The sequence below is a fragment of the Rana temporaria genome, chromosome 1 (assembly GCF_905171775.1).
Source record: "Rana temporaria chromosome 1, aRanTem1.1, whole genome shotgun sequence".
NCBI classification, from domain to species: domain Eukaryota; kingdom Metazoa; phylum Chordata; class Amphibia; order Anura; family Ranidae; genus Rana; species Rana temporaria.
Genome location: NC_053489.1, coordinates 52,368,031 through 52,944,746, shown reverse-complemented (window position 1 = coordinate 52,944,746; position 576,716 = coordinate 52,368,031). Strand labels below are relative to the sequence as shown.

General features: G+C 44.7%; 2 protein-coding genes and 1 non-coding gene across 4 annotated transcripts; 2 read left to right on the top strand and 1 right to left on the bottom strand.

The window, feature by feature from the left end:
- The first annotated feature begins 94,158 nt into the window (after positions 1-94,158).
- On the top strand, positions 94,159-510,753 carry PDZD2 (PDZ domain containing 2). 2 transcript variants are annotated; one of them, XM_040337921.1, is made up of 24 exons: positions 94,159-94,942; positions 296,920-297,349; positions 305,917-306,059; positions 309,832-309,964; positions 321,538-321,696; positions 348,296-348,407; positions 350,055-350,200; positions 363,897-364,016; positions 366,667-366,781; positions 370,886-370,959; positions 373,906-374,125; positions 376,352-376,469; positions 388,720-388,852; positions 405,030-405,105; positions 408,664-408,767; positions 411,418-411,586; positions 416,058-416,854; positions 420,286-420,430; positions 432,534-435,549; positions 442,735-442,852; positions 465,489-465,590; positions 472,328-472,598; positions 500,787-500,918; positions 510,275-510,753. In XM_040337921.1, exons 1-24 carry the CDS (start codon positions 94,467-94,469, stop codon positions 510,439-510,441), a joined length of 7,476 nt encoding a protein of 2,491 aa, XP_040193855.1. In that variant the 5' UTR covers positions 94,159-94,466; the 3' UTR covers positions 510,442-510,753. The 2 variants fall into 2 exon arrangements, with proteins under 2 accessions (XP_040193855.1, XP_040193863.1); XM_040337929.1 differs by lacking the exon at positions 94,159-94,942 and adding an exon at positions 237,403-237,730.
- LOC120925437 lies at positions 115,707-115,839 on the top strand. The gene has a single exon (XR_005746709.1). It is a non-coding gene; the product is annotated as a small nucleolar RNA ACA64 (small nucleolar RNA).
- A 57,867-nt stretch (positions 510,754-568,620) lies between the features above and the next one.
- On the bottom strand, positions 568,621-576,596 carry PMAIP1 (phorbol-12-myristate-13-acetate-induced protein 1). The gene is made up of 2 exons (XM_040337908.1): positions 576,401-576,596; positions 568,621-569,612 (listed from the first exon to the last, which is right to left on the bottom strand). Exons 1-2 carry the CDS (start codon positions 576,555-576,557, stop codon positions 569,500-569,502), a joined length of 270 nt encoding a protein of 89 aa, XP_040193842.1. The 5' UTR covers positions 576,558-576,596; the 3' UTR covers positions 568,621-569,499.
- Positions 576,597-576,716: the final 120 nt, after the last annotated feature.

The window sequence follows — 576,716 nt, the reverse complement described above, 5'->3', positions numbered from 1 at the left end:
TGCTTGGTAACAGTGGGTCACGCACTTGGCGGCACCACCACCATTTTTGTATTCAATGGTATTTATTGAAAAGATGTATACAACAGTACAAAAGCGTCTCAACACCTCCAACAGCGTTGGCAAACGCAATATGGGACCCATACATATACCATATAATGCAGTAAGTTATAAAAATACAAATGCACACAAACTCTGAAAAAAAAAAACAGGATACCACCCAAGGAGTAACCCTTCAGGAACAACATAGCTAGCAGTGCGTATCTCAGGGACCTCAAGTCCCGCAGCAGGGCAAGAGTCCTCGGGCACAAAATTGTAAGCCCATCTTACTGCTAATGCCGACATCTAAGCAAAAAGGGCCAGTGTTGGAGAGCTCTTATAAGAGAAATTGAGGGAAAAAGGAAGAGAGGTAAAGAAAAGGAAGAAAGAAACATGAGAGCTACCGTCCAGGATCCCAAAATCCATCAAATAGGATCACAACTACATTGCCAGTGTCCTCAGGTCGGTGGTAAGGTACCCAAGCCATGGGTCCCAGACTTTATAGAATAACGTCATTTTGTCCTGTATCAGTGCTGTCAAGCGTTCATTCAGCATCAGCCAGGACATTTTCCTCTTAAGCTGATCGAATGGCAGGGCCATGGACCGCCAATTTCTAGTGATTGTAATTTTAGCCGATATAAAGATGAAAGCAACCGCCTTTGAGCCTTAGAGGCCTCCGCAACCCTGTCACCCAAAAGAGCCTGTTTCGCTGATTTAACCAAATTCAACCGAGTCGGAGTATATAAAATTATAGACCCTGATCCAGAACCTCCTAACTTTAGGACAAGTCCACCAAATATGGTAGGTGGTTTCAGTCTGGCCACAGCCTCTAAAACACTTGGGAGTTACTCCATGTACAAAGGTAGCAAACCTAGCCGGTACCATATACCATCTAAGTAACACTTTATAATAAACTTCTATTATAGATGTATTGATAAGCGATCTGGAAGCTGTCCGACAACCTGTGCCACTCCTCCAAGCCTAGGGTCTCCTTCAAATCTCCCTCCAATTGGAGCATATAGGTCAGTTTAGTCTGCGAACTCGCCAACATTGCGTATATCTTGGAAATATGACCTTTGAGTCTATCATATTGAGTACAAAAAGGTTATCTATAACCTTCTACCAATGATATGTTTCCCGCATAGTTTGCTCAGTAAGTACACCCCCTCTGTCACAAATGTCTGCTATACGTAGCAAACCCTTATTTGTCCGCCATTTGAAAGCAAGAGGATCGAGGCCCGGGGTAAAGGCACTATTCCGCACTAAAGGTGCCAATGGGGAGTGTGGAGACTCTATCCCAAATATCCAAGGATAAAGATGGGCATAATACAGTGGGTCTGTCCTTAAGCGGAAGCCACATAATATGGGATATTTGATGCGGACGACAGGAGTACAATCATCCATATCGCTTGTGATTGCTTAGAGTGAAATCTGGAAAGTTGGGCTAGCTGGGCCGCATAAAAGTATTTCTGCAGGTCAGATAGGCCCAAGCCCCCTTTACGTTTAAGAGTAAACCATAGTACGCTTATTTACCCTAACAAACTGTAAGATTTTCCTTTGCAACATTTTCAAATCACTGTGTACCAAGGCTACCGGTATTGTACGAAACAGATACAATATCCTTGGTAGTACGTTCATTTTAATAGAGTGAAGTCTGCCAAACTACGATGGGGGGGTGAATTTGCCACTTGGCCAGATCCTTGGTTAACCTCTTAAAAAGAGCTGGGTAATTTCTCCTGGTATAGCGTTTGAGGAGACAAAGTTAAGTTAATGCCTAAGTAGGGAAGTGCTTCGGGTTCCCACTGAAACCGGTGCATTTGTTCAAGTACTTTCTGGGTGGAGTTTGGCAGCAAAATGGCAGCGAAATGTTAAGTGCCCTAGATTGACGATGATTAATTCGTAGCCCCGAAAATGGATTAAGTATCGCATACAAATTGGGAAGAGACTTAACCACTTAAGCCCCGGACCAATATGCAGCCTAAAGACCCAAGGGGTTTTTACAGTTCGGGACTGCGTCGCTTTAACAGACAATTGCGCGGTCGTGCGACGTGGCTCCCAAACAAAATTGGCGTCCTTTTTTCCCCACAAATAGAGCTTTCTTTTGGTGGTATTTGATCACATCTGCGGTTTTTAGTTTTTGCGCTATAAACAAAAATAGAGCGACAATTTTGAAAAAAAAGCAATATTTTTTACTTTTTGCTGTAATAAATATCCCCCAAAAACATATATAAAAACATTTTTTTTTCCTCAGTTTAGGCCGATACGTATTCTTCTACCTATTTTTAGTAAAAAAAATCGCAATAAGCGTTTATCGATTGGTTTGCGCAAAATTTATAGTGTTTACAAAATAGGGGATAGTTTTATTGCATTTTTTTTTTTATTTTTTTTTTTACTACTAATGGCGGCGATCAGCAATTTTTTTCGTGACTGCGACATTATGGCGGACACTTCGGACAATTTTGACACATTTTTGGGACCATTGTCATTTTCACAGCAAAAAATGCATTTAAATTGCATTCTTTATTGTGAAAATGACAGTTGCAGTTTGGGAGTTAACCACAGGGGGCGCTGTAGGAGTTAGGGTGCACCTAGTATGTGTTTACAACTGTTTGGGGGTGTGGCTGTAGGAATGACGTCATCGATCGTGTCTTTCCTATAAAGGGAATGACGCGATCGATGCGCCGCCATAGTGAAGGACGGGGAAGCCGTGTTTACACACGGCTCTCCTCGTTCTTCAGCTCCGGGGAGCGATCGCGACGGAGCGGCTATAAACAAATAGCCGCGCCGTGGTCCCGGATCGCTCCCCGAGCGGACCCGACCTCCGCATTTAGCGGGGGGGGTCCCGATCGGACCCCCCACCCGCTAATAGGCGAGGACGTACCCATACGCCCATGTGCCTGTACGTGCCATATTGTGGACGTATATGTACATGGGCTGGTCCTTAAGTGGTTAATCGGTGAAGTTAAAGTTAATAACAAATCTGCAAAAAGCAAGCATTTGTGTTCATGTCTGCCGCCAACTATCTCCTGTATAATCCCAAATTTTTATAGCCAGTGGCTCTATTGTCAGGACAAACAAAAGTGGAGACAACGGGCATCCCTGCCTAGTTCCTCTCTTAGTAGCGAAAGATTGGGAAGAATTCCCCCGAAGCACCAAGGAGGCCGTCGGAGCAGTATATAACGTTCGGAGGAGGGCCAGAAAGCGTTTGCCAAATCTATAACGATGCAATACATCGAACAGATAATGCCAAGAAAGGGATTTGAACGCTTTCTGAATATCTAATGAGTATCATACCCCTCCTAGATCCTTCGCCATCCCAATCAGATTGGATGGCCGAGATCAAATTCAAAATTCTACGGGTTTGGTCCGACGCCTGTCTATTAGGAACAAAACCCGCCTGGTCCGGGTGAATATAACAGGGGAGGAAGGTATTCAAAATAAAAACACACAAACTCCTGCGCACAAGTGGGATCCTTGATGATAGATCAAATGTCTACATATAGTTCTCTTTGAATGTCAAGAAAGAACCGTAGTATCAGAGGCCTTGCTGCCCTTCATGGATGGGGGAATCCTGATAGAAGACAAAAAAGGGAGAAAGAAAGGCGCACCAGCCTCGTGTACTATCGTTTGGCAAATTTTAATGAAAAATAAGAATGATGAAAACTACTCACAAACAAAGGATGATAAAAGGCTTGTCAAACGGAAATTGAAATACCCCTCAAACCACACTCCAGAATGTAGGGGGGTGGTGGCGAGGTGCGTTGCTGCTTGGCTGACGCGTTTCGAGGTGTCAGAGACCTCTTCCTCAGAGCCCAGCAGGGCCTTTGTTTGTGAGTAGTTTTCATCATTCTTATTTTTCATTAAAATTTGCCAAACGATAGTACACGAGGAAGGTATTCAATCTAAAAGCTAGGACTTTAGTCAACATTTTTAAGTTGGTGTTAATTAGCGAAATCGGACGATAGTTCGCGCAGTCCCCGTGATCCTTACCCGGCTTTGGTATAACATGAATAAAAGCTGCATTTTCATGCATGGGAAGTTTACCGCCTTGACGTAAGTCATCAAAATAAGCGCATGGGTGAGGAATGAGAATGTCCTGGTACTTCCTGAGAAACCATCCAGTCCCGGAGCCTTCGCAGGGTGCAGGGACTTTATGGCGGCCCTAACCTCAGTGTCCGTTATTGATCAGTACTATGGCAGCAGTTAAGAAAGGAGGTTTACGTCCACTTCTTTAAGCTCTGGCCATGTGATCCTGCAGCTTCGGCTCTCCTGTCTCTGCAGGGGAGAGGATGTGACGCTGACAATAGCTGGGCTATGGTAATGTCACCAGTCCCAGAATTCCCAGCTGTTGCCGAGCACGCTCTTACATAGAGCTGCGGGATCATATGACCTGACCACAGTGGATTCAAAATGGGCAAGTACACAGTTTGTGGTGTGTGGTTTTTTTTTTTGTTTTTTTTTTTTAACACGGGTAAAGCCTAGTACAAAATATTAGAAACCAGAGGATGATTGTTCACATTTTTCAAATATCCTTATCCCATCTTGAAAACGAGAATGCCCATTTAGGGATGATGACGGGTACTGTGCCCATTGGGACCTTCAGTGCTGCAGAAATTTTTCTTCACCCTTACCCAGATCTGTGTTTTTGATGCAATCCAGTCTCGGCGGTCTATAGACAATACCTTGGACTTGGTACTCTGACATGCACGGTTAACTGTGGGACCTTGTATAGACAGGTGTGTGCCTATTGCAAATCCTGTCCAATCAACTGAATTTACCACAGATGGACTCCAAGTTGTAGAAACGTCTCAAGGATGATCAGTGGAAACAGGATGCACCTGAGCTAAATTTTGAGTGTCATGGATATATATATAATGTTTTTATAATACAATTTTCAAAGATTTCAAACAATCTTCTTTCATGTTGTCATTATAGGGCCTAGGTCGGCAACCCATTGATCACGGGCTACCTGTCGACCACCGGCAGGTGACAGGTAGACCGCGAAGACGTCCCGCAAATGCGTCCCGTTTCTTGCTTTAGAGCAGCGCATGTGTATGCTCGAACAATCCAGGCTGCAGACGTGCGGCTGCGGGATGGGGAAAGCCTCCGGATATCTTGGGCAGGTTCAGGCTCTTCTCCGAACACTCCAGAGTGCTTTGTAGTGCTAGTGCACATCCCTTGCCACCGGCCCTCCTCCCCGATACATGGATTGGATACTGTGTGGGATGTACAGAGACCCAGTAATGACATCACTGAGTCTAAAATCATGACAAAAAAGGTTTTATTTAAAAATTTCATTAGCATTGAGGGAGAAGGGGGTGACCAAGAGAAGGCCAAATAAAAAAACTGATTTAACTTCAGCTTTAGGAGTCCATCTACAACGGTTGTTTGTAATCGGCAAATATTATATGTGCGTGCCTTTCTTCCTAGATGGGTTTTAAGTGCTTCTTGGAGTGTAATCGCTAAAGATTTTCTTCTGGGCTAAGCTAAGTGATCCCAGGTAAGTGGATGATGAAGGTTGGTTAATTCTGTGGCTTTCGCTCCTTTCTGTTGAATTGGCAAGGAAAACTCTTTGTGTTCTGATAACTGGAAGCCTGTGAGATGCTGAGATGTTCTCCTGGGGGTTCTTCTAGTAAACGATGGGGCATTATAGGTACATTACAAGTAGTAGTGGTGTTTGGAGTGTTAAAGTATCATTTTCCCTCTTGAATAAATTATGCATAATCCCTCATGAGCACTGCGGCCTTCCATTTAGTTTAATAACCGTGGAAGAGATTTGGAGCCCATGTTTGGGTATTGCTGCAGATCACGTTTTGAGGACAACTTCTGTGCACCTAGCCTTCCTAAATTCTGCTTTGACCCCCCCCCCCAAACTGAGGGGTGCTCTTCTTGTCTGATGCTAATTAATGCTCCGTGTGTGTATACCGTATACTTGTGCTCATTTACTTTGCCAAGTGCTGTGAAAAGTATCTAACTAGGTCGGCCATTTTGAAAACTGCATTTACCAAAACTATGCAATTTGAGGACCTACCTAATCTAGCAGAGCGCACACCATTTCTCTTGTGCTAATATGCACACATTTTGTCTAATGATGTAATGCATCTTGATGAAACCAACATTAGTGGCACATGGATGGGCCTATAAAATGTAATGGGTTCTTTGTGCCTGTTCTTAGACAGGACTTTGACTTTTAAAACTTTTAAATGTCTGGCTGCTTATATTTAAAATCTAACTCCAGTATTTTTTTTATTTTTTTTTTTAATACCTGAGAAACGGCTTAAATTTTTCATTCAGCTTTTTATCTCTATCTGTGGAGATATTCCCTCGCTTCCTGTACTGACACCGATGCATGAAAATAAGATTGCGATATTGTCAGACATTCCAACACTTCCTTATTCTACTAAAATATGCTTGTGTTTTTGTCCTGACAGGAAGTAAGGGGGAATCTCCCCAGAAGGGACACGGACCAGGCCGAGACTCTAACTTGATAGTAAAAATAAAATTAAACCCTTTAGACCTGGTTCACACTGGGACGACACGACAGGCGGCTCAGCCGCCTGACGTGTCGCGTCCCATTCAATGCTATGGAACCGTTCTAATAGGAGCGACGCAAGTCGCTCCGACTTAGAAAAAAGGTTCCTGTACTACTTCTGGGGCGGCTCGGGGCGACCTGCATTGACTTCTATGCAGAAGTCGTTTTGCAAATCGCCTCTGAAGTTGTCCTCAGGACGACTTGCAGAGTCGCCCCCGAAGTCGTGCCGCTGCTATGTGAACCGACTATAAGCAGGAGTTTGGTCTCTAAATATATGTATTGTAATATTGCTCACATCTGATTTTTTTTTTCCTTTTTCAGCTTTTGTGGTGTAGGAATTTCATAATTAATTTCACTTTCCACAATATGCGCGGTTTTGTTTTTGTAGTGGGTGGGATCCCAAGCTTTCTCATTCTATAGTTTTATTGGTGTGGTATGTGTGCATTTATAGCTTGTTATTTCTGTATCTAAACAGCGCCATCAGGCCATATACAGCTGAGCATGGAATGGGCCAGGTCTTTAATGGGGCCAGATGAGGTAATAATCTGAGGCAGAGGGATTATTTTGGATAAAAAGGCTGAAATCTCATTAATAAATTCTTGTTTATGTAGCTGTCATAGTCTGTATTCTAAAGAGGAACTCTAAGCAAACTTTTTTTAAGTGTATTGGTAGGCATTACAACATCCTTCCCTCCCAAGACCCAGGGGTGTTTTTATTTTTTATTTTATATATATATATATATATATATATATTATATATATAATTTTTTTTATAAAAAAATGTAATGATAAAAAAAAAAACTAAAATGTTTTGCTGTACATCGATTTATAAAGGGTTTCTTTATTTTGCCCATGGCATGCAGATAAGTGGGGGGGGAAGCTAAATGTGCAGCTCTGTAACGAAAGTTGAATGATATCCTTGCGATTCCTATAGGCCATTTACATACTCCCAAAGTCTTCCTGGAATACTCTCAGGAAGTTGCTAAGTGAGGCCTTGTCATTACGGTTCATCTCCACCATCACAGGAGTGAGCTCTCAAATGCTGAGTTCAGAGCTACTGCATCAGGGGAGAGAAAGAGAGACCATGTGAGGTGGTTTGAGTCGGAGAAAAAGCTGTTATGGAGGTGAGTAGTATTGACTAGGCCTCACTTGGCAATGTCCTGCAAGCTTTCCAGTCAGGCCTTGGGAGGTATGTAAATGGGCTACAGTTACGGTAAGGGCTTTATTCAACTTTACCCTCCGAGCTGCCTGTGTTTTTTTTTTTTATCTACAGATGCCCCTTGTGTGCATAGGCTTTTTTTTTTTTTTTTTTTAGGGGGGGGGGGGGGGTGGTAAAGTGTCCCATAGAGACCTAGGGATCAATGGGAGAAACAGGAGCGCTGGGTGGGCACCTTATACAACACACAGATGTCAGCAGTGGCACCTGGAGCTCTTCAGAAGAGCAAGAGCAGGTTGGAGTCACGGTCTGCTGGAAAGGTAAGTATTTCCCTTCTTTTATGGTAGGTGAGGGACGGTGTTCTGTATTCTGTTATTCTCAGATGCAACAGGGTCACTTTAACAATTAAAGAAAAAAAATCCGGGCCTCTGACGCTCCTGTAAAAGCAGGCGCATGCATATTAAAAATGGTGATGATCACAATATCTGTTTTCTGCTATAAATAAGCAAAAAAGACAACATTTCTTGAGTAGCAAGTATCGTATACTGTATATTTTTATAATAACATTTAACCCAAAGTGGAAAATATATTTATTATTTTCATGGGTTGCAACACTGTCTAGCTCAGGGGTGTCCAAACTTTTTTTCAAAGAGGGTCAGATTTGATGAAGTGAACATGTTTGAGGGCCGACCATTTTGCCTGATGTTCTTTGAACCATTCAAATTCGGTCTAAGGCTGGCCATACATTATACAATCTCTTCTTTTACAACTTTCCTTTAGATTTACCAAAGCCATATAATAGGAGGTCAAAACTATGCAATCAGGCTGGCCCTTGAACTAAAAATCTACTTTCAAATCTAAAGAAAATAGAATAAGAAAATTTGTATGGCGTGTGTTCGTCCGCGCACTAATACACTGCCCAATAAGAATTCTCTTGCCTTTGTGGCTGTGTGGTGAAGAGATGAGCTTGGGCGTGTTATTTGGAGATATCTATATCTATACATCTCTTTTGTGGCTCCAATGAATCGACTAAGGATGAGCTCGTATTTATCGGCGTATAACACGCACCTTCACTTTAAGGCTGCATTCACACCTGAGCGACAAAACGCCGGACGCTTCTGCCGCTAGAGGGGAGAATTCCCATTGCTGGCTATGGAGATGGTTCACATCTCATAGACGCCGAACGCCTGTCACCTGAAAAAAAGTCCCGGACCCTTTTTTTCAGGCGACATTGGCGTTTGCCCATTGACAGCAATGGGAAGACTTTGAAAAAAAAAAAAAAAAAAATTGAAAGTTTCACACTCGCGGCAAAATACGCCGCTACCGCCGAATGCGGCTGTCGCTCAGGTGTGAATAGAGTCTAAGAGGGCAGTTTCTGGAAAAAGATAACATTTTAAAAAAAGAACTGAAGCGAAATAAGGGTCAGTGCCCATCTGCAGCCTCTCCATTGCCGTGAATGCAGCCTGATTCATGCCCATCTGCAGCCTCAGAGGGGACAGGGAGGGGGCAGGACGAGCACCAACAAATTACATACAGGAGAATCTCCTGTTTACTCGGTGGCTTCTTTAATACAAAGTTCCGCCTCTTATGATAGACAGAATAGTCATCCAATGGTAGCCCAGGAGACGGGACTTCCTTTTACAGATGCAGAATAAACGGGAGATTCTCCTGTATATAATCTGATGGCGCTCATCCCATCCCCTCCGAGGCAGCACCAGTGGCGTCACTAGGGTTGGTGTCACCCGGTGCGGTAAAACATGGTGTCACCCCCCCCCTCTGTCTAGGCTGCCCAGCACCAAGCAGGCAGCGCACGGTCACGGGGCGCACCCCAAACCAGCCCCTGTAAATGATAGTATAGGGCAGTATAGTGGCAGGTTAGTGTAGTATAGAGTGGTATAGTGGCAGGTTGGTGTAGTGGGGTGGTATAGGACAGGGGTGGTATAGGACAGGGGTGGTATAGGACAGGGGTGGTATAGGACAGGGGTGGTATAGGACAGGGGTGGTATAGGACAGGGGTGGTATAGGACAGGGGTGGTATAGGACAGGGGTGGTATAGGGCTAGTTGGGGTGGCATAGGGCTAGTTGGGGTGGCATAGGGCTAGTTGGGGTGGCATAGGGCTAGTTGGGATGGCATAGGGCTAGTTGGGATGGCATAGGGCTAGTTGGGATGGCATAGGGCTAGTTGGGATGGCATAGGGCTAGGCTGGGGTGGCACAGGGCAGGCTGGGGTGGTACAGGGCAGCCTGGGATTGCACAGGGCAGGCTGGGCATGTCGGCTAAAAAAATAAATAAAAAAACAAAAAAAAACGGGATGGTGTCACCCCTCTACCGGGTGTCACCCCTCTACCGGGTGTCACCCCTCTACCGGGTGTCACCCGGTGCGGACCGCACCCCCTAGCAACGCCTCTGGACAGCACTGATTGAATTCGGTATATATCTCCACATGGGGGGGGGGGGGCCACAATGCACCAGAACGTGGGCTGCAATTGGCCCGTGGGCCGCCCTTTGGATACTCAGAAGGGCCTCTAATATGTGAAGGTTATTGTAAGACATCTGCATGTGACATCGCAACTCCTAGGTTGTGTTTTTTTTTTTTTTTTTTATCACGTCAAATTGGCCGCCATAAATGGAAAGTTCTTCTCATCCGGGATCAGTGAAAATATTTATAAAATGGCCTTTCTTTTAATGTTGTCTATTTTTGCAGTAGTTTCCAGCTCTGCAGAACTTTGTTTTTATGTAAGCTGCAAATGGAAGATAACGTAGGCTTTGAGGAAGATTTTGATTCTGGTCATTGCCCAAAGAGAAGGATGTTGATTCATACAATTAAATCCAAGCATGTTCATTAAATGCCTGGATTTCTTCTGCCACGTTTTGGCAGGTCAGCAAAATCACAAATGTGCCAGGAGCTGCGGCCTAGATGTGAGTCAGCGGCAGGGCAGGTCATAAATTTTAAAGGTATGATGTAGTCTTCAATATTTTATAAATATATTAAGGGTCCGTGCATGCCAGGTGCGTTGGGATCAACAGAGCAGTTCCAACACTAGACCAGGCAAATTTCCTTGTTTCTCATCAGGCCAGTTCATACCACTGTGTTGTGGTGGTATACATGGAGAAAAAAAATATGGCATGCAGTACTTTTTCTGCAGTGCGCTCACTGCATCGCAAACCACAGGATTGCACCATGCTGCAGACAATCATGCTTAAAGCGGTGTTTCACCCTGCAGAACAACTTTTTAGCATAAAATTCGGCATAGTAGCGCGAGCTACAGTATGCCTGTCTTAATTTTTTATATCCCCGTACTCACTGTGTAATCGTACATAGAAGATTCCGACTGCTCGCGGGGAATGGGCGTTCCTTTCAAGAGGGAGGGTGATTGTCGGCCGGCTCTGGCACGTCACGCTCCCCGAAGACAGCCGGAGTAGGTCTCGGCTCTTCACGGCGCCTGCGCACAGACTATGCGCAGGCGCCGTGAAGAGCCAAGCCTATTTCGGCTATTTCCGGAGAAGCGTGACGCGCCAGAGCCGGCCGTCAATCACCTTCCGTCTGGATTGGAACGCCCATTCCCCTTGGGCAGTCGCAATCTTCTATGTACGATTACACAGTGAGTACGGGGATAAAAAATTAAGACAGGCATACTGTAGCTCGCGCTACTATGCCGAATTTTATGCTAGAAGAAAACTTTTTTTTTTTTTTTTTTTTTTTTTTTAATAGGGTGAACCCCCGTTTTAATGAAATGTCACTTTGAGGGACATTTTGGCCATGTTTCCTTTTCCCAGCACTCATTCTATGTATAGTTTGTAATTTGTATATGTACAATAGGGTGGTCATATTTGCCTATTACACATGCACATGCAAAGTTATTTAAAGCGGTGGTTCCCCCTTAAAAACAACTTTTTTTTTATTCCACTGGCCCCCCACATTACAATTGAATTAAGGCTATTATTTTTTTTTTGGCTGCTGTACATACCTTGATACAGCATCTTCACCCGTGCATCCGGGTTGCGAGTCCCGCGGGAGTGGGCGTTCCTCACATGTGTTTGATTGACATTTTTCCCAAAAACGAGCTCTCCCCCCGTCGCATAAGCCGCGTCACGATTGGCGAAAGGAGCCGAACGGCGATGCGCATGCGCAGTATAGCGCCGACTCGTCGTTCGGCTCCTTTCGCTAACCGTGACGCGGCTTACGCGACAGGGGGGAGCTCGTTTTTGGGAAAAATGTCAATCAAACACATGTGAGGAACGCCCACTCCCGCGGGACTCGCAACCCGGATGCACGGGTGAAGATGCTGTATCAAGGTATGTACAGCAGCCAAAAAAAAATAATAGCCTTAATTCGATTGTAATGTGGGGGGCCAGTGGAATAAAAAAAAGTTGTTTTTAAGGGGGAACCACCGCTTTAAGTGAACTTGAAATCCAAAAATTTGCTGTCTTGTTTTGATTATCTAGAACTGTTAGTTGTACCTCAGCAGTATCCTGAAATATTACATTTTATATATTTTTTTTTTTCTGAAAATTGGCAGCGAACCTCTTGTTCCTATAGCCATGGGCGTAGCATAAGGGGTTGCAGGGGTCACAATCGCAACCCCAACCCTAGATCCAGGGGGGCCCCTGCAACCTCCCTGTCATATATTATCGTATCCTCCACAAAGTCAAGCTCCGATCTGGGCTTCCACTTTGCCTTCCACAGTCCACGCTCCTACAATCTCATTGGCTGGGGAGAAGCGGTGAGCCATTTCCTGAATGGAGAAGAGCACAGGGTGAGAACAGCCCAGGGACCAGGTCAACCTTTGCATCGGGGCCCACAAGTTTCAAGCTACGCCTATAGCTTTAGACCTGCAGTGAGAGATCTTGGGCATTGTTGCCTCTTTTGGTCTCGCGAGTTTTGGAGTGAGATTATGTGGTTGTTACTGTGCTGATCACTATTCTCCTTGCTGGAGAGGAAGCTGTACCTTAGGGAGAAGCAGGGGGATTTATTGCACAGCAGACCCTATCTGTTCAGGTAATCTGTACCCTTTGTTCCTCTGCTTCTGCGTTTTGACAATTCACCAATTCTCAGCTCTACAGTCATTTCCTCTACCAAGACAGCCACCTCCACATAGACAAAAGGTGTAGAACGAGGAATGGTAAGTCCGTCATGGGGAAAAGATGACCTGCAGGGAGCCTAAAGCTGGCCATACATGGATCTAAATTCTGCCAGTTCAGAAGTAACCAATCCATGTATGGCCGCTACCACTCAAAAGTAAACTGATCTAATGATGGGCTTGATGGGGTGGAGAATCTTGATCAGTCAATGAGAAGATCTCTATGCCCACCTTAATTGTGTGACTGGAGGAATCCATTTGTGTGGTGCGTTTTTTTTTTTTTTTTTTTTTTTTTTTTTTTATTCGTTCAGCCCAGTGGCTGAAAAAAAAAAGGAAAAGATCCATCTATAGCCAGCTTAATAGAAGATATTGGTAACTAGTCCTTTTACTTCGTCTGGAATTTATTTTGGGCACAGCTTTCAGAGTTCAGGCCATCTTTAAAACTGAACTCCAGACAAAATGTTTAGCCCAATTTTGTTTGTAGTACCGTATATACTCGCGTATAAGCCAAGTTTTTCAGCCCGTTTTTGTTTTTTTAGGCTGAAAAACTAGCCCCTCAGCTTATACTCGAGTCAGCAGTAAAACATCATGTGTCTCCCGCTGTGTTATCCATATGCAGTCGTACCTGGGTAAAACAGCGTGTGTCTGCCGCCGTGTAATCCAGTCTGTTCAGCCGTCCATTGTCCTCGTCTGTGATAGGCGGAACACTGATGGTTTCCCAGCATTGTATCAGTGTTCCTCTATCACGGACGAGGAGGAGGCGGGGCTTTCTTACAATGGACAACCGAACAGACTGGATTATACAGTGACAGACACACGCTGTTTTACTAATGAAAGGTACGGCTGCATATGGGCACAGTGAACGACTGCAAATGGGCACAGTGAGGCTGCAGATGGGCATTGTTCAGTAGCTGCTGCATTTTGCCACCCTAGGCTTATACTCGAATCAATATGACTCAGCTGCAGGATCAAATGGTTGAATAAACCCTATGAAGGCCATATGTGCCAACATCCACAATCCTCGTCGCCACTGTTATGTCCCCTTGCCACTCTGTGTCCCCGGTGTTGCTGGCAATGCTGCCAGAATCTGCTCAGCAAGTTACACAGGCCAATGTACTTTTTAACCAGAGCGAGGTTTATTACTCAGAATATTATGTCATTCTTGCATGGATATACAGTATGTCATTCTTACATGGATATACGGTAGTAAAGTGCTGAATCTTTAAACCTGCTCCACTTTCTAAGCCCTATACTAACTACCCTGTTGAGGAAGAAGGTCCATACTTGCCTAGTCTCTGGGCGATCCGGTCACCTAATTAGCTCTCGTTGCCGGCTTTAGGGTAGAGCAGGGACAACAGACACTGGAGGCCCCCTGGTTGGCCACTGCATAGACATTGCAGCTGTTGTTGGCACGCTCTCCTCAAATCATGTGACCAGACAGCATCACCCAGATAAGTATAGACCTTTTTCTTCTACAGGGTAGTTAGTATAGGGCTTAGAATAGGGATGGGAGGAGGTTAGATTGGATTTAAGTTTGCCTTAAACTGCTAGTTTTTCTTCAGCCATCAAGGTAAATGGGTGTGGGGGGAGACCTATGCCAGGACATTGAATTCTAAAAGTGAAACATGCCGCTGTCAAAATACACAGATTTAGCGGCTGCAGTTGATTGGCTACAGCTGCTTATCCATTGAAAATTTACCAACCTGCCCCTTCGACAGATGTTGATTAAACAGTTTACTTCTGTCAAGCGGATTAACCCACACAATGATAGAAATTCAGCCAGTCCATGCCAGAGTGGCTGAAGTTTTATCTGGAGCTAGCTTGCAATTGAAGGGGTTGTAAAGGTAAAAGGAAAATCCCCTAAATAGCTTCCTTTACCTTAGTGCAGTCCTCCTTCACTTACCTCATCCTTCCATTTTGCTTTTAAATGTCCTTTATTTCTTCTGAGAAATCCTCACTTCCTGTTCTTCTGTCTGTAACTCCACACAGTAACGCGGGGCTTTCTCCCTGGTGTGGAGTGTCGTGCTCACCCCCTCCCTTGAGGGGGCAAGCAGGAGAGTCAGGATGCCCATTAACACACAGCTCCTTTCTCTAGCTGCAATGTACAGAGCATCCTGACTCCTGCTTGCCCCCTCCCCCCTCAAGGGATGGGGCGAGCAGGACACTCCACACCAGGGAAAAAGCCTTGCATTACTGTGTGGAGTTACAGACAGAAGAACAGGAAGTGAGGATTTCTCAGAAGAAATAAGGACATTTAAAAGCAAAATGGAAGGATGAGGTAAGTGAAGGAGGACTGCACTAAGGTAAAGAAAGCTATTTAGGGGAATTTTATTTTTACCTTTACAACCCCTTTAGTGTTTTTCAACTATGTTATACTGTGTTTTATTGTAGAAAAAATGGTGGATGGCGCATGAATAAAAGAGCATGATCAGCAATTAGGATAAATAGCGTATCATAAGGTCCATGTCAGAAAGGAGGAGGAACAAAGGAAGAAAAAACAAATATCCAATAATAGTCCAAAAGCACTAGCGGCAGCAATCCTGAAGCAGAAGCAAACTCTGGAAGATATACAGAAAAAAAAAAGGAAATGCGCCAAACTAAGTGCAGTATGTAAGAATTTAATTAAAAATCCCATTGGCTGGCCCGACTCCCCACGTCACTTCCAGTATAACGACGGTACGCTGTGCTCCACGCTGGAACGCACGGCGCTCTGAAGCAGCGTACACGGTTCCTGGTCCCCCTGTGGCTCCCCGAGGCTCCTGAGACCCTGGACTTTCATCTCTTCCAGCACCGTGTTGCTGAGAAACGCCAGCTTGAACCCCTGGAGCTGCTGATGACGCACTGTGACACCGGGCCTGCTTCTTGTCCTATCTTGCCTGTGTTATCACTCTGTGCGTAACCAATTTATTGTTTATGACCTAATTTTTAATTAAATTCTTACATACTGCACTTAGTTTGGCGCATTTCATTTTTTTTCTGTATACTGTGTTTATTACATGTTCCCATACACATGGCACAAATTGCTGGTTACCTTTTTTTAAGTGCATATTTTTTTTTCTCAAGTTCTACCAAATTTTCCCCACTTCAATGCTTTGGCATAAACTTGTTTTGGATAAAGTGGGGAAGGGTTTGATCTTTTGTCGGATATTGATTGCCATCTATGACCTTATTGGGAAGAATTTAGATCTCCTGCAATCAGGACAGGAAGTGATAGATGAGCGCTCCAAAGAGTAAACGGACACGAACACCATTTTAAAGCTCTCCACTTTCCATGGTTCCGGTAAGTTACTACTGGTCATTGGCTTATGATGTTGATGCGATGCTGCATACAGTGCAGTAAACCAGTGTTTCTGTTGTAGCTATTCTCATTTCTATCACGAGCCTGGGAAGTGAAATTCCTTATGGATAAGCAGCTTAATACGATTTTAGCAAGTCCCTAACACACTTCACAGTAGTATTCTAACATGGTGTGATGGTAAAGGCCGTACTGCGTTCTTGTCCAGTTAGATCTTGTAGGTGCAAAATGTTAAGTTGCTGCTTTTCTCATCATGTATTCTGGTCTGTCCCTTGCCTAGCACTCCAGAGAAAAAGGTTTGGTTATATTGGCATTATTAAAGGTCTTGGATGACTCTCTGAACAAATGAATAAGATTTTGCAAACCAGAGTCTCAAAACTTGAGTTCATGAGGGTCATGATTTCAGTTGCTTTGCAAGACTTAAAGTGGAGGTTGCATCAAAAACAATTTTGCTTAAAACTGTAGCTTACGACTAAAAAAGAAAAAAACAATTTTTATTTTTTTTTACTCATCTGGAAATGCCTGTTGCTATGCGGTCCCACAAAATCTGCCTTTGAATCCACCTAGGATTCTGACATCTCCCTCTAATGCTCCTGGGAAATGTGTGTCATCATTTCCCAGAATGCAGTGCGCTGTCCAATTATCACTCCCTATCCAAGACTTCCAGGAAGTAAGTGCCTTTAGGCTTCACAATGCCCACAAGCAAAATGGCAACGGTGTAGATATAGTTTTATAAACTATCCTTTTTGAACATCTATGCGGATCGGCGGCGGATTGTAAAATAGTAAGTGACCAGATTTATATTATAAAAACGCAGGATGAAAGGACATACATTTAAAAAATGCTAATTGTGGTTGGAACTCCGCTTTAACTGGATCCTGAATGGAGGATATGTCAAGTTTGAACAGTCATGTATACTACATGTTACTAGTTGTTGGCTGCAAAGGTACACCATTTGGCTAGATTTTTGTGGAAACCCCCTTCAAATTATTAAGTTCAGGTGTTCTCATTGAAGGGTACTGGAAATGCTACAAAATACAAAGACCTTTTAGACAATTGTGGGCTTCCAAGCCTGTAGCTAGAGTTTGGTGAGTACCCGGTTCTGTTTCAGAATGAACATGCCCCTGTTACATTTTTCTTGATTACCGTGGCACACCCTTTTTTTTTTTTTTTTATTATTATTAGCAACTGACATAAAGGCATTTTTCTACTGACCATTGACTCTGGGCATTTCTTACGTTGACCCTGGTATTTATTATTTCCATTGACGCAGGAGCATGTTATTCCCATTGCCTGTCACTAACCACTGACACAGGGGCTTTTTCTCTTACACTGACATAGGGGCATTTTATACCCCCCCCCCCCCATTGTTTTTGGACTCCTACTGGCCTTTTATGTAGGGATGTTTTATACTCCTACTGGCTTCTGATTCGGGGGGCCAGTTTATACTCCTGCTGGCCTCTGACATTGATTATTTTACTCCTACAGAATACAGTATTGCTCTCAAACAATATGGTTGACAGTAAACTGGCCGTTTGTTTAAATAGTCTGGGTATCCTGATTTAGTTTAAACTCTCAAAAGGGTTAGAACAAAGCATTAGGGGGTGTTTTGCTGCTACAAACACTTGGTAAGGTTTGTGAATTTTAACTCTGAAAACTGATCACTATCAAGTTTCGGAAGTGTTGATGCGACGGTTTGTTGCTGCTTGTGATAATTGAATATCATATGACACTTGCACAAAATTTTTATTATACTGTCCCCAATGTAAGTCTTACGCACAATCGTTTTTCGGCATGAAAAAATATGTTTTTCAGCATGTCCAAAAAACGAAATTTTTCCAACTTCATCATTAAAAACGATGTTGCCCACACACCATCGTTTTTGAAAAATGATGAACAAAGCGCGATGACGTACACCACATACGACGGCACTCTAAAGAGGAAGTTCTATTCGCCTTTGGGCTGCTTTTAACTGATTCCTTGTTAGTAAAAGACGATTCTCGCTTTTTTGTCTGTTACAGCGTGATGAATGTGCTTATTCCATTATGAACGGTAGTTTTACCAGAACGAGCGCTCCCGTCTCATAACTTGCTTCTGGGCATGCGCGGGTTTAAAACATCGTTTTTGCCCACACACGATCATTTTTAACCCGAAAAACTAAATTTTTAAAAAACTACGTGAAAAAATATAGCATGTTCGAAATTTATTTATTTTTTGTCGTTTTTCAGAAGCCGAAAAACGATGTGAAGCCCACACACGATCATTTTAAATGACGTTTTTAAAAACATCGTTTTTTTTTTTCATGCCGAAAAACGATCGTGTGTACGCGGCATTACTCTGACTTGAAACGGTCTTAAAAATTGTCTTGTTTTTGGAAATCCTCCTCCTATACATTATTCTCAGTTATACTTGGGCCAAACTGAGGCTGGAAGAGTGGCTGTATTGAAGTAAAAGGATTATCATGACAGCCAGGCAACTGGCATTTTCTAGAGCAGAGTTCACCATTGGTAGCCTCAATGGTGTGGGGTGTGCGTGGGTTTCTTTTTTGAAGATGTGGGCAATGAAAGTCCTTTCCACTAATTTTATAAACCAGTTGGTATTCAAAAATTGGTAAAGCTTGAGTCCCCCTTATATTTATGCCCGTTTGGCCAGCCATACTGCCTTGGAAGTGACATCAATGCTTCCAGTTCTGTATTCCACATCAGCGCTGTGTACTTTGGCAGTACCATGTGCTCAAATAACAGCTCGCTTCTGTTCATAGGGCATATGGAAACTACATTATAAAGTTGCGCTGTAAATGTTCCATCAAAGACGCTGTTTATTTGGCTGCCGTTCTCTGGGATGACGTCTGTTACGTTGAGGTAGGCACTAAAATTTTCCCAGAGCCAAAGTGGAGGCTTATTTGGCTGGCTCTCCCGTCTGTTTTGGTGCTCAAAAGTTCAGAATTCCTTAATTCCTGACTTTAGTTTTATTTTTTTTTATTATTCTTATTAATGGCATAAAAAGGTGAAAAGCTCTAGCAACTTTAAAATGCTATCCCTGTCCCCATTTGGTAGATTTCTCTTTACTTCCCGTCCACAACAGAAACTCAAATAGGGACATGGCAATAAATACAAATGTATCCTAGATCAGTGGTTCTCAACCTTCTAGTGCCGTGACCCCTTGATAAAATTTTCCAAGTTGTGGGGACCCCCAACAGTAAAAATTTTCATAGCATGGGTTGAAAGCACCCAAGACAAGTAATTTGCTCCCCTAATCCTCGGACATTTAGCGCTCCCTGAGTGCCTTCCACACGTACAGTATTAAAACCCCCTCTGGTACATTTTACGATGTACTACTCTTTCTCTTTGTTCTCCTTTCTTTCCCTTTCATCTCTCTCTATCCTAATTCCTTGTTTTTTCCCCCATCCCTCTCACTAACTGTCCTTTCTTGCGCTTTTTTTTTTTTTTTCCTCTCCCTTTTTCTTGGTTCCTCCCCCTCTTATCTCCCTTCCTGGGAGAACACTGCAGGCTTCAGGAACAGCCCAGGATTGGTGACCCCTGGAAAATCATCATTTGACCCCCAAGGGGGTCCCGACCCCCAGGTTGAGAACCACTGTCCTAGAGCTAAAAAGGCTGGCTTGGAAAATCTCTGTCAGGATTTTATTGCTGCCAATTGAGGTGATACCTTCCTTCCTGTCCAGGTGACTGGTGTCAGAAGAGGAAGAGAAGACCAATCCCACATTTTGGGGACCCATCAGCCTACAGTGAGGGGAATAAAGTATTTAATCCCCTGCTAATTTTGTACATTTGCCTATTGAGAAAAATTCTCAGTCTAAATTCTAATTTTAATGGTAGGTTTATTTTTACAGTGAGTGACAGAAAAAAAAAAATATATATATATATATTTTATAAATTTTGATTTGCATTTTATTGATTGAAATAAGTATTTGACCCGTTGCAAAACATGACTTGGTACTTGATGGCAAAACCCTTGTTGGCAGTCAGAGGTCAGATGTTTCTTGTAGTTTGCCACCAGGTTTGCACGCATCTCAGGAGGGATTTTCTCCCACTCCTTTTTGCAGATTCTCTCCAAGACATTAAGGTTTTGAGGCTGACGTTTGGTAACTCGAACCTTCAGCTCCCTCCACATATTTTCTATGGGATTAAGGTCTGGAGACTGGCTAGGCCACTCCAGGACCTTAACCACTTCCCGACCTCCGCATGTAAATGTACGTCCACAGTATGGCACGTACAGGCACATGGGCCTTCATGTACGTCCTTGCCTTCTAGCGGGTGGGGGGTCCGATCGGGACCCCCCCGCTACATGCGGCGGTCGGGTTCGCTCGGGGAGCGATCCGGGACGACAGCGCGGCTATTTGTTTATAGCCGCTCTGTCGCGATCGCTCCCCGGAGCTGAAGAACGTGGAGAGCCGTATGTAAACACGGCTTCCCCGTGCTTCACTATGGCGGGGGATCGATCGTGTCATCCCCTTTATAGGGGAGACACAATCGATGACGTCAGTCCTACAGCCACACCCCCCTACAGTTGTAAACACACACTAGGTGAACCCTAACTCCTACAGCGCCCCCTGTGGTTAACTCCCAAACTGCAACTGTCATTTTCACAATAAACAATGCAATTTAAATGCATTTTTTCAAAATTGTCGCTTTATTTTTGTTTATAGCGCAAAAAATAAAAACCGCAGAGGTGATCAAATACCACCAAAAGAAAGCTCTATTTGTGGGGAAAAAAAGGACGCCAATTTTGTTTGGGGGCCACGTCGCATGACCGCGCAATTGTCTGTCAAAGCGACGCAGTCCCGAACTGTAAAAACACCTTGGGTCTTTAGGCAGCATTTTGGTCCGGGGCTTAAGTGGTTAATGTGCTTTTTCTTGTGCCACTCTTTTGTTGCCTTGGCCGTGTGTTTTGGGTCATTGAATACCCATCCACGACCCATTTTCAATGCCCTGGCTGAGAGAAGGAGGTTCTCACCCAAAATTTGACAGTACATGGCCCCATCCATCGTCCATTTGATGCAGTGGAGTTGTCCTGTGCCCTTAACAGAAAAACGCCCCAAAAGTATGTTTCCACCTCCATGTTTGGTGGGTATGGTGATCTTGGGGTCATAGGCAGCATTCCTCTTCCTCCGGCGAGTTGAGTTGATTCCAAAGAGCTTTTTGGTCTCATTTGACCACAACACTTTCATAGAGTTCTCCCATGAATCATTCAGATGTTCTTTAGCAAACTTCAGACAGGCCTGTACATGTGCTTTCTTGAGCAGGGAGATCTTGCTGGTGCTGCAGGATTTCAGTCATTTAAGGCGTAGTGTTACCAACTGTTTTCTTGGTGACGATGGTCCCAGCTGCCTTGAGATCATTGACAAGATTCTCCCGTGTAGTTCTGGGCTGATTCCTTTACCGTTCTCATGATCATTGGAACTCCATAAGGTGAGATCTTGCATGGGAGCCCCAGACTAAGGGAGACTGACACCCTCTATCCATTATGCTTGGTGTTGGTCTTGTAGGTCTCCAATCTTGTCCTCTTGTCCTTGACATCCTTGGAAAGCTCTTTGGTTTTGGCCATGGTGGAGAGATTGGAATCTGTTTTTTTTTTTTTTTTTTTTTTTTTTTTTTTAACGGGTAACAAGCTGAGATTAGGACCACCCCCTTTGAGTGCTCCTAATTTCAGCTTTTTACCTGTATAGAAGACAATTGGGAGCCAGAAATCTTGCTGATTTGATAGGGGATCAAATGCTTATTTCACTCATTAGAATGCAAATCAATTTATAGTGTTTTTTTTTTTGTTTTTTTTTATATTCTGGATATTTTTTTTTGTTTTTGTCTCTCACTGTTAAAATAAACTGTTAAAATAAACCTAACATTAAAATTATAGACTGATCATTTCTTTGTCAGTGGGCAATCGTACAAAATCAGCAGGGGGTCAAATAGATATATATATTTTTTTTTTTTTTACTCACTGGACATTCTTTGCCTGCTCTACTGTATCATAAATTGAACAATTAAATTTTTGATGCCAAGTGCCACTATGCATGCATGCATGCATGCATATTCTGGCTGCCTGTGCATGATGCTACTGTACATGCACATCCTGTCCTCCCCACTTTAGCTGCCTGTTCATGTTGGATAATGCACAAATTGGTATGGTTCAAAAAGAACCTCACATGCAAACGGAGCCACATGTAAACAGGAAGGACGTGATCAAAAAGAAAGCTTTAACAGTTAGCTGAGCAGCGTATAGCTACGGGATGGAAAGCGGGGTCCCCCAGGGTTCTGTCCTGGGACCAATCCTATTTAATATATCAAAGAACTGGAGGATGGGATGAACGGCTCAATCTCTGTATTTGCGGACGATAATAATCTAAGCAGGGCAATAACTTCTCCGCAGGATGTGGAAACCTTGCAAGAAGATCTGAGCAAATGAATGGGGTGGGCAACTACATGGCAAATGATGCATTTGGGTGGCAAAAATATGAATGAAATCTATACACTGGGGGGGGGGAGAACCTCTGGGGGAATCGAGGATGGAAAAGGACTTGAGGGTCCTGGTGGTAGATGGGCTCAGCAATGGCATGCAATACCAAGCTGCTGCTAACAAAGAAAACAGAATATTGGCATCCATTAAAAAAGGATAACCTCCAGAGATGAAATGATAATTCTCACATTCTACAAGACTCTGGTCCGGCCGCACCTGCAGTATGCTGTCCAGTTCTGGACTCCAGTCCTCAGGAAGGATGTGCTTGAACTGGAGGGTCCAGAGAAGGGCAACAAAGCTAATAAAGGGACTGGAGGACCTTGGTTATGACAAAAGGTTGCGAGCACTGAACTTGTTCTCTGTGGAGAGGAGACGCTTGAGCCGGGGATATGATTTTAAATTTACAAATCCTGTACTGGTGACTCCACAATAGGGATAAAACATTTCAGCCAAAGGGAATTTAATAAGACACGCGGCCACTCGCTAAAATGAGAAGAAAAGCGGTTTAACCATAAACTGCATAGAGGGTTCTTTTACTGTAAGAGTGGTAAGGATGTGGAATTCTCTTTCACAGGCGGTGGTTTCAGCGGGTAGCATTGATCATTTCAAAAAGCTATTAGATAAGCACCTGAACGACTACAACATACAGTAATACTGGCATAAAATCGCACATATAGGTTGGACTTGTGTCTTTATTCAACCTCGCCTACTATTTTTATATGGTGACACCAGCAGCAGAAAGGGATAAACAAATGTAAGGTGTAACATTCCTTTTTAAGGCGACCCTTTCAGGTAAAGAATTGGGACAAAGCTGTCCCTGTAAAAGAGAAAAAAAACGTATTCCTCACACTGACCATTTAAAGAGCAATCTTTCTCAGTTTGGCAAGAAACGACACTTCCAGGAGTGGTGTTCTTCTGTGTTCCCCATTGTGCTTGATGGTTCCCCTCCTGACCCTTGTGTCAACACTAGACACAATGGTGATATTGAGTATGATTGCTGGAACCACAGCCCCTGCACCACCGTGGCTGCCTTGGTAGAATACCTGTATTGTAATGTAAGAAGGATTGAAATTTAAGTGCCACGCCACTAAGATGTCCTGATACAACTTTATTATGGGTCAGGGCTACACTTCAAAAATAGCCAGCGCGTTTTGGTTGTATACATGCCCCCTTCATCAGAATTTGACTAGTAGCAACCAAGTGAACAAAACCAGTAGTGGCTGCCAAACAAGCTGCTGATTAGTCCTGTTCTTTCAACTCGCACTGGAATAAATACCATTGTAGGTCCAGTTCACTACTGATTTGTTGACTTGGTTGCCAGTTAAGCCCTGATGAAGGGGGCACGTAGCCCCCCCCAAAACACAATGGGCTAGATTCACATAGAATTGCCCAGGCGCAGCGTATCAGAGATATGCTACGCCGCCGTATCTTACCTGGCTCTAAGTCTAATCCAGGAAGATTTTGCGCCGTAAGTTACGGCGGCGTAGTGTATCTCTCGGCGTGTAATTCAAATCGGCGGGGAGGGGGTGTGATTCATTTAAATGAAGCGCGTCCCCGCGCCGATTGAACTGCGCATGCTTCGTATCGAAATTTCCCGCCGTGCTTTGCGCGAAATGACGTTGCACCGATGTCATTTTTTGAACTTAGATGTGAGGTACATCCTTTCCTATTCACGGACGACGCGGGAACAACGGCCATACTTTAACATGGCAAGTCCTATCTATACGCCTCAAAATAGCAGCTTTATCTTTACGCCGGGAAAAGCAGACTAGCGACGACGTAAGAGAATGCGACGGCCGCGCGTACCTTCGTGGATCAACAGAAAAAGCTAATTAGCGTACCCGACGCAGAAAATGACGCAAACTCCACCCAGCGGGCGCCGAAGTATTGCACCTACGATCCGAAGCCGTACGCCTGTCGGATCGAAGCCAGAAGCCATCGTATCTTGGTTTGAGGATTCAAACTAAAGATACGACGCGGCAAATTTGAAAGTACGCCGGTGTATCAGTAGATACGCCGGCGTACTTGCTCTGTGGATCTGGCCCAAGGGTTATTTTTTTGATCTGTACCCCTGACCTTTTAATTAAATAAAGTTGTATCTGGACCTCTTGGCAGTAGCATGGTGCTTACAGTACATTTCTACCCTTCTTACCGTACACTACAAGCCAAGGAGACTGTGGAGATCCTCTGGGGTGTAGAAGCTGCCTGCCCAGGAATCGGATAATTTACACCAACATTAATAATAACGTCAACATAAACCAAGTCCAGCACTATCTTTCCGTTTTCCTGAATAGAATACATGACCAGGGAGATTCCTCCATCCATGTGAATGAAAGAAGGCCAGAAAACTGGCCATGTATGGCCAACCTTGGTGATGGATGAACATCATGCTAGTGCAACGTGGAGCATTGAGTAAAGTCAGCCCTTTGTGTTCTTGGCACTGCCGTGTCACTAGTGACCGTCACATATCACCGGCTGCTGCTAGCGCCTTTCCCCACAGACTGAAGGGCTGAACAAACAAATCAGCCAAGAACTTTATAAATAGGTCAAAATAATGACTGAAGAGACGCTAAAGTAAACAAGCACCATTTGTTCTTCTGGGTCAGGTATGGAGCTTGGCAAACATCGCCTCTCCTGTGTAGTCATCTGTTGCTGCTATTTTTCCCTTTACAAGGCTCATGTTCTCGTCACTTGTGTAGTCAATCTTTTGTTATGACCACCAGGCTTGTGCAATGAAGCAGGCATGTCATTGGATTTATTTATTGGACGTATAAAGTGCTGGTACTTTATCTGGCCATGCTTTTACAGACGACCTTGGCCAATTCACATAAGGCTCATGTCTATCGGTGGAGCTTACAATCTCATGCCTCTACCACAGTAACATTTTGTCTGCATTTACCAGCTTTGTCTGTAAAAAGAGGACTTGTGACCGTGGTGTTTATAGGAAACTGATTATAAGAGCGTATTTTCCCTCAGAAATGTAGTCGCCTCTTAGGCCTCATGCACACTGGATGTTTTTTTACGTTTTAACAGCAGCTGTGTGTGTTTTTTATTTTTTTTTTATGTTTTTTTTTTTTCTACCGTCATTAACCACTTAAGACCCGCACCAAAAATGCAGCTAAAACGACGCAGTGCCGAATCGCAAAAAGGGGCAAGGTCGCCTTTTTTTGCGATTCGGCACTGCGTCGCTTTACCTGACAATTGCGCGGTCGTGCCACGTGGCTCCCAAACAAAATTGGCGTCCTTTTTTTCCCACAAATAGAGCTTTCTTTTGGTGGTATTTGATCACCTCTGCGTTTTTTATTTTTTGCGCTATAAACAAAAATAGAGAGACAATTTTGAAAAAAATGCAATATTTTTTTTTTACTCGTTGCTATAATAAATATTCCCCAAAAATGTATAAAACATTTTTTTTTCCTCAATTTAGACCAATACGTATTTTTCTACCTATTTTTGGTAAAAAAAAATCGCAATAAGCGTTTATCGGCTGGTTTGCGCAAAATTTATAGCGTTTACAAAATAGGGGATAGTTTTATTGCATTTTTATAAAAAAAAATTTTTTTTTTACTACTAATGGGGATCAGCTTTTTTATTTTATTTTTTTTATGACTGCGACATTATGGCGGACATATCGGACATTTTTGGGACCATTGTCATTCACAGCAAAAAATGCATTTAAAATGCATTGTTTATTGTAAAAATGACAGTTGCAGTTTGGGAGTTAACCACAGGGGGCGCTGTTGGGGTTATGTGTTCCCTGAAGTGTATTTACAACTGTAGGGGGGTGTGGGTGTAGGTGTGACGTCATCGATTGTGTCCTCCCTATAAAAGGGATGACACGATCGATGACGGAGCCACAGTGAAGAACGGGGAAGCCGTGTTTACACACAGCTCTCCCCGTTCTTCAGCTCCGGGGACTAAAGGCGGGACTCTGGCGGCGATTGGGTCCACGAGTCCCACAGGCATGGAGCTTCGGACCGTGTCGCGGGAGCGCGCCCGCGACCCCACAGCTGGGCTTAAAGGACAACGTACCTATACGTTGATGTGCCCAGCCGTGCCATTCTGCTAACGTATATCAGCGTGAAGTGGTCCTTAAGTGGTTAAACTCTCCATGTTGGCCTATGTGTTCATGCACACATAGACTGTTATCAGCAGTTTTGGGCAGTGGCGGTTTTTGAGCAGTAAAAAAACCCCGAAACTAGTAGGTACTGAGAGATTTTTTTTTCAAGCTGTAAAAACGCTCGAACGTTGATAAACGTTGCACATTAGCATGTAAAATTTTTGATTCCCTTGTTTTGGGTGTTCTTCCTCGGCAGCCAATCAGTGGGAGTTGAGAGTCCCACTGTGCATGCTGGGGGAGAGTACTTAAGGGACAGACGTCATTAGCCCGGTGTCCTCGTCGTTAATCCTGGCCTGTCGTCTCACCACCCCCCTGTGTGTGGCCCTCATGGCCGGGGGGCGTGTGTTTGTGTTCCTGGCTCCGGGACCACGTTGGTCCGGGGTTGTGATCTACTAAGTAGGCCTGGTAGTCAGACTGGGACTACGTTCGCAGAGTGGTCCTGTGCTGTCCTTCCTGAGGGAGGAAGCCACTCGATGAAGAACCTGCCTTGGAGAGCACCGAGCAAGAGGCTGGTATCTCAGGAGAGGCCTTGAACTACATCGAAGGACGCACCATTACTGAGAGGCTGAGTGATGGTCGCCTGTCAGTTCTGAGTTCACAAGAGTTTATTCAAGAGAGATCCGGGTGCTTAATCCTGTGTTGAGAAGGATTCTGGACCGAATATATCTCCACCTTTGGGAAGGTCTGTGGCAGAGACTTTGCTAAAGTTTCCGTGCGACGCCCTGGCTGCTAGGCTAGTGAGAGGCCTATCCAGGTGCACAATACCCGCTCTGGCTAGAGTGGCGACGAAAGCTACGTTGCTGGAAGCAGGAGTGTTTCCGAACAAAGTTTTTACATCTGAACCTACTACCTATTACCCTTCCACCTCTTCAACTGCTACTTTTATCCTTTTACCACGTTGGGTAAATAAAAAAAAAAAAAAAAGTCTAAAGTGTGGACATTGAAGTTTCTCAACTCTCATCGTATACCCTAGACGGCAAAAGAATAGAGGTAACATGCCGCCCAAAACAAACCAGCAACTCCTTCGGGGGTAGTGCTACATTTGCTTTCACGGATGCCAGGAAAATGTTCACTCCCGCTGGCCACAATCCGGCCCTCAAGTCTGAAGGACAATAAACCGGCCCTTTGTTTAAAAAGTTTGGAGACCCCTGCTCTAGGGTTAAAAGGTTGAGAGAGCCTGTTATACAGTAGTTAGAAATGGACCTAAACATCAACCCAACGGAGATGCCCGAGGACAGTCAGAGATTATATATATATATATGTAATCTATCTCATAATCTACGATCTGCTTTAGGGGCACCATGAATACATTTTTATTGTGGAACATTTTGTAATGTTTATAATGTCATATCAAGATTAAATAATAATGTATAGCAATTTTTGGATGAAAATTCTAATTTGATACTTTCTTTTTTGGCAGTTCAGTAATATTTCTTCTGATAGTTGTACACACAGAATTTATCACCCCCCTGCTTTGAGACTCATAGGCCCAGGTTCACAAAGCACTTGCGCCGATGTATCTCGAGATACGCTGCGTAAGTGCAAATATACGCCGTCGTATCTGTGCACCGAGCCCACAAAACTAGATACGCCTGAAAATAGGCTTCATCCGACCGACGTAACTTGCCTACGCCGGGGTAGAGTGGGCGCATATTTACGCTGGACGTATTTGGCGCTCCCATTGATTTTCTATTCACATATGCAAATGAGGGAGATACGCTGATTCACGAACATACGTCCGTCTGACGCAGTGCGCGTAAAGTCATACGTCCGGCACAAAGTTATGCCCCATAAATGAGGTGTAACTCGGCATCATCCATGCAAAGGGAACACAAGCCGGCGTATTTTACGTAGTTTACGTTGTACGTGAATAGGGCTGGGCGTAGGTTACATTCACGTCGTAGGCAGTGATCCGGCGTATCTTAGGCAGTTGTTCCGACGTGATTGTGAGCATGCGCAGTGAGATGCCCCCACGGGACGGCGCATGCGCAGTTGGCGATACGTATCTGTTTGGCGCTCGGCCCATCATTTGCATGGGGTTGCACCTCATTAGCATGGCTCACTTCCACTTACGCCGACTTACGCCTGAGAAACCCAGCGCAGATTTGGGAGGAAGTGCTGTGTGAATTCAGTGCTTGCCTCTCTGCGCTGCGTCGGCGTAGCGTAAAGGAGATACGCTACGGCGGCATTAAATATGCGCCAGTGTCTGTGAATCCGGGCCATAGTATTTATGAACAGATCCCATTGTATTGTTTCCAGCCCTGTGTAAGGTCCTTGTTAGCAGTGCGTCCCAGTGTTGCCTTTTTATATATATCACATCTTCCTTAGATGGAGTGCAGCCCAGGGCAGGAAGCACGATGTAAACCCATGTGTTTTTTATTTAATTACATATAGAGGAAACGTGATTTTAATCTAAAACAACAGTAAGAACAATCTTGTTGCTGATTTATGAAGTTTTAGTATCTAAGTAGTATTGGATACACAGGGTTCTGGAAACGCATGCACTGATTAATGAAGATTAGAGCACAGTTAGAGCTGTTGCCCATACAGTCTGGTCAGATATATATTCTTTCAGATGGAAAAGTTTTTGTTTCAATAAAAATTAAGTAAACATGCAGCATTGCATTCATTTGAGTGTCCTCTTTTGAGATAATTGAGGAAACTGTGCTAGTACCCGCAGCTACCACCAACACGGGACTGCGTGTGGGGACTTGGTTTCAAGGTGAACTTCAGCCAAAAATGAATAGCCTGTTAATGGATTTAATGTATTTTTTGGTGCTGTACTCTCCTTTTTATTCCAGTTTTTTTCTGCAGTACTTATGTCATGCCACTAGATGTCCGGAGCATTCTGAGTTGAATGATGGCTGGAAGCAACCAACCCAGGCCATCTGGGACCTGTCCCAGGTTTGTGACTGGACAGTGAAAGAGAAGCAGCGCAGTAATAAGCTCACCTCTGTCACTCATCTTTCTCTGTATATGTGTGTGTGTATATGTATATATATATATATATATATATATATATATATATATATATATATAATCTATCCGGCTCCAGCGCTGTGACTGGCCGGAGCAGCGATGACGCACTCCTGCGGGACTGGCATAGTCTGGCACTATCCCATTTAAGACCCGGCCCGCTCAGTGCGCCTGCGACATCAGTGCAGTCTTCTCTGCAAATATCTCCTTAACCGTGTAGGTTGAGATATTTCTTGCACCTACAGGTAAGTCTTAATCTAGGCTTATCTGTAGGTGAAAGTTGTCAGTGTGTCCTTTTTTATATTTGCCTACAGCTCCATCACTATATAGTGAAGACATAGGCATGTGCCAGGTATGCCTGGGCACACACTAATCACTGCTGATCACACTTATTGCTTGGGCTTCCTCCGTGTTGCGCCCCCTCGCAGTGCTGCTGGCCTTCCTCCTCTCTTACACCCCCCACCTCCTTCTTTTTTTTTTTTTTTTTAAATCAGGTATTTTTTTATTGAGAAGTTACAAAAAAGACATATACAAACATTTTTCTCCCCATGTGCAGGTTTCTGCACAGATGTCTATGTAAATCGCGGCCCTAAATCGCAAAAAGTAGTACAGGAACTACTTTTTGAAATCGGTGCAGCACCGCAGATGCGGCGTCGCACCGATTAGGACGGTGTCATTGCCGGCAAATGCCGCCGATTTGAGATGCGATTTCACAAGTGAAATCGCATCTCAAATCGAACCAAATCGTACCCAGTGTGAACCTGGGCTACAAGCTACTTGAAAACATTAGTGAATTCTCCCTTTCTCTTTTACCTATTAAATCTTGATTCCATATCGCCATCTAATTAAGTAAAGTAGCCGTTACGGCTCTATCTCCATAGATCCTACTTTGCATAAGCCATAATGGTACCAAGCCTTGGGTGCCCAACCAGGGTTCCCATATGTTCTCAAACTTCCCCGGGCTACCCCGATGCTTATACGTAAGTTGTTCCCTAACGAGGGAATCCTTTACCGCTGTGGTCCATTCTATGTGTGTGGGGGCCGCTACAGACAGCCATTTCCTGGCAAGAAGTTTCCTGGCCAGAAACAAAGCCCTTAGAATAGCGGTAGAGGTGTGTAACCCACACCGCTCTTCATCTAACCACCCCAACAGACACATTTTAGGATCAATAGGCAATTGAAGGTTCCATATGCTGTTAGTAGCCACTACCGCAGCCCAATAGCGCTGCAGCTTTGGGCACCTCCACAGCATATGCACAAGTGTCCCGTTGTCCACCAAACAGCGGGGGCAGAATGGGTCATCTCTTCTATGCCATTTATGCAGTTTTTCCGGTGTACGATGAATAATAAAGAGCTGTGTAAGCTTCTGAGTTGATGACAATGATACCTTGAGAACATTGCCCAGTATTACTTTCCACTCATCGGAGAGTTGTCCTATATCGTCCCCCCAGCCAGCTCTACATCTCAAGGTCATTGCCCCGGAGACATGATCAAGTAGAGAGCCATACAAGGACGATATTTGTCCTTTCCTGGAGTGCGCCATAGTTGGTTTCATAAGCACTACGGGTCTAGTGGGCTCCCATATGGAAATTGTGGTCTGCGCCAAAATAGCATGTCGCAGTTGTAAATATTGAAAAAAGGACGTGTTGGGCAAGTCAAATTCCGCACGCAGTATAGTTGTGAGATATACCTTATCCCCCGTCTTTCCCAATTGGAGAAATTTTGTAATTTATTAAGTTCTATGTAGTTACTATTCTTCCATATACGTGGCCAGTTAGTATATCTATTATATTGCAAATGCTGTTTAGTTTTGTTCCATACCTTATCTATAAGTATAAAAGTGGGGTACTGGTCCCCAGCACCCAGTTCCCCCGCCTCTATACATTCCACCAAGTTATTCCCCATTACCTGGGTACTCACTATGTTTCTAATAGGGTCCAGGTACTCTGGATATAACCATCCTGTCCTCTCCTTCCTTTTCTAAATTAACACAGTGAACACACTCTGCTTCAGTTATAAAGTAACGCAGGTAGTAAACTGTGTCTTCTATACTTCAGTTTGTGAATTAACAGGAACCACTATTCCAGTCATTCAATGTCCAGTGCAGCTGAGGCTGTGGAGAAAGGTATGTGTTTTTGAGCTTTCGGGTGCACACCTCAATGTAATGGGCTGCGCCCACCTATGGGTGGGGGCAGATTATTATTAATAATATCTTTTAGTCTTTCTATTCCTTTTTAATGAGATGGACTTTCTTTCTCCCACTCAAGGCAATTGTTTATTCACATCGCCATTCCTATACTTGTACAACTTATGTATGCTCAGTAGTTCACTAATGCCTTGTTTCCACTCCACTGAACGGAACGGTTCGGGTCAGTATGTTTGGAACGGTTTAGAATGGACCGGTCTATTCTCGTGAGTGTTTCCACTGCAAATGGGAACGTCGGGACCATACAGGATTTAGGAAAAATGCCACCAATCAGTGAGATGTATTTGTAGGTCCGCCCTAATGGAACCGTTCCATTTCTATGGCCCCACATCTGAAGCAGGACCCAGAATGGTCCAGTACGGTTCGCTTTTATGGCACGCTTTCATAATGGAAACACCCAAAATAGCGTACCGATCCGCTCAGTGGAAACGAGGCATAAGACGGTGTATACCTGCGTTTCTTCAAACTGTTAATGATTCATATGTATTCTCTCTTTTGTATGATTTGCAAAACTTGTAAATAATAAAAAAAAAAAAAAATTCTCTATCCATGCTTGAAATGGAACCAATCTGGCAATCGTGCTTTGTGCTATTATTCATTGTTTAGTACCACAAGTCTGATAGAATTTATTTGAACAGAGCTTTGTTTTCCATTTGTGCATCATTGGCTGATAAATAGGCCTACTAATATGTGCTAGTGGGGCTATATTTGTTTGTTTACTGGCAGAACATTCTAGTGTGATTGTTCCTATGGCAGGGTGAAAGTTGCTATAGATGTGATCGCAGTGCTTCCTTCTTCTACAATCGTTTTCCTTCCTTTTTCTTTACTTCCTGACTGATAAACTTCCATTAAGGTTTAAAGACAGTCGGAATGTTCACATACAAGTATGAGCTGCTTGCCGCATACCATCGAAGCTAAAGCTCGGTCACATTCAACTGATATTTAAAGTGAGCGTATGTGAGAGATAGATAGATAGATAGATAGATAGATAGATAGATAGATAGATAGATAGATAGATAGATAGATAGATAGATAGATAGATAGATAGATAGATAGATAGATAGATAGATAGATAGATAGATTATAGATTTTATATATATATATATAATCTATCTTTCTATCTCTCTCACACACACATGGCTCAGCTGATACAGAGATGAGACTAATCCTTCTACATAAACGGGTACAATTTATGTGCACACCTCTCTTCTCCAGAGATGTTCAAAGTACAGAATTTACACAGCATTTCAGAGTTCCAGAAGGCAGGGATGTGATGCACAACATAGAGCAGGGAGCTGAGTGTAATCTGGGACCAGAGTGAACCCGGGACTTTATTGTCTATGTGATGGGGGGGGGGGGGGGAGGTAAAAAATTAAAGTTGCGCCCAAGCACATAAACCCCTCCCACACTCGAATATACAAACGTAAACACGCGCAACGGGGTGCCTACACCTGAAAACGCTGCTTGCAATACAATGAGAAGGGAGAGATGAGTGCTATGGAGGGAGATGTGTGCAGAGGTAAGGGGATGGAGGAGAGTGGTGCAGAAGTCAGAGCTGAGAGGGGGTGGAAGCTTGTAAAGGAGCTGAACCCTGCCCGCTGTACGTAGCGCTCTTCGGGGGCCCTGCGCACTGTACGTAGTGTGCTCCAGGGGCCCTGCACTTAAAGTCCTATAGATACAACCGGTCATTTTTTAGGGCAACCATAATGCTGATGCGGCCCGCAATTAAATTGAGTTGTCTAAGGTCCTGGGGTTCTTAAGACTGATGCAGGATCCATAGCCCTTCATTGGATGTGATGATGCAGAGGAACAGTCCACCACCAGAGCATGGGGAAGCACAGCCTGCTAGGAGAGAGGAGGATCAGGTCAGTGAAAGTGCTTTTACACGCTCCCAGAATAAACAAGCAGTTGAAGGGAAAGGTTTCAGATTTTCCAGGGTTGGGCTTAGACTGCTCCTTATGCCGCGTACACACGATCATTTTTCGGCATGTAAACAACGTTTTAAAAAAAATGTCATTTAAAATGATCGTGTGTGGACTTCACATAATTTTTCGGGTTCTAAAAAAACGATAAACAATTTGAACATGCTGTATTTTTTTTTTTTAACGACGTTTTAAACAATGTTGTTTTTCGGGTTGTAAAAAATGATCGTGTGTGTGTAGACTTTAACGACGTGAAAAAACCCGCGCACGCTCAGAAGCAAGTTATGAGACGGGAGCGCTCGTTCCGGTAAAACTACTGTTCGTAATGGAGTAAGCACATTCATCACGCTGTGACAGAAAAGCGCAAATCGTCTTTTACTAACACGGAATCAGCTAAAGCAGCCCCAAGGGTGACGTCATCCGAATGGAACTTCCCCTTTATAGTGCCGTTGTACGTCACCGCGCTTTGCTAGAACATTTTTTTTAAACGATTGTGTGTAGGCAACGTCGTTTTAATGATGAAGTTAGAAAAAACTTTGGCCCAGATTCTCAAAGGGCTTACGACGGCGCAACGCCATGTACGCCGTCGTAAGTCCTAATCTGGGCCGTCGTATCTATGCGACTGATTCTTAGAATCAGTTACGCATAGATATCCATTAGATCCGACAGGCGTAAGGCTCTTACGCTGTCGGATCTTAAATGTAAATTTTTTTTTTTGCCCGCTAGGTGTCGCCTCCGTCGTTTTCCCCGCTGAGTATGCAAATTAGCTAGATACGTGAATTCCCGAACGTACGCGCGGTCGACGCAGTGAAGTTACAACGTTTACGTTAGGTTTGCGCAGCGTAAAGTTGCCCCTGCTATATGAGGGGCAACCAATGTTAAGTATGGCCGTCGTTCCGTGTCAAAATTTATAAATTTACGTTGTTTGCGTAAGTCGTCCGTGCATGGGGCTGGACGCCATTTACGTTCACGTCAAAACCAATGACGTCCTTACGACGTCATTTGGAGCAATGCACCCTGGGATATTTTCCAGACGGCACATGCGCAGTACGTTCAGCGTGGGAACGCGCTTAATTTAAATGCTCCACGCCCCCTACCCGGCTAATTTGAATTAGGCGGGCCTGCGCCTGGTGATTTACGCTACGCCGCCGCAACTTTACAGGCAAGTTCTTTGTGAATAAAGCACTTGCTTGTAAAACTTGCGGCGGCGTAACGTAAATGAGATACATTACGCCCGCGGAGTTTTACGCCCATCTACGAGAAGCTGGGCCTTTGTTTTTTCTAGAGGCTGAAAAACGTTGTTTTTTACATGTCGAAAAATTATCGTGTGTACGCGGCATTAGAAACTTTGGAAAACGTTTCTGCAAGAAGTTGCTCTTTAACCACTTAAGGACCGCCTCCTGCACATATATGTCAGCAGAATGGCACGGCTGGGCACATGTACGTACAGGTACGTCCTGTACTAGTACCCAGCCGTGGGCGACCGTGGGTCCCGCGGACCCGATCGCTGCTGGAGTGCGGCGATCGGTCCCCAGAGCTGAAGAACGGGGAGAGCCGTGTGTAAACACGGCTTCCCCGTTCTTCACTGTGGCGGCTGCATCGATCGTGTGATCCCTTTTTATAGGGAGACACGATCGATGAAGTCACACCTACAGCCACACCCCCCTACAGTTGTAAACACACATTAGGTGAAACTAAACTCCTTCAGCACCCCCTGTGGTTAACTCCCAAACTGCAACTGTCATTTTCACAATAAACAATGCAATTTAAATGCATTTTTTGCTGTGAAAATGACAATGATCCCAAAATTGTCCGAAGTGTCCGCCATAATGTCGCAGTCACGAAAAAAATCGCTGATCGCCGCCATTAGTAGTAAAAAAAAAAATAATTATAAAAATGCAATAAAACTATCCCCTATTTTGTAAACGCTATAAATTTTGCGCAAACCAACCGATAAACGCTTTTTGCGATTTTTTTTTTTTTTTTTTTTTTTTTTTTTACAAAAAATAGGTAGAAGAATACGTATTGGCCTAAACTGAGGAAAAAAATGTTTTTTTATATATTTTTGGGGGATATTTATTATAGCAAAAAGTAAAAAATATTGAATTTTTTTTCAAAATTGTCGCTCTATTTTTGTTTATAGCACAAAAAATAAAAACCGCAGAGGTGATCAAATACCACCAAAAGAAAGCTCTATTTGTGGGGAAAAAAGGACGCCAATTTTGTTTGGGAGCCCCATCGCACAATTGTCAAAGCGACGCAGTGCCGAATTGTAAAAACCCCTTTGGTCATTTAACAGCATATTGGTCTGGTCCTTAAGTGGTTAAAAGATTCCTTGTAATTTGTTCAATAATAAAAAATAAAAAAACCCTGACCCACCATCTGCAGGCCTCGCACCCACCACACACTCCTTTTTTAATGCCTTATTAAATGATGTTAAACAGCGTAATTAGTAATATAAACACATGTAACTACCCAGACTGAAATGTCAGCCACCGTGACTCTAGCCATAGACATAAACATACACAGCGGTGGAACTGTCCGGAAGGTGATTTTCAGAATAATTTAAGGCAATTTTACTTTTTTTTTTCCCCAACTTCAAAAGGGACTGTGGCCAAAAAAAAGAGAAAAATTCAAGCTGTTACATAATTGCCAAGATTTAAGAATCTTTTCCAAGGATGATGTACCATTCAAATACATATAAACTAGTTGTTCTTATTTTGCAGAAGACTGACATACTACTATTTTCATCGTGATGCATTAAACTGGCTGCCAGCTTGCCCATAAAGCACAACTGCAGGCAAGATACTAATGATTAAAAAAAAAAAAGGTTGTAAAATATAAAAGCTGCTGCAATACTTTTAATCAAGCGTTCTCCCCACAGTGCTTCTTTTCAGCTACTTCAGTTCACTCTTCTAGGTTGAATGATGGCAAATATCTTTCTGTGTACTTCCCGAGACTGGACATTGAATCGGGAGCAGCAGGGTGATGAACTCATCTTTTGGTCAATCTGCTCTTTGCTCCACTCAGCATCTGCTTCTTGCAGGGGTTGACAAATTTGCTTGGAATCTAGGAGCCAGCTAAAAGTTAGGAGCCAGAAAACACGCCCCGTCCCGACGAGCTTGCGCGCAGAAGCGGACACATACGTGAGCAACGCCCGCATATGTAAACGGTGTTCAAACCACACACGCGATTGGTAGAGCAAGAGCAATAATTCTAGCCCTAGACCTCCTCTGTAACTCAAAACATGCAACCTGTAGAATTTTTTTAAACGTCGCCTATGGAGATTTTAAAGGGTAAAAGTTTGTCGCCATTCCACGAGCGGACGTAATTTTGAAGCGTGACATGTTGGGTATCAATTTACTCGGCGCAACAGTATCTTTCAAAATTTTTTTTAAAAAATGGGGATAACTTTACTGTTTTATTTAATTAAAAAAAGTGTAATTTTTTTTTCCAAAAAAGTGCGCTTGTAAGACCGCTGCGCAAATACGGCGTGACAAAGTATTGCAATGATCGCCATTTTATTCTCTAGGGTGTTAGGATAAAAAATATATGTTTGGGGGTTCTAATTAGAGGGAAGAAGATGGCAGGGAAAATAGTGAAAAATTACATTAGAATTGCTGTTTAACTTGTAATTCTCAACTTGTAATACCAAGGCCACCACCTGATGGAGCCAGCTCACATCTGGTGGTAATAACTTGTAATACCAACGGCTCACCTCCAAGCCAAGTCCCCAGGACCCTATTTCTAGTCGCCCTGGCGACCGGGATTTGTCGAGCCCTGGCTTATCGGCATATAACCTGATGGGCTCTTTGTGCTACTCCTTGCTCCAGCCACCACTCCAAGCACTAGTAAACAGTTTGACAACATTTTTGACTTTAGTACTAACACTTTTCAACTATTTTGCTGCTACTTATATAATTGCAGGGACGTGCGGTGAGGTCAGTGGCTGGTGAGGCACTGGCTGGTATCAGAGACAGATACACGCAGGTTACATACGCCACGATTATTGGAGCGAGAGCAATAATTCTAGCACTAGATCGCCTCTGTAACTCTAAACGTGGGATCTGAAAAAAAAAAGTGTCACCTATGGAGATTTTTGGGTACTGAAGTTTGGCGCCATTCCATTAGTGTTCACAATTTTAAAGCGTGACATGTTCGTTATTTTATTTAATTTTTTTTATTTTTTATATATATCCGATAAAGTGTGAAAAATTGATGCGCAAATACAGTGTAATATAAAAAGTTGAATTTGATCACCATTTTCTCTAGGGTGTCTGCTAAATATATAATATATATAATTAGTGTGTGTGTGTGTATAATGTATATGTGTGTGTGTGTGTATAATGTATATGTGTGTGTGTGTGTATAATGTATATGTGTGTATAATGTATATGTGTGTGTGTGTGTATAATGTATATGTGTGTATAATGTATATGTGTGTGTGTGTGTAATGTATATGTGTGTGTGTGTGTGTGTGTGTAATGTATATGTGTGTGTGTGTGTGTGTGTGTGTGTGTGTGTAATGTATATGTGTGTGTGTATAATGTATGTGTGTGTGTGTGTGTGTGTGTGTGTAATGTATATGTGTGTGTGTATAATGTATATGTGTGTGTGTATAATGTGTATGTGTGTGTGTGTGTGTGTATAATGTATATGTGTGTGTGTGTGTGTGTGTGTGTGTGTGTTTTTGGGGGTTCTGAGTAATTGTTCTACCAAAAAAAAATATATGTAGGAGAGAAGCGAAAAAATATAGAAAAGAATCCTAGGTTACCAGTTGTGTATCCACAAGCTTAACCTTCACCATTTTTTTTTTTATTTGAATTTTTTCTCCTTTTGAGTAAAAAGATGTTGAAAATCTAAAAGTGGTTGTGATGGACATGGGTGGTGATCTTGTTCTCGGTATGGGGGCTTCCTGTACAGCATCATTTTTTGTTGCTGACAGAAGTATGAGGCTCCCTTTTCCTGTGATGTCGGACATTGACTTTGGTGGCGACAAGCCAGTGTTTTTATAAAACATCCTGAATTGGTGCGTTAATTCCCCGAGGACAAGGTAGAAAATCTGTCAAAGGCACCAATCTCTGATGACCATGTTTTTTACTTAACCACTTGACGACCAGAAGATTTATTTCCCCCTCACGACCAGGCCATTTTGTGCGATTCGGCACGGAGTTACTTCAACTGACAACTGCGCGGTCATGCAACACTGTGTATAAAAAATATTTTACTTTTTTTTTTTTTTTGCGTTAACAGAAAGACCGCTAATTTTGGGGAAAAAAATAAAACTATTACTTTCTGCTATAGAACATCTCCAATAAAAAATACAAATTAAAAATCTTAATAAATTTTAGGTTAATTTGTATTCTGCTAATTCTACATATTTTTGGTAAAAAAAAAATATATAATATATACGCTTATTGGAATAATTTTATATATATCGTATTTATCGGTGTATACCGTGCACTTTTTTTTTGCCCAGGGCAAAATCGTGGTTGCGCGATATACGCCGATACTTGCTTCCCACGCTGTTTGAACCGCTGCGCCGACACACTCGGGCAGTACACTCGGGCAGGCTCGGCTCCGCTCGCGGTCACGTTCTGTGCGTCCTTTACGCGAGAGGAGCCGAGCCTGTCCGAGTGTACTGCGCTCGGTATATGTCGGCGGAGTGGTTCAAACGCAGCACGGGGATTCGACTTGGAAACAGCGCGGGAGGACACCACGATGGACGCCGGACCGGACAAGGCCGCCGATGGACGCCCTTGCAAGACACCAACTGTAAGTATAAAACATTTTTATATACATGCATACATACATGCATACATGCATGCATACATACATACATACATACATACATACATGCATACATACTCCAATAAGCGTATATTGATTTTGGTTTGCACAAAAGTTAGTTTACAAACTACCGTATATACTCGAATATAAGCCGAGGCCCCTAATTTTACCACAAAAAACTGTGACAACGTATTGAGTATAAGCCTAAGGTGTACATCTGCATGCCTCACTGTGTCCATGACTAGACTGACATTTAACATGGGAGTCAATGGAAGGGGTGCCAGGCTTTGAAAAATCGGTGGTCCCCCGGTCGTAGGTCCCCAAAATTTTTTTTGGGGACCTGTGACATGAATACAGTGATCAGTGCTAAAAATATGCACTCACTGTACTAATGACACTGTCGGGAAAGAGGTTAAACAGCTAGGGTGGTCAAAGGGTTAGCTGTGCCTAGCCAGTGTTTTTTGTGTGCTGCTTTTACCAAGTGATAAATTTTATTCTCTGACACCGTACCCAAAAAAAGTTGACATTTTATTTTCATTACCAATAGAGCTTTCTTTTGGTAGTATAGTAGAATTTTTTTTACTTTTCTATGAAACATATTCAATAGAAAGTAAAATAATCTAATTTCTTCATTAATATAGGCCAATATCTATTCTGCTACATATTTTTGGTAAAAAAAAGCATCCCAATAAGCACGCATTTTATTGGTTTACGCAAAACTTATAGCGTCTACAAACTAATATTTTTATGGAATTTTAGTAATGGCGGCGATCAGCGACTTGCAGCAGGGCTGCAACATTGCGGCAGACAAATCGGACACCTCACTGACGCTTTTTTGGGACCAGTGACACCAATGCAGTGATCGGTGCTAAAAAAACATGCACTGTCACTGTACTAATGACACTGACTGGGAAGGGATTACCATCAGGGGCAATCAAAGGGTTACATGTGTTTCCAACTGTGTGGGGGAGGTGCTTGTAGTATGGGAAGGCAGAGATCCAGGATCACTACTGGCAGAACGGCGACTTGCCTTGTTTACATAGGCAGAGCACTGTTCCAGTAAATGTGCATGGGGCGCTCGGCATTTGGTTAAATTGTACTGGTATAACCAGCTTTAGAAAGGATTGTTCGCTTTAACTGTAATAAAAGGATGTGAATGAAGTTCAGACGATGCTGAGACTGTGGGGGAGAAATCCTCTCCTCTACTCTAAACGCAAGTTTAATACAGTCTCTGAGTCACTGCTGAATCCCCAATTAACCTTCTGGATATACACAATATTAGAAGCATACGTGGTAACTGACAGATGTATCTATTGTTAGCCCGGCAGTACAGCCTCATACACACAGGAGGTTTTACCAGTGGTTTAAAGCGGCTTTTTAAATTGATGACAACACATCGTAAAACTAAATGCGACGATTTTGTTAAACCATACAAAGCTTTTACTGTCCTGCTTGTGTAGCTTATTTTTTTTATTTTTTGTTCCTGTTTGCTTAATACATTCCATGCTGCATATCGCTCTGTTAAAAAGCTGCTATCAGCCTTTGCATGCAGTGGCTAAAATGCACAATCGCAACATATAGACTTTTTTTTTTTTTTTTTTTTTATTTAGTTATCAAAATTCTGACAAAATGTTCGTCATTCGGATGTGTCTGAATTACACAAAACGAATTTCAACATAAATTATTCAAAAATTATTTTGAAATGGCCACATATTGCAATAAATGCAATAAGGTATAAAAGTGAAATAAGAGGCTTTCTACTTGGGCTGCTTTTATAGAACATAAAAAATTAGAATACAATAAAATATAATGGAAAATAAAAGAATAGAATAGGAAAAGAAAGCGGTGCACCGAATGAAAATTTGGGTACTAAAAAATGCAGGATGCACTTGACCGAAAAGTGTGTATGTAATGTGTGTGTGTGTGTGTGTGTATAACATGGGAGTCTATGGAAGGGATGCCCGGCTTTAAAAAATCTCTCCCTTCTAGTTGTTTTACAAGTTACTGATCGTATAAACAAGTATGAAGCCACTGTGTAAGTACATTAAGCTGGAATTTTGTACCTCCTATTTTCTCTTACACTTGAAATGCTGCTATATTTTGTTCTGACCTTTTACTGTTGTTTGAAAAAAAAAAAAAATCCCTCTCCCTCAATACAAAAAGTTTTCATTTAATCAAGATTCTATTACAGGGGTCTCAAAGTACCGGCCCGCAAGGTTATAAATGGCCCGCAGGCAGGGCGGGGGGTGCCGCGGAAGTGTAGATCGAGATGCATGCTGAGTAGCGCAGGAAGCGTCTGTCATAAGTTCACTTCTCTCTCATGTCACGCTGCTACTCCCCGGCGGCCCCTCCTCTCTTCTCGTCCAAATCTATTTGCATGTGACATCATCTGGGATGGACGAGAAGAGAAGAGGGGCCGCCGGGGAGTAGCAGCGTGACATGAGAGAGAAGTGAACTTATGACAGACGCTTCCTGCGCTACTCTGCATTTGAAGAAAACAACAAGTAAATGCTGATCTGTGCTCTGAATGTGCCCTGATGTGCTCTGATTGTGCCATGTACCCTGATGTGCTGGGCTCTGTACATCATGGTACCCTGTGCCATGTGCCCTGTACCCTGATGTGATGTGCTCTTATGTGCCCCATGTTCCCTGATTGTGCCCTGATGTGCTCCCATGTGCCCTGGTGTGCTCCCATGTGCCCTGATGTGCTCTGATTGTACCCTGATGTGGCCCATGTACCCTGATGTGCCATGTGCCCCATGTACTCTGATGTGCCCCATGTAACCTGATGTGCTGGGCTTTCTACCCTGATGTGCTGTTTCATGTGTCCTGTACCCTGATGTGCCATGTGCCCTGTCCTGATGTGCCGTGTCCTGTACCCTGATGTGCTATTTGACTTGTCCTGATATGCCCTGTCCTGATGTGCCATGCCCTGTACCCTTATGTGGCCTGTTGTGCTGTACCCCTATGTGCTGTGCTCTGCTGTGCCCTGTGCTCTGATGTGCTGGGCTCTGTACCCTGATGTGCCCTGTACCCTGTTGTGCTCTGATGTGCTGGGCTCTGTACCCTGATGTGCTGTGCTTTGTACCCTGATGTGCCCTGATGTGCTGGGCTCTGTGCCTTGATGTGCTGTACCCTGATGTGCTGGGCCCTGATGGTGTAGTGGTCAGTGTGTAGTGGTCAGTGTGTAGTGGTCAGTGTGTAGTGGTCAGTGTGTAGTGGTCAGTGTGTAGTGGTCAGTGTGTAGTGGTCAGGGTTAATAATGCGTTCGCTGACACCAGTACTGTTTTTGAAGTTTGAAAGTTTGCATGCGGCCCCCCATGGGATATGAAAACTTGTCTTGTGGCCCTCGGGTAATTTGAGTTTGAGACCCCTGTCTATCACATTATGTATCTGTTCCTAGTCCTTATACAGAGCCTTGATTTAATATCCATAAATCACATTACCATTAAAACAAAATTTCTTAGGACCTATCCCTAAACTACTTAATTATTATAGGCCATCGGTCCTACCCTTCTGAATCCGTCTGCTAAAGCACTCACTGGTGACTGTTAGATCGCGGTCTGACCTTGCTGACCCGTTATACCAGAGCATGAAACACAGTGCAATGCAGAGGGACTACTTGTAAAGTTGGAGCTGTAGTAGGGAGCAGGAGACGCATAATCCAATGCCGGGTGCTGGCCCCTGTCCCATACAGAGTGATATCAACTGCACTCTACCTTTTTATCCCAACTAGCCATCTCCAGAGTGGTGCAATACACTGGGCATAATATAGGACTGCTGTTACAATGATACGCTGTGGTTTACCCACACTCCGGGGGCAGTGTACCTGCAGCTTTCCTGTTGGTTTGCTGCGCTTAGCCATAGACTTTATTTACATCCTGCGGGTTTGGTGCACTTTCTGAAAGCGCACAACTCCTAAATGCAGGAGTTTTGGTGTGCTTTCAGAAAGTGCATCACACCTGCAGGTTATAATAAGTCTATGGCAAAGAACAGCTAACCCAGGAAAGTTGCAGATGCACTGAGCTGTACCCACATTGCAGGAACACAACGCAGCAGCAGTTATATGCCCTGTCATGGTTGGTGGGTGTAACACCTGCCAAGCATGACCCATTAAAACAGTGGCGGCTGGTGCTCCAATTTTTTTTTTGGGGGGGGGGGGGCACAGAAAGAAAAAAACATCAAACACAGCCACTGTGCTCATCAATGCCACCTGTGTGACCCCCGCCCGCCGTCTGCCCAGCACTTACCCAGGCTCTGTGGGGCAGCGACGAGCGGGGTCCTCCATGCATCTGCTGTCCTCATCTCCCGTCCTCTTCTCCCGTTGTCTCCTCCTGATAGGCGTCCAATAGCGCCACCTGTCGTTTCAGCCAATCGGGTGACGGGTAACAGACCCGAGCACCTGATTGGCGGAGAGGCGGATTCAGTGTTAGGAAAGTGAATAGTCACTTGCTTTCCTTGCACAGCTGGGTGATCCAATCCAGTAATTCACCTGACTGTTGGCAACCCAGGAAATGGACACTAGGGTGAAAAGAGTATGGATAGGCCTCTAAGTTTGTTGAGTTTAGGCGTTTCTAGTAAAGGGTTATTTTAGGTTCTAAAGACACATTTTGTCAATTTCGTACTTTCAAAATTGTGCCGTGTGTTTTGCGGAAGTTCCCTTTCATTTAACTGTACAGTGGAACCTCTAATTACGAGTAATGCGGTTAACAAGCGTTTCGCAAAACGAGCACTGTAATTTTAAAAATTCTGACTCGAGCAGGATTCAAGCCAAAGCAGTGTGCAGTACCGCGTTTGGCCTGAGGTGGGGGGGGGGGGGGGTGCTGGGGCCGTTGGGAGCCATTCGTAAAACCTTGGAAATACTATGTTTCCTCTGGTCTTTCCAGGTGTTTCCGAGGCTCTCCGGTGCCCCCCACCTCTGGCCACATGCAGTATTGTATGCCATTGAAGTCAATGCGGAACAAATTATTTTCGTTTCCATTGACTTCTATGGGGAAACTCGCTTTGATATGCAAGTACTTTGGATTACGAGCATTCTCCTGGAATGGATTTTGCTCGTAATGCAAGGTTCCACTGTACTTCGTACCTTAGCTCCATAGACCTGGTTTGATGAGTTTTAGTTTGAGGAACTCAAAGTGGTCTGCACAGAGCCCCAACATCAACCCTATTGACCACTTTTAGGATGAACTGGAAAACCAATTGCAAGCCAAGTCTTCTCATCCAGCAACAGTACCTGACCTCACAATTGGTTTGGGAATTGGATGTCCAACAAGTTTGTATAGCTGTGATAGTGTTGGTCCCTTTTTGTTCATTAGCTTTTGACTGTTCAGTCTCTTTTGGACTGTTGGACTCTTGCCACAGAGTCCATTTTATACTTTTTTTTTTTTCTGCTAACCGTTAACCATCATGTTTACCATCAACTGTATCAAGATCACAAGACATCTGGAACTGACCAGTAAACTCCAATGATAACTTTCAAATGAGTTCTGCATTTGATACGGTGATGGTATATGTGGGGCGTTGGGAGAATCGGGCACATGTGCTATATTAACTTTCATGACGCTCTTCTTTCTGTTTTTAGATCCGATAATGAAGTAAAGCTGGCCAGTTCCTATCCACACTTTTACTGTACGTACTGGTAGGAAGGAAAATATAGAAGTCCTTAATGAAAGCTGACCCCCAACTGCCCAAATCTAATTATGTTTACAAGTGGTTTAAATATAATGACAGGTGACAATTTTAAACTGAATTACATCAGATGGAGCCACTGAGAAGGCTGCATGAGTTTGCAAATTTTATGACCTTTTGATGCTTCTGAATATGTTACCAGACTAGATTTATTTTATGTATGATGGCTGAGATTGGCACCCTTGCCTTGCATTTTCAGGGCCTATATTCAAATACCACTTGCACAATGGTGTGTGTGTGTGTGTGTGTGTGTGTGTGTGTGTGTGTGTGTGTGTTTAATATTGTTGGGTATATGTTTACTCCAAATGAAATTTAATTTTTTTTTTTATCCAAAGCTACTTTTTTACTAGGTAAATTGAAGTGATATTAAACCCTTCTTTTTAACCTAAAATAAAGTTTTCTAATCGCTTTCTGTACAGAACAGCCCACCAGATCCTTCTCTTTTCAAGTCGCCCTCTCGCCAACGCTGGTGGCTCCTTCTGCAAGTGCCCCTATAGGATGCCGCTTCCCATGGGGGCACTCATGCAGGCTTGCTTCCGAGCCGCCATGTTTGCGTCCATTGACACAGATGGGACAGCCCTTCCGGCCCCCGATACCTCACCACACATTGGCTCCCGCTGCTATCAATCTGCCTAGTGAGGAGGAACACAGCCGGGAGAACCACTGCTCTCGCGCACAGCGCTGGAATAAGATCGGCTCAAGTATAAGGAGGGGCCAGGGGGGCTCTGTGACACAGGTTTCTTGCCTCGATGCATAGGATGGGTAAAAAACCTTTTAGGCTTTAGACACTTTAAAGCTGTTTACAGGCACCACCTGCCCTTCGCCACCTCCCAAACTCATTGCCATGTGAGATTTGTAGACAAACTAAAAACCCCTAATTCTTATCTATATCTGTTGTCACACAACAGTCCAGAGTCTTCTCTTTTCTGATGGAAAAGTGGAAATGTCCTCCTTTTGGGTGACCATGATGCTGCCATTACCATTATGAGTGACTTTCTACTCATATAATCCAATGAGAGTGCCAAAAGTCCAAGATAATGGTAATGATCATAATTTATTCATTGTGAATAAAGCCAACACTTTTTTTGGGTCCCCCCCCCCCCCCAAATCATCAGGGCTTAAGAATTTTGTTTAAATAGACTCAGATGAGCAGATACTAAATATTATTATGGATTTATATAGTGGCAACAGTTTGTACAGTTACAATACATTTTAATACAGGAGGAATCGGAGGGCCCTGCTCATTGAAGCTTACAATCTGATTTACTGCTTGGAACGTTAAGGACAGGTTCTGCCACTGTTGGTGATTGCAGCTTTGCTTTCCAAGCAGGAAGCCCAGGTTCACACTGGGCTACGGGAGTGAAGCCGTGCGGGTTCAGCTGAACTCGCATGATTTCACTCCCGCTGGCAGTCCCGATTTCGGCCGCCAATATAGAGACATCTGTGCAGGTTTCTGCACAGATGTCAATGTAAATCACGGGCCGAAATCGCAAAAAGTAGTACAGGAAGGTGCCATTGCCGTCAATTTGTGGCAAATACTGCCGTTTTGACATGCGATTTGACATGCCAAAATTGCATGTCAAAACGCACCAGTGTAAACCAGGCCTAAATCAGATTAATTTGGCATCTGCTCACCTGAGTTCATTTTAAGCACAATCAAAATTCTTAAGCCCTAATGAAGGGAGTGTGTTTGGCCCTTGAAATGCAATTCTCATTAAAGTGCAAGTTCACCTTTTTACAGACAAATCTGTAAGGTGAATTTACACAGGGCATCTGCCCCCCAGTCCCGCTGACCTGTTGCGCGGCGATCTCCCGTTCTGAGCCCCAGGATAGCCGCTTCAGGGGTCCGGGGCTTAGAAATCACCCTGGAATTCACGCGTCTTCCTCCCCGCTAATGGGACGGGCTACATGGGCTCTGATTTGATTGGTCGGTGCTGCCCATGTCATGGCGCCGATCAATTGGAATTCTCCAAAACTTCCCTCCTGGCAGGGTACGCTTTGGAGATTCCGCTGCAAGGATTTTTTAGACCCGAATCTCTGACGTGTTTATACCGGGGCTCAGGATTGGAGATTGCCAGGAGGAGTTTTGTGCAAGTTCACCTTATCTTGGACATTTTGGCGCCATCATTGGATTAAATGTATGTGGATTATCATCTCTTGGTCGTTTCCCTGTTTCTGAGGAGTTTTTTTGTTGAGTGCTGCTGAACTAGAGCTAGTGGGGTTGATTTACTAAAACTGGGGAGTGCAAAATTTGGTGAAGCTGAGCATGGTAGCCAATCGGCTTCTAACTTCAGCTTGTCCAATTTAAGTTTTTTTTGTGCTCTCCAGTTTTAGTTAAATCAACCCCAGTTTGTCCAGTCATCCAGTGAACCATAGAAAATCCATGGCCATCTTATACACCATGTGCCTAGGTTTTAGATTGCATAAGAAAGTTCAGGGCAGCAACATGTTTCTAAATCTGAGGCACTTTAACTGAAAGGAATAATATGATTTGGCAATGTCTTAGCTGAAGCAAGAAATCATACACTGTTGATGTCAGTGACCAGTAAACTTTTATCAGAATCTCAAAAGCAAGAAGCATGCTGCCATCCCTGGCCCCAGACCACCAAATCCCCAGCATGGTGGGCTTCACCAGCTGTGAGTAAACACTGAAGTTAGTGTGAAACGCGTCAGCTGTCCTAGGTTCCGTTGCTGTGACTTGTAGTGCCTGTTTCCAGTTTTTTACATTAAAGTTACGTTGGATTGGAGTGCGGCTGTCCTGATCATCTTTTGTTCTTATGGTGAGCTTCACGGTAGTCTGTAAGGGTGAAATGTGTCAGATGGACAGCCTGGAGGTGGGCATGATGGCATGCTTTTTTCCTTTTTGAGTCCGATTAGAGTTTTTACTGGTCGGTGATGTCAACAGTGTTGTGGTTCTTCTTTTCTTGACTGAACTGAAGCAAATTGCGAATGAGGTTGGGCCTGTACGGTACCTAGCGGGAGGACTTCTCTAGGTTTGGAGCAGTGACAGTTTCTTTAATACTTTACTTTTTTTTTTTTTTTTTCTTAAAATTATAAGAAACAGTGTTTGAAATAGGAAGCATAATTTTTTTTAATATAATTTATGGGCAGCCAAAGACCTAGGTTTTAGAAACCCTTTGTGTTTTCATGTTCTTTTGAACAACAAAACTTTAATAAGTAACCCAGTACATGAATTTGCTTATGAATTAAAAATGTGAAAACGGTCACATTTTTTTTTTATTTTTTTTTTATTTTTTTTTATTTTATTCATTAACTGAAAAGTTCTCAAACACTTCTAGGCAATGGAATTTTCCAAAATCGTTAAAAGAAAAAGCTTCTTCTTTCTTATTCATTCTTCTTTCTTCAGTTTAATTGATATTAAAGCCCAACTCCAGCCAAAACTTCTTTGTTTTTAATAGAGTGGAGAAAGGGTTGGAAATCTGACAAAAGTTCTATTTCTGCCGTCTTCTATACAGAAGCGATTACTCTATATCTTTCTGTTCTGTCTGACATCTCTCACCTGGACAGAAAATGGAGGGAAATATCTCTCAGAGTGGGGTAGAGTAAAGGCAGACAGATCACCATAGTGAAAGTTGGAAATTTAAATTGTGATTGAATTGTGCCCTGTGCCAGGATGAGGGACCAGGCTTCCTATGCGCTGTCAGGATTTCCTCTGACAATATGGTCGGCAACTCTATACATGTAGGGGGATATATCCTCTGTACCTGGTCACCGTAAAGCATGGAGGTAGATGGTAAGCCTTATATCTCGCATGCCGTACATGTACGATGACCATAGGGGTTATTGTGGTTGGGTGATGTTAAAAGAACTGTATATATGGAGAATGGGAGGGACGGGTTTAAAGACCATGTATCACTAAAGTTTCGGGGGCTGTATATTTATATGGTCACGTTAAAAAGTAGGTCTACTCCATGAAACCCTTCCCTTTTATTTGTGACGGGTTCACTTTAAAGAATTATTTGCATTCTTTTTTTGGAGCGGATTATTAATCGGGTAAAAAGCTTTCCTGCCGAGACTGCTGTGAGCTGAGAGTGGAAGTGTTCATGTTACAAGTAAAGCCATCCAAGCATTGAATAGTTTATCATTTTCAATCAGCTTCCTGGCTGTTTCTTGGCCGTTGGACAGATTTCCTGTGTGTAGAAATAAATAAGAATTATGTAGATTGTACGGGGTTATTCCCGTATTTTGTGATTGCAAGCATGATACGGAATGGACCACTGACAGGGTATGGTGGTCCTCCTATTGCACACCTCCACTGGGATAAGCAAAATCAAAGTTGTATAAATTGTCAAATGTTTGGAAGTGTTGTTGTTTTTTTTTTTTTTTTTTTTATTTGGCTCAAATTTAATTAGAAGTCCACCCAAACACTACAATTTTTAATTATCAAATCGATCTTGATGTGACAGATCCTGTTTGCAGGTTCAAAGCAGAAAACAGACTTGTCCATAGAAGCAAATTATCCAGTAAGGTGTTTTTATATTAAACTAAACCTGCCACAAACCTGGGCGTTTTGAAGCTGACCTTTACACTGTAAACTTAATTTGCCCCATTGGATTCCTCCCACCTCCCAGTCAAAGCTGGCCTCCTTTTTTATTTTATTTTTTCATTTATTTATTTTTATTTTTTTATTCATTTATAGGCCTTTTTACCAAGGTGAGAATAACTGGCAGCCTCTCAGGATGTGTGAACAAGCCTAATGATCGTGTGTACGCGCCATAAGAGGTGAGCGCATAATGTGGAAGGTGATGGGTTTGCACAGAAGCACTTGGCACATTTTTTTGTGGATGACTTGCGTTGGAGTCACTGACGCACTAGCACTTTTAAGGTAGAATGTTTTTACATTGAAGATTTTGAGGCACTAGAACTTTTTGCATGGAATACATTCATTGGCGTTTTTTTTAAAGCACTAGCACTTTTAAAGAGACACACACCTGTTCATAGACTTCTTGCAATTTTATTGACTTTAAAAAGGATAGCTTCAAATAATTATTATTGTTTATTGTCAATTGTTATAATTGCACAGGATTATGTATCTATAGGATATCATGGAATTTTATAATTTGAAGATCGCATACTTACTTTTATGCACACTTGATATTAAGGGTATAGGCTACAAACAATATATACTTGACATACACACTACGAGGTAGCGCGGGATAACATATTTATCAAGTGTTCCAAGTCCTCTGTATTCTATCCAAAATGAAAAAAAAAAAATTTTGCCTTTTAGTTATACTTTAAGTGAAGAATGGCATCTGATTGGTTACTTTTGGATAACTTTTTAGTTTTCTTGTCTTTAATTTTTGAATTGGTGCTGTTACATACGTAGGTGTGTAGAGCGGAGGTCCTCGCATCATTACTCCTTCACCAATATTGACAGTCACGAGGCTGTCCGTGGACTGATGTTTGTTTAGGTGTAGAGGACGGAGGTCTTGACATCAGCACTCAACAACGTTGACAGTCATTAGAGGCTCTTTGTAGACTGATTTATTTCTAAGGTGAAAGTGGGCACCATGCACATTACTGTGTGTCTGGACATCGGTAAACCAAAAGAAGCAGATTGGTCTAATGGCGGGGTCTAAAATTCGTCTTGTCTTATACAGTATGTCCTGTATACTCCAAACTATTAGATGGCAGCCCTGAAATTTCAGACTGCAGCATCCAGGGCACTTCCACGACAACCCTGGCCCCATGACTGCTGGGAATACTCCACCCCCTGCGCTATTTGCTATGCGCACCTATTGGCGGACCTGGGACTGGCATGGTGACCTCTGATGCCTCTTTTAAAGAGAACCTGTCATCAAAAAAAAAAAATTCCTCACATAAGGAACACTGTCCCCTAAGTGATGGGGAGGGGGGAGTTTACAAAAAAAAAATTAAAAACCTAAGCACTTCAAATGTGACTCCCCTCACATACACGCACATATGGATAAAAATGTTGATTCCGCTACAAATGTCACATATTGCCACACACGCCGGAGTGAGAGCAATAATTCTAGATGCTTTTATTTATGGGAAACTCTAAAAGCAACTACAAGTCATTAGTTTAAAGTGTTGCCTTTGGAAAACTTGACAATGTTTGTTGCCCTTTCACGGGACCATGCGTGTTTTTTTTTTTTTTTTTAAAGGCCTGACATGTTTGTTTTTTTAAAGGCCTGACATGTTTGTTATCTTTTTACTCGGCACAGCCCCATCCTTTTTATATGTTATATCGAATAATGTGGCCTAAAATTAAGTGTGTGTGTGTGTGTGTGTGTGTGTGGGTTGGAACTACCACTTCTTTTTTTTTTTTTCTAGGATGACTGCTTTTAACCACTTCATTACTGGGCACTTAAACCCCCTTCGTGCCCAGACCAATTTTCAGCTTTCAGCGCTGACGCATTTTGAATGACAATTGCGCGGTCATACAACACTGTACCCAAATTATATTTTTAGCATTTTTTTTCCCCACAAATAAAGCTTTCTTTTGGTGGTATTTGATCACCTCTGCGAGTTTTATTTTTTGCGCTATAAATATAAAAAAACAGAAAATTTTGAAACACTATTTTTTACTTTTTGTTATAATAATATCCCAATTTTTTTAAGAAAAAAAAAAAAATGTTCTCGGTTTAGGCCGATACGTATTCTTCTACATATTTTTGTTAAATTTTTTTTTTTTACTAGTAATGCCTTCGACTTTTATTTATTTGTTGTCAGGCCTGCGATATTGCGACGGACATGTCAGACACTTTTGACACAATTTTGGGACCATTTACATTTATACAGCGATCAGTGCTATAAAAATGCACTAATTACTGTATAAATGTGACTGGCAGTGAAGGGGTTAACACTAGGGGGTGAGGAAGGGGTTAAATGTATTCCCTGGGTGTGTTCTTACTGTGTGGGGGGAGGGGACTGACTGGGGGAGGTGACCGATGCTGTGTCCCTATGTAAAGGGACACAGATCGGTCTCTTCTCTCCCTGACAGCACGTGGAGCTCTGTGTTTACACACAGAGCTCCACGTCCTGCTGTGTCACCGACGATCGCGGGTGTCTGGCGGACATTGCGGCCGCCAGGCACACGCATCGGCTCCCGAGCGATGCGCCGGGCACGTTGTTTCCCCGCTGTGCGGCGCGCACGGGGAATCACAACAACAGGACGTCTAAAGACGTCCACCCGGGAATTGAGAGCCGCGCTGTGGACGTCTTTCGTCTATAGCGCGGCCCTCTCGTGGTTAAAAAGAAAATACAATGTTTTGTGGGTTTATTGTAATCTTCAGGCCTAAAAAAACTTGCGTAAAAAAAATAAAATGCAAAAACAGCTCTGGCGGTGAAAGGGTGGGTATTTTACATATGGGCCGATTAAACTGCTATTGAAGTCACGACGGGGTCAGAGAGGCCTTTCTGCCGCAGGCATCTCGATTGTTCATATGTGGAATGTTTGGGAAACAAATGAAGGGAAATAAGTGGAAATGAAGGCATTCTAAGGAAACGTTTCCCTTGATTACTGTATAATTGCTAACAATGGGCCAGGGAGCGTGTGTCGCCCTCACATCAGATACTGGATAGGACTGCATAGTTACTAAATCCTGCGTCGTACTCTAAACAAATGGGAAACCTTGAAGTGTTTCTCAGAGGGAAGCTTTGTGTTTACGTCCCTATTTATCTGTAATAAACAACATATTTTTACATAGAACCGGCTTTCTTGATAAAAATGAAAAGTGTTTGAAGTTTGAAGGGCAATGTGCTGATTCCTGTGAAATTCCACAGTTCCAGCTGAAGCTGGGCCGGCGTGTTCTGATAAGGAGGGCGCTACATCGCTCTGTCATCTTGTAGGCCGGAGCCTTTCTCTGAAGCCTCTTTGAAGTGTCATCACTTGTAAGGGTCTGCTAATGGCTAATACCGCCTCGGCGTCGATCACATTTCATGGAGTGATGAAAAGGCAGACGCAGCTGTGCTCAGGCTGTGTTTGATGATAAATAACAGAAGCTGGTTTAAAATGGAGCTGAATTCTTCTTTTTTTTTTTTTTACATAATTAATGTTTTGGAATAAAGAGATTGTAATTTTAGAGTCGGGCCCCTTGTACATGGGTCCGTCCAGATGCCATAAGTCCCTCTCGATGCTTGATGTGCCCCAGAGGGACAGGTGCCATATTCAGCCCAGGAAACAGGTAGTATGTCTGAGTAGTTTGTCAGGTAGTAGGTAGTATGTCTGTCTGAGTCTGGCAAGATGGAGCTAAAGTTCTAAAAAAAAAAAAAACAAGGGACCGCACTAAAAACTAAATCCATAGTGTCTAGAAATGTGCGTACAAACAACCTTCTTCCTTAACCTATATCTCGAATAGATTATGGACTTTTAGTTTAATTTGCATAAACATTGTGCTCTGTCTCTTCTAATCCATCAATCCATATGGTGATCTAAATCCCCTTATTGCTCTGTGTGGATAACGGTGCTCCTGCACCTTTTTAAAGTGGTTGTAAACACACTTTTTTGACTTTGGCCTACAGCAGTGGTCTCAAAGTACCGGCCCGCGGGACATTTTGCAGCCCGCGGACCAGTTATAAATGGCCCGCAGGCAGGGCGGAGGTGGGGGGAGCAAAGAGGCAATTTTTTTTGTGAGCTGGCGCCATCTGGTGGTGAGCCGTTGGTATTACAAGTTATTACCACCAGATGTGAGCTGGCGCCATCTGGTGGTGGCTGTTGGTATTACAAGTTAAGCATTACAAGTTAAACAGCAATTCTAATGTCATTTTACACTATTTTCACTGCCATCTTCTTCCCTCTAATTAGAACCCCCAAACATTATATATATATTTTTTATCCTAACACCCTAGAGAATAAAATGACGATCGTTGCAATACTTTCTGTTACGCCGTATTTGCGCAGCGGTCTTGCAAGCGCACTTTTTTGGGAAAAAATTACACTTTTTTTAATTAAAAAAATAAGACAACAGTAAAGTTATCCCCATTTTTTTTTTTATATATTATGAAAGATGATGTTACGCCGAGTAAATTCATACCCAACATGTCACGCTTCGAAATTGCGTCCGCTTGTGGAATGCCGACAAACTTTTTTTACCCTTTAAAATCTTCATAGGCGACGTTTAAAAAAATCTACAGGTTTCATGTTTTAAGTTACAGAGGAGGTCTAGTGGTAGAATTATTGCTCTCGCTCTACCAATCGCGGCGATACCTCACATGTGTGGTTTGAACACCGTTTACATATGCGGGCGCTGCTCGCGTATGTGTTCGCTTCTGCGTGCAAGCTCGTCGGGACGGGGTGCGATTTCTGGCTCCTAACTTTTTTAGCCGGCTCCTAGATTCCAAGCAAATTTGTCAAACCCTGACTTACACCAGTGCTGGTGGTAATAATGCGCTCGCTGACACCAGTGCTGGGGGTTAATAATGTGTTCGCTGACACCAGTACTGTTGTTTTTGAAGTTTGAAAGTTTGCATGCGGCCCCCCATGGGATATGAAAACTTGTCTTGTGGCCCTCAGGTAATTTGAGTTTGAGACCCCCTGGCCTACAGGTAAGCCTATAATAAGGCTTACCTGTAGGTATAAAGAATATCTCCTAAACCTGTACGGTTTAGGAGATATTCCCCTCGCAATGCGCCGCTGATTGCAGCGGCGTATGCGCAGGGGGGATCCTCGGCTGAAGGGCCGGCCCCGCCGACCCATGCCGGATTGAAATCTCTCACGCGCATGCGAATCACAGCACTGGAGCGGCGATACACGGAAGACACGCAGACCCTGGGCTTACAGATGGCCACCAAGCCAGGAGGCAGTACAGAGGCGGGGCAGCTAAAATCTCAGGATTTTCACATCAAAAGCATGTCGGTTTTGGACATATCAGGGACAGATGTAAAAAAAACACAGATTTTTACATACTGTCCCTGGTTTTACTGAGCCTGGCAAACCTGATGGGGCACCCTAGTGGCATGGGGCCCTCGGGCAGTGCCTGAGTGCCTCAATGGTCAGTCAGGCCCCTGGGTGTGTCCCTCTCGGGAGGGATAGGTGCAACATCCAGCTTTTCTGCAGGCAATATGTCAGTCTATGACAGGCTGTGACTTTCAGACAATCAACAGCCCCAAAACCTGTAAATTGGGGTGGCTCATAACACTCCCCCAGTCTATGCACCAACAGCAGCTGCCACCAGAACTTGGGCAGGCTTGGTACGTTTTAGTGGGAAGGTGACGAAGTGTGGCTTAGTAAGTATAAAGTGTGTTGCTTGCAGACTTTGTCATTTTTGCCTTAACTGGGCAACATGAGAGCATCACTTGAAATAAAAACTGCCTGTACTGTACTCAGCACCCAATCGGTCTCAGACTTTTAATCTCTAGCTGATATTTTCCAGAGAAGGTTTGAATGTGAATGCGGAGGGGGGGGGAATAATGAACGTAAAAAACGCTGACGATGGACCTCAGTTTTTATAGAGCAGGAAGATAGATTTGAGTTGACACGCTATAATTGCCATCCTTTGTAGTGGTTGATACAGTTATGGCAGTTGTCACTTTGTAGTTACCTAGCGAATTTCCCCAGCAAAGAATGCAGAAATGTATTGAGAGCAATTTCCTATGAAGAGAGTAATGTGTTTTAGAATGGTTTGTCTTACCCTTGTGATATCACGGCTGCAAGCAATTACCTTAATTGACTATAAAATCTCCTTGAGCGGTGATGTCAGTAAAGTTTCAGAGAAGGTTGCTTCCTTCCAAAGTGTGGGAGGGATTGCGGTCTAACATTCACATACAAGGAGTTTCCTCTGCTTGTAGAATTGTGATGAAGGAAATAACATCATTTTTGTTTATTTCTTTTTAAAAAAGGAACATTTTTAAATGTATGTAAACAGGGCAGGACTTGGGGTGGAGGGGGCCCCTGGGCTTGCGTCACTTTCGGGACCTACCTTCTATACATTACTTTAAATAGAACAAAATGATACATACACAAGCTATGTATTCTCCCACTTCAAAGGGGTATGCCTAGGGAAGCAAATCCGCATAAAATTAATGTGTGTGTGTGTGTGTGTGTGTGTGTATGTATAAATAACCCAATATCACTACAAAGAGCCTGGCAAGGAAAGATCTTCCGCTGTACCTGTCAGATGGAGAGGGATCATATCATTCCGCCGTACGAGCCGTCACATCTGTCCATCGGTAGTCCCTGCAGCTATAAATAGTGTAATTGGGATGCCCGCACATGCGCAGAAGAATGACCGGGCATAATGACGTCATCGCGACCGCATCGCATAATGATGCGTAGTCATCAATGGTAAACCTAGCGTTGTCCTGAAGGACATGATGTATACTGTGCATGGGCACAAAAAAGCACTGACACAAGTCAGAGTACAATGTATTCAAAGGGCAAATCCAGCAATTGGAGCCAAAGTAACATGCCACATCTAGCAAAAAGACAGACACCGGGCATAATATTGCAAAAATAGCTTCACAAGGGTAATAATAAAAAAAAGGCAGTTTGTCTACTTGGACGGAGGACAAAAATGATCAATGTCCCTAGAACAGGTAAAAATGCTATACCAATCAACACACTTTAAATTAAAAATTAAATGACTGGCATATTAATTTTTTTTTTTTTACGTAAATGGGCGGGGCCCATGGGCTTGAGCCCAGTCAAGCCCAATGGTACGTCATTTTTTCTGTGTGATTTGGGTCATTGTCGTGTTGGAAGGTAAATTGTGAAGGTAAACCACCTTCCCGTTGAAAACATTTCTGGCAGAGGGCAGCAGATTTTCCTCAAGAATTTGATGGCATTTTGCCCCATCTATTTCTCCTTCTATCCTGACAAGTGCCCCAGTCCTTGCTGCACAGAAACGCCCCGAAAACAGGACATTACCACCTCCATGCTTTACTGTGGAATAAGTGTTATTTGGATGAGGAGCTGTATTGGATTTCGCCAGACATATTGTTTGGTTTTGAGACCAATTACCGTAATTAAATTTTGGTCTCATCTGACCATAACACCTTATTTTCGATGTGGCCTCAGAATCTTCAAGGTGCGTTTTTTATCAAAGCTCGGTTATGACTGCATGTGGCCTTTCTTGAGTAGTGACTTTTTTCTTGCAACCCTCCCATACAAGCCAAATTTGTGGAGAATTTGTAATATTGTCACGTGTGTGTGAGTAACTTGTATAGCGCTACAAATGCGAACTAAATCGCCTCAAGGCGCTTTGTATCCTTTGTATGTCGTCGTCCAGAAACCTTCAGAAGAGGATGGATCTTAGGTTTTTTTCTGAAGGCCCAATGGTTTTCTTCCATGCGGATGTTCGTGGGTAGAGCGTTCCATAGTCTTGGTCCTTGGACTGTAAATCTACGTTCTCCTTTTAGCTTTGTAGTGGGACTTGGGCATGCGGAGGAGATTCTGGTTAGTTGATCGTAGGGCCCGATTTGGGGTGTAGTGTGACAATGACCACTCTGTCATTAAATTAATGCAACTGCTTCAGAGTTGCTGTAGGCCTCTTGGTAGCCTCTCTGATCGGTTTCCTCCTGGCTCTTTTATTCAGTTTAGAGTGATGTCCTGATCCAGGGAGGGTCTGTGTTGTACCAAATACCTTTTTAACTTTTTTTTAATAATATATTTCATTGTGCTTCTAGGAATTGATGAAGCCTTTGACATATTTTGTGTATCTATCTATCTCCTGACTTGTGCCTGTCCAACTTATTTTTGAGATTAAAAAAAAAAAAAAAAAAAAACTTTTGACGTGCCTTGCCACCCATAGTGGGTTGGTTGCTTCAGTTGCACTACCAGGGACAAATGGCTTTGTGTGCCACTGAGAAGGTGATTTTATCTTTACCTGATTAAAATTGAAAGTTCTTTTTAGAAGGGGGTTGTTTCTTTTTCCAACTCAGAATTTTTAAAAAACTAATTCTGACATGGAGTTTTATCTTTCACTTGGATGTTTATAAGTTGCACTGAGTAAGTACAGCTGGATAAAAACTTTCTTCATTTCAGGCTGCAAAGCAATATAATGTGATTATTGTAAAGGGGGGCGATTCTTTTGGGTAAGCAATTGGAGTGGTTCCTAATCATGAAATCGCTGTCAGTGACTACCCTTTTATTTTATTTATATATATATATATATATATATATATATATATAAAAAAAGCGGTCCCGAGGAAGCGTTTCGGCCCGAAACATGTTGCGCTCCATCAAGCTACATCAATTTTAAGCCAATACTCTCTGGATGTTGACAGCCCTACACCACCTTGGCTGATACAATAATACTATTCCAGGTTTGGTTTGGGTCTACTAAGCCCATTAGTGGCTGAATTTATTTTTTTATATGGAATTTTTAACTGTATTTGTAACTGTCTTTTTAATAAGTTGTGTATTTTTATATATAAACCTATTGTTTTGGTCCCTAAAAAAGTCCATGGTTCTCACTTTTTGCTTGGCAAGACTCAACTTGTGTGATTAATCTCACCGGCACTTTGCTGTATTCTTGCATTAATGATTTCCACCACTACTTCCTTCCTGGACCTCTTCCAGAACTTTGATGAAACCGTGTCCCCAAATCACTGCCATTCAGCTAACCACCTCTGACCCAGGAGGAACTTCATTCATTAATACAGCTGGAATGGGGCCAGGTTCGTTGTGGCTGTTTAACATGTGGTTTATATTTACTCTCATTGGGATGCACCAAATTCCTTACCGATGTGTAATATTGGGGCTCCTAATTGAATGCATCATTCTACGAGCAAAGTGTAACGGCATGGGAATGGCTTCCAGAGCCATCCTACAGTAGAACATGCAAAATGAAAACAGTAAATTTATTTTGTAAGTACCGGTATTTATTTATGTCAAAGTGCATCTCTAGCCGAAATGTGGCGGTATAGGGTTTGATGGACCAGCGAGGTGTTGGACTCCATGACAGTTTTTTATTGCGGTCTGCTTACCAAATGGGAAAATTCACCCTTTTTTTGCCCTCATGCCATTAAAGTTATCTTCTCCCTTTTTTCTGTGTTCTTTTTGGACTCTAAAGGGAATCGTCATCTACAAAGCACAGATAGCAGAAGATGACGTTTATTCTGCTTATATTTTTCTTTCCCTGGTTCCTCACCCCTTCCCCCTCATTTGCCATGCTAATGATGCATTCTTTTAAAAAGTTGTCTGTTTTTCCAATACACACCTAATTTTAGATCCAGTGATGTCTTATACTGGGACTCTGTTTTTGTCCATGCAATTCAGGCATGTCGTGACTGATGGGAGCTTCCTGAAAGCACCATGCCTCAGTTCTCCCAAGAGCCCTCAGCCTTGATGTAAGCAGTAGGCTTGGGATTGCCACCTGTCCAGTTTTGACCTGGACAGTACGGGTTTAGGATGCTGTGCCTGCTGACTGGGTACCATGGGGCCTCCTGTAGGGGAGCAAATACAGAGGAGTCAAAACATAAGGGAGAGAGAGAGAGGTGACAGTTTTTAATAAAATTAATGCTTAAAAACAATCCACTCACTCAGGAGAATAGTTATAAATTGTATTCGAGATGGTACAGAACACCCATTGTTATCAACAAGTATAATCCGAACGTCTCCCCTTTGTGCTGGCGATGTGGAACCGCACCTGGCGCACTTCTCCACATATGGTGGGAGTGCCCTCTCATCGCAGCATTCTGGAAAGAGGTTCACGACCTTATTACATCCATTTCGACTTTTTCTCCTGATTTCACAGCTGAACAGTATCTGCTTCATCTCTCCTCCTTACCCAACTCTGTCTATAAGGGTTCAATTGTCATGCATCTTATTAACGCGGCCAAGCTGTGTATCCCCATTAAGTGGTTGCAAACTTCTCCCCCTAGAATATCAGATTGGTTACGCAAGGTAGACCATATCGCTACTATGGAGGAACTTATTTCTCAATCTAAAAACTCCTCTAGGTCCTTTAGTGATAAATGGGCATGTTGGTCTAATTTTTCGCGATCTGCAGAATACCTTTCCTTATTGGACGCGTGTTAGGCCTCGGTCTAGTTATAGTATTATTATCTTACTCACAGATTATACATCTTTTTATTTGTATAATCCAAACGTGGTGGTTGTTTTCTCCGTATCTAATTACCATGGCTATCCTTATTCTTTCTGTCCCCCCTTATGTGTCACATTTCGTGATGCTTGTCCTAATTTATTTACTCTTGTGTACGCTATTTCTCTCTGATACATGAAATGTTGTGTGTATGCTTCAGTACTGAATATGTACCTTCATGTATGGATTTCTATGCATTCTATATTGGTTGATATTCTATGTTTATTCCTATGTATATTATAAATACTCAATAAACAGATTTGAAAAGAAAAAAAACAATCCACTCACTCTCCATGTCAGAGCTGTAGGCATGTCAGTCTGTAAAGTCGACTGTCCCATTCTCTCCTCCGATCCACGCTGCTGTTTCATTGAATCTCTGGAGGAAGCCAAGGACACAGAGCAACTGCAGGACAACAGGTGGCAGCAGTGGAGTCGAGGTTTGGGTGCTTTTCCCCAGCAGCCTATCAGGAGGGGTTTTCCTCGCTGTGCATGCTGGGGGAGGGTATTTATGAGACAGACGCCACTGGTCTGGGTTCTTCTTCGAGTGCGGCACCCACCTTTTTAGGGTGACTGCATTACGGTGCCCCTGCGAAATGGTCATCTAGGCTGGGGTGCGCCTGCCACGCGGGTGTTCCTGGTTCCGGGACCACATTGGTCCGGAACATTTAGGCCTGGTTCACACTAGTGCGTTGCTTTTTTGAGCTGCGTTGTCGTTGCAAATTTCTCTAGAGGGTGTTCTGCAGATCAACTGCGGTTTAGCTGCAGATCAGGTGCGAATTTGGAGACCTGGGAGAAGTTCCGGGTGAGAGGAGAGTGGGGGAGAATTGTATTGAGCTGAATGAGAGAAATTCCTGCAGAGAACTGAACACATGTGCGAATTAGATGCGTACCCATAGAAGATAATGGGACTGAATTTGCACCTGAGCCGCACCGCAAGACATAAAAACCGCATGCGGTTTGGAGGCAATACGCAGTGCGGATGCATCGCACATATGTGAACCAGCCTCATTGAAAACAATGTATTTTGAAATGTCCTGCGAAATTAGATGCGGTTTAAACCGCACTCAATTCGCATAGGTGTGAACCTGGCCTTAAAGCCAATGAGAGGCTGGCGATCCAATAGGGTCTCGAGAATCCACCAGGGATAAAGGTAACCGGGTACTGAGAGGCTGGACGTTGGTCACCTGTCAGTCGTAACCTGCAAACTACCTGAAGGAGATCCAGGCCAAAGTCTTTTGAGGAGGGTCATCTCCGCTATTACAATCCAAAGGAGGGTCTGTGGCAGAGACTTTTCCTTTAAGTTCTGAGTGATACCCTGGCTGCCAGGTCAGTGAGAGGCCTGTCCAGGTACGCTATACCCACTCCAGCTGGAGTGGCGAAAAAGACTAAAGCCTTGTACACACGATAGGATAGCCAGAGGACAACGGTCTGAATGACCGTTGTCCTAGGTTAACCTATGAGGCTGACTGATGGTCCATCGTGCCTACACACCATCCGTTTAAAAAAACGATCGTGTCAGAACGCGGTGACATAAAACACAACGACGTGCTGGAAAAAAAAACGAAGTTCAATGCTTCCAAGCATGCGTCGACTTGATTCTGAGCATGCGCAGGTTTTTAACCGATGGTTTTCCATACTAACGATCGGTTTTGACCTATCGGTTACCAGTCCATAGGTTCAATTTTAAAGCAAGTTCTTATTTTTTTTAACCGAAGGTTAAATAACCTCTGGCGATCCTATCGTGTGCATGCAGCCTAAGTGTCGTTACGCCTGAATCTGCTATTTCTCCTTCTGCTTCATCTCTACTCTTCACCACAAGTCTTATTATTTTCACCCGGCTGGGTAATAGAGCACAGAAAGACACCTGTCATGGACATTCCATTACTGCTATATGCAACATACACCCCTAGATGGCTGAGGAGCCACAAGGTAACATGTCACCCAAAACAAACCAGCAGCTCCTTCAGGGTAGTGCTACACATATGTGTATTTAAAGCGGAGGTTCACCCTAAAAAACATCTATGTACCATTACATGCAGCATACTTGCGTCAGCTACAGCATGCTGTTTTTTTTTTTATTCCGCTGTACTTACCGTTAAATCGTTCATTTTCTTTTCTTCCTCCTGCGGGGAATAGGCGTTCCTATGAAGAGGCGTAGATGATTGACGTCACACGTTCCGAAAATAGCCGGACTAGGACTCGGCTCTTCACGGCGCTATACGGCGCCTGCGCACAGACTAGGAGCTGACTGCGCAGGCGCCGTATATAGCGGAGTCCTAGTTTGGCTATTTTCGGAACGCGTCACGTGCCTTAGCCGCATGTCAATCATCTACGCCTCTTCATAGGAACGCCTATTCCCCGCGGGAGGATGAAAAGAAAATGAACGATTAAACGGTAAGTACAGCGAAAAAAAACAGCATACTGTAGCTGATGCAAGTATGCTGGATGGGATGGTATATAATTGTTTTGGGGTGAACCTCCGCTTTAAAGAGTAACTGCAGTCTTCTCACATACTTTGTAATAAAAACATCTTTGCCACTCTGAAGCTTCCCTCCAACCACTTTGCATATTTTTTATATATATATATACTGTGTATCTGTACTTGCCAAATATGCTGCAGAAATCTCCCTCCACTGAGTCTGGCTGCATCCATTTTAACTGTGGGCAGCTGATGATGCTGCCTGTTCACTTTCTTATAATATTCCTCATTAAACCATTAATAATAATAATAATAATATTAAAGATTTTATTGAGGTATTAGTTGTCTGTATGTTGCTCTCCAGCAGCTAAAGGATTAAACTTTTCTAAACAATCTTTTTCGTCGCCTGTCAACGGCGCTGTGATTTTTTTATTTTGCTGACAAGCATTAGCGAGTTTGCTGTATGGAGTTCCATGCCGTAGTTTGGGTCTGACCCATCTACCGCAAAGTCACAATGAAGGTGTCGCCGTCTTACAGCAACTCCTGTTGGGTTTTTCTGTGTTAGATTGTTCATAGGAAAGTGTGACACCATCACCTGACCTTGCATCGACTTCAGCAGCGACATCCTGAAATTCTGATATAAAGAGATGTAAGAGGCTTCTCTGCTATGTAAGTGGGAAGACACAAATGTCAGCCCCTCGAGGGCCATTTATGAGGACAGTGGGATGTCTGATTTCCCTTCTATCTGATTTTATGTATTTTGGATAAACCACAAAAGCCAAAATTGTGCAGCTGGCACAAATGTAACACTTTGATCTTAACCCTTTCGCTGATGGAGCTGCGTTTTTTTTTGCACACCTGTTAAACCACTTCAGCTCCAGAAGATTTAATATATCAAAAGGAAGCTCTATTTGTGGGAAGAAAATTATAAAAAAAGTTAGTTTGTGTACAATGTTGCATGACTGCGCAATTGTCATCCAAAATGTGACAGCACTGAAAGCTAAAAATTGTCCTGGGCAGGAAGGGGGGAAAGTGCCTGGTATTGAAGTGGTTTAAATATTTATTTTTTGTGTCTGGAGTTCAACTTTAAAGCAGAGGTTTTTTTTTTTAAAGTCAGCAGCTACAAACACTGTAGCTGCTGACTTTTAATAAGGACACTTACCTGTCCAGGGTGCCCGTGATGTTGGCAGCCCAAGCTGAGTAATTGCCCAGGTTTCGGCTGCCCCGCCGCCATCCTTGGTGAGGGAACGGGAAGTGAAGCGTTGCGGCTTCACTGCCTGATTCCCTACTGCGTGTGCACGAGCCGTGCGGCACTATGTGAATGTTTCCTGGGACACACAAGGTCCCAGAAGACACCGGTCCCTATTTCCTAGGAGGCAGCCTGACGAGGAGAAGACAGAAGACCCACCGCGGACAAGGAAGAGGCAGATTAGGAGATCTGCCTAGTAACAACCACTTCTGGTAAAAGCTTTTTTTTTTTTTTTTGGGTTGACCTCCGCTTTAAGAAACTTGAGACAGAAGTACTCCATCTAGTGTCCTCTGCCTTACACTACAACTAAAGACAGCGGGCTGAGCAGATCTCTGAGGCCCCGTACACACGACAGAGTTTCTCGGCAGAATTCACCGAGAAACTCGGTCAAAACCCGGATTCTGCCGAGAAACTCTGTCGTCTGTACAGTTTTGGATCGATGGAGCCGCCGAGGAGCTCGACGAGAAAATAGAGAACATGTTCTCTATTTTCTCGTTGTTCTATGGGAGAAGGCGGCCCGCCGAGCTCCTCGGCGGCTTCATCCCAAAACTCGACGTGCCAAGCACGTCGAGTTCCTCTGTCGTGTGTACGGGGCCTGATGTCTGCCTGCGGACAAGCTGAAGGTTTTGGCTAAGCTTCAAGCACTACAGTTTATAAAGAGTAAAAGATGGCAGACGCTCATTGCTTGCTGAGCCGGGTATTAACACAAGGAGTACAGAAGGACGGACATCTTGTGTGGCTTTGCCCCCCGCATCCTCATTCATTGTCGGTTTGACAGAGGCTTCCACCCTTCAGCTCCATAGACTTTTTATTTATTACAGGTACTTGTATAGCATTGTCAATTTACACAGCACTTTATTAAAGCGGATCTCCACTCTAAAGTGGAGTCCCGCTGATCGGAACCCTCCCCCCCTCCGGTGTCACATTTGACACCTTTCAGGGGGGAGGGGGGTGCAGATACCTGTCTACAGACAGGTATCTGCACCCACTTCCGGCCCTACGATACGGGCAAAGGACGGGTTTTTTTTCCCCTTCCCGTCCGTCCCCCGTTGTATGCTGGGAACACTCGGCTCCCAGCACACAGCGGGAGCCAATCGGCGGGCGCAGCGCGACTCGCGCATGCGCCGTAGGGAACCGGGCAGTGAAGCCGGAGCGCTTCACTTCCTGGTTCCCTCACCGTGGATGGAGGGGGGAGCAGCAGGGTGACGAGCGATCGGCTCGTCATCTGCTGCGATCACCGCTGGACTCCAGGACAGGTAAGTGTCCTTATATTAAAAGTCAGCAGCTGCAGTATTTGTAGCTGCTGGCTTTTAATATATTTGTTTAGTGGCACATCCGCTTTAATGACAATATATATATATATATATATATAATATGAGCTGCACGATTCTGGCTAGAATGAGAATCACAATTTTTTTGCTTGGAATAAAGATCACGATTTTCTCACGCTTCTCGCGGTGTAACATCTTTCACATTATACCAAAAAATTGGGCTAACTTTGCTGTTAAGTGTTTAAAAAAACGCTGCGCAAATACTGTGTGACATAAAATATTGCAACAGCCACCATTTTTATTCTCTAGGGTCTCTGCTAAAAATAAAAAATAAAATATTTATCATGTTTGGGTGTTCCAAGTAATTTTCTAGCGGAATTTTTTATTTTTTTTACTTGTAAGCAACAAATGTCAGAATAGGTTTGGTCTTTAAATGGTTAAACTTCCTTCATCTACACGCTGGAGTTCCTTCCCATTGATAAAAAACGAAAAGATACTTTGTTTCCACTTATTAGCCTGTTGTAATAAAGCTGCCTGGATTTTGTTTATTGAGCTGTGAGAACTCTCTGGCCTTGTTAGGGCCCTTTCCCACATATGGATCCCGCAAACCGTTCCTATCCGCTTGCTCAGCGGGGATCACTCCGTTGATCCCCGCTAAGCCGGCAGATGACAGGGTGGTCCCCTCACACAAGATTGCAATTTCGATTCTTCATGATTAGTCGTCCAGATAATAAATAAATAAATAAATAAATAAATAAATAGATAAATCGATAGATCTATCTCTATATCTCTATCTCTGAAGAGACCTCTCTCATGGCAGGGCGGGTGAGATGGAGATCTTGCTTGTCTTCCCGATGGCGCACAGCGATAATGCTAATATGCATGGGGTGATTAGGGTGTGCCCAGGCACTTCCGGCAAACCCTGTGTGCACGGCTATGCTGCTACTTCTCATTGGATTTATTTTTTTGGACCCTGTCTTTTCACATAGAGTATGTATTGTGAGTGCCAAATAATATATGTACTAGTTTGTACATATTTCTTGTAAGGGATTTAACATTTTTTGCAAAACTCCTCCTTTCAAGAGCCAGCCTATTGCTTGCATCAGGGCTGTGGAGTTCTGAGGCAGGGTGCTGTGATGTTTTCAGGAAGCCATGTACAGCTCCTTACCGGTCCCTCCTACCAGCTATGATCTGCCTGCATGGCATAAGGAAGCACAGAGCCCCAATGATGACATCACTGGGTCTATAAAATAAGCTATGTTATGAAACTGGAAAGGTTTTATCAGGGCCGCCATCAGGAGGGTACAGGCAGTACACCTGCAAGGGGCCTGGCGGTCCCCAGGGCCCCGGATGGCAACCCCCCCTTTTTATTTGATTTTATATATATATATATATATATATATATATATATATATATATATATATATATATATATATATATATATATATATATATATATATATATATATATATATATATATATATATATATATATATATATATATATATATATATATATATATATATATATATATATATATATATATATATATATATATATATATATATATAGTGATGGTGGGACTCTGTGCTATGTGAAAGATTGCTGGTTTATGCCAGATTTTGGAGAGAAAGACACATTAATTACACAGCTGTGTCTTGGGCTTTTTAGTTATGACCTGACATGGCTCAGAGCCCCACCCATCAGACAGGAAGTCTGTTCCTGGGAATCAGGTGGATTCCCAATCCCTCTGAGAGGAGTCTGAGAAGCTGCATGGGTGCAGCTAGAGCATGCATGTCTGCAGGAGGCAGATGTCGTTTGATGATTGAGCAGCAAGACGCTTATCAGGAGAAAGCTAGGTTTGAGCTTATCCCTAGGAAACTGTTCTGAGGAACAGAACTTAGGCCTAGGCTAAAGGCCTTAAACAGCCGGATGGCAAGTATAAAAGCCAGGAGGCTAAACTATTGGTTATGCAAGATGCAGAAATACTGTTGTATTTGTGAACTTTTGTGCCTTTAATTAAAAGTGGGCTACCAGGCCCTTAAAAACTCCGTTCTGGACTGGCGTACTCACTGGAAAAAGCACCTACCGCTGGAGCCTGATCACCCCAATCTTAAAAAAAAAAAATATATATATATATATATATATATATATATATATATATATATATATATATATATATATATATATATATATATATATATATATAGCCCGGAGGTCCCCAGGGAAACCCTCCCTCACTTCTCAATTCACGCCCCCCCCCCCCCGCTTCTCAATTAGCGGCGGTACACCCCAGCTCCCCAATTAGCGGCGGCAGCACCCCCCCCCCCCCAGTTCTGTACTCCAGGGGGCCCATGCATGTGCAAAGGGCCCCATATTTCCCTGGGTTTTATTCAAGAAAGGCAAAAGCAGGTTAAACATCGGCATTAAAAATAAATTGTTAGCGGGTACAGTTTTCAGTAGAAGAGACTTGGCTATAGACATATAAATCGTAGATTGAGACGGAAGAAATGATTCAGACCAGGGCTGGTTCAAATGATCTTTCATATTTCTAATGATTCTGGCTGCAGATTTAGAAGTTGTTTCAGAGCCTGGTCCTCGTAGAGTTCCAATTGCCATCAAATGAGTAGTTTTGTAGAAGGAATGTCGGCACCTTGTCATTTTCCTAGATCCAGGATGTCATTATGCTGATTGCATGCTGTGTACAGTTAGTGGACCTCGCCGGCTCACAGAATCAGATTTGTAACGAAGGCACCCAATGGTGTTTTTCCATCCATGCCGCACCCCACACAGACCACAAATATACGGGAGGACGCATGACATCACTGCAAAATAGACTTTTTTCTGGAATCTGTGCCTTAAATGGCAGGAAGGGTGGAAAGTTTATATTTTGGGTTGATGGTTCACTGCCAATGATAAACATACGGCTAAAAGAGTTCTTGATGCTGTTTTGAAAATATACGTGTAAGGCTGGGTTCACACTACGGTTTTCCCGTCCGTCAGCCGCATACGATTTCAGTATTGAAAACGTACGGGCACGGACGGGAAAACGTATAGATAGACAATGCATTGCAAATCGTATGCACTCAGATGCATCCGGGTGCGTACGATTTGCTGGCAAAACGTTTTTTAAACGTACGCAAAACCGTGTTCAACCACGGTTTTGCGGTCATTTTTAAAACAGTATGGCAACCGCATACGTTTTCCTTTAACATTAATGTCAATGGAAAACGCACATATGTGCGGTTCCATACGTTCCCGTCCGTTTCAGCCGCATACGGTTTTTCATATAAATCGTATGCGGCTGACGGACGGGAAAACCGTAGTGTGAACCCAGCCTAACTCTGAAAAGGTGGTGGATTACAGGGCACCCCAAAAATACTGTCTGTCTACATATATATATATATATATATATATATATATATATATATATATATATATATATATATATATATATATATATATATATATATATATATATATATATATATATATATATATATATATATATATATATATATATATATATATATATATATATATATATATAATCATGTGTACAATTTTGCCTGTCAAAGGATTTCTTTCCAGCTAGTTTTGTGATCCAGGCAACCCTTCCAGATAACATAGCCAGGTTTTGTGCTCAGGAGACCTCACTGCTGACTGCTCTGCTGTTCAGCAATAGGACCTGGTCTAGGACCTGCCCCGGTCTGTGATTGGACAAAGCATCAATGCAATGATAAAATTGCCCCCCCTATGCTCTCTCCTCCTGTCGGGAATCTTTCAGTGTTGCATGAGCAATACTATACAATACAATGGTCTGCTCGCTGGATTATGCATTGCATAGTGCTGTCCATGGAACACTGAAGGTTTCTGGAAAAGAGGAGAGAGCAGAGGAGACAATCCTTTTATTATTGCACTGCTGATTTGTCCAATCACAGGCTGGGGCAGGTTCTAGACCAGGTTATTTTCCCCAAAGAATTGAGTCAGCTGCTACACATACTGTAGCTGCTAACTTTTAATATTGGGACACTTGCCTGTCCTGGAATCCAGCAAAGTCGGGACCCCAGCTGACGTTTCCATTGGCCCTCAGGTGCTGCCGCCATTTTTAGTAAGGGAACCTGGCAGTAAAGCCTTTCGGTTTTCACAGCTGGTTCCCTACTGCACATGCATGAAGCATGCTGCGCTTTCTGATTGGCCCGCCGACGGGGGAAGGAGGAGGGAAGATGAACTTCGAGAGTTCTTGCCGTGGCAAGATCACTCAGAAGTGGGGAGGGGTACCTGTCAAAAAGAAGACAGAAGGTTTTTACAGCCCCACCCCCTCTCTCCTAATTGGCTCACTGGCTGTGATCGGCTTCCGCTGTTGTCTCAGCCAATGAGGACGGAGAGCTCATAAACTCATACACATCGCTGCATTGCGATGGGGCTCAGGTAAGTATTGGGGGGGCTGCTGCACACTGAAGTCTTTTTACCTTCATGCATGGAATACAATCACTTTAAATTTGGTGTAGACGGCGAAAGGGGAAGTTCTGCTGGCTTTTACATTTTTGTTTTACAGGCTAAAGAACCTCTTTAAAGCGGAGCTTCTGCTTTTCGGAACCCCCCCCATTTGGCACCTTTCAGGGGGGAGGGGGGTGCAGATACCTGTCTAAGACAGGTATTTGCACCCACTTCTGGGAATAAGAACTGTGGCAGCCACACCCCTACCCGCAGCCCCCGATGTCTTCTGGGAAATACACTGTTCCCAGGAGAGAGTGGGGACTAGTGACAGTGCGGTGCGCTACCCGCGCATGTGCAGTAGGGAACCGGGCAGTGAAGCCGCAACGCTTCACTTCCCGATTCCCTAACTGAGGATGGCTGCGGGTGCAGCTGAGGGACGTGCGATTGCTCTCTTGCGGCTTACGACCTTGCGGCGCGCTGGACAGGTAAGTGTCCATTTTTTAAAAGTCAGCAGCTGCAGTATTTGTAGCTGCTTGCTTTAAAAAAAAAAATGGCGGAACCTCCGCTTTTGAACAGGTGTTACATCAAGCAATTTTCTTTCCTTCAACCCATGGCTGAAGGAAAGAAAATTGCATACTTTTCCTCCCACTGCGCTATTGCATGCTGATAGGAAGGGGGTTAACCTGCCATCAGAATACAATGATCACTGCCGACAGGACGGTGATCAATTGACTTTGTTACAACCAGCTTGCTCATAGGTGGATCGAGATACAGCTGGTACCTGCTGAACCGGCCAGAATTAAATCCCTCTATTTCTAGCTTTAGCACAAGACTGGCTGAATCCTGCTGGATGTACCCCCCATCTTTGTCCAGGATCGTATGGCGGTGTGCGCATGTTTATGCAAGTACCAGTGACTACCTGCGTACAGATTAAATGAAGGTGCACATTTCTCAATGGTGAACAAACCCCTCTAGAGACTTTAAGGCCCAGATTCTCAAAGGAGTTGTGTCGGTGTATCTCCAGATACACCGTCCTAACTCTGAGTGTGAGGCGTTGTATCAATGCGCCTGATTCTTAGAATCAGTTACGCATAGATTTGTCTTGGATCCGACCGGCGTAAGTCTCTTACGCCGTCGTATCTAAGTTGCATATTTACGCTTCCCGCTAGGTGGCGCTTCCGTCGATTAACGTGTCGAATATGGTAATGAGCTAGATACGCCGATTCTCAAACGTACGTGCGCCCGGCGCATTTTTTTTTACGTCCTTTACGTAAGGCTTTTTTGGGCGTAAAGTTACCCCTGCGCTATGAGGCGTAGATGAGGCGTACCAGTTTTACGTCATTTGCGTAAGTCGACAGGGAATGGGGCTGTGCGGTTGCGTTCACGTCGAAAGCATTGAGTCTTTGCGGCGTAATTTGGAGCATGCGCACTGGGATTAGGGTTGCCACCTCATCCCTTTAAAACAGAACACATATTAATTACACAGGTTCTGTGGCTGATTAAGGTGGTAATTAAACTCATATAAATATATATATATATATTTTCACTTAAGACTGGTTCACACTGGGCTGCGGTAATGCCAGTTAAGCTGATCTCCTGCCTGTCAGTCCCGCTTTAGGCAACGATTACAGAGACAGTTTCTGCACAGATGTCAATGTAAATCGAGTGCCGAAATCGCAAAAAGTAGTACAGAAATGTTTCGAAATCAGTGCAGTGCTGCAGATGTGGCGTTGCACCGATTATGATGGTGCAAATGGCACCGATTTGACATGTCAAACTGCATGTCAACATGCACCAGTGTGAACCAGGGATAAAATGCAAACCAATTTAACTTTTTTGAAATGCGTCTTTCTGGGTATTTTTTTTTTTTTCTGTCTTTCACTGTGAAAATTACCCTACCATCAAAACTATAGACTGATCATTTCATTATTTCATTGGCCAAACATACAAAATCAGCAGGGAATCAAATACTTTTTCCCCTCAGACCCGGTTCACACTGGGGCGACTCGTCAGGCGACGCAGCCGCCTGACAAGTCGCGTCCCATTCTAGTGAATAGAACCGTTCCAATAGGAGCGACGCAAGTCGCTCCGACTTAGAAAAAGGTTCTTGTACTACTTCGGGGGCGACTTGCATTGACTTCTATACAGAAGTCATTTTGCAAGTCGCCTTAGATGTCGTCTTCATGTCGCCTTGCCGAGTCGCCCCCGAAGTCGTGCCGCCCCTGTGTGGATCGGCTCTCACTGTACATGGTTTACATTTTTCTCCTCTGGCATTGCTAAAAACATACAAAAGTGTGTAAAAATAAATGGCTAGATCAAGGATTGACCTAGCTCAGGGCCAGAGTTGAGAGTCGGTGTATTTTAGGTAGAATAAAAAAAAAACACCTTTAGCCAGATTCAGAGAGAGTTACGCCGGCATATCAGTAGATACGCCGTCGTAACTCTGAATCTGCGCCGTTGTAAATTTAAGTGTATTCTCAAATTGAGATTGAGACACTTAAATCTAGCTCAGATACGACCACAGGCGCGGTCTTAGCTGTCTTTTTAGGCCGGCCGCTAGGGTCGTGTACGCTGATTTACGCCTAGAATGCGTAAATCAGCGAGATACGCCTATTCACGAATGTACGCTTGCCCGTCGCAGTTAAGATACGCCGTTTACGTAAGGCGTTTTCAGGCCTAAAGTTATTCCACCAAAAAGATGGCGCAGCCAATGTTAAGTATGGACGTCGGACCCGTGTCGAATTTTAAAGTTTTTACGTCGTTTGTGTAAGTCATCCGTGAATGGGGCTGGGCTTAATTTACGTTCACGTTGAAACCAATAAGTCTTTGCGGCGTAATTTGGAGCATGCACACTGGGATATGTCCACGGGCGGCTCTTGCGCCGTTCATAAAAAACGTCAATCACGTTGGGTCACGGTTCATTGGCATAAAACACGCCCACCTCTTTACAATTTGAATTGGGTGCGCTTAGGCCGGCACATTTACGCTACGCCGCCGTAACTTAGGACGCAAGTGCTTTGTGAATACAGCCCTTGACTCTCTAACTTACAGCGGCGTAGCGTATATGCGATACGCTACGCCTGCCTAACGTTAGGCCCATATACGTGAATCCAGCTACTTGTTTCTGGGTCCTACAATGGTTACAAACAACAAAGAATACACACGTTGTATCGCTGTGATCGTCCAGAGCAGGAGAAATTTTGGTTGTTCGGTAGTAGGTTATGGTAACAGCAAAAAATATACAATTACATTATTTTATTTTTTTTACTATTTTTGATGCTAAAAAATAATTTGTCCTGAAAAAGGCGTTGATTTTGTTTTGTCCTTCATCACAAAAGGGTTAAAGTTATTTCCAATTGGCAACTTTAATATTTTAATAAAAGCAACATATTTAAAAATATTAATTACCTGTTGATCCTGCCATAGAATTTTGTAACATGCATTTTTATGTGCTGTCAGTGAATTAAAAATGCAACACGGACACTTGGGTATGGAGACCAGACAGCCTTAGGGGGTCACATCTACTTTAGGCCTCGTTTTAAGCTGGTGAACTACAGCATACACCTGATAGCTGTTTTTGCCCACATAGAGAAGCAGGGGTGTTCTGTGCAGGCAGTCCTATTCATGTCACTTGGGAGTAATGGAGCTGCTTGGGCACAGCCTCTGCTTCCAATCTGATATCTGTCCACATTTGGAGACGTGCACCTGCACACTGTCCATTTGGGGCCATGTAACCACACCGATGCCAAATAAAAAACAGATGTGTCAGAGCAGTCACTGTGTCCAGGGCCGCTGATAGGCGGGGACCACCAGTCCTCCTGTAGGGGGCCCGGGCACACGGGGGGGCCCAAACAGCAGGAGGAATTAGTTTGGTTTGGCGGAGGGGCAGGAAGATGTCCTGTGCAGCTCTCTGCAGCAGCTGAAAGACAATTTTCTTCCCCTTCTGCCGGCTTTCAGCTGACACAGGGCATCATTCCTGTAATTGCTCCCCCGACACGTATTCCCCTTCCTGTTCTGCCTGCTTCTTATTGGAGCGATTTGTCATGCGATTTGAGAGATCAAATCGCATGACAAGTCGCAGCCTATTGGCGGCAATGGCACCGTTCCAATTGGTGCGACGCCTATTTGGCGCGCGTGCACCAATTTGCAAAAGTAGTTCCTGCACTACTTTTGCAGATTTTCAGATGCGATTTCAATAGACATCTGTGTGTGAAGCCACACAAATGTCTATCAAGTAGCACCTGAAATCGCGCTGACCTTGCTACTTTGAAATTGCGCTACTTCAAGTAAAGTAGCACGATTTCAAAGTCTCATCAATGTAAACCAGGGCCGGTTCATACACGGGCGGTACGACTTTGGGGGCGGCTCGGCAAGGCGATCTCAAGACGACTTGAGAGGCAACTTTCAAAATGACTTCTGTATTGAAGTCAATGCGAGTCGCCCCCAAAGTCGTACAAGAACCTTTTTCTAAGTCGGAGCGACTTGCGTCGCACCTATTAGAACGGTTCCTTTGAATAGAGCGGACCTCGACTTGGCGGGCGGCTGAGTCACCTAACAGGTCGCCCCTGTGTAGAAGCCTTGAGTCTGATGTCCAGAAGGACGGATGTAGCACGAGGTGATGTCAGCGCGTCGCTCCGCCCACTGTATCCCAATTGACATGAATGGGACTGCCTGAACGGGATACACATAACACCTCTTCACCGACCCTCGCACGGATTGACAGTGTTGTATGCCCATGTGAATGAGACCTTAAAGTGGCAGGTTGAATCTACCGGTGTCTATAACAATTGATTTTGACAAGAAAATTATACACTATTAATTATTTTTCCAGCAAAATGCTATCCCTTTTATATTAACCTTTCTACTCGTATCTGTAATTATGGTCATGCTCGTCTCTAGGTTAAAGCAGAACAATAACTCAATAACACGTGGCAGTGTGTCCTGTAATTTCCTTGTCTCATTCTCCATCCTCGTCTACTAGTAATACATTTTGTGGTTTCCGATTGTCAAAGAAACCAGATGTATCCCAGCAACTCTGTACACAGAATAAAATAAGGAAATGAAAACATTTGGGTTAACCAAAGGCCCTTGCATCTTAAAAAAAAGAATTGTCTGGGATTAAAGGCCAAGTCCACTGAAGATATGTCAACTTTTGGGTTTACTAGACTACCCATTGGCTTTTCTTCTATCCCTGGACTCTCCTGGTAAGATTGCCTTGCAGTACTCTGGGTCTACACCTTCCTGCTGAGGAACGGTGGATTTGTGGTTGGCACTTTTGTCTTGCAGCACTGGGGTCTTCAGATCAAATCTTAGCCAGGATGCTATCTGAAAAGGAGTTTGCATGTTCTCCATGTTCTTGCATGGGTGTCCTCCAGGTACTCCAGTTTCCTCCCACATTCAAGTTATGCTGGTAGGGTATATGAAAAAGAAAGAAGCTTGGGACTTTGTATGAGACCATGACTATACAGTGCACAGGTCTCCATCCCCAAATAGTTGAAGGAAAAGGTGGCAATAGGGACGGAAGAAGGGACGGGGGAGGGGCAGTGGGACTTTCCAATGAATAATGAATATATTAATATTTGTGTGTGTGTGTATGTATGTATGTATGTATGTATATATATATATATATATATATATATATATATATATATATATATATATATATATATATATATAAATATATATATATATATAAATTAGTGCTGTCCAGTTAAACGCGCTATTAACGGCGTTAACGCAAACCCATGTTAACGCCGTCAATTTTTTTATCGCGCGATTAACGAGGCGGCGCATTGTTTAGAGCGGGCGATCGGCTATCCAAACATAACAACCGATGCGGCTAAAAGCCGCTCGGTTGTTATGCCGGAGGAGCGGGAGGGGACATCCCGCCGCCTTTCGCCGCTCTGACCGGGCCTCCCGATCCTAGATCCGCAGCCTTCTGTGTCCAGGTTGGAGACTGACACTAAGCCGTAAGCGGCTTTGATTCAGTCTCCGCATTGAAACCACGGAAGCGGCGTCATGACGTCACTTCCGGGTTTCTCGGCTGCCAATGGCGCCGGATTTAAAAAAGTACACAGTATTCAGAATCGCCGTTTTCGGCGATCTGAATACTTTGAAGTGCAAAGGAGGGCTCGGAGGTCTTTTAGACCCCCGATCCCTCCATAAAGAGTACCTGTCACCACCTATTGCTGTCACAAGGGATGTTTACATTCCTTGTGACAGCAATAAAAGAATAAAAGTGTTCAAAATGTAAAAAAACACAATTTAATATTATAAAAAAAATAAAAAAAATAAGAAAACAAAAAAAAAATGTTTTAAAGGGTGAACCTCCTTAATCGCGCGATTAACCGTGAGTTAACTATGCCATTAATGCGATTAATCGCGATTAAAAATTTTAATCGCTTGACAGCACTAATATATATATATATATATATATATATATATATATATATATATATATATATATATATATAAATATGTGTGTATGACTCCTATCCAAATTGACCCTGGTATGTATATGGGGTAGGGACCTTTAGATTGTATGCACCTTGAGGACAGGGACTGATAGGATTGTACAATGTGTAAAGCAGGGGTCGGCAACCCGCGGGCCGCACCTGACCCGTCCGTGCCCCTGATTAATTCACAGGCACCCGGCCCATGGACGTTTTCGCCGCTGTCCTCTTCATTAAACAGTGGCGAGTAGCCAGTATCACAGGGCTGGATGGGGGCGGGACCCACTGGAGTTAACTTTTTACATTAAACAGCAGATGATTGGGTGCCGGGCGATTCTAGCAACCAATCGCCAGCCTGTTTTAACGTGACAAGTTTACTTCAGCAGTCCCCGCCCCCATCCTTGTGATCCTAATCTCTCTCTGCTCGCTGTATACCTGTGTAAGGTAGGAGAGTCCTGCCTACACTGTGTGGGGGGGGGGAGGTTGTGGTGCAGGGGGGCAGAGGACACTACAGTGGGGGGGGGGGGGGAGATGCAGGAGATGGAGGACTTTGCTATGGGGGGAGCTGGCAGAGGACAATATGGGAGTGATGTGATGGGGCACAGAAGACACTGCATTCAATAAGGAAGGGACCCTGTTGGGGACCCCTTCTCCCTTGGGGGGGGGGGGGGAAAGGGACCCCTTCTCCCTTGGGGGGGGGGGAAAAGGGACCCCTTCTCCCTTGGGGGGGGAAAGGGACCCCTTCTCCCTTGGGGGGGGAAAGGGACCCCTTCTCCCTTGGGGGGGGGGAAGGGACCCCTTCTCCCTTGGGGGGGGGAGGGACCCCTTCTCCCTTGGGGGGAAAGGGGCCCTCATCTCTTCTAAGGGACGGTGAGCCCATCTCTAGACCATGCTGGCTGGCAGTGCCAGGATGGGGTAGGGGGCAGTAAAACCAAATCCCCAGTCACATGCTCCCTCAAGGTGATGAACTGGCTTTGTATTGGTGAGGTAAACCTGTATTGTTATTACTATGTTAGGATTATTATCTTCACTTATTAGCAGGTGAATGCGGCCTCCCATGCATTCACCTACATTGAATTCGGCCCTCAAGTGGAAAAAGGCTGTGACCCCTGATGTAAAGCAATTGCATAGGTTGTCAGGGCTGTATACAGTGGGTATAGGAAAGAACCCCCCCCGCAACTCTTAAGCCGTTGCAGGAATTTACGACAGAGTGGTCATTGTGTGCATGTGACAACAATATCACAAATTCTCCACAAATGCGGCTTGTATGGGAGGGTTGCAAGAAAAAAAGGCACGCCTCAAAGGCCACATGCCGTCATGACTTGGCTTTGCCAAAACGCACCTTGAAGATTCTGAGGCCACATGGGGAAAATAAGGTGTTGTGGTCAGATGAGACTAAAATGTAATTATTTGGCCTCAACACCAAATGATATGTCTGGTGGAAATCCAATACAGCTCACCATCCAATTAACACCATTCCTCCAGTAAAGCATGGAGGTGGTAAAATCCTGTTGGGGGTGTTTCTCTGCAGCCGGGACTGGAGCACTTGTCAGGATAGAAGGAAAAGTGGATGGGGCAAAATGCCATCAGATTTTTGAGGAAAATCTGCCAGAAAGTTGTCAATGGGAAGAAGTTTTACCTTCCAACATGACAATGACCCAAAGCACACAGCAAAAATGACCACAGTGGTTGAAGGAGAAAAAGGTGAATATCCTTGCATGGTCTAGTCAGAGCCAAGACTTCAACCCCATTGAAAATCTGTGGAATGACCGCAGTCCACAAATGGTCACCGTCAAATTTAGGGGTTGTAAAGGTAAAATTTTTTTTCCTATATAGCTTCCTTTACCCTAGTGCAGTGCTCCTTCACTTGCCTCATCCTTCGATTTCCACTAACACACAGCTCATTTCTCTATCTGCAACGTAGAGAGCGTCCTGACTCTCCTGTATTCCAGGACGACACTCCACACCAGGGAGAAAGCCTTGCGTTACTGTGTGGAGTTACAGACAGAAGAACAGGAAGTGAGGATTTCTCAGAAGAAATAAGGACATTTAAAAGAAAAATGGAAGGATGAGGTAAGTGAAGGAGGACTGCACTAAGGTAAAGGAAGCTATTTGGGATTTTTTTTAATTTATTTTTTTACCTTTACACCCCCTTTAACTGTTGTTCTGAAAACAAGATAGGGCACAAAAGGGTTACAAAAGGTGAACCTACCCTTTTAGGTTTATGCTTCCCAAACCTTTCATATTCCTGATATGTGCCTGCTCTACCATGAAAAAGTATCCTGTTCTCTTTTTATTGCTTCCTTTGAAATGTGAAAATCCCTGGTGTTCCTGCCAGTCCCTCTGCTTTCCTATTAAAAACTGACCACGCTAGGCCTAGAAGCACATCCATCTCAGCATGGTCAGTTTTCTTCTTTGCATTCTGCTTGGGAGCACAGCCTGCCTGTACTGCAGTGGGCAGACTTGTGCTGACATGCCCCCCTGCACAGCTAATCACTAGAAAGATGTACTGCCCTTCTCTGCCTCCTGCTGACATGCCCCGTCCAGCTCCTCAGTTTATTTTAGTCTTTGCATTTTACATTGGACAGTGTCTGTACTACATTCAAGCTGCTGCTGACTCCACCCCCCCCCCACCTTAATGCATTAAGACAGGCCTCGACAAAATCCGGGTGCCAGGTCGCAATTGGGACAAGAAATTGTGACCTGGCACCTGGGGAAGCTTAGGGCGGCAGAAGGCCTTAAAGCCGCGGCCTCAATTACCGGCCGGCGCGAGGCGTGATCGCGGTGGGCCCGCGCCCGCCGGTAATTGAGGCCCCTGGCTTTGCGGCCTACACAGAAGGAATCTAGGAGTGGCCATCTTGTGGTGGCCGTTGGCATTACATTACATTACAAGTAGCAAAAAACAGCATGTGTTTTCACTGCCATCTCCTTCCCGCTAATTAGAACCCCAAACCATTATATATATATATACTTTATTCTAACACTCTAGAGAATAAAATCGCGGTCGTTGCAATACTTTGTCACACCGTATTTGCGCAGCGGTCTTGCAAGCGCACTTTTTTGGGGAAAAAATACACTTTTTTTTAAATTAAAAAAATAAAGACAACAGTAAAGTTAGCCCAATTTTTTTTTATATTGTGAAAGATAATGTTACGCTGAGTAAATTGATATCCAACATGTCACGCTTCGAAATTGCGCCTGCTTGTGGAATGGCGACAAACTTCTTTTACTTTTTAAAATCTCCATAGGCGTCGTTTAAAAAATTCTACAGGTTGCATGTGTTGAGTTAAAGAGGAGGTCTATGGCTAGAATTCTTGCTCTCGCTCTGTGTGGTTTGAATACCGTTTACATATGTGGGCGCTACTCACGTATGTGTTCGCTTCTGCGCGCGAGCTTGGTGGGACGGGGTGCGTTTTTTGGCTCCTAACTTTTTTAGCTGGCTCCTAGATTCCAAGCAAATTTGTCAAACCCTGCATTAAGATAAAAAAAAAAAGCAGACACAGACCTGTCAACTGCATGCTCAGCAGGGATCAGCAGAGATCTCTTGCTGAGCAGGCGGATCAGCTTGGACGGATTCCACCCAGTGTTAAAGGGGCCTTAGCATAGGTGTGCGCAGCCTATTGCATTAGGGTGTGCACCCCAAAGCTCAAACATATTTGCATGTGTCCTACTGGTGTCAGTAGGGCAGTGGACAGTGTCAGTATTTTTTTTTTTTTTTTTATATATATATTTACTTTATTTTAGGAGCCCCATTAGGGAGCTTTGGTGAAATATCAGGGGTCTATTTCTGTGCATTACTGCATGTTTAACGCAGTATATTCCAGTGTGTTACTGCATGTTTAATGCAGCATATTTCCAAGCGTTAGTGCACGTTTAACGTTGTATATTTCAGTGTGTTATGTGCCCATTTTACTGCTGTATTTTTCTGTGCATTAGTGCAGGTTTAACGCAGTATATTTTGGGGAAATCTGCACCACACAGGGTGATTAGGGTGTGCCCTGGCACGCCTATGGTCCTTAGGCACTGGGGCTCTGAAGCCCGTACCTTACAGCACAACTACAGTGCGGCTCGCAATAGGCTTCTTTTAATAAAAGTACTTGCAAGCCACTCCAAAGTGGCCCCCAAGTAGTGCAGGAACCTTTTTCCAAGTTGGAGCGACCTGAGTTTCTCCAATTTTAGAACGGTTCCATTGTGCTGAATTGAGCATCACTTGTCGGGCGACTAAGTCACCTGACAAGTCGCCCCAGTGTGAACCGATGCCTAAAGTGATATTGAAGTCTTGTGTGTTATGTTATAAAAAAAAGTTATACTTGCCTCCCCTGTGCAGTGGTTTTGTACAGAGCAACCCAGATCCTCCTCTTCTTATGTCTCCCGTTGACGCTCATGGCCTTTTCCTTCTGCTGAGTGCCCCCACAGCAAGCAGCTTGCTCCATTTAGACAGAGCTGCAGCTTGGCCCCGCCCCCTCGCTCTCCTCATTGGCTCACTGACTTTTACAGCGCCCGCTGCTATCTCTGCCAATGGGGGAGAATCCCTGGACAGCCAAGGCGCTCATGCTCTATTGCTGGATTGAGATGGGGCTCCGGTAAAAATGGGGGCTGCCGCACACAGAAGGCTTTTTATCTTAATGCATAGAATTCATTAAGATGGAAAAAAAACTTCTGCCTTTTAGAACCACTTTAATTTCTACTATACAGGTCAGTGGATCAACTGACTGGTTAAAAACAAAGCACTCATATAATAGTTAAGAGGTGGTAAGATAAATTGCAATGAACCACAAAGTGGTTTATATGAAAATCTGTATTTAAGATTGTAAAAAAATATGGACAAGATAATTGTATAAAAATATGTAAAGTAAGTAAATGGATAATTCAAAATATGTCCACTAAAATCTACAATCTATCATATTCTGGTTTAATGTTTTAGGAGTTAAAAAAAAAAAAAAAAAAAAGGAAGTGAACAAAAAGTTAAAACCCTCAATTTTTACTGAACTTTTTTTTTTGCAGCAGGACGTAATGTTTCTATAGTATAATTCCTTGTTTATAGAGTACATTTTGGTAAATATATTACTTGGCATCCCCCAGGCTAAAACCCTGTGCCGGCCCGAATGAAAAGGATTCATTGATTGTTTCCAAGACCCTGAAACAGATGTACCGCTGTTGCAAGTATTGTATTCTTTACATTATAAAGTGGCTTCTGGGATCTCATTATGTTCTGTATCCTCGGATCTACAGCAGTACATGCTTTACCACTCTCATTGTGGCTAAAATAATTAGTTGACGTGCATACTTATCTCCCGTTTCTCTTAAATCAAGAGATGCAAAAAACATGAGATGAGAAAGATGTAGCCCTGCAATATTGCACACTTGCTTCCTTAATGTGCTTTTAATGGCAGGGTTCAAATGCAATGCCACGATTTGTTCCTGTGTTCAGTTACCAGGTGTAACGGAACCCCAAATGGGACACGGGTTAACGCTGTTTAAGATATTCCATTCTGAACCCAAGACCGCTATCGACACTCCACAATCCGGCGAACACGACCCCTACGAATTCCCCCAGTAATGAGACACAGCTCTGTTTGAGGTTCAAAACGAATAGACTCTTTATTGAGAAAATCAGGCTCTTGTATACAGTTAGTAACCAAAATGAACAATGACTCAACTCCACCCACATCATCACACAATGAGCCCAATACGCATCTTTTCTTTATCGTACATCACGGGACACAGAGCGGCATTCATTACTATATGGGTTATATGGAGTACCTTCAGGTGTAGACACTGGCAATCTCAAACAGGAAATGCCCCTCCCTATATAACCCCCTCCCATAGGAGGAGTACCTCAGTTTTTTCCGCCAGTGTCTTAGGTGTTAGTCATGGTTTAGCTTGCCTCCACATCCTTGGGATTAGGTGAGCTAACCGGTTCTGTCCAAAAAAGCCTCAGCGCTAAAGTGGTCAGTAACCGGACCCCCAAACCCTTGGGGTATAGCCCATAATGCTTTTCTTTTTAGAGAGCTGGACCCTGGGCCCAGAACTTAGAAACCTTTGGGTGCCTAATGTTTCTGTTGCCAGAGTGCTATATGGGCCCAGGACAGTGGATCCTTCATAGGAACCCAGGGCCTGAAGGTCTAGACATCCCCACCGAGATGGGGGAAGATTGGGCCTCTTGCTTGGCAAAGTCCTGCGGCATGGAGCAGGTAAGTGAGGGGAAAACTTGCGGAACTTGGTTCTTAGCAGGTTTTTTCTGGGGGGTCACAGGGGACATGCCTAAAGTTATGCACTGCATCTGGCAAACTAGTCACATATCATAAAGATAGGATGGCTCTATATGTATTATTCCCCATAAGATGTGACCTCCCTTGTAGTGTTGGAAAAGCATTGAGTGGGGCCTGTGTTATATAAAAATATATGTGTGTGTCAGAGAGCTGTGCTTACCTGCAAGCCTCCAGGCGATGCTCCATTCAGTCTTCCTCCTCACGGCCTGCAAAGCAGGCAAAACGCTGACCTCCTCATGGCTGCAGTTTGCTGGAGCAGAGAGGTCCCTTCCTCCCAACCCCACCCCCCCCCCCTGTCGGGAGGGGCATTTCCTGTTTGAGATTGCTGGGGGGGAAGGGCGGGTCAGTGGCTTAAGGAAGGGGCGGCCCTTCCTTGTTTGTTCCATATAGCTCATTCAATACTTTGGAGCTGAGGAGGAAAGACCAGAACGGCAAGCACGGGGCGCCGAGGACACACAGTGGCCAGAAAGAATATTGCAGTCTTCAGAAAGACTGTTTTCAAGCCTAGGAATAGGCCGTTTCTTTTCCATCTCATAGTTTTTCTTGCAATACTACTCAGGGGGACAGAATGTTTTTTCTTTCCTAGATTTGAAAAAAAAAAAAAAAAAAAAAAAGAGAAGTGTCATCTAGGGGAGAGGAAGCATTTTTTATCCCCCAAACAGGTGTTTGGGCATTTAACTATTTATAAGTCCCAGGTACCAATAAGTAGCAGGTGTACCTCGGTATTGTACCATGGCATCAAAAAACAAGGGTACAAGAGGTGGGGATTCCCCCAGAGAGTCTGAGGTCTCGGACAATGCTATGCCGCTGCTTTCCCCACAGGGAGCCTTGGGGCCATCGGGATCTGGGGCTGGAGCTGACGCGGGTCAGTCCAACCCTAAGATGGTCACGGAGGAGGTATTACTCACCTCTTTAAAAGAGATGCAGAAAAGCATGGGTAAAATGATAGCCGCAGCTATGCGGGGCAGTAAGCGGAATAGATCTCCGTCGCCCGAGCGCGGACCCTCAGAAGAGGAGGTCCTTTCCTCAGGGGAATTGGACGACCTCTTGGACAAGGACCAAGTAGGTTCAGGGATCGAAGATCCGGATACAGAGGAGTCTGGAGCAGTCTCCCAAGGGGAGAGCTGGTGGATTCAAGGATTGTCGGACTTGGTCCATAGGGCATTCAACTTGCCAGTACCAGATCTCCAGGTATCGACGGTTTCAGCTTTGGGTTCACTGAGGGCGCCTCAAAGCAATGCTGTGTTTCCGATCCATCCTCTATTAGAGGGAGTTTTGTTCCAAGATTGGAACAAGCCAGATAAGATCTTCTTACCACCTAAGAAGTTCTCTGTCCTATATCCTATGGAAGAAAAATTTTCCAAAAGATGGGCTACTCCTGCAGTGGACGCAGCCATCTCATGTGTTAACAAATCGTTAACATGCCCTGTAGAAAACATACAGGTGTTCAAGGATCCAGTTGATAAGCGCTTGGAAGCACTACTTAAGAACTCCTTCACTACTGCAGGGGCAGTAGTACAGCCAGCTGTGGCTGCGATTGGGGTCGCTCAAGCATTATCGGATCAATTTAAGCAGATGCTTAAACTTATTCCTGCCCAGCAGGCAGAAGAATTTTCGGATGTCCCTAAGGCCATATGTTTTACGGTAGACGCAATCAAGGATTCTATCCAGCAAGCGTCACGTTTATCGTTATCCCTTATCCATATGAGAAGACTCTTATGGTTAAAAAGCTGGGAGGCTGAGCCCCCATGCAAGAAGCTCCTGGTAGGGTTCCCCTTCCATGGAGGACGACTCTTCGGAGAAGACCTAGATAAATACATTCAGACCATTTCAAACGGCAAGAGTACTCTCTTGCCAACTAAGAAGAAGGTTCAGGGGCCTGCGTTTAAACGACAGTATTCCCCTGGGCAGGGGCCCTCTAATGCCAAGCAGTATCGACGGCCTCCTGCAAAAGCAAACTTCGGCTTCAACAGCAAATCACAAGGACAGGCTGTTAGAGGCAAAAGGCAGTGGTTTCGCAAACCAGCAAAACCAGCCCCCAAGCCAACCTTATGAAGGGGCGCCCCCACCCACGAAGGTGGGGGGAAGGCTGCGACTCTTTTCAGAGATTTGGGAAGCCAGCATTCCCGACGAGTGGGTACGGTCTTCCGTGGCCACAGGCTACAAATTAGATTTCCTAAGGTTTCCTCCTCCTCATTTCCAGGAGTCGAGGATTCCAAACGATCCGCCTCGGATTCCGGCCAGCCTGGAACAGGGGCTGGGTTTCTACTCCAACCTATTCATCATCCCCAATGGAGATGTCAGGCCAATTTTGGACCTAAAGATGGTAAATGCATATCTAAAGATCCGCTCATTTCGGATGGAATCCGTGCGGTCAGCAGCTGCCACACTCCAAAAGGACGACTTCATGGCGTCCATAGACATAAAGGATGCCTACCTTCATGTTCCAATTTATCAGCCACATCAAAGATATCTACGCTTCATGGTGGCTTCGCGTCACTTCCAATTCGTGGCGCTTCCCTTCGGGTTGGCTACGGCCCCCCGGGTGTTCACGAAGGTCCTAGCTCCGATCCTAGCCAAGCTAAGGATCCAAGGGGTCACGATCCTAGCATACCTGGACGACCTCCTAGTCATATACCACTCGTCTCCCGACTTGGAGCGAGCAGTGGCCCTCACGGTCCAATACCTCGAGAGGTTCGGCTGGGTCCTAAATCGAGAAAAGTCAGCTTTCCAGCCCACAAGGCAGTTGGAATATCTCGGCATGAGATTAGACACAGAACAACAAGGAGTGTTCCTACCTCTGAGGAAGGTAAAAGCCATCAAGGAATTAATCCTACTGGTTCTAAGCAAGAAAGAACCGACTATTCGCCTATGTATGAGGTTACTAGGCAAGATGGTGGCCACATTCGAGGCGGTACCATACGCCCAGAGCCACACTTGCATCCTACAGGCAGCCATCCTGTCAGCATGGAGCAGAAGGCCACAGGCCTTGGATATCCCGTTGCCGCTCTCATCAAGAGTCCGACAAAGTCTGTGTTGGTGGTTAGACCCTCAGAATCTACTGAAAGGGAAGTCTTTCAGCCCAGTGGCTTGGAAGATAGTGACCACAGACGCCAGCCTGACGGGCTGGGGAGCAATTTTGGATGGTTGCACTCGCCAAGGTACTTGGGCAAAGCCAGAGAAGCAGTTGCCCATCAACATCTTGGAGCTCAGAGCTGCTCGACTAGCCCTCAGGGCTTGGACGTCAAAATTGCAGGGGTTCCCGGTGAGAATTCAATCAGACAATGCCACGGCCGTGGCATACATAAATCACCAAGGGGGAACCAGGAGTCAAGCCGCTCAGAGAGAGTTGAGCTTGATTCTCCTATGGGCAGAGGCTCATGTGCCCTGCATATCGGCAATATTCATTCCAGGAGTGGACAACTTTCAGGCGGACTTCTTAAGCCGCCAGACTCTATGGCCGGGGGAATGGTCTCTGCATCCACAAGTCTTTCAAGCACTCTGCCAAAGATGGGGAGTGCCGGACGTGGATATCATGGCATCGAGACTCAACAAGAAACTAGACAGGTTCATATCCCGCTCAAGGGATCCGATGGCCTGCGGAACCGATGCGTTGGTTTGCCCTTGGCATCAGTTCAAACTTCTTTATGCGTTTCCCCCGCTCCAGTTACTACCCCGCCTGCTGCGCAGGATCCGGGTGGAGCACATACCAGTCATCCTGGTAGCTCCAGCATGGCCCAGAAGGGCATGGTACTCACTAATCTTAAGGATGGTAGTGGGAGACCCTTGGACTCTTCCTCTACGGCCAGACCTGCTATCGCAAGGTCCGATCCTCCACCCTGCCTTACGGCATCTAAATTTGACGGCCTGGAAGCTGAATCCCTGATTCTCAGGGGTAGAGGTCTGTCTCAGAAAGTAATCTCTACCCTAATCAGAGCCAGGAAACCGGTCTCTAGGGTGATTTATTACAGGGTCTGGAAGGCCTATGTAGGCTGGTGTGAGTCCAAGCGATGGCTTTCTCGCAAATTTACCATCGATAGAGTATTAAGTTTTCTCCAGCTAGGAGTGGATAAAGGATTGGCATTAAGCACAATCAAAGGACAGATTTCTGCTCTGTCAGTGTGGTTTCAGCGGCCGCTGGCCACCCACTCGCTGGTTAAGACCTTCCTTCAAGGGGTCTTACGTATTAGACCTCCAGTTAAATCCCCGCTTTGTCCGTGGGATTTAAATCTTGTTCTGTCAAGTTTACAGAAACAACCGTTTGAGCCGTTGGCTGATATTCCTTTGGTTCTACTGACAAGGAAGTTAGTATTTTTGGTTGCCATAGTTTCCGCAAGAAGAGTTTCGGAGCTGGCGGCCTTATCCTGTAAGGAACCATATCTTGTTTTTCATAAGGACAGGGTCGTTCTCCGCCCTCATCCTTCCTTCCTACCGAAGGTCATATCCAGTTTTCATTTGAACCAGGATTTGGTATTACCATCCTTCTTCCCTAAACCTACTTCCAGAAAGGAAGGGTTGCTGCATACCTTGGATATTGTCAGGGCCATGAAGGCCTATCTTAAAGCTACAAAGAAGATCCGGAAAACAGATGTGCTGTTCATTCTACCGGATGGGCCCAAGAAGGGGCAGGCAGCTGCAAAGTCCACCATTTCTAGGTGGATTAAGCAATTAATCACTCAGGCCTACGGCTTGAAAGGGTTGCCTCCTCCAGTATCATTAAAGGCTCATTCTACTAGAGCCATGGGCGCCTCCTGGGCAGCACACCACCAGATCTCTATGGCTCAAGTTTGCAAGGCGGCAACCTGGTCTTCTGTCCACACGTTTACAAAATTCTACAAGTTGGACGTAAGAAGGAATACTGATACTGCCTTCGGGCAGGCAGTGCTGCAGGCTGCAGTTTGAGACCCTCGGATTCCGGGGGCTCCTCTTTTTTGAGTTAAATTTAAAATTTAAAAATTATTTTTCTCAACTAAGTTGGATTTATTATGATTTGAGTATATCTCTAAATTAAATCCTTTTGTCTTGGAGATGTTCTCCCTCCCCTCATTGTAAGCATTGCTTTGGGACATCCCATATAGTAATGAATGCCGCTCTGTGTCCCGTGATGTACGATAAAGAAAAAGAGATTTTTAATACAGCTTACCTGTAAAATCTTTTTCTTGGAGTACATCACGGGACACAGAGCTCCCACCCCTCTTTTTTGAGGACCATTTTGGGAGGCATACTGCTTGCTACAAAACTGAGGTACTCCTCCTATGGGAGGGGGTTATATAGGGAGGGGCATTTCCTGTTTGAGATTGCCAGTGTCTACACCTGAAGGTACTCCATATAACCCATATAGTAATGAATGCCGCTCTGTGTCCCGTGATGTACTCCAAGAAAAAGATTTTACAGGTAAGCTGTATTAAAAATCTCTTTTTTTTGGTAGACATTCTGGCACCATCTCTGACATAATCTACATGAGCTAATTAACTAATTAATTATTTACCCAGACAAGGTGACTCCAAGATATGACCTTTCAAGGTAGACATCCCGGCTCCTCTGACCTGCTATAAAATATCGGGGAGCTTCTGGGTCCCACGGGCCCTTCCGTGACACCAGGCCTCCAAAAAAAAATTACCTTCCCAGAGTTCTCCTTTTTTTCGTACTGCAGTTTATCAAAAGTATTCCTCTTGGACCAGGCAGAGCCACCTTTGTTCCGACCTTCCAGATTTAGTGGTGTGTCATGTACTGATGTGGACATGGACATCCTTTACAAAATCGGGGCGATTTGTAAAGGATGTCCATGCATCTGTAGCACTACCCCTGTAGGCGCTGCTGGTTGGTTTTGGGCCTGCACATTACCTCAACATTCGTCGTCTAGGGGAAGCAAGTCTGAGATAATTCCGATGTCCACACAAGATGTAAAACCTCCTGTCAGGTTTATTTTTTTTGCTTAAACTTGTGAAGAAGGTAGAAGGATGAAGGGGGAAGGGAAGATTCAGGTACTCGGTACAGATCACTGGGGAAAACCCCTAAACTCTAAAGTCATTCACCACTCCCTCTTGAGTGGGTATTGCTCACCCGGATAGACCCCTCTCACCTGGCCTAGCAGCTGGAATGATGCTTGAACTAGTTCGCTAACAGTCTCTGCCACAGACTGATTAAGAACAAATTGAATAGTCCAGAATCCTCTGCCACAGGATGTAATACCCGAACTTCCAGCCGTACAGTTAAAGAGCCTTTAAGACGACCCGGCGAACTGTAGGACAACATGAATTGTGGATCCCTCCTTAAAGTCACCAGGCCTATCTCGAGACTTAAGCCTTCCGCTTGGTCTCCTCCAGGGCAGGTCCTCCCCCGGTATCCTTCATTAAGTGTAGCTTCCTTCGCTTAGATCAGTGGTTCTCAACTCCGGTCCTCGGGACCCACTTACAGGCCAGATTTTAAATATTACGTTGAGGAGAACGTTTCAGTAAATTTCAGTTATTTTGAAAACTTTTCAGTTATTTTAAAAACGTGACCTGTTAGTGGGTCCCGAGGACCGGAGTTGAGAACCACTGGCTTAGATGGACAGCTTGGGATCCCTCTTGATTCATAGGCCCCAGTCAACATAACTGGGCATAATAGCAGAGATGCAGCCTCGGGCCAACGTGGTCCCGGGGCTAGAAATCGCACAACACATACCTTGTGCCAGGAGTGCCACGAGGTGAAGGGTCCCAAAATATGGAGTCTGGCCCTTAATTATCCCCTCCCGGCATGCACAGCAGGGCACCACTCCCACTGGGCTGCTCCCGAGAGAAGATACTCAATGACCTATGGCTTGCCCTTGTTCCAACACTGGCCTGTGGAGGTATCGCCACCTACAGGCAACGGTGGGAAAATGCTATCAGGCATAGCCACTGCCAGGACAGAGGCTAATTTTGAATAAATCGTACAGTCTGAGCCACATTATCGCTCAGATACCCACTAAATTTAACATAGCGCCCAGTCATTTGGGAGCAGGGTGCTACAAATCTCTTGTGTAAAGATACCCATAGGTCAAAATTATTCTGATCTTGGTGAAATCATATTGAGAAACCATTTGCTTATGGCCCACCCTAGACTTGTTTAGACCCCGTAGGCCATTTTTTTCTCTCCTTTTTTCAACACAGAGGAACCTGTGAAATAACTTTCCAGTTTCGGGAAACCCCTGCTAAAAACTAGGATTCCATGGAACCCTGGTTAGGAACCCTGTTCTAAAGTAAGGCCAATTTAGGGTCTTGTGTAAAGATACCAGTAGAACAAATGATTCTGATCTGGCTAAAATCGTATTAAGATTGTTTTTATGGCCTACCCCAGACTTATTCAGACCTCCATAGACCATTTTTCACGTCTACCTTTTCAACACAATTAACCCCTGAAATAATTTTCGAGTTTCAGGGAGCCCCGGCTTAAAAAATGACTGTCTACCACTCATGATACATTGCTGTGAGGGTCAGCTGGAATAATTATCTTTACGTTTGTGGTCATTGGGAAGAATTCACCCTTTTTATAGATGGCTAAAAAAAAATCTTTGAGGTCATTGGGAACTTATTTGAGAGGCAGTAGAAACCTCTGGAGGAACCCCAGGATTCAATGGAACCCTGGTTGAGAAACCCGTTTCTAAAGTAAGGCCAATAATAAGGATTGTCTACAGAGCATAAACATGTTTGCTTGACCACTGTAATTGTATATTGTGCTGCAGCTGTTCTACAAAATGAGAGTGCGGTTGAAGTCTCTTCTGACCACCATCCTAGGTCTGTGAGTGTCATAGGCAGTGAATTTGTGATTATTAAAGTGAGGAGGTGGGACAGTCCTTCTGCAACCAGAACAGTGAGCCTACCTGCACCTGCCAGGCTCCAGACCCATTTTGAAGATGAATGAAGAACTTTCCGTTCTTTTGCAAGACTTGCCTATTTCTCTGGTCTTCTGGGAAAGAAATCAAACTGTGCACTCATAGTTTGTATGCTTCTTTCAAAATGTTTCACATCTGTACTGCTACTGACTTCTCTAAACTGAGTCTTTTTTTTTTTTTTAGAACATTTAAAAGTGGTGGGAACTTCCAAACTTGTATGTGCTGTCAAATATAGGAAACATTTGAACAATTACAATGGCTCTGGCAAGTGTCCAAGATGATTATAATTTTTGGTAAATGGGTCAAACAATCAACGTGTTTCAGGGGCAATTTCATTTCACCTTCACCAGAGCTCAACACAGGATAATTCTAGAATAGATTCAGAGAAAATGGGGACCTTGCAGATCTATATTTGAGTCGGTACTAAACTCTACTGCTGATCAGCAACTGTTACATTGTTACTTCATAAGGAGAGCATGGGCGTCCTCCATAGGGCAAGGGGGGGGGCAATTGACCCCCCTGGAAAATCGAGAAGGTGTTTGAGCTGTCAGAGCGGTCCCGGGCCGGATGTCACACAGGCACAGCGAGCAGAGTGAAGCCGCCTCCCCCTTCGGTGTTTATGTGTACACAGGGGGAGGGAACCTGCTCTGCCTGTGCCGCACTGATGTTGGATCTTGGGTACTGAATTGAAATGGGGAGGGGGGTCCTTCTGTGCTGAAGAAGGGGTTTGTGCTGAATAGGGGTTCCATCTGTACTGAAGGGGGTATGTGCTGAAGGGGGGTCCATCTGTGCTGAAGGGGGATCTGTGCTGAATGGAGAGGTCTTTGCAGAATGGGGGGGGTCCATCTGTGCTGAATGGAGGGGTCTGTGCAGAATGGGGGGGTCTGTGCTGAAGGGAGGGGTCTGTGCTGAAGGAGGGGTTCATCTGTGCTGAAGGGGGGGTCTGTACATTCTCTAGGCTATATTTATATGGGCATGGAGTGAAGCTCAATTATCTCAGGAGCTTTACCATCGTTTTAGCTGCGCAATTCGGCCGTTAGAGGGGCGCTTTTAACCCCCGCTAGCGTTTGAAGAAAGGGTTAAATGCGACTGTTTATCGCCGCTGCCGAAGCTCCCCCCCTGAAAAAATTTCAGCGGACGCCCATGAAGGAGAGTACTAGAATATGGATCTGTGAGGTCAGTTTTCACCATCCAAGGTTCATCCTGCCTTGGCCCCTGATGAAGGGGGAGTGGTGTTGCCCCTGAAATATGTTGGCTCTTTTTATAACCTGTTTACCAATGTGTTGTAAAGGTGAACTCTGATGGGGGAACCTGATGTAAGGGAGGACTCTGATGGAGACTCGTGTTGTAAGGGGAGATTATGATAGGAACTCTCATGTAAAAGATAGGACAATGATGGGGACCCTGAAGTAAGGAGAGATTATGACTGGGACTCATGTAAAGGGGAAAGAGAAGTGCAGACTGAATTTATTTTTTGGTTGACCTTTTATTGATGGCTCAAGTTTATTTGGAATCTTTTACATTGTTTCGTTTTTGTTTATCCTATTTATTTTATAATAATCTTCTAAAAAAGCATATTCTTTTATTTAAGCTTTGATTCCTTTTATAAAACTTTTTTTTTTTTCAGCCCACAAATGAATATCCCTCTGTTCTCAAAGTTAAGCGATATTCCAAACCCCTGTTTTCTCCCCCTTGGAGTCCGTTGTGGTTTCCATCCATTTGTTCTTGGCTTTTTAAATTGTAGTTCTTCATCTAAAAAAAATAAAAATAAAAATAGATCAAACCAGGAGCTTTAAATCCCCTCGCATTAACTGTTATGCCGCGTACACACGATCATTTTTCAGCATGAAAAAAAAAAACGTTGTTTTTCAGCATGTCGAAAAAACAGTTTTCCCGACTTCATCATTAAAACGATGTTGCCTACACACCATTTTTTTTTAAAAATGATCTAGCAAAGCGCGGTGACGTACAACACGTACAACGGTACTATGAAGGGGAAGTTCCATTCGCCTTCGGGCTGCTTTAGCTGATTCCATGTTGGTAAAAGGCGATTCGCGATTTTTTTTGTCTGTTACAGCGTGATGAATGTGCTTACTCCATTATGAATGGTTGTTTTACCAGAACAAGCTCTCCCGTATCATAACTTGCTTCTGAGCATGCGCGGGTTTTTTACGTTGTTTTAGCCCACACACGATCATTTTTTACAACCCAAAAAACGACATAGTTTAAAACGACGTTAAAAAATGCAGCATGTTCAATTTTTTTTTTCATTTTTCAGAACCTAAAAAATGTGAAGCCCACACACGATCATTTTTTAAATGACGTTTTTTTTTAATGCAGAAAAATGATCGTGTGTACGCGGCATTACAGTTTTAGACTTGGAAGCAAAGTGCAGTAGAGTTAACACAAGAGGTTAAAATGTTAAGCCTCGTACACACAATCAGCTTTTCGGACAAAAGTTTGTCCATTATTTATTTTTTTGCATGCTAGTCTCATGTTGAAAGCGAAGAGGTTACTCACCATACGGAAATTCTCATATGAAAGAATTCAACTTCAGAAGTGACGTAATGTGTTTAAATAGTTTTGTATGTGTTCTTTAGTTTCTGAGCATGTGTAGTCTTGCTCTAACGATTTTCGGGTGAAAACCATACTAATTAAACAAAAATTGGATGCTGAGTTGACATCCGACAAAAAATTATAGTCTGCAGATCCAGCTTTTGTCGTATGAAAAATTAAAATCGGCTGTTGGAAGCACCGTACTAACGATTCGAAAATGGGCAGATCGTTCGGGAAAAATGTTACTTCCGATTTTTGTACCGTGTGTGTGTATGGGCCTTTAGGGAGCCCATAGACATCAGATGACTGTCTTGCCTTTTGGTTGTATTCAACCCATTCCTCCAAGACCATTTGGTCAGTAACAGACGCTGCCAGCTAAGGCTTGTTGGGTGGAAAGGCAGTTGTACAATTTAAAACCTATTTAATCAGACATTTGTGTGTCTCCTGTCCCCCGTAGGCTTGGTGCAACAAATTTTAACCATACAAATAAATGGCCACTGCCCCACCTATTACTGACCTTTTTCAGCAAGGGCAACGTATGTCAAACAAAACCAAAGAAAATTCCCAGCTCAACTTACCGACTTGCCTGCAACCAACCAAATGCAACTAACCAGTTCAAAATGTTTTACTTGGTGACTTGGCTAAAGTATATAGGTCTGACCACTCTTGGGTCTATGGCCAAGGTTTAGGTGTTGAAATTCTCGCGCAACTACCAAGAGATGTTGGCTCAAGGTGGATTAACCTTTTAAAGTGGAGTTCCACCCATAAATATAACATTACATCAGTAGTTTTAAAAAAAATGTCATTAGTCCTTTAAGATGCCTTCAAAGTGTTGTTGCTAGGCAGAATAGTTAATCTTCCCACTTCCTGCACCTAGGTGCTTAAGCTTCCTAACCTACACCGCACAGACTCCTGGGAATGTAGTGGGTGTAACTTTCCAGGAGTCTGTGCACTCCCCAGTCTCGAAGAATCATGTGACTTGGAGAGTACAGGTGCTGAAACCTGATCTGAAACCTATTACACTGCTTGTGCAGCACTGAGCATGTGCGAGATCTGCAAGGCTGAAATCCAGGAAGTCATACAGTCTGGCTTCATGATGCCCACACTTAAGATGGCCCCAGTCAATTTCTATTTTATAAAGTGTCTAAATGCTGTAACAACCTAACAAAACGGACCTTAGTTTACAGACTAACTTTACTAGAATACATTAAGCTTGTGTATTACAGGGGTATTTATATATAAAAAGTGAAATTGTGGCCAGAACTCCGCTTTAAATAAGCTTAATTTATGTTTTAAAATTACGTGACCTGATTATTTGTGTTTTTATTGTTTTGCAGGCAAATTGATGCTGAGAATGCTGTAATGTTCTAATTTGGAAACCCTGATTTTGGGACCTTGTGACAAACCGAAACTAAGAATTACTCACCGCCACTTCCTCCAACCCAGATTGCTGCTCTGCACTTACTGCATTGTTGATGGCTTGGTCCACTATTATCAAGTGTCAAGATGTGACTTCATCTATGCCTTAATCTAGATGTCGCCCTTTATGATTGATGTTGCCATCATTTACTTTTACTGAAGAAGAGCGAGCCATTGCCAATGTAAAGCGACTATTTCACATGATGGTATTGCTTTTGGCATTTCAGAATGCCCATCACTCAGGAGAATGCCGTGCTTCACCTGTCTCTTCTACGCCAATGGCTTCAGGACAACCCACGGGTGGACACCGGCGAACCCGACGCGGCCTTGTATCTATCTGCTGTTCAGAAACTCAAGGAGTACATCCAGCTAAATTTCTCTTTGGAAGAAATGGAACCGAGCTGCCACCAGGTTGTCCTAGACATGGAAATCTGCACAGTGTACCTCACCAGGAATGGCGACGATGACCTGATTCTAGGTCTGAATTTTGGAAATATTCCCATTTTTGGGCATTGTGGTGAAAAACGCCGCGGGGGTAAAAAGAGGAAGGTACAAAATGGGCCTGTGCTTGATGTTGGATGTATATGGATAACGGATTTGAAGAAGCAGAGTCCAGCGGCTAAGTCCGGCAAGATAAAACTGCGAGATGAGGTCCTGTCGATGAATGGACAACTGATGGTTGGCGTAGATGTTTCTGGTGCCAGGTAAAGCTCCTCCATTGGATATGCTTAAAACTGTCTGAATTATTATTTGCGGGTGGCTTTATAAATCTTATGCCCACCACACCACTTGGCCCTAAAGTAGTCTTTTCTTCATGGCTTGGCGTTGATAGTTCCTTTTTTGTTTTCTTTTTTTCTTTTTTTGTTTCAAAATATATTTAACTCTTTAAATGCTGCACTACTGTGCCGCAGTTGCTGAACTGCTCCATAGACTTGCCTGTAAGGCTTGCCAAATGCTACAGGCTCTTTATTTGTTGGCACGGCACGTCTTTAGGTGGTTGGGGGGGGGGGTGGAAAAACGTTGCTCAGCTGCCTGGTTTTACTTGCTTGAACAAATCTTTAAAGTAGAAGTTTTCATATTGGATAGAGCAAGGGAGTGTTTTTTAACCGTTTTTTTTCACCATCTCTTTTCCATTGCGGAGCTTTCCCTTCACTTCCTGTCAAACAGGAAGAGTGAGAAAATTGCTGCAAATGAAGGGAATCTCTTGTGGACCTCCCAGGTCACCAGAACTGGTGTCCCTATTGAAAGATTTCCCCTCCATTACTTTTCTGGGGACAACTCAAAATTAGAAATTTTTCTTTTACTTTCTCTTTCGATGATGGTAAACAGAACAAATAGAGAGGGTGAATCTCCCTAATGCGGGCGCAGACAGCAATAAAAGCCTGACAGGTCTTCTAATCCCTCTCCTCTCCATCCAAAACTTAAAAAAAGGTCCTGCCTTTTAGTTATCCTTTAACCATTTGCCAACTGCAATACGTATAGATATCGGCCATAACCCTAGTACTGATTTATTTTTCTCATGAACCAGGTCTTATGAGAAAGCTGCCACTCGCTGGTGTTTCTCAGTCTTACCGTTTCCACCGGTTCGGCTGAGAAACGATCCAGTGGTGCAGCCGACTGATCCAATATGCCATGGGTGCTCAAACTGGTGGTCCTCCAGCTGTTGCGGAACTAATAGTCCCATCATGCCTCTGCCTTTGAGAGCCATGCTTGTAACGGTCAGCCATTTGCAATGCTTCATGGGACTTGTAGTTCCACAACAGCTGGAGGGCCACAGGCTGAGCACCCATGCCATAGGCAATCGGAGTTAACAATTTGATCGACTCTATGGTCTTGGAGGACCGGAGCGCCGTCATGACCTTTCCTCCGGGCTGGAAGAGAGATGGAGAGATATTATATATATATATGTGTGTGTGTGTGTGTGTGTGTGTGTGTGTGTGTGTGTGTGTGTGTGTGTGTGTGTGTGTGTGTGTGTGTGTGTGTGTGTGTGTGTATATATTATTTGCTTTTAAAGGTAAAGAAAAGTTGTGGGGTCATCTTGACCCCAGATCTCTTTATAAAGAGGACCTGTTGTACTTATTTCTATTACAAGGGATGTTTAAATTCCTTGTAATAATAAAAGTGATAAAAAACAAAACAAAAGGCATAGTATAAAAAGTAAAATAAGTAACCAGCATTTTTATTTTTAAAGAGCCTTGATCCTTCTATGCTCCCACATATATGTAAGTCGCTCGCGCATATGTAAACTGTATTCCAACCACTCGTAAGGTACCGTTAGAGCGAGCGCAATAATTCTAGTGCTAGACCTCCTGTGTAACTCTAAACTGGTCATCTGTAAAGGCATTTAAAACGTTGCCTATGGAGATTTTTAAGTACTGTCGTTTGCCGCCATTCCACGAGTGTGCACAATTTAAACACGTGACATGTTTGGTATCTCTTTAGTCGGCGTAACATCTTTCACATTCTACAAAAAAATTGGTAACTTTTTGTTTTTTGTGTGCGTCTTTATTTTTTTTATTAAAGTGCATTTTTTCCCCCCAAAAAAATGCATTTGCAAAACTGCTGCGCAAATACTGTGCAACGTAAATAATTGCAACGATCGCCATTTTATTCCCTAGGGCCTCTGTAAAAAAAACAAAAAAACAACAAAAAAAAAAGAATTATTATATTTGGGGGGGGGGGGGGGTCTAATTCTCTAGCAAAATATATACATTTTAACACATTTGTTAACAAAAAGTGGCAGGAAAAGCCCTGGTCGGCAAGTGGTTAAAAGATATATATGTAAAGTTTAAAAAAAAAAAAAAAAAAAAAAAAATCATACTTGCCTCCTCTGTGCAGTTAGTTTTGCACAGAGTGGCCCTAATCCTCCTCCTTCTGGGGTCCCTCAGTAACGCGCCTGGCTTCTCCTCCTCTTTTTGAGTGCCCCGTTGGAGAGCCGCATCCCATGGGGACACTCATGCGGCACGCCCCCTTTGCCCTGCTGATGCGTCTATTGACGCAGACAGCAGGACTTGGCCCTGCCCCCTGGCCTCTGTGTCATAGGACTTGATTGACAGCAGCGAGAGCCAATGGCAGGTAAGTGTCCATATATTAAAAGTCAGAAGCTGCAGTATTTGTAGCTGCTGACTTAAAGCGGAGTTCCGCCTGGGGAATCTTTTTAACACCCTAAAACAAAAATTAAACATTTGTGTTCACTGACCATACATTTGACACTTATACACCAAAATGTCCTGCTGCACGCCGCTATGTCTGGTTTACATCCAGATACTGTGGGTGATATACCTCTGTATGCTCTTAAAGCTGAACGCTGGGATAAGCAAGCATTGTTAAATTACAAGAGTCGTGTGTGTGTGTGTGTGTGTGTGTGTGTGTGTGTGTGTGTTCTTCCCTGAATCTTGGTGTATTTCTACCGGATCTGTGCAGTGTGAGACTTTTCCTCTGTGCAGGAGATTCCTGTAATAAAGACCGGTCACTGCTGCTCTCTCCTTGTGCAGGGTGACTGGTATTGTCTCCGCCCACTCCTGTAGTTTCCTGCAGTGGGTGGGCCTGATGGGCTCCTCCCACAGCCCTGCTCTCTGCAAAGGCTATGTACAGCACAGAGATGGTAATAACTAGGTTTGCAAAGGCGTATTTGGTGGGATTTATAGCCTTCTTTTTTTTTTTTTTTTTTGATTTATTGACTGGACTTCACTCTTTAAACTTTTAGGGCCAGATTCACGTAGAATCGTAACGTCGTAGATACGTTACACCGCCGCAATTTTTCATCGCAAGTGCCTGATTCACCAAGCACTTGCGATGAAAACCTACGCCTCCGGCGCAAGGCGGGCCAATTCAAATGGGCGTGTGCCATTTAAATTAGGCGCGCGCCCGCGCCGGACCTACAGCGCATGCTCCGTTTCCTAACTCCCGCCGTGCTTTGCGCGCCGTGACGTAATTTTTTTGAACGGCGACGCGCATAGCGTACTTCCGTATTCCCGGACGGCTTACGCAAATGACGTTGATTTTTAAATTTCGACGCAGGGACGACGGCCATACTTTAATACACTTGCTGTCTAAAGTTAAGGCACCAAAAAAAAAAGTGTAACTTTGCGACGGGAAACTAGACTAGCGGCGACGTAGCGAACGCGAAAAACCGTGGTGGATCCGCCGCAACTCCTAATTTGCATACCCGATGCTGGTTTACGACGCAAACTCCCCCCAGCGGCGGCCGCAGTACTGCATCCTAAGATCCGACAGTGTAAAACAACTACACCTGTCGGATCTTCTGGCTATCTATGCGTCGCATAGATAGAAACAGATACGACGGCGTATCAGGAGAAACGCCGTTGTATCTCTGTTTCTATCAGGAGAAACGCCGTCGTATCTCTGTTTCTATCAGGAGAAACGCCGTCGTATCTCTGTTTCTATCAGGAGAAACGCCGTCGTATCTCTGTTTCTATCAGGAGAAACGCCGTCGTATCTCTGTTTCTATCAGGAGAAACGCCGTCGTATCTCATTTGTGAATCTGGCCCTTAGTTCTGATTAGAAATGTACTTTTTAAATACTGGACATTGTAAAGTCTTTACAACTGGTGTTCTGGGTCCCCCCCCAGAATTGTGATGACCACCCTGGCCCAGACGGAGAACGGCTGCTCATGTACCTGCTCTCGGCTCAACACTGAACTTGTGTTGCCTTTTTGATTATTGGGCACTTGCCACGCAGCTCGGGTCTGGCCGGCGGCCGGCCGGCAGGGAGAGGGTGGAAACCACCGCGCTAAATGAATAATAATGTGCAGACAATGGAGGGTCTATTCCTCCACATAGCTGGGCAATAAAAAGCCCTATAATTTGCTTTCCTGGGAAATAAATGAGTTACTGGCAATTTCGGTGAACATTATGTCAAGGTCTTAAAAAAAAGTAATGTGTGTTCATTAAAGATAAATTGGAGCCTATATTCTGTGATTTAATATAACGTAATGTGCTCTAGATACGGGGCGCTCTGTTCTGCCATCACACAGTCAGCAAAGTCCGGTCCTAATGCTAAATTCCACGCAGATTTATAAAGAAAACACAAAATTTGTGCAGTTATGTATTCAATAACAAATTATGAATTGTATTTTTAAGTGCAGACTGTAATTTTTTTATTTTTTATGCTGCCGTACATCTGTTAAAATAAAAAAAAAATCGTTTTTGCTGCAAGACTTTTCTTCCCACCTTCCCTGAATTTGACTTTGTATCAGTCTCCTATACAGCAGAACTTCATCTGGGGATGGGAGGTGCAATACTGGGGGCCAATCAGGTAGATGGATTGCACATATGCTGAGAAATGAAGGGAGCAGACAGATGCCATCTGCTGTTGCTTCCTTATTGCCCATTCACAGGCAGACAGGACTCTGATATGATGGGGGGTATCTTGTATAGGGGGCTGCTAATATATAGGGGGGACTCTGATATGATGGGGCACTATGTTGTATAGGGGGTCTATAATTTTGTTTAGGGCGGGGCTCCGATGTGATGGGGCACTCTTGTATAGGGAGGACTCTGATATCATGGGGCACTATCTTGTATAGGGGGTGTCTATACATAAGTGCTCCATCATATTAGAGTCCCCCCTATTAGAGACCCCCTATAAAAGATGATGCCCCATAATATCAGAGTCCCCTCTATACATCCAGAGGCCCCCTATACAAGATGGTGCCCCATCATATTGGAGTCCTCCCTATACATGAGCGCCCCATCACATCAGAGCCACCCCTATACATTAGAGGGGACTCTGATGTGATGGGGCACTACCTTGTATAGGGGGTCTCTAATATATAGGGAGGACTCTGATATGATTGATGGGGCACTCGTGTATAGGGGGCCTCGATGTTTAGAGGGCACTCTTGATATTATGGGACACTACCTTGTATAGGGGGGACTCTGATATGATGGGGCACTATCTTGTATAGAGGATCTCTAATATATAGGGAGGACTCTGATATGGGGCACTCATGTATAGGGGGGCCTCTGATGTATAGAGGGCACTCTTGATATTATGGGACACTATCGTGTATAGGGGGGACTCTGATGTATAGGGGGGACTCTGATATGATGGGACACTATCGTGTATAGGGGGGACTCTGATATGATGGGACACTATCGTGTATAGGGAGGACTCTGATATGATGGGACACTATCGTGTATAGGGGGGACTCTGATATTATGGGACACTATCTTGTATAGGGGGGCTCTGACATAAAAAGGTGACTCTTACATACACGTGCCTGATGAAGGGGTCTGAAACGTTGCTTCTGATTATTATTATTATTATTATTATTATTATGATGTGATTGTTGAATAAAGCTTTGGACCCGTTCTGGAGGTCCTCGGTGTACTGGTGACATACTTTCTGCTTCTTCTGTAAAAGGGGAGCTCTGGGGTAATGGGGGCACCTCCAGATCTGAAGATGGTTGTGTGCATCATCCCAGGCTCAGGTCTCCCATTGATAAGTGACTTTTTTTTTTACATTTTAGACCGGAGAACCTGGAGATTTTTACTTTTAAAGGGTGACACCACTGAAGTCCCTTTTTTTTTTTTTTTTTTGCTCCAATACATTTCCCAGATTCCAATATGCCTGACCTAGGGTGCCCACGTGTCCCGGATTGCCCGGGACTGTCCCGCAATTGACATGTCTGTCCCGGATCCCGGGCACCTTCATTCTGGGACAATACAGTGTCCCGGAATAAAATGGAGGACACAGTCACCCCCTACTAACTACATTTCCGGAACTGGTTGCTAGGGCCAGCGCTGCCTGGTGTCTTGCAACCAGTGACAATTTACTCTCAGACAGTGAGACCAGGAGAGAGGCCTGTGCCTAGTGCAGCACTGCTGTCCCCCACCTACCTCGGCACCTCCTCCTTCTCCGGCACCCAGCGGCAAGCAGCAGGGACTGGTGTGACCTTCACTCTCCAGATAGTGACGCCACTCCTTTCCTTCAATGCATGTGGCTCATGCAGAGGGGGTGACAGCAGCACTGCATCTGGTGGCAGGCTAGGGGTGGCAAGCGGCACTGCATCTGGTGGCAGGCTATGGGTGGCAAGCGGCACTGCATTTGACGGCAGGCTATGGGTGGCAAGCGGCACTGCATCTGACGGCAAGTGGTACATATTCAGCTGACAAATAACCCACCGCCAAATTCCCCATAAACCCCGGGGCTACGTTTCCCCCCTGCCCCCCCCTCATCTTTTTTTTTTTTTGAGGAAGGTGAGCGAGGGGGGGGTGTCCCTGAATGGCAGTTTGGAAATGTGGTCACCCTAGCCTGACCATCTGTCACCAGGACAGGAAGTGAGGAGAAATCTCCCCACCAGACAGACTGCAGATCTAATAAAAAGAAACCTTTAGGATGGAGTTGCACTTTATTGTGGGCCGTGTCTCTGATCCTCTATCCACGCTCGGTGTCGGCGCGGTGCTGGATTTCAGGGGATGTAAACAGCGCAGATAACAATCCTGGGAATTCCAACTGTTCTCAGCACTATTTTGTCCTGTGTGACCCTGAGAAGTTTCCTGAGCCGGGGGTTTTATAAACAGATTTTTTGTTCCTGCCCTGACCACAAAGGCTGGCTCTTGATACGTGGCACCCGTGTAATGACAGTGTTTAGAGAGCGCCAGCACAGCGGCCGGTGTGGGGTGATAAAGTCACAGCAGATGTCAGATTTCCGAGATCAGTGGTGTGTGTGATCCGGGGGGGGGGGGGGGGGACACTCCGCATTCAATACTCCTATACATGGGTATAGCAGATATACTGAGCTGAATTACTCCTTATACAAAGGTAATCATTGAAGTGTTGTCATAAAATCAATACATACTGCTGTCAGTACCCATAGACTCCCGTACTGCAAAATCATTTATAGATCTACACTACAGTGTTATAAAGTATATGTGAACCCTCACCTTGTAAAACAATCCATTCGGTATAAAATGGAAATGAAAGCCAAAACATTTGTGTAAAGCATGGGCGTAAAAATAATAAATATTGTAAAAAGAACAATAATTAAAAATACTAAAAATTAAAAACGCCAACACTGTCTCCTGTCCTACTGACACAGTCCTCTGCCTCACTGACAGTCCGCTGCTCAACAGACATTTCCTGCTCTTCTGACACCGTCCTCTGCCTCACTGACGCTGTGTCCCCGCTGCTCTCCTCCTGACGCTGTGTCCCCGCTGCTCTCCTCCTGACGCTGTGTCCCCGCTGCTCTCCTCCTGACGCTGTGTCCCCGCTGCTCTCCTCCTGACGCGGTGTCCCCGCTGCTCTCCTCCTGACGCTGTGTCCCCGCTGCTCTCCTCCTGACGCTGTGTCCCCGCTGCTCTCCTCCTGACGCTGTGTCCCCGCTGGTACTTAAAATATTTGAGGGGCGCAAACCAGCTGAAAAGAAAACATCAATTGCAGCCACTGTGCCCATCAAACGCTACCAGTGTGCCCCCACCTGCTCGCCGTCTGCCCGGCACTTACCCTGTCTCTGTTGGGCAGCGGGTGACAAGCAGCGTCCTGCATGCGTCTCCTGCCTCATTTCCCATCCTTTCCTCCTGTCAGGCGTCCAATAGCGTTACCTGTCCTTTCAGCCAATCAGGTGATGGGTAACAGACCCGATTAACTGATTGGCTGGCTGAGAGGTGGCTCAGTGTTATCAAAGCGACTGAATCGCTTTCCTAACACAACGCTGAGTGAACAGCGAACGCACAGCATGGCACCCGCTGTTCATTGTTTTGGATGCCTATTAGAGCCCACGGCTCTAATCGGATGCTTCCAAAAAATACTCCGCTGCTGTAATTCAGGTGCCCGGTGCCCGACAAGGGTCCGGACACCTTTACCGTTTCAGGAGCAGTGGTGGTATGTCCATAAAGGGTACGTGGGTGCCGCCCACCCCGGCAGCAGCGACCGCAGAGTGATGCGGTGCCAGGAGAGAGGGGGCGGCGCCGTTGTACCCTTTATGGATACACCACCACTGCTCCTGACACGGTGTGTCCCCTGCTCTCCTTACATTTATAAAACTTACCGCTACGCTCGCAAAAAGCAACTGTCAGATTGCTCTAATTAACAGGGCTCGATGTCCCTGAGCCATGGACTGACTCTCCTATGTGCTGGCAGCCCAGGGTAATCCTAATGCTTGCTGATTGACCTATCAGTGTAAAGCCCAGCAGACACCTTTACAAACTGTACAATCTGCTTTGGTCCCACTAATCATTACATAGTACAGATTAGCTGTACATTGATCAGATTTTTTTAGGTAGGGCCTCCTATTATATAGATCTAATGTTAATTGTGCAGAGATTGTATAGTCGGATTGTAACATGTATGGTGAGCCTAAAACAGGGCTCGACAAATCCCGGGCGCCAGGTCGCCATGGCGACTGGAAATGGTGTCCTGGCGACTTTGCTTGGAAGGTGGGCAAAAAAAAAAAAAACATTTTATTTGTGAGCTGGAGCCATCTGGTGTTGAGCCGTTGGTATTACAAGTTATTACCACCAGATGTGAGCTGGCGCCATCTGGTGGTGGCCGTTGGTATTACAAGTTGAGCATTACAAGTTAAACAGCAATTCTAATGTCATTTTTCACTATTTTCACTGCCATCTTCTTCCCTCTAATTAGAACCCCCAAACATTATATATATTTTTTATCCTAACACCCTAGAGAATAAAATGGCGATCGTTGCAATTCTTTTCTGTCACGCCGTATTTGCGCAGCGGTCTTACAAGCGCACTTTTTTGGGAAAAATTACACTTTTTTTTAATTAAAAAAAAAGACAACAGTAAAGTTATCCCCATTTTTTTTTTATATTATGAAAGATAATGTTACGCCGAGTAAATTAATACCCAACATGTCACGCTTCAAAATTGCGTCCGCTCGTGAAATGCCGACAAACTTTTACTCTTTAAAATCTTCATAGGCGACGTTTAAAAAAATCTACAGGTTGCATGTTTTGAGTTAGAGGTCTAGGGGTAGAATTATTGCTCTCGCTCTACCAATCGCTGCCATACCTCACATGTGTGGTTTGAACACCGTTTACATATGCGGGCGCTGCTCACGTATGTGTTCGCTTCTGCGCGCAAGCTCGTCGGGACGGGGTGCGTTTTCTGGCTCCTAACTTTTTTAGCTGGCTCCTAGATTCCAAGCACATTTGTCAAACCCTGGCCTAAAAAAAAGTGCACACTGTGCTACCTACACGAGTGGAACCACAACGCGTGAAAAAATATGCTGAACACATTGGTGTGCTGCAGTACTATTATTTTTAACAGCACCCCGACGCACCTTCCTATTGGACATGCGCTGCAGTACACAACAATACCGTATTACCATACATTTGGTGCACAGAAATGTACATGCACTTTTTTCGGCATGGTAGGCATCCCATTCAAATGAAAGAGGGCCTTAATGAAACGCATGCTAACGTACAGATCATTGTAATTTTAAATATCCGCATCATATGCTACACCTGCTTTGTAGAGAACATTGATGCATTCATGTCACCCCCTCCCTAGAAGTAGCATCACCACAGTCAGTCTACAAGTCCTGAATCAACCTACAAACACCTTGCAGATATTGTCCCTGGTGGGAATTTCATCCTCTAGCCCCAGCGCTGCAAGGTGCTAATTATTATGCAGTGCAAAGTGTTTACTTGTGCAGTTAGGTTTCTGGGGTCAGAGGATCAGCATCGCAGAAAAGTGGCCTCTGGGGAATGCTTAATGTAATCTATGGATTTTATTCTGGAAAAAGCGTAAAAAAAAAAAAAAAAGCCAATGGAAATCATTCATCCAGAAAGTGTGGAAAGCAGAATGTGGATGTAGACTGGCTGTTGCTGCCATCTAGTGGTAAATCTGTAAAGTGTTACGGAAAGATCTGAAATGAAATTCTACTGCTGTGCTGTGTAATATAATTCAAGTATTTCTAGCTAAACTCCATACTAAAGCTGCCTATACACTATTAGATATTCAAACAAAAATTGGCACAAAAAGTCTCAATACACGTGACTGTTTGATAAATGTTGTTCAAAAGTACAACGTGGTTCAAAATCACGTTTGCAGTTCACATTTGATTTTTGGAACAAATTAATTTTACCAAACAAAAAAATCACATTCACTGTTTGGAATTATTATTTTTTTTTTTTATACTTTCTCATCACTCGTGGAAAACGTTAATCTTATCCCGCTAACAGATAATTGAATGTTCTTTAAAGCAGTACTAAACCCAAAAGCAAACATTTTATTATATTGCAACTTACCAATCCTTAGATGTGATGGCTGCGTTTTTTCTTTTTTTCTTTTTTAGTCTTTCTTTTATTTTGATCTGGTAATTTCAGCCAGCAAGTCTGTTGTTTTTCAAAAGAACAAGCTCTGTTGGAAATGTAGCAGTTACAGGGTCGAGACAAACCATTTGCTGCTGACAGGGGTGCATGTAATAATCGGTTTTAAATTCTTAATGTAAAATCCCTTATCCAAAAGTGGGAAAAAATTCTATAATTGCTTTATGAAGTGTGAAGAGTTTAGCTTCAATTTGTTGGATCTAAATCGGCTAGTACATCCAACACCCCCCCCCCCCCCCCAGACTGGCAATGCTGATGTCCAAAGGTGCTCCCTGTGCTCCTTCATCCAGAGTGGGGGGCACTTGAAGGGCCCATTCGCACCAGAAACTGCGCCTTTTTAAAATTCATGTTTACATGCATTTGAAGTTCGCTTGAATATATTTTGCGCTGCGTTCGCAGTGCATTTGTGTGTGTGTGTGTGTGGTTTTTTTTTTTCTTTTGGGCTTGGCTTAAAGAGGCGCGGTGCATCTGAAGCGCTTTTGTAGCGCATTCCCTGCATTTGCGGTGTGGAAAAATGCAGCATGCTCCACTTGGCGCATGCGCAGTAGGGAACCAGCTGTGAAGCCACAAGGCTTCACTACTGGTTTGCGTTCCAGGGAATGGCGGCGGCTGCACCTGAGAGATGATTGAAAAATGTATTGGGGTGTTGACATCGCTGGGTTAAAGGGGTTGTAAACCCTTGTGTGTTTTTTTTTTTTTTTGTTTTAGTGGGGGTTGGGCTGGTGCTCCTCTTTAAGTATCTATCTACCTCCTTATATCCAAGGTTCATTATTGCATCTAGTTTTTCCTCATCTCCTTTCATTGTAAGCCTGTACACCCAGCGATGTTTTGTCATTCATTTTTACTTTGTATCAAAGGTTGTTTCTAGCTATGGTCTGTAAACGACCCATTTCCCTGCCCTTTTGTACTGGAGATGAAGAAATACGGACATGGTTGTGGTCTATATCAGGGGATCAGCTTGGGGTGACAACCCTGGCTCCCTCCATAGATGGTGACTTTAAGGTAGGGCTGCACGATTCTGGTCAAAATGAGAATCGCGATTCATTTGCTTAGACTAAAGATCACGATTCTCAAAAATTGATTGCCAGAAACCCCCCCCCCCCCCAAATAAATAAACCTGTGATTTATTTGAAAATACGAATATATAAAAAACAGACCAGTGATATGTCTAATGTTAAAGACCATATAACTCCTTTGAAAAAAGCAGAATAAAACTTTGATTCTGCTTTTTTCATAGGAGTTATATGGTCTTTAACAATATAGACATATCACTGGTCTGTTTTTTATACATCAGAAGCAGTACCGCCGGCAACCACTGGGTGGTGCACGGATACACACAGTTGTACAGAACTGTGAGAAAGATAAATACATCAGAAGCAGTACCGCCGGCAACCACTGGGTGGCGCATGGATACACACTAGAGTTGTATTGAACTGTGAGAGAAGCCCAGGCTGCTGACGTCTGTTCCGATATCGGCGGCATTTGCGTTTCACGCTGGTTACGTGGAATGCCGGTGACGCATAAGAATCGCGGGTCATCCCGCGGGGAGATCGCAGGCGGGGAGAATCGAGATTGCGATTCTCTCCGCGATTAATCGTGCAGCTCTACTTTAAGGTTGTATTTCATACCCACCGCACAACACGGATGGCCATTAAAGTGCATGTTAAAGTGGAACTTCACTTTGTCAATCAACATTGACCATTTTAAATCCTTCTACTACTAGCATTAGTAAAAAGACAGAAAGGTATTTTATATTTACTTGTTTTAAACTTTTTCTCTTTACATTTCCTCTGACTTCCTGGGTTCTTGCCTAGGCAAATGATGTAATACATCCACAGGAGTCTTCGGGAGGGGAGGAGTGGGTTTCCAGCTAAGCACACCCTCGTGTCTGCATATCTGAGCTAAGGGCAGATGGATTCCAGGAGGTAAATGCTACATGAATCTGCCCCTAGCTCAAGCTGGCAACAGCCAGAAATTGTGTGGATGTTTTTTACAAAGTGATTTGCAACAAAATAAAGCATGGAGACATGGGTGAATGAGGGAGTTTGCTTTAAATATTCAAAATGAATTTAAAGTGGATGTAAACTCGGAAAAAAATATATATTTTTGATGTCACAATGTACAGTATAAGATTTCTTATCTGTGCCCAGTCTTGCCACACAGTTAATCGCTCTGAGCAATCCTCTTTTATTCAGTGAAATAGAACTGACTTGCAGAGAAAAACCTTAGTCTGTTCCGCCCCCTTGCTGTGAGTGACAGGTTATTTACATATCTCATGCACTAGCCTGGAGACAGGCATTATTTTTTAATTCCCACCCCACTCCTTTTCTGAAGTCATGTGGTTACTTTTCTGGATTTTGACTGGATGTTAGTGATCATAGCAGAATTTAGTGTAAGGAATACTCAGGAGAAAATGCATGTTCACAAGGAGTGTAGAGGTGGTATATGACATAAACTTCTCCTAATCTAAAATACACTAGATTCTCTGATCATATATGTACACAGTCGTAAATATCCATGGCAGGCACCATTACATCAGGGCTCAACAAATCCCGGTCGCCATGGCGACTAGAAATAGCCTCCTGGCGACTTGGCTTGGAAGGTGGGCAAAAAAAAGTTTTTTTTTTTTTTTTTTTTGTTTTTTTTGTGTGAAGTCCCCAGCTCTTCCTTGTGTGAGCTGGCGCCATCTGGTGGTGGCAGTTGGTATTACAAGTTAAGCATTACAAGTTAAACAGCAATTCTAATGTCATTTTCACTATTTTCACTGCCATCTTCTTCCCTCTAATTAGAACCCCCAAAGAGAATCCCTGAGGAAGAGGTGAAACGCGTTGGCTTGTGCGTCCCCTCACATATGTGTAGTGGTGTTTGCCATGGTTCTCTATAACTGTTTACACCATAAGTGCTCAACCTGTGACCCTCCAGCTGTTGCGGAACTACAAGTCCCATGAGGCATTGCAAGCCTCTGACATATACAAGCTTGACACCCAAAGGCAGAGGCATGATGGGAATTGTAGTTTCGCAACAGCTGGAGGGCCACAGGTTGAGAACCCATGGTTTACACATAAGATCATAGAGGATCTTGTGTACTTTGGATTAGCGGAAGTTTGTCATATAGAGTTTGCTGCCAAACAATATTTTGTACTTGATGTCCATTTGGTATAGACATCATTTTAACCAATTATAATCCTAATAAAATGAAAATTTATAATGTATCGCGTTGTAAGATCCATTATTCCAGGAGGATGTTTCGGCACCTTTAACGTCCCAATTTATTTAGCTGTCTCTTGTGTGAAAGTTTAAAAGATGATCCTAAAATAAAGAACTAATGCATCCAGGGATTGGCAGGCTGCAATATATATCAATTTTGGATTTGGATACACTTAAAAAATAAAGACGTCAAGGTCATCTGCATGGCCAGGTCAGTTTTTGTGGTAAATGAGAACATTGATGACTGCTTTTGAAAATGCTTGTTGCCAGGCTGTCTCCAACTTCACTCTGAACTCAACTCAAAGCTCCTCATCTGAGTAATTATTCTGAGTTGGTAATGTTGAAGCCAATAGATAATCATGACTGGAATTTTCGAAGGATGCCACCATACTGTCTCATCACAGGTTATTTATGTAAATTTTTTTTATTTTTTTCTTCAAATAACAATTTTTATTAGACACTAGGTAACCCCCGTGCCATTACACTTATTCTTTTAGTGTTGTGTTCCCCTGTTGATCGGCAATATTGGCTTTTTTTCACTAGATGGCGATGTATAATTACATATCCTTTTTTGCTCTTTCTAAAAACAATAACAAGTCATATTAAAGTGGTAATAAACTCTCTTTATTCATACATATACCTGTGAAATAAATATCTCCTAAACGTGCACCATTTAGGAGATATTCTAATGAGCAGCAACTAGTGATGTCACCGGCGCATGCGCTCTGAAGGAACAGCATACCCCTGCCATTCATTCCTTCAGAGCTGTGTGACTAGGGTTGCCACTATTTTTTATTACAATACTTTTTTTTATTATTGTTTGCATACAAAAAGATACAAAAGATATTACATCATCGTGCATAATATAAAAAATACACAACCATACATTTTCCCCCATTTTCCCCCTATCTTGTCCTCACCTCTTTCTTTGTACCATTTTAAATAAATGAAAGATCTCTTTATTCTAAACTGTCATACCTCGCCTCCCCCACCCCACACACCCTCACCCTCCCATCACACCGTGAGCCAATTTTGGAAATCAATATACTTTAAGTGAATCTTCCCCATTGCCACTTTAAGCCAAACCCGAACACTTTAGTGGCACACTATTTATTTTTTATTTTTTTTATTTTTTTAGTATACACTATAGGATTGTAGGGCTCCATGTACACGGGACGTTTTTACAACTGTTCCTTAATAACCCACGTTTAAAACGTCTGTTTTGCCGCGTTTGTTTATAGAAGCGTTTAAAAAAAAAATATATATAAATATAAATATATATATAAATATAAATATATATATATATATATATATATATATATATATATATATATATATATATATATATATATATATATATATATATATATATATATATATATATATATATATGAAAAAGTTCAAGAGTTGCTGCACTTAAAGCGTAGGTTCACCCAAAAATCAACTTTCTGCCATTAGATCCAGCATACTGCTGACATCTGCAGTATGCTGTTTTTTTTTTTTTGTACTTATCGTTTTATCAGCCGTTGTTATCCGGCTCCGAGCGCGTTCCTAAACTAAGCGGAGTTTATTGACGGGCTGCTAAAGCGTGTCACGCCTTCCGAAAATACCCGAGATGACACTTTACTGCGCCTGCGCCTGCCGTGTAGAGCTGACTGCGCAGGCGCCGTAAACACTCGAGTGTCACTTTGGGTATTTTCGGAAGGCGTGACGCGCTTTAGCAGCCCGTCGATCAACTCCGCTTGGTTTAGGAACGCCTATACCCGGAAGGAATCCCCGTTTGGAGTCGGATAACAACGGCTGATAAAACGATAAGTACAAAAAAAAAACGGCATACTGCAGATGTCGGCAGTATGCTGGATCTAATGGCAGAAAGTTGATTTTTGGGTGAACCCCCTCTTTAAAATGATTTTATTTTTCCAAATATTCTCGTAAAGGTTACATACCAAAAAAGTATTCAAAATATTCAGACATGGATCCATAGAAATCTTCTGCGTCTGAACCGATGTTTTCTTTTGCTTTCAAAGAAACGCTGTTAAACGCAACTGCCTAAAAACGGCAATAAACGAGAGTGTGTACATGGTCACATAGGATAACATTGAATGAGTTCAGGAGTAGGGGTGCAACGGATCACAGTTGATCCGTGATCCGAACGGGTCACCCCCTTCGGATCGGAACACACTGTGATCCGCGGATCGCCACGGCTCCGGAGCTAGGCCGAAGCCGCGGCCTTTCCTAATGTTACGGCGGCGGCTCCGGAGCTAGGCCGAAGCCTTTCCTAATGTTATGGCCGCGGCTTCGGCCTACCTCCGGAGCCGCGACCATAACGCTAGGAAAGGCCGCGGCTTCGGCCTAGCTCCGGAGCCGCCGCCGTAACATTAGGAAAGGCCGCGGCTTCGGCCTAGCTCCGGAGCCGCGGCCATCTTGGTACACCCGGCGGCGGCCCTCCTCTGTTTACACCCACAGAGGAGGAGCCCGCACTCGTGGGACATGCCGCTCGTCTGTCGGTACTAGCTGGGGGGGGGTCACTGCTGAGAAGGGGGAGTCACTGTGCCGAGAAGGGGGGTCATTGTGCCAAGAAGGGGGTCACTGTGCCGAGAGGAGGGGGGGTCTGCACCGAGGGGGTACTATAGTTGGTGGGGGGGGGGGGGAGGAGATGTGGATATTACAGTGGGGGAGATTTTTTTTTTTTTTTGCTGATCCGAAAAATGATCCGATCCGTGACTCCTGATCCGAGGAACGATCCGAACCGTGAGTTTTTTGATCCGTTGCACCCCTATTCAGGAGTAGTTTTGAAAAAAGCGTCCAACTGCCTCTCAACGTACGTTTAGCAGCGTCCCGTATACATGGGGCCTAACCGACCTGGGGACACCTTTTGGCAACTTCAAAGAGAATAGTAATGCCCCGCACATAGTGCCCCCTCACCCTCCTGTCAAGCCCTGTCTCAAGCCACATTCGTGTTTGAATATTATGCCTGGGTTTCTGGTGGTTTGAAACCCGGACACATGATAGGATTTTTCTATTTGCTACCTGTCCGGGACTCAACCCAGGCTGTCGGGGTGAGTCCCGGACAGGTGGCAAATAGAAATATCCTATTCTAGCGCCTACCTATGGTAGAGGGTGCTACACACTTATACCAAAGATGCATTGTTTACTTCCACTGATGCCAGGACAATATCTACTCCCAGTGGCCACATTTCTGGCCCTCCTAAAATCTGAAGACCAGTAAACTGGCTCTTTGTTTAGAAGGCTTGGAGACCCTTGACCAAGACCAGTATGAAGATCAGCAAAGTCATATACTTGTCTATATATTTTCCCAGCGTTGGCGTCTCAAATTGACACAAGGGGTTTGATGCGACAGCCAGGCAGCTGGCATTTTCTGGAGGATAATTCCAATTGCAGGCTCCATGTTTCTGGCAGGAAAGGTTTCCTTTGAGATATCTCTGTAGAAGCGAGTTATTGTTTGTGAGTGTTGAGTAGTGTGCGCGCTCTCTGTAGATGTAATCAGATATCCTGTATGACTATTGTTATAGTGAGCAGTTTCCTTTAATATTGGCCTGAAGAATGACTGGACTTATTCATAAGAGGATGCCAGGAAAACGGCCTTCCTTATAAGTAACATGCATCTATGGAAGGGTTTTTAAAATGGCAATTTCCTGGGCCGGGGGTAGTTGTGTTGCGTGCCAGACAGATGACAAAGGGGTCACAATATGTGGACTGGTAATTACAGGTATTGCAGCATTATTTGCTTCCATGAATGGTGAGGTAATGGGAAGTCTCACTTCCTGTACAAAGCAATAAAACTCAATTGGATATTGGTGTTCTTTAAGGTTTCCAAACTGTAAGCCTCAGATTTGTTAATAATTGATCTAGGTGGAGCTGATCATTATTCCAGATAACAAACCTTTAGATTCCTAAAGCTAGCTATAAACAGAGTGAATATTGACTGGTTCCTGATGAACCTGGCAAAACATGAGCCATAGGTCCTTCCTGTGTTCTGAAAGTTGAAGGAACCGAGTGGAAAATAGTTGGTCGAGCAGCAGCTGCATTCTGTCCGATGTAGCCCCTGCTGGGCTACGTCCATATTTGTGCTCACAAAATTGCGCAAATTTCCCAAATTGCACAGAAACCCCCTTGCCTTTTAGCAGACGTGTGGTGATGCCATTAATACATCTGCAAACGTGCATTTTCGCACGCACAAAAAACCTGTATCGTGCCGTGTTTTTGGAAAAGAGCCAGGGATTTATTTTCCGCATTTCTCATGCATAGGTCAGACTATTGAAATAAATAGGCTGCCCTACACATCTATAACACGCCTGCACTTGGTCACATCTGTATGGTGTGAACCAAACTGTAACACACATCGGTTGTATAATCGCTCACGTAGGTTGGACTTGTGTCTTTTTTCAACCTCACCTACTATGTAACTATGTAGTCTGACGGCCAAATATTTTTGCATGGGGTAGGAGCCCAAATGTTGCAGGGGGTGGGGAAGCCCAGATGTTCTTACATGGGGATGGGGGGGGGGGGATGGGCAAAATGTGCTTGCATGGGGGGGGGGAGCCCAAATGTTGTTGCACTGGGTGCGGGGAAGGAACCCAAACGTTCTTGCACTGGGTAGTGGGAAGGAGCCCAAACTTTCTTGCACTGGGTAGTGGGAAGGAGCCCAAACGTTCTTGCACTGGGTAGTGGGAAGGAGCCCAAACGTTCTTGCACTGGGTAGTGGGAAGGAGCCCAAACTTTCTTGCACTGGGTAGGGGGAAGGAGCCCAAACTTTCTTGCACTGGGTAGGAGAAAGGAGCCCAAACATTCTTGCACTGAGTAGGGGGAAGGAGCCCAAACGTTCTTGCACTGGGTAGGAGAAAGGAGCCCAAACTTTCTTGCACTAGGTAGAGGGAAGGAGCCCAAACATTCTTGCACTGGGTAGGGAGAAGGAGCCCAAACTTTCTTGCAATGGGTAGGGGGAAGGAGCCCAAACGTTCTTGCACTGGGTAGGGGGAAGGAGCCCAAACATTCTTGCACTGGGTAGGGGGAAGGAGCCCAAACTTTCTTGCAATGGGTAGGGGGAAGGAGCCCAAACGTTCTTGCACTGGGTAGTGGGAAGGAGCCCAAACGTTCTTGCACTGGGTAGTGGGAAGGAGCCCAAACGTTCTTGCACTGGGTAGGGGGAAGGAGCCCAAACGTTCTTGCACTGGGTAGGGAGAAGGAGCCCAAACTTTCTTGCAATGGGTAGGGGGAAGGAGCCCAAACGTTCTTGCACTGGGTCCCTTTGCTGACAATTTCCACTACTACTACTTTGTCCTATCGGTGTACACGGGCCCGGATAGGAGCAGATCTGTAGCTGACTATGCACAGGTGTACACATACCTGAAAATAGATTGTGAAATTGAAGCCATTTATGATTGCTGTATCATTTTACGTTCATGTATCTCCTGTCAGATTTCCAGGATTGTTTTCTTGCAAGTAAGCTTGTGACTGGTCTTATCTGTAATAATGAAGTTATTTCCTTTTATTCTCTGCCAATAATTTCCTTTGTACTGGCATAGAATGTCTGTCAGTTAGCGGTGTGTGTGCAGGCCTGGACCTGCTACTAACAGAAATATCACCTCTAACATCTGCTAGGGGATCCGCCACATTGATGAATCCACAAAGCATTCCTTTGTATCATTTGCATGTTGTCACTGTTATTAATCTTTCACATTTTTAAGGAGAATCAACATAAACCTCCCTTCAAACATTGCAGGATATTTATTGTAGACTCTTAGGGCCAGATTCACAAATGAGATACGACGGCGTATCTCCTGATACGCCGTTGTATCTCTGTTTCTATCTATGCGACTGATTCATAGAACCAGTTACGCATAGATGGCCATAAGATCCGACAGGTGTAATTGTTTTACACTGTCGGATCTTAAGATGCAATACCACGGCCGCCGCTGGGGGAAGTTCGCATCGTAAACCAGCGTCGGGTATGCGAGTTACGGCGATCCCCGACGGTTTTTCGCGTTCGCTACGTCGCCACTAGTCTAGTTTCCCGTCGCAAAGTTAGTCGTTTTTTTTGGTGCCTTAACTTTACACAGCAATCGTATTGCTGTGTAAAGTATGGCCGTCGTTCCCGCGGCAAAATGAAAAAAATAACGTTGTTTGCGTAAGCCGTCCGGGAATCTGAAATTATGCTACGCGCGTCACGGTTCAAAAAAATAACGCCACTTCGCGCAAAGCACGGCTGGAGTTCGGAAACGGAGCAAGCGTGGTAGGTCCGGCGCGGGAGCGTGCCTAATTTAAATGGCACACGCCCATTTGAATTGGCCCGCCTTGCGCCGGAGGCTGCCGGCGTAGGTTTTCATCGCAAGTGCTTCGTGAATCGGGCACTTGCGATAAAAAATTGCGGCGGTGTAACGTATCTAGGATACGTTGCGCCGCCGCGATTCTACGTGAATCTGGCTCTTACTTCCTGCTGTTGGGTAGAAAACCGAAACATGCATTTCAGCCACTTCCTGTGTGCTGAGTGGCTGCTATGGTCACATGATCAGTCCCAGTGTTATAATAAGGGGGGGAAAGCTTCTGGAGTGAGCCAATCGGGAGCAGGAAATGATCTGTCTGGGAGGAGCTCTGTGTGCATGCAATGTAGAATATGCTCTGAGTTGCCTTGGTTAAACCTGCTTTTAACCACTTAACCTCCAAAAGGTTTTACCCCTTCATGAGCAGGTAATTTTCTGCACTGTGCTTTAACCAGAATTTGTGCAGTCATGCAACGCTGTATGCATTAAACGTATATAATTTGTTTTTACACAAATAGAGCTTTCTTTTGTTAGTATTTGATTTGATCACCACTGGGTTTTATTTTATTTGTTATATGCATTAAAAAAATAAGAACATTTTGAACATATAAAACAAAAAAATAAATATTCTCTACTTTTGTTATAAAACATATCCAGTAGTGGCACGGTGGAAAATTGCCACTGGTTTATTCTGTAGCCAATTGGTAAGGTCACTGTGCCTATATAAATATTGGAGTATCAAAGCTCATTACCCATAACCTTGTGTGTGCGTAATAAAACCCATACTCTAACATAAAAAAAAAAAAAAAAACATATCCAGTAAAATCAAATTTCTTCATAAATTGAGGCCAAAATGTATTCCGCTACATGTCTTTGGTTTAAAAAAAAAAAAAAAAGATCCCAATAAGTGTATATTGTTTTGTGTGAACGTTGTAGTGTCTACAAACTATGGTGTACTGTATTTGAAAATGGATCAATCCTAGACCGACGACCCATCATTTCTTGAGGCCCTTAAAATGCCAGGGCAGTACAAATGCCCCCAAAATGACCTCTTTTTTGAAAAGTAACTATCTGAAGTATTCAGTAAGAGGCGTGGCAAGTTTTTTGAAGTTGTGTTTTTTTTTGTGGAAAATTTTAAGATTTAGTTTTTTTTTTCCCCAACACACGGTCACAAGAGAAGTACAGCGTCCTCATATGATTGGTGTGGCAGTGATCAGGGATGCTGACTAGTGATGGTATGGTTTGTTTTTGTTTACTTTTTTACTTTTTTCTCCTTTTTGTTACCTACTTTCATCAGAGTAGTTCAGCCACGATGGTGACACTGTACTACTCTGGGGGATCAGGATTTTTTTTTAAACACTTTGATTGCTGTTACAGTGTACACTGTAACAGTGTTTTCAACTGTCATGTTATTTTCATAACAGTTGTGATTTACTATTGTGTGCTTTTTCCCACAGCTATCGCATGGTACAGGGTGCTGTGATTGGCCCAGGTACTAGGCGATAGCTGTGGGCCAATCACAGCATCACTATAGGATACACAGCTGTTATGAATTAACTTAAAGAGGCAGTAAACCCTGATGGGTGTTGCTTCCTATTTGTTTCCCTGTAAAGGTAAAGCATAATGGGCTACTATGCATCGCATAGTAGCCCATTATGTGTCTCCTGCAGGAGAAGCCCGTGATGTCCCAGTCTTCCTCGCTATTACCCCTCTTCCTTCCAGGGCTGCAAACTCCGGCACTGTGACTGGCCGGAATCGCGTGAGGCGCTTTTTAACGACATGACCCAAGATAGAAACAGCGCAGGAGAAATCTGACTACGGGGATTTGCACCTACAGGTAAGCCTTATGCCGCATACAGACGGTAGTTTTTTGTGATGGGAAAAAAAAACCGACGTTTTAAATCATGAAATAAAACAATGTTTTTGAAACATCATTTTCAAAAACGACGTTGCCTACACACCATCGTTTTTTCACAATGCTCTAGCAAAGCGAGGTTACGTTTCACCACTTTTTTCCATTGAAACTAGCTTCTGGGCATGCGCGGGTTTTAAAACGTCGCTTTAAACGTCGTTTTTTGCTACACACGGTCAATTTCTGTGAAACAAAAAACGACGTTTTGAAAAACGACACAAAAAATTCGAGCATGTTCAAAAAAAAAATTGTCGTTTTTTAGAAGACATAAAACAACGTTTTCCCCCACACACGATCATTTTAAATGACGTTTTCAAAAACGTCGTTTTTTTTCATCACAAAAAACGACCGTCTGTACGCGGCATTAATCTAGGCTTACATGAAGGCTAAAGTGGTTGTAAAGGGTTTACAACCACTTTAATTTATAACGGTTTTGTTGACATTGTGATCATGTGATTGCATAGCAAATAATTTCCTGGCCACTCAAAGCAACAGAGAACTGATATCCACTGCGGTTGTGGGAGGAGCGGTGTGCTGCGTGCTTCTAACCCAGCGGAGGCTGATGTACATGCATGCGGTCCTGTCTGCCTGTGCAGCCCTGCTGCAGGACTGTATATGTAGTGTGGCTGGGCAGCAAGCTGTTAATAAAGCCCTCCTAGATGGAACCTGCAATATGCTTTTACAGAAGACGGAATATACTATACTGTAAATATTGGCTTCTCTTCCATTCATTGTGACGTACATCTTTATATTCTGATGGGTTATAGTGCCACCTGCAGGAGTAGGATGTTGGGTACAAAAAACAACCCAAGGGTGACCCCTACTGTTGGCCAAATCCCCTATCTGCAACAACCAGCTCAAGTTTCTGCCCGGCGCTTGAACCTAGATATGTTTTGCTGGTCTTTTGGGTCAATTGTGTTTTATTTTTTATTCCTGTAAATGTTATCCATTGGGCCCACCCTCTGTTTGACTTTGTTTTGAGATGCTCCATCACTCAAGATCCATACGGCACTGCAGCTCTTTAACTAACAATTGCGCGGTCGTGCGACGCTGTACCCAAACAAAATTGACGTCCTTTTTTTCCCACAAATAGAGCTTTCTTTTGGTGGTATTTGAGCACCTCCTGCGGTTTTTATTTTTTGTGTTTTATAAACAAAAAAAGAGCGACAAATTTGAAAAAAAAATAATTTTTTTTTACTTTTTGCTGTAATAAATATCCCCCCAAAAAAGTAAAAAAAAATATTTCTTCATCAGTTTAGGCCAAAATGTATTCTTCTACATTTTTGTTTTTGTTAAAAAAATCGCAATAAGTCGGTTAAGAGCCGGTTCACACTGGGGCGAGACTCGTCAGGCGGCTCAGCCACCTGACGAGTCGCGTCCCATTCAATGCAATGGAACCGTTCTAATAGGAGCGACGCAAGTCGCTCCGACTTAGAAAGAGGTTCCTGTACGACTTTGGGGGCGGCTCGGGGCGACCTGCATTGACTTCTATACAGAAGTAGTTTTGCTGGTCGCCTCTGAAGTCGTCCTCAGGACGACTTGCAGAGTCGCCCCCGAAGTCGTGCCACGGGAGTGTGAACCGGTTCTTAGGGCCTCATGCACTCTCCTAGGCTCCTTTCCTTCTGGCAGCAGCATTTTGGCAAAAAAACACTTAACCCTTGTAAACTCTCATAACGCATTTAGTCGCATCAATCGCTTGGGCGTTAAGGCGGAGCTCCACCCTAAAGTGGAACTTGCGCTCATTGGATTCTTCCCCCCCCCCCCTCCGGTGCCACAATTGGCACCTTTTCAGGGGGAGGGGGTTGCAGATACCGGTGTGTGTGTGTGTGTGCACCCACTTCCGGCATAGAGACTGCGCGGACCTGTGGGTAGTGCGTCAGTCCCCCCCCCCCCCCCGTTGTGTTCTGGAAAACGCACGGCTCCCAGAACACAGTGGGGGAACAGTGAGGACGGCGCGACTCGCGCATGCGCAGTAGGGAACCCGGCAGTGAAGCCGTAACACTTCACTTCTTGATTCCCTCACCGCTGATTGGCCATTGCTCGTCTTCTGCTGCCGACATCGCTGGACTCCAGGACAGGTAAGTGTCCATTTATTAAAAGTCAGCAGCTGCAGTATTTGTGGCTGCTGGCTTTTCATTTTTCTTTTTTTGTTTTTACGGTGGAGCTCCGCTTTAAGTCATTTATTTATTTCTGCCCATTGACATTAATGCTCAAGGCGATTTTGTCCATCTGTGCTAAAAAAGTTGATGCCCCCAAAGTCTGGAAGGTGGCATCAAAATGGGTTGGAGGATCAGAAGGACGCACAGAAGAGGGTTTTTTGGCTGATGAAAGAAAAATGGAGGATGAGTTCACTTTAAAAGAAACACGACAGCAGAATAATAACTGTCACTGTGACAAACATCTGGGGCTGGCCTGTGGGTTACATTGTTTGTGTGGCAGTGTACAGTGACTGCTGCTTCCAATTAGAAAGCGATTCCCAATATAAGCTTTGCTGTTTATTGATTCCATTTGCTGATGAACTGGATCGTCCTCTTCTTGGGCGACTCATTCTGCCAAATCCGAACAAGATGACAAGAAATTAGTTTAAAGGGATGCTGTTAGGAGCGGGGGGGGAAAAAATATCTTTACAAGCCAATCGCAATAACTGCGTTGGGCAATTTTCCCCGTGTCTTATGGCTGCGGTTCACACTGACACATTCTGTGTTGGCGTTTTCTGATAATAAAAGGTAGGACATGTTGCATTTTTTTTTTTGTGCAGATTAGCACATTGTAATGCACTATAATACACTGCCAAGTGCTACAGCACATAGGAATGGCGTGCAGTCTGGGGGAAAAGCGTGCACTGTGATGACGTAACGCAGCACCGATTTACAGTACACAACATGCATGCACCAGTGTTAATGAATGAATGAATGAAAACTTATATAGCGCAGCACATGCAAACTTAATCGCCTCTGGGCGCCCTTCTACTGGCAATGCCTAGTCCATTGGTATGCGCGGCCGCATTAGTGTGGGCACCCCAGAGCACAAACCCACGTGTGTGTATATCAGCAGAGCAGGAGTCAGTAGTCCTTTATATATATATATATATATATACTTTTTTTTTTTTTTTTTTTTTTTTTTTAGGAGCTCCATTGGATGGGCTTTGGTGACATATCAAGGTTCTAATCGGAGAGAGCGACTGAGGACAGAGCTTCCCAAGTCACTGTACAGTAAACAAATAGGAAGTGCTCTTTGCTGAGCGGCTTCCTGTTCATTCACAGACTAAAGCATAGTAAACATTGTTTACTATGCTTTAGTTAAGATTGAACACATGAGAGATTGGTACAGGTCACTCACTGTGCTCATTTGCCCATTTTGAAACCTGCCCCACAGCAGCCAGTGGGAGAGGAGGGAAGCTGGCAGCACTGCAGGTGAGAGAGAGGATGCCAGGAAGCAGGGGAAATCGGCACTGCACGATTTCCCTGCACACCCTGTGTGCATGCCTGTGGCCTAGTCCTAAATATTTTGAATCTATAACGACAGGACTGGAGGTATTAACATGCAATATATTACCAACAGTATTGGGACGCCTGTCTTTACAACGAAAATGAACTTTAATGGCATCCCAGTCTTAAGCTTTGTACACACGTTTGGATTTTCCGCAGACAAAGCGTCAGACTTTTGTCCAAGGGGCGTTGCCCAGAAATTTGGGCTTGCATACAAGCGGCAAAGAAATGGCCAACAACAACGAAACTATGTTTTTTTCAGCTCTTTAGCGCCACCCTTTGGGCACCTTCTGCTAATGTCGTGTTTGGTGAGCATTGCTTCTGAGAAATGTGTGTCTGCACTTTGGACTTTTTGTCCGGACTTGTGTACATGCGATCGGAAAATCCAACAACAGACCGTTGTCCACGGAAAATTTTAAAGCCTGCCATCCAACATTTGTCCGGAAAATCCGACAATTGCCTGATGGAGCATGCAAACGGTCGGATTTTCCGATCGTGTGTACAAGGCTTTAGTCTGTAGAGTTTAATGTATATGAAATGCTACTTGATTAAAAATTAATGAAGTACCTTCGTCCTGAAACTAAATAGAAAAAAATTAGGGTTTAATATTGAGTTGGCCCTTTACAGCTATAACATATGGAAAGTTATGGAAAGTTATTATCTCTCATTACTATACCAAAATGAATGGAGTTCGATAGCCACTAGAGGCGCTGTGTGGCAATCTCAGAACCCCACAGTGTTAATAAATAGTGATATAAGAAATACCAACAAAAGAATAAATTATATACATTTCAATCAAAAAACATTATATATATATATATATATATATATATATATATATATATATATATATATATATATATATATATATATATATATATATATATATATATATATATATATATATATATATATCTCAAAACTAGGAATAGAAATAATATATATATTTTTTAAATTAAAATATGAGATTATATTAGGAAATTGTGAACTGTGACAGTAAAGTCTAAGTTTTAGCAAATGTATTAACAAACACCCGTGGTTTGTGCTGAATTTCATCTACGTTGAAAACGTGTCCAAAGAAAACGGTGATATATCCTCCACCAGGCTATGGATTGTCTCCTTACCAGATCTCCACGATCCCGCATGTGCAGTACGGGAGCCGCCGAGTGCCAAACTAGTCAGGGGGCGAACTGTACAGGAAGAGAGGGTGGGCATGGTTGCCGGTGGAATCACTTGTGAATGAGACCCAATTCGATCACATACGTCTGAACCATGTGACTAAGAGTGACTACCCGTTGCATGCTGTTTATGATCCCCTGTAATAAGGGATCGTGGAGATCTGGTAAGGAGCCAATTCATAGCCTGGTGGAGGATATATCGCTGTTTTCTTTGGACACGTTTTCAACGTAGATGAAATTCAGCACAAACCACGGGTGTTTGTTAATACATTTGCTAAAACTTATGGACTTTACTGTCACAGTTTACAATTTTACAAACTTTGTGGGAACAGTTTGGGGATGACCCCTTCCTGTTCCAACATGACTGCGCACCAGTGCACAAAGCAAGGTCCATAAAGACATGGATGAACGAGTTTGGGGTGGAGGAACTTGACTGGCCTGCACAGAGTGCTGACCTCAACCCAATAGAACACCATTGAGATGAATTAGAGTGGAGACTGAGAGCCAGGCCTTCTTGCCCAACATCGGTGCCTGACCTCACAAATGCTCTTCTGGAAGAATGGTCTAACATTCCCATAGACACACTCCTAAACCTTGTGGACAGCCTTCCCAGAAGAGTTGAAGCTGGTATAGCTGCAAAGGGCAGGCCAACTAAATATGGAACCCTACGGACTAAGACTGGGATGCCATTAAAGTTCATGTGCATGTAAATGCCGGCTTACTGAAACATTTAGCGATATACTGTATATTGGCACACTGCCAAAAATCCCCCAATTTCTATATTGTACAGGACACCAGGGATGGGCCCCAGATGGGAGATCTGCTCCCCCTGTTATTTGTGGTTGAAAAGCCGCATGTTGGAGTTGCTCTGGGATTCTCACCCGTGTAGAAAACTGACTTGCAGCTTTCTTTGGATTGTTAAATCCTGATATGGGACACAGAATTTAGGGGCTGAGAGATCTTTTTGGGTGGGTACTAGGGTGACCACGTGTCTCGGATTGCCCGGGACTAGGGTTGTCCCGATACCACTTTTTTAGGACCGAGTACAAGTACCGATACTTTTTTTCAAGTACTCGCCAATACCGAATACCGATACTTTTTTTTAAATGTGTCCCCCCCACATATGCAGCCATGTCCCCCCCACATATGCAGCCATGTCCCCCCCACATATGCAGCCATGTCCCCCCCACATATGCAGCCATGTCCCCCCCACATATGCAGCCATGTCCCCCCCACATATGCAGCCATGTCCCCCCCACATATGCAGCCATGTCCCCCCCACATATGCAGCCATGTCCCCCCCCACATATCCAGCCATGTCCCTCCTATATCCAGCCATGTCCCCCCCATACCTAGATGCCGCCGCCGCATGGTTAATCAGTGTGCGGGGAACATCACGGGTTTCATTTGAATAGCTGTAGTGTTCCCCGCTGCGCCGCGTATAGACACTCCCCCTTGCTCGGGATTGGACAGATCACCCGTCTAATTCCGAGCAAGGGGGAGTGCCTATGCGCGGCGGGAAACACTACAGCTATTCAAATGAAAGCTGGGATATTCCCCGCACGCTGTTTAACCAGGCGGCGGCGTTGTTGCTTTATGCGACGGCGGTGGCATTCGTTGCGACGGGGGGGGCGAGTATCGGATGAGGCATCGGGGGCATTTGCGGGAGTACAAGTACTCCCGCAAATACTCGGTAACCCTACCTGGGACAGTCCCGCATTTTGCAGGTCTGTCCCGGGCACCTTGATTCCAGGACAATACAGTGTCCCGGAATGAAACTGACACAGCCACCCCCGGGCCAATCTGATGCCCCCAATAAAGGCCGCCACCTCACCACTTTTACTCACTGGCAGTACTTGTCCTGGCCGGGAATGCCAGGAGGAGCACAATCCTGCCCCCTGCTTGTGATTGGACACAAGAGACGGGATTTATGATTTCTCCAATCACTGTGCTGTGATTCGTTACAGCACAAGCTGATTTTTGGGAAGGGAGGGTGTCCCTGAATGGTAGTTTGGAAATGTGGCCACCCTAGTGGGAACGAGCCTCCTCCCCCGACACCAGGCATCTTGTTTTTCTGGGGTCCGAGATGAATTTATTCGCTGTCTGACTGGCCCAGGCATAACATGATCAGACTCCATTATAATCCTCGGAAAGCAGCTAAGCTTAATTTGTCAATAAATATTTAAAGTGCCTTCAGGAAGAATCAACTTTTCTCCTATGACTGTCATGAATAATTATACTATTAACTTCTAATCTACTTGTAGAATCTCTTGTTGGGCTGAGCGATTCTTTTATTTTTTTGCCGCAGTGAAATGATTTCCTGAAGACTGCAGATTTCCATTGTCATTTCATATGTTGCTGCACACAACTCCCGCTTGACAGAGTGAATCAAGGTTTTTACTGGTGAGGGGAACAAACCTTCTTTTACCGTGAATGCTTTAATGCCCCGTGGGAAATTAAATTCATAGCGGCTTGTGATCACCGGGGACACCCCACCACTTAAACAGTTTTATTTTGTGCGAGTTTTGTCATCTGTCAGTGTGATTCTTCCATCCTTGGGGCTTCTCTGGAATCGCTGCTTGTTTCCGAGAAGTGAAAATTGGTGAGGGAGACAATCAAGGGGGAGTATTGACCTTTTCTGCACACGTTTAATAGATACCTGGAATATGAATCATATTCAAAGTGGTTTGAGCACGTTCTTCTTTCTGAATCGGCACATTTTTTATTCTGATTTAGTCATTTGATACAAACCAGATGGATGCGTTTTCCTGATGCCGCTTGAGTGTTTTTCTTGCGAGGTCCGAAACACCTTCACTTTCAACCTGCTTTTAAAGTTCAATTCCAGGTGTGGGCTTTATTGCATAGTTACATTGGTCCAGCTTGGGTCATTACCAGTGTAGTAACTAACGGCGTTTAAATAAACGCCGTTGGGTAACGATGGGCCTCCTGAGGGTAACGAGTAATCTATCAGATTACTTTTTCCCTCTCGGCAACGCCGTTCCCATTACTGGGCAGCGTTACCGAAATTAGAGAGCGCGGGGGGGGGGGGGGCATTCCGGGCTAGGGTGACAACTGGTTGCTAAGGCCGCCCCGCTTGGCGTGTAGCAACCAGTGATGTCACCGTGACCGTGCCCCGCTCTCTCTGAGGCTCCGACTCCACCCCCACCTCCTCCTCCTCTCCTCCTCCTCCTCCTCCTCCTCCTCCTCTCCTCCTTCAGCCGTGGTGCAAGCAGTGAGAGCAGCTCAGCATCACTCACCTACCGTGGCGCAGACCGAGCCCTCCGACCTCCTCCACTGCTCCAGCCCACTGACCAGCGCAGCCCAGTGAGTGACCTTGGCTGCTCAGCCTGGACCCGGTCCGTCCCGACCTCCCGCTGCCTGCCCTGCACTCAGTGCACTGCTGTGAATTTCAGGCCCGGGCCGCCGTGACATCTCCGTCGGTCTGACCTCCTCCAGGGCCCAGGCAGGCTCCTCGTCCCGCCCGAGCGGCCCGACTCGCTGCCTTCTCCTGAGTCCTCCTGTCTAAGTCTGAGAAGACCGGCCAGCGCTGGCTGAAGACTGCCCTGCCCCACCACCACCACAAGACTTCATCTCAATATCCTATTAAAAGGTGAGCAAATAGGGGCAATTGACACAAGTAATTTGTAACTAATTACCGTACTTTTTTAAAGGAAGATGAGCAACACTGGTCATTACCAGCTTCCACCTTGTTCTGCAGCAATTGAGCCACCTCAGAAAGCCATAAACATTATGATGCCAACATCCCAAGGTTCATGGGGGGGGGGAATAGGAGTAACCCCCACAGGTACTTATGGGATTTTAAGGGCAACTTGTTCTGCAGCATGTCCGTGTGTAGCCATCGTAGTAGAGGCAGGGCTTTGCTTCCTAATGTCGGTTATCCCCCTGATCATTGGTGATCGCACAACTGGTTGGGGAATATTCATGAAGGAGGTGGAAAAAGCACAGGTCCACAATTGGAATGAAGCAGGGAGATCCGTGCACTGCAAGTCTTCATGTACAACTTTCACTCCAGCAAGAAGATCAGTGAGCAGAACAGCAGTAACCTCACCAAATCTGGTGAGACGAGCAGACCACATTTAGGGCAGTATACGCCCAGGGGTAAATGCAAGGAGTGCAAGCAGTCTGCATTCCAAGAATTCAACCATGGGAACATGCTGTCCTAAACCTAGTGGCGGCTATTGCTCCAAATTTTTTGGGGGGGGCGCAAACAAACTGAAAAAAAAAAGAAGCAAGCACCGCTTCTGTGCCCATCAATTGCTGCTAGTGTGCATCCCCCGCCCGACACTTACCTGTCTCGGTGGGGCAGCGGGTCACATCGGCGATGTCCTCCACTCTCCTCGATGTCTTCTCCCGTCCTCTGCTATGATTGGACGTCTGATAGGCGTCCAATTAGGTGACAGTTAATAGGTAATAGACCTGAGCACCTGATTGGCTGAGAGGCGGTTCAGTGTTAGGAAAGCGAATATTTGATTTCCTAACACAATGCTGAGTGAACTGCGAGTGCCCAGCATGGCGCCCGCTGTTCACCTTTTTGGACGCCTATTAGCGCCTATGGTAAGGTGACCAGATTTTTTTTAATGAAATCCGGGGACATATTTTTTCTTTACTAGTAATGGCAACAATCATTGACTCTCTGCCTGTCGCCGCCCGCCTCACAGCCTCTCAAGTCTTACTCTTCGGGCCCTGGCTACTACTGGATGGGGAGCGGAGGAAGATCACTCTGCCAGGGAAGGCAAGGAGATAGGCAGGTGGCTGGCCAGGATTTAAGCCAAGGCAGAAGAACATGCGAGCGAAGCTGAATGGGCATGCACCCAAAACTGAAGAAATATTCCCTCCGCTCCGACCAGCACATGATCATCAGAAAGGGGCACAGATAATGGGGAAAAATACAACCCCCCTATGCTAGTAGGCACGGCGGAGCGGGGGTGTGTAATTCAATTTTTTTTATTTTAATTCTGCACTGACTGTCTTTGAAATTGCCCCTGCCCCCTATTAAATCCAATCTGGGGACAAAACCAGGGACAGACTTGGTCCGGGGACAGTGTCCTCAATCAGAGGACTGTCCCCTGAAACTGGGGATGTCTGGTCACTCTAGCCTATGGCTCTAATCGGGTGCTTCCAAAAAATACCCTGCCGTTGTAATTCAGGCGCCCGAAAAGGGGCCGGCACCTGAAAAGGGGGCAGCAGCGGCGACCATGGATGGTTTCATGCATTGCATGAATCGATCTATGGTGATAGACGGGTGGCAGGAGAGAGGGGGTGGCGCCCTTGTGCCCCTTATGGACACGCCACTACTGCCTAAACCTTAGTACCTCTTGATACACTGTCCAGCCTCTTGTAGAGTTTCACAGACTCCCGGCAGCCAGGCACTTGTGCCTTCTACCGGCACTAAAAATGTGGGATATATTGCACCAGGGGTAAATGCCCAGTGTACACGAGACCTATATAATCAAATATGGCTTCCAACAATACATATAGAACTACAAACCATACCAAGAAACATTGATATTTAAATCATTACCACTCCCTGATACTACATATGTGAAGTCACACCCGTCCATGTGTATATCTAATATACCTCACGTTTAAAATATGAAATAGAAACAGCAGCTGGGCGGTAAAGAAATCTTGGCATCGGCTTTAAATCTATTGCACAATAAATAATGAATTGAGGGGAACATCATATTTAACCCTTGAACATATTGCATACAAATGTCCTGGGTGGGTTGGAATGGAAGTTTGGCTTTTCTGGGTTTCATTATGCTGGAGCATAGAAAAAAAAAACAATGTTCCCCATTTGATAATAATTGGATATGCTGGGAACTCTGGCAGTCAGATATTGCAGCACATGGTGGGGTCACACACATGCACTGTGTTTTTTGGGTTATTGTAGAAAAGTCTCAAATTTCCTGACAGTAGAAAAATAACACATTGCAGAGAGGTTGTCTGGAGTGGAAGGAATTACCGTAATGAGTTCAATGTTCCAAAGCCTCTGCAGACATTCCTGGTCATGACAGTGTGTTCTCTGTTAACTTTGGAGGGAACCTGTCTTCCACCCCATCTGGTGTGTCCATAGAGCTGATGCTTCAAGGTGACTGTGATTTTTATCTCTTGGCCAAAAAAAGTTTTTCTGTGTCTTGTTTATATTCACCTTGGTATGGTGGCCTTGTCCTGGGGCATACCCTACAAGCCAACGGCACTAAGACTCGATGATTCCATTTAAAAATGATTAAAAATAGATAAAAATCACTCAAATAATGTACCTGCAGTTTCTAGTTTTGTTTTTGCATGTTGTTTCCTGCTTCTGTGATGTACAGAGCCAATACAGGGCAGTGGTGGTTTGGAAAACGAAACGGATTGGTGCTGAGGGGTTTTAATTTAGACACACATAGGTAGATTCAGGTAGATTGGAATATCTTTAGGGCGGCGTAGCCTAGCCTGTTTAGGCTACACCGCCGTAAATTAGCTAGGCTAGTAGTGATTTTCAATCTACTTACCTGCTAATCTACGGCGGCGTAGCCTCAAACGAGCGGGCGTAAGGGCGCCTAATTCAAATGACTGGGAGGGGGGCGTGTTGTATGGTAATGAGGCTTGACCTCACGTTTTTTGACGTTTTTTGCTACTGCGCATGCGCCGGGTGCCTACATTTCCCAGTGCGCATTGTGGCTAAGTAGGCCGTACGGGCCTATTGACTTCTACGTGGACGTAAACGACGTAACTCCCGATTTGCAGACGACTTGCGCAAACAACGTAAAAAATTCGAACCTCGCGGCGGGAACGGCGGCCATACTTTAACATTGTTATTCCACCTCATAGGTGGAATAACTTTAGGCCACCTAAGGCCTTACGGAAACGACGTAATTCGACTGCGGCGGGCTGGCGTACGTTCAGGAATCGGCGTAAAAGCCCATTTACATAATCTACGCCGGCCGCAATGGAAGCGCCACCTAGCGGCCATCCAAAAAATTTAAAGCCAAGATATAACGGCGCAAGCCGGCCTATCTTAGCTTTGTTTAAGCGCATCTCTGTTTGAGCATACGCTTAAACATACGGCGGCGTAGATTCGGAGTTAGGTCGGCTTATCTACTGATAAGCCGACCTAACTCTTTGTGAATCTACCTAACAGTAATCGCACCTCCTTGCCGGCGGGATATGTGCCTTCATATCCCGCCGGCATGCAGATATGAATTCACAGCAAAGGAGCCCTTCAGATGGACACGGCAAGCCCCTCCGTTGTCCGTGACGTCACCAGAACTCCCTGAAGACCCGGCAAGCTGGCGGAGAGGTGAGTACCGATCAAAATAATTTTGATCGATCAAAATTAACGATTGATCGAGGAATTAATAGTTCATTTCCACAGCCCTATTTTAAGGTACACTGATGTTAATAGCCACAGATGTGTTAGAAGTTATCCTCATCTTCCAGATGGACGATATCCTAACTAGGGGGAAGACAGGTTATAGTTAAACTGCTCTGAATTTAGCGCAGCTGCAATGTTTTTTTGATTAGCAATTCACTGAATAATGCAACCGGGTGTCTGGACCTCTTTCACAGCTGTTTTATACTGGTATATCCATACAGCAAGTTCATCTCATATCAGCACATTTCAGCGGCCTCTTCCTGCTGTTTTCCCACTAATTTATGCAAGTGTGAAATGACTAAAGGGGGAAAAGTACGCTATGGGAAAAGGACTGAAATTGAACAAAAAAAGCACAGCCATTAACGTATTTTTATAAATATATATATATATATATATATATATATATATATATATATATATATATATATATATATATATATATATATATATATATAATATTACAGACCAAAGGTTTGGACACACCTTCTCAGTCAAAGAGTTTTCTTTATTTTCATGACTATGAAAATTGTAGATTCACACTGAAGGCATCAAAACTATGAATGAACACATGTGGAATTATACATAACAAAAAAGTGTGAAACAACTGGAAATATATTTCATATTCTAGGTTCTTCAAAGTAGCCACCTTTTGCAGCAGACACATCTCTAGAACTGGTAAGAGGAGACTGTGTGAATCAGGCCTTCATGGTAGAATATCTGCTAGGAAACCACTGCTAAAGAAAGGCAACAAGCAGAAGAGACTTGTTTGGGCTAAAGAACACAAGGAATGGACATTAGACCAGTGGAAATCTGTGCTTTGGTCTGATGAGTCCAAACTTGAGATCTTTGGTTCCAACCCCCCGTGTCTTTGTGCGATGCAGGAAAGGTGAACGGATGGACTCTACATGCCTGGTTCCCACCGTGAAGCATGGAGGAGGAGGTGTGATGGTGTGGGGGTGCTTTGCTGGTGACACTGTTGGGGATTTATTCAAAATTGAAGGCATACTGAACCAGCATGGCTACCACAGCATCTTGCAGCGTCATGCTATTCCATCCGGTTTGCGTTTAGTTGGACCATCATTTGTTTTTTAACAGGACAATGACCCCAAACACACCTCCAGGCTGTGCAAGGGCTATTTGACCAAGAAGGAGAGTGATGGGGTGCTGCGCCAGGTGACTACCTCTTGAAGCTCATCAAGAGAATGCCAAGAGTGTGCCAAGCAGTAATCAAAGCAAAAGGTGGCTACTTTGAAGAACCTAGAATATGAAATATATTTTCAGTTGTTTCACACTTATTTGTTACCGTATTTATCGCCGTATACCGCTCACTTTTTTGCCCTGACGAGGCCGCCGCGCAAGACACCAAAACTATAAGTACTAAAATGTTTTTTACAGGAATGCGGGTCCACTTTAGGGGTGCGCGATATACGCCGGAGCGCGCAATACCCCGATAAATACGATATGTATAATTCTCCACATGTGTTAATTCATAGTTTTGATGTCTTCAGGGTGAATCTACAATTTTCATAGTCTTGAAAATAAAGAAAACTCTTTGAATGAGAAGGTGTGTCCAAACTTTGAGAGAGCGAGAGAGAGAGATTCTAAGTTCCAGTTAAAGTTGGGCGATGATTTAAGAGACCAGCTTGGATAAGTCTGAAGAGTTTTCATTACGTTTTAAGCAGATTGTAAGATGTGTGGCCAGGTTTATAATATCTTCCTTTTAAATATGTCGGTGTCAGATCCAAGGCCCTGCTTATTGCTTATTGACTTTTGGTATTGTGGTTTGGAGTGAGATTTGGTGATGCCCCTACTGAGCTGCTTATTGTTATCCTTGTTGAAGGGGAAAGCTGTACCGGAGGACCTGCCATACAAGGATCTCCCTGCTTCTGCTTCAGTCATTCTGTACATCTATGCTTCTCTACTTCTGCTTTTTGATCATTATCAGTCATCGGGCGGACATCCCTGACATGTAATATGATGTAAAGTCCTGCAAGATGTCTGCCTCCAAAGACGCAATGCAAAACAAGGTATGGTAAATCGGGAAGGCTCTTTCACATTGGCCCCACCGCTCTGCGTCATCAAAGGACCTTAGACCTCTCTCCCATTTCTCTGCAGTTCTAGCCCCATGTCAGGTGGTGTCACCCTCTCCCTCACATGTTTGGGCCTGGTGATTGGCTTCCCTGTTCCAAGCACTGCACAGTTGGAGGGAGGTTACATGTTCTGCCATATTTGGGAGCACCTGGTATTTTTCGGCAGCTCCAACAGAAACCAGAAGCAAAGGAGAGTGGGGTGTAAAACCATATGCACACCCCTGGCTGTCATAATATCCCAAAGAGCACCTGCATGTGGTTGGATGCAGCAATTGTTCAGCAAATAATTTATCACCTAGCTCCTTTAGGTTTTCAGTCAAAGGATATTGGGTGGGAGGGTGACGACAGGGCTACCCACTGAGTGAATTTAGCCCGTCGGCTGCAGGACCGTTCAAAGGAAGAAAAAGTCAATCATTATTCATTGGATCAACTTCTTTGGAAAAGGAATGGCCATATGTAGGGAGGTGTAGTGGTAGTAAACACTGAGTCCAATTGCAAAAACAGAACGGTTAGAAGTTAAAGTCCAACAAAGCACAAATACCATGCAGGAAGACAACCTGACCGGGCACACTCTCTCAGAATGTTGCAGAGAAGAGTATAGTAGTACCACATCTGTCTCGAGCGCAATGCTGCTGGGCCCGTCCGTACCCAAAGAGAGAGGCCAGGAAGGATGGAGTGTCCCTGCTCTTTCCCCACTCATCTGGAACTTCTCCCTATCGCTAATTACTGTCTCTGAATGAATTGGTGACCTGTCCATACACTACCCACACACAAACTACACACCAAGCCTGGAAGCCATCGGGTTCTAAATTGACCCAAGATTGGCCACCAAAGTCTCATGAGATGCCATACATGTATAGCACTACCCCGAAGGAGCTGCTGGTTTGATTTGGGCGGCACGTTACCTCTAATTCTCCGCCGTCTAGGGTACTGGATGAGAGCTGTGTAGCGCCCCCTTACTTTCAGTATGGGCACTACGCTAAAGTTAGTGGGGAATGGGAGAGTTACCTTGCTCCCATTCACTATTTGTTCAAATTGTGGGACTTCTGTCATTCCAGAAATGTCCACTGGGTCAGTCTGTGGTCCAGGGATGCAGTGTCATCCTTGGCCAGCAGTTGGCGCCAAAGGGGTTCTGGCAGAGTAAGTTTCTCCAGCAGCCAATCAGAGGAGTTTTTCCCTCAGGGGGCGTGCTGGAGAGGAGTATATCTGTGACAGGTGTCGTGTTCTAAAATCTTTGCGGGGTCCCCGTTCCAGGTGCGGCATCCATCTTCAGGGTGCACGCATTCATGGACCCCGCTGGCGTGGCCCACCTGGCCATAGTTGCAGACCGCTTGGAACCTCATCCCAAAGGGAACTCCAGTGACTAGCTGGGTTCCCTGGTTCTATTGAGAGGATCCCAGGCTGGGTGCCGTTCGATTGGGGAGTCTGTTTGTGGAGGACCCAGAGGCAGGTCGTCCAACAGAGCCTAAACGAAACAATTGGGGATCCGGTGACCAGAGTACTGACAGGTATGTTTGCTGTCATCTGGTGACCAATGCAGAAATCTACTGGGAGGATTCGCTCCATCTATCTATCTAGCTCAGTTATTGTAATTGGCCTGTGGCAGAGGCCCGAGCCGGGTCTGTGAGAGAGGCCCGTTCCTCCCAGAAAGCCTAAGTGACATCTCGGCTGCCAGGCCTGTAAGAAAGGGTCTGTCCGGGGGCACTTTACCCACTCAGTTGGAGTGGCGACGAGTTACAAATTGGTACTACGCAGAGCGGTACTGACTGCTCTATTCAATATCCAGGCCTGATACTGCAAGGTTCTTCCTCTCTCTCTATTCATCAACTTTGTCTTTCCCAATTGATGTTAGTGTTGGCCTGGAAAATAAAGCATTGAAAAAAACCCTTTATTCACTGTCTGGACCTTCGTTCACTGTTCGTCTCTACTATTGCACCCCTAGACAAAGCCAGGGTATCTTAATAGGCCGATCCCAAATCAAACAGCGGCTCCTTCGGGGGTAGCGCTACAGCTGTAAGAAAGTCAATGTCCACACAGTAGGTATCTTTTTATGTGCTTTATTACCCAATATGGTAAAAGTAGTAGGTGAGTAGATAGACGTGGTAGGTAATGGATTCAGGCGTATAACTGGGTTTCACAAGCAGTCCTGCTTCCAGCGAAAACTTTCGTCGCCACTCTAGCCAGAGTGGGTATATTGCATCTGGATAGGCCGCTCCCATCGGCCTAGCAGCCGGAGTGTCACTTGGAACTTTAGCAAAGTCTCTGCCACAGACCTTCCCAAAGGTGGAGATATTCTCGGTCCAAAATCCTTCTCAGCACTGGATTAAGCACCCGGATCTCCCTTGAACTGCTTGTTTTATTTCAGGACTGATGGGCGACCATCGTCCAGCCTCTCAGAAACAATGTGTCCTTCGATGAAGCAGTAGGCCTTTCCTGAGATACCAGCCTCGTGCTTGGTATTCCCCCAGATAGGTTCTTCATCGGTCGACTTCCTCCCATGGGACGGACAGCACAGGACGACTCTGCAACCGCAGACTCGGTCTTCCCACTGAGCCCACAAAGCAGATTATTTGCTCCGGACCAACGTGGTCCCAGAGCCAGGAACGCTGCAACACACACCCCGGCCAGGAGGGCCACACACGGGGGTGGTGGGACGACTGCCCAGGCGGATGGCGGCAACGACGACCCCGAACCAATGGCGTCTGCCCCCTAAATATCCTTCCCCAGCATGCACAGCGAGGCGATCAACCCCCACTGATTGGCCGCCAGGGAAGAATATCCATAATACCTTGACCCTACTGTTGTCACCTGTCGATCCGGGTGGGACCAGCTCCCCAGACAACGACAGTGAAAACATACAGCACAGCCAAAGCTGGAACAGAGGCCCCCGAATTTAGCCAAATAAACACGGTCGGAGGCAACTAACTCTCTGACCACCCTCTAAATTTACAGCAGCACCAGCTATGAAACAGTAGCAGGGCGCTACATATAATAGATAAATATCGTATTTTTATTTAAAAAAAATTTCCTTCGAGGTCTCAAAACTCTATATTACAGATGTTCCCTAGAACAGGCGTGTCATGTTGTAGATCGCTTCTATAATGATGTCTAATGTTTATTTTATAGTTCTGTCGGAATGTTGCGGAATCTGCAGAACACAGGTTACCGACCACAAGTGTGATGGGAAACCTTCCAAAGACAAAAACGGCATCTATTCTTTTCCTGTGGAACACTGTCCTAGAGAAACAACCCCAGCCCAGATTACAAGGGAGCTTTGATAATTTCAGGGTCTGCCTTACCATGTCCTCTCCTGCCAGTGTTCCGGCTGCTTTGAAGATGCATTTATGTATAATGTGTGATGCATCCATTTGGCGTGGGGCGCCATTCGTAATCACTTTGTGTTATTCCCGGAGTGTGAAATGATTTTGTATCTTGTTTCTCTAAGTGCCTTTCACTGTACACAGTTGCACTGCTCTCCACGGCCCCGTGAATTTTCATTTGTTCTAAATGCCCATTACATCTGCAGCATTAAAGTCTTCATAGCCATTAACCTGCCTCTGAAATTACATTTTCTGCAGTTTGCTTGGTATTTGAGCGTAACTTCACCTATTTATATATTTCTCTCTTAAATCTGATATTGCGATGAAATGGTCCCCTTGCTAAATTGAGTTTACTAGGGTCAGTCCACTCCGTGTTTCCCTGAAAATAAGCCCAGGTCTTATAAATTTTGGCAACAAAAGACACAGTTGGGCTTATTTTCGGGAGCTCTCATCCCCGCAATTTTATATTACAGAAACACACAAATTGTACATTATATACTACTGTAATAGAGTGGGTTATAGGATTTTACAAGCATTTTAAACTAGGGCTTATTTTCGGGGTAGGGCTTATATTGTAGCCCTCTTGGGCAATATCGCTAGGTCCTATTTTCGAGGTAGGTCTTATTTTTGGGGAAAGATAGTATTTAGCTGGCTTAGTCACTCGCGGACTGAGTAGAGATAACGGGCCGGATTCAGATACATTGGTGTATCTTTCCGTGGGGCGTAACGTATCTCAGATACGTTACGCCGCCGTAAATTAGGGCGCAAGTTCCGCATTCGGAAAGAACTTGCGCCCTTAGTTACGGCGGCGTAACGTCTGTGGTCCGGCGTAAGCCCCCCTAATTTAAATGTGGATGATGTGGGTGTGTTTTATTTAAATTCACTGTGACCCCACGTATTTGACGTATTTTACGAACAGCGCATGCGCCGTTCGTGAAAAAATCCCAGTGCGCATGCTCGAAATTACGCCGCAAATCGTCAATGCTTTAGACGCGAACGTAACTTACGTACAGCCCTATTCGCGAACGACTTGCGCAAATGACTTTACATTTTTAAAATTCAACGCAGGAACTACGTCCATACTTAACATAGGATACCCCTCATATAGCAACTTTACGGCGGAAAAAGCCTAACGTAAACGACGTAACAAAATGCGCCGAGCGGACGTACGTTTCTGAATCGGCGTAACTACCTAATTTGCATATTCCTCGTGGAAATATACGGAAGCGCCACCTAGCGGCGCTTCGTAGCACTTACGCGGCGTATCAATAGATACACCGGCGTAAAGGCTATCTGAATCCGGCCCAACCTCTTTAGGAAATCACCTTCAGACCGAGAGAATTCCAAATGATAGTTTATTCGTAATTACAGAGAGCATACACACATAAGGCCATCATAGTATGCTCCGAATTCAATACAGCTTAATATCTCCTTTTTTATAGGGTGTCTTTTTTCAGAAAGTCACACAAGCAGAAGGACCGTACCATAATGACCCATGTCCCCTTGATATGTTTCCTAATGGTACTTTAAGATAAGCACATGGTAATATGGTGTACACCAGGGTTTGACAAATTTGCTTGGAATCTAGGAGCCAGCTAAAAAAGTTAGGAGCCAGAAAACGCGTCCCGTCCCGACGAGCTTGCGCGCAGGAGCGAACACATACGTGAGCAGCGCCCGCATAGGTAAACGGGGTTCAAACCACACATGTGAGGTATCGCCGCGATTGGTAGAGCGAGAGCAATAATTCTAGCCCTAGACCTCCTCTGTAACTCAAAACATGCAACCTGTAGATTTTTTTAAACGTCACCTGAAGATTTTAAAGGGTAAAAGTTTGTCGGCATTCCACGAGCGGACGCAATTTTGAAGCGTGACATGTTGGGTATGAATTTACTCGGCGTAACATTATCTTTCATAATATTAAAAAAAAATGGGGATAACTTTACTGTTGTCTTATTTTTTAATTAAAAAAAGTGTAATTTTTTCCCAAAAAAGTGCGCTTGTAAGACCGCTGCGCAAATACGTCATGACAAAGTATTGCAACAATCACCATTTTATTCTCTAGGATGTTAGGATAAAAAATATATATAATATTTGGGGGTTCTAATTAGAGGGAAGACGATGGCAGTGAAAATAGTGAAAAATTACATTAGAATTGCTGTTTAACTTGTAATGCTTCACTTGTATTACCAACGGCCACCACCAGATGGCGCCAGCTTACACATCTGGTGGTAATAACTTGTAATACCAACGGCTCACCACCAGATGGCGCCAGCTCACAATTTTTTTTTTTTTGCCCCCCTTCCAAGCCAAGTCGCCAGGACCCTATTTCTGGTCGCCCGGGATTTGTCGAGCCCTGGTGTACACAAACAATTGCATAATCGCCATTTTAGTTTCTATATTGTATAACCACACTTTATATAATGTTTATAACTAGCACTTCTACTATTATGTGTTTTGCGTATAATGTTGGCTAAAGATGTATTTTGCACTGTGTGATCCTGTGCGGATCATATTGTTATCCCTATACACGGACATACACTTTTTGTACCTTCAGCAGTAAGATTCCCCATTCTTGGTTACGTCACCCGTCATGGGGTTCTGTGGGGTGGGGGTTCCGCCTACCTTGGTGTGCTCCTGCTCCACCCAAATAGCATTATATTGAATTAAAAATTTCAAAGACCATCAAAAAGTATTGGGACACCCGCCTTTACACGCACATGAACTTTAATGGCACCCCAGTCTTAGTCTGTAGGCTTCAATATTGAGTTGGACCACCTTTTGAAGCTATAACAGGCTCAACTCTTCTGGGAAGGCTGTCCACAAGGTTTAGGAGTGTGTCTATGGGAATGTTTGACCATTCTTCCAGAAGCGCATTTGTGAGGTCAGGCACTGATGTTGTATAAGAAGGCCTGGCTCGCTGTCTCCACTCTAATCATTCCATCCCATCATTCATCTGTGTAGGCTAGTCAAGTTCCTCCACCCCAAACGCGCTCGCTCAGTTCTTTTATGGGCTTGCTTTGTGCACTGGTCCAAATCATTTGGTGGAGGGGGTTATGGTGTGGGGTTGTTTTTCAGGGGCTGAGCTTGCCCCCAAGTTTCAGTGAAGGGAACCCTTAACCACTTAAGCCCCGGACCAATATGCTGCTAAATGCCCAGAGGCGTTTTTACAATTCGGCACTGCGTCGCTTTAACAGACAATTGCGCGGTCGTGCGACGTGGCTCCCAAACAAAATTTGCGTCCTTTTCTTCCCACAAATAGAGCTTTCTTTTGATGGTATTTGATCGCCTCTGCGATTTTTTTTATTTTTTGCGCTATAAACAAAAATAGAGCGACATTTTTGAAAAAAAATCAATATTTTTTACTTTTTGTTATAAGAAAAATTGAATAAACTAAATTTTAGTCAAACATTTAGGCCAAAATTTATTCAGCCACATGTCTTTAGTTAAAAAAAAATCGCAATAAAAAAAATTAGCTTCCTAGCGGCAACAGTGACACTAATACAGCGATCAGAAAAATTATCGCTTAGTGACACTGGCAATAGGGAGTGAAAGGGTTAACTAGGGCGGTGATCAAGGGGTTAAAACTTTATTAGGGGGGTACGGGGCTATCCTGGACCTAACACTAACTGCCTGTCACACTGACACTGAATGCAGTGATCAGTACATATATGATCACTGCATTCAGTGACAGTGTGACAGGGGGGTGGGGGGGTGATCGGAAGGGGTTAATGTGCCTGTGTGTGTGGTGTCAGTGTAGTGTTAGGTGCGACTCTTCTCTCATCTCGGCGGTTTACATTTTACAGGCAGAGGAAGTGACACGGCGGCGGCTCACAGGATTGGCTGGAAGCGATCACGAGGGGACGGACAGAAACGAACAGCCGTTCCCTCGAGTCGGATCGCTCCCGGAGGTAAGCAGCACGCAGCGGAGGGGGTCCCGATCGGACCCCCGACCCGCTAGAAGGCAGGGACGTATATATACGCCCATCTGCCTGTACGTGCCATTCTGTGGACGTAAATAGTCGTGCGGCGGGCGTTAAGTGGTTAAGGCGGTTTGGGGATGTCCCCTTTCTGTTCTAAAATGACTGCACACCAGTGCACAAAGCAAGGTCCATAAAGACTTGGATGAGCGAGTTTAGGGGGGAGGAGCTTGACTGGCCTGCACAGAGTCCTAACCTAAACCCGATTTAGAACACCTTTGGAATAAATTGGAGTGGAGGCTGCGAGCCAGGCCTTCTCGTCCACATCAGTGCCTGACCTCACAAATGCGCTTCTGAAAGAATGGTCAAACATCCCCATAGACACACTCCTAAACCTTGTGGACATCCTTCCCAGAAGAGTTGAAGATGTTATAGCGGAAAAGGGTGGGCCAACTCAATATTGAACCCCACTGACCAAAATTCTCCACAATGTAATTGTGTGTGTATATGTGTGTGTGTGTGTGTGTATGTGTGTGTATATATGTATGTATGTGTATATATATATATATATATATATATATATATATATATATATATATATATATATATATATATATATATATATATTTTTATCCAAAATGAGTGGGGTTAGGGCTGGGTACCCCAGCAGCGGATGATTCTAATTGCTGGAAATGACGTGACCCTTTAAAGACACAGATGTGGGATGCAGTTTTACTGCTGAAATCTGACAATCCTTTCCCAATTCTAGGTGGAGGTTAATCCAGCTTGTAAACCCCCCAACGTAAAACGGGAAAACCCCCCTAATTGATGTAAAGGAATGCTCTTTTTAGAGTGAGGAGCCTATAGCGGCAAGTGATGTAGAAGTGAGTATATGGCCATCACATTAATATTGCAGAGGCCTCTCTGCGCGATAAGAGAACACCAGCAGATGGAGAGAGGTCTTGTCTCATGTTGTTCCAGAATTGAAATGTTTGAAATGCGTTCAGTAAATCCTCAAATCACCTTTCTGCTGCTTAGTCTGCAATCGTAATGAGTGTATCGTGGCCAAAAAAGACGGAGACGTCAGATGCACATTTTCATCTTTTTTGTTTTCTTGTTTTAAAAGTCCTTTGTGGTGATTAATGATTTGGCCGCATACCTATAGTTCTAGAACTACAATTATCTGTTGCCCTGCTATCGGGGTTTGGCAAGTTATTTCTGGAATCGTGTCTTTCCCATAATAAGAAATGGTGCCTGTTTTGTTTCAAATGCCACTTCATGCATTATCAGACATCCATAGAGCCAGTCTGTCTGGATCGTATGGTCACCTGCTGATCCACAGGCAGGTTATTTCATCAATAAGACACAGAAGTTGAATCTAGTGCAGGGTTCTCCAAACTTTCTAAACAAAGGGCCATTTAGGGGGGGGGGGAGGCTGTGGCCAACAGGAGTGGACATTTTCCTGGCATCAGTGGGAGTAAACATTACATTTAGTATTCGATGGAAGGAATAGTGCCCCATTGTTGGTATCATTGGGAGGAGTAGTGCCCTATTGGTATCATTGGGAGGAGTAGTGCCCTGTTGGTATCATTGGGAGGAGTAGTGCCCTATTGGTATCATTGGGAGGAGTAGTGCCCTGTTGGTATCATTGGGAGGAGTAGGGCCCTATTGGTATCATTGGGAGGAGTAGGGCCCTATTGTTGGTATACTTTGTAGGAGTAGGGCCCCATTGTTGGTATACTTTGTAGGAGTAGGGCCCCATTGTTGGTATACTTTGTAGGAGTAGGGCCCCATTGTTGGTATACTTTGTAGGAGTAGGGCCCCATTGTTGGTATACTTTGTAGGAGTAGGGCCCCATTGTTGGTATACTTTGTAGGAGTAGGGCCCCATTGTTGGTATACTTTGTAGGAGTAGGGCCCCATTGTTGGTATACTTTGTAGGAGTAGGGCCCCATTGTTGGTATACTTTGTAGGAGTAGGGCCCCATTGTTGGTATACTTTGTAGGAGTAGGGCCCCATTGTTGGTATACTTTGTAGGAGTAGGGCCCCATTGTTGGTATACTTTGTAGGAGTAGGGCCCCATTGTTGGTATACTTTGTAGGAGTAGGGCCCCATTGTTGGTATACTTTGTAGGAGTAGGGCCCCATTGTTGGTATACTTTGTAGGAGTAGGGCCCCATTGTTGGTATACTTTGTAGGAGTAGGGCCCCATTGTTGGTATACTTGGGAGGAGTGCCCTATTGGTGTCAATGGGAGAAATGCTGCTCCATTATTGTCGGTTGGCAGGATAGGGTCTGGTACCAGTGGGAGGAATAGTTCCCCAAAGGACCAGATATAGTCAATGGGCTGCAGTTTGGAGACCACTAGTCTAGTGCAATGTGACTTCCGATATAGGAATAGTGCCCCATCGTTTGTATCATTGGGAGGAATGGTGCCCCATTGTTGGCAGATTAGTGTCTTGTACCAGTGGGAAAAATAGTACCCCAAGGGCCAGATATAGGCAAGCAGAGGTCTGCAGTTTGGAAACCACTGGTCTAGTGCAATATGACTTCAGATAATTGCAGTACAGAGGATCTTTTTCCAGTCTTTTGCAGTATTAGGCTTGGTCTTGTCTAAAGCTGCCGCTGCTCTGAATGGCGACATGCATTCGGATCTCTATTTGGAGGCATTGACAGGCAGTGTGGAGGTGGTGTGATGGTGATGAGGAGGCAATGCACTGCAGCCAATGAGTCATCAGCTGTCAGTGGGGTTAAGTGTGTTCCCTCAGTACGTTCTAACTGTAGGATAGGACTGAGTAGGAGAGGAGACATTTTGCTGTTGCTACTTACTAGGAACAAATGCCAGCGGTGCGCTATTAACCCCCGCTAGTGGCCGAAAACCGTCAGTATTACCGCGGTGTCCCGTTGTTTTCAATGGGAAGGAGCGTTATACACACCGCTCCTCTCACCGCTCCAAAGATGCTGCTGGCAGGAGATTTTTTTCTCTCCCGCCAGCACATCGCCTCAGTGTGAAAGCCCTCCGGCTTTCATTTTAAGAATGCTGGGGCAGGAGTTTTTCAGGAGCTATTTAGGCGCTATTTTTAGCACTAAACCGCCTGAAAAACTCCTCAGTGTGAAAGGAGCCTTAGTCATTTTTTTTATTAAATTGTTTTAATGTTGGATAGTAAAACATTTTTTTTTTCCTGCCAGTAAATACCTTGTACAGCCCACTTCCTGTTTTTTGTCTGGTCATTAGCCTAAGCTTATGAAATCGTGCACAGCTCTCTTTCTCTCTCTTTCCATAGTTTGCCAGGAAGGGAAAAGGGTGAGTCATAAGAGGGCCAATGAGAGCAGCAGGGCTGGAGGTGTGCCTGTGTGGGGTCTGTGTAAATCCAGGAAGTGAACAGGCAGCGGCTTCAGCTGCCCACAGTTAAAATGGTTGCAGCCAGAGTTTTCTGCAGCAGATTTGGCAAGTACAGAATCACAGTATATATAAAATATGCAAAGTGGTTGGAGGGAAGCTTCAGAATGGCAAAGATGTTTTTATTACAGATTCTGGGCCATATTCTGAGTATAGTTACGATGGAGTATCTCAGGATACTCCGTCGTATCTCCCTTTTTTGGCCCGCGTATCTATGCGAGTGATTCTTAGAATCATTTTCGCATAGATACGCTTAAGATCCGACATGTGTAAGTCACTTACACTGTCGGATCTTAAATGTAATTACCCAGCCGGCCGCTAGGTGGCGTTTACGTTCAGGTCTCATTTGTTTATGCAAATGAGCCTGATACGCCGATTCCCGAACGAATTTGCGCGCGTAACCGTCGCTAACGTCGTTTGCGTAAGCGTAAGGTTACCCCTGCTATATGAGGGGTAACCTTACGCCAGTCCCACGTACGCCATGTTAAGTATGGCGTCGGGTCCGCGTCGTCTTTTCCCGTCGGGTACGTCGTTTTCCTAAGTCGTTCTTGAATACGACTTTACGTCAATGATGCACACGTCCGCGTCATTGACGTTTTACGCCGAGAACTGGAGCATGCGCACTGGGATATTTTAAGCCCGGCGCATGCGCAGTTCGTTCGAATCGGGGCGCGCTTAATTTAAATACAAGCCGCCCCCCCTTGGATTTACGCGGGGATACGCCGGGCCAATTACACTACGCCGCCCCAAACTACGGAGCAAGTGTTTGGGGAATACAGCACTTGCTCCTGTAGGTTGGGGCGGCATAGTGTAAATGGCTTACGCGCCGCCCGCCTGAAAATGTACAAGAATATGGCCCTATGTGATCAGACTGCGGTTCCTCTTTAACAACTTGTGAAGGAACCCCGGGCTTCCATGGATCCTTGGTTGAGAGGGTGCAATAGATGGACTCCACCTGTCCACGTGTTCCAACCTGAAATCCATTCAGAGTGGAGCGGCCCATTAGAGAGGGTTGAATACCCAAAACTGCCAAATCCATGAGGACCATCGGGCTGCAAAATGTAAAAAAGTGCTTTTCCCCCCCCCATCTTTTTCTAAAGAATTCAGCTGCAGATTGGACATGTTGGAACTCTCGAAAAATACTGCATGTGGGAAAATCGCGCCTTCTCAAGATCCAGACAGGAAGTGGCAGCGAGGTGTAGCACGGGCGGTTTAGACGTCTTGATCCTGTCCTGTATGGCTGGTGTTGATGTTCTTCTCCCTGGGGAAAGGCCGCTGATTGAAGTGAACTGGAGGAGGGAGGAGCAGCATATGGGGAGAGGAAGGTAGAGAGGAAATATTTGGGCTGAAAAAGTCAGATCAGACTATACATTCCTACAGTGTAAAGCGGTCTATTGTTTTAAGGGGAAACAAACGTGCGTTTCCAGTATTTATACATATTGGATTATGTTAATCTTCACCTGAAAATTATTTTATGCAACGTTCACATTTTTGTTTGCTTGCTATTGCATATTAACCACTTGCCTACTGTGCACATATACCCCCTTCCTGCCCAGACGAGATTTTAGCTTACGGCACTGCGTCGCTTTAACTGACAATTGCGCGGTCGCGCGACGTGGCTCCCAAACAAAATTGACGTCCTTTTTCCTCCACAAATAGAGCTTTCTTTTGGTGGTATTTGATCGGCTGTGCGGTTTTTATTTTTTGGGCTATAAACAAAAAAAGAGCGTAAATTTTGAAAAAAAAACACTTTTTTTTACTTTTTGCTATAATAAATATCCCATTTTTTTTTTAAATATATATTTTTTTTTTCTCAGTTTAGGCCGATACGTATTCTTCTACATATTTTTGGTAAAAAAAAAAAATCGCAATAACCTGGTTTGCGCAAAAGTTATATTGCCTACAAAATAGGGGACATAATGATTTATTTTTTATTTATTTTTTACTAGGAATGGCGGCGATCTGCGTTTTTTTTTTTCGGGACTGCGACATTATAGCGGACACATCGGACACTTTTGACACATTTTTGGGACCATTCACATTTATACAGTGAACAGTGCTATAAATATGCATTGATTACTGTATAAATGTGACTGGCAGTGAAGGGGTTAACCACTAGGGGGCGGGGAAGGGGTTAAATGTGTATCCTGGGTGTGTTCTAACTGTAGGGGGAGGGGGGTGACTGGGGGGGGGGGTGACCGATGCTGTGTCCCTATGTACAAGGGACACAGATCGGTCTCCTCTCTCCCTGACAGGACGTGGAGCTCTGTGTTTACACCACAGAGCTCCACGTCCCTGCTCAGTTACTGGGCAATCGTGGGTGCCCGGCGGCCATTGCGGCCGTCGGGCACGTGCCCTGTGTTCCCAGTGACGCGATGTGTGCGCGCGTGCCGCGCGCGCGCCCTAGAGGCTTTAAATTACAGGACGTCATATGACGTCCTGTCAGAACAATAGAGCATCACGCCCGCCGTCATTTGACGGCAGGCGGGTGTCAAGTGGTTAAATACTATGCTTTCTATGCAAAAAAAAATAATTAAATACCCCCTCGTAGGATCATCTATATATCAGAGAATGTGATTAGCATCCCCGCTTAATGACTGCTAATAAGCTTAATTAGCCTTAAAGAAAGTCTTCTGTCCTGAATTAGATCAGAAATGACTTGTAGGGGTGAATTATATATAAAAAATAAAAAAAATAGCAGAGCTCTATATTCTGTGACACTGCATGTACATGTATTCTGTGCAAATGTGGACATAAGTGAATGTTATGGAGGCTATTTTCTCTCCAGGCTGAATGTTTTTCATTCATACAGAATTGAGTGAATCAGTTTAACGCCACATTATGGCCCATAGATGGAGCTGACAATTATGGTAAATCATTTTGTATAATCATCCGTACCATATAGTAGTCATAATGTGGCATTTTCCCTGATTCATGAATAATAACATTCAACCTGGAGGGAAAATATCCTAGTAATGTTCAATTTTTCCCCAATTCTCCTAACATGAATGTAAATGCAGTAAATGCTCTGCAATAATTTTTTTAAGAAATGTACCCCTTACTTGTATATCCACTTCCCATCAAGCAACATACCTGTGTGTCGCTGGATTTCGATGGTTATACTGGCATGATGGCGGTCCGTTTTCATCCGATCTCTCCATAGAGGACAGCGGGACTCTGACAGGTCCATCTCAGCACAGTGAACGGAGACTGACCTGTCATCCGCCTGCTCAGCAAGGATCAGCGGATCGATCCCCCACTGGGCAAAGCGGAGTCTGCCGAGCGGACCGCCCATGTGACCCTTAACCCTCATACACACGATCAGACTTCCAACTGACTTTTGTGTGGATTTTGCTCCGAAGGGCGTGAACTTGGAATGCATACACACGGTAGAACTTTTTCAGCCAACAAACACGAACGTAGTGACTCAATAGACGCACTACGTGTTTTTTCTGCTCTTTACCGCCACCCAGTGGTGTATTTAGGTTTTGTGCTGCCCTAGGCCTGACTAAACTCATATCACCCCTTTCTGTCAAGGCCACACCCCTTGCTGTTTTAAGACCCGCCCTGAGGGCTAGCTAGTTCTGAGGGCCTGGGGGGCAATGAATTCCCTTAATTTGCATAGATTTCTTCTCACTTCCTGTTTAGCTTTGGAGCAGGAAGTGAAGGGACATCTCTGCAATAGGACAGGGATGGTAAAAAATAGGACAGTCAAAATTAGAAGCAGTGCCCATCCCCCCCCGCCCCACAGTTTGCGGAATGTCGGCCGCTCACAAACTGGAAGCAGGGGGCGCTAGACTAATTTGCCTCTCAGCCCAGTCCACCCCATAAGACTGACACTACACTAACAGTGTAGCGTAAGGCAGTGGGGACTCTTTCCGTGCTGCCTCCCTGGAAAATGCTGCCCTAGGCTTGGGCCTTGTTGGCCTAGGCCAGGATACAGCGTTGCCGCCACCCTCTGGGCAACTTCTGCTATAGTTGTCTGATCTTTAGCATTGGTTCTGAGCATGCGTGTTTGTACTTTGGACATTAGTCAGATGGACTTGTGTACACACGATCGGATAATCCGACATAGGACATTTGTTGCCGAAAAGTTTGTTCACACAGCGAGCGTTTGTCCGATGGAGCGTACACACGGTCGGGTTTTCTGTAAAATCAGGTCCGTAGAAGTAGCATGCACAACATGAATGTGTAGTGAGCAGTATGGCTACCCACATGAACTTTCATTACATTATCACTTTTCTAATATTCTCATTGGTTTTGCATAGAGTGGTGTACAAAGAAGGACTGCACATAGTTAAAAAGGAACGCCGGCAGTCTTTCGGTGAATATCCATTTGGGCCGCCTAGAATTTATTTTCCATTAGCCAGAAGTTATTTATCATGTCAGAGCCAGGTCTATCCTATTAGCACAGTTCCCCAGTTTGCCTGACCTCGTCTACGGCCAGGCTGCAGTCCAAGTCTGATCTGCTCCAGTTATTTAGCTCAGCTGTTCTGGAGACTGGTTCTCTGTGAACTCCCAGAAGCCTCTTCACAGGACTAATGCTGGGGGTACTCCCTCCCCTGTGCGGCCCTCCCTGCGTAGCCGGACCGGCATGCCAGCAGGTGATTAGGCTAATGAGACGACTAAAGGAATTTCTGAAGCATCTTATGCTGGATTAACCTGCAGAACTGTGCTGACAGCAGTCTCGGGGTGGAATGGGAAGACGACATTGGAGAAATCGCCGCTCGGTGGTACGTCTGTTTACATTGCTGACATTTTAGCTGGGTGGGGTCATTGCTAGTTTGTACAACTGTCATTTCTAGTCTTTATGCCTTTGCCTCAAATGCATACTATACAGATTGCAGGTGCAGTTGTTTGACTTGTATGTATTCTTTTATACTTTGTAATTTAATCGATAAAATGGTAGCTCTTAAGGCTCGGTTCACACTGCAGTAGGGTGACCACGTGTCCCGGGTTGCCCGGGACAGTTCCTGCATTTTGCAGATCTGTCCCGGGCACATTCATTCCGGGACAATACAGTGTCCCGCAGGGCTCAAGTCCTGCGGGAACGCGTGGGAACGGAGTTCCTGCACTTTTTTCACAGCAGGAACTCGGTTCCCTTTGCAGGACTAGAGCAGCCGAGCCGCCCAAGCCAATCCTTCACTAAGCGGCGATGCCCAGCTCGAGTCACTGTCAGGGGCAGGCGAACCTTAGTAATCCTTTATGTTACTGGCAGCTTCCTGTATATGGATTCATCGGGTAGTGTGTGGATATTCCGTCACTTCCTCGATGCCGCAATGTCTCCTGGGAGATTTTGTCATTGCTCACAGGAGACATTGCGGAGGTGTGCTGCGAGTTATCGCGGGATTTAGAAAGAACTTGCGGTTTATTAATTATGCATATGAGCGTATACATTTTTTTTTTTTTTTTGGTGGGGGAGTGGATCTGGGGTGGAAGTTCCCATACTTTTTTTCCCCAGGACTTGACCCCTGGTGTCACGGAATGAAACGGACACAGCCACCCCCCCCCCCCCCTGGGCCAATCTGATGCCCCCAAAAAAGGCCGCAACATCACCACTTTACTCACTGACCGTACTTGTCCTAGCTGGGAATGTCTGGAGGAGCACAATCCCCGCCCTCTGCTTGTGATTGGAGAAATCCTAAATCCCGCCTCTTATGTCCAATCACTGTGCTGTGATTCGTTACAGCACAAGCTGATTTTTGGGAAGGGAGGTGTCCCTGAATGGTAGTTTGGAAATGTGGTCACCCTACACTGCAGCGACTTGGGATCCGACTTGTGAGACCCCAAGTCACAATGCGAAATCCCATATTAGTCAATGAGAGCGGTCTCTTAAATGGCACCACTGAAGTCGCTCTGACTTTAGAAAAGATTTCTATACTACTTCAAGCGTGCCCATAGACTTTAATAGATGTCTCCTCCAAGTCAGATCCTCATCTAAATTGATGTGATTTGGATCCGACATTACAGGAAGATTACCCAGGCATTGCCAAAAGTCGCATCAAAGTAGTACTCAAGTCCCCAGCGGGTCACCAGCAAGTCGCCTGGCAAAGTCTCACCATAAATCGCAGGACTTTCAGGTTGCGGCAATGTGAACCGAGCCTAAGGGCTCATTCAGATAAAAAAGAAATGCATACAGTGTCTAGTTTTGTGCACAGCAGTATGACTATTGACCCATTCCCACAGATGCGCCAGGGGGCATAATGTTGCTCTGCGTTCAGTGGCGTAAAAAATGGACTGCATCCAGGGCCAAAATGCAATTTTCAGCTTTCAGAGCTGTCGCTCTTTAAATGACAATTGCGCGGTCTTACAACGCTGTACCCAAACTAAATGTTTATCATTTTGTTACCACAAATAGAGCTTTCTTTTGGTGGAATTTGATCACCTCTGGGTTTTTTTTTTTTGCTAAACAAACTAAAAAAATAAAAAATGTTGAAACAAAGTTTTTCTTTGTTTCTGTTACAAAATGTTGTTTTCTCCTTCACCGACAAGCACTGAAGAGGCAGCACTAATAGGCACTTATGTAGAGGCACTTGTATGTAGAATTGATGGGCACTGGTGAGGAGCTACTGACAGGCGTTACTGATGGGGCACATTTATGAGCACTGACAGGCGTTGCTGATGGGGCACAGACTGGAAGCTGATGGCCACTGATTGGCAGCAGATGGGCTCCTCTCATGGGAGCTGCGCTGTTCAGCTGCCGATCGGCTCTCCCTATCGGCACAAAATGAGGAAAGCTGTTTGCCTACACTTCCTTTCCTTACCTACACTTCCTGGTTCATGCTGTGATTGGTCACTGCTGATCACATCCATCAGAGGCTCTTTACCACGATCGGAGATGCGGTGTGTCAGAGTGCGGTGTGGCACCCTCCCTTACTCTATCCAAAATGGGGGAAAAAAAAGTGTTGCTTATAGTTCTACTTTAAGCACAAATTTCTGATAATTTTATGGAGAGGACTAATAAGATATAGCCATGCAAATGGTGCAGCAGAAAACACATAGCACAGTGAGGAAGGTTTGTGGTCCAGGATGACGGGACAGTCAAAATTAGAGGCAGCCCCCCCCCCCCCAGTTTCAGAATGCCGGCCACCCGCATACCAGAAGCAGTGCGGCAGCTTTATGGAGGCACTAGTCTAATTTGCCTCTCAGCCCAGTCCGCCCCATAAGACTGGTTCTACACAAATAGTGTAGCGCAAGCTGGCGGGGACTCTTTCCATGCTGCTCTAGACCTGGGCCTTGTTGGCCTAGATCAGGATACAGCGTTGGTCAGGATAACAGAACCACCGTCCGGCCGTCATTCTGCTTGCTATAAGCCGGGCGGAAAGTGGTTAAACATTCCTTAAACCAGAAAGTCGCTTAAAAGTGAAATTTCATCCACCTTCCCTCCCCCTCCCTTTTTTGTAAAATTATAAAAGATGATGCTCGTGGCTTTTGGTCGACAGCAGGGCTGTGGAGTCGGTAGATAAATGTTCCGACTCCGACTCCTCAGTTTTATGTACTTCCGACTCCGACTCCCCGACTCCGACTCCTCTGTATTAATATGCGAATGTAATTTATACATTCCTTGAGGGAAAGAAACACAACCTACCACAGGACTACTGGCTGGGAAGCCAACAGTCTACTGTATTGCACAGTTTAAGCAAAAGACAAACACAATGAAAACAATCAAGTGACTGGATAGTAGCAGCAGGCATAAACATCAGGAACAGGATCTTTACCAGTTCAAAAATACAAACCACATTATTTGGTTGTTTTAGAACAAAAACAAAGCTTATCTATAATGAACCAAAAACAAAATCTGCAAAACCTAGAAATGGTTTATATTAATCTTGAAATGTAGTTCTAGGCTTAGCAAATGCAAATCAATTCAATGTAGAGTTCTAAGGAAGAGAATTGCCTCTGCCAGATCCTCTTTCATAGAGGCTCTTAAGTCCGACTTTATTATTTTTAGGGCTGAAAATAATCTTTCGACACTGACTTGGGTGGGTGGCATTGCAGTAACTATTCTGGCCACATCACTAACGATCTCTGGATAAACAAGGATGGCTTCTTCAACAGTAAGTTTTGATGAGCGATCATACTTTTCAACTTCTTTTAGTGCTTTATAAAACTCCTGTTGGAATTTTTTTATTTGGACACTTACTGGTTCTCTAACACAGCCTTTCTCAACCAGTGTGCCGCGGCACACTGGTGTGCCGTCAGAGGTTCTCAGGTGTGCCGCGGGGTCAGTGGAGAGAAGGCTGTCAGATGAGCTCTCCTGCCGAACTGTGAGAAGCTCTGTCGGCTTCAAAAATGAAAGTGAAGTGCAGAGGAGTGTGCTGTGCTCTCTGCTTCCCCCTAGAGTGCAGTACCCGGCTAAAGAGAAATCTGAAAAGGTACTGAGCTAGAAGCTACATTATTATTTTTTTAAATGGCTTTATACATTTGTCTGTGTGTGTGTGCACATGTGACTGTCTGTGTGTGTGTGCACATGTGACTGTCTGTATGTGTGTGTGTGTGCACATGTGACTGTCTGTATGTGTGTGTGTGTGCACATGTGACTCTGTCTGTATGTATGTGTGTGTATGTGTGTGTGTGTGCGTGCGTGCACATGTGACTGTCTGTATGTGTGTGTGCGTGTGTGTGTACATGTGACTGTCTGTATGTATGTGTGTGTGTGTGTGTGCGTGCACATGTGACTGTCTGTCTGTATGTGTGTGTGTGTGTGCACATGTGACTGTGTATGTGTGTGTGTGTGTGTGTGTGTGCACATGTGACTGTGTATGTGTGTGTGTGCACATGTGACTGTCTGTCTGTATGTGTGTGTATGCACATGTGACTGTCTGTCTGCATGTGTGTGTGTGTGCACATGTGACTGTGTATGTGTGTGTGTGCACATGTGACTGTCTGTATGTGTGTGCACATGTGACTGTCTGTATGTGTGTGCACATGTGACTGTCTGTATGTGTGTGCACATGTGACTGTGTATGTGTGTGTGTGTGTGCACATGTGACTGTCTGTCTGTATGTGTGTGCACATGTGACTGTCTGTCTGTATGTGTGTGTGCACATGTGACTGTGTATGTGTGTGTGTGCACATGTGACTGTGTATGTGTGTGTGTGCACATGTGACTGTCTGTCTGTATGTGTGTGCACATGTGACTGTCTGTCTGTATGTGTGTGTGTGTGTGTGCACATGTGACTGTGTATGTGTGTGTGTGCACATGTGTCTGTCTGTATGTGTGTGCACATGTGACTGTCTGTCTGTATGTATGTGTGTGTGTGTGCACATGTGACTGTCTGTCTGTATGTGTGTATGTGTGTGCACATGTGACTGTGTGTGTGTGCACATGTGACTGTGTGTGTGTGCACATGTGACTGTCTGTCTGTGTGCGTGTGTGTATCAGGTTTGCCAACTTTCAGTAAATTTACAAAGAGTTTGTAAAATCCATACTTTTTGCATTTGTCCATGAATGTCCGTTACAGACATGCAGCCTACATGTCCGCAATGGACATTCAAGGACAGATGAAAAAAGTACGGATTTTACAAACTTCGTAAATTTACTGAAAGTTGGCAACCCTGGTATGTATGTGTATGCATGTGTAAGCCTGTGTCTGTAGTCTGTATGTATGTTACTTTTAATCCTGCCCCCCCCCCCCCCATTCCTGTACCATGACAATGGATTTTGTAGGGCTTGTTTGATAGCAAGGACTGCTGCTTCTCTGAAAAGCAATCCATGCACAGATCGCTTTTCAGAGGCATTTGACAGGCCGTAAAGAGGCATTATGTTGCCTCTTTACTACCTGTTTTAAGCCCGTAAATGCAGCATCACTACACCGCAACCGTGCAATGCACACAGTTGCGGGGTAGTTGCAGTGCACCCCCATTCACCCTCGGTATACCTCCAGTTGCAGCCACAGCATGTGAACACCCCAGCTGCTGCCTCTGCAGCTAAAGGTAGAGAAGTTGGGGGTGGTAAAAACGTCTCAACCATGTGGTTTTACCGCCCCTTTGACATGTTAACAAGCCCTTGGTTCACATCTGTGCAGCTGCATGTAGGGCAGACCATTCATTTCAATGGGCTTCTGTACCCACAAAAATGCAGGGAAACAAGTCCCCAACCATCTTCTTTTTTTTTTAATTGCACTGCAGCTAAAGCACCCGACATTTTCCAATGTGTGGGTGTACCATTAAGAATTAATGGTACCTCTAAAGAGCAGAGCATTATTCTGTGTCAGGAATGAGCGCGATTTTGCGCGTGTTCTGCGACACACCATAATGTGAACCAAGCCTTGGACTGGGGTGCCTCAAGACTGAAAATACTTTTTAAGGGTGCCCCGACTGGAAAAAGGTTGAGAAACACTGCTCTAACATGCGTTCCCTGTAAAAGCAGAACACAACACTATGGAAAGTATAAGTATTGCAGCTCCTAATTGTGCGTTGCGTGCCATATAGTGAAGCACATGAAAAGCATGCTTCTTCACGGTCACTTAACGTGTTCGTTTTGCGGTTACGTGAGGCACTGCATGCATTGGTCTTTATTCTTACAGTAGAGAAGTCATTAATTATAACTTTTTGTGAATTGGGACATTTAAACTTGCTTTTTTTTTTTTTTAATTCCAATTTAAATTTAGTAGGAGTCGGAGTCGGTGCATTGTTTGCCGACTCCGACTCCAGGTACCCAAAATTTACTCCGACTCCGACTCCACAGCCCTGGTCGACAGTACTTAAAAATCTCCATAGGCGACACTTTAAAATGGTTTACAGGTTACCTGTTTAGAGTTAGAGAATCTTGTACTAGAATTATTGTTCTTGCTCGAACGTTCATGTGTGATTTGAACTCCGTTTACATATACTTGCGTGACTTACGAATGTGTTCACGTCTGTGCGCGAGCACGGAGGGATGGGGCGCTTTACTTTTTATTTATTTTTTCTTTTACTTTTTACACTGTCCTTTTTATTTCGATATTTTTTTTTTTTGTATCACTTTTTTTTATTCCTATTACAAAAATGTAAACATCCCTTGTAATAGAAATAAGGATGATAGGTCCTCTTTAATGAGGGATCAGGGGTCAAAAAGACCCCAACTCTCTCATTTTACCTTTTTAAAGCAAAAGATAATAATAAAAAAATTATATATATTTATATTTTGCTTATTTAATTATTTAATATGGCTCGGGAACCGGACCTGACGTCATGACGTTGCTCCTGCCCTCTGAGGGCATAGAGCTGAGTGGCGGCCATCTTGTCCTCACTCTTTTCCATACCCAGCTACCACCAGCATCGGCTTCACTGATTGCCGATTCTAAACGTGATTCCGTGGCGAATCTGCCCACGGGACCACCTTCATTAGAAAGAGAATCGGCTATAGTAAGAAAATAAGAAAAATTACTGGGGTTATGGCAGCTAGCTGCTGCCATAACCCCCGGTATTTAACGTCAAACAAATGACTTATTTTTACTATAGGCCAGTCTGAAAGTGAAACGTCGTCTTACAATAAACCAGTGTGCATGAGGCCTTAAACAGGGAAAGTCTGCACGCCAAGTTCAAAGCAATGCCCTGGTTGTCACTAGGACTGGAAATCAACAGGGATCCCCCCTATAGGCAGCAATGGACAGAAGACGATCCATGCTCCAGATTGCAAATACTATAGTAGTATTTATCAAAGATCCATCTAAATCTCGATAAAAATTCGCTTATGTCACCTTGATAAAGGATGGTTCTTCAGTAAGTACTATTTGTAATCTGGAGTGTTGACGGTCTTCTGTCCATTGTGGTTTAACAGCATCATCATGGGTTGTGCAACCACTGCTACAGAGGCTTATGAGGTACAACTATGGAACGACTGATGGTAAAATTAATAAAAAGAAGATGGGGGTTCTAACCTATGTCAAAAACTTAATGGTAATGTTCCATTTTAATTTATTCCTTGTATTTCTATGAGACTCATAAGGACCTTGCTAAATGGTAATTCTTTTTTAATTTTAATTTTTTTTTTTTTTTAACCAAAGGATTTGGATTGTGGCCCTATTGTGGCTTATTTGGATACAGATGGTCCTTTGCAAAGTTCTTCCTTTTAAAAGAACCTATCATTTGCCCATACTTGACAAAGTAACAGGTTCATGTTACAGAAAGGACGTAAGCAGGCTGTATTTATCTTTCTGGTGCTCCCTTATGGCCTCAAGGCCGTCAGACTGTGGTGTGAGCTTCTCTTAGATGAGCAAGTCGAAACTTTCACAGGGTAACGTACATTCCTTACTATTGGCTACTCAGGCACCAAGCAATGGATTGTGGTGGACAGGGGCAGTGTCATGTATTACTCCATAATCAATAAGGGGGTGTGGAGAAGGTAAGGTGGTAACTCCTTGTAGTTCCTCCTATTGAATGTACCTGTTTTTATACGCAGTGTATGTAGCGCCTGTGTACTTTTGTACGGGTGCTATATTTAAATTTAGTGGGAGAATGAGAAAGTTATGTTGCTCTCATTCTGTGATTCTGTTAAATTTGGCTGTCGCCAAATCTGGATTGTTCTGTGGGTCAGTCTGCGCTCCAGGGATGTAGTCTCATCTCTGGGCGGCAGGTGGCGCCAGAGGAGTCAATTGGAGGAGTTTTCCCTCGCGGGGGCATGCTGGGGAGGGGTATTTCTGTGGCGTGGTTTGGGGTTCTTCGCGGGTTCCTGGTTCCAGGTGCGGCACCCACCTTTAGGGTGTGCGCACATCACAGGCCCCACCACTATGGCCTACTTGGCCAGGGTCGCGTGCTACGCGGAGTTCCTGACTCTGGGCTCTCATAGCCCAGAGCAACGTATGCTGCAAAGGGGCCCCAGTGACTTACTGGGTCCCCACTTCTATTGAGAAGATCCCAAGCTGGGTGCTGTTCGGTGGGGGATTGGTCTGAGGAGAACCCGGAGGCAGGTGATCCAACAGGACTGTAACGAACCATCGGGGATCTGGGTGACCGGATACTGACAGGTTGTCTTTAAACTGTCAGTCGGTGACCCCAAAAGACACACTGGGAGGATTCGCTCTGTTGTTCACCATTTCAGCACTAGGCCTGTGACAGAGGTCTCATCTAACATCTTATTTTAAATCCAGAGCCAAGTCAGCAGAGACTTGTTCCTCCCAGAAGCTTTAAGTGGCGCTCTGGCTGCCAGGCCTGTGAGAGAGGTCTGTCCAGGGGCACTTTACCCACTCCGGGTGTAGTGGCGACGTGGACGAATACTAATTACTGAGGGCAGGACTGCCTTTACTATCCATAGCCTGATACTGTGAAGTTGCTCTACCTTCACCAACCTATCCTGTCTACCTCAAGTTCACATGTTGGTCGTGTTTGATCGTGAAGAATAAAGCATTTAAAAACGCAGCCAACGATCCTGGACATTCTGTTATTGCTCTCTCCACTACCATCACCCCTAGACACCGAATAGAGGTAACTTAAACACGCCGATCCCAAATCTAATCAGCGGCTCCTCCGTGGGTCGCGCTACACGTATATTCAGTTTATATTAAAGTACATCCAGTTTTTTTTCCCTCAGAATAGGTGCGGGAGCTCCTCTCCCAAGTCATCCATTGTCTCCACCCCATACCCACCTTCCAGTGCCACATATTTTAGAGAAAACGGAACCAAGTATCATTTTGTATGTAATCTGTATGAAGTTTGGTAATTATAATAAGAAAAGCAGCAAAATGGAACCCATGCAGCCAGCAACAATAGCCCCCCCCCCCTCAAGCAAAAATGCATCCCTCTGCAATAATGGACAACCCCAACAATAATACACTGTATTGTCAAACGTATTGGGACGGCTCTGCCTTTACACGCACACATTAACTTTAATGGCATCCCAGTCTCCTAGTCTGTGGGGTTCAATATTGAGTTGGCCCACCCTTTGCAGCTATAACAGCTTCAACTCTTCTGGGAAGGCTGTCCACAAGGTTTAGAAGTGTGTCTATGGGAATGTTTGACTATTCTTCCAGAAGCGCATTTGTGAGGTCAGGCACTGAGGTGAACGAGAATGCCTGGCTCGTAGTCTCCACTCTAATTCACCCCAAGGGTGTTCTATCGGGTTGAGGTCAGGACTTTGTGCAGGCCAGTCAGATTCTTCCACCCCAAACTTGCTCATCTATGCCTTTATGGACCTTGCTTTGTGCACTGGTCCTAATCATTTGGTGGAGGGGGGATTATGGTGTGGGGTTGTTTTCAAGGGTTGGGCTTGGCCCCTTAGTTCCAGTGAAGGCAACTCTTAAGACGTCAGCATACCAAGACATTGGACAATTTCATGCTCCCAACTTTGTGGCCCCTTCCTGTTCCAACATGACTGTACACCAGTGTACAAAGAAATGTCCATAAAAACATGGATGAGAGAGTTTGGGGTGGAGAAACTTGACTGGCCTCCAGAGAGTCCTGACCTCAACTCTATAGAATACCTTTGGGATGAATTGTTTTGGGTATAGGACAGGAAGTGAATAGGGAGCTCCCCAGTGGGACAGAGGTGGCAAAATTACTCAATCTAATCTACTTGAGCTAAAATAGAAAAAAAGTAATGTCTTTAGTTTTACTTTAAAGTGGAACTTTAGTCAGAAAATTGGGTCCTGTTTGGTCACTTCAGGCTTGCCCCTTTGGCAGGTATAGCTATGTAAAACATTAATAAAAAAACAGAAATGCAATCAGCGCAAAAAAATTGTGTATGGATAAAAAATTCCCTAATAATGCAAGCTGGACACTGAAAGGACAATCACAAAATCCAATAAAGTACAAAATATATAAAAGAAATAGTGCAGCACGAAATATAAATTCAAATGCAGAAATCCCAAAATGATTTAAGATGAATATTAAATGAACATAAATCCAAAAAATGTGAAAAAAAAGTCCAAAATTGTGTAACTACAAATTCTAGAAATCTTCGGTGACTTTTTAGCTTAAAAATATAAGTGATCCCTCCACCATTAAAAATGGCTACTCTCACCTTAAAGGGGTTTATAAAGGTAAATGTTTTTTCACCTTAATGCTTCCTATGCATTAAGGGGATAAAACATTCGACGGTACCGCCCCCCTCTCCCCCCCCGAACCTCCGTTTTACTTACCTGACCCCTCGAAAGTCCCGCGCGCGTCCATGTGATCATCGTCAGTTCCCAGCCTAGCCGTTGATTGGCTAGGCTGGACAGATTGATAGCAGCGCAGCCATTGGCTGGCGCTGCTGTCAATCACAGCGGATGACGCGGCGCGCCGGAGGGCGGGGCCGAGTGATAGTCAGCGGCTGTGCGCGCCGCTGTATCATGGGAGCGCGCTCTCAAAAGCTTTCCACCATGCGAGCTCGCTCGCATGAAGGTAGAAAGCTTTTGCAAGGAGGAGCCGAGACAGCCGCCGAGGGACCCCAGAAGACAGGGTTAGGGGACACTCTGTGCAAAACGAGCTGCACAGTGGAGGTAAGTATAACATGTTTGTTATTTTTGAAAAAAAAAAAAAGTTTGCCTTTAGTGACCCTTTAAGGTATGGACTCCTGTGTTACCAGGCAGTCATTCAAGCAGAAATCAAAACGTAAGATGCACCAGTTGATAAGATGTGTTAATCAGATTCCTCAGAGATCAGCAATATTAGGGCCATGAATGAGAAAAGACAGATCTAAGTGCTCTCTGTATGAAAAAGTAATGCAGGCTACTCACATTAACCAAGAAGAAAAACGACAGCATAATATACATAGCGTGTGTTTGTTTCCAAAGGATGGCAGCGAGCGACGTCCAAACAGGCTCCTCCCCCAGGCTGGGTTCACACCTCTAACAGATGCGGCTTGCAGCAGGAGTCCGGTGCGTCCCTGTTCTCCGTTACAGCAACAAATCGAGGCAGATTTTTACCTGAATTTGGCCCTGAAACGGAGCCAAAGACACACAGCACTCCTGTGCAATCCGCTCCGCAGCCGCAACAGAGATATGTGAACTGGCTCCATAGAGAGCCGGTAACCATCTCCTGTCATGCAAATTGGATGCAGGAAAACTCATAGGTGTGAACCCAGCCTAAAAATAAGTGCCTACACTTTTCCAAAATCCAGTAATACTGTCTCACCGTGCTCTGCACAGGCTGAGTTGCTCTCCATTTGTAGGCACTGTGCCGAATTTGTAAAGGCCATTCTGCTGACAGCCTAAAGTTTACTGCTGTTCAGGGCTCTGGGCTTCAACAAAATGGCAGCCTCCAGCAAGAAGAAAGCATAACAATGCTGGAGGCAATTTACAGCACACACACCTTTTGGTAGCATAATTATTAATGTGGAATGTATTTTCCTTGCTGAAAAATATTATTTTTATCAAGTTGTTATGAGTAAAGTTTCACTTTAAGTAGCTTCTCGCCAATATTGTATGTGACACTTTGCTTGAGTGCTGTTTTATTAATAAGGATCAGGCTAAAACAAAAGAACGTTTTTTGTCGATAGTTATTTATAATACGCCTATGCAGTAAACCATAAATGGAAGTGCTTCAGAACTATACCTATACGTTGGATTCATATTTTGCTGCCCACTCAGTTTTCTTTACCAATTCATCATCAAATGTCTACTTTAAAGTGCAAAGCAGCATCTAATGGGGACGGGATGGATCTGCGGCACAAACAGATTTGCATTTGAGCTGCGTTCTCCCCAGATGAAAGGGAGGCTGTGTGGAGGCTTCGCTGTGAAAATCTTGTTTTTCGTTTCACATGACGTTATAATTTCTCCCCCCCGACAGATCTCCCTCCAAGACCACTAGGCCTTGTGCATCTGGAAGCGAAATGTTTTCGCGCACAATTCACACATGGACATTCTCTAAACAAACACGCCGCATCCTGGGCACAATAGAAAGAGTGTTGTTCTTTCTTCCTACCCTCTTTAATTGGTTTCCTATACAGAAAATGTACTGTATATTCGAATTCATGCATTAGGACTCTTGCACATGGACGCCATGTTTGAGATGTTCAGGCTTTATTTTTTATTTACTGATCTGAATGCATCCCATTGTTTTTAATCGCTTGCCAACTGTATAACACAGTGGTCCTCAACCTCTTTGGCACCTATGACCGGCTGCCACAAGATGAGGAATGTTACCTACCACGCTGCCTGCCACCAGATGAGGAATGCCACCAGACGAGGAATGCCGCCTGCCTGCCACCAGAGTGCTGTCTACCACAGAGAGTGAGATGCGGGGAGGGTGGTGAGAGATGTCATCTCTCAGCTACCTGCTGCACCTAAGACACTAAAAAAGCCCGCACTGTGAGGGTGAAAGAACGGCGACGCAGTGCAGGCAGAGAGAGATGTCATCTCTGCTCACCAGCCCGCTTCTCTGATCCACCCGGCACTCTCATCCACCCGCCCGCCTGACTTGCTCTGTTATGCGGCCTGCCGCACCCGCGACCCGGCTGAAGAGGGGCCAGGGCCCGGTAGTGGGCCGTGGCCCAGTGGTTGGGGAGCCCTGGTATAACATACATATATAGTGCCGATCCTGACCTCCCTGGGGCCCTAAGCAAAATGACACGTCACATTAAAGTTGAGAAGCCGGGGGGCGCTGCCGACAGTGACATGTCACATTAAAGATTAAAGTTGAGAATTGGGGGTGTTCTGCTGTCGGAAATGACATCTTACATTAAAATGAGAAGCGGGGGGTGCTAACTTCTTACCTCTTTTCCCATGCTGCCAGCGAGTTGAGATGCGGGGTGAGGGGCCGAATATTACTTCTCACCAGGCTGGGCCTCTAGTAATTTGGGGGGCCCTCTCCAGCTTTGCGGGGCCCTTAGCGACTTGCATAGAGAGCCTATAGGGCCTATGGCGACTCTCCTGTGCCAGATCACGTGCTAGGTATGAGATTCAGCACTTCCGCGTATGGGGCACGCATGCAGATGCTGATCAGCGGTTGCCGGCCAAAGGAGGGCCGCCGGCACTCACTGATCGTTAGGCAGGGCTCTGTCCTGTGTGAACTCCCATGTAATAAACAAGGCAAAGTCCTGTCCTGTCAGTAGGGAAGTAATGGATTTTCTTTCCTACAGAGCAGGGAGTAAAATTCATTACTTCCCTTAGTAAAAGCACCTCCCATAGTACACCAAAACACTGATTAGCACACATTTAACCCTTTGATCACCCATGATCAGTGATGGCGAGCCTTGGCACCCCAGGTGTTTTGGAACTACATTTCTCATGATGCTCATCTACACTGCAGAGTGCATGGGCAACACGGGAAATGTAGTTCCAAAACATCTGGGGTGCCAAGGTTTGCCATTACTGCCCTAGATGCTTAATCCCCTTCCCAGCCAGTGTGAGTAGTACAGTAACAGTGCATTATTTTAGCACTGATCACTGTATTGGTGTCACTGGTTCCCGCAAGGTGTCAAAAGTGCCAGTGTCCGCATGTCTGCCGCAATATTGCAGTCCCGCTATAAGTTGCAGATCCCCACCATTACTAGTAATACATTCCAGTATATATCCCATAGACGCTATACGTTTTGCACAAACCAATCATTATATGCCTATTGGGATTTTTGTTACCAAAAATATGTAGCAGAATACATATTGGCCTAAATTTTATTTACATTTTTGATTTTTAAGTTTGCCTGACTGCTCAATTTTCAGTTAAATTAACGCAGATTCGCAAAAATTGCCTGGTCTTGAAGGGAGGTAAATCTTCTGGAAGTGGTTAATGGGCCTTTATTCATTTGGGGTCAGTTTTTTTTTTTTTTTATACTTTTTTTTTTTTTTTTATATATATACTATGATACTTTTAGGACTCATTCCCACTTATATCTGTTGCAGTACATTAACACGCATACTGCCATACATACTTTTCCGGCTGCACCAACCTCCAGTTCCTCTGCTTTGTTGATACCTAGCTGATGAAGATTTTGGCACTCCTAGGCTTGTCAGATACTCCACACGCTGTACTTCCTTCCACCAGCTGGTACATCACTACGGGACATACAGTATGAGCCACAGGGATAAACCCCAGTGATGGGGAGCAGATATTCGATTCCACCCAGAAATGTCAAATACTTGAAGCAGGCAGGGTTTCATAAAAAAGCAGCAGAGTTTGTAGACACCGGCTGCCAGAAACATAAGTATACAGCATCTTCTTATACAGCGCATATGTCAAACACAAGGCCCGCGGGCCAAATGCGGCCCGCCAAGCCCTTTCATGTGGCCCCCTTAAAGATGCAACCGGCCCATAATGCTGATGCAGCCCGCAATGAAATGGAGTTTGACACCCTTGTATATGCAGCAAGACTTTGTTTACTGTGGTGACGGGGTCATTTTAAAACCGAGTAAAATAACAATGTAGCTAAATCATATACACTCATTAATAACATTATTTACAAGAAGACAGGGACTGTTTTTAAAAGTTTGCAACAAATGTGGAATCCCTGGCTGAATCCTTAGGCATGCATGTCATCTGGAAACATAAACCCTCAGGACCATCGCCATTAATTTTGGGTTAAGCCATCATTTACAACCTTAGAGGGACAAGGAAGAAAGTGTATGTGAAAGCTTCATTTCCCATGAAAGTTGTACACATTACAAAACCCTTTTGAATACAATATGGTGAAAATCCGAATTTCCCATAATGGGTAGAAACACGAGACACAAGCAAAGGGTAAGGGCCATTTTTCCCTATTAAAACATTAAATACAATTTAAAGGAGTCTGATGGAAAAGCATGATGCTGAATTTAATAAATAAACCCAAGCACTGGTTTTGTTTTATGTTTTGGGGGTTTGAAAAGCAGTTGACACCCTGGGATTGTTAGTGGCCTCCCAAAATTTGAACAGACCTCGAACAATCCCAGATGTGAAATATCCCTGCTTTTTATTGTTTGTACTAAAAAGTCTGCGATGGTGGTATTTTTTTTTTTTTCACTCTTTTTCACTCTAAAACACGTCGATCAGTTCGAGATTTTGATTCCTTCTGAATTTATTTACGGGTACATCTGACCTCCAGTTGACTTCTTCTGACCTGAATTTAACCTTCATTAAGTGGTTATGCTTTTTCCCTTTTTTACTTACCCGTATATACTCGAGTATAAGCCGAGGTACCTAATTTTACCTAAAAAAAACCTGGGAAAACATATTGACTCGAGTATAGGGGGTCAGCAATGCCCATTTGCACGCCTCCCTGTGCCCATTGCCACCTCCCTGTGCCCAACCTCACTGTGCCCAACCTCCCTGTGCCCGAGTCGGTGTACCTAAAATTCTTGACAGGTTGCGGGCGTCCATTCATTGTTTAAAAGTTGTGGTCTCCTCCTGGTCCCGTTCCGTGATAGGCGTTTCCCAGCAGCCTATCACTGACGTCTTCTCATCCTCGGACTCGGTTTCCCAGCAGACATTGGAGTAGATTCAGAGAGACAATACGACGGCGTATCTCCAGATACGCCGTCGTATCTCTGACTCCGGCCGGTCGTATCTATGCACCTGATTCATAGAATCAGTTACGCATAGATTTCCCTAAGATCCGACCGGTGTAAGTGTTTTACACCGTCGTATCTTAGGCTGCATATTTACGCTGGCCGCTAGGTGGCGCTTCCATAGATTTACGCGAGTAATATGCAAATGAGCTAGATACGCCGATTCAGAAACGTACGTCCGGCGGGCGCATTTTTTTACGTCTGGCTTTTTTCGGCGTATAGTTACCCCTGCTATATGAGGCGTAACCTATGTTAAGTATGGCCGTCGTTCCCGCGTCGAGTTTTGAACATTTTACATTGTTTGCGTAAGTCGTTCGCGAATCGGGCTGGACGTAATTTACGTTCACGTCAAAAGCAATGACTATTTGCGGCGGAATTTCGAGCATGCGCACTGGGATTTTTTCATGAACGGCGAATGCGCAAAAACGTCAAATACGCGGGGTCACAGTTAATATACATAAAACACGCCCACATCATCCACATTTGAATTAGGTGGGCTTACGCCGACACAGATACGTTACGCCGCAGTAACTAAGGGCGCAAGTTGTTTCTGAATAGAGAACTTGCGCCCTAAATTACGGCGGCGTAACGTATCTGAGATACGTTACGCCGGGCGGACAGATAGACCATTCTATCTGAATCTACCCCGTTGTCTTCAGTGTTCTGCCAATCATGGATGTCTTTTCATCCTCGTACAAGAGAAAGTCTGTGATAGGCGGAACACTGAACACAGTGTCTGCTGGGAAACTCCCATCACAGAAGGGACCAGGGGGGAGCCACAACTTTTAAACAATGGACGCTCGCAGCCCTTCAGGTACACTGACTCGAGTGTAAACCGAGGGGAGTATTTTCAGCCCTAAAAAAAGGTCTGAAAAACTCTGCTTATACTCAAGTATATACCGTAATTTGAAAATAACCTCTGCTTAGGTCCAGATCCATAATTTTAGTGCCTCTAAAAATGGGGAAAATCACAAAATAAGATTTTGTATTTTTTTTTTTTTATCTATAGTATCTTATTTTTTATTTATTTTTTATTACTGCCATTGGTCGACCGGAAAAAATGTACAGTATTTATTTGAATTTTGTTTTTATAATTAGTAAAACGATTTATTTAAATATGTATTACATTGGTATCTCCTGACAAAGCTATTTGCTAATTAAGAATGAGCTTTTATTTAAAACCATTTTATTTTAGGTGACCGGGTCACTTTAAGCAAAGCTAGTAAATACCCTGACAGGAGAGGATAAAGACGTTCCTTTTGCTGAGAGAGAAGCCTGGGAAGGGAATACCAAAACCCTCCAGGGAAGTTTACAGGATGGAAACATTTTAGAAAAAATTTGTTCTTTTACACAGTTGAATCCGAGGAAGAGCAATTCCCAGATAGATCCTCAGATATTGGATGGAGAGTACACAACATTCTTGATCATACTTAAGCGTGTTGTGTCAAAAGCATCTTTTAGAAGCACCTAGACCAGGGGTAGGCAACCTGTGGCACTCCAGCTGTTGCAGAACTACAATTGTAACTGCCAAACTGCCAACCCATCATGCCTCTGGGAGTAAACTTAACTGCCAACCTTGCAATGCCTCATGGGAAATGTAGTTCCACAACAGCTGGAGCGCCAAAGGTTGCCTACCCCTGACCTAGACTGCTTACTTGCTGTGTGGCGATATTGCAAAAAAAACCCACAAAAATGTAAACTTGGCAGTGTAGAACTGAACGTGGGAATGTTGTGGTCTAAGGTACTGGTCTCCAAACTGGCCCGATGCCAGATGTGCTCGCTTTTATCTGGCTCTTGGGCAGGGCTGTGGAGTGGGAGAAAATTTTGGGTACCTGAAGTCGGAGGAAATTTTGAGTACCTGGAGTCAGCAAACAATGCATCGACTCCAACTCCGACTCCTACTAAATTTAGATTGTCGAAACATTTAGGAGTCAAAACATTTATCTACCGACTCCACAGCCCTGCTCTTGGGGCACTGGTTTCATTCACTGACACCAACAATAGGGCATAATCCACCACCCCCCCCCCCCCACTGACACCAACGAAGAGGCAAATTTTCTCCTAATGACTCCAAAAATGTGACTCCAGTCCTCCCAATGTCACCACAAATGGGACCCAATTCCTTCCAAAGGCACCAAAGATACGGTGCTATGCCTCCACTCCCGCTGACACAAAAGGGGCATTGTTTATTCACATTGACGACGTTGGCATTTTTTCAACTCCTAATGCCCACAGTCCCGCCCCCCCCCCCCCTTAAGTCTGAAGGACAGTAAGCTGGCCCTTTTGCTTTGAAAGCTTGGAGACCCTTGTCTATGACAAACCTAGCTGCTAGGGAATAATGGTCCATATGCAATGGACTTCACCTTTCCGGTCTTTAGGTTGGTGCTGATGCCTACCCTATTATTTCAACCCTATTACGCCACTGATATCAGGAATGTACTTTACATTTATACATGAGGACTTAAATTGACTTTCACCCTTTAAAAATGTTTGTTAGGAGATCACAGTAAAAGAAGACTATTGATACCCGCCTGTCCCGTCACTCGTACCTCAGGTCTTTGCTCCCTTAGCTATACTACCTGAGGAATCTTCTGCATCCAATACTTTTTGGGTGTGGCAGATGCCTGGATTTCTATGCTATGGTTCCTTCCACAAGCCTCTACATACAGAACACGGTAGTGACATAAGGGCTACAACCAGTGCCCAACAAGGGACAGGTCATCCAATCTGTCTCGGGACAAGGTCCTTTACAACCCAAGGCTAAAGTGCCCCTCTATGAGCTCTGAACTACTTTAGTAGCAAAGGTTTCAGGTTCAGACCTTTTTGCCCTCCACTGACAAGGTGGCTGCGTCTTGACAACCCTTTGGCCTGCAAGTCAATGAACTGTTAGTTATCCAGCCAATGCTGCATCTACAGTCCAATTGGACTACAATCATGTGTTTTTAGTACTTCACCATATCAAGATTTTACAGAATTACATACATTTTACAGTAGGAAGCTCTAGTTCTTGAAGCTGTGCCGTAACTTCCTTCTGTTTGCTGTACCACCAAATTCAGCCTTCCAAGGCAGATGAAATTTGATTGGCAGCTTAGGGGCACTTAAATTGACATGTTTGGGAATAGCTTTCTTGCCTTACAAACAAGCGAAGATGTTCCCAGATGGACACATTTCTGACAAAAAGGGGTAGGGTGACTTGATGCTTTTCATCAGTTCATGGATGACAAACGGAGGTTCCAACAGTTACATCGTTAGTCTGGTTGAAAAAAGATACAAGTCCATCTAGCTCAACCAATAAAAGGCAAAAAAAAATATCAAAAAATCTTCTTGTATACATACCGTAATCCTATACCAACAGTTGATCCTGAGGAAAGGCAAAACCCCCAGCAAAGCATAATCCAATTTGCTGCAGCGGGGGGGGGGGGGAATCCAAACTTTACCTCTAATGTCCCGAACACACGGTCGGAATTTCGGACAAAAAAAGTCTGATGTGAGCTTTTGGTCGGAAATTCCGACCGTGTGTATGCTCCATCGGACTTTTCCTGTCGGAATTTCCGCCAACAAAAATCCCAATTGGAAATTCCGATGGTCTGTAGCAATTCCGACGCGCAAAATTCCGACACATGCTCGGAAACAATTCGACCCATGCTCGAAAGCATTGAACTTAATTTTCTCAGTTTGTCGTAGTGTTGGACGTCACCGCGTTCTTGACGGTTGAAAGTTCAGAGAACTTTTGTGTGACCGTGTGTATGCAAGCCAAGCTTGAGCGGAATTCCGTCGGAAAAACCATCCAAGGTTTTTCCGACAGAAAATCCAATCGTGTGTATGGGGCATTAGTGTTAGTACCCAGTTATATTATGTATATTTAGGAAAGAATTCAGGCCTTTTTTTTAAAGTAATCTACTGTTGGGCAGACTTTGGGGAGTCCTATTCTACATTTTTCACAGCTCTTACTGTGAAGAAACCTTTCGGCTTTCGGAGATTAAATCTTTTCCTCCAGAAGTAAACCGTGCCCCCCTTGTCCTCTGTGATGACCTTAAAGTGAATAATTCAACACCAAGTTCACTATATGGACCACTTATGTATTTATACATGGTGACCATATTCCCCCTTAATCTCCTCTGCTCAAGAGAGAATACATTCAGTTCCTCTAATCTTTCCTCATAGCTGAGTTTCTCCATACCTCGTATCAGTTTGGGTGTTCTTTGCACTTTCTCCAGTTCCCTGATATCCTTTTTGAGAACTGGTGCCCAAAACCGAACTGCATATTCCAGATGAGGTAAGATGACAGGCATGGGCGTCCGCTGAACTTTTTTCAGGGGGGGGCATCATTTTAAGGTCATCCATGCTCGGTCCCTTTTTGACAATGTCATGAAGGGGAGGGGCTTAGTCATCACATAAAGCGCAGGCATGCAAAGGTTTGAGAAACCTGATGCAACTATCAAGCAACTAGCAACTTTGAATAACAATATCATAAAAAATGGAGCCCCCCCTCCCCCTCTGTCAGCTGGAGCTAGAAGAGAGAGAGAGCAACTCTAATTGGATTCGCCGTGCTGCTGCCGCCTTGCTTCCTGCCCGCTGTTTTTCTCACCGAGGATCATGGCACTGATTTCTAGGGGAGGGGGCAAGCGCCCTCCCTTGCCCTATGGAGCAGACGCCCATGATGACAGGTAAGCTGTTACCCCTCTATGCATTTCGCGACCTTTTGACTGGAGTACACATTTATTTGTGTTATACTCCAGAGGAGTGCGGTAATGACTTTCAATAATAGGGCTTTTTCTTTAAAACCACAACTAAGTTTGAGGACCAAAACATGGACAGATTGCTTTCTTAGGTTTGCACAGTCAGTGCTTTGTGCGGTAAAATATGTTTTCAACACAACAGTCAGTGGATTATCGCCAGGCTTAGGTGCCTCCATTAGGTCCAGTATTTACTGTTCTCAATTGGAATTATTATCGCATCACTTCACTGTTGAACCATCTGTACCATCCATATCACAAAATGTTTTATTCCTTCCAACGTCATCCAACTTATCTCTCTTTACAATGCCGATGTCCCGATTGTCGGCTAGCCTAAACGGACAAGGAAATGTTATTTAGTACAAAGAGTTTCCTGATAAATAAAATGTAACAGAGGTCCTCTTGTTGTGGCCTTCATGTCGGGGCAGCCATAAAAAGTGTGCATGGCAGAAGGCAATCGCTAACCGTGTTTACAGTAGCTAAGCAATGCTTCTTTAGACTTACTCAGGGAAATATTGATGTTGCCTAGGTGATGAAATTAATGTGTTGACTTTGTTTCAGTCTAGAAAAGCAGATTTTACCTGAACTCATGTCTAATGGTTGCTTGGCAGTGTTATATTTAAAGGGGAGGCATACCTTTTCAAAGCGGCAAAAGGGACAAAACACGTGTGGTAGAGAGAAATTGCTGCTCACCCCGGAAATGGCGACTGAAAAATTTTCCCCGGTGGGGTTTTTAGGCAGCTCAAATGAACAGTTGAAATGCAATATGTTAAAAAAGTTTATTGGGATTGTCACATACAACAAATGGGGGAATGGGAATTTTTCTAGAAAAAAAAATATTTTTTTCCAACAAAACGGCCTTGCCTACACACAATCGAAAAAAAAAAATATGCTCTAGCAAAGCTCGGTGACGTACAACATGTACAACTGCACTATAAAGGGGAAGTTCCATTCTGATGACGCCACCCTTTGGGCTGCTTTTGCTGATATCGTGTTAGTAAAAGACGATATTCACGCTTTTCTGTCTGTTACAGAGTACAACCCGAAAAACTACACGTCGTGAAAAAATAGAGCATGTTCGAAAAAAAATGTGCCCATTTTTCAGAACCCAAAAAATGCTCTGAAGCCCACACACGATCGTTTTTTAATGACGTTAAAAAAAAAAACTTTTTTTTTTTATAACCCGAAAAACGGTCGTGTGTATGCGGCATTAGGCTTTAAGCTACAAAATGGTCAGTTGTGAATGGGGCCTGATGCCCCGTACACACGATCATTTTTCGGCATGAAAAAAACGTTGTTTGAAAAAAATGTAATTTTAAATGACATTGGGCCATATTCTCAAAGAATTACGCCGGCGTATCAGCAGATACGCCGACGTAAGTCCGAATCTACGGCCGTCGTATGTTTTGGTGTATTCTCAAACTGAGATACACTTAAACATGCCTAAGATACGACAGCCAGCGCCGTTGTATCTTGGGCTGCAATATCTACGCTGACCGCTAGGTGGCGTTTCCTTTGCGGTCAGCGTAGAATATGCAAATGACTAGTCACGCCGATTCACGAACGTACGCTTGCCCGTCGTAGTGTTTTTACGTCGTTTCCGTAAGCGATACGCGGCGTAAAGATAAACATGTCCCCTAGGTGGCGTACTCAATGTTAAGTATGGCCGTCGTTCCCGCGTCGCAATTTGAAAATTTAACGTCGTTTGCGCAAGTCGTCCGTGAATGGCGCTGGACGCCATTTACATTACCGCCAAAACAAATGACGTCCTTGCGACGTCATTTAGTGCAATGCACGTCGGGAAATTTACCCGACGGAGCATGCGCAGTACGATCGGCGCGGGAGCGCGCCTAATTTAAATGATCCACGCCCCCTACCAGGATCATTTGAATTAGGAGTGCTTGCGCGGGTGGACTTTACGCTACGCCGCCGCAAGTTTACAGGTAAGTGGTTTGGGAATCGGGCACTTGCCCGTTAAACTTGCGGTGGAGTAACGTAAAGGAGATACGTTACGCCGCCGGATATCTACGAGAATCTGGCCCCTTGTGTGTGGGCTTCACATTATTTTTCAGGTTCTGAAAAACGACAAAAAAATTTGAACATGCTGCATTTTTTAAACATCGTTTTAAACTATGTCGTTTTTTGGGTTGTAAAAAATGATCGTGTGTGGGCTAAAACGACGTTAAAAACCCGCGCATGCTCAGAAGCAAGTTATGAGACGGGAGCGCTCGTTCTGGTAAAACTACCGTTTATAAAGGAGTAAGCACATTTATCACGCTGTAACAGACAAAAAAGCGTGAATCGTCTTTTACTAACAAAATCAGCTAAAGCAGCTCAAAGGCGAATGGAACTTCCCCTTTATAGTGCCGTCGTACGTCACAGCGCTTTGCTAGATCATTTTTTTAAAACGATGGCGTGGGCAACATCGTTTTAATGATGAAGTTGGAAAAACGTTGTCTTTTTTTTTTTTTTCATGCTGAAAAATTACCACCCCTCTACCTACTCCCTAGTCAAAAGGTATTGGTAATTGGTAACGGCAAGTACCGTACTTAAAAAATAAAATAAAGATCGGTACTTGTGCTCTGTGTTTAAAAAAAGAAAGAAAAAATACATTTCTCTTATCGTCCATGGACGGACACAGCTCCTTAAATCTTGACAAGTGGGTTATGTTCCCTGTTTACAGGAGAGGACTAGGCAGAAACATGTTAAATAGTTAAATACATGTTACATTAACAGAGTTGAACAGCCCCGCCCAGGGGGCGGTCCCTCCAGACATAACCCTCCTCACTGCAGCTTGCAGCCTCAGTTTCGTTCTGCCTAGCAAAGGAGAAGGACGTATGGCTCCCTTTGGGCCCAGCGCCCTGAGGAGAAATTTTATTTTATTTTACTTTACTTTTTCTTGAAGAATCTTCTTTCAACTGTTGGCTGAGAGACAGGCTGGATATTATAGATCCTTGTAGTCTACTCAGTCCGACCAGCAAGCGTGGGCACACCTTTGCAAAGAGGCTTGGTCTGCCACGCCATACCTCATGACTCCTGAGGTGGCCGGTGAGCTTTGCTCCGAGGTCCACATATGACTGAGCTGTGGTGTTGTCTCAATCACAGTGGACCGGGCCGACAGCTACCTCCATTGCGGTTGTAGGTCTGTCAGGAATGCGTCAGCGAGTCCTCGCTCGGACGGGTAAGTACAGTCCCTCCTGCTTCGGTGGGTTGGTACAGCTGGGCATTCCTGGGGTTCGGGGGTCCCTTCCCCTTACTTCCCTGCTCCTTTCCCTTGCTGCATTGCTAACATTGCCGCTGTCAGGGGGGAGGGGGCCTTCCTGAGGGGACTGTTATCTGGCCTGTGTTTTTTCTTTTTTGTATTGGGCTTTCCTGTGAGGTAAAAAGCCCTGTGATGAGCACAGATGTTTATGATTATACTTCAGCAGACGCTGACTGATTGGTGACACCTGTAATGGTTTTGCCTTTTATGCTGTATCTGTGACTTGTCCTTAAATAAAACAGCCCTATGAGGCTTTTCCTGTTTAAACATAGGTCCCTGCAAAAGTTACCTCACGGTTCTTTTCCTCACAGGCAGCGCTGTGCAGTCTCCTCCTGAGGGAGTCCCCTGGTTACCCCTGGTCAGCGCAGCAAGTGGGTGAGAGGCCCTGAATAGGGCTCTAGGAGCTTTTGTCTATTTGTATGGACAGGTGTGCATATTATAATACACACTATATGTAAATATTGGAGTCAGTATCTGGGTCCTTCCCCACATGCTGGTGGTGGCAGCAGGTGTTAGCACCTGTGATTCCCACAGAGTTTTTATTGTTAGTCCTGGACACAGTTTGTGCCAGGGTGGGGGTGGACTGCGGGCGGGCGGTAAAAGAGTGCCCCCTTCCCCCGTTATCCCCTGGGGAATGCTCTGTTATGGAGCCATGGACTAGGTACCTAGTTAAAAAAAAAAAAAAAAAAAAAAAAGGCAGAATAAGGCATTTATGGGTGCGCTTTTTACTGCTGCAAGGGACTCTCCTAAGCTGCATAGTGCAGCTGGGTTTCCGCTGAGGGCTCGGTCTTTTTTGGATCACACAAATCAGACCGCTGTGTAGGTTTTTTCCTTCTGTGCCCTTCTTTGATAACTTCTGAGATGCGGAATGAGAAAAGCCACTGAGAGCTTTTGTAGTCCCTCACCGCCGGGCGGGAACCCCTACTTGTATGGATCTGACTGATAGAAGATCCGAAGTACTGACCCGTTCCATGTTTACCATGCTGGGGTCTGGCTTGCGGCCTATTGTGGCCACTACACTGGGGTCTCAGTGGTCGCTGGCGCTATTTTTTTGGGAGATTTTTCAATTACATTGAAAACTCCCATTGGCGCCCATTTTGTCGTAGCCACGCTATGGCGCAGCTTACATTGTGCTGGCCTTTTTCCTGTGGCCGCGTTCTGAACGCTCGGCGGCCATCTTGGAGTAGTCCTGACCCCTAGTGCTGTATACAACTCACAGAGTGAGCATTTTGCACCAGACAGTGGAGAAGCACCGACTCTCTCCTGAGGTTATTAGCCTAGCGGACCAGCTGGTCCAGGGCCTCATATAGGTCTGTGATGCTTCATTGAATGCTGCGCCCTTGTTATCCAGGGCGTCTGTTTCAGAATGGTTTTATGCACACGGTGGTGTAGTGCTTAACTCCATTACTTGGCAGCAAAATGAGTCATTGGTTCAAATCTGCACACTGACGCCAATCTGCCTGGAGCTTGCATTGTCGCTCCCTGTGTCTGTGTGGGTTTCCTCCGGGTACTCCGGTTTCCTCCAAAGACATGTGTGCATACACCTACATAATATACATACACACTATGTGTGTGTATTATTTAGGGGCAACCCTCCCAGGCCGTCAAAGGCCCAGCTGGGGGACTAATCTGTCCCTGGGTGCATAAGCCGATCACGCCGGCACCCAAATCCTGCCAATGTATATAGCCTTCCCTCCCTGTCTCTAGGTGGGAGGGGCGGCTTGCAGGTTCACAATTCAGTGAAACCTCCCTGCTCTCCGACTAGTGGGTCTGCGAGGTGGTCTCTTCGGAGTACTAGATAGGGTTTCCTCCTATCCACAGAACAAAGTTCTGTCCTTGTGTCTTCCCCTCCCGGCACGTCGGTCTGCCTTGGGCAGTGTGGGATTTGCTAAGCTGCAAGGTAATTTTACCTTTCCTGCAGGACGAGAGTTTTGGGGTTTTCTATGGGCCTCAGGCCCTAAATACCTTTGTGAACGTCGGGTAGTTCCGCATGGAATCCATTTGTTTCGGTGGTAGCTGCGCTTCATCCGGGGGATGTCCTGACGTCCTCGGACATCAGGGACGCATACATGCATGTCCCGTTTTGCACATGTCACAGTGTTTTTTTCTGTGCTTCGTGATGAGAGAAGGGTCTCTGTCAGCCTGTGGCCCTCCCTTTTGATCTGGCGTCGGCACCATGGGTTTTCAGCTAGGAGCTCGCACTTATTTGAATTTTGTTGGGACAGCGAGGCTTTGCCTCATTGGCTACTTTGACGACTTTCTTCTGAGAGCAGCTTCTGTCTCCGACCTAGTGGATAGGTTATTCCCATTCAGACCCTCCGAAGATTCGGGTGGATGTTAAACGTTTAGGCCAGAAAGTGTAGCTCAGTGGCAGCAAGCCTGCCCTACATGTGTGCGACCCAGGGTTCAAATTATGGGCATGCTAGGTTCCGACTCAGCGTTGGAGTATCTAGTGTTGATCCAGACTCCTCAGTGGCAAAGGTCCTTCTTCCCCTGGAGAAATTGCAGACTCTTCAGTCTGCGGAGAAGGTATTGGCATCACGCAATCGGTCTTCTCTCCGGGCGCCTGCTGGTTCAGGGTCTGTGGGTAGCCTCCTTCAAGGTGGTACTGTATGCCCAGTTCCACACCCTGGTTTTCCAGTGGAACTACTGTCCAGGTGGTAAAAATCTCTTGTCTCTGAAATCATTAGATTCCTGTGCGCCACCTAGTCAGAGTCTCTCTGAGTTGGTGACAGAGATTCCCGACTCTTCGGTCCGGGAAGTTGTTCCTTCCTTCCAGTGGTCGGTGTTTACGACGAATGCCAGCTCACGGGTTGTGAACCTGGAGGTTCACAAAACTGGGGGGTCCAGTCGGCCCTGAGTCGCTGGACTTGCGTGGACCTATGACCACACCTCCTTGAATGTGTCTGGTCTCGGTAGCTACCCAGGGTCGGGCCTGGCTAGTGCCTGGTGGAAGACCGCCTGGGAATACCAGGTGCTGTCTACTGTTCATTGTCCTACTATTTTAGGCGATCAGGCTATGCTTCTCCTTGTGGTCGACCAATCTGGTTTCAGCCGGACAACGCCACGGCCGTGGCTTCAGTCTACCATCAGGTATGCCGGCAGGCAGACTACTGGAGTCGCCAGATGCTGGACCAGGGCGACTGGTCTTTGTGCTTGGGGTGTTTCGGCTCCCTTGCAGGAGGTGAGCCTCACATGGCATGGATCTCCTGGCAGCTTGTCTCCGCCGCAAGGGTGTCAGTTAGTGGCCAGGTCTAGTGATCTTGTACAGACGCGTCAGTCGCGCTGGTGGCCCTGTGTTGTCTGTATCGGTGATTTTTTGCCATTCCTCCATGGTAGTTGCTTCCTCGGCCGCTCCACAGAGTGGATGCTGAGGAGATCCCGATGATTCTAATCGCTCCAGATTACTCTCGGCGTCCTTGGTACGCTGATATCGGGCGCCTGGTAGCGGAGGCACCCTGGCGATTGCCAGGGCAGGAGGTTCCTGTCTCAAGGTCCCATACTTCCTCCTGTTGTACAGTCACTGACTTGCTTAACATGGTTATTGGAAGCCAGACTTTAGGTGACCAGGGTCTGTCTGACTCGGTCATCTCAACAGGGCACCGTAGTCTTCTTCCGGAGGATCTACCGTCGCACCTCTCTTGGTGCGAAGGGATGGAGTGACGTCCACGGGCGTACTTTCAATGTCCAGGGTCCTGCTGTTTTTAAAGCTTGGATTGGATCTAAAAATTGCTTAAAGCACCGTTTGGGGGCAGATTTCAGCCTTGGCTGTGTTCTTTTAGTGGCCTTTTTGCGGCCCGTTCCCTGGTGGGTCCCCTTTTTTTGTGTGCAAGGGGTTTGTCATATACTTTCCCCTCTTGGCCCATCTCTTCCCCCATGAGTTTTGACTCTGGTGCTCTCGGTTCTTCAGGAACCTTCCTTTTGGAAACATCAGAGAGATTTTCTCTTGACACTATCTCAGAAGGTGGCCCCTTTAGTGGCCTTTACCTCTGTTAGAGGGGTTTCTGAGTTGGCGGTCTTGTCTTGCAAGCCGCCATGCTTGATCCCCCATAAGGATTAGGATGATGGTGCGCCCGCGACCTTCCCTTCTTCCGAAGGAGGTTTCGGCCTTTCATACTTTAGGCGTGGTACGCGCTTTGCGGGTATACCAGCCTACTACGGCTCCATTTCGGAGCTTCTGACTCTTTTGTGTCGGTGTCTGGTCCACAAAAGGGCCTGGCGGTCTCGTCGACCACCATTTCTCGGTGGATCGGGCAGGCCGTCATACAGGCCTATGCTCCTAAGGGCGGGCCCCCCTTTCCGGTCACGGCACTTTCGACCAGGGCAATTGGTGCTTCCTGGGTTTTTTTTTTTTTTTTTTTTTTTTTCCGACATCATGCGTCGGTCTCACAGGTGTGCGAGGCGGCGATTTGCTCGTCCGTTCACGCTTTTTCCAGAATTTACATGGTTGCTGTGAGTGCATCTTATGATGTTTTTTTCAGCCGCTAGTTTTTGCCGGCGGCTGTTTAAAGTTGCACCTCCTCCGTTGAGGAGCTCTGCTTGTTTTGGGGTGAAGTTAAAATTGTTTTTACTGATATATTTCCCACCCCTCGTTTTTTGACACTGCTTGGGGACGTCCCACTTGTCAAGATTTAAGGAGCTGTGTCCGTCCATGGACGATAAGAGAAAATAGGATTTTTTGTACTCACCGTAAAATCCTTTTCTCTGAAGTCCATGGACGGACACAGCTCCCACCCCTCCTTTTTAGGTTTGTACTGCTTGTTACGAACTGAGGCTGCAAGCTGCAGTGAGGAGGGTTATGTCTGGAGGGACCGCCCCCTGGGCGGGGCTGTTCAACTCTGTTAATGTAACATGTATTTAACTATTTAACATGTTTCTGCCTAGTCCTCTCCTGTAAACAGGGAACATAACCCACTTGTCAAGATTTAAGGAGCTGTGTCCGTCCATGGACTTCAGAGAAAAGGATTTTACGGTGAGTACAAAAAATCCTATTTTTTGAAAAAATAAAGAATACATGGGAAGCATCTGTTTTTAGTGCAGTTTTATTATTTAGGTCGGCATTCAGCACGTTCCTAAAAAGTGTTCCAAATGTCAGATGTCTCTTGATTGTTTTGCTGGCATAAAAGGCATTCGGCAATAGGAATAACATTTAGGAAATGTCTGAAATTCTTAAAACTGGATGCCATGAGGTTGAAAAACACATAATCCACAGAGACCTCTCATGTCAGGAAGAGTGATGGGAAGGTTGGTGTTATCATGGAAGAAGTTCTGCAGTCTTATCGTTCTCAGCAACTCATTAATTGAAAAGCAATGTCCTGAATTTAAATATATACCCGTAATCAATTAAAGGTGTATTACATTTTTTTTTTTTTTTTTAAATGGGCTTCCCTGGGAGTTTATACCAAGATGTGCTAGTGAGAATCACGTGTTGGCACATTATGGCAAATGAAGTCCACCAGTGCTGCGCTGTCACCACTCCAGCTGGTCCTGGTTAATTCCTTCTTTGCCCGGGTTCCCTCTCCGGCATGGGCGTAGGAACCGGGGGGGACGGGTGGGACGCATCCCCCCCAGGAAATAATGCGGGGGGGACAAGTATGGTAAAATCCCCCCCAGGTTAGGATAGGGAGATCGTCCCCGGATCGCAGGCAGGGGCCGCAGAGTCCAGCTGCGGTCACTGCTTTTCTCCCCCTTCAGTGCCGATCCAGCCCCGACCCCTCCCCTCCCCTCCGAGCGGCGCACAGCTGATTGCACACAGACATGCATAGCTGTGCTGGCCGCTCTGCTGAATGGGAGAAAGGAGCAGGAAGGGGGCGGGGCCCAGACTGACACTCGTGGCCACACTACACCCGACCAGCCTGCAGAGCCAGAGAGACTAAGTTGCATGTGATGGAGAGCCAGAACGACACAGTTGAGGTACAGGGGGGAGGAGGTAAATGTTACAGAGAGGGAGGAACCGGGGAAGTTACAGTTTACAGAGAGGGGGGAGGTATAATATTCAGAGAGGGGGGGGGGGTGTTACAGTTTACAGAGAGGGGGAGGTATAATATTCAGAGAGGGGGGGGGGTGTTACAGTTTACAGAGAGGGGGAGGTATAATATTCAGAGAGGGGGGGGGGTGTTACAGTTTACAGAGAGGGGGAGGTATAATATTCAGAGAGGGAGGGGGGGGGTGTTACAGTTTACAGAGAGGGGGAGGTATAATATTCAGAGAGGGGGGGGGGTGTTACAGTTTACAGAGAGAGGGGGAGGTATAATATTCAGAGAGGGGGGGGGGGGTGTTACAGTTTACAGAGAGGGGGAGGTACAGTATTCAGAGAGGGGGGGGGGTATGGTATACAGGTACTAACCTGGCACTGGATAGTCATAGATTCATGCTTTTAGTGCAGCTGATGGAAATGGGGAACAGGACTCTTATCTATTCATGTCATGTATTTACTCTGGCACTACCACCCTAACCTGGCACTACCACCCTAACCTGGCACTACCACCTAACCTGGCACTACTGTATACCACCTAACCTGGCACTACTGTATACCACCTAATCTACCACTACCACCTAACCTGGCACTACCACCTAACCAGGCACTACTGTATACCACCTAACCTGGCACTACTGTATACCACCTAACCTGGCACTGCCACCTAACCTGACACTACCACCTAACCAGGCACTACTGTATGCCACCTAACCTGGCACTGCCACCTAGCCTGCCACTACTACCTAACCTGGAACTATTGTCAATCACCTAACCTGCCACTACCAGCTAACCAGTTAATTTTTACTTATGCCATGTGGGTTGGTTGTTACCAATGCCACGTGGGTTAATTTTTACTAATGCCATGTGGGTTAATTTTTACTTATGCCATGTGGGTTAATTTTTACTTATGCCATGTGGGTTAATTTTTACTTATGCCATGTGGGTTAATTTTTACTTATGCCATGTGGGTTAATTTTTACTTATGCCATGTGGGTTAATTTCTTTATCGTTACATCACGGGACACAGAGCGGCATTCATTACTATATGGGTTATATGGAGTACCTTCAGGTGATGGACACTGGCAATCTCAAACAGGAAATGCCCCTCCCTATATAACCCCCTCCCATAGGAGGAGTACCTCAGTTTTTACGCCAGTGTCTTAGGTGTTGGTCATGGTTTAGCTTGCCTCCGCATCCTTGGGATTAGGTGAGCTAAACGGTTCTGTCCAAAGGCCTCAGCGCTAAAGTGGTCAGTAACCGGACCCCAAACCCTTGGGGTATAGCCCATAATGCTTTTCTTTTTAGAGAGCTGGACCCTGGGCCCAGAACTTAGAAACCTTTGGGTGCCTAATGTTTCTGTTGCCAGAGTGCTATATGGGCCCAGGACAGTGGATCCTTCATAGGAACCCAGGGCCTGAAGGTCTAGACATCCCCACGGAGATGGGGGAAGATTGGGCCTCTTGCTTGGCAAAGTCCTGCGGCATGGAGCAGGTAAGTGAGGGGAAAACTTGCGGAACTTGGTTCTTAGCAGGTTTTTTCTGGGGGGTCACAGGGGACATGCCTAAAGTTATGCGCTGCATCTGGCAAACTAGTCACATATCTTAATGATAGGATGGCTCTATGTGTATTTTTTCCCCATAAGAAGTGACCTCCCTTGTAGTGTTGGAAAAGCATTTGAGTGGGGCCTGTGTAATATAAAGTGTATGTGTGTGTCAGAGAGCTATGCTTACCTGCAAGCCTCCAGGCGATGCTCCATCAGTCTTCCTCCTCAGAGCCTGCAAAGCAGGCAAAACGCTGACCTCCTCGTGGTTCCAGCTGGAGCAGAGAGGCTCCCTTCCCCCCAACCCCCCCCCCCCTATCGGCGGGCGCGCGCGCGTTCACGTGTTATAGGCGCAATTCGCGCCGTTTAGCTGAGGGGGGAAGGGCGGGTCAGTGGTTTAAGGAAGGGGCGGCCCTTCCTTTTCGTTCCAAACAGCATTCGATACATTGGAACTGGGGAGGAAAGACCAGAGCGGCAGCACGGGGTGCCGAGGACACACAGTGGCCAAAAAAGAATATTGCAGTCTTCGGAAGACTGTTTTCAAGCCTAGAAATAGGCTGTTTTCTTCCATCTCATAGTTTTTCTTGCAATACTACTCAGGGGGACAGAATGATTTTTCTTTCCTGGATTTGAAACAAAAAACAAAAAAAAACAAAAAAAAAAAGTCATCTAGGGGAGAGGAAGCATTTTTTATCCCCCAAACAGGTGTTTGGGCAATTAACTTTTATAGTTCCAAGTACCAATAGGTAGCAGGTGTACCTCGGTATTGTACCATGGCATCCGGGTCAGAGGGTACAAGAGGTGGGGATTCCCCCAGAGAGTCTGAGGTCTCGGACAAAGCTATGCCGCTGCTTTCCCCACAGGGAGCCTTGGGGCCATCGGGATCTGGGGCTGGAGCTGGCGCGGGTCAGTCCAACCCTAAGATGGTCACGGACGAGGTATTACTCACCTCTTTAAGAGAGATGGAGAAAAGAATGGGAAAAATGATAGCCACAGCTATGCGGGGCAGTAAACGGATTAGATCTCCGTCGCCCGAGCGTGGACCCTCAGAAGAGGAGGTCCTTTCCTCAGGGGAATTGGACGATCTCTTGGACAAGGACCAAGTAGGTTCAGGGATCGAAGATCCGGATACAGAGGAGTCTGGAGCAGTCTCCCAAGGGGAGGGCTGGTGGATTCAAGCCTTAACGGACTTGGTCCATAATGCATTCAACTTGCCAGTACCAGATCTCCAGGTATCGACGGTTTCAGCTTTGGGCTCACTGAGGGCGCCTCAAAGCAATGCAGTGTTTCCGATCCACCCTCTATTAGAGGGAGTTTTGTTCCAAGATTGGAACAAGCCAGATAAAATCTTCTTACCACCTAAAAGATTCTCTGCCCTATATCCTATGGAAGATACATTTTCCAAGAAATGGGCTACTCCTGCAGTGGACGCAGCCATCTCATGTGTTAACAAGTCGTTAACATGCCCTGTAGAAAACATACAGGTATTCAAGGATCCAGTTGATAAACGCTTGGAAGCACTACTTAAGAATTCCTTCACTACGGCAGGGGCAGTAGTACAGCCAGCTGTGGCTGCGATTGGGGTTGCTCAAGCATTATCGGATCAAATTAAGCAGATGCTTAAACTTATTCCTGCCCAGCAGGCAGAAGAATTTTCGGATGTCCCTAGGGCCATATGTTTTACAGTAGACGCAATTAAGGATTCTATCCAGCAAGCGTCACGTTTATCGTTATCCCTTATCCATATGAGAAGACTCTTATGGTTAAAGAGCTGGGAGGCCGAGCCCCCATGCAAGAAGCTCCTGGTAGGGTTCCCCTTCTATGGAGGACGACTCTTCGGAGAAGACCTAGATAAATACATTCAGACCATTTCAAACGGCAAAAGTACTCTCTTGCCAACTAAGAAGAAGTTTCAGGGGCCTGCGTTTAAACGACAGTACTCCCCTGGGCAGGGGCCCTCTAATGCCAAACAGTATCGACGGCCTCCTGCGAAAGCAAACTTCGGCTTCAACAGCAAGTCTCAAGGACAGGCTGCTAGAGGCAGAAAGCAGTGGTTTCGCAAACCAGCAAAACCAGCCCCCAAGCCCTTATGAAGGGGCGCCCCCACCCATGAAGGTGGGGGGAAGGCTGCGACTCTTTTCAGAGGTTTGGAAAGCCAGCATTCCCGACGAGTGGGTACGGTCTTCCGTGGCCACGGGCTACAAATTAGATTTCCTAAAGTTTCCTCCTCCTCATTTCCAGGAGTCGAGGATTCCAAACGATCCGGAGAAAGGAGCCGCATTAATGTCGGCATTAAATCATCTACTTTCCCAGGAAGTAATAGTAGAGGTACCAGTCCTGGAACAGGGGCTAGGTTTCTACTCCAACCTATTCATCATCCCGAAGTCCAATGGAGATGTCAGGCCAATTTTGGACCTAAAAATGGTAAATGCATACCTAAAGATCCGCTCATTTCGGATGGAATCCGTGCGGTCAGCAGCTGCCACACTCCAAAAGGACTTCATGGCGTCCATAGACATAAAGGATGCCTACCTTCATGTTCCAATTTATCAGCCACATCAAAAATATCTACGCTTCATGGTGGCTTCGCGTCACTTCCAATTCGTGGCGCTTCCCTTCGGGTTGGCTACGGCCCCCCGGGTGTTCACGAAGGTCCTAGCTCCAATCCTAGCCAAACTAAGGATCCAAGGGGTCACGATCCTAGCATACCTGGACGACCTCCTAGTCATAGATCACTCGTCTCCCGGCTTGGAGCGAGCAGTGGCCCTCACGGTCCAATACCTCGAGAAGTTCGGCTGGGTCCTAAATCGAGAAAAGTCAGCTTTCCTGCCCACAAGGCAGTTGGAATATCTCGGCATGAGATTAGACACAGAACAACAAAGAGTGTTTCTACCTCTGAGGAAGGTCAAAGCCATCAAGGAATTAATCCTACTGGTTCTAAGCAAAAAGGAACCGACTATTCGCCTATGTATGAGGTTACTAGGCAAGAGGGTGGCCACATTCGAGGCGGTACCATACGCCCAGAGTCACACTCGCATCCTGCAGGCAGCCATCCTGTCAGCATGGAGCAGAAGGCCACAGGCCTTGGATATCCCGTTGCCGCTCTCATCAAGAGTCCGACAAAGTCTGTGTTGGTGGTTAGACCCTCAGAACCTACTGAAGGGGAGATCTTTCAGCCCAGTGGCTTGGAAGATAGTGACCACAGACGCCAGCCTGACAGGCTGGGGAGCAATTTTGGATGGTTGCACTCGCCAAGGTACTTGGGCAAAGCTAGAGGAGCAGTTGCCCATCAACATCTTGGAGCTCAGAGCTGCTCGACTAGCCCTCAGGGCTTGGACGTCAAAATTGCAGGGGTTCCCGGTGAGAATTCAATCAGACAATGCCACGGCCGTGGCATACATAAATCACCAAGGGGGAACCAGGAGTCAAGCCGCTCAGAGAGAGGTGAGCTTGATTCTCCTATGGGCAGAGGCTCATGTGCCCTGCATATCGGCAATATTCATTCCCGGAGTGGACAACTTTCAGGCGGACTTCTTAAGCCGCCAGACTCTATGGCCGGGGGAATGGTCTCTGCATCCACAAATCTTTCAAGCACTCTGCCAAAGATGGGGAGTGCCGGACGTGAATGTCATGGCATCGAGACTCAACAAGAAGCTAGACAGGTTCATGTCCCGCTCAAGGGATCCGATGGCCTGCGGAACCGATGCGCTGGTTTGCCCTTGGCATCAGTTCAAACTTCTTTATGCGTTTCCCCCGCTTCAGTTACTACCCCGCCTGCTGCGCAGGATCAGGGTGGAGCACATACCAGTCATTCTGGTAGCTCCAGCATGGCCCAGAAGGGCATGGTACTCACTAATCTTAAGGATGGTAGTGGGAGACCCTTGGACTCTTCCTCTACGGCCAGACCTGCTATCGCAAGGTCCGATCCTCCACCCTGCCTTACGGCATCTAAATTTGACGGCCTGGAAGCTGAATCCCTGATTCTCAGGGGTAGAGGTCTGTCTCAGAAAGTAATCTCTACCCTAATCAGAGCCAGGAAACCGGTCTCTAGGGTGATTTATCACAGGGTCTGGAAGGCCTATGTAGGCTGGTGTGAGTCCAAGCTATGGCTTCCTCGCAAATTCACCATTGATAGAGTTTTAAGTTTTCTCCAGCTAGGAGTGGATAAAGGATTGGCATTAAGCACAATCAAAGGACAGATTTCTGCTCTGTCAGTGTGGTTTCAGCGGCCGCTGGCCACCCACTCGCTGGTTAAGACCTTCCTTCAAGGGGTCTTACGTATTAAACCTCCAGTTAAATCCCCGCTTTGCCCGTGGGATTTAAACCTTGTTCTGTCAAGTTTACAGAAACAACCGTTTGAGCCGTTGGCTGAAATTCCTTTGGTTTTACTGACAAGGAAGTTAGTATTTTTGGTCGCCATAGTTTCCGCAAGAAGAGTATCGGAACTGGCGGCCTTATCCTGTAAGGAACCATATCTTATTTTTCATAAGGACAGGGTCGTTCTCCGCCCTCATCCTTCCTTCCTACCGAAGGTCATATCCAGTTTTCATCTAAACCAGGATTTGGTATTACCATCCTTCTTTCCTAAACCTACTTCCAAGAAGGAAGGGTTGCTGCATACCTTGGATATCGTCAGGGCCATGAAGGCCTATCTTAAAGCTACAAAGAAGATCCGGAAAACAGATGTGCTGTTCATATTACCGGATGGGCCCAAGAAGGGGCAGGCAGCTGCAAAGTCCACCATTTCTAGGTGGATTAAGCAATTAATCACTCAGGCCTACGGCTTGAAAGGGTTGCCTCCTCCAGTATCATTAAAGGCTCATTCTACTAGGGCCATGGGCGCCTCCTGGGCAGCACACCACCAGATCTCTATGGCTCAAGTTTGCAAGGCGGCAACCTGGTCTTCTGTCCACACGTTTACAAAATTCTACCAGTTGGACGTAAGAAGGAATTCTGATACAGCCTTTGGGCAGGCAGTGCTGCAGGCTGCAGTTTGAGACCCTCGGATTCCGGGGGCTCCTCTTTTTTGAGTTAAATTTAAAATTTAAGATTATTTTTCTCAACTAAGTTGGATTTATTATGATTTAAGTATTTCTCTAAATTAAATCCTTTTGTCTTGGAGATGTTCTCCCTCCCCTCATTGTAAGCATTGCTTTGGGACATCCCATATAGTAATGAATGCCGCTCTGTGTCCCGTGATGTAACGATAAAGAAAAAGAGATTTTTAATACAGCTTACCTGTAAAATCTTTTTCTTGGAGTACATCACGGGACACAGAGCTCCCACCCCTCTTTTGGGGACCATTTTGGGAGGCATACTGCTTGCTACAAAACTGAGGTACTCCTCCTATGGGAGGGGGTTATATAGGGAGGGGCACTTCCTGTTTGAGATTGCCAGTGTCCATCACCTGAAGGTACTCCATATAACCCATATAGTAATGAATGCCGCTCTGTGTCCCGTGATGTACTCCAAGAAAAAGATTTTACAGGTAAGCTGTATTAAAAATCTCTTTTTTTACTTATGCCTTGTGGCCCACAAGGCATTAGTAAAAATCAACCCACATGGCTTAAGTAAAAATTAACCCACATGGCATGTGGGAGTCCGAGTTTACTGAATAAGAATTTACCTGGCGAGTAAAAATGCTGTCCTCCCCAGATTTGTAAGGGTTCCTACACCCATGCTCTCCGGCTGCTTGAATGGCCGGGCCACAATGACGTCACGTCACCCCCCACTCATGCACACAGGAGTCCCTTTTATAGAATGGTATAGTAAATAAATGTGGTCTGAGCTGTGCATGCATAGCTCCGATTACATTACCACTGACGGGCCAGGAGGGGCATTTATGTTAGAAGGGACCTGTCAGTGATTTTTCAAATTTAGACTGTAACCGCTTCAGCCCCGGACCATTTTGTTGGTCAAAGACCAGGCCACTTTTTTGCGTTTTTTTTTTTTTTTTTGCGATTCGGCACTGCGTCGCTTAAACTGACAATTGCGCAGTCGTGCGACGTGGCTCCCAAACAAAATTGACTTCCTTTTTTTCCCCCCCACAAATAGAGCTTTCTTTTGGTGGTATTTGATCACCTCTGCGATTTATTTTTTTGCGCTATAAACAAAGGGCGACAATTTAGAAAAAAATGCAATATTTTTAACTTTTTGCTATAATAAATATTCCCAAAAAATATATAATTTTTTTTCCCCACAGTTTAGGCCGATACGTATTCTTCTTCTACATGTTTTTGGTTTAAAAAAAAAAACCCGCAATAAGCGTTTGATTGGTTTGCGAAAAAGTTATAGGGCTAGATTCAGGTAGCCGGGCGCATTGTTACGACGGCGTAGCGTATCGTATTTACGCTACGCCGCCGTAAATCGGAGAGGCAAGTGCTGTATTCACAAAGCACTTGCCTCCTAAGTTACAGGGGCGTAGCGTAAATGGGGCCGGCGTAAGCGCGCCTAATTCAAATGAGAATGAGGGGGGCGTGTTTTATGTAAATGGCTGGTGACCCGACGTTTTTTTTACGAACGGCGCATGCGCCGTCCGTGTACATATCCCAGTGTGCATTGCCCCAAAGTATGCCGCAAGGACGTATTGGTTTCGACGTGAGCGTAAATTACGTCCAGCCCTATTCACGAACGACTTGCGCAAACGACGTAAAAAATTCAAAATTTGACGCGGGAACGACAGCGTATTCAAGTTACGTCGGCGGAGGAAGCCTATTTTTTTAACGTATCTGCCTTTGAGAATCGGCGTAAAGATACGACGGCGCAGATTTGAAATTACGGCGGCGTATCTGGAGATACGCCACCGTATGTTGCTGAATCTAGCCCATAGTATCTTCAAAATAGGGGACTGTTTTATGGCATTTTTATTTTTTTTGGCTGCGATCTGCAATTTTTATCGGGACTGTGACATTATGGCGGACACTTTTGACACCATTTTGGGACCATTGTCATTTTTACAGCGATCTGTGCTATAAAAATGTGCACTGATTACTGTAAAAAATGACACTGGCAGTGAAGAGGTTAACAACTAGGTGGCGCTGCAGGGGTTAAGTGTTCCCTAGGAAGTGATTCTTACTGTTAGGGGGCGTGGCTACACGTGACACGTCATTGATGACCGTTCCCGATCATTATTATCCTATTAAAGAAGATGAGAATGTGCGCTGCATTTTGACATTTCATCAATTGCCGTGTCACGAACGTTAATTCTAGATTACGAATGGTAGTTTACAAGACCTTTTCTGGTCCTTCCTCGATTCCGAGCATGCGTGTTTGTACTTTCGACTTTTGTGTGATGATTTCTGTACCGACCATCCAAAAAACAGACGTTGAGTTCACATCCGACAATTTTTTTAGCCTACACATCCAGCTTTTGTCTGACGAAAGAGACAAACCGACTGTCGAAAGCACCGTACTAACGATCCGAAAATCCGCACACGACTCGTCTTCAGACTTTTCCCTTCTGATATTTCCTATCGTGTGTACCAGGCCTAAAGCCTGGTACACACGATTGGATTTTCTGCGGACAAAGCTTAGGACATTTGTCCGGAGGCCGATAGCCAGGAATTTGTCTTGCGTACAAACGGCACACAATTGTTGGCCAACAAACGCAAAACGACGTGTTTTTTCAGCTCTTTAGCGCCACCCTTTGGGAAACTTCTGCTAATGTTGTGTTATGGTTGACATTGCTTCTGAGCATGCGTGTTTGTACTTTGGAGTTTTGTTCGAAGAAATTCTGTACACAAGATCTGATAATCCGACAACACACATTTGTTGGACAATTTTAAAGCATGCTATCCAACATTTGCTGAAAATCCGACCACAGTTGTCCGATGGAGCATACAAACGGTCGGATTTTCCGACAACAGGCTGTCATCACACAATTCCCGTCGGAAAATCCGATCGTGTGTATGAGGCTTGAGACTTGAGGTGCAATGTCCATTTTTTTGATGCGTTGAGGTGCATTAACCTCTTCCCGCCCGGTCAATATACAATTGACGTCCGGGAAGTGGTTGTGAAGTCCTGACTGGACGTCTATTGATGTCCTGCAGGATTTCATGCCAGCGCGATGATCGGTGATGCGGGGTGTCAGTCTGACACCCTGCATCTCCGATCTCGGTAAAGAGCCTCCGCCGGAGGCTCTTTTCCACGTGATCAGCCGTGTCCAATCACGGCTGATCACGATGTAAACAGGAAGAGCCGTTGATGGCAGACGCGAGTAGAGGAGAGCCGATCGGCGGCTCTCCTGACGGGGGGTTCGCGCCGATTGTTTATCAGCGCACCCCCCCCTCGGAGGCCCACACTGGACCACCAGGGAAGCCCACACTGGACCACCAGGGAAGGGGACAGTAAAAATACTTGAGAAAGATGCCAATCAGTGCCCACAAATGGCCACTGACTGGCAACATGGGCACAAGTGATGCCCAGCAATGCCATCAGTGCCACCCCTCAGTGTCCATCAGTGCCCACCCATGCCCAGTGCCCATCAGTGCCGCATACCAGCGCTGCCTCACCGGTGCCCATCAGTGCTGCCATATCAATGCCCGTAATCGAAGAAAACTTACTTACCGTATTTATCGGCGTATACCGCGCACTATTTTGCCCTGGAAATCAGGGCAAAATCGTGGGTGCGCGGTATACGCCGATACCCGCTTTCCCGCGCCGAGTTTGAATACTGCGCCGGCATATACCGAGCGCAGTACACGTGTATCTTCGGGCAGTCTCGGCGCCTCTCGCGCTGACGTCCTGAGCGTACAGGACGTCAGCGCGAGAGTTGCCGAGCCTGCCCGACGATACACGAGTGTACTGCGCTCGGTATATGTCGGCGCAGTATTCAAACTCGGCGCGGGAAACGGGCGGGGAGGACGCGAGGACGCCGCAGAAGGACGCCGGACCCGACGAAGAGGACACCCGAAGCCGCAGACGGACGCCGGACCCGACGAGGCCATCGATGGACGCCACGCAAGACACCAAAACTGTAAGTACAAAAAATTTGCTCCACAGGAATTCGGGCAACTTTAGGGGTGCGCGCTATACCCCGATAAATACGGTATTCACAAAAAATGAAAAAAATAAAAACGTTATTTTTTTCCAAATTTTCGGTCTTTTTTTAGTTGTTGCGCAAAAAATAAAAATCGCAGAGGTGATCAAATACCACCAAAAGAAGGCTCTATTTGTGGGAACAAAATGATAAAAAAATTGTTTGGCTACATTGTAGCATGACCGCGCAGTTGTCATTCAAAGTGCGACAGTGCTGAAAGCTGAAAATTGGCTTGGCAGGAAGGTGCGTAAGTGCCTGGTATGGAAGTGGTTAATATTAACAATGTGGGCGTTGCATGCTAAAACACAAAAGAAAACACCTGTCAGCTGTCACATTTTATTTCTTCTTTTTTTATTTTTATTACTAGTGTCCAGATTAAAATGGAACATTCCTGTATTCCTATTGCTTGTCTTTATAGTTTCTACATTTGCTGCAGCTTTTGAGTGACATCTCCCTGCTTTGGCAGCTTATAGATGGAATCATTGTAATAATGCATTGCAGCTGATGGTGGATTGTGCCAGCGGTGTGGTTCTGTCATGTATTTGTATATCTGGGTTTAATAACGTCCCAGATTCACGTGTAACATTTGCAGAACACATTATTAATGTACTGCAGTTAAAACTCTATTTTAAAGAGAATAAAGAATGATTTTCATACTAGACCCTTAACGAAGCTTGCAGGGTGGTTGACCAGGAAAGTGAGGGTCAGCGAACGTGTCCCATGGTGCCAATACCATCATCCATCATGTAGTCAAGAGATGTTGATCCAGTGACAATGGAGAATGACCCACAAACGCGATGACCCACACACAACGATCTTCATGATGATCGCTTTCCATCTGGCTGCTGAACATTACAAGCCGGTCAGTGATGATGCCTGATGTCATTGACCAAATATGATCATTACCCTCCCTTGTCTCCTCCTTCCAATGCTCATCTCCAGGACTTCTCCAGAGCCTCTCCCATCCTCTGCAACTTTTTACCTCAATCTGTCCAGCTATCGCCTACTCTGGCTTAGTGGCGGTGCATCCATAGAGGGCGCAGGAGCGCCGCCCCCTCTCTCCTGCACCCGTCAATCTCCAATAGATTTCATGCATTGCATGAATCTAACTATTGTCGCCATTGCCGCCCCCTATTCAAGTGTCCGGCCCCTTGTTGTGCGACGGGGTGTTTATGAAAGTGCCTGATTAAAGCAGTCGACTCTAATAGGCATCCTGATTAGAGCCATGGGCTCTAATAGGCTTCCAAATTGGTTAACAGTGGTTGCACTACTGTGCATTCGCAGTTTACACAGTGTTGTGTTAGGGGAGCAAATAAATCGTTTCCCTAACACTGACCCGCCTCTCAGCCAATTGGGTGCACTGGTTACCTGTCAACAGGGCTGTCTTAATGAGAGGGCACACCTGGGCACTGCCCAGGGGCCCCAAAGGGTTGCCCTGCACTGTCCCCAAAGCAGCTGGTCCTTGAGCCCATGATGGCACTGACAGTGATAGATACACAGGGGAGGCAGCCTGCCGCCCACCTACTTGATGTCCGTTTACCTGCATTGTCATTGTTGTAGGGGCCCCAGAGCATTACTTTGCCCAGGGGCCCATGATGCTATTAAGATGGCCCTGCCTGTCAATCATAGCAGAAGAGGACAGGAGAAGACATCGAAGACTCTGAGGGAGCGTGGAGTACAGCGCTGACCCGAGACAGGTAAATGCCAATTGATGGGGCACACTGGTGCCAATTGATGGTTACAGTAGCTGCATTTGATGGCACAATGAGGGCGTTTGATGGGCACAGTGGCGGCATTTGATGGGCACAGTGGCGGCGTTTGATGGGCACAGTGGCGGCATTTGATGGGCACAGTGGCGGCATTTGATGGGCATAGTGAGGTTGCAATTGATGTTTTTGTTTTTTCAATTTGCACCCCCCCTATAAATTTTGAGCACCAGCCGCCACTGCTCTGGCTGCCTTAAGGCGATCCCTGAAAACTCATCTCTTCAAGGAAGCCCATCGCACCTCCAACTAATCTTTTATCACTTCCATCACCTCATCCCCCACAGTTATAACCTTTTGCACCACTTGCCCCACCCTATTGGATTGTAAGCTCTTTTGAGCAGGGCCCTCTTAACCCTTTTGTATTTTATCATATTGTAACTGTACTGTCCCTTTTTTACTTTGTAAAGCATTGCGTAAACTGTTGGCGCTATATAAATCTTGCATAACCATATTTGATAAATGATGTCACTCGGGATGTCCACCAATTTTTGTTCACAATTTGAAATAAATCTAAAGGCTGCAGGAACGTTTGCTAGGATGCTGGCAGCTGCCTGCATCCTAGCAACCAATGACTGTGTGGCTGCTTGCGTCCTAGCAACCAATGACTGTGTGGCTGCTTGCGTCCTAGCAACCAGAAGCACACTGGAAATTCAGAGCGCTCTCACACTAGAGTAGCAATCTGGTTCCCCAGTGGTCTGACCCCCCCCCCCCCCCCCCCTGAATACTGCTTGTTGAGCAGTGATGTTGATTGGAGACTTGTGCAAGGGGAGGGGACTGCTGGAGACATAGACTGTTGCTTATGTGTGTGAATAGCAGTCTCAGCGTTCTTCGAGTTTACCTTTGCTGCAGAACTTGTATAAAAATGCACAGACTATATTGGTGCATATGCAATGCAGACGTACAGGGGGTTTAATTGGGTTTCAAAGTCAAAAACTGTAGAATGTGTAAAATTGGGCATCAGTACCAATGTTGCTCCATCACACCCAATCCTGAGCACCACTCCTTTGGTATTGGCATGCTTTTTTATGGAAAGCGGTCTCTCAACATTCCACCTAGTCCTGGGAGAGTACGACGGTGGAATTAGGACAACAGAATAGCTGAGTTTTTTTTCTTGTGATAAAAGCTTTTATGTTGCTATTAATATATTCCTTTGAACAATCTAGACCTGGCAGTAAGAGATCTTTTGGCCTGAGCGGCATCTGATAACAGATTGAGGGTGGTAAACTATGCAGATTCTCAACGTGTTTTGTGATGAGTGAGGTAAGAAAGTGCCAGCGAGGGAGTTGTAAATAATTTGTACGTTTTTATGTTTTATTTTCCACGTACGGATTATCTGACAGCAGTTTGTCATCACACAATTCCTGTTGGAAAATCCATTTGTGTGTACGGGCCTTTATTATTATGATGTCAGCAGCGTTGGCATGTAAACAAACTTGCAGCCGCGCGTTTTTTTTTCTCCTGGCTGCCAAAATAAAAGTAATTTTTACTTTACAGTAGAGCTGCACAATTCTATCTAAAATTAGAATCACTGTTTTTTTTGTTTAGAATAAAGATCACATTTCTCGCGGCGTAACATCTTTCACATTATTCAAAAAATTGGGATGACTTTACTGTTCTTTTTTTTTTTTTTCATTGAAGTGTATTTTTTCCCCAAAAATTGCGTTTGAAAGACCGCTGCGCAAATACAGTGTGACATAAAATATTGCAATAATTGCCATTTTATTCCCTAGTCTCTGCTAGAATATTATTATTTTTTTTTTTTTTTAACAAAAAATACTGGTTTTTAACTTTGTAAGAAACCAGTGTCAGAAAAAGGTTTAGGCCCAGATCCACGAAGAACTTACGGCGGCGTATCTATTGATACGCCGCGTAAGTTCAACGATGCGCCGGCGTAGCTTTGTTTTGTATTCACAAAACAAGATACGCCTGAATGTGGGCTAGATCCGACTGGCGTACGTCTTAGGTGCATATTTACGCTGGCCGCTAGGTGCCGCTTCTGTTGATTTCTGCGTAGAGTATGCAAATTAGCTAGATACGCCGATTCTCAGAACGTACGTCCGCCCGATCCAATTTTTTACGTTGTTTGCGTAAGGCTTTTTCCGGCGTATAGTTACCCCTGCCTCTATGAGGCGTACGCAATGTTAAGTATGGACGTCGGGCCAGCGTCAAATTTTCCGTTGTTTCCGTAAAACGTTCGCCAATAGGGCTTTGCGGAAATTACGTTTACGACGAAAGCATTGACTATTTGCGACGTGATTTCGAGCATGCGCACTGGGATACCCCCACGGACGGCACATGCGCCGTTCAAAAAAAAACGTCATTTACGTGGGGTCAAGATGAATTGACATAAAACACGCCCACATCTTAGTCATTTGAATTTCGCTGTCCAATAGGACATGATTCTCGGCCCCTTCTTGGCTCCGTCCCCTTTTCCAGGGTTTTCTGCCCCTTGCGGCGTGTAGTATGTGAGCTGTCTCCGCCCTGCTGTGGCCTCTGTGCGTGAGCGTGTGCCTTGCCGCGCCTGCGCAGTCGATGGCCGCAGTAACAGCTGACGTTAGTTGAGTTCGGCTATTTCCGTGGCCTCTTACTGCGCATGCGCGGAGTCTGCGCAGTTGGTTTCCGGAACCTATCCGATGGAGGAAATTAGATCGTTAAGACACCGGCACAATTGAAAAGCATGGCATTTTGGTTGTTCAGTGTTTTTTTGTTTTGATATTTTTGTTTTGAACTTCAAGCTACAAATCTCTCCGGTGTGAATCGGGCCTTCGTGGTCTGTAATTAGACGTTTCCCGTTGTCTGTTTGCCACGACAATTAAGGCATTTTTTTATTCCCCATGTTCTCAATGAGGTCATCTAATTACACTGGGTTAAGTGAGATTAGCTTCGGAGTTTCATGCGGGAGGTGAGGTCTGTACAGGAGGCGGAGGCCATTCTTCATCCAGTGGAATAGTTGTGTCTGAGAAGACATGGGAGACATCTGTTACATAATTACATCTTGTTCCATATGTGGAGTTCATATGAGTTTATCTAAAGTTTTCATTTTTCTACAGCAGGGTAAACTGTGCTTGACTTGCACTAGACTTCACAGCTGTCAAATTGAATGAGCCTAGAAACGTGTTACCTGTCACATTTGCAGTGCAGATGTTTGCACCGGGGGTCAGCCCACCCGAAAGTGAAATCTCAGTTGTTGGTGGATCTCCATGGGGAGAAACCGGGCTTTAATCCAAGCATTGTATATAGAATCATGTGTCCCTGAAAATATGTAATGGCGAGACAAGTACATATAGAATTTTATAAGGCACCCCGAAAGGATCCGTCCAGCAAGAATTGATATTTCATTGTTTGATAGATGCTAGAGATTTATAAGACTATGGAGTTTTCCCTAATGCCCCTATAGTCAACCGCACATCCAGATCCAGTGGTTTTATAGTGGACACCGATCAGACATGACCTCATGTCAAGTGTGAATACCATTGATTATCTCATCACAATGGCAACTGAATGTGGGTGGGGTATATTGGGCAGCGAGTGAACATGTTGTTGTCCCTGAAGTTGATGTGTTAAAAGCAGAAAAAATGGGCTAGTGTAAGGTAGAGCTGCATGATTATTAAAAAAATCGCAACCTGATTCAACCCCTCTAACGATCTTAACCTGGAATTTCCCTGATTCTATATAAACAGTGCGGAGCTGTTCTCTACTCGCAACTGTCAAAAAAAAGAAGAGTCTCTGGAAAATGTTTATCAACATTGCTCAGTGATAACTCTAAACCACAGGTGTCAAACACAAGGCCCGCAGGCCGAATTTCATGTGGCCCTCGCACCTCTCCTACAACTGCAGGAGAGCTACAGGCCTCCTCCAGACCCTTACTTTCTGCTTTCAAGCAATGCATCCAGCTTCTTCCCAGCAGCAGTATAAGAAAAGGGGGGTACACTGTGATGTAAGGGAGAGTGGGGGACTCAACATCTGATGGTGGGATGGCTCTTAACATCTAATGTAAGGGGAGGGGATGCGCTGGACATCTAATCTTACAGATACAACCGGCCCTTTTGAGGGCTATCATAATGCTGATGCGGCCCACGATGAAATGGAGTTGGACACCCCTGCTCTAAACAAAGTATAATTTGGTTCTTCTTAGATCAGTGATCTCCAAAGCAAAGGGTTGGTTTATTGTCCTACATACTTGGGGGTCAGGTTTTGGCCAGCAGGGACAGAAAATGTCACGGGCCCGGCATGAGTGAGAATAAATAGGATTTAGAGTTGGTGATCAATAAGATTAGGAGTAGTGTCCCTAATTAGTAAGCGGAATAGCATCCCATCATTGGTATCTGTAGAAGGGATAGTGCCCCATTTCTGGTGTCGGTGGGAGGAATAGTGCCCCAAGGGCAGGATAAAGGCTAGCAAAGGGCACACATCTGGCCCTCGGGCCACAGTTTGGAGACCCCTGCTTTGGAACAAATGGATGAACTTAGGTCTGTGAATGAGGTCAGTTTAACCACTTAAAGACGGTCCTTTTTCTGAGGCTGGGTTCGCACTATTGCAAATTGGATGCAGTTCAGACATCTCTGCAGTGGCTCCAGTGCGAATTACCCAGGCGCCCTGTGCGTCTTTTGGTCCCTTTTCAGGTCCGAATTCAGCCCGAAATTCGTGAGCCCTGATGAAGCAAATCTTGGTGAAACGTGTTGGCGCATGAAGACCTAATGTATCAGTATTCACTCTTTGGCGTATAAATCTATACAGTGAATTATATCAGCAGGAACATTTGTTTTTAATCATTTAAAAGATGCATAGATATTTTATGATTTTTTATTTTTTTTAATACTTGTTACTGAAAAAAACTAATTTTATAGTCCAGATTGTTTTGCTCCTCCTGTGGCCTGTACAGTCCGATATCCTCTTGCGCTATATATATATATATATATACACATACACACACACGTTGTTCACATGTCCTTTACTCCTGTGTTCGGATCGCTTTTCAGAGGGCATTTGACGGGGTGAGGAGCGATTGTACCTCCTGTTCGCCGCCTGCTTCAACTCCTTGGTCGCCGCATTGACGTGCCATAACTGTATGCAATGCATGCTGTTGCACAGAGCGCCCCCCGTTTATTTGAATGGGTTTTGTTCAGTGAATGCTATGCCCGCTGAAAACATCGCGTAGGACCCCTACCTTGGCCTCCGCAAAGCTTTGTGGCTGCAGCATACATGCACCCCTGGGCTCTGCCTCTTAAACTAAAGGGTTAGCGGTTGGGTGGTGGCAGGGCTGATCCGCCCTATAGGCTCACTATGCAAGCTGCTTAGGGCCCCCCAAATTACTAGAGGCCCCGCCTGGTGAGAAGTAATTTTCGGCCCCTCACCTCGCTTCTCAACTCGTTGGCTGCATGGGAGAAGATGTAAGTCAGCACCCCCCGCTTCTCACTTTAATGTAAGATGTGACATGTCAGCATTTCCGACAGCAGAACACCCCCTCTTAACTTTAATCTTTAATGTGACATGTCACTGTCGGCAGTGCCCCCCCCCCCCCCCCTCTCAACTTTAATGTGGCATGTCATTTTGCTTGGGGCCCCTGGGAGGTCAGGATCAGCACTGGGTGGTGGTAAAAGTATTGACCGTTTATAAACGACAGACAGGCATAGACTATGGTGCGAGAAGCCGTACCACACTCGCCCATGAGAGAGCCCACCAACACCAATCCTGTAATGAATTCCACTCGCATACAGTTTTCTGAGCAGTTTCTCAGCAGGGTCATGAGATGACAGCTATGTGAAAATATGACTCTTGGAGGCCAGCGCAGGAAGTTAACCATCACCGGTTGCCGTAACCACAAGACCAAGTTGAAAGGTCACTGCTGTGTCTTTAAGATCACCAGAACCTGACGTGAGCTAATTGCTTTGGGAAAAGCATTCCCTGGAAGATTCTTTTCCAGGTCACTGGTGAACTATAAAACATCCTGTTTACATTCTGTACATGTGCTGAGAATTCCATAAGGAAGCCGGCAATATATGGGACTAGAATCCAGCTGAGTCCCTTCCTAGTGCTTGTGAACTGGTGTGGAGAAAGGCCGCTGTGACCCAGCTAACATAAACATGATTCCCCATGTGGTCCACAAAGATTTTTTATTTTTTTGGTTTTGGATGCGCTCCTGACACTTACTGGACCTAAAACGATGTTGGTTTGTCAAAGAAAACCAGAACTGGGAGGAATGCGAAGGCCCTGATGATGTAGCCTGAAACGCAGAGCTCTAAGGCTGGGCTCACATTTGTGCGGCCACAGTTCACACTATGGGGTCCGTGTCCACCGAATCAGGTGCAATTCAGGTCCTAATTTTTGCCTGAATTCGCACCTGAACCGGACACCCAAAGACGCACAGGACTCTCTTGGAATGCCGACTGAGGCCACTCCGGACATGTGTGAACCGGCTCAATTGAGAGGGGGGGGAAGGGAAGCCGCATCCAATTTGCATATACACTATAGTACCAAAAGTATTGAAACACCTGCCTTTACACGCAGATGTTCAATATTGAGTTGGCTCACCCTTTGCAGCTATAACAGCTTTAACTCTTCTGGGAAGGCCGTCCACAAGGTTTAGGAGTGTCTATGGGAGTGGTTCTCAAACCTCCTAGTCCTGTGATCCCTTGATACAATTTCCCAAGTTGTGTTGACTCCTAACAGTAAAAGATAAATTGTAGCGTGGGTTGTCGGCACCCAAGGCAAGACAAGTAATTTGCGCTCCTAACCCACAGACATTTAGGACTCCCTTCCACTCGTACAGTATTAAAACCCCTTATGGTAAATTTTTAGGGTGTACCACTCTTTCTTTGTTCACCTTTCTTTCCCTTTTATCTCTCTAGCCTAATTTCTTGTCCCCCCTCTCCTTTTCCTCTCCCTTCCATGTATTCGATCTTTTTATTCCCTCTGGTACTCCTTGGTGGGGGGAGAATGGTATGTGTGGCAGTGCTGGCGGGAAGTTTGGATGAGTGTCTCCCTTACCTTGGTGGCCAATGGGAATGGTGTCTCCCTTACCTTGGTGGCCAATGGGAATGGAGTCTCCCTTACCTTGGTGGCCAATGGGAAGGGTGTCTCCCTTACCTTGGTGGCCAATGGGAAGGGTGTCTCCCTTACCTTGGTGGCCAATGGGAAGGGTGTCTCCCTTACCTTGGTGGCCAATGGGAAGGGTGTCTCCCTTACCTTGGTGGCCAATGGGAAGGGTGTCTCCCTTTTATATTGGTGGCCAATGGGAAGGGTGACTCCCTTTTTATATTGGTGGCCAATGGGAAGGGTGTCTCCCTTACAGACAGCTACAAAGATAATTCATGTTGTGCCACTTGCTCTGCCAAGTGGCATTGGACTCAGAACTATGTAGGTACCACCAAGTAGGAGGTCAATCAGCCCTAATTAAAGGAACCCCTAGCAACCTCTCAGGGAACCCTGGTTGCGAACGTATACTCTAGATCATGCTCTTCCAGCAGTGAGACTTCCACACGCCACTTTTCCATCCTGGTAACCATTGCTGACCTCTTCCAGTCTTTTGCAGGTTCCAGGGTCTTTTGGCCCTACCGTTGGACCAGAACAATAATCGGTGTACACCCCAGCATCGGCGCTGGGAGTGAACACGCACCTGCTCTCTAGGCCGTGTACACAAAATTAAACAACAATGCTGGGAGCAAGAGTACATTTTGGGGCATAAAAGTATATCTCTTCCACCAAAAAAAATATAAAAAAAAACTCTACCCCCTTGCAGTTTTTTTTTGTGCTACTTTTATGACTTTAGTTGCACCTAAACATATTAGTGGTGTCTTATTGCGTCCGTGTGGAAATGATTGGAGTATATTCTTGCTTTGGATTGCAGGTTTCAGCATCCTGTTTATTTAGCCAGCACTCTGGACTATGTAATTGGTTATCACGGGTAATTTGCAATTTCTTTGTAAATGTGCTGTAGCTGTGATGGAAGATCGCCATCATTTCTCACATCTAATTAGCCCTTTCGTTATGTGAAAAATGGAGATAATTGTACAGTTAATACATTACTAATATAAAAATGATCTTTGTTGCATAACTTCCCTCGGTGTGATTGACTCACCCCCGGGTTATTAGTGACTCATGACTGTACTATCCCATTTCTCTAATAAGAAAAATAAAACACGGGCTCCTTTTACCTCCCATAAGGCATTATCACGATTTCCTGCAAGCTGCCTTCATATTTCATAGTTAACTCTTACCTTTGGGTTCAGCCCAAAAAATTTACTTTATCCACTTAAAGCGGTAGTAAAGCCGCTGGTGGTTTTTTTTTCATACCTGTAAAGCAAAAGCCATAATGAGCTAGTATGCACCGCATACTAGCTCATTATGAAATACTTACCTTGGAACGAGGTTAGGGGAACTTCGCCGAGGGAGATGTCATCTTTCCTCGGCATGTCTTCTGGGAATCGCCGCTCCAGCACTGGCGTCACTCCCGCGCATGCGGGCAGGAGACTTCTGTCCGGCAAGGTCCGGCGGCTGCCGGGCCTTTAGCCGAAGATCCCCGTTGCGCATGCGCCGCTGCAGTCAACGGCGCGTTGCGAGGGGAATATCTCCTAAACCGTGCAGGTTTAGGAGATATTCTTTATACTTACAGGCAAGCCTTATTATAGGCTTACCTGTAAGTGAAAGTGGTAGTACAGAGTATGCTACCACTTTAATAGTGCTTGGCACTAATTGTAGAGTGCGGTAACTAGGGTTGTCCCGATACCAGTATCGGTATCGGGACCGATACCGAGTATTTGCGGGAGTACTCGTACTCCCGCAAATACCCCCGATACTGAAATAGAATACTTGTTCCCCCCCCCCCCCCGCCGCAAACCCGTCGCCGCAAAGCCACCGCCGTTAATCAGTGTGCGGGGAACATTACCGCTTTCGTTTGAATAGCTGTATCCCCGCCGCGTATAGACACTCCCCCATGCGCGGGATTGGACAGATCATCCGTCCAATCCCGCGCATGGGGGAGTGTCTATACGCGGCGGGGATACAGCTATTCAAACGAAAGCGGTAATGTTCCCCGCACACTGATTATTACCGCTTTCGTTTGAATAGCTGTATCCCCGCCGCGTATAGACACTCCCCCTTGCGCGGGATTGGACGGATGATCTGTCCAATCCCGCGCATGGGGGAGTGTCTATACGCGGCGGGGATACAGCTATTCAAACAAAAGCTGTAATGTTCCCCGCACGCTGATTAACGGCGGCACCTGCGGCATAATCAAGATATGGGGGACATGGCTGGAATATGTGGGGGACATGGCTGGAATATGTGGGGGACATGGCTGGAATATGTGGGGGACATGGCTGGAATATGTGGGGGACATGGCTGCAATATGTGGGGGACATGGCTGCAATATGTGGGGGGACATGGCTGCAATATGTGGGGGGACATGGCTGCAATATGTGGGGGGACATGGCTGCAATATGTGGGGGGACATGGCTGCAATATGTGGGGGGACATGGCTGCAATATGTGGGGGGACATGGCTGCATTTGGGGACACATTTAAAAAAAGTATCGGTATTCGGTATCGGCGAGTACATAAAAAAAAGTATTGGTACTTGTACTCGGTCCTAAAAAAAAGTGGTATCGGGACAACCCTAGCGGTAACCCTCCACAGCCAATCAGAATTAATTTAGCTAAAGCCGGACCAGTGAAAGATGCTTTCTAATTGGTATAGGCACTTCATATTGCAGTGAAAGGGCTTTGCTCCTTGCACTATGTATTGAATACGCATTGGGCCTATAAAGACGGCAATGCAATAGTCACCTGTATTATGGTAGTTATTCAATTTAAAAATGCTCCAGGATTGCTTTAAAGCCCAACTCTGTAAGACAGCCATCCATTCAGTCATGTACAGTTGTACAGGCTCCTCTCCTCTGCTGAAATGGCTTACTCGGATTTCGCAGCACACTGTGAGTTTCTCAGTGTGCATTAGAAGCTGCAGAAAGTCAGAGCCTGCCTCATTTTCTGGCTGGAGGACATCCAGCATTGTATAGGTCTTGCCTTCTCAGCCTGACTGCCCCTTCCCTACCCTCTTTCTTTGGATTTATGTGTTTAATATTCTTATTGAAGTTTCAAGAATCGTAACAAGCTGTGGTTTGCCTACGCGGGGGCGATATCGAACAGGCATGTAAAGAAACGGCATATGAATGTGTAATGAGTAACATATCGGTAAACAAACTGTTACCAGGACCATAGAGGACCAGGTTAACCACTTCAGCCCTGAAAGATTTGGCTGCCCAATGACCGGGCCATTTTTTGCGATACGGCACTGCATCGCTTTAACTGGCAATTGCATGGTCGTGCGATGTTGTACCCGAACAAAATTGACGTCCTTTTTTTCACACAAAGTTTTCTTTTGGTGGTATTTGATCACCTCTGTGTTTTTTTTTTTTTTTTGCTATAAACAAAACAAAAAAGAGTGACAATTTTGAAAAAAAAACAACACTTTTGCTTTTTGCTATAGTAAATATCCCAATTAAAAAAATAAATAAAATAAAACATTTTCCTCTGTTTAGGCCGATATGTATTCTACATATTTTTGGTAAAAAAATAAATAAGCGAATATTGATTGGTTTGCCCAAAAGTTATAGCATCTACAAACTATGGGAAAGATTTATGGCATTTATATGGTGTTTTCATTCATTTTTTTTACTAGTAATTTTGGTGATCTGTGATTTTTTTTTTTTTTTTTTGCGGTATTTTGAAGTTTCGGCGGACAGGTCAGACACACTTGTCACATTTTTGGGACCATTAACAATTACAGAGCGATCAGTGCTATAAATATGCACTTATTACTATGTAAATGTCACTGCCAGGGAAGAGGTTAACACTAGGGGGCGATCAAGGGGTTAACTGTGTTCCCTATTTGTGTTCTAACTGTGGGGGGATGGGGACTGACTATAGGAAATTACAGATCTACTTTGTAGAAAGACACTGTCTGTCCTTCTCTCCTCAGACAGCACAGGGATTTGTGTGTTTACACACACAAACCCCCCTGCTCCCGCTCGCGCACGCGATCACGCCCGCTGGCCACTCGCATCGGGTTCCTTGCCGTGCAGGGGGTGCGCGCGCACCTCGGGCGGCTCTTCTGGGCAAAGATATATATATATATATATATATATATATATATATATATATATATATATATATATATATATATATATATATATATATATATATATAATAAAAATATAAATTTCGCCCAGGAGAGCCATTCTACCGCAGCATATCTGCGTGAGCTGGTCGGGAACCAGTTAAAAATTAGGCAGATATCACAGGCTACTCTGTTCACTGGAGGGACAGCAGTCTACTGGGCTTTATATCAGGAATGAAGAAAATAGGGAGAAAAGAGGAGAGGGACCAAGAGGGGGGAGTACCACGCACACGGGACCTGTACAAACAAGGCTTTAAAGTTGACCACAGCTCATCGGGGGCAGGGACAGGAAAGAAAACCGTATCCACGGTTCCAAGATTTTCAAAAATTTTACATGTGGATCCCTAATAGACTGGACATCTGCTATCTTACCATCAGAGCAGTCATTCTGGCTTTCATCCCCTGGAAAGCAACAGGTGGAGTCTTCCAGGCATGAGCAATGGTTTGCTTGGTGAAAATACGAAGGTATGAGGCCAATTTCTGTTGGGGTGTTTAGAGGCCCTGTATAGGGCAATATAAGAGAGCCACCTGGGCATCCTTTTGGACCGTCGCATGAAATAACATTTGTAGTAGGCCAAAGGCCCTGGACCAGAAGCCGATCAAACGTGGGCAAGACCACCATATATTTAGGACATCCTCACGCTGACCACAATTCCGAAAACATCTGTCACGGTTGGCAGGATAAGCGTGAGCAAGCCTAGACCATCGCAGGAGTATTTTCTAAGCGGCCTCAGGCTGGGTTCACACTACTACACTACTTTCATCCTACTTTGCTCTGCTACATTGGTCCTACATTTATCCTACATTGGTCCTACATCCATCCTACTTTCATGAACAGGATACTACTTTGGTCCGACTTCAATGATATTCAATGGGCCTGAAGTAGGATCAATGTAGGACCAAAAGTAGTACAGGGAGCATTTTCAAAGTCGGACCGACTTGTGTAGGACGCTACAAGACGCTCTCATAGGGAAACAAGTAGGATGAAAGTAGTGTAGTAGTGTGAACCCAGCTTTAAAGGTGATGGTGCTTGCTGAATGAACATTTCAAAATTGTTGTCCGGGCCTTAGTCCTCACCTCAATGCTAGATCCAAGATCTCGCTCTTTGTGTCATATAGGAAATAGTTCATAAAGATAACCTTCCATCATTATTTAGACTTTGTCTTTCTATCGTGGAGGCTCAACATCACATGTAGATATTATCTGGGGTGGTCTGCATGCAAATACAACCTGCCTAGAATTGCCCACCCCTTCAGACTGAAATCTATTAATCAAAGTATAGACATTTTTCAATGGAGATGCCTTTTCTGGTGACAGCTATTGAAGAGGAGATCTCTTCTGATCTTGGAGAGATTTTGGAGTGGATTTACTAAAGGCAAATAGACTGTGCACTTTGCAAGTACAGTTGCACCTCTGCAAGTGTGCTTGCTCCAATGGTTAGTAAATGAGGTGAAGCTTCACTTTACAAAAAATACCCAATCACATGCAAGGAAAAGAAGAAAAAAAACAGCATTTTTGCTTGCACATGATCAGATGATCGAAGTCAGCAGAGATTCATACAACAACAAACTTGGGCCCACGGGACTTTTATTGAGTCACATCCCAGACATATAAAAAGAAAATGTATTCACAAACATTTAAAAGCAACACATAATACATGAAAAGAAAATCAAAAGTACATATTAAATGCTAAATGTAGTTTAATAAAGAAACCTTTTACATGGAACCTAAACAGTTCACCATCGGCGTAGAGGATCTTTGCTAATATCTCAACGCGATTCGTGAGCAAAACCTCGCTACTTCAGGAGAAGCACAAGAAAGTATCTGAAGATAAAGAACATGCATAAATGAAAAGAGTAGTTTAAAAATATATATATATTTTTTTATATCTCTCCATCTCTATATATACAATCGGTCCATAAATATTGGGACATCGACACAATTCTTGTCTTTTTGGCCCACAATGGTTTTGAAATGAAAAAAACGATTTGCTTTAACTGCAGACTTCCAGCTTTAATTTGAGGGTATTTACATCCAAATCAGGTGAACGGTGTAGGTAGGAATTACAACAGTTTGTATATGTGCCTCCCACTTTTTAAGGGACCAAATGTAATGGGACAGATGAACAATCATAAATCAAACTTTCACTTTTTAATACTTGGTTGCAAATCCTTTGCAGACAATTACAGCCTGAAGTGTGGAACGCATAGACATCACCAGACGCTGGGTTTCATCCCTGGTGATGCTCTGTCCGGCCTCTACTGCAACTGTCTTCAGTTCCTGCTTGTTCTTGGGGAATTTTCCCTTCAGTTTTGTCTTCAGCAAGTGAAATGCATGCTCAATCGGATTCAGGTCAGGTGATTGACTTGGCCATTGCATAACATTCCACTTCTTTGCCTAAAACTCTTTGGTTGCTTTCGCAGTATGCTTCGGGTCATTGTCCATCTGCACTGTGAAGCGCCATCATATCAGTTCTGAAGCATTTGGCTGAATAAAAGCAGATAATAATATTGCCCGAAACACTTCAGAATTCATCCTGCTGCTTTTGTCAGCAGTCACATCATCAATAAATACAAGAGAACCAGTTCCATTGGCAGCCATACATGCCCACGCCATGACACTACCACCACCATGCTTCACTGATGAGGTGGTATGCTTTGGATCATGAGCAGTTCCTTTCCTTCTCCATACACTGGTACAAGTTGATCTTGGTCTCATCTGTCCATAGGATTTTGTTCCAGAACTGTGAATGTTTTTTTAGATGTTGTTTGGCAAACTTTAATCTGGCCTTCCTGTTTTTGAGGCTCACCAATGGTTTACATCTTGTGGTGAACCCTCTGTATTCACTCTGGTGAAGTCTTCTCTTGATTGTTGACTTTGACACATACACCTACCTCCTGGAGAGTGTTCTTGATCTGGCCAACTGTTGTGAAGGGTGTTTTCTTCACCAGGGAAAGAATTATTCGATCATCTACCACAGTTGTTTTCCGTGGTCTTCCGGGTCTTTTGGTATCTCTGAGCTCACCGTTGCGTTCTTTCTTTATACGGATGTTCCAAACAGTTGATTTGGCCACACCTAATGTTTTTGCCATCTCTCTGATGTTTTTTTTTTTTTTTTTTTCAGCCTAATGATGGCTTGCTTCACTGATAGTGACAGCTCTTTGGATCTCATATTGAGAGTTGACAGCAACAGATTGCAAATGCAAATAGCACGCTTGAAATTAACTCTGGACCTTTTATCTGCTCCTTGTAAATGGGATAATGAGGGAATAACACACACCTGGCCATGGAACAGCTGAGCAGACAATTGTTCCATTACTTTTGGTCCCTTAACCACTTACGGACCCCCCACTGTATATATACGTCCTCTTTTTAAACATGGATATCTCAGTAACGGCAGCAGCTGCTGCCACAACTGAGATATCCATGTTTTCAGCTGGCGGCCGTGTAAACGATAACGGCGGTCTCCGCGGCGGATTCGCCGCGAGATCGCCGTTATCGGTGGCGGGAGAGGGGCCCCCCCCCTCCCGCCGCTTTTCCGCGCCCTCCGCCGCTTACCGGAGCCGTCGGTAGCGGCGGAGGAGATCCGATGCTGCCGCCAGGAGAGTGAGGACTTGAGTGAGGGCAAGATGGCCCCCACCCGTCCTCATAGCTCTGCTGGGCGGAAGTGACGTCAAAACGTCAGTCCCGCCCAGCCTCTTAAAGAGACAATTTTTTTTCTGTCATTTTTTTAAATGACAAATTTTCCTTTTTTTTTTTTTTTTTTTTGCATTTAAGCCTAAATATGAGATCTGAGGTCTTTTTGACCCCAGATCTCATATTTAAGAGGACCTGTCATGCTTTTTTCTATTACAAGGGATGTTTACATTCCTTGTAATAGGAATAAAAGTGATCATTTTTTTTTTTTTTATATTTTAGTGTAAAAAATAATAAAATCAATAAAATTAAATAAGAAAACAAAAAAATTTTTTTTTTAAAGTGCCCCGTCCTGACGAGCTCGCGCGCAGAAGCGAACGCATACGTGAGTAGCGCCCGCATATGAAAACGGTGTTCAAATCACACAAGTGAGGTATCGCCGCGATCGTGAGAGCAATAATTATAGCCCTAGAGCTACTCTGTAGCTCAAAAAATGCAACTTATAGAATTTTTTAAACGTCGCCTATCTAGATTTTTAAGGGTAAAAGTTTGACGCCATGCCACGAGCGGGCGCAATTTTAAAGCGTGACATGTTGGGTATCATTTTACTCGGCGTAACATTATCTTTCACAATATATAAAAAAATTGGGCCAAATGTATTGTTGTCTTATTTTTTAATTCAAAAAAGTGAATTTTTTCCAAAAAAAGTGCGCTTGTAAGACTGCTGCGCAAATACGGTGTGACAAAAAGTATTGCAATGACCGCCATTTTATTCTCTAGGGTGTTAGAAAAAAAAAATATATAATGTTTGGGGGTTTTAAGTAATTTTCTAGCAGAAAAAAATGTTTTAGTCACCAAATCTGAAAAACACCTGAGGTCTTTAAGTGGTTAAAAAGTGGGAAGCACATTAAAGCTGAAAGTCTGCAGTTAAAGCAGAGAGAGACCTTTTTTTTTTTATATCTCCAGATACTTTCTATTGCGTCTCCTGAAGAAGCAGATGGTAGACAATAATATGGACTGTTTAGGTTCCACGTAAAAGGTTTCTTAAACTACATTTAGCATTTAAAGTGGAGGTTCACCCGGAAATGTTAATTTTTAACCTTAGATTGATGCTCATTTTGTCAAGGGGAATCGGGTATTTTTTTTTTTAAAACGAAGCAGTACTTACCGTATTAGAGAGCGATCTTCTCTGACGCTTCCGGGTATGGGCTGCAGGACTGGGCGTTCCTATTTAATTGACAGGCTTCCGACGGTCGCATCTATCGCGTCACGATTTTCCGAAAGTAGCCGAACGTCGATGCGCAGGCGCCATATAGAGCCGCACCGACGTTCGGCTTCTTTTGGCTACTCGTGACGCAATGTATGCGACCGTCGGAAGCCTGTCGGAAGACTGTCAATAAAATAGGAACGCCCAGTGCCGAAGACCATACCCAGAAGCGGCGGAGAAGATCGCTCTATAAAACTGTAAGTACTACTTCGTTTTTAAAAAAACTACCCGATTCCCCTTGACAAAATGAGCATGAATCTAATGTTAAAAAATTTTTTTCGGGTGAACTCCCGCTTTAATATGCACTTTTGATTATCCTTTCATGTATTATGTCATAAAAAAAGGGGCCAAATGGGTTGTTTGGGACTTTGAATGAAACCATGGGCAGGTAAGGTCATGTGCCTCCATCCCCATCATTGTGAGGAAAAGGAGCAAAAATGCAGCAGGCATAGCTGCAAAGATGCAACAAACATGTGTCGTGTTGCTTTTAAATGTTTGTGAATACATTTTCTTATTTTTATTTTTTTAATAGAAGTGTGATTAAAAGTCATGTGGGCCCAAGTTTGTTGTATGAATACTAATTGGGACTGAGACATTTACCTCTACCAACCTCATACTAGCTCCTCCTTTTCTGGAAAAGTCGGCAGAGATTCCCCTCATTTAGTAAGCTGTGGACCAACTGCACTTGCAGAGTGCTCTGTCTATTTGCCTTTACTTTTTCTCACTTCCTGTTGTGCCCCTTGAACAGGAAGTAATGAGATACCAAGGGAACAAAAACGAAAAAAATAAATAAAAAAAGACTGGTTTAGGCTCCATTCACACCTAGGCGTTTTAACGCCTGAAGCCCGACGCTATTGCAGCCTGAAATACGCTGGAGGGGTGATTTAACATTGTTCTCTATGGTTCACATCTCTACGCCGAAACGCCGTACGCCTGAAGCTCAAAACAGGTCCCTGACCCTTTTTTTCAGGCGGCTTCGGCGTTCGGCATAGCCGACAATGTGTAGGGGTGCAACGGATCGTCATTGATCCGTGATCCGAACCGAAAAAGATTGATGCGAACCGCACACACGTGATCCGAGGATTGTTTTAAAAAAAAAAAAAAATTATAATAATTTGCGCATTTTCAGTCCACACACAGCGTGGTCATGGCGAACGGAGGAGCTTGAATGCCCCGCGTCATTTAAATCCCCTGTATGGGAGCATTTTGGCTTCCCTGCCAAATATAATGATGAAGGAAAGAGGTTAGTGGATAAAACCGTGACGGTGTGTAGGCACTGTGGCACAAGAATGCCATATGACAGTGGGAACACATCAAGTATTGTCACTAGGGGTGCAACTGATCCGTACGGATCAGCACCTTCGGGTCGGGACACACGGCGATCCACGGGCCTCCCGGTCCATAGGAAAGGCCGCGGCTTCGGCCTAGCTATCGAAGTGGCGGCCATCAAGGTCCACCCGGCGCGGGGGGTGCATGCTGCTCCTCTGAAGTTTGTGGGCACTTGAGCTCAATATGTCATTGACTCCTAACAGCCCAGCGATGAGCTCCATGCTGCACCTTGAGGAATCCACACGGGGAGCCGCTGCCGCCGCCGCACCGGGTGTCCTGCTGCTTGCCAGAGAAGAGAGAGGAGGCGATCGGGGGGATCTGTATGGACTGAGCATGTAGGGGGGATTTTCACTAGACACTCAGCCCGCCGATCAATGACACTAAAGGGATCTGATGATTGGGATAGTTCAGGTCACAGTAGGGAACTGGTGACACCACTTTCGTACATGGGGCTGCGACTTCCACTTGGCTGCACATATAAGTATTGCGAGATGCAGGTATTTCAACACAAAACAGAGCTTATACGCTTAAATACAGTATTTGTAAATCTGACGGACTGTTTAAATGTGAAAATCAGAGGTGTTCTGTCACATTAGCAATAAACAGTCCGTCGGATTTCCAAACACTGTATTTAAGCACATAAGCTCCGTTTTATGTTGAGAAGAACTGTGAAATCTAAAACTCTGGTGGGTGTAACAAGATTTGTCTTTTTTTTTTTTTTGCTGATCCGAAAATGATCCGATCCGTGACTCCTGATCCGAGGATCGATCCGATCCGTGAGTTTTTTGATCCGTTGCACCCCTACAATGTGTAAATCACCCCTCCAGCGAAAACCGCGGTAAAAAACGCTGTGTTTTGTCGCGGCAAAAAACGCTGCAATTTGTCGCGGCAAATCGCGGTACAAAACGCTGCGCTAAGGTGTGAATGCAGCCTTAATCTTTCCCCACTAAATCCAAATATAATAATGACTTTAGATGAACTTTACTTCAAAAAGAATAATAAAAACATTAGATTACAGAGTGAATGTCGCACATGGAAAATGTCATAAAGGTGAACGTAATTGTAGATTGTCCTTTTTCTATGGCTAAATCCGTTTGGATAAAACTTTACTTGTACTTCCGTTGGATAACTTTCCCGCTTAATCCATGCCACACTGCTTTCTTTCATTCTTCTACATTTCGGCAGTCTTGAAAATGTGACTTACAGTTGTTAATTAAGCTTTGTGATTCATGTCTTTGATGTATTTTTATACTGTTTTACATTGCCCAGAGCTAGAACTATATTTCATAAAATAATTAAGTTTCCGCTCACATTTTTTATCTTTTTCAGAACTTGCATCAAATTTTATAAGCTGTACACTAAGGATGAGGACAGTATAATAAAGGGGTTACCTGTTGTTTTTTTTTTATTATTTATTTTTTATTTATGGGGGGGCGGGATGGTAATACAGCATATCTGCCAATTTGTTTTAAATTGCTCTAATAAAATCGGTGAATTTAAAAAGTCTACACACCTATAATAAAATGTCAGGTTTCTGTGATGTAAAAAAATGAGACCATGATAAATAATTACAGCACTTTTACTTGTTAATGTGACCTATAAACTGTACAACTCAATTGAAAAACAAACTGAAATCTTTTGGGGGGGATTAAAACTATAATAAAATAATTTGGTTGCATAAGTGTGCACACCCTCTTAGAGCCGGTTCACACAGGGGCAACACGACTTCCAGCACGTCTTTGGGAGGCAACTTGAACACGACTTGAGTATGAATCATCAGGCAACTTACAAGGCAACTTCAAGTCGCCTCCAGGACAGGAGGCTTTCCAGTGGCCAATCAAACAACAATCAGCTCTGTGGGAGGGAGGGGTTTGCCTGAGGAATGTATGTTCTCTTCCTGTATTGTTGCTTCAGTTAAGACAGTGATCCGACTTCTGAGGCAACTTCCATTGAAATCAATGGGTACAAGTTGCCTACAAGTCAGATTGAAGTAGTACAGGAACCTTTTTCTGAAGTCGAAGCGACTTCAGTAGTGTGTATTAAGACTGCTCCATTCACTTACATTGATTTTCTCAACCACGCGACTTGGGACAACTTCAAGTCGGATCCCAGGTTGCCCCTGTGTGAACCGGCTCTTATAACTGGGGATGTAGCTGTGTTCATAATTAAGCAATCACATTCAAATCCATGTTAAATAGACCTGGAACGTTTAGTCAGTACACACCTCCCATCATTTAAAGTGCCCCTGATTAACCCCAAATAAACTTCAGCTGTTCTAGTAGGTCTTTCCTGACATTTTTTTTCTGTCACATTCTACAGCAATAATCATAGTCCTCAGAGAGCTTCCAAAGCATCAGAGGGATATCATTGTTGAAAGGTATTGTCACGTACCTGGTACAGAGCAGAGTCTGGCATGCAGGGAGCGGCAACTCTTGCTCCTCTGACTCCGGAACTCCTGGTAGAGTAGACAGGGAGCGCTAGAGTTCAGAGTCGCACAAGCGCCTGGTAAGATGCTGTGCAGGACTGCGGTGGTCTCCTGAAGACTCCAGAGATGCTGTGTAGGAACTGTGGTGATGCTGGGACAACCGGACAGCAGACAACAGGAGCTCGGTGCAGACAGCTGGAAACAGTCAGCAGGTGGGAGGTGTACTGTAGTGCTGGTACAGGCAGGGTCAGGCACGCCGGATCAAACACAGGCGGGCGGATCAGGTACAGAGGGGAGGCAGCAGCAGAGTCGTAGTTCAAGCCTGATCAGTAACAGGCGGGCAGCAAACAGTTAGGAGGAGGAGGCAGGAGCAGAGTCAGACAAGCCGGAGGTCAGGGCAGGCGGAGATCGGAAGGGTCAAAGGCAAGCCGTGTTCACAGGAACGGAAGTCAATCAGGTAGCAAGTGTTGGGTAGGGTAAACAGGAACGCTGAAGACTGAGCAGCAAGAGGCTATGGGATGAGCCCCATTAAATAGCCTGAACTGGTGCCAAAATGGCGTCATCACGTGCCCGAGCGCAGTTGCTGCGATTGCACGTGCCCCTGCGCGCCGATGTGCCGCGAACACGCGCTCCCGTGCGCGCTGGTGCGCTATTGCGCGCACCCCATTAGCGCCACCTAGTGGCCTACCACGTCTATGACCGGTATCAGTCAGGAGAAGGGTACTAAAGAATTTCCAAGGCATTAGATATATAATGGAACACAGTGGAGACAGTCATCTAGTGGAGAAAATATGGCACAACAGAGACATTACCAAGAACTGGATGTCCATCCAAATCAACAAAGAAATGGTTTCACCAGAAGATTAAAGTTTTAGAATGGCCCAGACCTGAATCCGATTTTGAAAATCTGTGGGGTGATCTGAAGAGGACTGTGTAAGGAGATGCCTTCCCAGTCTGACAGATTTGGAGTGTTTTTGCAAAGAGTAGACAAATATTGCCAAGTCAAGATGTGCCGTGCTGATAGACTCATACCCATAAAGACGGAGTGCCTTTAATACAATCAAAGGGTGCTTCAACAAAGTATTAGTTTAAGGGTGTGCACACTTATGCAACCATATTATTCTATTTATTTTTACAAAATTTCAGTTTGTTGTTCAACTGAGTTTTACAGTTTATAGGTCACGTTAAAGGTGGAAAAAGTTCTGAAACGATTTCTTTGTTTCATTTTTTTTTTTACATCACAGAAACCATTTTAACAGGGGTATATATCCACTGTATATATTTTTGATATTCGTATAAATTACTCAGCAACTGCTGGCTTGTCGGTAGCCAAGGCCTGACCAGTGATCATGCAATTTCTTTCCTTCAACCACGGGGGGCAGCGGCATGTAGAGGAACCGATCCCTCCATGCAGTCTCCGAATACCCCTCCTCTCCCGCCCACAGACATTCATCGGCTATTCAGCTGCATGAGGGAATTGGAGGGCATCGGTTCCTCCACATGCGGCTCCCGCCACCTCCCTATCCCTGTGCTTGTGTTCCGAGCTCCTGTGTTCTTCCCTGGCCTCCCTTTGCCCCCTACCTCCCGACGATTGCTGCGGGTATCTGTCAAGATGGAGAGCGGGGAAGGAGCCAGTAAATGTGCCATTTACTGGCCAAGGCCTTCCTTGTCTTAATGAATAGTCTGTGATCGGTACCGATCACTGACGTTTTTTTTTTTCATTCCTAGATGGGCCATAGTAAACGGTTTACTATGCTCCAGATTTTGCATGAATGGTCGAGAAGCTCTGTACAGAGCTAATTATGTTCATTCATTCTGTGTAGCTGAGGCTGCGGAGAAGGACTGATGAATCTGTGCTCTGTCAATTTATCTGTCTCAAAGTGAGACATCAGGGGTCTTTTGAGACCCCTATTTCACCAAAGCCCTCCAATGGGGGTCTTAAAAAACATGTAAAAAATGCAATTGTATAAAATGGTAAAAACAATGCTAAAAAATAAAACAACAAAAATAAAAAACTGACACTAGTGGCAGAACTTCCAAGGTCGCACTTACGACTGGTCTCTAGCATTCCAGCATGGTGGGGGGACCCTGAGATGGCAGGAAGGTGGTCCATTGCAGAACCGTAATAAAGACTTCCACGTTGAGAGTAAAGGGCCCCAGTATGTCCCGATACCACTTTTTTAGGACTGAGTACGAGTACCGATACTTTTTTTTATGTACTCGCCAATACCGATACTTTTTTTTAAATGTCCCCCCACATATGCAGCCATGTCCCCCCACATATGCAGCCATGTCCCCCCACATATGCAGCCATGTCCCCCCACATATGCAGCCATGTCCCCCGTACCTACTGTTATGATGCCGCCGCCGCTGCGTTAATCACCGCGGCGCGGGGAACATTACAGCCAGCGTTCATTTGAATAGCTGTTTTCCCCGCCGCGCTGTGTATAGAGACACTCCCCCTTGCTCGCGATTGGACAGATCCGTCCAAGGGGGAGTGTCTATGCGCGGCGGGGAAAACAGCTATTCAAACGAACGCTGGCTGTAATGTTCCCCGCGCCGCGGTGATTAACGCGGCAGCGGCGTAAGCGACGCCGGGGTCGGCGGCGGCGCGGTGCGGGGGTAAAAAGTATTTTATTTTTAGTATCGGCGGTATTATCGGGAGTACGAGTACTCCTGCTAATACTCGGTATCGGGACAACCCTAGGCCCCAGGATCAGTGGAAAAGGCCCGGGACAGGGACTCCATTATTTCTTGCACCGGGGCCCTGAAGGTTCTAGTTACGCCTCTGCACTGTGCTATTGTGGACATTTTCTCCGCCGTCAGAATACAATGATTGCTGCTGGTGGTTATAGCCAGCAGCAGTGATCACATGAAAATAAAACCGGACAGACTGGTTGTTCAGAAGTCGCTTGATCGACTTTAATATGACTAGCCTGCCCCATTGCAGAGATAATACTTGGAGTGAAGGAAAACATTGACGCAAAGGCTATTTTTTATTGTATGGCTTTAAAAGGGGCCAATTTATTTTTATCTTGATGGTTTTTGTATGGAGCTCTCCTTTTACAGGACATTTCAAAAGAAAAAAAAAGTTTTGACTATTTAGTGAAGTTGCATGATTAAAAAAGGGGAAATGAATCATAAAAGTTATAAACAAAATCTTGGGACAAATATCTAAGCCATGCCCTCCCTATTAGATTATAAGCTCCCAGGAGCAGGGCCCTCCTAACCCTCTTGTATTGAATTGTATTGTTGCTGTATTGTCTCCTTTTTATATTGTAAAGCGTTGTGCAGACTGATGCCTCTATGTAAATCCTATATCATAATAAAAAACATGTGACCGTCCCTGGAAGTTCTGGTCTTCTGGAAGTTGTAGTATTTACTGCACTTGAAAGCTACCTGTCCCAATATAAAGATGATCTTGTGTTGTGTACACCCCCAGATCACTCCATCACTGACAGCTCTCCGTCTGATACTGTGAAAGGATAACAGTATAGAGTTACTGGTTTAATCCAAAATCCTCAGGATGTTTTCCAGATGTGGAGCTTAACACTTTCACTATCATGACAGATTCTGTAGACTTCAAAAGTTGAACTCTGAGCACAAAACCTTTAATTTTAAGTACAGCGGGTAAAATAAGTAAAAATATGGTGAAATGATGTTCTTTCTACTTCCAGATTATGGCCCCGACAGTGCTTACTGGAACATTCAGAAGTTTAGAAATCCTTCTGTAACCGATGCCATCGGTATGTTTTGCAGCGCTAAGTTTGTGAAGGTTTTGAGAGAGGTCTTTGCTTTTACCCATCGTGAGATGTTTGTATGACACCTTGGTAATGAGAACCTTTTTATAGGCCATCAGTTGAGACTGAACCAGCTGACATTAATTTGCACTGGGCAGCATTATCGCCCGAAGACAGGTGTTTAAAACTACAAAACACCCCCCTCCTCGTCTCCTTCACACGGGGGATGTGTTTTGCAGTTCAGGCATTACGTTGATAAGTGCAGCACAGGAAGTTATCAACTTGCTGTATTTCTGGCAAGATTAAGACATATTTGTATTTATCAAACAGATCGAATGAAACGATTTTAATTTATATACTAAACAGAAATAAGGAACCAAATAAGAGAAGTTCATTGTTGGGGTTTATATACATTTCTAGCTGTCTATATCTCTGGATTTACAGTGAAACCTCGGATTGCGAGTAACGCGGTTAACGAGGGTTTCACAATACGAGCACTGTTTTTTTTAAAAAAAATCCTGACTCCGTTTGAAGTGTTTTCTTGCAAAACGAGCAGGATTCAGGCCACAGCGGTGTGGAGGGTGGGGGGTGCTGGAGCTTTGGAAATTACTCGGAGAATAACTCTGAAATACTCCATTCCCGAGCCTTTCCAAGGTATTCAGAGTTCAGCTGAGCTGTCCTCGGGCCTTTCCGAGTGTTTCTGAGGCCCTCCGGCGCCCCCCACCTCTGGCCACATATGGTATTGCATGTCATAGAAGTCAATGTGGAACTACCGTATTTATTGGGGTATAGCGCGCACCCCTAAAGTTGGCCAGAAATTCCTGTGGAAAAGATTTTGTACTTAGAGTTTTGGTGTCTTGCGCGGTGTCCATCGGCGGCCTCGTCGGGTCCGTCTGCGGCTTCGGGTGTCCTCTTCGTCGGGTCCAGCGTCCTTCTGCGGCGTCCTCTTACCCGCTTTCCCGTGCCGAGTTTGAATATTGCGCCGGCATATACCGAGCGCAGTACACTCGGGCAGGCTCGGCTACTGTCGCGCTCACGTCCTGTACGTCCAGGACGTGAGCGCGGGAGGAGCCGAGACTGCCAGACTATACACGAGTGTACTGCGCTCGGTATATGCCGGAGCAGTATTCAAACTCGGCGCGGGAAAGCGGGTATCGGCGTATATCGCGCACCCACGATTTTGCCCTGATTTTCAGGGCAAAAAAGTGCGCGGTATACGCCGATAAATACAGTAATTATTTTAGTTTCCATTGACTTCTATGGGGAATCTCGCTTTGATATTCGAGTGCTTTGGATTACGAGCATTCTCCTGGAACGGATTATGCTCGTAATCCAAGGTTCTTCTCTACTAATCATTTTCACAGGATATGAATGCTTTTCACTAGACAGTATATTTTTAATAGACGGTACAGGATCAGCAGCCCTGCGTATATGTAGTGGTAGTTGCAATCGTATCCCTGACAAATTAATATATAGCAGGGGTCTGTCTACACAAGGGGGCACTTTACTGCCCTTCAGGTTGTAGGGGTCCGGACTGCTCTCAGTGGGAGCAGAAAATGATCCGGTATCAGTGGGAGTAAACCATGTGTCAGGCTTTGGTGGTCAGTGGTTTCACAAAAATTACATAGTGCCTGTGGGCAGTAGAAAGAAGGATAATGCCAATGGTTGGTGTTGGTGTGAGGGATGGTGCCCCATCGTTGGTGTCAGTAGGAGGAATAATTCCCCTTTGTTGGTATCGGGGAGAGGACTTAGGCTGCATTTTTGATGAATGTGGAAGGATGTGCTTCATTGTTGGTGTCAGTGGGAGGAATGATGCCCCATTGTTGTCAGTGAGAGTAATGGTACCTACCTTTTTAGGGTTGGCATCAGTGGGAGTGATGGTGCTCCATCATTTATGTAGCACCCCCCACTTTAAAATTAGTGGGGCGTTACGCTAAAGTTAGTGGGGAATGGGAGATTTCAGATGCTCCCATTCACTAATTGTTAGTTTGTGCTGTTGCCAGCTCAGAACTGCCTCCTGGGTCAGTCTGTGTGTCCAGGGGTGCGTTGCCACCCCTGGGCGACAGTTGGCGCTGCAGGGGTTCTGACAGAACCATCCTTTCCCAGCAGCCAATCGGAGGAGTTTCCCTCTTTGGGCATGCTGGCGGGGGGGGGGGTATATCTGGAGCAGCGGCTATTTTTGTTGGTTAGTCTGCGGGGCCCGAGATCCAGGTGCGGCATCCACCTTCAGGGTGCGCGCATCCGCGGGTCCCATCCTCATGGCCTGCCCGGTTGAGGCTGTGCACCTTGCGGAGCCTTCTTTTGATGAAGAGACGGACCCCAGCGACTTGCTGGGTTCCAGATCCTAATCTGGAGGCTGAACGGTGGGGGATTGGCTCGGGAGAACCTGAGTGCAGAGGTTGTCTGCAAGGCCTGGACAAACCACCGGGGATCCGATCACCACGCTACATGACAGGTACCTTTTATATTTGCTGTCAGTAGGTGATCCTACAGAATAAGACTTACTGGGAGGATTCACTAACCTTATACTCCGATTATACTAAGAAAATTTACTACGCCTGTGGCAGAGGCATTGTTTCCTCCCAGTGATCTGATTATTGCGAGCGACCCTTTGGCTGCCAGGTCCGAGTTAATTGCCTGTCCAAAGGGCACTTACCCATCCTGACGAGGGTGGCGACGTTTTGAAATACCTGTGCCGAGAGCAGGCTTGCTCTCTCTGCTTTTGATATCCAAGGCCTGATTCTACAAGTTCTTTCTACTCATCAACCCTTTTTTTCTCTACTCTGTGTCCTGTTGTGGTTGGCCTTGGAATAAAGCATTGGAAAATCACGCTACTGGCTGGACACTTGTTCTTTCATCCACACTCACATGTATCACCCCTAGACAGAAGAATTTGGTAACTTAATACGCCGATCCCAAATAAACCAGCGGCTCCTTCGGGGGTGAGCGCTACATTTATATCTGTGGAAGATAGTGCTCCATCATTCGGAAGGGGTAAGTGCCGCATTGTTGGTGTAAGTGGGAGGGATAATGCCTCATTGTTGGTATCGGTGGAAGACCTAGTACTCCATCGTTGGTGACAGTAGGAGGGCTAATGCCCCATCATTGGTATCAGTGGGAGGAATGGTGCCCCATCGTTGGTATCAGTGGGAGGCATAGTGTCCCGTCATTCATTGGTATCAGTGTGGGAGAAATGGCGCCTTATCATTGGTATCAGTGGGGGGGACAGTGCTCCATCGTTGGTGTCAGTGGGGGGGACAGTGCTCCATCGTTGGTGTCAGTGGGGGGGACAGTGCTCCATCGTTGGTGTCAGTGGGGGGGACAGTGCTCCATCGTTGGTGTCAGTGGGAGGGATAGTGCCCAATCATTGGTGTCAGTGGGCGGTATAGTGCCCAATCATTGGTGTCGGTGGAAGACTTAGTGCTTCATTGTTGGCGTCGGTGGAAGGAATCATGCCCCATTGTTGTCAGTGGAAAGAATAGTGCCTCATTTGGTGTTGGTGGGAAGTATAGTGCAAACAAAGGGGCGCAGTTTGGCATCCACTTTTTATGTAGCAATGTAAAGATCAGCCCTCTGCTACAGAGATCACTTGTGCTCTGGGCGAGAGAATTGAAATGTAAAAGTCATGTAAACACACGGTTAAGTCATTTTAGTGTCTTTTAAAATTTTAATGCCCTTCCCCAGCTGCGGAGGAATTATTGATGTCAGCTGAGAAAACGCTTGCTGTGTTCCTGGTGACGATCCCTGCGGTATACAATGGGGAAGGCTTTTATTTTTCTTTGCCTGTTTGGTGCCAGTGGTGTTAACATTCAGATGATCCCGCTGTATGGAGTTATGAAGAGATGGAAGATGTACAGCATTGCTGTGCTACTCAGCTGAGTCTTGTGCAATAGATGGGATAAGCCCATGTCATCTGAGGCCAGGCAGCATATGATTGCCATCAACACCCTAATTATATACTTACATAGTTTAGTTTGTAAAAGGCACATGTCATGTTTTATTTAAGCCCAAATCCAGCGAATCCTCCAAATTCCCCCCGGAGCAGACCCAGGCCCTCACAGAAGACCTACCTGATCCCAGGGACTTTGAGCAGAGTCTGCAGATTGCAGAACGTTTACCAGGTGACCACCGGAAACGGTGGCATGTTGTAGAAGAACCCAGATCACTGTCTGATGTGGTAAAAACATAATACACGTTTATCAAATGTATTTATGGCACTTTAACTGCAAAAAAAGTGTTGGATTGCTTACTTTTTAAGGATATAGGTCTCCGAGGGATGGGTACGTGGCCCCAGATAAACACAGTCTGTGTTCCGGTGCGCACACCTGTCCCTGCGTTTCTGTAAAACTTGGATCTGGTGGTGAGTACATATAACGGTTGCATCCCCATTGACCAACATGCGCTTCCAGTATGCAGTTCAATGCTGCTCCGGACACGTAAACAAATAGATCTTCATTCTTCCCCTTCCAAGGCCTTGCACCATGAATGTTTTCTCCCACACCCTCTCTGGTTACGGCCCACGCGGCCACCATGTTGCCTGGGGGGCCGAGTCGGCCGATGGCGCCCTTCGGGAGTTGGCTGCTGGACCGGCCTCATGGCTACGTATACGTCTGTCACTGACTGTCCATATGTGCTTATACAGTGAGCTTAGTTTGACGTGTGTCTCAATTGCTTGACGGCCCTGCATGGCCGGATCTTGATGCAAGACAACCTGTTGGGCGTATCTGACATTTATTTTATATGCTTTTTCCCCTTCCCCTTTTTATGTTTCTGTTTCCCCTTTTATTTCTTCAATAAACATTGATTATACAAAAAAAAATAATCTTCACCCTCTGCACCCACATGAATTTGCCAATACTTATACCAATATAACCACCATGCAAAAAGTCAGTTACAATTTGACATACCCCTTGTTAATGCCAACTAAATCTGCTTATTTGACTCTCTAGACCAGCATTTGTCAACCTTTTAGCCCCAGAGGAATTTTCAGGGAGCCCCTACTAAAGTAAATTAATTGGGAAAATGCCCCTCATCAACTGCTCGGTACCATGCCCTCCAGACCCCCCTGCACACTGCCTTGCTGACTCCCCTGCACTGTAATCCCCTGACCCCTCCCTCTGCCATGCTCTCCTGACTCCCCAGTACTGTTGCCTTTTGACCCCCATGTACATTGCCCTGCTAACCTCTGACCTGCTCACTCCTGTCCTCTGTCCTACAGATTCCTGTATACTTCTCGTCATGCTAATGACCTCTGCACATTGTCCTACAGCCGAATTACTACTGACCCCTGGACAATGCCATACCTACTACTGACCCCTAGAAACTGCCCTACATACTATCCAACACCTGGACACTTTCCTACATACTACTTAACACTGGTGAGCAGACAGTCAGGCTAACATTGAGGCCAGCCAGGCCTGAAATGAGTTCTGCAAATCGGCCTGCAGGTGTTCTTCGACATCAGCCTTGTAGGTGTGACCAATTACTCCCCAGATATGACCCGATCTGTGAATGAAAGTGAATGCTTCGTTTTTTGCTGAAGCTCTTTCAACCCCTTCTCGCCGAGTGTACGTATATTTGCGGCCTTGAGTTTAGGGGGTTATCCCGGGATGATACCCGTTTTTTAGAGCCAGCGGTCGGCTTTCTCGGGATAACTGATGCGGCTAAAAACCGGTCGTGGAGGAGCGGGAGGGGACATCCCCCCCCCCCTTCCGCCTCTCTTACTGGGCCTCCCGTCCCACCGGGAGACCCGATCCTCGATCTGCCACTTCCGGCGGCTTGAGATAGACTGGCACGGAGCCGGAACGTTTTTGTTCCAGTCTTTTCTGTAAACATGGAAGCAACGTCACTTCTGGTTTACTCGGCTGCCAATGGCGCCGGTTTAAAAAAATATATACAGTATTCGTTAAAGCCGTCTTCGGTGATCTGAATACTTTGAAGTGCAAAGGAGGGATTTTCACTGCTCGCGCAGCAAAGAAAATGCATACAGTAGTCGCGCCCGCATATGTAAACGGTGTTAAAGTCGTACATGTGCGGCATCGCCGCAATCGTCAGAGTGAGAACAATAAATCTAGCACTAGACCTCCTCTGTAACTCTAACCTGGTAACCTTTCATTTATTTTTTTAAAGCATCGCCTATGGAGATTTTTAGGTACCGTAGTTTGTCGCCATTCCACAATTGTGCGCAATTTTAAAGCGTGACATGTTTGGTATCTATTTAGCAATACTCAGTGTAACATCTTTCACATTATACAAAAATATTGGGCTAACTTTAGTGTTTCGTTTTTTTTTTTAATTAGTGAAAGTGTATTTTTCTCCAAAAAGTTGCGTTTAAAAGACCGCTGCACAAATACCTTGTGACATAAAACATTGCAACAATCGCCATTTTATTCTCTAGATTCTCTGCTAAAAATATATACATAAAGTTTGGGGGTTCTAAGTAATTTTCCAGCAAAAAATACGGATTTTAACTTTTAAACACCAAATGTTAGAAATGGGCTTAGTCATGAACAGTGTTAAAATAGGCCAAGTTTATATTTTTTTTCAGTGACATTTGGTTTGATTCGATTTTTTTTCTTCATGCCATCTTTACTGTTTAATGGAAGCTTGCAGGTAAATTTTTATTTTTTATTTTTTTTAACCACTTAAGACCCGGACCTTGACACATTTTTGGGACCATTGTCATTTTCACAGCAAAAAATGGAGCTTCCGTCCGGGTCGCATGCACGCAACCCCACGGCTGGGCTTAAAGGGCCACGTACAGGTACGTGGATGTGCCCAGCCGTGCCATTCTGCCGACGTATATCGGCGTGAAGGGGTCCTTAAGTGGTTAAAGGGCACAGCATCCAGGTGATCTTTGACCTCCTTCATGTTGTCTAGGTAGATCTCCACCTCTCAAGGGTTGCCTACCCCTGCTCTAGACATTTAAACTCCTGTGAATTTCCAGAATACAAATACAATCTCATTACTTAGCCATAACAAGAAAGATAACCGAGTCTCTTGCAGACAGCTAAAGGGATCATAGGCTGGTTCGGCGAAGTGTCATTGGCCATGAAACTATGCAGGCATCAGATGGGAGCTCAACCAGTCACAGCTCTAGATACCCCTATCTAGTCTCTGGAGGAGGAACCCCGGGCCCCAGTGAAATCTAGTTGGGAATGCACACCAATGGGAATTTCCAGAATACAATCTCATTACTTCGCCATAACAAGTTCACTTGGAACAAGATAACTCTTGAGTCTCCTGCTTGTTCACAAATAATAAACGATACCTTTCACACAGCCGCACATCTTGTTTATTACCTTTCTGTAAGGTTAAAGCTGAGAGGAACAGGGATATAACCACCAGGCCTGTAGTCTGACTGAAACTTTGTTTACAATTCCCTGATGGTGCTAAAAATGCATTGGTGAGAAAGGAACAGGCCACTCCTACACTTTCCCTCCTTGTCGGGAACCTTTCACTACCACCAATACTGTCACTAGCAGACGGGGTATCTTTCCATGCACTGCCCACTCGCATAAAGCGTGCCAAGCCTGGAAGCTAGGATCTTAAATAAGCTCTGTCTGACACAAGATGGCTGCCAGAGTCACATGGGACAACAGCGCCTAAATGGATTTCTTCCCAGTGATCCAAGGAGCCATCGAGGAACCTGGTTTCTACTGACTTCCTCTCCAACTGCGGAGCCGCTGCGGTTGAGTGCCACATGCGGTGGAGAAAATAAGCTGCACCTGCCTACCTCCTCCTGGCCAGCACTGCCCATGTCCTGCATCCCATCATCAATGCCACAATAACATTAGGTGACACCACAGAGCCATCACTGTAATCATTCGATTTTAAATCAAGTCAATTTAAATCACAATTTAAATCCCTAGTAAAAATGCTTGATATAAATATCCTAAATATAATTTTTAAACCGCAACTGTCATCTCTGTCCCACAGCGGCTACTCCTCTGACCCGCTGTTGACTCACCGACAGTCCCATTCACTTTAACCACTTGCTTACTGGGCACATATACCCCCCTCCTGCCCAGGTGAAATGTAAGCTTCCGCCACTGCGTCGCTTTAACTGACAATTGCTTGGTCGTGCGACGTGGCTCCCAAACAAAATTGACGTTCTTTTTTATTTCCATAAATGTAACTTTTTCTTTTGGTGGTATTTGATCAACTCTGCGGTTTTTATTTTTTGCGCTATAAACATAAAATAGCGACAATTTTGAAAAAAAATATGTTTTACTTGTTGCTATAATAAATGGCCCAATTAAAAAAATAAAATAAAAAAAAATCTCAGTCTAGGCCAATACGTATTCTACATATTTTTGGTAAAGAAAAAAAAAGAAAAAAATTGTTTACACACACAGATCCACGTCCGTGTCTCTGTAACCACCGATCGCGGGTGCATGGTGGACATCGCGGCAATGACTCACTATGGTAGGCAATGACTCACTATGATTCACAAGGGCCCTTGCAGGAATCAACAACTAATGACAGTAGGAAAGACCTAAGAATTGGTACCACTCATTTAAACTAAGATAGGCAGTCCATGCTCGCGAGCGCCCTCTAGCGAGCAGTTCTGCAGAACAGTTAATGTCCACGTTGCGGCCGGTTGGTGCACGTGAGAAATTGTAATCCAAGGTGGCAATCAATGAGGGAACTTAAACAACAGAATGTCTGGGACAACAAACGTTGGTGAACTAACACTCGTCAGTGTCAGTCACTTCTATGGACAGTCAAACAGTTAACTGGGCCTCTGAGTTTCGGTTTGAGGCCGAAAACGTGACTCCGGCCTGTGGGGTGGCTCTAACTGTCTGTGTAAAACGGAGAGTCAGAAGTTGAGCATGTGCTCTCTCACCCGACAGGCCGATCCGCCTGAATTCTCCTCAGAAGGCGCGCTGGTAGATCACCGCTCCACAGCACAAGGATCCAGGATGAGGGTGCTCCACTGTTTCAGTTGTCAGCTGGGTGGCCTCTACGATCTCCGGGTACACGGGCTGGGTGCTGGAGTCTTGCTTCCTTCCGGACGGCTGGTCTCTCTGCGGATTTAGGCCCAAGCTTCAGGCCTAACAGCACGGCTGTACTCTGTCAGCAGCTCCCTTTCTTTAACCACTTGCTTACTGGGCACATATACCCCCCTCCTGCCCAGGTGAAATTTCAGCTTTCGGCACTGCGTCGCTTTAACAATTGCGCGGTCGTGCGACGTGGCTCCCAAACAAAATTGACGTCCTTTTTTCCCCACAAGTAGAGCTTTCTTTTGGTGGTATTTGATCACCTCTACAATATTTTTTACTTGTTGCTATAATAAATATCCCAATTTAAAAAAAAAACGTTTTTTTTCCTCAGTTTAGGCCGATACGTATTCTTCTACATATTTTTGGTAAAAAAAAAAAAAATCGCAATAAGCGACTGGTTTGCGCAAAAGTTATAGCGCCTACAAAATAAGGGACAGAATTATTATTATTATTATTATTATTATTATTATTTTTTTTTTTACTAGAAATGGCGGCGATCTGCGATTTTTTTTTTTTTGGGACTGCGACGTTATGGTGGACACATCGGACACTTTTGACACATTTTTGGCGCCATTCACATTTATACTGCAATCAGTGCTATAAATATGCACTAATTACAGTATAAATGTGACTGGCATTGAAGGGGTTAACACTAGGGGGTGAGGAAGGGGTTAAATGTATCCCTGCATTGTGTTCTAACTGTAGGTGGAGGGGGGGTGACTGGGGGGGGGTGACCGATCTATGTCCCTATGTACAAGGGACACAGATCGGTCTCCTCTCCAGAGACGGGACGCTGTCTCTGTGTAAAACGGCAATGAGAGATGATCTCATATGTTTACATATGAGATCATCTCTCATTGGCCGCCCAGATCGCATCGCAAACGGCCACTCTGATTGGCCGTTCGCGGCGATCTGTAATTGGCTGGGTCCAAGGGACACGGCCAACACAGTTTCCCCGCTGCGCGCTCTGGAGCGCGCGCGGGTAACGCCCAAAGGGGCGGACGTCAATTGACGTCCAGTTGGATTTTCAGATCCGCGCTGTAGCCGTCATTCGACTATAGCGCGGGTCTGAAGAAGTTAAGTAACCTCCCCCATAAGTCTGTGCGGAGGTGTCACATGTTCCAATAACACAGGGCATTGTGGGAAGTGTAGTCTGTTTCTCCTCAGAGTCAATGGAGTCCATATCTCCTGCTACTTGCAGTCCCACAATGCATAACTTCATAACAGCGTCTAACATATTTACAAATGTGGATAAAGTTCCAGGGGGGATGACCTGTCGTAAGGCTCTGACAGGATGACCCCGCTACATTTTAAATGATTGATTTTTATCCATCCTGGTGTACAGACATATATTATATTTTTAGGCAGGGTGGTGCTGCCCGCCGGTGTGCACACGCTCCTAAAGCTTGTTCTCTAAGCCCATGTTGGTAATACAGACACGTCTGTCCATCCTCTGCAAATAATGCCTCAGCAGGGAGGTCTATGAACTTTTGCTGTTACTGATGGGAGGTAGGAATGCCCATTTCTGTACTTGTGACACGAACACAACAACCCAGCCATAACACGAGTGTTAAATCTCATTGTGTGCCCTCTTTATCTCTTCCAGAGGAGATTAGTGTCTCGCACAACGGGCCGCGCTATTTTATTTTTAGTTCCCTGCTCCGGCTTTCAGCAGAATTGTCTGGTTAAGATGTTGTATTCTGCACGATGAATGGAAAAAAACATTTAGCCCAGGGTGCACTGTGCTGACAAAGAACTTTTTGACATGCTAGTTTAAGCGTTTGAGTTTTGTGTGGGGGTTTTCTTTTGCTCTGTGCTTTTTATTTGTTGTCCATAAATCCCTCCGTCAAAGCGCCTTTCTTTGCTGAACTCATGGCCTGTTTAAGCAATTCGGCATGGTGGTGTACTACTAAAATTTGTATACACTGAGCTTGTGTTCCTTGATGACTTATACCATACTCTGTTTACATCCTCTTAAGCCTGCCATACACGGCTCAAATTTTGCCTGATACCTTCTGATAGGGTGACCACGTGTCCCGGATTGCCCGGGACAGTCCCACATTTTGCAGGTCTGTCCCGGGCACCTTCATTGCAGGACAATATAGTGTCCCGGAATGAAACTGAAACAGCTACCCAAGGCCCAATCTGATGCCCCCAAAAAAGGCCGCCACATCACTGCTTTAGGGTCCTTTCACACGGAGCGGACCGTTTCTGTGTCCGCTCCGTGTGTCCGCAAAAGCTCAGCGGGGATCATCCGTCATCCCCGCTGAGCTGTCGGCGGATAGGGCGGTCCCCGCACACTGTGCAGAGACCGCCCTGTCTCTCCTCCGCTCTCCCCTATGGGGAATCGGATGCAGACGGACCGTCTGTCCGTCTGCATCCGATCCGTTCCGCCGGACGGAAGAAAAATAGGTTTTCTTCCGTTCGCAAAAGCGGATCCCGACGGAAGTGGATGGTCGCGGATGTTAGCGGATGCTGCATCCGCTAACGGACGCGATCCCATAGGGAACCATTACAAGTCCGTAAACGGACTTGTAATGGACGGACGAGCGGAGCGGACGTCTGAAAGGGGCCTTATTAACTGACAGTACTTGCCCTTGCCGGGATTGCCTGGAAGAGCACAATCCCCGTCCCCTGCTTGTGATTGGACACAAGAGGCGGAATTTATGATTTCTCCAATCACTGTGCTGTGATTCGTTGCAGCACAAGCTGATTTTTGGGAAGGGGGGTGTCCCTGAATGGTAGTTTAGAAATGTGGTCACCCTACCTTCTGAAGTGGCCGGAACGTGGTGCCACCGGCTCGGCAAAAGTTGATCTGCCTATTGGCTTTTGTCAAAAAAGCCAAGTGGAAAATTGTCGGCTGAACAGTGACCACATTCAATCGGATACTGCCGCTGATTGGGTATTATGACAGCTGAAGGTCCGAGGCACAGAAATACACAAGCATGGTTAGAGGGGGACAACGCGGTGAACCAATCAGGCTTTAATGCATTGTACAATGCCCTCTACATTACGCTGGAGGCTTTCCAACGGAAGGCAAGGGATGATGATTACTGTCCTTCTGCACCATCGTTATCCAATCATGGGCTGGGGACCAGATTTTGTTACACTGTGGTCTTTAGAGAAGATTTAGACCAGGGATCCTCAAACTACGGCCCTCCAGCTGTTGTGGAACTACATATCCTACAAGGCATTGTAAAACTCTTGACATTCACCCACATGACTAGGCATGATGGGAATTGTACTTCCTGAACAACTGGAGGGCCATAGTTTAAAGACCCATGGTTTAGACCAAGGGTCTCCAAACTTTCTAAATGAAGGGCCAGTTTACTGTCCTTCAGACTTTAGGGGGACCAGATTGTGGCCACTGGAAATGGAAAAATGTCCTGCATCAGCAGGAGTAAACCATGCCCCATTTTTGGTGTCAGTAAGAGGAGTAATGACCCATCGTTGGTGTCATTGGGAGGAACTGTGCCCCTTTGGTGTCATTAGAAGGAAATTGTTCCTCATTGTTGGTGTCATTGGGAGGAATTGTGCCTCTTTGTTGGTGTCATTGGGAGGAATTGTGCCCCATTGTTGGTGTCATTGGGAGGAATTGTGCCCCATTTTTGGTGTCAAGATGAAATATTGCCCCAAGGGCCAGATAAAAGCAAGCAAAGGGCCGCATCTGGCCCCCTGGCCACAGTTTGGAGACCCCTGATTTAGACGGAGCAGAACCTGGTTTTGCTGTCTGGAATCATACGACTGGTAAAGAAGAGTACAAGTTTTTTAAGGAGTAAGGCATATAAAGTATAAGCCCATGCAGGGCAAATCAACAGGTTTACCTTAATCCCCATCTCCACAGCAGAACATGTTCTCTTGTCCTTTACAAACCCCCTTCTCTATTAAGGAGCAAATATAACACCCGGTACCCAGAACATATTACAGTGCAAGAGCAGTTCTTATGACCACAAAAAAAGCTAAAAAATAAGCATTAAAGTGGAGTTCCACCCATTTTTTTTATGTTTTGTCTGTGCTGCATGCACTAATCTCATAGTGTTCAGAATGGACAATTTTTATTTATTTTGTTGCTTGTAAATACTTTTATTTTGTAGTCCTTCATTACTTCCTCCTCCTTATTAGCCTAGGCTATTAAGTCACAAGGCTATTCGCAAGGGTTTCTGGGATAGGCATCATGTATCCCAGTAGTCCTTGCAAATAGCCTATTTGCATAGAGAAGGGGCGGCAACTTCCTCTGACACTCTCGTTGCTATGGAAACCTGACTGAAACCTATTACATCGCTTGTGCAGCACTGAGCATGTGTGAGATCTGCAAGGCTGAAATCCAGGAAGTCATACAGTCTGGCTTCATGATGCCCACACTTAAGATGGCCACTGTCTATTTCTAGATTATAAACTAACTAAATACTCTAACAACCTAACAAAACGGACCTTAGTTTACAGACTAACTTTACTAGACTACATTAAGCTTGTGTATTACAGGGGTATTTATATTTAAAAAGTGAAATTGTGGGTGGAACTCCCCTAACGCTCATAAATGCACTTTTTTCAGCATTTTTTTACATTTCAGAGCTGAATGTAAGCTGGGTGTAATAATAATAAAAAAAAAAACACCCCAAAACGCACATAAACGTGTTTACAAAACGCTATTAAAAGCGTGTTTTTCTGCCAGCAATCCGACATCCAGAAATACTTTTTTGAACGTCCTGTGTGCATGGAACATAAGCCACGGGATGGTTGCAAGGCCATCCATGGCTAAAATTTTGGCTAGTTTTGCAGGAATCCACCGAAATGAAAACCATTTATGGTCAGCTTAAAGAGGTTCTTCGCATATATTCAAATAGTATTTGTAGCTGTTGACTTTTATTATAAGGAGACTTACCTGTTCAGGAGTCCAGCGCCATCCTTACCCGGGCTAGTGCTATACTAGTTCCCAGTGCCAGGGCCATCTTATTAGCATCATGGGCCCCTGGGCAAAGTGATGTACTGGGGTCCCCAACAGCCTGCCCTAATTTACACACCTACTTTCAAGAAATAAAATATAGTTGATAGAATTAAACATATATTCATTAATACTTTCAATAAAATATATTTAACAAAGGGAAAACATTCCATAAATCAGACTAGTCAACACAAAGGGCACAGTACGGGGGGTCAGGAGTGAACAATACTGGGCTCAGGAGGGCACAGTATAGGTTCTGGGACACTTCCCGGGACACAACCATATCGGGACAGTTTAGTAAAAAGCATGATTGTCCCAGCAAATCAGGGACAGTTGTCAAGTATGATGTAATGCAAGATTGTTGTGGGGCCCCCATGTTCCTGGGGGCCCTGGACATTGCCCAGGAGTGCCCTTGCATTAAGATGGCCCTGCCCAGTGCTGGCCTCTTTAGGTTCCTTTCACATGTGGGGTCCGCTGAGCATGTGGATGACAGGTCAGTGTACTAAGCCTGACCTGTAAGAGTTTCGCTCTCCTCTATGGGGAGATCAGATGAGAGCAGACCACCTGTCTGTTTTCATCCAATCCACCAGACGGATGGAAAATAGGGTCTCCATCCACCTGGATTTCATGGACAGGATCAGATAGCAGTGGGTGTCAGCGGACATGTCTGAGATCCGCCACTCCATTGGAGTGAATGACGCGTCCGATCAAGTCCCCTTGAAAAACTGACAGGTGGACCTGATTGGAAAGCCTGTGTGAAAGGGGCCACAGTGTGGGTAGCTGCTGTGTGGTCCCACAGCTTTCTAGGATACATCACAGATCCCACCTGTCTGTGATGTATCCCCACGGATCTGTGACATATCTTGGAAAGCTGCGGGTGAAGGGGGGGGGCGTGAACTTCCACTGGCATCACCTAGGCAATCCTAGCTAAAGTAGTAGTGGGTACCTGTCCAAAAATAGATACCTGCCCCCTCCAAAAAAAATGACGTGTGGTGGGGTCTGAAGAGAGGGGGACTTCAACTTCCCCTTTAAGGTGTAGTTCTGCTTTAACTAACAGTGACTCACCGTTGAAAAATCCATAGCCCTGTGAAATCTGACCAAGCCGAATGTTTTTATACAGTAAAACCTTTAACGCGGTTAACGAGCGTTTCGCAATACGAGCATTTTTTGGGGAGAATCCTTACTCGGTTTGCGAATGTTGTCTCTCAAAACGAGCAGGATTCAAGGCACAGCAGTGCAATAAGACATTTGGCCAGAGGTGCGGGGGCGCCGGAGCAGAGCAGATACTTTTGTTCCTGAGCGTTTCCGAAGGTTTTATGAGTTCAGCCGAGCTGTCCCCGAGTATTTCTGAGGCTCTCTGGTGCCCCCATACTTCTGGCCACATGCGGTATTGCATGCCATAGAAGTCAATATGTAACTAATTATTTTGGTTTCCATTGACTTCTATGAGGAAACTCGCTTTGATATGCGAGTGCTTTGGATTACGAGCATTCTCCTGGAACGGATTATGCTCGTAATCCAAGGTTCCACTGTATTGGTTTGTTGAATTCCCCCACTGAATTTGATGGTGTAGAACAGGGATCCTCAAACTACGGCCCTCCAGCTGTTCCGGAACTACACATCCCATGAGGCATTGTAAAACTCTGACATTCAAAGACATGACTAGGCATGATGGGAATTGTAGTTCCTGAACAGCTGGAGGGCCGTAGTTTGAAGACCCATGGTGTAGAAGTATAGGCAAGGAGGTTATAACCACTGTTGGTTTATTTTTGCCATCTGTGGAGATTCCCCTTCGCTTCCTGTCCCATAACCAGAATAGGAATTGAGAGGAAATCTGTACAAATTAATTAAATGCCTTGGGGACCCCCAGAGCACCAAAACTAGTGTCCCCATTGGCAGATTTCACCCTCTATCACTTTTCCAGGGACAACCCAAAATGTATGATTCTCTTTTACCTTCACTTTTGTTTCCAGTTTATTAAAAAGTATTTTACAAGAGAAAGGTATAAATCGTATTATAGGATAACCTTGGGGTAATGCCAAGCCACACATCTCTATAAACTTGCATAAATAAAGATAAATACCATCACATTACAACGGAAGTTCATGGTTGCGGTGAGCCTAGCCTCATGCACAAAGATAACTAAATCTTACTACCATGGTACTTGCCAACTTAAACGTGCCTAAGGGCATGTTGGCCACTTTATCTTGACCGTAAACCACAGAGGAACAATGTGACCTTCACAGCTAATTGTCCTCAGGAGACCTCTATCCCATTAGCCGAATACACACTCCACAGTCTAGTGCACTGGCAGAATACGTGGCTCCCGACAACCTCCGCAACCCGAAAGTCACGCAATCAGTAAAGGGACTTTGTCTCCCAGAAGAAAGGGGACAAACCGAAAAGGACTAGAGAAAGAATAGAAAAAAATAGAGGGAAGGATGTGCCAACTGCTCCAATCCAGACCAGGGGAGGGCTGGCAGGGGGAGCAGGGTGGAAATCTCCCCCCGGGCTGGTGACACTATGCACAGCCACCGACTGCCACTACCAAATGCTGTTTTTGCAGAGCAGGAATATGCCTGCTGGAGCTCTGTTAACACAGGTCACGGCTGCTGCTCACCTCCCACTGTGCAGCCGTGCCTGTGTCAGCTCCGAGGTAGATGGCTGCAGAGCTGAGCTTTGTCTCGTTTCACACATAGCTCAGCCTCAGCGCACACCAGCGCTGACATCCCCTTCTCTCTCTGCACAGACACAAGGAGAGATAGAGCTCATCTGCTCCTCCTCCTTCTGAGTCTGCCCTGCCCACACTCCCCGGGCATGTGTCGGCACTGGACAGGAAGTTTGAACCAAAAAAAGCATCAGACAGCCTGCCTGCGCCTCAGCCTCCATCCTGGTAAGCTCACCCTCTCTAGTCTCTCCTGCCTCCCAGTGTATAAAAAGGGGTGCTCTGTGGGCTTTGTTAAAGGGGAGGGGGCAGGCTGAAATCAAGTTTCTCAGAACACCCCTTACATCAGATCTGATGTATATGGGGTCTGTGCGGACTCTGATGTAAGGGGAGGCTCTGTGCAGACTCTTGTGATCATGAAAAATCTTAGACTGTTTTCCTCGATCCATCACTTTTCCACGCTTTATGGGCCACTTGACTGGACTTGCCCCCCAGGCCTAAGTCTGCCAGCCCTCCCCTGATCCAGACCCATATCTTAACCTATAAGCCCGGCTGTCTTCCAATAGATATAGAATCTCAAACAGCTTGAGTTTGTCGTTCAGTATTGCGAAAAGCCGTACCAAATCTATAGGCATCACTGCTGACTTCCATGACCTGGCTATTTTTGCCTATCTTTACCGCCACAAAAATAAGAGATCAACCTGCCTGCATGTCTCGGGACATTCTCTGACGGCCCTCCAGCGGACCCACATCTTCCGCTACCGCCTGAGGCACACATGGACACAGGCAGGATGATAGGGACACTTCGTCCTCTCCTCCTCACTCTTAAGTATGCGGGCAACACTTGGGGAGGACACAGCCATCCTCTCTGCTTCCTCATTGGCAGGGGGAGAGAACCAATCCCAGCAGGAGCAGCAAAGGACCATGGGGCATGTAGTTCGCAGCACCAGCGGCCTCAATAGTAGAGATTTGGGACTAAAAACTGCCCTAAATTTAGCCATCCCAGAACCTTGGCTGTCTGCTAGTTAAAGGGGTGCCATACTCCTGTTTGTCCCTATTCAGTGCACTCAAAATCAGTGTAGGATTTATATGTACTCTTGTATTTACAGTTCATATGCGTTGTTTATTGTTAACTTTTCTGCTGTGTGTGAGATAAATTTAGTTTGAAGACAAGTTCCATCCAAAAGTGGAACTTCTGCTTTAAGGACTCCTGACACCCTGTTATGCCACATTTGGCATGTCATTTTTTTTGGGGGGGGGGGGGCAGGTACCTAGTTTTGACAGGTACCCAGCTCTCTCTTTTGCTCTGACCGCCTAGGCGACTCAAGTGGAAGTTCTCCTCTCGCCCCTCCCTCCCGAATATTATAGAGGAACTGCAGTCTGCTCACATAATTTGTAATACAAATATCTTTGCCATTCTGCAGCTTCCCTCTAATCACTAATGCATATAATTTTTATATACTATGATTCTGTACTTGCCAAATATGCTGCAGAAATCTCCCTCCGCTGAGTCTGGCTGCATCCATTTTAACTCTGGGCAGCTGAAGGTCACTTCCTGGATTTACACACACACCTCTAGCTCTGCAGCTCTGATTGGTCCTCTTATGACTCATCCCCCTCCCTTCCAGGCAAACTCTCACAAGAGAGCTGTGCATGATGTCATAAGCCTAGGCTAATGACCAAACAGGAAGTGGGCTGTATAAGGTATTTACTGGCAGAAAAAAAAAAAAATTTACTATCCAAAGTTAAAACAACAACAAGGGCAGGAGATTTAATAGATGGAAAGTAAAAAAAAATGACTGAAGGTGCGCTTTAATCAGTGGCTTTGCATGAATGCGCTCCTCCTCCGTGTATTTATAGCTGTCTTTGTGCCTCACCTTGTGATTCATCTTTGGTCATTGATGTTATTTGTTGATGTCATATGAGAAGTGGCGAGTGTAACAAGTGGCTCTATCATTTCCAATCATCCTTCCTTTATTGAAGCGGACGATCTCTTGTTTATTATAATGAAGTGATATGATTGGCTGTGCGACTATAAAGTAAACCTGTGCTTTACCCACCCAGGGACACAGCAACTGGTATTTGATCACTGCTGGGGTTTGTTTTGTTTTTTTTCTAAATAAGGCAAAGACGGCTAGATTCACAAAGACTTACGACAGGCGTATCAGTGGATACATCGTAAGTCCGAATCTGCGCCGTCGTATCTTTAAGCGTATGCTCAAATTGAGATACGCTTAAATATTTGCTAAGATACGACCGGCGTACGTCTCCTACGCCGTCGTATCTTAGTTGCATATTTACGCTGGCCGCTAGGTGGCGCTTCCGTTGATTTCCGCATAGAATATGCAAATTAGCTAGTTACGATTCAGAAACGTACGTGCGCCCGGCGGATTTTTTTACGTCGTTTTACGTAAGGCTTTTTCCGGCGTAAAGTTACCCCTGCTATATGAGGCGACAGCGTAAAATTTTCCGTTGTTTGCGAAAGTCGTTCGCGAATAGGGCTTTGCGTAATTTACGTTCACGTCGAAAGCATTGACTATTTGCGGCGTAATTAGGAGCATGCGCACTGGGATACGTTCACGGACAGCGCATGCGCCGTTCGTTAGAAACGTCATTTACGTGGGGTTAGGCTTTATTTACATAAAACACGCCCACCTCTTCACAATTTGAATTAGGTGCGCTTACGCCGGGACATTTACGCTACGCCGCCGTAACTTCGGGCGCAAATTCTTTCAGAATACGGGACTCTCCTCTCAAAGTTACGGCGGCGTCGCGTATGTGAGATACGCTACGCCCGCCTAAAGATAGGCGATTCTTACTGAATCTAGCCCTAAAAATTTTGAAAAAAATAAAAAGCACCTTTCTTTGTTTCTGTTATAAAATTTAGAAAATCGATCATTATTTTGTATACATTTAGACCAAAGTGTATTCCCTGCAGGGCCGGCCTTTTGGGTGTGCGAGCTGTGCGGCCGCACAGGGCGCCATGGGCAACAGGGGCGCCGTGCGGCCATCCAGAGGCGTACTGGGGGGGGTGGGTGCATACCACACACTGGGGGGGGGGGTGTCAGACCGGCAACGGGGGAGGGGGGCTACTCTGAATGGGGGGGTCTGCATTGAAGGGGTGGATACACTGAAGGGGGGTCTGTGTAACATGCAGGGGGTGCAGAGCTGCAGGGTGCTGTGTAATGTAAAGGGGTCCAGTGATGCAGGGTGCTGTGCAATGTAAAGGGGTCCAGTGATGCAGGGTACTTTGTAATGTAAAGGGGTCCTCTTTGTGTATGTTTAGGTGACCAGGGGGCGATGGGGGGAAGATGGGGGGGGGGGGGGTCTGCCACAGGATTAGCTTGCACAGGGCGCCTGAACACCTAAGGCCGGCCCTGATTCCCTGGCACATTTCTTTAGTGCAAATAACCTAAATCCATGCATATTATTTAGTCTGTGTGAAAGTTCTAGCGTCCACAAACTGATATGCATCTGAAATATGATCAATACCAATGTACTCATTTCTTGAGGCCCTGAAAATGCCAGGACCGTACTAGGATCCTCTAAATTGCACCTTTTTTGCGAACGCCCATGTGATGCCATTCAGGTGAAGGGGAAAAAGAAGGGTCCTGCACCATTTTGGATACAAAGTGATTTCAGCCATATAAAATGTATGGCTGAAATCGCAAACCCCACAGACATCGCATGTGATGTGCGTGAGAATGCAGTGCGATTCATGTGCGAATCGCATGCGGTGTCTGCATTGCACAAATGTGAACCCAGGCTAAAGAAGCTTGTCTTAAGGCTCATTTAGATGGGCGCTGAGACTCGTCCTGTGCTGAGCTGCTTTTTGCTGCGTCTGAATCCACCTCGGAAATACGCACAGTGGCTGCGTGGGCACAGTTGCGTGTCAAAATCTGACATGCGGGCAGAAATGGGTGCACAGATCCGAATGCAGCCGCTGTGTGTTCAGAACTTTGCGCCCACTCCTGCACCGTACCACAACAGAAAAATGTTGGCACCCCAGGAGCTGATGGCGTAGTATGCACAGCATATTTGTAAATTATCGCAGACTTAACTTGCAAGCGATCGCTTCCAGCACTGATCCAGTCCGTTGCCAGTGCTTCCTTCTACTTCCAGTCTTTGTCCAGTTTCCGAATCTTTAGCCTCATGATTGGTCAGAATGACATAACTTGGCAGGAGCTACTTTGTCCTGGCACAGAACTGTGCTGGGACTGTACGCTGAGCTGCATATGCACAAAAACGCTGACAGGCAGGGAAAGGCAATTGTGACACACGGGACATACAGGAGTGGATTTAGACCGCGGTCACACCGATCACGACATTGAAATCACGTGACTTCACTTGAAGTCGCACAATTTCAAAGTAGCATTTCAGTGCTACTTCAGGTGCCACTTGGAAGACTTCATGCACAGATGTCTATGCAAGTCGCACCTGAACTTGCAAAAAGTAGTGCAGGAACTTCTTTTCAAAATTGGTTCGTCAGTCGCACTGATTTGGACCACTTCCAATGCGGAAAATGGGGTGCAACTTGTCATGCGATTTTGAAACTGTTGTGACCAGAGGTGTGACCGGTGGGTTACTAAAACTGGAGAGTGCAAATTCCGGTGCAGCTGTGCATGATAGCCAATCCACTTCTAACGTCAGCTTGTTCAGTTAGGTCCCTTTCACACGGACCTGTCAGTTTTTCAGACGGACCCGATTGGACCATCCATTGCTTTCCATGGAGCGGCGGATGTCAGCGGACATGTGTCCACCAACATCCGATCTGTCCGCTAAAAACAGACGGATGGGGAAAGGGTGGATCCGGTGGATCTGATCGAATGATGGACAGGCAGTCTGTTTCCATCTGACAGGTCATAGAGGACAGAGGGCTTTGTCCGTCTCCAATCTGCATCAGCAAAGTGTGCACTGACCTGTCATCCACCTGCTCTGTGGGGATCATCAGCGGAGAGATCCCCTGCTGAGCGGGCGAATCAACTGGCAGACTGCGCCAGTGTGAAAGGGGCCGAAGGCTGGGTTCACATTGCACTGCGGGAACCACAGCGATTCCCATGCAGGTTCCCACATCGCACCTGACTCGCAGGCAGTTCCAGACATCCCAACCTGCAAAAACTCATTTCGGGGAGGTGACTCTTTGTGCTGACCTTAAACCGCCTCCCCTTGCCAGTGCCGGAGCAATGCAGCCTTGCCAGTGCCGGAGCAATGCAGCCTTGCCAGTGCCGGAGCAATGCAGCCTTGCCAGTGCCGGAGCAATGCAGCCTTGCCAGTGCCGGAGCAATGCAGCCTTGCCAGTGCCGGAGCAATGCAGCCTTGCCAGTGCCGGAGCAATGCAGCCTGGCCAGTGCCCATGAAATGCATTGGGTCAGTGTTCCATCTATCTCTGAGGTGGGACTTTAAGGTTCTCCACCTTGCACAGACGGGGACGTCATGACCTCCTCCTGTCACTCAGCCACAGACCGAAGACAGAGCAGCCTGAGCTGCTACTGCGGCCGTATTCCATTCGGCCACTTGGGCTGCTCTGTCTGTGGCTGAGTGACAGGCTCAGCAGGGAGATCACCTGGTGCTCGCGGGTGTCCACAATTTGTGGGAGACTTGGGATGTCTGCAGTTCGTACTGCTCTCTGTGGACAGCTGCGGGTGTCAGTATAAAGTTAATAACACCCCCAGATCGGTTCGTAGAACACAGCGTAAACTTTAGAATCGGTCCGCATGGGTGTTCAGACCCATCAGATTCCACTGCGGACCAAAAAAAAGGGTCCTGCACCATTTTTCATACCTCCCAACTTTTTGAGATGGGAATGAGGAACAGAGAGATAATACCGCTCTAGGAATAAGGAACACCTAGCAAAGTTATGTAGGCATAGGGCACACACCCCCTAACACGCCCACTTAACTACTTGCTGACCAGCTGCCGTTGTTTTACGGCGGCAGGTCGGCTCCCCTGCGCGAGAGCCCGTAGCTCTACGTCGGCTCTCTCGCAGGTCCCCCACTCGCTCCCGTGCACGTGCCCGGCGGGCGCGATCGCTCGTTACAGAGCGGGGACCGGGAGCTGTGTGTGTAAACACACAGCTCCCGGTCCTTTCAGGGGGGGGGGGGGGGAAATGCTGATCTTCTGTTCATACAATGTATGAACAGAAGATCAGTGATTTCCCCTAGTGAGGCCACCCCCCCTACAGTTAGAACACACCCAGGGAACATACTTAACCCCGCCCCCTAGTGTTAACCCCTTCACTGCCAGTGGCATTATATTATTTATAGTAATCTAATGCATTTTTATAGCTCTGATCGCTATAAAAATGCCAATGGTCCCAAAAATGTGTCAGAAGTGTCCGCCATAATGTCGCAGTACCGAAAATAAATTGCTGATCGCCGCCATTACTAGTAAAAAAAATATATTAATAACAATGCCATAAAAATACCCCCTATTTTGTAAACGCTATAACTTTTGCGCAAACCAATCAATATACGAAAAATATGTAGAAGAATACGTATCGGCCTAAACTGGTTAAAGAATAATTATACAAAAAAAAATTGGTTAAGCCCACAAGGGCTCCCCCGCACTACTGTTGCTTTATACTGGCATTTAAAATGTATAAATGCAACAATTTTAGAATTTGGATGAGTTTTAGCGCTGAGAAACACTTTTTGAAAGCCAAAAAGTGCATTTTATATACAACTGGTTTGGACCAAAATGAGGGACAGATGAGGAGGAAGGAGGCACACAGGGACTTTGTTCCAAATCAGGGACAGTGCATCCAAATCGGAGACAGTTGGTAGCTATGATTTTGATCCGGATGCGATTTCAGCCATACAAACCGTGTATGATGTGCACAGCAATGCGGCGCGAATCACATGCAATGTTTGTCATCGCACCAGTGTGAACTCCGCATAAAGCTTTGACAAAAAAAAAAACTGGAAGTTGATTGGCTTCTATGCAGAGATGCACCAGATTTTGCGCTCTCCAGTTTTAGTAAATCGGCCCCATAGAGTCCTAAAGCCCTACCTGTCAAAAAAAAAAAAAAAAAGTGTGATGCCGCGTACACACGATCATTTTTCGCCATGAAAAAAACGTTGTTTTTCAAAAACGCCATTTAAAATGATGGTGTGTGGGCTACACATCATTTTTCAGGTTCTGAAAAACAACAAACATTTTTTTTGAACATGCTGCATTTTTTAACGTAGTTTTAAACAATGTCGTTTTTCTGGTTGTGTAAAAAATGATCGTGCGTGGGCTAAAACTACGTAAAAAATCTGCGCATGCTCAGAAGCAAGTTATGAGACGGGAGCGCTCGTTCTGGTAAAACTACCGTTCATTATGGAGTAAGCACATTCATCACGCTGTAACAGACAAAAAAGCGCAAATCGTCTTTTACTAACACGGAATCAGCTAAAGCAGCCCAAAGGCGAGTAGAGCTTCCCCTTTAGAGTGCCGTCGTACGTGTTGTACGTCACCGCGCTTTGCTAGATCATTTTTTAAAAACAATGGTGTGTGGGCAACATCGTTTTAATTGCGAAGTTAGGAAAACATTGTTTTTTCGACATGCTGAAAAACTATGTATTTTTTCATGCTGAAAAATGATCTTGTGTACGCGGCTTGACTTTTTTACTTCCACTTCAAAAAGTGAGTCCAATCCAAACATGCATTACAGGACGCACAAAATTAAAGGGGCCCTCAAAGTTCCCTTTAACCACTTGAGACCCGCGCTATTGACAAAAGACGTCAACAGCGCGGCTCTCAAGTGCCAAGTGGACGTCTTTTAAAGTGCATTACCCGCGCGTGCCTCTGGGGGGGTGTGCGCGCGCGCGCACGCGCGCAGCTGGTAAACACTGTCCCGGCTCATCGCTGAAGAGCTGATGCGTGTACCTGGCGGCCGCGATGTCCGCCGGGTACACGCGATCGTCGGGAACACAGCAGGGACGTGGAGCTCTGTGTGTAAACACAGAGCTCCACATGCTGTCAGAAGAGAGGAGACCGATCTGTGTCTCTTGTACATAGGGACACAGCATCGGTCACCTCCCCCAGTCACCCCCTCCCCCCACACAGTTAGAACACACCCAGGATACACAGTTAACCCCTTCCTCACCCCCTAGTGTTAACCCCTTCCCTGCCAGTCACATTTATACAGTAATCAGTGCATTTTTATAGCACTGTTCGCTGTATAAATGTGAATGGTCCCAAATTTGTGTCAAAAGTGTCCGATACGTCCGCCACAATATCGCAGTCCCAATAAAAATCGCAGATCGCCGCCATTACTAGTAAAAATATAATAATTAAAAAAAAATCATAATTCTGTTCCGCATTTTGTAGGCGCTATAACTTTTGCGCAAACCAGTCGCTTATTGCGATATTTTTTTTGATTTTTTTTACAAAAATACGTCAAAATACGTATCGGCCTTAACTGAGAAAAAAAATTGTTTTTTTTTAAAAAATTGGGATATTTATTATAGCAACAAGTAAATATATATATTTTTTTAAAATTGTCGCTTTTTTTTGTTTATAGCGCAAAAAATAAAAACCGCAGAGGTGATCAAATACCACCAAGATAAAGCTCTATTTGTGGGGAAAAAAGGACGTCAATTTTGTTTGGGAGCCAAGTCGCACGACCGCGCAAATGTCAGTTAAAGCGACGCAGTGCCGGAAGCTGAAATTTCGCCTGGGAACGAAGGGGGTTTATGTGCCCAGTAAGCAAGTGGTTAAATGCACTTCATAATAATGAGCCTTTTTTGGGCAGCTTTTTATTTTTCTGAAGATGAGTTTTTGTTTTGCACACTTGCTGTGGTGTATGGGAAGTCCTCAGTCTAGTTGTGGCAGGTCGTCGGATGGCATTGATCCTCCAAGTCTGAGCAGCAGGGTTAATCATCGGAGGACTATGCAGTAGGTGTGGCGGCTGTACAGTAGCTGTGGGGGCAGGAGAGGGATGCACAAGGCAGCTGCTGCTCAGTCTCTTCACAACTGGAAGGAGACAGGATGTATGGAGCAGCATAGCTGCGCTCAGCTCAGTGCGGAGATTTATCGATGACATTCCCAATGTTCTGTACACACCATGACCAAACCCGGATGGATTGCTGGGCTCCTGACACTGCCAGACACAATGACTAAAGGAAATTCCTATTAATAAGGTAGGTGATCATTGATCAGATGATTGCAAAACACAAGGGAATGTGTCCTGCAGGATTTTGTACTTTGCAAAGTTTGTCCCACTGAGTGATGCAGCTGTGCTTTACTTCTTAGGCTTTTTTTTTTGTGTTTTTATAGCTTTTTAGATCCCTTTACTTGTCACAGATCAGCAACGATAACATTACAAAATGATTTCCAGCAGCGTTTTAATGCCTGTTGACAGTCCTGAGTTTCCACGTCTGGAAGATCGGCTCCTGTAAGGATTGTCCCTGGAAGTTTTCTTGGACTTGCAATAGCTCCCCCGGACTTTCTATTACAATTGTTTACAGCAAACCTGTATTAGGCACATTAACTCTTTCCTATGACCAGGACCGTGCTGCGATCTTTGGAGCGCCTCAAACTCTGGAACCCTACATTTTTTGGGACTTCGTGCCTGAAACTGGCCCATAGGTGACACTTGTCTTATCTGTGCCCGCCTCCCTTTTCTAGGCTATACCCAGCTATAGGGGAACATGCGACACTCCTCCCACAAATTCTGCGCTCATTACCTAAGCAGCCAATCATCAAGCTACATTATTGCAACATGGGATTTGGGTTAAAATTTGCTTTTTTAGGTGGTCAGTGTGGCAGGGGTGTGCGGGAAAGCTACGGCTTGCCTGTTTCTCCTTGGCGGCAAACCGGTTACTTTTGCTCGTGGACAAAATACTTTGCTTTTAAAAGAGCTAGATCTGTTTGTCAATGAAGAGAGAAAATCTACTCCTATACTATACAAGATCCATGGCAGTATGTACATCTACTCCTATACTATACAGGATCCATGGCAGTATGTACATCTACTCCTATACTATACAGGATCCATGGGAGTAAGTAAATCTACTCCTATACTATACAAGATCCATGGGAGTAAGTAAATCTACTCCTATACTATACAAGATCCATGGGAGTAAGTAAATCTACTCCTATACTATACAAAGATCCATGGGAGTAAGTAAATCTACTCCTATACTATACAAGATCCATGGGAGTAAGTAAATCTACTCCTATACTATACAAGATCCATGGGAGTAAGTAAATCTACTCCTATACTATACAAAGATCCATGGGAGTAAGTAAATCTACTCCTATACTATACAAGATCCATGGGAGTAAGTAAATCTACTCCTATACTATACAAAGATCCATGGGAGTAAGTAAATCTACTCCTATACTATACAAGATCCATGGGAGTAAGTAAATCTACTCCTATACTATACAAGATCCATGGGAGTAAGTAAATCTACTCCTATACTATACAAGATCCATGGGAGTAAGTAAATCTACTCCTATACTATACAAGATCCATGGGAGTAAGTAAATCTACTCCTATACTATACAAGATCCATGGGAGTAAGTAAATCTACTCCTATACTATACAAGATCCATGGGAGTAAGTAAATCTACTCCTATACTGTACAAGATCCATGGGAGTAAGTAAATCTACTCCTATACTATACAAAGATCCATGGGAGTAAGTAAATCTACTCCTATACTATACATACAAGATCCATGGGAGTAAGTAAATCTATGCCGATACTATACAAGATCCATGGGAGTAACCGTTTCTCAATACATCGTGGTCAATAAATGAGAATTAAAGGGTCACTACACCTCTAAGTGAAATGTTCACTATGGCTGGGATCAGGGTTCTCCTCCTGACTTTTAAAATCTTAGTTGCTCTAGCACCATGGTCCCCAGACCTGGGTTCCCGGCTCCCCACTTGTTCGCCTTTTGGGTTTTAAGGCATCCCGGTCATTTTTGGGTGTTCCAGATCCACTTGTTGCATTCTTTGGCTTTAAAACGCCAAAAGTACCAGTGTACCAACCTGGGAACTTGGTGCAGAGATCTCATCGGTACAATCCCTGAGTGGCGATAAGAGATGTTTCAAGGGTACTCTCACTAGGTGGAAGAACTGTGCCCGAGCATGCTTCACCTCTGAGGTTCAGTTTGTGTAGTGTGATCACTCTGTACCATGCCTGGGGTGCCTGGAACAGATGGTCTGGGGTACGGTTCAATTGGACTCCGGCATGGAAAGGAGCACTGGGGGGGTTGGCTGGCGGAGGTGATGATGTAAGCATGTTTTGGTCCAGAATATCGTGAGCGCAGACCTGTGGGGGGAGCAATTGTACTCAGACATGGTACAAAGCAACCATGCCTCGTGGGAGTACATCCGAACTCCCTAATTTCTATAAAAAAAATGTAATTACCCAGTTTTGGGTAATAAGGCTCCATTAATCACCATTTTGTTTGTGCTGAAGGGTAGCTGTCGTTACTGAAAAATCTGTGACTTCTTTCCAAAACACAAAACTGACTCTGGGATTCAGAGACTTTGATTTCTAAAGATTAGTCCAGCTGAGTCGGATCCTTCTATTTCTATTTCTATTCTATTCTATTCTATTCTATTTATATTTATATTCTATTCAAATATATTTGCTGGTGGCTTGAATGGCTCTCTGGTTCTTGGGGATGTCTGTATCGGGATCCCTGTACCTGTGATTCCAGCTTCACCCACCTCCCATCATGACTCTCATCTCTCTCATTGTAGATATCATTTTGGGCAAGACGAGTGAGACTACATGGTTCGTGAGTCTGAGGTGAAGAGGGAACATTTTTGTGTGTATATAGATGTCAATGTAGATTCCAGAAAGATATCTGAATTAGGGGCATCATCTCAGTTTTTGATGAAAGGCTCTTTGTCAGCACAAGCTTGGAAGCTGTCACGGCACAGTAGAAAAATAGGACTCGAGACAGTCAACCTACTGTAATTAGGACTAGAGCCAGTCAACCTTCCGCAAATAGGACTAGAGCCAGTCAACCTTCCGCAAATAGGACTAGAGCCAGTCAACCTTCCGCAAATAGGACTAGAGCCAGTCAACCTTCCGCAAATAGGACTAGAGCCAGTCAACCTTCCGCAAATAGGACTAGAGCCAGTCAACCTTCCGCAAATAGGACTAGAGCCAGTTAACCATCCGCAAATAGGACTAGAGCCGGTCAACCTTCCGCAAATAGGACTAGAGCCGGTCAACCTACTGTAATTAGGACTAGAGCTAGTCGGACTATTGAAAATAGGACTGGATCCAGTCAACCTACCGAAATTGACTAGTGTGAGTCGGCCTACTAAAATAGGGACTAGAGCCAATCAGCCCACTGAAATTAGGTCTAGAGCCAGTCAACCTACCAAAATTGGTACTAGGGCCAGTCAACCTACCAAAATTGGTACTAGGGCCAGTCAACCTACCAAAATTGGTACTAGGGCCAGTCAACCTACCAAAATTGGTACTAGAGCCAGTCAACCTACCAAAATTGGTACTAGAGCCAGTCAATCTACAAAAATTAGGACTAGAGCCAGTAAACCTTCTGCAATTGGGACTAGAGCCAGTAAACCTTCTGCAATTGGGACTAGAGCCAGTCGAACTACCAAAATTAGGACTAGAGCCGGTCAACCTACTGTAATTAGGACTAGAGCCGGTCAACCTACTGTAATTGGGGCTAGAGCTAGTCGGACTATTGAAAATAGGACTGGATCCAGTCAACCTACCGAAATTGACTAGTGCGAGTCAGCCTACTAAAATAGGGACTAGAGCCAATCAGCCCACTGAAATTAGGTCTAGAGCCAGTCAACCTACCAAAATTGGTACTGGAGCCAGTCAACCTACCAAAATTGGTACTGGAGCCAGTCAACCTACCAAAATTGATACTGGAGCCAGTCAACCTACCAAAATTGGTACTGGAGCCAGTCAACCTACCAAAATTGGTACTGGAGCCAGTCAACCTACCAAAATTGGTACTGGAGCCAGTCAACCTACCAAAATTGGTACTAGAGCCAGTCAACCTACCAAAATTGGTACTAGAGCCAGTCAACCTACCAAAATTGGTACTAGAGCCAGTCAACCTACCAAAATTAGTACTAGAGCCAGTCAACCTACCAAAATTGGTACTAGAGCCAGTTAACCTACCAAAATTGGTACTAGAGCCAGTCAATCTACAAAAATTAGGACTAGAGCCAGTAAACCTTCTGCAATTGGGACTAGAGCCAGTCAAACTACCAAAATTAGGACTAGAGCCAGTCGAACTACCAAAATTAGGACTAGAGCCAGTCGACCTACTAGTGTGATTTTGTGGAAGAATCTGGAGCTCCCAGGGAAACCGCATGGCATGGAAGCCAAGATTCCGAAGCTGCATGCAAACGGCTCAGTCACCATGCTGCCCTGTGGTGCCTGTAGGGGTGTCATATTTAAGAAGCAGTAATGCTTGTTAGTTTAAATCTTGGATTGAACAAATTCAGTGAGCGGATAGCACCAAATGGTTACTTGGTAAACATTTCAGCTCATTCTTGTTGGTGCTGGCATCAGTCTAAACACATTTTATTGTGTAACATAAATACACACTCGGGGGTTGCTGGAAACATCTGCTATAAAAATCCTAGCGGCATAGCTTCAGCTTATGTAGGCTTTGATATTGTCGGAAGCCTCCAGTGTGCCAAATATCGAAATGTGATGGATTGGGAATTCATATTTTGGGGTTCTGCAATAAACGTTTAAAAAAAGGACCCCTAACAGGTTTTAATTGCTGTGTCCCCGGTGGGGAGCTGTCCTTGTAGCCAAGACCTAAAGTGGGTTGTCACTGGAACAGGAATAATTGCTCTTCGTTCACCTGTAATGTATTTAGCTACAAATAGCTAGTCGCGTGAAAGAGACCCTTAGCAGGCCATTTGACATGGTTTCCTATGGGTCACGTTCACATATATACACACATATATATATATATATATATATATATATATATATATATATATATATATATATATATATATATATATATATATATATATATATATATATATATATATATATGTATATATACCATCATTTGTAGACGCTATAACTTTCACACAAACCAATTACGGTAATATACACTTATGATTTTTTTTTTTTTTTTACATGTAACAGAATACATTTTACTTAAATTAATGAAGAAACTCGATTTTTTTTTTTTTTTTTTACTGTTTTATAGCACATTTTTTTTTGCAAACGTTTTTTCATCCTCCTTATAATAAAATAAAAAACCCAGTGGTGTTCAAATACCACCAAAAGAGCTCTATTTGAGCAAAGAAATTACATACTTTTTATTTGCATACAGTGTTGCATGACCAGCAAAAAATGTTTTGTTCATAAAGGGGGTAAAACTGGAGCTCAAGTGGTTAAAACAAAAAAATTCTACTAGTGTATGGCCAACTTTAGTGGTGGCAGATTTTTTTAGTCTACTTTTTTATGCCCCCCCCCCCCCCCCCCATATTTGTGTTCCCACTGGATGTTGCAGATCCTCCAGAGAGACACATTTGGTCAAATTGGCTATAATTGGTGCATCTTTCTGCTACAGAATATGAGAGCGCTATAAAATACAATAAACCTCCATAACCCTAAAATAGGATGCATTTTATATTGAAAGGTTGCAAGTCTGTTTGCTGAAGCGGTCACCTTCTCGCTATCTGGGATTATCTGTAGACACAAGTATTTAAGAAATGTCAGACTGCTCAGCATTTGGTTATTGGCAGATATCTGTCCCTAAAGACGTCTTGATGCTTTGGATAAGGTTTTGTCATGATTTAACTCTTCAGTGCTGAATCTCTTACATTTCACAGCAGCACCTCTATCGTGCCTACACCCACTGCAATAAAAAAGGATAGCTAAACCTAAGAGAAAAACTCTAATGCCACATACACACGACCGTTTTTTCATGACGAGAAAAATGCAATTTTTAAAATTGATGCATCATCTTTGGAACAAGCTTCCTTCTGGGACAATGCAGACCAATGTGATGCAGTGTGCGGCGTATGGTCTGAGCACTGACAGGCCAACCCCTCCCTCCCACCCCTTCAACCTCTGCAGCAATGCTGGCGGCACTCATGGTCTTAATAACAATGGGTGATCTATAGAATGCGCCCTAAAAAGTCGCCCACCGTTGCGCCTATGGAGGAGTGGATGATGCCTAGCTGCTGTTTAGAAGATAATAAGTGAACAAAAAGAATGTAAGATGATGAAACTCTCTAAGGAGTGTCAACAAATTAAAACAGCGCTATCAAATAACTGTGCATATTTGACTATATAAAATACATTACTACAACCCATATGTAATGATATACAGTGATAATAAACAAAATATATCCAGTTTAAGAAATAAACACTAAACTGTGACTGTAATAATAAACACCCGTGATTGACTTAAACGTGAAGTGAACGCACTGAAAGTGCAAGAGACAGTCTTTAAAAATAATTTAGAACGTGGCCAAACAAAGCAAAGTTCATGTGTATAAGGATCCTGCGATCTTCAAATTTTTTCAAAAACTTCCACCACACCCGACAGTGCTCAGTGACTCCTCCCCCATCAAATGGACACTCACCGGATAGGTATGCCTCACACTCTCGTGTTTTGGCACAAAAAACCTTATCAGATGTAGTTGTTCCCGTCAATAAAGATGTAATCCAAATATGACATCCAATCAGTTCCACATATATGTCGGAGAGAGACAAAAGAAGTGCAAATAGTGTGATACCATCAAAGGTTTAATAGCACACCAAAATAAAACTTCAAACAGTGCACTCACAAACAAAATCTTGTAAAACAGCAGAATATCACATCAAGAAACTCCTTCAAACGTCAAAATGGTGAGAAGCGGTCACGGCGGACCCCCGATCAGCGAGAAAAAGTGAAACCAATTCTCCTACTCACGGTGCCATGGACTTCTGTCAGATGCAGCTGCACATCCACTTAAATAAAAAAACCTCAAACGCACTCTGCATCCAAAAACGCAGCACTCACTAGTAAAATTAGACTGTATGGCAATACCCCGACATGTTTCGTTATAAAAACTTATTCATGGGACTACTAACAACCTTACCAACCGCTCACCATCCGGGACTTGTTTTCAGGCGGCAGGCGTACGGTGTTTCGGCGTTCGGAGTGAGATGTGAACCATCTCCATAGACAAGAATGTAAATACGCCAAGGTGTGAATGCAGCCTAAAAATAAAAATTGTACAACATTGGATCAATTATTATTATTATTATTATTATTATTATTATTATTATTATTATTATTATTATAATGCAGAATGTAGGACTCTTTCACACTGATTAGTTTTTGATCAGTTGTTTTTGTTCAGTGTAAAAAAACGGAAGAAAAATGCATAAAAAATGCATCCCTTTAATTCCTATGGAACTCTTCACACGGGTCCATTGCATTTTTAAACATCCTGATTGCTGAATTTGTGATACGGTAAAAAAAATCACATATGAAACACAATCACACAGTCACGAATGCAGCAAACATGCAACTCACTGCGGCAAAAACGTATTTGCAACAAAGCAGTGTGAAAGGGCTCTTGTGAAAAGTAGAAGTAAATGCATGACCATTAAGGCTGCGTTCACACTGCTATGTTGCAAAAACGCAGTAAAAATGCTTATACCTTTGTTGCCGTGTTTCCAGTGCATTTGCACCTGTGAAAAAAGCTCAAGTAACTCAACTGCCATGTTTTTGATGCATTTTCCATTTATTTCAGTGGAAAGGTGCATTTTTGGCGCAGTTTTGATTTACCGCATCAAACATACACCAGTAATAGAGCATGCAGGACTTATAAAAATGCAACTGACCCACAATTGACTGGTGTGAATAGGATTTATTGGTCATGCATTTTTCATGCCTTTTTGCCGCTGTGCTGTGTGTTTTGATGCATTTTTTTCCCCATAGGCATGTTGCGCTAGAGAGGTGTTTTTGGTGCAGTTTTTTTTCCGCCTCAAAAATGCAGCAAGCAGAACTTTTAAAAAGGCAACTGAAACGCAATGGACCAGTGTGAATTGTTCCATAGGATTTGAAGGGGTGCATTTTCATGCGTTTTTTTTTGTTTTTTTTTAACTGAACTGATCAAAAATTGATAAGAGTGAAAGGTCCCTATGGCAAAAAAATAAGAAAAAACGGATGAGTGTGAAAGAGCCCTTCTATAGTGCCAACAGTTTGTGCAGCGTTTTACAAAATAAAGACCTTACAGTGACAATACAATTCAATACAAGATGATTAGGGGAGCCCTGCTTATGAGAGCTTGCAGTCTAAAAGGAAGGGGGCAAGTGATACAAAAGGAAATAACTGAGCGGATGTGAGTTTATGGACAAAGGAAACCTTTTTGTTAGGTGTTGTGGGCAAGGCTTCCCTGAAGACATGAGTTTTCAGGGATTGCCCAAAAGGTGCACAAACTAGGAGATAGCTGGACAGATTGGGGTAAGGAGTTGCAGACAATAGGAGAGGCTTTGGAGAAGTCCTGGAGGCAAGCATGGGAAGAGATGACAAAGGAGATGGAGAGCAGGAGGTCTTGGGAGGAGAAAGGACGTTTTGAGTGATATTTTGAGCTATGGATGGCTTTGTATGTTTGTATTTTAAATGTATTTGTTGGGCAAATAAGACAGTGGAGGGATTGGCAGAGAGGGATAGCAGATGGTGAGCGGTTGGTAAGGTTGTTAATTCTGGCGACAGCATTTATTATGGACTGAAGGGAGGATAGTTTGCATAGCGGTAGGCCAAGGAGGAGAAAATTGCTATACAGTCAAGATAAGCGATAACAGGAGTTAAGCCAGCCGTACCTGAATCCAAATTTAGCTGATTCAGCAGGGACTGGCCGATGTTTGATCCATGTATGAACTAGCTGGTTGCACTATTGATTGACTTGTGTACAACCAGTCTTTTGGGTTTCTCCTGAATAATCAGTGCTGACGGGTATAGCCGGCATCACTGATCATTGTAGTCTGCCGGCAGAGAAGGCTCCTTGCTAGCAGAATAGAATACAATAGCTCAGCTGTAGTGACTCCCCTATCCACATTGAATGTGTCCATAGGGGAATCTGTTCACCAGCGGGTTGAACAAAAAAATAATGAATCGTGTATGGCCTGCCTTAGAACCTTTGTGGTGATGTTGGTTAAAAATCTTAGGGCCAGATTCACAGAGCAGATACGACGGCGTATCTGTTGTTCTATCTATGCGACTGATTCATAGAATCAGTTACGCATAGATAGCCATAAGATCCGACATGTGTAATTGTTTTACACTGTCGGATCTTAGGATGCAATACCGCGGCCGCCGCTGGGGGGAGTTCGCGTCGTAAACCAGCGTCGGGTATGCAAATTAGGAGTTACGGCGATTCCTGGCGGTTTTTCGCGTTCGCTACGTCGCCGCTAGTCTAGTTTCCCATCGCAAAGTTAGTCGTTTTTTTTTTGGTGCCTTAACTTTACACAGCAATCGTATTGCTGTATAAAGTATGGCCGTCGTTCCCGTGTCAAAATGTAAAAAATAACGTTGTTTGCGTAAGCCGTCCGGGAATACGGAATTGCGCTACGCGCGTCGCCGTTCGAAAAAATGACGTCACGGCGCGCAAAGCACGGCGGGAGTTCGGAAACGGAGCATGCGCGGTAGGTCCGGCGCGGGAGCGCGCCTAATTTAAATGGCACACGCCCATTTAAATTGGCCCGCCTTGCGCCGGAGGCCGCCGGCGTAGGTTTTCATCGCAAGTGCTTGGTATATCAGGCACTTGCGATGAAAAATTGCGGCGGTGTAACGTATCTACGATACGTTATGCCGCCGCTCATCTACGTGAATCTGGCCCTAAAATCTTAAAGTGTTCCACGTAAAAACGACTAAACTTGTAGATTGGTACCCAGATAAGGTACTTAAAGGAGAAATGCAGCCTAAGCTTGTTTGGCTGAACGTAGATCGAGTACAGTTCCTTCTGTACTCCTGTCACCTGTACTCACAGAGCCGGTCCAGGCTGAGGCAAGATCGCGACAATAATAATATGGTTGGGATCTGCCCACAACCCTGAAACGGCACCTGGCTCAGCCTCTCTGGGAGCCACTGAGAGACTAAGCCAGCCACTACTGCCCCCTCCACATTCCAGCGCTCCAGTGAGCATGGGGGAAGGGGGGGGGGGGTGCAGAGCAGACAGTCGTGACTGACGGTCACCAGCTCTCTGCTTACAGAGCTCTGAGAACTGAGCGATTCTAGCAGTGTTTGATCACTCGGTTCTCAGTCCCTAGAGCCGGCGGGGGGACAGATGCAGCATCGGACCGATTCTGCATCCACGTAGGTAAATATGATTTGGGGAAAAAAGCTTCTCTTTTAAAGTGGAGGTAGCCACACCCCCCCACAGTTGGAACACATCCCTAGGATACACTTAACCCCTTCAGCGCCCATACTGGTTAAACCCTTCACTGCCAGTGTAATTTTTTACAGTAATCAGTGCATTTTTATAGTGCTGATCGCTGTATCAATGACTGGTTCCAAAATGGCGTCAAAAGTGTCCGATGTGTCCACCATAATGTCGCAGTCATGATAAAAATCGTTGATCGCCGCCATTACTAGTGAAAAAAAAAATATTAATAAAAATGCCATAAAATATCCCCTATTTTGTAGACACTGTGGGGCAGATCCTCGTACAGCGGCGCATTTATGCGCCGGGCGTAGCGTATCTAAGATACACTACGCCGCCGTAACTTAGTTTTTTTTTTAATCCACAAAGAATCCGCGCCGTAAGTTACGGCGGCGTAGTGTATCTTTGGCGGCGTAATGGCGCGGAATTCAAATGGCTGTGATGGGGGCGTGTTTTATGTAAATACGTCGTGACCCGACGTAAACAAAGTTTTTTTTTAACTGCGCATGCGCCGTCCGTGGGGGTATCCCAGTGCGCATGCTCGAAATTACCCGGAACAAGCCAATGCTTCCGACGGTGACGTCATTCTACGCAAATCCCTATTCGAGAACGACTTACGCAAACACCGTAAAAATTTCTAATTTCTACGCGGGAAGGACGGCCATACTTAACATTGAGTACGCCTCATAACAGTAGCTTTAACTATATGCTGGAAAAAGCCGAACGCAAACGACGTAAAAAAATGCGCCGGACGTACGTTCGTGGATCGCCGTAACTAGCCAATTTGCATACTCGACGCGGAATTCGACGGGAACGCCACCTAGCGGCCGCCGAGGAATTGCAGCTTAGATCCGACGGCGTACTAAGACGTACGCCTGTCGGATCTAGCCGAGATGCAGTTGTATCTTGTTTTGAAGATACAAAACAAAGATACGACGCGCAAAATTTGAAATTACGTGGCGTATCAAGAGATACGCCGGCGTAATTGTTCTGTGGATCTGCCCCTATAACTTTTGTGCAAACCAATCAATTAATGCCTATTGCGTATCGGCCTAAACTGAGGATTTTTTTTCCTGTTTTTATATATTTTTTGGGGATATTTATTATAATAAAAAGTAAAAAATATTATTTTTTCAAAATTGTCGCTCTGTTTTTGTTTATAGCGCAAAAAATAAAAACCGCAAAGGTGATCAAATACCACCAAAAAAAGCTCTATTTGTGGGAAAAAAAGGTCGTCAATTGTGTGTGGGAGCCACGTCGCACGACTGCGCAATTGTCAGTTAAAGCGACGCAGTGCCGAATCGCAAAAAGTGCTCTGGTCTTTGGCCAGCCAAATGGTCTGGGGCTTAAGTGGTTAAGACCCCACAAGGCAACGATTTAGTATGAATGGGTCCTAAACGGTGAGGTGTCTTCAGATTGAGGTGTTGCGGTGACTTTCTTATACCGTATTATTATTATTAGCGGTGATGACCTGTGTAGCACGCCCTAGCTGGTTAGAAAGCGCCGTTCCTTGGTGGCTTTGTATGTTAATGTGACCTCCTGTGTGTTTTTTTTCCTGCGGATGACTCGAGATTTCATTCACTGATTTCTTCAGACTCCAAACAAAAGTGCAAGATAAACACTGCGAGACAAAACTTTCCCTTCCTGTAGAGACCTGTTTATGCGTTTTCACGGTGGGACAATTTGGACCGATTTAACCTCTTGGTTATCAGATGGCGTTTAGGTGGCTGCAGATCTCAGCAGGAGATGTAAAGTCCTGGAATGTGAAGAGATAAGACAAGGCGGTCATATAGGAGGAAACTGGAGGGGAGTTCTTCTTCTCTACCATCTATATACAGTAGATGTCGGTTTTATGACTGAATTACATATACAATGCACACATACACATGTATATTCTTCCTGTAGGCGCCATCTGTATGGGTGGCCATGAATCGCCCAATCATCAAAATAAATGGTCACGGTGGTGACCGTAGTTTGCAATTATGAGGCCTCTTCCTTCAATTGTCCATCATGCCTAGCCAAAAGGTTTTTTTTTCCTGTCCGATTGCATAGGATTTGGTAAGAATGCATGTAGGGAGGGGGAATGTGGAGTATTTGAGGTTAGGGGCACAAAAAGGACAAGTGTGCTTTGTTTGAGGGTCTGTTCTCATCATATTTCAGCAGTGAGGTTCACCAAGGACCTATGTTTTGCTCCATAAAAATGCATATCAAGTAGAAGTCCCTTCTGTGTTGTGAAGCTAGTTCACATCTGTATGCTGGAGTTTAGTGTGAAAGCCAAAAGGAAACTACCGTATTTTTATCTTGCTATAACGCCCCCCCCGGCGTATAGCGCGCACCCCCGAACTTTAAGAAAAATTCCTGTAAAAAATAAATAAATACTTAGTTTGGATGCCCCTCGTCGGTGTCCTCCCCGCTCGATCCCTGCTTCCGGCGCTGTGTTTGAACCACTGCGCCGACATATACCGAGCGCAGTACACTCGGGCAGGCTCGGCTCCTCTCGCGTAAAGGACGTACAGGACGTGACCGCGAGAGGAGCACAGCGCGGGTATTGGCGTATATCGTGCACCCACGATTTTGCCCTGATTTTCAGGGCAAAAAAGTGCGCGGTATACATTGATAAATACGGTATATGGAAATATACTATTCATATCCATACATATGCATTGCATGCAAACAGTCAGTGTCACGAGTCCAATATTTTTTCTTTTTGTTATAATATCCCAATTTTTTTTCAAAATAATAATAATTTCCCTCAGTTTAGGCCGATACGTATTCTTCTACATATTTTTGTAAAAAAAAATAGCAATAAGCGTATATTGATTAGTTTGCGCAAAAGTTATAGCGCCTACAAAATAGGGGATAGATTTATATATTTTTTTTACTAGTAATGGTGGCGATCTGCGTTTTTTTTTTTTTTTGTCAGGCCTGCGATATTGCGGTGGACGCATCGGACACTTGACACAATTTTGGGACCATTCACATTTATACAGCGATCAGTGCTATAAAAATGCACTAATTACTGTATAAATGTGAATGGCAGGGAAGGGGTTAACACTAGGGAGTGAGGAAGGGGTTAAATGTATTCCCTGGGTGTGTTCTAACTGTGTGTGGAGGGGGACTGACTGGGGGAGGTGACCGATCTGTGTTCCTATGTACAAGGGACACAGCATCGGTCTCCTCTCTCCCTGACAGGACGTGGAGCTCTGTGTTTACAAACACAGATCCACGTCCCTGCTGTCACCGCCGATCGCGGGTACCTGACGGGACATCGCGGCCGCCAGGCACGCGCATCGGCTTCCCAGCGATGAGCCGGGCACAGTGTTTCCCCGCTGCGCGCCCCCAGGGAATGTAAACAGGACGTCCACCCGGCACTTGAGAGCCGCGCTGTGGACGTCTTTCGTCTACAGCGCGGATCTCAAGTGGTTAAAGGGCATCATTCAAACCTGGGCGAGCAGCAGTAGGACGGAGTGAACTTTGTCCCAGGGACAGAGATGAGGGCAAGTATTTCCGTGAAAGTCGCATTTAAAATAAAAAATAAAAATTGCAATTGCTGGCCAATTTATTTAACTAGAGTTGGCCTTTAAAGCTAAATAAATGCTGTAGGGGGCAGTGTCATTGCAACTTTATAGACTGTCCTAGGCAGCTTCAGAACGTTGCGGTACTCTACTCTTCTTCCCTTTTTTTTTTTTTTTTTTTTTTTTAGCATCAGATTTATTTCCAGACCCCTCAGTATTTTTTTTTTTATCTTGAAAGGTTTTATTTTCCATTGAAGAGTAGGAGTGATTGTTCAGGATTTCAGGGTACTTTCCATGGAGGAACTATTAGCGGCACATTGCTAGAGCTTGGCGTGTTAACATGGTATGTGATAACCTGGCATGCCTATCTGCTGAAATAATAATTGCTTTCAAACCTACATCCTGACAGGTTTTTACAACAAGAAAAAGCTTTGCCACAAGCCATGCCAATTAGTACATTTCAATGAATACACAGTGGGATTGATTTACTAAAACTGGAGAGTGCAAAATCTGGTGCGGCTCTGCATGGTAGCCAATCGGCTTCTAACTTCAGCTTGTTCAATTAGGCTGTGTTCCCACTAGTGCGACTTCAATGTTGTGCGTTTTTTTACACACTCTGGCACGTAAGTCGCAAGAAAGTTGCATCAAAATAGTGCAGGAACCTTTTCCAAGTTGCAGCGACTTTACGTTACATAGATTGGAATGGGTGCCATTGAAATCAGTGGGCTGCGGCCTGTAATGCGACTTTGTGTCCAAGGTTGCGCGACAAGATGCACTAGTGGAAACTGAGCCTAAAGCTACCTACACATTATACAGTTTTCTTGTACAATTTTTTCCTCTTAGATTGTAGCGCCCCCTTACTTTCAGTATGGGCACTACGCTAAAGTTAGTGGGGAATGGGAGAGTTATTTTGCTCCTGTTCACAATTTGCTAAAATTGGAACTTCTGTCACTCCAGAAATGTCCACTGGGACAGTCTGTGCTCCAGGGATGCAATACCTTCCCTGGCCAGCAGTTGGCGCCAGAGGGGTTCTGGCAGAGCAACTTTCCCCAGCAGCCAATTAGAGAAGTTTCTCCCTCACAAGGCATGCTGGGGAGGGGTATATCTGACAGGTGTCATGTGCTAAAGAAGTTTTTGCGGGGTCCCGGTTCCAGGTGCGGCATCCACCTTCAGGGTGCGCGCATCCATGGACCCCGCCAGCGCGGCCCACCAGGCCAGAATTGCAGTCTACATAAACCCTCATCTGGAGGTAAAGGGGGACTCCAGTGACTTACTGGGTCCCCGGTTCTATTGAGAGGATCCCAGGCTGGGTGCCGTTCGATTGGGGGTTCGGCTTGAGGGGAACCCGGAGGCAGGTTGTCCAACAGAGCTTGAACGAACCAATCGGAGATCTGGTGACCGGAATGCTGACAGGTACGTTTTGCTGTTATTCCGGTGACCTATGCTAAAACCTACTGGGAGGATTCGCTCCATTTATCCATCTAGCTCACCTAAAGTAATTGGCCGGTGGCAGAGGCCCTAGAGCCAGATCTGAGAGAGATCTCATCCAACATCAGCGCCTGACCTCACAAGTTTGCTTCTGGAAGAATGGTCAAACATTCCCATAGACACACTCCTAAACCTTGTGGACAGCCTTCCCAGAAGAGTTGAAGCTGTTATAGCTGCAAAAGGTGGGCCAACCCAATATTGAACCCTACAGACTTAAAGGGGTGGTTCACCCTAAAAACTACTTTTTTTTTTTATTACACTGCCCCCCCACATTACAATCCGATTAAGGCTATTATTATTTTTTTCATGCTGTACATACCTTTGTACAGCATATTCACCTGTGCATCCGGGTTGCGAGTCCCGCAGGAGTGGGCGTTCCTAACATGTGTGTGATTGACGTTTTGCCCAAAAACGAGCTCCCCCCGTCGCGTAAGCCGCGTCACGGTTGGCGAAAGGAGCCGAACGGCGAGTCGGCGCTATACTGCGCATGCGCATCGCCGTTCGGCTCCTTTCGCCAATCGTGACGCGGCTTACGCGACGGGGGGAGCTTGTTTTTGGGCAAAACGTCAATCACACACATGTTAGGAACGCCCACTCTCGCGGGACTCGCAACACGGATGCACGGGTGAATATGCTGTACAAAGGTATGTACAGCATGAAAAAAATAATAAGAGCCTTAATCAGATTGTAATGTGGGGGGGGCAGTGTAATAAGAAAAAGCAGTTTTTAGGGTGAATCACCCCTTTAAGACACACAGATTTTCGGACAACCGACGTCCTTTTCATTGTTGCATGCTAGTCTCATGCCGAAAGTAAAGAGGTTACTCGCCGTACGAAAATTCCCCTACAACGGAATACAACTTCAGAAGTGACGTCATGTGTTGAATAGTTTTTGTATATTATTTTGTTTCTGAGCATGCATAGTCTTGCAATTTTTTTGGGACGCAAACCATGCTGATTACATGAAAATCGGATGTTGAGTTCACATACGACAACAATTTTATAGTCTGCACATCCAGCTTTTGTCGGACGAAAAACTGGACTTGGCTGTCGAAAGCACTGTACTAACGATCTGAAAATTTTCAGATCGATCGTCGGACAAAATTATACTTCCGATTTTCGTATCGTGTGTACGGGCCTTAAGACTGAGATGCCATTAAAGTGCTTGTAAACTCTGTTACGCCACTTGTATCTACAGGTAGGGCCTATAATAAGGCTTACCTGTAGGTACTGTAAATATCTCCTAAACTTGCACAGTTTAGGAGATATTCACAATATATACGATTTTACCAACATCATCGGCGCATGTGCACTGAAGAAACGGCCCGCTGGTGATGTATCTCCAAGTCCCGTGCCGTGACCAGAGGCTCTCATGTGCTCCTAAGTGACATCATTGGGGCTCTAGCCAATCACAGCGCCGGAGCCCGTGAACCCGGAAGTAACTCCACTGAAAGGTGTCGGCTGTGTGCTGCCGCCAATTCAGGGCATCGTTCTAAGGTACGTATTTCATAATGAGCTAGTATGAGATGCATACTAGCTCATTATGCCTTTTTATCTTGCAGGTTTTTTGGAGGTTTACAACCTCTTTAAACTTCATGTGCGGGTAAAGGCAGGTGTCCCAATACTTTTGACAATATAATGTATTTATATCAGGCAGTCGGCTCACTTTCCTGCTCAGCAGACTGATGGTTTAAAGCAGTGCTCTCCAAACTGCAGCCCAGGGGCCAGATACAGCCCTTTGCTTGCTTTTATCTGGCCCTTGGGACACTAGTTCATCAACTGATACTAACGATGGGGCACAATTCCTCCCAATGACGCCAACGATGGGGCGCAATTCCTCCCAATGACGCCAACGATGGGGCGCAATTCCTCCCAATGACGCCAACGATGGGGCGCAATTCCTCCCAATGACACCAACGATGGGGCGCAATTCCTCCCAATGACGCCAACGATGGGGCGCAATTCCTCCCAATGACGCCAACGATGGGGCGCAATTCCTCCCAATGACGCCAACGATGGGGCGCAATTCCTCCCAATGACGCCAACGATGGGGCGCAATTCCTCCCAATGACGCCAACGATGGGGCGCAATTCCTCCCAATGACGCCAACGATGGGGCGCAATTCCTCCCAATGACGCCAACAATGGGGCGCAATTCCTCCCAATGACGCCAACGATGGGGCACAATTCCTCCCAACAACACCAATGATTGAGCATAGTTTCTCTTAACGACACCAACGATGGAGCCCAATGACGTCAGTGATGGGGGCACATTTCCTCTCAATTATACCAATGATGGGGCACAATTTCTCCCAATGACACCAACCATGGGGCCCAATGACACAAATGATGAGGCACAATTTCTCTCATTGAAACACTGTCTGGCCCTCTGCAATCCTATGCTTTACCATAGGATTGCTTTAATGTTCCCAAGAGTCATACACTTACAGTAAGGCAGGGCTCGACAAATCCCGGGTGCCAGGTCGCCATGGCGACTAGAAATGGTGTCCTGGCGACTTGGCTTGGAAGGTGGGCCATCTGGTGGTGAGCCGTTGGTATTACAAGTTATTACCACCAGATGTGTGAGCTGGCGCCATCTGGTGGTGGCCGTTGGTATTACAAGTTATTACCACCAGATGTGAGCTGGCGCCATCTGGTGGTGGCCGTTGGTATTACAAGTTAAGCATTACAAGTTAAACAGCAATTCTAATGTAATTTTTCACTATTTTTCACTGCCATCTTCTTCCCTCTAATTAGAACCCCCAAACATTATATATATTTTTTATCCTAACACCCTAGAGAATAAAATGGCGATCGTTGCAATAGTTTCTGTCACGCCGTATTTGCGCAGCGGTCTTACAAGCGCACTTTTTTGGGAAAAAATGACACTTTTTTTTTTAAATTAAAAAATAAGACAACAGTAAAGTTATCCCCATTTTTTTTTATATTATGAAAGATAATGTTACGCCGAGTAAATTCATACCCAACATGTCACGCTTCAAAATTGCGTCTGCTCGTGGAATGCCGACAAACTTTTACCCTTTAAATTTTCATAGGCGACCTTTAAAAAAATCTACAGGTTGCATGTTTTGAGTTACAGAGAAGGTCTAGAGCTAGAATTATTGCTCTCGCTCTACCAATCGCGGTGATACCTCACATGTGTGGTTTGAACACCGTTTACATATGTGGGCGCTGCTCACGTATGTGTTCGCTTCTGCGCGCAAGCTCGTCGGGACGGGGCGCGTTTTCTGGCTCCTAACTTTTTTAGCTGGCTCCTAGATTCCAAGCAAATTTGTCAAACCCTGCAGTAAGGAAAGTCTCTTGGGTTGAAACCAGTTCATCTGACAGTTTGTTGTGCAAAGAAACCATAGCGCCTCTATGTGAACACAGGGCGAGCAATACAAACTCCATGCAGATGTTATCTGCAGAAATCAAACCGCTGAAGGCAAAATGTATGCTTTCCCTTTGGTCTTCCATTTTTATTATTGCTAGATTTATTTCCTGATACTGTTACCGTTGCTCCATACATAATCTTATGGCAACATAACCCTGGAATAGTGTGCGCACACAAAGTATCGTTTGGTTTTTATATGTTTATGGCCTGGAGGGAGAATGGATTACAGTTTAAACCCACATGCCTCGCCCTTTCTGTGGTTCACAATGAATTCCAGCCCTGTGGTATTCAAGGCGGTTAAAAAAAAAAAAAAAAATGTTTAAATTGCGAAAGGTTCAGCGGGAACTTTGGGAACGTGGGCAGCTGTATGTGCAAATAGAGGCCCATAGGAAGCGAGTTCAGTGTTGTCAGCAGGAGCATACATCTCTCTGTAGGCGAAGACTTTGCCTGAAAATCATGAGAACATTTTTCTAATTGCTATTTCTTTTTTCTTTTAGACCAATAGAAAAACACATTTTTTTACAAAGTACAATTCTGTGCTTTATAGACTTGCTTGGTGCTTCACTGCATTAGGAAGTAAACCATACATTGAGATTCATTTTGCTGTACAATTTTTTTTGGAGGGTTAAAATGTAAAAAGATGAGATTATGTTGAGTAAAGATAGAACAGCTGTGTCATGTGTAAAAATGACGCGTCCCCTGGAAGCAACGATAAACTACAATGCTTAAAATTTTACATGGCGATGATTTAAAATCTCTGCCGCTCATCCAATAAGATTTAACTATACATTATTCCTTTCACTCTGGGTTGCTCGCCAGTCCCTCACGTGTTGTGCAATCACATAGTTACATAGTCAGGTTGAAAAAATACACAAGTCCATCCGGTTTAACCATAAATTTTTTTTTTTTTTTTTATAATATCATACAATCCCATACACCCAACTCCACACCCACAGTTGATCCAGAGGAAGGCAAAAAAACGCCAGCAGAGCATGATCCAATTTGCTACAGCAGGGGAAAAAATTCCTTCCTGATCCCCCGAGAGGCAATCGGATTTTCCCCGGATCAACTTTACCTATAAATGTTAGTACTCAGATTTATTATGCACATTTAGGAAAGTATCCAGGCCTTTCTTAAAGCAATCTACTGAGCTGGCCAGAACCACCTCTGGAGGGAGTCTGTTCCACATGTTCACAGCTCTTACTGTGAAGAAACCTTTCCATATTTGGAGATGAAATCTCTTTTCCTCTAGACGTAAAGCGTGCCCCCTTGTCTTTTTTATGTTGACCGTAAAGTGAATAACTCAACACCAAGTTCACTTTATGGACCCCTTATATATTTGTACACGTTCGACTCACGTTCGACTCGAACATCGTATATTCGATCGTTTGTCGAATTGCGAACATTTTGGGCCGTTCGCGCCAAATTCGAGTGGCGTTTCACGGCCCATAATTCACTGCGGCATCGCAGTGCATTGCTGGCTGATGTTTGGCCAAGCATGCACTATGACCTGCATGCTTGGCCAATCACAGCTTGCAAAAAACGGAGAGCCATAATTGGCCAAAGCCAGGGTGGCTTTGGCCAGTTATGGCTCAGGGGGTTTAGTACACGCCCCACACTATAAAAGGCAGCCTGCAGGTTGGCCTTGTGTAGTGTGTTGCGTTGGTTAAGAGAGAGAAGACAGACAGAGAGAGAGAAAGAGAGAGAGTGTCATTTTTAGTAGGTAGATAGAGCAGGCAGGCTAGTCAGTTAAAGTTAGTGTGTAGAGGATATATATTTATCCCAGGTGTTTGTGTGTGTGTGTGTGTGTATATATATTTATACACTGTATAGTTTAGCTAGATCCGCTCTTCCTAATTTACTGACAGGCAGGCAGGTGATTGTGCTAGCTGCAGTATTCTCACGTAGTGTGTGCTGTCCGTGTCCTCTGCAGTGTGCACCTAAAGCTACGTGGTGTGTGTACTGTCCGTGTCCTCTGCACATTGTGCACCTAACGTAAAGCTGGTGTTTCTCATATTTATTCCTAGAGTCAGGGATCTGCTCATATTAATACTACAGGCAGAGGATATTGCTGCAAGTACTTTAACGTGGTGTACGGTCTGTGTCCTCTGCCGTGTGCACCTAAAGCTACGTGGTGTGTGTACTGTCTGTGTCTGTGCTATTTTTATCAATGATTTTCATCCATATTGCAGGTACCAGACATTACATTAAAGCCGCAAGCAGTTTTAAATTACTTTTTTCTTATAGTAATCCCGGGGTCGACCATATCCGGGCGCCAGGTCGCCTTGGCGCCAAGAAATTGTGACCTGGCGCCCGCCGGTAATTGAGGCCGCGATTCTCACTGCCATCGCCTTCCCTCTAAGTAGAACCCCCAAACATTTATATATATTTTTTATTCTAACACCCTAGAGAATAAAATGGAGATCGTCACGCCGTACAAGCGCACTTTTTTGGGAAAAAAATACACTTTTTATAATAAAAAAATAAGACAACAGTAAAGGTATCCCAATTTTTATATTATGAAAGATAATGTTACGCCGAGTAAATTGATACCCAACATGTCTCGCTTCAAAATTGCGTCTGCTCGTGGAATGCCGACAAACTTTTACCCTTTAAAATCTCCATAGGCGACGTTTAAAATCTACAGGTTTCATGTTTTGAGTTACAGAGGGGGTCTAGAGCTAGAATTATTGCTCTCGCTCTAACGATCGCGGCGATACCTCACGTGTGGTTTGAATACCGTTTACATATGCGGGCGCTACTCACGTATGTGTTCGCTTCTGCGCGCCGGGACGGGGGGCATTTTCTGGCTCCTAATTTTTTTAGCTGGCTCCTAGATTCCAAGCAAATTTGTCAAACCCTGTAGTAATCTCATTTTGTGCAGGGACAGTTCTAAACACGTGCCACTTCGCATGCATACTATAGACACCCAGCAGGTACGATATTTAAAGGAATTTTTCATTTTTTTTTTTCACTTTAAGCATCATTAAAATCATTGCTCCAGAAAAAAAAGACCGTTTTTTTTTTTAACTTTTTTTTTCCATTGATACATGTTCCCTGGGGCAAGACCTGGGTTCTCAAAGACGTTTTACGACAATAACTTGCATATTAGGCTTTAAAATGAGCACTTTTGAATTTGAACGTTCAAGTCCCATAGACGTCAATGGGGTTCTAAATGTTCGTTCGAACGGTCGGTCCGTTCGAAGGTTCTTGTGCGATCCGAACGGGGGGGTGTTCGGCTCATCCCCATTACCCATCTATGCCAATCTCTCCATTGGCTGCCGCTTAACCAACAAATTCAGTTCAAAATACTAACAATCGCTTACAAAGCCATCCACAACTCTGCCCCCAGTTACATCACTAACCTGGTCTCGAAATACCAACCAAATCATCCTCTTCGTTCCTCCTAAGACCTCCTGCTCTCTAGCTCCTTTTTCACCTCATCCCATGCTTGCCTCCAGGATTTCTCCCGAGCCTCTCCCATCCTCTGGCATGTTCTACCCCCATCTGTCTGTCCATCTCCTGCCTTTTGTCTACTTTCAGACGATCCCTGAAAACGCATCTCTTCAGAGAAGCCTATCTGGCCCCCACCTAACAACTCTACATTTATTTTTTCCATCAGCGCATCCCCCACAGTTATTACCTCTTGTATCTGCTGACCCTCCCTCTTATGCCCTGTATACACGATCAGAATTTCCGCCGGGATAAACAGACAGATTTTTCTGATGTAATTCCGTTCAAGCTGTCTTGCATACACACTGTTGCACCAAATTCTGACCGTCCAAAACGCGATGACGTACAACACTACGACGAGCTGAGAACTTAGACTTGATTCTGAGCATGCATGTTTTTTTCTCCGTCGGAGTTCCATACAGACGAACGGAATTTCCGACAGAACTTGTTTTCATCGGAAAAAAAGAGATCATGTTCTCTTTCTAAGTCCGTCGTAATTTCCAATGGAAAAACTCAGATGGGGCACACACACGGTCGGAATATCCGTTGAAAAAATTCTGTCTGACTTTTTCTATCGTAAGTTCCGATCGTTTGTAAGGCATTCGACTGTGTAAGCTCCGATTTTGATTGTATTAAAGTGTATTGTACCTGATCAAAAGTTTAAGACCACTTGAAAAATGGCAAAAAATCATATTTTACATTGTTGGATCTTAACAAGGTTCCAAGTAGAGCTTCAACATGCAACAAGAAGAAATGAGAGTGAGACCAAACATTTTTTGAGCATTCAATTCAATTAAAAACAACCAATGAACTGAAACAGGTTGTTTTTCAGCTGATCAAAAGTTTAGGACCACACCTCCAAAAAAAACCTAAACCCCCCCAAAACAGAAATCCAACTTCCAAACAAACTCAGTAATGAGTAGCTCCGCCATTATTGTTGATCACTTAAAAAATTGGTTTTGGCATGCTTGATGCCTCGCGTTTCCATGAGGTGAGTGGGAACATTTCTCCAAGTGGTGAAGACAGCCTCACGAAGGCCATCTACTGTCTGGAACTGTTGTCCATTTTTGTAAACTTCCCTTGCCATCCATCCCCAAAGGTTCTCAATTGGATGTAGATCAGGAAAACACGCAGGATGGGCCAAAAGAGTGATGTTATTTCCTGGAAGAAGTCCATTGTCCTGCGGGCATTGTGTACTGTAGCGTTGTCCTGTTGAAAAACCCAGTCGTTACCACACAGACGAGGGCCCTCAGTCATGAGGAATGCTCTCTGCAACATCTGGACATAGCCAGCGGCCGTTTGACGCCCCTGCACTTCCTGAAGCTCCATTGTTCCACTGAAGGAAAAAGCACCCCAGACCTCTATGGCGCCCCCTCCACTGTGGCGCGTAGAAAACATCTCAGGTGGGATCTGCTTGTCATGCCAGTAACGTTGGAAACCATCAGGACCATCAAGGTTACATTTTTTTCTCATCAGAGAATAAAACTTTCTTCCACTTTTGAATGCCCCATGTTTGGTGCTCTCTTGCAAAGTCCAAACGAGGAGTTCTGTGGCGTTCAAGTAGACAAGGTTTTTGAAGACGTTTTTTGTTTTTGAAGCCCTTCAGTCTCAGATGCCGTCTGATGGTTATGGGGCTGCAGTCAGCACCAGTAAGGGCCTTAATTTGGGTCGAGGATCGTCCAGTGTCTTGACGGACAGCCAATTGGATCCACCGGCTCAGTGCTGGCGAAATTTTCTTGAGTTTTCCACTTGACTTTTTTGTTCCATAACCCTCAGGATCATTTAAGAAATTCAAAATGACAGTCTTACTGCGTCCCACCTCAATAGCGATGGTGCGCTGTGAGAGACCCTGCTTATGCAGTTCAGCAACCCGACCACGTTCAAAAAGGGAGTTTTTTTGCCTTTGCCATCACAACGTGTGACTACCTGACAGAAGATGACAATGAATCCACATCTTTGCACAGATTTGTCCTTTTAAAGGCATTTGGTCCTAAACTTTTGATCAGCTGAAAAACAGCCTGTTTCAGTTTAATCGTTATTTTCAATTAATTGATTGCTCAAATAATGTTTTGTCTCGCTCTCATTTCTTCTTGTTGCATGTTGAAGCTCTACTTGGAACCTTGTTAAGATCCAACAATGTAAAATATGATTTTTTGCCATTTTTCAAGTGGTCTTAAACTTTTGATCAGGACTGTATTTGCACTGTCTGCCCTCATGTTGTAAAGTGCTGAGGTCCTCCATACTTCATAGCTGTAACCACCCAGCCTTCCATTTGTATAAAACGGTTGTAGACCCAATTGTGTCTCGGATTCTCAACCCTTGTCTACATATTTTATGAACAATTTTCATTCTTTGCTTTACCTTAGTGAATGTTAGCGTTTATTTTCAAATTGGAAAGTATTTAAATTAATAATCTATTGAGTGTATTTCATGCTGTAAATCTGTTATAGGATTTTATTGGACACAGGGCCTTACATAATACGGCTACGTTAATTAAAACTGAAATCGAAATGTGAAGTTTTAATAAAGTTTTGTCTACTATTTGTACTTTGTATATACAAAGTGTAACTCTGAATTCAGAAACACATGGATACAATTTAATCAAAGACGCAAGGATCTGTTCTATATTAAACATTGACTAAAATATAAATATACAAGGCTGGATTAATAATGTTGATTGTGGAGATACAGGTTCTCCACCTAGAATGTACTTTGAAAAAATGTTTATTTTATTTTTGTGCCTTTTTATCCTTGTGCCTTTTTATCCTTGGTCAGACAGTTCCCACTTGCAGTTACTTTAAGTAAACCTGGAGGGGGGATTACCGTAAAGAATTTGTATAGTGGCAAGAGTTTGCACAGCGATTTACAAAGGAAAGGGAGACTGTAAAGTCAAAATGCAGAGCAAGAGAAGAGGGTTCTAATGGAACTAAACCCATGGATTTTATGCAAGAGAAGAGGGTTCAAATGGAACTAAACCCATGGATTTTATGCAAGAGAAGAGGGTTCAAATGGAACTAAACCCATGGATTTTATGACTCTGTTCACGCTTGTGCGACTTGTCATGTGACTATGGACATCAAAGGTGCCTGCACTTCTTTGATGCGACTTTGATCCAGAGAGTGTAAAGTCGTGTTGCCAAGTCAGGTTGGAAATTGTGCGACTTTGGAGTTGGGCTAGCCTAAGGCTGCATTCACACTATAACACGGCGTATTTTGCCGCCACAAATTGCGGCGTATTGTACCGCGATTTGCCGCGACAACACATTGTTGTCTATGCCGAACGCCGCCTGAAAAAAAGGGTCCGGGACTTGTTTTCAGGCGGCAGGCGTTCGGCGTGAGATGTGAACCATCTCCGTAGACCATAATGTAAAATCACCCCTCCAGCGGCACGAGCGTCAGGCGTAAATACGCGAAGGTGTGAATGCAGCCTTAGAGCTTGTTCACGCTTGCTCAAAATACTGACCCTTATAAAATGCGCCTACAGCGCTAATGGGCATTAATGAATACATTAAAAATGCTCCCCCAAACGCCCTAAGCACATTTGTGGCGTGATTGACATGCGTTTTTGGTGCGTTTAAAACCACACCACACCACATTAACTGTAATGTACTAACGTGTACATGCGGTTGCAGCTTGTTACCATAGACTTGAATGAAAGGAGTTTAAATGCTTCAACTCCTTTTAAACGCGACATTAACCATCAATTTTGAAGGGAAGCGACGCTAACGCTTCATGTTTTGATAATGTGAACAGCACTGTATAGGCATTTGAGGAGCGTTAAAAACACCTCAAATGTCTGCTTTCAATGCCAGTGTGAATTAGACCTAACAGTTTAAAAAAAGGTACATTCCCTAGGAATTTAACTGTCATACTGGTTGTACTCTCAACCAAACTGTCAAACTATCCAGGGCATGGTGTTATAACTGATCACATGTGTAGCATCATGGCAGTTGAAGATCAGAGGCCATGATGGCCGCTTCCTTGGCTGAAAATGATAAAAGGTTTTAGTTGCGCTCTAAGAGGGCCCTGCTTGTGAGAGCTTACAATCTAAAAGGGAGGGGCAAATTATACAAAAGTTAAAGCGGGGTTTCGGGCATAATTTTTTTCTTTTTGCAAGCTAAAATTATTCACATTAGATAGTCCCTAAAACCTTTTAATAGCTCCCCAATCGTTCCAGAAATCATTGCAAACACTTGCCTTATATCCTCCAGCTCATGTTGTGGCCGTATCCATCATATATGTGGGCATGTGAAGCCCAGTTCCTATTTCTTCCTGGTTTTCAGGGAGAAGTGCATGCTGGGCGATTTTTAGGCACAGTAATGCCCAGAGACTCCTTGGAAAGAAGTGTCATTATTTCCCAGGAGGCAATGGGGTCTTAGGACAGGAAGTTGAACCACCTAGAACCAGGAACTAGGCAGATTACAATTAATTTATTTTTTTACTTTAAAGGCAAGCTGTTAAGTTAATTTTTAGGGTGGAACTCCGATTTAATATCTGTGAGGAGATGAGTGAATGGAGAAAATAAAAGCACCATTTTTAGGTGAAGGTTTCTGTAAAGAGATGAGTTTTCAGGGATCGCCTAATGACGGAGAGAGTAGGAGATGGGTGAGGCTTTGGAGAAGTCCTGAAGGTGAGCATGGAAGGTAGGCAAAGAGCAGGAGGTCTTAGGAGGGGCAAAGAGGTCAGTCTAGGTGATATTTTGAGGCGAGGTTGGTGATATAGCTTGGGGCAGTGTTTTCTATGGCTTTGTATTCAATTAGTATTTTGAGGTATATTTGTTGGACGAGTAAAAGTCATTGGAAAGATTGGCATAGAGGGGTGGCTGAACGGTTGGTAAGGTGGAGCAGCCTGGAAGCACCATTCATGATCAACTGAAGTGGGTGAACAGCCTGTGTAAAGGAAGGCCAAAGGTTGGGGCATAGGGCAGAAGGAACAGTTTTTGAAAGACTGTCCTGTAGCATACACAAATATTGGGCCCCTCTAGGTTAATGAATGCTGCCCCCGAGACCTGGGGCCCAATGTAGTGCAATTCTCTGTCAAGCTTTCTAGTCGTTCATGCTTGCCGAAACACCTTCTGCCTCATGTGCTTTACAAGCCATGACCCTGCTGACCAATAGTTGGTCATATACAGTGGAACCTTGGATTGCGACTAACGCGGTTAGAGAGTGATTCGCAATACGAGCACTGTATTTCCTAAAATCCTGACTGTTTGCGAGTGTCTCGCAACATGAGCAGGATTCAGGCCAAAGCAGTGTGCAGTACTGCGTTTGGCCTGAGGTGGGGGGTGGAGCCAAACGGCACCGATCAGCGCTGTTCGGAAACGGCAGGAAAGGCACGAGGATAGTTTGGCTGACCTCGGCAAACCTCGGAAAGGCTCATGAACTGAGTTTTTCCGAGATTTGCCAAGGTCAGCCGAACTGTTCTCGGGCCTTTCCGGACATTTTGGAGGCTTTCCGCCTCCTCTGGCAGCATGTGGTATTGCATGCCATTGAAGTCAATGCAGAACAAATTATTTTCGTTTCCATTTACTTCAATGGGGAAACTTGCTTTGCTAGGCGAGTACTTTTGGATTACGAGCATTCTCCTGGAATGGATTATGCTCATAATCCAAGGTTCCACTGTATGTGGTAGTGTTATATAGATTTTTTTTTTTTTTTTTTTTACCAGTGGTGTCCCCAGTAGGTGCATGAATACTATTTTAAATAGTGCACAGGCGGTGTGGGAAAAGGCTGAACTAAACATAATTTAGAATATGGATCTTGAAAACATCATAGAAATGTAAAGTTATACAATTCAGAACTGCTGGCCTTGTTGTTTTTTTTTGTAGAACCTCATCAATATTTATCACAAGTATTCAGGTCATCTAAGGATTGCCTTGATCTATTTTGAGACGGAAGTGTTTTCCCCCTTCTTCTCGGATGATAAACACAAGATCTCTATAGAGGGCAGGTATTAAGAATGCAAGAACCAGTCTCTTCGCCTTACTGCAGCTTCACTGAAAGACTGAGAAGAGGACTGGGATTAGACTACAATATTACTGATGAAAATAAATACAGCAAGGAAAAGTTAGTGGACCCATGCCCTTTGCTATTTTTAAACCATACCCTTCGCTGTTTGTAGACCCATACCCTTTGCGGTTTGTAGACCCGTACCCTTTGCGGTTTGTAGACCCGTACCCTTTGCGGTTTGTAGACCCGTACCCTTTGCGGCTTGTAGACCCGTACCCTTTGCGGCTTGTAGACCCGTACCCTTTGCGGCTTGTAGACCCGTACCCTTTGCGGCTTGTAGACCCGTACCCTTTGCGGTTTGTAGACCCGTACCCTTTGCGGTTTGTAGACCCGTACCCTTTGCGGTTTGTAGACCCGTACCCTTTGCTGTTTGTAGACCCGTACCCTTTGCGGTGTGTAGACCCGTACCCTTTGCGGTTTGTAGACCCCTATCCTTTGCGGTTTGTAGACCCCTATCCTTTGCGGTTTGTAGACCCCTATCCTTTGCGGTTTGTAGACCCCTATCCTTTGCGGTTTGTAGACCCCTATCCTTTGCGGTTTGTAGACCCCTATCCTTTGCGGTTTGTAGACCCCTATCCTTTGCGGTTTGTAGACCCCTATCCTTTGCGGTTTGTAGACCCCTATCCTTTGCGGTTTGTAGACCCCTATCCTTTGCGGTTTGTAGACCCCTATCCTTTGCGGTTTGTAGACCCCTATCCTTTGCGGTTTGTAGACCCCTATCCTTTGCGGTTTGTAGACCCCTATCCTTTGCGGTTTGTAGACCCCTATCCTTTGCGGTTTGTAGACCCCTATCCTTTGCGGTTTGTAGACCCCTATCCTTTGCGGTTTGTAGACCCCTATCCTTTGCGGTTTGTAGACCCCTATCCTTTGCGGTTTGTAGACCCGTACCCTTTGCGGTTTGTAGACCCCTATCCTTTGCGGTTTGTAGACCCGTACCCTTCGCGGTTTGTAGACCCGTACCCTTCGCTGTTTGTAGACCTCTACTATATTTTATATCCACCCTGCTGTGGGCCCTTTCCCATTGCTCCATTGAAAAAACACAGTAAAAATTGGATTTGCATTATGCATATGCATTTTTTTTATGCATTTCTGGTGGTTGCCTGACTCCCAGCATGCACCTGTGAAACATGGATATGCGACTCAAAAAGCGTACCAACAACACAACCATGGTGTCTTTTTTTGATAGATTTTCTATTCATTTAAATAGGGAGTTTTTAAAAAAGGGCCCCAAAGATGCAGCATGCAGGGATTACGCACCATACCCACAGTGCATTGGTGTAAAAGAATTCAGTTGGATTTAAAGAGGAACTTTTTTTTTGTGTATGTGTTTTGGCAAAGGTATAAGCGCAGCAAAAATGCATCAGTGTGAAAGGGTCCTGTCTTGTGTAATTTAACCTGCAACAGCAGTCTAAGGCTGGGTGCACATGGGCAATTTTTATTGTCAGTCATGCTAATAAAATTGCTATCAATCTGTATACATGGAGTAGCTACTAATTACATAAATTTGTAACTACATGTTGCACTCCATTGTTCCCTATATGTAGTGGTCACACACACTAGTCATTAAAAAATTCCTATGCAATACATGCACCTATCACCATATTCCTCTGAAGCAGCCTTTCTTCACCAGGGTTATTCCAGAGGTTGCTAGGTGTTTCCTAAGGCTGGCCATAGACGCAGCAAATTTCTTCTGGCTGCGGGAAAGAAATTGTCTGGATTCTCTCCCGTTGAGCTTTTGTGCGCTCAGGGTGGGGGAATCCGTCCCTGGCCGGAGAACAGTGTGTTTTGTTAGTGGTTATAACAGCAGCTGGCAGGCTGGTTGTGCCCAAGTTGACCGATCGACTTTGGTACATTCAGCCTTCCCATACATGGTTTGAATCTCGAACGGGCCCGGCTAAACTGGCCAAAATTCGAACGGTCTATGGCTGGCTTAAGCAGTTAACATTTTTTTGTCTCCCCCATAAGTAATCACTGACAGCAGTGATCTTTTTAACTCCCTGTAAGGGGAATTCTTACAATTGACCACAAATGTAAGAAGCATTATTCCCACTGACCATCTCACTAATATATCGTGAACTATAGATAAAACGAATGATCGACAGGCCTTCCCTTGAAAGATTATTTCAAGGCTTCTTCTAAAGTTTAAGAAAGCCTGCTTTAAATACCCTTCAAATACAGACAAACGGCTTTTAAGCCCTGTTGTGTACTGACATCATACAGCATTTTTGTGGACTGAGTGGTGTCAGCCCTGCCCAATATATTTAACTTAACTCAAACACACCCACTCTTAGCTCTGTACAACATCAAAGCTAATCTTTCATTCATACAAAATAAGAACTATCATGGTCCTTTGAGATGATACTAAAAGTATGTAGGGGCACAAGAATTTCTGACAAGATCAGGGTTTTTTGCACCTATCCGATCGATATAACAAACTGCTTCCAATTATATATTTAACAGGGTTTATATACACATATTTTAGTAGTAAAAACTAAAGCCTCGTACACATGACCGGTTTTCCCGGCAGGAAAACTGCCAGGAGAGCTTTTGGCTTGGAAAACCGGACGCGTGTATGCTTCCTCGCAGTTTTCCCGTCAGGAAAACAGCTGGGAATACCGTCGGAATCCCGGCTAGATCTACTACTTGCCTATGGCAGTTTTCCTGCCGGGTTCTCGGCTTTCCCCTCGGTTTTCTCGGCTGACTTTACCGCCGAGAAAACCGAGCGTGTTTGCAGGGCTTCACAGTGTGTGCTGAGCACAATAAGTTCCAGTGACTCCATATTCCCTTCAGCCAAAGGCAATGGAGCTCTTCTGCATCAGTAGGTCAAGTGGACGCTGCAAAATAGTTGAGACAAACACCGCCAATTAGTGTCTGTATCTGAACACTGATTCTGCATTTTGACAGAAGCTACATGTTTTACTACAGCAGCTGTGTTCATGTGTCGTGGCTGAAGACCGAGTGGTAGGTACGTGCTAGACAGTATTGTATGTTAAATTGCTGATAGCGCAATAGGGGACCATAAAAAAGCTTATACGAACAAAAGCAATGGAAAAATGGTCTTGTAGGAAAGGAGGGGGAAGCAAGAATATCTTGTAGGTAAACTAGAACTATAATATCATTTGTAACTCTTTTACCATCACCCATTGCCACCATTACTCCCTAATCAATTAAAATGTTTCCATATTTAGCCAGTAAAAATTCTGTGGGAGGTTGGCAACACTGGTGTATAGGCAAAGAAAAAAAGGGTGAGCAGTTGTGAAGATTGGAAGTTCCCTTCAAATTGCAGTTGCCCTGTAATAAACGTTTCTGGTAGCATCTTGGCTGCTCCTTCCCCCTCCCAAGACTTAGAATGCACATGAGCGCTCAGCCGAGCATTAATGTTTATGGATTGGGCAGCCAAGAGCAGTGCCTGAGGGCGGTCAGTCTGTGCCTGCATGTCTGACTGCCCATTTAAATCCATGGGCACCATAGACCTCCATGGGCAGCCGGAACTGTCCTGCCTTAACAATTTAAAATGAGACCTATATTCTGGAGATATGCTCCCATCAGAATTAAGAATTTAAACTTTTAAACGCACGCCAACTAAGCTTGAGGGGCTCCGGTGCGTTCATGGGCCAGTGGAAGACATGTACCGATAGCAGAGGGGGGATTCTATGCAACACATCTGTCACTTTGAATGGAAATTGAAGAGAACCTCTTTGTTATATGAAAGACTTTCTTTTATGTAAGGTTTGTAACATGACTTGTACATGTCGGCAGCCATATTATTTAGGCTCCACTTACTGCTAAGTTGCGCGTTCTTCTTCCTCTCTCCCTTTTGCAAGTCCACTAGTGGGGTATCTCTCTCTATCTCTCTCTCTCTCTCTCTCTCTCTCTCTCTCTCTCTCTCTCTCTCTTTCTGAAAACCACACGCTCTATCAGGCTTTGATTTTATCTCAGCAGCTGGTGTTGATCAAGGAGCTTTGAGAGAATGTAGATATACCTCCCGACTTTTGAACTGGACAAAGGACATTTGTTAAGGACATAATGTGCTGTGTTTAGCGCACTGCGGTGGACAATAGGTGTTACCAGCAAAAATGTGGGCGTGGCCACATGGGTGTTGTTTAAAGATATACTTGCACCAGTTTTGGTTGGTTGGACTTGCCAAGTAATTTTGGAGAAAAGGTGTCTCTGTGCTTTTATTTTTTTCCAGTATACAGTTGAAAATGTTTCCGGTTTTCTATTCCATCATCAATGATATGATTTGCGGAGGTGACTCAATTAACCACAGCCAGTGGGACATGCACTCAGTGGCCACTTAATTGCTAATCAGCCAATCACATGGCAGCAACTCGGTACATTTAGACACCTAGGGGCAGATTCAGGTAGGGAGCGCGTAACTCTGTGCGGGCGTAGCGTATCCTTTTTACGCTACGCCTCCGCAACTTTGACAGGCAAGTGCATTATTCACAAAGCACTTTCTCCGTAAGTTGCGGCGGCGTAGCGGAAATTGGCCGGCGTAAGCCCGCCTAATTCAAATGTGTAAGATGTGGGCGTGTTTTATGTAAAATCATCGTGACCCCACGTAAATAACGCTTTTTACGAACGGCGCATGCGCCGTCCGTGAAAATATCCCAGTGCGCATGCTCCAAATTAACCCGCAAAAAGCCAATGCTTTCAACGTGAACGTAAATTACGTCCAGCCCTATTCGCGAACGATTTACGCAAACGACGTGATCGACGGAAAATTCGACGCTGGCCCGACATCCATACTTAACATTGGCTGCGCCTCATATAGCAGGGGTAACTTTACGCCGGAAAAAGCCTTACGTAAACGGCGTAACTGTACTGCGACGGCCGGGCGTACGTTCGTGAATAGGCGTATCTAGCTGATTTACATATTCTAGGCGTAAATCGGCGTACACGCCCCTAGCGGCCAGCGTAAATATGCAGTTAAGATACGACGGCGTAGGAGACTTACGCCGGTCGTACCTTAGCAATATTTAAGCGTATCTCAGCTTGAGAATACGCTTAAATATACGACGGCGGGGATTCGGACTTACGACGGCATATCTACTGATACGCCCGCCGTAAGTCTACCTGAATCTGCCCCCTAGTGTCAGAAACCATGAATCAGACCGAGACACAAGTACAGTTAAATCACACTTGTTTAATAATAAAAATAAGGTAAACGTAGTCAAAACATAGCCTGAGTTCAGTAATCGGATCGAGTAGTCGGCCAAGCCATTGTCCAAGAGCCAGCGGTAAAGGTAGTAGTACAGCAAGCAGGATCCGTAGCCAGAGAGAACGTCAGTCAAGCAGGTCTTCCACAGGAACGCAGGCAAAGAGAAAATGAACTGGAAGGCTTTAAAGCGGTTCTCCACCCTAAAGTGGAGTCCCGCTGATCGGAACCCTCCCCCCCTCCGGTGTCACATTTGACACCCTTCAGGGGGGGAGGGGGGTGCAGACACCTGTCTAAAGACAGGTATTTGCACCCACTTCCGGCCACACGCTACGGGCGAAAGACGGGTTTTTCTGACTTCCCGTCTGTCGCCCGTTGTGTGCTGGGAACACTCGGCTCCCAGCACACAGCGTGTGAGCCAATCGGCGGGCGCAGCGCGACTCGCGCATGCGCCGTAGGGAACCGGGCAGTGAAGCCGCAGCGCTTCACTTCCTGGTTCCCTCAGCGTGGATGGAGGGGGGAGCAGCAGAGAGACGAGCGATCGGCTCGTCATCTGCTGCGATCAGCGCTGGACTCCAGGACAGGTAAGTGTCCTAATATTAAAAGTCAGCAGCTGCAGTATTTGTAGCTGCTGGCTTTTAATATTTTTTTCCCCGTGGCACATCCGCTTTAAGTAGGCAGAGCTGACGAGCGGGATCATCAACAGGTGGATCACTGTGGAGAGATGGGAGCTGGCAATTCGCTGACAGCTGAGCTGCCAGCACAGAGCAGGAAGGGCTGAGATGTGGTGAATTTCAAACTGAGCATCAGAATGAGGAAGAAGGGCATTTAAATGGCATGGTTTCTGGTGCCAGACGGGCTGGTTTGAGTATTTCAAAAACTGCTGATCGACTGGGATTTCCACACACAACCATCTCTCCGGTTTACAGAGAATGGTCCGAAAAAGAGCGGCAGTTGTGTGGATGAAAATGCCTTGTTGATGTCAGAGGAGAATGGGCAGACTGGTTCGGGATGATAGAAAGGCAACAGTAACTCAAATAACCACTCATTACAAACAAGGTATGCAGAATACCATCTCTGAACACACAACACATCAAACCTTTAAGCAGCTACAGCAGCAGAAAACCACACCGGTGCTACTCATGTTTGCTAAGAACAGGAAACTGAGGCTACAATTCGCACAGGATCACCAAAATTGGACAATAGAAGATTGGAAAAACATTGCCTGGTCTGATGAGTCTCGATTTCATCTGCGACATTCAGATGATAGGGTCAGAATTTTGCGTAAACATGAAAGCATGGATCCATCCTGCCTTGTATCAATGGTTCAGGCTGCTGGTGTAATGGTGTGAGGGTATTTTCTTGGCACATTTTGGGTCCCTTAGTACCAACCGAGCATTGTTTAACCACTTAAGACCCGGACCAAAATGCAGCTAAAGGACCCGACCAGGTTTTGCGATTCGGCACTGCGTCGCTTTAACAGACAATTGTGCGACGTGGCTCCCAAACAAAATAGAGCTTTCTTTTGGTGGTATTTGATCACCTCTGCGGTTTTTATTTTTTGCGCTATAAACAAAAATAGAGCAACAATTTTGAAAAAAATTCAATATTTTTTACTTTTTGCTATAATATCCCCCAAAAATATATAAAACATTATTTTTTTTTTCCTCAGTTTAGGCCGATACGTTTTCTTCTACCTATTTTTGGTAAAAAAAATCGCAATAAGCGTTTATCGGTTGGATTGCGCAAAATTTATAGCGTTTACAGGGGATTTTTTTTTTTTTTACTACTTATGGTGGCGATCAGCGATTTTTTTTCGTGATTGCGACATTATGGCGGACACTTCAGACAATTTTGACACATTTTTGGGACCATTTAAAATGCATTGTTGTGAAAATGACAGTTGCAGTTTGGGAGTTAACCACAGGGGGCGCTGATGGGGTTATATGTGACCTCATGTGTGTTTACAACTGTAGGGGGGTGTGGCTGTAGGTGTGACGTCTTCGATTGTCTCCCTATAAAAGGGATCACACGATCGATGACGCCGCCACAGTGAAGAACGGGGAAGCCGTGTTTACACACGGCTCTCCTCGTTCTTCAGCTCCGGGGACCGATTGCGGGACTCCAGCGGCGATCGGGTCCCACAGCTTCGGACCGGGTCGCGGGCGCATGCACGCGACCCACAGCTGGACAATAGCATAGCGCAGCATGTGCCCAGTCGTGCCATTCTGCCGATGTAAATGTGCAGGAGGCGGTCCTTAAGTTGTTAAACACCACGGCCTACCTGAGTATTGTTGCTGACCATGTCCATCCCTTTATGACTACAGTGTACCCATCTTCTGATATCTCCTTCCAGTAGGATAATACCCCATGTCACAAAGCTCCAATCATCTCACCTCTGGACAACGAGGTCCCTGCACTCCAATGGCCACAGTCACCACATCTCATCCAATAGAGCACCTTTGGGATGTGATTGAACTGAAGATTCACATCATGGATGTGCAGCCGACAAATCTGCAACAACTGCGTGATGTTATCATTCCTAAGAGATTTTGGTCCATAGTGACATGTTTCCAACACCTTGTGAAATCTACGCCAGAATTAGGGCAGTTCTGAAGGCAAAAGGGCGTCCAACCCGTTTACCTTATAAAGTGTCCGGCGAGTGTATAATTTCACGTTTAATTCTATGCCATTGATATTTACTTAACCACCTGAGGCCCGCGCTATAGCCGAATGACGGCTACAGCGAGGACCTGAAAATCCAACTGGACGTCAATTGACATCCGCCCCTTTTGGCGTTCCCCGAGCGCGCAGCGGGGAAACTCTGTGTTGGCCGTGTCCCTTGGACACAGCCAATCACAGATCGCGGCGAATGGCCAATCAGAGTGGCCGTTTGCTATGCGATCTGTGCGGCCAATGAGAGATGATCTCAAATGTAAACATTTGAGATCATCTCTCATTGCCGGCTCACACAGAGACAGCGTCCTGTCTCTAGAGAGGAGACCGATCTGTGTCTCTTGTACATAGGGACACAGATTGGTCACCCCCCCTCCACCTACAGTAAGAACACTATACAGGGAACATATTTAACCCCTCCCTCACCCCCTAGTGTTAACCCCTTCAATGCCAGTCACATTTATACAGTAATTAGTGCATATTTATAGCACTGATCGCAGTATAAATGTGAATGGCGCCAAAAATGTGTCCGATGTGTCCGCCATAATGTCGCCGTCGCAATAAAAATCGCAGATCGCCGCCATTACTAGTAAAAAAAAAAAAAAATAATAAAAAAAAAAAAAATATGTCCCCTATTTTGTAGGTGCTATAACTTTTGCGCAAACCAGTCGCTTATTGCGTTGTTTTTTTTTTTTACCAAAAATAAGTAGAATACGTATCGGCCTAAACTGAGAATTGTATTTTTTAAATTTTTTTAATTGGGCTATTTATTATAGCAACAAGTAAAGAATATTGTCTTTTTTTTTTCAAAATTTACGCTCTTTTTTGTTTATAGCGCAAAAAATAAAAACTGCACAGGCGATCAAATACCACCGAAAGAAAGCTCTACTTGTGGGGAAAAAAGGACATCAATTTTGTTTGGGAGCCACGTAGCACGACCGCGCAATTGTCAGTTAAAGCGACGCAGTGCCGGAAGCTGAAATTTCACCTGGGCAGGAGGGGGGTATATGTGCCCAGTAAGCAAGTGGTTAAACAATCCCGAAACTAAATACCTGCAGAGAGTAAAAGGGGAAAATAGAGGAAGTTATCTATACTGGCTGTAAATAGGCGCCATCTCCAAGTCACCTATTGCATGGAAGTATCAGACTAGTGTATACCTTCCTAGGAGTCCATAAGAGTGGAAGTACTATATAAATATGCTGGTTGCAGATGAATCCAATCTCCAAATTAACAAACATACAGTCCTGTCATCCCAATACAAGCCACATGCTTGGAGTCCTTTTATGACGCCTCCATATTTAATTCCCGCTACACAAGCTGTCTTCAGGATTATGAACTGCTGTTAGATGTAAATCTGGGACCTTTGAGAGCAGAAAATTGCAGCTTCATGTAACGCGCAACAAACTAGGCCAATCTCTCTCATAAAAGTAGATGAAAGTTTAGTTTGGGTATAAAACATCGCTGTGTAGTTTTACTCATGAACCGGTTTGAATGAGAAAAAACAGTTAACCACGTGACCTCCGCAAGATTCCCCCTTCATGACCAGGCCATTTTTTTTGCAATACGGAACTGCGTTATTTTCATTGACAATTGCGCCGTACACAAATAAAATTTGTAATATTTTTTTCCTACAAATAGTTTTCTTTTTGTGGTGTTTGATCACCTCTGCGGTTAAAATTTTTTGCACTATAAACAAAAAAGACCCACAATTTAAAACAAATTATATATTTTTTCTGCTATAAAACAATTCCAATAAAAAAAATGTAATCAAATTTCTTCATAAATTTAGGCCACTATGTATTCTGCTACATATTTTTGGAAAAATAAAATCCCTATAAGTATTACTTTGTAGACGCTGTAACTTTTGCACAAACCAACTATGGGATATATACTAGACAATATATATATATATATTTTTTTTTATACTAGTAATGGCGGCGCTCAGCGACTTATTGCGGGACTGTGATATTGCGGCACACTGACACTTTGTGGGAATCGGTGACGGTGATCAGTGATCAAAACATGCATTGTCACTGTACTAATGACACTGGCTGGGAAGGGGTTAACATCTAGGGTAAATTAATGGTGTGTCTAGCCAGTGTTTTTGTGTACTGTCTGGTACTTTTATTAAGGGATTTGATTGATTTTGATTCCCTGCAAAGGGAATAAAATCCATCACTTCCCTGCTGAGAAGAAGAAGCTCTGCCTTGTTTACGTAGGCAGAGCTTCATCCTGTCTCTCTCCTCACGGATCAGCGGGTGACGGCAGACATCCATATCCCCTCGTTCTGGGGTGACGTCCTAGGATGATGACTAGGCTCTTTACATGTGATTGGCTGTGATTGGACACAGCTGATCACATAGGTAAACAAGGAAATACCGGTTATCGGCATTACTCTTCTCACACTGATGGCGTTCGAGAGCTGATTAGCTGCATTTCTTCACAGAGGAGATCTGCACAGATAAATCGGGGCACTGATCATTAGTGCCCTGATTATCCGTGCAGCGCCAGTCGGTGCCCATCAGTGATACTAGTCAGTGCCTGCTCATTAGTGCTGCATGTCCGTGCCGCTATCAGTGCCCATCAGTTCTGCATATTAGTGCTGCCTCATCAGTGCCGCCTATCACTGCTCATCAGTGCCACCTATCACTGCTCATCGGTTCTGTATATTAGTGCTGCCTATCACTGCTCATCAGTACCGCCCATCAGTGCTCATCGGTGCTGCATATTGTTGCCGCCTCATCAGCGCATATTGGTGAAAGAAAATGCTGTAAATATCAAATTTTTCTCCAACAGAAACTAAAAGGTTTTTCCCAAATTTTTGGTATTTTTTTGTTTTTTTGTTTTTATTTATCAAATTTTTTTTTTTAGTTTGGGGTACAGCATTGCATGACCGTGCAATTGTCATTCAAAGTGTGCACAGCGCATACGAGACCCTGCATGCCATTCGGACAGGGTTGAGATCTCTCTAATTGGTAATGTGGTCTTATGGGAGCGCGCTGTGCAGGAGAATGGCTGTTTGAAGCGTCCCTAAAAATTTTGTTGACAGCATATTGTTAGAAGCGTTGATCTTGGCAGCCACGCCACTCCTGTAGCTCAGTTTTAGAAATATTTCTGCAGTGGCCGAGGACTTAAACTTGGGTTGAGTTTTGAGTCCCCGGAGAGCATAATAACAGGAAGAGGCTTGTCAACGGGGCAAGGTGGTGACGGAGGAAGCTGCGAATCTATTGTGAGTGGATCATCCTCATTAATCACCCATTTTATATATCAGTTACGGAAGGAGAGAGGCGGTGAACTCTCAGCACTGCTCCCCTACAGCTTGTGTCATCCCTTCCAGCAACTCCGACACCTGCCAGGATATTCAGGATGTTACTAAGTAGACCCTGGACACTTAAAGCAATATAAATCACCACGTGTAAACATAAAGCAGTAATGGTGTATTTATATCAGGCATATCAAACTCACATGAAGCGGTGGACAAATTGAGTACGGTTAAAGTAAAACTCCACTTTTATGGTTTGAAAAGATTGTAAGAACGTTTTTTTTTTTTTCTTCTACTTGGAGTGACTAATGAAGAGAGCCAAAGTAAGAGTCTAGGATGTCTTAAACGGAGGTTCACCCAAATAACATGTATATAAGATCATATTCTTTATACTTCCAACATGTACAGTATGCCTTTTTTTTTTTTTTTTTTGGCTCTACATACCTTATTATGGCTATTTTCCACCCGGCTTCCGGGTACTCACTCTATTGCGTAGGCGCGTCACGAGAGTCACGGATTTTCCGAAAGTAGCCAAACTGCGAGTCAGGTCTACACGGCGCTTGCGCACCGACTAGGAGCCGTGTAGAGCTGACTGCTCAGGCGCCGTATAGAGCTGACTCACGGTTCGGCTACTTTCGGAAACTTTGTGACTCTCGTGACGCGCCTACGCAATAGGGGGGAGCGGGGGGGGGATTTTTCTCAAGGGCGTCAATCATCTGGGCAAAGTCCCAGGTGACATTGCGCCTCTGCATAGAAACACCTACTCCCGCGGGAGTGAGTACCTGGAAGCCGGGTGGAAAATAGCCATAATAAGGTATGTAGAGCCAAAAAAAAGGGCATACTGTACATGTTGGGAGTATAAAGAATATGATCTTATATAGATGTTATTTGGGTGAACCTCCGCTTTAACCACTTACAGATCAGAAGATTTAACCCTTTAATGACCAGGCCATTACGGCAATACTTCGTCTTGTTAACTCGACTACGCAAATGCCCTCTATCTAGGACTCCCCAAATACCAAATCACTCGTCTGCAAGTCGTTCAAAATACGTCCGTTTGACTGGTGACCGAAAAAAAAACCATGGGAATCGATCTCACCTTCACTGAGATCCCTTCATTGGTTGCCAGTAAAAGACCGAATCACTTTCAAGGCACTCTGCCTAATACATAAGTGTATTCAAGGCAACGCCCCCCAATATCTATGCAAAAAAATAAAAGCCCATAACCCCAATCGCATTCTGCGATCCACCAATCAAAACCTACTCCAGATACCCAAAGCCAGATACAAGTCCAAAGGAGATCGAAGATTTGCAGTCCAGGGACCTCGCCTGTGGAATGCACTACCAACCACCATCCGACTGGAGTCGGACCACTTGGCCTTCAGGAGAAGGATTAAAACCCATCTCTTCTGAGGTCAAGGGGTTCCTTACCCATGAAATGGATACAGCGCCCAGAGGTGATTCAGTTCGCATGTGTTGCGCTTTACAAGTTTCTCACTTACTCAAAGGTTAGTTTTTTTTTCTAAATAGGTTCCTTTAAGCTAGTGCATTGTTGGTTGACTTACCTTTTCCTTCGATTTCCCTTCCAAATGTTTTTTTTTCTTTGTCTGAATTTCTCACTTCCTGTAAACTTGCCCCCATCATCCGAGCCGTTCTGGCTGGGGGTTAGTCAGCCAGAACAGCTTACTAAGGAGGAACAGGAAGTGAGAAATTCAGACAAAGAAAACAAAGAAAAAAAACATTTAGAAGGCAAATTGAAGGAAAAGGTAAGTGAACCAACAATGCACTAGCTTAAAGGATCCTATGTAGGAAATAAAAATGAACCTTTACAACCCCTTTAAGGGGGAAAATCTTTCGGGGCTGAAGTGGTTAATTGTGATGCATGATGCAACTTCGTTGCTTTTTTTTTTTTTTTGTGCCTGCCGTTTAGGCTTCAATCCAGATGGTCAGTAAAATGGCCAATCAGCAAGCTTTTCTTGCAATTAGTCAGCATTGGCAGCCTCCATAAATTGTACAATCTTCAAGATTCAAGTGCCTGTCTGGTGATGAGAGTTCTCGATCCAGAGCATGGAAAGTGTCCGCAGTAGGTTAGTCTGCTGTGACTCTCATATGAACTCTTGGACAGTTTGGAAGATTGCGATAAATAATCTTCCGATGAAGTCAGTTTTGCGTTCCTACCCACCTGCATTTGCCAACTTTCTATCCCTGGATTGTTTTCAGCGGACGGTTCAGAAATCTTTTGACACCCGGCCCAGAGAGGCTCGAAACATCTGTCTGCCTGGCGTTATCTTCCCCAGCAGACTTCGACCTGTTTAATCTTATGTGTCACTAGATCCGGAGGAAAAATAAGCAAGCTGGAAGAATGAAACGAGACAAGTGACATTGTTACATTTTTTAGGTTCCGGTTTAGCAGAATTCCAAACTAATTCAAAGCAGATAATTGAAATTCAGGACCTGATGAAATCCTCAGTATTACAACAAAAGCATGTCTATAGACCGGGGGTCAGCAACCTGTAGATCGCCGACAGGTGACTGGTAGATTGTGGTCTGGGTTTACCGACTCTCCATACCAGAGCATCAAACGGAGTGCAATGCAAAGGGACTGCTTCTAAAGTTAGAGCTTCAGTGATTGCCCTCATAGAATGCCACTTCCTATGGGTACACTCTTGTGGACACGCTCCCGAGCCGTTCTGTCTGTGTCTATTGACAGCTTGGCCCTGCCCCCATCACAGCATTTGATTGACAGCAGGGGGAGCCTTCTGCTATGAATCTGCCCAATAAAAAGGGAGAGAGTGGTGAGAGCTGCTGCTCTCGTGCATATCGAGATTGGACGTGGGTAAATATAAGGCATAATGCACACTGCAGCGCAATGAAACTCCTACAGGCATTTGAGCTTTCATTTTTCTCTGCCTGAAAACTCCGATCTATAATGACCAATATATCTATGCACACTATAGGCATTTTCAGATGTTCACAGGCATATGAGCCGACAGGCAGAAAAAAAAAGACAAACCCAAAAATTAAAGCTCAAACGCCTGTAGGAGCAGCTTCTTTGACCTGCAGTGTGCATGAGCCCTTTGGGGGGCCTGTTGTATCACTAAAAAGGCTGAACCTCCGGTGCAGAGCAACCCCATACACTTTTTTTTTATGGGCTTCATTTTTATGGGCAGCAAAATGTTGCACAAGTCGTTTTTCAAAAGATATAAAACAAACATAAACTGCAGGGTAGTTATTCCAACTGAAATCGTGGAAGGCTCAATAGTCGGGTAGTAGGTCGGTGGAGAGGTCTCCTCCTTCACAAGGAGTGAGGGGAGCTTCAACCGCCTGGTTGTCTATATTGAAACGGAAATGTCTTCTAAAGAGGAATTGTAGTGGGAGTTATTACCACCAGATGTGTGAGCTGGCGCCATCTGGTGGTGGCCGTTGGTATTACAAGTTAAGCATTACAAGTTAAACAGCAATTCTAATGTAATTTTTCACTATTTTCACTGCCATATTCTTCTCTCCAATTAGAACCCCCAAACATTATATATATTTTTTATCCTAACACCCTAGAGAATAAAATGGCGATTGTTGCAATACTTTCTGTCACGCCGTATTTGCGCAGCGGTCTTGCAAGCGCACTTTTTTGGGAAAAAATTAAACTTTTTTTAATTAAAAAATAAGACAACAGTAAAGCTAACCCACATTTTTTTTATATATTATGAAAGATAATGTTACGCCGAGTAAATTGATACCCAACACATCACGCTTCAAAATTGCGTCCGCTCGTGGAATGCCGACAAACTTTTACCCTTTAAAATCTTCATAGGCAACGTTTAAAAAAATCTACAGGTTGCATGTTTTGAGTTACAGAGGAGGTCTAGAGCTAGAATTATTGCTCTCGCTCGAACGATCGCAGCGATACCTCACATGTGTGGTTTGAACACCGTTTACATATGCGGGCGCTGCTCACGTATGTGTTCGCTTCTGCGTGCAAGCTCGTTGGGAGGGGGTGCGTTTTCTAGCTCCTAACTTTTTTAGCTGGCTCCTAGATTCCAAGCAAATTTGTCAAACCCTGAGTAAATTATTGTGTAAATTAAGGGATGGGTCGACCGGGCAGGCACGAGGGGAGGGGGGCATCTATAACCTCTCCCTGCACCACATCCTCGTCCGAACCCCCCCAAGTCAAGGTGTCTGCACCATGGTGGCTCATGGCAGCAAACTTCTTGATTCTGTCAGACTAGCTGGCTCGCCTTACCCACTACCTGGTAGTTCAACAAGTGAGTCGCCTCTAGTCAGGCGACCAGGGTAAGTTGAAACAGAAATAAGAAAGGGTGTTGTGAGTAGAGAAAGAAAGATTAACTGAAACATACCCGCTCCCACGCTGCGCTCCCCTGTCACAGTGGCATATGCTGGGTAGCTAGAAAGGAAAAGTCGCGTCACGTCACGTCCCCCGCTAGCTACTAAGTTAAATTAAGTTACTCTATTTTAGTCCTCTGTTCCCATTTGTGAACCTCGAGGTCGTCGCCTTAAGGGATGGCTCTGCCATTTCCAGCAGGTCAACGTCTAAGCTGGAGGACACTTGTTCTTGGTCTGAGACGTATGTTGTCCAGGCCGACCAAGTGCTGGAGAAGCGGTCCCGGGTACCTCTGCAGGTGGCAAGCCAGTCCTCTGCTTCCTTTATGTCACTTGCCTTACGTCGCCATTCCTCCCTACCTGGGATTTGTGGGCGCTTCCAATATATTTGAAGTAGCCGCGTTCAGTAAGTGAGGCAGTACACTTCTTCTGTACTGGCATGAAAGGAATGTGTAGCAGGAAGTGAACCGGGAAGAGAGGCATGTCCAGGCAGTAATTTCCTTAATTTGGGACTTGATATCTTCCCAGTAGGGTGTAATCATCGGGCAGTCCCACCAAATGGACTGTACCCCTGTGACCACAACCCAGCACTGGTCCGACGTGGATGGGTACATTTGTGCTAGGTCTGCCAGTACATGGTACCAACGTAACAGTATTTTATAGTTTGTTTTCTGGGTTTTGGAGTTGATTGAGCTGGATCGGGTGACGGTAAAATAAATTCAAGACGATTGCATTAAGGAGTGCCTATAATTGGGCTTCAGGTGCTGTGCAGACTCTAGGGAAAAGCAGTGGCTTTAGAAAGTATAGTAATACAATGGTTGCAAGAATTTTGTTATATATGGTTGATAGAAATCGAAAGGTCATTAAGATATTATAAAATGGCTTGTGTAGTTTTTTTTAACGTAACTGTTTTTCTTCAGTTCTAAAATACTTTTATACACTCTATTGCACTTCAGTAAACTTGCGTTGTTGGCCTCTTCTTGTTTTCCAGCTTTGTTTGCTGTGTTGTTTATGGGGACTCCCTGTAACATTTAGCATGAGAGCTCTGTGCTGGGAGCCATCTCATAATCCGCCTAGTAGGACAAGCAGTGCAGAGCTGATGGGAAATCTTTATTCAATAAAGAGCCGCCAAGTGCCTGGGGATGTTTGCTTGTGTATTCCAAGATCCAGCTTTCCTTTGGCGTGTCCCAAGTCGCTGCATCGGCATGTGTCTGCTCAGATGAGAACGGCGTGATCCTATAATGTTCTGCCAGGGATGATTAGTCTACACCCAATGAGTGCAACTATATGGATGTCTGAATGGAGCAAGAGAGCTCCTATCATCACAAACCTATTAACTTCATCAGTTAGAACTATGGCGCAAGTGTGAATTAAAGTGGACCTGTCATGTTACTTCATACCTCCTCTGACAAAGGCATAATACTGCCACAGATAAGTCAGAGGTGTGTTTGGTCAACCATCATTGACCAGCTGACTTCACCTTCTCTGGGTTATAAGAGGAATAAAGTATGGTGGAAACTCCAGTGGATAAATTGAGTCTCGGGGACAGTATGTAGTAGTTCTTGTTCAAAGATTATTCCTAATGGCGCGTACACACGATCATTTTTCGGCATGAGAAAAACGTTGTTTTAATTTTTTTTTATTTAAAATGATCGTGTGTGGGCTTCAAATAATTTTTCGGCTTCTGAAATTTTTTTTTTCGAGCATGCTGCATTTTTTAACAGCGTTTTAAACTCTGTCGTTTTTCGGGTTGTAAAAAATGATCGTGTGTGGGCTAAAACAACGTTAAAAGCCTGTGCATGCTCAGAAGCAAGTTATGAGACGGGAGCGCTCGTTCTTGTAAAACTACCGTTCATAATGGAGTAAGCACATTCATCACGCTGTAACAGACAGAAAAGCGCGAATCGTCTTTTACTAACACGGAATCCGCTAAAGCAGCGCCAAGGGTGGCGTCATCCGCATGGAACTTCCCCTTTATAGTGCCGTCGTACGTGTTGTACGTCACCGCGCTTTGCTAGAGCATTTTTTAAAAATAATGGTGTGTGGGCAACGTCGTTTTAACCACTTAAGCCCCGGACCAATATGCTGCTAAATGCCCAAAGGCGTTTTTACAATTCGGCACTGCATCGCTTTAACAGACAATTGCGTGCTCGTGCGACGTGGCTCCCAAACAAAACTGGCGTCCTTTTTTCCCCACAAATAGAGCTTTCTTTTGGTGGTATTTAATCACCTCTGCGGTTTTTATTTTTTGCGCTATAAACAAAAATAGAGCGACAATTTTGAAAAAAATGCAATATTTTTTACTTTTTGCTGTAATAAATATCACCCAAAAACATATATAAACATTTTTTTTTTCCTCAGTTTAGGCCGATACGTATTCTTCTACCTATTTTTGGTAAAAAAAATTGCAATGAGCGTTTATCGGTTGGTTTGCGCAAAATTTATAGCGTTTACAAAATAGGGGATAGTTTTATTGCATTTTTATAAAAAAATATTTTTTTTACTACTATTGGCGGCGATCAGCGATTTTTTTTTCGTGACTGCGACATTATGGCGGACACTTCGGAAAATGTTGACACATTTTTGGGACCATTGTCATTTTCACAGCAAAAAATGCATTTAAATTGCATTGTTTATTGTGAAAATGACAGTTGCAGTTTGGGAGTTAACCACAGGGGGCGCTGTAGGAGTTAGGGTTCACCTAGTGTGTGTTTACAACTGTAGGGGGGGGTGGCTGTAGGACTGACGTCATCGATCGAGCCTATAAAAGGGATGACTCGATCGATGCAGCCGCCACAGTGAAGCACAGGGAAGCCGTGTTTACATACGGCTCTCCCCGTTCTTCAGCTCCGGGGACCGATCGCGACGGAGCGGCTATAAACGAATAGCCGCGCCGTCGTCCCGGATCGCTCCCCGCGGGAATCCGACCGCCGCATGTAGCAGGGGGGGGGGGGTCCCGATCGGACCCGCGGAAAGGCAAGGACGCCATTCTGTGGACGTACATATACATGCGGCGGTCGGGAAGTGGTTAATGAAGTTGTAAAAACGTTGATTTTTTTTCTACATCCCGAAAAACAACGTTTTTTTTTCATGCCGAAAAATTATCGCGTCGCAGCATAAGAAGTTCTTTAAAAAATGTTCTTAATATTTTGCATAAAATGGCATCCTCCAAACCCCCAATTTTGGAATGCAATCCCTCTGTCCCTCTTTCCTCCAATTGTGCCTCATTTTTGTCTGATGTATAGACCCCAAAAAATATTTACTGATTTAGCACCTAATTTCATTTTTAGCTCCTGCTGTAGCCAGAGGAGCAATGATGGATTTGTTTTGTCTGCTCAGGGTTGCAGTGATTAGGATTTTGATTGCTTCAACCTGCCTCTGGAAGAGGTTTCTAGAGTTTAGGGAGGGAGAATTTAAATGAATGGCTGGAATATTGTGCAGGTCCCAGCAATTCCTGGGAGATGTGCTCAGTTGGTGGCTGGGAGAAATTCAAAATAATGTGGCGCCCTGAGGACTTGGTCTCTTCTTCCCCTGAGGGGGTGGATCACTGAGCTGAGAACGGGGGCTGCTTACCTCTGGAGCCCCATGACTGGATGTTGAATTACTCTACAAGGGGGAAGCACCTATGGACTGATCCTTTACCAGGACTCTGCTCTTACACCAGAACTCTGTGTAAAGTCTCCTTTCTGTGCTGCACCTTAAAACTATTTCATGGTCCCCAGCCATGAGCCCTACTGAGCGGTATTTGTGCCAAGCTACTTCATGATCCTCAGCCGTGAACTTGACTAGCTATACCTGTTCTGCGCCCTATCTCGTGGTCCTCAGCTATGAGGGAACATACTGTTCTGTACATACATTCACTTAAAGGAGTTGTAAAGGAAAAAAACATTTTGCCTAAGAATTATTGTATGCAAGGTAGACAGACAGAATAGTGTAATTATTGTTAAACTAGTAAATACCTATTAAATTGCTTCATCTATATCACCTCCGGCGTTCTAATTTGTTCTCCCATTCACTTCCTGGTTTGCGGCGCTCGTTCATGTAAGAACTACATTTCCCAGTATGCATTGCGGCACGCCCAGTAATTCACACCTCCTTGAAGTCTCTAACACGTAGAGAGCGTCCTGCCGCACAGATGTAGTTCCCTGGAGGGGCGAGCACGTCACTGACCACCGCAGTAAAGCCTCTCATCACGGTGGTGAGTAACAATCAGACAAGCAGGAAGTGAACAGAACAGAGAAGAAAAAAGAGCAACTTCTGAGCAAAAACTAACAATGAGGAAGTGAAAAGAGGAATGTCTGCAGGTAAAGGATGCTTATTATGAAAACTTTTTTTTTTCCTTTACAACCCCTTTAAGGTGAATGTCCATGAATTCCTTTTTGTCAATCGTTCTCACACCACCCTAGATCCCATTCCCAGTTCTGTTGAGCAATAAAATACAGAAAACTACAAACCCCTGGATTGATCAGTGAGCCGGAGTGTATGAACTGTTGCTGTGTGTCTGGCTGCCTCTTCAGTGTATGGGAATGTATTAAACACAAAAATTTAATTTATTGCAGCTTACAAGTCTTTAGCTGTAGTGGTTGCATTAGTTTTTTTTTCTTTAGCTGGTGACTCCACAGAAGTCAGGAAAAGCGGCTGCATTATATGTATTTTATCTGGGTATTTAGGTGCTTGTCTGGAGTCCAGCATTAACAACTTTACTACTGTCGTACATTCGTAAATGGCGGAGTAGTGGATGTTTATTTGAAAAAGAATAGCCAAGATTTTTTACTTCCTGCTATAAAACATATTCAATATAATTTTTTTAAATAACCAAATTTCGGTCAATATGTATTCTGCTACATATTTTTGGTAAAAAATCCCAATAAGTGTATATTGATTGGATTGCGCAAAAGTTATAACGTCTACAAACTAGTGTATGTGTGTGTAATAAATATATATTTAATAGTGTGTGTGTGTGTGTGTACATACATACATACATACATACATACATACATACATACATACATACATACATGTGTATGGAATTTTTTTTTTAGTAATGATCAGTGACTTATAGCCGGACTGGGATATTGTGGCAGACAATCTGACTCCAACTTACACTTTTGACACTTTTTGGGAACCAGTGACACTAATACAGTGATCAGTATTAAAAACATGCACTTTCACTGTACTAATTACACTGGCTGGGAAGAGGTTAAACATCTAGGGTGATCAAAGGGTTAAATGTGTGCCTGCTTTGCAGGGAAACAATCTCCAGAACATCTCCACTGACAGGACAAAGTTCTGCATTGTGTACATAGGCAGAGCTCTGTCCAGTGTTTTCTCCTTGGTGATCAGCGGGTGCCGGTGGACATCCATTGGCCGACTCACCTGCTGATTATTATTATTATCACAGCAGAAGCAGTGTGCCCCCTACCAGGAAGTGCAGAATGTGTGTGTGTGTGTGTGTGTGTGTGTGTGTGTATATATAAATATAATGTAGCGCTACCCCCGCAGGAGCCGCTGGTTTGTTGTTGGGATCGGCATATTAAGTTACCTCAATGTTGTCTAGGGGTGTAGCTGATAATAAAGCAGTGAGCGAAGGAAAGTTTTCAAATGCTTTATTTCAGGTCCAACACAGCCAACATCAACATGGAGTAGGAAGGAAAGGTTGATGAAGCGATAGAGAACTTGCAGTATCAGGCCTGGATATGAATAGAGCAATCCTGCTCTCAGCAGCACGATAATAGTAGTCAGTGCGTCGCCACTCTAGCCAGAGTGGGTGAAGTGCCCCCGGACAGACTTCTGCCACAAGCCTGGCAGCCGAAGTGTCACTTTAGATTGCTGGGAGGAACAGGCCTCTGCCACAGACCCAGCTCTAGGGCCTCTGCCACAGGCCTAACACTTGAATGAGCTAAATGGACGAATTGAGCGAATCCTCCCAGTAGATTGAAAGTAGGTCACCGGATGACAGCAAGAGTACCTGTCCGCATTCCGGTCACCAGATCCCAGATGGTTCGTTCAAGCTCTGTTGGACAACCTGCCTCCGGGTTCTCCTCAAGCCGACCTCCCTAATCGAGCGGCACCCAGCCTGGGATCTTCTCAGTAAAGCGGGGGACCCAGTAAGTCACTGGGGCCCCTCTCAGCAATTTGGAGCTCGGCATAGCATGCGACCCCGGCCTGGAAGGCCATCGCCTGGGTCTGTTGGATGCGCGCACCCTAAAGGTGGATGCCGCACCTGGAACCCGCGGGAAGAACCAATAAAGATGGCATCTGCCACAGATATACCCCTCCCCAGCATGCCCCACAAGGGAAAAACTCCTCTAATTGGCTGCTGGGGAAAAGTAGCTCTGCCAGAACCCCTCTAGCACCACCTGTCGCCCAGGGGTGGAAACAACACCCCTGGAGCGCAGACTGACCTACAGGACAGTTCAGGAATGACAGCAGCCCACAATTTAGCAAATTGTGAATGGGAGTAAAATAACTCTCCCATTCCCCACTAACTTTAGCGTAGTGCCCATACTGAAAGTAAGGGGGCGCTACATATATATAGTGATTCTGCCGCCATGTAGCAGTAAATTTGCTATAGGGCTTTTGGCAATACAACAGAAACTAAGGTAAATTCGTTTTTTTTCTGGTCTTTTTTCCTTTAAATAGTAAATAAAAAAAGTATGTTAAATACTACTAAAAGAAAGTTATTTTGGTTTAAAAAAAAATGCATAAATTTAATTTTGGTACAGTGTTGCATGGAGAATTAATTGTCAGTCAACATATCACAGCATTAAAAACTGTGGTTAAATCGAAACTCAAATTTGCAATTATTCTTTTGGCTCTTTTCCCCAATTCTTAAAAAAAATACAAATAGCTGGAGTTAGTCCTCTGGTTTGTAAAATTGTTTGGTTTATCCAACAGCTCCCATGGCTTCACAATGCACAGCCTCATCACATGTTTAGAATGGAGAGCTGTATTTTGGAAGGTTTGAATGTCATCTGTTAGATGGGAGTGTAAAAGTAATGGGAAAATATTGTGACTCTGTTCTCTGCTTAGGATCACTTGATAAGGGGGTAGGAAAGGTTCACGGTAAGGCACTGGGGGTTAATTACCTCCACTGTACAGGAATTTCACATCGTTCCCAATCTAAGGCTCTTTTAGAAAGCCATTTGATCTGGCTTCTATATAGGTCATGTCAAGGCTGCCATAGAGAATAATAGACCATTTCCTTGCGCAAAATAGGCCCTGGGAATAGAGGCGGACTTGAGAAATGACAGAAAGGATCGACTGTGTTTTGCGTTCATAAAGAGGAGTTGTTTTTAGGATAAAGAGAGCCTTTATTTCAAAATTGTGTTTGCTCTTCAGTTTTGCACGAGGAGAGGCAGATGTTGAATCTGAACGGGACTGAAAGTGGAACCCCAGCTAAAACTCGTTTTGGATAGAGTGGGGAAGGGTTACAACCTTTGTGTAGGTTGGGTTTTTGGTGCCGTTTATGTTTTTATGTCCCTCTCTATTTGGCTCTGCAACAATTTTCTAGGACAGAGTGAGGGGAAATGTAAAAACAGGAGATGGAATCTTCCAGTGGATACACCATTCCTGGTGCTGTCATGGGTGGTTGTTTCCTTTGCTTTTTAGAGGATTCCTTTACGTTCCTTGTGTGTCTAAAGGTCTGGAAGGTGTGTGATGGTGCTGGAGAGTAGAGATTGATTCTAATAGTGTTTTGCCTTGCCAGAAATATTTTATGGTAACCGTAAGCACCCGGTTCTGGGCCTAGGCGGCTCAAATCACTCAACCATGAACAACATCCTGGGTTGCGTGGCTAGGAACACCTACCGTAGTATACACTTACATTCCTTTAAAAGAAAAAAAAATCTCCTGGAGAAGACTAGGGGAAATAAAGATAGGAGTAAGGAAATATTCTATAGTAGTAATTGTATAATGTAATTAGAGGTGCACCGAAATGGAAATTTCAGAAAAGAAACGAAACCGAAATAAAGTCAGGCCGAAACCAAAAATTACTTTTCTTTTTTTTTTTAAATAATTGTATGTTAAAACAGTACAGTCGGATTGCAAAAATGTATGGAGCATCCTATCACTGTCCCCCCAATTGCCGCCTCTTGTTTCTTTTTTATTACTTTATCACTTTTTTTTTTTTTTGTATAATTTTCTTATTTTTAATATTATTTTTCTTATTCTTTACTTTTTAATTACTTATTTTATTAATTTAATTATTATTTCTTATTTTTTTTTTTTTTACACTTAAAGGGGTTGTAAAGACAAAAATATTTTCCTCTTAAATTAAAGTCTGACAGTAGCTGATAAAGTAAAAAGTAATGTTTTGCATTATAACTAGTTTGATACCTGTTGAAATCGAGCCGTTTTATTCACCTCCAGCACTCCTGAATCATTATTCTCACTGACTTCCTGGTTTGCAGTGCGCATTCATTCTTGCTACATCACGGCCTAATGGGAACTACAGTTCCCATTAGGCTTAGCCTCCATGTCTGTGAGGAATAAGAGAGCATCTTCGCGCAGGGCTGTAGTCATAGGGGGGGGGGTGAGCACATTCTGCTTTCCACCAGGCAAAACGGCTCAGATGCTGGTGGAATGCAAGAAGAGGAGAGACAGGAAATGGCATTTTCAAACCTGGATTACTGTATTTTGGAGGTTAAAAGGAAAAACAAGGTAAGTGACATTTAAATGCTCTAGCTTACAGCAATCAATTGATCTAATTAAAAACGAACCTTTAGTGTTCCTTTAACTTTATTGCTATCACACAGGATAAAACATTTCCCTGTTACTATAGCAACTGGAGGTGACAGGTTCTCTTTATTGACCCTGTCAGCTCCAAAAACAGGAGTGCATTGGCGGCAGGGACAGGAGCCAGACTCGGCAGCCGGGGGGAGGAGGGGGGGGGGACAGAGTCTCGAAGATGGAGCCAGCTGAGGGAGGTATGTGGGGGGGGGGGGGGGGGGAGAGGGGAGGACGGATGGCTGCACAGTGCACACATGTTCTGCTAGAAAGGATAGCAACTCACCGCCCGTATGCTGAAACTGTCTCCGCTCTGCTCGCACACAGCCCGCCTCCTCCTAACCCCACGCTGTGATAGACGGAACACATCTCCGCATTAGACCCGCATTCTGTCTATCACAGCGTGGTTAGGAGCAGGCGGGGCTGTGTGCGAGCAGAGCGGAGACAATTTCAGTGCGTGTTTCACCGCTCTGGAATCCCGCGTTGCACCACTAGTCATTATTGGCAATTTTTAAGTTGTTTCGGCATTTCCCGAAAACGGCTATTTTCGGCCGCCGATATATCGGTGCATCCCTAAATTTAATGAATGTAATGGATTTTAAATTACTGTAGAAATTTTTGTATAAATTAATAAAAAGGAATTGAAAACAATATAGCCACCTTTTTTTTCAATAACTGTCATAAGCCTTCAATTCATAAAATCAAGTTTCTTGATCTGTTGGCAATCAACTTTTTGTGCAGCAGCAACCGCAGCCTCCCAGACACTGTTCAGAGAGGTGTACTGTTTTTCTTCACTATAAATCTCCCTTCTCAATAGGGCTTGGTTCAGGTAAGGAAAGGGGGTCATGTCATTATTCTTGCATCTTTAAGGCCTTTACTGGCTATCCACTTTGATGCATGCGATGGAGCATGGTCCTGCATATATATCATGGTCCTCTTCAAATATGCAGACTTTTTCCTGTACCACTGCTTGAAGAAAATGTCTTCTAAAAACTGGCATTAGGCTTGAGAGTTGATTTTGAGTCCATCTTCAACCTGAAATGGTCCAACTGGCTCATCTTTAATAATACCAGTCCATACCAGTACCCCACTTCCAACTTACTGATCCAGCCATAGGTCCATCCATCTGGTCCATCAAGAGTCACTCTTATCCCATCAGTCCGTAAAACCTTTAAAGAATCTGACTTCAGATATTTCTTGGGCCCATCTTGATATTTCTACGAATGTATCTTGGAATATGACCGCACTGAAGGATAATGGGTTTCTGGTAGCATAACCTTTTTGATTCTTCTCAAATCTTTGGCAGTTTATTTGCTTATTTTTTTTCAACGCGTTCCTTGCGACCCATTTGACTATTTGTAACAAAATGTTTGATTCTGTGATCACACCCCAATTTTAGCAATTTCACGAGTGCTGCAAGTCAGTTAATCTTTTTTTTGCCCATTTTGCCTGAGGAAAAGAAGCTGCGTAATAATTATGCACACCTTGCTATAGGACATTGATTTCCTTAGGCCGCACCCTCCCTCATTACACAAATACACATCATCTGATATGCTTAAATACAATCATTTTCAAGCTTGGAGTTGGACAATATGTATAAAAATTATGATTTGGTCAAAATTCTCACTTGCCTAAAACAACTTGTATATCTAGGCAAGTCTTCAATCGTAAAATCAAAGCTGCGTATTCCTTCATAAATGAGTAGGTGCAGATGACTGAATGCCGGTCAAGGCTAGCCCAGGAATTGGGGGTGGACCCTATTGCCAAGGGGAGTCCAGTGGACAAGTAAAAAGATCAGCATACAATGATAGACCTGGCAGTAATTGTGTCTAAGGCCCCGTACACATGGTCGTTCCAAACCGATGAGAATGGTCCGACGGACCGCTTTCATCGGTTCACCGCTGAAGTGGCCTGATGGTCTGATATGCGTACACACCATCGTTCCAAAAACCGATCGGGTCAGAACGCGGTGACGTCAAACACACGACGTGCTGAATAAAACGAAGTTCAATGCTTCCAATGCGTAAACTTGATTCTAAGCATGCGCGGGTTTTGAACCGATGCTTTTCTGTACTAACCATCGGTTTGGACCAATCGGGAGCGGTCCATCGGTTCGGTTTTGAAGCAGGTTTTAAAATTTTGGACCGAAGGAAAAAAGACCGATAGCCTATACACACGGTCGGTTTGGACCAATTAAACTGAACCTCGGTCCATTCTCATCGCTTTTGTCCGACCGTGTGTACGGGGCCTAAGAATGGTGGAAGGCAGACCTTCATGACTCCAGCATAGTCCGTTTCCTCCAAGCCGTACGAACTGAGCAATCACGAGCCGGTCATCCGCTGACAGTTCCCCTGCTGATCAAAACCACCCCATGTGAAAGGGGTTTAAGACCCCTTTCACTCTGGGGCCACCCATGCGTTCGTGGTAAAGCGTTGCTTGTTTTAACGATTCGGGTGTCCCCGTTGCGGCATGGATGCATCGATTTTGGGGTGACGTCATCCCGACTTTCCCCGCCCCTTCCAGGAGATTTCTCTGAGTGTACAGCTGTCAATCCCTTGGTGCTGAGCGCATGCAGCCTCGGCTTTAGGGGGTTATACCGGGATGATGCCTGCAGCTGCAGGCATCAGCCTGGTACCGTTTTTTAGAGCGGGCGGTCTACTTTCCAATGATAATAACCGATGCAGCTAAAATCCGCTCGGCTGTTATCCCAGAGGAGCGGGAGGGGACATCCCCCCCCCCCCCTTCCGCCGCTCTTACCGGGCCTCCCGTACCACCGGGAGACCCGATCCGCATCTTCTGGCGTGTAGACACAGACTGGCACGAAGACGGAAACGACTTCATTCCAGCCTCCTGTATACAGTGCTGCCAAACTGCCCCAAAGATGCTGCTTGCAGGACTTTTTCAAATGTCCCACTTCGCACCGCCCAAGTGTGAAAGCACTTGGGCGGCATGGGAGGCCATTTTCAGGCGCTATATAAACTGCCTCATTGCGAAAGGGGTCTTAAGCCTCGTACGCACGACCAGTTTTCCCGGCAGGAAAACTGTCAGGAGAGCCTTTGGACGGGGATCCCGGCCGTGTGTATGTTCCCTAGCAGTTTTCCTGACCGGAAAACTGCTGGAAAAAAATAGAGAACCTGCTCTCTATTTTCCCGTCGGGATTCCCGGCAGAGTGTTTCCTGCCGAGAAAAACGGTCGTCTGTATGCTAACCTGAAGGGAAAATAAACCGCGCATACTCGATAACAATTCGACGCATGCGCGGTAGCATAGAACATAATTTAGCAGGCTCATCACCGCGTTCTTGCCTTTTTGAAAGAACGGCGGGTCTTTTGTGTGGCCGTGTGTATACATGGCTTTTCAAGGCAAACTTGGCAGGAATTCTGTCGGTTTTCAAACAGACGAGATTCCTGGCCGTGTGTACAGGGCTTTACTGTTGTATTTCATCTTGATTGCATCACAGTGGTAGCATCCTGCAAACTGCAGTAACTAGTGTGCTATGTCAGTGCTCAGCTAATGTGTCACGCCAATAAATGTCTGGCTGGTGTCATAACTGATCACATGTGCAGCATCATGGCTACTGCAGATGAACCTGAGGTTAAGATGGCAGCTTCCTTTGCTGTAAAAGGAGAGGAGGGTTTAGTTCCGTGTTACCCCCCTATCCACTACAAATTCTAAATTCAAAAACACATTGAAAATACTTGTCAGTGCTTGCCAAGACAAGTCAATGCACAAAGTAAACGCATGGTGATACATGACCAAGCCCCTATCCAACGGTATTAAGGGGAAAAAAAAACTGGCTTCTACTCGCATGCATAGACCTAAATGGATCCAAAAACTGTTTTTGTGTTTTACATCTGAAGCATTTGCTTTTCATCCAATCAATGGTGTGACATTCTGTGAATTTGGAAAATACAAAGATCTCGCACTTCTTTAGCGGGTTACATCACTATTTGTGGCCATTTTCCACGGACACATTCCTGGCAGACACGGATCATAGCTCAGGAACTGGAATATGCGAACACTCAACTGTTAGAACAGAGTCCTAGACAGTGCTGGCCCAAGACATTGTGCTGCCTGGGACCAAGAATGAAATGCTGCCCCTCTCCCCCCCCCCCCAAAAAAAACAAATCACGCCATGGCGTGTACATGTATAAAGAGGACCTGTCATGGCTCTATTCATGTGATAAAGACAAAATTGCTTAAGGAAAGCAACCAATGGTGGGACTTTATAGGCAACACAGACAGGAATAGTAAAAAATATATAATTTTATTACAAAGTAGTTACATAAAACAACATAAAAAAAAAAAACCATACAAGATGTTAGGTATGTATGTTGCCTATAAATGTCCCCTGTGCGTCTACGCGTTTCGCCATGAGGCTTCTTCAGGACAGACAAGAGAGGAAAATAGTCAAAGTAATCCGAGCCACATAGGCATAGGTATAGATATATCCTGTACACAGGCTGTCTCCCGGGGGGCAAACGCTGCTATCCAATCTGCCATAATGAGTAATAACATTGTACCGGGGACACACACGGGGACGGGGTGGTATTAGGATCATAAGAATTTGTGGGTAGAGTAGGAGGGAGCGGCAATGCAGAGGGCTGTAGAGGCGGAGTTCCGATCGGAGCCGAGAGCTAGGGGGAACAGATTCCGACGGGCAACCATTCTCGGCACAACAGGTTCCTCAGAGGGAGCGGCGCCTGCCTTTCTCAATCGCAGACTGCTCCCCTCCGGCTGTGAGTGTCATCACAGGCAGAAGAGTGGGCTGTCTTGCGGGCGGCAGAATGCTGCCCCCCTAAAAGTGCTGCCCGGTCCCATCATAGGGCCGGCCCTGGTCCTAGAGCTCTGATCCTTCCTGTCTACAACAGGTTCTCATTTCACACCAATGTGATCGCTGATCATCTGAAATAACACCGGATCCTAGATTCGGTATTCTGTGTAAAGTATGCTTGGAATAACGGAACTCACACAGTCCATTTCTGGAGTTTAAGGAGAAGTGGTGACACCCAGGGTGTGAAGGTGTCATCATCTGTGTACTTCACCTGGATATTAGACCTGTCCAGGGAGCACATTAGAGATCTTACCGCTCCAATCTGTGATTTAATCCAATGAATAAAAGTCTCGATGGTTATGGTGAACAGATGTCCCCACCCTGTCATTGTTGCAATGTCAGACCCAATGGAAACTAGAGATGCGCAGAAAATTGTGTTTTCTACATTTTGCCGCTAGAGAAAAAGGTGACGAAAATGCAAGAGAATTTGCTGCGATTTTACAGAGATTTTGCCTCAATTTTACTGTGCTTATGGTGTTTTTTATAGGTCATGTGACTCAAACCGCATAAAACGTAACACAGGTCCATTATTGATGCGTTCTTGCTGCGTTCTTCAATGCATTTCAAAGGGGAGATGTGTTTTTGTTGCTTTTTTTTTCTGACCAAAAATGCAGTAAGTATGATTTTTAACACCACAAGGGAAGCGCAACAGACCAGTGTGAAGAAATACAAAGGATGCATTTTTCTTGAGCTTTTCTTGCGCTAAAGGTGCCAATAATGGCTGACAAATTCATATTAAATTCACAATATTAAATAAGTCGAATATAATAACATTTTATGTTTAAAAATAAATACATATATTTTTCATTTTCGGCTTCGGCCAAGTGCATCCTGAATTTTCGCTTTTGGCATCAAAATTTCCATTTAGTGCACCTCTAGAAACGCAAGCGGTCTCCCATCTCCTGCGTTTGGACAGCAGTACCCTTTTTCTTTTTTTTACTGCTATGCAAACTTGGAAACCTTGAGACCGTCGGGTGTTGTCAGGGAGCAGCCATCTCTCATCAGTGACTGTTGTTCTAACTGCTTTAACTTGTTGAGTTGACATCTGAACTGCAGCAATGGCTTTCCTGCTCTTTTGCAAAGCACCATTGAAAGTATACAACAGGGGTCTCCAAACTTTATAAACAGGGGGGCCAGGCTGTGGCCATTGGGATTACAAAATGTCCCAGCATCAGTGGAAGTAAACAATCCCCCATCATTGGTGTCATTGAGAGGAAGTGTGCCCCTTTTATTGGTGTCATTGGGAGGAAGTGTGCCCCTTTTATTGGTGTCATTGGGAGGAAGTGTGCCCCTTTTATTGGTGTCATTGGGAGGAAGTGTGCCCCTTTTATTGGTGTCATTGGGAGGAAGTGTGCCCCTTTTAATTGGTGTCATTGGGAGGAAGTGTGCCCCTTTTATTGGTGTCATTGGGAGGAAGTGTGCCACTTTTATTGGTGTCATTGGGAGGAAGTGTGCCCCTTTTATTGGTGTCATTGGGAGGAAGTGTGCCCCTTTTATTGGTGTCATTGGGAGGAAGTGTGCCCCTTTTATTGGTGTCATTGGGAGGAAGTGTGCCCCGTTATTGGTGTCCCCCTTCATTGGTGTCATTGAGAGGAAGTGTGCCCCTTTTTAATTGGTGTCATTGGTAGGAAGTGTGCCCCTTTTTAATTGGTGTCATTGGGAGGAAGTGTGCCCTTTTTCTTGGTGTCATTGGGAGGAAGTGTACCCTTTTTCTTGGTGTCATTGGGAGGAAGTGTACCCTTTTTATTGGTGTCATTGGGAGGAAGTGTGCCCCGTCATTGGTGTCCCCCTTCATTGGTGTCATTGTGAGGAAGTGTGCCCCCTTTTATTTGGTGTCATTGAGAGGAAGTGTGCCCCTTTTTAATTGGTGTCATTGGTAGGACGTGTGCCCCTTTTAAATTGGTGTCATTGGGAGGAAGTGTGCCCCTTCATTGGTGTCCATTGAAAGGAAGTGTGCCCCAAGGGCCAGATAAGAGCAAGCAAAGGGCCACAGTTTGGAGACCACCGAAATACAGAATATTGCCTTGGAAGTGGGAGTAGTAGTGTTCAGAATGTTTGTGGCTCTCACTGACTGTGAAATCTGATCATCTCCTTTTTTGTTTTTATCTTTATCAGTTACCTGGCTGAGCAGTGCTGGAATGGCGGATTCATCTACCTGATCATGTTGCGCCGCATCAAACGCAAAGCTCCTCTTCCACCTTCCAATGGCGGCCGCAGCAGCTCTTGTGAACCCAAAGCAACCAGTTCTACCTCACAGCCCAGCACCAGGGCGGCACAGAGCGGGAAGAGGACTCGGAAGTTTGGCGTCATCTCCAGGACGGTGGGCAAAGACAGCAAGGAGAATAAGGGGGAGAAGGGCTCTGCTCATGAGAGCCGCCAGTGCTCGCCCATGGAGGTGGACGGAGGGCACACTAGTGATGAGGCTTCTGGAGAGGACGGTCGCTTGGGACAAGATTCACACAGCAGTTATGATGAGGAGAGGTGCGAATATCATGTGTCAAAGGCTGCAAGGACTGCGGCTAAATCGGTGGACTCCTCCGTGCAGGTAAACTGTTATTTTATCGTATTGTGATACTAAAATGGGACGCATTGCGATAGGATGAAAACGTGGGACAGCAAGAGCACAAAATGTTCATAGATCTCTAGGCTGAACTGTTTACTCCTTCCTCTTCCTGTGGTCCTTTAACTGGGTCTTAGGCTCCATTCACACCTGAACGCGGCGTATTGTACCGCAATTTGCCACGACAAAACACAGCGTTTTTTACCACAGTTTTCGCTGGAGGGGTGATTTACACAGTCGGCTATGGCCGAACGCCGAAGCCGCCTGAAAAAAAGGGTCAGGGACTTGTTTTGAGCTTCAGGCGTACAGCGTTTCGGCGTTCGGCGTGGAGATGTAAACCATCTCCATAGCCGACAATGTTAAATCGCCCCTCCAGCGTATTTCAGGCTGAAATAGCGTTGGGCGTCAAAACGCCTAGGTGTGAATGGAGCCTTGAAGCAGAATGAAACCCTCCTATCATTTTCAGCCAATGAAGCTGCCATCTTGTCCTCTGATCTTCCACTGCCATGTGATGAGTTAGACCCCTTTCACACTGGGGCGTTTTTCGGGCGTTTTTAGGCGCTTTGGCGTTTAAAAAAAGCCTGTAAAGCGCCTGAAAGAAGCCTCATCTGCAATCCCAATGTGAAAGCCCAAGTGCTTTCAGAGGCCTTTCACACTGCCAGCGCCCGAAAAACGCTGGTAAAGCGCTGCTAAGACCCCTTTCACACTGAGGCGCTTTTCAGGCGCTTTGGCGTTAAAAAAAGCTTCCTCAATGGGAAGGGGGCTTTAGGAGCGGTGTATTAACCGCTCCTAAAGCGCTGCAAAGAAGCTGCATGCAGGACTTTTTTGACGCCCTGCCAGCTCAGCGCCTCAGTGTGAAAGCACTCAGGCTTTCACATTGGGATTGCAGATGCAGCTTCTTTCAGGCGCTTTTTTTTAACGCTAAGACCATTTTCACACTGGGGTGTTTTTCAGGCGCTTTAGTGTGAAAGCACTCGAGCTTTCACATTGGGATTGCAGATGCAGCTGCTTTCAGGCGTTTTACAGGCGCTTTTTTTAACGCTAAAGCACTTGAAAAATGCCCCAGTGTGAAAGGGCCCTTATGATACCAGCCATTTGATGACTTGACAGTTTGGTTGACAACACAACCAATGTGACCGTTCTATTCTGGGCACGTGCTGGGAATGTAACGGTTTTAAACTGTTAAGTTAACCACTTCAGCCCCGGAAGATTTGGCTGCTGAATGACCAGGCCATTTTTTGAGAATTTGGCACTGCGTCGCTTTAACTGACAATTGCGCGGTTGTGTGACGCTGTACCCAGACAAAATTAATGGCCTTTTTTCCCCACAAATGGAGCTTTCTTTTGGTGGTATTTGATCACCTCTGCGGTTTTTATTTTGTTGTTTTTATTTTTTTCTGTTTACTCTTTTTGTAAATAAGTACGTTTTCTTTTTCAATTATGGGCACAGATGAGGTGGCACTGATGGGCACTGATAGGCGGCGCTGGTAGGCGGCACTGATGGGTACATATGGTTGGCACTGATGGGTACATATGGTTGGCACTGATGGGTACATATGGGTGGCACTGATGGGCACATATGGGTGGCACAGATGGGCACATATGGGTGGCACAGATGGGCACTGATAGTTGGGCACTGGGCATGGATGGGCACAGAGGTGGCACTGATTGAAAAACACAATATTTACTTTTTGCTATAATATCCCCATTTTTTTTAAAAAAGGTTTACTTTTTCTCAGTTTAGGCCGATATGTATTCTACATATTTTTGGTAATAAAAATCGCAATAAGCGTATATTGATTGGTTTGCGCAAAAGTTATAACGTCTGCAAAATAGGGGATAGTTTTATGACCTTTTTATTATTATTATTTTTACTAGTAATGGCTGCGAACTGCGATTTTTATCAGGACTGCAATATCATATCGGACACTGTTGACACATTTTTGGGACTATTGGCATTTATACAGCGATCAGTGCTATAAAAATGCACTGATTCCATCAATGGTGTGATGATTAGTTGCACAGGCATAAGGGAGGTAAGTATCCAATTCTATTTTTATAGGGAATTCAATGGAAATGTTAGTTTGGTGATTAAAGTTGATCTTGTAACTTTAAACAGCGCATTAAATAATTAATGACCCTCAAGCAGGATTACAGCAGTCCACCTAAATATTTAGCCTAAAGTATCAGCACTTGAATAATGTGTCCCAGAATCTCTGACACGTCTGCATATTAATGATGTGTATATACAGGAGGCCTGCAGCCAAGCGGCTCTCTCACATAGCGGCCTATGTACTGTATATCCAGGGAAAACAGGAACGGAGCCACAGGGTTACTTTCCAAAAAAAACGCAATGGACTGCATGTGGTGTGACCTGGCCCTCTCTGTACTGGGTTCCGATGAGTTTCATTTACAATTAATGGCCCAGATTCAGGTAGCAATTGCGTCTGCATAGTTACACAGCGCAATTGCTTACTTGCGCGGGCGTTACGAATGCTCCTGATTCAGGAACCTCGTTACGCCGACTGCAGCCTAAGAAATTACTGGCATAAGGCTCCTTATGCCGTCATATCTTAGGCTGCATTCTTACGCAGGCCGCTAGGTGGCGTTCCCGTTGTGGTCAGCGTATAGTATGCAAATTGCATACTAACGCCGATTCACAACCCTACGCGAGCCCTGCGTACGCAGTTTACGTCGTTTGCGTACGTCGGTTTTTGCGTAAGGCTGCCCCTGCTATTAGCAGGGGCAGCCAATGCTACGTATACCCGTCGTTCCCGCGTCGCGAATTTAAAATTTAACGTAGTTTGCGTAAGTGAATCGTGAATGGCGCTGGACGCCATTCACGTTCACTTTGAAGCAAATGACGTCCTTGCGACGTCATTTGCCGCAATGCACGTCGGGAAAGTTTCCCCGACGGAGCATGCGCACTACGTTCGGCGCGGGAACGCGCCTAATTGAAATGATCCACGCCCCCTACGGGATCATTTAAATTACGCGCCCTTACGCCGGACATTTTTGAGGAGCGCCCACGCAAATTACGTGGCTACTGCTTCGTGAATGAAGCGTAGCGCAAATAATTTGCGGGGGCGCAGGGCAAAAACGGGACGCTGCGCCTCCGTAAGAAGTGCGCAGCGGTACCTGAATCTGCCCCATTGTCTGCTTATGCCGCATACACACGATCGGAAGTTTCCGACAAGAAAACCGTGGATTTTCTTCTGATGGAATGTTGGCTCAAACTTGTGTTGTCTACACACGGTCACATAAATTTTGTCGGAAATTCCAACATGTATGACGATCCGAGATCAATGAAGTTCAATGGGCAGTTGGGCTCTTCTGCTTGATTTTGAGCATGCATGTTTTTTGCATGCAGACGAGCGTATTTTCCGATATAGACACTTTTTTTGGTCGGAAAAATAGAGAACCAGCTCTCAATCTTTTGTTGGCGGAAATTACGACAGAAAAAGTCAGATGGAGCCTACACACGGTCGGAATTTCCGATCGGGTGTACGCAGCATTATTGTGATTTATTTACCGTATTTATCGGCGTATACCGCGCACTTTTTTGCCCTGAAAATCAGGGCAAAATCGTGGGTGCGCGGTATACGCCGATACCCGCTTTCCCGCGCCGAGTTTGAATACTGCGCCGACATATACCGAGCGCAGTACACTCGGGTGTAGTCGGCCAGTCTCGGCTCCTTCCGCGCTCACGTCCTGGACGTACAGGACGTCAGCGCGAGAGTTGCCGAGCCTGCCCGACAATACACAAGTGTACTGCGCTCTGTATATGTCGGCGCAGTATTCAAACTCGCCGCAGGAAACGAGCGGGGAGGACGCGAGGACGCCGCAGACGGACCCCGGACCCGACGAAGAGGACACCCGAAGCCGCAGACGGACGCCGGACCCGACGAGGCCGCTGCGCAAGACACCAAAACTGTAAGTACAAAAAAAAATTTCCACAGGATTCGGGCAACTTTAGGGGTGCGCGGTATACGCGGGAGCGCGTTATACCGCGATAAATACGTTTTTTAACCAAAAATATGTAGAAGAATACATATTGGCCTCAACAATTTTTATTTTATTGTTTTAATATTTATTATAGCAAAAAGCACAATTTATATATATTTTTTTAAATTGTCTTTTTGTTTATCGCGCAAAAAAATAAAATCCGCAGTAGTGATCAAATACCACCAAAAAAGCTCTATTTATGGGGGAAAAAAAGAACGACAATTTTGTTTGGGTACAGCGTCCCACGACCACGCAACTGTCAGTTAAAGCGAAGCAGTGCCGTATCGCAAAAAATGACCTGGTCATTAAGTGGGCAAATCCTTCCGGGGCTGAAGTGGTTACGCTGGCGAGGCTTTTTATAAAGCCTGGTACAAAGTAATAAAAGAATAATAAAGCTTGGTTCCGCGGCTGTCACTCACTTCCAGGCTTTAATTACAAATGCATGGAATTCCTCCATCCTCTTGTTAGTGGACTCCGCAGATTGATACTTTCCTTTGTTTGAAGTGCTTTAGACTTTTCCTGGAATGCAGATCACAGAAAGGACCGTGTGTTATGAGGGCATCGCCGTCACCATACTCCAAATTCCTGAAGGGCTCGGCGAGTCAATAATCCATTCAGCGTCTGGCTTTACTGTACGCTCGTGTGTGGTACGCCGTTTACACAATGACAGCTCATCAGTAAGGAGACGCAGCCTAAGCCAAGAATCATCGTCAGCCTGACTTCTACAAATGTCACATTTGTCAAGAAGATATTCGTGGCGTGGTGACGTGACGGAGGCCAGATCTTGGTTTTACTTAAGACCTCAATACTGATATTTTTGGAGCAGAATTTGCAGAAGGATTCGGCCATGTTTTGTAAACTGATGACTGCTGACTGTGATTTCTATGGCAGTGCTAAGCACCTCCGGGCTGCCAATGTTTTCTTTTTTTTTTTTTATTAATTTTCAAACATGAATACTGACCAAAACCAAAAAGTTGTACTGGCTCCTCTCCTGTACTGAAATCACTTCCTCTGATTTTACTGCACACTGTGAGCGTCTCGTAGTGTGCATAAGAAGCTGCAGCAAGTCAGATGGAGCCCGTCTCATTTCCTGGCTAAACGAAGTCCAGCCCCATCTAGCCCAGGGGGCCTTTTTTCTAAGATCAAGTGTAGTATCTGTTCTTATCAGTTGCCAGGAGGTGGCGCTGTGCTAACCGTCCCTAGTATACGGCGAGGTGGAAAGGGATGGCGGTGGCATATGCAAAACCTGCTGGTGTGGAGGTGAAAGCCTTCTGATGAGGATGGAGAACCATTGGGTCGAGGCAGAGGGGCGGGGGGTTTTCTGGCTGGTGTTGGCGATGCTCCTATCAGCGTCCGGTGGAGAAGCCGGCGAGCCCGGCCTGAGTGAGCCATGCAAATCTGCTGGATTGACGGGGGTCTGAAAGGGTTAGTACCGGTGGAGGCCGCTGGGTAATCGGTGGCTCTCCCTGAGAAAACCCTGAAGGGCTCTCATTCTGGTAGGAGAGGAGTACCGCACTGATCCGGTCGGGGGGTCAGATGGGAACCGAAAAGCCTATGGTGAATGTGCCCCTGGAGTGGATGGGGGGCAAAGGACACTACTATGTGGGTGGTGAGGCTGAGGGGCACAGGACACAGTAAGGGGAGGCGTGTAAAGGGGGGCAGAGGACACTGCTAGGAGGGGCTTGGTCAGTGGCCAGGACACTACAGTAGGAGGAGTGAAGATGTAAAGGGGGGCATACGACACTACCGTGGGGAGGGGGGTGATGTGATGCAAAGGGGGGCAGAGGACACTACCGTGACACACTGGGATTGATTTACTGAAAGCAAATAGACTGTGCACTTTGCAAGTGCAGTTGCTCCATAGCTTAGTAAATGAGCAGCTGCTGACTTCCATCATCCAATCGCGTGCAAGCAAAAATGCTGTTTTTTCATTTTCCTTGTATGTGATTGGGTATTCTTCGCAAAGTAAAGCTTTACCTCATTTACTAAGCTTTGGCACAACTGCCCTTAACCCCCCTGGCGGTATCCCCGAGAGTGACTCGGGGTGGATTTTTTCTGCTATAATCGGTATCCCCGAGTCACGCTCGGGGTAGATATGCAGAGCCTGCAGCGTGCGCTGGCTTACCTTGTCCTGGATCCAGTGATGCCACCGCGCTGTGTGAGCGAGCGGGACGTCGCTCGATTCACACAGCGTCGTCCTGTGCCGCCGATCTCCGTTCCCTGCGACGTTACGACGTACGGGGGCAGAGATCGGCGCCAAATTCAAAAAGGTAAACAAACACCTTACATACAGTATACTGTAATCTTATAGATTACAGTACTGTATGTAAAAAATACACCCCCCTTGTCCCTAGTGGTCTGCCCAGTGTCCTACATGTTCTTTTATATCATAAAAACCTTTTTTTCTCCCTGCAAACTGTAGATTGTCCATAGCAACCAAAAGTGTCCCTTTATGTCAAAAATGGTTTTAGATCAGCTAGAAAACAGCGATAATAAATTATAATCACTTGCAGAATTGTGCGATAGCGATTTGTGGGGAAATTCGTCATAAAAAAATAAATAATGACAGCGACAATTTTGCAACTGAGAACATTTCAGTGATTTTGATTTGATTACATTATTGAATAATTTTTATTATAATTACATTATTATTTGTTATAATTATTTATAATTATTTATTATATTATAATTTATAATTTTGTTTTTAAAAAAATGTCATACCCTGGATGCCTACTAGACTCTTGTTTGGTCAGATTTAAGTGAGTTATTCCTAAGAATTACAGGCCTACAGTATAAAACGCCAAATTTCCTTGCAAATAATTGTACCGCTTTTGGTACGTAATTCCAGACAGAATCATACCGCCAGGGAGGTTAAAAAGTGCACAGTGTTTTTGCCTTTTGTAAATCAACCCCGTTGTGTTCTTCATGCCGTCTTTTTTTATTGGCTTGATATTTTTTTTTTTTTAAAAGGACATCTCTTGCTGCTGAAAAATTGTTTGCGAGACTAGTTTTAAGCAGCTGAAACTTGAGTTTGACCCAAGCATGACTCCTACGCTTAATCAGAAAAACACATCTGTTGTGATATAAATAAAGTTCAATCATTTTTAAAGTGTCTCTAGTCAATATTTTTAAGTTTTTGAATACCGTCCGGAAAGGTTAGAATCCGTGTCCCCATTGGTGAGATTCCTCATCACAAAGTGAAACGGGCGTCTCCATTGGAGGATCTTTATTTTTCCTAAAGGACCGTTGTCGCTGGAATAGGCGGTGAAGATTCCGATGGGGACATCGCTTTTGGGTCGAATTGATTTTGAATGGATTTACACTTTTATTTCCATCTATGTCTTCAGGACAGGAAATAAAGGGAAATCTCAATGGGACACAAAGGAAAAATAACTGTGATGCCGCGTACACACGACCGTTTTTCGGGTTCTAAAAAATTACGTTTGTTTTAAATGTCATTAAAAACGATCGTGTGTGGGCTCCAGAGCATTTTTCACAATGTAAAAAATGGGCAATAAAAATTTCGAACATGCTCTAATTTTTCACGTTGTTTTTAACGTTGTCGTTTTTTACGTCGTAGAAAATGGTCGTGTGTGGGCTTTAACGACGTGAAAAAAACGTGCATGGTCAGAAGTAACGAGACGGCATCGCTCGTTCTGGTAAAACTGACGTTCGTAATGGAGATGGCACATTCATCACACTGTAACAGACTGAAAAGCGTGAATCGTCTTTAAACACAAAATCAGCTAAGGCAGCCCCAAAGGGTGGCGCCATCCGCATGGAACTTCCCCTTTATAGTGCTGTTGTACGTCACCGCACTTTGCTAGGGCATTTTTTTTTCACCATCGTGTAGGCAAGGCCGTTTTAATGATCGGGTTGAAAAAAACTTTGATTCTTCTAGACCCTTAAAAACGTCATTTTTTTAGAACCCGAAAACGGTCATGTGTACGCGGCATTAGGGGCTTTAACCATTCCGTACTCCACTTGAAACCTTTGTGGACACTAAGGATGAGCTCTGGCGGGTTCGCATGCTACGCGTGCAGAGCCCGCCAGGAAGTGTGCACGGCGCTGCGCTAATCACAGCCAGGGAGACATTGTCCCGATGCTCGGCTGCAGAGATCGGGAAATGTCTCCCTGGCTGTGATTAGCGCAGCGCCGTGCACACTTCCTGGCGGGCTCTGCACGTGTAGCATGCGAACACGCCAGAGCTCATCCTTAGTGGACACCTGTTTAAGAAATAAGGGGTGCAGGTGTCACTGAGACAGGAAGGTACAGACCGCAATTAAAAAATATATATTCTTTAATTTTTTATTATATATAATTTGTTGTCCCATTGTGTTCGTTTTAGAAGAGTTTCGAATTGCATCCTGTTACTGAAGGCAATAGATGCCAATAAAAACTGACTTTGCTTGCCACATACTCGTTCCTAGTCCCAGGAAATTTTGAGTCCACAGAGAGCCAGGCAGCTAGCAACCTCAATATTACTCTCCGCAATGGAGATCATAATAAAAGCACTAATTAAAAGATGATAATGACTGTTTCTTTCAGTGTGACGGATGCTGTATCTGGAAGATGCATATGCAAAAGGGAGCAGATGGGCTCGGGATTCAGATTACTGGAGGCCGAGGTTCGAAAAGGTCTCCTCATGGAATTGTTGTTGCCCACGTGGAAGAAGGAGGCTCAGCAGACAGGTATTTAAATATTTCACTCTGATATTTAACCACTTCCATACCAGGCACTTGCGCACATTCCTGCCCAAGCCAATTTTCAGCTTTTAGCGCTGTACCCAAACAATTTTTTATCATTTTGTTCCCACAAATAGAGCTTTCCTTTGGTGGTATTTGACCACCTCTGCGATTTTTATTTTTTGCGCAACAACTAAAAATGTTTTTTTATTTTTTTCTGTTAATTTTTTTGTAAATAAGTACGTTTTCTTTTTCAATTATGGGCACCGATGAGGTGGCACTGATGGGCACAGATAGGCGGCGCTGGTATGTGGCACTCATGGGCACTCATAGATGGCACTGATGGGTACATATGGGTGGCACTGATGGGTACATATGGGTGGCACTGATGGACACTGAGGGGTGGCACGTGTTTACTATTTTGCCAATCAGTGCCCATGTTGCCAGTCAGTGCCCATTTGGGGGCACTGATTGGCATCTATTGTGCCTATTTTTTTACATGTGGATGGCCATGGGGGATGTACCTGGCCATCCACATGTTGCCTTCTTCCCTGGTGGTCCTGGCGGCTTCCCTGGTCGTCTAGTGTGGGCATCCGAGGGGGGGCTGCGCTGATAAACAATCAGCGCAAACCCCCCCATCAGGAGATCCGCCGATCGGCTCTCCTCACGTCTATCAGACAACGATCAACGGCTCTTCCTGTTTACATATTGATCAGCCGTGATTGGACACGGCTGATCACGTGGTAAAGAGCCTTCCGCCGGAGGCTCTTTACCGAGATCAGAGATGCAGGGTGTCAGACTGACACCCAGCATCACCGATCCCCACGGGCGCACGCCGGCATGTTATCCTGCTGGACGTCAATAGACGTCCAGTCAGGATTACACAACCACTTTCCGAACGTCAATTGTCTATTGACCGGGTGGTAAGTGTTTAAACAGTAAATTCTGTTGAGAGAATGCCAATCTTCTCTTGGTGATCTATGTACATTGCATGGATTTTTATCAAACTTTTTGTAGCAGACTCCTACCCTTTTCTGCTCTGAAGAATTCACCATGTCCTTTGCAGACTGATTCTGAATTGGGAGTGTCTGGTTCACTATAATCACCAGGTACACTGATGAGAACGTGTCAGTGTCTGAATTCCCTTTAGAAGTATATAACCCTAGGAGTGACATTTCTGGGGATGTTATGTACAATGATGTATAGAACACCTTCAGGTAGCCATATTGCTTTTACAGAAAATTACAGCCCTGGGGCCCACAGATCTACAGTGCCTTAAAAAAATTCATACCCCTTGAAATTTTCCACATTTTAACATGTTGCAACCAAAAAGGTAAATGTATTTTATTGGGATTTTATGTGATAGATCAACACAAAGTGGCACATAATTGTGAAATGGAGGGAAAATGCTAAAGAGAATGACAAATGGGGAGGAGCATTTGTCATTCTCCACATCTTTCGATGATGCCAAGCTCAGCAGCCAATCGCTGGGCCTCAGAACTGTCACGTGGGGGCAAATAAAGTATATTACAGTGCCTTGAAAAAGTATTCATACCCCTTGAAATTTTCCATTTTGTCATGTTACAACCAAAAACGTAAATGTATTTTATGTGATAGACCAACACAAAGTGGCGTATAATTGTGATGTGGAAGGAAAATGATAAATGGTTTTCAATTTTTTTTACAAATAAATATGTGAAAAGTGTGCCGTACATTTGTATTCAGCCCCCTTTACTCTGATACCCCCAACTAAAATCTAATGGAACCAATTGCCTTTAGAAGTCACCTAAATAGTAAATAGGGTTTGCCTGTGTGTAATTTAGTTTCAGTATAAATACAGCTGTTCTGTGAAGCACTCAGAGGTGTGTTAGAGAATTTTCGTGAACAAACAGCATCATGAAGGCCAAGGAACACACCAGACAAGTCAGGGATTAAGTTGTAGAGAAGTTAAAAGTAGGGTCAGGTTATAAAAAAATATATATCCCAAGCTTTGAACATCTCCAAAAATGGAAAGAGTATGGCACAACTGCAAACCTAGCAAGACATGGCCGTCCACCTAAACTGACAGGCCGGGCAAGGAGAGCATTAATCAGAGAAGCAGCCAAGAGGCCCATGGTAACTCTGGAGGAGCTGCAGAGATCCACAGCTCAGGTGGGAGAATCTGTCCACAGGACAACTATTAGTTGTGCTCTCCACAAATCTGGCCTTTATGGAAGAGTGGCAAGAAAAAAGCCATTGTTGAAAGAAAACCAAAAGAAGTCCCATTTGCAGTTTGCGAGAAGCCATGTGGAAGAAGGTGCTCGGGTCAGGTGAGACCAAAATTGAACTTTTTGGCCTAAAAGCAAAACGCTATGTGTGACTGAAAACTAACACTACACATCACCCTGAACACACCACCCTCACCGTGAAACATGGTGGCGGCAGCATCATGTTGTGGGGATGCTTTTCTTCAGCAGGGACAGGGAAGCTGGTCAGAGGTGATGGAAAGATGGATGTAGCCAAATACAGGGCAATCTTAGAAGAAAACCTGTGAAGCCACGTACACACGACCGGGAATCCCGTCGGGGAGAAAAAAAAACATTGGTATTCCCAACGGGATTCCTGGCAGTCTTGAGTTGAAAAGCCGTGTATACACACGGCCACACAAAATCCTGCCATTCTTTTGAATGGCAAGAACGCGGTGACATCATCAACTACAACAAGCCAGTGTCTCATCACATTCAATGCCGTCGCCGCCACCTTGCTACACCCCACACTAACCTTGTATGCTACCACGCATGCGTCAAAGTGTTATCAAGCATGCACGGTTTTTCACCCATACAGACGACCAGTTTTCTCAGCAGGAAACACTCTGCTGGGAAACCCGATGAGAAAATTGAGAGCAGGGTTCTCTGTTTTCCCGTCGGGATTCCCATCTGTTTTCCTGATGGGAAAACTGCTAAGAAGCATACACATGGCCGGGATTCCTAGCCAAGAGCTCTCCTGGCAGTTTTCCTGCCGGGAAAAGTGGTCGTGTGTACGAGGCTGCAAAAGACTTGAGACTGGGGCGGAGGTTCATCTTCCAGCAGGACAACGACCCTAAACATACAGCCAGAGCTACAATGGAATGGTTTAGCTCAAAGCATATTCATGTGTTAGAAGGGCCCAGTCAAAGTCCAGACCTAAAGCCAAATAAGAAATCTGTGGCAAGACTTAAAAATTGCTGTTCAGACGCTCTCCATCCAATCTGACAGAACTTGAGCTATTTTGCAAAGAAGAATGGGCAAACCTGTTACTCTCTAGCTATGCAAAGCTGGTAGAGACATCCCCAAAAAGACTTGCAGCTGTAATTGCAGAGAAAGGAGGTTCTACAAAGTATTGACTCGGGGTGGGGGTGTGAATACAAATGCACACCACACATAAAATGTTGAAAAACATTTATCATTTTCCTTCCACTTTACAATTATGTGCCGCTTTGTGTTGATCTACGTTTACGTTACGTTTTTGGTTGTAGCATGACAAAATGTGGAAAATGTCAAAGGGTATGAATACTTTTTCAAGGCACTTTACATGCAATGCTTTTGCCCTCTGCTTGTCGTTTTTTTTTTTTTTTTGGGGCAAAGCTTCCAGAGTGCAGGTCCTCTTTTTCAATTTCATTGAACCTCTGTTCACACTAGATGTGGTGCAAATTCACAGTGAATTTTCAGAATCGAATCGCATGGATGTGAACACCCATGCGATACGATTCTGGTGTGTACAAAATAAATTGTTAATAAATTGCTTATTGTTTTCTTTTCAGGGATGGTAGGCTAAAAGCTGGTGATGAGCTTCTCATGATCAATGGCCAGTCACTAGTTGGGCTTTCTCATCAAGAAGCTGTTGGCATACTGCGGGCTACAAGTGGACTGGTACAGTTGGTGGTGGCCAGCAGGGTAAGTAGATGTTCACATCATTCATACGTCCAAATCATTTAACACGAGCTATCATAACCTGTCCAATAATTTCCCCTAAGGCGGGCCAGTGGGCACCTTTTACAACAGAAGACATGATATTGTGACACAATGGGGTTGTTTTACTAAAACTGGAGCATTCAATATCTGTTGCAGCTGTGCATGGTAGCCAATCAGCTTCTAACTTCAGCTTGTGGGTTGGTGTGGTGGCAGTAAACACACCTAGTCCAGTTGAAGAGAACAGAACTTGCATTGATGCAGAATCCGGTAATTCACAAACCCAGTGGGAAAGCACCCGACCAGGAACACTCACGGCATGTAACCGCAATGTGTAGCAGAGCTGATCACAGATGTGCCTAAAGCGTCTGTCTTGAGGGGTAGCATGCAGCCTGGCTTGTCCAAACCCAAATGGGGAGGCCTCCAGAAGGATGGTGTGTCCCTATCCTTTCCCTATTTGTCTGAAACCTCTTCATGCCGCTAATCGCTGTCCCTGTCAGAGGGGTGACCTATCCTATCCCTACACTAGCCACACAGGAAATGTGTGCCAAGCCTGGGAGCTAGGGCCTTAAATAGGCTCTACCTGTCCCAAGATGGCTGCTAGAGTCACATGGGGTGCCAGCATCTAATCTGATAGCTTCCCCAGTGACCCAGGAAACCACAGAGAAATCATTTTCCTATTTACTTCCTCTCCCCCTGTAATGCTGCTGCAGTTGAGCTGCACCTGTAATAGAGAAAGTAGACTGCACTTGCCTACAAGCTTGTTCAATTAAGCTTTGACAAAAAAAAACTGGGAGCTGATTGGTTTCTATGCAGAGCTGCACCAGATTTTGCACTCTCCAGTTTTAGTAAATCAACCCCAATCTGTCCAAGTAGGACACAGTAATTTGAAACCAACACCATTTTAAGCTTCACCTTAAATTTTTATTTTTACATCCGATACTTTTTTTATTGAGAATTTTTTGTTCAATTTACAACAAAACGAATACATACCCAGTAAACAACTAAAATTCCAATTCTAACAATTTCGTAGCAAAACACAATAATATAAAAGCAAATAGACTATGCAACTTCCAGATTATACATTCATTGTTACTTAAGACCTTGCATCTAAGCAATGGATTAATGATTACCCTTTTCATAATAACTTTGCAACAATACATGAGAAGTCATTATACATTAAGGCGGTTCTCCACCCTAAAGTGGAGTCCCGCTGATCGGAACCCTCCCCCCCTCCGGTGTCACATTTGACACCTTTCAGGGGGGAGGGGGGTGCAGATACCTGTCTAAAGACAGGTATTTGCACCCACTTCCGGCCACACGCTACGGGCGAAAGACGGGTTTTTCTGACTTCCCGTCTGTCGCCCGTTGTGTGCTGGGAACACTCGGCTCCCAGCACACAGCGTGTGAGCCAATCGGCGGGCGCAGCGCGACTCGCGCATGCGCCGTAGGGAACCGGGCAGTGAAGCCGCAGCGCTTCACTTCCTGGTTCCCTCAGCGTGGATGGCGGGGGGAGCAGCAGAGAGACGAGCGATCGCTTGTGCTCTGCTGCGATCAGCGCTGGACTCCAGGACAGGTAAGTGTCCTAATATTAAAAGTCAGCAGCTGCAGTATTTGTAGCTGCTGGCTTTTAATATTTTTTTTTAATGGCACATCCGCTTTAATGATAACTTCTTTAACCACTTGAGACCCACACTATAGACGAAAGACATCAACAGCGCGGCTCAAGTGCCGGGTGGACGTCCCTGGACGTCCTGCTATTTACATTCCCCACAGCGGGGAAAAACTGTGCCCGGCGTGTCACGTGATGCCGATGCGCGTGCCTGGCGGCCGCGATGTCCGCCAGGTACCCGCGATCGGCAGTGACAGAGCAAGGACGTGGAGCTCTGTGTGTAAACACAGAGCTCCACGTCCTGCCAGGGAGAGAGGAGACCGATGCTGTGTCCATTGTACATAGGGACACGGCATCGATCACCTCCCCCAGTCAGTCCCCTCGCCCCACAGTAAGAATCACTCAGAGAATAAATGTAACCCCTTCCTCGCCCCCTAGTGTTAACCCCTTCCCTGCCAGTCACATTTACACAGTAATCGGTGCATATTTATAACACTGTTCACTGTATAAATGTGAATGGTCCCAAAATAGTGTCAAAAGTGTCCGATACGTCTGCCGCAATATTGCAGGCCTGACAAAAATCGCAGATCGCCGACATTACTAGTAAAAAAAATCAAAAAAAATCATAAATCTATCTATTTTGTAGGCGCTATAACTTTTGCGCAAACTAATCAATATACGCTTATTACGATTTATTATTTATTTTTTCTTACCAAAAATATGTCGAATACTTATCAGTCTAAACTGAGGAAAAAATATATTTAAAAAAACAAATTGGGATATTATAACAAGTTAAAAAATATTGTGTTTTTTTTCAAAATTTTCTGTCTTTTTTTTTTTGATTAAAGCGCAAAAAATAAAAACCGCAGAGTTGATCAAATACCACCAAAAGAAAGCTCTATTTGTGGGAAAAAATGATAAAAATATAATTTGGGTACAGTGTTGATTGACCGCGCAATTGTCATTCAAAACGCGTCAACGCTGAAAGCTGAAAATTGGTCTGGGCAGGAAGGGGGTTTAAGTGCCCAGTAAGGAAGTGGTTAAGAGGTTGTAAACCTCGGAGGAATAAAAAAAAAAAAACCTGCAAGACAAAGGCATAATAAGCTAGTATGCATCGCATTATAAAATACTTGCCTCAGAACGATGCCCTGAGTTGACACTGAGTACATGGCTGATATCTTCCACCAAAGTTACTTCCGGGTTCTCGGCTCAGGTGCTTTGATTGGCCAGAGCCACGATGACATCACTCCCACCCAGGAGTTGCAGGTCATGTCACGGCCCGTTTCTTCAGTGCGCATATACTAAATATCTCCTAAACTGTGCAAGTTTAGGAAGATGTTCAGGGTACCTACAGGTAAGCCTTATTATAGGCTTACCTGTAGGTAAAATTGGTGTATCAGGGTTTACAACCATTTTAGCGGCTTATATGTATTTTTATCGCATAACTGGGATCTGTCACTCTGCTAACTTTCAGTCAACTACGGCCCGGATTCACAAAGCACTTACACCGACGTATAACAAGTTACGCCGACGTAAGTGCAAATGTGCGCCGTCGTATCTGTGCGCAAGACCCACAAACAGAGATGCGCCTAAAACCAGGCTACACCCCGCCGACGTATCTTGCTTACGCCGACGTAGAGTGGGTGCACATTTAGGCTGGGAGCATGGTGCCGCTCCCATTGATTAGTCATTCAAAAATGCAAATGAGGGAAATACAGCGATTCACGAACCTGCGTGTGCCCGACGCAGGCTACGAGTGGTGTGCGTAAGTTGTACGTCCTGCGTAAAGTTAAGCCCCATAAAGGAGGTGTAACCCAGCAGCAGACATGCAAATGTCTGCACCAGGGAACACAAGCCGGCGTATTTTACGTTGGAGGTGTGTCTGGCTGGGCGTAGGTTACAATCATGGCGTACGCAGTGATCCGGCGTATCTTAGGCAGTTGTTCCGACGTGGTTGTGAGCATATGCAGGGGGATGCGTCCACGGCGCATGCGCAGTTCATTAAACGTACTTGTCTGGCACTCGGACCATCATTTGCATGGGGTCACGCTTTGTTTGCATGGGTCAAGCCCACTTCCGCCTGCGCCTTCGAAACCTACGCCACGCCGACGCAGCGTGGGGAGCACTGGCTTCCTGAATTCCATGCTTGCCTCTCTGCGCTGCATCGGCGTGGCATACATTGGTTTGCGCGTAATGTGCGCCCGCTCTCTGTGAATCTGGGCCAACATATTTACAGCAACAGATTGAAGTCTAACCATCGTGACCAAATCTTTTAAAATTTGGGGTATTTCCTATGTTTATATGTCGATTCTTCCCTTCTTAAATTACAGTTAATCGCTTCAAACCATTGAGTAATTGTTGGTGGGGAGTTTGAAACCCATTTCTGCAATATATGTTTTCGGGCTATATACATACAGTAGACCGCAGCCACATCACATGCATTTCAGATGGGAGAGTATTTTTAGATATAATCCCTAGCAGAGCTATTTTTGGGTTAGACTGACCGTGTGTAGAACATAGAGTATTTAAAATGTCAAATATATGCTCTCAATACCGATGTAGTGTTTAGGGCAACGCCACAACATATGTATAAGTGTGCCCGTTTTGGTAGTACATCTTGGACAGTTTGGTATAGCTGCTTTATGTCATTTTTGAGGAGTATAGTGAGACCTTTGAATGATAAATAACTGGGTCAAACGCTGTGAAGAGGATACAGGAAACTCTGGTCAAATTTTCCCAAAGCTTGTTCCCATTCCTCATCACTAATACTCTCCAAATCCATACGCCACCGCCCAAGACTATCACAACAGTTGTTGTTTATAGGGAAGAATATAAGTCACCAATAAGTCCCTGTTTGGAATTCCTTGTAGATACTGCCATAGTTTAAAATTGTAGAAGGATTATATTTTAATAGGAAGGTCGCTGCCTGACTCTGCAGAGCATACCGCAACTGCAAGTACATAGTTAGTCAGGTTGAAAAAAGACACAAGTCCATCCAGTTCAACCACAAAAAAAACAAAAAAAAAACAAATAAAAAACATAGTACAATCCCATACATCCAACTCCATACCCACAGTTGATTCAGAGGAAGGCAAAAAAAAAAAAACAGCAGAGCATGATCCAATTTGCTACTGAAAGAATAATTTATTAGTTAAATTGTATTTTTCTGCCAGTTTATTTAAGTGGTTGTAGAGCTTCATTATCAAAAAGCTGATGGACAATGCCAGCCTTTTTCCATGAGTGGAAGTTTGTAAGTTTAGCCAACCCTGGTAATCGTAGATTATTCCATATGGGCATATATTGGGTGGTATATCCCTCATGAAAAGTAAGTTGTTGGACAGTAGTCCAAACTTTATGAATGAAGTGAAATGTAGGGAAGCACCGTTTTACTATAAATAATGGACTGCATCGGTGGATCCGCTGAAAGTTCAGAGTATAATTTGTTGTATAGGGTCCTCTAAGTCTATAACATTCCAACCATAGAAATGTTGGAGTTGTGATGCCAAATAGTATAATCTAGCATTAGGGACAGCTAGACCACCTCTGCCCTTGGGTAGCTGCAAGACTCCCAATCTGATCAGGGGGTGTTTATACCTCCCAGATAAGATCTCTAAAGCAGTCTACCTGTCAAAAATATTTATGAGGCAACCATACTGGAGAATTATATAAGAAATACAATTGTGACATCCAAACCAACTTTATCAGATTGGCTCTACCAACTGCTGTTAGAGGCAGCTTACTCCATAGCTTCTTTAGCCTTCCCTTTTGTGGACATGCCACCTTGAATTTTTAAAGAGCGTCCACCAGCATCCTGCGTTGGGGCCGATACAGCAGACTGCAGAGGCCCCCTGCTCGCCCTTTCTTCTTGTCATGTCTCTCTCTCCCTCTGGAAATATTCTTTTCACATGAAGATAAGTTGTGCTATATTAAAAACAAAAATTCACAGTCACTTTTTAACTGGTCCACAGACCTGTCTAGAGGCACTGCACCTCCAATACTATCAAGCAGCCAGACGACCCTGCTCTGTGCTCTTTCAGATTTCCACAAACTCCACTGAGCCCTGCCTCTTCACTGCCGACCTGTAGTGGGTGTCTCTGTAGTGAGCTGCGAGCCTCATCAATGTTTCCCGATGCTCTCCACGACGCTCTTGAGTATCCCCAGCTCCAGCCTATCCCTCACCAATCGGCGCCGACCCGCCGGATCCCCACCAACATGTTCACAAGAATGGAAGAGCAAGGCACCAGCGAGCACTCAGAAACATAGGGACCGGCCGGTTGGAGGGACTCCACATACAGACCAGACAGCAGCCCACAAGCAGCAGAGGGGGACTGGAGGCAACGGGAGAAGACCGGAGACAGCAATGCCACTGCACATGGGCCAGCAGTGCCATCCACGACCACGCACGCCAACACAGGACTGCACACCAAAAATCCAGGAGGCCAAGGAAAAAGAGGTAATAAGTGTCTGCAATGGATTTTACAAGCCCGGACACACCAGGCACAAATTCCAGGGAATTAATTGACAGGATGGAAGATCCAGAGCATGCCCAACACACGTCTGTTCACATCAGAGGCTTCCCCCTGAATTGACCATGCTTGGACAAGTCACTATCGCCTTTGAGATCCTTTACATCATTCAGGGTTGTCTCTTATATATTGGGGCTGCTAGGAGGTACATCATAATGCAGTTGTCCCATCAGATGACAACAACCATTTCAATGCTAAACTATTAGTTCATTTGAAACAAACAAAATTTTGTGATGACCGCTAAAAAAAAATTTTTCAAGCGCATTATACAGCCACAAATTTGTGAAAACTTGACCATAATACCTACACTGTATGGTTAAAATTAAGTAAATGCCCCTTTAATTAAATGGGTTCAGGCCTTCCCAGTCAAGAGTATATCTTTAATGTACAAAGACATGTTGGATAATTGTGTGCTTACCACCTTATGCTAACCATCCAGCATGCCTGTGCCCCTGTGTACAAAGCCAGCTCCATAAAGACATTGTTGGATGAGTTTGGTGTGCAGGAATTCAGTGGCCTGCACAGAGCCCTGACCTCAAACCTACTGAACACCTTCGGGATGAATTGGAACGCCATTTGCAAGACTGATGTAGTTAAAAATTAGCATCTGCCCTCACAATCTCTCTCTCTTGTATGAATGGGCACATATTCCAGCAGACACACTGCAAAATCTCGTGAAAGCATGCCCAGAAGTGTGCAGGGAACTCCATATTTATGACCATGATTTTGGAATGCAGTGTCCAACGCATATGAAGGTGGTGAACAGGTATTCCCAAATTTTTGATCTTCTAGTGTATATCGAAAACAAAATCTTTGTTTTTTTTTTATGGAATTTAAGATGTTTTGAATCTCTTAGGTTGCATTGTTATGGTTATCTGCCTTGCTGATAGGGACCTCACCTTTTCCATCTACTTTGGTGACCACTGTTTCTATTCTTATTCAGTCTGTCGTGATGTGCACCTTTTTTCCTTTATTTGTTTTTAACTTATTGGAGCAAGCTGGGCTGTGTTCTTCGGTCCTTAAGACATGTCACTCAGTTTGGTGTTTACAGAATCAAGTATTAAGATAGAAATAATTTGTGGTGTCTTAACAACTTCTTTTAATAGCTTGTTTCCTCTTTATCGCATTTAGAGCAATTAGGAAATGGGTAGATTGTGTTGGACGGGGACAACATTCTTGCCATTAGTTATTTGACAGGTTTAACTAGAAGGTGTGGTAATAACTTAATAGTTCTATAATTCATTTTCTGTATAACAATTGAAGCTATTTGGATGTCGGCTAACTGACACAGTAAGGTCAAATCTCACTCTCACAAGTACAATTATAGGATAACCTGGTGAATTAATTTTATCTCCATCACACCCATTGTTGTGTGGGTTGGAATGGCCTCTCCCTTTGCTGTGCATTAATATAGATTTTAGTTTTTTTGGGTTAATCAAGTTACTCCCTACTAGGTTTCCCTGTGATGTGTTGGTGTGGATTCATTTGACTCAGACTGAAGTGTTTTAACGTGAACCCGTGAGCTGCCTTACTTTCTGGCCCCAGGTTTATTGAGTAAGCTGCTTTAGAAATCCTCAGTTTAGCTTCCAATCTGGGCCCTTTTTAATACAAATGTTGACCAATGCTTCCAAGATTTTTCCTTGGCCTGCCTCCTCCAGCCCCTGTGCCTTCCCTATTGGCCATTGAGGCACCCTCAAATTTGGTGGCCATTAGAGTGTTGAATGGCTACCACCCCTGGGATTGACCATGAAAATTGTGGTTGATTTTTTTACATAATATAGAGCAGTGGTCGTCAACCCCCGGGCCGCGGCCCACTACCGGGCCGCGGCGCCTCTACAGCCGGGCTGCAGCGGGCAGCGTGACATTTTAAGACGGCAGGTTAGAGCCCGGTGGATCTGACAGGCGGGCTGCGGGCGGATGAGAGAAGCGCGCTGCGAGCAGAGATGACATCTCTCCGCCCCCACCTAACGTCACTGCTCTTCCTCTACAGCGTGCGAAATGTCGTAGGTGCGGCGGGGAGCAGAGAGATGACATCATCTCTCTCCGCCCGCCTAGCATCAGCGCTCCAACGCCCTCACTCACAGCATGTTGAATGTCGGAGGTGCGGTGAGGAGCAGAGAGGTTACATCTCTCACTGCCCGCCCTGCATCTCCGTTCTCCCGCCCTCACTCAAAGACCACTGAACCAGTGCCACAAATGCAGTGACAATCCACACCTGGTGGCACTGGCAAGTGGCATTCCTTATCTGGTGGCACTGGCAGGTGATGTGGCAAGTGGCATTCCTTATCAGGTGGCAGGCAGTGGACGTGGCAAGTGGCATTCCTCATCTGGTGGCACAGGCAGGTGACGTGGCATTCCTCATTTGGCACTGGCAGGTGACGTGGCAAGTGACATTTCTCATCTGGTGGCAGGCGACGTGTAAAGTGACAAGCTGCATCTGGTGGCAGGCAACATGGCAAGTGACACGCTCATGGCTCCCACTGATTCTGCATTATGGTGAGTTGAACTATTTCATTTATATTACAATGTACTATAAGAAATAATGCGCTTCAATCATTCTGACACCATACCAACCATGGTGCTGTGATGATTGAAGCGCCAACAGCAGAACACCAGCTATTCCCCCGATAAATTGCCCGCGAGAAATCGCTTACCCCCCCGCATATGCGTATATCCCCCCCCTCGCCGGGCCTTGGCACAATTTTTTTCCATGCAGCCGGTCCCCGGTGCCAAAAAGGTTGGGGACCACTGATATAGAGGACTTGGGTTTTCAGAATACCAAGGCACCTTGAAGATTTACGGAGGTGTATACCTATTTTAAGAAGCCTACTCTATTGGATTTGGGGCCTACAGATTCGCTTAAAGGGACATTTGTTTTTTGACATTGACTTTGGTCTTTTTACCCTGAAGTATGCTTTCCAAAGGTGTTGATCGCATGGGTACCTTGCAGCCCTTACTGGTTCCTCGGACACAGTGGTGATGTGAGGTCAGAGGAAGGCACTGGTGAGAGCTGTGGGTGACCCAGGAGATCGTCACTCCCAGAAGTTTCCGTTTTTTAGCAGACTTTGGGCGATTAAACCTGTCAATAGGGGAAGAAACTTGTGAACTTTGGGGGATGAAAACTCACAAACGGAGTATTATTCTGCAGCATGGGCCCCAGGAAATGGACATGTGCAATTCGTTTTGATACAAATTGAAATTCAGATTAAAAATGTATATTATTCAGTTGTATCTGAATCTTCAAATTGCAATCTGAAATAAATTATAATGAAAACAACAAATTCATTTGTATTGATTTGTTTCATTTAGATAACGGGATACAATAGTTTGGGCCCTTTGCAATATTAAAATCACAAATGTCGCTAGGAAATCATTTCTATATGACTTTGGCTACGACTTCAGAAGGTTTTCACACTCTGTATTGTTATGATTGGCCAAAGTCGCACTGAACCCACAAGCAAGTCAAATGCAAAGTTGCACAATGTTGGGGTTGCAGCAGCATGAACCGAGCCTTAATGTTTGAAACGTCCGAAAAAACATGACAAACGAATCGGAATCTTCCAAAATAATTCCGAAAATACAAATCGATGTGGAACAATAGATATACAAAACAAATCTGAAATAAATATATATATAAATTTCAATTTTTTTCGTTGTGCACACCTCTACCAGGAACATTTTTATTTATTACAGGTACTTCTATAGAGCCATCAATTTACACAGCACTTTACATATTTATTACACATTCACATCATTCCCTGCCCTAAAGGAACTTACACTAAAGGGGTCCCTAACTGACATATATATATATACTAGAGCAAAGTTTGCTGTCTGGGGGACCTAGCCAGCACCCCTTCTATATACTCCCATGTTAAACATAAGTCTAGGCATAAGTCTAGGCATGGGCACAGTGAGGCACGCACATGGACAAAGTGAGGCATGCAGATGGACACCCTAGGCTTATACTTGAGTCAATACGTTTTCCCATTTTTTTGTGGTAAAATTAGGTGCCTCGGCTTATATTCGGGTCGGCTCCAGCATTGCTCCTGTCTTTTCTTGCTGGAGGCTGCCATTTTGCTGAAGCCCAGAATCCCTGAACAGCAGTAAATCTTTAGTCATCAGATCGGCCTCTACAAATTTGGCACAGTGCCCAGCGATAGAGAGCAATTCTGCATATGTGCAGAGAAGGGAGAGACGGTGTATTACTGGATTTTAAACCATATAGGCACTTATTTTGAATGTTTTACATAGCTTTACCTGCAAAAAGGATCGGCCTGAAGTGAGCTAGCAGGACTTCATTTTCTGACTAAAGTTCCACTTTAAAGCGGTAGTAAACTACAGTGTGTTTTTTTTTTCTGGAACCTGCAAGGTAAATCCATAATGTGCTAGTATGCATAGCATACTAGCAGCTTATGTGAGACTCGCCTAAGAACAAAGCCTTCCAGCAGTGAGCTGTCACTACTGACAAGACTTCCATCTTCACCCATCTTCCCTCCGGGTTCGCAGCTGTGTAAGTGGCTGGAGCTGCGATGACGTCACTCCTGCACATGGGTCTGGAAGCCGCCGCTTATGGCACAGGACTCTGAAGGAACTTCCCGGGCGGCCGTTCCTTTAGAGCACATGCGCCGGTGATGTAACCAGCAGCACATACAGTAAATATCTCCTACACGGGGCACGTTTAGGAGATATTTACAATACATCTAGGTAAGCCTTATTGTAGGCTTATGCCGCGTACACACGGACGTTTTTCGGCATTAATAAAAAACGTAATTTTTTCAGCATGTCCAAAAAACAAAGTTTTTTCCAACTTCATCATTAAAAACGATGTTGCCCACACACCATCCTTTAAAAAAAATGATGAACAAAGAGCAGTGACGTACAACACGTACGACGGCACTCTGAAGTTCTATTCGCCTTTGGGCTGCTTTTATCTGATTCCTTGTTGGTAAAAGACGATTTGCGCTTTTTTGTCTGTTACAGCGTGATGAATGTGCTTACTCCATTATGAATGGTAGTTTTACCTGAACGAGCGCTCCCATCTCGTAACTCGCTTCTGGGCATGCGTGGGTTTAAAACGTCGTTTTAGCCCACACACGATCATTTTTTACAACCCGAAAAACAACATTTTTCAGAAGCCGAAAAACGATGTGAAGTCCACACACGATGATTTTAAATGATGTTTTTAAAAACGTTGTGTTTTTTTTCATGCCGAAAAACGACCGTGTGTAAGCGGCATTAGATATAGGTACAAATTATGCATAGGAGTTTACTCCATATTTAAATATACAGTATGCATACAGTTTGCCTGATGGTGGTGCACTGATTTATTTGCCCAAAATTGCTGTTTTGTAAAGTAAAAGATTTCTAACAATTTGAAATTTGCCCAAAAAAAATGACATTGGTGTTGATTTTATTTTAAGGATGGAACAGAGGTGGATTTCTGCAAATACCCGTCCACGAGCCTGCCGGACCTCGTCAGTGCGTGCTCTGCCCAGGACAATCACACAGACAATAAGGAGAATGTGGAACCCGATGGAAAAGAGGAAAAGGGAGGAACCAGTCAATCCGAGTCGCTGGCTGTAAGTGTCTCTCTAGTTTCTCATAATTCCACTTCCACAAAATAAACATTGTTCAGTAAATTGTTTTAGACCTTCCTGTCTTGTGGGAAAGGACAGGGAAGAGGAAATAATACATGAAGTCATGTTTTACTAGGCACAGTAACATTTTCAGCATTATTATAGCAATTACACTTGTCAGCTTAGCAGCTGAGAAAATCCTGTTCCGATTACCGGTTTAAAAACGGAGGTGTCATTTTTTTTTTCTGCCATTGTCTTTAATGAGAAACGCACCTTGTTTTGGAATTTCTTTTTGAGTCTAAATAATGCAGTGATATAGTATGATTGTGAATTGGTTATTTATTACAGGTGCTTATATAGCACTTTACATCAGTCCCTATCCTAAAGGAGCTTACAATCTAAGGTCCCTTAGGCCCTTTTCACACTTGTGCGACTTGTCTGGCGACTGCAAAGTTGCATGACAAGTTGTTCGCCATGATAACCATTCAAGTTGCGTCGACTTCAATGTAGTCCCTGTACTACTTTGGTCCGACTTTTATGCGAACGGCACATGCGAACTAAATCGCATCTGGGTGCTTGTTGTTCCTGTCTCTCTTGATATCAAAAAAAATGAGTTTTGATCTTTCTTCTGAAGGTCAGATGGTTTTCCTCCAACCGAATGCTGGTTGGTAAATCATTCCATAGTCTGGGACCTTGGAGCGCAAATCTTCTTTCTCCTTTGGACTTGTATTTGGCTTTGGGTATCTGGAGCAGATTTTGGTTGGTGGATCGCAAAATGCGATTGGAGTTGTGAGCTTTTATCTTTTCGCATAGATATTGCGGGGCCTTCCCATGGATGCACTTATGTGTCAGACAGAGTGCTTTAAAAGCAATTCTGTCTTTTACTGGCAACCAGTGAAGGGATCTCAACGAGGGTGAGATTGATTCCCATGGTCTGGCAGCCGTATTTTGTACGACTTGCAGACGAGAGATTTGGTACTTTGGGAGTCCGAGGTAGAGGGCATTTGCATAGTCCAATCTGGAGTTTACAATTGTTCCCACCACGACTGCTATGTCCTCTTTAGGAATAAATGGAATCAGTCTGTGTAGTAGTCGCAGCAGATGGTGCGATCCGCTGACTACTGACCCTATTTGTGCGTCCATTGTCATGTGGGTGTCGAAGATGACCCCGAGACTTTTGACTTTGGAGCTAGGGGTGATGGATTTGGCCCAGAATGGGTGGGGGTGTCCAGGTTGTTGCTAGTTGATTCTTTCGGCTGGCGTGAAACAGCAGAAGTTCTGTTTTGGAACTATTGAGTTTAAGATAACTCTTAGTCATCCAGTTTTCTATCAGAGAGACATTTCTCTAGACTTAGATGATGATCCTTTTTGTTGCAGATGCGAAAATACAGTTGTGTGTCGTCTGCATATGAATGATAAAGTAGTTTTTGGCTACTGATGAAGGGGCCAACTTACATTCATACATATACATAATGGGCCAGTTTAGAAAGGAGCCACTTAACCTACCAGCATGTCTTAGGAGTGTGGAAGGCAACCAGAGTATTTTGAGAAAACCCTGCACAGGGAATACATGCAATCTCCGTGGAGGTAGTTCCATGGTTGGGATTTGAACCGACGACACCAGTGCTGCTATGCAGAAGTGCTAACCACTTAGCTACTGTGCTGCCCCAGCTACTGGTTATACCAGGAACTTGTTACCCCTGGAGTAATGTGACACTGCTCTGACGAAAAGTATCTTTTTATACACAGAGCAGGCAATGCACCAAAAATGCTCTCTAGTCTAAACATAACCTTTTACATTTATTTATTTTTATTGCAAGTTTTGAAGTTAACAGTACATAGCAGATGTATAGAGTATTTATTAGCGCACCCATCCCCACATTTACCATAGTACATAGCAGAGCCTATTGGGCATAGCCAGGCTCAATTGTATAGCAAAAAACGAACAGAAACAAAAGCACAATAAAAAACACAATGAAAACAACTTGGCTAAAATCAAGGCACTCTAAACTTTGTCAGGAACCTTCAAAACTTCATAACTATAAAGCAATGCTGTAGATTTGGCTACTCCAGTAGCCTGGCATTTGGCTATGGCAGGCTGGTCTGGAGGCTGCCAAGGGAAGTATATGCAGGCACTGCTAATTGGCAACACTTTATACCTAAAGCAGTCCTTTTTAAAGACTGTGTCTTTAACCACTTGCTTACTGGGCACATAAACCCCCTTCGTTCCCAGGCAAAATTTCAGCTTCCGGCACTGCGTCGCTTTAACTGACATTTGCGCGGTTGTGCGACGTGGCTCCCAAACAAAATGGACGTCTTTTTTTCCCCACAAATAGAGCTTTCTTTTGGTGGTATTTGATCACCTCTGCGGTTTTTATTTTTTGCGCTATAAACAAAAAAAGAGCGACAATTTAAAAAAAATATATATTTTTTTTACTTGTTGCTATAATAAATATCTTTTTTTTTTTTTTTTTAATATTTTTTTTCTCAGTTAAGGCCGATACGTATTTTTCGACGTATTTTTGTAAAAAAAAAAAAAATCGCAATAAGCGCAAAAGTTATAGCGCCTACAAAATGGGGAACAGAATTACGATTTTTTTTTTTTTACTAGTAATGGCGGCGATCTGCGATTTTTATTGGGACTGCGATATTGTGACGGACGTATCGGACACTTTTGACACAATTTTGGGACCATTCACATTTATACAGCGAACAGTGCTATAAAAATGCACTAATTACTGTATAAATGTGACTGGCAGGGAAGGGGTTAACACTAGGGGGTGAGGAAGGGGTTAAATGTGTAGCCTGGGTGTGTTCTAACTGTGTGGGGGGAGGGGGGGACTGGGGGAGGTGACCGATGCTGTGTCTCTATGTACAAGAGACACAGATCGGTCTCCTCTCCTCTAACAGCACGTGGAGCTCTGTGTTTACACACAGAGCTCCACGTCCCTGCTGTTACCGGCTGTGTCACCGACGATCGCGTGTACCCGGCGGACATCGCGGCCGCCAGGTACACGCATCGGGTCCCCAGCGATGCGGCGGCACAGTGGTTACCCGCCGCGCGCCCCCGGGTACTGCTTTCAAATGACGTCCAAAGACGTCCACTTGGCACCTGAGAACCGCGCTGTTGACGTCTTTTGTCAATAGCGCGGGTCTCAAGTGGTTAAATAAGGATCGTAACTGTAAGCCAACCATGCTCTTCTGCATTGTACAGTTCTGTTTATTTAATGCTGGAAGCTTCCTGACAAGACGCGTGGAAGCAGTGCCAACCTACCAGATTGAAATTAACTGACACGACACCCAACATTTACTGGCACAGCCAAGTTTTTACTGGCATTTCCAAAAGTTACAAAATTACAGGTTATAATATTAACATTTTAGTGAAAGAGAAATTACAGCTCAAGGTGGGTCTGCTGGACAATCAGTAGCTGTTCAGGAGGCCAGGAGTGCCGGCAATGCATGAGGCAAAATGTAGAAGTTGAAAGGATGGACAGCCGCACCTCCAAAAAAAACCTTAGGTTGTCTTTATTTAAAAAATAGGTGGTAAATGCACTACAAATAACAGCAAAGGGTGGAATACAGCCTACGCGTTTCACACTGCGAACAGTGCTTAGTCATGGCTCCATTTTTTGGAGGTGCGGCTGTCAATTCTTTCAACTTCTACATATTAACATTTTAGTATTTAGGCTACAAACAAGTATAATATGCAATTCGCAATATGATTTAAGGTAGATAATAAAGCAAAAAACATTTTTCTTATTTTATTTTTGATATAGTAAGCAATTGAGAAGCAGGTTGGGGAGGCTTTGGGTGCTGATGAACAAAAAAAAATGTAAAAACAAAAGGGGATGCCATCCGGGCCCCTTACAGGTGTACTGCCTGTACCCCCCTGATGGTGACCCTGGGCAAGACATTAGAATGGACTGGTACACATGGACAGCAGTGTGCAGCAGTACATAGAATGACATCACCGACACAACACGCCCCCTCCTGAGTCACAGTGACAGTCTTTCTCGACACCAGATGGTCTCTTCAGTCCCCTCCAGTCCAAACAGCACTGTCAGTCCCGCTCCTGGCTTGCCTTGCTCTCATCCTGCAGACCTACACATGCGGCTCCGGCCGATCCTCTCGGCTCCCTTGCACCACGACATCACACGTCATGCTCAGGCACCACCTCCGCCAGACCCGCCCCCTCCACTGACACCACCCGAACACACTGTAGCAGCCACTCAGATGGTCTCGGCCAGCTCCAGACTGGAATTGTGCATGCGCAGCTCCAAGCCAAACGCCATATTTTTTTACTGCCAACCTTTTCCTGTCACTGGCATTTCCTGGCAGGAGAAAAGTGCCTTCTTTTTTACTGGCTGGCAGTAATAATACTGACGATTGGCACCAATGAGTGGAAGTAAAATGATGACCCCATCTAGGTACTGATGCTCCTTAATTGTCCAGTTATAGGCTGGATCAGTACTAGGTCAGGCTGTATTGGCCAGTGTGGTCTGCAAAAAGGTCAAGGATCTAGCTGTGCTCCCTGACAGAGGTTCTTAAACAGAATTACAAAACCTTTGGCAGCGAAGACAGTTCAGATCTATGTATTTCAACAGGGTAATTAACTTGTTGCCTGAACTTCAGCATTACCTCACTTTAGTTGGTGACAAGAAAAAGTTTTCGGAAAACTATTGTACACAGTTGCAGGCATTTTCAAGGATGGGTGTATGGGTCCCAGGTAGTAGCTTTGGAAGTAACCTTTCCCCTGTGCAATCGGTTCTAAATCTATTTATGGTTCTTTCAAAAAGTGACTTTGTTGCCACCAAAGAGCACCCAACAAAAGAAAATGAATAATACTTGACAGCCGTGTGGGTGTGATCCCTATTTTCTCTTTCTTGAAGAGCTATGATGGCCCAAAGAATCTTCAGCACCTGGAAATGTCAAGTGCTTGCTGCGTTTCCACCTGCTGGATGCTACGTCACTACAGGACCAAGCCCAATGGGTGGAACCACAGCACACCTTCGGGACCACAAGCCTTCAACCATCCCGTAACTGTGACAGTTCTTGAATATTTTTCTTTTGGCTTGTGTGCAAGAGATCAAAAATCAAACCACAGGATTGGCAAATTTTTTAACATTTTCTTTTGCATGGGGATTTTTTTATTTTTTTTTATGTTATTAATGGAGTCACTTTAAACCAAAACCAGGAACTCTTAAATATAAACATTGTTGGGTTTGCTACTTAGAGTTTCTATAATAAACCATTTATAGAATACCTTGCCCACAAAAGTACATTAATCCCTTGTTTGTTTTATGACTAATGGCGTTCCACTTTTATCCTCGATCTGAAATCTATCTTCTAGTCTGCTGTTTCAGGTCACAGCACAGTGTGAATGCGGTAACTGCCAAAACTTGACATTCCTGCAAAAATCCCCTCTAGCTGTAACAATGGGCCATTACCAGCAGCTCCAATAGAGACATGTTACAGCAGTAATGTTCTCCGTTTGTCGGAATGGGATTTTTTCACGTTTGATTACTCTTTTGACATCTTGTTTCTAACCACATTAGTGTTTAGCCGGCTTAGGCAACCTTTGTCTGCCTGGCTCTTGTGCCGAATCTGTTCCATGAAATTTCCCCAGCTTCTTGTAACAGTCCATCGATTTACTTTGATTTTCTCTCTCTAAAAATTATGATTATGAGATTATAGAATTTGAAAAAGTACCCAACCCTGCTAATTATCCCAATATCTGTCCTAAAGTGTTTAAAAAACCCTAAGGCCTCATTCACATGGCTGATTAAGGCCGTATACCACAGAGAATTGGCTGTCTGCGACTGCTCATCCTTCCCTAATTGCATGTGACCGCTTACTGTGCAGTTATATATATCGGTGGTGCCTTTCGGCCTGATTTGTACAGGTTTTCTGGCTGCAGCTGATTGCATACACCTGTGATCCCCCACGCAGATTTATGCCGATTCTTGGCGATTATGTGACCCTAAGTACCGCTTCACACAGGGGCGACCTGTCAGACGACTTGGCCCCCTGACAAGTCACGCTCCATAGGAGCGTTCTCCGACTTAGAAAAATGTTCCTGTACTACTTTCTATATAGAAGTCGTTTTGCAAGCCGCGCTGAAGTCTCGCTTTACCCCTGTGTGAACCGGCACTTATTGGCCATGTGGATGAAGCCTTATGGTGTCAATACACTAGGTGAAAAATCTTTAGAAAATGTGTCATTTAGACAGTTTGTTCATGTATCGTCCAGCACAAGTCAAAAATCGGTTGTGATGTTTGTGAGCCAAAACCATCAAAGGAAAAGTTTGGAAAACTTCTGCCGAACAGACGATAAATTGAAAGGTTGATGTGTTTTTTGCCCGAATAGTTTGCACTAGGCGTATGTGACAAAACAAATAATAAAACCTGATTAAGTTATGTCCATTGAACGTATGATCGATCAAAATTCTCACGTGTTTGTTTTTTAAAAATGCGTTTGAACAATTTATCAATATGGCTAGTATAACTATTTTTTAGCGCTTGGCTTCATCCCCTCACCATATACAGTTTTCTAATATATACGCACACAACTTTAATGGATCGCTCATCCATGTTTTTATGGACCTTGCTTTGTGCTCTGGTGCGCAGTCATGTTGGAATAGGAAGGGGCCGTCCCCAAACTGTTCCCACAGAGTTGGGAGTATGAAATTGTCCCGAATGTCTTGGTATGCTGATGGCTTAACAAGTTCCCTTCACTGGAACTAAGGGGCTAAGAACAACACCTGAACAACAACTACTCCACACAATAATCTTCCCTCCACCAAGTGATATGGACCAGTGCACGTAGCAAGGTCCATAAAGATGGATGAGCGAGTTTGGAGCGGAGGAACTTGACTGGCCTCCCCTGGGGTGGAGTTCAGATCTCAACACGATAGAATACCCTTGGGATGAATTGGAGCGAAGACACTTAGCCAGGCCTTCTCGTCCACATCAGTGCCTGACCTCACAAATGTGCTTCTTGAAGAATGGTCAAACATTCCCATAGACACACTTCTAAACTTTGTGGACAGCCTTCCCAGAAGAATTGAAGCGGTTATAGCTGGAAAGGGTGGGCCAACTCAATATTGAACCCTACGGACTACGACTGGGATGCCATTAAAATTTGTGTGTGTAAAGGCAGGCATCCAAATACTTTTAGTAATATAGTGTAGTGCCCTGCTCCCAATGACCAGCCTACTCTCGAACCCTGCATTCTGAGCGCAGCCCGCTCTCGAACCCTGCATTCTGAGCGCAGCCCGCTCTCGAACCCTGCATTCTGAGCGCAGCCCGCTCTTGAACCCTGCATTCTGAGCGCAGCCCGCTCTCGAACCCTGCATTCTGAACGCAGCCCACTCACTGAGGCGATGCGCTGTCAGGACGTTAAAAAAAAAAAAAAAAAAAAGCAGCATCTTTGGAGCAGTGAAATGAATAGGCAGCGTGGCTGAACCGCCGGCAAAGCGCTGCTGCAGCGGTGTTTTGCGGGTGGTTTAAACCTTTTTTTCGACCGCTAGCAGGGGTTACAAGCGCCTCTGCTAGCCGCCATATTCCTCCGCACGAACGACGATAAAGTGCCGCTAAAAATAGCGGCAATGCTGCCCATGCCCCAGTGTGAGAGCAGCCTAAGAGATAACTGTAAGTGCAGATGTACTTATAATTAAGTGCTGCTGCATATATTTTTTAATGGGTGGCCATAGTTCCAAGTTAAATATCATCTGATGGGTAAGGAAAAGAAAAATGATCAGGTGTTTATGGCAGTTGAAACAAAATGCTGTGACCAATGACACTACTTTATTTTTAAATGTCCTCTTACTGCCGTAGAGTAGCAGTTGTTTTGGTGGGGGTAAGTGGGCCATGTGCTTTTCACATCTGAATGAATGGCAGACAGTTTTTCTTGTTTTCCATGCGGGAGGAATTACAATATTTAAATAGGAACTTCAAGCAAACAGATACATATACAGTTGAAATTATATATGCTTCTAGTTTTGCTTGCCAAAGGATATGTCATTCTGTGTTTGTAATTCTACATCTCTGGATACACTGATTGTTTTGACATGTGGTTTTCACCGAGTGTAATTTCTGCTTGTGTGTTTATTTTATCATATGCTGCGTTTCAATTGCCCGCATTCATTAAAGTATATGTAAACCCTCACCCCTGTAAAATAACCCATTCAGGTAAAATAGAAATGAAAGGCAAAAAAAAAATGTGTGTGTGTATATATGTGTATGTATGTATGTATGTATGTATGTATGTATGTGTATATATATATATATATACAGTAGGTGTTTGTGATATTGTGCTTTTAGCACGACAGCGTCGCGCTGATACTCGGCGACAGGGTGCCGAGATCGCGCCGACATCTCACACTCACTGGAATAGTGACAGCACATCCCAGCAAGCGCGTCATAGAAGCGACGGGAGATCCGACTTGGATTCCCGCCAATTCTACACGTGTGCGGCGTTTGTTATGAATCCTGAGGGGGAAGTCCCCGCCGGATTTTAAATAAAAATCCGGCATGGGTCCCCCCTCAGGAGCATACCGGGCCCTTAGGTCTGTTATGGGTTGTAAGGAGAGCCCCCCTACGCCGAAAAAACGGCGTAGGGGGTCCCCCTACAATCCATACCAGACCCGTATCCAAAGCACGCTACCCGGCCAGCCAGGAAGGGAGTGGGGACGAGCGAGCGCCCCCCCCCCCCCTCCTGAGCCGTACCAGGCTGCATGCCCTCAACATGGGGGGGTTGGGTGCTCTGGGGCAGGGGGGCGCACTGCGGCCCCCCCACCTCAGAGCACCCTGTCCCCATGTTGATGAGGACAGGGCCCCTTCCCGACAACCCTGGCCGTTGGTTGTCGGGGTATGCGGGCGGGAGGCTTATCGGAATCTGGGAGCCCCCTTTAATAAGGGGGCCCCCAGATACCGGCCCCCCCACCCTAAGTGAATGAGTATGGGGTACATCGTACCCCTACCCATTCACCTGCAAGAAAAGTGGTAAAAACACAAATAAACCACACAGTGTATTAAAATATTTTATTTTTCTGCTCCGGAGGCCGCCCCCTGTCTTCTTTATTAGCTCTTTTACCAGGGGGGGCTTCTTCTTTGACGTCTTCGGGTGGGTGGGGGCCGCCGTCTGGTTCTCTTCCACCGCCGGGGGGGGGTGGCTTTTAAAAAAGCCCCCACCCCCCCGGCGGGTTTCCTCCGGCGTCTTCGGCGGGGCTCTTCTTCTTCCGCTATCCCGACGGGTCTTCTCAACTCTCCGGGGTTCTCCTTCTGTCTTCGCCGCTCTCCGTTGTTGACTCGGCGCACCCCGGTTCTTCGTCTCGCTGTCCGGTGTCTTCTTCCGTGCTGTACGTCTTCTCCTTCCTAGCTGTGATGAGTTCTTCTTCCGTGCTGTGACGTCATGTTCTTCACTTCTCTCCTTCTCCCGATGTTGACTCGCCGGTCCTCCTCGCTGAAATGACGGATGCGCGCCTTGCATCGGACCTATATAGGCCTCACAGTCCCATCATGCTCTGTACCTACCCATGTGATACCTACCACGTGGTAGGTATCACATGGGTAGGTACAGAGCATGATGGGACTGTGAGGCCTATATAGGTCCGATGCAAGGCGCGCATCCGTCATTTCAGCGAGGAGGACCGGCGAGTCAACATCGGGAGAAGGAGAGAAGTGAAGAACATGACGTCACAGCACGGAAGAAGAACTCATCACAGCTCGGAAGGAGAAGACGTACAGCACGGAAGAAGACACCGGACAGCGAGACGAAGAACCGGGGTGCGCCGAGTCAACAACGGAGAGCGGCGAAGACAGAAGGAGAACCCCGGAGAGTTGAGAAGACCCGTCGGGATAGCGGAAGAAGAAGAGCCCCGCCGAAGACGCCGGAGGAAACCCGCCGGGGGGGTGGGGGCTTTTTTAAAAGCCACCCCCCCCCGGCGGTGGAAGAGAACCAGACGGCGGCCCCCACCCACCCGAAGACGTCAAAGAAGAAGCCCCCCCTGGTAAAAGAGCTAATAAAGAAGACAGGGGGCGGCCTCCGGAGCAGAAAAATAAAATATTTTAATACACTGTGTGGTTTATTTGTGTTTTTACCACTTTTCTTGCAGGTGAATGGGTAGGGGTACGATGTACCCCATACTCATTCACTTAGGGTGGGGGGCCGGTATCTGGGGGCCCCCTTATTAAAGGGGGCTCCCAGATTCCGATAAGCCTCCCGCCCGCATACCCCGACAACCAACGGCCAGGGTTGTCGGGAAGGGGCCCTGTCCTCATCAACATGGGGACAGGGTGCTCTGAGGTGGGGGGGCCCGCAGTGCGCCCCCCTGCCCCAGAGCACCCAACCCCCCCATGTTGAGGGCATGCAGCCTGGTACGGCTCAGGAGGGGGGGGGGGGCGCTCGCTCGTCCCCACTCCCTTCCTGGCTGGCCGGGTAGCGTGCTTTGGATACGGGTCTGGTATGGATTGTAGGGGGACCCCCTACGCCGTTTTTTTCGGCGTAGGGGGGCTCTCCTTACAACCCATAACAGACCTAAGGGCCCGGTATGCTCCTGAGGGGGGACCCATGCCGGATTTTTATTTAAAATCCGGCGGGGACTTCCCCTTCAGGATTCATAACAAACGCCGCACACGTGTAGAATTGGCGGGAATCCAAGTCGGATCTCCCGTCGCTTCTATGACGGCTCTGTATCCATCGCGGCAAGCCAGCTCGGCGCTGGCTCCCGCGATGGGGCTCGTAGGTGCTCAATCTCGCTGAGAAAGAGAGCGAGATTGACACAAAATCGGGTTCACCTACTGTGTATATATATATATATATATATATATATATATATATATATATATATATATATATATATATATATATATATAATAGATAATGTGTGTATGTGATCCTGCCCTTCGGGGGAATTGGGCGCTCCTGCTGTGCTTCTACACAGTGGGTCCCGCGGACCCGATGTCCGCTGGTACCCACTGATCATTCTGTACACAGGCAGAACGGCAGTCTGCCTGTGTAAACTAGGCAGATTTCTGTTCTGTCAGTACAGAATGGTTAGGATCCTGTGTCCCTAAAAAGCAGCAACACCGATCATGCCTTCCTCTAGTAAAAGCACCTCCCATACATTTAAAAAAAACACATATAAGGCACACCTTTAACTACTTGCCGACCTGCCGCCGTCATTCTACGGCGGCAGGTTGGCTCTCCTGCGCGAGAGCCGGTCATACTACGTCGGCTCTCTCGCAGGCTTCCAGGGGCGCGCGCGTGCTCACCCCCGTCTCCCGTGCGCGTCCCCGGCTGGCGCGATCGCCGCCGGGCACACGCGATCGCTCGTTACAGAGCGGGGAGCTGTGTGTGTAAACCCACAGCTCCCGGTCCTGTCAGGGGGGGAAATGCTGATCCTCTGTTAATACAATGTATGAACAGAAGATCAGTGATTTCCCCTAGTGAGGCCACCCCCCCCCACAGTAAGAACACACCCAGGGACATACTTAACCCCTTCCCCGCCCCCTAGTGTTAACCCCTTCACTGCCAGTGGCATTTTTATAGTAATCCAATGCATTTTTATAGCACTGATCGCTATAAAAATGCCAATGGTCCCAAAAATTTGTCAAGTGTCCGAAGTGTCCACCATAATGTCGCAGTACCGAAAAAAATCGCTGATCGCCGCCATTACTAGTAAAAAATAAATATTAATAAAAATGCCATAAAAATATCCCCTATTTTGTAAACGATATAACTTTTGCGCAAACCAATCAGTAAACGCTTATTGCGATTTTTTTTTTTTAACAAAAAATATGTAGAAGAATACGTATCGGCCTAAACTGAGGAAAAAAATCGTTTTTTTTTAGATATTTTTGGGGGATATTTATTACAGCAAAAAGTAAAAAAATATTATTTTTTTTCAAAATTGATGCTCTATTTTTGTTTATAGCGCAAAAACTAAAAACCGCAGAGGTGATCAAATACCACCAAAAGAAAGCTCTATTTGTGGGATAAAAAGGACCCCAATTTTGTTTGGGAGCCACGTCGCACGACCACGCAATTGTCAGTTAAAGCGACGCAGTGCCGAATCGCAAAAAGTACTCTGGTCTTTGACCAGCAATATGGTCCGGGGGTTAAGTGGTTAACCCTTTGATCGCCCCTTCCCTGCCAGTGCCATTAGTACGGTGACGGTGCATATTTTTAGCACTAATCACTGTCTTGGTGTCACTGGTTAGGTGTCCGATATGTCCGCTGCAATATCGCAGTCCCACTATAAGTCGCTGATCGCCATCATTGCTAGTAAAAAATAAATAAAAATTCCATTAAAATATCCCATAGTTTGTAGACGCTATAAAACCTTTGCACAAGCCACTCAATATACGCTTATTGGGATTTTTTTTTTTTTACCAAAAATATGTAGCAGAATACTTATTGGCCTAAATTTACACTGCCTAAGATGACCAAGATAATAAAGGGGAAAATTGCACGCATTCAACATTTTTAGAGACTGTACAATATAACTTTTTTTATAGCTGTTTTAACACGCATCAATGCCTGCATACAAGTTAGCCATTGTTTTAAATGGTGCTAGTTTCTCATTGCTGAGGAAGTCCTTATCTGTGACAAACTCGCCCTCCCTAAATAAGGGGAAATATGATTACCTTGTATAAATTCAAAAATGTTCTATTGGACCACACGTTGGCTTAGTGGTTAGCATTTATGCCTTGCGGCACTGTTTTTTTTTTTTTGTCTCTTGTTGGAAACTCGATGGATATGGATCTTTTTTTCCCAACCTATGTGACTAGTTGGGTGTTAATTTTCTAATGCTTCAAAGCACGTCCTATTCACATACATTGAAACCTCGGATTACGAGCATAATCCGTTCCAGGAGAATGCTTGTAATCCAAAGTACTTGCATATCAAAGCGAGTTCCCCATTGAAGTCAATGGAAACGAAAATAATTTGTTCCACATTGACTTCAATGACATGCAGTACCGCAAGTGGCCAGAGGTGGGGGGTGCCGGAGAGCCTCGTAAACACACGGAAAGGCCCGAGGACAGCTCGGCTGACCTCGGAAAACCTTGGAAAGGCTCAGGAACTGAGTATTTCCGAGTCTATCCGAGCATTTCTGAACGACTCCACTCGGTTCCGGCGCCTCCCCCCCCCCTCAGGCCAAATGAGGTACTGCACACCGCTGTGGCTTGAATTATGCTTGTTTCGCGAGACAACACTCGCAAACCGAGTGAGGATTTTAAAAAATCCAGTGCTCGTATTGCGAAACACTCGTTAACCGCGTTACTCGCAATCCAAGGTTCGACTGTAGTTGGAACCCATAGCTCTACATCTGAAAAGGCGGAAAACGTGGGAGGAGGGACCACCAGGGAGGACCCTCTAATGTTTGGACAAAACTGTCCGGTACCACATCTTAACAGAGAAGTTGTACAAAAGGACCCTATAAACCGTATTTAAAGCTGGCGTTCACCTGAAATTTTTTTTTTAAAAGCCACCAGCTACAAATACAGCAGCTGCTGACTTACCTTAACACTTACCTGTCCAAGTCGCCAGCGACGTCGGCAGCCGAAGCCGAGCGGTAGGTCGGCTCTCGGCTTCCCCCGCTGCCATCCTCGGTAAGGGAATCGGCTGCGGCTTCACTGCCCGGTTCCCTACTGTGCATGTGCGAGTCACGCTGTGCAGTTCCCACTGGTCCCCGTTGTGTTCTGGGAGCCGAGTGTTTCCCAGAACACAATGGGGGGGGGTGACGCGGAGGGGCCGGACTCCCGCGGGAGTCTATACCCGGAAGTGGTGCAAATACCTGTTTTATACAGGTATCTGCACCCCCTCCCCCCTGAAAGGTGTCAAATGTGACACCGGAGAGGGGGAGGTTTCCGAAAAGCGGAGGTTCACTTTTGGGTGAACCTCCGCTTTAAGGATTTTAACTGTAGCGCGTAAGTAAAAGATTATCAAAAATGTTTTTGTAAGAAATTCAAAAACATTGGAACATATATTCAAGACAAAACATAACACAATTCCATATATGAATTGTATTTGTGCTTCACAGTAAGAGACTGAATCACCAGCCCTGTGGGAATGAGGTGATGAAGGGCTTTCTGCCTTCCAACGCAGTTGCGTTTTACGGGTCGCTGCCCGGTTCTTCAGGAAAGCAGATTACAGTCGAGCTCGAAAATGGAACATTTACAATTAGTAATAACATTTCTATCATTAAAGGCTATAGTATGAAGCCTCAAACGGTAGGCACACGAAATGCCTCAATGTATATAGTTATCAGCATAAACCGTACCAAACCTTATATAATCCTTTAACCAGGTGTTACCAACTCCCTTGATTAGTGGAGTAGTCCAAACTAGAGCCTCATTCGTTGGTCATCCAAAATGAAATCGCCAACTTGTGTGTGTTTGGGATAGATCATCTACAACAAATGGTGTGTGATGATATTAAAGGGGTTGTAAAGGTAAAAAAATGTTTCCCTAAATAGCTTCCTTTACCTTAGTGCAGTCCTCCTTCACTTACCTTATCCTTCAATTTTGCTTTTAAATGTCCTTATTTCTTCTGAGAAATCCTCACTCCCTGTTCTTCTGTCTGTAACTACACACAGTAATGCGAGGCTTTCTACCTGGTGTAGAGTGTCGTGCTCGCCCCTCCCCTGGAATACAGGAGCGTCAGGACGCTCTCTACGTTGCAGATAGAGAAAGGAGCTGTGTGTTAGTGGGCGTCCTGACTCTCCTGTAGTTCAAGTTAGGGGGCGAGCACAACACTCCACACCAGGGAGAAAGCCTTGCATTACTGTGTGGAGTTAGACAGAAGAACAGAAGGTGAGGATTTCTCAGAAGAAATAAAGACATTTAAAAGCAAAATGGAAGGATGAGGTAAGTGAAGGAGGACTGCACTAATGTAAAGGAAGCTATTTAGGATTTTTTTTTTTTTACGTTTACCACCCCTTTAAAGGGGTTGTAAAGGTTCATCTTTTTTTTCTAAATAGGTTCCTTTAAGCTAGTAAATTGTTGGTTCACTTACCTTTTCCGTCCATTTCCCTTCTAAATTTTTTTTTTTCTTTGTTTGAATTTCTCACTTCCTGTTCCTCCTCAGTAAGCTTTCCACCATCATCTGAGATGGTGGAAAGTCATTCAGAACAGCTTACTGAGGAACAGGAAGTGAGAAATTCAGACAAAGAAAACAAAGAAAAAAAACATTTAGAAGGGAAATGGAAGGAAAAGGTAAGTGAACCAACAATGCACTAGCTTAACGTAACCTATTTATAAAATAAAAAACGGACCTTTACAACCCCTTTAAGGCTAAACTAATGGGTGGATGTGAGTCTAGGGCAGTGATGGCGAACCTTGGCACCCCAGATGTTTTGGAACTACATATCCCATGATACTAATGCACTCTGCAGTGTAGCTGAGCATCATGGGAAATGTAGTTCCAAAACATCTGGGGTGCCAAGGTTCGCCATCACTGGTCTAGGGTAAGGAGTGGGGGACCAAAAGGAAATTCTGTTATAAAGACGTTTCCAATAGTCCTATAAAGTAGAAAGCCCTTACTGCACATTGGAAAAACAGGGATGTGCGAACCTTTGTGAATTCTGCATGAAGCGCACTTGTACACATGCTCTCCGGCCTTCTCTTCATACATGGTGATTGTTGCTTTCTAGTTGCACACTTTTAGATATAAGCCTGATAAATAAAACACAAGCGGCATTATTCACGGCGAAGACTTGGCACGCATCATAGGCTTCATTTGCATGTATAATTTATGCCATGACTTATTTAACATTAACAAGAACTTTCACCTAGAAAGGCCGTGGGATGTGGGCTGTCATTGTTTCGGAGAGAGCTGTAGGAGTATTTTCAATCCACCATAGAGCGCACACTGTACTTTTTAATTTACATCTGCTTTCGATCGAATCAATTTGAGAGTACATATGCTGAATAGAAAATATTTTCATATTATATATAGAATGTGGTTTTATTATAATATGACAGCAACATAATAAGCTCGATAGATGGATGATTAGTTAGCTACATTATTAGATTGAGAGTTAGATAAATAATGATTAGCCTGGATAGAGAAAGAAAAAGAGGGATAGATGATTACGCAGATGGTTGGATAAGGAGATGGTTTGATGGATAGATAGACATACAGAATAGATTAGATGGGTAAATGGAGGCAGGAAGGGCGAGGTGAGTGAGTGGAGGGTGGGTGAGATGAATGGATGGAAGCAGGAAGGGAGAGAGAGGAGTGAATGGATTGTGGTAGAGGTGAATGGATGGGGGAAGGGAGGGGTGGATGAATACCGAAACGATGATCGAGTTGAGAGTGAGGAGAGAGCAGGGGACATTGCTGAACAGCCCTGTGTGCGTCTTTGGATGCACACAGCCTGGCTCGGGAACATGCTTGCACTTGGCGCTCCACAGCAGCCGGCTTGCTAAAGAGATGGAGCTGATAGCGCTGCCATCTGTGGCCTATTGCGGAGATTTCCCTTCACTTCCTGTCCTATAGCCAAAGAGGAAGTGAGAGGAAATCCCTGCCAATTAAGGGATTTCCTTGTGGAACCCCAGATCACCAGAACTAGTGTCCCCATTGGAAGATTTTCCTTCTATTACTTTTCTGGGGACAACCCAAAATTTTGAACTTTCTTTCACTTTCAATGATTATGGTAAAATAGAGAGGGGGAATCTCCTTAAAGCGGGGGTTCACCCAAAAAATTTTTTTTCAACATTAGATTCAGCCGAGTTGTCAAAATAACAATCGGCTGTTTTTTTTTTATTTTATCCCTGTACATACCGTATTTTCACCGCCGCTTCCGGGTATGTCTTCTGCGGGACTGGGCGTTCCTAATTGATTGACAGGCTTCCGACCGTCGCATACTGCGCGTCACGAGTTGCCGAAAGAAGCCGAACGTCGGTGCGCAGGCGCCGTATGGAGCCGACTCGCAGTCTGGCTTCTTTCGGCAACTCGTGACACGCTGTATGCGACGGTCGGAAGCCTGTCAATCAATTAGGAACGCCCAGTCCCGCAGAAGACATACCCGAAAGCGGCGGTGAAAATACGGTATGTACGGGGATAAAATTAAAAAAAAACAGCCGATTGTCATTCTGACAACTCGGCTGAATCTAATGTTACATTTTTTTTTTGGGTGAACCCCCGCTTTAATGGGGGACACAAACCATAAAAAAACTAACAAGCGTTCTAATCCCTCTTCACCCTATCCAAAAAAAAAGTTTGCCTTTAGTTATTATAAAGTTAAAACATGTTTAGACTTTAGAACCATTTTAAACACAACAGAGGCACTGAAATTTCTGCTAATCTCCCCTTGCTCCCTCTGGCTTGGAGGGTCTTGGCATCCTTCAAATGAAAATGGGTGCTGTAAGGTGCTTGGACATGGCAAAAACTGGAAATCATAGTCTGTTGTAATTGATGATGAATCACTCCACAGTGCCTGCAGTTAGAGGTTAGTGATGGTTTTAATTAAATGCTCATTTACTGGTTGTACTTGTTAGGAATAACCTTTATTACCTGGCCACAGGTTAATTTTATTATATTTTAATGAAAAGTATTGGCAGGTGAAATACATGAGTGTTTCCTTTTTTGATATGTGAACTTACAGCTTAATAAAAGCAGTTGTTAGGAACTTGAATCTCGGAATATTTTTATTTATTTATTTTACTTTCAAGTGGCTTCTCTATGGCCTTTGATGTTTTAAGCATACTGCTAAAACAATTTGATTGTGTATGAGCCTCATCCACATGCTTTAGGCGTGTCCGTATCATTTCCCATAGCCAAAGAGCTTTTACTGCATCCTGCGGATTGCCTACAGCACATTAACTGATGAAAATCCAACATCTGTGGAATAGATTTCAACAAACTCTGTCACGTTTTCTCATGGAATGTCTGAGTCGATCATAACTTATTTTAACTGAAAATTATTGGCAAATGTTTTACACCTTCAATAGCGGATATAGATTAAACAGAAATACCATACTTTAATTAAACCTCCTCTCATGGGAGCTATCTGATCCCTTTGGCGTTGGCAATTTGCACGTGTGCGTGTTATCGTGGTCAATTAGCTGGGAACTGCTGTTCCAGTGCTGATTTCTGAAATCGATCATAGTCATAAATGTTCTAATCTCTGTCGAAGTGGAACTCCTAATGTTCTGAGTTATTGAACTGAGCTCATCTGTTCAGGATGGAGAGAAGGAGAATGGGAACAGTGTCTGGGTTGCTCATAAACGTATTTCAGATCTGCCAGGCTTAGTCACCTTGCCGTACGCGCCGATATGGGAAAGTGGTCAGCTGCAAAAGACGTTTCCCTTTCTTTCCCATGAAAGGAGCTGTTTCATTTAGCTTTTAAAGTCTCTTCCAACCAGTGGACAAGTTGTAGTAAGCGGGTCAACAATAAATTATATATACAGTACAGACCAAAAGTTTGGACACACCTTCTCATTCAAAGAGTTTTCTTTATTTTCATGACTATGAAAATTGTAGATTCACACTGAAGGCATCAAAACTATGAATTAACACATGTGGAATTGTACATAACAAAAACGTGTGAAACAACTGAAAATATATTTCATATTCTAGGTTCTTCAAAGTTAGCCACCTTTTGCAGCAGACACGTCTCTAGAACTGTTAAGAGGAGACTGTGTGAATCAGGCCTTCATGGTAGAATATCTGCTAGGAAACCACTGCTAAAGAAAGGCAACTAGCAGAAGAGACTTGTTTGGGCTAAAGAGCACAAGGAATAGACATTAGACCAGTGGAAATCTTTGCTTTGGTCTGATGAGTCCAAACTTGAGATCTTTGGTTCCAACCCCTGTGTCTTTGTGCGACGCAGAAAAGGTGAACGGATGGACTCTACATGCCTGGTTCCCAACGTGAAGCATGGAGCAGGAGGTGTGATGGTGTGGGGGTGCTTTGCTGGTGACACTGTTGGGGATTTAATCAAAATTGAAGGCATACTGAACCAGCATGGCTACCACAGCATTTTGCAGCGGCATGCTATTCCATCCGGTTTGCGTTTAGTTGGACCATCATTTATTTTTCAACAGGACAATGACCCCAAACACACCTCCAGGCTGTGTAAGGGCTATTTGACCAAGAAGGAGAGTGATGGGGTGCTGTGCCAGGTGACTACCTCTTGAAGCTCATCAAGAGAATGCCAAGAGTGTGCCAAGCAGTAATCAAAGCAAAAGGTGGCTACTTTGAAGAACCTACAATATGAAATATATTTTTAGTTGTTTCTCACTTTTTTGTTATGTATAATTCCACATGTGTTACTTCATAGTTTTGATACCTTCAGTGTGAATCTACAATTTTCATAGTCATGAAAATAAAGAAAACTCTTTGAATGAGAACAACTTAAAAGGGAACGTATACTAGTATGTAGGTTTTTTCTTATGGTCAGGACCAAAAAAAAGTTGGGCTATACCTATGTCTTTCCTGAAAAAAGTTTGCAGGAATCAACAGCTGGAGGTCATATTTACAGACCACTAAATGGGTCAGAGCAGCGACTCTTCCCCCTGCCTGCTCCTCCCTGCAGAGGGAGAAGATTCTTTAGACAGCTTGGTCTGAAGTTCTAGGCTGGCCTATGGCCCAAATTTCATCCAATGCTTGCTAAATTGGCTGAAATACTGGGTGGTCCTGTCGGCAGCACCTGGCTTGATAAGAGTTGATTTCCAATTATAAGGGTGTGAGCAAGATCCAGAGTGTAGAAACTTCGTTGGCACATCAAGGATTTCCTCAAAAGGGTCCAAAGCTTCATTCACATGGTCACACAATACACATACGGCACGTTTCAGAGCCACACAGGGCCCAATTGGTCATTTGCCCGAGGAAGGGGCCCTGTATGGCTTTGAAACATTGCTGTATGTGTACCGTGTGACCATGTCAAAGCTTTGGACCCTTTTGAGGAATCCTTGGTGTTCTGATGACATTTCTGCACTCCGATTGTCTACGGTTTCCAGCCGGTGGTCATTACAGCGCCTAACATTACTACAGCCATTTTTAGGAACGTGTGTGTGTGTGTGGGATATTTAGCTTAGAAAGACCCCAAGGTCGCACTAGACTCTGTCCAGACACTGCAGCCAAGGCTTCCAGGTCTTGACAAACTTCGACTGGGTATTATTATGAGTGAGTGAGTAACTTTTATAGCGCTATAAATATGTACTAAATTGCCTCAAGGCGCTGTAACCAATGTGATCGTCCAACCATGCTTCAGAAAAGATGGGTCTTAAGTTTTTTTCTGAAGGCCCGATGATATTCCTCCAACCGAATGTTTGGGGGTAGAGCATTTCACAACCGAGGTCCTTGGATAGCGAATCGTTCTCCTTTCGTTTTGTAGCGAGATTTGGGGCAAGGTAATCATTATCCAGTTTAGTGTTTGAGTAACGTATTCAAGTGAGACCACCGACTGGTTCCAACACCTAGCAATGGCAGTTCTAGCTGCCAGAATAATGTAAGATATTTGCAGTTTAGGAGCCTCAATATCTAGTTTCTGAAAAAGGGCAATTTCAGGCTTTCTGGGGAGTATTTACACAATTTTTTTTTTAAAAGCATTTTTAAATAATATATTTTGAGAACAGGTTGCTTTAAGGATTACAGAAACCACTAGGACGGCACAAATGGTGTTTACAAGCGCTGCTCAGTCCCTTGGTAGATTAATTTAGGCAGCCACTGTCGGGTCAGTATGCAGACAGTCACGTCATCCTGCTCACTGATCAGCATGGAGAGGCCCAGAACTCCAGGAAACATCCAGAAAGACAGCAGGAACACTGAGCTACTTGGCATATTTGCAGTCCAATTCAGTACAGGAAAGAATCTTCAGAATCCTGCAAGTTGTTTCTGAGAAACACGGGCCAGAGAGGCCTAGGGGACAACACTGCAAAACACGGATGGCTAGACCGACCTTTTCTTGTTATTTGAAGGAAACCCACTCGGTTTATCTGAAGAGCAGCCATTTGTCATGCTAATCCATGTGTTGTGTTTCACAATAGTCAAACGGAGAGCATTATTTCCTGTTGGTCCCGTACTGCCAAGTATATCACTGACAAAACACAGACAACAAACTACAACCCCTGGAATTCAGTTTTGTGTAGATACTCTTCAGAAATCTGTCTCTTGGTATTGCGGCAGATGGTGGAACTTGGTAAAGGACTGTCCCATGCATCTCTCCAGTGAAGTGGTGGAGTTTTAGGCCTCATGTACACGGGACGTACGTTCAGAGGCAGGTGGACGCTTTTTTCAACTGCTCCTGAACACATTCAATGTTATCCTATGTGACCACAGTCTCGTTTTTTTTTGCCGTTTTTAGGCAGTTGCGTTTAACAGCGTTTCTTTGAAAGCAAAAAAAATGGGTTCAGACGCAGAATATTTCCATGTTTCAGACGCTAAACGCGGTAACCAACGTTTAGCAGCGTTTCGTTTATAGGCGTTTTTCGTTTTTTGCCCATTAAAAAAAAAAATGCTTCTAAATGCAAATGCTGCAAAATCCTGCTAAACGCAGCAAAACGGACATTTTAAACATGGGTTACCATCTGTCAAGTTTAATCATTTAGGAGCAGTTGTAAAAACGTCCTGTGTACATGGAGCCTTACAGACAGGGAAGCGATATGAAGAAGTTGGGAGAGCAATGAAAACATATCAAATAACGGTTTCAGAGGAACATAAAGTGGAACTTTAGCCAGAAAATGAAGTCCTGCTAGATGACTTCAGGTTGGACCCTTTGGCAGGTATAGCTATGTAAAACATTAAAAATAAGTGCCTACACTGTTTAAAATCCAGTAACTGTCCCACCCTGCTCTGCACATGCTTAGTTGCTTTTTTTTTTTGTTTTTAGGCACGGTTATGCCTCCCAACTTTTTAGGATGGGAAAGAGGGACACCTATTGGCAAAAGTATGTAGACATATGACACACCCCCTGCCATGCCCCCTTACAGGACCATTCTACCAAAAAAAATATTTGGTTACCACTTTTGGACATATAATGCGGCAGGGCGGCCGCTCTGTGCAAGATCGAGTACCTACAGTAGTACGTGATCTGACATTTCTGGGGCAGCGGGAGCCAATCAGTGGGTTCGCGGGTGTGAAGTCCACTGGGACCCCACCAATCATTTGGGAGACAGGCAGAGCGGCTGTCCAACAGCCTCCACAAGGCAGATCATCGTCCTTTCTTGTATGAACAGAGAGATCTGAGTTCCTGCTGGTGTCAATTCCTCCCACTGACACCAATGATGAGGCACAATTCCTCCCACTGACACCAATGATGAGGCACAATTCCTCCCACTGACACCAATGATGAGGCACAATTCCTCCCACTGACACCAATGATGAGGCACAATTCCTCCCACTGACACCAACGATGAGGCACAATTCCTCCCACTGACACCAATGATGGGGAATGGTTTTCTCCTACTGATGCTGGGAGGTTTTGTACTCCCGATGGCCAGTGTCTGGCCCCCCTAAAGTTTGAAAAACGGTAAACTGGCCCTTTGTTTAGAAAGTGTGGAGACCCATGGGATAGAATAGCAGCAGGAAAGGGGCAATCAAAAGGGGCACGCAAAAAGGGGTGGAGCCAGGAGTGCCGCCGGAGGACCCCGGAAAAGGAGGATCGGGGCCACTTTGTGCAAAACCCTTGCACAGAGCAGATAAGCATAACATGTTTGTTATTTAAAGAAGAAAAAAAAATGGAACCTTCGCAATCACTTTACCTAGGATTGTTATTCACACACTCACTCAGTAAAGACACATCCGGTACATCCAGTTATTCGGGAGTCAAAGTGTTTTATTGCTCACATAAGTTTTTAGTGTCATAAACAGACAAGCGCTTGACAATCTGGACTTTCCTAGATGGAAACTCTTGTCTCACCAAATAATAACCATTTTCTAAATGTATAGCCATATGCTTCGGCCCCAGAAACAGAGATGGCTGTGAAATCCAGCCACAGACCTATAAAATGTGATTTCCTACGCACGCTGCAAACGTGGAAAAATGTGTAGATTTCATACGGCCATATTTCACACGCACACACATTGACGTTTTTATGTGCTTGAACGTGCAAAACTGGAAACTGCATTAAAAAAATCTTTTTGTGACTTTGGGATAAAGACTAAACCATGAGAGTTATTAACGATTTTCCTATAAAAAGACTAAGCTGAGATTTGCTGTAGTGACACATGGCTCCCAACTGTCCCTCCGTCACCCACAAATCCCTCCATTCCTCTTTCTTTTACAGTATGTATCCTTCTGATATGTAGATCTCTGTAACCACGTTCGTTTTACCTATTTACACCTTTTGCACCATGTTACAGGTTACACTCATATGGGTGCATTTTGTTGTTTTTCTAAAATGTGGATTTAGCCTTTTAACTATTGATGCAAAAAAATCACACTGTAGTCTTTTAGATTTGGGTTGGAACTGGAAACAAATTATCTACTTTTTTTGTATTTATATATTTTTTCTTCTTAAATGCTGTCTATGGTTATCTTTTGGATAGTTGTTCTGCTGAGATGAAATGCAATAGCTTAGTTTTCCAAAATAGTCAGTGAGTCACTTTTTTGCTTAACTTCCTGCTAAAACTCAACTCCAGGTAGACAGTACGCAAATTAACCACTTCCTTACTGGGCACTTAAACCCCCTTCCTGACCAGAGGACTTTTTGCGATTCGGCACTGCGTCGCTTTAACTGACAATTGCGCAGTCGTGCGACGTGGCTCCCAAACAAAATTGAAGTCCTTTTTTTCCCACAAATAGAGCTTTCTTTTGGTGGTATTTGATCACCTCTGCGGTTTTTATTTTTTGCGCTATAAACAAAAATAGAGCGACAATTTTTTACTTGTTGCTAAAAAATAAATAGCTCAATTTTTTGTATTTTTTTCTCAGTCTAGGCCGATACGTATTTTACATATTTTTGGTAAAAAAAAAAAAAAAAAAAAAAATGCAATAAGCGAATGGTTTGCGCAAAAGTTATAGCGCCTACAAAATAGGGGACAGAATTATTATTATTATTTTTTTTTTTTACTAGTAATGGCGGCGATCTGCGATTATCAGTACTGCGGCATTATGGCGGACACATCGGACACTTTTGACACATTTTTGGGACCATTCACATTTATACTGCGATCAGTGCTATAAATATGCACTAATTACTGTATAAATGTGACTGGCATTGAAGGGGTTAACACTAGAGGGTGAGGGAGGGGTTAAATGTGTACCTTAGTGAGTGTTACTATCTGTGGGGGAAGGGGGGTGACCGATCTGTGTCCCTATGTACAAGAGACACAGATCGGTCTCCTCTCTCCCTGACAGGACATGAATCTGTGTGTTTTACACACACAGATCCACTTCCTTGTCTCTGTAACCGCCGATCGCGAGAGCCTGGCGGACATCGCGGCCGCCAGGCACGCGCATCGGCATCCCAGTGATGCGGAGGCCGTATTAAGACGGCCACTCAGAGAAGTAGAGTCACCCTGCGATCGTACGGCCGTCGGGAAGTGGTTAAATTCATATAAGGGAGCTGTATTACCTGCCAAAGGAGTTTTGTTCATCCAGTCCTGGGGGGGTTCTGCCGAAAAAATAAATATTAAAGTTAAAAATTACAAATACTGCAGCTGCTGAGTTTTAATATATGGACACTTACCTGTCCTGGGCGCGCGTGATGTAGGGCCCCGAAGCCGATTTGTCCCTCAGCTCTCGAGTGGAGGCGCTGCCATCTTCGGTAAGGAAATCAGGAAGTCAAGCCTTGTGGCTTCACTTCCTGGTTCCCAACTGCGCATGCGTGAGTCGCGCTGCACCATCCCACTTGTCCCTGCTGTCTTCTGGGAACTGTGTGTCTCCCAGAAGACAACGGGGGGGATGGAGGTGGTGTTGGACATGGTGTAGGTCACTGCGGTGATCTATGGCTGGAAGTGGGAGCAAATACCTGGATTACACAGGTATCTGCACCCTCCTCCCCCCTGAAAGCTGCCAAATGTGACACCGGAGGGGGGGGGGGATTCCAAAAAGCGGAAGTTCCATTTTTGGGTGGAACTCTGCTTTAACAATTCTATTCAAATTACTTTACACCACAAAATAATGCTTGGTTCTGGGGTGGTACTAAACTGTGGGTATGGGGTGGAACCAAGGGACGGCATTCAGAGGTAGGTAGGGGGGAGTTCCTGCACTTATTCCCGGAGAGAAAAAAAATCAGTTACATTACAAATGCAGAGTTGCATTACTTTGTGTCCTTTTTTTTTTTTTTTTTTTTTTTATCTGCCTGGATTTCAGGTTTAAACACTTTTATGCAGTCACTATCAGCCTTCTAGTTTCTTGTTCTTGCAACATTGACAGAAGCAGATGCAAAAATCCACCTGCCTTCCATTTATTTATTGGTTCAATGGTCCTGTGGGTATGCGACCCCTGCTGCTGCACCTGCAGCCTTCCACAGACAGATTTTTTTTTTTTTTGCTATACATAATCTTTAGATTTAATAATAAAAATGTACCCAATTACTTTTAGTCCAGAACCAAAAACGGAAAAGGGAAAAAATTTCCTGCTGTAAATTTAATTTAATACTAAGACATTTTTATTACGAATAACAGATGCACCTATGACAAGTAATCAGGGAATTATTTTATATTGGTGCAGAGCTGCGATGGACAAAGGGGAACCTTTTGATATTATAATAAATCTGCTTCTTAAAGGGATTTTATATTGGTTATTGGAAATATTTTCCTTTTCTGTTTTTGGTTCCGGACTAAAAGTAATTTGGTTACATTTTTATTATTAAATCTAAATATTATGTATATTTTAAAAAAAGCCAGCAGAATAACCTTTTCACTTGCAGTTCTCCTTTCTTCCTGTTGGAAACAGAGCTCGGTAGCTCAAGCAGAATTTGCACACAAAGGTGAATGAGTCATGCAAGTAATTTCAACCCCCACCCCTGCAGTACAAGGCTTCAATCCGATACAGAGCGGCTGAAAGGAGATAACTGTTGGTGTGTTGTCTCCTAAGAACTTATTTTGGATGTATAAAATAGTATATGTGTGTGTACTGTATATACAGTGTACAGTCTGGAGGAACAAAGGGAAAGGGGAGACATAATTGGAACCTTTAAATACATCAAGGGTGTGAATAAGGTTCAGGAAGGCCGTTTTTTTTCAAGAACACAGGGACATGACCTCAAACTAACTGAAGGAAAGTTCAAAACTAATCTTAAAAAGTATTATTTTACTGAAAGGGTAGTTGATGCTTGGAATAAACTTCCATCAGAGGTAGTGAGACAGTCAAGAGTAAATGACTTCCAATAAGCTTGGGATAAACATGGATCTATAGTCAGACAACAAAGTTGTCGAAAAACAAAACCATAAGGCCTGGTTTACACCTATACAGGTTGCAGTTTGCATATTCCAAGTGCATTTTGCGTTTTTTCAATACATGATTTAGATCCATTGAAGTCTATGGAACCAAAAACCAGAAACCAATTTCTGGTTCTTTCCATAAAATGCACATCCATAGGAAACCATGTTGAATGGACTGTAGTGTCCCAGCAGTTATTGTTTCTGCGGTGCTTTGCTTTGTAGAAAATATTGCTAAATAACCAATAAATTATTTCATTCTTTTAAGGTGACAAAAACGGACAACTTTCAAGAGAAAATTTCGACAGATGAGTCCAAAAATGCTTGTCGGAGTCCAACATTGGGCAACAGTCTTCTAAAGTACAGGAGCCGATCACAAGGTACCTAGCGTAGTCTGGTCGTGGGTAGAAGTAGCTTATACAGCTGGTTGTTTGTATTCGATAGTTGCTGTTACTCTATAGCAAGGTACAGGTAGTAAATAGTTTGGGCAGTACAGTGGCTAAGTGGTCAGTGCCTCCTCCTGGCAGCACTGGGGTCATCAGTTTGAATCCCAACCACGACACCACCTGCCTGGAGTTCAATGTTCTCCATGTGCCTGTTTGTGTTTCCTCCCAAACTCCAAAGACATGCTGGTAAGTTAATTGGGTTCTATCTAACTTGGCCCTAGTATGTGTAGGTATGAATGTGAGTTAGGGACCTCAAATTGTAAGCTCCTTGATGGCTGATGTGAATGTATAATATATGTAAAGTGCTGCGTAAATTGGCGGCTCTATAGAACTACCCATAATAAATAACTATGGGCAGCCATAGCTCCTTCAGACTCAGGATTTATGTTTTCCGATGTTTTATCTGGCATTATCCTGACAATTGGCGTCACAGCAAAATTACATTTTTTTGTTTTTTTATTTTATTTTTAATATGCTGTACAATACAATGCAATAAATTAATATTACCCCACGTTTTACCCTATAAAGACCCTAAAATTGCCCAAAATGCCTGTTGATCCACCAGAAATTAATTGCAATCCTAATTTCCTGTTGTGGGCTGCATACAGTGCCTGAAATAGCAAGAAATTAGTTCAGTCCTGCCATGTTGTTTCTTGGTAAAATGGTGAAGCCTCCCACTTTCCTCCTCTCTACAACATGATAATATCTGTTGCAGTCCAAGCAGGGGCGGACTGACAACTCATGGGGCCCCCGGCAATAGATTATGGGGCCACACAGTAAACACACACACATACAGTATACATACACAATATACACACAATATACACACACACAGTATACACACATGCAGAATACACATATACACACACTGAAAAGGTACTGGAGAGGCGGAGCAGCTATAATCTTGGCATTTAAAAAAAAAACACAGATTTTGACTTACTGTCCCTGGTTTTACTGAGGCTGGCAACCCTGATGGGGGCCCCCTAGTAGCATGGGGCCACTCAGGCAGTGCCCGAATGGTCAGTCTGCCCCTGAGTCCAAGATAAGAACTGGGAGGGCCGCTTACACTTATTAAATTAAAAGAGAGTGAACAGGACACGTGGCAGCTCTGAATTTCTGACTGGAGCCAACGGGTATTTTTTGCAGTCATGGAACAGAAAAAAACTTTTTGTATGTTTAGCAGAACAAAAGGCAGCCAAAAATAGAAGTTCACAATTCGGAGCTACATGCATTTCAAAGCACTTAATGTATTGTAGGGGACAGATATCAGACATATGACCATGCATACCACTGGTGTAGTCCGCTACAATTTACAGAGGTGTATGAAGCATACTCTGTGTTTTTTGGTGTTGCTTACATAGGGTTTACAAGGTCACCCCATCATGTGACATTGTTATGATTGGCCGTTGAGGCCTGAGTGCTGCATCCTAGAAAGACGTCACATACAACTTCCTAACCAGCAACGTTGGGTGTTTTTTAAGGGCTGAGGGAACCACACAGTGGAGGAGGAATGCAATGATGAGGGTCAGTTTGCCCAGTTGCGTCAAGAACTTAATAATGACAAATATCTGTGTTTTGCAGGAAGTGGCAGCCGGCTGGAATCAGTGGGTGAGGACGATGAGCTGGCCGTGGCCAATGGAGAGGCGTATATTGAGCGAGGTGACAAAATGCCACATGGTGGACGGAAACACTCACTTCCACAACAGCTGGATTCCTCAGCTCGGCAGGTTAGAATCCACCACCAAGTATTGAAATGAATGGCGTCGGGCAGTCTTATAGAGTCCCCATCATAGTTTCTTTGTATGAGTTGTATGTTATACTGAGTAGAGATTTTGTAGGTTCAATTTCCCTTTAGCTGTAGACATGTCAAAAAGTTGCAGCAAGTTGGCTACCATATAGCATGCAAATGGATTTACAGTTATCCCAGGGCTGAACAGGCTGGTAGCAATGAGCAAATTGATAAACAAATGAAGGGAGAGGGATGTACATTATTATGCCGATCAATCATGGCACTGGGCAGTATTTTTGTAAATCAAAGTTGGACAGATGGAAAATGTGTTTCTGGGTGTGCCTTGCTGATTCACTACAGAAAGATTATTTCTGCAAACAGTAGATTCGATGCAGTCTACGATATTGAAGAACACCAACAATGTTCATGGTAACCAGAGATCATATGGTCTATGGCAGCCATTCTCAACCAGGGTTCTATGGAACTCTAGGGTTCCTTCAGAGGTTTTAAGGGTTTCCTAGAGCTGTGGCTGATTGAACTACCATCTGATTCTGGGACCAACTGGGATAACCAGCAGCCTGACAACAGAGACCTTTTTAGCTGCCTGTAAAGCTTCATCCATATAAGCAGTATACTGGATGACTCCTCTAAAAAGCGTTCCTCAATGGACTGCTTTTCAGGGGAGGCTGAGCGTCCATTGTTTGGCATGCGATACTAGCGTTCTTTTTTCCTTCTTCTTTGACCCCAATAGGGATTTTAGATTGGAATACTGCACCACAAGCACGTGTCAAGCATTTGGCATGCAGCTGTGGGTCTTTCCCATTGACTTCAATAGGTGCCTTTTGGCAACTGAAGTGTCTGGAAAACATGACATGCTGAATTAAAATGATGGCAATGTGAAATTACTTGGGTGTCCACTTGTAGTTGGGTGGTTGGGGAGGTAAAATTGCATATCAACTGCCCATTTTTACCACCCACTTGCCACCAAATGAACTAGCCCCATGGGTGGCAGTGGGACTGCAACTATAACATGGGCATTCTTCCAACTGTCAACCAATGCAAGGGTAAGTTCCCACTAACCCCCAATGAACGGGTTCCTGGAGACCTAAAAACTATTTTATGGGTGGTTAAAAAAAAAAAAAAAAAGTTGAGAGGCTGAACTAGAAAAGTAAAACTTTGGGATGCATAAGATAGCTCTGGTGCAGCAATTATGTGTTCTTGGGAAAATTAGTGCATATGGGCAATTGCAACAAGTTGTACTTACAGGGGTCTACCCATGTCTCCTTGTCCATGTAATACTGGTACACAGTGGTTTAGCATTTTGCTTAAAGCAGAACTCCAGGAATTTATATTTTTTGCATACATACATTGGTTTAGCTTTACTCAATATAAATATGCATATCTGATGTGCTGGATCCTGAAAATCATGGTTGTGGTATATGTGATTGTCTGGTCTGCACACTGGACACAGGAGGGTCAGTCACTCGGCACCACCACCATTCATAGAAGTTAGAACACTTTGTTCGATCATCACCTCGTCATTTTGTCCAGTTGTCGGGGACAGATAATACCATCTAGTAAAGCTGGACCAATGCAAGTATGCAAAAAACTATTCCACTTTAATGTTTGTTTTTAGAACTGATTGGCCTGGGAAGAAGGGGGTATACCCTTGAAAGATTGTCCTAAAACTTTAATTTTTAGTGCAAATAATAAAAAAAAAAGTATAACGGACAACTCAACTGTGTTGTATTTGTGGGAAGAACATAATATCTATGTGATTTGGTAATGCTGACAAGATACTCATTAAAGTAGATTTAAACCAATACAACTTTATATGAACTTTAACATGTCATTCATTTCAATAACCATTTTCAATCTTTTTTTTTTAAATGGTGATTATGCCACAAAGGTCCCTTATTTAGGCACCTCCTGTTATAGGGTGACAACTGTGTTCCAATTGTGCTGCTGTGTTGTCACTCTTTCACATTCGCCCCTGGCGAACATTAGCCGTGGCCGTTCTGGTAAACATTGAGTGTGCATGGACCACTGTTGTCACCATCTGGAAGCCGGTCCAGAAAAATGAGGTGGAGCTGCCACTGGAGTGTAGATATGGAAAGAAGATAAAGGCTGGAGGAGATCGGTAGCACTAAGGCCCCTTTCACACTGAGGAGTTTTTCAGACGGTATAGCGCTAAAAATAGTGCCTAAATACAGCCTGAAAAACTCCTGCCCAACATTCTCAATGTGAAAGTCCGAGGGCTTTCACACTGAGGCGATGCGCTGGCAGGAGAGAAAAAAATCTCCTGCAAGCAGCATCTCAGGAGCGGTGTGTATACCGCTCCCTCACCGCTCCTTCCCATTTAAAACAATGGGAAACCGTGGTAATCCCGCCCGCAATGCGCCTCTACAGAGGCACATTGCGGACGGTATTAACCCTTTTTCGGCCACTAGCGGGGGTTAATACCGCACCATTAGCGGCTGAATCCTGCGGCAATTCCGACGGTATAGTTCCGCTATTCCGCCACTGCACCTCCACTGCCCCGTGTGAAAGGGGCCTTAGAAGGAAAAAAACACAGGGATTGTTTATATACAAAGTGCTTTTTCAAACTATGGCTTAATGTACACGGGATATTTTGAAACCTCTCCTGAACGATTTAATTTGACAGATGGTAACCAACTTTTCATAACGTTTTGCTGCGTTTACATATCGCTTTTAGCCGTGTTTGCGTATAGAAGCTTTTTTTTTTCAAATAGTCAAAAAAGTATATTCCTTAAAGCGGGAGTTCACCCAAAAATCAACTTTCTGCAGTTAGATCCAGCATACTGCTGACATCTGCAGTATGCTGGTCTTTTTTATTTTATTTTGGTACTTTAGCAGTATTTGTTCCATGGCTCCGAGCGGGGAATCCTGCGGGGAATGGGCGTTCCCGAAGGCAAGGAAGTTGATTGACGACCTTCGATATTGCGTCACGGCTTCCGAAAACAGCCGAGGTGACACTTGGCTGTTTACGGCGCCTGCCGTGTAGAGCTGACTGCGCAGGCGCCGTAAATTGCAGAGTGTCACTCGTGTGTATTTTCGGAAGCGGTGACGCGCTATCGAAGGCTGTCAATCAACTTGCTTGTCTTCGGGAACGCCTATACCAGGAAGTAATCCCCGCTCGGAGCCATTGAAGAAATACTGCTAAAACGATAAGTACCAAAAAAAGAAAAGACCAGCATACTGCAGATGTCAGCAGTATGCTGGATCTAACTGCAGAAAGTTGATTTTTGGGTGAACTCCCGCTTTAAAACACCTGTGAACGAAATGCGGCTAAATGTGAGTTACCTAAACGTCTGTTCACCAGCGGCAGTGTACATGAAGCCTGTCATCCAGTTGGGGTTTAGATCTCCTATAAAAGTAGAATGCCCATTAATGTAACTATGTTAATTTTATGCATGTTTGTATGTGTTTGTCCCTCCTTTTTTTTTTTTTTGATAATTTGAACTCCTCTAACATTTTTTGTTGGGTTAACATTTCCTAATTGTAAGACCTTTTTCCTGCTGACCAAGTTTCTCATCATCACTTATTAACATGCACTAATTTTTGATTTATTTTTTTCTTTGCATCCAAACTCATCGTGTCTGTGTAAGTCATGTACTTCATCCAATCATTTGCATACATTTATAAAACCTAATACTGGGTATTGAGGAATGTTCCTAATCTTCTGAGCAAATAACTCCATTAAAAAGTGTACTTTTAATTTTTAAAACTCCTAGTTGCTTCAAATATGCTCCTTCATTTTATGTGGATATTGTCCTTGGCTTTTACAACTTGCTTGTTTTGCAGGATTCATGTTATAAGTGCACGACATCACCAAAAATGTCTTCAGTCCTATAGCGTGCTCTGCTTCTTTGTTGAGGCTGCTATGAGCTTTCAGTGACATTATCACCTTGCCTGTTTAAGATAAAGTAGCAGTGTCTTTGTCAAGACCCGGCCCGTTTTTTTGCACCCATGTCCACCTTACCAGCGATATCGCTCCTTTGCATTCCCTCCTTTGTCGGAGCATTGCGTGTGGTTATGGGGAAGCATGTGATCTCCTCCCATGTCACAGTGCTTGGGTCTAGGACATGACCAGTGGAGTGACGTCACCTCTTCCCTTCGCACCCGACACCTTGCATTTCATTGCCAACTGCAGCAAAGGCAGGGGCTGCGAAGGAGCAGTGAGAAGTTGCGCATAACTGGGGCAGCAGGGGGAGGGGGTGGTGAGGGTGGGCAAAATGACACCGTCATTGGCCCTGCATGAGCAAGGTGACAGTGTATTTTTAAGACCCTGTTGACATGGCCCTCAGCTTGTATAAGAGCAGTGTGCACAGCAAGCTTTTGCAAAGATTTTTGCAAGCTTTGAGCTTTCATTTTGGAAAGGTTAACATAAATCTCAACTAAATTTTGAAGGGAACATCTAGAAATATTGTACCTAAGCAGTACCCTGAAAATCTAGCTTTTGTTTTAAATTCCTCCTGAAAAACAAAAGTGGACTGTCTGATGTGTAAGAGCGCCTAGGCACTCCTGTGCCCACAGACCCATAACTGTATATCTGCAGTGAGAGATCATGTAAGGAACTGCTGCCTCGGACTGCTAGTCTCTGCTAGATTTTATGATCTCAATACCGTGTTGCTCACTGTTCTCTTTGAATGATGAAACAAAAATAAAGATGTTGGCGCTGTAGGTCAAACTTGTAGGTTCAACATAAAAATCTATAGATATTAATCATACAGTAGGTAAATCGAAAACTCCTAAAAGTCAAAAAATGACAATCCCAACACCGTAAAATAAATGGATTCTTCTGGTTTGAGAATTCTTCAAATAAAAACTTCTCCACGAGTGCTCAAGAGATAGATGGCGACTCACCAGAGGTGTTTGACCACTTTTTAAGGTGGGTCAAATGCGCTTTTTTGAATAAACCGCAATATCCTGGATAAAATATATCTTCACTGTGGGACCTCCTCCATCAGAAAGTGAGGATATGGGAATGGATTCCACCAAGGACACAAAAGAGAGCTGTTATGGTGTAGTAGGTTTTATTAAAAATTTGTATAAAAAGTAATTTTGCACTCACATTTAACTGTGCCTATCCCGGCACCGGGTGTCTACAGCATGTGCGGATGGATATAGCAGACTAGTAGACATGTGTACTGCCGTAAAATTCGTTCATTTTCGTTTTATTCGTTTTCTGGCTTTTTTCGGAAATTCAAAATTTCTGAAATCCGAAAATTCAGAAATTAAAAAAATTCGAAAATTTCGGCATTAACAAATTTGTCAATTTCGTTAAACAAATTCGTAACTAAATGAATTGCACATTTCTACAGACTAGTGGCGGCGTGCAATCCATGCCTCGTTCTGGATATAATAGTAGTATTCTATGTCACGTATGGGACCCAGAAATGACACATCCCTGCTCACTGTTCTCTTTGCTGCAGGCTCTGACATTAGAAAGCAAAGCCCACCCGCTAAAAAGATGTCCACCTCCACAAAGAGGCACCATGTAGAGTAATGCCGCATACACACGATCAATTTTCGGCATGAAACAAAAACGTTGTTTTTAAAAACGTCATTTAAAATAATCGCTGCACATGGTTTTTCATTTCCTGAAAAACGACCAAAAAAAAAATTCGAACATGCTGCATTTTTTAACATTGTTTTAAAAAATGAAGTTTTTCAGGTTATAAAAAATTATCGTGTGTGGGCTAAAACGACGTTTAAAGCCTGCGCATGCTCAGAAGCAAGTTATGAGATGGGAGCGCTTGTTCTGGTAAAACTACCATTCATAATGGAGTAAGCACATTCATCACGCTGTAACAGACAAAAAAGCGCGAATCGTCTTTTACTAACAAGGAATCGGCTAAAGCAGCCCCAAGGCGAATAGTACTTCCCCGTTAGAGTGCTGTTGTACGTGTTGTACGTCACCACGCTTTGTTCATCATTTTTGAAAAACGATGGTGTGTAGGCAACGTTGTTTTTAATGATGAAGTTGGAAAAACTTTGTTTCTCTAGTCGTCTTCCAGGACAGCCTCTTGAGACCTTGGGCTCCTCCCTCCGGGACAGGAAACACGTACACCCTTTTCTTTAAAGGGCAGTCCTCCAGGTCTCCTCCTCAGTTATTTGTGTTTCCTGCCAGAAGGGAAGGAGCACGTCAAGGGACTATAGAATGCTGGACTTCCCTCTCTGCCTTGGTACCCCTCTGTTCCTGGTCGGAAGAGGAGGTCACCAAGTTCCTGCTGCTGTCCTTAACGCTCGGGGAGAGCGGGGACCCTTGGGGCTTAAAATCCTCCCCCCTATCCCCAGTACCTGGACCTTGGTCGCATGGATTTTCCACAGCAGGGGACTCAGCATGGCGGCGGCGAGTGACGCTGGCTTAGCCATGCCGCTCGGCACTTTACTTCCTTCTTCCGGAGCGGCGCTGAGGGGCGGGGCGGATTCGTTCCTCGGGCGGAAGTGCGTCAGAGGAACGAGTCATCAAGGGGCGCTGCCGGATGTGGTCCCGTCCGTCAACAGGCGCAGCAGAGGAACGAAGGCTCCGGAGCGGCGTGTTACACGGCAGCAGCGCTGTTAGAACACGGGGACTGATGGAGGAAGCGAGGGCTACAGACTCCGGGTCCACCGGCTCCGGCATCTCCCAGGTAAGGGGGCGAGGCCGTTCTGCCTTACTCTGGGGGATTAGGTCTGGAAACAGACCACTATCACTTCTCCCTCCCTGGGTGGGGAACTTTGGTGGAGGGACTCCCCCGCACTTATTTTCTGACTATCTCACAGGGGTGTGTGGTCATAGGGGCTTTTCTGACGATTGTGCTTGGCTATGTGTTTGCTTGCAGGTCAAAGCTCAGGACAAGACAGCAGTCCAGGCCCCAAAAAGAAAGTGCGCTGTGTGTGGGGAGAAGTTAGGCTCTAGCTGGAAAAAGCCTCTATGTGCTGAGTGCATCGCCAGCTTAGTTAAAGACGACTCCACTGCTGAATGTCATAAAGTTTTGACATCTGTCAGGGACGAATTGGCATCCACCTTCAGCTCCTTTAGGGGGATGATGGATAGGGCGCAAATGCCATCCCCAATTTATAAAGCCTCTAGTGCACCATCCTTGGTAGCCACTCCCGGAGTGTTTGAGCAGGAGGAAGAGGAGGCTGGTGGGTCCACACGGTCCCAAGCCTCTTCCCAGATGGACTCAGCATCGGGCTCAGAGGTAGAGGAAGATTCCTCCAGGGGGACAAGATATAAGTTATCTCTAGAGGACATAGGAGATTTGCTTAATGCTATCTACGAAACCTTAGAGATCCGAGAGGAACCGGTCCAGTTATCAAAGCACGACCAGTTATACCAAGGGTGCGGTGCTCAAAAGACCAAGGTCTTCCCTGTCCACAAGTCGCTAATAGAAGCTATCTTGCAGGAGTGGGAGCAGCCAGAATAAAGGCCCTTTTTTGCGGGGAATTTATAAAGGAGATTCCCTTTTGAGGATAATGCATCACAGCCCTGGAACAAAATCCCCAAGCTTGATGCACCCCTAGCCAAGGTCTCTAAAAGAACCGACCTGGCCTTTGACGACCTTGGATGTCTTAAGGATCCCATGGACAAGAGGGGTGAAATACTACTCAAAAGAGCATGGGATGCCTCCACCATTGCACTAAAACCTGCTCTGGCAGCTACGTGCGTGGCTAGGAATCTAGAATGTTGGCTCAATCAGCTTCAAGCCCACATTACAGAGGCAACAGATTTTAAAGTCTTTCCCGTTGCTTATGAAAGCTGTAGGCTTTCTAGCTGATGCTTCTTCTGAATCAGTGAAGCTGGCAGCTAGATCAGCTGCCCTGGTTAATGCGGCCAGAAGGTCAGTCTGGTTAAAGACGTGGACCGGAGATGCAGCGTCAAAACTGAAACTCTGCGGCTTGCCTTTTTCGGGGGACCATTTGTTTGGCCCTGGCCTCCAAGAGGCTTTGGAAAGGACGCAGGATAAAAAGAAAGCTTTTCCCGAGAGAAAGAAAAAAGATGGGAATAGAAAGTTTTTTCGAGGGTTCAAGCAGAACCAAAAAGATGATAACCGTCCTAAAAAACACTGGGCTAACCAGAAAGGACGAGGTCGAGGGGGAATCTTGTTTAACCCTCCTCAGGCTACCCCCAAAACCCAGTGACATTCAGGTCCCCGTGGGAGGAAGATTGGGGGAGTTCCTCCTGCAATGGACAAAGTCTACAGTCAGTCCGTTTGTTTTGGATATAATAAAAAAACGGTTACAGACTAGAATTCCTGTCCCCTCCCCCTCCATTACTTCTAATCACCCAACTACCAAAAGATCGGGAGAAAGCGGAAGCCTTAAGCCTCCTCATAGGAGACTTATTAGACCAGAGAGTCTTGGTGGAGGTTCCCCTAGCGGAAAAGGGTCTAGGAGTGTATTCACACGTGTTCGTGGTGAAAAAACCCTCAGGGAAATACAGACTGATATTGAATTTGCGCCCCCTGAACAAGTTTGTCAGGTACAAGCGCTTCAGAATGGAGTCGATTTTTTCAGTGACCAGTCTTATCTTTCCAAATTGCTTTATGGCCACGGTGGATCTCAGGGATGCATACCTGCATATCCCAATTCGCCCGGAAAGTCAGAAATTTCTGAGGTTGGCAGTGAAGATGGGGTCGACAATCAAACATTTCCAGTTCAGGGCTCTCCCCTTTGGACTTTCGTCCTCCCCAAGAATCTTCACCAAAGTGCTGGCAGAAGCCTTGGCGCACCTGAGAACACGGAATATCACAGTGATTCCATACTTAGACGACCTCTTATTCTTAGCCCCATCAGGTCCCCAACTAGAGAGCGACCTAAGGGTGGCCCTGTCCTTCCTGAGCTCCTTAGGGTGGTTGGTCAACGAGGACAAATCACAACTGGTACCTTCCCAAGAAGTCATGTATTTGGGATACAGAATTTCCTCTGTGGAAAGAAAGACCTTTCTTCCACTGGAAAAATTCCACAAATTGGAACAAGCAATTGCACAGCTTCAAACAAATTTAGAAGCCAGCATCAGGGAGGTGATGAGAGTCTTGGGACTCATGTCAGCCTGTTTCCCAGCGGTGCCCTGGGCCCGGTTCCACCTACGCCCCCTACAGGGGCTTATGCTCAAACATTGGAATGGCAGGAAGGAGGGATTGGACCTTCCAATGCCTATCCCAGACAGAATCAAAAGAGATCTGTGGCGGTCCAAAAAGAACCTAGAGGGAGGGCTCTCATGGCAACCCCCAACTGCCCTGGTGCTGACCACCAACGCCAGCGGAAAGGGTTGGGGAGCCCACTTAGAGGAGACTTGGACCCAGGGACAATGGTCCTCTTCAGAAGTCCTAAAGTCATCAAACCAAAAGGAGCTGTTGGCTGTCCTAAGAGCCATACAGACTTTCGGGAGTCGCCTAGTAGGACAACACCTACAAGTAAGAACAGACAATGCGTCTACGGTAGCCTACCTAAACAAACAAGGGGGCACAAGAAGTCCAGCCCTTCAGGCCACGGCGACACAAATTCTAAGCTGGGCAGAGAAGAACTTGATATACCTTTCGGCAGTCCACTTGAAGGGATCTCTAAATACCCTGGCCGACTTTCTCAGCAGACAGTCGGTAAATCAGGACGAGTGGTGTCTGAACCAGGTTGTGTTCGAGCAAATAGTGTCTCTCTGGGGATTACCAGAAGTGGACCTATTCGCAGCAGAAGGGAAAAAGAAAGTTCCAGTGTTCTTCTCTATCCACCATCAGGACAGGTCGAAGGGCATAGATGCCTTCGCCCATCCCTGGCATTTCAACCTAGCATATGCCTTTCCCCCAGTGAGATTAATTCCCAGGGTAATTCAGAAGTTTATCAGGGAATGCACGGACCTGATTCTGGTCACGCCGTTTTGGCCGAAGCGGCCTTGGTTCACCAGCCTAAAGAGACTGGCTCTATATCCACCTTGGACACTTCCGGAAAGAGAGGACCTACTGTCCATAGGTCCGGTTCTTCACCCTCGGATAAAGAGCATGAAATTAACTGTTTGGTTTCTGAGGAACAACTCTTAAAAGCCCGTGGCTTTTCAGATAGGGTAGTGAAAACCCTACTGGAATGTCGCAAACCAGTGACGAGGGCTATCTACTCCAAGATCTGGAAAAAGTTCAATTCCTGGAGGTTGGAGCAAGGGTCTTTCCAAACTAACATTCCAGCAGTGCTGGATTTTCTGCAAGCTGGGGTAGAACTGGGCTTATCCATAAGCACCCTCAAGGTACAGGCTGCGGCCTTAAGCATTTTTTTGGAGACTCCCCTTCGGCAAGATCACTTTGTTAAAAACTTTTTCAAAAGTCTAGCAAGATCCAAGCCCGTTAGGGTTAAAGCATGCCCTACGTGGGATCTCTCGCTGGTACTAAAAGCTCTCACCAACAAACCTTTTGAGCCACTGGAGGAATCTTCTCTGAAGCATGTGACATTAAAGACAGCATTTCTAGTCGCCATAACCTCGGCTAGGAGAGTTAGTGATCTTCAGGCCCTCTCTATTAGAGAGCCCTTCCTGAAGGTTTTTGATGATAGGGTCATTCTTAGGACGGACCCAAATTTTTTGCCAAAAGTGGCATCGACCTTCCACAGAACTCAGGATATTATCCTACCAACTCTGCATTCCTCGTCAGAGAATGATGAGGGGGAATTGTTGTCCCTATTGGACGTTAAAAGAAATATTTTATTTTATTTAGAGGCCACTAAGCAGTTTAGACTTAGTGATTCCCTTTTTGTTAATTTTTCTGGTACCCGTAAAGGTTACGGGACGTCTAAATCCTCTATAGCCAGATGGCTGAGGATGTTAATTATTGAGGCTTATCAGGTAGGGGGTAAAGAACCACCGATTGTCAAAGCCCACTCTACCCGGGCAGTTGCAGTTTCTTGGGCAGAGAGAGCCGGAGCTTCCCCGGAAGAGATCTGTAAGGCGGCAGCCTGGACATCTTATTCAACCTTTGCAAGACATTATCGGTTGGACCTTATGTCAGATAAAGATCAGGCCTTCGGACGGAGGGTCCTACAGACAGCGGTCCCACCCTAAAAAAGAGTAAGTTTCTTATCATCTCAAGAGGCTGTCCTGGAAGACGACTAGAGAAAGTTAGGCTTACCGGTAACTCTGTTTCTAGGAGTCTTCCAGGACAGCCGGAGTTTTTCCCACCCGGTGTCAATCTAGGAACTGGTAGTGTGGTAATGATCTAACGATGTGTAGATTGTGTCTTTCAGAGTCTTCTGTTATTTCTCGGGCAAACTGAGTAGGGGACCTGGAGGACTGCCCTTTAAAGAAAAGGGTGTACGTGTTTCCTGTCCCGGAGGGAGGAGCCCAAGGTCTCAAGAGGCTGTCCTGGAAGACTCCTAGAAACAGAGTTACCGGTAAGCCTAACTCCGTTTTTTTTTGGACATGCTGAAAAACAAAGTTTTTCTTTCATGCCGAAAAATGATTGTGTGTACGCGGCATAAGGCATGGTAAGTCGTTATCAGGGTCAAGGTCAGCAGCAAGGAGATCACAGCCACCTCAGTGGTGGCTAGACTCTTGCCCTCTGCCTGCCTTTTGTTTGGGCACCGCTTTCAGTTTCTTTTTAATGGGATGGCTGATACTTTGAACAAGCAGCTAGCAGGCGTCAAACACGCTTCAAGTAGTGCTAAAGCTTACTGAAGCCAGCTAGCAGATTGTTTGACGTGATAGCCCGCACATCGTTAAGGCTCTTGTTTAACATCCCAAAACTAGAGTTGAATGATACTTCAGTAAAGCTTCCCCATAAGTTTTGCAAATGTTTTGTAAAAGTTTGCTTCACACAAGCTAAAGCCTGTATGAACAAGGCCTATGTGCATACAACTTGCAACTGCAGAAAGGTTACTTTTTACATAAGGAGTCCAGATATTAAGAAAGCGCATGTAGTAACCAGTATTATTTTAAAGTGAACATGTACTTTCCCATAGTAGGTCAAGTAACACGATCACTGTCACAAGCATCCTGTCATTACCCAATCTGCTGCCTGAGGCTCAGATGCTCAGAGCTGTGAATGCCCCCTCTGCCCTCACAATAGAACAGCAATTGGATGCTCAGATACTGAGCGCTATATTGTGTTAGGCAAAAGGAAATGGCATGTGTCCTCCAATACCTAAAGTACCCATTATTTAATTTAGGCTCTTTAGGTGGCCCTGTTGGTGGAGGAATGCTAGGATGGTAAGTACTGGATGTGGATGCTGACCGGTTACTTTGCCTTGTTATGGGATATGTAAAGGATCTCTTTATGTGTAAGGGGCCAGAAAGATGTGAAAAGGAAATAAATCCTGAAAAGGGGATGAAAAGAAAGTATGTCTGAGATGATGCAGCATTCACAGCAAATATATTGCAGGTATATAACACAAATATGTGAACTCTCATTTTAACCCATAATAACACATTGCTAACACGTCAAAAGCTTAAACCCATCCTGTGTTTTCCTCATTTGTGTGTCGTCTTCATACCTTCATATCTGTCCTTTTGTTTCTCGACAAACTTTTTCTTTTAAAGCATGCCTGATATGATAGGTGTGTGGAGACTGCCATTACTCCCCTGCTTCAGGACTTCTGAGTCACAAACATGATTAAAAAATGCAGCAATTCAATGTCAGGATAAAGCTTAAATTCCTAATGTGTATACATAGATTGGAGTCAAAGGCTTGGAAAGTTTTGCAGTATCTGCACGACAGCCAGGTAACTAGCACTTTACTTGAGCAGCAATGGCAGACTCCAAAGTTCTCTCGTAATGGTTTTACTGTAGATGTACCTGTCATACCTACAATACAAAATTAGTTGTCGTCAGACAATATTCAGTCACTGATTGGGCATTGGCCTCCTAAGATGCATTTTGGAACAGGCAGTATACTTTTCGAATCATATGATCTGATTTTAGATGATGCCATTATACTTGGCTTCAGTCCCTAATAAAATGCTTTTACTGAAAATCTGCAATTTTTCGAAAGAAAAGCCATACCTTTCTCTGGGAGGAAACAAGAGGCTGAAAGCTGGTGACCCTCCAGTTGACAGACTGCGGGCTCTTCAGGCGACGAGACGCTGCGGGCTCTTCAGGCGACGAGACGCTGCGGGCTCTTCAGGCGACGAGACGCTGCGGGCTCTTCAGGCGGCGAGACGCTGCGGGCTCTTCAGGCGGCGAGACGCTGCGGGCTCTTCAGGCGGCGAGACGCTGCGGGCTCTTCAGGCGGCGAGACGTTGCGGGCTCTTCAGGCGGCGAGACGCTGCGGGCTCTTCAGGCGGCGAGACGCTGCGGGCTCTTCAGGCGGCGAGACGCTGCGGGCTCTTCAGGCGGCGAGACGCTGCGGGCTCTTCAGGCGGCGAGACGCTGCGGGCTCTTCAGGCGGCGAGACGCTGCGGGCTCTTCAGGTGATTTGAGATGCTGCGGGCCCTCCAGTGAAAAGAGACTGCAGGGCTACCAGGTCCACCTAGTGACACCCAAACTCCCAGAGATTTATGAGGTACTTTCTTTAGCCCAGGTGCAGGTTTCCACAGTGTTTTCTTTCCATAATTTAAGGATTTTTAATGAGTCAAATGCTTATCTACCGTATTGTGCCTTTATTCTGCTGGTTGGCTTCTTTGATGAATAGTTGCTCTTTATGATCTGGTTTCATTGCAGTTTCATTTTTCATCACTAAGATGTAATAATAACAGTAATATTTTTTTTCCAGGAATACGCCATTGTAAAGAAAACAGCCAGATCTTTAAGCACAGTGCAGGTGGAATCACCTTGGAGGCTCGCTCAGCCCTCAATCATCTCAAATATTGTCTTGATGAAAGGCCAAGGAAAGGTACATATGCTGTGAGGGAATCGGAAATTCTCTAGAGGAAAAAGCCATTTTCTAATGGAACTTGTTACTTCTTCAAAGTAGGCCTCCAGTCCTCCAGTACAGTTTAATTTATAACTTCCCTTGTGCTATGTATCCTAGAACTTATTGCACAGGGACACAACTATCACGCCTTTGCAAGACCTACCATAATTCCTGGCAGCCATAATGCCTGTGACACTTTCACTACTGCTTTCTAAGGCCTGGTCTTAAAATGTACACTGCTGATATTTATGACATTACCGCAACCTTTGCTATTCAAAAGTTCTTAAAAGCTCTATTGTTGCTGAAGGAGGAAAAGATTAACGCCACTGAGGCCTGGTAATGGTTTAGGAAGTAAATCATTGAAAATCAAAATAACGATATATCTACTACTGTCTTTGCGTGTAATTGAAAACTTAGGGGGGAACCATTTAAGAACTGCCGAACAGGAAACACATGCTCTTTGCAGGAGGCTGTGCTAATTTATGGATGAGAACAAGGTGGTCAAAGCATCACCTTTTGCTTTAAGGACCTCTTATGATGTTTGTTTTACTCAAATTTTAGCATGTGGCATAAGTTAAAATACATGTGTTGGGTAACTACAGCGGCGGTATTATATTGCTTTCTTAAAGTAACAAACCTGAGAAAACTAAGACAAAAAAATGCACAACTGGAGCTTAACTTCTGCCAAAACATTATGTCAAAATGATCATTAGATCCAATGTTTGAGGCAGCTAAAGTTTTTAGCAGATCAGGACTGCTCTTGTAAAAAAAATAAAAGCCCGGCCTCACCTCTAGTGTCAGTTCACACTAGCGCGATGCAGGAACTAGTGCGATTCAAGTGCAGCTTCCTGCATCGCAAAGGATTCGCAGGCAGTATACACTGCCCTATGCGAACCGCTGTGGGTGTCAATAGACACCCCCAGATCGGTTCGCATATCGCAGTGCGAACTGTCAAATGGTGCCGAAAACGGATCACATGGGTGTGAACACCAATGCGATACGATTCCAGTGCAGACCAAAAAAAGGGTCCGGCACAATTTTGGTGCGAATTCGATTCAGCTTTATTTTGCACAGACCTCTCGTGATCTGCAAAGCCGTGTGGTGCGAATCACATCTCACCACTGTGAACCCAGCAAGCTACCCAATTGCTAACTGAGGCTGCCCTTTAATATTAAAGGATGAATCGGGAAAGAGGCAAGCTCACCTTTTTAATTGACGCTGGCTTTGGGGTTCTCAATCCATTCCTCTTTTAATTATCAACCACATCCAGGTGAAGTAGGGGACCAACAAAAAACACTGGCCTAAACAGCCATTTTGCTCCCTGTGCTGTTTCAGGTTCCTCACTTCCTTAGAATAAGCACTGGTTGCTAAATGGCTGTTAGACCAGTTTTTACTTTATGGCGCCTCATTTCAACACTGGGTGTACAGAACTGATAAAGGATTGGATTTAGAAGCCCAGTGCATGCTTCCGTAATCCTTTTTTTGGGGATTAATTTGTGATACGTTGGGTGTCCAGCGTTGGGTGTCAAATTATATTCAGAATTTACCACAGATGTGATTGATCTTTTCTGATGGCCAAGTGCCTAGCTCACCTACAGTATATTAAAAGAATGGATGCCCTATTAGTTTTTGTTTTTAATTATTTTTATTGAGTTTTCAAAAGTGCAAAACTTTGCACCAAAGAGTGACAAATAGTCCTACAAAAATGCAAGTGGCAACCAAAAAGTGGATACGCATGGCCTCAACAGAGCAAAATAGTGTCTGAGGGTGCATCGTAAAGTTTAAAATATACAGAACTACCAAAAAAAAAATCAAACAGAATCCCTCTCCTTCTTCAAATTGCTCCTCAATCCAGAGATGATATAGCAAAAGCAAAAGGCCAGACATAAACCTGTAATGTGGTATTGGCAAGATATATCATTAACCAGTCCCTGGATAAGCGCAAATGTCCTAGGAGGTATCATTTTTACCACTGAACTAGGTAAAAGCAGGATTAAAAAATAAACAGTAGGAACATCAGCGGTTCTACAGAAATTGGGTAAACGTTTATACGCAAATTGGGCAAACAAGGCCACTCAGCCCTGTCCAACAAGGACAACTAAAGCAGGGTATCTGCACAAGAAACCGACCAAAGTAGAGGCATGCTTAGGGGTTAGTGGAAGGTGTAGCGAGCCAACTTTGCCACACTGTCAAACTTTTTTTAGCACATCCTCTATGCAAATATGTAGCTCTATAGAACAGAACTGTGGTATTGACCAAGGCCTTCCAAGAGACCAAAGTAGGAGCAGTAGGTTTCTTCTAGTGTAAAATGATCGCCTTACCGGCGTAAGAGCCTGGTAAGTAGAGTTCTGAGTGCTCTGGTATCAGCCACTCCTTCCACTAAGCCCAGCATACATATAGAGATCGTCAATGGCATAGGCAGGAATAAGACATCATTTATACATTTGGTTACCTCTGACCAGAATGCCTGAACCACAGGGCAATGCCAGAACACATGAATAAGCTGCTTTTTTTTTTAAGATTCTTGTCTTAGGCAGCATGGAAGAGTGCATAGAAGGGGCATAGGTATAAATGAGATATAAGCAGTTGTCAGTTACCATGGTCTAATTATTGTTTTCTTTGTCATTAGGGACTTGGGTTTAGCATCGTTGGAGGTCAGGATTCTGCCAGAGGGAGAATGGGAATCTTCGTGAAGACAATTTTCTCAAATGGAGCAGCAGCGGCCGATGGGAGGCTAAAAGAAGGTAAGGCTGAAAGACTGCAGGATACAAACAGGAGGCATTCCAGTGCCTCATTCTTCAAGGTTGGCCCAGGTGGATGTGATTTATCAACTTGGAGAGACTGCTGGCCGATTTACTGTGGGACTTGACAAAGCATCTGGGACTAATTCTTGTTTCTTGGTAATCAGCTGTTGAAGTTCAGTTTCACCTGGGCTACAAGAGACAGAAGCTTCTCTGACATCACATGACAGACCAAATAAACCTAGAAAGATGGTAGCAGAAAAAATAGAGCACTGAGTTTGGATATGTTGCACAATACAGTTGCAAGAAAAAGTGCATCAGGGCAGGGCAGCTGTAACCAACACCTCCAATCTCAATTGGAGGTGTTGGACTCCAATTGGACTCCAGTTGGCTGACACCTCACTCCAATTAGCTCTTAAAGATGTCATTAGTCTAGGGGTTCACATACTTTTTACACCCTTACTGTGAATGTTTACATGGTGTGTTCAATAAAAACATGATAATCTTTAATTATTTGTGTGTTATTAGTTCAAGCAGACTGTGATTGTCTATTGTGACTTGGATGAAGATCTGATCACAATTTATGACCAATTTGTGCAGAAATCCATATCATTCCAAAAGGGTTCACATACTTTTTCCTGCAACTGTATAATAATTATTTATTAAGCAAGAATGATCAGAACAGTCTTCTTTTTTTTTGGGGGGGGGGGCTTTCACCCCAAAGTAGCTTGATTTAATTTACTGGGAGCAGAAGATCTCATCTCTTATCTGCTGAGTCTTGCTGTAAACAACCTGTGTTGAACTCCTGGCAATAAACTATCCATTCTGATAATTTTTTTCTTTATAAATTATTCCTTCTATCCTCCAGTACACCCATTATATCGGATTTCTGCTCTACATCTCAGCAGTGCAGTTAGTAATTTTTTGACCTACATAATTTCTGTGTTTATTCCAGACGAGGATTTTAAGTTCATCTGTCCTTCCAGATCTAATCAGAAAAGCAACTATATCATTTTTAGTCGTTTTTGTGAAGCCTTTCATTGAGGAGCATGTGACCTAGATAAAGCAGACGCAGGGCTGAGAGTTTGGCAATTCCCATTCCTTTCATTTTTTCAGTGCTCACGCAAGGATTTTCTGTAGAGTCATTTACTAACTCTTTATTCACCATCGATGACAGCTGTGCTATTTTTGTTGGAAGTCGTCCTTTGTTACATTACAGCAGAAAGGACTGTGATCTTTGGACATTCGTTTAGAATGAATAGCTGCAGAAAACACCAAATATACCAAATGAACACTCCCTATCATTTTGAGCGCTATAGAGCGCCATCACTAGACGTATGGCCCATCAGTTCACGTGATTAATCTACGGGCACCAGGCTTGGGCGAGCGGGCAGTATCACAGAGCTGAATGGGGGGCAGGAACTGCTGGAGTTAACTTTTTTCATTACACAGGTGATTGGTTGCCGGGCGATCCTAGCAATTAATCATCACCAGCCTGTTAATGTAAAAATTTAACTCTAGCGGTTCCCGCCCCCATCCAGCTCTGTGATACCGATCTTTGCTCTGCTCGCTGTACACCTTAGGAGGAGATTTCTACCTGCACAGTGTGTGTGGGGTGGAGGGGGGAACATTTATTTTAAAATAAACCAATATAATAACATATGTAATTGACAATTCCTTGTCTTGCTTATATCCATGTGTTAAGGTAAGCCATGACAGGTCTAAAATGTAGATCTATTTCATTGGAGTCATGCGCTTTCTTTGTGAGGGTGGCCTTAATTCTCCTCCATGGTTTCCCTGTATGTCTAGTGTAGCTGCCCTCCTTGCATTAGTATGTGCAGATGCAGCTTAACCACTTGCCACCCATGTAATGTCATATAACATCGCAGACTTTGAGCAGTGATATCTGAATTATGGATGCAGCTACAGGCATCATTCAAATATCTTCTTTTAGAGCCGGGGTATGGGCGAGCCGTGAGAGGCACCGGAGAGCGAGAGAAGGGGGGCGATGACGACCTCCCCTCCCGCTGCCTGTAAGAATGATCAAGCAGCCAAACAGCCGCTATGATCGTTCTTATGGTGAAGGGAATCGCCAGCTCTCAAAGAAGATATCTGAATGATGACTGTAGCTGCACCCATCATTCAGATATCACTGCTCAAGGCTGTTCAGCTGTTTGATCGTTCTTACAGACAGCGGGAGGGGAGGTCGTCGTCAAATCTCATCACCCTGCTGTTTATTCTGCCATGTGTAATGGCACTGGTGAACGGGAGTGAACTACAACTGCGGTTAGCAAGGATTTCAATCTTTATGTGAGAATTCAGTTTTAGGCCCCAGGCGTCACTCCACACAAACAGGAGTTTGGGGGGTTCTCTACATCATCTCTCTCACATAAAAATAGGCGTTGAGTTACTGAGCTTGAACGCATTACAACATGCGACCAGAGCTTAGCGTTTAAAATTCTAGTATGCACTAAAAGATACGTATGCACAACTATTAGTATAACATAGCGTCGTGCATTAGACCACTAAGGGAGAAGGTATGAAATACGTCAATCCTTAGCATAGAAAGTTTAGTCGAACATGTTTCATAAGTTAGGGCATAAGCCCATAAACAGGTAGTACTTATGTCAAGTACGTAGTAAATAGGCGTGGTAGTGACAACCAATAGTTGCGCATAAAAAGAAATACAGCTTAAGCAATTATAGTTGCATATGAGAGGCAACACAGCTCAGGCAATTTGGAGGCAATGACCCTTTAAGGTATTCCTTAGCAAACAGTCCTTGGCACAATAATATATCCCAAATAGTATCTTGGTATTCACAAGGCATAATAAGTAGTAGCAATAGTATTAGATGGGACAAAAGCAGCAGATCTTCCTATGGTACTACAAGTGACACAATGGCTACTTATCCATTTGCAGGGCTTCAAGAATTCAAGAAAGGCGCCGATTCGCGGCGCACTTCCGCGTTCCAAGCTGGAACGCACCATGGCGCCGGGCGATGATGTCATCGCGCAAGCGCAGTATGCGTTCGAGCATGGAACGCACTACGGCGCTGAAAGCGCCTGTCATTACAGAAGTAACAGGTGCGCAGAGCGCCTGTTACACAGTGTCAGATGGGAGGGCACGCTTACACTTTATTAAATGCCTGTGCAAGGATCTTGGGAGATGCAGTCTTATATTTTGCTCTACCCTGGAGACCTTGAATGTGACATTTTCATTTCATTCTGAGATTGGAGCAGTGCATGCATCAGCATTATATTTTGCACTACTCAAGCCCCAGACCGAAATGAGAATGCCACGGTAGAGCAAACTGTAAGCAAATGTAAGTCCACTTTCTAAAGCTTGTTAAGCAAAATAATCCATGAGGTGGGTTCTAAATTATTATTTGTGACTTGAACATGTTTTCTTAGACCATGAATTAGTGACGTGAGATTTGCTTGCTTGTGTTGTGAATTTTAAAGCTTAATTTCTCCAGGTTGTCTAAGGCTTCTTAGGTTAATGAGGGTGTGCTTTAAAGTACGTGTACAGCTTGTTAAGAATATGCTATACACTATAAATACAGTAATACCTTGGATTACGAGCATAATTCATTCCAGAAGCATGCTTGTAATCCAAATCACTCGTATATCAAAGCGAGTTTCCCCCATAAGAAATAATGGAAACTCAGATGATTTTTTCCACAACCACTGCTGGTATATGCAGTACTGCATGTGGCCAGAGGTGTGGGGGCAATGGTGACACTCGGGAACTGTTGACACTTTCAGGTGTTCGACGCATTTTCCGCCTGCTCCACCCAGCTGGGAGTGTGTCAGAGTGTCGTCTCCGGCGCCCCCGCACCTCTGGCCACATACGGTAATACATACACCAGCCGCTTGTCTTGTGAGACAGTGCTCGCAAATCAAGGCAGGATTTTTAAAAAAAAAAGCTCTTCTTGCGAAACGCTTGTATGACGCGTTAATCACAAACAGAGTTCTTACTTTATTTTAGTTTTCAGAGTCTTTAAATGGTTAATTTCTTTTGAGTCTGTTAAAAAAAAATGACTTTCTCTGATTTGTTTTTCTGTGCTCTTAATGACCCTATTGTGATATATATGTATTTTTCCACAGGAGATGAACTTCTGGAAGTCAATGGAGAATCGTTACAGGGACTGACCCACCAGGAGGCCATTCATACATTTAAGGTATCAAGAAGGACAGATTATTTAATAGAGATACACTGTCATCCTGCACACAATGGCTTCTTGGTGATAACGCTTTTCTTGCCCTTCCACTGCTCCGTCTGCCAGAATCCTGAATGAGCAGCAATAGAGCTTATCGCAGTCTCTACCTAGTAGCTTTCCGTCGGAGGTGACATGGGTGGGATTAGGATAAAGGTTACCAGTCAGACATGCTATATTTAGCTCCATCAATGTCCTGCTTTTAATCTCTACCACTTACCAGGTCCAGATAAGGGCACGTTTAAGAAAACATTGCTGCCCTTCTAATCTTTTCTTCCTTTATATACATGTGCCAAGGATTACATAAACCAGAACATCATTTGATGCTCGCATATGACACTAATTTAAACTCTGTGTTTGAAAAATTAGCATTCTCCACTTCAACAAGATTATTAAAATTATAATTATTTGCAAAAATTCTAAATTTATATCGTTGGCAGAGAATCCCTTGACCGTGTATTAAAACCTTTATTATTGTAAAAGTACTAAAAGTACTATAAATTGTTTTCTAAAAGTAAATCTAAAGTCGATCCTTTTTTTAGTTTTGGACAGTGGCGAAGGGTTAGAACATGTTGTTAGGTTTTCTATTGCTGTCTGAGGCCACGTTAGGGCCATTTACCCTATTTGTCTTGTTTACCATTATCACTGAGACTGATGAAAGAAAATCCCAAATTTTTGGTTGCCAGGACAGGAATAACAAGGAAATCTTCCAATAGGTGCTCTAGTACTAATGATACCTGGGTATTCCCTCACTTTTGAAGGATTTCCTCTCACTTCCTGTTTTGTCCATGGAACAGCAAGTGAGAGCATATCTCCCCAATGGGAAACAAATGAAAAAACTGAGGGTTCTAACCCTCCCTATCCAAAATGAAAAAACTGAGGGCTCAACTAGATATGCACCAATACCATTTTTTTTTTATGAGTACGGATACTTTTTTCTTTTAGTAATCGCCAATACAAATTACTTTTTTTTTTTTACGCTTCAGCATTTGGCAATGGTATAAAGCATTGAAAAGTTATTTAATTCGTTTTTTTTTTTTTTACCATTTTGCACTTCTTTTGAAACGTGTAAATCTATGCTAAATGTGTAAAAATATTAAAGAACAAAGCAAACAAAAATGTTTTGATTATTAATAGTTTATAAAATAGAAGTAAAAAAATAATAATCAGCAGGAAAATAATAATTAAATAGAGGAGGATAAGGAGTTAAGTAAGGCTGATTAGAGTAAATTAAGGGGTAAAAAGGGGTTAAACAGAGGAACATTTGTCTTTACTTGACAGATTGCTTTAAACTGACCTCATCTGCAGATCGAAGTACATCCCCTTTATCTGTAGATGAACCTTGAAGAAGGGGACATACCCCGAAAGCTCGTCCTGAAAATTTTTCTGTTGGTGCAAATAAAAAAAAGTGTCACGGACAGTACTCAATATTCTTTGTCACAATTGCACTAATACGGCTACAATCACCAAGTATCTATAAATGTAGAAAAAAGATACAAAAAACAATATTTCTTTTTATCTTAGTGTTTCAGCAGCTGAGCAATGTTATAATAAACATTGCCCGGCTTTTCTTTTATTTTTTTGACAGCTCTAATTTCCTGACTTCTTTAACACTTCAACTGTCAACAGGAGAACCCTGCTGACAGTTAAATGAGTCATTGGTTAAAGTGGAGTTCCACTCGTTTGTAAGTTTATTAAAAGTCTGCAGCTACCAAACATGTGTCGCTGCTGACTTTTAATGAACAGACACTCCTGTCCCACGGTCCAGCGATGCGGCAGCCTCATTCCTCACCCCCTCCTATCCACGGTCCCGTCATTGTAAGTGTGGGGACCCAGCTGTGACAGCTTGCGGCTTCCCAGCTGGGCATTCACTGCGCATGCGCGTGTGATGCTGCGCTCTTAGTGGCCAGGCAATCCTCTTGGATCTGTGACGTGTCCCAGAAGATTAGACAGGGAGGGGCCACTTGAGGGGAGAGGAGGAGTCACCTAGGCGGCGAGGCAATCGAAGCAGGAAGTGGGACAGGAAGTGCCTGTCAAAACTCAGTAACACCCCCCCCCCAATTGCCAGATTTTTTTTAACCTTTCAGCTTTCAGTGGGGGAATCCTGCTGACAGCTGAAAGAACCGATACATGTAGGTATTGGAGCATTTGCACGAGTACCAAAACTCGCAAACCTAGTTATAACCTTCCTTTTCCAAATTGGGGAGAAGAGTTTTGCGTTTTTAGTTCTACTTTAAATTGGGTCACATAATCCTGCTGCCCTTCTTTGTTTTTCAAAAAAGCTCTTATGTTGGTATCGTGTCATATAGTCCTAGGATGATCGAAAACCATTCTCTGTGGGTGGAAGAAGTAGATTGGCTGCATGCTGTATTTGGAGCAAAATTTCTCATCAAGCCAGATCATGGGAAGTTGATGAATGGCTAAACATTAAACAAAATTCAGCCGATTCCGCTATAGCTGGCCAAATTTCGATCCATGTATGGCCATGCTACCGTTTTACTGTAGTGCCACCACCGATCTCTGATCAGGATGATAGATAGATTGGGCTAAGGATTATTACAATTAAAAATAAAATAAAAAGACCAATGGTATATTGTTCAGAGTACTTACACAAGTACAATTTCTAGATGTTCCCTATAACATACCAAATTCTCACATTTTGAGACGGATGATCACATTTGGATTTTTACCTCTTAGATTAATTAAGACAATTCACCAGCATATCTGTAGAGCAGCATGTTTGTTTTTGAAATGTAAAAATCCAATTACATTGACCATTACGCTACAGAGTTGTCAAATTAATTTGTACTAGATCAGTCAAATTCAACTTTGTGTGGCCAGCTTTACATGTTCCCCAGTTTTATTAGCTGATTGCCTGCTTCAGTCTTACTGGTCATATTTCTTTGACAGCAACTCAGGAAAGGAGTGGTGACTTTAACCGTACGGACGCGACTGCGCAGTCCAAGCCTCACACCGTGTCCTACTCCGACTTTACTCAGCCGCTCCAGCTCCCCAAACTCCAGCATGAGCTTTGGGCCATCCTTCCATGGCTCGGAGGATGGCGATTCCTCTCCCCGCAAAGGACCAGGACCTAAGGACAGAGTCGTAATGGAAGTCTCTCTTAACAAAGGTAAAATAAATCAGAATTGGATGTATAATGGTCTAATTAAATTTGAGTTTAATGTCATGTAAAGTCATTAGAGAACATTATAGTAATTTTTTTATATATTTCATTCACATTTCTGTCAAATTTCATATTGCTAGGCATGGCAGTAAGATAATCAACATTGGTCATATTATGCATTATATATATATATATATATATATATATATATATATATATATATATATATATATATATATATATATATATATAATATAATTTTCTGTTGTATGTACAAGGTATTGAAATACCAATGTTCCCAATGGGAAATGTGTGATTTTAGTCATAATGGGTTTTGTAAAAACGACTTGCCTATATCCATTTTCTACACTGCATAGACTACAATTGGGTACAGAGCGGCTGCTGCGTTCTGGGATTTGGGTCCCGATATCCCCCTTTTTTGCGGTGATTAACAAAAATTGCAGTTTGGTTCATGCAGAACCCATCTTAGACTGGCCATACATGGAGCGAATTTCTTTCCGACAAAGTACATTTTTTCGACTCCCCCCTTCAACACAGACAGTGTTGATGCAGGAATCCCTCCTACACAGTCTGGGAACTTAATGTGTTCGGCTATGATATAAATTTATTTACCAAGCAATGTGGCTGAGCATATGGGTTTTTGAGAAATAATTTAACTTAAGTAATTCTGTCAGTAAATGTGTAAGGCAAGAGACGTAGGTGAGATCTTGGGGTGAGGGAGTCTTAAGTGTTAATAATATTACATTACATGTGTTTGATGCTGGAATGAATAAGTACGTAGGAATGGAGTTTGGTCAAAGCCACCTTGGATTTGAGGTGGATCTCATGATTTGACGAAACTCAGAATTTGTGACCATAAATTTGCACCTAAACCCATAATGCACTGCAGAACCATTATCCTTAGTCAGATACGTCCCTAAGAAACAGTAATCATAAAAAATGGACAAGGGTGGGAGCAACGAAAATAATTTTACTGTTAGTGGTTCCCACAACTTGGGAGAGTTTATCAAGGGGTCACGGTACTAGAAAGGTTGAGAACCACTGACTTAAAGCGGGGGTTCACCCGTACATAACACTTTTTCCCCTTAGATTCCTGCTCGTTTTGTCTAGGGGAATCGGCTAGTTTTAAAATATGAGCAGTACTGACAGTACTTACCGTTTACGAGATGCATCTTCTCCGCCGCTTCCGGGTATGGGCTGCGGGACTGGGCGTTCCTATTTTGATTGACAGTCTTCCGAGAGGCTTCCGACGGTCGCATCCATCGCGTCACGATTTTCCGAAAGAAGCCGAACGTCGTTGCGCAGGCGCAGTATAGAGCCGCACCAACGTTCGGCTTCTTTCGGCTACTAGTGACGCGATGGATGCGACCGTTGGAAGCCTCTCGGAAGACTGTCAATCAAGAAGGAACGCCCGCTCCCGAAGACCCATACCCGGAAGCGACGGAGAAGATGCATCTCGAAAACGGTAAGTACAGCTCATATTTTAAAACAACTAGCCGATTCCCCTAGACAAAACGAGCATCAATCTAGCATCCATCTAAGGGGAAAAATTGTTTTATGGGTGAACTCCCGCTTTAAATTAAGCATATAATGGAAATTGCATAAGCAGAGTTTTTCTTTAGTGACATTTTAGTTTGATGAGTATATCTAAAGATATAGGTAAATTAAGTTATACGTAAGACCCCTTTCACACTGAGTTTTTCAGGCGGCACAGCGCTAAAAATAGCGCTTCTATACCGCCTGAGAAACTCCTGCACTGCATACTCAATGTGAAAGCCCGAGGGCTTTCACACTGAGGCGATGCGCTGGCGGGAGAGAAAAAATCTCCTGCCAGCAGCATCTTTGGAGCGGCGTGTATACCACTCCTTCACCGCTCCTTCCCATTTAAAACAATGGGAAACTGCGGCAATAACGCCCGCAATGCGCCTCTGCAGAGGCGCATTGCGGGCGGTATTAACCCTTTATCGGCCGCTAGCGGAGGTTAATACCGCACCGCTAGCGGCCGAATCCCGCGGCAAAACCGACGGTATAGCGCCGCTTTTTTTAGCCTATACTACATAATTTAATTAGTTTAATATGTTGTTAGTTTGAATTACCTGGTTTAGGGACAGGTTCAAGGTACTGGGAATCAAGCGTAAGCATTTTACATGGCATCACATGCTAAAGAGAAAAAGTGTGTTGTGTTCATCTTTGTGTGTATTGTCCTTACAGAACCTGGTGTTGGTCTTGGCATTGGAGTATGCTGCCTTGCTCTAGAAAACAACTCTCCCGCCATTTACATCCACAGCTTAGCTCCAGGATCTGTCGCCAAGATGGATGGAAGACTAAGGTACATGCCCTTTAAAATGTTAGACTTGTCCCTATCCCAATAGCAGGGCATCATGACATGAAGTGAAGGTGGTAATATTTCAGGTTCCGATCTTCAAATTAAAAGAACATCCCTCAAAATTGAAGAATAGATGCTGGAAAATAAGACTTCATCAAACTGCTAGTAATGTGGCACGCTGGTTTGTGCAATTTTGTAATATGGAGAATTGCTGTGTGCCGTGTAATTACGGACACGCCCCCAAAGGCTATGGGCTGTCCTGGGCAGCGGTCTAGTTTGGAGGCACTATAACCAACTATAATAATACTAGTGATTGGCTGGCCCTACCAGACACAGAACATTACTCCAACTTTGCATAAACTGTTCAGTTTGAGTATTTGCAGTTGGCGATGAGCAAATATATTCGCGACTATGGGCCATTCCACCAGGCAAACCAATATGATCACATTGCCTACCCTTCTTTCCATGAAGATAAACTGGTTCTCAAGACCCCTTGATCAGTCTACTTTTGTACAAGTAAACTGGCTTCTGGCCTTCTTTGCTTCTAGTAGGGGAATGCCCTATTAAACCACTTCAGCTCCAGAAGGTTTACCCCCCCTCCTTCCAGACCAGGCCATTTTATGCGATACAGCACTGCGTTACTTTAACTGACAATTGCACGGTCGTGCAACATCATACTGTACCCAAATAACATTTATGTCCTTTTTTTTTCCCCACAAATAGAGCTCTTTTGGTGGTATTGATTTTTCTTTCTTTTTTTTTTTGCGCTAAAACACAGCCAATAAAAATATGTAGGCCAATATGTAATCTGCTATATATTTTTGGTAAAAAAATCCCAATAAGCGTTTATCGAATAGTTTGTGCAAAAGTTAGTGTCTACAAACTGAGATTTTTATTTATACATTTTTTTACTAATAGCTACTGTGACGGTATTAGAATGTTATCCCCGTCAAAGTCCTCCCTTCTCCCCATAAAGAAAATAACCCCAATATTCCACGAGGAGGGATATTCCTGGAATCACCCAATAAGCCACACATGGGTCACGCTTACTGCTGGAACAAGACAGACTTTAATGGTATAACACACAGCTTATATGTAATTTCCAAAACTGTTACAATGACAAATCTCCGCCCCCTCACACTGGGGCTTCCATACAGATCATAGGCAGACATTTCGGAGCCGACCCTGAAAACACATTTTCTTTAGATAATGACATCAGTGAAGGTAATTACTAGTTGTACAGAATACATTATCTAGACAGCCTGGCCCCGCATAGAAGAGATACTTACCACAATGAAGCAATCAGAATAATTAACATGAGCCACTTCTAATCACAGTAAACAGTAACCACAGGGCTTCTTCACACACACACAATAGACCATTTACCCTTTGAAATAGGACTGGCTGAGGAAGGGTCATTACCATATCAACAGCCTGTTAGCCGAGGAGTGAGTCACACCTGAAATCCTCTAACACACACACAACATTACACAAGCAGGGAGAATTACACTGAAGCATCCTTCACAGCGACGATCAGCAACTTATAGCGGGGCTGCGATATTGCGGTGGACAGTTGGGGCACTAACACTTTTGACACTTTTTGGGGACCAGTGACACAAATACAGTGATCAGTGCTAAAAAAAAAAACCAGGGTGAATAAAAATCAATGATTTTATTTAATTTTAAGTCGTATTTTTTTTATTTATCACATTTATTTTAATGGTTTTGCAGTAAAAATGCATCTAAAGATAGTCATCTATTTAAGATACTTTAATAATTGTGTTTATTCAGCATGAAATTGAGCTTAGATATGTAGCATGAGGCTGTATATTCTGCAATATTAACATTTTTGGTAAACTCATTCAATGAATGCAAGCTGAAATAACATGCACTTTATTGATGCATTCACACAATTTTCGCAGTAACCATGAGATAAAACAAAGTTCAGGAATATTCCTTTATCCCATTGTTTTACAAATTTATGTATTGCTGTTTTACTTGCCTGACCGCTTATTCCTTATCTTGTTTGCAAATATTAAACATTCTAACTACCAGCAAGAATGAGTCGTTACATTTAAAGAGCACCTGTCATTTCAGATCCATCATGGCAGCGCCTGTTAGCGGTCATCCACTCACCTGCTGCCGCCACATCCCTTACTTTGTTGTGTCACTGCTGCCTCACCAGCCGTCCCATTAAAGTGAATAGGACTGTCGGTCAGTCAAAAGCGGGTCAGAGGAGGAGCTGCTGTGGGACACAGATGACAGTTGCTCTATAAAAATGTTTGATTTGAATCAAGCCTTTTTACTAGTGATTTAAATCAAATCCACCCTGCTAAAAAAATATGCACTATTGACACTGGCAAGGAAGGGAGTTTACATCAGGGGTGATCAAAGGGTTAAATGTATGCATAGGGAGTGCTTGCCAACACTGGGTTAGGTGCTTTTACTACTTAAAGACCTGGATCAGTGTTTCTGCTTCACAGAAACACAGGATCCATGTCTTCTGTACTCACAGAATGACAGTCTTTCTTGTTTACAGCGGATGATCGTGGGTTCTGATAATCAGCTACCACTGTGGTAGCTACCACTAAAATCACAGCAGGAGCAAGCCGCCGTCGGCGCACGCTCCCTCCCAAAAAACGGAAGTGCAGAATCACACTATATATATATTTTATATATATATATATATATAATGTATGTGTATGTGTGTGTGTATGTATGTGTGTATAATATATATATATATATATATATTGTACAGGACGCCATGGCTGGGTCCTGGAAGGACGTTATATTTCCCCTCTGTTTGGACTGTGGTGCCTTTAAGGGAATGGAAAGGGTTAACGCACCTGTGTAAGGAAGTAGTTTAAAGCAGACAGGAAGTGCAGGTGAGAGTGAAGGAGTTTAGGAGAGTCCAATGCATGGTGAATGGTGGACAAGGAAAGCTGTGGAAGCTATGAAAAGCTATGAAAAGCTGTGAAAGGACTTGGCAGTGTCCTGCCTAAAAACCTGCTACTGAAGGACTTACCTGGAAGGACTGTTTAACTGCGATAGCAGTTCTGAGCTGTACAAGTCGGTGAGACTGTTATTTCTTTTGTTTTTGCTGCTGCTAAGCCATTTAAGTTTAATAAACCATAGTTTTGATTTAAGAAGCCTGTGTCCTGCGATCAAGCTGGTCCCCCAAACATTACACTGGTGCTCGAATGCGGGCAGGACTGAATAACAGGCATAAGAAGAGAAAAAAAAAAAAAAACGTTTTTTTTTTTTCTGTTGCATTGGACTTTATATTGAACTAACATTTAAAGGGACAGTACATTGAATTTATGTCCTGGGTTAAAGCTGCACAAACATTGAAAGTTGAAGCAATGGAGGAGCTAATTAAACAGCTGACCCTGGCTAACATACAAGCGCAAACTTACCACAAAGAGGCGCTGGCTCTGCAGCAAGAAAATACTCGCCTGTTGGTGGCCCAGTTAGCAGCCCAGCAAGCAGCCCAGCAAGGGGTTATGCAGGCTCAGGTGACGGCCTTGAAGGAAGCGGTGCAACAGCTGTCTCAGGTTCAGGAGCCAGCGGTTGTTGCCCCTGGCAACCAGGTGACTGTGAGGGCAAGCCATTTTCTACAGAAGTTGTCCCTGAGCGATGATGTAGAGGCATTTCTTGCTACGTTTGAGAGGACAGCGGAGAGAGAAGGATGGTCTCAGGACCAATGGGCCGGCCTCATTGCTCCTTTTCTCACTGGAGATCCTCAAAAAGCCTACTTTGACCTGCCACCAGATGATGCTAAAGACTATCAAAAGCTAAAGGCAGAAATTCTGGCTCGTCTGGGGGTGACTACGGCCGTTCGGGCCCAACGTGTACACCAATGGAAATATCGTCCAGATCGGCCACCCCGGTCTCAAATGCATGACCTGGTGCAACTAGTAAAAAAATGGCTGCAGCCTGAGGTGTTGTCTGGCCCCCAAATTGTGGAGCGGGTTGTGCTGGACCGATACCTGAGGTCCCTGCCAGATGACCTCCAACGGTGGGTCACCCATGGAGACCCCAAAACAGCAAACCTCCTTGTTGAGATGGTGGAACGATATACAGTGGTGGAGGACCTGCTCGGACCTACCAAGCGCCTAGGGCCTAGTCTGCCACGGCCTGTTCGACCAACTGCTGCCCTTCGAAAGGATGTTCCAAGGAGCCCTGGGACAAACACCCCGGAAGGCCAAGAGACACTCCCGGTACCTTCGCAGCGTTCTGTTCCTGTTCGGAGAGGAGGGGATGTACAATGTTGGCGATGTCATTCCTGGGGTCATACCCGGGCACACTGCCCACTGCAAGAGGAGCCCATGGAATGCGGGGTTCTTCGGAGGGGGTCTTTTTGTGCCCACAAAGTGTGCACCACACACCTCGACCTGGATGAGGAAAAGTTTGAGTGTGAAGTCCAAGTGAACCACCTCCCTGCCCGGGCTTTGTTGGACTCTGGAAGCATGGTAACCCTGGTTCATCCTAGAGTGATTGGGAAGATCGGTCCGGTAAGAAAAACTTTACGGGTGGTATGCATTCACGGGGACACTAGAGAGTACCCGCTCATCACGTTGTCTATCTCCTCAGCATGTGGCACTGTTACTCAAGAGGTGGGGGTGATAAAGAACTTGGTGCATGATGTTATAATAGGACGAGACTGTCCATTGTTTACAAAACTGTGGGAACAAGGAGAACAGTTCAGAGACTGGGGAGAAACTAGCCCCCCTGTTCCTGCTGCTGAGAGGGATAACCCTGAACTGCCAAACGTTAAGGTGGACCCAGATGGGGAAAATGCTAATGATTGGGTTAATGGTGATGAAAGTAGTGTTGATACTATTGAGGATGTTAAGATATGTGGTCCACAGACCTACCAAAACACTAAGGGGGAGGAGCCTTTCCCACTTCAGGTAATGCTGGGGGAAGAGGATGAGGAAGTGGCCTCTACCCCTGCGCTGCCGGATTTGGGTGTTCCCCATGGGGCATTTGGGACTGCTCAGATGCAGGACCCCACTTTGGCCCATGCACGGGAACAAGTGGTAGTAGTAAATGGGGTTCCCCAAGAGCCAGGTGCGAATGAGAGGTGGCCACACTTTGCAATATATAATGAATTGCTGTATCGGGTTACCAAGGAGAGAGAAAATGTGGTAGAGCAATTGTTGGTACCCCAACAATATAGACGAAAGGTTCTGGACCTGGCCCATAACGATGTGTTAGGGGGACACCTGGGAGTTGAAAAAACGGAGGCACGGATCACCGACCGGTTTTACTGGCCAGGTCTGAAAGCAGAGGTAAAGAGATACTGTACCTCTTGTCCGACCTGTCAGTTGACCGCTCCGGTGACTCATTTTCGGAGCCCTTTGGTCCCTCTGCCCATAATTGAGGTCCCATTCGAGAGGATAGCCATGGATATAGTGGGTCCCTTGGTAAAGTCAGCTCGAGGTCACTCCTACATATTGGTGATTCTTGACTATGCCACCCGATATCCTGAGGCGCTACCCCTGCGGAATACCTCCTCAAAGGCCATTGCCCGGGAATTATTCCAGATGTTTACACGGACTGGTTTCCCCAAGGAAATACTCACAGACCAGGGTACCCCGTTTATGTCAAGGGTTATGGCCGATGTGTGTAAGCTGTTCCGGATTAAACAGCTACGCACATCGGTCTACCATCCCCAAACGGACGGGTTGGTGGAACGCTTTAATAAGACCCTTAAATCTATGCTCAAGAAAGTGGTACAAAGGGATGGGAAAGATTGGGACTGCCTGTTACCAGCTCTCCTGTTTGCTATCCGGGAAGTGCCCCAGGCCTCCACGGGTTTTTCGCCCTTTGAGTTGGTATATGGGCGGAGACCTCGCGGAGATCTTGACGTGGTTAAAGAGGAGTGGGAAAGTGAACCTGTTCAGCATAAGAGTGTCCTGGAATATGTCTCCCAAATGCAGGAAAGGATCCAAACCGTGATGCCGCTAGTCAAAGAGCATTTGCAAAAAGCCCAGGAGGCTCAACGACGGGTCTATAACAGGGCTGCTAAAATAAGGCACTTCCAAGTGGGGGATCGAGTAGCGGTGCTAATTCCCACTGTGGAAAGTAAGTTCTTAGCCAGGTGGCAAGGACCCTTTGAAGTTGTGGAAAAAGTGGGAGAGGTCAATTATAGAATCCACCAGCCAGGCAAGAGGAAACCGTATCGGATATATCATGTCAACTTGTTAAAGCCCTGGACAGACAGGGAACCGGTGACCTCCCTGGCTAGTGCAAGGCTTGAGCCACAGGTTGGGGTGGAGAGTGTCCAAGTAGCAAATACCCTATCTAAATACCAAAGTCAGCAGGCAAAGGAGTTCTTGCAGAGAAATAAAGAGAAGTTTTCAGACTTGCCGGGGCTAACTAGTATCATAGAGCATGATATTATCACGGAACCTGGAGTCAAAGTTTTTGTCAGGCCCTACCGCATCCCAGAGGCTCAAAGGAAGGCCGTTTCAGAGGAAGTAAAGAAGATGCTGGACCTGGAGATCATTGAGGAATCGCAGAGTGAGTGGTCGAGCCCGATTGTGTTGGTACCAAAGCCCAACGGGACTCTGCGATTCTGCAATGATTTCCGGAAGCTTAATGAAGTTTCACGGTTTGATGCCTACCCCATGCCCCGGGTAGATGAACTTATTGAGAGACTAGGTCCAGCTAGATATATCACAACATTAGACCTTACCAAGGGGTATTGGCAAATCCCATTAACTAAGGCTGCTAAAAAGAAAACTGCTTTTTCTACTCCAGAGGGGAGTTTTCAGTACAAAAGAATGCCTTTTGGACTGCAAACTGCTCCAGCCACGTTCCAGCGAGCAATGGATAGGATTTTACGACCTCATCGGGAGTATGCCTCAGTGTACTTGGACGACATAGTCATTTTTAGCAGAGACTGGGAGTCACACTTGCCCAAAGTCCAGGCAGTACTGGACTCTCTCTGGAAAGAGGGGTTTACAATAAACCCTGAAAAATGTGCTTTGGGAATGGAGGAGGTGAAATACCTGGGCTATATCGTGGGTAGAGGGGTGGTGAAACCTCAGGTCAGCAAGGTAGAGGCTATAAAGAGTTGGCCCCGCCCCCTCACAAAAAAGCAGGTACGTGCATTCCTGGGCATGGTGGGATACTACAGGAGGTTCGTACCCAACTTTGCCACATTGGCGGCTCCATTGACCGATCTGACTAAGGGTCGGAAATCGGTCATGGTGGAGTGGAATGCAGACGCTGAGAAGGCTTTTTTGGTGCTCAAGTCAGCACTGTGCCAACACCCTGTCTTGATAGCGCCCAATTTTTCAGAAGAGTTTGTTGTCCAAACTGATGCTTCCGATGTAGGATTGGGAGCTGTGTTGTCACAGGTTGTTTGTGGTGAGGAACACCCAGTAGTCTTCCTCAGTAGAAAGTTGACACCAGCGGAGAAAAACTACGCTATTATTGAAAGAGAGTGTCTGGCCATTAAGTGGGCTCTGGATTCCCTCAGGTATTACCTCTTGGGGAGGAAGTTTAGGCTCATTTCTGATCATGCCCCTTTAACATGGATGAGGCAGGGTAAAGGGACTAATGCCAGGATTACACGTTGGTTCCTGGCGCTCCAAGAATTTAAGTTTGTAGTGGAGCATAGGCCCGGGAGACTGCATCAAAATGCAGATGCCCTCTCCCGAGTCCATTGTTTGAGCTCCACTGTTGCCTCCACCTCCTTGGCGTTGGGGCACAGGGGGGGGATATGTACAGGACGCCATGGCTGGGTCCTGGAAGGACGTTATATTTCCCCTCTGTTTGGACTGTGGTGCCTTTAAGGGAATGGAAAGGGTTAACGCACCTGTGTAAGGAAGTAGTTTAAAGCAGACAGGAAGTGCAGGTGAGAGTGAAGGAGTTTAGGAGAGTCCAATGCATGGTGAATGGTGGACAAGGAAAGCTGTGGAAGCTATGAAAAGCTGTGAAAGGACTTGGCAGTGTCCTGCCTAAAAACCTGCTACTGAAGGACTTACCTGGAAGGACTGTTTAACTGCGATAGCAGTTCTGAGCTGTACAAGTCGGTGAGACTGTTATTTCTTTTGTTTTTGCTGCTGCTAAGCCATTTAAGTTTAATAAACCATAGTTTTGATTTAAGAAGCCTGTGTCCTGCGATCAAGCTGGTCCCCCAAACATTACAATATATATATACACATACACATATCGATATATATATATATATATATATATATATATATATCGATATGTGATTCTGCACAAGGTGGCCGCCCTGTAGCAGTAAATCTACTATGGGGCGGTCGTGAACTGGTTAAATGACTGTCAACCATTATCACATAACATGTAACATATACAGTACATCCTCCATGTGATAAATAATATAGGTAGTAGTCCAAAGGACTGCTTTACTATTTTATATTTGGGGGAACAGGTCAAAGACACTGTTTTTTGCTATACGATGTTCAGTTTACACATGCTGTCAGATCCTTCTGGCTATCGCCACATTTTCTAGGTTGCAAGTCTGGGCCTGTAACATGGAATGTCTATTCGATTTTTATGTGTATATTTTTGTAAAATTAAAACAGAACTTCAGTAATTTTTTCAACTTTCCATCGATTAAATCTTCTGCCCTTGTTTTAACTTTGGATAGTAAAACATATTTTTTTTCCTGACAGTAAATACCTTATACAGCCCAATTCCTGTTTCTTGTTTGGTCATTAGCCTAGACTTATGACACCATGCACAGCGCTCTCTCTCTCTCTCTCTCTCTCTCGTAAGAGTTTGCCAGGAAGGGAGGGAGATGAGTCATAAGAGGGCCAATGTGAGCTGCAGAGCTGGAGGTGTGCCTCCTGTGTAAATCCAGGAAGTGAACAGGCAGCAGCTCCAGCTGCCCACAGTTAAAATGGATGCAGCCAGACTCAGTGGAGGGAGATTTCTGCAGCATATTTGGCAAGTACAGAATCGCAGTATATATAAAATATTATGCAAAGTGATTGGAGTGAAGTTTCAGAATGTCAAATATGTTTTTATTGCAAATTATGTGAGCAGACTGCAGTTCCTCTTTAAGATAAACCAATGCCCCCTTAGGTTGGATATTTTGTGTCTCTGTTCCGGGCTATTTATTGATATTTTAAAGGCCGTTTGATGTAGGCCTACCATGTGAATCCGCTATGTTTTCTCACTTTGGTCGAAGATTGTAACAAAGTCATATAAGATTAAAACAACCGTTCTTGTGAAAGGAACCTTATTAGAGAAAATGTGGTTCTCATGATGGAGGGGAAATCCTTTTAAGACCGTCGGGATGGTCCATGCCGTTCCAGATGTCTCTGTATAATGACACCGTTCAGTGTGAAGTGTGGCTGTTTGTTTTTCTGTATTAAGTACCAGAAGGTAATTCATTATACAGTTTAATTTCCTTCACTTACAAGTCACGCTGTGATTTAATCTTGATTTATTTATACCATTGTATCAAACACCATGAAAGACATGCTTAAACACAGCGTGCTGAGATATGAACTGCTAATATCAATATGGGATTAAACAGACTTTTGATCTCAGCAGGGTGGAATGATTGAATGATAAAATGCCGCAATATTGACATTTTACACCCATGAAGGATAATGAGGCCTATACCGAAGTGATGCTAAATTAAAGCAGACCTTTCCTTATAAGTGAAAGTACTGCTCATGCTCCTCCTTCCTCTTCTATCCTCTAAGAGCAGGAAGCTTTTTATATGTCAGGTACTTGCTCCCACTTCCGCATGTCCCTCCTAGGCGAGAATTACGTCTGCTTGGCCCTGCCCCCATTCTGCCCACTACCATCTGGGAAACGTCCCAGGAGGCTGCAGGACCAGTCCCACGGTGCTGGCGTACCTTGTGCATGCACAGTAGGGAGTTGGCTGTTTTCCGCTTAAAAAAAAAAAAAGGGATTCTAGCTAGGAGGTGGATGAGAGGGGCGCCACCCACTCTACAGCAATGGATTAGGGCTGTCAACACTACCCTTCCCTATAAAAAAGTGATGTACAGGGGCTGCCCGAAGAAGTACAATAAGATCTAGGACAGGTGGTTGGAGGACTCCTCCACCTGCTCTACAGTGGACTAGATGCTATCCCCGCCCGCTGTCTGCCCACTCCCTCTGTATACACCTCCCCCCCCCCCCATCCCCTTCGGTTCCCCTTTTAAGTGAATTTTTTTTTTCTTGTGTGTTCCTGGCGCCCTGTTGCCCTTGCCGTGTTTGTATCCTCTCCTCTTGCTGGATACCATCTACTCCCTACTTCCCCCTGCATCAATGTGTTTCTGCTATGCATGTCTCCATGAATGTCAAATGGATATTATTTGCACTTGTAGTGCATGTTGCACTTCTGACCCGTTTGTTCATCCATTTTTATTTTATGCTCAATAAGTCGTTTTGAACAAAAAAAAAAAAAAGGGATTCTAACTGCATTTCTTTTGAGGAGAATATGCAATAGATATAAATGGCGCTGGAGAAGATATGTACTACCCCAATACACAAAGTTAAAAAAAAAAAGTCTATTTGACTTAAAGTCCATAATAGTCCATGGCTTTCATAGCAGAAAGTGGAAGAGGCCCCATAGAGTGACACAAACTCTGTCAATCAGCAAAAGGAATACAAGGGGGAGCCAACGAAGTGCAGTATTAAAAAGTCAATGGGGCAACGCGCATGTAAAAGGAGAAAGGCAATGCCTGCCTTTCACCTTCTTACATGTGAGTTGCTCATTGGCTTTTTAAGCCCTTGGTGCTGATCACACGTGAATATATGCGGCCTCTCAGCGGGTGGGCCTTGATGCCGAATGGCCACATTGTTGCGTGAATAGGGGCAAATGGAAGCCCTGCACTCTCCTGGCACAGTTACCTGGGGCTAAAGGAAAGTTCCCGATCGCTACTTGTGAATGGGAACTTTCCGGCCATGTGACAGCCAATTACGGCGGTCACATGATCACACACCCCGCCCCACCTCCTGGTATCCTAAACCTCTTCAAGGGCTCCAAGAGGTTAATTTGTTTAAATACTGCACTTGGCGCCCCCTTTTCCATTTTAAGAATCTCCGCCATAGGGGAGGCAGACAGCATTAATAACCATGGTGGAGGGTTCAAACCCTTCAACACTCTGTTCACAACTAAGAAAAACACTTTTGGCTTGATTGCACATCCCAAACTGTTTGCCTTCAGAGTCTCTCTTTGATCAACATTTTGAATGGCTCCATATAAAGAAGAGCGTACAGCAAGGGGGAGTTGGGGAAAGTCATTCAGCTGTGTGTGTGTGTAAATCCTAACTTTATCCATTGAGCTCTGTACAAAATCAGGAAAAATTAAATACAGGTATACATCAGAAAAGGAACATGGAGCTCCACCTGAAAGTACAGTGGAACCTCGGATTGCGATTAACGAGCGTTTCGCAATACAAGCACTGTATTTTTAAAAATCGTAACTCTGCTTGCGAATGTTGTCTCACAAAACGAGCAGGATTCAGGCCAAAGCGGTGTGCAGTACCGCATTTGGCCTGAGGTGGGGGGGGGGGGCGGCTCCATTCGGAAATGCACGGAAAGGCCCGAGGACGGCTAGGCTGACTTTGGCAAGTCTTTCCGAGGTTCGCCAAAGTCAGTTGAGGTGTCCTCTGGCCTTTTTGGCTGTTTCCGAAGCTCTCCGGCACTCCCCTGCCTCTGGTCGCATGCGGTGTTGCATGCCATTGAAGTCAACGCGGAACTAATTATTTCCGTTTCTATTGACTTCAGTGGAGAAACTCGCTTTCATATGCAAGTACTCTAGATTACGAGCATTCTCCTGGAACGGATTATGCTTGTAATGCGAGGTTCCACTGTACCTTATATGAACATGCAGAATTTCATTATCTTGCACAGTACAGGACACAGGCAACATATTCATACGCCATGGGTTAAAGTTTCGTACCTTCAGGTGATTGGATGCTGGCAAGCTTCAGAGGACATGCTACCCTGGGGTGCCTTTACTATAACCCTACCCCCATTCCGAGTCTTCAGTTTATCTTTTTGCTAGTGTCAGTAGATGATGGCACTCTTCTCCTTTCTGGAGAAACCAGCTTCATACTTTACCCACTATCTACAGTAAATTACATCTGAAGAATCTCCTGACACTCTGGCAGACTTGGGTACCTCCCAGGTTTATGGGATCAGTTGACATTTCAAGATTATGAGTGTTTTCTATAAATTTTTGCTGGCTGGCGTTCCCTTGTAAGAGACAATCATATCTCTTTGTCATTTTTTTCTAATTTTGCAGCCGTGGTGATCAGATCCTGGAAGCTGACTCCGTGAGTCTCCGCCATGCCGCATTAAGCGAGGCGTACGCCATTTTAAGCGAGTGTGGACCAGGACCTGTGAGCTTAATAATCAGCCGACATCCAAACCCAAAGGTAAGGTTCTGCAACACTAATTTGAAGTCCTTCTGAAAATATACGCATTAAATCACAAACCTAATAAAGCTGAATTCAGGCAAACAAATTAACACACAATTGACATACATACAACATCCCCCAAAAGTTAGTACACCCCTTATAATTCTCGTAAATATTTTATCATATCTTTTCATGTGACAACACTAAAGAAATGACACTTTGCTACAATGTAAAGCAGTGTTTCTCAACCTTTTTTCGACCAAGGCGCCATTTAAAATGATGCACCATCTTGGGGCACCCCATTCTAAAATGTAAAAAAATAAACTAATAGTTTTACATAATGTAGCAACATTCACACATGTAGGACACCCAACGTTAGAGATGTTTTATTCTTCCAAAAGAAAAGCAAATACACCTTGCACACTGGTACTGACTAGTGTTCCAATGTTTCTCTTCTCCCTCGGTTTCCCTCCCTCATTTCCCTCCTTCCCTCCCTCATTCAGCTAATGTTACCATAGTGCTGACAAAGAGGGGCAGGGGAGGGCAGAGAGGTGCAGGTGCCCAATGTTCTCCTTATCAGCCAATTACATCATTGGTCGTTAGGACACTGAGGGTTAGAAGGTTGCAATGGTGCATAATGAAAACGTGGCTTTATGTACAGTAACTAAAAGGCAGGCTTGATCCACCCGCTGTCTTGTATACGATTTTTGAGGAATTGTAGGTATTTTTCCAAGGCACCCCTGAAGAAACCTGAAGGCACCCTGGTTGAAAAAGGCTGATGTAAAGTAGTGAGTGTACAGCTTGTATAGCAGTGTAAATTTGCTGTCCCCTCAAAATAACTCAACACACAGCCATTAATGTCTAAACCGCTGGCAACAAAAGTGAGTACACGCCTAAGTGAAAATGTCCAAATTGGGCCCAATTAGCCATTTTCCCTCTTGGTGTCGTGACTTGTTACAAGATCTCAGGAGTGAATGGGGAGCAGGTGTGTTAAGTTTGGTGTTATCGCTCTCACTCTCTCAAACTGGTCACTGGAAATGCAACATGGCTCCTCGTGTCAAAGAACTCACTGAGGATCTGAAAAATAAAAGGATTATTGCTCTACATAAAGATGGCCTAGGCTATAAGAAGATTGCCAAGACTAATGATGAGCTCCGGCGTGTTCGCAAAGCCCACATGCAGAGCCCGCCAGGAAGTCGGCACTGCTCTGCGCTAATCACAGACAGTGAGACATTGTCCCGGGGCACGGCTGCAGAGATCGGGAAATGTCTCACTGCCTGTGATTAGCACAGCGCAGTGCCGACTTCCTGGCAGGCTCTGCACGTGGGCTTTGCAAACACGCCGGAGCTCATCCTTAGCCAAGACCCTGAAACTGAGCTGCAGCACGGTGGTCAAGACCATACAGTGGTTTAACAGGACAGGTTCCACTCAGAACAGGCCTTGTCTTGGTCGACCAAAGAAGTTGAGTGCACGTGGTCAGCATCATATCCAGAGGTTGTCTTCGGGAAATAGATGTATGAGTGCTGACAGCATTGTTGCAGAGGCTGAAGAGGTGTGGGGACAGCCTGTCAGTGCTCAGACCATACGTCGCAGACTGCATAAAATTGGTCTGCATGGCCGTCGTCCTAGAAGGAAGCCTCTTCTATAGATAATGCATAAGAATGCCCGCAAACAGTTTGCTGAAGACAAGCAGGCTAAGGACATGGATTACTGGAACCATGCCCTGTGGTCTGATGAGACCAAGATAAACGTATTTGGTTCAGATGGTGTCAAGCGTGTGTGGCGGCAACCAGGTGAGGCGTACAAAGACAAGTGTCTTGCTACAGTCATGCGTGGTGGTGGGAGTGTCATGGTCTGGGGCTGCATGAGTTCTGCTGGAACTGGGGAGCTACAGTTCATTGAGGGAACCGTGAATGCCAATATGTACTGTGACATACTGAAGCAGAGCATGATCCCCCTCCCTTCAGAGACTGGGCCATAGGGCAATATTCCAACATAACAGCCCCAAACACACCTCCAAGACAACCACTGCCTTGCTAAAGAAGCTGAGGGTAAAGGTGATGGACTGCCAAGCATGTCTCCAGACCTAATCCCTATTGATCATCTGTGGGGCATCATCAAATGGAAGGTGGAGGAACGCAAGGTCTCTAACATCCGTCAGCTGCGTGATGTCATCGAGGAGTGGAAGAGGACTCCATTGGCAACCTGTAAAGCTCTGGTGAACTCCATGCCCAAGAGGTTTAAAGCAGAGGTTCACCCTAAACAACTATGTACCATCCCATCCAGCATACTAGCGTCAGCTACAGTATGCCTTTTTTTTTTTTTTTTTTGCGCTGTACTTAGTTTAATCCTTCAGTTTCATTTCAGACTCCCGCGGGGAGTAGGCGTTCCTATGAAGAGGGGAACATGATTGACGTCCTGCTATGGCGCGTCACGCGTTCCCAAAATAGCCGGAGTAGGACTCGGCTCTTCACGGCGCTATACGGCGCCTGCGCACAGACTAGGAGCTGACTGCGCAGGCGCCGTATATATCCGAGTCCTATTTTGGCTATTTTCGGAACGCGTGATGCGCCATAGCCGGATGTCAATCATGTTCCCCTCTTCATAGGAACGCCTACTCCCCGCGGGAGTCTGAAATGAAACTGAAGGATTAAACTGTACGTACAGTGCAACAAAAAAAAAGGCATACTGTAGCTGACGCTCGTATGCTGGATGGGATGGTAGATAAAGAAATCTTTTTTTTAGGGTGAACCCCCGCTTTAGGGCAGTGCTGGAAAATATTGGCGGCCACACAAAATATTCACACCTTGGGCCCAATTTGGCCTTTTTCACTTAGAGGTGTTCTCACTTTTGTTGCCAGTGGTTTAACCATTAATGGCTGTGTGTTGAGTTATTTTGAGGGGACAGAAAATTTACATTGTTGGGCTTCATGTACACGGGACGTGTTTACAAACTCTCCTTAACGGTTTAACTTGACACATAGTAACGCACATTTAAAATGTCAGTTATGCTGTGTTTAGTGGCATTTGCGTTTAGAAACACTTTAGTTTAGGTCCACATTCATTATAATTAAAAACACAACAGATGGAATTTAGTAAAGAAATTGGTATAAGGATAAACTTTGTAACAAAATATCTAGCTGGAATAAGGGGAATTCTAGCTGGCCTTTCCCTTATTACTGCTTTCGTACACAATGTTATAAAGGGAACGACTGCTGGCAATCTGTAATACGATAAGACGCATGGAAGTAATTGTTACTGGTGCCTATTAATGGAGAGAGCAAGACCTACTGTATACCCTGAGAAAGTTGTTCACTGCCTCTATGTAATCAGGAGTATGATGCCAATCCATTCCTTAAATATACGCATTCATCGGTGTCTTTTTACACAATCATGTATGAAATGCTGTCATTTGGTAATGGTACACCTATTTCTGAGTATTGGAGAAGTTATGTTAATAACTCCAGGCTGCAAATCAGAAGATGTTCCATAAACTCCCCTCTGTTCACCATAATCAGGGTTTTATATAATGTCGGTTGTGGTCTCCTTCAGCTGTTTTTACACTGAACATTTGGGGAGTGGCTACAGCTTCTTGTCATAGGACGTTGTGCTGTAGACTTTGCTAGTCTTTGAAATTCAGGTGTCCGTGCTCATAACCGGGATCACTTAACATTGCATTTTTGCAGGCTAAGATATAGTGCTACTCTGAAGTGAGAGCTGAAGGCAGCCATTTTCAACCAGGGTTCTGTGAAACTCTAGGGTTCCTTTAGATCAGTGGCTCTCAACCTTTCTAGTGCCGTGACCCCTTGATAACATTTCCCAAGTTGTGGGGACCCCTAACAATAAAATAATTTTCGTAACATGGGTTGTCGGCACCTGGGGCAAGACAAGTAATTTGGGCTCCTAACCCACGGACATTTAGTGCTCCCCGAGTCCCTTCTAATCCTACAGTATTAAAACCCCCTAATGGTACATTTTGGGATGTACCACTCTCTCTCTTTGTTCTCCTTTTATCCCTCTCTATTCTAATTTTCAGCTTTTTTCCCCCATCCCTCTCTCTAGCCATCTGTCTTGTTCTTTCTCTTAATCTTTCTCTCCCTTTTTCTTTGTTCCTCCCCCCTCTTTTCCTCTCCTTTCCATGTATGCTCTATTTTTATTCCTTACTCCTTGGTGGGGGGATGGGATGAGTGGCAGTGCTGGCGGAAGGCTGGAAAAGTTTTGTGGGCTTCAGGAACAGCCCAGGACTCAGGGACCCCTGGCAAATCTTCATTTGACCCCCGAGGGGGTCCCGACCCCCAGGTTGAGAACCACTGCTTTAGATGATGCTAGGGGTTTTTTGAGCTGATACGAGACCTGCAGGCATTCTCAACCAGGGTTTTGTGGAACTCTCTGCGGTTCCTTCAGAGGTTGCTAGGGGTTCCTTGAGCTGATACGAGACCTGCAGGCAGGCATTCTCAACCAGAGTTCTGTGAAACTCTCTGGTGTTCCTTCAAAGGTTGCTAGGGGTTCCTTGAGCTGATACGAGACCTGCAGGCAGGCATTCTCAACCAGGGTTCTGTGGAACTCTCTGGGGTTCCTTCAGAGGTTGCTAGGGTTTATTTTGTGATGATGTAAGACCTGCACACAGGCGTTTTCAACCTGGTTTCTGTGGAACTCTAAGGTTCCTTCAGAGGTTGCTAGGGATTTCTTGAGCTGGACTGAATGACTTCCCATCCAATGATGCTTGCTTAGTTCCAAGGTCAGTGTTACTTGGCACAGCCAGTGGCATGACACCAATGATCCTTTTTAACTGTCAATTCTGCCCACCACTGTAAGGAATGCATTTTTCCCACTTACGCCTGATTAATAAGTTTTATCAGCGGTTCCCCATGAATTGAAGGATTCCTCTGGGGTAAACATTTTAAGAAAGACTGACTGTAAGGATTAGATGACTTGGACAGATGCAAGGCAAAGAGTTGTTTCATCACGACACGAGTACCAGTTTTGCTTGGGTTAACCCGGGGATCAGCCACCTGTAGATTGCAGACAGGTGACTGGTAGACCGGTCTGGGCTTGCTGACCCTTCATTTCAGAGCATCAGAGTGCAATGTACAGACTACTTGTAAAATTGTAGCTGTAGTAGGGAGCAAGAGTTGCTTGAACCGACGCCTCCTCTGTAGTGCCATGCGTAGTGATACCAACTGCACTCCACCTTTTTTCCCGGCTAGCAGTCTCCAGAGTGGTGCCAACAGGAAAAAGAGTTCTTCAGATCTTAGAATGGAGAGTGGATTCTGCTTCCTGATAAACCCTCCCAAGTATGCCTACATTTTTGCGAGTTATTTAAAAAACAAGAAAAATCCACAGAGTTTTTCATGTCTCCTTTCTCTATCCAAAACGAATGATGAAGCTTTATCTTTTTGCCATTTTTTGAATGGCACATTTTACAGACAATAATTTTTGGGGTTATCCCTGAGCCCATGCTGTGATGTCCAGAATCGTGCCTGTTTTTAATACAGTGCTGAGAGCCCGAAGATCACAGCCATCTAATGTTGCGTTTTGACCTCACCCCTTCCACACAGAGATTTCTCCAAATTCTCAGAATCTTTTGTTGATAGTATGTATTGTAGATGATGATTTAAAAGTTTTTGCAATTTTATGTTGAGGAGCATTCTTTTGTTCGACACTTTTTAGATGCAGATTTTCATAGATTGGTGAACCTCTGCCCATCTTTGTTTTTGAGAAACTCTGACTCTCTAAGATGCTCCTTTTATACCCAATCATGTTACTGACCTATTTTCAATTAACCGCAAAATGTTCTTCCAGACCTTCCTTGTTAGTACCACTTAACCAGTTTTTTGTTGCCCTGACTTTACCAACTTTTTTGAGATGTGTTGCTGCCATCAATTTCAAAATGACCTTATTTTTTTCTCAAAATGGTACATTTTATCAGTTTAAACATTTGATGTGTTCTATTTTCTATTGTGAAAAAATATGGGTTTATGGGATTCGCAAAGCATTATATTCTGTTTTTAAGTAGATCTTACACCGTGCCCTAACTTTTGCGGAATTACAGTACAGACCAAAAGTTTAGACACACCTTCTCATTCAAAGAGTTTTCTTTATTTTCATGACTATGAAAATTGTAGATTCACACTGAAGGCATCAAAACTATGAATTAACACATGTGGAATTATACATAACAAAAAAGTGTGAAACAACTGAAAATATATTTCATATTCTAGGTTCTTCAAAGTAGCCACCTTTTGCTTTGATTACTGCTTTGCCCACTCTTGGCATTCTCTTGATGAGCTTCAAGAGGTAGTCACCTGGCGCAGCACCCCATCACTCTCCTTCTTGGTCAAATAGCCCTTACACAGCCTGGAGGTGTGTTTGGGGTCATTGTCCTGTTGAAAAATAAATGATGGTCCAACTAAATGCAAACCGGATGGAATAGCATGCCGCTGCAAGATGCTGTGGTAGCCATGCTGGTTCAGTATGCCTTCAATTTTGAATAAATCCCCAACAGTGTCACCAGCAAAGCACCCCCACACCATCACACCTCCTCTTCCATGCTTCACGGTGGGAACCAGGCATGTAGAGTCCATCCGTTCACCTTTTCTGCGTCGCACAAAGACACGGGGGTTGGAACCAAAGATCTCAAGTTTGGACTCATCAGACCAAAGCACAGATTTCCACTGGTCTAATGTCCATTCCTTGTGTTCTTTAGCCCAAACAAGTCTCTTCTGCTTGTTGCCTTTCTTTAGCAGTGGTTTCCTAGCAGATATTCTACCATGAAGGCCTGATTCACACTGTCTCCTCTTACCAGTTCTAGAGATGTGTCTGCTGCAAAAGGTGGCTACTTTGAAGAACCTAGAATATAAAATATATTTTCAGTTGTTTCACCTTTTTTTGTTATGTATAATTCCACATGTGTTAATTCATAGTTTTGATGCCTTCAGTGTGAATCTACAATTTTCATAGTCATGAAAATAAAGAAAACTCTTTGAATGAGAAGGTGTGTCCAAACTTTTGGTCTGTACTGTATATCCATATTGAAAAGCCTGCTCGAGCCTGTAACCTCATGACGTTTTCATTACTGTCAGGGTATTTTCAGGCACTGGAGTCTTTTTGGTATGTTCTGTGTATCCTTACAGAAGCTTCTCATTTTCTGTGGCTTTTTTTTTCAGCAGCCACAATAAAAGCAGCAAACCACAAGATAAACTGCAGAGGAAGACGCGATTAAGTCTTTCAACGCAGTCTGTTTTATGGTGTGGTTTATAGATCCTGGTCGTTACTTTTAATGGTTACCTTTTTCTTTTTAAATATGGGTCCTAATGGAAAATTTCACTTTTGTTAAATTTTACTTTTATTGCAATAAAAGCAACTTTGTAATTTAAAGACACTCTGTCATTGAGTGGAATAAGGGGAAGCTGGCAGGAAATATAGGCGCTTAGAATCTGCAACTACCTCCCATATTTTCCTTTTACGGATAAATTCTGGGTTGTTCTGATAGGCAAAGATCCAACACTTCAGGGCAGCATCTAAGCTCATCGATAAAGCTGGCCATACACTGTATGCCTTTTGGCTGGTTCCTGATGAACTGGATGTAATTTGCTTGGTGGATGGCCCTGTTAACCCCCTCCCACCGATAGCCTTCAAATGAAAATTCATAGGAGCCAGGCCAGTGGCTGTACGCTGTCTGAAGCAGTCGCTGTTCAGGCATTTTGACAGCCAATGCCTGTGGCTCTTAAAAAGCCCAACAATTGGATTTGTCCAGTGTGGATGGAGGAACCTTTTAGATCCAATACCCGTATGGCCAGCTTAAACTGGTTCTAAAGTTTTAACATTTTTATCCTTAAAGCGGTTGTAAACCCCCATCTACTCTCCTAACTAGTAACACCTTCTTAAAGCTAGTGTCCCGCTGCATCCATCTATCGTTATCAAGTAAATGTCACTATTCGTTTTATTGTTTAAATCCTTACCTTTGTGAAGTCTCTTTCCTCTACTATGCCGGCGCCATTGTTCTTGTGGTCTTCCGCGTCTGCTACAGTGAAAACTTCCGCCCACAGTTGATTGTGATGGCTGTAATCCCGCGCGTGCGCACTATACACTTTACATCTGTATGCAGCCCTAGCTGCATCAGTAATCCAGGCTTCCCGCTCTGCAATCTGCTTGGTGGATTTGTTTTGCACTGTCTTCCTCCTTCATACCTTGTGACGTAAGGAGTCACAAGGTAAACATCCATGAGCCTCTGCGGGCGGGGGGAGGAAATAATACAGTAAACCATCGCGCGATGTCGGGGCTGAACAGAGATTTTGGCCGGCATGGTCTCGGCTGGCCGGACAAGCTATCAGAAGGCGCTTGCGCGGAGTGACGTCACGACTCGGGATATCGGCGATATGACGAGAAGGAAGAAGGTAAGGAACAAAACAAACAGAGACGCATTGGGGATATAAAGATAGATGTGTAAATAGAAAGAGTGAAATTTGGGTTTACAACCGCTTTAATGCATTCTCTGCATTAAAGCGGAGTTCCGGCCACAATTTCACTTTTTAAATATAAATACCCCTGTAATACACAAGCTTAATGTATTCTAGTAAAGTTAGTCTGTAAACTAAGGTCCGTTTTGTTAGGTTGTTACAGCATTTAGACACTTTATAAAAATAGAAATAGACCGTGGCCATCTTAAGCGTGTGCATCATGAAGCCAGACTGTATGACTTCCTGGATTTCAGCCTTGCAAATCTCGCACATGCTCAGTGCTGCACAAGCAGTGTCAGATCAGGTTTCAGCACCTGTGCTGTCCAAGTCACATGATTCTTTGAGACTGGGGAATGCACAGACTCCTGGAAAGTTACATCCACTACATTCCCAGGAGTCTGTGCGGTGTAGGTTAGGAAGCATTAAGCACCTAGGTGCAGGAAGTGGGAAGATTAACTATTCTGCCTAGCAACAACACTTTGAAGGCCTAATGACATGACATTTTTTTAAAACTACTGATGTAATGTTATATTTATGGGTGGAACTCCACTTTAAGATAAAAATAAGGTCCAATACTAGTTTCCCCCTCGCAGTCCCTAAACACTTACCTGAGTCCTCGCTCGATCCATCTCTGTCCTGGGGGGACCATCGCTGCTCACTCTTGCTCTTGCTAGAACAGTGGTCTACAAACTGCAGCCCTTGGGCCAGATGTGTCCTTTTGCTTGCCTTTCTTCGTCCTTGATGCACCATTCTATCCACTGAGACCAGTGATAGAGCATTATTCCTCCCTTAAATACCAACAATAGAGCACAATTTCTCCCACTGGTACCAACAATGGGGCACTATTCCTCCCACCAAAACCAATGATGGGGCACTATTCTTACAATTCATACCAACAGTGGGCCACTATTCCTCCTATTGACAACAAGGATAGGACACTAGTCCTGTCACCAATACCAATGATGGGGAAGTATTCCTCCCAATAAAACCAATGAGGGGGCACCGTTTACTTCAACTGATGCCACAGCATTTTCTATTTCTATTCTCCACAGTCTGCCCCCTCCAAGCCTGAAGGACAGTTAACTGGCCCTTTGTTTGCCATATCAACATTGGACCACTATTCCTCCTATTGACACCAAGGATAGGGCACTAGTCCTGTCACTAATACCAATGATGGGGCAGTATTTCTCCCACTAAAACGAATGAGGGGGCACGTTTACTTCAACTGATGCCACAGCGTTTTCTATTTCTATTCGCCACAGTCTGCCCCCCTCCCCCAAGCCTGAAGGACAGTTAACTGGCCCTTTTGTTTACCATACCAACATTGGGCCACTATTCCTCCTATTGACACCAAGGATAGGGCACTAGTCCTGTCACTAATACCAATGATGGGCAGTATTCCTCCCACTAAAGGCAATGAGGGGGCGCCGTTTACTTCAACTGATGCCACAGCGTTTTCTAATTCTATTTAGAAAAAAAAAAAAAAAACTTTACAACCCCTTTAAGCGTTGCATATGCAGAAATCTGCTGTATGTTATTGCTTGCAGTCATGCTATGTGTTCCCATACATTTCAAATCATAAGGCAATTGCCTTTCTCAAATGAAAGGATTAATGGAGTTTCTTTATTGATTTTTTTACCGCCTCCCAACCGCTCTCACCTAAGCTGCAAAAGCAAAAAATTATCCCCTTGTACCACCTGCCAAATCTGACCCTTCCAACTCAATGGGGTCATGCCCCAACCACGTAGGTAGAAAGTAGCCATTCTGGAAAAAAATGTACTTTTGAGTGCATTGATTAGAACTGTCCCGTTAACATATACTAATTTACCAAAAGTATTGGGACGCTTGCCTTTACACGCAGAATGAAAGGGACATGGATGAATGACTGGTCTGCATAGAGTCCTGACATCAACCCTTTGGGATAAATTCAAGCGGAGACTGCGAGACAGGCCTTCTCGTTCAACATCAGTGCCTGACCTCACAAATGTGTTTCTGGAAGAATGGCCATAGACACACTCCTAAACCTTGTAAACAGCCTTCCCTGAAGAGTTGAAGCTGTTATAGTTGCAAAGGGTGGGTCCACGCAATATTGAACCCTACAAACTAAGACTGGGATGTCATTAAAGTGGGAGTTCACCCAAAAATCAACTTTCTGCAGTTAGATCCAGCATACTGCTGACATCTGCAGTATGCTGGTCTTTTTTATTTCATTTTGGTACTTATCGTTTTAGCAGTATTTGTTCTATGGCTCCGAGCGGGGAATCCTTCGGGGAATGGGCGTTCCCGAAGGCAAGCAAGTTGATTGACGGCCTTCGATAGCGCGTCACGGCTTACGAAAACAGCCGAGGTGACACTTGGCTGTTTACGGCGCCTAGAGCTGTCTGCGCAGGCGCCGTAAATTGCCGAGCGTCACTCGTGTATTTTCGGAAGCCGTGACGCGCTATCGAAGGCTGTCAATCAACTTGCTTGTCTTGAAGGGAAAGCCTATACCAGGAAGTAATCCCCGCTCGGAGCCATAGAAGAATTACTGCTAAAACGATAAGTACCAAAATAAAAAAAAAAAGACCAGCATACTGCAGATGTCAGCAGTATGCTGGATCTAACTGCAGAAAGTTGATTTTTGGGTGAACTCCCGCTTTAAAGTTCATGTGCGTGTAAGGCCTTGTACTCACGAGCAGACATGTCCGATGAAACCGGTCCGCGCACCGTTTTCATCAGGCATGTCTGCCCGGGGACTTCTGTTCGATGGCTGTACACACCATCGAACAGAAGTCCGCGCGTAAACAATACGCGGGGCGTGTCCCCGGTGTCGCCGCGTCGATGACGCGGTGGGCGAGCCTGCCTTTTAAATGCTTCCACGCATGCGTCAAAGTCATTCGACGCATGCGAGGGATGGCGGGCGGCCGGACATGTACGGTAGGTCTGTACAGACGACCGTACATGTCGGGGGGACAGGTTTCCAGCGGACTGTTTTAAAGCAAGTCCAGGAAACAGTTGTCCGCTGGAAATGTACACTAAAAAACCGCGCTATCACAACACCCTTAATTCAGGCAGCGGCTAGCGTGTGATGACAGGAAAAATAAAACAATATAAAAAGCCGCGCCAAACAACTAAAAATAAATATAATAGTTAAATTGTCCACAGATAGTATGAGTAGTAGTGGATTTTCAACAGGTTCTCCAGCAGATATAAAATCACTGTATTAATCAGAGACTGATTTGCATGTAGGGATGTTAACTCTTCAATGCACCGGGTGACATGCATACAATGTGTGAGATCCCACCACCGGAATTGTATATCAGCTTACCAGATAGCAAGCCTTTAATGCAGTTGGCTATAGCCCAGCCACGGCCTTTAAATCCCCTGGGCTAAGATGTCCCAAGATTCCCAATCGAAATGGCAGCCTTGATGTTGAAAGTGATGCGTGTTTGCGGTTTGGGACGCAACACAACTCATCAATACCACAGTAAGACGATAAACGTAACCCAATCCGGCTCACATGCAGGCAGGAAGACAAAAAGGGACGCAATAGCGTGATATCGTAGGTATAACAGGTTTATTAAAAAAGTAATGTACTTACACTTAGGCAGTATAAACACAGCATGTACAAATAGATAAAAGAAGCCGGCCGGCTTGTGGAGCCCTCCTCCTAGGCGTGGTGACGTCACTGACGCTGCCTCCAGACGCGTTTCGTCCTATTGGACATTCTCTGCTGGAGAACCTGTTGAAAATCCACTACTACTCATACTATCTGTGGACAATTTAACTATTATATTTATTTTTAGTTGTTTGGCGCGGCTTTTTATATTGTTTTAGTTGTCCGCTGGAAACCTGTCCGATCCGCCCGAAAATGGTCCGCTCGGGCCTACACACGGCCAAACATGTCTGCTGAAACTGGTCCGCGGACCAGTTTCAGCAGACATGTTTGGTCGTGTGTACGGGGCCTAAAGGCAGGTGTCCCAAAACTTTTGACAATATAGTGTAAATAAAACCTAATTACATAAAGCTCATATACCAGGTAAACCTGCCATTAAGGTACCTGTTCAGGCGCTTCCACTAATGGGGTGGCAGGTAATTACCATTTGGGCTCTTGCGTTGTCACCCTGTTCATATGCAACCCTGGTGGAGATTACTGTCCACTTTGTCCAGGCATAGTGTACCATTGTCAAGAAGCCAATCCAGAGTAATGATGTGCATGTGACGTCCAAGTAGACAAATTGGCTGAAGAACAACAGCGGCAAGAAGATACAAAAATGTGAAAACAATATATTATGGAAAAAACAGCAATGGCTTACGATACATGCTGCTTTTAGAAGATGAGATGTCATCCAGTTAGGGTTTAGATCTACTTCAAGGAAACGAAGAGGCAGAAATAGTGTGCTCCGAAGCTTTCCGGTGTCTGTTCTCATTCCAGCAGTCTAAAGACAGCAGGCTAATATAAAAATGGCACGTCGTAGAGGAGCAATAAAAACCACATGTCCGTTGTCCGTCTCCTTTCTTTTCGTGCATCTGTAAAGATTCCATATGGTGCACCAAGCAATTGATGACATCCAGGGGGAATCGCTCTCCCGGCCTTCATTTCCGTTCTGCGGCAGAACATTGGACTCGTATACTGTGTTTTATTAAAAATAACCTGTAGTAAAATATAAAACTGATGTACCATAAAGGTTTTAGAGGCAAGGTGTCCATATGTGCTGAGACCGTTGACAGTAAGATATATATATATATATGGCTCTGACAACGATTTTTTTTTTGTTAACAACCTTTTTTCAAAAAAGAGCAGTAATAAGCGTGGAATTCTGTAGCAGCCAATCAGATTTCAGTTTAGTGTAGTCCGATCAGTAAAAAGAATGTATTCTAGTCGTGATGCAGTCATTTATTATTTGTTGCACTCAGTGACGAAACTACCAGGGTCGCAGAAGTCGCACTTGCGACCGGGCCCTGAAGTTCCGCCGCTGTGGGGGCCTCCTGCCTGCCTGTTCTCTGCTGTCCGGGGCCCACCCGTTCTCCGCTGTCAGGGGCCTACCCGTTCTCCGCTGTCAGGGGCCCACCCGTTCTCCGCTGTCAGGGGCCCACCCGTTCTCCACTGTCAGGGGCCCACTCGTTCTCCACTGTCAGGGGCCCACCCGTTCTCCACTGTCGGGGGTCCCCCCGCCCACCCGTTCTCCACTGTCGGGGGTCCCCCCGCCCACCCGTTCTCCACTGTCGGGGGTCCCCCCCGCCCACCCGTTCTCCACTGTCAGGGGCCCCCCCCCGCCCACCCGTTCTCCACTGTCAGGGGTCGCCCGCTCGCTCGCCACCTTTTTGGTTGTCCCTTCGTTCCGTGGTGGAACTCCAGACCCATAGAATATGTAAGCCACATCAAAGTTGCATCACATAATCGTACTGAAAGTTGGATCAAAATCTAATCGGAGCAGTGTGAACCTAGCCAAAGGGCTTGTTCACATAAGTTTTGCTCTCTGAAGAGCAATGTGCATTTGGATCGCTTTTCAGAGAGCATCGAGGAAGCACCATTTCTCCCGCTCATATCCTGCTATAACTCCTTGAAGCCCACCCTAGCACCCCACAATTGGATGCACATGCAGAGCAGCCCCATTCACTTAAATGGGTTGTGCATCACACACCGATCACCAGCGACAGGGACTATAATTCCTGTCATGAAACAAAGCATCGCAGCCGCGGTATGTGTACCCCCCAACTGTTTTTCCTTCAACTGCAGAGGTCGGGAGGGGGGAGGGTTATAAAACCACTGCTCAACTGCAAGTGTGAACAAGCCATATGTCTTGTAGCAAGGTTGTCTCTTATGTTAACATGACCTAAAATAGTCAAGACTGACTAGATTTCTCTCTTTATTTTTATATAAATCCATAAATATATAAATCCATAAACTAGTCCTGATGCCTCGTACACTCGGCAGGAAAAAAAACGTTTTTCCCTGACGTGATTCCTCTCCAGCCTGACTCGCATACACACGTTAAAGGAGAAGTTCCTTTCAAATGGTACCACCCTTTGGGCTGCGTTTCCCCCCCCCCCCCCACGGAAAAGCATACACTCGACTGTTTTTCGAGACCAGAAAAAGACTGACGGGAAACACAACTAGTAAAGAGAGCTGGTTTAAATTTTTTTGCGGGCAGTTTTATCGTCGAGAAAACTGCTGGGGCGCATACACACGACCAATATAAAAAAATGTCATTTTTCTCATCGTGAAAACTGGTCGTATGTACAAGGCATTAGATGTGGTCCGTATTGGTTTTCTTTTCTTTTTTTCTTTTTTTTTTCTAGCAAGTGCAGAATATACACATTGATCCTGCCAGAAATGCAGTGTCCTTGTCACTTCCTGTGAGCTGAACTAAAAACACAGTTATCTTCCTTCCAAGCTATCTTCTGTAAATTACCACTTGCTCTGTCCATAATATAATGAAGATATAGGGCCAGATCCACATAGAAATGGATAGGCGCAGCGTATCAGAGATACGCTACGCCACCGTATCTTACCTGGCTTTAAGTCGAATCCAGGAAGATTTTGCGCCGTAACTTACGGCGGCGTAGTGTATTTCTGGCGGCGGAATTCAAATTGGCGATTAGGGGGCGTGATTAATTTAAATGAAGCGCGTCCCCGCGCCGATTGAACTGCGTATGCTCCATTTTGAAATTTCCCGCCATGCTTTGCGCGAAATGACGTCGCAACGACATAATTTTTTGAACTTAGACGTGACTTACGTCCATCCCTATTCACGACCGACTTGAGCAAAAAAATAATAATTCAAATTTCGCCGCGGGAACGACGGCCATACTTTAACATGGCAAGTCTATCTATACGCCGCAAAATAGCAGCTTAACTATACGCCGGAAAAAGCCGACTAGAGACGACGTAAGAGAATGCGACGGCCGCCCGTACGTTCGTGGATCGTCGGGAAAAAGCTAATTTGCATACCCGACGCGGAAAACGACGCAAACTCCACCCAGCGGACGCCAAAGTATTGCATCTAAGATCCGAAGCCGTACGCCTGTCGGATCGAACCCAGATGCCGTCGTATCTTGGTTTGAGGATTCAAACTAAAGATACAACGCGAGTAATTTAAAAGTACGCCGGCGTATCAGTAGATACGCCGGCGTACTCTCTCTCTGGATCTGGCCCATATTGTCCAAACCAGTAAATCAACCGTAGCGCTCTCCATAGGTACAGTGGAGGAATGAGCGTAGCCATCCTAGGGTAGGGAGTGTGGTGTTTTCAGGATCACCAGTCGGTAAATCCATGGAGATAGATGAGATTATATATATATATATATATATATATATATATATATATATATATATATATATATATATATATATATATATATATATATATATATATATATATATATAAAAAAAATCTCAAAATATATAAAATGTATGCCAGTCGGATTGTCTTTGGTCATGGTATTACCTTCCTATAAGAAAGCATCTGTGTTGTCCATTGTAGCCAATTATACCTGAGCTATATTTTTTTTTCTGCAGTTTTACAAACACCAGCTATCATCTAATTGGTTGTTGTGAGTAACGCCACACTCTTCTCTTTGCTCCAGTTTTTAAAAGTAATGCAGATTGTGGGTAGTCTGCTCTGGGAGGAATGTGCTGTCAGCGTTGCTTTATACAGCACATAACAGAGTGGGATGGGGACAAGAGCAATCTTTATATTGGACTATTTCATGTATGCACGCCAACATTTCCAATCGTGTTTGCTTTTGAATACAGATGTCAGAGCAAGAAATGGATGAGGTTATCTCTCGTACTACCCATCGTGAGAGCAAGGACTCTTCCCACAGTCCCGGTAAGTGACTTCTTCCGTACTTCTTCAGTTAGCCCTTGGTATATTGAATAATATTGAATGGTAGAGTAGGAAAGATAGCGCCCTATAAATACAGTGATTTCTGTCTCAGGTGACAACCCTACATATGATGTTGAGTTAGGACTTCTCATTCATGGGGTAGACCAGGGATTTTCAACCAGGGTTGCATGGAATCCTAAGGTTGCTATGAATTTCTTAAACAATAAGCAATTTCTTCCTCTCGGATAAGTTCCCACTGACACCAATAATCTTTTAAGCTATCTGTAATGGGGTAATTCTTCCCAATAACCACAAATATAAGGAGCATTCTTCCCACTGACCATCACACTAATGTATCTTGTTGTGTAGATATAGTAATTTTTAGCAGGGATTCCCTGAGACCGGAAGGTAATTTGAAGGGTTTCTGTGTTAAAAAGGTTGAGAGAGACTGGTGTAGACACTGGGAAATGTGCAACAATGTCATATTATGGGCCTCTTTGCGGTTTCTGCAGAGTTTCTTCTAGGGCTGAGGAGAGCATATTCTACATACAAGGGCTGTAAAGTAATACAAAAGCGGACAACCTTTTTTGTTAACCTACATATACTGTAGGTTCAGATTTCAAAAGTTGGTAGAGGAACTCTTCCTCTATAGTAACTTCTCTTGTTCATTGCAGGTAAATAATGGATTCCAAGCAGAAGCAATTTGCCGTCATTGAGTCCTTGTCGAAGGAAGGGTACAGGTTGTCCGAAATCTACAGAATGTTTGTGGAGATAACACTATTGACTAGAGCAATGTCTTGTCATTGGTGACTCTTGTCAATAGTCAATTCCTTAAAACGTTCTGTGGATGTCAGACAGCCTTCACCCCACCTTCAATCGAGAACTCAATGGCAGCACATTGCTTCTGGAATCAATTATTTACCTGCAATAAAAAAGAAGTTACTATAGAAGAGGAGTTACTCTTAACGACTTGTGAAATTTGAAGGACCTATGTGTTTGCATTACTTTAAGTACAACCCTCATATTCTCCTGGACACACATTATGAGCCTGATCGTGGTGTTACCCCTATTTTCCCCAGCATTAAATTGGATCCTACCATTGGCACCAGGGCTAGCTTTATACGAAATGGGTCTATGGCAAAAATCAAACTGGGGTCCTCAGTACTAAAATGCTTCAATTTACAACACACCATTTCATTGGTAAATCCAGTGCCATCTCAACACAAGAATGTCCTGGTACCACCAGAGCTACAGTGATGACCTGTAAATAGAACTTTATTACTACAATAGAAAGACTACCATTGTAGTGCACCGTTTTATGCTGGACAAAGGACCCCAAAGTTTTCGCAATTTCGTCTTATCTGTGAGCATCTTTCCACTGTTAAGTCGATGAGGAAGGAGAGACAGAGACTTTCAGTGTCGAAAACCTTCTGGCTCAAGGAGGCTAGATTTGCATTGTTAGCCTTTTTAAGCTTATGAGCCCCAGTCATATACAATCCTCTCGTAGCCGCACTAAGGGCATCCCACTTAAGACCCTCTTCATGTCATTGCGACATTTATACAAAATCATGAGATTTGCTATATCAGGCAAGTGTATCACCTGAAACTGGAGTTTCAAGGGAGCATGGTCCATGATAAACATGTCTGGATAAAATTTTATGCAAATCTGATTGACTGGAGAACTCGTTATGATCAGGATGTCTCCAACATCAAATTTCAACAAAGCCATAATTCTCCATCCAGTCCCTCAAAGTGGTGAAAGAGGTTTGGGGACCGCCAAGCCTGTCAAGGGGGGTTCAACGCTGCGTTAAAGTCTCCAGCAATGAGAAAAGGTACCATTAGCAACCTCAAGCAATTTTTGTGTGCATTGGGATAATCTAATAGAATCAAACTGGGGAGGCAATTAGATATTCACTAAAGTATAGAAAACATCCAAATAACAGAGCAGACAAACTATATAGCAGCCTTGCGGGTCAGTGTGAACCACTCTATTTGCACAGGGAGGGCTTTGGTAATCCGTATGAAAACCCCACGGGAGTATGAAGATTATGTAGCTTGAAAAGCATGGAGCGCCAGCACCCTCTCTACACGCACCGCCACTGCATAAGACCTCTTATCCATCGCTCTTCCAGCACTTCATTTGCTGCAGACTGTTGCTCCTCCAGACCAGCTAGCACCGCATAGGTTAGGCCTGACATTTCCTCAGCCAGGCCTCAATGAATTGCCTTTTGCGGGCAGGGACCTCGGGCCCCTGTGGTGTAGAAATAGTTCAGGTGCTAGCTGTCCTCTATTCAGCTACCAATCCCAGATAGCTCTCTTCAGGCCCTGCAAAGACCTCTTACCACTGCCCTTCCCACAGTTTTCTCTCCTGGTTCTGCACCCATCTCAAACTGCAATCTCCCAGTTCTCTCAGGCGTGCCTCCCCAGTCCTCCCAACTGTGCTCACTCACCAGCCCTCCTGGATGCAACCAGTTGTACTCACTGGAGACTCTTAGAAGTGTTCTCTCCCGCTGTCACTTGCCCTCTCATGTGCCATGTGCCTTTCCTTCCAGGATCTCTTCACTCCTGGATGCACCCGAGCCCCAGCCCATGATAACCCTTACCCCCGACTGGGGAGCTCCCCATGGGCCCCGACAGCCTCCACACTCTCTCACTCCATCTCCTCCACCTGACAACTCCCCATCTGGGCTGACCCCAGGTATTTAAGGAGGCCCGCTCCCTGCCAACCCAAGTTGGAGATTGGTCAACGCTCCTCAAGAGACCCCAGGCAGCTCCACCTCTCCTCCCCCGCTCCTTCCAGCACTTTCTAGAATAAAGAGTGAGGTGACAGTGATGCTACCTGGGAGTCACCCAGCCCTGCCCTGAGCCACTCCCAGTCCAGAAAACAAACAGGCCTAGCCACCAGCTAGGTCTGCCTAAATTTGCGTACTCAACAGAAAAATACTCACTCTAGCACCTGCCTAACTAGAGGGATAGGATAGGGATCTTTTAATCTAAGAGTTCAAGCATTGTAGTGCATGGTGATTAATGTGGTACATTGCTAAAATAAAAAAGGCAGCTTTCCTTTACTGCAATACTCACCAATCGCCCCACTCACTGTAAGCCCAGGGTATCAAGGTGTGCCACAGCAGAATGTAGCAGTACCCCATCATTATTGGTGTCTCTCTGCTGCATTTAGAACACGCCCACCGGTGGAGAAATAGGATCACAACATCATGCAGCTGGACCAAAGATACCTGGTGAAAAGGTGCGGGGGCTCCAAGGGGGACCAAAAGGAGTTGGGGAACCTTGGAGTTGGCTGTAATCCTATCCCCATAAGCTCTGTCATGGCATATGTTGATTGTTTAAGAACAAGGTGTCTCATGTAAAAGTTTGTAAAAATAGTGCCAGGAAGTCTTGGACAGGTATTAAGTCACATAGTTGATTGTGTCTTGACTGCTAATCAACAGGTGCAACAGCCAGTCAGTAGAAGGGGATAACGTGGTATCCTAAATTTTTCACATATGGCTACTCTTGCACTATACCAATGAACCAAAGTTTATTTCAATTCTAATCCTTCAGGTCTGCATTTAAAAAGCCCATCTCCAAATGTGAAACCGAAACAAATAGATGCATCGGCACCACTTAGCTGGACTATGAAACGTTTCCTGGAACCTGCAAGCCGAGTAAGTAAAGAGGGCAATATTCTAAAGTATTAAAGGGACACTGCTATCCAAATAATGCAAATATACAACATGTAATATATACTATTTAACATAATACAGTAACACAAACTCTCATGTTTCTACTTATCGGTGCGTTTATCATACAAATTTATCACACATCTCACAATGTCTTTGCATCCAGCCTCAGTTTGGAATCAGGCTATCCACAGATTTTTTTTTTTTTTTTTACTTTTTTTCAATCAGCAAGTGTTAAGTGCTGTTGGCACTACATTAGTCTTGTATAATAGGTGTGTTTTTTTTTTTAAGTGCGGATACATGTTGCTGACCCACGTATAATGAATGGGCACGTGCAGCAACTCGTGTACCAGAATCAACGTCAGCCCTAAAAATTGGTTATAGCTCTGCAGAGGCACCCAAGCGAGTGCTTGAAAGAATCTTTTACATCAAGTACTGGACTTTAATGATCATGAAATGCATACAAACACTGACGCATTTCAAAGTGCTAGCAATGGGCATTTCATCAGCAGGGTGTTGGTGTGAACACTTTAAGGCTGCATAGTGGCAAGCCATTTGGTAGCTTTTAGAGTGTGTGTGTGTGTGTGTGTGTAAGCTACAGAAAGGATTGCCACTCTGCAGCCTGAAAGTGGTGTTCATCTCCACCTCCCTGATGTAGTGGCTGTTGGCACCATGAAACATGTTGATGGTGTTTGGATGTATTGCATAATCATTAAAGATGTGTCCTTGATGTAAAAGATTCTCTCAGGCACTCGCTTCCATATGGGTGCCTCTGCTGAGCTTTTGGGGTTTGTTTCCTCACATACATCACCCAATGGCATCCAACTTGGCACATGTTGTTTGAGAAATCACCCTGGCAAGCATTAAAGTGGGAGTTCACCATAAAAACAATTGTTTAACATTACATTGAGCTCACTCTCGACATTGACAGTATGCCAGTATTTTTTTTGCTGTACATACCTCGTATAGCTATTTTCTATGCTTCCACTCCCGGGTAGTGAATCCCGCGGGAGTGGGCGTTCCTATGCAGCAGTTAGTGAATGACTTGATGACAAAAACTTTCCCCCTGTCGCATAAGGAGCGTCACGAGTTGTCGAAAGAAGCCGAACGTCGAGTCGGCGCTATACGGCGCCTGCGCACTGACATTCAGCTTCTTTCGGCAACTCGTGGCGCTCCTTATGCGACGGGGTGGGTAGTTTTTGTCATCAAGTCAATCACTAACTGCTGCATAGGAACATCCACTCCCGCGAGAGACACTACCCGGAAGCCGGGTAAGAAAATAGCTATACGAGGTATGTACAGCAAAAAAAAAATCGGCATACTGTCAGTCGAGAGTGAGCTCAATGTAATGTTAGAAAATTGTTTTTAGGGTGAACCCCCGCTTTAAGACCGTCTTGTATCCGCTTAAGCCTTTACTTATCTACCTTCTTGATCCCCCTCATTTTGGGTGTCCTTTAACCCTGTTGATGTGAGTATTGGTCCTAATATCACTTTTTTCATTTCGATTTATGTAACACAAACAACTTAAACCCTAGTACCACACTCAATGATCGCTCTTGAGACTTTATATCTCTTTTTCTCTTGTCTGCTTGTCACCCTTTTGGAGGTTTTTCCCATTTACCAGAATGCACTTTGACCTATCAAGCAATATTGTAGTGTCAATAGACTACATCAGGCATGTCCAAAGTCCGGCCCGGGGGCCAATTGCGGCCCCCCTGGTGATTTAATATGGCCCCCCTTGGAATTTGGATATATATAGCCATTGCAGCCTCACATGGGCCCCGTGGGCCACAAAATATATATACCGTATTTATCAGCGCTGCCTCGGAGGGGACAGGACGTGCGCCGTCAGATTACATAGAGAATCTCCTGTTTACTCGGCGGCATCTGTAATAGGAAGTCCTGTTTCCTTGGATGCCATTGGATGACGGTTCTGTTTATCATAGGAGGCGGGACTTTGTATTTAAGAGGTCACAAGTAAACAAGAAATTCTCTTGTTTGTAATCTGACGGCACTTGTCCCTCCCGGTCCCCTCCGAGGCTGCAGATGGGCATCCATCAGGCTGCACTGATAGCCATGGTAAGGCTGCATTCATGGCACATGTGAGGCTGCATTGATTGCAATGGTGAGGCTGCATTCAGGGCAATGGTGAGGCTGCATTCAGGGCAATGGTGAGGCTGCATTCAGGGCAATGGTGAGGCTGCATTCATGGCAATGGTAAGCCTGTACGTGTTATACGCTGATAAATACGGTATATCCAAATAACATGCCCAAGCTCAACCTTTAGTCCTGAGCAGCACTCAGGGATTTGTTGGGGCCACAAATTACATATATACAGTATATCCAAATAACACACCTGAGCTCATCTCTTCACCACACACAGCTACAAAGGCAAGAGAATTCTCGTTGTGCAGTGCATTAGTGCTCGGGCAAACACACTTAGATCAAATTTTAATGGTTCAGAAAATGTCAGGCAAAATGGTCGGCCCTCGAGCATGTTCTCTTCATCAAATGTGGCCCTCTTTGAAAAAAGTTTGGACACCCCTGGACTACATGATCAGATCCTTCATAAAGATGAGAACCTTTATAAATAGTTCAGTACCACTAACACATATCTTTGTCTTCTTGTCGACAGGGTTCGGTGAGTTCAGAAGTAGAGCTGTCGCAATACTTCTCCCAGGATACCCCCAGCCAGTCTTCCCTTTCTGACACCGCCGTGACTGGCTCAAGTGACGAGGAGCAGCTGCGTTTGAGAAGCGCCAGTAGCTCTATGGAGGAAAACACTGTTCCTTTCAATGCTGCCAGTAAGATGGACTTCCCATTCATTTCCTAACAGGCTCTGTCTGTGTGTTGGCAAGATGTAGAATGATGAGAATTGTGACTTTGCACCTGACATCCGTTCATCTGTGTGGCCTCTAATTAATTCCTGTGTAATAATCCCTGTGGATTACACCGCAAACTCTTCGTTGTATTATTTGTGTGTAGCCTCTGAACCCCATCACTGCACGTCTGTGAACAGCCCAATGCAGTGTTTGATTTTCTTTTTTTAAGGCAAACTCCAGCCAGATTAATATACAATTGTTCAATCACATATAAAGGGATTGCTTTACATGCCATAACTTTTATACCTCCACTGTGTTGCCCAATGGGAGGCGGTCACATGCTCCCCTATACCAATAAGCCCTAGGTTTTTCACGACAACACCAGTGGAACAGTGCAGGACAAGGCAAAGTCATGTATAGGTGTCACTTGACTATACACTCACCAGCCACTACGGTTCAGGCTGGTGGTGGTGGTGTAATGGCATGGGGGATATTTTCTTGGCACACTTTGAGCCCCCAATTGATCATCGTTTAAATGCCATTGCCTGAGTATTGTTACTAACCATGTCCATCCCTTTAAGACTACAATGTACCCATCTTGACTCCTTCCAGCAGGATAATGTACCATGTCACAAAGCTTAAATTATTACAAACTGGTTTCTTTAGGTACACCTTGCTAGTACTGGGTTGGACCTCTTTTGCTTTCAGAACTGCCTTCATTTTTCAAGGTGTTAGAAACATTCCTCAGAATTTTTGGTACATATTGACATGGCATCGCGCAGTTGCTGCAGATTTGTCACCTGCACATCCATGATGCCAATCTTCCGTTCCACCATCCCAAAGGATCTCATTGGAATGAGATCTGGTGACTGTGGAGGCCATTGGCGTGCAGTGACCTCATTGTCATGTTCAAGAAACCAGTTTGTAATAATTTAAGCTTTGTGACATGGTACATTATCCTGCTGGAAGGAGTCAAGATGGGTACATTGTAGTCTTAAAGGGATGGACATGGTTAGTAACAATACTCAGGCAATGGCATTTAAACGATGATCAATTGGGGGCTCAAAGTGTGCCAAGAAAATATCCCCCATGCCATTATACCACCACCACCAGCCTGAACCGTTGATATAAGGCAGGATGGATCCATGCTTTTATGTTTAAACTAAATTCTGACCCGACCATCCTAAGGTTGCAGGTGAAATCGAGACTCATCAGACCAGGCAACGTTTTTCCAATCTTCTATTGTCCAATTTTGGTGATCCTGTGCGAATTGTAGCCTCGGTTTCCTGTTCTTAGCTGACAGGAGTGGCACCCAGTGTGGTCTTCTGCTTCTGTAGCCCATCTGCTTTAAGGGTTCACGTGTTCAGAGATGGTATTCTGCACACCTTGGTTGTAACAAGTGTTTTGTTTTTTTTAGTTACTGTTACCTTTTTATCTTCTCAAACCAGTCTGCCCATTCTCCTCTGACATCAACAAGGCATTTTCATCCACACAACCTCCGTTCACTGGAAATTTTATTTTTTTCGGACCATTTTCTGTAAGTGGTGATTGTGCGTGAAAATCCCAGTAGATCAGCAGTTTTTTAAATACTCAGACCAGCCCGTCTGGCGCCAACAACCATGCCACGTTTAAAGTCACTTACATCCCCTTTCTTCTCCATTCTGATGCTCGGTTTGAACTTCAGCAAGTTGTCTTCTCCGCGTCTAGATGCCTAAATGCATTAAGTTGCTGCAATTTGTGGTTGGTTGATTAGCAATTTGTGTTACCAAGCAATTGAACAGGTGTTCCTAATAAAGTGGCCGGTGAGTGTAATTTGAAGTGTAATTATTGCAATTTTTTTTTAATTTACAAAGGAATTAAAAAATTTGCCACTTTTTATTATTATTTTTTGTCCTCTGAGGATATTCCCCTTGCTTGCTTTCTCAGTGACCGTACATAACGTGAGGGTTAGTCTCCTTACAAGAATTGTAGACACTTGAATGATGTCTTTTAACCATTCTCCACGCTTTAAAAACTAAAAAAGTAGTTTTGACCCTCATTTGGCTTCCCTTGTCATTTTTCCTCCTCGCATCATGAGGGGTAATGCTTTCTTTTGTGCAATAGGCTTTAAGCTGTTTCCATGAATTAAGTCCAATGGTTGGACATTTTCTTGGAAGAAAAAAATCCACGGGAATGTCTGTAGACTGAGCTGCCTGCCAGAGTCAGTTCATTTTCCTAGAGGAGAAAGTGATTATATGTATACAGTGATGGCCACCGCAAAGAAATGAAATCGCATGCAGCTCATAGATTTGTATATTTTTCAGGAAAGTCGTTCCATGTGCATAATAAAAGATTCTTTAGCACCAAGTCCTGCCAGTCATCAAGGGAAGACTTAAAGTGATAGTAAACCCCTCACCTTGTAAAATAACCCATTCTGTTTAAAATAGAAATGAAAGGCAAAACATTTATGTATAAATAAAACATATTGGAATAACCCTTTCCCCCATTTATTTTTTATAAACAAATATATTCCCTCTGTTAACTGCATAAGAGCTGGGGGAGGAGAAACGGCAGAACACTGAGCTTCTCGGTGAAAGGCTATGCAGGCAGGGTGTGTCGGGACAAGTCTCATCATTGGAGGAGAGCAGGCTGAGTTTCCAGCACAGCTATAAAACTGACCACGATGTGTTCTCTTGCTTTGGTGTGGTCAGTCTTTAATGGTAAAGCAGAGGGGACTTTCAGGAACACCAGGGATTTTGCACAAAGGAAGCAATACAAAGAGAATGGGATACTTTTTATATAGGTATATGGCACAGCAGGCACATTTCAGCATAATGAAACGTTGGGTTTACATATTCTTTAATTTAAAGTCTATCTTAAGCCAAAACTTTTTTTCAATTTTGAGTAGAACAGCAGGGGATCAGAACCTAGATAAGGGATTGTTTAAGGTGTCCCTGATGGGGAGATTATTAAAAAAAAAAAAAAATCCTACGGAGCTTCGCATTTGATGCCTATTCAATTTCTTGTGAACAAAAAGTTAACCAGTGATCACAGCACACAAATGAAGGGTACAGATTTAAGACCAACCTCCGAAGAGGAAGGTCCTGAATCTCTCTGAACACCCCCGGGAGCAAGGCTCCTGAGAGTGGCAAGACACACTTAGGTCTACCTAGGCCGAAGTCAGGTGGACCCCGGTCCTTAGGGACCTGCTGAAGCTGGTCCACCAACTACTTGGTGATTTCCATTTGGAAAGAGGAAAAAGACCTAATGGCCACCGATTCTCACCCCAACATCAGGGCACGCCCTGAAAAACCCACGCCTCCGTCTTTATGCTAAAAAAACAAACTTGTGCAGTTTAGGTGCCTGTGATAAGTTAAATAAAAAAGATGTACCTTCTGGCCGATTAGGAAAATCCAAACTTTTGAGTGTTCACACAGGAACAGAAATGGAGGGGAAATCTTCCAATGATGGTGACAACTGTCTAAGTGGGTATTTCCGTCACGTCAAATAAATTTTCCCACACTTCATATTATGCATACAAAGATAGGTAGTAAAATCTCCCCAGTGGGACAAAGATGTCCAAAAAACACAGTCTGGGGTTTCAACCATTCCTCATTCTGTCCATAACAAATACAATTTTGACTAAGATATACTTTTATATTTCTAATATCTGTATAAAAGTCAAGGCCTTAGTTGCAAATATTTGCAAATTTATATTAAAGCTGCACTACAAGTATTTTATGCAATCTCCAGTACACATTTTATTTTGTCTTTTTAGGCAGACCATACATACTGGGCCGTGTTTACTGTATTGCAATTCGTAGTCTAGTGGTAGGGACAACACAAAGCCTCAACATTTTTACATTGTTCTAATTTTCCCTTGTTGTTTTTCGTTATTGGTCACTTCTGAACACTTATGGCCAAATTCAGCATACGAACTGTAATCTAACAATAATCCAGGGTGCTTCTAACTTGTTGTGTGAGTTAGCACACCTCTGCTGCACTGAAATCCCAAAGAGTGTCCAACCTGCCCAATTCTTCTCTTCTGGACTACAGAACTCCAGCTATCCTCATCCTCTTCTCTCCTTATCCAAATGCATATGTGTATTTCCCAGTTAAACAGTGCTGCTGCCGTGATTCACAAAATCCTACCCACATTCTGTGTGTGGGCAAAGGGCTCTTGGGAGATGTAGTTCTAGCAGCATGTAGAAACTAAGCGCCCAACAGTTGCTCCTCTAAGAATTTTAAGTGTGGTGATAATGTCACAAGGAATAATAAAAGCAGTTTTTTCGCCACTAGATAACCGAAATATTCAAGACATGTAGAAATGAGGGAAGTTTTGAAGTATGAAAACCTACAGTATCTGTCTCTAGTCACCAAAAGATTCTGAATTTAAGTAAATGTTTTAAGGTTCACAATGTTTTACATTTTTCTTATGATTATTTGTTTCCTTTTATTCTCCTTCAATGTAAAGAAAACGGGGCTACAAAAGGACAGCATTCTTGTTTCTCTCAAAGAAATAGCGCTGGTCATAGTTCTGAAAAACACGTAGCCTTTCGGCAGTCCAGTATTGATGAAAGTCCACAGTCCATAAGAAGCCCTCTTCAGCGGCAGAGAAGGATCGTCTGCTATGATGATGACGATGCCAGTGAAGAGGATGATTTTGTCAAAAAAGAGGAGAGCCATTTCTGCGATACTAAAAAGAAGAACGGTGATGAGGATTCTGGCATTGTTATGACAACTCCTTCCCTAGATGTCGATGAAGAAGTCCCGCCCGATGAACTGCCAAGAAGTATTCTTGGGGAAGCCGGGACTTCTTTGTGCAGTAGCTCTGTGGAATCTGAAGACAGCTCGGTGGAACATATAGTGGACTCACCATTTATTGCCATTAAATCTTTTGAATATACTACAAGGCCTGAAAATCATCCAAGTACTTTGGGAATAAAAGATCCCCAAGAAGGGCAAACTGAAAGCAAGAGGTCTCCCAAGCTAGAACACAAAGCTGTAACCCGAGTCAAGAGCATGCTGAGTAATGAAAATCCTAATGCTTCCAAGCATAAAAACGAGGACAACAGGTCTTCTGCAAAGGCTTTGAAAACCACTCCGGTCGTGAAGAAATCTGAAGGAGTGGAAATTTTGGGACGATGTAACACTGAGACTGTTGAGCTGCTCTGCAGTGAATATGAGTCGGTTGGGTTAGATTTGGAGATTAAACAATCTCCTGTCAAAGTTATAATTACTGGCATAAGACCACAAGGAGAAACGGGCAAGGTAAGGCCAAACATGTTCACCTGTTTGTTCTGTGGAAACTGTAAGAAAACCTTTTGGCTATTACCCTAATGACAAAAAAGACTAATAGGTAGATTCAGTAAGAGTTAGGCCGGCTTATCAGTAGGTAAGCCGACCTAACTCAGAATCTACGCCGACTTATGTTTAAGCGCCGTCCTATCTTAGATTGCAATATTTTGGATGGCCGCTAGGTGGCGCTTCCATTGCGGTCGGCGTAGAATATGTAAATGAGTTGATACGCCGATTCACGAACGTACGCCCGGCCGCCGCAGTAGATTTACGCCGTTTCCGTAAGGCATTAGCAGGCCTAAAGTTATTCCATCTATTAGGTGGAATAACAATGTTAAAGTATGGCCGCCGTTCCCACCACGAGATTCGAATTTTTTACGTCGTTTGCGTAAGTCGTCCGCGAATCGGGATTTACGTCGTTTACGTCCACGTCAAAATCAATGGGCCCTTACGGCTTACTTAGCCGCAATGCACACTAGGAAATGTAGGCGCCCGGCACATGCGCAGTAGAATAAAAGTCAAAAACGTAAGGTCAAGCCTTATTAGCATTAAACACGCCCCCTTCCACACATTTGAATTTGGCGCCCTTATGCCCGCCCGCTTTAGGCTACGCCTTCGTAACATAGCAGGCAAGTACATTGTGAATCATGTACTTGCCTAGCTAACTCACGGCGGCGTAGCCTAAACACGCTAAGCTACGCTGCCGTAACTTTGCTCCATTGTACCTGAATCTACCTATACTTTATCAATTTAAGTGAAGAGCTTTCCATTCTTTCACTTTCTACTGCAGGTTTGATTTTTTTTAAGGGCAGTAGTGTGTTCATATCATATTTCAAGCTATTTGATGCACAAGGAACATTTATGATGTTTTATGTACACTGTATTGCAGTGGACTTAAGACCCCCCCCAAACCCCCCTCCCGAAGTTGAGTTTGGCTGTTTGCAGTGAAGGGTAAATTTAATGCTACACCAAAAGTGTGTTTTAGACAATTTTGCACATTTAAACTTGAGGAAACAAGGAAATGCGCCCTTAAGCATAGACTCATTTTTTTTTTATTGTTTACAAGTCAGGCAACTTACATTTTAAAATAAATAATGCAGGTTCATCAGTTAAAAATACCCAGAGGTTGAATGGCAACTCCTTTAGGAAAAGTCTCAATCTATGCTGCTGTCCACAGGATGTGGAAGCCGGCCGGGGGACATGCACTGTCCAGAGCTGAGGGCTGGAGCACATGGTGGACCACAACGCTGGCGTGGTGATGTCACCGGGAGAACTTGTGAGCAAAAAAATTTGTTTTCGAGTCTACACTATTGCCCCGTATACATGATGGGATTTTCCATCGGAAAAAGCTTGGATGGTTTTACCGACTGAATTCCGTTCAAGCTTGGCTTGCATACACACGGTCACACAAAAGTTCTCTGAACTTTCGACCGTCAAGAACGCGGTAACGTACAACACTACGACGAGCCGAGAAAATGAAGTTCAATGCTTCCAAGCAAGCGGCGGGATTTTGCGCGTAGGAATTGCTACAAACGATCGGATGGGAATTTTTTCCGTCTGAAAATTTGAGAACCAGCTCTCAATATTTTGCTGGTGGAAATTCCAACAGCAAAAGTCCGATGGAGCATACACATGGTCGGAATTTCTGTTCAAAATATCACATCAGACTTTTTCTGTCGAAATTTACGATCATGTGGAGGCTATTCTCCTTGTTCCCGTTTATTTCCCTTACAACAGAGTTATCTTCTGCTCTAGGTTGCCTTTAGTGGATAGACTCTCTCAAAATTTTCTTTTTAATCTTACAGCAATATATAGTAAATACTAGGACCCTTTGGACTTTTATGATTAACCACTTAAGGACCGCCTCCTGCACATATACGTCGGCAGAATGGCACGACTGGGCACATGCACGTATAGGTACGTCCTGTGCTAGTACCCAGCCGTGGGTCGCGGTCCGAAGCTCGGACCCGATCACCGCTAGAGTCCCGCGATCAGTCCCTGAGCTGAAGAACGGGGACAGCTGTGTGTAAACACAGCTTCCCCGTTCTTCAGTGTGACGGCGTCATCGATCGTGTGATCCCTTTTATAGGGGGACACAATGGATGGCGTCACACCTACAGCCACACCCCCCCTACAGTTGTAAACACACTTGAGGTCACACATAACCCCATCAGCGCCCCCTTTGGTTAACTCCCAAACTGCAACTGTCATTTTCACAGTAAACAATGCATTTTAAATGCATTTTTTGCTGTGAAAATGACAATGGTCCCAAAAATGTGTCAATTATCCGAATTGTCCGCCATAATGTCGCAGTCATGAAAAAAATCGCCGCCATTAGTAGTTAAAAATATAATATTTTTTTTTTATAAAAATGCAATAAAACTATCCCCTATTTTGTAAACACTATCAATTTTGCGCAAACCAACCGAGAAACGCTTATTGCAATTTTTTTTACCAAAAATAGGTAGAAGAATGCGTATCGGCCTAAACTGAGGGAAAAAAATGTTTTATATATGTTTGGGGGATATTTATTATAGCAAAAAGTAAAAAACATTGAATTTTTTTCAAAATTGTCGCTCTATTTTTGTTTAATAGCGCAAAAAATAAAAATCGCAGAGGTGATCAAATACCACCAAAAGAAAGCTCTATTTGTGGGGAAAAAAGGACGCCAATTTTGTTTGAGAGCCACGTCGCACGACCGCGCAATTGTCCGTTAAAGCGGCGCATTGCCGAATCGCAAAAAGGGGCAAGGTCCTTTAGCTGCATTTTGGTCTGGGTCTTAAGTGGATAATTATGAATTCTGATGTTATGGGAATTCCAGTTTTCTTATTTGCGCCCATTTCTTTTGTTTTCTGACATACAACAGTTTAGATATAGTCCTTTTCTTTTCCACCAAGACACAAATCTAGCTAATTAGGACATGGTTTTAAGGGGTCTGGGGTGAAACCTCAAACCCAGCAACTCCATATTATTATCCATAGTTTTGTTCAAGAATCTCGTACAGGTGTCCACAAACTACATTCACATGCATGTTATTCTGAGTATCACAGAGAAGTAGTTTTTTTTTTATTTAGTGCTCTTTTTGTTCCTAATGGACAATGATCTGTCACTAGACCTTCACTGAAGTGGCTTATCCTGTAATTGATTTCCACTCTGTAATCATTTAGCAGGGATGCAGACTGCATAGTGTAATCAAGAGTGCCGATAAGGGGCATGCTTACAAATATTTCTAAGAAAGATGAGTGTTAAAATATGAAATCAGGTGTGGGGAATTATGCAAATAACATTTATTTTCAGATGTTCAAATGATAACTAAAAATTCTAGCATCCCTTTAATTTCTGAAAAATAAAGGGCAATTTTGATTACATTTTCATCCCTGTCAATATTATTTTATTACAACCAGGAATCTATGGGAAAGTTGGCTCCTGGAGATGAGATCCTCTCAATAAATGGTATCCAAGTCAGAGACATGTCTTACCAGGAAACCTGTAATTACGTCCAATCTTTACCCTCAGCTGTAACTTTGGAGGTCCAAAAACCTGTGTCAGGTAAAACATATATCAGTTGATTAATGTTATGCATAAGTAATACTTGTATTTTATATTTTTTTTAAAGCAAGGAAATATTGTATATACTTTAGTAAATGTGTCTTGAAGCATTTGTACAATTTGTACATTTGACAGTGGGTGTATTAGTATTATGTAGTCATTTTATTAGTGTATAACGGGTAATGAAAAAAATACAGCTTGGTTTGTGTACATCTGTGGTACAAAATTGGTCCGCCAGGATGGAAGTGCAAGTGTATAATCATAGGAATGGGGGGGGGGGGGGGTTGGTGATCAAATCATAGAGGGACAAAAGAAGGCATGGGTGAAAGTGGAGGAGATAAAACATAGAGTTACAATAAATGCTTTGGGGGGGCAGAGTTTGCATTATCCAAGGAGGATGGGCATGGATGGAAGTGAAAGAATGGCAAGAGAGCAAGTTGGGCATGAGTTGATGTGGGAAAGAATAACCAGAGATGAGTGGACATAGGTGGAAGTGTAGGTATAAGGCCAGAGAGCAGATTGGACATGGGTGGAAGTGTAGGAGAATGATGAGTCGGCTTGGGTGGAAGTGTAGGAGAATGATGAGTCGGCTTTGGTGGAAGTGAAGAATGAACTGAGTGAAGAGTGGGCATGGGTTAAAGCATAGAACAACCAGAGAGGAGAGGTTTCTGGGCATGGGTGTAAGTGTAGATGAAAGACCAGAGAGCAGAGTGGTCTTTCATCTACACTTCCATCCATGCCCAGAGAGCAGAGTGGACATGGGCGGAAGTGTAGGAGAATGATTTAAGCACCATGGGCATTGGTGAAAGTGCATAATGACCAGAGAGCAGGGGAGCATGGGGGTTCATGTGGAAGACAATGACCAGAGAGGAGTGTGGCCATGGCTGGAAGTTTAGGAGAATGATATATGAGCAGAGTGGGCATGGGTGATATTGTAGAAAGACCAATGAGCAGAGTGGGCATGGGTGGAATTGTAGGAGAGTGACCAGAGAAAATAATCAGAGAGCAACAGAAGAAGACACGGGTGAAAGTAGATGTAAATGACCAGAGAACACAGTGGAAGTGAGTGGAACAGTTGGTTGAACACCGGTACGTCGGCCAAAACTTTGTCGATAGGGCAATGACCTGAATCAATATGGTACTAAATGTTAAACTATGTAGTTCTGAATTGGCATCGGCAAGGAAATTTATTTGGGCCTCCTGTGTCCACTAACAACTAGGAACCAAATGGTTCTTGGTGCTTCCCGATTATGTGATCACCATGCCAACTTTGACATGGTAAACACAGGGCTTTGTTTGTAAAAAGCTGGAGGTGACAATGAAAGCTGTTGGGGGTGTTTTTTTTTTTGTTAAAACAAGTTTTTAAAAATTTGGGTAGAAAAATGATTCATAGTTATTGTCACGTTAACCAGTATGTAAAAACGTTGCTAAATTTGGTCTGGGTATCTAGGCTATAATGACCCATAAATAGGGGTCTTTTATATTTGTCTACTGGGGATGAGCAAAACTGAGAGTTCTCATTTCCTAGTAATTTTGGTGAAATGAACTAATTTGGTAAAATGCTTTGGAGTCCATGGTGCAAGCAAAAAAAGGAAATCTACCATGAAAGGACAGTGCACTTTCTGACCTGTTTTTAAAAATACAATATCCTGCCTGTCATGTGGATGCTTTGTTTTTAGTGCTCCAAGTCTGTGACTCAGAAGTATAGAAATAATGAACTTTGACACTTTTTTTTCTGCCATTCACTTACTGCTTGTTCTGGGTCTCTGCCTCAAAAGTATTAAAGTCCAATACAGCCAGGCAGCTTGCATCCTATACTTCTCTCATGGGTATCATTAGGGTGGTTTTGATCGTTTAAAGTAGGGATCCTCAAACTACGGCCCTCCAGCTGTTGCGGAACTACACATCCCATGAGGCATTGTAAAACTCTGACATTCACAGACATGACTAGGCATGATGGGAATTGTAGGGAGAGAGGGGGGAAGTTATGAAAACATTAACAATTATAATCTAATCACTCAAATGTAGCTAAACAATGGTAGGATTTCCCTTAACCCAGTTTAGAAACTCAGATGACTGTCGAAACTTGGACCAAAAAGGACCAAGTATGAGAGAACTGTTCTTCTCTTCCCATTTCCTGCGCCAACAGACCTTCTAAATCTCTAATAAAGTCCATTTCAATTGCCCATTCCCCCAGGGAGGGTACTGTCGTTGATTTCCAGTGTCGTGTGATGACTGCTCTGGCTGCAGCGAGGAAGTGTCTAAGCACATCCTCCTTTGCTTTCTTTAAAGATCCTGGAATCATAGTTAAGAGAGCCACTCTGGGTGATGCGTGGATAGTTGTATCCACTAGTTTTCCATATAGGTCAAAGATATGTTTCCAAAACCTTCTCACCGGGGGACAGTCTCACCAGATATGGATCATATTTCCCTTTGAATCATGACAACGCCAACAGATATCAGATATATCCTTGTTAAATTGATGGAGGGTAGAGGGACACCTGTACCATCTACTCACCAATTTATATGCCTTCTCTTGAGTTCTTGTAGCTATTGACATTTTATGAGTCAAAATGAAGCTTTTTTGCCAGTCCATTTCCGTGTATACGGGGGAAGATCTGAATGGGTTGATAACAAAAGAATAGAGTATAATGCAGTGACCGAGTGTGATATTTTTACGGAAGTACAAGGCCGGGAGATGGATTGGAATCGTTTGAAACAAATATAAGAGACGAGGGAGTATATCCATCTTAAGGGTATTAATTCTACCGAACCATGAAAGTCTCTTAAATGCATAAGATGTCATTCATTTGAATTTTATGAAGCATCGGGAGAAAATTTAGAGAGTATAATTGTGATGTTGAGGCTGGGATATTAATCCCTAGATATCGAATCGACTCCGAACAGGTCCTGAAAGAAAAGTTATTCGATATTCGCTTCATATTTGTTTGCGATAAGGATATATTGCGAAGTTCTGATTTATTATAGTTTACTTTAAAATTGCTGACTTCCCTAAATCTCTGGAATTCTAGGAGTATAGAAGGAAAAGAAGTATGTGGTTTTGTTACAAATAAAAGCAAATCATCTGCAAAAAGAGCCAATTTTGCATGAAGAGGGCCTACCTGAATGCCTGTTATATTTTCGTTTTGCAGCAGTGCGTTTGCCAGGTGTTCCATCGTAATAACATACAACAGGGGTGACAAGGGACAACCCTGACGTGTTCCATTAAAAATAAGAAAAGCAAGGGTCAAAGGTCCGTTCACCCTAATTCTAGCTGAAGGTGATAAATATATGGACAAAAAAAATGCATTCTGATCTGCCACAGATGCACTCATTTATTACAGCAGAAGTATGGGCAAAGCTTTTTTTGGGTATATTTCTCCTATGGATTACAGGAGTGGAGAGCTAATTTGTCAGAACTATTTTGAATTTCTGACATGATTTTGTATTTTTTTTTTTATATAATTGAAATGGCTTGTCGGGGTTAGATGCCCCCTTCAAATGTTGTTGTGATCCTTTTCTTAGACAACAAATGTCTGGTCATTAGCTCTATTAATTTGTTTTGTATAAAAAAAAAAAAGACTGTGAAAAAAGTAGAATAAAAATTTTAATTGGTAGAGGAAAAAAGGATGGACAGCCGCACTCCAAAAAACTATAAGGTTATCTTTAATATAAAAATGGAAAAATGCACTTCAAAAACAAGGAGAGAACGGGAATAACAGCCTACGCGTTTCACACTTCAAATTAGTGCTTAATCATGGCTAGCATAAAGAAGAACACACTTCAAATATATATGATTCTAACCTGGGACATGTGATTGACACTGACCATCCGCAGGTGAGACCCAATTAGTAAAAGGGAACTCTCAATGCCGATCGGAAAGTGTCTTCACATGTGTGCATAAAGATAACCTGAACACAAGATTAAACCCACATTAAAACACGCATAAATAAATAGATATAGAAGTGAAAAGTGTAAAGTCTATATGTGCAAGTCATTCCCCTTATTCGAATAAATAACTACGTGTGAAACATAGTGTATAAAACCTTCATAGTTGTTGAGTCGCATCGCTCATGCGACAAGATCAAACTGTGATGGTATAGAAAAAGTTTGTTGTAGTATATCAAAATACTGAGGAAATGGCTCTGTGTAAGAAAAAAGTGTATTTTTTATGTCTAAAGAATGTGTTGTGAACATATATACGTGTCCATAGGTGTGGTGAAATCGAAAAATTGAATTGAAAAAGTTTTTTTCAATATAGTGGTCATGTGGATGAACCAATGGACATGATATATGGTTGGTGAGAAAATTATCATATAGGTATTTGTGTTACATAAGATGCAACTATGAAAAAAGGATATACATTCATATTGTAGGTAATGATTGTGTGTCGAGTCTGAGTTTGATCTGACGTATCAAAAATATGTTAACCCCAAATGAACATGAGTGAAGATACGTAAAAAAACTAAATAGTGCTAAATAGTGCCAAATCATAATATATGTAAATGTATATATGTGAAAGTGCACATAGGGAGAGATACTTGTGAATGCATAAATGTATATAGTTGTATATATTGTTTAGTGAGTAGATACGAGTGTATTTTGGTGTGAACCACATATATTTATCTCTGCTTGCAACAATATATAAATGTCTAAAAAAGACATGTACCCATCCATCGAGTAGTGTATAGTACTCTAAAAGAATGAATGCTTAAAAAATGCAAAAGAAAGATATATACATGCATGCTTAGACGCTCACTCTCCAGTGGGTATTTGGCGCCTTAACTAAGCTCAAAAATCAATCAATCAATGTACAACATGCTCCAGAAGTAATTAGAGCGTGTATCTTCAATAGTGGAAGGTTGGCTATACACTGGATCTAAAAAATTAAATTTCTTGAATTAATGTACCATCCTACAGTGTAAACGAAAACACATTCCAACCTACAATATTATACAATAATATGTGTCATAAAGTATATATATCACATAATACATCATACATAAAAAGAAAGTGTTAAAAAACAGAATCCATCATGACCTGTACACTTCGTTGGTTGTGTTGTGGAAACTTCATAGAATAAAATGAAAAATGTGTCCCATATAAGAATAACCAGACGAACATGTTTTTTCCTTTCGAATATAACTGAAAAATATTTCAAAGAGTAAAGAAAGGAAAAAAGAACAGGAGATGCATATCTAATAGATGGATTCTGTTCAGTAGGACCTCTGCATAGATTTGTCCTAGTCATCAATGAGATTGACTAAATAATAGTCTTATTATATACGAAAAACGTATTGTTGGACATATCTAAACGACTTATGACAGCGGGGAACGGGAACATCTAATGAATGGATGACTTAGATTATACGTAGAGAGACTCACACATGTCGGTAAAACCGAAGTTGGGTTTCGATCGCCCATGATCTAATCATCGTGTGAAACCTCACATGCATAGATGACCCGATAGAAATTGTGTGGAATGGAAAAAGGGAGTCTAGATGAAGCAGGGAAACATCTGACGTAAAATACGAAACGAGGGAGCAAGGCAAAAATGTGTATCATCATTATTAGAGAAAAAAAAAAAGCATAAAAAATAAATGAGTAAATAAATATTAGGCGCGTCATGGATAACCATCTCACTCATAATAGTGAGAGACGTCCCACTCGAAGTTTAACCCTATAGGTATTCTCGTATTTAAATGGAAAATCCAGTAGACTTCACGTCTGCATAATTGCCTGAAAAAAATGTTTAATACAACATTTTAATACATAAGTATCAAAAACAAAAAAAGCAAAAAATAAAATGCAAATAAAAGTACTTGCCAAAAAAAAACACATCCTCTAAATAAAAAAAGCAATGTTTTTTTCCCCCAAAAAATCTTGCCTAAGCAACCTAATGAATGAAATTGAGAATTTTGCGATTCATTTTGCTTGAGTATAATTTTTTCCAAAATCACTCCGCTTAACCCTAGGGCCTACAGTTCTGCTTTATTTTAAATTGCAGAGATTATAACTAGAAAGTGAAATCTTATAGGGATATAGCTTGGGAACTCTCAGTGATATCTATTTCATCACAGAAATACAAATTTTGGGAGGACTGACAATCGGTAGACTTAAAATTAATCTTTGCTGTTCGAAAGTGAAGGTCCTCTATTTATCTAATCCCAGTATTCCATCTGTACATGAACTTTTTGACATTTTTAGAGTAATTTGTAAGCCTCCTAAAAGGGGTTCTGGAAAAATTACAGATGGGACACGCAATCTGCTTATAGACTAAACTCCTACCACCTAATCTTAGACTATTGCTTTATCCTGTTTGTGAAGAATTCTTGGAGAAAATGTTTGTGCTTTTATTAAAAACACATTACCTGCAGTGTCTAGAATATGAAGTGTTAAGGCACGTTTAATATGTCTTTGAATCATACTGCCTTTGGCTCATCTAATCAGAGTAAAAATTGTTGGACTAAAAGTTTGATATTCATCAGACCTTTTTCAGCTGTGGAAACTTGTGTCAAGAAAACGTAGGATTATGTGGTTGGAATTTAGATTTTCCAGCTTTCTCTTCCACCATACTGAAATAGTCACACTCTTGTAACTTTGAAAAGTTTTGTTTTGTCTCTGGAATTTAGGTTCTACAATTTTTATTCTATTTCTTTGAAAATGAGTGCCAGTAATAAAGCATAGAGAATAGTGCCTCTGTGTGAACAGAAATGTATTTTGAAGGTTTTTTTAAAGGATCATTATAAAAAAAAATTTAAAGGAGAAAGGCATTAATACAAGGGCACAAAAGACGTTAAAAACTAAAAGTACCATTTAACCCTCTTAAAGAATATGTAATCCCAATATTTCATATTCCTGATCTGTTTCATGGTCAGTTTTCTGGCTGTGCTGAGAGCTCAGCATGCTCTCCTCCAATGATCAGAATGGTGTTCAATATACCGTATTTATCGGCGTATAACGCGCACCGGCGTATAACGCGCACCCTAATTTTAGGAGGGAAGTTTTAGGAAAAAAACTTTCAACAGCCCCTTTTATATTCCAAAGCCCCCTGCACATTACATACAGATCCCAGCACATTACACATAGATCACATCCCAGCACATTACATATAGATCACATCCCAGCACTTAGATCACATCCCAGCACATTACATATAGATCACATCCCAGCACTTAGATCACATCCCAGCACATTACATATAGATCACATCCCAGAACTTAGATCACATCCCAGCACTTAGATCACATCCCAGCACATTACATATAGCCCCCAATCCTGTGGGAAAAAAAGATTTTTTGTTGTTTTGTACTTACAGTTTTGATGTCTTGCGCGGCGTCCATCTGCGGCCTCGTCGGGTCCGGCGTCCATCTGCGGCCTCGTCGGGTCCGGCGTCCTTCTGCGGCCTCGTCGGGTGTCCTCTTCGGCGGGTCCGGCGTCCGTCTTCGGCGGGTCGGGCGTCCATCTTCGGCGGGTCGGGCGTCCATCTTCGGCGGGTCGGGCGTCCATCTTCGGCGGGTCCGGTGTCCATCTTCGGTGGGTCCGGCGTCTTTCGGCGGCGTCCTCCCGCTCGTTTCCCGCCACGACTTTGAATACTGCGCCCGCATATAGCGAGCGCAGTACACTCGTGAATCTTCGGGCAGGCTCGGGCGCCTCTCGCACTGACGTCCTGTACGCTCAGGACGTCAGGACGTCAGTACGAGAGGCGCCGAGACTGGCCGAAGATTCACGAGTGTACTGCGCTCGCTATATGCGGGCGCAGTATTCAAACTCATGGCGGGAAAGCGGGTATCGGCGTATATTGCGCACCCACGATTTTGCCCTGATTTTCAGGGCAAAATAGTGCGCGGTATACGCCGATAAATACGGTAAGTACATTTTACAATATTAAAGTGCATGGACCACCACCAATGATTCTTCAATCATGTGCACAGTGATGTATACAAATTCAGCGACAGGAAAAAGGTGCTGTCTTCTACTGACTTAGGCAAACATCCCACTCACCAGAGTGGAATGAAAACCACTATTTCTTTTAAAAAAATTAAAAAAAATTATGAAGAAACTGGCTACAAGCTGCACTATGAGGAGTTCTCTTTTCTTCCTTTGATTTATGATTCCCGTCTTCGTCTAGCTGCATCATCGGCGAGAGGCGTTTTGTATTTGGTGTACATATCTTCATATACATCTCTGCTTATTGGACATCTGTCGTGGGTGTCTGATCGGTCTGGTGAGTGGCATATTTTCCTAAACCAGTGGAAGACTGCACCTTTTTCCTGTCACTGAATTTGTATACATCACTGTGCACAATCGGTTGAATATTCATATGCATTTGAGTGCGGTATGAAATAATTATTCATTTTTATTTCACAATTTGGCCTTTGGTTACACTACGGGCTGCTCTTTATATTATTACATTTTATTTTATTTATTTATATTCCACATTCATACTGTTTAATAATTGTTTGATCCACTAAACCCCTTATGCAGCTGAGAACACAGGAAACATATATAAAAATTATATATAACTCAAATAAATTAAAGGAACACTTTGAAAACATATCAGATCTCAACGGGCAAAAATCTCATGCTGGATATCTATACTGATATGGACTGGGTAATGGGTTAGGAATGAAAGGATGGCACATCATTTGATGGAAATGAAAATTATCCACCTACAGAGGACTGATTCTAAAGACACCCCGAAAATCAAAGTGAAAAAAGTATGCAGAAAGCTAGTCCATTTTGAAATTTCATTGCAACAACTCAAAATGGTCCTAAGTAGTTTGTATGGCCCCCAAGTGCTTTTATGCATGCCTGACGACAACATCAGGGCATGCTCCTAATGAGACGATGGATGGTGTCCTGGGGTATTTCCTCTCAAATCTGGACCAGAGCATCACTGAGCTCCTGAACAGACTGAAGTGTAACCTGGCGGCACCAGATGGACTGAAACATAATGTCCCAGAGGTGTTCTTTTGGATTTAGGTCAGGTGAGCGTGGCGGCCATTCAATGGTATCAATTTCTTCATCCTCCAGGAACTGGCTGCATGCTCTCACCACATGAAGCCGGCCATTGTCGTGCACCAGGAGGAACCCAGGACCCACTGCAAGGATCCAAGGATTTCATCCCGATATCTAATGGCAGTCAGGGTGCCATTGTGTAGCCTGTAGAGGTCTGTGCGTCCCTTCATGGATATGCCTCCCCAGACCATCACTAACCCACCACCAAAAAACGGTCATGCTGAATGATGTTACAGGCAGCATAAAGTTCTCCGCTGCTTCTCCAGACCCTTTCACGTCTGTCACATATGCTCAGGGTGAAGCTGCTCTCATCTGTGAAAAGCATGGGGCACCAGTGGCAGACCTGCCAATTATGGTGTTCAATGGAAAATGCCAATCAAGCTCCACAGTGTCCGGCAGTGAGCACAGAGCACACTAGGGGACTGCGGGCCCTCGGGCCACCCCTATGAAGTCTCTTTCTGATTGGTCAGAGACATTCACACCAGTGGCCTGCTGGAGGTCATTTTGTAGGGCTCTGGCAGTGCTCATCCTGTTCCTCCTTGCACAAAGGAGCAGATACCACTCCTGCTGATGGGTTAAAGTGGAGTTCCATCCATATATATTTTTTTTTAACAAAAAAAAATTGAATTTTTTTTCATACTTACCAGAAAGCGCTGTTGCTATGCGGAAGGATCTCTTCTGCCTCTTCCTCCACCGCGGTCCTCTTCTTTGTCCTGCGTCGCGGTGTCTTGTGGTGAATGGAATGTGCTGCCTTCTGGGAACTGTGTGTAACCCAGGAGGCAGCCGCCCATTCACAGAGCACTGTGCGAGTCGCGCATGCGCAGTAGGAAACGAGCCGTAGGGCTTTACTGCCTGTTTCTCTTAGTCAGGATGGAGGCGCCAGGACGAAGGGATCACCGTTGGGGACCCATCATCGCTGGCACCTAGGACAGGTAAGTGTTCTTTTTAAAAGTCAGCAGCTACACTGTTAGTAGCTGCTGACTTTAAAAAAAAAAAATTGCGGGAGGATATCCGCTTTAAGGACCTTCTACGACTGTCCAGCTCTCCTAGAGTAACTGCCTGTCTCCTGGAATCTCCTCCATGCTCTTGAGACTGTGCTGGGAGACACGGCAAACCTTCTGGCAATGACACGCATTGATGTGCCATCCTAGAGGAGTTGGACTGCCTGTGCAAACTTTATAGGGTCCAAGTATTGCCTCGTGCTACCAGTAGTGACACTGACCCTAGCCAAATGCAAGACTAGTGAAGAACAGTCAGAAAAGATGAGTAGGGGAAAAAAATGTCAGACACCTCCACCTGAAAAAACATTCCTGTTTTGGAGGTCGTCTCATTGTTGCCCATCTAGTGCAGCTGTTGTTAATTTCAATTACTAGCAAAGCAGCTGAAACTGATTAACCACCCCCTTTGTATACATCCCCCCCCCCTCTGCTACTTAACTGACCAGATCAATATCCCAGGACTTCTGATTCAAAAGTGTTCCTTGAATTTTTTGGAGCTGTGTGTGTGTGTGTATGTATGTATATATGTATGTATGTGTATATAAAAAAAAATTATATATATATATATATATATATATATATATATATATATATATATATATATTACACACACTGTGTGTATATATATATATATATATATATATATATATATATATATATATATATATATATATATAATGTGGTCCCTTTCATTTCTATTTTAAACTGAATGGGTTGTTTTACCAGGTGAGGGTTCACATATATTTTAATGCAGTGAAGGCGAACCTTGGCACCCCAGATGTTTTGGAACTACATTTCCGATGATCAACTACACTGCGGAGTACATGAGCATCATAGGAAATGTAGTTCCAAAACATCTGGGGTGCCAAGTTTCGCCATCACTGCTTTAATGTATTGGTATAATGAGAAAAAGCTTCATATACAGTAATAAATATGCCTTCACTTTATTATTTTTTTATATATGAAGTGCTGCACTTATTTTTAACATAGGAGAGCCTCACACACCAGAAGCAACCTAGTTCTCACTGTCCACCCACCCCCTTCCCCCACAAACATTGCATATCCCCCCAACATTGCTCAGCAGGCAAGAGCAATGTTGATTAGGGCAGTGTTCAGTGGGTCATGTTGGATCTCAGGAGAGCTTGTGTGTGTGTGAAAACTGAGGTCTGACATTTCTATCTTTTCATATCCATTCTGCTGCATATTTATTATCGTAATAAAATAGGAGGGTTTAATTTGACTTTAAAAAGACTCTTTCCTTTGCCTGTACGCCCTTTCAAGCAGCATTTACTCACTTTTATATGCTCCTGTACAACTTTGTTCAGCCGTGGAAACCAGAAAAAGAAAAGACCTGTGTAAGCTCTAACCTATATTGTTGACGCTTCCACAGGGCTTATGAACACCTTTGCCATCCCTGGTGACTGCATGGGGCCAATCACTAGGCACTGTCACATGGGTAAGACCTCATTCTTGCCCATACTTGGAAGTGTTAAGCATTTCACTTTGTTTCTCACAGCCAACCAAAGCAATGGGGTGATGGGGGTGAGGAAAGGGGAGGAGCACATGTAAAATAGTGACCCTTTTACTCTGCTCTGGATGTAAATGATAATTTTAAAGGCTACCTTCAACCATAACTGATATTTCAGCTTTGGGTAGAAAATTCAAAGGGGAAAGTCATTGCATGTAATTATTGCAACAGATGGGCAGGGTTGAGAAAGGGGGTTGTAGAATCTTGTTTAATATTTGGGTGTATTACTATTTTTTACAATAATTGTACTATTAAAATAGAACAAATATTAATATATATATATTTTTTTTAACTGCACAGTTAATTTTGTGCAAGTTATGTAAGAAATGTATTGCTCTATGTTAATACTTAATATGGCTTTTAAGCTTCAGTGCAGGGGACTTTAAGTTCTGTGGTTCAAAATGTTGCCTTCTCAGGTCCCCAGAAAATAGATAGCCTGTTTAGACAGGTCTTGGAGCAGCAGCTATTGGAATGCTCATAGTAAATACATTTAGTAGTATATAAATGGAGCTCTTAATTTCTGAGATTGTTCACAAGGCTTTTTATTTAATTACAGCTGTTGATCGCTTGTCCCGCATTATCATGACATCAGGGTCAGATACAACAAGGGAAGACCATCTTGAGGAAACATCAATGGAGAAAGACCATTGCAATACTTCCCTTCACAAGTGTTGCTCTACTGATAATGATTTGCCTTCATCAACTTCTCCTGTACTGGACAAAAAAGGAGTACCCATCCTTTGTTCTTCACCTGGTCATTGTGGTGGTAGCCCTGTAACTAACATTGATGATTTTATAAGTGAGCTAGACCAGACATGTAATGTGGAGGTTAAGAGTTTTTCGGAACAAACAGTATATGCTAAATCTGACTCGCCTGCTAATAAATTGTCAAGCAACAACACAACCTTTACCTACCAAGCTGTCGATACTGCTGGTCCACTAGGGTTTTCCATTTTGGACACTATTCCTATAGACAATACAGTTGCCATAAATAAGAACAGCTTGAGTAGTTACTGTAGAAATTTTAGCAACTTCACAACAGAGGACTTCTCGCTGTCTGAACAGTTTGAAAGTAGTTCCTTTGAACTCTCAAACTCAATGTATGGAACAGTGGAAGACTCTGACAGTGAGTCTTTACTGGAAATCCCATCAGATTCTACAAGTGATATGATTTCATCCCTTCAGAACCAGTCTTTTGTATCTGAAACACAGGCAACCACAGATTCAGAGGAAGAGCCAATAGAAATATGTTGTGCTAGCAAAAAGGATGATGTTGAAATGCATAAGGCTCCACATGCTTACCAATCTGAGCCAGTCATTTGTGAACCCAGGCAGCTGAACTCTGGTTACTGTCTAGGTCCAAAATGTGGAGAAACTTCTGGAAACATGACCCCTTTTGATGCTTCACATAAGAAATATGCTCAGGAACCTCTTGAAAAAGTTGATTTAAATGTGGAAGACTATTTAAAAGAAGGTCCACCAATGCTTACATGTGATCCTACAGAAGTCAGACCATCTCTCTGTGTTGATATTTATAACATGGACATTAACGCCACAAGTCAGGTAAATGCTGAAGATCAAGCAGATATTCTATCTAGTCAAACCAATTGTGGTAAAGGATTATTGTTTAATGTGAATTCTGATGTAAGGACTAGAATCTGTTCCAAGGAACCACATGGTGCCATACAGTCTCCAGTAAGAACTAAAAGTCACCAAACCTCAACATCAGATGAGAAAAATGGACTTTCAAAAACAGAAACCAAAACTGTAAAAAGTTCCACAACAAAAACCTCTGTTGTGGAAAGATCCAAGGTAAATGGAATTGGCTCAAAGCTACAAGATGGTAAGAGGGTGTTGAACAGTAACCCAGACGTTCTCAGTACTCAGATGCCTAAGCCAGGGCCAAAGTTAAAGGGGCTTTCTATAAAGAGTAAAAATAGGCCCAATGCTGATGTTGCTAAATCATTTATTAATAAAACGGAAAGCTGGGACTATAGAAAATCCACTACACAGCTTTCTCCTAAACTTCTACCCAAGAGACCCACCACAATGGATGGGCCACCTTCTCCCAAAGATTTGAGCAACAGAAGAGCTGCAAATAAATCTATACTGCCCCAAGCTAAGGTCGATCCCATTTCAGTGGTTAGTTCCAAGTCAAGCCTTGGTAGCAATAAGAAATTGCCAACCAATGGAACAACAAAAAGTCCAGAAGAAAGCAATCAAGAGATCGAATCATCTGTAGATATGGATGAAAGCTTTGACACTGGAGACAAAGTTGCATGCCATCAGACGACCACAGACAATGACAAGTGCTTTAGCACCAAAAGTGATATTGATGGCAAACAAAAAGGAGACTTAAGCAGAGGTTCTATAAGCAACACCGTGCCTAAAAATGAAACCCACAGTTTGGCTTTGCTCCATAATCATGAAGAGCAAATGGACAATAATGATGTTAGACGTACATTCATGGAAGTAAAATTGTCTCCTTCTCTTTCGTCTATAAACACACACTTAAGAAATGAAAGCAGAAGTAAAACAGACTATACCATATATGACAGCTTTGCTATTGTTTACAAATCCCCAAAGCTCAAAGAAGATGTCCCCCTTGTAGAGAAGCCACCTAGTGGATCTAAGACGGTGACGAGGACTTATTCGATGCCAACTCATCTTCAAAATGCTGCAAACAATGATGTCCATCATAGAAAAGTTATTTCTTTGGAAGATCCAATCAGTTTGCCAGTATCATATCAAAGCATATATGACTACAGTAGTGAAGATCTTTCCAAAACAAATGACGATAGTCTACTTGTTAATGAAAGGGTCTCTGTAAGGAATGATGTACCAAGGTCTGTTAAAAGGAATTATTATTATGAATTCAACTGGCCTCATGAAACTTTATCTTCTCTGACTGTAAAGCAGAGGATTAAGTCATTTGAGAATCTAGTAAACTTTGACAAAAGTGTCATGAAGATCATTGAAATAAATAACACTCCTTTTTCTTGTAAACCTCCATTAACTCGGAGATCTTCAGGTTCAATACCCTTGCATACGCAGTCCATTGAGGATGCAAAGGTGTTAAGGCGCAGCTTGAGCTCCTGTTGTGATAACCAAAGTGAAGTGTCCTTAGCAACAGACATGGCAAAATCTTCCTCGAGTATGGCCTTAACATACACTGAAAAGCTCCCAGTAGACTCTGTAAAGGATATTTCAGACCATGAGTCGACTAGGACTGAGAAAGAAGAGAATTCTGTACATGGGGTCCAGGTCAGAAAAAGCAGGATGACGCCAAGCCACATAAGGCCATCTTTATCCCGTTCCAAATTACGAGAATTGAGAGCCCTAAGCATGCCGGATCTTGATAAACTTTGCACTGAGGATTTCTCTATAGAGTCTAAAGCACCACAGTATAAAACCGAACTGGAGATTACACCCAGAAGGATTCCAGGAGCCGACAATGTATCTTCTCTAAATGGCACTCGTTTGAGCTCTAAAGACAATGGTGTATCTGGGTTAGCATATGATGGAGATGGGTCACAAGATGGAGAACTTGTCAGAAAGTCATGGTCAGTAAGGTAAGTGATTGTGTTTTCTTTTTCCTATATAACTGTAGTGCTTCTATTGACTGCAAAAGGCAATGTTTGATAACCCCTGTCTACATCAACCCTTAAAGTAGTGTATTTATCACAAACCACTTTGTGAGCCTATTTTCTGAAACTTCCAAGAAAGAAGCATTGATTTAAAGTGGCTTTGGATGTTCTCGGACACATCTTGGGTCTCGAGAGCTTAAATTTTCTAGGTTGACTTTCTTAGGACATAGTGTATCTTTAGACTTAGAATAAAATAATATTACTGGTTATGATTTAGAAACTCAAACAAGGACAAATAGACTCTTGAAAGCTTGGATTGAGACACACAAGGCCAGTTAAAGCGGAGGTTCACCCTAATTGACATGTATATCTGACCAGCTTCCTTATATTCGTAACAAGTACAGTCCGGATTTTTTTTTTATCCTTTACGTACCTTGTAATCCATGTTTTCAATGTACTTCTCCCCGCGGGAGTAGGCGTTTCTATGCCTAGGGGGATTGTCATCTGGGAGGTCGGCCAGATGATTGACGGCTGTTCCCCCCGGCGGTTAAGGCCCCGCCCCCCGTATTGCGTAGGCACGCACGAGTTACGGGGTTTCCGAAACAAGTCGAACATGCAGAGATGTGAGTCGGCTCTATACGGCGCCTGCGCTCTGCATGTTAGGCTTTTCTTTATCGTACATCACGGGACACAGAGCGGCATATTCATTACTATATGGGGTTATATGGAGTACCTTCAGGTGTTGACACTGGCAATCTCAAACAGGAAATGCCCCTCCCTATATAACCCCCTCCCATAGGAGGAGTACCTCAGTTTTTACGCCAGTGTCTTAGGTGTTAGTCATGGTTTAGCTTGCCTCCGCATCCTTGGGATTAGGTGAGCTACCGGTTCTGTCCAAAAAAGCCTCAGCGCTAAAGTGGTCAGTAACCGGACCCCAAACCCTTGGGGTATAGCCCATAATGCTTTTCTTTTTAGAGAGCTGGACCCTGGGCCCAGAACTTAGAAAACCTTTGGGTGCCTAATGTTTTCTGTTGCCAGGGTGGTATATGGGCCCAGGACAGTGGATCCTTCATAGGAACCCAGGGCCTGAAGGTCTAGACATCCCCACGGAGATGGGGGAAGATTGGGCCTCTTGCTTGGCAAAGTCCTGCGGCATGGAGCAGGTAAGTGAGGGGAAAACTTGCGGAACTTGGTTCTTAGCAGGTTTTTTCTGGGGGGTCACAGGGGACATGCCTAAAGTTATGCACTGCATCTGGCAAACTAGTCACATATCATAAAGATAGGATGGCTCTATATGTATTATTCCCCATAAGATGTGACCTCCCTTGTAGTGTTGGAAAAGCATTGAGTGGGGCCTGTGTGATATAAAAGTATATGTGTGTGTCAGAGAGCTGTGCTTACCTGCAAGCCTCCAGGCGATGCTCCATTCAGTCTTCCTCCTCAGAGCCTGAAAAGCAGGCAAAACGCTGACCTCCTCGTGGTTCCAGGCTGCAGGCTGCAGTTTGCTGGAGCAGAGAGGTCCCTTCCTCCCAACCCCCCCCCCCCCCGGTCTGGAGGGGCATTTCCTGTTTGAGATTGCTGGGGGGGGAAGGGCGGGTCAGTGGCTTAAGGAAGGGGCGGCCCTTCCTTGTTTGTTCCATACAGCTCATTCAATACTTTGGAACTGGGGAGGAAAGACCAGAGCGGCAGCACGGGGCGCCGAGGACACACAGTGGCCAGAAAGGATATTGCAGTCTTCAGAAGACTGTTTTCAAGCCTAGAAATAGGCTGTTTCTTTTCCATCTCATAGTTTTTCTTTGCAATACTACTCAGGGGGACAGAATGTTTTTTCTTTCCTGGATTTAAAAAAAAAAAAAAAAAAAAAAAAAAAAGAAAAGTCATCTAGGGGAGAGGAAGCATTTTTTATCCCCCAAACAGGTGTTTGGGCAATTAACTTTTATAGTTCCTAATACCAATAGGTAGCAGGTGTACCTCGGTATTGTACCATGGCATCCGGGTCAGAGGGTACAAGAGGTGGGGATTCCCCCAGAGAGTCTGAGGTCTCGGACAAAGCTATGCCGCTGCTTTCCCCACAGGGAGCCTTGGGGCCATCGGGATCTGGGGCTGGAGCTGGCGCGGGTCAGTCCAACCCTAAGATGGTCACGGACGAGGTATTACTCACCTCTTTAAGAGAGATGGAGAAAAGAATGGGAAAAATGATAGCCACAGCTATGCGGGGCAGTAAACGGATTAGATCTCCGTCGCCCGAGCGCGGACCCTCAGAAGAGGAGGTCCTTTCCTCAGGGGAATTGGACGACCTCTTGGACAAGGACCAAGTAGGTTCAGGGATCGAAGATCCGGATACAGAGGAGTCTGGAGCAGTCTCCCAAGGGGAGAGCTGGTGGATTCAAGCCTTAACGGACTTGGTCCATAATGCATTCAACTTGCCAGTACCAGATCTCCAGGTATCTACGGTTTCAGCTTTGGGCTCACTGAGGGCGCCTCAAAGCAATGCAGTATTTCCGATCCACCCTCTACTAGAGGGAGTTTTGTTCCAAGATTGGAACAAGCCAGATAAAATCTTCTTACCACCTAAAAGATTCTCTGCCCTATATCCTATGGAAGATAAATTTTCCAAGAAATGGGCTACTCCTGCAGTGGACGCAGCCATCTCATGTATTAACAAATCATTAACATGCCCTGTAGAAAACATACAGGTATTCAAGGATCCAGTTGATAAACGCTTGGAAGCACTACTTAAGAACTCCTTCACTACTGCAGGGGCAGTAGTACAGCCAGCTGTGGCTGCGATTGGGGTTGCTCAAGCATTATCGGATCAAGTTAAGCAGATGCTTAAACTTATTCCTGCCCAGCAGGCAGAAGAATTTTCGGATGTCCCTAGGGCCATATGTTTTACAGTAGACGCAATTAAGGATTCTATCCAGCAAGCGTCACGTTTATCGTTATCCCTTATCCATATGAGAAGACTCTTATGGTTAAAGAGCTGGGAGGCCGAGCCCCCATGCAAGAAGCTCCTGGTAGGGTTCCCCTTCCATGGAGGACGACTCTTCGGAGAAGACCTAGATAAATACATTCAAACCATTTCAAATGGCAAAAGTACTCTCTTGCCAACTAAGAGGAAGTTTCAGGGGCCTGCGTTTAAACGACAGTACTCCCCTGGGCAGGGGCCCTCTAATGCCAAACAGTATCGACGGCCTCCTGCGAAAGCAAACTTCGGCTTCAACAGCAAATCACAAGGACAGGCTGCTAGAGGCAGAAAGCAGTGGGTTCGCAAACCAGCAAAACCAGCCCCCAAGCCAACCTTATGAAGGGGCGCCCCCACCCACGAAGGTGGGGGGAAGGCTGCGACTCTTTTCAGAGGTTTGGGAAGCCAGCATTCCCGACGAGTGGGTACGGTCTTCCGTGGCCACGGGCTACAAATTAGATTTCCTAAGGTTTCCTCCTCTTCATTTCCAGGAGTCGAGGATTCCAAACGATCCGGAGAAAGGAGCCGCATTAATGTCGGCATTAAATCATCTACTTTCCCAGGAAGTAATAGTAGAGGTACCAGTCCTGGAACAGGGGCTAGGTTTCTACTCCAACCTATTCATCATCCCGAAGTCCAATGGAGATGTCAGGCCAATTTTGGACCTAAAGATGGTAAATACATACCTAAAGATCCGCGCATTTCGGATGGAATCCGTGCGGTCAGCAGCTACCACACTCCAAAAGGACGACTTCATGGCGTCCATAGACATAAAGGATGCCTACCTTCATCTTCCAATTTATCAGCCACATCAAAAATATCTACGCTTCATGGTGGCTTTGCGTCACTTCCAATTCGTGGCGCTTCCCTTCGGGTTGGCTACGGCCCCCCGGGTGTTCACGAAGGTCCTAGCTCCAATCCTAGCCAAACTAAGGATCCAAGGGGTCACGATCCTAGCATACCTGGACGACCTCCTAGTCATAGATCACTCGTCTCCCGGCTTGGAGCGAGCAGTGGCCCTCACGGTCCAATACCTCGAGAAGTTCGGCTGGGTCCTAAATCGAGAAAAGTCAGCTTTCCTGCCCACAAGGCAGTTGGAATATCTCGGCATGAGATTAGACACAGAACAACAAAGAGTGTTTCTACCTCTGAGGAAGGTCAAAGCCATCAAGGAATTAATCCTACTGGTTCTAAGCAAGAAGGAACCGACTATTCGCCTATGTATGAGGTTACTAGGCAAGATGGTGGCCACATTCGAGGCGGTACCATACGCCCAGAGCCACACTCGCATCCTGCAGGCAGCCATCCTGTCAGCATGGAGCAGAAGGCCACAGGCCTTGGATATCCCGTTGCCGCTCTCATCAAGAGTCCGACAAAGTCTGTGTTGGTGGTTAGACCCTCAGAATCTACTGAAGGGGAAGTCTTTCAGCCCAGTGGCTTGGAAGATAGTGACCACAGACGCCAGCCTGACGGGCTGGGGAGCAATTTTGGATGGTTGCACTCGCCAAGGTACTTGGGCAACGCCAGAGAAGCAGTTGCCCATCAACATCTTGGAGCTCAGAGCTGCTCGACTAGCCCTCAGGGCTTGGACGTCAAAATTGCAGGGGTTCCCGGTGAGAATTCAATCAGACAATGCCACGGCCGTGGCATACATAAATCACCAAGGGGGAACCAGGAGTCAAGCCGCTCAGAGAGAGGTGAGCTTGATTCTCCTATGGGCAGAGGCTCATGTGCCCTGCATATCGGCAATATTCATTTCCAGGAGTGGACAACTTTCAGGCGGACTTCTTAAGCCGCCAGACTCTTTTGCCGGGGGAATGGTCTCTGCATCCACAAATCTTTCAAGCACTCTGCCAAAGATGGGGAGTGCCGGACGTGGATATCATGGCATCGAGACTCAACAAGAAGCTAGACAGGTTCATGTCCCGCTCAAGGGATCCGATGGCCTGCGGAACCGATGCGTTGGTTTGCCCTTGGCATCAGTTCAAACTTCTTTATGCGTTTCCCCCGCTCCAGTTACTACCCCGCCTGCTGCGCAGGATCCGGGTGGAGCACATACCAGTCATCCTGGTAGCTCCAGCATGGCCCAGAAGGGCATGGTACTCACTAATCTTAAGGATGGTAGTGGGAGACCCTTGGACTCTTCCTCTACGGCCAGACCTGCTATCGCAAGGTCCGATCCTCCACCCTGCCTTACGGCATCTAAATTTGACGGCCTGGAAGCTGAATCCCTGATTCTCAGGGGTAGAGGTCTGTCTCAGAAAGTAATCTCTACCCTAATCAGAGCCAGGAAACCGGTCTCTAGGGTGATTTATTACAGGGTCTGGAAGGCCTATGTAGGCTGGTGTGAGTCCAAGCGATGGCTTTCTCGCAAATTTACCATCGATAGAGTATTAAGTTTTCTCCAGCTAGGAGTGGATAAAGGATTGGCATTAAGCACAATCAAAGGACAGATTTCTGCTCTGTCAGTGTGGTTTCAGCGGCCGCTGGCCACCCACTCGCTGGTTAAGACCTTCCTTCAAGGGGTCTTACGTATTAAACCTCCAGTTAAATCCCCGCTTTGCCCGTGGGATTTAAACCTTGTTCTGTCAAGTTTACAGAAACAACCGTTTGAGCCGTTGGCTGAAATTCCTTTGGTTTTACTGACAAGAAAGTTAGTATTTTTGGTCGCCATAGTTTCCGCAAGAAGAGTATCGGAACTGGCGGCCTTATCCTGTAAGGAACCATATCTTATTTTTCATAAGGACAGGGTCGTTCTCCGCCCTCATCCTTCCTTCCTACCGAAGGTTGTATCCAGTTTTCATTTGAACCAGGATTTGGTATTACCATCCTTCTTCCCTAAACCTACTTCCAGAAAGGAAGGGTTGCTGCATACCTTGGATATCGTCAGGGCCATGAAGGCCTATCTTAAAGCTACAAAGAAGATCCGGAAAACAGATGTGCTGTTCATATTACCGGATGGGCCCAAGAAGGGGCAGGCAGCTGCAAAGTCCACCATTTCTAGGTGGATTAAGCAATTAATCACTCAGGCCTACGGCTTGAAAGGGTTGCCTCCTCCAGTATCATTAAAGGCTCATTCTACTAGGGCCATGGGCGCCTCCTGGGCAGCACACCACCAGATCTCTATGGCTCAAGTTTGCAAGGCGGCAACCTGGTCTTCTGTCCACACGTTTACAAAATTCTACCAGTTGGACGTAAGAAGGAAGTCTGATACAGCCTTTGGGCAGGCAGTGCTGCAGGCTGCAGTTTGAGACCCTCGGATTCCGGGGGCTCCTCTTTTTTGAGTTAAATTTAAAATTTAAGATTATTTTTCTCAACTAAGTTGGATTTATTATGATTTGAGTATTTCTCTAAATTAAATCCTTTTGTCTTGGAGATGTTCTCCCTCCCCTCATTGTGAGCATTGCTTTGGGACATCCCATATAGTAATGAATATGCCGCTCTGTGTCCCGTGATGTACGATAAAGAAAAAGGGATTTTTAATACAGCTTACCTGTAAAATCCTTTTCTTGGAGTACATCACGGGACACAGAGCTCCCACCCCTCTTTTTGGGGACCATTTTGGGAGGCATACTGCTTGCTACAAAACTGAGGTACTCCTCCTATGGGAGGGGGTTATATAGGGAGGGGCATTTCCTGTTTGAGATTGCCAGTGTCAACACCTGAAGGTACTCCATATAACCCCATATAGTAATGAATATGCCGCTCTGTGTCCCGTGATGTACTCCAAGAAAAGGATTTTACAGGTAAGCTGTATTAAAAATCCCTTTTTTCCGGAAATGCCATGACTCGTGCACGCCTACGAAATACGGGGACGGGGCCTTATCCGCCGGGGGGAACAGCCGTCAATCATCTGGCAGACCTCCCAGATGGCAATCCCCCTAGGCATTGAAACGCCTACTCCCGCAGGGAGAAGCAGATTCAAAAGATTGATTACAAGGTACGTGCGACATAAAAAAAAAAAATTGCAGACTGTGCTTCTTGCAACTATAAGGAAGTTGGTCAGATGTAAATATATTAGGGTGAACCTCCGCTTTAAGAGTTATAAATAACCACTTGACATTTTTTTGCCTGAATGTTCATATTTCATATCAACATAATTTAAATAGAGCACATCTAGGTGAATCTTCTCTAAAGGATAGGAAATAATATGCAATATTTTTATGCCAGCTTCTTACTCTGTTGAATTGTGTATGTATGTTTAGCTTGGACCAACTTAGCGTCTCCACCAGGGACCAGCAAAAGCTGCAGGCTGTTTTGACTTCTGTGGCATCCAAATCAGATATCATTACACTGATTCAGGAAGCAAAAGCACAAGTGGAGGTGAGTGGTTTACATTTGTTACATATTTTCATTTGGGAACCGAAATTTGGTGTTTTTTTTATGAACTTGCTTAGAAACTCTCTCTTGGCTTCTGACAAACTCCAGAAGTTCAAATAGAACGTCAGCCAAAACTTTAGTTTTAAATAGTGAGGATAGGTCAGAAGCTTGGTTTCAGTTTTATCAATGTCATTGTCCCCACTGGGGGTGATTACCCTTCATTTCCTGTCCAGCTGACTGCAGTAAGTGAAGAAGTATCACCCCATTGACAACGATAAAACCCTGATCATTTTCAGTGCCAGGAGCTGTAGATCTCGGTGCGGAGCTTTCTGGGCCAAAAAACAAGTAAAAAGAACAACGTTATGTTTGTGTATTTAACCTATAACTTATCTATAACAGACAAAGTAATATTTTAAGCTTTTTTTAGTTTTGGATAAAGAGGAAGAGTTAAAACTCCTGTCTGGTTTTAATTGTTGTGTTTCTCGGCTGGGGAGATTTAACCTTCCTATTTTTTTTTCTGGTGACCATTGTTCCTGGGCCAAAGTGATGGGAAATCCAAGTAACCAGAACAGGTGCCGAGGGAAAATCTTCTAACGAGAACATCTGTTCTTTCTAAGAAGAGACTCCAAGACAGAGGAAGTGAAGGGAAATCTCCTAACTGGAACACGAAAAGCGAAAAAGGAAATGGTTTTAACGGTTTCCTACCTAACTAAAACAAATGGAATAATTTTAACTCCTGAAGTTCTTTTTTTGCAGTTTGTGTCCAGTTAGGGATATTTCCCTTTTTTCTTTTTCTTAAGTAACCTTGTTTTCCCTATAGGGGCAAGTAAAATAACTCTCCAGTGGGAAAACGGGTTCTAGCTTACCCTCCCCCTTCTAATGCAAAGTATTTTAATTGCCATTGTGTCTCACACCCAGCAAACACACCTAACAGGGGTTTTAACCATTCACTGTTATATCCAAAACACTGTCACTAATGCTTAACCACTTGCTTACTGGGCACATAAACCCCCTTCGTTCCCAGGCGAAATTTCAGCTTCCGGCACTGCGTCGCTTTAACTGACATTTGCGCGGTCGTGCGACGTGGCTCCCAAACAAAATTGACGTCCTTTTTTCCCCACAAATAGAGCTTTATTTTGGTGGTATTTGATCACCTCTGCGGTTTTTATTTTTTGCGCTATAAACAAAAAAAGAGCGACAATTTAAAAAAATATATATATATTTTTTACTTGTTGCTATAATAAATATCCCAATTTTTTTTTAAAAAAAAACTATTTTTTTTCTCAGTTAAGGCCGATACGTATTTTTCGACATATTTTTGTAAAAAAAAAAATCGCAATAAGCGACTGGTTTGCGCAAAAGTTATAGCGCCTACAAAATAGGGGACAGAATTATGATTTTTTTTTATTATTTTTTTTTTACTAGTAATGGCGGCGATCTGCGATTTTTATTGGGACTGCGACGTTATGGCGGACACTTTTGACACAAATTTGGCGCCATTCACATTTATACAGCGATCAGTGCTATAAAAATGCACTAATTACTGTATAAATGTGACTGGCAGTGAAGGGGTTAACACTAGGGGGTGAGGAAGGGGTTAAATGTATTCCCTGGGTGTGTTCTAACTGTGTGGGGGGAGGGGGGTGACTGGGGGAGGTGACCGATGCTGTGTCTCTATGTACAAGGGACACAGATCGGTCTCCTCTCCTCTGACAGCACGTGGAGCTCTGTGTTTACACACAGAGCTCCACGTCCCTGCTGTCTTACCGACGATCGCGTGTACCCGGCGGACATCGCGGCCGGCAGGTACACGCATCAGCTCCTGAGCGATGCGCCGGGACAGTGTTTACCCGCTGCGCGCCCCCCAGTGGCGCGCGCGGGTAATGCTTTTAAATGACGTCCAAAGACGTCCAGTTGGCACTTAAAGGAGTACTCCAGAGCAATTTTTTTTTTTATAATTAGCAACATGTTTAAAAAGTATATAAGAATGTAATTCACCTTCAGTGTCATATCTGCAGCAATCCCCGACTTTTCAGAAACCGGAAGTTCGGCCAGTCATTCCTGGCTATGAATTTCGTACCCCAGCTTGGTAACGAAACGTCATCATTCTGCATCCTTCCCCCGTCTGCTCCTGCCTCCTGTGTCCGCCCCTGGCTCCTGTGGGTCACTCCCACACTTTGAATATTCATTGTTCATTCGTTTGCACAGCCCTGATTCGCTGGGCTGTGCAAACTAGGGGGCGGGAGCGGGGGCGGGAGCGATCCACCTCGGAAATGAGTGACAGGCAGCCAGGGCTGGGCGGCTAGTAATTCTATTGCTGCACATTGTCCCTAGAGCACTGTCATTTCATGTTAGAAGCAGCGCAGCCACGGACCCCCCCCCTTCCCCCCCCCCCCCCCTTCCCCCCCCCCCCCCCCCGCACGGCTGTCTGCTCTGACATTCATTTATAAGGTAGCCACTCTGCCGTTATTTTACTGGCTGGGCTCGGGTACAGGCGGATGGGATTGGTGCAGTGGCGAGTCACATGGGTGTGGAGTCACACCAAGCAGAAAGCATGGAGACTGTCGGGGGGGGGGGGCTGACCCCACACATCGAGTCCCTTCTCCCAAATACCAGTGACATGTAAGGGAGTCAGCTGGAATAAGACCGGGGCACGGGACAGGGCACGCCTGCCAGGGACAGCCCGATCTATTCCAATTTCCAGCACCGTGCGTGTGTGTGATGGGGGAGAAGGCTGCTGTCAGGTGTAGGGGAGCGTGGTGCACCATTGACAGAAAGCTGCCAGTGACTGTGTGTGTATGTGGGTGGCATGGCCCCTCTTTCACCACTCTCTCATCCTGATCCCTGATCCCTCTCTCTCTCATCCTGATCCCTGATCCCTCTCTCTCTCATCCTGATCCCTGATCCCTCTCTCTCTCATCCTGATCCCTGATCCCTCCCTCTCTCATCCTGATCCCTCCCTCTCTCTCTCATCCTGATCCCTCTCTCTCTCTCTCATCCTGATCCCTGATCCCTCTCTCTCTCATCCTGATCCCTGATCCCTCTCTCTCATCCTGATCCCTGATCCCTCTCTCTCTCATCCTGATCCCTGATCCCTCCCTCTCTCATCCTGATCCCTCCCTCTCTCTCTCTCATCCTGATCCCTCTCTCTCTCTCTCATCCTGATCCCTGATCCCTCTCTCTCTCATCCTGATCCCTGATCCCTCTCTCTCATCCTGATCCCTCTCTCTCATCCTGATCCCTGATCCCTCTCTCTCTCATCCTGATCCCTGATCCCTCTCTCTCTCATCCTGATCCCTGATCCCTCTCTCTCTCATCCTGATCCCTGATCCCTCTCTCTCTCATCCTGATCCCTCTCTCTCATCCTGATCCCTCTCTCTCTCTCTCTCTCATCCTGATCCCCCTCTCTCTCTCTCTCATCCTGATCCCCCTCTCTCTCTCTCTCTCATCCTGATCCCTCTCTCTCTCTCTCTCTCTCTCATCCTGATCCCTCTCTCTCTCTCTCTCATCCTGATCCCTCTCTCTCTCTCTCTCTCTCTCATCCTGATCCCTGATCCCTCTCTCTCTCATCCCGATCCCTGATCCCTCTCTCTCTCATCCTGATCCCTGATCCCTCTCTCTCTCATCCTGATCCCTCTCTCTCTCTCTCTCATCCTGATCCCTCTCTCTCTCTCTCTCTCATCCTGATCCCCCTCTCTCTCTCTCTCTCATCCTGATCCCTCTCTCTCTCTCTCTCTCATCCTGATCCCTCTCTCTCTCATCCCGATCCCTGATCCCTCTCTCTCTCATCCTGATCCCTGATCCCTCTCTCTCTCATCCTGATCCCTCTCTCTCTCTCTCTCATCCTGATCCCTCTCTCTCTCTCTCTCTCTCTCTCTCTCTCTCTCTCATCCTGATCCCTCTCTCTCTCATCCTGATCCCTCTCTCTCTCATCCTGATCCCTCCCTCTCTCATCCTGATCCCTCCCTCTCTCATCCTGATCCCTGATCCCTTTCTCTCTCATCCTGATCCCTCTCTCTCTCTCATCCTGATCCCTCTCTCTCTCTCATCCTGATCCCTCTCTCTCTCTCTCTCTCATCCTGATCCCTCTCTCTCTCATCCTAATCCCTGATCCCTCTCTCTCTCTCATCCTGATCCCTCTCTCTCTCTCTCATCCTGATCCCTCTCTCATCCTGATCCCTCTCTCTCTCTCTCTCTCTCTCATCCTGATCCCTCTCTCTCTCTCTCATCCTGATCCCTCTCTCTCATCCTGATCCCTCTCTCTCTCTCTCTCTCTCATCCTGATCCCTCTCTCTCTCTCTCTCTCTCTCTCTCATCCTGATCCCTGATCCCTCCCTCTCTCATGCACTGGTGGGCACTGATGAGGTGATGCACTGGTGGGCACTGATGGGATGCACTGGTGCATTGGTGGGCACTGATAGACACCAATGAGGTGGCCCTGATGGACACTGATGGGCTGCACTGATGTGGCACTGACAGGCTGCACTCCACCCTAAACAATTATCTCCTCTCCACCCTAGGTTTTTGGAGATGAGGGGAAAAAAAAAAATAAAAAAAAAAAAAATATCGGCCTAAAATATCGTCCGCAAAAATTGGCAACACATATAGGCCATCGGCCGCGCCAATTTCCAAATATCGGCATCGGCATCGGCCAGAGAAAAACCCATATCGGTCTACCTCTAATATATATATTATCAGGCTAAGTGCATCCGGCGTTTGCAAAACTACAACCCCCAGCAATCACATAACATACCAGATGGTATTTCTAGTTATGCAAAAGCTATACACTCATTATCTTTTACACACACAAATAAAATATATGTGTGTGTGTGCATGTCTGTGTGTTGTAATAATCAGTGCCTCTTGCTGCATAACTAGAAATACCAGCATGCATTGGTATGTGATTGCTGGGAGTTGTAGTTTAGGACATTTCTACTACCAGCAATTGCATAGCATGCTTGCTGGTATTTGTAGTTATGCAGCCAAGAATCACTGATATATTGACAAAAACCATGTTTATTACATGAACTGGGGGCCTCCAGCAGTTGCTAAACTACAGCTCCTAACATGCACTGTATGGACATGCTTTGAGCTGTAGTTTTGCTAAACTTGGGGGCTACATGTGTGTATGTGTTATGTGTGTGTTTTTACTGTGAATGTGTGTGTCTGGAAGGGGTAATGGGAACTTTTAGTTGAGAGTTCAGGCTGCTTTCTCCTGCTGCACTGTATATTTATCTATGTGAGCAGCATGTGTACTCAAATAGCAATAGCTCCGTGCAGTCACAGGACACAATGATTGGTGGAGGGTTTGGAGGGGTGGGATATGATAATTTTAGGGGCGGATGGCATGGCAGGGGAGGCAGGGAGGGGTGTGTATATTGAAATGAATGGGGAGGGGAGATACTAGGATAGGGGAGGGGAGGATGAGGAGAGAGGCATTGAGTGACAGGAAAGAAAAGCAAGGGAGCTTGGGTCATGACGATTTTTACATCATCCACCATGGCTCCATAACCAGGAAGTGGCTGAAATTCAGGAGGAGGTAGCAAAGGAATGGCTGCGCTGATTTAGGAAAGAAAGACATCGACTGAAAGGTAAAGCAGAAGGGAACATTATAGTGTAAAAAAGAAATGCATTATAGAACTCCTTTAAGAGCCGCACTGTTGACGTCTTTTGTCAATAGAGCGGGTCTCAAGTGGTTAAAGTGATACTAAACACACTGTTTTATTTACATTGTCCCTTCTGTTTCTGTATATGTATGATGGCACTGTAATAATTTTAATAAACAGCTGTCATATGACCTAGCACTTTCCCAGCCTACCTGCAGGGAAACATAAGCAGGAGGAGCTTCTAGTGCTCTGCTGCTGGTCACATGTTCAAAGTGGGGAAAAAAACAGCCTTTGGAATAGAGTAAAAATACATGATTAATATCAATAAACTGTTATAAATTGTCATGCAAATATATATTTGAAATCAAATCTTTATTTTATTTTATTTTTTTAAATATAATGTGAGTGGATTTATGCCAGTCACAGGCTGTGTTAAACTTCTACAGCCTGTGTCTTAAAATAAGTGGGAGGTGAAGCCTCTGTCAATCTACATGTAATATCCCGCCCCCCTTGTGTTTAGCTGGTTAGAGGGCATGGAGAAGTAATGGAAGGAGTGGGCCACATGCGTGATCCTATAATCACATGGGCTGATCAGATGTGATAGGGAGGAAATAGTTAGCATGGAAACTCACTGAAAACCAAACATGTGCAGAGTTGCCATCACTGCTTTGCAAAAACCCCAACTGCAGTGGGGACACACAGAAGGGGGAGATATAGAACAGCAGGATCAACCAGTTTTCTTTATCGTACATCACGGGACACAGAGCAGCATAGCCATTACATATGGGTTATATAGTGTACCTTCAGGTGATGGACACTGGCACTCTCCAACAGGAAGTTCCCTCCCTATATAACCCCCACCCATAGTGGGAGTACCTCAGTTTTTTCGCCAGTGTCTTAGGTGTTGGTGCACGTTGAGGCTGTGCCTGTAGTAGTCCTTGGGACCAGGGCCAGCTGACCGGATCCGTCCAAGGTGCTTCATAGCCAAAGTGGACGGTAGCCGGGCCCCAATTCGTGGATGGGGTTTTGCCTATAATGCCTCTCCTTGGAGGGCTGGACCCTGGGTTCCAGGTCTGGTTTCTATACCTAGAGAATACCTGTTGCCAGTGGTGCTGTATAGGTCCAGGTGTGTGGTGTTCTTTTAAGACCCCGGTCCCTGAAGGTCTATGACCATACCCACGGTGAAGGGTGAAGATTGGGCCTCTTGCAGAGCAATACCCTGCGGCGTGGAAAGGTAAGCAGGGGGCCTACGGAACTTGGTTTGTCAGTAGGCTTCCTACAGGGGATTCTTGGGCAGCCTATTTATGCCTCTGTGCATGGGCAAAGGAGAACCACAAAGTTTTCAAACGGGATGGCTCAAAGCACCCAGGTATAGTTCCCCTGGCTGGGCTAGTAGGCTGCTGCTGCTTCTGTCACAAGGAGGGCCTTTTTTTGGGCAGGGTGTTCCACAGAGAGGGAACCATACCATTAGGGAGACAGTTGAAAGCTTCCTTTTACCTGTGTCTGCTGCTCCAGCGTTTCAGGTCCTGATGCTCCTCTCCACATGGCTTCCTGCTTCCCCTGACGGCGTTTGGCGCGCGCGCGCTTTACTTATCGTTGCTCGCGCGACGACGCCGCCGCGGGGAGGGGGCGGTTGACGCCGGACGGCTCCTCCTCCCTGCACACAGGGAGGATAAATCCTGGAGGGCTGTTCAGTCTGTGAAGGCTGTGAAGGGACACGGAGCAGCGATGCTGGCTACAGCATAGGAAGGTTTGACAGAGCTTTCTGGCACAGTGACACCCGGTGGCAGTTGTTGGAAGTACACCTTACTAAAGGAGCCTCTGGCTTAAAAGTTTGCATTCAAAGCCTGTGTACTAAGCAGCGCCTTTGAACACTTAGGGGTGCTCACCTAGCCCAGCATTAGGGGGTCAATACCAGACTGGTAGTTGAAGCCCTTGGGGCTCAGTATTGATTTTCCTTTTTTATAGGTTATGGGAGGTTTGGAGTCCCTCTAACATTACCCTATCCTATTGTTTCACATTTATTTGATTATATGTGTATTTCCTCCAGCTATTACAGTCAGTTGTATACTAGCGGAGTGCCTCAGAATTTGTATATTATGGCTCTTAAGGGTGCAGGTAGCGCTAAAAACGCTAAGACGGTTAAAAAACCAAAGGGTTCTCCATCAGGCTCTGAGGATATCCAAAATCCAGCGGCCCCTACTACTCCGGAATGCCCGGAAGTTGTTGTCCTAGGTGAGCCATCAGGGTTGCTAGGTGCTACGGCTGGCCCTACTCAACCAGCTCCTTCCTATGTGACGGAAGAGATGTTAGCCTCCACCTTGGGTGGATTGGAAAGGAGGATGGCCGCTCTAATTACGGCATCTTTGGCAGGGAAGAAGCGGGTTAGATCCCCGTCTCCCAGGTCTGAGTCTCTGGAGGAGGATATCCTCTCCGCTGACGAATTGGAAGATCAAGGAGACCAGACTCAGGATCACCTTGACCATTTAGGTTCTGAGGATTCTACAATAGAGGAACCTTTTTCAGCTTCTCACGCAGAAAGACTGTGGGTTCAGTCCCTAACGGATATGGTGCGGTTGGCTTTTAAGATACCTGTGCCTCAGCCTCTGGCCTCCGCGGTATCCTCATTGGGCTCCCTGAAAGCGCCCCAAGCCAATTTGGTATTCCCGGTACATCCTTTGTTAAAGGACCTGATTTTTCAGGACTGGGCTAAGCCGGACAGGATTTTTCTGCCTCCCAAAAGGTTCGCAGTCATGTACCCCTTAGAGGAAGAGTTTTCAAAGAAATGGGCTGTCCCTACTGTGGACGCAGCCATCTCATGTGTCAATAGGTCTTTAACGTGTCCAGTAGACAATATCCACATGTTTAAAGACCCTGTGGATAAAAGGCTTGAGACCTTATTGAAGGCATCCTTTGCCACAGCGGGGGCAGTGGTCCAGCCGGCTGTAGCCGCCATTGGCGTCTGCCAGGCTTTAAAAGACCAAGCAAAGCAGGCCCTAAAGGACCTCCCAGCCCAACAAGCTCAGGATCTGGCTGACCTACCTAGGGCCTTATGTTTCGCGGTAGACGCAATCAAGGATTCGATCCAACAAGCTTCTCGCTTATCCCTATTTTTGGTTCATATGAGGAGATTGCTTTGGTTGAAAAACTGGTCTGCAGAAACCCCCTGCAAGAAACTCCTTACTGGATTCTCCTTTCAGGGAGAAAGATTGTTTGGAGAAGATCTTGACAAATATATACAAAAGATCTCTAGTGGTAAGAGCACCCTCTTGCCGGTTAAGAAAAGGTTCCGGGGTCCCTCTTTTAAGTGTCCAACCTCTCCAGTCCCAGGGCCCTCATTCTCTAGGCAGTATCGACGGCCTCCTGGACGCGCAGCTGCAAACAGGCCACAGGGGCAAGCTGCAGGGAACAGGAGACCATGGAACCGTAAGCCGGTTAAGGCTGCCCCTAAGGCAGCCTTGTGAAGGGGCGCCCCCACTCTCTCGGGTGGGGGGAAGACTCCGGTTCTTCTCGGAGTTGTGGGGGGCCAAAGTTACCGACCAATGGGTTCTGTCCTCAGTGACTCAGGGGTACAAGCTGGAGTTTCGGGAGTTCCCCCCCTCCTCACTTTCAAGCGTCAAGACTTCCAGACGACCCTCAAAAGCAGGCATCACTTCTGTCCGCCCTAGAGCGACTCCTATCTCAAGGAGTGATTATGGAAGTACCAGCAGGGGAGCAAGGACAAGGGTTTTACTCAAACCTCTTCATTGTCCCAAAGCCAAATGGCGACGTCAGGCCTATACTGGACCTAAAGTCATTAAACCGCTTTTTAAGAGTCCGGTCCTTTCGAATGGAGTCCATTCGCTCGGTGGTGGCCGCCCTTCAAGGAAGGGAGTTCTTGGCCTCCATCGATATAAAGGACGCGTACCTGCACGTTCCGATTTTCCCAGGCCATTACAGGTTTCTGCGTTTTGCCCTAAACTATCGGCATTATCAGTTCGTGGCCCTTCCGTTCGGACTAGCCACGGCCCCTCGGGTTTTTACGAAAATCCTGGCCCCTGTGTTGGCCATCCTAAGGGAACAGGGCATTCTGGTCATGGTCTACTTAGACGATCTTCTGGTAGTCGACCACTCAGCGGCCGGCTTAAATCAGGCAGTGTTGCTAGTAGTAAACTGCCTAGAGTCCCTGGGTTGGGTTCTAAACCGGGACAAATCGGCCTTACAGCCCACAAGAAGGTTGGAGTATCTAGGTCTAATTTTAGATACAAGACGACAACGGATCTTCCTGCCCCAGTCCAAAGTAGACTCGATAAGGGAATTAATCCAGGTAGTCTTAAGCAGCACAAGGCCATCTATACGCCTCTGCATGCGCCTGTTGGGAAAGCTAGTGGCCACCTTCGAGGCAGTGCCCTATGCCCAGATCCATTCTCGAAGGCTACAGAGAGCAATTCTCACGGCCTGGGACAAAAGACTCCAGGCCTTGGATCTTCCCATTTCCCTTCCCTATGCGGTAAGGCAGAGTCTGTGTTGGTGGCTAGTCACAAAAAATCTTCTGAAAGGAAGATCGTTCAGTCCCCCCTCTTGGAGGATAGTAACCACGGATGCCAGCCTATCGGGCTGGGCTACAGTCCTAGACGATTTAACCCTACAGGGGAAATGGTCAAGGGCAGAATCAGCCCTACCCATAAATGTCTTAGAGATCCGAGCAGCTCGGTTGGCTCTTTTGGGCTGGACGGAGATTCTGCAGGGCTCCCCAGTAAGGGTACAATCCGACAATGCCACTGCCGTGGCTTATATAAACCACCAGGGCGGCACCAGGAGTCAGGCAGCCCAGAGGGAGGTAGATCGGATCTTTTCATGGGCAGAAGCCCATGTCCCCTGCATCTCAGCTATCTTTATCCCCGGGGTGGACAATTGGCAGACGGACTTCCTCAGCCGCCAACAGATGTCCCCAGGGGAGTGGTCCCTCCACCCCGAAGTGTTCCAGGACATTTGCCGGAAGTGGGGTACTCCGGAGGTGGACGTTATGGCGTCCAGATTCAATGCCAAAGTAGCAAAGTTTGTCTCTCGAACGAGGGATCCATTGGCCTGCGGGACGGATGCCTTGGTGTGCCCTTGGCATCAGTTTGCGCTAATCTATGCCTTCCCTCCAATACGGATGCTACCCCGTCTTCTTCACAGAATTCAAAGGGAACGCAAGCCAGCGATTCTAGTGGCCCCAGCGTGGCCCCGAAGACCTTGGTACTCCTTGATAAAAAGGATGACGGTAGAGGAGCCTTGGGTCCTCCCTCTAAGTCCGGACCTCCTCTCACAAGGGCCATTCTACCATCCTGCCTTACAGGCCCTAAATTTAACGGCCTGGCGGCTGAGTCCCTGATTCTCAGAAACAGAGGCCTTTCAGGGCAGGTCATTTCCACCCTTATAAGCGCAAGGAAACCAGTTTCCAGGTTAATATACTATAGGGTGTGGAAGGCCTATATTACCTGGTGTGAGACCAGGAAATGGGATTCCCGCAAATATACCATTGGGAGAATCCTGGAGTTTTTACAATTGGGAGTGGAAAAAGGTTTGGCGGTCAGCACAATCAAGGGGCAGGTGTCTGCCTTGTCGGTCTTCTTCCAGAGACCTTTGGCTGCCCATTCTTTAATGAAATCCTTTTTACAAGGTGTCATTCGGGTGAATCCCCCGATTAAAGCTCCCCTGTATCCTTGGGATCTAAATTTGGTTCTATCGGCCTTGCAAAGGCAGCCTTTTGAGCCCTTGTCCGCGATCCCTTTGGTCCTTTTGACTAGGAAACTAGTGTTTCTGGTGGCCATGGCATCCGCCAGAAGAGTGTCGGAGTTGGCAGCCTTGTCATGTAAGGCACCTTATTTATTACTGCATAAGGACAGGGTCGTTTTGCGGCCGCTTCCATCCTTCCTGCCTAAGGTGGTGTCTAATTTTCACCTTAATCAAGATGTGATTCTTCCATCATTTTTTCCAAAACCTTCTAAGTAAGAAAGGTTACTACATTCCTTGGATGTAGTTGGAGCTGTAAAGATTTACTTGGAAGCTACAGCCCAGATTCGTAAGACGGACGTCTTATTCATTCTGCCAGAAGGGCCCAAGAAGGGCCAGGCAGCGTCTAAAGCCACTATTTCTAAGTGGATTAGGCAGACAATTATACAGGCCTATGGCCTGAAGGGGAAAAGTCCACCCTTATCGGTTAAGGCTCATTCCACTAGAGCTGTGAGTGCCTCTTGGGCAGCGTATCACCAGGTCCCTATGGCTCAGGTCTGTAGGGCAGCGACCTGGTCGTCTGTCCACACATTTGCCAAGTTTTATCAAATGGACGTTAGGAGGAACGCTGATTCAGCTTTTGGGCAGGCGGTTCTACAGGCCGCAATTTAACCTCCTCCTGTCCGGTGGCACCTCCTGTTTGTTTTTTTCTGGTTGTCTCCCTCCCCTCATGGAGCATTGCTTGGGGACATCCCATATGTAATGGCTATGCTGCTCTGTGTCCCGTGATGTACGATAAAAAGGGATTTTTAATAACAGCTTACCTGTAAAATCCTTTTCTTGTAGTACATCACGGGACACAGAGCTCCCACCCCTCTTATGGGGACCATTTTGGGATGCATATTGCTTGCTACAAAACTGAGGTACTCCCACTATGGGTGGGGGTTATATAGGGAGGGAACTTCCTGTCGGAGAGTGCCAGTGTCCATCACCTGAAGGTACACTATATAACCCATATGTAATGGCTATGCTGCTCTGTGTCCCGTGATGTACTACAAGAAAAGGATTTTACAGGTAAGCTGTTATTAAAAATCCCTTTTTTTTGCAGAATACAGAAAATGTATCTCGTAGTGACGGAGTATGAACAGCATGTAATACAGCATTTGATAGTTAGTTTTTTTTTTTTTTTATGATGTGGCCTTAGTGACACTTTAAGTTATCTCTAGAAACAACTGTCCCCTAGTCCAGAGGTGAGTGGAAATCCCTTCAACATAAACTCAATGATTAGTATAAATACTCATCAGTGGGATAGGGTAAAGCCAGCCATACATGGATCGAAATTTGGCCGGTTCAGCAGGGACCGGCTGAATTTCGATCCATGTATGGGCTAGCTGGTTGTACACATCTATCGATCGACTTGTGTACAACCAGCCTGTCAGGTTTCTTTCGAACTGTCATTGCCACCAGCTATAGCCAGCAACACTGATCATTTTATTCTGCCAGCGTGGAAGGCTTCCCCCAGGCAGAATACAATAGCTTAACGGAAGTGATTCAGTTTAGATGTTAATTTTTTTTTTCCATTTTTTTTTTTTAAACCTGCAGTTTGAAGGGAAAAAAAAATCCTGCATGGCCTGCCTTTGACTAGAAACCTTTGTCAGCTCATTACCTAACATTGTATGAAAGTATTATAAAATGTAAATGAAAACTAAATAGAATTTCAAAAAGAAGCAAAAACCTAGGCCTCTTTATAAGTAGGCCTCTTGTGCTGGAGGGAGTCTGTTTGGAATGACAAGATCTATGTATACATTTATTACTAATACTTCACACAGCCAAGGTTTGGCTTCAAATATTCACTAACAGTACACATACAATGGCAGCATTTCTTCCCGTCAGGTGCGGGTATTGGGGACAGGGCATGCTGCGGCTTGTAGAGCTTTAGTTGGACCTCCTGTTTTCCTTTGTACATTCTGGACTGTTGAAAAAATATTACATTTCTTAATAAGCCCTTGGAATCATACCACACAGGAAGCCGTCTGCGGGAACCAAATGCTTTTCTGCCAGTCGGTCCGGTGCCCCCGCGTAGGGGCATGTAAATGTTTTCATGCATTCTTGAGGTTCCGTATATCGGCTGTTAGTTCAGTGTATTTTTACCGTTTTTGCTTTTGTGGTTAAGAGAACTTTCCAGTGGCACTTTTCAGATTACAGGAATAATCTTTGGAGCAAGCCTGTCTGGCGGGTTTAGTGTAAACTAACTAGAGCTCTTGGAGATAGGTGGGTGGTAAGAGATTTCACAATTTATTTGGCCTGTTTAATATGTTAAGAAATCTGTTGATCTTGAGTGAAGCTGCCAAGAGGTTTGATAGTTTTGGTATTTGTTAGCGTGCTGAATATTGAGGGAAGACTGCTACAGCTCAGCGCTGTTGTGGTAAGAAGACATAGAGTATAAGGCCTCGTACACACAGACGGACTGTCCGATGAAAACGGTCCGCCGGACCGTTTTCATCGGACATGTCCGCTCGGAGATTTCTGTCTGATGGTTTTACACACCATCAAACAGAAATCCGTGCGGACACGATACGCAGTGACATGGCCCCTCCGTCGCCGCGACGATGACACGGCGACGTGCACGGCCCTGGAAGGTCAATGCTTCCACGCATGCATGCGTGGGCTTTCGGCCGAGCGGACATGTCCGGTGAGTCTGTACAGGCGACCGAACATGTCCGATGGACAGGCTTCCAGCGGACATGTTTCTTAGCATGCTAAGAAACATTTGTCCGCTGGAAACCTGTCCGATCCAGCGGAAAATTGTCCGGTCGGACGTACAGACGACCGAACATGTCCGCTGAAACTGGTCTGGACTTTCACTATTCATTGTTAAATTGTAACAAATTGTTTTATTATGTACATTAAAAGTATAAGCTCAAATAACTAATTATTAAGACAAACACCAAGGTACAAACATACATGTTGTAAAAGACTTTCCATAAAATGTCATACAGTCAATGAGGACCATAAATGGAAAGGAGATCAAAACCGTGCAGTGGAAAGATAATGTATCCGGTACCCAAAAACACAGTACAAAATAATAAACTGGATCGGGGTGGGAGGCAACAGACCCTCTGGTATGATTTTGCAATGAAAAACAAGACTAGAAAAGAGTGTAGAGAGCATAGAGAAAAAAAAAAAAAAAGAAGCCACCACAAAAAGGAATGCGTGCCCCAGTGAAACCATAGGAAGGGTGGACTCGCTATCCTGCATCTAGAGTTCGGAAAGCAACTGAATCGCTATAGGCCCACCAGCATGTCCATGTAGTGCGTACGTTCTCTGGGTCAAAACTATGTTCTGCAGCTAGTGTTTCCATAGCCATGACGTCGTTAAGAATCTAGGCCCAGGGGAGTGTAGGTGGTTTCCAATGACGGGATATGGTTACCCGGGCTGCTAATAAGCAATACCTAAGGATGCCCTTTTTGATTTTGGAAATGGGCCCAGGAATCATCGACAGTAGGGCAACCTCAGGAGAAGCCTGGATGTCCGATATACACATAGTTATAAGCCGTAAATATGCTCTGCCAGAATAGGGAGAGGAGCCTAAAACCCACCAAATGTGGACATAGGAGCCCTTGGCTTCTAGACAGCCCCAACATAAACTAGACGTGGAGGGGTATATACGGTTGAGGTCAACTAGGGTCAAGCAAGCGAAATTCCTTCTTAGAGGGTTGTCTTTAAATTAAAAGAGAAGTATGTTTGCTTGTTTTTTTTGTTTTTAGATTTATACTTACCTAGGTGGATGCAGCATCAGACTGATGCTGCATCTGTCTGCACTGAGAGCCGAGCCACCGAACACAGCAGGTGGCTTGGTTCTCACAGATCCCCAAGAGGAGAGCTGCTTCTCCACGCTCCTTGGGGTGCTGAGCTGTGAAGGGGTGGGGAGCGGGCGTCTCAGCGGCTCGCTGAGAGCGCAATCAGTCAAAGCAGCTGGCCGATCCAGACTTGGGAAGTCGTGATGATAGCTGTGACGTCAGCGGAGAGCGGACTTCAGACTGTGCTCTGCTGAAAAGGAGTCAAAGGAATGCAAAACAAATTGCACTCCTGTGACCCAGACGAGAAGCCCAGTCTAAAAAGCTCAGGCTGGACTTCTCCTTTTAAGTGTCCCCATTGGAAAATTTCCTCTTTATTCCTGCTCCAGTGGCAACCCAGACATTCACATTTTCTCACTTCCGATCCCAGTGACAGTGGTGACCCAGATAAAACTAAGAGGGTAAATCTCCAAGGACAGCAGTAAAGACCTTGTAACAAATCCATCCAGCACTGAACACTTACACCCTTACTTCCCCGTTTTTTGTTTTGTTGGGAATGCACTATAATAAAAAAAAGAAACCGTACCCAACTGTGCTAATTGAAAAAAACAGCACTCAACCCATAGACCTTACAATTTTAATGAGGTAATATTATATTTTATTACCCAAATGTGCAAATATAGGCTTTGGGGCCACAGTGGCTCAGATGTTTTAAGCCTGATCTTTGCAATATGACTGCCGGCCTTTTCTTCTTTTTTCGAACTTGACTCACCACTTAAATTTTTTTTTCCATTAGATTTAATTTAAATGTTTACATGTTTCACCTTTTTCTACCTCTACATATTGAGGGAGATTTACTAAAACGAATGAACTCAGAATATGGTGCAGCTGTGAATGGTAGCCAATCAGCTTCTTCCTTCAGCTTGTGCAATTAAAATTAGTGATAAATACTGGAAGCTGATTGCAGAGCTGCCCCAGATTTTGCTTCGGTTTAAGTAAATGAACCCGATTGTGTCTGAGAAGACTCCAGGACACCATTACCTAACATGTGCCCACCAGTGCTCCATGTGTGGTCCACTGGATTTCAGACCTCATGGAGCACAGTGAGCTGCACAATGAGGTCTCAGCAGCTTTGGTGTGTTTTACTTCTGTACCTGCCAGTTGACTGTGACAGACGTGGTCCCAGCACTAAGCACAAGACTGAACTGGTCACTCTTGGACTTCTTTTCTTCCAGTGGGTAGATTGGCCTAACTATGAGTGGAAGTGTGGCTGAGCAAGTTATATAAACTGACTTCCAGCAATCTCTGTATACTGACTGCCAGCAATGACAATCAGTAAGGTCAGTACATTGACCTTCCCGGTGAGCTTTGAACATGAACTCCCAGCAAGCTCTGTACATAGACCTAGAGCATACCCTTTTATGCAGTCTTCCAGGTTGGTTGGACTCAGCCAGAGCTAATGCGGAGTCAGGATCGGGGCAGCCAGATATAGATGGATCAGAGCCTTTCTGGAATCCTGGGTAAAGGGATGTGAGACATTTATGGTTTGGACAGGCAGGATGGCTGTCTGGCATACACTGAAAGTACATTTTTGAGGTCCACACTAGAAGGTCAGATTCCACTTTTACAGAACAGACTGTGCTGGGAGCCGTGTCTGACCTGGCGGGTTATAACTCTCCCATAGCTGTGTTCCAGCAGTAGTATTGCCTACTTAAATAACCACAAATCTCTTAAAGTAAGCTGCACTATAATGAACAGCTGCTAATAACCACTAGTAATGTATGTCAGGTTACTTGTATGGTAAGTATGGATTGTACAGGATGTTGATTTCGGTGAACATTTATTCTGACTCCACAAAATATAGGTACAATGTTATTAGGCAATGCATTAATACTATTGCATTAAATTCAGAGAAATAATTGTTCCTGTTGCAGTATAGTTTTTAGTGGATTCTGGGAAATTAAATAAATCAAATAGCCAGTGTCACCTTGCCCATTCACCTTGCATGTTGCATCAAGGTAGGAGACCACATGCTCCCCCATACCCAAATGCATTGGGTATTTTGCAGTGCAGGCCACGAAAGAAAGAGCAGGGTGGGAGTGCTAAAGAGATGAGTAAAGGGTGGGCAACAGATGCTGTCACTTTCAGCTGATCGGGCAAGGTGACAGGGTCTATTTAAAAGTTTCTGCACATCTGCTGTCGCCATTACGAGGGGCTCCCACCATCCCTGTTGGATTCTGAATTTATTTTATATTATGGCGAAAAGCTTGAACACACACAGGTGGGTAAGAACACTCAAATCTTAGTGGATAGAAACTAAAGCAGAGAGATCACACTGTTGGAGTATCCAAGGCATATAACAAGCCATAAGACTACCCACAGGGCTTCATTTTTATCTATACTATCACTTTTGGGTGTTCCTGACCACCTACCAGCTACGGTATATGTACCTTAATTTCAACGTAAAGAATGCTATATCACAACAGCCAGTGGTGTATTAAGTGGGGGGCGGGCCGCCCCGGGTGCCACACAGTGGGGGGGTATCAGGCCGGCGCCCCCCCTCAGCGGTTGAAGCGGAGACAGCGCCGCAGGTTTAGGCAGTGGCACCTCACAGTGACAGAACACACACGGAGAGTCTGAGGTACTTGCTTTTCAGGGTGGATGCGAGCCGCACCCGAGCCTGTCGGCACACCCGGGACCCGGTGCAACTCTGTAGACATTAATGAGGAGGGGGTGGCGGCTTAACTTGCTCGGCTGTGACAGCCACTGCCGAGAGAAGGGGATCGTTGTGCCGGGTCCCGGGTGTGCTGACGGGCTTGAGCTCGGCTTGCACCCCCCCACAAAGCCACTACCTTGGGGTCTCTGTGTGTTATGAGGTACATTATGGGTCTGAAGGGGGGGGGGTCTGTATTATGGGGGTCTGTGTAACATGCAGGGGGCTATGTAATGTAAAGGGGTCCAGAGGTGCAGGGTGCTGTGTAATGTAATGGGGTCCAGAGGTGCAGGGTGCAGTGTAATGTAAAGGGATCTAGAGGTACAAGGGCTCTGTAATGTAAAGGGGTCCAGAGGTGCAGGGTGTTGTGTAATGTAAAGGGGTCCAGAGATGCAGTTGTGGAGAGGAGGTACAGGCAGTGCCGATCCTGACCTCCCTGGGGCCCTAAGCAAAATGACATGTCACATTAAAGTTGAGAAGCAGGGGGCGCTACCGACAGTGACATGTCACATTAAAGATTAAAGTTGAGAAGTAGGGGGAGGGGGCGTTCTACTGTCGGAAATGACATCTTACATTAAAGTGAGAAGCGGGGGGTGCTGACTCCTTACCTCTTCTCCCATGCAGCCAGCGAGTTGAGTAGCTGGTGAGGGGCCGAAAATGACTTCTCACCAGGTGGGGCCTCTAGTAATTTCGGGGGCCCTCTGCAGCTTTGCGGGGCCCTAAGCAGCTTGCATAGTGAGCCTATAGGGCGCATCGGCCCTGAGTACAGGGCCAGGCGACGTTTCAAGGCAACTGAAGACCTCTTCCTCAGGTTACTGTGAAAACAAACCGATAATATGGATGCTCTTTAAAGTTCCAACGTGCCTCCACACAAATATCTTTGTGGATGACAGAATGATGTACCTGTTGTAGAATTTGGAGCGTACATCTCATGTGGGGGTGCTTTCTCCCCATCACTGCAGCTGGCACACAGTGCAACGGTGGGTTGCTTTGTATCTGAGTGGAGCCTGATGGGGATTTGCAAGCACTAGTTCCCTATCAGGTTTGCTCCCCTTGTGATTGACAGGAGGCAGATCTGTAGCTAATAGACAGACTGCTTTTGGCTATAGAATTCCACCACTGCCAGCTATCAATTACAAGGAGAAAGCGGATGTGATGGGGAGCTTTCTCATCAGGCTCCGCCCACTGCAGCATTATTGGTTGCAACTAGACTGTGGACTGGGAAGCTGCCAGCATCCTTAACCAGTGCCGAGGAGCGGGTTACGGCGACAAATATGTTGCTCTACACTGGATACAGGGACAGTCGCTCTTCCTGTCTTTGTACGCCAACTTAGAGTAGGTCTTGATCACCTCTAGTTTTGTTATCTACAAACTTGAGGTCATTTTTGTTTTCAATTTGGTGCATTAATAGCATCACTTTGTAAAAACGGCGCTATTGAGAGCTACCTGAATCTGCCTTATGTGACGGTAAAGTTACCAAAATGGGTGGCATGAGTTTTTTAATCTGGTGCAGGCCATTTTAAAGGGGCATATTGGCAAAAAAAGTGGTGTTGCGATTTATTGAATTCCCCAGACTATATTTAAACAGACCAGATTGGCTCTGAATTCTCTGTACTTTTGGACAGGCTATACCCTGAACAAAATTCAGCTGAAATTCTGATCAGTGTGTGGCTGCTGCCAATTTTCTACAGCCACTGGTCAGTGTATTCTCATAGTGGCAGGTACAGTTGTCAGTATAGTATAGCAGGCCATACACGGTCGAATTTTGAACACATTTTCTTTCCAAAATCAGAAAGTAAATTTTTTTTTTGTGATCCGATGATGCCACCATTGATTTTCGAAATTCGGCCGACAACATATTCATGTTGCCGGGAATATTCGTTTCTCTCCGGGAATATTCGTTTCTCTCCGGGAATATTCGTTTCTCTCCGGGAATATTCGTTTCTCTCCGGGAATATTCTTTTCTCTCGGGAATGTTCTTTTCTTGCACATGCACGTTTTTTTTCTATTGCATTTCTCGCAACGATTCTCCCATCATTGATCAGAAAATCGTTCGTTTTTCAAAAAATTTCCAACATGTCGGATTTCTCAAATTTGCTTGCCGCACGAAAATCGGCTGTTGCTGCAGCCCACTAGTGGTGCGAAATTTGTACGAAAATTCTTTGATACGATTTTCGAAAGAAAATTCTTTCGAAATTAGAACCGTGTATGGCCGCCTTTAGTCCCTATGGGGAAGATTCCCCCATCCACCTCATTTGTGTGGATGGAGCAATCTGTTTGTTTTTTAGCCCGTTCTGTGGACGGCCTAAAGCGGAACTAAACTTATTGATTTAACAGTTTCAAAAAACGGTTCTATTCCCATCACGTGCCAGGAAAGTTACTGTCACATTGGTTGTGCTCTCAACCAAACTGTCAAACCATCACATGGCTGGTGTCATAAATGATCACATTGTAGCATCATTTCAGCTGAAGATTAAAGGGGTGGTTCACCCTAAAAACTACTTTTTCTTATTCCACTGCCCCCCCACATTACAATCCTGCTGGTGATTGACGTTTTGCCAAAAAACGAGCTCCCCCCCGTCGCGTAAGCCGCGTCACGGTTGGCGAAAGGAGCCGTACGGCGAGTCTGCGCTATACTGCGCATGCGCATCGCCGTTCGGCTCCTTTCGCCAATCGTGATGCGGCTTACGCGACGGGGGGGGGAGCTCGTTTTTGGGCAAAACGTCAATCACACACATGTGAGGAACGCCCACTCCCGCGGGACTCGCAGCCCGGATGCACGGGTGAATTTGCTGTACTAAGGTATGTACAGCATGAAAAAAATAATAAGAGCCTTAATCGTATTGTAATGTGGGGGGGCAGTGGAATAAGAAAAAGTAGTTTTTAGGGTGAACCACCACTTTAAACAGAGGCCAAGATGGCAGCTTCCATGGCTGACAACTATAGGAGGGATTCGTTTCGCTTTAACCTAATCCCCTAACCGGAAACTAGAGCTCTACTTTAAAGTAAAAATTTGACTTTATTGATTCACCACCATCCCCATTTTCTGCAGCAAAGTAGTAAATACTAGAACGCATTTCATAAACTCTACAACATGTGAGTTAGGTAGACGTTTACAGTTTATAGCTGAGACATGAGGTAGGCGGATAATTGAATTTTCCATCTCTGTTTTGCTTAAGCATTAGTCATATTGCATTTGAGGCATGTGAGCTATTTTTCAGGATAAATGAGACATTGCTCTATTATCTTGGGATACAGTGGCATATACCTAGGTGTTTAACTTTTGCTATGAGAAAGTGGCCCTGGACTGACCTCCTTTGTGGATCACCCTGTGTTTATATTTAATGTGTTCTCATTTTGGTCTCTTTTATGTCTTCTTGCTGACAAATCCATACCCATTAGAGTAAATCTTTTTTTCCTTATCACTAGATGATAATTTGTCTCATTTGTGGTTTATAGTCCATGTTTCAGTTCCTAATATTTCAAGGTTTATAGCCAGAGTTGGGTTGCCGTTTGCAATAAATACAGTCTTGTTGGCAGGTTTAGATATGTGGTATTTGATGCTTTTGCTTTACTGTGGCTTAGCGGTCAAGATGAATATCCTTCTTCTTGTTCAGTGGGACTGTGATTAACCCTCAAGACAGTCCTATAATTATTGCCTTGGGCTGTGTGGATGCATTCACTTGTTCACAGAGCTCAGGTCTAACGTTTATGTAGGTTTCATACTTGCTTTATATGCTGTTTTTAATGGTTATTTTTGCTACTGGCATCATTCAGATATCCTTCTCTTCTGCCAGGGATTCTGCGCACCATAAGAATGATCAAAGCGGCAGTTCCACCGCTTGATCGTTCTTATAGGTGGCAGGAGGGGACGCCCCTCCCACCGCCATCTGGTGCTTATCCGGGCTCTCCCGTGCCATCGGGGGCCCAGAGACCGAATTGGCCGCCGTCGGATAAGGACCATAGAGGCCCGGGCGTGACGTTATGACGTCACTCCCGGGTACCCGGAAGTAAACAAAGCCGCAATCACGGCTGTCAGCATGAGATTTCCAGCCTGGAGGAGAGATGTGGGGTCTTATTGACCCCGCATCTCTCCATAAAGAGGACCTGTTACTAACAATTCCTATTACAATGGATGTTTACATTCCTTGTGATAGGAATAAAAGTGATCAAAAAAATTAAAATGTTAAAGTGTAAAACAAAAAAAAAATATGAAAACGCTCCTGTACCCGATTGCTCGCTCTCAAAAGCGAACACACATGTAGTCCTGCCCACATATGTAAATGGTGTTCAAACCACACGTGAGGTATCGCCGCATGCGTGCGTTTGAGCACCAGCAACAATTCTAGCACTAGACCACCTCTGCAACTCTAAACTGGTAACCTGTAAAAAATAAATAAAACGTTGCATATGGAGATTTTTAAGTACCGAAGTTTGGTGCCATTCCTTAAGTGTGCGCAATTTTAAAGCGTGACAAGTTGGGTATCTATTTCACATTATACCAAAAAATTGGGCTAACTTTCCTGTTTTGTTATTTTTTTAATTCATGAAATTGTTTATTTTTTCCAAAAAAATTGATTTTGAAAAATTATTGCGCACATACCATGCGAGATAAAAAGTTGCAATGACTGCCACTTTATTCCCTAGTGTGTCTGCTAAAAAAATATTTTTTTGGGGGGTTCTGAGTAATTTTCTAGCAAAAAAATTATGATTTTTACATGAAGGAGCGAAGTGCCAGAATTGTCCCGGTAGGGAAGTGGTTAGTAATAATGTTAGTCACAATGCTGGTATTGACGACCTTATCCCATTTGTCTCTGCTCCAACAGCGGAAAGAAGATGTGTATTTTGTAGTACTGAATAAAGAAGAGGGAGCCGGTCTGGGCTTCAGCATTGCCGGAGGAGTGGACCTGGAACTGAAACCCGTCACTGTAAGTAAGGTGCAGGTGTGTCTGCCCAGCAGCTGGGAAATCGAAATCCCAATTCTGTATTCTCGGCCTCCATAGCAGCCCATCAGCTTTCTTTCAACAGGGGCTGCACGGCCAATTTCTCTTCAAGGCAGAAGTGACACCTGCTCAGCCGCGGCCAGACACAACTGCATTCAAATGTTTAAAACACGCAATAAATATGTCTGATTGGAGACGGCTTTGCGCATAACTCCGACAAATGTTTTAAACATTATATGTAATCACAGGATAGCAATGTACTAAGAGCAGGAAAAAAACCTCACCTAGACACTTGAGTGATATCTGGTAGAAATAAAACCATTTCTATATTATTCATCTGTATAGTGCTGACAGACCCTGGCTGGACCAAGTCCAATTTTTGGCCTTCGTTCACCAAAAATGAAGTCTCTTTTTAGAATATGGATGGCAGATGCTTGACAGCGAGTGCATTGAAACGGTGCTGGATTGAACTCTGTGGAGGCCCCTAAGCAGTTGAAACCTTGGGCCCCCCTCGCAGGTTTCTCTAGGCTTCTCATGTGTGCGCTCTAGTGGCATAACATTGAGTAGTGTGCACATCAGCCGCTAGATGATGACCATCACTACTGTACATGGCACGTGTGTAGGTTGCACCAAAGTTTTTTACAAACTGACAGCTGAAAGAAGATGAGCTTTTAAGAGACAAATTGTAATGTGAACCTGATGTTTGTTGTTTATGGACTTAAAGTGGTTATTATTGGGTACATTACATACACTATATTGTAAAAAGTATTGGGACGCCGGCCTTTACACGCACATGAACTTTAATGGCATCCCAGTTACATAGTCAGGTTGAAAAAAGTCCATCCAGTTCAACCACAAAAAAATTAACAAAAAAAAATAAAAAACACAATACAATCCCATACACCCAACTCCATACCCACAGTTGATCCAGAGGAAGGCAAAAAACTCCAGCAGAGCATGATCCAATTTGCTACAGCAGGGGAAAAAAATCCTTCCTGATCCCCCAAGAGGCAATCGGGTTTTTCCCCGGATCAACTTTACCTATAAATCTTAGTACTCAGTTATATTATGTACATTTAGGAAAGTATCCAGGCCTTTCTTAAAGCAATCTACTGAGCTGGCCAGAACCACCTCTGGAGGGAGTCTGTTCCACATTTTCACAGCCCTTACTGTGAAGAAACTTTTCCGTATTTGGAGGTGAAATCTTTTTTCCTCTAGACGTAAAGAGTGCCCCCTTGTCCTCAGTGTTGACTGTAAAGTGAATAACTCAACCCCAAGTTCACTTATGGACCCCTTATAGATTAGTACATGTTTATCATATCCCCCTTAATCTTCTCTTCTTGAGAGTGAATGAATTCAACTCCTCTAATCTTTCCTCATAGCTGAGCTTCTCCATGCCTGCAGTCTTAGTCTGTAGGGTTCAATATTGAGTTGGCCTACCTTTTACAGCTATAACAGCTTTACCTCTTCTGGGAAGGCCGTCCACAAGGTTTAGGAGGGTGTCTATGGGAATGTTTGACTATTCTTCCAGAAGTGCATTTGTGAGGTCAGGTGCTGATGTTGGATGAGAGGCCTAGCTCGCAGTCTCCACTCGCTCATCCATGTCTTTATGGACCTCGCTTTGTGCACTGGTGCGCAGTCATATTGGAACAGGAAGGGGCCATCCCCAACCTGTTCCCACAAAGTTGGAAGCATGAAATTGTCCAAAATGTCTTGGTATGCTGATACCTTAACTGCTTGCCGACCAGCCGCCGCAGTTATACGGCGGCAGGTCGTCTCCCCTGCGCGAGAGCCCGTAGCTATACGTCGGCTCTCGCGCAGGCCACTAGGGGCGCGGGCGCGCCACCGGAGGCGCCCGCTCGCTCGCGTGCCTGGCGGGCGCGATCGCCGCCGAGCACATGCGATCGCTCGTTATAGGGCGAGGAACCGGGAGCTGTGTGTGTGTAAACATACAGCTCCCGGTCCTGTCAGGGAGAGTAATGCTGATCTTCTGTTCATACAATGTATGAACAGAAGATCAGTCATTTCCCCTAGTGAGGCCACACCCCCTACAGTTAGAACACACCCCTTTCCCGCACCCTAGTGTTAACCCCTTCACTGCCAGTGGCATTTTTAGTAATCCAATGCATTTTTATAGCACTGATCGCTATAAAAATGCCAATGGTCCCAAAAATGTGTTAAAAGTGTCCGAAGTGTCCGCCATAATGTCGCAGTACCGAAAAAAAAATCGCTGATCGCCACCATTACTAGTAAAAAAAATGTTAATAAAAATGCCATAAAAATACCCCCTATTTTGTAAACGCTATAACTTTTGAGCAAACCAATCAATAAACGCTTATTGCGATTTTTTTTTTTACGAAAAATATGTAGAATAATACGTATCGGCCTAAAATGAGGGAAATTTTTTTTTTTATATATATATTTGGGGGATATTTATTATAGCAAAAAGTAAAAAATATTATTTTTTTTCAAAATTGTCGCTCTATTTTTGTTTATAGCACAAAAACTAAAAACCGCAGAGGTGATCAAATACCACCAAAAGAAAGCTCTATTTGTGGGAAAGAAAGGACGCCAATTTTGTTTGGGAGCCACGTCGCAGGACCGCACAATTATCGGTTAAACCGACGCAGTGCCGATTCGCAAAAAGTGCTCTGGTCTTTGACCAGCAATATGGTCCGGGGGTTAAGTGGTTAAAGAGGAAGTAAACCCTGATGGGTTTTACTTCCTCTTTGTTTCCCTGCAAAGGTAAAGCATAATGGGCTACTATGCATCACAGAGTAGCCCATTATGTGTCACTTACCTGAAACCGAAGCCTGCGATGTCCCCGGTTTCCTGGCTGGCTAGAAGCGTCCATTTTTCACCCCTCTTCCGGGGCTGCAAACTCTGGCACTGCGATGGTGCTCTGCGTGTGGGAGCCGGCAGTCACGGCATTACCCTAGCTTGAAACAGCACAGCGTGCCCTTTCAGGAGTGCGCATGCGCCGATTACATAGACGGCTTCGTTCGGGAACATTGCAAGTATCTCCTAAATCATGTAGGTTTAGCGGAGATTTCAAGCACCTACAGGTAAGCCTTAATATATGCTTACCTGTAGGTGAAAGTGGTCTGTAAGGCTCTACAACCACTTTAAGAGTTCCCTTCACTGGAACTAAGGAGCCAAGCCCAACCCCTGAAGAACAACTCCACATCATAAGCCCCCTCCACCTAATGATTTGGACCAGTGCACAAAGCAAGGTCCATAAAAACATGAATGAGCAAATTTAGGGTGGAAGAACTTGACTGGCCTGCACAGAGTCCTAACCTCAACCCGATTAGAACACTTTTGGAGTGAACTAGAGAAACTGCGAGCCAGGCCTTCTCGTTCAACATCAGTGCCTGACGTCACAAATGCGCTTCTGGAAGAATGATCAAACATTCCCATAGACACACTCCTAAACCTTGTGGGACAGCCTTCCCAGAAGAGTTGAAGCTGTTATAGCTGTAAAGTTGGGCAAACTCAATATTGGCAATATCGTGAAAATGCAGTATTTTGTCTATAGTGTCTTTTTAATGTCAAAATTTCCTTTCTTTGATTCATTTTTGTCTATCTTTGTAAACAATTTATGAAAGCTTCACTGTAAATGTTCTTCCAAGTTTACATCAATATTATTTTCATCCATTGTCATGGGGCCCATAGGCCAGTGCCTACTCTGCCTATTTGTCATCAAAATGTGTGCCCCCATTTGAAGCGGCCAGGTATTTCCTCCTTTTGCAGGGATTTCTTTTTCCCTTTTGGCCATGACACAAGAAGTATTTGATAGAAAGACTCGGGTGATTGTGGGTGTTATTGTCATCATCCTGTTTACATAGATTCTAGTAGACAGACTTTCACATTACACCTTGACAGAGTTTTCTCTTTTGCTTAGTAGGACTCTATATGCTTCTTGGATCTATGAGGTAGAGGAAGATACCATATTTGTTACCCTATTCCTAGCTTCACCAGGCTCTGGTGCTTTACTTTTTACTGCAAGGCTCCAGGTAGCAGTGGTACTATCCCTGAGGAAGGAGTTTTTTATTCATACTTTGAAACGCGTTGGATACCCCTATCTGCTGCATTTTGTCCATCAAATTACCATCTTAGTGGAACTTACAAGCGAGTAGCTGGGGGATACCACTTCTCGTGCACTCCCTGTATGTCATTATATTCTATTTTGTAATATTCTGATATGTTATGATGTAATTTGTATGTTATAAATTGTATACTCTTCTCATATCAACTTTTTTTAATGATGTTTTTTCTAATAAACAATGGCCAGATTCTCGTACATCCGCGTATCTTCGCTCGGGCGTAACATATCTGATTTACGTTACGCCTCCGCAACTTAGCAGGGCAAGTGCTGTATTCTCAAAGCACTTGCTCCGTAAGTTGCGGCGTAGCGTAAATCGGCCGCCCTAAGCCCGCTTAATTCAAATTTGGAACAGGGGGGCGTGTTTTATGTAAATGTTGTGTGACCCGACGTGATTGACTTTTTTCCCGAATGGAGCATGCGCCGTCCGTGGAATTTCCCAGAGTGCATTGCTCCAAAGTACGCTGCAAGGACGTCATTGGTTTCGAGGTGAACGTAAATGACGTCCAGCCCCATTCACGGACGACTTGCGCAAACAACGTAACTTTTTCAAATTTCGACGCGGGAACGACGGCCATACTTAACATTGGTACGCCGCACTTACGCCACCATATAGCAGGGGGTAACTATACGCCGGGAAAAGCCTAACGTAAACAGCGTAAATGTACTGCGTCGGCCGGGCGTACATTCGGGAATTCGTGTATCTAGCTAATTTGCATACTCGACGCGGAATTCGACGGAAGCGCCACCTAGCGGCCAGCGTAAATATGCATTTACGATACGACGGTGTAACAGTTACGCCAGTCTGATCTACGGGAAATCTATGCGTAACTGATTCTAAGAATCAGGCGCATAGATACGACCGCGCAACTTAGAGATACGACGGCGTATCTGGAGATACGCCGTCGTATCTCGTTTGAGAATCTGGGCCTATATTTTTTAAATTTAATTATGGTTGAATTGCCTTTAAAATGCCAAAAATGAGGACTAAGAATCAGTTGCCACAAGAAGTAAGGGGATACCTTATTGCCCACTCAAGCATTCTCCCTCCATCTGTGCAACTGGTCGCCCACAGCCTCCTCTATGGCACTTCGGCCAGCGGTCACACCAAGTACAGTGCTGGACTAATAGCCCTGCATTGTACATGAGGACACTAAGAAGCCACCCACAACCTGGGGCCTTGCAATAGGGTAACAAATACAGCATCTTCCTATACCCCGTAGACCCAACAAGCATCTTTGAAAAAATAAATCTATTGCAGAAGAGTCCTACTAAGCAAAAGAGAAAACTCTGTCAAGGTGCAATGTGAAAATCTCTCTACCAATTTGTTTCCTATTTTGAGAGGCCCACCTAATGCCCTAAAGCAGCCATTCTCAACCAGGGTTTCATGAAATCCTAAGGTTCCCTTAGAGGTTGTTAGGGGTTCCTCCAGCTGTGGCTGATTGATCTACCATCTGATGGTTCCTTCCTACATAGATCTGGGGCCAATGCCACTTGGCAGAGTCATGACAGGAATGATCTTTTTAGCTATCTGTATGGGTGGCATTTCGACCACCACTGCAAGATTGAAATCCTTCCCACTCATCGCCAATGTAGGGGACTTTTTCTCTCACTGACCCCCATAGAATTGGTTAAAGCAGGGGTTCCTCAAGAACTTAAAATTATTTCTGGTGGGGAAAAAGGTTGGGGAAGGCCTTAGACACACTGGATGTTTAGCCCCGATGCAAGAGATTACAGCCATTTGATGTTGGCAGAAGGCACAGGGGCAAAGGCGTGACTAGAACCTTCAGAACCCTGGGGGGGGGCATAAAGTGCCCCTCTTGACAACAGGCGCCCTTTCCATTGATCCCGGGGCTCTTTACTCCCATTGCGGGGCCCTTTTGATCCATTGGGGACACTTTCACACGTTTTGCAGCAGCCCCCTTCCTGCAATCTGGGGGGGGGCCCCCCCATGCTGGGGGAACACCAGGGCCCGGTCGCAAGTGCAGCCTTTGTGGCTCTGGTAGTTTCTCCACTGCACAGTGGCACCTTCCAGCACTGTTGACGGCTGCCTGTAAAGACTGAAGGTTGTTGCAGCTGGACCGTGCACTGAGTGGTGCAAATGTTTATGGCGGTATGTGCCGGTGTCCTGACGAGATGGGTCCCCTGTCGGATAATGCCCGCACTGTACTGCGCAGTACGGGGCACAACCGAGCTGCCGAAGATTTTCGGTGGTCCCATTTTGCTCCGTACTGCGCAAGCGCTGCGCCTGCACAGTACAGGGTGGGCATTATCCGACGGGGGACCCATCTCATCAGGACACCGGCAGCTAGGCCTGTGCCTTCTGCCTGCACCAAAATGCCAGGATCTCATGCAGCATCACTAGGCATCCAGTGTGCATGAGGCCTAATTCTGATATTTTTTCTGGACGTACCGGACATTATATACAATAGGTTTGGCTCGAATATTGAATTTTCAGAATTCTACATGCATCCCTTTCCTCAGATAAGAGGGAGATGCTCTCTGGTGATGTGAAGGGATGCACCTCATTGGTGATGTGCACACAACTTGATATCATATGTAGTTTACGGGTGATTTTTATTATAGTTGGAGATAAAGTTTTCATGTCTCTTGTCAGGTGCACAGAGTTTTCTCAAAAGCGGCCTCGCCACAAGACGTCGCGGTGGAGAGAGGGGACCGCATACTGTCCATCAACGGCTGCTCTATGCACGGGGTGCCCCACGGCGACGCTCTGAGCGCTCTGCACAAAGCCAAGCTACACAGAGAAGCCGTCATCGTCATCCGAAAGGAAAGCGACAGGGAGAAGGCAAGCCGGACAGATTCTTCCATTACGACGGGAGGAAGACACTCCACATCTGGAAGAGATGTCTCCATGGCTACAGGACCAGGTAGGAGGTGAAGCTCAGGACATGTGGAAAAAATTCATGTGAAAGTCACATTTGTTTCGCATTATCTCCAGGAGACGTCCTCCAGGTTCTGTATATGTACTCGGCTTCCACGCCGCTCTTCACAAGTCATCATTCTCATTTTTTCTGGCTCTAGGAACGGTCGTGTTTGCCTAATAGTTTCACAGAGGCTTTGCTCTGCAATTCTCCTCTGCATGTTCATAGGGAAAAGTTGATACATCAATGACACAACCACAAAAAAGAATGCAAACAAATCAAAACAATAGGAGAGAAGTGTTACTACAGTGTGCACTTTGTAGTTAATAAAGATCTACTGTAGAACTAGGAGTAGTTTTTTAGAAAATGTAAAATGATGCAACTTACCAGTCCTTAGATGAGGTGACGCTTCTTTTTCTTTTTTCAGGATAAGGACATTACAATAAGTATACAAAAATTCCTGTCGATCCTGCAAGAAGTGCAGTGTTCCTGACGCTTCCTCTGAAATATAAAACAATGTCATCTTTCGCCTATAACTACCAATTCCCTGGCCCCCCCATGTAATGGTAATAAAGAGAGGATGTGCTTGTAGCCCAGATCAGGGAAACCGCTTAGGGTGACAACCAGTGGCGGTTCGTCCATAGGGGGCGCTGCCCCCTCTGGCTCTCGCACAGCCACTGAAATACATAGATTCATGCATTGCATGAATCTATGTATTTTCGCCGCTGCCGCCCACTATTCAGATGGTCAGATAGTGAGCGCCGGCCACCTGAATAACGGCAGCTGGTTGTCTGTGTAGAAGTGTTTTTTAGAGCCAGCGGCTCTGATAGGCTTTCCAAGTACAGCCCTCAGGCTGTAGTCGGCTTCTGAATGCTTATCCTCAGGACGTACTGGCGGTGCGTTCCTTGGATAAGACTGACAGGCGTCTCAGCCAATCCGGTTCACCGGTTCTGGTTACCGGTAACCTGATTGACTGAAGCATCATCGAGGGCAGGAGAAGACATCGAGGGACGTGAAAGGAGGATGGCTGACCCCCAGAAAGGTAAGTGTCGGGCGGGGGAGGGGCATTTTACAGGGCACAGTGGCGACAATGGGCACAGTGGCGACAGTGGGCACAGTGGCGACAATTAAAGGGCACAGTGGCATCAATGGGCACAGTGACGACAATTAAAGGGCACAGTGGCATCAATGGGCACAGTGGTGGTGACAAAGGGCACAGTGGCGACAATTGATGGGCACAGTGACTGCGTTTGATGGCATGGCACAGTGGTGACAATTGATAGCAGTGGCTGCGTTTGATGGCATGGCACAGTGGCTGCGTTTGATGGCATGGCACAGTGGTCGCGTTTGATGGCATGGCACAGTGGCTGCGTTTGATGGCATGGCACAGTGGTGACAATTGATGGCACAGTGGCTGCATTTGATGGACACAGTGAGGCTGCAATTGTTTTTTTTTCCGTTTGCGCCCCCCCCCCAAAATTTTGAGCACCAGCTGCCACTGGTGACAACACTGCTCCCTCCATAGATACAGTGGAAGAATGAGCATTGCCACCCAGGGACAAGAAGTGTGTTATTTGAAAGATTAACAGGTGAAATAAATAAAGAGATATAGAATGCAGCCACTACATCATAGAACTAGTAAGCTACAGTATATTACATTTGTGTTTTGAAGTTTGTTGTACACTTTCGTTTTTTTAAGTAACGCAAGACTGTATTGTGGAAACCATGTTTAAATGCACAATGTATATTCTTTTATTTTATTGTTTTTTGAATAGGAGTAAGGGATAGGTAAAAGTGATGTTAGGGTTTTTTTTTGTGCTGTTTGTGTCCTTTTGGGGAGATTTCTCTTAATTTCCTGTTCTGGATACAAGGGGTTGTTCTGATAAATGGCAGCCCTTGCCACCCTTCTAAAAGGGGATTTATTTTGGATTGCTTTCTATAGGACAGTTAGCTCGTTGCCAGTTATAAAGGCTAAAGTGTTTTTTTTTTTTTTACTTTAATGTATTATTACTCTGCATTAAAGTGATACTGAAGACTTTTTTTGTCTAAAAATAACAATTATCTGCTCTGTGAAGTGACTTTGCACAGAGCAGCCCGGATCCTCCTCTTCTCGTCTCCCTTGCATGTGCTACTGGCCCCTCCCTCCTGCTGAGTGCCCTCACAGCAAGCAGCTTGCTATGGGGGCACCCGAGCCACGGCTCTGTGTGTCCATTCAGGCACAGAGCAACGGCTCGCCCTGCCCCCTTTCATCTCATTGGCCCACGACTTTGACAGCAACAGAAGCCATTGGTGAATCAGGAGGGAGAGTCCCAGACAGCTGAGTCTCTCGTGCATCATCTCTGGATCGAGATGGGGTTCAGGTAAGTATTAGGGGGTTTGAGAGTGGCTGCTGTATTTTTTTATCTAAATGCATAGAATGCATTAAGATGAAAACATTCTGCCTTTAGAACCACTTTATGGTAACAACAAACTTCTATCTATTGTGAGCTCCCAGGCCCACAGATACTTACCTGAGCCCGATCTTGAGCGATGCACAGGTTGTCATTACTGGACTTAGTGAGAGCAGCAGGAGCCAAATGCCCCTGCTGCTGTCAATTATATGCAGTGATGAGGCAGTGACGGGTGGGGGCCAAACTGCTCTATGTATGTCAATGGACACATAAAGCCCGGCTCAGGATCGAGCCCGCACATGTGCAACCATAAGAAGTGGCTTCCTATGATGGTGCTCCGAGAGACACCAGAAGAGGTAGATCGGGCTGCTCTGTGCAAAACTATTGCACAGAGCAGGTAAGCATAACATGTTTGTTATTTAAATGAAAAAAAAATGACACTTTGTTTAATCCTAGGGCAAGGGCACACCACTGTGCCACAACCACATATATTGCATGTGGTTGAAGGGCAGTTGTGGCGCAGTGCCAATAACGTTAATGGGTCGTGTCCACCAAATCTTTTATTTCAGGGAATTTCATTTATTTTCTGGTTTTCCCCTTGATGTATATGGGTGGGTGCTGTGGACAGTGTTGTGCAAGCATTGTTACTAAAAGGAACACGATTGATGACAGAGGTGAAATTCAGAGGGTTTGTTTACATTGGGGTTGATTTACTAAAGGCAAATAGATACTGCACTTTGCAAGTGCTGTTGCTCCAGAGCTTAGTAAATGAGGTGAGGCTTCACTTTGCAAAGAATATCCAATCGTGTACAAGGTAAAAAAATGAAAGCATTTTTGCTTGCACTAGATTGAATGATAGAAGTCACCAGAACTTCCCCTCATTTACTAAGCTCTGGAGCAACTGCGCTTGCAGAGTGCGCGGTCTATTTGCCTTTAGTAAATCCAACCTATTTTGTGTTCACAATTGCAATCACTGTGATTGGTTCACAGCTATCACAAGGCACAGAGCCATGTGCATTTTCAATGTGATCCAAGCCCTCTGACGGTCCAGTCACAGGCATTTAAGGAGTGCACTGGCCATACAGTGGAACAGTGCTCCAGAAAATTAAGTCTAACCGCCCCCCCCCCCCAATATTTTACAATGGTGTGGTAGTGAGTAGTTCAGGGGTGCCCAACCAGTGGCCCGGGGAGCCCTCTGATGTGGATCTGCTAAAAAGTATAGTGGGCTGTGTCCGTATCCGCTCTGCATATGCAGAGCGGACACGAACATGTCACCAACCCGCTCCGATCATTGTGGCCCGCGACCGGTTACCAAGTTGCTTAAGTGGCCCTCACTCTTCAAAAGGTTGGGCACCCCAGAAGTAGTTAATGAAGTATGCTTCCGCACAGGCAAGCAAATGCATTATCACAACTTGGTGTAAATGGGCCCCTTAGTCGGGGAACCTTCAGCATACAGTACTTCTTGTATTCCCATCTCCAGTGCTGAATTTGCTGTCTGTCGTTGCCTTTCCCAGCCTAATGTTTATGAAATATGTTAGTGATTAGCATGAGATTTAATGTAGAAGGTAGCAGTGGGCAGTGTGTTCTTTACAGACCTCACATGGAGTTTCGGAGGCCATATGTTGTATTTGCACATATATCTCAGCGGTTTGTCTGTTTCGCATCTCCAGCACTGCTCTGAAAATCAAAGTGCAATTATCAAACCCCACTGTGTATGGCATTGTCCATCTGAATACATAGGCCCGGATTCACGTAGAACCGCGTATCTTTGTGCGGGCGTATTCTGGATCGGCTACAAAGGCTATGAATGTGGTTTTCAGTAGCACATGGAGCTCATTGCCCTGAAGAGATTATCCATCCCAAATCACCTTTCCAGATAGCTTACTCAGTCACAACTCACATGAAAGAAGATCTGGCGATGTTTATTCGTCGTATGATCCGTAGAATGCAAGTTACAACAGGTAAAAGAACGATTCTTCCATGCAGGTATAGAGAATAGACACAGGTCAGATGAATTACAGCATTAAAATGACTGATACAGCAAAGAGGGGGAGGAGACTGATAAGCATGCAAACTAAGGAATGCCACAAGAGACAAACTAGATAGGCATTAAAGAGACAGTACATAATAAAAATAATATCATGTAACATGACACTCCCCGCCTGAAATCTTTAGATTTCAAAGTCTATTACATATATAAAGATAAGTCCAACTTGAACCTGTAGGGAAAGAAACGTTAAAGGTAAAACTGGTGTGTAAACCATAGATACGAGATACCCGCAAACACAAGAAGGTATGCAGTAAATGAACAATGAAACATGACGTCCAAAAAACAGATGGCTTGAGTCCTGTAGTCTATCGTTTATAATCGTGGGACTTCAACAGTAGCACAGTCAATAGTGATAGTGATATTCTCCCCGCCATAGCAGGTATAGCCGGTACTCCTGCCTAAGTCACTCACTTGGGAGAAGAAGCACCAATTCCGTGATTGGTCGTGAGAAAGTCCGAGCAGAACCTCCTTTAAAAACAATGGGCAATGTGTATCAAATAAGCAACGGCCCTAACAGCTGATGACCAGGTTGAGAAACGTTCAAAACGATGCGACTTTAGTTTTTGTTCTGAACTCGCAGAGGTACACAGTGTGGTGTACATAGACCTGATTTCTTTATCATCGTCAGGATGTACCAGTTCATAGGTAGTGTCCGTGGAAATTGAGTAGGAGTTTTCAGAAAGAAATCTTGGAGGCGACAGCCACAAGCAGTCGAGGAGAGCTACTGGAGATATAGCTCTTGTCCCACAATCGGCAGGATTAAGGTCAGTGGGAATATGGTGCCATTGCTTTGGCAAGGAGAACCTTCTGATACGTTCTACTCTATTGCTGACGTACACGTAAAATTGTTTAGTTTGGTTGTAAATGTAACCAAGCACTATCTTGCTGTCTGTGTAAAATGTGAAGGAATCAATGTTAATGTCCATTTCACTCTTTATGACTTCAGCTATTTCCACTGCTAGCACAGCTGCACAAAGTTCAAGTCTGGGTATGGTATGTGCAGGTTTTGGTGTTAGCTTTGTCTTGCCTAGAACAAAGTTGCAGTGTATGTCTCCATTAACTCCTGAGGTCTTCAAATAGGCCACTGCAGCTATAGCTTCAACTGATGCATCAGAGAAAATATGGATTTCCCTCTGGACAGCGGCTGAGATGGAGACTGGGGCATAGCAACGTGGAATTTGGAGCTGTTCTAATGTCTTCAGAGAACCTCTCCATTTCTCCCATCTTTGTTGTTTCTCAATAGGTAACGGAGTGTCCCAATCTATGTTATCAGTAGTAAGCTGTCTTAATAACATCTTACCTTGGATGGTGACTGGGGCTATAAATCCCAGTGGGTCGTAGATGCTGTTCACTACGGACAAGACACCTCTCTTGGTGAAGGGTTTGTCACAGGTTGACACCTGGAAGGTGAATGTGTCTGCCTTGATGTTCCACAGCAGACCTAGACTTCTCTGTATAGGGGGTGTGTCTGACCCAAGGTCAAGGTCTTTCACACTGGCAGCATAGTCCTCAGGGTGAAATGCATTCATTAGCTCTTGGCTGTTAGATATAATTTTGTGAAGTCTCAAGTTTGCTACAGCTAGCATCTACTTTGTTCTGGTAAGAAGATTAATTGCTTCTTTAGCAGTAGGAAAGGATTTGAGCCCGTCGTCTACGTAAAAGTTCCTTTCAACAAATTGACGAGCATCGGATCCATACTCAGCTTCTCCAAGCTGAGCTGTTTTTTTTAGTCCATAGATTGCTACAGCTGGGGAAGGGCTGTTCCCAAAGACATGCACCCTCATTCGGTAATCAATTACCTCTTTGTTGATGTCGTTGTCCTTGTGCCATAGAAACCTGAGGTAATTCCTGTTATCTTCCTTGACGATGAAGCAGTGGAACATTTGTTGAATGTCGGCCATCACCGCTACAGGTTCTTGACGAAAGCGAATTAGGACTCCAATGAGGTTGTTGTTCAAGTTGGGCCCTGTGAGGAGCATGTCGTTAAGTGAGAAGCCTTCATGTTGGGCACTGGAGTCAAAGACAACTCTGATTTGGTCTGGCTTTCGTGGGTGATACACACCGAAGGAAGGGAGGTACCAGCATTCTTCTCCTTCTTTCAATGGGGGTGCGGGTTCGGCATGACCCCTGTCAAAGATATTCTGTATGAAGTCCACAAAATGTCTTTCCATCTCTGGCTTCCTGCTTAAGGTACGCTTTAAGGAGGAGAATCTTTTGACTGCTTGATGTAAATTGTTTGGTAGCTTCTCTCTCGGGAGGCGAAAGGGTAGGGGTGCTACCCAGCTATTGGAATCTTCCTGAAAGAACTCATTGTCCATTACTTTAAGGAATTCTTTGTCTTCTGCCGAAGGAGCCAACTTGTCGTCTTCACTGCTTACATTGAAAACTGTAGAACCAAAGCTGTCATCGTAGGTGCGGGAAAGGTTTGTGTTGCAATGTCGCAACTTGCAGCTAGTTACCTTCTCCTTTACCCAGTAGTGATGTGGGCATGGCTCAAAGTGAGTATTACGACCATTTGGCAATACATTTGTCTTGAATGAAGAAATGTTAGTAGGCCTTTTCATTTTGCCTATACAGACGTTGCCTATGATGACCCAGCCTAAGTCCAGGTACTGGGCGAATGGGGCCTCTGGAGGTCCGCTGACCTGCCTGTGTACCTTGTGGATCCTTAGAATATCTCTTCCCAGCAGAAGAAGGATTTTAGCATCTTTGTCAAGTGGTGGGATTTCACTGGCTATTGACCTTAGATGAGGGTGGTAGAAGGCAACTTCTGGTGTAGGTATTTCTTCTTTGTTGGCTGGTATCTGGTTACACTCTACAAGTGTAGGTAAGGGTAATTGTAGGTTATTTTCTAGGGAGGACACAATAAATCCATGAGCCCTTCTTCCAAAAACCTCTGTAGTTCCACTACAAGTGCCTAAGGTGTAAGGGTGAACCTCTCCTTTTGTGCAAAATAGATCGAACAGTTCGGATCGTGCAAGCGATCGATTGCTTTGATCGTCTAAGATAGCATACACCCTTAAAGTCTTTTCTGGCTGATCCTTGTGATGAATATTCACTAGGCATATTTTAGCGCAAGATTTGTCACAGTGGTCTTCCCCACAGACTTCAGTGCACGAAGAAAATACAACGGTGGAATTAGGTACGTGATCTGTACTCTTCCCGCTGTGGTTCTGCCCAGGAGGAAGGTCTGCATGTTGTGAAGGATTGGACTCAAGGGGATGGAGTGCTTGCACATGGTCCTCGGAACCGCACTCTATGCACTTGATAGGAGTTTTACATTCCTTGGCAAAGTGATCGGTGGAAGCACAGCATCTATAACATACCCCAAAAGTCTTTAGGAGTTCCTTACGTTCTCGTAGGGGCTTCTTTCTGAAACCGATACATTTTTTGAGGGCATGAGGCTTCTTGTGGATGGGACATAATCGGTTTGGGTTTTCGATCTTGCCGCTCTTGTTTGGGGCGGGAGTGGGAATAATGTCTGTCTTCCTAACAGACACGGGACCTCTGCGGTTCCTGTAGCTAGTATGTAGGTTGTCATCTTTAGGTGAGGGAGTATTGAACTCGCTGAATGCAAAACTAGGATCGTTCTTGGTGTCAGCAATGTTCCTGACGAAATTGCAGAAGTAGGAGAACGGGGGAAAGGAAACCTTGTTTTCCCGTTTGTATGATGACCCAACTTGGATCCACTTTTCTTGTAGGCCATGCGGAAGCTTGCAAACGATAGGGTTAACTCCTCGAGCAGTGTCCAGGTAACTGAGGCCAGGTAGCTTAGGGTCAGTTTTGGCAAGCTGGACTTCGAGAAGAAGGTCGCTGAGTCTCTGGAACTCTATATTGTCCTTACCAGATATCCTTGGGAAATTTTCCAATCGTTTGAGCAATGCATTCTCTATGGCTTCAGGACTACCGTAAGTCTGTTCTAGACGCTCCCATGCTGCGGTGAGACCTGCAGTTGGATTGTCGATGTAAACTGACCTGAGGCTCTTGACACGTTCTGTTGACTGTGGGCCAAGCAACCCGATCAGCAGATCCAGCTCACGATCGGCAGTAAAACCGATACCGCCTAATGTAGTTTTGAAAGCGGCTTTCCAGCTTCTATAATTTTCAGGATGGTCGTCGAAGTTTACTAGGCCTGACTTGGCGAGCTCATGTCGAAGTAAGTACTTTACTACCTCTGTTGTATCGGTTGCCTCTGACTTTACATAGGAGGTTGCTGGTTGATTGTTGTGGATTGCATTGTTTATGGTATCGTTGCAAAGAGACGTGGGAAGATATGGTGCAGCAAGGGCATTCAGCTGAATTGTTGGGTGAAGGTCTGGAACAGTACTGTTAGCAGGAGGCTGGCGACTTGCTTGCGGATTAGTGTGCCGTTTTGTGACATATGCGGGATCAGCATGACAGTCGGGAGCTGCACTGGGGTGGGTTTGCATGTAGGAAGTGGCTGGAACGGCTTTTACCTGATGATGTGGTGAAGTACTTGCGTTGCCGTGAAACGTGGAGGTAATCGAGTGTTCACTGCTGTGGTTTAGAACATAGTTCTTAGTGCGTTCAAAAGGATCTTCTACATCTGCCTTGACGCTGACCCTTTCGCTAGCGTTTTCATCTGCACCGATAGCTTGTTCCAAAACCTTTAGTTTTGCTGCAGCTGCCTCGTAGTTGCTCTGTTCCTTTAAAGCTTCAATTGCTGCCCTTTGACGTGCCGTTTGAGCTTCTATTGCTGCCTTTTGATGCGCTGCCTCGGCTTCCATTACTGCCTTTTGATGCGCTGCCTCGGTTTCCATTTCTGCTCTCTTTTTTGCATATACGGCCCGTACCTTGATAGCCTCTGCTTCGGCGCGGGCATTTATTAGCTGTTCACTAAGCGTTGAGTGCCTTGAACTTCGGGATCTAGAGGAACCTTTAGAACGTCTGGTGGATACAGATTTGTGAGATACAGTGTCCCGTGGCAGCATTAATTTTGCTTCTGCCTTTGCTTTAGTTCGCTGGATAAAGCTTTCTCTTTCCTCATTAAGAAGCTGGGCATTGTTAAGTTGCTCTAGGGACTCCTCAGTGTTGATGCTTTGCAGAATAGTTTTATATTTCTTGCTTGTAGTCTGGTACAGTTCATATGAAGCAGAGAGATGCTTTATGGCGCCCTCTAGTTGCAGTACCTCATGGCTGGGACATGAAATCGCATCAATGTGGGTGAGGATTTTATCCCAAATCTGCTTCAAACTGGTTGCTAGTTCAGTTCTCATGGATTCATAGTTCTCTTTAACCTTCCAAGTGGGTTTGACAGAGCGTTTGGTCAATGCAGTGAACTCTGGGTCCTCATCCTGGCTTTCTCTGTGTGGTGCATGCTGTGGTGTTTCATCACACACTGAGCCCTTTCCACTCATGATGGCCTGCAGTAAACAGGCTTGACTGTAGCAGTGAAGAGTGTCTGTATACTGTGAGGAGCTGTAACAAGCTGTGCTGGGGTTGTATGCAGAATTCTCATGCAATACACACGGTTACACTTCACTATGATCTGTCCTGTGACGCAGTTATCTCTGTGCAGGCTGCTGGATACGTTCTTTTACTATTCTGGATCGGCTACAAAGGCTATGAATGTGGTTTTCAGTAGCACATGGAGCTCATTGCCCTGAAGAGATTATCCATCCCAAATCACCTTTCCAGATAGCTTACTCAGTCACAACTCACATGAAAGAAGATCTGGCGATGTTTATTCGTCGTATGATCCGTAGAATGCAAGTTACAACAGGTAAAAGAACGATTCTTCCATGCAGGTATAGAGAATAGACACAGGTCAGATGAATTACAGCATTAAAATGACTGATACAGCAAAGAGGAGACTGAGCAGCATGCAAACTAAGGAATGCCACAAGAGACAAACTAGATAGGCATTAAAGAGACAGTACATAATAAAAATAATATCATGTAACATGACAGGGCGTAACGTATCCTATTTACGTTACGCCTCCGCAACTTTGACAGGCAAGTGCCGTATTCTCAAACCAAAGTTGCGGCGGCGTAGCGTAAATAGGCCGGCGTAAGCCCGCCTAATTCAAATGTGGTAGATGTGGGCGTGTGTTATGTAAATTTAATGTGACCCCACGTAAATGACGCTTTTTACGAATGGCGCATGCGCCGTCCGTGAAAGTATCCCAGTGCGCATGCTCCAAATTAACCCGCAAGAAGCCAATGCTTTTGACGTGAACGTAAATGGCGCCCAGCCCTATTCGCGAACGACTTGCGCAAATGACGTAAAATTTTCAAAATTCGACGCGGGAACGACGTCCATACTTAACCACTTCCCTACCGCCTCATTGTGAAATGACGGCGGCAGGGACCCCTTCTCGATCCGGGTGGACGTCATATGACGTCCTGCGTTCCCGGCGATCTAGGGCGCGCGCCGCGACGCTCGAGACTCGGCGTCGGTGCCCGGTGGCCGCGATTGCCGCCGGGTGCCCGCGATTGTCAGTAATCACGGCAGGAGTGTGGATGTGTGTGTGTAAACACACAGATCCACCTCCTGTCAGCGGTGAGGAGACCAATGTGTGTTCCCAGTACAGAGGAACACACATCGGTCTCTCCTCCCCTTGTGAGTCCCCTCCCCCCCCCACAGTTATAACACATCTTAGGACACATATTAACCCCTTCCTCGCCCCCTAGTGGTTAACCCCTTCCCTGCCAGTCACATTTACACAGTAATCAATGCATATTTATAGCATTAATCGCTGTATAAATGTGAATGGTCCCAAAAACGTGTCAAAAGTGTCCGATGTGTTCGCCGCAATGTCACGGTGACAGTAAAAAAATCGCAAATCGCCGCCAATACTAGTAAAAAAATTAATAAAATAACAATGCCATAAATCTATCACCTATTTTGTAGACGCTATAACTTTTGCGCAAACCAATCAATATATGATTATTGCGATTTTTTTTTTACCATAAATATGTAGAAGAATACGTATCGGCCTAAACTGAGGGAAATTTTTTTTTTTTAGAAAAAAATTGTGATATTTATTAAATTAAAAGTAAAAAATATTGTGTTTTTTTTTAAATTGTCGCTCTTCTTTTGTTTATAGTGCAAAAAATAAAAACCGCAGAGATGATCAAATACCAACAAAATGATAAAAAAATTGTTTGGGTACAGTGTAGCACGACCGCGCAATTGTCATTCAAAGTGCGACAGTGCTGAAAGCTGAAAATTGGCTTGGGCAGGAAGGTGCGTAAGTGCCCGGTATGGAAGCGGTTAACATTGGTACGCCTCATGTACGCCTCATATAGCAGGGGTAACTGTACACCGGGAAAAGCCTAACGTAAATGGCGTATCTGTACTGCGTCGGCCGGGCGTACGTTCGTGAATTCGCGTATCTAGCTGATGTACATATTTCTAGGCGTAAATCAGCGTACACGCCCCTAGCGGCCAGCATAAATATGCCGTTTTAGAGACTTACGCCGGTCGGATCTAATACAAATCTATGCGGAACTGATTCTAAGAATCAGGCGCATAGATACGACGGCTCGGACTCAGAGTTACGCCGGCGTAACTCGTACGAGAATCCGGGCCATAGTCGTAAGGTGCCTGTGAGGAAGAAAGGTGCCTGGGTGTTGAGGCTTTTATTTGCACATAAAATTAGTAATTTTAGAACTGCCAGTAAAAACTTGGCTGTGCCAGTATATTTTGGGTGTCGTGTCAGTAAATTTCAATCTGGTTTAGTTATAGGTGGAGGCTGGAGTCGGCCCCTGTCTTGACTACACCAGCATCAAGATTCTCTTGTCATGGTCTGAAGTTTACGAGGGGTCCCTTGCTGGCCTTGGTATCTTCTCCCTGTCTTCTTTCAGTTGCTGGTCTTCTTGCTAATAAATACTGTACCACATGTTACACGCACACATTACTTCGCATCATCTCATTATAAAACATATATGACTCGATCTGTGTGAATGCAATGGTACACCCTCAACTGTACATTTACTGAAAAAATCACCTTTGCTTTTGGTTTTTGTTGACCCTAAAAAAAAATTCCTGATCCCATTCCCTACTTCCTAATACATAAAATATATCTGCATAACACAGCCTTGAACATTCTTGCAGTCTTCCAACCTGCCTGGCTGTGTTCCGTATCGTTCATAAAATGCTACAGATCTGACGTAAATCCCCCCTCCCCAATAGCCCATGAGGGAAACCCAGACCAGCCATGGATTTAGCTTAATGCCTTTTCTTGTTGGTGTTGGAGAATAGGTGATGCTGAGCATGTACAAAGCTCAGGAAGCTCCTTCGTGTACTGTACATTAAAGTGTAATTATGTAACACGCCCGGAGTCTGGGGTTCGGCACACACCGGCAGAGCTCCCCTTTGTGCTATAATATTTACACAGGTTGAAGTCTTTAGCTCGCCGCCAGGAATGTTCTCAGTAATGTGCTGAGAGGGCCATTGTCTCATGTCTGAGGCCTTGTAGAAAGAGTCCTTAAAGAACTCATGACTAAACAAAAATTCTTCTGTGGTTTCCAAATTGTGGAGCTGCCTCGATCTCTAGATGTAATCTATTAATCTCCTGCACCAGTTTTTTATTTGTTGTCTCTTCCGAAAGAATCAGAGATTGAAATGCCACACCAGAAATTTCAAAGTTCAGATATTAATTTATAACAAAGATGAGATAAAAGCATGTTACAAAGCGTTTTGAGGGTTAGGAAATTCCCCCTTTATCAGGACTTATGAATGAATGTCCCTGGGCACATACTGCCCTAAACGTTGGTAGCACTCGGTACAGCGTCCAACCGCAGCCCCCTCAGTCTCTCAGAGTAAGGTGACCAGATTTTTTAAATAAAATCTGGGGACATATTTTTTATTTTATTTACTGGTAATGGTGGCAATCAGCGACTCTCTGCCCGTCTTCGTCTCACAACCTGTCAAGTCTCACTCTCTGGACCCCGGCTACTACTGGGTGGGGAGCGGAGGAAGATGACTCCGCCAGGGAAGGCAAGGAGATAGGCAGGCGGCTGGTCGCGGGACTTGAGCCAAGGCAGAAGAACATGCAAAAGGAGCTGGATGGGCATGTTCCCGAAACTGAAGAAATATTCCCTCTGCTCCGACCAGCACATGATCATCAGAAAGGGGTCTAGAAGACCTAAGAGGATGCAGATGGTAGCACTGGGGTGTGGAAAGGGGGATTAGTGTATTGGGACATGGGTTTGCATTTTTTTTAAAGGAGCATTGCTTTAACCTTAGCCTTATAAGAATCTTTTTATAATTCTTTGGCCCCAGTTGACAGCATGGGCTTTCAGGAAGAGGGCTGAATGACGTTGGGTGTCGTTTAACCTAAAAGGATGAATGAAGAGAAATCCAGACAGCTTCTCCCCAAAATACGACCAACTTTATTGAGAAGTATAAAGACAGCTTTCTTTCTCAGAATAAGTGCAGGTACCCCCTGTAACAGGAGTCACTTTTGGGCACATATTGAGCCAGGAAATAAGGGACATATGTTGGATTGTTTTAGCATGGACAGTAATCCACCATACATTCCTTAATGTCTGCAAAGAATATTCTGACCATACCGGTCATTAGAATGACTCTTTCAATGCTTAGCCCAGGCTATTGAGTTGTTAAATGAGGCTGGCTCCTGATAGACCTTTCATTGTGTGATAACACTGTTTAAAGCCTATTGATGATCAGGTGTGAATACCTTTCTGTCGGAGACAGACCGTCTGTCTAAAGATGTGGATTGAGGGGAACTCATTGTGTGATGGTGTTTTGTTTGAATTCTATTGATAAAAGAATGTGATTTAAGCCCCTGGAGTGATGTTGGGGGTGGAGAGTTTTTTGTTCCTTTGATTATTGTAACCTGTTCTACTGTATATAAGAAAGCTAAGTTACCATTAAAGGTGTTAATATATTTTGACTCCGTAACAGAGCTAGTCAGTCTCGTTATTGAGGGAATTCTTATGGAATGGTTCGGGTCTGCTGGATAGTTGGAGGGTCGGAAGCTGTCTTGGGTTGATGGAATTGGAGATCGTGAATGGTGTTAACCCCTGACTGTTACACCCCACTTCTGAGCCACCAAATACCCACCTCCAAGCACTTTCCTTAGGTTCCACCCACCTCCCCAATGTTGCTAAGTATTTTGTATGCAATTTGTTAATGATAAGAAGAAAAGCAGTCAAATAGATTCCCCCCCCCCCCTCCCAAAACAAAATACCCTTCCCCCGGCAACAATAGATCCACCCTGAAGAGGAAAACGGGTAATACGGCCACCCAGGTGTACTTCAGGTAATGCAGGAAGAGCTTCAATGACCCACGGATTCGTGAGAGACCAATGAGAAACGGGGAAACTGATTTAAGTGTGTTCATAAGATCTCTGGTCTTTTTAGTACCACAGTGGCTTATATGCAGAAGAAAGAAGGGAGGAGTTGTGTTTTAATGCATATGTTTTCTTAAAACTTCTACAAACTCAGTACTTTCTCATCATGATTTAAACTGATGACTTTAGTTAACAAGAACTAGCTGATGATTTTGCTTATACAACAGGCTGCTCCGTGAATCGGTTTAACCACAATGACTCACAGGGTGTGTTTCTATGCAAACTGTCAGTTATGTCAAAACTCATAAATTCAAAAGTTAATTTCTACTTAAAGAAAATGGAGACAGGTATTTATACATTTTATTACACACCCCAGCAACAATAGACCCCCACCAGCATCATTAGATCTTCCAGAAAACACATCAATAGACCCTCCAGCAATAAAATCTCCCTTCTCTAAACAGCAGAGTCCTTACAGCAACAATTGACCCCCCAGCAACAATAGATCTCAGTAGACCTCTCCAGCAACAAAATACCCCCCCCCCAACCACATCAATGGATTACCAATCCCCCTCCCCCTTTTGTTGCTGGCGAGTTGATGTGTTTGCTGGGAGATCTAATGATTGGTGGTCCCTGGCAACAAAAGACCCCCCCCCCACCACAAAAATAGATTGAATCGATCACCAATCCCCCCCCCAGCAACAATTGTCTCTCTAGCACAACACACCACTCCTTGCCATTACATACATTCAGTGCTGGAGGTGCCAGAACTGCGTTCCCGCTGGAAAAAAAGCCCTGAGTATAAAACAGGAACTGAGCCTGTGGGGGAACAGGGGAAAGTGAACGCGTTTTGTGCTGCTCTATGACCCATGGGTCACACATTGACTTTCCTCTGTTCCCTCATGGGGCTCGGTTGCTGTTACCTGTACCTATCAATAAAGATGGATCTATTTTGCAGTGTATCCACCCGGATTGCTCCTCGTTCATTCTGTGGTGACGAGCTGGGCTTAGCACCTGAGCTGGAGGTTTTTGAAATCCTGGTGACAGGGCCGCCATCAGGAATTATGGGGCCCCTTACACAGCTTCAGGCATGGGCCCTCCTGAAACAGAGAACCTAATATTGAGAAGGGAGGGGGGCTGCCGTGAATTGAGAAGCGGGGGGAGCCCTTTACAAAAAAAAGAAGAAATAAAGAAAAATATATATAATAAAAGGGGGCCATCCGGGGCCCTGGGGACCTCTGGGCCCTTTAATAAAAAGAAATAAAAAATATATAAATATATTAAAAAATAAAAATAAACATTTATAAAAAATAAACGGGGGGGGGGGGGGGTTGCCATCCAGGGCCCTGGGGACCTCTGGGCACTTTAATAAAATTTAAAAAATAAATAAATATATAAATAAAAATAAGAAAATAAACATTTATAAAAAAAAAGGGGGGGGTTTGCCATATGGGGCCCTGGGGACCTCTGAGCCCTTTAATAATATATATGACATATATATATATATATATATATATATATATATATATATATATATATATATATATATATATATATATAAAAAAAGGAGGGTTGTCATCCGGGGCCCTGGGGATCTCCAGGCCCCTGGGGACCTTCGGGCCCCTATAAAAAAAAATTGCCCTTTAATAAAAAATAAAATAAAAATATATTAAAAAATATATAATTTTTTTATAAAAATTCAATTAAAAAAGGGGGGTTGCCACCTGGGGCCCTGTGGGCCTCCGGGCCCCAAAGAAACCTCCGGACCCCTAAAAAAAGGGGGTTGCCATCCGGGCCCCTGGTGACCTCCGGACCCCTTACAGGTGTACTGCCTGTACCCCCCTGATGGCGGCCCTGCCTGGTGAGCATACCGACCTGAAGCAACGTTAGTTTGAAACCTAGAAGAGGACTTGCACTGGAAGAAGACATGTAGGCCTGCACTGACATGTGGAAAGGAGGATGAGTCTATTATTTGTTTTTTTGTTTTTTGTTTTTTTTGACCAAGCTGGCCAAGGGAATTTATTTATTTTTTACCCCCAAATTTCATATAAACCCACCCAGATTCTGCTAAAAGACCCTAGATACTAACTGTGACCTTAGACGTGCGTGTGACGTTCCTGACCATAAAGGTGCAATTGGCGGTCATTAATGGGTAATGTTTTTCAAGTTTCAAATTGATGCTGGAATTTCCATGAATTGCAGCCAGGGAATCAGTATTACAGTGTGTTCCATCTCCCTGTAAATTCCTGAAAAGTAGGATTATTTTTATGTAAAACTTCCACGAGTTCTCTGGTTTCCATTGTCCTGAGAGCACAGATGGGAGCCGTTAGTGGGGGAGGTAGGTCTCCCAGAGATGGGCAAATCCCAATATGTCACATTATGGAGCTATTATGTAAGATTAAGATGAATTGAATCTATTTTATAGAACCCTTCAGTCCCCCTCTCAATACACCATGTTTGAATTAATAACTAATCCGCACGCTATCTGTATAACTTGGCCTGCCCTTGTCTGTTTTCTGAGAATGTTCTTGCTGTGCAAAATTCCAGCAGTATCCAATCAGATTTCGTCTTTCTTGCAGAGTATGTTGAAATGAAATCCAATATGGTCTAGTAAGCTTTCCACTTACCTTGGTTTATTAACCTTTTACATTGTAATGTAGAATAAACCTCAGTTGTTTCTATATTCTAATATATTCTATATTGGTATTTCAAAGTGTCTCTTTAAAAATAGGTAAGCTGGTGGCGGGTATGAAGAGCGGATGTCTAGAAGTGCCTACACTGCTGCTTTCATTGACCCTTTGCCTGTCCGATCTGATTGGGCTTCTTGATAGTGCTAAAGCTTCACCTATCCCTTCCTTCCCGATGCATTCCTTTTTTTTATTTATATATATATATATATATATATATATATATTTTTTTTTTTGTGTATTTTGTGCGTGTACTCGAGAGAGGAGCCGGACTGCAGGAGTTGGGAGTAGGCAGGCCTCCCCCAGAGGAAATCTGCCACCTTTCTCCATGCCCCGGTTGGCAATGGCGGGTGTGTGAGGGGGTCCTCCCACACCGCCCCGCCCTACCTGCTCCGCTTTGAAGCCCAAAGGGGCAGAGGGACTCCCTATAAGGGAGTGAGAGGATCTACGCTCAAAATTGCTGATGTCGCCCTTCCTTCTAAATTACAGCACTGCTCTGCGCTTAAGATGCAAACTGAGGTAATATTGGGCACAGGTATTCAGATAAACAAACAAGATAAAAGCTGCTGCTTAAAACTGGAAAACAATGGAAAATGTACAGTAAATATAAAACTTCTAAAACCATAAAGGTCCAAAGTTCAAATAAAACACTGTAGCAGCGCTATTCCCAGACCAGCGTCTGAAACGCTTCTATATGTCCATAATATATAGGAAATCAGATGATAGTGCTGATAGATAGGCAGAGAAAATCTTCAATTAGTGCTTCCTTCACCACGTGAGGGGATAAACCCCTTAAGGGGATGCACTCACCACAAATAAGCAAAAGTAAAGCCTTGAGCATATGTCTCTCTGTATCTCCTGGATGTTGCACTCTCCACCAGCCAATGTGTTTATGTTCAATCAAATCGCCATCACATGGAAACAGAGGGAACATAAATATAATAATGACAAGCATAGATAACAAATAGATGCCAGTACTGTGCCTGTGAGTCTTTCTGGCCAGACAGCGCAGTGTGCTAAGAGCAGACTTTTTTTCTCCTGTTCCTGGTTCCAAAAAAGGCTGTACACAGTGTTAGGTCATTGGATTAGCGTCACGCCCTGACGTTTCGTCCTTAATTGACTTCTTCTGAGGGCGTGACTAGGCTAATCCATGACCCAGTATTAATATCCCCCCGTGGAGCGCATCTCTGCTCTCATTGGCTCTTAGCGGTCACGTGTGCGTGTCATGTTGCACATGCGCACACGCGATCCGTAACTGCAGCCTGGGAGGAGGAGTAGTTTGACCAGCAAGTGGAGCGTGTCTCCTCTCTTACTGGCCAGCTACAATCACGTGCGCGCGTCATGTCGCACATGCGCCCTACGCGACCGGAGCCAACATAGGGCGGAAGAGTAGCATCAACGAGTGAAGCGCATCTCCTCGCCCATTGGTCGGAACGGGCCACGTGAGCGCATCACGCCGCGCATGCGCGTACTCGCTTAATTCTATAAATCATACAGTTGAGGGGCTAAAACGTTTATACAACCCACATTTTCAAGGATATACCTTAGTATTGATAGAGCATAGTGGTACTCCAAACCTAATGCATTTACATCTAACAACATCTTGGTTATAATACCGTGGGTATATTTATACACAGCAACGTTTCAAGATATGATGATAAAATCAACTTGTAAAATATGATGACATTTTTTTAAAAATATATCATTTTGTTAAAAAAGAGAAAGAATAACACCATTTAAGAAAAATGACATTTTTGGAAACTGACATTTTTTTGAAAAGCAGATAACCAAAGTGTATAATCAGAATATATAATATGATATTAGCCATAGAATATGTTACCAACATTAGAGATGGACAGATTAAAACTGCACGATACTATTATAGTTCTCCCCACTCTGTGATAAAACCTCCATAAGGATGGCAGGTCATAAATTCACTGGCATAAAATGCCCCAGAGCCATACATATACATATTGTGCAGAAATATATATATTGTTCCGAAAAACATATATATATATATAGAAAAATATATAAATATATATATATATAAAAGCAGTTAACCCAGCAATACTCCCACACTGACACCAGATAATGTCAGTTCAATCCAGTCAATAAACTGGGTGACTGGTTATAATCCCCACTCTCTAAATACATATAAGACCTACCTATATCTGATAAAACTTTCTAATTTGTATAGATAAAAAGTGATCAATAAAGAATAAAATACACCATGAGAGTTACAATCAACGCACATGACTAAAAAGTATACTAAAATGGTGTATAAATGAAGGACCATGCATAACATGCATTATAAACTAAAAAAAATTAATAATAAATATTATGTATAAAATATATAAAATCCATAAGAGAATAAACCTGAGCCTGAGAAAACTTATTAAGCGTTACTAATAAAACAATTAATGTCCAATTCTATATTGAGGCCTTTGGGCGCTAAAACATCAGTAGAAAAAATCCAACGAGTTTCCCGTTTGGACAATTCACGTACCCTATGTGAGCCTCTCCAATTTTTTTCGAGGTGCTCTACACCCCAAAATTGAAGCCCAGAAGTCATGTGCGTTGATTGTAACTCTCATGGTGTATTTTATTCTTTATTGATCACTTTTTATCTATACAAATTAGAAAGTTTTATCAGATATAGGTAGGTCTTATATGTATTTAGAGAGTGGGGATTATAACCAGTCACCCAGTTTATTGACTGGATTGAACTGACATTATCTGGTGTCAGTGTGGGAGTATTGCTGGGTTAACTGGTTTTATATATATATATATATTTATATATTTTTCTATATATATATATATATGTTTTTCGGAACAATATATATATTTCTGCACAATATGTATATGTATGGCTCTGGGGCATTTTATGCCAGTGAATTTATGACCTGCCATCCTTATGGAGGTTTTATCACAGAGTGGGGAGAACTATAATAGTATCGTGCAGTTTTAATCTGTCCATCTCTAATGTTGGTAACATATTCTATGGCTAATATCATATTATATATTCTGATTATACACTTTGGTTATCTGCTTTTCAAAAAAATGTCAGTTTCCAAAAATGTCATTTTTCTTAAATGGTGTTATTCTTTCTCTTTTTTAACAAAATGATATATTTTTAAAAAAATGTCATCATATTTTACAAGTTGATTTTATCATCATATCTTGAAACGTTGCTGTGTATAAATATACCCACGGTATTATAACCAAGATGTTGTTAGATGTAAATGCATTAGGTTTGGAGTACCACTATGCTCTATCAATACTAAGGTATATCCTTGAAAATGTGGGTTGTATAAACGTTTTAGCCCCTCAACTGTATGATTTATAGAATTAAGCGAGTACGCGCATGCGCGGCGTGATGCGCTCACGTGGCCCGTTCCGACCAATGGGCGAGGAGATGCGCTTCACTCGTTGATGCTACTCTTCCGCCCTATGTTGGCTCCGGTCGCGTAGGGCGCATGTGCGACATGACGCGCGCACGTGATTGTAGCTGGCCAGTAAGAGAGGAGACACGCTCCACTTGCTGGTCAAACTACTCCTCCTCCCAGGCTGCAGTTACGGATCGCGTGTGCGCATGTGCAACATGACACGCACACGTGACCGCTAAGAGCCAATGAGAGCAGAGATGCGCTCCACGGGGGGATATTAATACTGGGTCATGGATTAGCCTAGTCACGCCCTCAGAAGAAGTCAATTAAGGACGAAACGTCAGGGCGTGACGCTAATCCAATGACCTAACACTGTGTACAGCCTTTTTTGGAACCAGGAACAGGAGAAAAAAAGTCTGCTCTTAGCACACTGCGCTGTCTGGCCAGAAAGACTCACAGGCACAGTACTGGCATCTATTTGTTATCTATGCTTGTCATTATTATATTTATGTTCCCTCTGTTTCCATGTGATGGCGATTTGATTGAACATAAACACATTGGCTGGTGGAGAGTGCAACATCCAGGAGATACAGAGAGACATATGCTCAAGGCTTTACTTTTGCTTATTTGTGGTGAGTGCATCCCCTTAAGGGGTTTATCCCCTCACGTGGTGAACGCCCCCTCTGGTGAAGGAAGCACTAATTGAAGATTTTCTCTGCCTATCTATCAGCACTATCATCTGATTTCCTATATATTATGGACATATAGAAGTGTTTCAGACGCTGGTCTGGGAATAGCGCTGCTACAGTGTTTTATTTGAACTTTGGACCTTTATGGTTTTAGAAGTTTTATATTTACTGTACATTTTCCAGTGAGAGGATCTAGCCCGCTCAACCAGCCCCGTTAGTCCTTCGCCTCTCTTTTTAGAGACCGCGTGGTCAAAGTGCGTGCCTGTTAACCCAATTTCGAGTGCGTGTAAGTGTGGTGGTTTTTGTGGGAGGGGGTGGGCGTACTAAGCGCAGGCTTACCTCGCATAGCACACCCCACCGGGAGCCGGGCTGAGACCACCAAACTCAATTCACATGTAGCCGAGACCGGGATCCGAACCCCTAGCTGCAGAGGTGAATGGCTTGTCAGCGCAGTGCCAATCGCGTTGAGCCAACAGCAGCTCTCCGATGATACATTCCTATTGGCCCATCGCTATGGTGAACTACCTCACTAGCCAATAAGAATGTCTAGGAGGAAAACTTTGGCACTACCAGGAAGTGTCAGCTTTGCCCAATTCTTCTGCTACGTGGTTCGAATACTGCAAGCAGCGTTCTTTATATCTCTTAGCAGTTTGTATTTGGATGCTAAAATGACAGTGTCCGATTATAGGAGTTGTAAAGGCTGAAGTTTTTTTTTTTTATCTTAATGCATTTTATCCAGTAAAGTTAGAACTGATCTGATACTTAAGCCTCCTACACACGGTACGATTGTTGGCCGCTTGATTTTTGTCAATAGGGCGTGTGCAGGATTTTATCTTGCATTCTAACGGTACGCAATTGTCGTGCCACAAACACAAATGTAGTGACGTACTACGAGGAATTACAGCTCTTGAGTGCCACCCTTTGGGCCCCTTCTGCTAATTTCCTGTTTGGACATTGATTCCGAGCATGCGTGTTTGTACTTTGACTTTTGTGTGACGGATTTGTGTACTGACCATATGAAAATCTGACGTCAAACCGTTGTCCGCCGCAAATTTACTAGCCTGTCATCCAACATTTGTTGGCTGAAAATTGGACAATTATTGTCAAAAGGAGCGTATTAGGGTAAGATTTTAGGACAACAGTCTATCAACAGACAATCCCCTGCCAATAATCGTACCATGTGTACGAGGCAGGGATTGTTCTACAGTTCTTGGTAGATTCTTAAAGCCATAGGCTTGGGGTTTGCCACCTTTTCTTCAAGCCAAACCTGAACACTTTAGCGGTGCACAGCAAAGGTGAGCACACAGGAGCCCGGGGCAGCAGAAGGAGGAAGAAACTGGGCAGGAAGGGCAGCGAAGGTGGCATTTACTAGTAAAGATCCTCTGTATTTTCCTCCTGCAGCAGCTGAATGCCAGCTGTCACGTACCTGGTAGGAGTCCGGTATGACGAGGTCAGCCCCTCTTGTATCTCCAGCCCAAACCCCTCTGAGGTTGAGACAGACGTCGGTTAGGGCTAGGAGGAACACGAGTGCCCGTAGTGTTGATAGGCTAGTGGCCGGAAGCAGGTGAAGACTTTGCAGGTGCTGAAGGGCCAGTAGGAACAGGACACCGGTGAGGTTGAAGGAACCAGTTGGTGTAGAGGAACTCCAACTCTCTCGCAGGAACAGGACAGGAAACTAGCAGGAACTGCTGGGTTGCAGCGGTCAGATGACTAGCCGGGTCGGAGCACACACGGACAGCGGAGTACCGAATCATAAACAGGAGCCAGGTCAGAGGGAAGCCGGGTTCGGTAACAGACGGGCGGCGTGGTAATCAGGGGAACAGAAGAGGCGAAGTCCAATAGGAAGCCGGGATCAGGAACCAAACAATCAGGTAAGTAACAGAATCCAAAGGAGAGTCAGGGAAGCCAAGTCCGCAACAAAGATCCAAAGTATAAACAGGTGTCAGGAAACAGGGCACTTGCTGAAGACCAGTCAGCACCGCCAGGCTGTCAGAGCCCCCTTTAAATAGCCAACGGGAGGAGTCAGGAATGCCGTTTGCGCGTGCACGCCGTCTGTTGCGCCCGCGCATGCGCAGAAGCGCGCTGAAGTGGCTGGTGTATCCTTTGTGCGCGCGCCGGAATTCCGAGTAACTTGCTGCGTTCTAACAGTGCGCGCATGCGCACGTGTGTGCACCAACGGTCTTCTCTTACACCAGCAGAAGGGAGAGGAGAAGAGGAGGAGAAGCCAACATTTAGCTGCTACAGAAGTAAAATGCAGCCAATCGGTTCTAGTAAATGTGTGACAGGGCGTTGGCACAGGTCCCCTTAAGCTATGCCCACAGTCATGTCTGAATAATGTGTCCGGGTTGCAGGCCAATACCATCAACATCCTCTGCCAGGGATACGTGAGGATGAAAGGCCGGGAAACTGGGGGTGAGGGGAGGGGGACCGGGAGAGAAGAGGAACCACCGATCATCCTTCCTATCATCGCCTGAATGGTACTGAGTGCCCAAACACTGCCCATCCCTCAACCACAGTCTGGCCTGAACAATGTGTCCAGGTTTCAGGGGAAATGAAACCTGGACACCTGATTCAAAAAAACCCTGACTGTCCGGGTGAATCCCAGACAGGTGGCAACAGAACATATGCTCAGCATAAAGAGAGATAAGAAGAAGTATTGAAAGTAACACAGTGGGGGAGATTTACTAAAGCTAGAAAGTGTAAAATCTGGTGCAGCTTTGCAGAGAAACCAATCAGCTTCCAGGTTTTATTGTCAAAGCTTAAAGAGGAAGTAACCCCTGATGGGTGTTACTTCCTCTGTTTCCCTGCAAAGGTAAAGCATAATGGGCTACTATGCATTGCATAGTAGCCCATTATGTGACACTTACCTGCACGAGAAGCCTGTGATGTCCCAGTCTTCCTCGCGAGTAGCGAGCAGCCGTTCTTCACCCCTCTTCCTTCTGGGGCCGCGAACTCCGGCTCTGTGAGTGGCTGAAGTCGCCTCCACTGACCCGAGTTAGAAACGGCATGGCGCGCCCTTTCTAACTCTCTGGCGCATGCACAGAACAAATCGCTGTATGGCGATTTGCAAATATCTCCTAGACCGTGCAGGTCTGGGAGATATTTCAAGCACCTACAAGTAAAAGTGGTTGTAATGGGTTTACAACCACATTAATTGAGCAAGCTGAAGTACAAAGGTGATTGGCTACCATGTACAGCTGCACCAGTTTTTGCACTCTCCAGTTTTAGTAAATCAACCACACTGTGTGGGTATATTTTTGCTGCCTGTGGCATCCCTAGTTACTTATGCCACCACCTACTGTATGTTAGCTAGGCAGAAGTCATGGATTGTTCCAGGGCTGTGGAGTCGGAGTCGGGGGAAATTTTGGGTACCTGGAGTCGGAGTCGGCAAACAATGCACCGACACCGACTCCGACTCCTACTAAATTTAGATTGGAATAAAAAAAAAAAAGCAAGTTTAAGTGTCCCAACTTACAAAAAGTTATAATTAATGACTTCTCTACTGTAAGAATAAAGACCAATGCATGCAGTGCCTCACGTAACCGCAAAACGAACACGTTAAGTGACCGTGAAGAAGCATGCTTTTCATGTGCTTCACTATATGGCACGCAACGCACAATTAGGAGCTGCAATACTTATACTTTCCATAGTGTTGTGTTCTGCTTTTACAGGGAACGCAGCGTCCATGTGTAACCTAGCCTCTCACTGATAAGGGATTAAATAAATATGTTTTTTGCAGGACAAGAGAGTGAGACACTTGTATAAGTGAAGGGAATGGAGGGCCAATAGTTCAAGACTGAAGCTGTAAACCATTGGAAAAACTGCTGTCATTTAGCTAAGGCTATAAAAACTTGTTAACTCTGATTGTTAGCTTAAACTTTAACCACTTGACCACTGGGCACGTAAACCCACTTAATAACCAGACCAATTTTCAGCTTTCGGTGTTCTCACAATTTGAATGACAATTACTTAGTCATACAACATTGTACCCAAATTAAATTTTCGTCCTTTTTTTTCACACAAATAGAGCTTTCTTTTGGTGGTATTTAATCACCGTTGGGTTTTTTATTTTTTGCGCTATAAGAGAAAAAAGACTGAAAATTCTGTAAAAAAAAAGAATTTTTCTTTGTTTCTGTTATAAAATTTCGTAAATTTTGTATTTTTTCTTCATTCTTTTGCATAAATGTGGAAGATGAAGTTACGCCGAGTAAATAGATACCCAACATGTCACCCTTCAAAATTGCACACGCTCGTGGAATGGCGCCAAACTTCGCTACCTAAGAATCCCCATAGGCAACGTTGCAGGGTATTGTGGGGTATTGCGGAGTATTGTGGGGTATTGCGGAGTATTGTGGGGTATTGCGGAGTATTGTGGGGTATTGCGGAGTATTGTGGGGTATTGCGGAGTATTGTGGGGTATTGCGGAGTATTGTGGGGTATTGCGGAGTATTGTGGGGTATTGCGGAGTATTGTGGGGTATTGCGGAGTATTGCGGAGTATTGCGGGGTATTGTGGGGTATTGTGGGGTATTGTGGGGTATTGTGGGGTATTGTGGGGTATTGTGGGGTATTGTGGGGTATTGTGGGGTATTGTGGGGTATTGCGGGGTATTTTGGTGTTTGCAGCAGAGTATTGCCGGGGCATTGCAGAGTATTGCCGGGGCATTGCAGAGTATTGCCGGGGCATTGCAGAGTATTGCCGGGGCATTGCAGAGTATTGCCGGGGCATTGCAGAGTATTGCCGGGGCATTGCAGAGTATTGCCGGGGCATTGCAGAGTATTGCCGGGGCATTGCAGAGTATTGCCGGGGCATTGCAGAGTATTGCCGGGGCATTGCAGAGTATTGCCGGGGCATTGCAGAGTATTGCCGGGGCATTGCAGAGTATTGCCGGGGCATTGCAGAGTATTGCCGGGGCATTGCAGAGTATTGCCGGGGCATTGCAGAGTATTGCCGGGGCATTGCAGAGTATTGCCGGGGCATTGCAGAGTATTGCCGGGGCATTGCAGAGTATTGCCTGGGCATTGCAGAGTATTGCCGGGGCATTGCAGAGTATTGCCGGGGCATTGCAGAGTATTGCCGGGGCATTGCAGAGTATTGCCGGGGCATTGCAGAGTATTGCCGGGGCATTGCAGAGTATTGCCGGGGCATCCAGCCCGCAGCAGCTGCTGCTGCATCCGCTCTCTCCCCTCTCCTCTCTCACACTGTACTGTTCGGTACAGAGAGGAGAGGGAGGAACCGGCGTCATCACATGACGCCGGTTTGTTTACTAGTGATCGCTCCGTCATTGGACGGAGCGATCACGTGGTAAACCGCCGCTATCAGCGGCAATTTACCGTGATCCGTGATCAGCCAGGTCCGGAGGAGGGAGCGCGATTCTGGGAGGACATACATTGACGCCCTCCCAGAGTTAAGCAACCGCCTTGTAGACGTATTTCGTCTATAGGGCGGTTGCTAACTGGTTAAACATGACTATGGGAATTTTTTTTTTAGAAAACTTTATTTTCATTGTGTTTGTCTTTTGCTTAAACTGTGCAATACAGTAGACTGTTGGCTTCCCAGCCAGTAGTCCTGTGGTAGGTTGCGTTTCTTTCCCTCAAGGAATGTATAAAATACATTCGCATATTAATACAGAGGAGTCGGAGTCGGAGTCGGAAGTACATAAAACTGAGGAGTCGGAACATTTATCTACCGACTCCACAGCCCTGGATTGTTCTATGGTTCTTGGTAGAGTGTTGAAGCCATAGGATCAGCATGAGGGATGAGCAAATGGAGGAGAGACAAGCAGAGCCCATATACATATTTCTTGTTTCCTTCATAAAGGGTGACCTGAATGAATAAGATAGACACCGTACCACTTCTATGAATGAATACGATAGACATCGTACCACTTAAATGAATGAATAAGATAGACATCGTACCACTTATATGAATGAATAAGATGGACATCGTACCACTTATATGAATGAATGAATAAGATAGACATCGTACCACTTAAATGAATGAATAAGATAGACATCGTACCACTTATATGAATGAATAAGATGGACATCGTACCACTTATATGAATGAATGAATAAGATAGACATCGTACCACTTATATGAATGAATGAATAAGATAGACATCGTACCACTTATATGAATGAATACGATAGACATCGTACCACTTCTATGAATGAATACGATAGACATCGTACGTACCACTTCTATGAATGAATAAGATGGACATCGTACCACTTATATGAATGAATACGATAGACATCGTACCACTTATATGAATGAATACGATAGACATCGTACCACTTCTATGAATGAATAAGATAGACATCGTACCACTTATATGAATGAATAAGATAGACATCGTACCACTTATACTTTATATGATTTCTTTTAGGGGCATCTCCAGGTTTGGGGGATTTGTCCCTGGACATTTTGGGTCAAGGAAATCTCCAGAAATGAATGATGTGCAGGTTGTGTTGTGATGGATGGATCTGTCACATTGGGAATGTGTCATCTCTGTTCATTGTCGGCAAGCCTCCTCCTCATCTCAGGCACAGTAATAAAACAGAATGTAGATTATGGTTCCGCTCTATAATTAGAGGAAGCCATAAAAGTGTCCTATAAAGGTGTTTTACAGAAGGCGTAGCAGACAGCGGTGGCGGTATACAATGGTACACAATGGCCTCTAATGACATGTTCATGGTTTGTTGCAGCACACTTGGATTTGCGGGACGCCGTGTGTGTGGAACTTCACAAGACATCTGCCGGGCTGGGCTTCAGTCTGGATGGTGGGAAGGCTTCTATATACGGCGACCGGCCTCTCTTCATCAAAAGGATCTTTAAAGGTACGTTTTTTTATTTTCCTCATAACTTCATTCTTAAAGCGGTAGTAAAGCCTGATTTGTGAGTTTTACCTACAGGTAAGCCTATGCAGGAACAAAAATTGTTTCTGGACAGCCGCACTCTGAAAAAATTGTAGCCTTTATTAAAAGAAGGACCGCACTACAATCACAGCAACATAAAATAAAACCCGACTGCTGACGCGTTTCGCACTGAAACTAGTGCTTAGTCATACAGGTAAGCCTATAATAAGGATTATCTGTAGGTAAAATGAATATCTCCTAAACGAGCACCAACACTATTTAGCTTCTAGCCCAGGTGTGCCCAACCAGTGCCCTGGGGGCCACACTTGGCCCCGCGGAGCCCTCTAATGTGGCCCACGACCTCCTATTCTGGGATGGCGGGTTGGCAAGCAGAGATCGCAGGTTGCCTGTATAGAGCCGGCTCCTGTCACAGGTGAAGTGATACCAAATGTAGCCTGGGAGAGTAACAGCTTGCGATACCTGAATACCCTCCATTCATTGTGACCGGTTACCAAGTCGCTTAAGTGGCGCTTACTCTTCAAAAGGTTGGGCACCCCTGTTCTAGGAGTTTAAAAAAACGCTATTGTGCATGGAGCCTGACATAGGGAGATGCGCAGTCCCCGCGTAAAAAAGCCCAGTCCAGTCGGGGCTGCATATTGGCGTACGGTCGGCGTGAAGGGGTTAAAGATGCCTCTTAGTAAACTCTGGCAATGAGTTGAAAGTAACACACATGTGCGGGTATCTATTTGCTGCCCTTGGCATTTCTGGTCCCCTATTCAAATGTTTCTCTGCTCCATGTCCTCATTACTGCGGTTTCCCATTGATTTCAATGGTGAGGCGCGGTATAGGAGCAGTAAAAACCCCGCTCCTATACCGCTCCAAAGATGCGGCTAGCAGGACTTTTGGATCGGTCCTGCTACTGCACCACTTCAGTGTGAAAGCCTTCGGGCTTTCACATTGAAGCCTGCAGGGCATGATTTTTTCATGCGGTATAGCAGTGCTATTTTTAGCGCTGTACCGCATGAAAAACGCCTCAATGTGAAAGGGGTCTAACTATCTAAACCAGTGGTCTCCAAACTGTGGCCAAGGGGCCGGATGTAGCCTTTTGCTTACCTTAATCCTGCCCTTGAGGAATTATTCATGCCACAGATGCCAGCAATGGGGCACTATTTTTCCCACTGACCCAACAATGGGGCACCATTCCTAGCATTCACACCAATAAAGGGACACTATTTCCCCCACTGACATCATTGATGGGGACACTATTCCTCCTATTGGCACTAATGATGGGGCACTATTCCTTCTATTGGCACTATTGATGGGTCACTGTTCCTCCCATTGACACCAATGATGGGTCACTGTTCCTCCCATTGACACCAATGATGGGTCACTGTTCCTCCCATTGACACCAATGATGGGTCACTGTTCCTCCCACTGACACCAATGATGGGTCACTGTTCCTCCCACTGACACCAATGATGGGTCACTGTTCCTCCCACTGACACCAATGATGGGTCACTATTCCTCCCATTGACAGCAATGATGGGGGGCACTATTCCTCCCACTGACAACAATGATGGGGGCACTATTTCTCCCATTGACAGCAATGATGGGGGCACTATTCCTCCCATTGAGACCAATGATGGGGCATTATTCCTCCCACTGATATTAATGATGGGGGCACTATTTCTCCCACTGATGCAGTTCCCCCCCCCAATGACACCAATGATGGGCCCCTATTACTCCCACTGATACCAACAATGGGGCATTGTTTACTCCCGCTGGGCAGAGTCCAGCCCCCCCTAAAGTCTGAAGGACAGTAAACTGGCCCTTAGTTTAGAAAGTTTGGCCTGGCCTGGCCAAGAAGGCGCTGCTATTGAGGCGGTTAATGACCACCCTGCTTATTATTGCTTCTTTGGAGTGTAAGGAAAGACCAGAGACCCCGAAGAAACGAACACAAGCACAGGGAGGACATGCAACCTCCATGCAGATATTGCTCTGGTGGGATTGTAATGGAGGACCCCAGTGCTGCGGGGTGTAAGTGCCAACCCCTAAGCCACTTTAAGCCATGCACAGTCTGTGACCTTACTATTTGGTAGAATAGTGTATACCTTAAAAATGAAATTCAACGGGAAATCATCCAAATCCCCGAAAACTTGTGTGCTTTCTCCATATTACACAACGGCCTCTTGTAACTCTGGGGGGGTCTGATGTGATTAATGACCGTCTTGCCTAGAACTGTTTCTCCACATAGAACATTATTTAATACATCAGGCTTATGGAAAACGCAGCGTTACCAGCCCATCGGTGGTATAAAGTGCGTGTTTTACTTTCTGCCCCCGGTGCAAAGAGCAGAATTAATACAGAGAGATGTTATTCCAGATGACATCACACCGTGCTTGGACTGCAATTAGTAACATTATATTTTCTACAGGCTACACTGCAACTAATGAAATTAATTAGCGCATTTCTGCACAGACTGTGAGAGATTAAGAAGGCGATTAAGAACGCTAATTACTTATTAGGAGTGCTAGGAAAGAATGGCCAGGGCAATTATCATTCCACATTAAAAAGTGATGAATAAAATACATTCAGCTACACTTTGCCTGAAAATAAAATCTCTGTTCTAATTAAGAAACAGATTTTTAAAACAAGGAGGCTGTTAGACTATAAGTGCTATTCATTTTTCTTACCCTTTCTCGCAACCTCAAAGAAAATGTTTAGTTACCGCTACAGGAAATCCATTTTCAAGCAGCCTGGACCTCAGGCTTTTAGAGACGCATTTACACCCCACTTTACTGTCAAGGAATCACTCCCAGAAGACGGGCTGCTCCTTCACCCGTCAAGAGCGCCCTCTCGTGGTAGCATAGAGAAACTTTTCACAGCAAGCAGGATGTAAGCACAGATCCAGGAGGCTGCAGGACCGCAGGAGGAAAGCACCAAATCGTGCGCCTTTAACCACTTGCTTACTGGGCACATATACCCCCCTCCTGCCCAGGTGAAATTTCAGCTTCCGGCACTGCGTCGCTTTAACTTGACAATTGCGCGGTCGTGCGACGTGGCTCCCAAACAAAATTGACGTCCTTTTTTCCCCACAAGTAGAGCTTTCTTTTGGTGGTATTTGATCACCTCTGCGGTTTTTATTTTTTGCGCTATAAACAAAAAAGAGCGACAATTTTGAAAAAAAATACAATATTTTTTACTTGTTGCTATAATAAATATGCCAATTTAAAAAAAAAACATTATTTTTTCTCAGTTTAGGCCGATACGTATTCTTCTACATATTTTTGGTAAAAAAAAAAAAAAAATCGCAATAAGCGCAAAAGTTATAGCGCCTACAAAATAGGGGACAGAATTATTATTTTTTATTATTTTTTTTTTTTACTAGAAATGGCGGCGATCTGCTATTTTTATTGGGACTGCGACGTTATGGCGGACACATCGGACACTTTTGACACATTTTTGGCGCCATTCACATTTATACTGCGATCAGTGCTATAAATATGCACTAATTACTGTATAAATGTGACTGGCATTGAAGGAGTTAACACTAGGGGGTGAGGAAGGGGTTAAACATGTTTCCTATAAAGTGTTCTAACTGTAGGTGGAGGGGGGTGACTGGGGGAGGTGACCGATCTGTGTCCCTATGTACAAGAGACACAGATCGGTCTCCTCTCCAGAGACAGCACCGCTGTCTCTGTGTGAGCCGGCAATGAGAGATGATTTCATATGTTTACATATGAGATCATCTCTCATTGGCCGCACAGATCGCATTGCAAACGGCCACTCTGAACGGCTGTTCGCGGCGATCTGTAATTGGCTGTGTCCAAGGGACACGGCTAACACAGAGTTTCATTGCTGCGCGCTCTGGAGCGCGCGTGGGGAACGCCCAAAGGGGCGGACGTCATATGACGTCTAGTTGGATTTTGAGATCAGCGCTGTAGCCGTCATTCGACTATAGCGCGGGTCTCAGGAGGTTAATTACAAGTCTACAAAGACAGAACCCTCTTTAGGTCTTTATTTCCTTATGTGTGATGTTATAACTGTATCTTTATTACCGTGTTTACCCCAAAAATAAGCCCGGTCTTATATTAATTTTGGACACCAAAAAAACACTAGGGCTTATTTTCGGGTAGGGCTTGCCATGCAGTAATCCCCAGTATGAACATACCAGTAAAAGGATCAATAATGCAAAAGGTGCTGCTGAAATACAACTGCACTTCCATCGCCTGCCCCAAGCCGTCTTCTCTGCTCTGAACACTGCAAGGACGGGAAGCCAAGATCCCCCCGCCAAAACCGGCGCTCCCATCACCTTTCTAAGCAGCCTACTCTGCTCTGAACAGTGCAGGGAGGGGGGCTGAGATCCCCCACCGACACCTGGCGCTTCCATCGCCTGCCCCAAGCCCTCTTCTCCACTCTTAACACTGCAGGGAGGGGAGCCAAGATCCCCCGCCGAAACCCGGCGCTTCCATCACCTGCCCCAAGCAGCCGTCTCTGCTCTGAACACTGCAGGTAGAGAGGCCGAGATCCCCCCACTGACACCCAGTGCTTCCATTGCCTGCCCCAAGCCCTCTTCTTTGCTCTGAACACTGTAGGGAGGGGGACCGAGATCCCCCACAGACACCTGCCGCTTCCATCGCCTGCCCCAAGCCCTCTTCTCTGCTCTGAACACTGCAGAGAGGGGGGCAACATCCCCCACCGGCGCTTCCATTGCCTGCTCCAAGCCCTCTTCTCTGCTCTGAACACTGCAGAGAGGGGGGCAAAATCCCCCACCGGCGCTTCCATTGCCTGCTCCAAGCCCTCTTCTCTGCTCTGAACAGTGCAGGGAGGGGGGGGGGCAGAAATCCCCCATCGGCGCTTCCATTGCCTGCTCCAAGCCCTCTTCTCTGCTCTGAACAGTGCAGGGAGGGGGGGGGCAAAATCCCCCACCGGCGCTTCCATTGCCTGCTCTAAGCCCTCTTCTCTGCTCTGAACACTGCAGAGAGGGGGGCAAAATCCCCCACCGGCGCTTCCATTGCCTGCTCCAAGCCCTCTTCTCTGCTCTGAACAGTGCAGGGAGGGGGGGGGCAGAAATCCCCCATCGGCGCTTCCATTGCCTGCTCCAAGCCCTCTTCTCTGCTCTGAACAGTGCAGGGAGGGGGGGCAAAATCCCCCACCGGCGCTTCCATTGCCTGCTCCAAGCCCTCTTCTCTGCTCTGAACAGTGCAGGGAGGGGGGGGGGCAAAATCCCCCACCGGCGCTTCCATTGCCTGCTCCAAGCCCTCTTCTCTGCTCTGAACATTACAGGGAGGGGTGCCGAGATCCCCCACAGACACCCGGCGCTTCCATCGCCTGCCCCAAGCCCTCTTCTCTGAACACTGCAGGGAGGGAGGCAGAGATCCCCCACTGACGTCCCGGCGCTTCCATCGCCTGCCCCAAACCGCCTTCTCTGCTCACCCGGCACTTCCATGGCCAGCCGCAAGTTCTGTTCTCCATTCTGAACACTGCAGGGAGGGGGACCGAGATCCCCTGCTGACAGCCAGAAGATCAGAGAGACACACACAGCACACTGCTCACTGCCGTAACAGAGTTTTATACCGTTTTTCACCGAAAAGCACTTCAAACTAGGGCTTATTTTCGGGGTAGAGCTTATATTGCAGCCCTCCTGGAAAATAGCGGTAGGTCTTATTTTTTGGGGTAGGTCTTATTTTTGAGGAAACACGTACTAGTGCAGAACATAGACATTGGGGGACCCGGGGTATTTCAAGTTACACAGTACTTAAATAATATGACAAATAAAGTGAACTGAAATGAATGATAAACACTACGCCTGTCCTGTTCGTAATTTTGGGTGAAACTTGCTAACAAAGTTTTGCGCCATTGACATTGTATAATGCTTCGGGAACTGTCCCTATGCCTTGCTAAATTCTGACCAGCCCATTTGGGGACAGCATCCAATGGTTTGAGCTTGCGTAGCTAGACTGGTTAATATGCTTCATCTCCTTAAGGCTGCATTCACACATTGGCGTACCTAATCGCGGCGTTTTGTCCTGCGAATTGCGGCGACAAATTGCGGCGTTTTGTACCACGATTTGCGGCGACAAAATGCCGCGATTGTGAATGCAGCTTACCCCCAGGTCCACATCTCCTATGCCGAAAGCCACCTGAAAAAAGGTTTGGGACTTGTTTTCAGGCGGCAGGCGTTCGGCGTGGAGATGTGAACCATCTCCATAGAGGGCAATGTAAAATCATCCCTCCAGCGTCTTAGGGGCTGCTGCGGCGTCGCGCTTCAGGCGCATATACGCCTAGGTGTGAACAGAGCCTAACCATTGTAAGGCTGCATTCACACCTTGGCGTACCTAATCGCGGCGTTTTGTCCCGCGAATTGCGGCGACAAATTGCGGCGTTTTGTACCGCGATTTGCGGCGACAAAACCCCCGCGATTTAGAAAGCAGCTTACCCCCAGGTCCACATCTCCTATGCCGAACGCCGAAAGCCGCCTGAAAAAAAGGTCCGGGACTTGTTTTCAGGCGGCAGGCGTACGGCGTTCGGCGTGGAGATGTGAACCATCTCCATAGAGGGGCAATGTAAAATCATCCCTCCAGCGTCTTAGGGGCTGCTGCGGCGTCGCGCTTCAGGCGTATATACGCCTAGGTGTGAACACAGCCTAACCATTGTAATTTTTAGCAGATGTTTTTCTATTGTGACTTACAGTATGCATATCCTATAGCTATATATATCTGTTAGATGTTTGATTTATTATGGATTTTATGATTTTCATGGTTCATTATACTTTTTATTCTTTTGATATGTTGAAAAATGCAATAAAAATTGTTAATTCAGAAAAAAATACATTTTACGTTATTCAAGATCTGGGAGTGTCAGATTAACCCCCTGACCCAATCGGGGTGAAGCAGAAGAGTGATCTTCTGTCTCATGTTTTTCACTATGATGGCTCAGGGCTTGACAAATTTGCTTTGAATCTAGGAGCCAGCTAAACAGTTAGCAGTCAATTTGTTCACGTGCGTTTTAGCATGTATATCAGAATCAACATTTTCCTATGCAGACATCCCAACGCGTGCATTTATGTTTGTACGTGCATATATCCTTGGGACTCGGCTGATCACAGATCGGAGTAAGGGGAAGATCCCGGCCCTTTACCACATGATCAGCTGTCAGCCAATGACAGCTGATCACGTGATATAAACAAGCCGATTACTGGCTCATGTAAGAGGGACATCGTTCCCACACATTGACAGCCCATCAGTGCCTCCTGATCAGTGCCCACGAGTGCCACTTATCAGTGCCCATCAGTGCAGCCTCATCAGCGCACATCAATGAAGGGAAAAAAATTACCGGTTTGCAAAATTTTAGAACAAACTATGAAAACTTTCTGATTTTCGTTTCTTTTTTTATGTTTAGCAAAAAATAAAAAATAAACAGCAGTGATTAAATACCACCAAACGAAAGCCCTATTTGTGTAAAGAAAGAGATACAAATGTCATACGAGTACAGTGTAGCATGACTGCGCAATTGTCATTCAAAGTGCGACAGCGCTGAAAGCTGAAAATTTGGCCTGGGCAGAAAGGGGATATAAGTGCCCTGTAAGCAAGTGGTAAAGGTAGATGGGGCAAAAAACATATATTATAATTTTATATATTATAATTTTATTTTTGGTATGGTAAGTAAGTAGCTCAGATACAGGACAGGGTAAGAAATTAGAATGGGCGGCACACACATGAAATTGACACACAGTGACACTGACAGCAGTGTGCAGCAGCACAAAGGATGATGACACTTCACCGACACGACACGTCCCCTCCTGAGTCACAGTGACAGTCTCTCTGCATGCCAGGTGTTGCCTTCAGTCACCTCCAGTCCAAACAGCAGTGACAGTCCCGCTTCCGGATTGCCTTGCTCCCAACCTACACATGAGGCTTCGGCCGCTCTGCTCCCTGCACCATAACGTCACAACGTGCTCAGACACCGCCTCTGCCAGGCATGCGCAGTTCTGAGCCGAGCGTCACAGCCATATTTTTAACTGCCAACCGTTAACTGTCACTGGAATTTACTAACAAGTAGAAAGTGTCCGTTGGTAGGTCTGCCCCTGGTTTATACATGTTATGCACTTGTCATTGCAAAACTTTTATGTAATCTCTGTGTATGTCCCTTACAGCAGCCCTCAAAATTTCACTCGCCTGCTCGCATTTTGTGAGTAAATTTTGAGGGCTGGCGAGTGTGGGCTGCCTGGGAGCAGGGAGGGGCGAACAAGGAGAGGAGAGTCGCGTCGCTGCCGCCTGTTTGTTAATAGCGCGGGGAACATTACAGCTTTCAATTCAATAGCTGTGTTCCCCGCGGCGCGTGTCATATACAGCGCCTCCCCCTTTTCCGGGCACTTTTTTCATAGACAGATCACCCATCCCAGGATTGGATGGGTGATCTGTCTATCAAAGTTTCCCGGACAAGGGGGAGGGGTTGTATATGACGCTTGCGGCGGCGGCAGCAGCTATTGATTTGAAAGCTGTAATGTTCCCCGCGGTTTAAACAACGCGGCTCCGGCTCCTCTCCTACCCTACTCAGCACAGGTAGGCTGCAATGTGGGGGGACTTCTGGCTGCAATGTGGGGGGACTTCTGGCTGCAATGTGGGGGGACTTCTGGCTGCAATGTGGGGGGACTTCTGGCTGCAATGTGGGAGGAATCCTGGCTGCAATGTGGGAGGAATCCTGGCTGCAATGTGGGGGGAATCCTGGCTGCAATGTGGGAGGAATCCTGGCTGCAATGTGGGAGGAATCCTGGCTGCAATGTGGGAGGAATCCTGGCTGCAATGTGGGGGGACTCGTGGCTGCAATGTGGGGGGACTCGTGGCTGCAATGTGGGGGGGACTCGTGGCTGCAATGTGGGGGGGACTCGTGGCTGCAATGTGGGGGGGACTCGTGGCTGCAATGTGGGGGGGACTCGTGGCTGCAATGTGGGGGGACTTGTGGCTGCAATGTGGGGGGACTCGTGGCTGCAATTGTGGGGGGACTTGTGGCTGCACTGGGGACACATGCTGCATTGGTAGACATGGGCAGGCTGCATTTTTGGGCACGGATAAAGTTGTTGTTAATATTTATTTTTATAACTTAATTCTGCATAAAACATTTAAGTGCCATTTCATGAGATTTATGAGGGAGTGTCTAGGGGCGGGACATGGTAGGGGTTGGACAGGAAAACTGGTGGCGAGTTCGCCTTGAGGCCTGGCTAGTAGCTCAGGACTTGAAATTTTGAGCCCTGCCTTACAGCACCCTAAGATGTGAACGTGTAATAAACCTATTACGAATGATGTAAAACTGAGCTTTACTTGTGTTTTGTTTTATAGGTGGCGCTGCTGAGCAAGCAAGAAGAATAGAAGTGGGAGATGAAATCATTTCAATTGGTGGAAAAACCTTGATTGGCCTCATGCACTATGATGCCTGGAATATCATTAAGTCTGTTCCAGAGGGACCTGTGCAGTTGTTGATCAGGAAGCACAGGACTGCAGTATGAGGATCAGTCCTCAGTGTTTCCGATCATGTATCTGATATACAGTCTCTTTCTGGCTCTATCCATAGAGGAGCATGGCCTAACTGTACAGGACTGAGCTATTGAGGTCTGTGATATGACCACCCAACATAGCTGTGGTGCCATGGAAGAACATGTGATACAGTATGCAGTGAGAAGATGACATGAGCCAGAATTTTTTTTTTATATTTAACTACATCAATCTTTGCATTACATAACGTTTGGTGCTGTGCAGTGCCAACCATCAATATTGGGTTTACTAAGTTGATGAGTAGACTTTAAAAAGTACCTACCAAGCTCCAAGTAGTAAGTTATTTGCTAAACCAATACTTTAGAGAATGCATCCTGGGAGCTAGGTGAACAGATCTCATGTTACTGACAATGATTGAAATGGCTGATTTTTTAATGAAGAAATTGCATCTGTTTCAGGAGGCAACTTATCTGCCAAGGGAAGTATGCAACTCGGTGGATGTTGGAAAAAGCATTGTCTTTCATTTGGCTATAACAGTTTAACAGCTGACGAGCAGCCATTGAGCCAATTGTAAAACTGTAATGCCGCGTACACACGACCGTTTTTCGGGTTCTAAAAAATGACGTTTTTAAGAGTCTAGAAAAAAACAAAGTTTTTTTTCAACCCGATCATTAAAACGGCCTTGCCTACACACGATCATGAAAACATGCTCTAGCAAAGCTCGGTGACATACAACGCGTACGACGGCACTATAAAGGGGAAGTTCCATTCAGATGGCGCCACCCTTTGGGCTGCTTTAGCTGATTTTGTGTTAGTAAAAGACGATTCGCGATTTTCTGTCTGTTTTTGCGTGATGAATGTGCTTGCTCCATTACGAACGCTAGTTTTACCAGAATGAGCACTCCCGTCTCATAACTTCTGAGCATGTGTGCTTTTTTCTCGTCGTTAAAGCCCACACACGACCATTTTTTTACAACCTTAACTACTTGCCGACCAGCCGCTGCAGTTATACGGCGGCAGGTCGGCTCCCTTGCGCGAGAGCCCGTAGCTATACGACGCTCCCTGAAGTGGCCACTAGGGGCTCGCCCCCGACTCCCGCGCGTGTGCCCGGCGGGCACGATCGCCGCAGGCACATGCGATCGCCGCGGGCACACGCGATCGCTTGTTACAAAGCGAGGACCGGGAGCTGTGTATGTAAACACACAGCTCTTGGTCCTGTCAGGGTGAGAAATGCTGATCTTCTGTTCATACAATGTATGAACAGAAGATCAGTTATTTCCCCTAGTGAGGCCACCCCCCCCCCACAGTTAGAACACACCCAGGGAACATACTTAACCCCTTCCCCGCCCCGTAGTGTTAACCCTTTACTGCCAGTGGCATTTTTATAGTAATCCAATGCATTTTTTTAGCACTGATCGCTATAAAAATGCCAATGGTCTCAAAAATGTGTCAAAAGTGTCCACCATAATGTTGCAGTACCGAAAAAAAATCGCTGATCGCCGCCAATACTAAAAAAAGTAAAAAATAAATATTAATAAAAATGCCATAAAAATACCCCCTATTTTGTAAACGCTATAAATTTTGCGCAAATCAATCAATAAATGCTTATTGCGTTTTTTTTTTACCAAAAATAGGTAGAAGAATACGTATCGGCCTAAACTAAGGGGGAAAAAAACGTTTTTTTAGATATTTTTAGGGGATATTTATTATAGCAAAAATTGACGCTCTATTTTTGTTTATAGCGCAAAAACTAAAAACTGCAGAGGTGATCAAATACCACCAAAAGAAAGCTCTATTTGTGGGGGAAAAAAGGACGTCAATTGTTTGGGAGCCACGTCGCACAGCCGCGCAATTGTCAATTAAAGCGACGCAGTGCCGAATCGCAAAAAGTGTTTTGGTCTTTGACCAGCAATATGGTCCGGGGGTTAAGTGGTTAAACACCACCACCTTAAAAACATTGTGAAAAAATAGAGCATGTTCAAAATTTTTAATGCCCATTTTTTAGATCGTGAAAAATGCTCTGCAGCCTACACACAATAGTTTTTAATGAGATAAAAAAAAACGTCATTTTTTAGAACCCGAAAAACGGTCATGTGTACGCGGCATAAGAGCAGCTTTCTTTGATTTGTTTGCGTGAAAATAGCTGTTAAAGAATAAACTGTGCCTGTTTCAAGAGACAACTTGGCAGTATTCAAGGGAAGTATTCCGTCGGGTGGAAAATCTTTAAGAGGGTATGATTTCACCCAGTGGTAAAGGTGCAAGATGCTTTCTGTCATTTACTGAGTGGAGATGGTTGTTCAAGGATAAACCATATCCAGGGATGGACTGGCCATTGGGACTACATGGAGTTTCCCGGTGGGCCGATGGCTCAGTGGGCCGGCTTCAGTGACAGCAGAATGCCGCGTCCCTCCGCTCCTCTGTCTCTCCCTCCCCGCGGTGCTCACCTGGGGGGAACAAAGAAGCAAGAGGAGGACCAGAGGAGCAGGGGGGACGACAGAGGAGCAGTGGGGGAGGGGACAGACGGCTGACTCAACAGCTATGGCCTGGGAGTTTCTCACTTCTGCCTAATCTTGTCCCATAAGGGGGGGCACCAAACTGATTCTTTGCCCCGGGTGAAATAATGTCTAGCTTCCCCACTGGTACTGCCTATAAGAGTACCAGTACCAGCCGTTCTACTCTAATAAAGTAGAACGGCTAGTAAAGGGGGAGAGGGGGCTTGGGTGGCCGGGGGCGGGTGCGGGAGTTGTCCGGTCGCCATGGGAGAGACCTGTCAAAGTGGGCCAGTCTGGATGAAGTCCAGGGCCAAATTTCTGTCCCAGTCCAGCCCTGACGATATCTGTTTCTAGAGAAATTCTACCTGTAAGGGAAGTATGCACATGGGTGGGCGTGATTTAAGGTGGTCTTTAACAGTTGGCAGGCAGCTATTTCAGCCAATGGTAAAACGAAAATAGATGATTTGTCATTTATTGCGTGGAGATAGTTGAGGAATAAACCACATATGTTTTAAGAGACAACTTCCCTGTAATCAAGATAAGTATGCAGTTGGATGGAGAAACAGTCCTAAAAAAGATCCATCTTGGCAGAACAGATCATTCTCACTAAAGAAGGGGTTGATCTTGGTTGCATATAGTCAAGAGATGTGTTCGCCTGATCAGGGCCATCTTTAACGCAGGGCAAAAGTGGCAGCTGCCCTGGGTCCAGTCATTGTTGTGGGGCCCAAAGTAGCTACCCCGTGAGGCCCCGACTGCCCGAAAATAGATACTAAGTGGGTTTGGGAGGGCCCAAGAAAATGTTTGCCCAGGGTCCAATCAATATTGAAGACAGCCCTGAGCCTGATCACCACCAGTGAATATGAGTCACGGTAACTAGACCGTGTGGGTGAGCATTTCTCCTGCTGCCATTCAAGTAGCCTGTCAAGTCTTTCACCCACTTTTCTCAGTGGCAGATCTACCCGTACAGCACCATCCTAGTTTATGAACAATTTCAAGCAAAAATCCACATATCACCGTCCCTTCGTCAATCTAAAAATCTTTGAAATTGTAAGGAGGAAAACAAAAAGCCCTAAAAAAAAAAAATTCAATAAAACGCCACTTTGAGAATAATTGGCACCATTGGAAATAGCCGATCACATCTGAAGTTCAAGGTCTGCAAAAGAAAGGCAACATTTTAAAACTTAAAGCAGGAGTTCACCCATAAAAAGTTTTTTACCCTAAGATTGAGGCTCATTTTGTCTAGGGGAATCGGCTAGTTGTTTTAAAATTGAAGCTGTACTTACCGTTTTAGAGAGCGATCTTCTTCGCCGCTTCCGGGTATGGTCTTCGGGACTGGGCGTTCCTATTTTGATTGACAGGCTTCCGACGGTCGCATCCATCGTGTCACGAGTAGCCGAAAGAAGCCGAATGTCGGTGCGGCTCTATACAGCGCCTGCGCACCGACGTTCGGCTACTTCGGAAAATCGTGACGCCATGGATGCGACTGTCGGAAGACTGTCAATCAAAATAGGAACGCCCAGTCCCGCAGCCCATACCCGGAAACGGCGGAGAAGATGCATCTCTAAAACGGTAAGTATTGCTTCGATTTAAAAAAAAAATAACCAATTCCCCAAGACAAAATGAGCAGGAATCTAAGGTTAAAAAATTATATTTCCGGGTGAACCTCCACTTTAAGATGGGTGAAAAATGAATTTCGCTTTTTTATTGATAAGGATAATTAATTATGTAAAAAGCAGCAAAATATAGAAAACTGATCGCTTCAGACTTTTGGGGAATTGTACAAATGGAGCGCACAGTAAGAAAAATCCCCTTAGTCTTTTATGGGAGTCGTACTTGAATAATTGCGTGACTAGCTCCACCTGCTGTCCAGTTTGTCATATTGCAGGCGATTCCTATTGCACCACTTGCACATTTTTTCTACCAATTCTTCACCGTTTCCCGTAAACTATTTGCCAACTATATGTTTTATATAGAGCACTAATCTAGATTCACCTAAGATAGTTTTATTTTAAAGAGAATACAACATAGAAGTGGTAATAGTTTTAACAGATTGAGTATAATGTACTGTAATATGGCTGTAAAAGTGAATCTATTTTTTACATAAAAGTATCTCACATCTAGAACTACAACCTCAAGTAAAAGCACTGTAATAAAAGACGAATATCACGTACAAAGGTGTACAATGGAGAGCTTGGTGCGGTTATCCTCAACAATCAGAGGGCCAGATTCAGAAAGAATTGCGTTGCGCAGCGGCGGCGTAATGTATCCCATTTACGTTACACCGCCACAGGTTTACAGCGTAAGTGCCTGATTCACAAAGCACTTACCTGTAAACTTGCGCCGGTGTAACGTAAATCCGCTCTGCGCAAGCCCGCCTAATTCAAATGGGGCGGGCACCATTTAAATTAGTCGCGTTCCCGCGCCGAGCGTACTGCGCATGCTCCGTCCGTCAAATTACCCGACGTGCATTTCGCTAAATGACGTCGCAAGGACGTCATTGGTTTGACGTTAACGTAAATGGCGTCCAGCGCCATTCACGGACGACTTACGCAAACGACGTGAAATTTAAAATTTCGACGCGGGAACGACGGCCATACTTAACATTGCTTAGACCACCTAGGAGGCAGCCTTAACTTTACGACGCGTATCGCTACGGAAACTACGTTAATTTAGATCGGGCATCGCGGACGTTCGTGAATCGCAGTAACTAGTCATTTGCATATTCTACGCCGACCGTAATGGCCTCACCACCTAGCGGCCAGACTAGAATTGCAGCCTAAGATCCGACGGTGTAACACAAGTTACACCTGTCGGATCTTAGGGCTATCTATGCGTAACTGATTCTATGAATCAGTCGCATAGATACAACAATCGTATCTCAGAGATACAACGGCGTATCAGGAGATACGCCGTCGTATCTCTTCTCTGAATCTGGCCCATTGTCTGTATCTGAAAGATGAAATCTGGTTGGCGTTTCATACTGCACTGTACACGTTCTATGCCTTATGTGAGACTTAGTGTTAAAGCATGCTGATATTTTCAGTATCTATAGAAAATTAAGGAAAAAGTCTTTGTGTAAATTTGAAATTGCTATAATATTTTTCCTAATAATAGTAAAAAAAGTTTTAACTCTAAACCTTATAACGAAAGTATTTTTAATATAGAGCAAATATCAAGTATTGCACCAGTTTAAGGAGGTATTTTAAGAAAGAGTTCAATTACTTTCAATCGCTTTCCAAAGATGTATACCCCTCAGTTCATTTACTTGTGTTGAGGGCTATGTAGGGTCTGAGTCATCCCAAATCGGCCATGTTGAGACACATTGGTTTTTAGAGGAGGTGCTCTTGTAGAACCAGAAAGGTATCCATATCGGCGCTCTTACTAACCACTAGTGCGCCTCAGCCTGCTTGATTTCCGATAAGGTCTTCAGTTTCAAACAGCCCTTGGCTATTTTTCTGATGGCTTTGTATCAATAAACTGAGCCCCTGTATTGTAGGAGGTAAATATTATTTTATTTCTTTACCTGACTGGGTTCACACTTTTTTCTGTGTGTTGTATTACATTAACACACATGTAGTGTGATGTGCATTGTGTTAAAGTGCTATGAAACCCACAACAGTAAAATCAGCCTGTATATGCAGTAAAGCGTGCTTGTTCTGCTTACTGTGGAGCCTAAGGGGTATGTAGGACAGTGTGTTTTCCTACATATGCTGGTAAAAGTAATGCCGCGTACACACGATCGGAAATTCCAACAAGAAAATCGTGGATTTTTTCCAAAGGAATGTTGGCTCAAACTTGTGTTGTATACACGCAATCACACAAATCTTGTCGGAAATTCCGACCGTCAAGAACGCGGTGACGTACGACGAGCCGAGATCAATGAAGTTCAATAGGCAATTCGGCTCTTCTGCTTGATTCTGAGCGTGCGTGTTTTTTTGCACGTCAGAATTGCATAACAGATGAGCGGAATTTCCCATAGGAACTTTTTCCGTCAGAAAAATGGAGAACCTGCTCTCAAACTTTTGTTGGCGGAAATTCCGACAGAAAAAGTAAGATGGAGCCTACACATGGTCGGAATTTTTGACAAAAAGCTCACATCTGACTTTTCTTGTCGGAATTTCCGATCGTGTGTACGCGGCATTACAGGTTAATGTTAATCTAGCTGGAAGGACTGCAATACCAGACGTTACCAGGAGTGGCAGCACCCGCTGTAAGAGAATCTAGAATTGCAGCCAGGGGAACCCCACCACATGGTGGGTGTCCCATACAGAATAGATATTTCTATGAAAACTGGATGCTATGCCATATAACAAGATTTTTATTCATAGCCATCAACCCTTAAATTATCAGCATGATTTAGTCAAAGTAATTTCACTATACGTCTCTTACGAGTTCACACTTGTACTCTAATGTATGGTCAGTAAGCTCCCTGTGATGAATGTGTGTTGTCTAATGCCTGTCTGTTGATTTGTCTACCATTGCTCAATTATTGCCTTTGTTTAGATGGGTGATCATGATAGATGTTTGTTCAAATGGGTTGCAATAATAATGCACTAGCCCCTCCCACAAATTGATTTTTAGCCCTCCCTTTCAACTCCATTGATGTGATGTAATTATCATGTTTTGTGTTTTTGTTCTATAATTGGCCCAGTCCTCCAACTGACTGCACTAGCTGAATAGGTTTAGGATCGGCGAGACTAAAGCCCTGTACACACGATCGGATATCTGATGGAATCTAATCCGATGGATTTTTTCGTCGGATATCCGATGAAGCTGACTTTCATCAGTCTTGCCTACACACCATCGGTCCAAAATCTGACCGTCCAAACGCGGTGACATAAAACACTACGACGTGCTGAGAAAAATGAAGTTCAAAGCTTCCGAGCATGCATCTACTTGATTCTGAGCATGCATGGATTTTTGACCGATGGACTTCCACACAGATGAACGTTTTTTTTCTATTGTTTTTTTTTCCATAGGAAAGATTTAAAACATTTTCTATTTTTTTTCACCGATGGAAAACAAACCGATTGGGCCCATACACGATCGGTTTGTCCGATGAAAACGGTCCATCGGTCTGTTTTCCTCAGACAAACCGATCGTGTGTACAGGGCTTTAAAGGCAATCAATATCTCCAACCACGTGGCCCTGATTGACTAAAGTATGGGTCACCTTAAAGGCTTCCTATATAATGGTTCCCTGACTAAAGCGGCCCATGCTAGTTCCAGGGCAGTGGCTCACTGACGAAGGTTCTCTGAAATGGTCCATGAGTCGGGATTCCTTTCAAAGGAAAATCTCATATCTTGGTTTTGTTTGAGCATCAGTGGATTTAAATGACACGGCAGATTCTTCTGGGGACTCCATTGGAGAGATTTCCCACATTGGTTTGAATCTCTGCCCCATCAACAATGCCATGAGAAAGATGTCGCTTCTACACCCAATGGGGTTGTGACACCATCACTTGACGTTACAATGGCTGCTGCAGTTCTGACGGGGGTCTCTCACCATTGGAGTTCTCAATCTTCGAAGAACCCAACATATGGTTTGACTGACCAGCAATTAGGCAAAACTAAAAATTTTCTTGGGTTTACCATTAAATTCTTAGTTGTGACTACCTTTCCATTGTACATAGGTGCCCTAGAAGGAGAACACCACTGGGTACTACTATAACTCAGAACTTATTAGGGGAAAAAGTATCAAGAGATGCTGTGGAGTTGATGGTGTCCAGAATATTCCACTTTTGTGACCAGAAATTGTGACCAGAAATGGCCAGAAATGGCAATCCACCATTTCTTAAAGCGGAGGTCCGCCTAAAAAAAAAAAAATATTAAAAGCCAGCAGCTACAAATACTGCAGCTGCTGACTTTTAATAAATGGACACTTACCTGTCCAGGGTGCCCACAATGTCGGCATCCGAAGCCGAGAAATCGCTTGTCTGCCCCCGCCGCCATCCTCGGTGAGAGAATCAGAAAGTGAAGCATTGCAGCTTCACTTCCCTACTGCCCATGCGCGAGTCGCGTTGTGCATCCTCACTGGTCCCCACTGTCTTCTGGAACCATTGTGTTTCCAAGAAGACGGCGTGGGGGGAAGGGAGGGGCGTGATCCCGCGGGAGTCTATGCCCTGAAGTGCGTGCAAATGCTTGTATTATACACGTATCTGCACCCCCCCCCCCCCAAATGTGACACCAGAGGGGGGGAGGGGTTCCGAAAAGCATAGGTTCCATTTTTGTGTGGAACTCCGCTTTAAGTTGGCCAGGGAAAAATTTCACAGCTTCACCCGTGAGACTTATTAAATTGCCCCCCAAGGAATACGTACATTAAAATGACGGCTTTGCTAGGTGGAGGCCCTCAGCCAATCAGAAGTTTTTTTTCTAGGCCCCAAGATTGATTGTTTAAACAACGACTTATTTCTATCATGGTTTAGAATATTTATTAATCACAGAAAATAAAAGATGAATTGTGCCCTCTGTAAGAAACATATGGTTTGTGACCTGTTGTAAAATCAATTTCCTCACTAGACACAGATCTGTTGTATGATTGCATTTTCCATAATCACTGTTGTATTATATTGTATATTTTGTTTATATAACTCTGTTTATTGTCAGAGATGCCTTGTACATGACACAAAAAAGAAATGCGTGAAATAACACTAAATAGACTGTACATTTTTATTGCTGCTTTTCCTCGGCTATGTAAATCAGATATTGGATCTTGTTTTTAGTAGTTTTTTGCAAAAAATAAAAACAAAAACATAGTGGACTTTTTTTTTCATTTTCAGTGTATGGGTAAACTGATGGGTTAATGTGAAGCAAGACTGCCATCTAGTGAACTAAGGTGGCATTACCTTTATGGACATTCGATAAAAGCCCTGTGACTCTTTGCATTTATTGCGTGGCCCTCACTATCTGACTTTCTTTCCTTCCTTTTTTTTAACTCTCCATTCTCTTTCCTCTCATTTCCTTTCTTTTCTTTTCTTTTCTTTTCTTTTTTCCTTTTCCATCCTTTTTTCTTTTCCATCCTTTTTTCCTTTCCATCCTTTTTTCCTTTTTTCTTTTTCTTTTCCATCCTTTTTTTCTTTTCCATCCTTTTTTCCTTTTTTCTTTTCCATCCTTTTTTCTTTTCCATCCTTTTTTCTTTTCCATCCTTTTTTCTTTTCCATCCTTTTTTCTTTTCCATCCTTTTTTCCTTTTTTCTTTTCCATCCTTTTTTCCTTTTTTCTTTTCCATCCTTTTTTCCTTTTTTCTTTTCCATACTTTTTTCCTTTTTTCTTTTCCATACTTTTTTCCTTTTTTCTTTTCCATACTTTTTTCCTTACCATCCTTTTTTCTTTTCCATCTTTTTTCCTTTCCATCCTTTTTTTCCTTTCCATCCTTTTTTCCTTTTTTCTTTTCCATCCTTTTTTCTTTTCCATCCTTTTTTCTTTTCCATCCTTTTTTCCTTTTTTCTTTTCCATCCTTTTTTCTTTTCCATCCTTTTTTCCTTTTTTCTTTTCCATCCTTTTTTCCTTTTTTCTTTTCCATCCTTTTTTCCTTTTTTCTTTTCCATCCTTTTTTCCTTTTTTCTTTTCCATCCTTTTTTCTTTTCCATCCTTTTTTCCTTTCCATCCTTTTTTCCTTTCCATCCTTTTTTCCTTTTTTCCTTTCCATCCTTTTTTCCTTTCCATCCTTTTTTCCTTTTTTCTTTTCCATCCTTTTTTCTTTTCCATCCTTTTTTCTGTTCCTTCTTTTTTCTTTTCCATCCTTTTTCTTTTCCATCCTTTTTCCTTTCCATCCTTTTTCCTTTCCATCCTTTTTTCTTTCCATCCTTTTTCCTTTTCCTTCTTTTTTCGTTTCCATCCTTTTTCCTTTCCATCCTTTTTCCTTTCCATCCTTTTTTCCTTTCCATCCTTTTTTCTTTTCCATCCTTTTTCCTTTACAACCTTTTTCCTTCCCTTTTTCCTTTACATTCTTTTTCCTTCCCTTTTTCCTTTCCATCCTTTTTTCCTTTCCATCCTTTTTTCCTTTCCATCCTTTTTTCCTTTCCATCCTTTTTTCCTTTCCATCCTTTTTTCCTTTCCATCCCTTTCTCCTTTCCATCCTTTTTTCCTTTCCATCCCTTTTTCCTTTCCATCCCTTTTTCCTTTTCCATCCTTTTTCCTTTTCCATAGTTTTTTCCCTTTTTCCTTCCGTTTTTTTCTTTTACATCCTTTTTTTTTTTACATCCTTTATTTTTTACATCCTTTTTTTCTTTTACATCTTTTCTGTTCCATCATTTTTTCTTTTCCTTCCTTTTTTCTGTTCCATCCTTTTTTTCGTTTAGTTCTTTTTCTTTTCCATCTTTTTTTCTTTTCCATTCTTTTCTTTTCCTTTTTCTTTTACATCCTTTTTCTGTTCCATCTTTTTTCTGTTCCATCCTCTTTTCTTTTCCTTCCTTTTTCTTTTACATCCTCTTTCTGTTCCTTTTTCTTTTCCATCCTTTTTATTTATTTTTTATTATTACTATTATTATATAATCTTTATTTTAGTAACATTTTGTCATTACAACAAAGGATTGCACACACAGAAGGGGAGGGGGGAGGGAAAGGGATAAAGGAGGGGGACGAGGGATACATTTATCATGGTCCCAATGAACACAACAGCAATAGCAGGGAGACATATCAATATGTTGTGTTGATAAGGGCACCATTCTTGTCCCAGACATTCGGTCCATATAGACAAATCTCACTGTGTGGGGAGAGTAGGGTGATCTCAATGATGAGATTCAAAGGTAGTGCATATATGACTCACAGTGCATTAGTATCATAAGTAAACTTGAGGTTCTATGAATGGTCAGGTATTGAGTAACTGTTCGAGTAGCTTGAATAAAAATGAAAACACGAATGTACCAAAGATATATGAAAAGAAAAAAAGAACAAAAATAGTAAAATAAATACATTTTCACCAGGTTCATAGGTTGATTGGGCACATGTAGGCTGCTAGTCAATGGGAGTTAGTTCGCTTGGATAAGTCTCTTAACCACTTGAGATCCGCGCTATGGTCGAAAGACGTCCACAACGTTTTTTTTTTTTTCTTTTCCTTCTTTTCTTTTTTTTTTTTCTTCTTTATCCTTTCTTTTGCTTTCCTTTCCTTTCCATCGTTTCCTTCTTCCCTTCCTTTCTTTTCCTTTCCATTCTTTCCTTCTTCCCCTTCCTTTTCCTTTTCTTTCCTCTCCTTTTTTTCCTTTCCTTTCTTTTTTTTCCTTTCCTTTCTTTTTTTTCCTTTCCTTTCCTTTTTTTTACTTTTACTTCTTTCATTTTTTTTTTCGTTTTCTTCAAGAACTTTCCCAATCTAACTAGACAACGAGACTGGGGATGGACCAAACCTAGGTGGTCCAGGAGAGGGGGAACGCGAATCCATGGTGAAACCTATACAGTAGATATTGTGATAAAGGTAACAGGGGTGTCCAGTGGTCTCAAAGTACCGGCCCGCGGGCCGGTTATAAATGGCCCGCAGGCATGGTCATGTATTGCACTTAACCAGTCATTAGATGTGGTGACTGCATCAGTTTTCCTTTCTTTTTTCCTTGTTTTCACCTGGTGATCTGATCAGTAACACACCTTCTGTATTAGTAGGACACGGCTTTGGAGGAATGAGCACAAGAGGCACAGCAGCATTGTCAGACTGGGGGTAGGATGGTGCTAAATGTATTAGCAGATTAATTTACACTGACAAATTGAAGCCAAATTCCAGCTCACACTTTATAATCAGTTATAGAAAATCGTTTTTTCCCTTTGGGATAAAGGATTTGCATGATTAAATAAAAGCTGATCATTTTATATACCCATGCCAGTGTTAAAGGGTCACTAAAGGAAAAAAAAATTTTTTGCTGAAATGACTGTTTATTTGGTATAGAGACATAAAAGTTAACTGATTCCTTTTAAAAATGATTAAAAATTGAATTCAATCTATCATATAATGTGCCTCTAGTTTTACTTTCGGTTTTAAAGGTACATACATGAAGTTCCGGGTGAGAGGTGAGTCGGGAAGACTCACAGAACAAAAACAAACAAATCCAGGGCAGTGTTTTGTTTTTAAAATGAATCTGATTGGTTCTGAGGAGTTTTAGACACACAGTAATGACAGCTTAGACCACCGTGAAAATCTCCCAGTACGATGGTTATAAGGAAACAGGCAACCAGGAAGTGTGGAGATCAGAGCAGAATTACAGCTACTTCAAAGCAAAAACGAACAATGAGGACATGAAACCAGTACGGTAAAGGAAGCTATTTAGCTAAAAAAAAAATTCCTTTAGTGACCCTTTAAGTGTTTTTTCACATCCATGTAAACTGATTCATTCTGTTGGAAAGTTTGAGCTTGTGAAAAACAGCAGACTTGCTGGCTGGTCACCAGATGAAAATCGAAGAAAGAGAGCCTAAAAAAGAAAACGAATGCAGCCATCACATCTAAAACGGTAAGCTGAAATATAATAAAAGTTTGCTTTTGGGTTTAACACTGCTTTAAGGATTTGTAACTGGCAGTGAGATGCTATTTGAGCTAATAAAACCAGGCATTGCAATATTTTGTAGTAGTGTTCTTGTGGGAACTTGTAAGGTCTTCCATGAGCATAATGTCACCCATTCTGTCAAACCATTTTTTAGGTGGGTTGAGCCCTCTGCAAAGTGCAAGGATACCAGCCTGAGCTGCATTAATCATGTGGACCAAGACAGAGTGCTTATAACCACTAATTTGGATGTACAGTATTGTGGTGGGGCATTCGGTACCAACGATCTTCTAACCAATCTGTACATATTTGCCAGCACCCCAGAGGTCTTCAAAGAACATCCCATAGGACCCCTTCTTCGGGCATGTGCTCTGAAACGGTGCACTTCCTTGCTCTGACTTTATCATTCTTCAATTTAAAAAACTTTTGAAGATACTTGGTTTGCTGGCAAATATGTACACTGGTCTGTGATGATTCCAGTCTCCAGCTGGTTTTTGCTGCAGCACCCGCTATACTCGCGCCTATTCCAGGAACATGTGGAGGGTGAAGATCAGCTGGGAGTAACGATGGCCAAAAAGTTAGAGGGATTTTTAAACTAGGCGATTGGAGAGGGGGGCGGGGGCAGAGGTAGAGATAGCAAGCCTGGAACATAATCCAGAGGGTAGTATTGGGGGAATTAGTGGTAGGTTGACTAACCTAGTTGCAATCTCGGAACACCCAATAAGAGGATGGTATGCGACTGGTCTAAACTGCGTGGCATGTTCACCAATGTCAGGAGCCTGGCGGACAAGATGGGTGAATTAGAGATACTGTTGTACGAGGAGGATTTGGATTTTGTGGGAATTTTAGAGACTTAGTTCAACAGCTCTCATGATTGGCTGGCAACTATTCAAGAGTATTCCCTTTATCGCAGGGCTAGAGACGGTAACAAAGGGGGAGGGGTATGCCTATATATCAAGAATAATGTAAAAGTGAATGTGAGAGATGACATCACTAAGGAAGCTAGGGAAGAGGTGGAATCCTTATGGGTAGAGCCCCAAAGGGATGAAGCCAAGGGGAAAATAATACTGGGAGTATACTATAGGCCCCCTAACCTGAGGGAGGAGGGGGAGATGGATCTCCTATCACAATATGGATTAGCAGCAAGGATGGCAAGTGTCGTCATAATGGTGGATTTTATTTATCCAGACAGTTCCTAAATGTCTTGCAGGACAATTTCATGGTTCAGATGGTAGACGCACCAACTAGAAATAAAGCGTTACTGGATCTACTGATTACCAACAATATAGACCTGATCACGGATGTGGAAATACGGGGCAATTTAGGAAACATCGATCACAGGTCAATTGGCTTCAGTATAAATCACACAAATAGGAAACATTAGGGGAATACAACTTCCCGAAACTACGAACCTTGCTAGAAGGCATAAACTGGGATAAAATATTAGGAACAAAGAACATGGAGGAGAGATGGGTTTGCTTTAAGAGCATAATAAAAATGCATCCCATGGGGTAATAAATTTAAGAGCGAACAAAAGTCCTGGATGGCTTAACTCCAATGTAAAAATGCATAAAACGCCAAAAGAGAAGGCCTTCAAAAAAAATACAAGGTTGAGGGATCATCATCAGCATTCAGACTTTATAAGGAATGCAACAAGAAATGTTAGGGTGCAATTAGGGCGGATAAGGCCTTGTACACACGATAGGATAGCCAGAGGACAACGGTCTGAAGGACCATTTGTCTTAGGTTAACCTATGAGGCTGACTGATGGTCCGTCGTGCGTACACACCATTAGTTAAAAAAACGATCGTGTCAGAACGCAGTGACGTAAAACACGACGACGTGCTGAAAAAACCGAAGTTCAATGCTTCCAAGCATGCGTCGACTTGATTCTGAGCATGCGCAGGTTTTTAACCGATGGTTTTCCATACTAACGATCGGTTTTGACCTATCGGTTATCAGTCCATAGGTTCAAATTTAAAGCAAGTTCTAATTTTTTTAACCTATGGGGCCTACACACGATAGGTTTGGACTGATGAAAACGGTCCTTCAGACCGTTGTCCTCTGGCTATCCTATCTTGTGTACGAGGCCTAAGATAGAACACGAAAGACACAAAAAAATCCCAAGAAATTCTTTAGGTATGTAAACAGTAAAAAAGGAAGGACAGACCATATTGTCCCCATAAAGAATGAAGAAAGACATCTGGTTACAAAGGACGGGGAAGTCTTCACAAGGTAATCGGGGGTCTTCAGTAACCAAAACTGCAGTGTTTATCCTTATGACACATCACAGGAAGCACCTCCATGGTTAACGGAGGACAGAATTAAAATTAGACCTGGGGAAACTTAACATTAATAAATCACATGGCTTGCATCTGAGGGTACTTGGGGAACTCAGTCAAGTAATTGCCAGACCATTGGAACAACAGGGCCTGGTCACAAGTGGGTGGCTGCATATAAAGGAACCAATTTCTCTATTTCCCCCTACTTCTCCTCCTCTCCCTCACACAGGCTTTCAGCGGCTGCAGGAGATAAATGGAGAGATCGGTTCCTCTGTCAGTGTTTCTCAATCTTTTTGCAGTCAGGGCACCGTTGAAGTATACCCCCAGGGGAATGGGGCTGCACTGCAATCATCCCGCAACTGTGTGCATTGCATGCAGTTACAGCATAGTGATGATGCATTTAAGGGGTTAAAACAGGCGGTGAGAAGGCAACATATTGCCTCTTTACCGGCTGTCAAATGCCTCTGAAAAGCAGTCTGAGCATGGATTGCTTTTCAGGGGAACAGCATTTTTTTTTGCTGGTACTATGAATCAACAAAAAAATAAAATAAAAAATTGGTTCCGATTGTCAGGATTAAAAGCGCATACATAAAATGTGCATACATACATGTAAACACACACATACATACACATATATGCAGGGTAGGCGTTGTGAAGCACCAGGAAGAGGAGAAGCAGATTAAAGCTGCCGCCCGGAGGAAGCGTTGCCCGTAATCTAGATGGGGTAAGTTCGGGGCTGGTAACAGACCGACTGTAGGGGGGGGATCCCCCCCGCAAAAAATGCCACCAGCCGCCACTGGTACAAATCAATGACCTGAGCGGCTGCAGTTCACAGACTCGTACAAATTGTTAGGCCTCATTCACACTGGGCATACATAAGTGTACCCCGGGTGGAGGGTCTTGTATACCCCCAAGGGGATGCACCAGTGTTCAGTGCATCCCCACATAGGCTGTTATTCATTAGACATGTGAAATTAATTTTGTTATAATTTGGACGAAATGTGCATGTTGTGGATGTATCAGAATCACAATAGTAATGAGTTTTAACCACTTTATGTCCAGGCAATTGTCAAAAGACGGCCACAAGGTGGCTCTCAATTGCCGGGAGGACGTCTATGGACGTCCTCCGCTCCTCCAGCCACTGGGGGGCGCGGAGGAGCTCCCCCCGCCGCTGCGCGTGCCTGGCGTCCGCGATGTCCGCCAGGCACCCGTGATCGGCGGATACACAGACAAGGACGTGGATCTGTGTGTGTAAACACACAGATCCACGCAGGGCCGTCTTTATAGCATCTTGGGCCCCTGGGCAAAGTAATGCTCTGGGGCCCCTACAATGATAACAGTGCAGGTAAACAGACATCATGTACGTAGGAGGCAGACTGCCTCCCCTGTGCATCTATCACTCTCAGTGCTATCATGGGTCCCCCAATTTCGGGGTAGGGTGGGCTCAATGAACAGCTGCTTTGGGCAAAGTGCAGGGGCCCCCCATGCAGCTGGGGCACCTGGGCAGTGCCCAGGTGTGCCCTCTCATTAAGACAGCCCTGGATCCACGTCCTGTCAGGGAGAGGACACCGATGCTGTGTCCCTTGTACATAGCATTGGTCACCTCCCCCAGTCAGTCCACCCCTCACACACAGTTAGAAACACTCCCAGTTTACACATTTAACCCCTTCCTCATCCCCTAGTGTTAACCCCTTCACTGCCAGTCACATTTATACAGTGATCAGTGCATATTTATAGCACTAATCGCTGTATAAATGTGAAAGGTCCCAAAAATGTGTCAAAAGTGTCCCATATGTCCGCGGTAATGTCGCAGTCCCAATAAAAATCGCAGATCGCCGCCATTACTAGTAAAAAATTAATAAATAATAAAAAAAAATCATAATTCTGTCCCCTATTTTGTAGGCGCTATAACTTTTGCGCAAACCAGTCACTTATTGCAATTTTTCTTTTTTTTAATAAAAATACGTAGAAGAATACGTATCGGCCTAAACTGAGAAAGTTTTTTTTTTTAAATTGGGATATTTATTATAGCAAAAAGTAAAAAAAGATTGTGTTTTTTTTTTCAAAATTGTCGCTCTTTTTTTGTTTATAGCGCAAAAAATAAAAACCGCAGAGGTGATCAAATACCACCAAAAGAAAGCTCTATTTGTGGGGAAAAAAGGACGTCAATTTTGTTTGGGAGCCACGCCGCACGACCGCGCAAATGTCAGTTAAAGCGACGCAGTGCCGGAAGCTGAAATTTCGTTTGCCCAAAGTTCCACAGTTCTGCTGTGCACATGGTGCTGGCTTTTAGGGGTTAAAACAAGTGGTGAGAAAAATGTCCTCTAAAAAGCAATCCACGCAGCGCACTCTTCAGTGAGCCATCGCTAGTGTAAAGAGGTTTTAATGCCGGTAAATCACTAATCGGCAGTTGTGCGGTTGCATTACTCCAAATATACCAGCAGGGGTCAGGAGATGACATGACATTGATGTTGCTCGTGAGACTGATATTAAACCTAAAATGGGTATAACTAAAGAAGCTATAGTTAATGATTTATAGCAGGGGTCTCCAAACTGCGGGCCCCGCGCTTGCCTTTATGCGGCCCTTGGGGTACTATTCCTCCCACTGACGTCAAACACTATCCTGCCCTCTGACACCAAAAATGGGGCAAAATTCCTGCCACTAACATCAACAATGGGGTGATATTCCCCCGAACACAAAAGATGGGGCACTATTTACTCCCACTGATGCCAGAAAAATGTTCTATTACCGCTGGCCACAGTCCGGCCCCCCATAAAGTCTGAAGGACAGTAAACTGGCCCTTTGTTTACAAAGTTTGGAGACCCCCTGATTTATAGGCATACAGTTGCACTAAAAAGTATGCGAACCCTTTTGGAATGATATGGATTTCTGCACAAATTGGTCATAAAATGTGATCTGATCTTCATCTAAGTTACAACAATAGACAATCACAGTCTGCTTAAAGCGGAAGTAAACCCATCGATCTAACCGTTTCAAAAAGCAGTTACATTTCCGGCATGCCGGGTTTGCTAACTGTCACATTGGTTGTGCTCTCAACCAAACTGTCAAACCATCCAATGGCTGGTGTCATAACTGATCACATGTGCAGCATCATGGCAGTTGAAGATTAAACAGAGGCCAAGATGGCAGCTTCCTTGCCTGAAAATGATAGGTGGGTTTACTTACACTTTAAACTAATAACACACAAAGAATTGAACGTTACCATGTTTTTATTGCACACACCGTGTAAACATTCACAGTGCAGGTGGAAAAAGTATGTGAACCATTGGCTTTAATAACTGGTTGAACCTCCTTTGGCAGCAATAACTTCAACCAAACATTTCCTGTAGTTGCAGATCAGACGTGCACAACGGTCAGGACTAATTCTTGACCATTACTCTTTACAGAACTGTTTCAGTTCAGCAATATTCTTGGGATGTCTGGTGTGAATCGCTTTCTTGAGGTCATTTCACAGCATCTCAATCGGGTTGAGGTCAGGACTCTGACTGGGCCACTCCAGAAGGTGTATTTTCTTCTGTTTAATCCATTCTGTTGTTGATTTACTTCTATGCTTTGTGTCGTTGTCCTGTTGCAACACCCATCTTCTGTTGAGCTTTAGCTGGTGGACAGATGGCCTTAAGTTCTCCTGCAAAATGTCTTGATAAACTTGGGAATTCATTTTTCCTTCGATGATAGAAATCCGTCCAGGCCCTGACGCAGCAAAGCAGCCTCAAACCATGATGCCCCCACCACCATACTTCACAGTTGGGATGAGGTTTTGATGTTGGTGTGCTGTGCCTCTTTTTCTCCACACAGTGTTGTGTGTTTCTTCCAAACAACAAATTTTTGGTTTCATCTGTCCACAGAATATTTTGCCAGTACTGCTGTGGAACATCCAGGTGCTCTTGTGCAAACTGTAAACGTGCAGCAATGTTTTTTTTTGGACAGCAGTGGCTTCTTCTGTGGTATCCTCCCATGAAATCCATTCTTGTTTAGTGTTTTACGTATCGTAGATTTGCTATCAGGGATGTCAGCATATGCCAGAGACTTTTGTAAGTCTTTAGCTGACACTCTAGGATTCTTCTTCACCTCATTGAGCAGTCTGCGCTGTGCTCTTGCAGTCATCTTTACAGGACGGCCACTCCTAAGGAGAGTAGCAGCAGTGCTGAACTTTCTCCATTTACAGACAATTTGTCTTACCGTGGACTGATGAACAGCAAGGCTTGGAGATACTTTTATAACCCTTTCCAGCTTTATGCAAGTCAACAATTCTTAATCGTTGGTCTTCTGAGAGCTCTTTTGTGCAAGGCATCATTCACATCAGGCAATGCTTCTTGTGAAAAGCAAACCCAGAACTGGTGTGTGTTTTTTATAGGGCAGGGAAGCTGTAACCAACACCTCCAATCTCATCTCATTGATTGGACTCCAGTTGGCTGACACCTCACTCCAATTAGCTCTTGGAGATGTCATTAGTCTAGGGGTTCACATACTTTTTCCACCTGCACTGTGAATGTTTACACGGTGTGTTTAATAAAAACATTGTAACATTTAATTATTTGTGTGTTATTAGTTTAACCACTTGCTTACTGGGCACATATACCCCCTTTTTCTATTATAAATATCCAATTTGAAAAAAAAAAAAAAATGTTCTCAGTTTAGGCTGATATGTATTCTTCTACATATTTTTGGTAAAAAAAAAAAATACAAAATAGGGGATAGAATTATGATTTTTTTTTTTATAATTTTTTTAGTAATGGCGGCGATCTACGATTTTTGTCACGACTGTGATATTACGGCGGACACATCGGACACTTTTGACACATTTTTGGGACCATTCACATTTATACAGCGAACAGTGCTATAACTATGCACTGATTACTGTATAAATGTGGCTGGTATAAATGTGACTGGCAGGGAAGGGGTTAACACTAGGGGGCGAGGAAGGGTTAATGTGTGCCCTGCATAGTGTTTCTAATTGTGGGGGGAGGGGAGTGACTGGGGGAGGTGACCGATGGTTGTCCCTATATACAAGGGACACGCCATCGGTCTCCTCTCCCTGACAGGACGTGGATCTCTGTGTTTACACACAGAGATCCATGTCCCTGTCTCTGTGACTGCTGATCGCGGGTGCCTGGCGGACATCGCGGCCGCCAGGGACGCGCATCGGCACTTGAGTGATGCGGCGGACGTGCGCACGCCCCCCAGTGGCTGGAGGCCGTATATAGACGGCCTCCCGGCAATTAAGATCCACATTGCGGCCGTAAAAAGTCGTCGGGCCGGCGGGAAGTGGTTAAGCAGACTGTGATAGTCTATTGTTGGGACTTGGATAAAGATCAGATCACATTTTATGACCAATTTGTGCAGAAAGCCATATCATTCCAAAAGGGTTCACATACTTTTTATTGCAACTGTATGCCCAGATTGATCACACGTTATAAAGCACATGTCCTGGCATTTCAGCTCAGATATGAATGAGACTTTGCACACCTTGGAATGTGTTCAGCTATTCAGTTGGGCTTTAAAAACTCCTTTTAATTTTTTATTTAAAGTTTGGACAGAAAGAAGGGAAGCATTGAACCTTTGTCGGACTTTTAGAGCTGGGCCAGCACAGACAATAATTAGTCACTTTTAGAAGAGGAGAGGGCTATGACCTGCAAAGTGGTAGGGGGGCTATAATAACACACAGGAATTAGACCACAAAAACTTGGAGATAAATTAATTACTGTTGGTTCACACACAGGCGACACGACTTTGGGGGCGACTCGGCAAGGTGATCTCAAGGCGACTTGAGAGGCTACTTGCAAAATGACTTCAGTATTGAAGTCAATGCAAGTCGCCCCGAATCGCCCCCAAAGTTGTACAGGAACCTTTTTCTAAGTCGGAGCGACTTGCGTCGCTCCTATTAGAACGGTTCCATTGACTACTGTGGACCGCGACTTGTCAGGCGGCTGAGTCGCCTGACAGGTCGCCCCAGTGTGAACTGGCTCTAAATGTATTAAATCAAGTGCAATTAAACAAGGCATGCATCAATAAACAAATAATTACCCAGACTAAAGAGGGCTACAATTGTTAAACAGTCATTATCCACTAACTGGCAGTTGAAATACTATAGCAAAGTTGAATAGCCCTGTGACGGGTGCGAGTCTCTAGAACTATTAAAGTGGAAGTAAACCCTCCTATCGTTTTCAGCCAAGGAAGCGGCCATATTGACCTCTGTTTAATCTGCAACTGCTATGATGCTGTACATGTGACCTGTTATGAAACCTGCCATTGGATGGTTTGACAGTTTGGTTGAGAGCACAAGCAAATGTGACAGCTAGCATTTCCGGCATGCCGGGAATGTTAACTGTTTTTTGTAACTATCAAATTTAAGGGTTTACTTCCACTTTAAAAAATAAAAGGGTCCTTGCATGCACACTATGCATACAACATACATGCATACATCAGTTTATTCAGAAGCCAGGGAGAACATAGATAGTCTATTCGGAAGGAGCCCATGCTTTGAATGCAGAGCCCCAGTGCTATGAGGTCATCACACTATGGGGCCGGTGTGTTTCCCCAATCAGTCCAGACGCTCTGTCCGATGTGGGAAGAAGATGTGAAATAAGATCTAGTATGGAGTAATTTGCCTGCAGACAGCAGATGACAAACGCAGCCTGTCAGTGCGAGTGTCAGATATCAGAAGAGGAAATTCCATGTGTGATGGAAATGTCTGTCATACCCAAGATAAGGAAGATGCGGCATTCATGCAGGGTGAAAAAAATGTTAACAAACCCTGCTCTGGGATTGGTTGAGAAGCATGGCCCTTTAAGCGCGGTCCGAAGCTCCGGGACCCGCGGACCTGATCGCCGCCGGTGTCCCGCGATCGATCCTCCGGAGCTGAAGAACGGGGAGAGGTGTGTGTAAACACACCTTCCCTGTTCTTCGTTGTGGCAGTGGCATTAAACGTATGTTCCCTGGTATAGGGAAACATGATCAATGACGTCACACGTCCAGCCCCGCCCCCTACACTTAGAAACACATATGAGGTCACACTTAACCCCTTCAACGCCCCCTAGTGGTTAACTCCCAAACTGCAATTGTCATTTTCACAGTAAACAATGCATTTTCATAGCATTTTTTGCTGTGAAAATGACAATGGTCCCAAAAATGTGTCAAAATTGTCCGATGTGTCCGGCATAATGTCGCAGTCATGAAAAAAATTGCTGATCGCCGCCATTAGTAGTAAAAAAAAATGCAATGCAATAAAACTATCTCCTATTTTGTTAACGCTATAAATTTTGCACAAACCAATCGATAAACGCTTATTGCGATATATTTTTTACCAAAAATAGGAAGAAGAATACGTATCGGCCTAAACTGAGAAAAACATTTTTTTTATATCTTTTTTGGGGATATTTATTATAGCAAAAAGTAAAAAATATAGTTTTTTTTTTTTCAAAATTGTCGCTCTATTTTTGTTAATAGCGCAAAAAATAAAAACCGCAGAGGTGATCAAATACCACCAAAAGAAAGCTCTATTTGTGGGGAAAAAAGGACGCCAATTTTGTTTGGGAGCCACATCGCACGACCGCGCAATCGTCAGTTAAAGCGATGCAGTGCCGAATCGCAAAAACTGGCCAGGTCCTTTACCTGCATAAAGGTCCGGGTCTTAAGTGGTTAAAGCAGAGCTCCACTCAAGGGGGAAGCTCTGCTTATTTGCCTGCTTCCCCCCCGCTCCGCTGCCTAATTTGGCACCTTTCGTGGGGGGGTACCTGGTTTTGACGGGCACCCACTTTCACTTCAGTGTGACATTTTGCCGTGGTGAAGTCATCCGGAACCTCAGCCCCCTTCTTCTGTCTCCTATAACCAGTTCTGTTCCTGCTCAACTCTGTGTGATCCAGCTTTTCCTGTTACATTCTCTATAATAGTAAAAAAAAAAAAAAAATAGAACAAATGTAACAAGGGGTGTGCTAACCCCTAAGTATGTGTGCAAACCTGGGAACTCAACACAGAGATCTCACAAATAGAGTATCGGGAGGGTTTTGGGTGGACTGACCCTTTAAAGGTGAACACCAGTCAAACAGCTTAACACAAACAAATACATATACATACAATTTAATTACCAAAAGTTTTGGGACGCCTGCACATGAACTTTAATGGCATCCCAGTCTTAGTCCGTAAGGTACAATATTGAGTTGGCCAATCCTTTTTCAGATAAAACAACTTCAACTCTTCTGGGAAGACTGTCCACAAGGTTTAGGAGTGTGTCTATGGGAATGTTTGACCATTCTTTTAGAAATACATTTGTGAGGTCAGACAATGTTGGATGAGAAGACCTGGCTCACAGTCTCCGTTCTAATTCATCCCAAAGGTGTTCTATCGGGTTGAGGTCAGGACTCTTTGCAGGTCAGTCAAGTTCCTCCACCCCAAACTCGCTCATCTATGTCTTTAATAGACCTTGCTTTGTGCACTGGTGCGGAGTCATGTTGGAACAGGAAGGGGCCGTCTCCAAACTTTTTCCACAATTAGGAGCATGAAATTGTCCAAAATGTCTTGGTTGGGAAAAGGGACATGGGATGCCCATAGGATAAATGAGTACTTTGTAGGATAAAGTAACTGTGTCACTCTTCTCAGCAGAACAAGATGGCTGACCCTAAACTTGACAGACTTTTACCTCAGAACACTTCTTCCAGCACACTGCTTCACTGTCCAATTTTAGTACTCCTGTCACACCATCAGAATATGATTAGGCCTCACTCAAAAAGGCCCAGTGTCTTTTACTTGATGGCCCTTTGTGGGCTAGGGCCTGCAGTACACCTTCGTGGCAGCAACCGATTTATTAGAGAAGAATAAATGCAGCTGAATTACACTAGCACCTACCTAAGGTAGGGGGTGCTACAGTTGCAAGGATCTAAAATAAAACACCATAGACACTATATACAGAAAGCTTTGCTCTCCATTGTTCTGCTGCTGTTTGTAGTTCCATTCACTGGCCTCTGATAATAGGAAAGGTTGTCCCTTGTTGGTGACTATTCCTCCCTTTACTTCTGGCCTTAAACATCACTTGCCCCTGGTGACAGAAGTGGTTGTCCCTTCTGACAACTGCTTCTCCCTCACCGCTGGCAATGATCCAGTTTCCCCATCCAGCGGAACCTCTGCAAATTTGCTAGGCTTCCAGCCTGAAGACCCAACCCTGCGCTGACTGTCTCAAACCTAGATAGGCCTCAGATGGCCTAGCAGCCAGGTGCTCCTGGGATAGGCCTCAGGCTTCTGGCCTTGCAACCCGTAGCCTTGTGACACACGTCCACCCAGACGGCCATCCAGGTGGCACAGAACCTGGCTTCTCCTGAATAAATAGCCGCTCCCAGCAGGCCAAGGAACCAAAGAAACCCCCGCCAATTGGCTGAGTCAACCTATTTACTCCTGGTTGCCTATGCCCTTAACATTCTAATGGCATAGGCAACAATGCCACCTAGTGACAGAAGAGAGGTGCATCAAATCCAGAGTTAGGGAGAAAGCCAGTGAATACCCTATCAATTGGCCAGGCTAATTACCACCTAACAAGCTAAATTTGTTAGCAACCCTGCCTACTATCAGGGTGCTACATCTGCATTCATTCAAGCATAGAATTTATAGTGTTCATTGTTGAATGTTTGAATTCTGTAGGTGATAGTAGTGAAACAACAAACATTCTTGTGGGAGACGGCATTTCAAAGTGTAAACTTACGTTGACTTTTTTAAAATCTATTTTCCTTTCATCTCATTGAGTAAACTACTGCTGGTTTAACCACTTCAGCCACGGAAGAATTTACCTCCTTCCTGATCAGGCCACCTTCTGCGATACGATACTGCATCGCTTTAACTGACCAATGCGCATTCGTGCAGAGGACTCATTGCACGAATCTATGTTATTACCGCCGCTGTTCTATTCAGATAGGCGCACATGTCCAGCTATCTGAATAACGGCAGCTGGTTGGCTGTACAGAAGTGCCTATCAGAGCCCTAACGGCTCTGATAGGCTTTTCCGAGTACAGCCCTCGGGTCCCGGAAGCCTATACAAGGAACGCACTAGGGATGCGCTCCTTGTATAAGACTGACAGGCGTCTCAGCCAATCAGGTTGGCCTATTCTGGCTAGTTTAACCTGATTGGCTGAGACGCTTGTCAGTCATCGAGGGCGGTAGAAGACATCGAGGGACATGGATGGCTGACTCTAGTAAAGGTAAGTGCCGGGCGGGGGGAGAGGGGCACTTTACAGGGCACAGTGGCGACATCAGTGGGGACAAGGGCACAGCGGCGACAATTAAAGGGCACAGCGGTGACAATTAAAGGGCACAGCGGTGACAATTAAAGGGCACAGCGGTGACAATTAAAGGGCACAGTGGTGACAATTGATGGCACAGTGGCTGCGTTTGATGGAATGGCACAGTGGTGCGAATTGATGGCACAGTGGCTGCGTTTGATAGCATGGCACAGTGGTGACAATTAATGGCACAGTGGCTACGTTTGATGGCATGGCACAGTGGTGACAATTGATGGCACAGTGGCTGCATTTGATGGGCACAGTGAGGCTGCAATTTTTTTTTCCGTTTGCACCCCCCCAAAAATTTTGAGCACCAGCCGCCACTGCTTCTGATCATTTTCTTTTCATCAGCATGCTTTGTCAGCACATGTGCATGAAGTTAACCTGATGCGGCAACTCGCTTGACCTCATTTGCGGTTTCAAATGATAAGTCAAATTACTGAACCATTTAAAAGTATTCAACCAATTGAATATCGACGTTACAGTTTCCCCATTGTCCATAAGTATGTCAAAGTATATAGTCTCGTTGGCATGTCAGCATTAAAGAATGTTTAAATAACTATCTAGAAAATCAACTTCAGAACTAAATCATTGATCCAGAAATAGACTGAACCTGAGCCACTCAGGTGAGATGGGTGTTAGTGAGATAGAAACAGGAGAAGGAGGGGGTGAATACTTTGGAGCTAGGGTGGATCATCTCAATATCATAACAGATTAAAGACAGAGATCTGTCAGACAGCAGTGAAAATCCTCAGACAGGTGTGAGTCCTATGGATGATGGATCCCAGATCTTTTTGAATTTAGACATATAGCTAGATTCAGGTAGCCCCGCACAACTTTAGGGCGGCGTAGCGTATCGTATTTACGCTACGCCGCCTTAAGTCAGAGAGGCAAGTACTGTATTCTCAAAGTACTTGCCTCCTAACTTACGGTGGCGTATCGTAAATGCGGCGGGCGCAAGCGCGCCTAATTCAAAATAGGCTGAGGGGGCGTGTTTTATGATAATTTGCTTTGACCTGACGTGATTGACGTTTTTTTGGAACGGAGCATGCGCCGTCCGCCTACATTTCCCAGTGTGCATTGCGGCTAAGTACGCCGCACGGTCCTATTGATTTCGACGTGGATGTAAATGACGTAAATCCCTATTCACGGACGACTTACGCAAACAACGTAAAATTTTCGAATTTCGAAGCGGGAACAGCGGCCATACTTTAACATTACTATTCCAACTATTTGATGGAATATTTTTAGGTCTGATAATGCATTTCGTAAACGGCGTATCTGTACTGCGGCGGCCGGGTGTACGTTCGTGAATAGGCGTATCTAGTGATTTACATATTCTACGCCGACCGCAATAGAAGCGCCACCTAGCTGCCAGCCTAAATATTGCACCCTAAGATAGGACGGCGCAAGCCGTTGTATCTTAGAAAGGTTTAGGTGTATCTCTGTTTGAGAATACACTTAAACATAGGTCGGCGCAGATTCTGAGTTAGGTCGGCGTATCCACTGATACGCCGACCTAACTCTTACTGAATCTAGCTAATAGTGTCTGATACATGGGCGTAGCTTCAGGGGTCACAGGGCTGCCCATGCAGCCTCCCCTTGCATTAGGTTTTACAGAACCTGGACAGGAGCAGGGGTGGCATTTGCTGGAACTGATCCCCTTTCCTCCTGCAGCTGCTGAAGGCCTGCTTCTCCACTCTCCCAGCATTCAGCTGCTACAAGAGGAAAGAGGATTGGTTCCGGTAAATGCCACCCCTCCTGTTCCGGGTTCCTCTTCCTTCTGCTGCCCGGGCCCCCTCGTAGCACTGCCAGCTTCCCACCTCTCATCTTCCACTGGCTGTTGCAGGGGATGTTCTCCAGGGACTCTCCCTCCTCATTGGCTCCTACTGCTGTCAATCACAGCTAGTGAGCTAATGTGAGAGAGGGGATGGGGCCAAGCTGCAGCTCTGTGTGTGTGAATGGACAGGCAGAGCAGCGGCTCGGGAGCGAGCTTGGTGTCACTATAGCAAGCTGTCTGCTCTGAGGGGACTTGGCAGAAGGAAGGGGTCAGGAGCACCGGTGAGGGACCCGAGAAGAGAAGGATTGGGGCTGCTCCGTGCAAAACTATGTTTGTTATTTAGCTGCTTGCCGACCGGCTCATGCCGATATACGTCGGCAGAATGGCTCTCATGGGCAAAATCTACATTGTACCCTTTCAGAGCCGCCGAAGGGCGCGCGTGCGCGGCCGCTGCATGGCGGGGGACCCGATGCACATGGCCAGCGGGCTTGATCTTTACCACAGGTGGCCTCCAATCAAGTTGTAGAAACATCTCAAGGATGATCAGTGGAAACAGGATGCACCGGAGCTCAACTTTGAGTGTCATGGCAAAGGCTGTGAATATTTATGTACATGTGATGTTTTTATATTTAATAAATTTGTAAAGATTTCAAACAAACATCTTTCATGTTGTCATTATGGTGTATGTAGAATTTTGAGGAAAATAATTTAATCCATTTTGGAATAAGGCTGTAACATAATAAAATGTGAATAAAGTGTAGGACTGTGAATACTTTCCGGATACATTATATATACACCATAGTTTGTAGGAACTAGAACTTTCATGCAAACCAATCAATATACACTTATTGGTATTTTTTTTTTATCAGAAACATGTAGCAGAATACATTTGATTTTTTTTTTATTGTATATGTTTTATAGCAGAAAGTCAAATATATATACCGTATTTTCCGGCGTATAAGACGACTTTCTGGATGCAAAAAAATGCATCCAAAGTCGGGGGTCGTCTTTTACGCCGGTGACAGTCTCCGTGCTGCGAGCGTCAATGATTTAAAAGCCGCTCCTTCTCCTCAGAGTGTCCTGTGATAGGCGGAACACAAATCTGTTCTGTGTTCCTCCTATCACAGATGCCTTCTCATCCTCGGACGAGATGAGAAGACATCCGTGATAGGCGGAACACAGAACAGAGGCGCTGCTGGGAAAATTTGTGTTCCGCCTATCACAGGACAGTCTGAGGAGAAGGCGCGGCTTTCAAATCATTGACGCTCACAGCACGGAGACTGTGACCGCCTGCAAGTCGATTCAGAAAAAAAGTGAGCGATTGCACTGTTCACACAGTGGGGGGCAAGTTCAGGCACAGTGGGGGGCAAGTTCAGGCACAGAGAGGGGCAAGTGATGGCACAGTGAGGGGCAAGTGATGGCACAGTGAGGGGCAAGTTCAGGCACAGTGAGGGGCAAGTTCAGGCACAGTGAGGGGCAAGTGATGGCACAGTGGGGGCAAGTGATGGCACAGTGGGGGCAAGTGATGGCACAGTGGGGGCAAGTGATGGCACAGTGGGGGCAAGTGATGTAATGGCACAGTGAGGCATGTAATGCAATGTCAGTGAGATTTAAAAAAGCCTGTTTCTGTCAGCGGTTGTTCTGGCTACCCCTCAGCTTCCAGAAAGACTAGTAAGAAGGGGGTCGTCTTATACAGTGAGTATATCCCAAAACCAACATTTTTCCTGGAAAATTAGGGGGTCGTCTTACACGCCCAGTCGTCTTATACGCCGGAAAATATGATTATATATATATATATATATAATTTTTTTTTTTTTTTTTTTTTTTAATTGTAGGTCTTTTATCATATATATTGCAAAAAAAAAACAGTGATGATCAAATAACACCAAAATAAAGCTCTATTTGTATGAAAAAAAACATATAGATACATACAGCGGCAGTTAAAGTAGCTTAGTGCCGAATAGCAAAAATCTTCCGAAGTTGAAGTGGTTAGAGAAAAAAAACAGGAAAAAACTGCCCATCAAATGCAGCCACTGTGCCCCATCAAATGCAGCCACTGTGCCCCATCAAATGCAGCCACTGTGCCCCATCAAATGCAGCCACTGTGCCCCATCAAATGCAGCCACTGTGCCCCATCAAATGCAGCCACTGTGTCCATCAAATGCCGTCACTGTGCCCATCAAATGCCGCCACTGTGCCCATCAAATGCCGCCACTGTGCCCATCAAATGCCATCACTGTGCCCATCGAATGCTGCCACTGTGCCCATCGAATGCCGCCACTGTGCCCATCAAATGCCGTCACTGTGCCCATGAAACGCAGCCACTGTGCCCCATCAAACGTCTTTAATATCACTGCAAACACACATGAAAGCACTGCAGTGGTGTACACTGGGATCCTTGAAATGCATTAATTTTTCTTGCATATGCGTTCATACTGCTTTTAAAAACACAATTGACTGCATTCGGTGTAAACAGAAGATTTTTGGTAGCTGAGTTTAGATTTTCTTCAGACGTCATTAGTGTTAATGTATGATGAAAGGAGCATTTCGTATAGGAGAAGTCAGCTCTGTATCTCACACTTAATAACAGACACACCTCATTCTGCTTCTCTATCTGTTGCTCATTATTCTCAATTCCTCTTTCCTGTTTATGGAACCACAATGAGTAATGTGTTGATCCCGTGGCCAGGACACGTGCAGTGCTTTGTAAGGGTGGCAGACATGACAGGGCCATCTCCCAATCTTCAGACTCTCTGCATCGGCCTCGGATGGGAAAAGCTTCTGAGCGTTTCGCAAACTTGGAACCACCAATGCCGGTCAAATTCCCACAAAGGGAATTCAGATTTTTTTTTTGGTTGTACTCATGCTGATTGCATGCATTTTAGAATTTACCTTTTAAAAGACTGCGAGCATCTAAAATTAAATGTATCTGAATCATTTTTTTTAGATATGTAGAACATAGCAAGGGAGCCACACCAATGTTCAGAAGGATATTTTGTTGAATGATCGATAATATAAAGGAGTCAACACGTTTCGGGGGTTCACACTCTTCTGCTTCATCAAGGCCTAAAGTAAAAGTAAAGGCAAACCAATTTTTTTTTTGTATGGAGGGGTTATAACCCCTGTTAGCTTTTTTTTTTCCCATCTGTGTCCCGATGAGGTGGAAGTGTCTGGTTGACACTAGAACTAGTATCCACTTTTCAAGATTTCCCCTTTATTACTGCTCTGGTGACAACCCAAAATTTGGGATTTGTTTTCACTTTCACTCTGAGCAATAATAGCAAACGGGACGAAGCTAGGGTGACCACGTGTCCCGGATTGCCCGGGACAGTCCCACATTTTGCAGGTCTGTCCCGGGCACATTCATTCCAGGACAATACAGTGTCCCTGAATGAAACTCACACAGCCACACCCCGGGCCAATTTGATGCCCCCAAAAAAGGCTGCCACATCACCACTTTACTCACTGACAGTCCTGGCCGGGAATGCCTGGAGGAGCACAATCCCGCCCCCTGCTTGTGATTGGAGAAATCATAAATCCCGCCTCTTGTGTCCAATCACTGTGCTGTGATTCGTTACAGCACAAGCTGATTTTTGGGAACGGAAGGTGTCCCTGAATGGTAGTTTGGAAATGTGGTCACCCTAGACAAAGCAAGAGGGTGAATCTCTCTATTGGGACACAAACTTCAATAAAAACTGACAGGTGTTCTAATCCCTCTCCATTCCATCAAAAAATAAAAACACAACCCACTATACAGTATCCAGCCAGGCAGCTGTATGTAAACGGATGTTACGGTTTACATCGGACTACCTCCAATCCATCATGTTTAGGTCCAAAAAAACGGGAGAGGGTGCAGACTTTTTCCAATTTTTTCTTTTTCCTGACCTGCACAGGTAAACGGGCACACATAGGTTTACATCCATCAGGTCCAATTGAAAATCTGACAGGCCAACCTAATCTGACTGTTCATGTGAAAAAAAAAAAAGTCTACACCAGAAATGTAATAACGTGACAAATTATCAACTGTGACAACGTAACAATTTTAAGAAAAAAGTTCAACTCCATATAAAGCAGAAGAGTTTCTGAAACGTTGTGTCTTCTGAGATTGCTTCAACCAGTGCCCCATTGCTGGTGTCATTGGGTGCCCTGTCCTTGGTGTCAGTGGAATATATAGTGCCCCTTAGTGTCAGTGGGAAGAATAGTCCTTTTTATCAGTGTGAGTAAAAATGCCCCAAGGGGCAGATAAAGGCGAACAAAGGGCCACATCCTGCAAGTGGACTGCAGTTTGAAGACAACTGTTGTGGAATCTGCAGAATGTCTGTCTTATAACTATAGACATTGGGGACTGCTAGTCACAGCAGAGAGTGTCCGTGGGAGGAATGGTGCCCCATCCTAGGTGTCAGTGGAAGGAATAGTGCCCCATTGTTAGTGTCAGTGTGAGGAATTGCTCCCCATTGTTGGCGTCAGTAGGAGGAATGATGATCCATTGTTGGTCTCAGTGGGAGTAATGGTGCCCCATCCTCCAGAATTTGTGCCCTATTGTTAGTGTCAGTAGGAGGAATGGTGCTCTGTAGTGGGTCTCAGTAGGAGGAATGGTGCTCCGTAGTGGGTGTCAGTAGGAGGAATGGTGTTCCGTAGTGGGTGTCAGTAAGAGGAATGGTGCTCCGTAGTTGGTGTCAGTAGGAGGAATGGTGCTCCGTAGTGGGTGTCAGTAGGAGGAATGGTGCTCCGTAGTGGGTGTCAGTAGGAGGAATGGTGCTCCGTAGTGGGTGTCAGTAGGAGGAATGGTGCTCCGTAGTGGGTGTCGGTAGGAGGAATGGTGCTCCGTAGTGGGTGTCAGTAGGAGGAATGGTGCTCCGTAGTGGGTGTCGGTAGGAGGAATGGTGCTCCGTAGTGGGTGTCAGTAGGAGGAATGGTGCTCCGTAGTGGGTGTCAGTAGGAGGAATGGTGCTCCGTAGTGGGTGTCAGTAGGAGGAATGGTGCTCCGTAGTTGGTGTCAGTAGGAGGAATGGTGCTCCGTAGTGGGTGTCAGTAGGAGGAATGGTGCTCCGTAGTTGGTGTCAGTAGGAGGAATGGTGCTCCGTAGAGGGTGTCAGTAGGAGGAATGGTGCTCCGTAGTGGGTGTCAGTAGGAGGAATGGTGCTCCGTAGTGGGTGTCAGTAGGAGGAATGGTGCTCCGTAGTGGGTGTCAGTAGGAGGAATGGTGCTCCGTATTGGGTGTCAGTAGGAGGAATGGTGCTCCGTAGTGGGTGTCAGTAGGAGGAATGGTGCTCCGTAGTGGGTGTCAGTAGGAGGAATGGTGCTCCGTATTGGGTGTCAGTAGGAGGAATGGTGCTCCGTAGTGGGTGTCGGTAGGAGGAATGGTGCTCCGTAGTGGGTGTCAGTAGGAGGAATGGTGTTCCGTAGTGGGTGTCGGTAGGAGGAATGGTGCTCCGTAGTGGGTGTCAGTAAGAGGAATGGTGCTCCGTAGTGGGTGTCAGTAGGAGGAATGGTGCTCCGTAGTGGGTGTCAGTAGGAGGAATGGTGCTCCGTAGTGGGTGTCAGTAGGAGGAATGGTGCTCCGTAGTGGGTGTCAGTAGGAGGAATGGTGTTCCGTAGTGGGTGTCAGTAGGAGGAATGGTGCTCCGTAGTGGGTGTCTGTAGGAGGAATGGTGCTCCGTAGTGGGTGTCAGTAGGAGGAATGGTGCTCTGTAGTGGGTGTCAGTAGGAGGAATGGTGCTCCGTAGTGGGTGTCAGTAGAAGGAATGGTGCTCCGTAGTGGATGTCAGTAGGAGGAATGGTGCTCCGTAGTGGGTGTCAGTAGGAGGAATGGTGCTCCGTAGTGGGTGTCAGTAGAAGGAATGGTGCTCCGTAGTGGGTGTCAGTAGGAGGAATGGTGCTCCGTAGTGGGTGTCAGTAGGAGGAATGGTGCTCCGTAGTGGGTGTCAGTAGGAGGAATGGTGCTCCGTAGTGGGTGTCAGTAGAAGGAATGGTGCTCCGTAGTGGGTGTCAGTAGGAGGAATGGTGCTCCGTAGTGGGTGTCAGTAGGAGGAATGGTGCTCCGTAGTGGATGTCGGTAGGACAAACAGGGCATCATTGTTAAAATAATAATAGTGAAGGGCGCTATAATACAATACAAATAAATTACTTAATGTATAATAAGCAATATCAATGAATTAATAAAGTGCACAATCATTCAATAACGATGAGTAAGTCCATAACAGTCTTATGGTTAATGTGCTTCAATTCTCAAATAAATAGTGCTTCACCTGAAGTGATAATTATAATGCGCTCACCAGATATCCTTGGCCACCAAGTGACCATAAGGCATATATTAGAGGGAAATCCTTGTTTCTTTAGCTACACCCCTTCAGGAATCGCATCAGCCCGCCCGTTTACGTAAAAAAAAAAAAATCAATAATATGGCAGTCATTTAATTTTTTGATTGGTCCAGCATTTTTATCTGTTCTAGGGAGATTAATAATTCTGTCCTTCGTCCAAGTAGACAAACTGGGCCGGATTCAGATAGGAGATACGCCGTCGTATCTCTGAGTGCGGGCCGTCGTATCTATGCGCCTGATTCATAGAATCAGTTACGCATAGATTTCCCTAAGATCTGACCGTCGTATCTTAGGCTGCATATTTACGCTGGCCGCTAGGTGGCGCTTCTGTATAGTTACGCAAGGAATATGCTAATTAGGTATTTACGGCGATTCAGAAACGTACGTCCCGCCGGCGCATTTTTTTACGTCGTTTTACGTTAGGCTTTTTCCGGCGTAAAGTTACCCCTGCTATATGAGGCGTAGCTAATGTTAAGTATGGACGTCGTTCCCGTGCCGAGTTTTGAAAATTTTACGTCGTTTGCGTAAGTCGTTGGCGAATAGGGCTTTGCGTAAGTTACGTTCATGTCGAAACCAATGAGGCTTTGCGCACTAGGATTCTTTCACGAACGGCGCATGCGCCGTTCACAAAAAACGGCAAATACGCGGGCTCAAGTGAAATTAAAACACGCCCACAACATCCCCATTTGAATTAGGCGGGCTTACGCCGCCACACATGCGTTACGCCGCCGTAACTAAGGGCGCAAGTTCTTTCTGCATACGGAACTTGCGCCCAAAGTTACGGCGGCGTAATGTATCTGAGATACGTTACGCCCGCAGATAGATAGACAAATCTATCTGAATCCGGGCCACTGTCTTTCTTTAATTATTACTAGGGTTGTCCCGATACCACTTTTTTAGGACCAAGTACAAGTACTGATACTTTTTTTCATGTACTCGCCGATACCGAATACCGATACTTTTTTTTTAAATGTGTCCCCAAATGCAGCCATGTCCCCCCACATATTGCAGCCATGTCCCCCCACATATATCCAGCCATATCCCCCCACATATATCCAGCCATGTCCCCCCATATATTGCAGCCATGTCCCCCCATATATTGCAGCCATGTCCCCCCACATATTGCAGCCATGTCCCCCCACATATATGCAGCCATGTCCCCCCACATATATGCAGCCATGTCCCCCCACATATATGCAGCCATGTCCCCCCACATATATGCAGCCATGTCCCCCCACATATATGCAGCCATGTCCCCCCACATATTGCAGCCATGTCCCCCCACATATATGCAGCCATGTCCCCCCACATATATGCAGCCATGTCCCCCCACATATATGCAGCCATGTCCCCCCACATATATGCAGCCATGTCCCCCCACATATATGCAGCCATGTCCCCCCACATATATGCAGCCATGTCCCCCCCACATATTGCAGCCATGTCCCCTTACATATATCTAGCCATGTCCCCCCATATATTGCAGCCATGTCCCCCATACCTAGTAGATGATGATGCCGCCGCCGCTGCTGCCGCATTAATCAGCGTGCGGGGAACATTACAGGCAACTTTTTTTTTGAAGAGCTGTCAATTCCTTGCCACGCCGTGTATAGACACTCCCCCTTGCTCGGGATTGGACGGATCTGTCCAATCCCGAGCAAGGGGGAGTGTCTATACACGGCGCGGCGGGGAATACAGCTATTCTAACGAAAGCTGCCTGTAATGTTCCCCGCACGCTGATTAACGCGGCAGCGGCGGCTATGTGGCGGTGGCGGGGGGGGGGGGGCAAGTATTCTATTCAGGCATCGGGGGCATTTGCGGAAGTACAAGTACTCCCGCAAATACTCAGTATCGGTCCCGATACCGATACTGGTATCGGTATCGGGACAACCCTAATTATTACCCTTGTGAAGCTTGTGTGCCCTGTTCTTGTTGTCTCTGGAAGGAATAGTTCAGTATTGTTGGTGTCAGTAGAAGCAATAGTGCCACATTGTTGGTGTCAGTGGGAGGAATTGTGCTGCATTCTTGTTGTCTCTGGAAGGAATAATTTTAGTACCAACACAAAAGCGTTACAAAAACCACTGCGCAAATACGGTGTGACATAAAAAATTGCAACACCCACCATTTTATTCTATAGGGTTAAAAAAACAAAATTATAATGTTTGGCGGTTCTAAGTAATTTTCTAGCAAAAAAGCGTCAGAATTTGGCCAGATGGCAAGTGGTTAAGAATAATCAATGATGATTGGGAGAGTGAAGTTCCAGAGAAGGGAGGTGTAACTCAATCTTGGCAGACACTCGAGGCTTATCATGAAGAAACAAGGCGTGGTCAGGCAAGGCCTTCTAACCTGTTCAATCACTTTTTCCCTTGTGATCTGTTGGCTGGGAGCGCATGAACCAGCCCAGAGATAAGACATGATTGACGCTTTGACCTGACAATTTTGGCGGGATCAGGAAACAATCAATCATCTCATGTCTGTAGGCATTTCTGCTACTCAGGAATGTAACCGCATCCGTAATTCTGTTTGGTTCTCCAATCCAAACCCCCCCTGCAACATAGCACCAGGGATGGGCTGGCCATTGGGACTACAAGGAGTTTCCCGGTGGGCTGATGGCTCAGTGGGCCGACTTCAGTGACAGCGGACCGCCGCCTCCTCCGCTCCTCTGTCTCTCCCTGTCCACAGCGCTCACCTGGGGGGAACAAAGAAGCAGGGGGAGGACCAGAGGAGCAGGGGGAGGACCAGAGGAGCATGGGGGAGGGGACAAACAGCTGACTCAACAGCTATGGCCTGGGAGTTTCTCACTTCTGCCTAATCTTGTCCCATAAGGGGGGCACCAAACTGATTCTTTGCCCCAGGTGAAATAATGTCTAGCTTCCCCACTGGTACTGCCTATAAGAGTACCAGTACCAGCCGTTCTACTCTAATAAAGTAGAAAGGCTAGTGGCTAGTGAAGGGGAAGAGGGGGCTTGGGTGACCGGGGGGGTGGGGTGCGGGAGTTGTCCGGCCCCCATGGGAGAGACCTGTCAAATTGGGCCAGTCTGGATGAAGTCCAGGGCCAAATTTTTGTCTCAGTCCAGCCCTGCATAGCACAGATAAAGTGCCCCTCCCTTCCCCAAGTCTGAGTGCTGCTGTAAAAGGGATTAACCCCTTCCCAACCGCCGCATGTACATATACGTCGGCAGAATGGCACGTGCAGGCACATTGGCGTACCTGTACGTCCCTGCCTAGACGTGGGTCGGGGATCCGATCGGGACCCCCCCGCGACTTGCGGCGTTCGGGTCCCCTCGGGGAGCGATCCGGGACGACGGCGCGGCTATTTGTTTATAGCCGCTCCGTCGCAATCGCTCCCCGGAGCTGAAGAACGGGGAGAGCCGTGTGTAAACACGGCTTCCCCGTGCTTCACTATGGCGCTGCATCGATCGAGTGATCCCCTTTATAGGGAGACTCGATCGATGATGTCATTCCTAAAGCCACACCCCCCTACAGTTGTAAACACACACACAGTGTACACCAAATCCTACAGCGCCACCTGTGGTTAACTCCCAAACTGCAACTGTCATTTTCACAATAAACAATGCAATTTAAATGCATTTTTTGCTGTAAAAATGACAATGGTCCCAAAAATGTGTCAAAATTGTCCAAAGTGTCCGCCATAATGTCGCAGTCACGAAAAAAATCGCTGAAAAAAAAAAATTTATAAAAATGCAATAAAACTATCCCCTATTTTGTAAACGCTATAAATTTTGCGCAAACCAATCGATAAACGCTTATTGCGATTTTTATTTACCAAAAATAGGTACAAGAATACGTATCGCCCTAAACTGAGGAAAATTTTTTTTTTTATATATGTTTTTGGGGGATATTTATTATAGCAAAAAGTAAAAAATATTGCATTTTTTTAAAAATTGTCGCTCTATTTTTGTTTATAACGCAAAAAATAAAAACCGCCGAGGTGATCAAATACCACCAAAATAAAGCTCTGTTTGTGGGGAAAAAAGGACGCCAATTGTGTTTGGGAGCCACGTCGCACGACCGCGCAATTGTCTGTTAAAGCTATGCAGTCCCGAACTGTAAAAACACCTTGGGTCTTTAGGCAGCAATATGGTCCGGGGCTTAAGTGGTTAAAGGAGGTTGATGGAAAAAGATTTATAGGGCTTCATGTTGGTTGTATGCAAACTTACATTTAGGCTGATTCAAACTTTTACAAACATATCAAAACACATGGCCATTGTTCAGCAATGCAGCACTCGGCATGTGTGTTTTGGTGAACTGCAATGTCATTCACCATGAGCAGGCGTGTTGCCGAAAATGTGTTTTCACTCACTTATTTTAGCGCTTGTTGCTGTAACTCACACGTGTATAAGGCAGGGTTTTTCAAACAGGGTTCCACCAAAGGTTTCTAGGTTAGGGTTGCCACCTGTCCGGGATTCACCCGGACAGTTCGAGTTTGGAATCATGTGTCTGTGTTTCAGACTGCCTGAAACCCGGACACATTATTCAGACCTGACTATGGCTTCTCAGCAGGGTTGCTGGCTGCAGTTGTCTGTTACACTCTCTCTCACATTCGACCATAACATATAAAAAGAACCAGAGATACTAACATAGTGTAAAACTGTATATACAGTAAGACCTTTTACTGTAATCACTCACATGGTTAAAAATTCGCAAGGGCTTCTTTGTAAAAAATCCAGTCTCAGGAATCCGATCCAGTCTCGGTCACTTCCTGGTTGCGGCGTGCGTGTTGACATCACAAGCAGTAGCTCTTTCCTACAAGTTTCTTCACATCTGACATCATCAGGGGTGCGGCAGCCACGCTCGTCACCACACCACACCATTTATACATTACAAATAACGGGGAAACCTTTGTGAGGAGAAGGATTAGTTATTAACCAAGCCTCTTTCTAAAATTCAAAATGGCCGAATGTGATCTTGTCTATACTAGTAGCCGAAACATGAACCAAGCCTCATTACAGAAAACAGGAGAATGTCAAACTTTTATATATTGTATAAAATGGCCAGTGGCGGTGCGTCGATAGTGGGCGCAGGAGCGCCGCCCCCACTTTCCTGCACCGCCACTGAAACAACACATAGATTCATGCATTGCATGAATCTATGTATTGTCGCCGCTGCCGCCACTATTCAGATGGCCGGCCACCTTGTGAGCGCCGGCCATCTTAATAATAGCAGTTGGTTGGCTTTGGAAGTGTCTTTTGGAGCCACGTTCTCTGTGGCCTGTTATAGGGAACGACGATCAGTGACGTCACACCTACAGCCACGCCCCCTACAGTAAGAATCACTCCCTTAGGGCACACTTAACCCCTTAGTGCCCCCTAGTGGTTAACCCCTTCACTGCCATTGTAATTTTCACAGTAATCAGTGCATTTTTATAGCACTTTTCGCGGTGAAAATGACAATGGTCCCAAAAATGTGTCAAAAGTGTCCGATGTGTCCGCCATAATGTCGCAGTCACGAAAAAAATCGCTGATTGCCGCCATTACTAGTAAAAAAATAAATTATTAATAAAAATGCCATAATACTATCCCCTATTTTGTAAACGCTATAACTTTTGCGCAAACCAATCAATAAACGCTTATTGCGATTTTTTTTCTTCAAAAATAAGTAGAAGAATACGTATCGGCCTAAACTGAGGGGAAAAAATATTTTTTATATCTTTTTTGAGGATATTTATTATAGCAAAAAGTAAAAAATGTTGTGTTTTTTTTTTCAAAATTGACGCTCTATTTTTGTTTATAGCGCAAAAAATAAAAACCGCAGAGGTGATCAAATACCACCAAAAGAAAGCTCTATTTGTGGGAAAAAAAGGACGCCAATTTTGTTTGGGAGCCACGTCGCAGGACCGCGCAATTGTCAGTTAAAGCGACGCGGTGCGGAATCGCAAAAAGGGGCAAGGTCCTTAACCTGCATAATGGTCTGGGTCTTAAGTGGTTAAAAACACATGTAGCGCCTGTGTACTTTTCAGTACAGGTGCTATGGTTAAAGCGGGGGTTCACCCCAAAAAATGTTTTAACATTACATTCAGCCGATTTGTCATAATGACAATCGGCTGTTTTTTTTTATTTTATCCCCGTACATACCGTATTTTCACCGCCGCTTCCGGGTATGTCTTCTGCGGGACTGGGCGTTCCTAATTGATTGACAGGCTTCCGACCATCGCATACAGCGCGTCACGAGTTGCCGAAAGAAGCTGGACTGCGAGTCGGCTCTATACGGCGCCTGCGCACCGATGTTCGCGCTTCTTTCAGCGCGAACGTCGTAAGGAGCGTCAATTACATGGGGTCACGATTAATTACCATACAACACGCCCCCTACCAGCCTATTTTGAATTAGGCGGGCTTACGCCGGCCCATATACGCTACGCCGCCGTACCTTCGGGCGCAAGTTCTTTCTGAATACGGGACTTGCCTCTCAAAGTTACAGCGGCGTAGCGTATATGAGATACGCTACGCCCGCCTAAAGATAGGCATTTCTTTCTGGTTCCGGGCCAAATTGTGTATGGCATTGGTCACCATTGATCAGATAGGGTTGTAAATATTTTTCCAGAATATTTGTGTTGTGTAGAGCAAACACGTGTATAGTTTGTTTCAACACCAACAAATGACCGTTTATTTTCCTGATTCCTCTGTGACTTCCTTATTCTATGAAGCCCCATCACTTCCACATTTCTCACACTATTAGAGGTCAGCCGTACGACGAGAGTGAACTTGTGTTTATGTTGCAAGATCTGCAAAACAAGGAAATATTGTGCAGAAATATTGCGCCGAAGGAAGATATCACACATAAAGCATTTCACTCATGTCTGTGGTCTGGAGTTACCCTGCGAAGGGTGGAACTTTAGCTGAGTCATATAATATTTCTTTATTAAATGTATTGATATAGAGCCAACATTATCTCCCCAGCACTGCCTGCCAAGCCCTGCAAGCCATGTCGGGCTGTCTGAGCTATCAAAGTGATTGTAAATAAACGCACAGTATACAGTATGTGCACAATAGTAACGACAGGCTAAAGACAGCCATAGACGGAGCAAATTTCTTTGTTGCAGAAAACTGATCAATTCCCCCATTAATCACTTAAAGGGGTTGTAAAGGTAAAAGTTGTTTCACCTAATTGCATCCTATGCATTAAGGTGAAAAAACATCCGACGGTAACGCCCCACCCCCCCGAACCCCCGTTTTACTTACCTCACCCTTTTGAAAGTCCCGCGCGCGTCCCCGTGATCCTCTTTGGTTCCCAGCCTGGCCGTTGATTGGCTAGGCTGGACGGATTGATAGCACTGCAGCCATTGGCTGGCGCTGCTGTCAATCACAGCGGATGACGCGGCGCGACGGGGCCGAGTGATACAGTCGGCGGCTATGCCCGCCGCTGTATCACGGGAGCGCGCCCGCAAAAGCTTTCCTCCATGCGAGCTCTCTCACATGAAGGTGGAAAGCTCTTGTGAGGAGGAGCCGACACAGCCGCCGAGGGACCCCAGAAGACAGGGTTCGGGGACACTCCGTGCAAAACGAGCTGCACAGTGGAGGCAAGTATAACATGTTTGTTATTTTACAAAAAAAATTAACTTTTGTGTTCCTTTAAGCCCCGGACCATTTTGTTGCTAAATGACCTGGCCACTTTTTGCGATTCGGCACTGCGTGGCTTTAACTGACAATTGTGCGGTCGTGCCATGTGACTCCCAAACAAAATTGATGTCCTTTTTTTCCCATTAATAGAGCTTTCTTTTGGTGGTATTTGATCACATCTGCGTTTTTTATTTTTTGTGCGATAAACAAAAATAGAACGATAATTTGGAAAAAAATTCAATATTTTTAACTTTTTGCTATAATAAATATCCCCAAGATAAGATATAAAAAATATATATATATATATATATATATATATATATATATATATATATATATATATATATATATATATATATATAAAAATGTGCATGCGTGAGATCGGAATGCTGGGTAGCTAGCAGCGCAGTATCCCGGAAGAGACGAGTCGGCTTCACATGCCAGAACTGAAGATAGGAGCGTGCTCCGTGGGTAGAGCCGAGTAGGTATTTTACAAAGAAAAAGAACAATATCATATACATTGTACCCAATGGGTACATCTTGGGTCATACCCAAGTTGTTCGATCAATTTGGGTACAATCAACCTGCCCATACATGGTTCGAATTTCGGCCGGTCCCTGCTGAAGCATCCAAGATTTGACCCGTCTATGCCAGCACTAAAGCGGAGTTCCAGCTTTTTTTTTTTTTAAAACCATGTTCATATACATATAGGTATGAGTATTTAATGTATATGATATTGTTCTTTTTATTTTTAAAATACTTACTCAGCCCCACCCCCCCCCCCCCCCCCCCCCCCCCCCACGGAGCATGCTCCCATCTTCAGTGTTGGCATGTAAAGGCCGACTCTTCCAGGATACTGTACTGCTGGCTAGCCAGCATTCCGATCTTCCGCGTTCACATATCTTTAAAAGCACGGCGCACAAACAAACAGAGGAGGCCCATTGACTCCAGTGTGCTGCAAAACATGACGTAACTCACAGCGGCAAGGTACAGCGGAAGTGCAGCCTTCACCATGCATATAAGGTTACTCGAAAAATTTCCACTTGTCCTCCTCTCTGAAGATAATCAGGTTTCAGAAGCAGCACTCTGACCAGAAGGAGACTTAGCACTGGAAAGTAGAACTACAGGCAACACTTTTTTTTCATTTTGAATAGAGTAAGGGAATCTTTTAGCCCCAATCAGTTTATTTTTTAGAGATTCCCTTCACTTCCTGCCCCATAGGCAAACAGGAAGTCAGAGGAAATCTATGCAAATTAATGGACTCCATTGCCCTCCCAGGCCCTTAGAACTATTGTCCCCACTCTAAATTTTCAGGACGGGTTTTAAACAGCAAGGGGTGTGGCCTTGACAGGAAGGGGTGGGTCATATTCAAATTAGGGGGTGCACGAGTTTAGTCAGGCCTAGGGCAGTGCAAAACCTAAATACATTACTGGATCCTAAGCTACTGCATGTGCTTCCATTGTGGAGTCACTTATAAGCTAGTGATAGGACCACAGATACCAAGGTGCCGTGGCGAGGCTCTGTGGCTTACGCTTGTGTTTGCAAATGCATGTAGACTAAACCCCTGTTTTAACGTATACTGTTAGGTTGATTCGGTTGTCAGCGGGCTGGCCGGTGAGTAAGCTTGGATTTATCCTTGGCCTTGTTTCTATCATTTGTTGCCTTCCAATGCTACTAGCTGTCATGGGCAGTTATAGGTGGGGGTAGTGGACACCTTTTTTTGTAAGCATATTTATTTGACTGCGCCTTTTTACGCAACGCACTTTAACAGTAGGTTGGCATTCCACAATAGTGTGCACCCATCCTAAGACCTGGATCATATTAGGCTAGGGAAAGATGACTTTTTCTCTATACGAGTACATTGTTTTCTGTATACCTCCATGAGATTGTGGTCCTCTATATCATTTTAAATGTATGTGTATATGAGGTATACAGAAAGCAATGTACTCGTATAGAGAAAAAGACATCTTTCCCTAGCTGAATATGATCACGTAAGCCTAAAACTCTTTCCATTAGTCACAAACAGGAAATTGCATTGATTTACAACACATTCCTAGGAAAGTCAAGGCTGTGTGAACCCTTATCTAAAATTACCTGTGGTGAGACCGACTCCTTAGAAGATCAAATGAACTGAATAGGTATCAATGGCAGCACCTCCCCTTCCAACATCTCAACACAACTGATGACAACTCAACTTCCGCAAAGCATTGAGCAAATGCATGAGCTGGGGGATATAAAACACTAACCATTCCCAATTCATGAATAAGTGGGAAGACTTTCCTATTTTATTCAAAACAAAAACTGCTTTTTTTTGGATTTAAAAATTACACCATTTATTGCCAGCTCAAGATCAACAATGCAGGATTTTGAACATTGAAATCAATGGGGTAGCGCCTCCAAAGCTGTGTTTTTGCGGGCGTGTTTAACCCTTTTTCGGCTGCTAGCGGGGGGTTAAAATCTCCCCGCTAGCGCCCTAAAATCGCGGCAAACACACAACGGTAAAACGCAGCTAAAAATAGCAGTGCTTTACTGCCAGAGCACCAAGCTCCTCAGTGTGAAAGTACCCTTAGATTAAGGTGACCAGATTTATAATATGAAAATCCGGGGACATATTTTTTTTTATACTAGTAATGGCGGCAATCAGCGACTCTCTGCCTGTCGCCGCCACCGCCCGCCTCAGAGACTCTCAAGTCTTACTCTCCGGCCCCCGGCTACTACTCGGTGGGGGGCGGAGGAAGATCACTCTGCCAGGGAAGGCAAGGAGATAAGCAGGCAGGCAACTGGCTCGGACTTGAGCCAAGGCAGAAGAACATGAGAGCGGAGCTGAACGGGCATGCACCCAAAACTGAAAAATGTCCCCTCCGCTCCGAGCAGCACATGATCATGAGGAAGAGGCTTAGATAATGGAAACAAAATAGACCCCCCCCCCCCATTAAGCTAGTAGGAGCGGCGGAGCGGGGGGGGGGGGGGTGTAATTCAGATTTTTTTTATTAATTTTGCACGGACCTTCTTTGAAATTGCCCCAGCACCTGTTCAAATCCAATCTGGGGACAGTGGGCCAGATTCAGGTAGAATCGCGGCGGCGTAACATATCGTAGATACGTTACACCGCCGCAATTTTTCATCGCAAGTGCCTGATTCACCAAGCACTTGCGTGAAAAATTACGCCTCCGGCGTAAGCCCGCGTAATTTAAATGGGCGTGTGCCATTTAAATTCGGCTACTGCGCATGCTCCGTTTCGGAATTCCCGCCGTGCTTTGCGCGCAGTGACGTCATTTTTTCGAACGGCGACGCGCGTAGCGTAATTCCGAATAACCGGACGGCTTACGCAAACGACGTGAATTTTTTAATTTCGACGCGGGAACGACGGCCATACTTTATACAGCAATACGTTTGCTGTGTAAAGTTAAGGCACCAAAAACGACGACTAACTTTGCGACGGGAAACTAGACTAGCGGCGACGCAGCGAATGAGAAAATCCGTCGTGGATCGCCGTAACTCCTAATTTGCATACCCGACGCTGGTTTACGACGCGAACTCCCCCCAGCGGCGGCCGTGGTACTGCATCCTAAGATCCGACAGTGTAAAACAATTACACCTGTCGGATCTTAGGGATATCTATGCGTAACTGATTCTATGAATCAGTCGCATAGATACTCTGAGAGATACGACGGAGTATCTGAGATACTCCGTCGTATCTCAGCTGTGAATCTGGCCCAGTGTCCTCAATCCAGGGACTGTCCCCTAAAACCGGGGATGTCTGGTCACGCTACCTTAGATACACTTTAATTTGTTAGTACAATAACCCATGAACAGTTGGGTAAGGCGTGGTTGTCTTGAACAAACATACTCCAGACATTTTAGACAGTAGCTCTAAGGCATAGCTAGCCTTCACCCAGCACTCATTGTTGCCTTTGCATCCTTCCAGTAATCTCCGGCTGTTGTAAATATGAAACCGGTGATTTCCAAGTGTAGGCCCTAAGTGTTGTCTGTGATCTGGGCTTCCAACTGTTTTTCCGCCACTGTCTGTTTATCCGCAAAGCTGATCACACCTGACAAGTCTGCTTACCTCATTGTTCTATTTCTGTCTCAGAAAAAGTCATACGTTACTCACTCAATGCATTGTCTAGGCCAAATGTTTTTCACTGCTCAAGGTGCAGATAAACAAGCCGGTATTATGAAGAGTGATTTCTATGGAGGCCTGTGTGACACAATGGTCTACATAGAGAAAACTTGTCCAACTCAAAGGAGTATAGAGGACCCGGCCAGGAAAGTTCCTCACATAGTGCCACTGTGGTGCTGGAAAGGAAGAGTGGGAAAGAAGGAATTTTACCAGGTATTTTGCACCCCTCAGGTGGGGTTGGGGCTTAATTAACCACTTGACCTCCAAAAGGCTTACACCCCTTCATTTTTTCTAAAACGGCACTGCGTTACTTTAAAGTGGTTGTAAACCCTTTACAACCACTTTAAACTACAGGCAAGCCTATAATTAGGCTTACCTGTAGCTGCACGGTTTAGGAGATATCCCTGTGTAGCGCCTGGTTACTTCAAAGTACCGGTGCTATTTAAATTTAGAGGGGGGGCAGAGTGTAGTTAAACTCTGATCTGGTTAAGATGTTTAAATTGGGTCTCTGTCTCAGCTTGCCTGTGCTGTGGGCTCATTCTGTTGTACTGGGGTGTTCTTCCCACCCCAGTGCAGTAGATGGCAGCAGTGGAGTCAAGGTTTGGGTGCTCTTCCCCAGCAGCCAATCAGGAGGGTTGAGCCTCGCTGTGCATGCTGGGGGAGGGTATTTATGGGGCAGACGCCATTGGTTCTGGGTCTTCTTCGTCCAGTGTGGCACCCACCTTTAGGGTGACCACATCGCAGCGCCCCGGTGTTATGGCCTACCTGGCCAGGGCGTGCGTGCCACGCGGTGTTTCTGGTTCCGGGACCATGTTGGTCCGGGAACGTTTGAGCAGCGACATGGACCCAGTGATCGACTGGATTCCCACCTCTGAGGATCCCAAGCGGTATAGCTGTTTGGTGGGGAGTCCGTCTGAGGAGCACCAATGAGAGGCTGGCGGCCCAAAAGGATTTTGACAAACCACCGGGGATCAAGGTAGCCCGTACACTGAAGGTTTGATCACCTGTCAGTCGGTACCTGGGCGACGTTAAGAAGGAGATCCAGGCGTAATTCTTTCGAGGAGGATTGCCTGTGGTAGAGGTGTCTCCCTGAAGTTCATTCCAGGGCGGTCTGTTTCAGAGACTTTTCCTCAAAGGTTCAAGCGATACTCTGGCTGCCAGGTCAGTGAGAGAGGCCTGTCTGGGTATGCTATACCCACTCAAGCAGGAGTGGCGCAGAGAAGTGTTACACTTGGGAGCAGGACTGTTTCCCTATTGCTACGCCTGAATTTGCTATTCTCCTTTCTTCCTTCAACGTTACTTTCCTCACCACAAGTTTTATTGTTTTTACCAGGCTGGGTAATAAAGAGCACAGGAAAAGACACTTGTGCTGGACATTCCATTACTACTGCTATATGCACCATTCACACCTAGGAATTCGGAAGAGCCACAAGGTAAATGTGCCACCCAAAACAAACCAACAGCTCCTCCGGGGGTAGTGCTACACCTGTATTTGCATGTGCCGGCGTCATGTGGCACATGCGCACTTGAGCCAACTGAAGCAGCGGCGCTATGTGCCGTTCCAGCGCGTTCCCACGCACGTCGCGACTCCAGCCAATCACATCGCTGGAGCCGCGATACCCGGAGGTCACTCCAGGACAACATGTCAGCGTCCGGAGGGGGGGGGACGTGGACCGCTGCTGGGGCTTCGATCTGAGGTAAGTAATACATAATCAGCTAGTATGCTATGCATACTAGCTCATTATGCCTTTGTCTTGCAGGGTTTGTATTTTTCCCATTTTTGTTTTGAGGGTTTACTTCCTCTTTAACTGACAATTGCGTGGTTATGTGATGCTGTACCCAAATACAATTTACAGTTACAGTTAGAATGTATTCTGCTACAAATTTTTGGTAAAAAAAAAAAATCCCAATAAGTTAATATTGATTGGTTTGTGCAAAGGTTGTAGCGTCTATCTACAAACTATGGGATATTTTTATTTATTTTTTATTTTTACTAGTAATGGCGGCAATTAGCGACTTATAGTGGGTCTGCGATATTGCGGCAGACATTCTGACACTGACACTTTTTGGGGACCAGTGACACTAATACAGTGATCAGTGCTAAATATGATGCACTGTTACTGTACTAATGACACTGGTTGGGAAGGGGTTAACTGTGTGACTAACCAGTGTTTTACTATACTGTGTGAAGTGCTTTTACTAGGAGAAGAGTTGGAATTTATTCCCTGCTTTGCAGAGACATAATTGTCATCCCTTCCCTGCTGTCAGAACGGTGATCTGCCTTTTTTACTTAGCCAGATCGCAGTTCTGTCTTTCTACCTAAGAATTGGCGGGTGCCAGAGGACATCAGGTACCGTGCATCCACCGATCGGCTTCTAGTGTGTGAATTGGTAGGAGAGGCGTGTTGCCAGGGGCACGCATGAGCTACCACAAAGAGTCGCTTTACGGTGGTTCTTAAAGGGGAGTAACAGCCTTTTTTATGTTTATTAAAAGTCAGCAGCTACAAAAAGTGTAGCTGCTGGCTTTTAATAAACAGACACTTACCTGTTCCACTGTCCAGCGACGCGGCCACCCAGGGCTTCACTCGTCCCCCCCCCTCCGCCGGCGCAACCATTCTAACAGTGGGCACCTGGCCATGACAGCTTTTTACTTCACGGCCGGGCACTCACGGCGCTGCGCTCCCGAAGTGAACATCGCCTACAGGAAGTGGTTAAAGTACAACTGTAATAGCACTGGGGCCATCAGTTTGAATCCCAACCATGGCACCACCTGCACAGATTTTGCATGTTCTCCCTGTGCCTGCGTGGGTTTCCTCCGGGTACTCCGGTTTCCTTTCATCCTCCAAAGACATGCTGGTAGGTTAATTGGCTTCTGTCTATATTGGCCTCAGTATGTGTATAAATAATACATAAGGGTCTTAGATTGTAAGCTCCTTGAGGTCAGGGACTGACGTCAATGTACAATATATATGTAAAGCAATGCGTAAATTGACGGCAATATATAAGTACCTGTAATAAATAAATAAAAATAGAGTTGCCTTTAAAATTATTGTAAAGGGAATTTTTTTTAAATAACAAACATGCCATACTTTCCTGCTTTGTGCAATGGCTTTGCACAGAGCAGCCCTGATCCTCTTATCAGATCCCCCCCCCCGCTGAGTACCCCCATAGCCACTTGCTATGGGGACCAGTGGCGGCTGGTGCTCCATTTTTTTTTGGGGGGGGGGGGGGGGGGGGGCGCCAGCAAACAAACCCCGCGACCCCCCCCCCCCCATTTGGTGGGTCCGTCTGTGAAACAACCCCCCTATGGTCGGTCCGTCCAGTCAGAATTCCCCCTCATCACTCGATCGATCAGCAGTACAACACACAACCCCCCCGTCGCTCACCCATCCGTCCGTCCGTCCGTCTGTCGGCCCACCAGCCCCACACACACCCCATCCAGACCTCGGTGTCATGGTCTTACCTCTCTCCTGTCTCCTTCGTTTGACATGTGCTGGCGGCCATCTTGGTTTCTAGGTCTCTTGTAGCCTCCCACCCTGCGGCTCCTCCTTCCCACTGGGAGGAGCTGGATGCCTGGCTCATATATATAGGAGGTCTGTGGCTTCAGTTCCTTGCTTGGTCCTCCTGTGTTCACATGCTTCTAAGACTGCTGCTGCTTCTGGTTCTGATCCTGGCTTCGTCTGACTTCCCTGCTGGTTCCTGATCCTGGCTTCGTCTGACTTCCCTGCTGGTTCCTGATCCTGGCTTCGTCTGACTTCGCTGCTGGTTCCTGATCCTGGCTTCGTCTGACTACCCTTCTGGTTCCTGACCTCTGGCTTCGCAAGACTCTGCTTCGGTTTAACCATCCGTTTGGACTTTTGCTTTACAGCTTGATTTTCAATAAAGCCTTCTTATTTTCACTTATCTCTTGTTGTACGTCTGGTTCATGGTTCCGTAACACTCGGGCAGCTTCAGCGACTTCCCCTGCGTCTCCTCTTTGGCAGCTTCCCCCTGCGTCTTCTGCTCGAAGCCAATTCGGACGCTTCTCCTCTTGGCCATTTGGGTATCAGGACCTGCTTCCTGATTGGCCGGAAGGAGGATCACAAAGACAATAGCTAATATTAATTGAAGCTGTTATAGCTGCAAAGGGTGGGCCAGCTCAATATTGAACCCTAAAGCCTCGTACACACGGTCAGACATCCGACAAACTTTCCCTTGGATTTTTGTTTGAAGAGATTTATCCGGTCACACCCATAGCATACACACGCTCAGACTTTTCTGAAAACTTTTCTAAAATTTTCCCAACATCACGTGTTTTTTTTGCTCTTTATCGCCACCCTTTGGTTAACTTCTGCTATTGTTGGTTGATTTTAACATTGGTTCTGGGCATGTGTGTTTGTACATCGGACAAAAGTCCGATGGCTTGCTGTACACACGGTCGGACTAGGCACCATCGGACTTTTGTTGTCGAAAAGTTTGTCTGTTTGCAGACCAAACTTTTTGTCCGACGAAACACGAAAAAGTTGGTCCGATGGAGCGTACACACGATCGGACAAATGTGAAAACGTGTTGATTTTGAAGTTTGTTGGCCGAAAGTCCGACCGTGTGTGCGGGCCTTTAGACTGGGAGGCCATTAAATTTTATGTGCGTGTAAAGGCAGATGTCCCAATACTTTTGGTAATATAGTGTATTACTGTTGTTCAAGAAGAGCAGGGGCATGCTTAAACCTGCTGAGATATTTGTAGAGTTTGGGGTTTTCTACCAAGACCAACAAACCTTCTATTGGATCTGTGAGTCATTTGAGAGGTCAGTGAGATCTTTTCTGTATTAATCAGCATGACAGCTGCAGTTCCCGAAGACCCAAGCTTAGGGTAATAAACTCTATGTAGTGGGTATTTATAGATCTGCACACTGTAAACAAAGGAACCTATTTATAGCACAGTGGAAGTGACGATGACAAGTCATTACAAAATCCCCCATGCTGAAATATGTACATCGTCAGTTACTTTCACTTTGTATCCCAGCAGAGAGAAGATCTCAAGGGTCCTAATGGTCTGACAACATTTGATGTCATCTGAGCTATAAATACCCAAACAGGGTCTTCAAAAAAGTTTCTGCACTTTTTTATATTTAAAAGAGTTAAAAAAAAGTGCAGTAATAGCAAGGCCTGATCCTCTGTAGCAAAATGCTCATTTAAGTACTTTAACACCTTAAAGGCGGCATATAAAGTACTCCTACATTGGGACTGGGTGTCAGTGCGTATTGCGTGCGCCAATCCCGATCTTAGCGACCGTTGTTTTCGGAGCTGTAGACATCGGGAAGATGTTTTACACATATGGCGGACCTGCCCTCGACTGACAGGGTTTTGGTCCTGAGTCTTCAGCCTGCTATACTGTACACCCTGTTTGATCTGCCTATCTGAAAGGATGCTAAATTGGCCCTGCTGCACTGCCCCATTCCGGGCCTCTATGCTCGTCAGAAGAAACTGGAAACCTACCTATTTTTGTCTGTGTAGCGCTACCCCTGAAGGAGCCGCTGGTTGATTTTGGGATCAGCCTGCTAGGTCACCTTGGCAATGTCTAGGGGTGTAATTTGTGAGAACAGCAGGAGTGAATGGAGGTCCAGACATTCAATAAAGAATTTTCTATGCTTTATTGCTTAGGCCAAACACGGCCAACATCAACACAATGCAGGGAGGTCAAAGTTGATGAAGGAAATAAAGAACCATGCGGTATCAGGCCTGGATGTAGAACTGAGCAATTCTTTGCTCTGCGTTAAATCAATTAGAGAACACACCGCCACTCTACTCGGAGTGGGTAAAGTGCCCCCCGGACAGACCCCTATGATAGGCCTGGCAGCCGGAGCGTCACTCTGGATACTACTGGGATAAGCAGGTCTAAAACACAGACCTCTCTAGGCCCCATCATAGGCCATCTTCAATATATAGACTTTAGTAAGTGAAAACATTTCCTGTAGGCTGATTTAAAGGAAGTCCCTGGATGACAGTAAGCATACCTTTCAGCTGCCGGACTCCCGATCCCAAACAAGGATCCTGTCAACAAGTCCTGGAACCCAGCGGAGCGTGGAGACTTTCCCCCTCTAGAACGCGATCCACTGCAGGGTTCGGTCCTGGCCAGGAGGGCCACGCTGGCGGGGTCCATGGATGCGTGTACCCTGAAGGTGGGTACCGCACCTGGAACAGGGACCCCGCGGGAAAAGAGCACACGGACACCTGACCTCCCTCACGGATATACCCTCTCCCAGCATGCCCCGCGAGACTAAACATCCTCTGATTGGCCGCTAGGAGAAGACTGTAGGCAAAATGACGTACCCATGCACGCCCCCTCGCCTTCGCCTTTCTCCCACTGTGTACAATCACATTTACAATCGATTGCCTTTAAAAACAATAATATACCTATAAATGATGAAGGTAAATAGTAATGCTACAGATAGTAATAACTGTCACCACACCATGTAAGCAAACATGCCACTGCTTCCCCAATCAGATGTACACTCACACTTTTCATGTTTTGGCTAAAACAGCAATCACCCCTCAGGGTTGAAACGACATCCCATCAGGTAGAAATCCAAAGATTGCCCTAATATGTGTAGGAAATAAACTCCAAATAGTGTGATACCGTATATAAAAGTTTTATTAAAACATAACATTACATCTCCAGCCTAATGGTAGTGCACTTACCAGAAGGCAATATAACTCTTGCATTGGTATTGTGTATGATAGCAAAAATATCACGTAGCAGCGAACATAAAGAATACTCCAAATGTCGCCCGACCACCTCGTCAAAGCACTCGGACCGTCACCCACGGTGGTACGTGATCATCATGTTCCGACACGTTTCGTCATACCGACCTCGTCCTGGGAATCAATTGCCTGTCAGCAAGTCCCAGCCAATGATTTATGCCTAGGAACGGCTGTGTGCAACACAGAGCTCTGTACAGAGGGTGTGCGACCTGTCATTTTTGCAAAGCTGGAATGAGAAACTGAGAGATTTTTTAGTAAAAAGCAGAACACTTTATACATAGGCACACTTTTAAACCCTTTATTCCGCTAGATGCTAACCCCTTCCCAGCCAGTGTCATTAGTACAGTGACAGTGTATAGTATTATCACCAATTATCACCGTATTAATGTTAGTGGTGATGTCAGTGGCAGTTAGTGTCAGATTGACTGCAGTCTCATTATAAGTCGTTGATCGCTGACATTAGTAGTATAAAAGTAATGTAAAATATTAAATTCCATTATATCAACCACAGTTTGTTGAGGCTATAACTTTCATGTAAATCAATCAATGTACAGTTAGAGCCGGTTCACACTTAGGCGCCACGACTTCGGGGGCGACTCCGCAAGGTGTCCTGATGACGACTTCAGAGGCGACCTCCAAAATGACCTCTGTATAGAAGTCAATGCATGTCCCCCAGAGCCGCCCCCAAAGTCGTGCAAGAACCTTTTTCTAAGTCCTATTAGAACGGTTCTATTGCATAGAATGGGACGCGACACGTCAGGCGGCTGAGCCCCAGTGTGAATCGGCTCTTATTGTGATTTTGTTTATCAAAAACATTTAACAGAATACATTTTGGTGAAAAATGTATGAAATAATTAGATTTTTTTTATGTTTTTATTTGATGTTGATGTTTTATCCAACATATTTTGCCAAAAAAAATGTTAGTTTTTTCCCCCCCAAAGTTTTACTTTTTTCCCACTTACAGTACAGACCAAAAGTTTGGACACACCTCATCATGCAAAGAGTTTTCTTTATTTTCATGACTATGAAAATTGTAGATTCACACTGAAGGCATCACAACTACGAATTAACACATGTGGAATTATACATAACAAAAAAGTGTGAAACAACTGAAAATATATTTCATATTCTAGGTTCTTCAAAGTAGCCACCTTTTTTTTGATTACTGCTTTGCACACTCTTGGCATTCTCTTGATGAGCTTCAAGAGGTAGTCACCTGGCGCAGCACCCCATCACTCTCCTTCTTGGTCAAATAGCCCTTACACAGCCTGGAGGTGTGTTTGGGGTCATTGTCCTGTTGAAAAATAAATGATGGTCCAACTAAACGCAAACCGGATGGAATAGCATGCCGCTGCAAGATGCTGTGGTAGCCATGCTGGTTCAGTATGCCTTCAATTTTGAATAAATCCCCAACAGTGTCACCAGCAAAGCACCATCACACCTCCTCCTCCATGCTTCACGGTGGGAACCACGCATGTAGAGTCCATCCGTTCACCTTTTCTGCGTCGCACAAAGACACGGGGGTTGGAACCAAAGATCTCAAGTTTGGACTCATCAGACCAAAGCACAGATTTCCACTGGTCTAATGTCCATTCCTTGTGTTCTTTAGCCCAAACAAGTCTCTTCTGCTTGTTGCCTTTCTTTAGCAGTGGTTTCCTAGCAGATATTCTACCATGAAGGCCTGATTCACACAGTCTCCTCTTACCAGTTCTAGAGATGTGTCTTCTGCAAAAGGTGGAAGAACCTAGAATATGAAATATATTTTCAGTTGTTTCACACTTTTTTGTTATGTATACTTCCACATGTGTTACTTCATAGTTTTGATGCCTTCAGTGTGAATCTACAATTTTCATAGTCATGAAAATAAAGAAAACTCTTTGAATGAGAAGGTGTGTCCAAACTTTTGGTCTGTACTGTATATATTGCTAAAAAAAAAAACAAAAAAAAAACTGTGGTGATCAAATGCCACCAAAACAAAGCTCTATATATGTGAAAATAAATTATATAAAATTTGTTTGGGTGCAGCGTTGCATGACCGCACCGTTACCAGTCAACCACTTGTTTACTGGGCACTTAAACCCCCTTCCTGCCCAGACCAATTTTCAGCTTTCAGCGCTCTCACACTTTGAATGACAATTGCGCGATCATACAACACTGTACCCAAATTCATTTTTGATATATATTTTTTTTCACACAAATAGAGCTTTCTTTTGGTGGTATTTAATCACTGCTGTGTTTTTTTATTTTTTGCAAAAAAAAAATTGAAAACAGGTAATTTTTCTCCTATATTGATGTTTCCTGATGATACTGCACTGATGGGCACTGTTAGGCTGCACTGTTGGGGTGCACTGATGGTTGGCACTGGTAGGTGACAATGATAGGTGGCACTGATGGGAATTGATTGGCAGCACTGTTTGGCAAAGGTACGTGGCACTGTCGGCAGTGGTAGGTGGCACTGTGGGCACTGGTAGGTACTGATAGGTAGCGCTGGTAGGCACAGATTAGGCAGCCACGGCTCTCTGTGTGAGGGACCTATGTCTCTCTGACAGAAGCCGGTGATCGACTTTCTTTCTCTTCACGCTGACAGCGTGGTTAAAAAAAAAAGATTACCGATCTTCTGTTTTTATCATATGATCAGCTGTCATGGGCTGACAGATAATCAGGTACAGGGATCGGCCCCTTACTCCGATCTGTGATCAGCCGAGTCTCATAGACTCAGTGATCACAGAGTGAATCCCACGGGGGTAATTAAGGCCCGTGCTGTAGCCATCATTCGGCTATATCGCAAATGCGAGGTAGTTAAAGCGGAGTTCCGGCCACAATTTCACTTTTTAAATATAAATACCCCTGTAATACACAAGCTTAATGTATTCTAGTAAAGTTGGCCTGTAAACTAAGGTCCATTTTGTTAGGTTGTTACAGCATTTAGAGACTTTATAAAATAGAAATTGACTGGGGCCATCTTAAGTGTGGGCATCATGAAGCCAGACTGTATGACTTCCTGGATTTCAGCCTTGCAAATCTCGCACATGCTCAGTGCTGCACAAGCAGTGTCAGATCAGGTTTCAGCACCTGTGCTGTCCAAGTCACATGATTCTTTGAGACTTGGGAGTGCACAGACTCCTGGAAAGTTACACCCACTACATTCCCAGGAGTCTGTGCGGTGTAGGTTAGGAAGCATTAAGCACCTAGGTGCAGGAAGTGGGAAGATTAACTATTCTGCCTAACAACACTTTGAAGGCATCTAAAAAAAAAAAAAAAGTTTTCGTAAAGGACTAATGACATTTTTTTAAAACTACTGATGTAATGTTATATTTATGGGTGGAACTCCACTTAAAGGTAGCACAGTGCGGAATAGCAAAAAATGGCCTGGTTGTGAATGGGGTAAAAACATCTGGAGCTCAAGTAGTTAAATAAAGTTTTTTTTAAATGCTATCCATGTCAATACAATAAAAAAAAATGGTAAAAATCTTTTTATGAAATATGTAAATTAGTCATGTGACTTTTATTCAGTCCCTTATGCATGGGCTCTGAAGGGTAGGGATGCAGACTGCTTGTTTACCACTAGACGAGGGTCTGAATGGGGGCCACTGTCAATCACTGTGGGGAGGGCTGAACTGTGGTGTCACAGGCTGACAACAGAAATGCAGGCTCTTTGTGCTCTTGCATGGCATCCTGCAGTTCGGTTCAAAGACTGACCGTTGGGTCTTATCCTATGGATTGCAATGACCGAAAAAAGCAGAAAGTTGGCAAGCGCAAATGAAACTGGCATTGGCATATGAACCCCCTAGGGCTTTTGCATGGCATCTTGTTGTTCATCCCTTTCAAATATGGACTGCGGGTCTAAACTCAGCATTGACAGAAAATAACCATAGACTGGTGGGTGCAAAAGAGACTGGCAGGATCACTTGGTATTTGGGGTTATTCGGCAGCCATATCACAAAAAAAGACATACATAAGATTTAAAAGCAGTTTACAATTTATTAAAGTGATTTTTTTGTATTAGGTTTACATTCACTTTAATATAGCTCTTCTTAATAAATGAACAGAACCAATTTCTAACCAATTACCAATTCTTACCAATGTTTAACCAATTACTCAGTGTAAAACAATATACAGGCATTTTGCATACTGTGACGCTTCGTAATGATGAAATAAAATGTAGAGCTTTCTGTTGCTTTATTTGATGAAAATTGCATTAATGCTATTACAGTCAAATATAAAAATGAAATGAGGAAAATACAAATGTGTATTGTAGAACATTCATTTTTTAATAAAATGCCTAAACCCCTTAAGGCGCAGTTGGCCTGATTTACTAAAACTGGAGAGTGCAAAATCTGGTGAAGTTCTGCATAGAAACCAATCAGCTTCCAGTTTTAATTTTGTCAAAGCTTAGGCTGGCCATGCACGGCTCAAATCTTGGCCGGTTCAGCAGGAACTGGCCGAGATTCGAACCGTTAATGGGAAGGCTGACTGTACCAAGTCGATCAAGTTGGGTACAGCCAGCATGCAGGGAAGACAATTTCTCGGCAGGAGGGATTCCCCTGTCAGCACTGACTGTTGATGGGGGAATCATGCAAATTTCTTTACGGGAACCTGTGGTTCCAGGAAAGACATTTGCACCATCTATGGGCTGCCTAAATGGAAAAAGCTGAAGGTAGAAGCTGATTGGCTACCATGCGCAACTGCACCAGATTTTGCACCCTCCAGTTTTAGTATATTAACCCCAGTAGTAGATCAATGTCTTCATGGGGGAGCATTTTACACATAATGCTGAAGTTCCTACACCGAAGCCATGTCCACAATGAAATGGTGGGGAGTTCAAATAATTGACTCCTAGCCAGTGATCACTGTCATTTACCATTGATCACCTTACAAATTTTAGCATTGCAACCAGTGCTTTGCCATTGAAACCTCTTCATTTACCCTGTATTCTCAGGGGTTAGAAAGGAAACAGTCTGCTACATTGTGGTGGTGCACCTTGTAGCCTTGAAGAAAAAAAAGGCCCTGGGCCTTCTTAGGAAGGGAAGGCACACATACCCGTCATACCCATCATAAAGTGCCGAATATCCTCTGGATAACACATTGAGGTCTATTTATTAATGTTTTATTAATATTTTCACCCAGTACTCACACAACTTTCACTCGAGATTCATGTACCGTATTTATCGGCGTATAACACGCACAGGCGTATAACACGCACTCTGGGCCAGATTCTTGTATATTCCGCGGCGGTGTAGCGTAAGCCATTTACACTACGCCGGCGCAAATTACTGGAGCAAGTGCCGTATTCTCCAAGCACTTGCTCCGTAATTTGCGGCGGCGTAGTGGAAATGGCCCGACGTAAGGCCGCGTAATTCAAATGGGGCGGCTTGTATTTAAATTAAGCGCGCCCCCGCGCCGATCGAACTGCGCATGCGCCGGGTGGAAAAATGGCCCAGTGTGCATGCTCCAGCTCACGACGGAAAACGTCAATGACGCCGACGTGAGCGTCATTGACGTAAAGTCGTATTCGCGGACGACTTAGGAAAACGACGTAAACGACGGAAAAAGCCGACGCTGACCCGACGCCATACTTAACATGGCATACGACGGACCTTCGTAAACTTGCCCCTCATATAGCAGGGGCAAGTTTGCGCTTACGGAAACGTCGTAAAATCACTGCGTCGTCCGCGCGTACGTTCGGGAATCTCGTGTAACTAGCTAATTTGCATAGACGACGGGGAAAACGACGATGCGACACCTAGCGGCGGGAAAAAAATTGCATTTAAGATCTGACAGCGTAAGAGCCTTACGCCTGTCAGATCTAATGGGTATCTATGCGTAACTGATTCTAAGAATCAGTCGCACAGATACGCCGGGCCAGATTAGGACTTACGACGGCGCAAATGGCGTTGCGCCGTCGTAAGCCTTTTACGAATCTGGCCCTCTAACTTTAAGAGGGAAGTTTCAGGGGAAAAAAAACAGTTTCCGCGGCCCCCTGCGTATAACACGCAGGCACAGTTTAGCCTCTATTTTCAGGGTAAAAAAGTGAGTGTTATACGCCAATAAATATTTTAAAAAAAATGTAATTAGAAAAACGTGTGAAGTTTTGGGATTTTCTCATGCACTTTTATCATAAAGAATCAGGACTACGTAATATAATATATTTTTTACTAGTAATCTATTTTACTAATGTAAAATATTTCTGCATTTATGAACCTAAAGAAAGTACCCAAACCCAGTTAGTATAACATTTCTTTATGATATTTGTACTAAAATCCAACCCATCACATAATCAAGTATGCCATTTCTACACCTTTCCTGTATGATTTTGATTTAAGTGCTTAACAAAATGCCACAAGAAATGAAGAGGTTTTGAATATTAACATTTATAAAAAATTAAATAATAATAACAAAGTAAAAAAAAAAAACACAGAAATGATCCATCCATACTATATGGAAAGAAATTAATAATTAATCTTATATATAAATATGTTTTATAATATTATTAGATATACAGTGATTAAAACTTTATTTTTTCTGGCAAGTGCTAAAAGTTTTTTTCACTTTTCTATTGTCCTTAATTTTACGTTTTAAACAATCATTTCCAAGGTTGAAATGTGATACAACCGGAAAAAAGGTAAAGATAAAAACGGTGATCTCCAGGTTAAAGTCCAGAAGGGTTTTCCATGTTGTAAAAACAGCCCGATACTTCGCTGTAGAGTCAACAGACTTGACGTTGCTAGGCATCCTTGAGTAGTGTTTATGTACAAAGGTGACTTTTGGTCTTGCTTATATGGTCATTCTGTCAACACTCCAATATTGTTGAGCCTTGACAACTCATCTTTGGCTTGTAAATAAAACCCAGTTCTTCCTCTCCATGTACGGTATCCCACAATGGAACAATGATTCCGAGATTGAAACCACTGCGGCTGTAACCCGGTGTTTTCTTCCCCACGCCATCGTGGCACTCGAAGATTTATATGTATTTTTTTTATAATTTCTTTAATTATTATTTCTTCATAAGTGCTCATCAGGTCCCTGGTGAAAGAATCTTGGTTACAACATTCAGGATTTTCTGCTTCATGTTGTATTTGTCCCCCATCAAGCGCAACTGCTTGGCCACCTCGGCCACAATTTCTTTCTCTGTTGAAAAAAAAAAAGAAGAGATTTAGTTATTTGACTTCATGGAAGCTAGAGTTTAATATAAAGCACATTAGGGCTTATTTATAAAAGAAAAAAAAAAAGTTGATCATTTTGGTTAATTTGGTAATGTGATGTTAATTTAAAATCAATTTAAATCTAAAAAAAAAAAAGATTTAAAAGTAGAACTTCAGCCAGGGCTTTTCTTTGCCCTTGGATAGGTTGAGGAAGGGTCAGAAACTGGTTTCACTGGAGAGATTTATTCCATTGAGGACCATCAACGCCATAGCAGAAAGAACCCAAAATGTTAAAGTTGTAACCAGTATGCATGGAGATGTCTTCCAAAGGGAAGACACCCTTTCTGGTGTCTTCCTCCAAGGGTGATCTACTATAGGGCAATAGAGCACCTCAACTTTATTACGTCATAATAACCAAATAATCAAGGGTTACCTTATATATATTTTTTTTAAACTTCAGAATTTTGTTGTTTGTTACAGGAAATGCGTCTGTTTCTTTAGCAATGGTTTTAAATTTTAAAATATGGATGATCTGAGCCAAGATGACCTACTAACGCTACATTCCTCCTAAGCCTTTTGGATTCCTCCTAATATAATTGGGAGATGACTCAGTTGCCTGCATAAATAAACCGCCCATTGAAACTTGATCAACAAGATGTCTTCCTGACCTACTTATCATAATTTTGATGCTGACCTAGATTCAAGTCTGATGTGTCTCTACTTGATGTTCGTCAGCTCAGCCAAAATAGTTCTAAGATTACTAAGGTTTGACCAACATACAGTTGTGCTAGTATCACCCTGCCTATAACTGTCAATGTTATATAACCATGCGATTGCATTTTTGAAATATGGAAGTTATTTCCCATTAATTGAAAAATAGAAATATCAGAATTTTAAGATGATCGCAGTCTGAATGTACAAGAAAGAAAATAAATTCCTTAAGAAACATTGAATAAAAGAAGCTATTATGACTCCTTTCACACAGATGCCACCCGTTCTGTCTCAGCGGGGCATCCTAGACTGATCCTCCACAGAGTCAGATCAGAACTGGAGATGGATTTCACATCTGTAAAATCCATGTCTGATTTATCCTCGGTCTTGTAATGAAGAATGAATCCATGCAATCCCCATCCTGTCTGATTGTAAAAGGACTTGGGTCCTCTTATAACTGCCTACACGGGGTCAGGTCAGTAAAAATGGACCTGGACGTGAACTTTCCATTTCGTCAAACGAACCAGAATGGATCTTGTAATGAAAGCAGAATGGACCCATGCAATCCCCATCCTGTCTGATTGTAAAACAACTTGCGTCCTCTTACAACTGCCTACATGGGGTCAGGTCAGTAAAAATGGACTTGGGCGGGAACTTTCCATTTTGTCAAACGAACTTGAAAGGATCTTGTAATTGAAGAAGGATGGATCCATGCAATCCCTATCCTGTTTGGATGTGTGTGGACTTGCATCCCCTATACCTGCCCACATGGGTTCCGGTCTGTAAAAGTGGACCTGTAAGCAAACTCTGTTTGGGGCAATGAGTTGAGTTGAGCGGTATCTTGATATAGCGCGATCTTTTGAACCTGAATGTGGGGGGATATGGGCGGATGCAGGTCTGCTTACATCCTAGCCTATAGGAATGCCTTGCAGTTGGTTTTTGATTCATGTGATCACAGGTCAGAAACGGACTAATGGAACGTCCATGTAAAAGGAACCTATATGTTGCTAGCTTTACAATCCACATAGACATTTTCCACACACACACATCCAATTATTATGAATACTTTGGATCTTTGGATTACTTCTATAAGCCCACTGATATATACAATTCTGTACTTAATAGACACCAAATCTTAGCTTATGTGTCCAGGTTAATGGACACAGCTACACAGGGTATTTAAGGGTATTAAGGGTATTTATTCCTTCGAGGACCATCAATGCCATAGCAGAAAGAGCCCCCGCCTAGGAGGCTGCCATTTTGAGGGCTAAACAAGTTCAATGTGACAAAAACTGCCAGTACCGTGTGCCCTTTTAAGGTCACTTTTTGGCATAAGTATTGTCTAGAGTTTGAATGATGTAGCACTTTAAAAGAGCCCCCCAGCTGTCAGTCATTAGGCCTGTCAAGCCCCACCCCCTGGACCCTGCAACTTTAAACGTTAGTAATTTTGGGGCCTATATCTCTGTCTATATAAGTTCCCTAAAAGCTCCTACTGCAAAATTACTTCACTTTACATAACGATGACTGCGGTGAGTTTGGGTGACAAAGCAAATCCTAATTTGGGGAAGCAATGGTGGTTCCTGATTGGTCCAGCTACAAGCGATCACAAACAAACATCTAATCCTGTCGTAAAATATCAAACAGCGCGCTATTGTTCCACATTTTGAAATGACTGAAAATATTGGTCAAAAATCCAATCGATCAGTCATAAATGTAAAGGATTGCTTAAAAATGGTCATGTGATTGATCTCTATTATGATTGGTTTTATTAGCATGATTAACAAAATTCTGCCAGATCAATCTAGAGGATTCGATCAGTTTAGTCACATCGAAAGATCGATTGAATGAATATATGGAAATTTCTGTAGCCACCATAATAAAGATACGACTGAACTTGGGGTCTACCTTTAATGCTTTATTACCTTCAGGACAAGTTAACAACAAAAGATTTTTAAATCTCTTTCCTGCATCTTGTTATGCTGTTTGCCTTAAAAGCCTAAAAGCTTTGAAGATCCACAGGAAATGGTGTGACAATGGAGAGAAAAGCCAAACGTCAGAAGGAAGAAAACAATCCACAGCAAAAAAAAAAAAAAAAATGTAGAAACAGACCTAAGTTTATTATTATTTTTTACATTTTTTCTCTATAGATGAAACTCTAAAATACAGATTTTTGATCTGATTTATCAACTTACTATAACACGTAAGGCATGCTAAAGTGGCCTCTCAAACCATATATTTCACATGTAGTAAAACTACACAAGAAGCTATTTTAGCACCCAGTAGGAGCTGCCTGATAAGCCAAGACCTTTGTCCTCTTCAGCTACTAATTGACGTCACCGCTGGATAAGGTTGGATGGAACTGTAGAATAAACATACCTATTTTTTTCCAATCACAATATACATGTTTGCTAAAGTCTAAAGCCGTCACAAGTGCAGGCAGATCCGTGGAACCCAAACGGAACTTATTCTTACATTCTAACTAATCTCAAACACCTATTACATTGAAAACATTACTTTATCTAATAAAGAAACTGTCTGATCACTAACTTTGAATTTTATTATTATTCCTCTCTATGCTGAATGGATTACTTAATGCAAATGTGAATTTTGTTTACCTAATTACCGGGTATATCAAATATAAGGCTTATTATGTTATTATTACTATTATAACTATATTATTATAGTACTGTAAATATATTATTATTACTATTATTATTAGTAGTAGCAGGGGCAGACTGACAACTCATGGGGCCCCCGGGCAATAGAAGATTATGGGGCCCCCAGGCTTACAGATGGCCATCATGCCAGGAGGCGGGGCAGCTAAAATCTCGGGATTTTCACATCAAAAGCATGTCGGTTTCTGACATATCAGGGACAGATGTAAAGAAAACACAGATTTTTACATACTGTCCCTGGTTTTATTGAGCCTGGCAACCCTGATGGGGCCCCCTAGTGGCATGGGGCCCGAGAGCCCCAATGGTCAGTCCGCCCCTGAGTAGTAGTAGTTGTAGCAGTAGTAGTATCAAGATTTTATTATAATATTATTATTATTATCAGTAGTAGTAGTAGCAGCAGTATTATAATATTACTAGGGTATTATTAATATAGTAGTAGTATTAAGAGATTATTATAGTATTGTTAATATTTTATTATTATTAGTAGTAGTAGTAGTAGCAATAGCAGTAGTAGTATCAAGATTTTATTATAGTAGGATTAATATATTATTTGTATTATAGATTGTAAACTCTAACAAGCAGGGCCTTCTGATCCCTCCTGTATTAAATTGTATTGTAACTGTACTGTTTGCCCTCATGTTGTAAAGCGCTGTGCAAACTGTTGGTGCTATATAAATCCTGTATAATAATAATAATTATTATGCTTATTAGTAGTAGTAGTAGTAGTAGCAATAGTAGTATTCATAGGCGTGCGCACAGGGTGTGCCAGGTGTGCCTAGGCACACCCTAATCACTCCATGTACATTAGCATTATACATGGGTGGCACCAGATGAGTGGTTGGGGGTGCCAGTGGCCAGTGTAAATGCCCCCATTATAATAAAGGCTAGGTTCAAATTTAGGAACCCATTACACCCGTATTTAGGGTGTAACGTAATATGCTCCAAATCTTCTGTCTCTTACCATCAGAGCCTCCTCCCTGTAACAGCAGGTGGTGTTCATGTGTGTCTGAGCTTTGGGGTGCACACCCTAATGCAATAGGCTGCACACACATATGGTAGAATTATAATATTATTAGGGTATTAATAATATATTAGTAGTAGTAGTAGTATCAAGAGAATATTATAGTATTGTTAATATTTTATTATTATTATTAGTAATAGTATTAGTATCATGATAGTATTATAGTATTATTAGTATATTATTATTATTATCATCTTTTCATATTGTTATAAGAATTGTATTGCTAAAATATTACTTACACATTAAAAGTAGCACAGTTTCAGAACTGTTGACCTAAAAACAGCTGAAGAACACTTGTAAAATATATGTTTAATTTGCTATTTTTTTTATTTAATTTAATTCTATTCTAATGCCAATCTATATGAGCTTGTAAACACTACAGTTAATTGACTAGTAAAATATTTTTATTTATTTTTTTAATTCTAATATCAAACTATATGAGCTTGTGAATACTGTAGTAAAATGTATACTGGTCACATAAGAGTCTACTTTTACACAATACTCATATGATAAGACTACAATAAAATTACATATACTGCATAAAAATATACACACTAAATAAATAAATAATCTGGCTTATGTGTTGGCTGTGGGTCAACATATCTATTTTGAAAGGCAAATGTATTATAAAAAATAAAAAAAATTCTGCAGCACTGATTCAGTTCTTTGATAAGAATGTGTGTTTAAAGTACAAAGTATATTAAAGCAAGTAAATGCAAATAAATTGAATACCTTCTTCATGTTTTGAGGACCGTTCTATCCTGTAGAGCAGTCTTTATCAATCAACGTTCCATGGATCCCTATGATTCCTCCAGAGGTTACTAGAGGTTAGGTTCCTTGGGCAGTGAGCAATTTCTGCCTCTCAGATATTTAACAACTGACAAACAATGATCTTTATTAAGCTATCTGTCAGGCCCCGTACACACGACAGAGTTTCTCGGCAGAATTCACCGAGAAACTCGGTCAAAACCCGGATTCTGCCGAGAAACTCTGTCGTCTGTACAGTTTTGGCTCGATGGAGCCGCCGAGGAGCTCGACGAGAAAATAGAGAACATGTTCTCTATTTTCTCGTTGTTCTATGGGAGAAGGCGGCCCGCCGAGCTCCTCGGCGGCTTCATCCCAGAACTCGACGAGGAACTCGACGTGCTTGGCACGTTGAGTTCCTCGGCCGTGTGTACGGGGCCTAAGGGAGGATTCTACCCAATGACCACCAATGTAAGGACCATTCCTCCCACTGACCACCAGTAAGGGGCATTCCTCCCACTGACCACCAGTAAGGGGCATTCCTCCCACTGACCACCAGTAAGGGGCATTCTTCCCACTGATCACCAATGTAAGGAGCATTCTTCCCACTGACCACCAGTAAGGGGCATTCTTCACACTGACCACCAGTAAGGGGCATTCCTCCCACTGACCACCAGTAAGGGGCATTCTTCCCACTGATCACCAATGTAAGGAGCATTCTTCCCACTGACCACCAGTAAGGGGCATTCTTCCCACTGACCACCAATGTAAGGACCATCCCACTGACCACCAGTAAGGGGCATTCTTCCCACTGACCACCAAAGTAAGGACCATCCCACTGACCACCATTAAGGGGCATTCTTCCCACTGACCACCAAAGTAAGGACCATCCCACTGACCACCAGTAAGGGGCATTCTTCCCACTGACCACCAACGTAAGGACCATTCTTCCCACTGACCACCAGTAAGGGGCATTCTTCCCACTGACCACCAATGTAAGGACCATTCTTCCCACTGACCACCAGTAAGGGGCATTCTTCCCCCTGACCACCAATGTAAGGAACATTCTTCCCACTGACCACCAGTAAGGGGCATTCTTCCCCCTGACCACCAATGTAAGGAACATTCTTCCCACTGACCACCAGTAAGGAACATTCTTCCCACTGACCACCACTAAGGAGCATTCTTCCCACTGACCACCAGTAAGGAACATTCTTCCCACTGACCACCACTAAGGAGCATTCTTCCCACTGACCACCAGTAAGGACCATTCTTCCCACTGACCACCAGTAAGGACCATTCTTCCTACTAACCAGTCTGCATGTTCCGTAGATATAGTAATTTTTAGCAGGGGATTCGTGAGACCAGAAAAGCATTTAAAAGAACCCACCTTGTTAAAAAGGTTGAGAACAGTTGATCTAGATGCTAGTCTTGTACAGGAGGGCTTTTCTATTCTATCATGCCATAATAACTTTTACTATATGCTCCTGTTTTATCAGTTTTTTTTGTACAGGGAGATAATGGCGTTATATAAATCATCACAAATCAATCGGTTCCTATACTATAGGATTTGTGGAACCAGCTCAGCAGTCCTCTGTTAATATTTTTCAAGCTCAATCATACCTGCAGGTTGAAGCTTCTTCCAGGAAGGCCTTCCAGGCTTCATGGTGGGTCTCTGAGATCCGGCTATGTTTGCAGAACAGAAGACACCACAGATAAAAGGCAGTAGTAGGACACTAGTGACAAGAGCCACAGAACAGACAACCTCTCTCCTTCGCATATAAGACAGTCTACTATAGTCCTGACGGAGGTGGAGATGATATGAGTGCTGCTCCCTCCCTCCCTCCTCCTTCCCTCCCTCCTAGGGTATTTCCCAGTCACATGCTAGTAGGCTGCCTGAAAAGTGATTGAGGAAGTGCTGTGACAGAACTTCACGCCT

Excerpts from the sequence above, each read along its gene's own strand:
- PDZD2 (XM_040337921.1), top strand. The coding sequence starts at position 94,467 with ATGCCCATCACTCAGGAGAATGCCGTGCTTCACCTGTCTCTTCTACGC. Across the intron at positions 321,697-348,295 it reads GTCAATCCGAGTCGCTGGCT|GTGACAAAAACGGACAACTT; the intron begins GTAAGTGTCTCT and ends CATTCTTTTAAG. Across the intron at positions 435,550-442,734 it reads AGAAAGTCATGGTCAGTAAG|CTTGGACCAACTTAGCGTCT; the intron begins GTAAGTGATTGT and ends ATGTATGTTTAG.
- PMAIP1 (XM_040337908.1), bottom strand. The coding sequence starts at position 576,557 with ATGCGAAGGAGAGAGGTTGTCTGTTCTGTGGCTCTTGTCACTAGTGTC. Across the intron at positions 569,613-576,400 it reads GAAGAAGCTTCAACCTGCAG|AGAAAGAAATTGTGGCCGAG; the intron begins GTATGATTGAGC and ends TTTTTTCAACAG.